The 576,716-nt window shown below is 33.4% G+C and overlaps 18 protein-coding genes and 1 non-coding gene across 25 annotated transcripts; 11 read left to right on the forward strand and 8 right to left on the reverse strand.

Annotated features, from left to right (window-relative positions):
* The first annotated feature begins 11,878 nt into the window (after window positions 1-11,878).
* LOC113520265 (PAS domain-containing protein cky-1) lies at window positions 11,879-190,520 on the forward strand. The gene is made up of 12 exons (XM_052898104.1): window positions 11,879-12,385; window positions 30,480-30,612; window positions 64,393-64,574; window positions 96,105-96,166; window positions 97,535-97,624; window positions 116,356-116,529; window positions 150,082-150,266; window positions 155,399-155,505; window positions 166,830-166,983; window positions 186,905-187,228; window positions 187,631-188,241; window positions 188,739-190,520. Exons 2-12 carry the CDS (start codon window positions 30,602-30,604, stop codon window positions 188,783-188,785), a joined length of 1,947 nt encoding a protein of 648 aa, XP_052754064.1. The 5' UTR covers window positions 11,879-12,385; window positions 30,480-30,601; the 3' UTR covers window positions 188,786-190,520.
* A 1,279-nt stretch (window positions 190,521-191,799) lies between these two features.
* LOC113520403 (mediator of RNA polymerase II transcription subunit 24) lies at window positions 191,800-195,404 on the reverse strand. The gene has a single exon (XM_026905729.3). It carries the CDS (start codon window positions 195,050-195,052, stop codon window positions 192,107-192,109), a length of 2,946 nt encoding a protein of 981 aa, XP_026761530.2. The 5' UTR covers window positions 195,053-195,404; the 3' UTR covers window positions 191,800-192,106.
* Window positions 195,405-195,730: 326 nt separating this feature from the next.
* On the forward strand, window positions 195,731-287,683 carry LOC113520385 (tRNA (adenine(58)-N(1))-methyltransferase catalytic subunit TRMT61A). Its single transcript, XM_026905712.3, has 7 exons — window positions 195,731-195,991; window positions 196,344-196,500; window positions 196,887-197,029; window positions 198,128-198,257; window positions 244,898-245,067; window positions 286,957-287,086; window positions 287,559-287,683. Exons 1-7 carry the CDS (start codon window positions 195,797-195,799, stop codon window positions 287,648-287,650), a joined length of 1,017 nt encoding a protein of 338 aa, XP_026761513.2. The 5' UTR covers window positions 195,731-195,796; the 3' UTR covers window positions 287,651-287,683.
* On the forward strand, window positions 269,821-269,959 carry LOC113520447 (U4 spliceosomal RNA). Its single transcript, XR_003402351.2, has one exon. It is a non-coding gene; the product is annotated as a U4 spliceosomal RNA (small nuclear RNA).
* A 139-nt stretch (window positions 287,684-287,822) lies between the features above and the next one.
* Window positions 287,823-326,952, reverse strand: LOC113520267 (HEAT repeat-containing protein 5B). Of its 2 annotated transcripts, XM_052898199.1 has the most exons (40): window positions 326,706-326,952; window positions 325,215-325,343; window positions 324,298-324,509; window positions 323,061-323,208; window positions 320,396-320,613; window positions 318,922-319,019; window positions 318,660-318,823; window positions 318,341-318,474; window positions 317,562-317,712; window positions 317,035-317,166; window positions 316,448-316,598; window positions 315,551-315,739; window positions 315,254-315,372; window positions 315,026-315,162; window positions 314,070-314,254; window positions 313,143-313,237; window positions 312,467-312,633; window positions 311,425-311,599; window positions 310,263-310,529; window positions 309,678-309,867; window positions 309,095-309,258; window positions 308,180-308,318; window positions 307,437-307,655; window positions 306,417-306,535; window positions 306,120-306,231; window positions 305,177-305,358; window positions 304,211-304,335; window positions 303,710-303,830; window positions 301,628-301,916; window positions 301,118-301,315; window positions 300,551-300,649; window positions 300,307-300,430; window positions 299,809-299,960; window positions 299,328-299,440; window positions 298,405-298,585; window positions 297,809-298,018; window positions 296,445-296,584; window positions 295,201-295,441; window positions 293,384-293,529; window positions 287,823-292,221 (listed from the first exon to the last, which is right to left on the reverse strand). In XM_052898199.1, the coding sequence occupies exons 2-40, from the start codon at window positions 325,338-325,340 to the stop codon at window positions 292,042-292,044; spliced, it is 6,312 nt and encodes a 2,103-aa protein (XP_052754159.1). In that variant the 5' UTR covers window positions 325,341-325,343; window positions 326,706-326,952; the 3' UTR covers window positions 287,823-292,041. The 2 variants fall into 2 exon arrangements, with proteins under 2 accessions (XP_052754159.1, XP_052754160.1); XM_052898200.1 differs by lacking the exons at window positions 287,823-292,221; window positions 293,384-293,529; window positions 295,201-295,441; ... (1 more) ...; window positions 297,809-298,018; window positions 298,405-298,585 and adding an exon at window positions 298,673-298,831 and having other exon boundaries at window positions 326,706-326,951.
* Window positions 326,953-328,853: 1,901 nt separating this feature from the next.
* LOC113520392 (CCR4-NOT transcription complex subunit 9) lies at window positions 328,854-332,146 on the forward strand. Its single transcript, XM_026905717.3, has 2 exons — window positions 328,854-330,056; window positions 331,927-332,146. The coding sequence occupies exons 1-2, from the start codon at window positions 329,167-329,169 to the stop codon at window positions 331,940-331,942; spliced, it is 906 nt and encodes a 301-aa protein (XP_026761518.1). The 5' UTR covers window positions 328,854-329,166; the 3' UTR covers window positions 331,943-332,146.
* A 2,097-nt stretch (window positions 332,147-334,243) lies between these two features.
* Window positions 334,244-335,779, reverse strand: LOC113520268 (uncharacterized). The gene is made up of 2 exons (XM_026905542.3): window positions 335,753-335,779; window positions 334,244-334,930 (listed from the first exon to the last, which is right to left on the reverse strand). The coding sequence occupies exons 1-2, from the start codon at window positions 335,777-335,779 to the stop codon at window positions 334,244-334,246; spliced, it is 714 nt and encodes a 237-aa protein (XP_026761343.1).
* Window positions 335,780-338,133: 2,354 nt separating this feature from the next.
* On the forward strand, window positions 338,134-341,708 carry LOC113520410 (putative glutathione-specific gamma-glutamylcyclotransferase 2). The gene is made up of 3 exons (XM_026905737.3): window positions 338,134-338,400; window positions 338,986-339,214; window positions 340,177-341,708. The coding sequence occupies exons 1-3, from the start codon at window positions 338,266-338,268 to the stop codon at window positions 340,350-340,352; spliced, it is 540 nt and encodes a 179-aa protein (XP_026761538.1). The 5' UTR covers window positions 338,134-338,265; the 3' UTR covers window positions 340,353-341,708.
* A 6,052-nt stretch (window positions 341,709-347,760) lies between these two features.
* On the reverse strand, window positions 347,761-349,982 carry LOC113520328 (uncharacterized). The gene has a single exon (XM_026905634.3). It carries the CDS (start codon window positions 349,640-349,642, stop codon window positions 348,410-348,412), a length of 1,233 nt encoding a protein of 410 aa, XP_026761435.1. The 5' UTR covers window positions 349,643-349,982; the 3' UTR covers window positions 347,761-348,409.
* Window positions 349,983-369,173: 19,191 nt separating this feature from the next.
* LOC113520312 (ralA-binding protein 1) lies at window positions 369,174-387,174 on the reverse strand. The gene is made up of 10 exons (XM_026905614.3): window positions 386,915-387,174; window positions 386,199-386,337; window positions 384,958-385,192; window positions 379,168-379,384; window positions 375,068-375,177; window positions 374,392-374,543; window positions 373,635-373,815; window positions 371,822-371,946; window positions 370,551-370,734; window positions 369,174-369,923 (listed from the first exon to the last, which is right to left on the reverse strand). Exons 1-10 carry the CDS (start codon window positions 386,997-386,999, stop codon window positions 369,267-369,269), a joined length of 2,085 nt encoding a protein of 694 aa, XP_026761415.1. The 5' UTR covers window positions 387,000-387,174; the 3' UTR covers window positions 369,174-369,266.
* Window positions 387,175-388,009: 835 nt separating this feature from the next.
* Window positions 388,010-400,995, forward strand: LOC113520326 (golgin subfamily A member 5-like). Its single transcript, XM_026905630.3, has 9 exons — window positions 388,010-388,177; window positions 388,318-388,753; window positions 390,530-390,715; window positions 392,465-392,678; window positions 393,316-393,591; window positions 394,890-395,082; window positions 395,851-396,132; window positions 397,122-397,310; window positions 398,433-400,995. Exons 2-9 carry the CDS (start codon window positions 388,333-388,335, stop codon window positions 398,514-398,516), a joined length of 1,845 nt encoding a protein of 614 aa, XP_026761431.2. The 5' UTR covers window positions 388,010-388,177; window positions 388,318-388,332; the 3' UTR covers window positions 398,517-400,995.
* A 7,727-nt stretch (window positions 400,996-408,722) lies between these two features.
* LOC113520269 (uncharacterized) lies at window positions 408,723-430,128 on the forward strand. The gene is made up of 15 exons (XM_052898180.1): window positions 408,723-409,036; window positions 412,629-412,852; window positions 414,261-414,443; window positions 415,730-415,943; window positions 417,642-417,853; window positions 418,252-418,431; window positions 418,759-418,909; window positions 419,280-419,433; window positions 419,746-419,846; window positions 423,970-424,244; window positions 425,314-425,527; window positions 426,059-426,270; window positions 427,946-428,131; window positions 428,994-429,288; window positions 429,877-430,128. Exons 1-15 carry the CDS (start codon window positions 409,003-409,005, stop codon window positions 429,945-429,947), a joined length of 2,706 nt encoding a protein of 901 aa, XP_052754140.1. The 5' UTR covers window positions 408,723-409,002; the 3' UTR covers window positions 429,948-430,128.
* Window positions 430,129-436,929: 6,801 nt separating this feature from the next.
* On the forward strand, window positions 436,930-458,945 carry LOC113520444 (serpin B10). The gene is made up of 8 exons (XM_026905778.2): window positions 436,930-437,089; window positions 437,645-437,692; window positions 452,298-452,419; window positions 453,106-453,784; window positions 454,386-454,594; window positions 455,565-455,750; window positions 456,501-456,642; window positions 458,152-458,945. Exons 2-8 carry the CDS (start codon window positions 437,674-437,676, stop codon window positions 458,325-458,327), a joined length of 1,533 nt encoding a protein of 510 aa, XP_026761579.2. The 5' UTR covers window positions 436,930-437,089; window positions 437,645-437,673; the 3' UTR covers window positions 458,328-458,945.
* Window positions 458,946-460,206: 1,261 nt separating this feature from the next.
* On the forward strand, window positions 460,207-472,427 carry LOC113520270 (uncharacterized). Its single transcript, XM_026905544.3, has 5 exons — window positions 460,207-461,112; window positions 462,367-462,512; window positions 464,025-464,258; window positions 466,093-466,331; window positions 470,744-472,427. Exons 1-5 carry the CDS (start codon window positions 460,503-460,505, stop codon window positions 470,943-470,945), a joined length of 1,431 nt encoding a protein of 476 aa, XP_026761345.1. The 5' UTR covers window positions 460,207-460,502; the 3' UTR covers window positions 470,946-472,427.
* Window positions 472,428-473,211: 784 nt separating this feature from the next.
* LOC113520443 (leukocyte elastase inhibitor-like) lies at window positions 473,212-482,045 on the forward strand. The gene is made up of 7 exons (XM_026905776.3): window positions 473,212-473,395; window positions 476,136-476,614; window positions 477,452-477,625; window positions 478,426-478,639; window positions 479,260-479,474; window positions 480,904-481,086; window positions 481,625-482,045. Exons 1-7 carry the CDS (start codon window positions 473,383-473,385, stop codon window positions 481,904-481,906), a joined length of 1,560 nt encoding a protein of 519 aa, XP_026761577.1. The 5' UTR covers window positions 473,212-473,382; the 3' UTR covers window positions 481,907-482,045.
* Window positions 482,046-483,053: 1,008 nt separating this feature from the next.
* Window positions 483,054-494,228, reverse strand: LOC113520387 (facilitated trehalose transporter Tret1-like). Its single transcript, XM_026905714.2, has 8 exons — window positions 493,897-494,228; window positions 489,645-489,780; window positions 487,931-488,159; window positions 486,604-486,760; window positions 485,953-486,170; window positions 485,374-485,545; window positions 484,167-484,453; window positions 483,054-483,475 (listed from the first exon to the last, which is right to left on the reverse strand). The coding sequence occupies exons 1-8, from the start codon at window positions 493,966-493,968 to the stop codon at window positions 483,199-483,201; spliced, it is 1,548 nt and encodes a 515-aa protein (XP_026761515.1). The 5' UTR covers window positions 493,969-494,228; the 3' UTR covers window positions 483,054-483,198.
* Window positions 494,229-494,313: 85 nt separating this feature from the next.
* LOC113520271 (uncharacterized) lies at window positions 494,314-504,002 on the forward strand. 5 transcript variants are annotated; one of them, XM_031914670.2, is made up of 4 exons: window positions 494,314-494,398; window positions 498,065-498,139; window positions 499,367-499,505; window positions 503,767-504,002. In XM_031914670.2, the coding sequence occupies exons 3-4, from the start codon at window positions 499,385-499,387 to the stop codon at window positions 503,985-503,987; spliced, it is 342 nt and encodes a 113-aa protein (XP_031770530.1). In that variant the 5' UTR covers window positions 494,314-494,398; window positions 498,065-498,139; window positions 499,367-499,384; the 3' UTR covers window positions 503,988-504,002. The 5 variants fall into 5 exon arrangements, with proteins under 5 accessions (XP_031770530.1, XP_031770531.1, XP_031770529.1 ...); XM_031914669.2 differs by lacking the exon at window positions 498,065-498,139 and adding an exon at window positions 497,991-498,031 and having other exon boundaries at window positions 494,335-494,398; XM_031914668.2 differs by lacking the exons at window positions 494,314-494,398; window positions 498,065-498,139 and adding exons at window positions 495,191-495,365; window positions 497,991-498,031.
* A 3,650-nt stretch (window positions 504,003-507,652) lies between these two features.
* On the reverse strand, window positions 507,653-522,829 carry LOC113520409 (facilitated trehalose transporter Tret1-like). 2 transcript variants are annotated; one of them, XM_052898137.1, is made up of 8 exons: window positions 522,724-522,829; window positions 519,833-520,023; window positions 518,914-519,049; window positions 513,807-514,017; window positions 511,843-511,999; window positions 510,933-511,325; window positions 509,739-510,025; window positions 507,653-508,664 (listed from the first exon to the last, which is right to left on the reverse strand). In XM_052898137.1, the coding sequence occupies exons 2-8, from the start codon at window positions 519,896-519,898 to the stop codon at window positions 508,352-508,354; spliced, it is 1,563 nt and encodes a 520-aa protein (XP_052754097.1). In that variant the 5' UTR covers window positions 519,899-520,023; window positions 522,724-522,829; the 3' UTR covers window positions 507,653-508,351. The 2 variants fall into 2 exon arrangements, with proteins under 2 accessions (XP_052754097.1, XP_052754096.1); XM_052898136.1 differs by having other exon boundaries at window positions 507,657-508,664; window positions 513,789-514,017.
* A 15,158-nt stretch (window positions 522,830-537,987) lies between these two features.
* LOC113520406 (uncharacterized) lies at window positions 537,988-560,171 on the reverse strand. Its single transcript, XM_026905733.3, has 3 exons — window positions 560,008-560,171; window positions 539,141-539,242; window positions 537,988-539,069 (listed from the first exon to the last, which is right to left on the reverse strand). Exons 1-3 carry the CDS (start codon window positions 560,137-560,139, stop codon window positions 538,701-538,703), a joined length of 603 nt encoding a protein of 200 aa, XP_026761534.1. The 5' UTR covers window positions 560,140-560,171; the 3' UTR covers window positions 537,988-538,700.
* Window positions 560,172-576,716: the final 16,545 nt, after the last annotated feature.

The raw sequence follows: 576,716 nt of genomic DNA on the forward strand, positions 1-576,716 counted from the left end.
GTCCCACGATTTCAAATTCACTCGTACAAGCAAAGTATACATTTTAAAAATATATAGTCTCCGATATAAGAGAACATGAAAGGTGTTGCTTGCAACTAAATTTCAATAGGTACAGCTTAGTTCCCCTTAATATGATGCTTGCACTGTATTGTAAACATACAGACTCAAATTCTTGCGAACTTTAGAGCTTATTTTTAATGTACTTTTAATAGGAGGAGGTATTGAACCCGCATTATATAGATATAGAGTAATTATAGTTTAATATGTAGTTTATTTATTGATATATATACGTATATATGGTCACGTGATATATATGGTCACGTGTACATATATGTCAAATTCCACGATCTGTTAAGCTGTTAAGGCGATAAGAGGTAAATCATAAACTTACTAACAGATTTTTTAAATTAGTATAGTTTTAAATAATATTTTATTTACTTAATTTGATTTGAATAACATTGTTATTTAAAAATATTAATACTAATATCAGGTTTTGCCTATAGTCAAATGACTATAGGTCAAGTAATCTATTATTGTAGTTCGGTTAATATCGAACACCGGTAAGTATAGGTAATTGCATATCTGTAAATTGTTATTATTCTCGCTTCTTCCACATTCATAAAACATTTTGTCTTCGAGAAATTGTTATTATTTCGGTAAAACATTTTGAAGAAATGGAATTGTTAGGACAAATAAAAAAAATCGGTGTTAAGAATTTAGAGGTAATTATTATTATTAGTAGTATTTAAGAGAATTCTGGCATAAAATCGTCAATAGAATATAGCGTTGGAGGTAGTAAGAAATTTTCCTTTGCTTACAATAATGGTCACTTGATAAAACGGCGAAAGTTTTTGTAATTCGAAAAAAGAGTTTCAATTTAGAGAAAAAAAAATTGTAATCTGGAGAGAAATAAAAAAAAAGCATCTGTCAACGCTTATCTAAATGCTCGGCAATTTATACATCAGTATATTTCAATACGGCCAACTTCACTCGTCGTAGGTGGTTCTTACGTTCAATAATATCTGTAATTTCATCTTATCAACTTGTTACGGCCGAGAAAATGGGGGTGGATAGGTGTTCGCGATAAATTAAATTACAATGCACAAGATAGCGTCTTGTTTAAGCACATGGCTTTAAAATTAATTTAGCTGTTTAGATATTACTCGACAACCATTATTGTGCAGTGGCGTGCTGCATTTTGGGTACTTGGTTCGTTTTTGATCAGCTGAATTTAGAAAATTTACTTTTCTGCATTGTCAGATTTCATTTTCTGTATTGATTTGGTTTTGGATTATTTTATATTTATTTATAAATGAATATAATATTTATGAACCGATATCACGACCTTTAAGAAAAGATCATATTCCTTTTTAAAAGAACTGCAACATACCTGTAATGACTCTAGTGTAGAGTGATCATGGCTGGCGACTGTCACTTATCATCAGGTGAGCCAAATTCCCGTTTGCTCCCTGTGTTATAAAAAATCTTTAAAAATATATGCACGTATGTCTAATGCATCAATTAATAATGCTGTATTGTTATTCATAAAGACGTCAAATCTCTCATAAACCTATTTTAGCTATTGAACTGTTTGTTTGGTTAAATTTCCAACTTGAAATAATGTGACAAAACAGTATAATAGATAAAATACTGTTTTGTCACATTATCGTACAACAACATACAACGATAGTCACTCTGTATTCATGACTAAATTAAAGTGTTGACATACCTCCCCATTACATTATATTTATTTATATTTTATAATGACTTGAATATAATTTCCATTATTTATATTATATTATTATTCATATTGTTAATATCTTTACTCATTTAATAATTTAATTATATTTTAATGTTTTCAAACACAAATTTGAAATAATGTAAGAACAAAACAGTGTATTGTATAATAGAGCTGTAATAATAATAATAAATAAATAAATGGATTTGTAGAAGGTTTTATTTTTTATGAACAAGGGGGATAGAAGTTTAAACTATATAATTAGTAAAAAATGTATAAAAATAAATTTTTTACAATTAAAATTTATTGAAAGTAAAGGAAATTTGTAAAGATAAAAACAAATTATAAATATAAATTAACTTTAAAAAAGGTTTAAAACTAAACTAAAACTAACTTTAATAAATAAATAAATAGGATAAGCTGGACAGAAAAAGTAATGAACGAGGAAGTCTTGAAAAGGGTAAATGAGAAACGAACATTAATAAAAACAATAGAGAATGGAAGAGTCAAAATGCTGGGCCACATTATACAACATGACGATTTTTAAAGAGGATAGTAGAAGGAAAAATATGTAAAAAGAGGAAGGAGAAGACTGAGAAATAACTACATGGGTCAGATAAAGGAAACACTAGATGTCATGTCGTATAGAGAGGTCAAGATATGGCCTGGTATGGAGGTGGCTGGAAGAAGATGCATGAATTAGTTACCAACAAGAGGAAACTCTGAAATGATAAGTAGAAAGAAAATAAACTTGATATTATTGGTCTTTTATGATCCCACTATCCAGTTCGGAAAGTAGTTTCAGTTAAAAAGAATGTTGAAAAAACTATATCTGATTACGTCTATTAGTTATCAAATTATTAGTTTTAAGAATAGATGACGTTATTTTGTATATTCATTGGTATTTTATTTTTATTTTTGAAATATAAATCAGAAAAGCATTTTAGCGAAATGTATTCTTATATTAATGTACACGAATCCGAATAAATTTCCATTGGAATCTCTCAGAAAATAACTATTTTGAATTCCTCAATGCTTATTCCATAACAATTTAATATATAAAATGATAAAATTCTTGAGCGTATAAAAAGATACATTGTTTTATCGATATATTGTAGTGTAGTGTTGAAATTGAAAGTGGGATAGTGTGCGTAACGCGAGATTCCTGCATATGCGTCGCTATGCGATGCGATTCTCTGTACTAGGGATGTGACAACGAATATGTCGATTTTTATATTCAATTGTACCGTTAATAAACTTCTCTGCTTACTCCATGGTTGATTTGTAGAGAATGAATACATATTATATCCACCATATGTACTTTTTTATGAAAGTTAATAAAATAAGATTTTTGAGAATAAGAGGATTGTTTACAATCCTTAATTTTCTGACTACTAACCTAACTTCAGAAAAGGAGAAGGTTCATGATTCAATTGTATTTTTGTTTGTTTGTTACAGTTGTTTTGAATGGGTGATAATGGAATGGAAACCCCACCTGCGCTAACGGTATACACCGGCGGGGCACCAGTGAAGGATGATAGGTGAGGATGAAGCAGGTCAGTTAGCCCATCGTGACGAATTCAATAAGAATTGTTCACGATGGTTTCCAGGGGAAACCACGTGGAGGTTAACCTAATAGGGCAAATTGCTAACAATGGGGCTGTCAAACTCCATTGTAAACAATCCCTTTCCCCCTTGTTGGTTACAGTTATAAACCAATTTGGAAAATTCATTTTTTTACTGAAAGTATATATTTTCAGATAGGTCCTGTATGAAATTTTATCAAAATAGTTAAGATGTAAAACTCATTGTCATATTTATAATAATAATAAAAAAAGCGAATCAATAATCAAATGTGGCAAAACAAAAAAAAAATCTAAAGAATCAATTTGAAAGTATATCCTTTTAGATAAAGAAAGAATTTTCCAAATAGGTTTATAAGTTATCACATAACTCCATCAGTTACGAGGTGACAAATATAAAATAGAAATACAAACGTATTGAGAGCCTTCTCCTTTTTTAAAGTTGGTTGAAAAATACTGAAACTGAACTAAAAATATCGATACTGTTATAGAAATATCGTCGTCACGTCACTTTAACTTCCATATGTTTTATTTGACTGTGATGCGTGCAATGTGCGTCGAATTCTTTTGTGAGAGATAAAACGATTCAGTGTGCACGTGCCTTTACATGGAGGAATGATACATTAATTTTTGTAAAGGCTGTTCCTAGTTGGCACAATTTACCTATTATTTTATATATTTTATTTATATTAAACTTAATTTCTATGCAAGTATAACAAAAAATATATGTAATAACTAAAAATATAAGTATTAAATCCTTAATCTAATTTTTGTATTAATATTTTCAATGTTTTAATAATTAGAGTTGTATAAATAATTAAAGTGAAATTCAATATATGGACAATTTAAAAAAATATTGTTTATGGATTATTCATTTAAGGAAAACCCCATTAATTAATTAGTTGCCAAACAAGCATAAGACCCACCTGATGGTAAACGGTTACCGTAGCCTATGAACGTCTGCAATGCTAGGGGTGTTAAGCGCGCTGCCGACCCTAAAGAAACCTCTCTACTCCCCTTTTGAAGAGCCCCATGTTGTAGTCTCTTGGGAAAACCACAGCAGGGAGCTCATTCCATACATATAATTAAACATCATTTTGTAAATTTTTTATTGTCTATTGTTCTACTATTATACTCTTATTTATTACGAGAACTTATTTTATTCTTGGAGATCTTCCTATTTTTTACAGACCTATCTACTCTTATAAAACAAAATTTTAAATCATTGTTATAGTTAACACTAATTTGAACAAATTTTTACTATCTATATATATATATATATATATATATATATATATATATATATATATATATATATATATATATATATATATATATATATATATATATATATATATTTACGGCATATCCCTAATGAAATTAGCAGAAAGAAACCGTTGTACTATTTTAATATATAAGTAAGACATTTATGGAATACCTTTTAGATACCATTAAATCATTATCAGTGTGACGAGCTATTTCAAAAATGTTCTTTTTATATCCCTTTTTTATTCTAAAGGTTTGATTAAGCATTTTACGGTACTACAATTGAGACTCCTTTTCGTCGACCATTTTGTGTTGAACTACAAAGATTTTTAAATTAACTTTATTTGAAAATGTATTCTATTTAAAATGAGGGGACAAAGAGATCAAGTTACGTTGGTTTTATATAAACACGGATTGGACGTATCGCATCGATTAGTAAAGCAATGCATCGCTATGTATGGAATTTCGGAAGTGAGTCTTTTTATTGAAGCAATAGTTTTGTTGGTCGACGAACCTATTCTGAAGACGGGATGATTTTATGGTGAATTCGTTTCGCCCTAATTCGTTCGAAGATCCCACAGTACATTCAAATTGTGGAGGGAATGTCCTGGGGTGAGTCATCCACTCTCGAATTGTTCGAATATTTTAAACGATTCCGAAATATTATTAACCTAAATCTTATAACTAAACTTACTTACAAATTTTGAAATATTGAAGTAGTTAACCAAATAATATTTTTTTTTAATTTATTTAAAAAATATTTAATTTTTATATTATTATTGTTATATCAGCTGTTAACTATACACTGTTGAACCATCTTCTGTTAGACCTTCCCCATAAGGGGAGTATTATTAGTATTTGCCATGTTTGGCAGGTAGGTTGGCAACCGCAGTTAGACTTTGATGATGTTTTAAGCGGAACGCTGCTGCCCATTCCTCGACTATTAAATTCCCTTATTCGCTTCTTATGACACTCACGGAAAAGAGAGGGGTGGCTCATTCTATATAAAGATCATATAAGTCAAGACATGGACAGCAGCGTCCTTCTTAAAATACCACCCAAAACTAACTGCGACTGCCAACCTCCTTACTAAGTGTGTTAAATACTGTTAAAACTCCTCTTATGGGGAAGGCCTATGTTGAGCAATGATCACGGCTGATATGATGATAATGATGCTATTAATATATCTCCTTCATGTTGGCATTACAATGGAAGGTTTTAAGGTACTTACATCCATCAATTTCTTGCAGTTTTGTAAGTCAACATGTCACCTTATATAAGATTATCTCGTGAACACTCAGGCTTTGGAATGAGCTTCCTGCTGAGATTTTCCCTGAAAAAAGAGTGTATTAAGATTTCTTCAGGGTCAGCAATTCGCATGTGACACCTCTGGTGTTGCAGAAAGGAATTGTTTTATAAAGATAGGCATTGTTATTAATGTGATCTAATAAACGCATTTTTAATGACCACCATAATTGCTCCTATAGAAACATTTAATAAATTCGTATTTTTGATGGATCAACTGACTTGCTTCATCCTCATCTATCATCCCTTACTGATGCTCCGCCAGCATATAGTGATAGCGCAGGCGCAATAGCGGATTATCATTCCATTTTTATCCATTAAGAAGGAAGTGTTGTGTTGTAGGTGTGTTGTCCATAAGCGACTGTGATTGTTAACCATCAGACAGGCTGCATGCTTGTTTGCCATATTCGTGGAAAAAATGTATGCTACTAAATTTGATTCTAACATGTTCGGCGAAATATAGCATGTCGAGATTGTGTTAAGGTCACCATAACAGCAACAATCGATAGATGCCTTTGACTACCCCATTGGGGATTGTAATTATAACCACATTTTTTTATTTAGAATGACAAAGACGTTAATAGCCCACACGATAAAAAGTGGCCCAAAATGGTAGAGCATTCTAATTATTTTAATATGTTTTTTATAATTAAAAAAAACATTCTCAGCTCTAAAATCTATTTTAGTATGATAAAAATCTGTGGAACTATCAAAGTACAAGTGTGTTCTAAGTTATAAAGATCTTAGGGAATCTTAAAAAAAAAGCTAATGCGCTGACCAAGACGCGGGTCGTACTGCACTGACCCGTGATTCTCACGGCGCGTTGCCATGGCAACGCTCTTGTATCACCGATATTGGCGTAATTTGTAGCCTCGTGGCTCGCAGCGATTTACTGCGCGTCTGATACGAACCGCGAAACTGGAACTATTGTTTAGAGCGATTCCATAAGATTACCCCCTTTGTATAGTGATGGGTAACGAACCTTTACAAAATTCTGACCTTGGTGTTATTTCCTTTTAATAGTTCTGTATTCAATTATGGCACTAACACACGAAGAGACACTTATAATTAAATATTTATTTATTTATTTTTAAATAAGAACTAATATCTAAAAAATTTCGTAATAAAAAAACGACAGTAAAGACAAAAAGCTAATTACAGGTTTCTTAAATAAAAACAAGATTTAACTAACTGCACATGACATCGCTAATACTTCAATTAAATTTAGAGTAACAACATTATAGTAGTACAAACCACTTTCTACCATCGTACGGCTCGCCATCGACAGAGAGTTCATCCTCATGTCCTACAGCCTCAATGGTCGTGTACTGCGCGGTTTCAGAGATGTTTCCTCCTACGAACACTCAGGTTGTGGAATAAGCTCCCTACCGAGGTTTTCCCAAGAGACTACAGCATGGGGTTCTTCAAAAGGGGGGTAAAGAGGTTTCTTCAGGGTCGGCAACGCACGCGTAATACCTCTGGTATTGCAGGTGTTCATAGGCTACGGTAACCACTTACCATCAGGTGAGCCGTATGCTTGTTTGCCACCTCAGTGGTATAAAAAAAAAGCAAACATTATCAGTAGGCAGTTATACAAAATAAAAAGTTTAACTATCAAAGAAAAAGTCAGTAGGACTTAGCACACGTCTTGCGGATTCTATCTTAAAATTATGAATACGCATGTCGTGGCGGCCTTTAATTGAGGTAGCATTTTACGAGGTTTGTCCGGAAAGTACGTATAAAAGTTTTTTAAAAATTTTATTTTACAATTATTATCGTATAATGTAACGATATTATCATGTATTTTAAGTAGATATAAATGTATGCTTTGTTGGTTGTCCTAAATAAATAAATAAAATTAAATAAATCTAAATCGAGATCTTTAGATATTTTATTAAAATTATCGCTTGAACATCAGAGATGAATTTTTCAATAGTTAATGGAAACATTATAAATTAGTTGTGCTCTGTGACACCATTTTAGTATTTTACTTACATGGTATTTTTTCTATAAGTATCACATGTTAAATGCGGCAAAAACAGAATTTTACCTAATCGGGTACCTACTAATCTATTATGAATTTTATTAAAATTTATTTTATTATTTTACAATGTTATTGAAGTGTTGGGGGGAATCGGATTGTTAGTAATGGAGACTAAGAATCCCATTGCTAGCAATATACCCAACCAGGTCGACCTCCTCGCGGTTCCTGGAAACTACCATGGTTAATTCCTGATAAATTCATCATTATGGGCTAACTGGCCTATTTTCATTCTCATCTATCACCCTTGACTGATGCTCCGCCAGCCAAGATTTTAAATAGATAAATTTTAAATTTAGATTTTTTGACGTTATTAATTCACATGTATTTGACAAAAAAAAACTACATATATATAAATAAAAAAATCCTATGATTAACATGGTAATTAAAAGATTATATTCTTCTCTTATGGGGAGAGGTAACATACCACAGCTATAATACCTAGCTATGGTATGTTAATGGATTATTGTAATGTAATTGGGAAAATAGAAAATATTTGCCAGAGGGAGACTTTGTACAAAAGTCGATTGCTTGGGTATCTCTGTCCCATTCGTGTTTCAACCGTCAAGCAGTTGTGTTTGCATGGCTGTGTTTCGGCTTGAAGGGTGGGATATGGCGTGAATTTACTGGGTACAGAGGAATAACACCTGAGTCCTCAGGAATGGCAACGCATGGGGAATATCATGGGCGAAGCTGTATACTCTGTTATGTCCATGGTACTGCTCATGTCTATAAGCGACGGTTACCACTTTCCATCAGGTGGGCCGTTAGCTTGTTTGCCATTCTAAGTTGTATAAAAAAAATATTATATTTATATATATAACGATTATAATAACTATTTTTTCTTTAACAATTATTAATTATTATTGATTAACAATCTTTGTCAATTCATATTTCAACAATAATTTTATTGTGTCACTATTAAAAAGTACGGTATGGTGCAGGGCTACTAGAAGGGCAGACCCTAAATAAACTGGGGCAACAGCCAAGAGAAACAAGAAAAACAGTCATAAAAGGTATTAAATATTTAAAGAAAAAATATGAAGAATAAAGCCTTTCAATTTTGAATTTCTGCAATTGCCGTGCCATTTACCGGAACCCCGGGTCAATGACATATTATTTTAAAGTTGATCTATATTTCACAAAAAACTAAACAATCCGTCCAAAAAACGCGTGGTCCTCTATCTCCGTCGGTTTATTCACACTACGCAAAATGCGTGGGGGAGAAAAGGATAGATATAGTTTATCACTGCGGCTCGATTGTGGGGCGGCGTTTGCACTGATCTGTGACGGCCGTTCCATTTGAAGAGGCAATGACAACACGACCTCAGTGAGCAATGTATCGTCGTCTCGCTTGCACATTATTTTTTTCACCGGTCGAATGTTGACAGGCGGCGATGCAACGCGTGTAAAATTATCAAGGCTATGATTATTACAATGTAATTTTCAAATAGGCGCGACTTTTATTTTTTGTTTGTTTACTTTTTCATTGTCTCTTTTTATTTCTTTCTTTTTTTTATACTTTTTTTTTAAATTTTTTTTATTAAATTCTTGTCTATAAAATCTGTCTAGGTTATATTTTAAGTGAACAAAAACCGTAATTTTCGTACGTTTTTATTGTGCGTCGATTTTTATGCGAGACAGTTTTCAAATATTTGACGAAAGTCTGTTATATTGAGCGTTGATGTCTTTTATACTGTCGTAGTTGCCGGCCGGTTTCTTGTTGAGTTTTCAGTTTATTTTGTAATAAATACTGTTACGTATATTATGCAATTGTTTGATAAAGAGATAGTTAAGGAAAAACGTTATTAAATCAAATTATTCTCTAATATAATTAATATTTTTAGTTTGAGACTAATTAACTAACATAAACTAAATAATTCTAAATTTAATGATACATGCAAAAAAAATACAATATTATTCACTTTAATCTTAATATTTTACACTAGCAAATTTATATTTAAGAGTTCAGATTTTTTTTTAAATCTTTTCTAGACCTAAATTGCATTTTATCTACTAGGTATATTTTATAAAATTTTGTTATTCGTATGACTTTATTATCATTAAACCAAACTATTAATGCCCCTCTGCTTGACATAGATAGAGATCTAAGATAGATATTTTATAAATTTAATACTGATGAGAGTACTGTAGAAAAGTCATCAGTCATGGTTACCTCTGTCCCATTTGTGTTTTTGTCGTAAAGCAGCTATATTTGAAGAATAGCGAATATAGATTAAATAACAACTTAGTCTGGGATGAAGAATTGTTAGTAATGGGAATCTAACGGCGTTACTGATAGCAATATCAGATCGATTTCTACGCGGTTCCCCCTGGGAACCTTCTTGTTTAATTTTCGTGGAATACGTCATGATGGGCCAACTGACCTGCTTTCATTCTCACCTATTATCCCTCACTGGTGCCCCGCTAGTGTATATCGATAGTACAAGCGGGGCTACCATTCCATTATCACACATTAATAAACATCTTAGTTATAAGCATCACAGTATATTCTGTGATACCCGTAGTGCTGTTCATGTCTATGAGATACAGTTACTAGTTTCCATCAGGTGGGCCGTCAGCTTGTTTACCATTCTAAGTATCACAATAAAAACAACTTTTTATCAGTTCTTACGATACCCTGGAGATGAAAAGAAGCAGTGACATGTCGTATTCTTGCTCTCAACTCAGACAATACCTAGTGAAGTGGTCACGTATTGAGGTGGACGTGAGTTCGAGTCTGGAACAAAATATACTTTAAGTTTTAAATATACAAGTAGATACAGCAAAGAGGTTTTCAATTCGACTATAGGTACTTATTTTTTTATATCTCATGAAATTTGTTCACCATTATGATACTTTTTTTTTAATTGCGTATTGGTCCTATAGTATTTTATTTTATTAATAAAGCCTTTTATTTATTTCCATATTCCTAATATATTTACAATATTGTTAGTATCTAATCTATTTATAATTTTTCTTAATAACTAATTGTTAGTGTAATTTTTTCTTTGATTCTTGGATATGGACCCCTCTTTGGGTGAAGACCTCCTCCATTTTTTCCACAACTCTCTGTTTCTGCCTATCATAAACCAGTATTTTACTGTATATTCTGTTATATCATCAGTCCACCGTTTTATTGGTCTACCAACGTTCCTCTTACCTCGTGGTCCTGTCCATTTCGTACTTTGATACGTCCATCTATTATCAGTAGATCGTGAGATGTGACCAGCCCATTGCCATTTTATACGTAGAGCATGTGTGGCTGCATCTGTTAATTATCAAAATTGGAATAGATTTTTGTTAAATATTTTTTTATATTATAAATATTAGATTGATGGTAAACACCATTAATAAATCTATCTGTTGTGAAAAAAATATATGTGGATTTGTAGATAATAAATATATAATTACTTGGTTCATAAGTTTATTCTGCAAATGTTTAGAAACATTTCAATTATGTTTTTAGCTTTTATTTGTTTACTGCTGAATGTAAGTCGCCTCCCCTTTCCCCCATAGGTTGCTATAAGTGAAGGTCCTGAGTATTGCAAGCAGATTAAAGTTTACTTTTAAAATTTCAACATGTGAAATCTATGGTAAAGACTGCACTAAGAACTGAATTCTATCTACAAACAAACCAACAGATATCTCAAGACTTAATTTTTTCATTGACAGAACTACTTATCAACAAAAAAGCGATTCACCACGCTCCATAAAGCGGAGCATTCATAACTCGATAGAATAATCCCGTTTGAAAAAAGACCCCGTCAAAATGAAAACAAAACAGAAAAACATAATCATCAGATGGGTACACCGTTAGGCCATCGACACATCTATATATCGGCTTAGTCCTTTCCGTGAGAAAATCTTTTCGTATCGACACTTCTAACGTATGTAGCGAAGGTTCTACGGGTTGAAAAGCGCGCGAACGCAGTACGGCGCCGAGACTCGCGCGCGGAGCACGCTCATACGATATCTGCGCGCGCAGCTGTCAAACTCGAAGTGACAGATCGGGACCGCGTGTGGCTGGAATGCGTTCGAATTTTTGAAAATGGAACGTCACGCGACTCATAAATTTGTCGTGGACCTCACTTAACTTTTTTTTTTCATAAGATTTTCTTTCTCTTTTAAAGGGGATTAGGCAAAGCTATAATTTTATAAAATTCAAATATGTAGGGTTTTAAGGATGATACGACATTGATTCACTTTATTGTACTAGTGATTGTGTCGGAGTGTTCTGAATTCAGTGCTAACTGTTCTCTAGGTCTACATAATTTTGTTTAGTTACAAGGTTACAAGGGCGTGAATTTTTGACTTGTTTATTACAAGTGTGAACTGAAAAAGTGTGAACTGTTGATTTGTCTAAGAAGTAGTGCCGGCTGTATTTATCCTTATAATTTTTACCTAAACAATATTCAGCAATTGAAAGGAATTGTTTACATAGTATTATTGGTAAGACTATTTATAATTTTAACACTTTAAAATATAAGGCCCGGTTCTTGTATATCCTATATTCTTTTATGTCGTATGCATTAGATATCTCATGCATTATATTCTAGTATTGAATATCACTGTATTGCAAGTGACAACCTTAAGCAGTATTTTTAACTCATATACCTAAAATTTATGTATAAAATAAGCATAAGAATATTTTTTTTTGTTTTGGGTATATGTAAAAATTTTGAGTATACTAGAATTATTTTAAGTCACTTCAATCATAAATGACTTTAACAGAAAAAAATCAATGTATTGTTCATGTAATATAAAAATTTACATGTAAGGTTTGTACCTCGCTATATTTTTTTTGTACTACTTGGAGTACAAGTACAATAATTTGTACGAAAGAATTTTATTTAAAGCCAGCCTTTGTGCTGTGAATAGTCGATTTTTGTGATGAGGCATAACAATGGCAGGTGTTAAGTATAGGATACCGCGTGATGCCATGTAACATTAGATTTACTTTTGATGTATTCAAATTAGAATCGAACCGGAATTATCTATAATACTATTATAAGGAGAGGAATGGGCAACACCGTTGTTCTTAAAACATTATCAAGCCCAACTGTGGTAGCCAATCCGCCTGCCGAGCATGGCAACTACTGGCAAAGCCTCCCTTATGGGGGAGGCTTATGTTTAACAGTAGAAATCAATAGTAGGTAAAGCAATAACAAAAGTAATAGCATAACCACTTATAAAATTGATAATATAAGTGGCTATGCTATTATTTATAAATTTTCAACCGAATTTAAACAAGGAGGAGCTTCTCAAGTCGATTGTATTTTGTTTATGATTGATCGTCAAAACTTTATAATTAATAAACTGATTAGGAAAAAATTTCTTTAACTTAAAGGATATAAGACTTTATCAAGATTTATCAAGGTCCATAGAAATTTTATTAATATTATAAAATCTACTTGTGATTGATAATTAATTTTAATACTTTTTATTTTTACATAAGAGATGTAGATTATAACAGTGAATGAATGGGAATAAAGGCTCATGATGTATTTCGCATGATACAAAATATTGTATTTCATATTGAATAAATAAATATATATATACATTAGTAAAAATAACATCCACTTTTTTTTTTATACAACTTAGAATAGCAAACAAGCTGACGGCCCACCTGATGTAAAGTGGTAACCTTCGCCTATAGACATGAGCAGTACCACGGACATAACAGAGTATACTGTTTCGCCCACGATACCCCCCATGCGTTGCCATTCCTGAGGACTCAGGTGTTATTCCTCTGTACCCAGTAAATTCACGCCATATCCCACCCTTAAAACCGAAAACAGCCATGCAAACACAACTGCTTCACGGTTGAAACACGAATGGGACAGAAGTACCCAAGCAATCGACTTTTGTACAAAGTCTCCCTCTGATGTATATTCGATGTAAATGTGTATAAATTTCAATCATGTTACGTCAATTGGCAGCCTTCTGTTGTATTCTTCAAATTTGTAGACAGTGGTTATCGTTTTTCAAATTCAATCATTACTACATACCATAATATCTCATTAATGCCTCCTTTTGTACATGAAATTCTCTCCATCCGAACGCAATGTTGGCCATTAACATACAATGTTCAGGCTTTTTTTATATTGTCATATTTTAAATTTTCCATTTAAAAAAACGTATTGTGCTTTGTTCCCTTGTTCTTCCTGGGGTTGAAAAAGGGATGAATAAGCGTTATATAGTATATTGTACCATATTATCTCTTTCAGTACCTATTTTTTACATATTACATACATATTTTACAGGGGAAAATTAGTAATAGAGATATAATATGGGTAATATGGGAATATATAATTATAAATACTGATGGAGTCCTACCAGTTAAAATGTCATGGTGACATTATGACTATGAATAATATACCATGACTCGAGTACTAATAAAATCATAATCATGTATTTCATGCAGAATTGATAGTATTTATTTACGTAGAATAAAAATTCGATTTAATTAATAGTTTTATTGTTGTAATCCCAAACACACAGAAATACCCTTGGCCTGTCGATTTAATTGCGAGAGTAATTGAACAAACCATAACTAAAGTTTTAATAGAGTTTAGTTACTCACTTGCCACCATGACTTTTAAATGTTGTTTCCATAGACAATTTCTGTGATTATAATGGCGTTGCTAATTTACATTTATAAATATTCAATGATATTTAAGATTTTGCTATAAACAAAGACTTTAATGATAACAAAATGTAGGCTTAGTATGAAAATTAAACCCAAAAATTAAAATTGCAAAAGAGTACAAAATTAATATTATACTTAGTTTATAATATTATGTACACTTTTAACTATTGTTATAATAAAACAATGTTTAACTAAAACTAAATGGTAAAATATAGGTACTCTAGGTTACGTCCGAACTCTAGGTACGAGTACTATACTAAAATTTATTCGATAAATCAAATTATGACAATAGACGAAAAGTCTATTTTAATAAAAAAAAGTATCTTAATAATATATATATATATATATATATATATATATATATATATATATATATATATATATATATATATATATATATATATTTTAACATGTGCATTATCTATTGACAATGTTGTTGTAGTTTCTAACAGTATTGCTTAATTTGTTTAATTTAGTATTGTTTAATTTTGTGTTTCCCTTACTTGTATTATATTTCTGCAAACTTTAGTGGCTGTCAAATTACTATTTAAGTGTATAATTATGTATTATTTTAATTGCCTTAAATAAATAAATAAATAATAACTTTATTAAGCATGCTAGACAGCGCCCTCTAGTTTTAAACTAATTACTACTGTTACTTGTAATATTACACAACTGATAGAAATACTTAGATACCTTTTAACTGCTAAATACATACATCATCATATCAGCCGTTAACTGTTCACCGTTGAACATAAACATCCCCCATAAGGGAGAAGGCAGTAGTGCTATGCTTGGCAGGTGAGTTAGCAATCGTAGTTAGGTTTTGGTGGTGTTTTAAGCGGGACGCTGCTGCCCAAATCTCGATTATTAAGTTTCTTTATTCGTCTCCTACGACGCCTACGGGAAAGGAAGGGGAACTATATACGTATAAATTGAAAATATCCAAACCAATACAAGCTGAAATACTCATGATTATAAATGTATGTTTTGTAATGGAATTGGGACGATATAGTATAAGACACACACAGAAAATGCGAAAAATAATGTCGAATGCAAACCCTCTTACCTTTCGGAGTCGGTTGAAAATGTTACATAAGACGGATTAGAAAAACGACAAGTACGTTCTTAATTGTGGTAAAAAATAAAATCACTGTAGGTATTCAGAATGGTACAATGGAGTACCTACACGATGCCATACTTTTTTGTTGCCATCTTATTTAATAGGTCAAACAAATGACGCATCTAAATGTTCTGCTATTTTTTGTGGCGTATGTCTTATGTAGGTAAGACTACAGTAAATAAATATTATTATTATTATTATTATTTTATTTATTCTTTATTGCACAATAAAATTTTGTACAAATGGCGAGCTTAATGCCATATGGCATTCTCTACTAGCTAAATATTATATATATAAATATTCACTACTTTAACTTATTGTATAACAAACTATGATGATGACGTTGATAACATACTTAGTTTCATCACCATCATCATATCAGCCATTAACTGTTCACTGCTCAATACAATCATTCCCCTATGTCAATAGTTAGATTTGGAGTCTTGGTAAGTGGATTGGCAACCGTATTTAAGCTTTGGTGATATTTTTAAAGGGACGCTGTTGCCAAACCCTCGACTATTAAGTTCCTTTAGTCATCTTTTACGATACCCACGTGACAGAAAGAGATGGCTTATTCAGTGCCGGGACATTACGACAATACTTAGATTACTACATAATATTAAGTAAGAATTTCAGAAATTGGTCTATAAAAATTATAGTAACTTCAATAGAGGTAAAATTAATATGAAACCAATGTGCGAGCCAACTTTATCAATTGCGAGATGAATTATAAATATGTCTAGAATTGGTTAAGATATCAGAAATAAAAGTATACACATAACAAATACAGTAGAATCGGGAAGCTGCACTATTTTTAAGTCACTTAAAAAAATAAACACAATCACTACACAAGGTGTAGGTATCTTTGATTTTGTCTGTTTTTTTTTATTGAATTTCTTATTAAGTTTTCCATTTTTTAAAACATTAAAAAGTTTTTTTTTATTAAAATCTTTATTTTTTATTTACGTATTATCAAGAAAATTGTTTTACTATGTACACGATAATCGACACATTTATCTCTGTACCCTTAAATAAACTGCATTGTTTTCTTGATCCTTCTAATGCAAGCGCTTGTTTTGTGCAAAAAAGATCACACTATAGTTTTTTGTTTAAGCTAATTTGATCAACAAACAATTGCAGATTATGAAACGTCTTGTCTCTTATCTTATTGAATAGCTTAGGTTTTTTTATACTACTAAGGTAGTAAACAAACATACGGCTTAGCTAATGGTGAGCGGTTACCATAGACTATGAACGCCTGTGATACCAGGGACATTTCGCGCGCGTTGCCAACCATATAACTAAGGTCTTGATTTTATGGTTTATTACTTTTACATTATGTTTTCGTTGTTAAACTTTTATAATATGTATAACTTTTTTAAAAATGTTGTCTTTTCCTTTTATACTTTTTTGAACTGGGTGAAGAGAAATCATGAATTAGTTGCCCCAATAAGAGGTATCATATAATAATAAAAAAAAACTTTTTTTTATAGTACTTGGCGTAGCATGAAAGCTGATAGAATGTAGTAAACGTTGGTAATAGATACAAACAAAACAATATTATAGGATACACTATGTCACTTATATTACTCTTCATGTACCGATATTTTTGAAGTTATTTATTTATATACATTTTTATACATACACTGAGCCTGAAGGTTGATAATAATGATTATATCTAATGATAGACTTTGAGACATAGATAAACAAAAAAAACATTAAGCCTATTAACTAAATAATTCTCCTATCAATTAAACCTATTTGGGTTATTGTATCAGTCATTAATTGTTCTCTGCTAAATATAGCCTCTCCCATAATTGGGGTTTTGTCAGTAGTTGCCATGCTTGGCAGACGGGTTGACAACCGCAGTTAAGCTTCGGCGATGTTTTAAAAGAGACGCCGCTTCGCCCATTCTTAGACCATTAGGTTCTATTATATAGCCGTGTCTATGTACAACATACGAATATAAAAGTGCTGAACTGCATTTTCGAAACAGTAATGTATGCGTAATGCCATCCATTTCCAGCGATTTTTCGATATATTTTAATTCAGACCGGATTTGAACCTTAGGCGAACAAGACGCTTTACTAATTTTTATATTAAAGACTCGTGTTAAATAAAATAATTTTCTTTTTAAAAATCTCATCTGACCCACTAACAGTTCCTTTAGTCTTCTGTTACGGCACCCAAATGGGAAAGAAAAGGGTGATCTATTCTATACCGGGACCACACGATAATTAATGATTATAATTGATAATAATGATTATGAGTCCTCAGGAATGGCAACATATGAAATATATCATAGGATAAACAGTATACTCTGTTATGTCCATGGTACTGCTTATGTCTATAGGCGACGGTTACCACTTTCCATCAGGTGGGCCGTCAGCTTGATTTGCCATTCTAAGTTGTATATAAAAAAAAAAACTATTAATTGTTCACTGCTAAACATTGGCTTACCCCATAAAATGGGTTTTGCCAGTAGTTAGTTTGGCAGGCGGGTTGGCAACCGCAAAAAGGGGGGTAAAGAGGTTTCTTCAGGGTCGGCAACGCACGCGTAATACCTCTGTAAGTGTTAGTATTGCAAGTGTTCATAGGCTACGGTAACCACTTACCATTAGGTGGGCCGTATGCTTGTTTGCCACCTCAGTGGTATAAAAAAAATACTTACGGGAAAGGAAGGGGTAGACTATTCTATGCCGGGACCACATGGCAAAAATATATGAATGTAATGAAGAAAATACTACTTAATTAAACATTTTTTATAGTCATAATCTATTTGATGATTTATTTTTCTGATTAGTTGTACTTGTATTTCAAATCATCACATTATCATTCAATTGGCTATCTATAATTTATTTTCTTGCACAATATATATATTTTTTTTCATATGTAATAATTTTCAACGATTTTCGCTTCTAAGTCATTACTATAAATTGAATCTGTTAAATGCAGCTTTTACGACTATAAAATTATAGTGATTTTGTAAGCGCGTGATAAAATTACGATGGCAATAAAGGTCGCAAGGCATACAAATGAAAATAGTTATTAAAATAATGAATATTGCTAAAACGCAGTCTGTAATATATAGGTATGTATATGTATGTGATAGGTTGATGACAATGTGCCGACTTAATACTTTATTCGGGATTGCAGTTCTATCTTACTATTTTATTTATTTATTTACTTTTTATTTCACCTATTAATTACACTTATGAAAACAAAAGGCAGTTCTATCGTTAAAGAAATCTCTTCCAGACCTACTAATTTTATTATAAAAAAAAAAGTCTCATGTTTGTTACTCATTCACGAAAAAACTACTGAACGGATTTTAAAGAAATTTGGTACACAAATAGATTATATTCTAACTTAATATGTAAGATAATTTATATACTGATTCACGCGGGTGGAGCCGTATGATACAGCTAGTCTAAAATGAATTTTGCATGTAAACGGGTAACAACGCAAAGATTTTAAAATTATAATATTTTTAAAATTAAAGTGGCAACACACACACACACATACACACACGCACACGCACACACACACACACACACTCGCACACGCACACACACACACACACACACACACACACACACACACTGATGACACGATATAAGAAGATAGTCGAACCAGTGACATATTGATAAAGTACCTTATAAAATAACATATACTTACGAGCACATAAACGCCTGTCACTTAACACTGGCCAAAAGTATCCATCAGCTGACAATTGCAAATAATGCGTTCCACATTCGAATATATACATAATTACTATATACCACTTATATATGTAATAGTGCTGCAAAAACTAGTAGGTATAGTAAACCGGCTTAAACCGGTTGCTAACCGGATGCGAATCCGTTGTTTGGTATTTAATGTATCTATCTATCTTTTAAAACTTAATGCAATTACAGCTTATGACGGATTGAGTTTCAGAGCATTTTTATTATAATATTAACATATTCATATTCAATGTTTCAGTCACTAATTGTACACTGTTGGACACAGGACTCCACTATAGACAGTCATAAGGAAAATCATGAGTCACTTGCATCCACTGAAATACCTATGAGGTCGTCCCATTGTCTTACGGTTGTTTTAAATTGCGTTTTTTTTATGCAACTTTGAATGGCAAACAAGCTGACGGTCCACTTGATGGTAAGTGGTAATCGTCGCCTATAGACATGAACAGCACCGTGGCCATAACAGAGTATACGGTGTCGCCCATGATACTTCCCGTGCGTTGCCTTTCCTAAGAGCAAAGGTGTTATATACCTCTGATGATGATGACCCTGTAAATTCACTGCCATATCCCACCTATCAAACAGAAAAACAGCCATGCTATACGTTTGTCTGTTATTTGAAAATAATATTACATACTAACTTTTACAAGCAACTTCGTTCATGTTAAAAGTCATTATATAATCCGTAATATGTAGAGTGATCGGGAGAAATAGCCTATGTATACATCTCCGTTTCAAATAATAACAGTATATCAAATTTCATAACAATTGGTTAAATGAATGAATGAGTGTACTTTATTCGCATATACATTATGGGGAATAAATAAGACAATTAATAAATGTAACGATACAGTTGGATAAGTACAGTAAGGCAGTATTATTGCTGAAACCAATAGAGGTAGACTTTATACAAAAGTCGATTGCTTGGGTACCTCTGTCCCATTCGTGTTTCAACCGTGAAACAGTTGTGTTTGCATGGCTGTGTTTCGGTTTGAAGGGTGGGATATGGCGTGAATTTAATGGGTACAGAGGAATAACCGCAGAGTCCTCAGGAATGGCAATGCATGTGGGGTACCATGGGCGAAACAGTTTACTCTGTTATGTCCATGGTACTGCTCATGTCTATAGGCGACGGTTATGACTTTTCATCAGGTGGGCCGTCAGCTTGTTTGCCATTTTAAGTTGTATAAAAAAAAACTTTTCAATATTTTGAAATAGCCATTACAATGACAGGAGGTTACAAAAAACTTACTTTTTTATTTATAATAATACCTAGTAAGGATTATGTTTAGAATATAAAAGTCAAGTAACATAAGCTCCCTGTAATAATAATATAAGCCTTATGTGCAAACTAAAATACCATAAATCTTTTATGGCTTTATAAATCGCCAGCGGCGAGACCTTTTTGTTATATCTGACCGCAACTATACATAGAGTCCTAAAATAATTGATTGTTCTGAAATGATCTATTTATACGATAACAATTGAGTCAATTAATATCTATTCATTTATCATAAATATTATATTCAACGGCGATGTGTTGATTTTACTAGGATCATTATATTTGTGTTTATGGATATATATTATCTATGAATTTTTGGTACCATTCCGTCTTAGTTCAATTAAAAAACCAGTCATAGCCACTCATCGGAACGGTTACAAATAAATATTCGATGTTGCCCTCTGACCCGCGTTCCGTGAAACGCAATTAAATTTCTTTGGACTAAATACTCGCGCTCACTTTTTTTTGGAAATAACAGGTTCCGTTTCAAATTTATCAAGCTTCATTTATGCTATTTAGGTGAGTATAATGTTACAACTTATTTTCAAACTAAGTATTAGTGGCAGAGTCAACGTTCTTTACGAATTCCATATTCCAATTTTTTTGAATAACAATAAATATTAAGATGGCAACACAGAGAATTAAAAAAAAATAACAATTCGGTCCGTCGAGAATCCGCGGGCAAATATTTAAATTTCAATTCGAACGTCGCATATCAATGGGGAGCCATAAGCCACCGGGGTTTTCTTTTTTTTAAACTCCGGCCGCACTGAGACAATAAAGAAAAAAGCCATAGGAGGAAAAAAGAAAAAGAACAATAAGAAAACAGCATCTAGATTCGAAACACTGGCTGATTCGAGTTTGGAAACAAAAGGAGTGGGCTCCCGCCTGGCTTGACCGAGATCTTGGCGTACGCGGGCGCATCTCGTTTGGTTTTGTACAATCTTTTTTTTTCTTTCTACCCATGTGATTTCTTTTCTCTGATGCATCACAATGAGACATTTTATCGGATGTCAATAGCTATTTTGGAAATAATTACGATGTTATACGTTGATAAGTGAAGGAATAGAGAAAATTGTATAAAATTTATATTACAAATTAAGTAGGTACATTATAAGTGTGTGCAGGAGTTCTCCATTGTATGTGTTATAAATTTACAAGTCAATATGGATAAGTCTGTAACTGTTTATCTACAACATTTTTTTTTATTTTTCACCGCATAATTACATTTCTGTTTAGCCAAAGGTTGACTGGGAGAGAATGCTACATAGTATTAAGTATGCCTTTTGTACTAGACATTTTTTGTAATGTAGTGAATAAAGAATAAATAAATAAATAAGTGTGGTAAATAACATACTGTTAACATGTTATTCAGACTGAGAGAGCTAAATGATCTGTGTTCGTAACATATAGACAATTTATCAGGCACAATAGTGATTAATGAATTATAAATTAATATTGCTTGAATACGGAACAAGAACGGGCAAAACATTGAAATAATTTAGGTATATAATAATATGCTGTATGACCTTTCTTTTTTATATTAAACTAGCTTTACCTTTGACTTTGTACGTGTGTTTATTGACTGTCGTTATATTATTCTTGTATTATGCAGGTGTTTTTTTAATGGGTGATAATGGAATGGTAACCCCACTCGTGCTATCGGTATACACCGGCGGGGCACCAGTGAAGGATGATAAGTGAGGATGAAGCAGGTCAGTTAGCCCATCGTGACGAATTCAACAAGAATTGTTCACGATGGTTTCCAGGGGGAACCACGTGGAGGTCGACCTAATAGAGAATATTGCTGGCAATAGGGCTGTCAAACTCTATTGCCAACAATCCCTTTCCCCCCTTTATGCAGATGTTAGGTGTCTATCACCTGCATAAAGTTAAGGTACTTCTAAAGATGCAGTGTCTTTAGATGCGTCTTGATGCTAAAAACTCTATATAAAAATAGATAGATAGATACCTTTTATCGTTTCCTCCAAAAGATTACAATAGTAAACTTATTATAGATAAAAATAAAATACCTACTTCTAATATGGTAAAATTTCGTTATAATAATAATTTCGTTCGGTAAAATAACGTTCGATTCCTGCACAGAGCACATTTGTATATTATGTTTGTTTGTAATGTTCTGGATATTTTTTTATGCATGTATGTATAGTTTATATATTTCTATCAGTTGTCTATATACAATGCTTATTCTACTGATTTCTTCACATGGAGATCATGCCTCAATATAAGTTTACTTAATTTGCAACAATATTTGATATTTATTTATACTCGTAACTACACTTTTTTTTTCTTAGTATTATCCTTACTGAGATAAGAGGTAAGATGGTGAAGGATATAGGCTACATCTTATGTCAGTCAGTATACGAGTACATATGCTATTAACGAAGTCGCGAGTAAAAGCTAGTTATTATAAATTTTTAATAATATATTAATGAACAATATATATATATATATATATATATATATATATATAACGATTACATCATCATACTTATAATGATTCGTCAAAGGAATAGGTTTCGATTCCGGCTGGGACCGCGAGCTTACTCATAACATAGTAGTGACTAAGAAACATGTTCAAAAAATAAATAAAAAGCGTTACAAAAGTACTGGATTGTTATTTTTTATCATCGGTTTGTAGTAAAATTATAGTTATGCATTTTATTGGAAATAGGTGAAATAACAGTGTAATTCTTAATATTTTTTTTTATACAACTTAGAATGGCAAACAAGCTGACGGCCCACCTGATGGAAAGTGGTAACGTCGCCTATAGACATGTGGGCTCAGGTGTTATTTCTCTATAGCCTGTAAACTCACGCCATATCCCACCCTTCAAACCGAAACACAGCCATACAAATACAACTGCTTCACGGTTGAAACACGAATGGGACAGAGGTGCCCAAGCAAACGACTTTTGTACAGCCTCCCTCTGGAAATGAGCCTCTAAATTACTGTTTTATATGATTCTTAATATTCCTCTTTATATATTACTTACAATAGCAAACAAGATGATGTCTGATGGTGTCCACGTGATTGTAAGTCGATTAGGAACATGAATAGCACCATAAACATCACAGATTTCACATCACTCATGGTGAGGTTCATGGGAAAAAAACATACGAATTTGGAAATTTCCTCTAATAGAATTACCCTAAAGCATACGTGCCTTTTCTAACAAATTTGCCTTCAAGAGGAGTGTTCGATCTCATCTATTGAATTCTCTGAATCAAAATAAGTAATGGAATAGGCAGCAGTTCATTATATGTATATATATGTACATGTATATATGTATATTTTGGTATTAATATATGTATACTAATATATACGTTTATTTTATGAACGCTTGTATGTTTGAAATTACCATCTTGTACTAAAATATAAATAAATTTAATTTTCTAGATCGCCATCTAGTATCTGTACACATCTGAAAGGTTGACTGGTACAGAATGTCTATAGCATTAAGTCCGCCTTTTGTACCACTTATTTATTAGTCAACAAAGATTAAATAAATATATTATCAAAAATGAAAAATGAAAATATTACCAAAGACAAAGGGAGACATTTAATTTTTTCCTGTTCACTATTATTTCAAGAGTTCATTTCCGCTTCAAACAACTTCACCTTAACACACATGAAACCCGAAAATGCTAACGGTGCAACACAAATATTAGCCTATTCCTTATTTTTAACACACACATTAGCATGTAGTGCGAAGGACTCGGGGTGTAAGTAGCGGTCAAATTAACACCGCCACTTAGCAGTTACTTGAAGGGATGCAGGTGGTCTTTGTTTATACGTTTCTTTTCGGTTCTTGTTGACTTTTTTTAATGTCTTAAAAGGCTGCTGTTATGGGGTTATTATTGCGGTAGCTTAAAAGTTTCGGCGATTATTACGCACTCAGTGTTTCGCATTAGAGATTTTGTTATCATTTAATTCTCGTATAATGACCGCGACATGTTTGGAATACCTATTTTTTAAATATGGACCAATAAAAATTTGTTAATTTTAATCGGTGTTGAACAAAAAATAATGCATTTTATAAAACGAATATCAATTATTCCTTTTTTAAAATTTGATTACGAATAATTAGCTTTTAAATAAAGAATAAGAAGAAAACACAAAGGAAAATAATGTATGAAGTAGAGTACTTCTACCTATCTATTTATATATAAAATTTAATCGCAAATACAAATATAAAAATATACTTAAAAACTACTAGCATTTTACTTTTAATTATTTTTAATATAATAATAAATCAAACGATTGAACTTAGTACCTCAAGGTTTCGAATTAATAATCTATTTAAGTAATCATCGTTAATTGAATATAATATTGTGAAATAAATAATAATAATTACAAATATTTATAAAAGAAATTATAATTATAATTTCAATAGCAGGCATACTAGCAACGCCATTGCTCGTAACCGCGACATTAAATTAAACATTTCGTAAGGCTTGTCAAGAATGGCTTAGTTTGTGCCTCTCGACTAAAGCTCAGAGCATCATTCATCCCACTACTATAGACATAAATCGGAGTTCCGAAGACATTAAAGAGAGGATATGGCATTTTCCGCTATACAAAGATTTATAATCTTTATATTTTATTGTTTACTTTTTATTGCACAATTTAAAAAATAATTAATAAAATGTATTATACTTATAAAGACTATGTGACAGATGATATGGTTAGAAAAGGAATGAATGCAGAAATAATTGTGAATAGAGAAGAATGGAACAGAAAAACATATTATGGCGACCCCAAATAAATAATTGAGATGAGAGTAGGAATTATGAAGATTATGATTTATGAAGTACATTAAGTGGTCTTAGCGCTAAAGCAATCTATTCTTGACAAACTTTGGATGGAGGAGAAGACACAAAAACGCTATATATATATATACATATATATATATATATATATATATATATATATATATATATATATATATATATATATATATATATATATATATATATATATATATATATATATATATATATATATATATATATATATATATATATATATATATATATATATATATATATATATATATATATATATATATATATTGATCAGATCGAATCAGAATATTGCTGTTTTCTATGCCGACTGCCAGTTGACTATGTTCTAATTATGATTAATGTATCACTTACTGGACGTTTAAGTTTTTTTATAAGGTTCAAACCAGGTTATATTAGAAATCCTAGTAGAGATGTTACGTGTATCAAAGATCCCATATCATATTATTAAGTATTATTTTGTAAATTTACATGGATTGTAAGATATTATTTTATTCCATGAATAAATAATTTGAAAATAGCATACATATACCTAAAGCAATCATATATTATTTTCAATTCCTTATCATTGTCAATATCCAGCGTAATAATAATAATAATCTAATATAAATCAACTTTGTTCACAAATACCACATCCACAACTAAACACGTTATTCGTTCCGTGTAACCCACATAACCTAATCGTTAGCCATTATGTCCTACCAGAACTAATTCTATGGCTTATCATAATTTCAATCGGCATTCTGGATGACTTTTGTATGACAAACCTCTGTTTTCTTATACGCTTATTAATTTCGAGCTAGTAACAGTACTGCTATGAATTTCTGTGATCATTAAACGGTCATGTTATATGAGACAGTTCACTCAACTTTGTAAATTATACATGAACTAGCCATGTGCACGAGAGCATGCATCATCAGCAGCTTCTGTACAAGAAACTTCTTAATTAACATATTAGAGAAATTCTTTCTTTTAGGGGATAAACTTGTAGTTTTTTTTTTAATAATGCATAATATATTAATAAAGTCTTGACTAACTGATTGGTTTGCTTCAAATTCGGTATATATGTATGTTGCAGTCAAAACACTTAACCAGTCAAAAGTCCTTTTGACCGTATTTTCTCTTTTCGTCTTTTGAAGCATACGGTCAATAACACTTTTGACTAAAATAACAGTTAAAAGTATCTAACTTAATCGCAAATTTGCAATAAAAAGCATTAATAACCAATAATTTTCATTCAAAACCACTTTTGATCAACTTGTTGAGTCAAAAGTACCTTTGACTGGCTAAAAAATTTGACTGCAATATATACACAATTACACATAGATACATTATATTCTGGGTTATCATAATATATCATGTATGTCAAAGGAATAATTTAACAAAAAACATTTGCATGGGTACTTCTGTTCTACTCGTGTTTCTGTCACTAAATAGCTGTGCTTGCACGATAATGTTACAATTTGAGGGGTGGGTTATTGAATGAAACGTGGAGAGGTCTCTGTAATCGCACTCATACTTGAATTAACTGCATCCTCCAATATGTCTTATACCTGTCGTAACGACATATAGCCATAGTAGGAATCCATTCAGAACCTCAACATTTACCGTCGACTCGCCATTTCCTGAAATTAAACAATTAGTTTCTCAATATTCCACTATCAAAGTCATCTAGGAGCACACGGCACAGGTCGCCTACGCATACAGCTTAAATCTTTATGCCCAATAACCTATTGTTCGGTACAACAACAGCCTTTAAAGCAGTCACGGCTGCTACCATATTGGCGTATTGAAACCTTACATGGTACGAACCTAATGACCTATGACATTTCAACCAGTTCCCGCTCCCTTTCTGGCTTATCACGCGGGATAGAGACAACCAATCCCATAACAGAATATCAGTTTATTTGTTTTCTTCGATTTGTAAGTGGCTACGATTCAGTCGAGTACTAATGCTTTGTATACGCGATTCTTTTTATGGGGTTTCCCATAGGATGAAATATAACCATGTTCTGAAAAATATATTTTGAAAAAGTTGGTGTAAATCTTAAAGCTTAGGTAGAGTCATTAGTATTTTAATTTCTTATTAATAATATCCAGCCTATATTCGATAAAGTAGCTTTCTATAGGTAAAACACCATTAACGATTTAAGTAGATTTGATGTAAATCCATTACGTGTGATTGTACTATTGTGACATGGAGACCCTTAGTACAGTATTACATTAAAAGATCTCGGATCACAATGTTATTAAATTCGTTTTAATATTAAGAAAATGTATAATTTTACATTCAAATACATACACCTAATGTTAACAGAAATAAAAAAGGGAATGACGATTTAAAACTGCTAGTTGACAAATCTATTTTTTATACAACTTAGAACGACAAATAAGCTGACGGCCCACCTAATGGAAAGTGATAACCGTCGCCTATAGACATGAGCAGTACCATGGACATAACAGAGTATACTGTTACGCCCTTGATACCCCCCATGCGTTGTTATTCCTGAGGACTCAGATGTTATTCCTCTGTACCCTATAAATTCACTCCATATTTGATAAAAGATAATTTAAATTTGAAAAAAATGTAACTACACACAAATATACGAAAATTCAATTCCTTTTCCTGTTTATAAAATTAGTTTAGATAATAAAACAAACTTTTATGTTTATTGGATTATTTGTTTTCTCACAATTTGGAGAAAGAAACAATACCCAGTATCTGCCAAAGGAGCATTTAATGACCGTCTTTATTTAAGAAGGACTTGCCTGGCGCCTGTCCTTTTAACGCTACTTCAAACGTACTCAACTTTGTCTCATCATTCGAATGGTAATTACTTTATGTCTAAATTCCAGCTTAATGAACTATTAATATGTTATAATGCAAAAAACTAATATTAAATAAACAGAGGATTCATTTATCAAAACAGACAATTAAATAAACCTAACAAAGTATTAATTTTCACCGATTACATTGCTCTTACCAATAATGGCATACAAAATTATACACTAAAATGTGTCCAATCATTGGCCGAAAGTGGACTTAAGTACTTTAATAAACGTACTAAGTACACTTTGGACCAAAATTATTGGGCAGTTGAATATAGTGATTTGTTTGCTCTCTAAACGGTATCATGTGAATAATATAGAAGAAAGCCAGTACGTATACTAGTTAATATCCAAATATTGATGATTATAAATATAATTTATCATATGAACGATAACTAAGTGTATTATATGGTACTTTTTATGCAGTGTAGTGTGTGTAGAGATATATCACATTTTATACAACTTGGAAAGACGACGTTGAATGTAAAAGGGAAGTCCTAATAGTACCTTAGTGATAAGTTTTCAATGCTTGTTTCTGTGCTAATAGAAATCGGGCTATATTTTTACTAATTATTCTCAAAATAAATAAGAAAAAGGTAATATAAAAAAATATAGAATATTTTTCAATCGAGTAAACTTGATTTTAAGCATTTTTGAACTTTTATATATATATATATATATATATATGACCCTTGCATATTATACCAATATGAGTACAAAGCGTCATTATATGAATAATACGTAATATGCGTACAAAAGTCGATTGCTTGGGTACCTCTGTCCCATTTGTGTTTCAACCGTGAAACATTTGTGTTTGCATGGCTGTGTTTCGGTTTGAAGGGTGGGATATGGCGTGAATGTACAGGGTACAGAGGAATAACACCTGAGTCCTCAGGAATGCCAACGCATGGGGGTATCATATCAGTATACTCTGTTATGTCCATGGTACTGCTCATGTCTATAGGCGACTGTTACCACTGTCCATCAAGTGGGCCGTCAGCTTGTTTGCCATTCTAAGTTGTATAAAAGAATATATTTTTTATTAAAGTTTGATTAGAAATTTTTCAACTTGATTCAAACCGAATTATATGTTTTAACTATAGCAATTAAAAGTGTATGAATTACTAATTCAATTTAATAACAACAATATATACTTAAATAATTCAAATCAAAGTCAGTATCACTTGACCGTTACAGGCAAGTACCTACTCGAATCTGATTAGTTAGAACAAAAAAGGAAACTAATTATCACATATGACGAGAAGTGTATAAGGTATATATATTAGAGTCCAAAACTGTATATGGATATCAGTATACATATATACAGTGTATATAGTGCTCCTCCCACAGCCTTGTATAGTGATTTCAAACTTTTAAGTGTGGCTATTGGCGTGTGTATTTGGTAATAGTGTTTAGCATACCATTTTTGTTGTAAGTTACACTCGGACCTTTTTTGGAAAACCAATGAGTGGTGAGTGTATATACATTCAGGATCTCTTTGCAATATGAGACGTGCATATTGGTTTGTACGTGGTTACAAGATATATTTTACTGTATATACATACGTATATTCGAGATAAATACCTACTACTATATTTTTGCAAGATAAGCAACATATTTATTATAATATAATACGAGTGATACCTTGAAGCTATCGATAGACATGTTTTTGCTACTGAATATACGATATATATTTTTTTTCATATGTACAGATATTTATTGATAGAGTCTGGTATTGTGGGCTATTTGTGTTGCTGGCCGCTTGTTGCATAAAAAATGCGAATTTCCTAATGACAATAGTAAACTATAATGCAATGTAGTGTAAGTCTTCATTTAATAGTATGTCTAATTGCCAAGCGTGGCAACAATTGGCACAACCCTCCAAGTGGGAGGTTTATGTTCAGCAGTGAACAGTTAAAGACCGATATGATGATGATGACAGCATCATGAAAACACAGCTACTGCACGACAGAAACAGGGATAGGGGTACCCATACCATCGGAATTTTGTAAAGAATCTGGCTCTGATAACATCAAGGAACATAGGCAATAGTTTAAAATGTGATATATGTATATAATTTGTGACAGGTGAGAGGCTGGTGAAGCTGGAGTGGAGGACAGGGTCGCGCTAATGATGCGAAGGGCGCGGGCGCGGGGGGACGCCAGCCAGAGCGTGCCACTACCACATCTACCGCCGCCATCCAGCCATCATGTTCACCAGGTGAGTACACTCAGGGTTTTAATATGACCTTAGCCCATTGATACCCAAGAAATCCTAAATGTAAAAAGCAGCATCGAAAATAGAGCGCATTCAACTAAATTATGCATTCATTATCTATTCAGTTGATTATGTTACTTTTAAAAATCTATTAAAATATGGTGTCTATTTAGACATAGATGTAGTTTTATATTATATATAAAAATCTCGTGTCACGGTGTTAGTGATCGAACTCCTTCGAAACGGCTCCATCGAATATAATGAAATTTTTTACGTATAAAAAAGTTAAGTATGAGAATAGGTCGTAGAGTATAATTACGTAAAATTTATACGGCTAGGTGATTAGGGTATTCCTATCCAGAAAAAAAAATGTGGCAGAACAACGTTTGCTGGATTAGTTAGTATACAATAAATTTTTGAATGCTCTCATTCCTAATTCTGTTATAACTATTTTTTTTTTTGGGTGATGCATTTCAGTGTGTATTAAATAAGTAATGAATACATCAAACCGACAAAAATATCACAATAATATATATTTATTTTTTAAATTTGTCTGTCTATATATTTATTCCGGTTTCCACAGTTGTGTTCCTGAAGGTCGATCTTAAAATCTGCTGTGTGCATATTTTCTCTTGATACATTACCTAGTAGCGGTCTATTTGATTACTTTTTCCACTTCCAAAATCTACGCATACACAGTTACGCACAAAAGTTAGATTACTTTATAGAAAAATTATATTTATGATGCACGATTCGTAGATAGGAAAAGAGCGTACAACACAACAGATTTGTTTTTGTGACGGGTGAAATTGGAATGGTAACCCCGCCTGCGCTAACGGGATACACTGGCGGAGCATCAGTGAAGGGTGATAGATGACAATGAAAACAGGCCAGTTATCCCATCATGGTGAATTCATCAGGAATTAACCATGATAGTTTCCAGTGGGAACCGCGAGGAGGTCGACCTGGTTGGTTATATTGCTAGTAATGGGATTCTCAGTCTCCATTACTAACAATCCCTTTACCTGATTTATCTGATGCTGTAAAATAGAAAGTCGCATACATATTTTTTTCCACTAAATATTATTTACCAGAGGAAGATTTTGTACAAAAATATGGGTACCTCTGTCCTACTCCTAAAAGCGGTAGCCAATACGCCTGCCAAGCGTGGTAACTAATGCTAAAACCCGTAAGAGGAAGGCTTATTTTCAGTAGTAGACAGTTAAAAGCTGATTCTTTTTTTTATGTAACTTATAATGGCAAACAAGCTGACTGCTCAACTGATGGAAAGTGGTAACCGTCGTCTATAGACATGAGCAGTACCATGAACATAACAGAGTATACTGTTTCGCCCATGATACCTCCATATGCGTTGCCATTCCTGAGGACTCAGGTGTTATTCCTTTGTTCAATGTAAATTCACTGCCATATCCCACCCTTCAACTAAAACACACCCATGGAAATACAACAGCTTCACAGTAGAAACACGAATAGGACAGAGGTGACCAAGTAAACAACTTTTGTACAAAGTTTCCCTCTCGTGTTTTGCCATGAAGTATAATATAGATATACAGATCAATACAACAACAATTTAATTTTTTTTTTCACCGCATAATTGCACTAATGCTATATAGCACTAAGTCCGCCTTTTATACCAAAGATTTTTTTGTAATGTAGTCAATAAAGAATAAATAGATTAAAATTTAGGAGAAAACCTGGCATTCTCTTTTTAAAACTAATAATGTACCGTTGCTATAGCAATCGGTTTGATTCTTGAAATCAAATTATCATAATGACGTAGCTCCGTCACAATGACGTTTTAAGTGTTAACTTTATCACTATGTACCGAAAGCTATGTACCTACTAAGTTTTCGTTATTACACAAATTAGAACATGTCTACGCGATATTTCATCACATATTGATACAAACAATAATAACATTTCGCAACAGATCGATTGTACGCCGATTTATATTTCATTATCACAATTCTCAATTTGGCGCCATTTTTTGTGACGTTTCTCCATGATGTCTAGATGGCGTCTGGTTCGCTTTTCTTACTGTAATTGCAACCTATATCGTCTATTGAGTCGAATATAAATCAGATAAATATCTAGATATAGCCAAAAATGTTAGCTTTTTTGTCTTGTGCGAGTAAATTAAAGCTATTGTAAATCATATATACATAGATTAATAGGCAATGGAGTCGATTCTGAGGTGGCACTTTTCTAAACTTATCACTTAACCTAATATTTTTATTTGATAATTTTGCGAAACCACTGTTTTATGGACGATCATAAATTAAAATTGTAATAATTTTTACTTTATTACAAAATTAGGTCCTTAAAATAAAGATTTCTCAGTGATATCAAACTGAAACATTAACTTTAGAGATATGGAAATGGCACTTCAGAATCGACCGCATTGTCAATATGTGCGTGAATAGAAAAATCCAAATTATTACAGCGATTGTGTACTTGTTATAACAAAGTATGGTGTACTTTGTTTTAATAGTTGATATAAAAAAATCCTATATCTATTTATTTGTATAAGAATTTATATGAACTAAAATTAAATGTTACACAGGTTGTAGTTATAGCCATTTTTTCTAATTTGACAAAAGTAAGTATTTAGATACCTAACTATCATACCGTTTATTCTTAATTGAAATAAGTAATTGACGCTATTTCTTTTTTACATATTTTGGGATTTGTATTAAATAATATTATTTATGAAAACATATGTATGGAGACTATAGCATGAGGTCCTCCAAAAAGGGCGTATTAAGGTTATTTTAAGGCTCGGTAACGCGCTCATGATGACATTCCTGATGTTACATGTGTCCATAGGCTACGGTAACTCCATTTACCATCAGACGGTCCGTATGTTTCTTTGCCACCGTAGTAGTATAAAAAAAACGTTTTCATATACAAAGCATTTTTTTTTTCCAAAATTTGATTTTAAATCAAACATCTTTATTAATAAAATCATAATTATTATTTGACAATAGAGTTTATAGTTCTGATCTATATGGCTGACCATAAACTGTGGTCTCTATGAACACAGCGATTAGATGAACTAATTCCGGGAAGACTCACTAATATATAACATGTATACTTATTTATTTCATTTATTTATGCTTTATAGACCACATTAAAAAAAAATGTCTGGTACAAAAGGCGGACTTAATACTATATAGCATTCTCTCCCAGTATACTTGGGTATACATTATCTTATTCTATATGTATCTAATACAGACGACGTAGCGGGACCCCAATTGTCTCAAATAAGATGCCATATCATTATTATATTCAAGCAGAGCGAACTTTGGGGCAACGATTCGAGCATACCTCAAATTGTCTACAGTTTTTTTTTTTTTTTTTTGTATTCGCTTCAAACCACTCAAAATAACGTAATGCGCGTAAGACCATTACAGAATTAAAGGTATGCGTACACTGCGACCCTAACATTTGTTACGTCTCTTACCATAAAGTGTATAATATATTATATGTACTATGTAAATAAATGATAATAATTATAAAGCACGTAAAACTAGGTATACCTATATATTGTGTCCTCATTTATTCAATATGTATATATTATATATTTAATATATATTGATTTATGTAGATTTATATATGTATTAGTATAGTATATTACATCACTACATAGTATAAAACAAAGTCGCTGTCGCTGTCTGTCCGTTCCTATGTATGCTTAAATCTTTAAAACTACGCATTAGATTTTGAAGCGATTTTTTTAATAGATAAAGTGATTCAAGAGGAAGATTTATATGTATAATACATGCATAATATTGTAGAGAAACACTGATAAATTTAGAGGTTTCTAATGTGACGTGATGTAATATGTACCCGTGCGAAACCGGGGCGGGTCGCTAGTATATAGATAAAATGATATGATAAATTTTGTAGTTACATACTTATTGTTGTTTAGATTTCTCTTTTACATTATTGCTTTCCACTCACTATTTCCTATACCACTATTTTTTTTAATGGGTGAGATTGAAATGGTAAAATTTTTCACGATTAAAGTAACTGATTTAAAAATACGAGCCGCGATAGCACCACTGTACGTTGATCATTCGCTCTCGTTTAATGTTGGCTATTTATATTAGGTCGGAAGATGACTTGCTCTTATTGCGCCGCTAAAGCGGCCATTTTTACCGAACCGTCTCGAGATTACTGGACGACATCCATTACGGGAGTCTAGGAGAATTGATGGCGTTTCAACTATTCAAGTGATTTGTGTAGGTATTATGAGTACTTGTTTGTACTTTACGAGTTTACTTGTTTGTTACTCTATCTAAGTGAATTCTCAGTATTAAGAGGCAGAAAGGCAAGAAGTCCTATATCGTAATAGTTTAAGATCCCGCGACTGTTTTCTGCACGTGACAAGTTTTTTAATAAAACTTTCGTTTAAATGAAAGATGAATAATGTAGTCAAGTTACCTACCGACATGACTTAAAGGAAAAATGCTATACTTAATGGTATAGCATAATTTTCGAATGGCAGACATAAAATTTAATGGTTTCTAAAAACCTTGTTAATTGGCTCTCAATTCGATTGTATTTTTCTTAGGCTAAATGCCTCATAACTATATCAATTACAAACCGGTTTAAAAAAATCCATTTTATTTAAAAGAATATACTTACAGATAATTCCCACAGAAATTTTATCAAAATTGATTCAGTAATTTTAAATCAAAATAACTGATTTTGCCACTACTGAAGTGGTTATTTTTGTGGAACACAATCTTTATTATTGATTTTTTTCATACAACTTAGAATAGCAAACAAGCTGATGGCCCACCTGATGGATAGTGGTAACCGTCGCCTATAGACATGAGCAGTACCATGGACATAACAGAGTATACTGTTTCGCCCATACCCCCCATGCGTTGCCATTTCTGAGGACTCAGATGTTATTCCTCTGTACCCAGTAAATTCACGCCATATACCACCCTTCAAACCGAAACACAGCTATGCAAACACAACTGCTTAATTTTTGAATCACGAATGAGACAGAGGTACCCAAGCAATCGACTTTTGTACAAAGTCTCCCTTACAGCAATATTACCAAATGTTTGTTCAAACATTCGTTCAACGTGACCCAAATCTCTTGACGCCCGTTCAGAGCCCGAGACCGTTGTATCACTAGCCCATTAATCATACACCTAGTGGTACAAATAAGTATACAATCAGATGTCGCATGGTACGTTTAATCCGGGCACGTGGACAGACGTCGATGAGCTGATAGCATTCGTAAGCGGATCAGTGGGCGCAGGTTTGTTTGCTCTACAGTGTACGGGTACGGACAAATGTTATAATTTGTATCTATTTTATATCTTTAGTATTAAATTATTATTATAAAATTAAGTTAATAAATTAAGAGATTTAACAGTGAATTTATATCGGATCATGAATGGGACTGATCATTAAATTTTATTTTTTTTGTGATACTGTGAATGTATTAGTTTTATTAAATTTATATCTTTAGTTCGCCGTGTTTTTTTTTTTTATTAAATGAAATGGAATGATAAGCCTGCCCGCGCTATCAGTATACACCGACGAGACACCAGTGATAGATGATAGGTGAGAATAAATGCAGATCAGTTGGCCCACCATGATGAATTTAACAAGAATTAATCATGATGGTTTCCAGGGGCAACCACGTGGAGGTCGATCTGAGAGGGTATATTGCTAGCAATGGGGCTATTAGACATCATTACTAACAATTCCTTTCCCTCCTGTTCGCCGTGTGGACCCCGGCATAGAATAGGCCACCCCTTCCTTTCCTGTAGGTGTCGTAAGAAGCGACTAAAGGAGAGCGAGAGATGGGCAGTAGCGTCCCTATTAAAATATCTCTGAAATTTAAAATGATTATTTAAATTTGTATGCTTTGGTACCTCTGTACTAATCGTGTTTCTGCCGTAAAGCAGTTGTGTTTGCATGGCTGTATTTCTATCTAAAGGCATTGAAATACCCACCCTATGCAGACGTAACTTAGTTCTGAGGAATGGCAACGCAGGAAGAATACTACTATAACTGGATTATATTGTAACAGATTCTTAGACTATTTCTAAAGTGAAAAAATGTGTTGTCCTCCTGTCTCCTACTTGCTGTGCCCAACAGGGTCCATAATTGGAGTCGAAATGTTATCTACTAATTAAATTATGGAATGCAATAAGAAATAAATAAATAAATAAAAGTATCATGAGCGACACAATGTACTCTGTTATGCCCACGGTCCATATTTATAGCCATCAGTTACCACTTTCCATCAAGTAGGCCGTCAGCTTGTTTGCTATTGTAAGTTGCAAAAAAAACTTGTCTATGCGAATGTTGGTATAATATGACTTTATGCATTGACTTCCATAAGTGAAGTTAAATATATATATATATAAAAAAATATATAAAAAGCACCTCTGTCTACGTCTGTACATTACACATACATTGTGTACTGACACACAGCGAGACATCCAAGACATCTTTGACATTTAGTTGACAGACGGATATAACGCGATGGGATGTTTTGACACAATCGTATGTTAATGAACCGTCTCACTCTAATTAAAGTATTGTGTACAGCTAAACTCATTAGATCGTATAATGGAAAGGCGCGTTGACTTTAATTAGAGGCTACATATGTAATAATCTATTAATTTACACTTGAATTATGAAATCTAGATCTCTTTTGGTAAACATATTACCAATAAAAAATGTTTTTAATGGATGATAATGGAATGGTAACCCCGCCTGCGCTGTTGGTATATACAGGCAAGGTAGTTGTAAGGGATGATAAGTGAAGATGAAGCAGGTCAGTTAGCCCATCATTACAGATTCACCAATGCCAATGGTTTCCAGAGGGAAATGCGAGGAAGTCGACCTGATAGGGCGTATTGCTAGTAATAGGGTTGGTAATCCCCATTACTAACAAATCCTTTTCCTCTCCATAAAAAAATATTATTATTAGTTATTAAAAAAATAACTACGTACTAAAGGCTTACCCGTCGTTGATTATTTTTGTTGCTAGCAAATTGCCTAGTTAGTCTTTTTATATACATACTAGCTTTAACTTGTGACCACGTCCTGTAATTGTTTATATTTATAATAAGTTTACTATTATAATCTTTTGGAGGAAACAATAAAGAGTATCTATCTATCTACGTCCGCGTAACCAGGATATATTTATTAATTGGGATAAAAAATACTTTACAATTATAGCTAAACTAAAAAATAATAAAGTCTATAGGATTATATATATATATATATATATATATATATATATACAGGTAATTTATTCTTATACCTAGTTAAATTCGATTATTGCAGCTATAAATTAAGTAGATATCAGTTCACTTTAGATACAGTCGCAATACTACCATGTACTACTGAACATTAGTAAAAACAATTTAACTAATTACAAATTAAACCTAAATATTATATTATTAGGTAGATGTTTAAAAGTTCCTTCTAATGAGAATTATAAAGATAAATTCTTAAATTTTCAAAACCATACAGCGGTATCTCATATATAATTATCAATTTCAATCGCAATTTCATCTGAAAAGTGCACATTGATAGAGTGAGATAAAAAACTATACTTTTAATTTTTTCCATCACAAACAGTACGAGTATGCTAAATTTCATGACAATTAGTTCAGCCGTTTAATCTCCAAATGTCAATAAACAAACTGATTTTAAGGACTTATAAACATTTGCAACATTAAAATGTAACTTCACTGACTCACTCGCTTACTATAACTATTATACCATTACTGGTAATTAACAAAAGGATTATCCAGTATTCAAATGAGATACATTACGAAAGAGGCAACGGACAGCCGTAGAAAATACACAATTAACAGCGTATAACCTTAATGGATTTATGTACTTATTGATGCATCAATCAAAAGTCCAAATGTGATCGCAACTTAATTGATAGATCCGTTTCCAGTGCGCGCACGCAGAAAGCTTCTGATCAGTATTTTTTTGGCGGCCATTGTTTTTCTGATTCCCTCATTGTATTAATGAGTGATTATTGAGCGGTATCCGCTTTATGTTATGCGCTTGAGAAATACATTTAATGATTTCGTAGTACAATATTATTTAATACATTTATTTATATGATCATCACTTCTATTGTTCACCGATGAACATAGGTTTCTACTACACATTGTTACAAACTACGGTCCAGAGCCACGTTCATTCATTGGCTCTATATAACAAATATGAGGTCATTGCTTGATTGAAACAGTATTGAATTGAGTTTTTTGAAACAAAAATGAGGCCCTATTATATAATGAATATTACTACAATGATTTAAGATTGTATTTCACGAAAACAAAACAACTTTAGTTGAGATAAAATCAATAATTTAGATTTCAAAACTAAACTATAGAAGCGACTTTGATAAATTTCTAAGGGATCAATCTGTAATTATTTCCTTTTAAGTAAAAGAAGAATTTTCCAAATCGGTTTATAACTGACGAAGTTATTAGATAATAAATATTAAAAAAAAATACAATCGAATTAAGAACTTCCTGTTTTTTAAAGTCAGTTGATCAGTTTTAATATAAAAGTAACGTATTTATTCTTAATAAATAGGTATGTATTTATTTTATAAACTAAAACCATAATGGTTTCAGTTTGATGGGAATGAAGTTACAGGATACGGAGGTATAACATCATCATCACCATACGAGCTGTTAACTGTCCATTGTTGAAAATTTATCTCTCTCATATAGGGCGTTTTCAGTATTTGTCACGCTTTGCGGGCGGATTGGCAACCGCAGTTAGGCTTTTAGTGATGTTTCAAGAGGGGCATTGTTGCCCATCCCTCCAACCAAAGCTACCTTAACCGCCTCTTACGACACCCACGGGAAAGGAAGGGGTGATTCATTCTATGCTGGGACTTGCACAGCTACATCTTAGTAGTTTAGTCATAATTTAAAATGGTAATTTGTTAAGTTGTTCACAATTCAACACATAACTAGACATTTTTTCATATCCCACTCCACACAAAGCCTTTGTAATCGCACTCTTTGAATCATCTTGACCTTGGGCCATAATATAACTGACTCTATCACTAATAACCTAATGACGTTTCAAATGGCGTTAGGTAGTTACGACGACTCGTTGTTACACCGTTGTGGAATACTAGATTTTGCTCGCTTCAACTTTCATAAACAAATATTTGTTTCCGCCAACAAAGAACAAAGTACAATCTAAGATACGTATATACATAAATAAATTATTATTATTGTATTGTACTATTGGTACTATGCAGATACGTCATATAAAAAGATAAAATTGTTATTTATTTGTCTATTATATGCTCGTCTATAAGGTTCACTTATCACATTTTTAATTACTTAATTTTCACACAAAATATACTGAATAGATTATAAATTGCTATAAATATAGTTGATATTTAATAAGTAAGTGTTGAATCATCTATATATATTTACTAAATAAAAAAACCTAACACCACTAAAAAATAATTTTGGATGATTTTCAGTAGTTTATGGCTGCTCGCTGGCTTATTTATCGTCATTATATATATATATATATATATATATATATATATATATATATATGTATGATTATCCCATCCTTGACATGTCTGTGATCGAATAGCGAAAACGTTACACAACGGTGTAACTGCCGTCCACAGGTACATTCGTTCCCACGAGTACAGATAGCAATAAATTATCGGAATCCAATAACGTTGACTGTATTAAATCAAGTTCCGGTAACTCGGAACTGAATCGAGTTTAATATTGTGGGCCTATTGCTCAGGCGTTAGCTTCTTGGTTAGACGGATTAAATGTGCAATAGGTAAGGACATACTTTTACCTATAATTATACCAAGAATCTAATAAAACTCCGTAACTGTAATCGATTTAGTTCCACTATAGTAAATACTATTGAATGTCAAAATAATTATATTTCATTAAATTCCTTGTTTTTCGTATGTAATTGATCAAAATATCGCATAATACTCATAAAGTATATTATATATAATAAGTCTAATGAAACTATTTCAGTATATTGAATAATTTAGAAAAATTGTATTGATGGAATTGATCGTTAAATATCAAAATATAGTATAATTTTAAACATACCTAGGTATTTTACATATTAATAAAACACCATTTTTTTTTTAATATGTTCACTTACCTATATCCGTCTGATATGCAACTCTAATTTGTATGAAAGTTAAGGTTAACTTCAATCAACCATAAAAAAAAACGAACAATTCATACGGATATATATTTCGTGCCGGTCCGCTTTGAAACGTAGTTAAGTGTTTTTACTATATCGTTATCTCTCATTTATATAATTGATAAAATAACGAATAAGTAAAAAAACCTTTACGATAGATGTGCAGCAGCATCCCTCATAAAACATCACCAAAAGCCTAACTGAGATTGGGTTGGCAATCTCAGCCCGCCAAGCATGACAACTACCTGCAATACCCCTCTTATGTTACAGAGGAGGAGCTTTATGTCCAGCAATCAGTCAAAAGCTGATATGAATGAATGAAAATAACCTTTAATGTTCTCGAGTTAATAAGCTTATGTTCTTACTATCAGTCAGTTATGCATATTAATAACATCTATGTAGCTGTCTATTAAGTTGAAGATTACATGCTAATGAAACAATATATTATATATAACATTGTTAATCTGTATTTATATAAATAAATTATACTTAATGTAAAGGGCTGCTTATATCGAGAATAGAAATAAAATGTAAAAAAATAAAAAAAATATGTAGGCAATAAGAACAGTGACGTTTTTATATAACCATAAAAAAGGACGCCTACTCTCGGACAGAATTAAAGAAAATGAACTTTATAATCTTATACATATTACTATATAAATATTATATTACTACATATTTAGCAATTAATAAAGATAAATAGGATGAAAAGATGATAAAATATGTAATGAGGAAGCGACAAGATGCAGGGATAATTAGCTAACTAACCTATATAGGGATGGATAAATAATCTCCGGAGTCGATTTGTATGCATAAATCGAGTCATAAAAGTGGATGATACGAAATACTCGTATGTATGTAAAGATATGCCTATGGCACTCAGGTGTCTCTACCTATTCCATAATAAACCATGTTCATGTATTAATAAAGAGAAATAGGTAATATATAATATATTTATTTTTCCCCTAAAACATAGCGTTTACTGACGTAAAATTAACCCGTGTGTACATGTTTTTAAAGAAATAACATTCGTCTTAATGCATTGTCAGTCATCTTGATAGGTATGTATGAGTAGTTTACAACTTTTACATTACGCGTTTATTTGCGAAACACACCTTTTAGTTTAGTAATTAAAGTGTCTAATCTTAATGAGAAAATGTTATATTCGTTATATAATATAATTAAGTAAATATTACCTACATGAAGAATTTCTTTCAAATGTTAGTAGTATTTTTGTATATCACTGAGGTGACAAGCATACGACCTACTTAATGGTAAGTGGTTATCGTAACCTATGAAAGCCTGCAGTATCAGAGGCACTACACGCGCGTTGCCAACCCTAAAGAAACTTCTTTACCTCCCCTTTTTAAAGAACCCCATGCTAGTCTAGTCTCTTGGTAAAACTTCGACAGGAAGCTCATTCCATAACCTAAGTGTTCATGGGAGAAAACATCTCTGAAACCGCGTTGTACGCGAACTTTTAGGCTGTAGGGTATAAGGGTGAACTTCCTGTCGATGGCGATCCATACGATGGTAGATAGTGACTGTGGGTATGCATCATATTGAATAAAATAAATTCCTGGTGAATTCATCACAATGGACTAAATGATCAATCAGACTTCATCTTTACCTTATCTCTCAATGGTATCTCATAAACATATACTAATAGTGCAACCAGAGTTCTCTTTTCAACGCATAAAAAAGCGTAACAATATTAAAAAGCGATCTTTTTGTCTTACGGACCATATCGCGGGTTTAGTCAGTACATGTAAAAAATTTTTAACCTTGAAGACTGTTAGAAATCTTTTACCAAAATAATATTTTATATTAAGTTGCTTATATTTAATACAATGTCAGTAGCAGTGGTCATGTCAAGGCATATTTGTTTTGTTTGTTATGTTATTAAAAATTCGACTCGTTCGATCCAAGGATGCAATCGATCTTAGGTCAAAAGTCGAGGTTTTTAAAAATTAGTCATAACTTTTCAATAATCAAACATTGAATATTTATTTTATAATGTTTGTTATGAAAATGTTTCATGTAAACTTTTTTAAACCGACTTTTTTTTTATACGACTTAGAATGGCAAACATGCTGATGGCCCACCTGATGGAAAGTGGTAACCGTCGCCTATAGACATGAGCAGTACCATGGACATAACAGAGTATACTGTTGCGCCCATGATACCCCTATGCGTTGCCATTCCTGAGGACTCAGGTGTTATTCCTCTGTACCCTGTAAATTCACGCCATATCCCACCCTTCAAACCGAAACACAGCCATGCAAACACAACTGCTTCACGGTTGAAACACGAATGGGACAGAGGTACCCAAGCAATCGACTTTAAACTGTATTACATTAAATATCTGCGACAGCGCCATCTAGTTTGAAACTAAGCAGAGCTTATACTATGGGCAACTAGACAAATAATAGAAATACCTTTTTTTTTAATTTCTGAAAGGAATTTAATGAAATGATTAACATGGTAAAGGTTACCTAATACTTTAATAGTGATTCAAGTAATATGACACAACTATATTCGTTTTTTTGCAGAGAATATTTGTTCAGTTTTCACATAAAAATTAAGATAAGCAAGAGATAACATTGAAGTAGATCTGAATAATAAGTTTTCATTAAGCTTTAAAGTTATAGAAAATCTAAAGTCATTTTTTAATACTTTGAAATATAACTTAACTTTGGTTTCTTTATATAAACAAAAAAAAAATATGCTCAACACTATAAACCTTTTGTTGACTGTTGTTATTGTTGTGTGTATGTATGTCGGTCTGTTAATATTATTGATCAACTAAAATATTGGCCATCAATTCTAATACAATTAATAAAAACAATTAAACAATATTATTTATATATAAAGAACATTCCTTTTTAAAATCACATGAAGAATTGATTTGTTATGTGGTTCACATGCGTGATGCTATATACTTCTATAACATACACAACTAGCAATTCACCCCGGCTTCGCACAAGTAGTTAAAAAGATGTAAGTACTACTATTTTTTATGCTATTTTATTTTCTGCTTTAATAGGCAAATTTTTGATACTTCGAAATACATTATTGTAATTTTCGTAAGGGCTTTCTCTCTTCTCTCTCTCTCTCTCTCTCTCTCTCTCTATATATATATATATATATATATATATATATATATATATATATATATATATATATATATATATATATATATATAATCTATATTACTCTTACTCTAGCTATCTTTTTGTTACTCGTTGATAATGTTGTTTTTTATAGTTGAAAGTATTCTTAAAATCGGTTGAGTAATTTTTGTTTTAGTCTGCCCTGTTGTTTTAATGTGTGCAAAAGTATAAATAAATAATCGAAAACAAAAAAATATTTCCTCTCTATGAAATTAGTATACATTTTTAAAAACCAAATAACATACAAACACCCTTCAAGATTGTCCTTATAGGTGTAAATATGAATTCACTTCTTAATGCTAAGAAAAGGCATGACAAATGCGAAACCGCTGTCTAACCACATAATAAAAACCACTGTCTAAATAATTAATGTATTTATATAATGAAAGATTAAAAATAAAAATTTCTAAGAATTACCAAAAAATTACCGCAGACTGACAGCTTTACTAGTTGTTGTGTATATATTTTAAATATATCCTTAGTTACTATTGGATACGGATTCAATATCTGTATCGTTCTTCTACGTCCCTTAGAAGGTAACACACAAACAAACTCACTTTCACATTTATGATATTAGTAAAAAATATACATTTTCAGTTCTTATAATGTAATTTATATTTATAAAGTCGTTTGTCCTGACTGACTAACAACGCACAGCCTACTTAATCCAGAAAGCTGAAATTTTGAATATAGGTTTATTTTGTAACATAACAGTTAAGAAAGAATTTTTGATTTCAACTTAAAAGGGGAAACGCATGCATGCAAAGTCACGAGCTAGTAAGTTTATATTATTATTTCCAATATATACACTTTGTAGTCCTATTTATTTAACATATATTGTATAACTTTTTTATTACAGTTTCTCAAATTTCGTGCAACAAATTGTGCATCGTATAAAGTCCTGTATTAAAAACAGACCGTGCATCCAACACCGATTTCAATGAAGCACAAAATAAATATTAAACAAAAGATTTATTTCAATTACTACAAATGAGCGTGAAAAACAATTATAATGCAATTGGCAGATAAACGAAGGCTGTAAATAAGGGCTCGCTCAGACTAGAGCTTTACATCGCACATATATTGGCAGTGTTAAGCTTCAGTTGCACTAACGCAGGATTAAATATTCCCGTGCAAAATCGGGATCCTCCACCTCAGATGTTATTTAATAAGAATAAAAGGCGAAGTATAAATTAAAAGAATAAGAAAATTATTGACAATGCCGATGATATTTTAATAAAATCTAAAAACGATAAAAAATCTTATAATAATTCTACGATATATTTGCTTCTAAAATTTAGATCGTTTCAAGTCAAAATACAATGATATAATTTTTGCAAAATGTCTAAAACTAGGAAGTTTATCTGATATAGAGTTATATCATATATCATATATATAAACTTTATATGTGTATATAGAGTTTGATATTTATATTTAAAATCAATAATTAAGATCAATTCTTTAACATTCTCAAAGGTCTTGTAAGTTTACTAACCCTGGAAAGAGCTCTTTCAAAAATCTATTATATTAATGTATTTATTTGTAACATTACAGCAAAGTTGTTTTGAAAAAGTTTAAGTACAGGGTATTTTTATATTTTTAGATACTAATTATGATTTAAAATTTACTTTTTATATTATATTTACATATATATTTACCCATTATGTAGGAGATATAATTACTTCACATATTTACACATACTTCAAATTATACACTTATTGATATCAAACCTTTTTCAATTATCAAAAGTAAGTAACAATGTCTAAAACGAAGCACTCGCTTTGTTATGACAACGCCCTAACATCAGAGGCGCCCAGACGTTCATTACTGACAGCTAATTTTAATCTTCGATTAAACATAGATCCTGTCAGTGTTAACTGAGAATAATGAGCCGGGATATTTTATCTGTTAAGACCTTAATAGTGACTCATTGAACACCTAAGTTTTTTTAACCGATTTCAAATGCTCTTTAAAACTAAGTTACGTTTTTGTTGTTCGTTTTTTTTTTTTTGTAACTTTTTAGTAATTTTAATTATAATGTTGATGCATTTATTTAAATGATTGTAATCACTATATTCATATATTCTTATAAAACATATGTAAATAGTAAATGTAAGAGTTTGATTGTTATCTATTTGTAATTTTTTTTTGTATTATTTGAAATGACAAACAAGCTGACAGCCACCTGACGGAAAGTGGTAACCATCCTCTATAGATAAGAACAGTGTCATAAACACGACAGAGTATACAGTGCCACCCATGATACCCCTCATGCTTTGCCATTCCTGAGGAATAAGATATTATAAATCTGTACGTATAAACGCTGGTGAAACAGAATACAGAATACAAATTATTAAAAATATAGCCAAGGAAAAGCATTTAAAGGCTTACTAGTATAAGGAGAGACAGACGTGGCAATTGTATATTTGTATGTGCATAGATTTTTCCTTTTCTGACCCATAATGACGTGAGTGAGTGAGGTACAACTAAGAGAACTAAATGGTAATGAGATAGTCAGCAGTGTCCCTCTTAAAACATCTCCAAAACCTAACAGCGGTAGCCAAATCGCCTGCCAGGCGTGGTAACTATTGGCAATTTATGAGAGAATCTCATGTCCAGCAGTGGACAGTTAACGGCTAATATAATGTACTTATGTGCCCACCTATGTACACACCTATTATGACATAATAGAATTGAAGAAATTTATAGCACATAACTATATGCTATAAATTCCTTCAATGCTGCACAATGTAGGGGAGTACTACTTGTCCATTAAAACAAAAGCTTCAATAATGAACAACGCAATTGACAGTGAGAACTTAAAGTGCTCTTAGGCGTCTCATTAGAATCCATTGTTAGAAATACCACATATTGTAATAGTTACTGGAGTGAATAGTTACTCACTTTTAATCTGCCTAGTGAGATATCTCATTAAAAACTTTAATATGAACTATATCTTTCATATTCAGTTTTAGGAATTCTAAATAATAGGCTGAATTACTTTCCGATGACTTAATTCGATGGGAATCGAACCCATATCTCTCAGCTATACGGGCCGAATATATTTTTTTGGTGGGTGAAAATGAAGGTTCTGGCCCGGGCCAGCGCTGTCGGTAAACATTAGCGGTGTAACAATAAGGGATGATATTGTGTCATGGTACCTGAGGTACAGAGGAATAACACCTGATTCCTCAGAAATGGCAACGCATGAGGGTATCGTGGGCGGAACAGTACACTGTTATGTCCATGGTACTACTCATGTCTATAGGCGACGGTTACCACTTTCCATCAGGTGGGCCGTCAGCTTGTTTGCCATTCTAAGTTGTATATATATATATATAAAAAAGTGTGTACGAATATAAACCCATACGACACCACACTTTATCAAAGATGAATTGAACAGCAAAAGTGCCTTCAAACCACAGAATGAAAGAGACAGTACACCGTGTGAAGAATTAAATGGTCATGAGTCATTTGAAAGACTAATGATCGCATTTGACAATGCCTGAGAACCGAATATAATGGTTTATGTTATTATCAGTCAATTAACCTTCATCTGTCTTTGCCTGACATGTTGTTTTGATCTAGAGGCATTAAGTACACTACTTTTAAATTTAATTGTGATGATGCAAATTATTGGGATGGGTTTGATGTTAAAATAGTAGGTATTAAGTGGATTAAGTCTAATCTAAATCTTTTAACGGATGAAGGTCAAATCGTATTATACTTATTTTTAAAACTTATGCTGATGTTTTACGTCAAACAATGAAGTTATAAATAATTAATTCCTTTATTCAAAACTAAAACCTACTACAAATCTGTTCTATTACACTGTTTGTCATTTTCTTTCAAATTGGGAATTTAACTCAAAGAGATATATCGGCCGGTGAGACGACTAAGGGAATTTAATGATATTTGGGTAGGCAGCAGTATCCCTTATAAAACCTCTCTAAAAGCCTAACTGTGGTTGCCAATCCGCCTTCCAAACGTGGCAACTACTGGCACAATTCTCTTATAGGAAAGGCTTATATTCAGCAGTGGACAGTTAATGGCTCAAATGATAATAATGAAAGAGACAAAACAGTTTAATAGCTAAAATAGGCTTATAAGGAGTTTTACGTTTTTATAAATAAGGATAGACCATATATTATTTAAAAAAAATAGAGATCCTTATAAAAAGTACAATAATGTAATTTTAAGTACCAAAAATATGCCTATTATATGTAGTTAATTCATACTAATTTAACTATCTATCTACCCGTGCGATGCCGGGGCGGATCGTAAGCGTATTCTAAAGAGACACGACAGTGGAGTCGTGTCTCCAGTACCCGAGTTTACCTGAACGAGTGAGAAAAGGATCAAGCGGGGTCGACGTACCGCGCCCAACACAATAGCATACTAATTAGTGGAACATTTGCATGCACTAATTATTGCGGCACGAACATACTCGGTTCGCAACACCCTGTATCTTATGTCCTGTGTTGACTTTTCGCTTCAGGTTTCATTTATTTTTTTATTTAAGGAAAATCAACAGTTAGAAATATTTATAATAAAAAAAAAAAAAAAACATTAAAATGCAAACTGAAAATCAGCGCTGAACGCACATTAGTCCAGCAAAAGCTGAGTTTGTACCTGTTGCTATGCATTCAGATACTGTACAGTGTATTTATTTATTTATTAATATATGTACATTATAATTTCTGCACCATATTTATAAAGAATGGCAATAAATTTATTAATATTATTAAAATCAAAAAGCCAATTACAGGTTTTTATAAATAAAAACAAGATTTAACTAATGCACATGACATCGTTAATGCTTACAATCAACTAAATTAAACTTACAAGCACCAACATTATAGTAGTACACACGACACAGGTTGGCAGTTATGCAAAATAAAAAGTTGAAATAACACGCTCGAAGATGAATTATCAAAGAATCACTGACATAGCACACGTCTTGCGGATTCTATCTTAGAATTAAATAAATCTAAATCGAGATCTCTAGATATTTTATTAAAATTATCGCTTGCACGCCATAGATATGTTTTTTTTTCTATAGTTAGTGGAAACAAATTATGGCATTTAATCTTAAGGGTTTGGTTGGGACACCTAGAGAGAGTTGATACAGCAGATCAGGACAATCGATAGAATCATTGCCAATTTTCATCAAGAATAACAAATGTGAAATTTCACGACGGTATTTAGGAGGAAGTAAATAATTTATGTTTTATGATTTATGTTCAGACTTTAAGTTTTTATTTATATTTCATAACTGGACAGATATTGAGGTCGATTCTGAAGCATCATTTCTCTCATCTCTTAATATAATATTTTAATTTGTGAATTTAGCGAAATTACTGTTTTATAGGCCATCGTAAACTAAATTTATAATAACTTTAACTTAAATCTATAAAAAGTTTGTTCTTATAATAAATATTTCACTGTTAGTAAATTGAAAATGTAATTTTATATTAGTATAGTTCGTAAAGCACTTTAGAATCGTTCCCATTGTTCTTTCCAAGTTATATTCTATTCTTAAAAGTCTTAGTTTTCTTAAATTAAATAGACAAATTAGCCAGAAATTTATTTAATTTTATCTTCTCTCCCCACAAACATCTTAGTGTATGAGGAAAAAAATATACCTAATAATTTAATTGATATTTCAACAATTAAATAACAAGCATGATAACATAGAGCTGCTGCTATAATTTATAATTATAAAATATACGGTTCATAAAATATTATAAATTTAATCCTCAAAGACTAAATAAGTATTAAAAGATATTCTATGTTTATTCTAAGTTAAGGAACAATATATACTTTGTTGTAATGTAGAGTGTCAGATTTTAAGTTACAGTCGAAATGATTCGAGTGGTTGAGCTATAATGTTCACTTATTGGGTCTTAGGATTGAAACTCCAGTAAACTTTTAGTATACATTCTAAACCTTGTTGCGTTCTGATAAAGGATATCATATGTATTTGAATAATATTCTTAAACTGTACTTTTAATGTAGTTACATAAAAGATTCTGTTGAAATAAATAGAGATTATAGAATAAAACCGCACTATGGATTTATCGTATTTTACAACTAACTTTAAAAGAACTTATGAAACATTAACTGTATTTTTTTATTTGAAATATGTGATTTTCACCCATTTTGAGCTGATTTTAATTCTATTTTTTATCGTTATTTTTGAAGTATTTTTTACCTCCGTTATTTTTCTTAAATATTATCTCTTGTCTCAAGTCACCTCTATCAGATAACATATCGTCTATTTAATAGTATATATATATATATATATATATATATATATATATATATATATATATATATATATATATATATATATATATATATATATATATATATATATATATATATATATATATATATATTTTAAGAAAAGAAAAAGAATATAACTTGGAAAGAACAATGGGAACGGGATGGGAATATATATATATATATATATATATATATATATATATATATGTATCCTACGTTCTTCTTCATCTCAAATAATACAATATACCATATTTCAGGACGAATGGTTGAACTGTTAAGACGCAAAGAAGTTAAAAACAAACTCACTTTTAAATTTATGTAATTAAGTATTAATTTTGTTTGTGTACATATAATATTATTAATCCTTATAATCTGTATCACTCTTTAAAGGGAACAATATTAGTAAGAATAATAAGAAGGCTAACTGTAATTAGGTTTTGTAAATATAAAAATTATCCGTTAAAGTTTACAATGATAGTTTATATTTATATTGTAAATATTATAAGTATGCTACTTCTATATGCCAGACATTCGAATCCGTTCAGTCGTTCAAGTAATATACCACTAAACACCTTCATAAACTTTCACATAATAATATTTCAAAATGTACACAGCCATTCAACGACATACATGTTCATAATCGAGATAGTCCAAGCCAGACAAATCGATAGTCGTATAAGCAAATCCGCGATGTTAATAAATAAATCTATGAAAATCAAGCAAAGATACCAGGATAGCATAAACATGCAGTAGTAATAAAGCTTTCGGTGGGGTAACATGGTATTAGAATTTATAGATCGCGGTAGGAAAGATAGAGGAATGCCCCATAGGTAGTAATGCGCTGTCCGTGTACTGCACACAACCGATACGCTGTTGCGGTTTCTATACACTACCGTGGGCGTATGGCCCGTTTCATAGGCGTAAAGTGTATACTTTTATATGCTCCACAAAAAAGTAATATATTTCAATAGTGATAAAAAAAAATTATTTGATTTCAAAACTGAAATATTGAATCTATTTTGATAACATTTCTATGGAATTATAGGAAACAACTTGCATTTAAATAAAAAAAAGAATTTTGCTCAATCGGTTGTAAATAGCGGAATTATGAAGTGACAAACATAAAAATTTAACTTTCTCCTTTTTTTAAGTAAGTTAATTAGGAAAATATAGAAAAAAATATTAAACAAACTATTTATATATATGGACTAATCATTCAGAAAATTATTATTTTATTAATCTTAATCTGAGTAGTAACCTAATGAGAAAATGTAAACATGAACATTTCAGTAGAAACCTGATAAATAATTATTGATTTTGTATTATTATTATTAGTTGTAGTGACGACCTCAAATGCATTTGCAGTCTATGGGGGAGCCCTATGTCCAGCAGTGGACGGATAATGGCTGAAATGATGATGATGATGAAACTTTCACATATATATACTTAATTGATTTAGAAATTTTTATTGGTACTATGAAAACAGAAAAACTTAAACATCACTTTTTGTGATTAATGTTTCTTTTTATTTAAATAACAATACATAATTAAACTTACAATTACATAGTATGAATTTATCAACAAAATACTTAACGCTTCCTCTTGTGTTTTAAAACATACAAGACCTGATATTGGAAAATTGTCTAAATTATCAGTTGCCTTTGTAACGGCTTCCATCGTGGGAAAATAGAAGGATTTTCTTTGCAATATACCTACAGACAGTAATAAATAATGTCCAATCAACTGACATAAAGTGGATACTTATTCAGCCAGCTAACACTCGTCTAAAATAGCAGGTATTACATACATAGTATCCTAGTATACTTAAAAGGACCAGTTCTTACTTTCTTGCTAATATTAAATAGAAAAGTGAATCTGTTTGTTTTTCTGTCATCTCTTGGCATTATTATTGACTTAACCAGTCATGATAAAATTTGATACATATGCACATATTATTTGCGCTGCCAGATGGCCAGTGAATATATCTCGCTCACATGGACGAAGCTGCAGTTAAAAGCTAGAGAAATATAAATAATATATAAGATTATTTTGGATATTTTAAATTTAAAGTTTTTCCCTGCACAAAAAGTAACATTAACACGGAACTAAACTCTATTGATATAGAATAATCATATAGATAATAGAAAAGGATATGTATGTGAATGTAATATTTCGGGAATCGGTTCTGTAAAATATAATCGTAAATTATGCACTATAAATAATGTAGTATTTCTTTATGTATTCATACAAATATTATTCATAATAATATAGGCAAGAAAGATTCTTCAGTGGCGACCCCGTAGGGACAAACGCAGTGCAGGACGACCCTCCCACTAATTGGAGTGACGACCTCAAATGCATTTACAGTCTATGGGGGAGCCTTATGTCCAGCAGTGGACGAATAATGGCTGAAATGATGATGATGATGAAACTTTTACTTATATATACTATTAGCTTTTAGTCTGTCTACCTTTTGTTTATTCATGCCTAAATCACTGAACCAAATCTGAAGAATTTTGGTATAGAGATAGATTAAACTATAGAGAAGGATATAGATAGACTACTTTTTATTTCACCCAATGAACATGTTCTTGTCACGTGGACGATGTCGCTGGTAAAAGCTAGTTATTTCTAAAGTTTTTCTAAAGTAAGGAAGTTTTAATCCACTAATGCGAAAATGCCCTTATACAAAATGGGCTAGGTGTTAGGTCTTCCTCGGTTAAGGCAATAATGCATTTCGTTCCCACGATACACATGAGCTCCAGTTGGGTTCCACTTGTGTCTAAACCAGATTACGTTTGTTTCAACCCTTAATTTTTTTTATTTCAGTATACTTTTATTCTAAATTCATTCTATTCTATATCTAATATCTAATTATATCAGTTTTTTTTTTTCATTATTTAAAATCAAATTTACAGTTCCATTCCATTTTTAAACTACTCAATTGGACGAGTAAGGGAAGTTGGAGATTGAGGGGTTGATCCAGTCATTGATATAAATATTTTTATATGTTATCATGTAATAGCTCTCATCTAATTACAGAATAAATGTATTCATTTTTTTTATTAACGGTTGCTGCTATTAATTTATAAAAGTGCATAAAGTGTGATGTAATTTAAGATTGTATAGGAAAATTCTTTTTTATCATATTTTCCTTTGGTCCATAAAATTTAAATAAATAAATAAAACTGTAAAAGTAAGAACTGTAAAATAATCAATTTATGTTAAATTAACACCAAAAATTGTTTTTAATAAATATATAATAGAATAAAATATAGTAATGCTAATATAATATGCAGTTGTTTTATTTTAATTTGGTAGCAACATGCAAAACGTTGTAGATTTAAGACGCGAGTCATTAATTTTGTCTATGATTTATCGTACATTATATATGTATGTATTCTGTATTTTTTGTATTACTAATAATATTGTATAATATTATGTCTGATATAATTATGTGCAAATTTTATCTGCAATTAATGAATACAAAAAATGCCATATCACGCAATTGAACTCTCATCTTATCCATACGAGTATTTTTAAAATTTAAAATTATTATTTTATATTTTACTTTAATATAGGTTTTATTTATTTATTTATTTTTTTAAATATTTTTTTTGTACTACTTAGAATGACAAACAAGCTAACGGTCCACCTGATGGAAAGTGGTAAGTAACCGTCGCCTATAGACATGAACAGTACCATGGACATAACAGAGTATACTGTTTCGCCCATAATACTCCCCATGCGTTGCCATTCCTGAGGACTTAGGTGTTATTTCTCTGTATCCTGTAAATTTACGCCATATCCCACCCTTCAAACCAAAACACAGCCATGCAAACACAACTGCTTTACGGTTGAAACACGAATGGGACAGAGGTACCCAAGCAAACGACTTTTGTACAAAGTCTCCCTCTGGTGACTTTGTACAAATGTCGTTTAAGTTAAGAGATTTATTTACATCTGCAGTCTCAAAACGGTAAATTTATTTGTGTCGAAAATCTCTCTAAAATTGGGTTAAAAGTGGAAGAAACCACATATGCAAGAATCGAACGGAGAGCTTCGCGTGCACTATATTAGCTAATAAGAGGCCTGTGAATAAACGCGTTCATTGATTTTCGCTTCTTTGTGGTATACTGAATTATTGAGTGAACAATGGCAACATTGTAAGCTTTGTGCAAACTTTGTGCAAACAAAGCTTTAAAATTTATAATAAATTACTTTAATTTACTTGAATTTAAGTTTTTGCAGTTGTAGCCTACAGGTACAATTGCCACTTTTAAAAATTTTTTTCGTAATCATATACAAGTACATTGTAGACTACACTGGAATGCTCATGGCAACTCTCATATTTCTAGACACTGACCTTTTATTAGAGATTAAACAAGCATGCTTGATTGATGCATAGTTAGTTTTTTTAGTCAAAAAGTAACCATGCCCAAATGATTTAATATATAAAATTCTCGTGTCGCGACGTTTGTTACCAAACTCCTCCAAAACGGCTTTACCGATTTTTATGAATTTGTGTGCATATTGGATAGGTCTGAGAATCGGCCAACATCTATTATTCATACCCTTCAATGAATCATCCCTAATTTATATTATGATTTAGCATTGAAAAATACATATAACTTCAAATTTTCACCCTTTTATGATCAACCCCTATTTTTTAATCGTGATTTTTATATGCCGTGGTTGTAAGATGGCAATCGAATATAATAATTGTAGTACGATAATTTTTCATGTATAGTTAGTGCGTTTTTCAGGCTTTCTTCCACGCACAACCATTCTTTGGAATCAACTTCCAGCAGCAGTATTTTTTTAACCTTCAAGAAAATAGTATATTTTTAAAAGGCCGGCAGCACACCTGCAATGCCGCTGGTGTTTGTAATCATGGCAATCGAATATAATAATTGCCCCCTGTGTTGTAAAATCAAAAATAGTTCTAGAAATGATGTATATGGTAAAACAACGTTTGCCGAGTCAGCTAGTAATTTTATAATTATGAATGTTTATTTACTCATATATACACTATGTTCTATTTGATGGTATTTTCAACTGACATGAAAAAGTACGTTCTTAAGTCGATCGTATTTGTTTTTTTATGTTTGTTGTTACCTCATAACTCTGTCAGTTGTAAACCATTTTGTTTTTTTTTTTTATCTAAAAAGATGCGCTTGTAGATTGGTCCTATAGATGTTTTTTTTTTTCAAAATAAGTTTAATTGATAGATAGTCTTTATTGTTTTCTTTAATGTAATTTAAATAACTTTATTAATCAGAAGAAAATATGGTAGAAAAGGCGGACTCAATGCTAGTAGTATATAAATCCTTCTCTATTCCGTATCACTATGTAATATATACATACTAAATTACATAGTGATTGGTTAAGACATCAAGGTAACTAATAAGGCAATAAACAAATAAAATCTCTCAATTTTTAACTACAAAGCTAATAAAATTTTAAATAGACCTTAATTCACTTTAATATAATATAAAATAAAATTCATTAATATAATATAAAAAATAAATTGAATGCAAACTTTAGTGCATTTTTATAGCGATTGATTGATGTAATTTATTCAATCAGTTCTGTGTTAATTGATTTTTATTACTGCAATTTGTCAAACAAAAATGTTCCACATTGATTAACGACATTAACAACTCTATATTGCTAAATGAAAATTAGAATAAAATCATTAAATATTATATTAATGGATTATTAAATATTCACACTTAACTGTCTAGTGATAAAGTCCATATTGTGTTCACTTTGTTTTTATATTTTAATATGAATTATATTATTTTTTGTGTATAATTTTTCTTTTGACATGGACAATACTATAAATATCACAAAATTCATTACGCCACCTTTGATAATTCTTCTTTTATGGTTAAATTACGTAATATATTTAAATTATAATGATTGGTTCTTATAATATTTATTTTACTAAGATATCGAATGGAAATATAAATCGATTCTGATTAATTTACAAGTTAGCTGACTTTATAAACAATGACTTTTTTGATTCGACTTTTTTTTATAGGAAACCGATTACGATAATTCATTTAACATTGTAATAGATACATTTTTGTTGTTCTCATAAGTGTCTACTAATTGAGTGACTTTTAACAAAAAAGAAGTTCCTCTCATTTTCGTGTAAAATACAATAATTATTCTGTTATTAGTTATTTATTTTTTTATATGTAAATTTTAGTATGTATGTATATCCATTATTATTAGTACCGCATTTGAGTATTCAGACAATTCCTTGAGGTTGACTGGGAGAGAATGCTTTTAGCATTAAATCGGCCATGTAAACATATATTAATGAATAAACAAATAGATAAAGAATAATGATTTTGGGCTTGATTTTGGGTTAAACGATGCACGTGAAGGCGGCCTATAAACATTTGACATTAAAGGGCGCTATCGTCACACGAGTAGTAAGAGAATATAAATCTTACCAATAAAGCTTTATTATAAGTTAAATATAACTAATGATTATCCTATTTTTTCTACTCCACTGTGTGAAATTCGACTGGCGTACATCGATCTTCGATGCGAATATTATACATCAACTATTACCATTACCTAAATAATTTATGATTGACGTTGGTAATAACAAATATTTAATTTAAAATTAACATACATATGAAACAGATGCGCGGTCAGAGCGAGACACAGTTATTAATAACGTTAATATAACTATTCGTCAAGTGCCACGAGCGGTGTGCGCCCGCGCTCCAACTACGTGTATAATGTCCGTTACTAGAATTGGTCAGTTTATTTTTTTACAACACAGAGGGCAAATGGGTATGCGGCTCACCTGATGGTAAGTGACTACCGCCGCCCATGATCACCCACAACACCAAAGGCATTGTAGGTGCGCTGACGGCCTTTTAAAAATGAATATGCTCTTTTCTTGAAGGTTATGATGTCGTACCGGTTTGTTTGTTGTTCTAGCATTTCTCATGGCGTAACTCATGAGATACCATTATTTTCAATCCCCCATGGAAATTTTTAGGTTTTTATTTATTTAATTATGAAGTATACAGTCATAATTATGAAAACAGTAGGATCGTCCAATAAGATATCCAGTCAGAGAAGGCTAAAATAATTAATAAATTATTATTAATTAAAATTATAAAAAAAAATACTAACTGCAAGTACAATATTGTGATATATGTATAATATTAATTTTAAATGTTCATAATTAATATAACTGATTACTATTATGATTATTATATAGTAGTTATTTTATACCATTACATCAAATCCTAATATTACACAGAATCTGTTAGAATGATACTTTTTTATTGTAATATTCGAATATAATTTAAAATCAAATATTTTTTTTTAAATATTATATTTAATACATTGTAACTTTAAATTTACATGTTTTCTTTTTCACAAATCACTTATTTCCAAAAATGATATTTTTTTTATAATCATGCTTCTATTATATTCTAAGACGCCAATGAAAACAAACCCATTCAGGTTTAAAATCACCAATCTCATATCGCTTAGTGCAAAACGTAGCATTTGAACTTACGACCTTTTAACCATAAGCTGTCCATCTGAATCTTGCATCCTTGTTATTTTAGCTGATGGGGTAATAGTTGGAACATTATACCGCCCTTTGACCTTGATGGCTGGTGGTAGTTGCATTTAGTTCCATCAACGCATACAAGGTGTCACTTACTTAGTTGAAAGTCCAGTTTCATATGAAACAAGATCTCACGTATATGCAGTATGGTACTCTTTTTTATTATTTTATCTTGCACTTTTAACCGACTTTAAATGAAAGGTATTTCTGATCTAAATTCGGTTGTATTTTTTATTCAACTTCTTTGAAATTGATTTTTAAACAAAATCGTTTGAAATGAATTGGAACTGACAATTACAGGGAGGAAAGGGATTGTTAGTAATAGAGACTGAGAATCCAATTGCTAGCAATATACCCAACCAGGTCGACCTCCACGCGGTTCTCCCTGGAAACTATCATGGTTAATTCTTGATGAATTCATCATGATAGGCTAACTGGCCTGTTTTCATTCTCATCTATCACTCTTCACTGGTGCTCCGCCAGCGTATCCCGTTAGCGCAGGCGGGGTTACCATCCCATTTTCACCCATCAAAAAAAAGTTCACAATTACAAACAAACTCGTACTGTTTGAGAGTTTAGTTACCAAACACTTGTAACACATACTGTGTCATCACAAAAAATATTTAAAACACTTTTTACCTAAATACTGTTTAACAACGATCTTTTTTAGTGATTAAATATTGTTTAATCATGTCAAACAATCATGTGCCAAAATATATAAATAATAAATAATATTTTTTTAAGATTCCCTTTACTTTTATAATAATCTTTTGTTTAAACATAAACAGATAATAAACATGGACACGCTTTTGTAGGTAGAGACCTAAATATGTGGTGGTAAACAAGCATACGGCCCACCTGATGGTAAGTGGTTACCGTAGCCTATAAACACCTGCAATACCAGAAGTATTACGCGTGCGTTGCCAACCCTGAAGAAACCTCTTTAAACACCAGTTTATCGCAAGTTTATCTTTCTTGTAATCCGAGTATTGTCGATGACAATAAATTTTGAAAATGATAAATTCTGTAGTCTACTTAATTTATTTTCCCATTTCTGAAAACCTCGCGTACGAATTAGCGGTTAAAAATTTTGTCACAAATTAAAAACTAATTACAAAATGTCCAAAATTACAAAATTATACTTGAAATCACACACACAAAGGCTAAATTGTATAAAAAAACACAAAGGCATATGTGCTATAGGTACATTACTTATTTACTTAGAAAGAATTTTCGTATATTCCCACGGGACCAATAGAAAGTGGACACCGCGTGACCTGAGGCGCAATGTTACCTTCCGCTGGTGAGAGGTAAAATTTGTTTGTTTGTTTGTACTGTGTGATCTTTGGAACTAATGAAGCGTTTCTAAAAATTCTTGCATTAGTCGACTGGTACATTATCTAAGAGTAATTATAAGCCATATTTTATTTTGATTTTCGAGCTAGTAAAACAGTGGAGCATGTCTAGTAATATACGAAATAACAGTAACTTAAATAGTGTAAAAGTTAAATGAAGGACTAAATCGAAAGTATACCCTAGTAATTGCAAAAAGAATTATTAAAGCTCCAATTGTTGCTATGGCAATAAGCTGGTCACATAGTTCGAAGAATTATTTTTATTAAGAATTATTATGACGATTGAAAAGGAAGAAAGATTTCTGAGTGGCGATCCCATATAGGCAAATGTAGTATAGGCCCCTCCCACTAGATGGAGTGATGATCTCAAATGCATAGCAGGGAGTCAGTGTATGCAGGTGTTTCGGAACCCTCCTTTATGACAGTCTATGGAGGAGGTCTATTTTCAATAGGAAATAGTTAATATGTGATATGATGATGATGATGAAATAATTGCTACTCTTAATCACAATAATTATTTACCTGATACTTAAGTTAGAAAACAAGCATGTTTTTAACATGAGAAACAAAAAAACCTTCAATATAACCATAAAACCTAGACTTGTAAGAGTGGGTAATATAGAGCAATATGTATATTATGTAGTTTTTTTTGTTTTGATGGGTGAAAATGATATGGTAACCCCGCCTGCGCTAACGGGATACGCTGGCGGAGCACCAGTGAAGGGTGATAGATGAGAATGAAAACAGGCCAGTTAGCCCATCATGATGAATTCATCAGGAATTAACCATGATAGTTTCCAAGGGGAACCGCGAGGAGGTCGACCTGGTTGGGTATATTGCTAGCAATGGGATTCTCAGTCTTCATTACTAACAATCCTTTTCCCCCTGTATTATGTAGTTACAATATCTATACATATAATAAAACTATAATTACCAAAAGGAGACTGTACAAAAGTCGTTTGCTTGGGTACCTCTGTCCCATTCGTGTTTCAACCGTAAAGCAGTTGTATTTGCATGGCTGTGTTTCGGTTTGAATGGTGGGATATGGTGTGAAACCAGATACAGAGGAATAACACCTGAGTCCTCAGGAATGGCAACACGGGAGGTATCATGGGCGAAACAGTATACTCTTAGTTATGTCCATGGTACTGTTCATTGTCTATAGGTCACGGTTACCACTTTCATTCAGGTGGGCCGTCAGCTTGTTTGCCATTCTAAGTTGTATAAAAAAAACTACGGTCGTGATGAAGATAGATAGAAGATATCCAACTGATATGGATAATATCGCCATCAATTACTAGATGAACTCAATATATAGATATTGGATATTGATAGACTATAGACTTGAGCTAATTATAAAAAAAAAGAACAAGAAATAACCTCATACAAAGTTATTTCAAAGTAACACTGCTTCCTAAATTATCGAATCTGTAATTACACTAATCGAATTTACAGCTGCGACCTTTAATACAATTACCTCGCTCAAGGTTAATTCCCGACTTTTGTGTATAATTCGCATTTATTTCTAATTCTATAATTCAATAAAAATTTTATTGATCGATTTCGAATGGCCTTAATGATCGGTGCTAAGGAAACGAATGTGGAACTAATTTTATACGAACATAATCGAATTTGTAATTTACTTATTTGATTATTTTTATCTTATTTTTGTACCTATATGTTTGAATGTATTGTGAGCTCCCGGTATAGAAAAGACCACCCCTTCCTGTCTCGTAGGTGTCGTAATAGGCGATTAAGGGAACTTACAGTCGAGGGATAGGCAACAGTGTCACTTTTAAGGCATCTCCAAGGCTTATCTGCGGTTGCTAACCCGCTTGCCAAATATGGCAACTACTGACAAAACTCTCCAAAAAGAGTGAAGCCAATGTTTAAAAGTGGATAATTAACAGCTGATATCATATGGTATGTGTTTATAAAATGTGCTGGTTCTTGTTGTATATAGGTATTATTTATTATTTATATTAATTGAAAGTAAGAATGCCGTCTGTTGACTTGATGTATTGTATGTATTTTGTTCTTTTTCAATTGTTTACCAATTTTCTCTTTTATAAAAAACTATAATATATATAAAAAGGTTAATTTTGAATAGTATGTCTGAATGAGCTCAAATCTAGATACGTTTTAATTAACACTTATGTCAAATTTATATTAATTATTAAAATACCACGTAATATTTACACGAAAAAAAAAAAATAAACGAACTGGGAACTTTTCTGAAGTCACTAAAAAAAGTGAAGTCTGATAATATAACTTACGATTTGATGATATAATTGACTAAAATAACTAGTTAATATGTTATAAAATAGTGAAAAAAAAAAATAGTAAAATACATACGGTTTAAAATGTCAAACGGTGATTGAACATCTCATGCTATTGTGTAACTCATCTGTCATTACGCATAATCGTGATAACATGGAATTGGTAATAAAACAAAAAATAAAAACTGGCCAAGGACGTGACGGACATGCGTCAGCAGGGTTCTGTAGATATTAAAATGTTTCAACTTCACTATTCAAAAGTTATAAAAACTTTCGAGTTAAGGCCGAAAGAGAATAATTTGTAACTGGAAATAACAGTCTCATTACTAAAAAGTTAGTTTACTTGTAGTTTTTTTTTATATGGGTGATAATGGAATGGTAACCCCACCCGCGATATCGGTATACACCGGCGGAGCACCAGTGAAGGATGATAGGCGAGGATGAAGCAGGTCAGTAAGCCCATTGTGACGAATTCAATAAGAATTGTTCACGATGGTTTCCAGGGGGAACCACGTGGAGGTCGTCCTAATAGGGCATATTGCTAACAATGAGGCTGTCAAACTCCATTGCTAACAATCCCTTTCCCCCCAGTTTAATTGTAGTTGTCGCTGTTAACAGCATATAAAATATTACTAATTAATTTATACTGGTAAATGTATCACGATGAGCCACATCGTTTGATTTGCCTATATCGTTATATATCGTCAGTTACCTACTAGTTCGTTAGTGTAAACCAATTGACAGTAGTGAAGTTTTCATTTTTTTTTATCTATTAAAACGCAGGTTTACAACTGAAAATTACCTTTGCAACGCTTTATAGGATAGGATAAAAACCGAATAAGTTTAGTATTACCTCTATTCGGTGCGCTCAAACTCTTACTAGCTTCAACACCTCTGTTAAATCCTACTACCTCTCACTTTAGTACTATTATATTTTCCTGTGTTCTCTATTCGTTTTCCTTCGTATTTTTTTTTCTGTTGTATGTAGCACACATACAACAGAAAAAAAAATACGAAGGAAAACGAATAGAGAGTTAAGTTAAGTATATGTATGTTATGTATATATTTAATTGTGTATATATAATATATGTATATGTATGTATGTATATATGTTTGTATATGATAATATTTATATAACAGTGCACCACCTACCCTTTGTCTTTTTCTCAATGTCCTCTACCCAAAGGTTGTCTGAAAGAGATTGCTTAGCGATAAGGCCGCCTTTTGTATCACTTCTCATTAATATTTACTGTATTTGTTATTTCTCTTTTTACTTGGTGCAATAAAGTGTAAAATGAATAAAATAAATAAATATTTTGTATGAATAATGTCAAATATCATCATCCTATCAGCCATCTACTGTCCACTGCTAAACAAAGCCTCCCCCTAAAGCAGGGGCAGTAGTTTCCAGTAGTTGCCACACTTGGCAGGCGGATTGGCAACCCCAGTTAGGCTTAATAGGTTCTAAGAGGTATGCTGCCATCCATCCCTCGACTGTTATCTTAGTCGTCTCTTACGATACCCATGGGAGCGGATGGGGTGGCCCATTCTATGCCGGAACAACACGACAAATAATAACCAACGTTAATGCTGTAACTACATATGTTTGTATGTCGTACAGGCTAAACATGTCGAACGATATTATATTGTCAACATCTGCATGTATTTATACGCATGTTTTATAAATAAATAAATCTTGAAATCTTGAAAATCTTGAAATCCTTATTTAATGAATACTTTAAATTTGCATTGTAATTTAATTATATTGTTTAATTAAAAATTCAAAGCAATTAAAAAAACGCCAAAAGCGTTATCTATTTAAAGAAAATAAATAAAAAAATAATAAATAATTGAAATTAATAATTTCAATTTAAAATATATCTTGTGTTTTTTTTTTAATTCTAAGTTTTTGTTTTAGTAGTAACTAAACAATATTTTATAATGTTTTATAAAGTTATGTAAGTATCTAGAAGTACGATTAGACAGATAGATATGATGAATTAAAAATACTTACGATTTCACTATGTGTTTGAGGATGTCTAAAAACTCATTAATTAAATAAAATGATTATTCTGATTACTATTGAATTATATATATTCAAATGTCCATAAATGATTAATTATACCATATATTATAATATAAAAAACAATATTTTTTATAATTATTATTGATTAGTTTGAAAACGTAATTAATGATGAAGCGATTTAAATTTGTTAAAAAAGTATATTTTACATAAATATTATACATTTTCTATGAATCTGTTTGATTTATGTAAATTTTTGTTGCTTGATATCAAGATATTACATATTATTAATAAAGGAATATTTTTTTTAAATATAAAAATGTATAAACTTAGTATCTTAATATTGGCAGTATTTATAGGTACTTAGAGAAAGACATAATTTTATTATGCCTTTGTTACATCAATTTAGAAAGGAACTAAATTAAGTGATCAATATTTATAATAATAAGGACTATATTTATTTATTCATATGTTTTAATAAAGTAACTGGGTATGAAGTTTTATACAGAATTTCCTTGCATAACGTAGGTAGGTTCAGAATAATTCAGAAATAATTTTCCGGAATTCCCGAAATTTCTTCTAATTTCCATATCGGAAATGAATACGAACTGGAAAATAGCTATCATTAAAAAAAATATGTATTTTGACGACATAGTATTTACGCTAATTCTTCAAAACGCCGTGTTACGGCGTTTTAAAGAATTAATGTGCACATGGTCATAGCAATAAATATTACAATCATTACTTGCAATTGCAACATTATTACAGAATAAAAATCTAAATTTATTAAATATTTGCTTTGTTTCTTTAGATTCGACCAGGGCAAATCAACGAAAGGCGCAAGCAAACTACGGCGGGATCTCATCAATGCAGAAATAGCGAATCTTCGAGATCTCCTGCCCCTGCCGCCGTCCACCAGACAGAGACTGTCCCAACTCCAACTGATGGCTCTTGTCTGTGTGTACGTCAGGAAATCCAACTACTTTCAACAAGGTCAGTGCAGAATTAATAAATAAATATGTCTATGGAACAAATCTTATTATACACTAAACGATCATTAGAATGACAAATATGCATGGTGTTAGTTGATCATACATGGGCTTTAATGATCATGTAATTTTAGACATAGTACATTTAATAAATATACATAATGTAAACAGAGATTTAAAAGAATAACTGTTGAGTTTCTTGCTTGGGCTCTTCTTAACAGATAACAACTTTCCGAACACTACATTCATATAAAAATGACGATTTAAAAGTTCTTGTAAACAAGTTTATTTGAATAAAGATGTTTTAAATTTGCATTTGAATAAATTATTTTTCTACTAATTTTGTAATGTAAAAATGTGAGGTGTCGTTTCCATTATGCCCTTAATATTTGACCCACAGTCCCATTAACCTCACTCGAAATAATATAGATATATATATATAATTTATTTGCTTTACTTACAGCACACAAATAACAACAGTCATAGATGTAGTTCTAATACACAATAAAGAGATAAAAGAATACATATACCAATAAAAATAAAATAGATAAAAGAAGTAACAACTTTTTCGTACTCGTAACACAAAATGGTCACGACTCAGTTTATTATATTGCCCTCAAAAAAGCAAAACACTAATATTCTGTTGTGGTCAAAAGCAATATCATCATTAGTATCATCATTATCATCATATCAATCAAATATTTGACTCTATTGATTTATTTCGGGGACCAGTGAGACGATTAGACATTAAGAGGCAATGTTTATTTAAAATGTAACATTTAAAGGTTAGTAGCGGAGTTATGGGTTTATTTTGGATGCCATACATAATAGTTAAACTGTTTCAGTCAAATTCGAGTTGCGTTTATTAAAAAAACTAGTTACATAAATCTACCCATTAATTTATTAAAATACATAATTCATAAAATTGTTAGATTGTGTACTTTATTAAATTGTGCTCCGTAGAAAAAGTGACACATATCAATTTTTCTATACAGAAATAATGTAAAGAATTATTAAAACGGTACTAGTGTACGCCCTAAAAAATAATACTGGCCGCAACGCGAGCGAAGCAGCCATTTAATAGTATTACATGTTACCAAAAATAATAATTAACCTCGCACTTTATGACCAATGAAAATTGTGATAGTCGATATAATAAAAAAACTTACTAAAACCTCACATATTCTGTTACATCATTCATTTTTATGATAGGCCTTCGTTATCTACCGTTCAGTAGGATTCTCCTTCAAGCATCATTTAGCGAATTACCACAAGGTCGTATCATATATAAATATCGTTTTAAACACACCAAACTCGAAATTCAGCCTTGATAATAAAACGGCAAAAATCAATAATTACGTAAGAAGCGATTTTCTCACGAACAACAGTTAGTTTGTTAAAAAAAATGGCTACGTTTCGGTTTTGATAGGAAAATTAGAGAAAATTAGCGGGCCAGGACTGGCTACCGACTGATGGTTATTGGTCCTAATGGTGCCTTCAGGGTCGGAATCCTGGTCGAGTAATGTCACGCCCGGATCTCACGCTACCGGCGCTCATGACGTCTGCATCGACCGCGGACCCACAATTATTTTATACTGAAATTATACGTATTTTCAGTGCGTATCGTTGGAAATAATGTAATAAATAAATACCGATATTAAAAATATTGTTATTAAATTATATTTTAATTATATAAAATTATATTTAAAATTAGGATTAAAAATAAAATTTATATTATTATTATTATCTATGGAATAAATAGACGATGAAAAATTCATGGATGGTTATATATTTAGTTTAATTATATATTATATATATATATATATATATATATATATATATATATATATATATATATATATATATATATATATATATATATATATATATATATATATATATATATATATATATATATGTACAAATATTTAAATAAAGTTTCAAATTTTTTTAAAAGAAAATTCTATCATATTTTGTATTTTTACGCGATATCTTCGACAAGTATGAATAAATTTTATACACATACCATAATTCTTTTTTAATTGATAATATTTGTTTCTGTACTCTTCGGATACTAATTTTATCACTATTTCCTTACACCACCACTACATATCAAAATCTACCTATTTTTTATAACAATAGATAAAAATCTTTGATTGTTTCTAATATTATTTTTCTATTATATTCAGTTTTAAAAAAACTATTGTTACATATAGATAAAAACCTTTTTAAATAAGAGTATTTAAGTGCAGGGAATGGAGGTAAGAGATAAAGAGAGAGACATTTTAAAAATCTAATCATAACAACTAGCTTTCAGCAGGCACATTTCACAGTCGTTCCCAAGGGACTACCGTCGTATTTTGTATGATACTCGCCACTGGCGTACTTATTCTGCTTTCTTCTTTTATCGTCCCCCTTTCCATATGTAGTGAAACGATAATGAGTTGTTGGGAGAATGATAAATATACTGGTTATATCCGGCGGCTTTGCCTGCGTAAATTAGATATATTATTTCGAATACATTCTCTAATCTCACATTTTATCTAAATCTATACAGTCGTTTAATCGTAATTAATCATTAATAAATTAATGATACAAACGTCGAAACATCCGCACAAACTTTTATGTTTATAATATTAGTAGTTTATATAAAAGATTATATAAATTATATAAGTATAAAAAATCCTTCTAAGAAGAAGGATTTTTTATACTTTTTGTAATCTCATTATATTATTTATCGAATTATCTGATAGTGCTTATCAGATAGATTAGATATACATATTAAACCTAATATTGCTTGTGTTTTTAGTGTTGTTTTTTTAATTTTTAATTCGCAAAAAAAAAACATAATTTCAAGACAATTTAATAACTGTAAGTAAAATAAATAATAAAACAATTTGTCGCTTATTGAATACGTATCGTTCTGAACGTTGCAGAATAAGGATGCGCGGACTCGATAAACGTTCAATAGTAGAAGGATCGTGGGAAACGCAGTTTGCATATGATTTCGCTGGCAACGTTCGCCCGGAATGACGGCTCTTTGAGTTTCCAATGGTTGTTGGCCATTATTGTCTTATTTTGATACTAGTGGATAACCTCTGGCATCTTGCTACCGAAGTGGCTATTGTTTCTATTAATATTTATTACTAAATTACAATTTCAAATAATTGATTTACTTATCTTTGTGTACAAGAGAAAAAACTTTTTAATTATATTTAAATTCTAACTACTGAATATGGTATTTCAAATTTTTAACTGTTAACTTTTTAGGTGACAAGTCTTTTTTAATTTTTTTTAAGTAATAACTAAACTAATAAAAAAAATTTAGATTAGATGCAATCTATTACTACATATATGTAAAACATAACATTTGATTGACTTCATATTTTCAATACAATATAGCAAGACGCAAGTGCGTTTTCTGTATAGATTTTATTTTGTATAGCTATTATTTGTATGCACATAAGAAAAAATAGTATTTCTATTAATTGTCTAGTGTTCATAGATTTCAAACTCTGATTAGTTTAGGATTATAGCCTGTAGCGTGTCAAGGACAATTTTATTTCCTTTCTATACACATATGTAGACGGACTGACTGATATATTATCGCTGAGTCGAAATTATCAAAGCAATGATGAGTGAATTTGTTTATATAAATAAATAAAATATATATATAAGATACGAGCAAAAATATTTTAGAAATTTACCCCCTAATGGGGCGAAAAAGAAGTGCGCTAACATTGCACTAATATTTTATGTTTGTTATACCTATATGCAATATGCTGTTGGTGTTCCTTAAATAAATAACAAAATTTGTTTATTTCAACTTAACAAAATATAAACATCAATCGAATAATTACATAGTAATTACGAACGAGTTCCCGAGGGTTCCCAGTCATATAGGTCTAAATATGAAATTACGGGCATACCAACGGAATTGTCGGGCACGCACACCGCACCGCACCGCACCCGTTCCATGGATAATTTTTGCATACCACCATGAGAACTATCGATGTAAGGAACGCTTTCTTAAGTCTAATTACGTATATGATTGGTAATTTTGTATTGTACCGAACCGGTTTTCGGATTGACTATATGAGAAGTTGCCAGGGATCGAAATGTGTGGTATGTTAAATGCGTTTGTCTTTTTAGCCGATTGTCGATGGAAAGATGTTAATATGTTTAGTATGTATTTTTTGTATAACATAGGGGCAAACGAGCATGCGTCTCACCTAATGGTAAGTGGTCGAGGGTAAAGGAATTGTTAGTAATGGGGTGTAACTACCCCATAACTAGCAATACCTCCAAGTCGAACTCCACGCAGTCTCCCTTGGAAACGATCATGGTTAATTCTAATGGAATTCATCATGATAGTCTAATTGATCTGCTTTAATCCTCATCTATCATCTCTCACTGGTGGCATGCCAGAGTATATTGATCTCGCAGGCGGGGTTACCATTTCATTATCACCTATTAAAACCTGGGCAACAGAGGAATTTCGGGTGTTTTGCCAGCATTTCAAAATATCTTTTCTTGGAGGTTTCAAAGTTGTATTTATTTATTCTGAAATATTACTGCTGAGAGTTGATGCCACAGTATGTGTGTAGCATACCTAAATATGTGTATCTTCCATTCTTTGGCAAAACGTTTAGTGATGTAATGAATCGGCCTTTTTGGTATACGAGTATTTTAATACGCGATATAAAGAGAATCAAATCCTGACTTGAGTCCGAAAACTCAGACAAGTACTCCAATATTTACATGGGTTCTCGAATACTTCATCAAACTTGTGTATTTTTAAACTTATTTTTGTAATTTACTCTTAATGATAATAATAAATGTTCAGTTATTTAAAATTTTTGTCATTAGTAATTGAGAAAAAAATTACGATCATCACGCAAATAATATTCGAGTGTCGAAAGTGCTCGAATCTTGTATTCAAGTATCGTGTATCTAAGTGTATTCCAGAGGAGGCCGAGTGGTTGGTGCCCATCCCAGGTTGCAAGCTTCGCAAAGACATGTCTGAGACTACATATGTATGTGCCTTTTTTGTCAAGTCCCTTAAAAATAATCTTAAATACACATACCTGTGTACTAATAGATATTCGAGTCAATACTCGAATCAACCCGACTCGGTACATCACTAGTTAAAAATCAATGCCGACAGATAGTGCATCTCCACTATTCCACATCAAACGAACCACTGATTGCGATACCTCGATAATAGCCGCTAAGTGTTGGCATTCGCCGCACCCTGCCGCACCGGCGTAATGATACGTTGATGCGCGCTCGCTAAATCACTATTACCTTACCGTCTGTATTTCTAGGTTATATGTAAACGGTGTTTATGAATATGACTAGTTTTTTTTTGTTGCGGTTGCCAACAAAATATAATTATTTGATAGCTTATCGTCATCTCAACGTTAACCGTCCACTGCCTTCCTTATAAGGGGACTTTTGCCAGTAGTTGCCACGCTTGGCAGGCAGGTTGGTAACCGTAATTTCAGAGAAATCATTAAGTTCTCTTATTCGCCTCTTATGACACCGACAGGAAAGAAAGGGATGGACTATTCTGTGCCGGGACCACACGGCCCATTGTTATTTTTATACCTTGTTTTCTGTTATTAAGAATTTTTGTGTGTACGTATTGTTAACTTATGTAATCTGTACCATTGTTTAAAGAGAATACTAAAAAGTTTTTCATTCTTTTGTTTCATAATCATCATATCAGCTGTTAATTGTGCACTGCTGAACATAGGACTCCCCCATAAGAGGGTTTTGCCAGTAATTGCCACGCTTGGCAGACGGGTTCGCAACTGCTGTTAGACCTTTGGACCGTTGTGGATTGGCAACCGCCGTTAGGCTTTTAATGATGTATTAAGAGAGACGCTGCTGTCCATTTCTCAACCATAAAGTTCCCTTAGTCGTCAGCCACTGGAAAGGAAGGGGTGGCCCATTCTATGCTGGAAACACATGGTATTTCAATTACTTAATAACTTGCAAATATACCTATTTAGCAAGGCATGGGATGGGCAACAGCATCCCTTCTAAAATGTCTTCAAAGCTTGTCGATTCGCCTGCCAAGCGTGGCAACAACTACCAAATTTCCCCAAGAGGGAGGTTTATATTAAGACGGTAAAAGCTGATATGATGATGTTGATAGCTATTTAGTGGTAGAAATGCGTAAGATTTTTTATTTATTTCAAGTAAACAGTTACATAGACAATACATATTCTTAGTGCCACGAAACTGCATTGCAGTTTGTCTGCAGCTCTGCGCTCTTGTACATACAGTTTTTTAAACAATTATAAATTTATATCCTAATTCTATATACTAAACTTGTATCTTTATATATACATATACACAGATATGCATATATACAGACACACATGCATATACTAAGTGGATGTTACTGGCATGAGTATACACTCATACCAGACCAAGGTTTCCTTACAGATAAATTTCATACAATCTTTATTTGGTAATGAGGAGATTCTTCTGATTATCATTATAAAGTGATAATTAATGATAACACTATAATATTATACTAAGTCATCTAAGGTTACCAATCAAACGACCTGTTAACAAATTTAATATTCAAAATGCATCCATAATATTCGTGATTGTATACGTCGTAGAGCCGTCCACTATTTCTCTGTCAAACATCTGAATCGATCGTATATTTGCCTCCACACCCTCACGTTCTGACGCATTATAGCACAATAAATAGTCGATAAATCTATCGGTTTAACTCGTCTGCTCTAGATTCAGTATTGAATTGATAGAAAATGTCTAAAATCAATCTCGGAACTGAAGCACTAGCTGTTTTATATAGCGCTTTAGAGTAGTGTCGTTGAATTCTGTGCGATTATGAATAATTGTACTCATTAATTCAATGTTTTGTTTTTATGTACTTAGTCAACCTAAACTCTATACAGTTTAGGAAGAAATTCCAATGTATTTTTTATTTATTGACAAAATAGTTCTTCTTTAGTCAATTATTTTAAAATAGTGTTTTCATTATATATGTATAGGAAAAAATCGCTTATATCATGCGTACATTTTTAAACGATTTTTAAAAGTAGGAGACTGTATTTGTCTGCTTCTTTTTTCTTTTTAGGCATATTACGTAATAACATTACTAATTTTGTGATTATTAATTAACCCTTATTAATTTTGTGATAATTAATTTATTGCGGAACAAAAACAAACATATTACAGAGCAAAATTCATTTAAATATATAAATATTTAATTTTAAATTAAAAAAAAAATTTGAAACTAATGCCACACTAATTCATAATTTTAAAATTTCGCGTTGTACACATATTATAAATACACAATCGATTATGTATTTAAAAGAAACTAATTCATTTATTTACAGAACAATAAATATTTAGATTATTTTAATTTTTCTACGAATGTTTACGCATTACGTCACTCACATTAACCAGTACATCTTTACACGATAAATAAAAAATATAAAATCAAACGTAATAAAAACATAAATTTATCTAATATTCTATTAGTATTAGGTAATTAAAGATTATAAACGTATTTACAGATGAATCTAATAAATTTAACCGGTAATCAACAAGTCGTTATCAGTGCCCTAACACTTTATAAATAAACTATAAATAATGTATGTATGTATGTTAATCCAATTAGCAGCAAAGTTACACTGTCACATTAACATTAATTTGAATTTTAAAATAGATAGAATATCACTTAACTTAGTAACTGGTTAAAGAGAATCGGTGACAGGCGTAGACGGTTTCAAGTAATAAGTAAATAAAATATGCTTTCGACTATAATCCCAGATGGGATAGACAGTGGTGTTTTCATTGTAACTGTATTACTGAGTATACATGAATATAGAAAACAGTGTTTTTATTGTAATACGATTCTTACAACGAATCTTAGGAGTCACTAAAAATAATAACTATTAACTATAATCATGTAATATATTATAATTAATTAATTATTATAAATAAATAAATAATAATTTTAAGCTACGGTAACCGCTTACCATCAGGTGGGCCGTATGCTTGTTTGTCACCTCAGTGGTATAAAAAAAATTAACAAATTATTATAGTGATCATGGTTCACTTGACTAAACTGACACGTGTTACTTCGTATCAATTCATTGCCATCCTAATTCCGCTCTTTAAAACACAGCGATCCAAGATTTTTTTATGCAGCTTAGAATGCAAACAATCTAATTTTGTTCGAGCATAATCAATTTGCCTTGTGGTCCCTTCACAAAACAGGTCATTCTTTCCTTTCCTGTGGGTGTCATAAGAGGCAACTAAGAGAACATAATGGTCAAGGGATAGGCAGCAGCATCCCTCTTAGAGAATGATTAAAGCTTAACCGCGGTTGCCCATCCGGCTGCTAAGCGTGGCTACGACTGGGAGAACATTCTATTTGGGGGAAACCTATATTAGGCAGTGGATAGTAGACGGCTAATATGACAATAGTGGTGATAATTAAAATTGAAATAATTTGAAATTTGTGATTCTATTAGTTCAAATTATGAATTTATTAATAAAAATATTGATACTTTTTATAGGATTAATTTAAAGAATGTTTACAACAATAAGGCAACCCTATTAAATTTTGTTTAAATTTATGTTATTCACTGTTTTGTGTAATACTATGCCAATTAAATATCTCTATAATCATAATATTCGTTATTTTCATTTTTCCAAAATAAATCCATTCTTGTACCATAATAATAAATATTTTTTATATCTATGCTTGTACCATACACTGCTCGAAACATAAAAAACCTTCTCCTCGAGAAAAATACCCGTAAATTAATTACCAATTTTAAAATTAGATATGTTATTACCAAATTAATATTTCAAGTAAAGCCTCATTGCATCGGACCCGATGATTAATTTAGAAACACAAGAAATATTACGCCAAACTCGTAAACTTTCACTAAAAACGTAATTATTACTTATAGAACTGGTAATAAAAAGCCGTTAACTTGAGTTATCATATGATCCGCTAACATATGCTCCTACATAGACATAGATGGGAATAGACGACGCAAGTGTTTTAAATTTGACAAGTACTTTTTCAACCAAGCAAATAGCAACTTGAATAGTGATAAAATTAATTAAGTTTCTAGTAATCCCACTATGCTTATTATTAAAATAATCACACTGACGAATGTCGGGATGTTTCATAGACACATATCCTTTTAACAAACATTTAAATTATTTTGATGTAAAATTCGGAATTGTGGAAACTGTTTTAGTCTGTATAAAAATAAATAGCATTAATTACAACAAATAAACATGAGTCCAATACAGGAGCAAATTTCATTGATTACAAAAATAGTTATTAAAATTGGTTCAAAAGCGGCGAAGATATTGTGTAACATACATATTTGTGTGTTTAATTCATTAATAAACACACATATCTACGTTTTTACTTACTTCAAACCCAAAAATACTATTTGCAATTTTAGTTTATTTTTTACGTAAATCACATGTAAGATTCAAATTAAAATTTAACTAAAGTATTAATTGGGTTCTTAATCAAAAACTTAGCAAGTAAATGTTATATGGAATTGCGATATCTATTTAAGTCAAAGTCTATGGTTCTTACCTTACTTACCATAAGTGCGTCGGAATACACTTGTATGTCAAGGCCTCACTTGTCTAGTAAGCCCCTTATTTATACGCCCATAGAGATTTATTGCAATGTTTGCTATTTATTACTACAATTGAATATTATTCAATATATATAAATATACCGTGATGGAAACCTTGGATTGGCGATTCTTAGAAATAAAGGGCATTTAAATAATTAACAACATATCATCTAATGTATTTAATAAATCGTAATTAACACCTAATTAAAATATAAGACAATTATTACTGTATTGAAATAAGATAAGTATAGTATAGTTAATACCTTTTTTTTTTTAATTAAATTGATACCATCGACAAGGAAGTAATTTTTTTAACTTTATTATTGATGAAAAAACTAACTTCAATAAATCATACACAATTGGCGACAATAACATGTAACATACATTATACAGTCTATATATCTAAGCCATTTCTTTTATAAATAACAAAAAAAATCTTTTTAACAAATGTAAATATTACATCTTACATAAACTATTTTAAATATAAAGAGAGCTTAAGAATCGGGTCATATCATCACATTAGCCTTTAACTATTCACTGCTGATCATAAGCCCCCCCCCCTTGGGGAGTTTTACCAGTAGGTATAACCCTTACAATTTAAATAAAAAAAAATCCTCCCTCATATCTCTTATCAGTGTTAACTTTATTGGGTGATCTCTACAAGCCACTATTGTACCCACAAACAATTTTACAATACTACTAATTAAATTAATTGCCAGTATGATTTTAACAATTAAACCATCAAGTAAGGTCGAAAATAATTAATATTTTTTTTTTCTAATCAATTGAAACAATCGATTACAACACGCGATTACGTATCGATATAATAAGTGATTCGAATCTATAAACGACGTCGAATGTTGGATTTAAAGCTTTATTATGTTTTATTATTGTTTTAATTTTAACTAGTCATCGCCTGCATATAGTATTAAACCTTTTTTTTTTTTTTTAATTAACGATTATATTATTTTGAATATTTCTTAATAATGTCTAATATATGTATACCGTATTTTAAAAGAGTAATGAATATGACATACTTATAGTACATAGTTTCCTTTTAAACTTCGTTCAGTCTTTAGTGATCGAAACGTATTAAAAAAAAAACACATAGTTAAGTGCATCTTCTTTTAGCAAACGTTTTTGTTTTTTAACAATTTCGATTAAAAAAGATTAAATTATCAATTCCCCTCTATTATTTTGTGTGTATGATGATATCAGATATCTTCATTAATTTTGAGCCGATTTTTATTTTAACTTTTTTATACCACTAAGGTTGCAAACAAGCGTACTGTCCACCTGATGATAAACGCCTGCAATACCAGTGGTATTACGCGCGCGTTGCCTACCTTGAAGTAACCTCTTTCCTTTTTTAAAGAACCCATGCTGAAGCCTCTTGGAAAAACCTCGACAGCTAGCTCATTCCATAACCTGAGCATTCGACTGAGGAAATACCTCTGAAACTGCGCTGTACGTTACCATTGAGCCGATAATAAAACAGTCTGCTGAAGTCCAATAGTAAATACAAACAAAAAAAAAAACATTAAATGAATGTTTTCATTCATTTCTAATTTGATTTGGTGGAATAGTTCCAACAATATTTGGTTATATTTTCATTAAGTTCTTTTTTTATACAACTTAGAATGGCAAACAAGCTAACGTGGGCCGTTACCTGATGGAAAGTGGCAACCGTCGCCTATAGACATGAGCAGTACCATGGACATAATAGAGTATACCTACTGTTTCGCCCATGATACCCCCCATGCGTTGCCATTCCTGAGGATTCAGGTTTTATTCCTCCGTACCCAGTAAATTCACGCCATATCCCACCCTTCAAACCGAAATACAGCCACGCAAATACAACTACTTTACGGTTGAAACACGAATGGAACAGAGGTGCCCAAGCAATCGACTTTTGTACAATCTCCCTCTGGTATCTATTGAAATAGGCTTGCAAAGATGAATATAATCACGGTAAGAAAAATATAGCTATCTCATCTAAGCTAAAATAAACGGATTTCAGAGTGGCTTGCGCTTTAATGACGTGTCTAGATAGAAAAAAAAAACTTAAACAGTCATATTTGAGAACAGTTTTCCTTATTACACATCATCACTTTCAATTGTTTAAATTATAAAAAAAAATCGTAAACAACATATTGCGAAACGAAAGGTCAAGACAGCCGGTAGTGGCGATGATTTCATCTGCCCATTATAATAAGCCACTGATCTATGATCATCGTACTGATAAAATGTTTAATTATACACCTATTTTACTTGTTTAATAATCAGTCATGGCGATTATTATATTAATAATAATCATAAATATTAAGTAATATCATTAATTATTTCTTAAATCCTTTTTTTTTATTTAAGTAAATACCAGTGCCGAAATAAGGGCCGGGGAGGGGGCATTTGGATATAAGTTAGTTTGTGTTTAGGTAAGCATATTTATTATTTTTTAGTAGATATAGCCATTTTGTTTTCGCTTCTTACTGTACGCACACTGCTCGCTGGTAATTAATGCTCCTTTCCGCTCAGGGTTTGCTGGAAGAGAACTCTTACAGAGTTAAGCTTGCTTGTTGTACGTCTTTATTTAAAATAAATTATAAAAATATAATTTTTGTGTACAATAAAGTATAAATAAAATAAATTATTTTAAATGATTCTATGGTGAAATGCAACATGTTTTCTTAGACAGTAGAGTTCGGATTAATAAAATAAGTCTGCTATCAGAAGAATTGCAACGTACAAGGAGTACATTAGACAAAACTCTGTATTTTGTGAAGTTCATCATCATGAACCATATGCACCATACAGCATCCTGTATGGTTCATATTTATTGGCAACTGTAACCTCTTTTAATAAGCCGAGATTTTTTCAAGGTTGGGAACGTGCACGGACAACCTTAGTGTTGCAGGCGTCTAGAGTCTACAGTAACCGTTTACTATGAGACGGGTTATATGGCTGTTTGCCACCTTCGTGGTATAAAAAAAAGTATTAAAAATATACTTACAAACCTATTTATCATTATTTCAATATAGTTACATTGTTCTATTGCAAAAAAAATCTCATCTTATTACCTCAGTACCTAGCCAAACACATCCGTGATTGACCATAAGATAGATTGCTCGTATAGCATTGTACTGGCATTATTGTGTATGCATAATTAATTAAAATGTATTACTCAATCGTAGTTAAATAGGCTTTTAATTATTCGTATAAGTAGGTACATAATAATTATTGAAACGGAAAGTTATATCATCTATTTTGAAAATGACAGAGCGTAAACTTTTTTTTCGTATAAATCATAGTGTAGATACATACCTATGGAAATAAAAACTAATTTCAAAGAAAGAGCAATATGTAGTTAGTGGGGGAAAGGGATTGTTAGTAATGGAGACTGAGAATCCCATTGCTAGCAATATACCCAACCAGGTCGAACTCCTCGCGGTTCTCCCTGGAAATTATCATGGTTAATTCCTAATGAATTCATCATGATGGGCTAACTAGCCTGTTTTCATTCTCATCTATCACCCTTCACTGGTGCTCCGCCAGCGTATCCTGTTAGCGCAGGCGGGGTTACCATACCATTTTCACTCTTCAAAAAAAAAAGTACTTAGTTTATAACACGATAGATGGCGCTAGCATCGGGCTTAGAAAATGTTACATAAATATTTTTTATCAAATACTGCATGCAACTATAATTATCTAGACCATGTACATCTTTGATATTGCAAGCAAATATCTATTGCAAATAACAGAATACAATTAAAAGTTTTGCTATGTAAGCAAATAAAGAAACTTAATAAAAAAATAAAAGGCGGGAAAACATTCATTACCGTCGTCCATGTTAACTACCTTTTTAATATCTATGCTATCATTTTTATATTTGAAACTGGAATACACAGTCGTTTGCGAGAAAAAAAAAATTCACACCAGCCAGTGTTTTTAAAAATGAATATACACGTAATATGGTAGATGTGTAGATATAATAAAAAAATTCAATAGTTATTATTGTTAATTTACCTTTGATAAGTAAATTTACCTAAACTTACGTAATCTGTACTTTTATATTAATAATTATTTTTTTCCTGTTTATATTTTTTGTTAAATATTTATTAGGTATACCATATAGCATTAAATATTACAATGTCAAAAATAAAAAGATAAAGACATTATTTTTTTCGTATTCAAGTAAATTGAATCATTATGACTAATACAATAAATCATTCTCAAAATAGATACTTACATATGTACAATATGATTTATTTGAACCAAACACACGTTCGGATAAAAATAACAGTATCATAGGTATATTTTTTGTAGTTGACAATACAATAGTAACCCCGCCTGCGTTATTAGTATACGCTGGCCGGGCACTAGTGAAAGACCTTAGATAAAAATGAAAGTAGTTCAGTTAGGCCATCGTGGTGAATTCAACAAGATTTAATCACAATGGTTTCTAGGAGGAACAGCGTAGAAGTTTTTTTTTGTATCACAAAGGTAGCCAACAAGCATACAGCCCGTCTGATGGTAAACGATCAACAATAAACGAGGTGGACCTGATAGGGCATATTGCTAGGAATGGAGCAGTTAGTTTCCATTACTAACAAGCATTTCGCTCCAACCTTTACATTTACCAACGTTACATTAATGTAGACAACATTATTTTTATTCTTGTTTTTACCAGAGACTTCATCACCAAAACTTAAAACATCACCAAAGGTCTAACAGCGAAAGCCAACTCATCTGCTAAGCGTTGCAACTATTGACATACAACATAATGCATGACAGATATCATAGGTATCAGAATATTTTATGATTTCCATGATGCATGTACTTAGAGATGACGATTCACTGTCCATCAAGCTGTTAAATGAAATCATCAGCAAATAATTTATATACATGCACGAGGAACTGGATTTAATTGAATGCAACAAACATTGTATGAATTTAATTGTCTAACTAGAAAAAATATTTTTCATATTGTAAGATAGGTAATGAATTAAACATAATATTTTTTTTATACAACTTAGAATAGCAAACAAGCTGACGGCCCACCTGATGGAAAGTGGTAACCGTCGCCTATAGACATGAGCAGTTCCATGGATATAACAGAGTGTACTGTTTCGCCTATGATACCTCCTATGCGTTGCCATTCCTGAGGACTCAGGTGGTATTCCTCCGTACCCAGTAAATTCACGCCATATCCCACCCTTCAAACCGAAACACAGCCATGCAAACACAACTGCTTTACGGTTGAAACACGAATGGGACAGAGGTACCCAAGCAATCGACTTTTGTACAAAGTTTCCCTCTGGTAAATAATAAAATTAGGGCTGGCCAGCGCTCTACATAGTATTAGGCTATCTTCTTTCGGGTGATATTAGCACAAGTGAAATGTATTCCTAATTTTAGTTTCGGTTATTCAGAGACGTTGATATCTCTAAAAAGTATTTTTAAAAAATCTACTTCAATTGTGGCAAAATGAGTTATTTTAATTTAATGAAATTAATCGATTTTGATAAAATTCCTATTGGACCAATATGGAAATATATCCTTTCGGATAAAAAAGGAATTTTCCAAATCAGTTTATAACTGACGAGGTTATGGAGTAACATAAAAACTACAACCGAATTGAGAATCGTCTTCTTTTTGGAGTCGGTTGAAAAGGTATCTTATATATTTTAGGGACAAAGGCTTCCCTGAGGACTTGAAGTTGAAAGCACAGTTTAAAGACTCAACGAAATTGGACAGAAGTCACAATTGCTATCAATGACCACTTTATGGAGAAATCTCGAGTCCAATGAGATCTTTTACGTTTTTTTATGGTGAAAATAGAATGGCAACCCCGCCTGCGCTGACGAAATACGCTGGCGGGGTATCAATGAGGGTCGATAAATGAGAATGAAAACAGATCAGTTATTCTATCATGACGAATTTATCAGTAATTATCCACGATAATTTTCGGGTCCACACCCCGTGGAAGTTGACCTGGTTGGGTATATAATCTCCCCCCCCCCCTCCTATTTAAAAGGTTATCCTAGTTATAGTTGTGTGTTTATCAGTATTACATGCAACGTTATCTATAAACAATATATGGATATGAACACATGGTGAGAACATTGTGAAGCAGCGCCGCCCAGCCAGTTATTCTATCTAATTCCCAATCTAACTACAACTTAATTAATAGCCACTTGTTGAAATCGATTTCAAACAAGATTTATAAATCGAATGACCTGTATTTACGCGGCCTATCGAATCGAATATATTATATCGATTAAAAATAACACGTTCCAAACGTTTCCGCTTTGAGCTTCTATTAAATGATTTGTTGTGACGTTTGCACTCATCTATGTTTCTTTTTTTTTTTGTTTTTTAAACGTACAAGAAAGTAACAGTTGTTCAGATGTGTTTTTGATTTCACAATCCTTACCAATATTATTAATGTGAAAGTGAGTTTGTTTGTTACCTTACAGCACCTGATGGCTTAACCAATCACTGTTAAATTTAGTATACATGTACTATATGGAATTAAAGGACTTAGGCTACTTTTTATCTTAGTCAGTAAACATACCCTGGTTATGTGGACTAAAAGCTAAAAGTATAATTAAAAGTTTCATCATCTCAGCCATTATCTTTCCACTGCTGAACATAGGCCTACCCTAAAGACTTCCATTAGGAACGGTCCTAAGCCGTGTGAATAAAATTTAATTACAAAATAGAAAGATATACAGAATAGTATAAGATATATAAAAATAAAGCAATTGGAAACGCATTCATAAAAGCTAAGCTAAGTATTGATTGATTAACTTTGATTTCGCTTAATGATTCATGTCAGTGATGACAAAATTAATACAGACATTAAACCTTATTGCAAAATTATCAAAATCGTTTTAGAACTAAAGAAGATGTAACGTATAAAAAAAGCATGCGAATTTTACCTCCTTTTTTAAGTAACTTAAAAAAGTTAAAACCGTAAAAACCGAGCGGTCACTTGATCGATTAAGTACGGCATTAAGTGGAAGTTTAAAATGCGTTCAAAATAAGAATTGGAAGGTCAATGACATCGACCTGTTATAATTTTATTATGTCGCTTAAAAATAGGTACCTACGTATTATATTAGTTTTCGAAAAAAGAAAAAAATATTTTACATTTACAACTATGTTTTGTTTCTTCGTAATCAAATTAAGAATTCCAAATTTAAATTAACCAATACTTTAAAATTATTATTTTGATAGCTAAAATGTCACAATATAGCGAAAAATTTATTCTTATTTTAATCGTAATTTACTGTACCGTACTTAAATACTCGTCATCGGTCCCATCACTCATGTCACCTATCAATTCATTGGCCACCACTAACATAATGGTCTCCCCACACTAACGCGCCGTGACAAGCTAATTTCGTTGACGTGTGTGAAAACTTAATTGCAGTTAACACGCTGTGAAGGCAGCCTTATGTAAATAGACCCGGTATGATGTAAGGTGATGGTCAGTCGGTTTCACTTTGTATTCCGAGGGCTGATTGGGCTTTAGTAATTAGATATTACTTAAATATCGATACTATCTATAAACATAATCGATATGAAATCGCTTTAAATACTTTCTCATGATTAATAATGAAATTCTTATGTCCGTGACTACTCACTATATTATTATGGTAACAGCAAACAGTAAAGTTTGTTTAAAGTAATAAATAATATAGTGAGTAATATTATTACAGTGTAAAAGAATTCTTTAGACTGCAGTATTATTATAAAAGTTGGTACATCTAAATTTATTTTATGACCAAATCAATATTGATAATAATTTAATATTAAATGTTAAACAATACTTTTTTTTTATTTAAAATATACATACATTTTAAACTACATGATATTTCGTATAAATATTAAATTGATACTAATTAAATAGCTCATTTTTAAACTCGCTAAAAATACTAAAATTCAGTAACGGATAACAGTGTTGTAAATAACTAGTTATCGCCTCGTGAATAGCTTTAACTCAGAAATAACGCAACGTTATGTGATAAATATAAGTGATATTAAAAAGTGGCAATGTGACAGCACTACGGGCCAGTCTCGAGGCAGGTGGTTAGCTAAATTGAGATGTTCGTTAACTCCTAATGGTATGTATCTCGTCAATCTCACAGCCAGTTATTTCTGCCGCCCGCGTAACTATTCATGTGCGATCCGGGCGCATTGCGCCTTTATAAATGCCATTTTCACTGCTTTGTTTGCTTTTAATGTTTTTTTTTCTTCAATCCAGTACTGGTATTTTTCCTGATTCTGATTTCGAATTTTATATATATATTTTTTTATTTAAGACATAAATTGTTTGAAAATCATATTTGGAACACAATTTAATTTACAAATTCAATCAAGTTACCTATATTGATATTGACAGGCTCAATATTTTTTAACGAATTTGTACTAATTATTATAAAAAAAGTATATTTTGTTTGTAGTTAAGATTAATAAATAGATGCAATGTTATGTGGTGATGATATTAATTATAAATATGATATATTAATTTATTATACAAAAAAGTGAGGCATTACCATGATTTTCTCCGTATGCGTATATTAAATTATAGTATAAATAATATATTCTCTATTTTTATTAACCGACTTTAAAAAAAGTAAGTTCTCAATTCCGTTATTTATTTTATGAATGAATGAATGAGTATACTTTATTTGCATTATACAATATAGAAAATAAGCAAGGCAATTTACAAACACAACGATACAATTGTATAAGTACAGTAAGGCGGTCTTATTGCTGAAAGCAATCTTTTCAAGACAACATTTATGTTTGGTATCTCTATCTTCATCACTTGTAAATTGATTTATAAAAATCTTTTTTTATGTGAAAGGATTACATATAGATTGGTTCCATAGAAATTTTATAAAAACCGGTTCAGTAGTTAAATTTTTGAATCGAAATAATTTTTTGCTACAATTGAATTCGGTTTTTTATGGAACACAATTTAAATTATTAGACTTAAAACCACTTGTTTACAAACTTAAAAAAATAAAAGGTAAATCTAAAATTATAGAATATGCAATCTTAACACCTGAATCCTTTGGAATATTGACACATGAGGAGTAACCATAAGCATTGTCATGTATTCCAGGAAATCCATAATGTTGCTCATCTCTATAGGCAACGGTAACCATGAGACACGCCGTCATATGCTTAGCATTTCAAAATATATAGAAAAAATCTCATAGTTTTTAAGTCCCACGCAAACAAAAGTAACTGTGCATCGAATTGCCGATTGCAATGCGTTCACATATGCTTCCTTCTTGCACAATTACAGACCGACGGACTGACAATAGTCTTATTTAAGTACCCGAAAAGGCATCGCACGACTACGCTAGCGGTTTAAAGCTCGGATTCGTGAGGGAGCTAGAACAATTTCTTTTATAGTAATTGCCCCTAGGATTAGCATAAGTAGGAGCTTCAGGCTCATTTCATGGGATTTATAATTGAACAGTCGAGTTTTGTAACATAGTTCGAGGAAAGAAAAGATTTCGAATAGGTTGGAGTGAGTTGTTGAGTTTAATTTAATTGAAATTGTAATCCTTATTAATAATAAAAAATGTGATAGTAAATTTGTTTGTTATATTTTTGATGCTTTAATGACTTAATCAATTAATACAAAATTTGGTATGCTCGTACTATTCAAAACGGTAACCAAAGGGAGACTTTGTACAAAAGTAATTTGCTTGGGTGCTTCTGTTCCATTCGTGTTTCGACCGTAAAGCAGTTGTGTTTGTATAGCTGTGTTTCGGTTTGAAGGGTGAGATATGGCGTGAATTTATAGGGTACAGAGGAACACCTGAGTCCTCAGGAATGACAACGCATCGGGGGTATCATGGGTAAAACAGTATACTTTGTTATGTTTATGGTACTGCTCATGTTTATAGGCGACGGTTACTACTTTCCATCAGATGAGCAGTCAGCTTGTCTGCCGTTCTAAGTTGTATAAAAAAAACGGGGAAGGATACAGGCTTGGATTGTATAGAAATAATGTCTCCATACAAATGCTTTACCAGCACCAAGTCAATATTTTAATCCATGTATGAGTGAAAAGGGTTACCATGACGTACAATTATTACTCAATGTATAAGAGAAATAATTTAAGTTTAAATTCAAAAATAAAAACAATACAAGATTATATGAAAGAAAAAGATAAACAGTGCTCAATGATTCGAAATGATGATTATCTTTATTGATGAGTTTGATTTATGCCTGAATATAAACTTGTCCTCCTATTCATAAAAACTAAAACCTACAAATCTACTTTAACTATTACATTGTTTTGTAACTTTCTTTCAAATTGAGAACTTAGTGTAAAAGAAAGAGACAAAATAGTTTCTTAACGATAATAAGCTTATGAGAGGTATGACATTTTTATGTACTTATAAGGAGATTAAAATATGTTTTCGTTTATAAATAATTGAAAATGACTGCATTTTAATTAATGTATCAAAATTAATTTGAAAGCGAATAGTACATATTATATTTATATCAATAATAAAATGGTGATCATGGGTGGCGGTAGTTACCATCAGGTGAGCCGCATGCTCGTTTGCTCCCTGTGTTGTAAACAAAATAACTCCCAATTCAAAATTTAAAAAAATTACCTAGCCTGGGAATTTTTAAGGACAATTTCGGGCAACACTGAAGAAATGGCGCGTTGTTTTAATAAAAAAAAAACATTGAGCTAGCTAAATATTGGCACGATTTTAACATTTGTTGCTCCATCTATATAATTTAAGGATAGAGACTACTTTTTGCCATGGTTGATTTATATATCTCGGTTACGCAAACGAAGTCGCAGGTAAAGCAGTTTGTCTTTATATTATTATAGTTTAATGAATTTTTGTCTATTTAATTTTTAATAAATTATATAAAGAAGATGATATTTGCTAACAATACTAAATAATAAGAAAAACAGATCATACATTAAAATCTTAAGTGTAGATAACAAATTATGTGCCTACAACATTAAGTATTTTCGCAATAATTGCCTTGGATGCTAAAAATAGAACTAAATCACCGTTAGAATTGATGTCTCCCTATCTGTTTATAAAAACACATTAATAGGAACTCATTAATATGAATATATACATTAATTAAGTATACGGAAACATCTATAAAGTACCCAAGTATTAAATATTTTATAGATGGGTAATAAATAAATAACAAATATAAGAAATTTACTTTTTTTAGATTTTTAAACAAATTATTCACTATGTTATTTAAATGTTGGTACTATTCTTTTTATTGACGGTACTAGAAAAGTAGTCTATGCAATTATCTATCAACATAATAAAAATTTTAAGGCTATGTAACTTTTTATAATAAATCTCTTGACATGTTTTCATAAAAGTCTACTATAATAAAAGACTAATATAATATCTATAAACTCAAAGAACTAGTTGCATAGATTTCATACAAAAAGAGACGTGGGCCTGGATTCGTGATTAACTCTTTTTTTTTTTTTTAAATAAGGAGACCGACGGACTATTTTACATGATAGAAAGTGATTACCGTCACCCATGAACTATTGCATTATAAGAAAATTTACGAGTACACTGCCTGCTTTTTAAAGATATGTGGAAAGATTTTCTTTATTCAAAATCCTATATTGGAACTCACAGCAAAAGCCTCAGAGTTCCGTAGATAGATTTAATTATTAAAATTGAGCAAAGAGTTTAAGTGCCTAGAACTGACGTGAAAGCATGTACGAGAGGAGTTATAAAAGTAAATAAAGCAAGGTATATAAAAACAGCTATGGACACAGTATCCGCCTATCCCTAAAAGAACTTGGCATGAAGACAGATGCAAAACTAAACTAGTCGTTAATTTTGAAACTCAACATTGCTAGATAAATGCGCGGCACATTAGAATTGATTAACTGGTGCGCTGCGCGCGCATTTCAAACCGATCGCCGGCCGCTAATTAATAAGTTAAATGAGTTTGGATGCGCGTGCGCACGTCTCCGTTATTTATGCCAGTGAACTGTCAAATTGTGTGGATTTTCATTATTGAGCTCTTTATATTCGATATATTGAATTCTTATTGGTGTTATTTTAATTTAATTGCCTGTTTTCATTTTATTTAATAAATTATGGACAAGTTAATAATAGAAACAAATATATCAGATGAATAATCAAATCAAATAGACTCAAATGCTTTCAAGTATGAAAAACAATGCAATAATTTTAAAATTTACATAGTATAAAAGAGCAGTTTTGTTTGTAGCAATATTTATATGGTGATTATTTTTTAATTCAAAAGTTTCCTTTTATCGGAGCAAATAATTCGAGCATTCTTTTCCAACCTGTTCTATCTTAGGCCATATTTTTGACCTCTCTGTACGACATGATGTCTATACATAAACAAAGAAAGAATGCAGAAATGAAAACATTTCGATTAAAAAAACAATTAATTCATAATTGGCAAATATATTTTGACACATATTTTTTAAGTTGATTGTTTAAAATGTATTGTGATTCAAAATTTGAAACTGGTGATATTGAAATTTTTAAAGACTACCACAATCACGCTTATATGCTTAATTATCACGAGTACTAGCTATTAAATAGCTTCATGGTATGCGACTCTAGATAGCTTTAAGTTCTTTAGACCCGTACTATTAGTTTTTTGTTGTTAACTGTTAAAATTCTTACTCAAAATTGTTTATACTATAAGTATATTAATTTAATGTTAAGTATGTATTTGTACCAAATTTTATTCAAAAGTGTTTAGCCGTTTATATGATTAGTAGGTAGTAGAATAAAATCGCTACACAGGTACAGTCAGACACAGAAGTAACTAAATGATAAATACATTTTGTTACTTCTATGTCTGACTGTACTTATGTAGCGTACTTAATTACCCGTACCGCTGGTTTCCATGTTAACATTAAATTTAATGTAACAAAATCATTTTACTGGCGAGAAGGCGTCGAGACAAATCGTCGCGGCATTAGAATCAGTTAGCCCCTCGCGTGGTGCTATTTATTTCGACTGGGAGTAATGCCTGGGGCGAGACGGCTATTATATTTGTATTAAGTACGAAAACAAAGTGAGATCTCCGAGTAAGGGTCACGGAATACTTTAGACGACAGATTTTAAAACCAATTAAACCATTTTTATTGGTTTTATAAAAGCAATAATTATGAATCTGATAAGTAATAAGATGTAAGCCTAAAACGCGAAATTTCTACTTCTTTGTGTTTAAATTATGAGAGAAGCAAGTTTTCAATACAATTGAAAAATTTTTAAAGTTTCGATTTGATTATTCTAATACACTCCTCGCAAAAATTAAGGGAACATAAAAATTATTGAAATTTTTGGGTGATTTTCAACAGGCTGTATTTCAGTGAAAAATAATCGTACAGAAAATTTAAAAAAAGGGTTTTGAAGCTTGAAAACTCTAGTTTTCAGATTTTTTGGTGAAAAAATTTTTTGAGCTCCGGTTTCCATGCAATTCTTAAACAAAGCTGAAAATAATTTTTTTCTAAATTTTCTGGGTTTTGTTTTTCACTCTATGGGCATGGAAAAATTTTTTCGAGCTACTCCATTGTATAGGTCTCTTAGCGTGTTTATTCAGCTTCAAAAATCGCTTTGGATGGCTCAATTACGACCATTTGTCTCCGAGATATCGAACTTTGAATGCAAAAGCATCCTTTTCCATTCAACTGCTAATATCTCTGGAACTACTGGTCGCACAGCAAGCGGGCGCCGAGTTTCTTTATCTGCATAAAATTTTCTTGATTTTTTTCGATTTTTTTTTTGATAATGAATATTTAAAAAACAAAAAATTGAGTAAAAAGTGAAAAACAAATGAAATTATTGATTTTTGAATGGATTAGGGTGAGTTTAAGGGACAAAAACCTTGTTCCCTTATTTTTTCCAAAATTTCAATCAATTGGTCCGGGAAAAACCGTTGAACCGATCGCTCCAGGGATTTGGGGGTTCTTTAAGGAACAATAGACTGTAAAATTTTCCTCAAACCTTAGCTTTCCCGCCCATATTAGCGAAGATACAGCCAAGTAACCAAAAAAGGAGAAAAAGTCACTTTTTTCCACTTTTTTCAATTCAATGTTAGAGGTAGAAAAAAATTTTTTTTTCACTAACTCTTGACTGTGCTTAATTGAAAATTTTATGCAGATAAAGAAACTCGGCGCCCGCTTGCTGTGCGACCAGTAGTTCCAGAGATATTAGCAGTTGAATGGAAAAGGATGCTTTTGCATTCAAAGTTCGATATCTCGGAGACAAATGGTCGTAATTGAGCCATCCAAAGCGATTTTTGAAGCTGAATAAACACACTAAGAGACCTATACAATGGAGTAGCTCGAAAAAATTTTTCCATGCCCATAGAGTGAAAAACAAAACCTAGAAAATTTAGAAAAAATTTATTTTCAGCTTTGTTTAAGAATTGCATGGAAATCGGAGCTCAAAAAATTTTTTCACCAAAAAATCTGAAAACTAGAGTTTTCAAGCTTCAAAACCCTTTTTTTAAATTTCCTGTACGATTATTTTTCACTGAAATACAGCCTGTTGAAAATCACCCAAAAATTTCAAAAAATTTTATGTTCCCTTAATTTTTGCGAGGAGTGTAGTAAATTAAAATATTGATTTTAGAATAAGTTAGACATAAATAAAAGTAAGTCCATGGTAATGCTCATGTCTATAGGCGACGGTTACCACTTTCATAGATATCTTCCTTAGGCTCTTTGCCAGTAGTTGCCACGCTTAGCAGGCCGATCGGCAACCCCAATTAGAGATTTGGTGATGTTTAGAAAGGGATGCTGCTGCCTATCACTCGACCATCGTCGGAACAGGAAGGGAAGAGTTTTAATAGATAATAATGAAATAATAATATGGATAACAATGGCATCTCCACCTTTAGTTCGGTATATACTAACGGAGCACCAGTGGGGGATGTTAAGTGAGAATGAAAGTTCAGATCAGTTAGATTATCGTAACAAAATCCACTAGATTTAACCACGATGGTTTCCAAGAGAATCCGCGTGGAGGTCGACCTGATTATTGCTAACAACGAGACCGTTAGAACCCATTACTAACTACCCCCTTTCCCCCTACCACGTGGAGTCGATGTGATAAGGTATATTGCTAACAACTGGACTAATAATTCTATATTCTCGTATTACTAACAATCCCTTACCTGCAGAAAGGATGGATTGGCCCATTCTATGCTGAGACCACACGGCAAAAATATGCAATCTATGTCAATTAATCAAAATTGCAACGCAATGATATGGATGTTGCATTGGCGATTCAGCGAGCACTTATCGGCGTATCGCTTTCATTAGTAAGACCGATTTACTGCCATCAATCTACCGCCTGCTAGATAAATAGTAATGTATACATACATTATTTACACATCGCTTACTGGCAAATAGGTGAAATTATTTATCCTGCTTAAGTTAAAAGATGTGGGCGCAGTGAAGTAATGAGGAGACACCATCCCAGTACAATGTGTGGTTTGGAAGGCACAGTGTTTTTTTATGGGTGAAAATGGTATGGTAACCCTGCCTGCGCTAATAGGATACGCTAGCGGGGCACCAGTGAAGGGTGATCGATGAGGATGAAAACTGGCCAGTTAGCCCATCATGATGAATTCATCAGGAATTAATCATGATAGTTTCCAGGGGGAACCGCGAGGAGGTCGACCTGGTTGGGTATATTGCTAGCAATAGGAGTCTCAGTCTCCATTACTAACAATCCCTTTTCTCCCCGCGAGGCACAGTGTTAGCATATCATAGATACTTCATACAAAACAGCATGACTAATGGCTGTTATCATACTAAAATTGTAAATGAAAAAGTTTTTAAAGATATTTGCATGTTGAATAGGTTGAAATGAAGTTTGGTGTCATCATATCAGCCGTTAACTCAACATAGGCCTCCCCCATAAAGAGGGTTTCATCAGTAGTTGCCACGCTTGGCAAGCGGGTTGACAACCACAGTTAGTTTTGATAATGTTTTAAGGGATCCTGCTACTTATCCTTTCGACTTTTAATTTCTGTTAGTCTTACAACACTCGTGGGAAAGGAAGGTGTAGCCCATTTTATGCCTGAATCACACAACAATTTTGGTATACAGATATATTATATCCTAACATAAAACGTATGATACTTTTATATACGCAATTCACGGCGCGGATTGTTATTGCATAAAATACGTTTTTACTTAAATGTGCTCGTAAGTACTGAGCACACGATGCATTCCTTTTCGGTCACATTAGAGACAAAAACAATTTATTATATATATATATATATATATATATATATATATATATATATATATATATAATTTATTTGCATTACTTCACTCTTTTCATTTAAGAGTTTCCTCTTGTCTGTGCAACTAATTCATGCATCTTCTTCCAGCTAGCTCTATCCCAGGCCATATCCTTAATCTCCCTATACGACATGACACCTAGTGTTTCTTTTATCTGTCCCATGTAGTTATTCCTCGGTCTTCCTCTTCCTCTTTTGCCCTCTATTTTTCCTTCTATTATGACAATATTTACTCTAGTGTTAATACCATACTGTTATTTCTCGAATGATTAATGTTAAACAAACTCTTAAATGTTAACAATACTCTTAACTTGATAATTACATCTAATATTTTAGAACTGATAACGTTGTTGTCCCTAAAAACATCTTATAGACACCAAAGATTGTGTTCGAGTCTGTTTGACATTACATTATAATGACTATATTTTTTAAAAATTATGATCTAGTCTTTTGTGAGTCCCATACTAATTTGTTCCTATTAATGAATGTGGAACAAACTGTTCAATTATTGCTATTTAATATTAACAGCAGTTTAATAGGTACATGATATATACAAACTAAATATGAAGCAATATAACACATAACCGTACGCTGCGCAGTCTAACGATACTTATCAGCTACTAGGAATTTTGCTAGATATCCCAAGTATCCAATACTAATGTGGGTAGCACACGAGCTGCTTTGGTAGTGATTTTATTTTCATGTGTTTATTTTGATTCGATTTATTTTCTGTACTGTAGTGGTATTTTTATGTTACAGAGTTTTTAGCAAATTCTTATTTTTTTTAATAAGAATGCTTTTTTGGTTATTTTTTTTTATTCACGTTTGTCAACGATGTCTTCACGAAACTGCAATTTTAATGTCTTAAAAAAAATCTTATTGGTTGTTTTTGTCTCTTTTTCATTAAATTTGAAGTGATTTTGTTAATTATTTTTGCAGGCCTCAATTCCATAGCTATATTTAGGAAGAAAGGGAGGCCGGTGGGTCGTGTCCACGCCTGAATTGTTTGATACCCACCCCAGTATGTGTGGACCTCTCAGCTATGCACAAAAAGCATGTTTAAGAGTACTAATGAGGCTTTTTTAAGAGACCAGCCCTCCCTCCCTCCTTGATATTTATCTAAAATACGCCAATAATTTACACTATATAAATTTTGTTACGACCGAAGGCGAAGCCGATGGCTATTAAATTACGTTTATATATATTGTCGTGTTCCCTTCCTTCCCTTCCAGAGTTCTTATTAGACCACCACCAGAAGGCAACCTGTGGTTGCAGCCACCTGCTAAGTGTGATAACTACTGGCAAAATCTCCCCAATGGTAGTCTGCCATTAGAAACGGCCCCGTTTCTTATAGAGAAGGCCTATGTTCAGCAATGGACAGATAACGGCTGATATGATAATGATGACAATGTATACTTGATCGTATCATACTTATCACCACCAATGTCCTTTCCCTATAAGTTACTTACATGCACTACAGCGCACTTCACTATTATTACTCGGTACGTCTGAGTCGACTTACTGTTATAACTTATCAATATTCTAATCCATCCTCCAGCAAACCCCTTTTGAGATAGTTTAGAAAGTGTAAATCCCCTTATATATAGTGGCGAGCCATTAGAGACGAGAACTGTTCAACAGATAACATATCGATATTATCGGGTGGTCCCCGGTTATTGTTTATCGTTTCCTAGGCCGCCGGTCGAGAAAGTATCGATAGATGGAATAGATTAATTACGACCATGTTTATCCCATAAGTGCATGCGATGACATAGATATTTTCAATGTAATCGGAATTTTTGCCCGTGGGCGTTGTGTTTTGTTTAATAAGTGTAGTTGTCTTAATCTTTTAAATTAGATAATTAGGTACATTCAATAACTAGATGCGTCCTGCGGACTAGCTTATGAAAATTAAAATATCCCATGTATTAATCTAGATTATGGTACAATTGGGAAAGATTTAGGATAAAGCTAATAGTTTCCTCTACCTCATCTGTACCATATTACAAGAAGTTGTTAATGACAAAGTTTTTAATAAGTATTCTAGATTGTAAAACATATAATTATACTGGAATTAAGTTGAATCTGAATATTTTCAAAAAGAAGGAAGTTCTTAATTCGGATTTTTTATGTTTGTTACCTCACAACGTCATCAATTGTAAACCAATTTGTTTATGGAACACAATTGAATAATTATATTGTGGCTTGTTTTTGCTTTTGAATTGATACGAATATATTTTTGTGATTTTTAAGGAGTATGACCAAGATAAAGTTTAAAAGGAATATAAAATGGTTTTAATATTATTTGTAATGTTTAGTAATAATATTAAATATTGCGAATTGTAAGTTTATTTACCATTATATATTGTTAATACTCTTAGTATTTTAGTTTTTGAACGTTTGATTCATTATATCCACTAAAAGTAATACTATGTTAAAATTTTTCTAAGTGTAAATAAAAAAAAATTGTAGTTAACGGGACAGTCACGGATGTATCCAAGTTATTTTGTATAGAAAAAAATGTTTATAACAGTTCATATTTGAGGTAAATATCGTCTAATGTTTTATGTTAGGCACAGACAATATAATACTATAGTTAGGCGATTTTACCAGAGGGAAACTTTGTACAAAAGTCGATTGCTTGGGCACCTCTGTCCCATTCGTGTTTCTACCGTGAAGGAGTTGTGTTTGCATGGCTGTGTTTCGGTTTGAAAGGTGGGATATGGCGTGAATTTACTGGGTACAGAGGAATAACATCTGAGTTCTCAGGAATGGCAATGCATGGGGGGTATCATGGGCGAAACAGTATACTCTGTTATGTCCATGGTACTGCTCATGTCTATAGGCGACGGTTACCATTTTCCATCAGGTGGGCCGTCAGCTTGTTTGCCATTCTAAGTTGTATAAAAAAAATGTTTACGAAAGAATATTTCAGAAAAAAATATAGCTGAAATAGCGATCTTTTAAATTTAAAATATATTTCTATAGTAATAGGTATAAAATTTAAATACCTAAACAGATATTATTAAAGATTAAGTAACATAATTTACGAATCATATTCTCCAATGACAAAGCGGCTGTCTTTCACAATTTGGTTAAGAATGATACTCGGCTGTCGAACGTTGAGCAATACAATACTCCACATAAACTCAATAAAGAGATGTGTATCAAACGTTGGAGTAGGCCGGCCCAAATTATCGATTGTTCGTGTTTTACCGCACTATCGACCTTAAGGAGCGTGTAGACTTAACAAAATTGCGCTGCGTTTTTGTAAAACTTATTTATCAATATAACAGTAATAATAGCAGGTAAATAATTTTTGATTACCAGAAAAGCACAATACGAATAATTTTATCTTTGATCAAATAATTATATGTATTTTTAAAACTACACATAAAATATTATTTATACGTAGTACAGTTCAAGTATTGGTAAAGTGAAATTTGTTTACTATAAGAATACTGTATTGAGTGATAACTGATATTTCACACAGTAAAATGTTTTGAGAATACTTAAATAATTACTACTACAGTTTTTTTTTATACTTTTTTTGTAGTTTTAGTAATTTAGAGAATGCTACTAAAAAATTCAAGTTTCATAAAAAAATGAGTTCTCTATAGAAGACTTTTTCACTTTTTACATTTTTCTTTAACAATGAAGTAAAGGAGAACTAATCAATTAAGTAAAAAAAAAATAGGTGAAGAAAAACCTATATAACAAGAAACTTAGTTTTAATCATAAAAAAAATATCAGATTGCGTATACAAATTATAAAATCCAGACCAGCGATCCCACGGTTGATGTACTAATCCCTCTAGACCTGACATTTCACATCGTATAATAACGTTATGATTTCTTGTCATCAAACTCTGAGCCCGGGGCACATTACATTCGTATTAACTGTTTTATGGACATAACGTCGTGTAGGTGTGTAATCTCTATAAATGACAACACACAGCTTAGTCTAATGCCCAACGATATAACGATTTATCGATTTGATGAGATATCGGCAGAAAATTATGTAGATCATTTTAACGATTTTGTATTGTAAAGTTATATACGATTTTATTCTTTAGATCAACAACATTTAAATAAAGTATCTTTCTATAAATGTTTTGTCAAAAGCAGCCTATTTTCAACCAATGACCGAAAAAGGAGGAGGTTTTCAATTCAAATTTTTTATTACTTTTGTTACTTCCGTTTTTTAATTTCGTCTGTTCTAAGCCGTTTTGAAATGCTCCTTTTTGTCTGAAAGGATATACTTTCAGTATAGTCCCCTAAAAATTTAATCATAGTCAACCGATTATGCTTAGCTTTAAAATCAAATTAACTTTTTTTTTACCAAATTAACTTTTTTATTTAAAACAAATTAACTAATTTTGTCACGATTCAAATCGACTTTTTTGTGTAATAGAATCTTAAATTATATTTTTTTTGTTTGTTTGTTAACTCTTAACTCCATCGTTTATAGCGCGATTTGAAAAATATTTTTTTTTTATCTGAATGATAATCTAAATAACTGGTTTAGTCACAATTGAATCCGATATATTTTTTTGTGGAACAAAATCTTAAATTATATTAAAGTAGCATGGTTTTGCAATTGTACTTTATTTTAGAATTGGTGACTTTCAACGCAAAAACCGTTATTTTATTTATTTATATTAACTATTTTATTGTTATTATACTTTCGAAAATTTATACAGCCTGATAAAAGATTGATATTTAGTTATTATATAAGTATATGAACATTCAATTTTAAAAGCCAACTAATGGACTGCTTTTTAAAACTTTTTTTTATATTAGATGCTCTATCTAGATGTATATGATCTAGAATATTATAATATTGAGAAAAAGTTCAATGCGAACTGTATATTTGAAATGATTGTTGACAGGTCGAGGTCTTTAGATGACAGTGAGATTAAAATAAAAATACAAACGTCTTCTTATACATTATTATTTAAACCGCACTGATATTTATAGACTACTAGCTGTTTCCCCCGGCCTTGCTCGCGTGCTTCAGTATATAAATTAACTTATATTTTAATGTAAAAATATAACCTAGTTGTATGCCAAATTACATTCAAATCTTTTCATTGGTTTTTGTCTGAAAGAATAATAAATATATCTACGCGTCATCATAAACTTAGTAAGATTAATCCAATAATTTTTACGAACTAAGTTTTTTTTTTTATATACAACTTAGAATGGCAAACAAGCTGACGGCCCACCTGATGGAAAGTGGTAACCGTCGCCTGTAGACATGAGCTGTACCATGGACATAACAAAGTATACTGTTTCGCCCATGATACCCCCCATGCGTTGCCATTCCTGAGTACTCAGGTGTTATTCCTCTGTACCCAGTAAATTCACGCCATATCCCACCCTTCGAACCGAAACACAGCCATGCAAACACAACTGCCTCACGGTTGAAACACGAATGGGACAGAGGTACCCAAGCAATCGAATTTTGTACAAAGTCTCCCTCTGGTAAGTTATTTGTTTTAAACAAATCTTTTCTTTTTGCAGTATTCAAACGCTTTGACATCAATCAACAGTCATCATCGGCGCCTAATTTTGGATTTTCCAAGGTCAGTAACTTACGTATAATTAACTTACACACCAAAATTTCAATTTTATTAACATTTCTGTTTAAGACTTTTATGATTCCCACGCCGTAATTCCAGTTTTACAAATTCTCATTTCTTATGTATCTTTCATCTCTTTTACGCTAAAAGGTTTATTGTATTTTGGAAAGGGACACAAATACATTGTTCCTAATCAGTGGTTGGGTAAGGTTATATTAAAGGGGTGTGGTGTGTGGTAACCTCTTATTAACTCTAATTCGGGGGGTTTTAATCATAAGTTGGAAGCGATTTTTTATATAAATCTCTACATTATTCATTGTGCTATTTTTCTATTTGTACATTTTATGTCTACAGCATACCATTACAATTAACGGCCCACATTCCCATTAAAGAAGGATATGAAACCACTATTGTTGACCATACGGCCTTGTAAAGGTTTTGTTTTGTATTTTCCTTATCTTGGACTTGTATTATGATACTTTGTTCCCTTATAAGCCTTTTACAATATCCTGGAAATGAAAAGTAGTATTTGCATTATTACTCTATTACACAAATGTAATACAACTTCATTTTTCTGCTCGTATTTTAATTATTTGAGTTCGACTTAATATGATTTTATTTATATTATATAAGGTCACCTGCCTGACATACTTTTCTTTGGGTATCATAAAGAAGAAAAGTTTCGCCTTAAACTTAAGACTTAAAAGATACCGCCTGTAAGCTTGGGATTGTCAACAAATTTCGTAGCCCGTCTTGGAACACGGAAGGCTTGGCCATGCTCTGGCCCACATGAAATATTTTGTCGCTTTACAGCACTCTAATCTTTACACATATCACTACAGAAAAACAATCATGACTGATAGTTAATACTCATAGACAAATGTGGTTTTTTTACAATACTAAGACAAAAGACACAAGGTCATTCGAGTCTTTCTTCCCAGTGTCCTAAGTTACATATACCTAGATGTGGTTAAATTTTTTAAAGTTTGATAAATAAGAGATCATCTGTAATACTAAAAACCCTAAAATGAACGAGATGAAAAATATCGGTATAAATAATAATTATTATATGAGTATTAATACATAGAAGAACCGACAACCGATGGGGAAGAAAAGTTTTTGAGTGGCGACCGCGTACGGACAAACGCAGTATAGGACGACCCCCCCCCCCCCCCCACTAGATGATAAACCTAAAATGCACTGCAGGGAGTCAGTGGATGCAGGTGGCTCAGGACCGTTCTTTATGGCGGTCTATGGGGGAGGCTTATGTCCAGCAGTGGACGAATAGTGACTGAAATGACGATGATGATGAATATTAACAAAATAGAATCGTTGTAGTACAGCCAATGATAAAACTCGTATTGTTCGCAGGCCCTGAACGGCTTCCTGATGATGATGACGCAGAATGGCAAACTCCTCTACATTTCCGACAACGCGGCCGAATATCTCGGACACTCGATGGTGAGTACTTAAACTTTTTATAAGACTTTTATCTACTCGCAGAAACTATATGTTTCGGACATGATAGGAGTCCGTTTTCATGAACGCGGGTCACGGCTGTATCGAGTTATTATTTAACAGTTTCTCTTTGATAAATAATAATAATAAACACACTTAGTGAACTAACATAGTGCGACCAATTGTTAAAAGTAAGATTTTATTTTCGGCTAATCGCATTTATGAACCATATTTGGTTTCGTATTATCCCTGTGTTCTCACAGCATGGTGTGGTCATCTGTCATGCTATTATCATCATCATCGTCATATCAGCTTTTAACTGTCCACTGCTGAATATAAACCTCACCCTAAGAAGGGTTTTGCCAGTAGTTGCCACACTTGGCAAGCGGATTGGCAACCGCAGTTAGGCTTTGGAGATGTTTTAAGACGGACGCTGCTGGCCATCCCTCACCCTCCCTTAGTCGTCTCTTACGATATCCACAGGAAAGGAAGGGGTGGTCTATTCTATACCGGGACCACACAAGATATAAAAATATGCTGTTATAAAAAAATGCAACTTTCAAATTTTCTAATCCTAATAAACGGATCTAGAAAGATCCTATATTTTTATAGTGATCTATATAGATCACATCTCAACACGCTGGTGGGTCTAAGAGCGAAACGCACCGTATCTGACCCCAAATAGTTCCTCGTTAGCGTGCGCCCGCGCCGGTAAATTAATCACTATGTTTTATTGTTCGCTGCGCCCGCGCCGGCCGCCGCCGCCGTCGCCGCGCCTTTTGTAAACCACGCCACACTACAGGATGTTTGTCTCTTTTGTACTAAATCGCTAATTATTTTGATAGCTTTTAAAAAGAAATAATTACATTCGAAATATTGTTAAAAAATATGACATCATATTCTATATAATTATTGTGTGTCTAAGTCAACAATATCTAAACGGGCGGTATTTGAACTCGAATTTAATTTGATATGGTTATCTCGAACATATTATTTTAATAAATGTATTCGCATTTTTTATTGTCGATATAAATTGTATACAAAAAAAAAATATCATTAAATTTATATAATAATTATTCAAATAGCTAATTAAGTAACACAATTTCTTTAATATAAGACAATATTTTATATTAGAACAGGAAACAATTCACTTACGAATATTGTTTCGAATGTTTTATAGTCCATTGGGCATGATGGTTAAACTAAAGAAACGGTTAATCAATAATAAACACGAAAGCAAACACTATTAATCACTAAAATAATCGACCTAAAGATATTACTTAAAAATAGTATAAAATTATAATACTTCCTTTTTGAAGTCGGTTTAAATAAAAATAAAAAATGTACACAACCTGTACACATATGTTTTTGGCGTTGTCGGTCCGTGTGAAACGAAGCTACCACCAATGTACACCTAATGATAGCCAGTCAATATATTCAAATTGTGATTAATAACAGCGGGGCAGTGTTGGCACAATACTCCATCAGAATTGGACTAGCTTAAGGTGATGTATCAACTCAAATTATCATTCGATATTTAGATATCATTTAGATCTTTTACTATTATATAATTATTAAATGTTTTGTAAGGTTTAGTATAGTAAAATCAATTAAAATAAAGCGTTGACTATATCCTAACAATTTTAATAAATAAGATTGTGTTCTATCTACTGTAATTGTGGCAAAAATAAATGTATTTTGATGTAAAAACAAATAAATAAAATAACTATAATAATAAAATAAATATAATAACTCTGTTATGTCCATGATACTGCTCATGTCTATAGGCGACGGTTACCAATTTCCATCAGATGGGCCGTCAGCTTGTTTGCCATTCTAAGTTGTATAAATATATTCCTATGGGACCAAGCTCTAAGTATATACTTTCAGATAAAAAATAAATTTTCTAAATCAGTTCGCAACTGATGGAGAAATGAGGTAACAAACATAAAAAAATACAGTCGAATTAAGGACCTTCTTGTTTTTGAAGTCGATTGAAAATATTTAAATTGTTTCATCACATACAGGCCCGTTCATACATTGACTTCGTGTTTAGTTTTCAAGTCATAAATTACTATAAATCCAACAACATTGATCAGATATAACATCTTATAACTAGGTATATTAATATGCTAAATGCGTCCAATAATAAAAATCTGTAATAATTAATCAATACATATATACATAACAATCTTGTAATTAAATTAAGATTTGGTTTACATTATAAAGTATGTGAAATCTAGTCAAACGTCTTGGAAATCGTTTTCAATAATGAAATGTCAACGATAGCTGTTAGTGTCGACAAGTCGTTATAATAGACATCACATTTAAAAAAAGTCATCGCTTTTGTCGCAAGTGGGTATAACAAAAAAAACTGTTGCATAAACAGAATAATTCATCTTCAAATTATACAACAATCTGAACATTTTATCATAATTAGATAAAATAAAATAAATCATTGCACATGCAAAATAACTTATCTTCAAGTTGTACCGAAATCCATTCATTTTATCACAATTCCACATCAAAGAGCCCCGCTATTACTCTAATATTTATCCCCGAGATATATCTGCCATAATTAAGAATAAATGAGAAGCGTTATCATCGATCTGCCTCTTAATCTTATCTCAAGTACTTTGTTTTACTTAGTTTCCACTCAATCGCACTGCTGATTCTGTTTTGATTGGCCGCCCGCAAGCGTTGTCAGATGTCAATAGATAGGCCAGTCACTAACGAACCAAATGTCATGGTATCTGTGTACGGATTAGAAAAAAAAACAAACGTAGACGTCAATCAAAAATGTAGTTTGAGATCGATTGATTTAATTCGTTTACTAATCGATATTTGGAAATGTCTCTTTTTTGTAAAAGATTTATATTTAATTTATGATAGACTCATCTCAAATATATAAAAATAGAAAAGTTAATGAAAGAGTATGATATTGCATTGTACATTGCATTGATTAGTTTTGCGAATACTTAGTAGTTGTATAAATACACAAGATCAAAAGTTACTTATAAAAATTAATATTTTTGCATTTTTAAGTAATTTAAAATAACAAATAAGCAGACGGACTACATGGTGGAAAATGATAACCGTCACTTGTAAACTTGAAGAGCGCCATGAGCATCACAGAATGTACTGCGACCTCATCATTGCCTTTAAGCGTTACTATTCCTAAAGTCTGGTGTTCTGCCTTCGTACCCTGTAACTTCACTGCCATATCTCACCTTTAAAATTGAAAAGCCATGATAGAGTCTGCTGAATGACAGAAACACGAGTGGGACAGACAGTTGGGTATAAAGAAAACTACTTTAAAAAAAAACCCTTCATTGGATATTGCAAATTAAAACAGAATAGCCAAACTATCATCACAGGGTAAGAGTAGACTTTGTATAAAAGACGTCTATTTGGATATTTCTGTCCCATTCTTGTTTCTGCCGTGAAGCAGGTGTGTTTGCATGGCTGTGTTTTGGTTTGAAGTATGACATATGGCTGTCGTCATAGGTCATGAAGACATAACACCATAGTCCTCAGAAGTGGCAATGCATGAAGGGTATCGTGGACGATCCAATCTACTTGGTGATGTCGTAGTGCTTTTCGTGTTTATAGTTGACGGTTTCTACTTTCCATCAAGTGGGCCATCAGCCTCTTTGCCATTCTAAGTTGCATAAAAAAAATATAGTTAGTAGATTCCCACGATGTTGCCACCCTCTATTGCTAGTAATAAATAACTAATTATATCGTAAATTATGCAACACTGATTTAATAAATCATTGGCATTTAGTATTAATTAATCCAATAGAGGCACATGGGTACTTAACAATAAGGTTGTGGCCATAAACATCGAGTCGCAGTTGGTCTCAGTGCTTGCAATATTTATGTGTGCAACACTGTTGCAGGCCAGTGTATAAATTGTATACTGACCCCTTGATTACTCAGATCACTGTATAATCATCAGGCCTACAGTGTCTACGTAGACTGATTTGCTGATTATAGTGTCTTAGTACATTACATGGGTAAGGGATTGTTACGAATAGAGACACTATTACCCTTTACTGTTAGGTCGACGTCCATGAGTGAATTAATTCGCAAGTATCGTCTCTTCAATATTGTTATATGTTTTTAAACAATAGTGCCATATCATACCATACCGCCGTGTCGGTCCCGGCATAGAATGGGCCACCCATTCCTTTCCCGTGGGTATCGACTAAGTGAACTTATGGTCGAGGGATGGGCATCAGCGTCCCTCTTAAAACATCTCTAAAGCCTAACTGCGGTTGCCAATTCGCCTGCTAAGCTTGGCAACTACTAGCAAACATCCCTTTTGGGGAAGGCTTATGTACAGTGGACAGTTAACGGCTGAAATGATGATATAAAAAGTATAACTCATACGTAATATTTTTTTACAATTTACAAAGATCAAACTACCAAAGTGGTAATTTTTTCATGCACATATAATCAATAAATTATGACCACAAAAATACTGTTACATCTAATAAGACACACCCACGCACCAATTTGATCTTATAAACAGCATATTAACGATACAGCATTGTTTTTAACTAGGTATTTGAATTAAGTACTTATTGCCTTATCATTAATCTTAATTGTCGAATAACAATAAAATATTGCTGGGAGGTTCGGGTCATCTTGTTGGATGTTCGACTTTATCAACATGTAATTAAGGTTTAATACGTTTTTTATAGTAATAATGGCCGGTATAGATCATTACATTACGGCTTATAAGAACCGTATCGTGGGAAAGGAGAGATGGATGAATTATGAGCAGAGATGGCAATACTTGCTTATTGTTAAAGATTACATATTTTTATAATGACATCCAATGATCCTTATTAATATTATAAATAGGAAAGTAAGCTTGTTTGTTACATCTTAACGCCTTAACGGCGTTTGATGGCACTCTTATGGCGATCTTAATAATTCTTATTTTTTCAGTCACTCCATTTCTTTTAATTTTGACAATGTTAAGAAATGCTTTGTGTATCATAGCTATACTAGCTTTTACTCGCGACTACATCTGCGTGATGAAGATGTGTTTACTAAGATAAAAATTTACCTGTATCCTTCTCTATTTTATATAATACGTATATTTTAAATTTCACAGTAAGTAATCAGTTAAGGCAGTACAAGGTAATAATTAAACAAACTCACTTACACATTTAAAATATTAGTAAGGATTCCGAACATTTTTTCAATTGTCTTCTGAGAGCGCGAAGTATTTTCATTAAAAAAAATGTAAGCAATATTAAATAGAAGAAGGTTCACAATTAACCGATATTTTTTTATATAAATCAATTTTAATATTATTTTTACCATGGATTAAACATTACTTCCTTATTACGTAATTTGATGCGACTGAAGTTAGCTAATTATAGAGCTAAATTTTATATTATTTTCTACGAGAAACGGAACGTCTCACCTAACATTTATTTCTTTAGTACGTATGTTCTCTAAATTATTTATGTATCAAAATGGATTGACGTTGAAATGGAACGCATGCATCGCAGTACACAATGTAGTGAAGTACATGCTTAGAGTGATGGATACTATGACAGTTTATTTTGTGGAAACGGAGAGAGTTATTGAATATAATTTGTCTGAATGCACTTTGTTGTAAGCACGCTAAATGCATAAAACATAGACAAAGTAAAACAACGTTTGCATGAATTTATGAAAATTGTATGAGATTTCAAAAACAGGCAAAATATCAAACTGTATTTTGTGAGTATATGTGTACTATGGACTATATCATTGTTAAGTTTTTGTTTATTACACACAGGCTACGGATACTCATTCATTCTCTTTTACAAAGTCTTCCTCTGGTAGTATTTGAGTATATTTTAAGAAAAAAAATGTCAAACCAATTGAGTAAAGAATGCTGTTAAAGAATATTTTCCTTACTAATATCGTAAAGGTGAAAGTGAATTTATTTGTTACCTCTCCTATTCTTAACGTTTTAATGGCTTGATCAATTACTATAAAATTTGGTGTACATGTACTATATGGGATTGAAAAGAACATAGACAACACATACACACACATATGTGAGTAAACAGATCCCTATCATATGCATGAAGTTGCGAGTAAAAACTAGTATTTAATAAAATAAAAAAAAAATAATAGAACGAATACGGAACACCCCAAACTAATCGAAATCTATTAAATTAACTCGCCACCCGCCCAACGAACCAAAGCCACACACGTAGTGCATTGCGCGAACAATGCAACGCACAATTCAATATGCAAACCGAACAATAATACCAGACAATACTCTTTCGTCGCCCTAACCACTGTGTCGATTTATTGATGTTCACTATTAAATACCTTTGTAATAAAACCAACCAGTTTATATTGACCCTTTAAATTACAAACCGAAATCCGTACAACACCTGTTCATGTACAAATATCTCGAGGCGGGGGAGGTTTAATTAAAATGGTCGGCTTACGCATCGTAAGGTCCCAGCCTTAGGCGTAGTAGTTTAGCATTGCCATTGTATTCACTTTGTTGTGCTGAAGGAACTTTGAAGTGACTTTTCACGGATATTTCGATGTTCTTAATGTCAATTGGGCTTTCGAAATCTTTATCTTGGACTATAAATTATTAATATACAGTAATTTTTATGACCTGTCCAGTTAACACAACATGAGCAATATTGAACGTTGTTTCTATTAAAAGTTTTACAGTAGGATTATATCAATATATTTTACTATCATAATTTAAATATATTTAATCTATACATTGTGATATCGCATAATTGACTTACTCATCATCGTCATCATCATTTTAGCTGTTAACTGTCCACTGCTGAACATAAGCTTGAAAAGAAAATGAAATAAAAGTAAAACAACCATAAGTAAACATAATTTATTAAGCCATAAATGACACACTGCTGGGCATAAACTTGGGTATTATATAGTTATATTATTTAACGACAATTTAAGTTATCGGGTAGTTATAAAATAAGATCATTTTCCTATCAACTAGAGTTTTGGACGTTCGAAGTAGCAGGCATAAAATCAAAACAATTCATTTGAATAATCAAAGTTATTGCGTAAAACGAAATAAATTACAAATAATAATTCATAAAAACACTTGAAGACGTTAAAAATTACGACAATATAAATCAAATATGAGTAAGACTTATATTAATATGTAACACAATTAGAAGCAGTGTGCTGGTTGTCATTAATCTACATATACAGCTTGTTTGTTTGTTTGTCCAACATTTGTTACACTCCGGCGTTGACTCGTAACTTGGAACGTAATTGACGTTGATCTTAATATGTTAATACGTATGCAAGCGTGAAACGGAATGTGATGATTTATTATCTGTAGCAAGTGAATGTTTGAAACTGGTTGAAATGTGTTTAGTTTTTATCGAGATATGATTAACAAATAATATTTTATCTTAGAATTAAGCTCTACGTAACTTGTCCGTCTCTATTATATGTTTAATTAAAAGTGGAAGCTGGAATATGTGATTGACGTATGAATACAGTGTTGTAATTAAAAGTTTGAAAAACTGAGTTACGCCGTATTCGTCCTGTGACATTAACGATTTAATATAATACAATATGCTTTATCTGTGTACCTTAATTTAATTTCATTCAGCCGGTTCAAAGTAAAATAAGTAAGATATATGAAAATACTTTTAAACATCAAAACATGTTCATCATATTTACATCTACAATACCATACCATACTATATCAGCCGTTGTCCACTGCTGGACATACGCCTGCTGAATAAAGGGGATTTTGTTGGTAGTTACCACGTTTGACAGACAAGTTGGCAATGGCAGTTAGGCCTTGGTGATGTTTAAAGAAGGACACTGCCGCCTATCCCTCCACCATAAGCACACTTAGTTGCATCTTACGACACGGAAAAGGAAGGGATTGCATATTCTTAACTGGGATTCTAGGCCAACACAGTTCAAAGGCTCAAATGATACTGGACCAACCATCTGGACGAGTAGCGGACCTCCACCGTGCGTTTTTCAAGGCACTTTCTTCCATGCACAACCACTCTTTGGAATAAACTTCCAGCAGCAGTATTTTTTCGAACCGATACGACAACATAGCCTTCAAGAAAAGAGCATATTCCTTTTTAAAAGGCCGGCAGCACACCTGCAATGCCTTGTGTTGTGGGTGATCATGGGCGGCGGTAGTCACTTACCATCAGGTGAGCCGCATGCTCGTTTGCCCCGTGTTGTAAAAAAAAATACAACGTTCGTTGATTAAAATAAATCAACAAACAGAATATATTATATTCATTGGTAAATGGCTACATTTACCAATGAATATAACTTTTAACTATATTTTCAACCGACTTCAAATTGTAGAAGATTCTCAATTAGGTTGTATTTTGTTTTATGTTTGTTACCTCACAACTGCGTCAGTTCCGAACTGATTTGGAAAATTCTTTTTTTTTTTCTCAGAGGATATACTTACAGATAAGTCTCATAAAAACTTTTTCTAAATCTATTTGGTAGTTTAGTTTTTAAATTAAAGTAACTAGTTATGTCACAATTGAATTCGGTTTTTTTTTGGGCACACTCTTTAATTATTTTCGTAATGGAGCTATTAAAAAAAAAAAAACAATATTTTTATAGGACAACGTCTGTAGGTTGAGAGTGGCTGGTCCAAATTGGCTATTATTATTAAATCGTCACAGACCAATTAAAGTTTTTAAGCAAAAAATTCTTTTTTATACAACTTAAAATGGCAAACAAGCTGACGGCCCACCTGATGGAAAGTGGTAACTGTCGCCTATAGACATGAACAGTACTATAGACATAACAGAGTATACTGTTTCGCCCATGATACCCCCATGTGTTGCCATTCCTGAGAACTCGGGTGTTATTCCTCTGTACCCAGTAAATTCACGCCATATCCCACCCTTCAAACCGAAACACAGCCATGCAAACACAACTACTTCACGGTTGAAACACGAATGGGACAGAGGTACCCAAGCAATCGATTTTTGTACAAAGTCTCCCTCTGTTAATTAATTTGAACAGGACAACGTATGTCAGGTTAGTCAATTTTTAATGTTAATGGGATTTGTTATTCTACCTTTGATCTTGTTAATACCGTAAAAAGTAAGCAAAATTATGTAAGCAGGTTACATTTACACACAGTCGTGTTTTAGCATAAAGAAACTGTCGCATCTCTATAGTGTCCGTATTCTATAGTGTTTGTATAGCAATACCATTGTTTCCTTGTTAAAAGTGACACGAAACCGTTGTTTATCTTGTATTTATACTCTATTTAGACTAATGGTAATACTACACTAACCATAGTATAGCATATACTATGTTATTTTGTAAAAGTGAAAAGCTTACAAGATTACCAGAGGCAGACTTTGTACAAAAGTCGTTTGCTTGAGTACCTTTGTCCCATTCGTGTTTCAACTGTGAAGTAGTTGTGTTTGCATGGCGGTTTGAAGGGTGATATATGACGTGAATTTACTGGCTACAGAGGAATAACACTGAGTCTTCAAGAATGGCAACGCATGGGGGGTATCATAGACAAAATATTATACTCTGTTATGTCCATGGTATTGCTCATGTCTATAGGCGACGATTATCACTTTCCATCAGATGGGCCGTCAGCTTGTTTGCCATTTTATGTTGTATAAAAAATAAAAGATTTCGCCCGAAAATTGTCGATTTTAAAGGAATGTTTTTTAAGCATCCATCGTGATTAATTTGTGGTGAATTCCACACGATACACCTAACTGGACTATATCCACATCTATTATCATTATTATTATTCCAATTTCATCCCACGGAAAAAGTGCTTTAATAGTCAATCTTCTTTGGAGTTTACTTATGTATGTGATGTAGATTTATTTTCTCGTCCACGGCCAAAATATTAAGAATCAATTTTTAATCTTAATGATACCGACCTCATTGCAAAACAATCTCCAGTCAATATTCGTATTCATACTAATGCAATAAATTAGTATCGACCCAAAACTCGATATAATTCGAAACTCTAAATAAGCAATAAGACAAATGTATAAGAAAATCAATATCGAATATCTAAAACGTAACTGGACCGGTCATTTGGAGTATCGAACAATCGAACGCTGGTTAACGGTTATTGATACTCCACAATACTCCGGTTTCCGGTATGGAATCAATCGAAAAATAATCGAAATCATCGAAATATCGAATAGGTAAGTTTGCTTTGTAACAACGGTAACTGTAACGCACGGTAGTGACCTACGCCAAGTCTACGTATATTTATTTTTTATTTTAATGTTTATGAAACAGTACTAAATCAGATGATTCTTGTATTGTATCAGCCAGTAATTGTTCACTTCTGAACATAGCCTCCCCCATAAGGTTGAGGGGGGAGAGTTTTGCCAGCAGTTACCACGCTTGGCAGGCGGGTTGTCAACTGTAATTTGGCTTTTGGTGATGTTTTATGAGAGACATTGCTACCCATCCCTTCACCATAAGCTTCTTTAGTTGCCTCTTACGACACCCACGAGAAAGGAAGGGATGGCCTTTTCTATGCCGGTACCACACGGCATATTATATTACTTTATATGATATAGATTTTTGTAAACGTTTGTATAATAATTGATTAGTGTTAATTTGATAAAAATTAAGTAATTTAATGAAATTATGAGAAAACCGATAAATTAGTCTTAATAGAACTTAATATTATTAAACTAAATACTTTTTCATTATACATTTTTAAAGTAATTGTTAAAATGCAATATATTTTCTAGTTTCATTAAATTACCTTAGCCCATAGGAAAGACATCATACGACGTATATCCTATGGATGTCATAATGTATTTTATGAAATTCATATTTATGACGATTACTGGTTGCTACATCCCATCAGGTAACGCGTCAGCTTATTTGCCATCTCCAGTTACATAAAAAAAATATATAGAACTTTGCTTTTTTTTACAAAAAAACGTTCTATAGGGACATAATTCAATGTATACAAAGATAAATTCAATGGGCCCACCGCAGTTCTAATGCAGTAAAATAAACATTTTCAGAACGTAATGAACGCTCTCGGCTACTTATTGTGTTTGTTGAAAGGGAAAATGAATTTGTAATATAAAATAACTTTATTACACTTGCGTTCGATGTAAATGTAAATGATAATTTTATTGAGATTTGCCTCGGTGTTTCAATATTTAAATAACAATATAATGTTAAGTGAAGTAAAAATGCAAGTAAGATTTTTTTTTATACCACTGAGGTGGCAAACAAGCATACGGCCCACCTGATGATAAACGGTTACCGTAACCTATGAAGCCTGCAATACCAGAGGTATTACACATGCGTTGCCGACCCTGAAGAAACCTCTTTACCCCCCTTTTGAAGAACCCCATGCTGTAGTCTCTTGGGAAAACCTCGTATTAAGTAGGTGAATATATACATATATGTAGATTTATAATTTATTTGCATTACTTACACAATAAAAAGAGATAAAAGAGATATATATATATATATATATATATATATATATATATATATATATATATATATATATATATATATATATAAATACAAAGCAAAATACATAAAAGAAACAACAATTTTTCCGTTCATGCATTTCCTTTCCTTTCAAGTAATATATATTTACTATAAATTCATCATCATATCAGCCCTTAACCATCCACTGCTGAACATAAGCCTCCCCCTTAGGCGGTTTGCCAATAGTTGTCACGCTTGGTCGGCGGATTGGCAACCACAGTCAGACTTTAGAGATGTTTTAAGAAGGACGCTGCTGCTCTTCCCTCGCCGTCCCTCCGCCGTGAAAAGGAAGAGATGGTCCATTCAATGCTGGGATCACATGGCAAGTAATATTAGTAGATTTATAAATATATGTACATCTAATCCTTTTCTATATATGGTAAACAATTTTACTGAAACAGTTATTTTACTATATACGTTAAATTTATTTTATTTAAACAAAAAAATCCATTCAACTTTTGCAAACTAGCCAATAATCTGCATTCAGCTGCATCTGCAGTCGTCGATAGAAAATCTCGACGACTGCAGATATGAGTAATGACATTATAGAATATAGATACTATACTATATATATATCAGGGGTGGCCGACTTGACTAGACCCAAGATCTACTGTTCACTGACAAAACCCTGTGCGATCTATCAATTATATACTCCTTGAAATCTCAAACGAAACAACATAGTTCAGTACACAATTATGTAGTATTTTTTTTATTTTATTAAGAGGGAAAACATATAATTGGAAATTATTCTTAGTAACTACTTGTTTATATTAGTGTGAACATTGCGTATGAACATCTTTTTTTTTATACCACTGAGGTGGCAAACAAGCATACGGACCACCTGATCTTCCGCTAGATTAGCAAAATATTATATTTTTTAGCTTGCCACGATCGATTTTTTTTTTTATACCACTAAGGTGGTAAACAAGCATACGATCCACCTAATGGTAAGCGGTTACCGTAGTCTATGAACGCCTGCAGTACCAGAGGTATTACGCGCGTGTTGCCGACCCTGAAGAAACCTCTTTACCTCATTTTGAAGAACTTCATGCTGTAGCCTTTTGGGAAAACCTTGGCAGGGAGCTCATTAGACTGGACTGGACTAATAGTCGCGATCGACCGGTTGGCCACCCCTGCAATATATACTAGATATCATAAATCGTCCACGATTTGACAAGTCCCTGATTTATAAGGTGCAAATCTTCAACACACGATTTCACAGTTAACTGTTAACTCTAATATAAATTTAACGGATAAATGAGTTATTAATGAACGCAATACTCGTAATATAATTGTTCCTTTGACAAATACATATGTAGTTGTTACGGTAAAAGTAATTTAAAATATCATAATATATCTACTATTAATATTATTTTTAAAACTTATGTTCATTTTTTTAATACGATGTCTACATATGTACATATGTAATGGGAAATAAATAAACTCACCATGTTTGCCGTTTCCGACAATTGTTTCAACTTCATCCGGAAGTCTGCTTCAGGGGGCTTACGCGCAATTTGCATCCCAGTGTCTCGCCTCCCAAAATGGCAAACATATTATAGGAAACCCAACAACATAGCTCATTACATTGTCGATCCATTATTATTCTTCAATTTATTCAATAATATATTATTATATTATTATTATATATATATTATTCTTATTCAATAAGGTATCCGCAAATTTTTCAAAAATTATGTAAAAATAACGTAAAAAATTGAAAATATATATATATAACTATAAAAAAAAAATTATCTTGAATACCTCACGAAATGGATAACACTAAGTTGGCGTTTCTTTTCACAATAGTATTAATAATGAGATTTTTGTGGTAATACAATTAATTCCACATATCCGTATTAGGTCAGAAAATGTGGAAAGGCATAATATTCAATCGACTTCGGAAAGAAAGAGATTCTGACTTCGATTGTATTTTGTTTTATTATGTTTGTCGTCTCATTATTCCATCAGTCAGTGAATAGATTTGGAATATTCTTTTTTATCTGAAAGAATTTACTTATAGATTGTTTCCATGAAAATTTTATCAAAAACCTTTCAGTAGTTTAGTTTTTAAATAATAATAACTTGTTGCACTACAATTGAAGTCAGTTTTTTTTTTTTATGGGACACAGTCTTGATTATTATAAAAAAGGAATATTGTAAAATTCTACAACCTTCAAGATTAAATACTATGACGACAAAATATACTTGTATCTCTTACTTCATTTACTTTTATAATTACATGTATATGTAAATAGCTAGCCTGCATATAATTTTATGACGGACTAAAATGTACATCGAGGATTACCCTTTGTCTGCAGAGGCCTTAGTATATAAACCACCGATCTTTATGAATTACCTGGAAACTTAAACTAAATTCCCATGTCATAATATACTTATAAACTACAATTAACAGACTTTAACTGACGTATGCTCATAAATTAGGTATATTTACTCAAATAGAATTATAATTACCTGTTATAAGGAAAATAAACTTTATAACCGCGAAATAAAGTGCATTATAAATTGTTTGTAATTATTAACAATTGCTAGGTAGTAGGCGTGTCTGCCCAGAGCAATTAGCTTGTGTGTATATCATTAAATTAATTTCACTTCAGTGAATTTCTAGAAGGTTAGATTTCTGAACAATGTTGGTGGTCTATTCTTGTTTTCTTGTGTTTATTTCTAACAAAATAATGAACGCGTTTCTTATAATTAATATTTATTAAAACGTTAGAGAGCTAATAACATCTAGATAGAGAATATTCTGAAAAAAACGCGTCACCGAAAATAGATCAACTTTTGTATATATTATTTTAGGTTAAATGCCTCACTCTCACCTAATAATAGTCGCGGGATCGTTTTAAGTAAATAAATATTTGTATTCATGAGAGTGTGTATTGATCTAGGTGTTCTCTATATGACAATGGAATGATAACCCCGCCTGCGCTATTGGTATACACGGGCAGGACATCAACAAGGGATGATAGTTGGCGATGAATTAGGTCAGTTAGCCCATCGTGACGAATTCAACGAGAATTGTTCACGATGGTTTCCAGGGGGAACCACGTGGAGGTTGACCTGATAGGGCATATTGCTAGCAATGGGGCTATCAAACTCCATTGCTAACAATCCCTTCCCCCCACCCTCCTCTATATGTATTTACAAAAAAGTATATAAGTTTGTATATGAATTATATAATAATCAACATACAAGCTCTATTTAATATAGGATTAGATGATAGTATGTATGTAATATATCCAGTAGTATTTACCTATTTACTTGTATGAGTAAATTCAGTAGCGTACGTGATATTGAAGTGTGTGATAGACTATTACGATTAGTCAATGTGTACTCAGTTAGTGTATTATTACACACAACTCAACATTACGTCGAAGTCGATCGTGTATAACAAAAGCGGTTCAGAAACTCTTGACACTTGAGGGCGATACCTACAGTTATTTTTATAATTAAATAAAAAAATATTTGCATTCTTGGCAGATACTTCGTCTGAGTAGATTTCACAGATAAGAAAACTAAGAAATAAATGACTTCTAGAAGGCGTATCAAAAAGAACATACACCAGATTTTAAGTTAGACCTTCAGAAAGACAATTGTAAAAACAGAATCCAATTTGATGCAGTAGTTTTTCTCTAATGCCAGAATAAACATACCGACAGACAAACACGACTGTCTCTTCGTAAAAAAATTTCTTAAATATCTTCCATGTACAGACATCGTCAATTAAAATTTTATTATATAAATACTCGTAGTAAGATACTGTCAATGAATATTAATAGTTGACTGACAGTTTTAGAGCGTTTTTTAACACCCCTCGCTCCATCTAAGTGAGAATCAAGTTCATAACATATATATATATTACTTAAATGTACTTATATATTTATTTCCAAATTAAGTATACGAGTCTGAACAATAAATCTAACTTAGCCGACAGATGTTGTAGGTACTTTGCCAGTAAATGTTAAGAGGTCGTACCTGTACAATGGTGTGCGATTTCTCGCTACGATTGGGTGTCTAGGTACTGCAGTGAGGCCAGAATTCAACCATTTAATTATTTTTAAACTAAATCTAAAAAGAGGAGTTTTTAATTCGACTGTTTTGTTAATTTAGTATATATATGTTTTAAGTAGAATCGCGTATGTTAATCGATTCTAGTGAACCATTTTAAGAGATTTAAAAAGGTAAAAAGTTTATCTATTTTTGTTTGGTTTTATTTTAATTATATGGATATTTTTTTTACCACTAAGATGGCTATTATCTTAATGGATATTATATCAATGGATAAATGTTTACTCTAGTAAGGTAAGGTAAACCTTATATTTATTTTTTGATTTTTTTAATTTGACGTTAGTCTTTATGGAAGTACAATCTTAATTATATTATAATGTATTATTTATTTTGCGCTATTCATATCCATCGTTCCAAATTTAACGTTATTAAAAATCCAATTTATAATCTATCATAATGAGCAATACAAATCACTATTTAAACAAACTGATTCTTCTTAATTATAAAAAAAAATTGAAATTAATATACTATATGTAATCATTAGAGTTAATTAAAGTTTAATAAAGTAAATAATTCATTAGTTTCTTTTTACACGCTCTGCTCTCGATTGTTGTAGATACATAAAGTATAGTGTACACTAGATGTAACCTAATGAGTAGCCGCAACATACACATGACCCACATTTCAAAAACCTGTCTATTCGTCTGTGGTATCATAGCTTCTAAATGTCAGGAATGAATTCTATTTTTTTTTTATTTATATATAAATGATTCTAATATAGTAAAGGTTAGATGAAAAAATGAAATATTTATTTCTACAATATCTACTTGTGATGTATGATTAAACGTGCCGCGTGGCATCCAATACACTCATATCTCATCATCATTTCAGCCATTATTTATCCACTGCTGAAAATAGGCCTTCCCCACAGACTGCCATAAGGAACGAACCAGAGTCACTTGTATCCACTGACTCACCGCAACTCATATCACGCTCCTACAAATATCTGATCATAAATTATACTATATTTGCTGTTGAAATTATTTCTTGGTACTTTATTAATGTTAGTTTCTTCTACAATTTAATACTCGTTGCCCCCCACAAGTGACTTGCGTGGGCGGTGGATCGGCGCGCGCGCACAATTATGTTTTAACGCGGGCATACGACAGGTGGGTGGGGCGGCGTGACGACACGTGACGTCTACGTCAGGTCGACAGGGCTGTGACGTCAGAAATGACGATTAAACATTATGGAATATGATTAGATAAGGAGCTAATTATTTTAATCACAAAACTAAACTAATGAACCGATTTTGATAATTTTTTTATTGAAATTTCTGTAAATATAATATATCCTTTTGGATAACAAAAAAATTTCCAAATTGGTTCAGAACTGACGTAGTTATGAGGTAACAAACATAAAAAATATACAATCGAATTGAGAACATCCTTATTTTTGAAGTCGATTGAAAAATAGAGTTGTTTTTGATGACGCATTTCTAGAGATATTCCATCTAGATATAGAACAAATCTAAGGACGTATCTAACGTTCCTCCGTAGATTATGCTGTGTATAGTAAATAATATGATTAAAAAATATTCCTAAATGCTTTGTAGCAATTAATATTCATTCTTAATTAATAACAGCTATAGTTCATTTTCATGCCTCGACATTTTGACGTTATCCAATAGCCCTATACAAGTAGAAGCCTAGCAATAAATAGGGAAATACCTCTCCGAAGAAAATGATATAAATTAAAATTATTATAGCAAGCTTGAGTTAATTGTTTACCTTAATAGAAAGCTTCGCAGTACACTTTTGTTGACCCGTAATCGGGGTCGAATGGGCACTGAGCAATAGAATGTAAGTAAACTGTAATTATCTTCAAAATGTCTGCTTAGTTTTATATCAACTAGATAGTTATTAAATATGAATGCAATTTATGGCAAAGTTAGTTAGAGGTATAGAACAATTTGCATCACCAATTATTTATATATGGTCGACTTTTACGGATAATTTTATGTTTCAGATAAGTTAATTATTTCTATTTTTAGCTAATACAAAATCGTTATGATTTTTGTACATCTACTTATATATATATGTAAGTTATATCGTATTTTATACCCTATATGGAATTTCTGTTCTCGCTTGTTTTTTGTTATCAGTAAAAAAAATATTAAAAAAATAATTTAAAAGGATATGTTTTAATGTTATTGAATATATATATATATATATATATATATATATATATATCGAAAAAATTAATGTCATTTTATTAAATATAATTTACAATTAGACTATATTGTTGTGATAGTAACATATAATACAAAAATACAAATTAAGTCTAGTTTTTTTTTTTTTTTTTATTAAATTTTACTCAACGGAAAACACTACAATAGTTGGTAACATTTAGAGCTAGGAAACTGTATACACAAGAGGTGCCGCGTCCGCGATTAAAATAATGCCTTGCGGTTACCGTACTGATGAAAATGTCGAAGTAATCTACGTTAAGTATACGCCTGTTTAAAAATAAACGCGTTTGCTTTACTCTGCGGCGACGGATTTGATACTGCGGGACCGCAATTAGCATTCCGTGTGCGCACAGCCTTTCTTTTGTTTCATTTCACTAAACTGACAGTTAAATTTTTGTATTTTTGGAGTGAATAATATTAGTAGTAAGTAATATATATATATAAGAATATTTATATATTTTAATTACAATATCTATATATTGGCCCAATAACGAATATGTTAATTCTCTATGCTATACTCGAACAAACACACAGATAGACAATTCTATCATGATCCCGCCCCCCCCCCCCATATTAATTTTTTTTTATACAACTTAGAATGGCAAACAAGCTGACGGCCCACATGATGGAAAGTGGTAACCGTCGCCTATAGACATGAGCAGTACCATGGTCATAACAGAGTATACTGTTTCGCCCATGATACCCCCCATGCGTTGCCATTCCTGAGGACTCATGTGTTATTCCTGTTAATTCACCCTATACCCTGTAAATTCACGCCTTTTTCTTCAATATCTCCCATGTATAGACATCGTCCAGTTACAAATTTATTTCATTAGTAACATATAAATTTAGAAATATATAACCTTCTTTCTTCATTACACAGATGAAGTAATAGTGTAACCATTATCATCATTGTCAACAGGAGGATCTTCTAATCCACGGTGATAGCGTCTACGACGTGATAGACAAACAAGACCAGCAAGCGGTGAGGACGGAACTGTCCCGAACACCGACTGATGGCGAGGACAGGGTGTTCCTATGTCGGATGAATGTCGCCAGAAATGCTAGGAGGCAGATGCGGTTCGGAGATCAAAAAGTAAGCGTAACTATTATTATTTATGTAATTGAATTTTTAAAAAGTATTTATATCCAAATTAGTCTCATTATCATCATTTTTCTACCCTTATCCTAGTTTTTATTTGGGGTCGGCGTAATATGTATTTCCTCTACCACTCTTTTATTACAAAAAGATTTGGCTTATAATTTTACGACCGGCCGCCTAAGTCTACAGATCTGCATACTGATGATGATGATGATGATGATATGACTGATGAAAATAATCAGAATTGAGGTTAAAATAAATTTATAATAAATTATAATACACAAATATCTTTTGATACGAAATCTTCGTCTGTCGAATGCAGCCGGAAATGCTGGGAGGCAGATGTGGTTTGGAGATCAAAAACAAAATATGGTGATAATTAATGTTACAATTTCTGAACATGTGTATTTTTTTCAACGCACTCTTGATTAATCTATTGGTCTACATGTTGACAACTAAATTGTACAGTAGTTATAAATTATAATCTATTATATATAAATAAAACCCTATTCCTCTTTAAACCTAATCAAGGCCTCACTGCAATTAACAACTCGCTTGTCAAGTGTGGCAACTATTGTATAACTATTATTATAACTATGTAATAAGGGGAGACCTATATTTAGCAATGCACAGTTAACGGCTGATATAATGAGGATATAAATAAGAGATCAATTGCCAAAAGCATATAAATACATCGCTGCAAAACACCTACACCTGTTGTTGTATCTGTAGCCGTACTGACTAGGTTTTTTCTACTACTTCTACTACTATTAATACTCTTATAATTCTTGATATTAATTTTTTTAAACTTAAATTTCGAATATCATTTTAAACATCGAACGTATTTTTACATGCGTTGTATGTAGGAGTGCGGTTATTGTACTGATCGATATCGACATCGATTCGTCATCCGAAAACTGTTTGTCGATTGCATTTATATATTGACCTCCGGTCATGGAATTAAAATTATGTAGATTAACAAAGTAGGCGAGTCACGTCACGCTTTTGGTGGTTTTTATCGTTTATTAACTAGATGTGTTAACGGCTCTATAAAATTAATATATTAACAATTTCACACCAATACAAAGTGTAATATTATTCAGTCTAATTGTATATTCGTTAAGCGATGTTATTATAGATTAAACGTGGTTAATATACTGTTTATCATCTTTAAATTTAAAATTTACACACAATATGCACACACACTCTTATGCTTCTCGCATATTTGCGAATTTGAACCGATGTTTTTCATAATAACTCGATATGTAGCGATTATGTAACATAAATTGTAGAAGAAGCAAGATTTGGTATACAATCCATGAGCAAGATCAACCGACAATGTAGACCTAATTCACCGATTGGCCCTGCTATTTCAGTTAATTAGCTGCTTTTTCACGCGTCTTTACAATCGAAGGATTTACATTAAAAATGGAAGAGAATACATATGTAGGAAGGAAGGTCGTTTCACATTTTAATAGTGCGATATTAAAGTAAGTTTCATAAAAAATACTTTAGTCGTACGTCGATGTATCTATAGTAGATATTAATTTATCTACATGATACTATTAAGCTGCAAACATATTATAAAACAGCATGCTTAAACGATTAGGCGTTATGTTCTAAAAAAAGAAATGTTTTTATTCTAAGATGTAAAACCTGCCGATTTTTAGTTATATCACTATTTTTTTTTATACAACTTAGAATGGCAAACAAGCTGACTGCCCACCTGATGGAAAGTGGTAACCGTCGCCTATAGACATGAGCAGTACCATAGACATAACAGAGTACACTGTTACGCCCATGATACCCCCCATAAGTTGCCATTCCTGAGGACTCAGGTGTTATTCCTCTGTTCCCAGTAAATTCACGCCATATCCCACCCTTCAAACTGAAACACAGCCATACAATCACAACTGCTTCACGGTTGAAACACGAATGGGACAGAGGTACCCAAGCAATCGACTTTTGTACAAAGTCTCCCTCTGGTAAATATTATTAATATGTTTTTGCCAATTTTGAATTACTTCGACATTTATTCAAAAGTTTAATACAATCAAGAAAATCCCGCTCAAATGTCAAGACAATGTTGATCAAGAAAATCAGGCCGCGTGAGTTTTTGATGGAACACCCCCTATTAAATTATATGTATTACGAAAAATTAATAAGGTAAAATCTAACAATATATTTACAAAATTTAATTAAAAGCAGTTGAGCTGTTTCCGAGTTAATGTGAATGAATGTCGTGATACGAAATTTATACATATAAAAATTTTAATTTATCTAGTTATCTTAATTTATCTAATTTATTTTATCCTTTTAATTTAACTAGTTCAGATAATCATTAGTCGTTCATCAATCTAAGGGTTTCGCATGAAATTAATCTACCCAAACAACAGCCACGAAACTGTATTGTAATTTGACATGTTCTCACTAAATGGCCGTTATGAAAATAATTAGGTGTTGCAATTACTTTGAAAGTTAATTAATGGCATTGGAAGCGTCAGTGTTGCCATGAATTGCCAATGAACTATTGATCTTTGCTCCTCAATCTATCGTATTAAAATTGTAACGTCACTCAAGACTACGCAACCCATCTCGGTTATCACAAACGAAATTGATGAGAACATAATTAACAGGTTTACTTTCAAAACTTAAGTGAATTTAAAAGGTGCTTAAGGTGCGGTTCCGATTTTGAACATACGTATACGAATTTTCAATTTGCTGTTACGAATACAATAAAACAGAACTTATGTTTATTCAAATAGACTTATTTACAAGTTTTATTAAACCATCCCTTATTATGATGCCGCTGGTGTGTTCGGAATGTAAATAACTGTAAAAAAAAAATACACTTACAAATTTATAAAAAGAACTCAGCAGTTACTTTTTTAAAATTGTAAGTAAATTTAAAATGTGTGCAAGATAGTTTTATACTTCACTTACCATCAGATGAGCCGCATGCCCGTTTGCCCCCTGTGTTGTAAAAAAAATTTTATTTATCGGTAATTTTATTTTGTATAAATAACAATCATGGTTAAATATGAACAGATAGACAACAAAATGTTTTCTTTTTATCAACCGATTTCAAAAGAAGGAAGTTCTCAGTTCATCTGTATTTTTCAACTCTTCATGCCTCATAATACCGTCAATTTTAAATCGATTTGGAAAACTCTTTTATTATCTTTTTATACTTACAAATTGGTTTTATAGGAAATCTTATAGAAAATCAGCTTAATTATTTAAATTTTAAATCAAAACATAGCCATAGTTTAAATCTGCTTCTTTGTGGAACTTAATTTTAAGTTATTAGCTTGTTATCCTTACTTTTTAAAACGGCTTCCATTATAAACAGGTTAACAGGATTCGTCTGATTTTTTTATATGACTGCGTTAAGAAATTAAGTCGCCTCAATTAATTTTCATTATTATTTTTACAATCCATAGACTTGAACTTCTGTGTCTATTCAATATCAGTTTTGTGATAATAAAAACAAATGAAAAATTGTAATACCTAATGGGATAGTTAGAGCCATTTGTCGACTGTTGTCATTATGGTAAACATAACACTCGATATGCTTACATTTCGCACAGCATATTTAGAGAAGCGAGCTTGCGTTTATTTGGATTGTTTTTTTATTACCTGACATATAGCGAAAAATTTTAAAAAGGATTTTTTTTTTAATTATAAATACCAGCCCTCCCTTGTCAAAACATTGAACTGAAAAGTTTATTCTTTATTGAACTCAAAAAGGTATTATATCAGAATAATAATTAAACAAAATAGTGTACAATAGCGAGCTTATCTGTAAAAGAGATTTCTTCCAATACACTCAATATGAGATAAACTCACAATTTATTATTAATTACAGGTATATATGTGTTAAAAATTAGTTTATTTCTTCGTCTCGCATAAAATAGCCATAGCCATTTATAAGTTGCGCTTACCTGATGGACAAATTAATGGACTTCGACATACTAAAATTAAACGTAATTGAATACACCCGCCCAAGTATATTAACACATACTCGTTTCCTTCTAATTATTTCCTTGTGGTTAATAAAATCTTTGATCAGCACAATCAGGCTTATCTTGATGATATAAAACGGGTTAAGTGTTTATTAAGTGTTATGTTCACACCCGATATGAAGAAATGATTCGTGAGAAAAACTGTAAACTGATATTTTTTGGAGATTAATAATATCTTAATGTGTGAATAGATGATTCTCTAGTTAAGATATGTAAGTACAGGTAGTATAATTGATTGTGTCAATGTAATAAAATTAAATGATAATGTTTTATAAATATAAGATAAAAATCAAATGTTATGCCACTTCTTTAAAAATAGTTTTTTTTTTTCCTGTCTGACTGAATGACTCAGTTACTGATCTTAGAAATTTGATATATTAAATGTAAGTTCTTTATTTATGTAAGTGGGTATGGGTATCTTGTTTTCTCACTGTGATTATTTCTTGTAATTATTTATATTTATAATAAGTTTACTATTGTAATCTTTTGGAGGAAACAATAAAGAGTATCTATCTACAAAAAAAGATTTTCCTAAAATTCCATATTTATATAACTTTTTACTTTCATAGTGTTTTCTTTCATATTTGTATCATATTAGTTCAAAGATTACATAATCGTAATTATAATTTACACACACAATTTTTTTTACCATGTAATTTCGCTGCTATCTTTTCGCCTCAACAGAAAATCAACATTTTGTTCTCTTGAGGGTAAAGCTATAAATTGATTTATGACCATTTTATATTAGTCAATACTATGCACATACACGAAAAAATTTAAGTTATTTGTAATATATTTAATTTTTTTTGTATTTTCTTTTTTTTTTCTCTTTTCTTTTGTATGTCTATCTGTATTTGTTGTCTTTTTTTTTTAAACAAAATGTAAAAATTATAGCGTGTTATTCATCAACTAATATAAATGGTTATACTAGTAAGATTATTCTAAACACCCACACTAAGTGTGAGAGATGGAGGATAAAGTGGCTTAAAACATGGTAAAATAATAAATGCGGCAAATCCAAACGTTTATTATACACCATTAATATTGGGAGCGCACGTGCGTTTAGTAAAATATAGCGTGCACGCGATTTCGTTATACAGTATAAGATAGAGCTAGGATGTTGAAAAATATACCAAAATATGCGGAATTAATTCAGCTATAAATTTAGTTCTTAATATTTTTAAATTAGTCACAGTTTTAATTAAAACCTGTCATTAACTATTTTTTTAAATTTCGAATCATCTTTATCTAGTTTTTTGACTCGTCATTCGAAGGTGAACTTTTTTTTACTTAAAGTTATTTTAAATATAAAATAACTATGATAAGTTTAAATATATTAATATATACAGCAGTGGACAGTTAACAGTTGATATAATGATGCCAAGTTTGCATCCGGCAGCAAATTTTTTTCATATTTGCCCTATATTGCAGGAAGTTTTATTAAGGTAGTAGTACATTTTAAATTATAAGTATAGTCTTGACTGTAAATCTCTTAAAAACATCTGTAAAAATCTTAATAGGGTAATCAGGGATATTTAGATAACGTAACACTCGACATGTTCACATTTCACCAAGCATACTACAATTCAACTTGACAAGGAGAGAGCCTTCGCCATGTGGTCCTGACATACAATGGACCATCCATTCCTTTCCGATGGGTGTCGTAACAGGAGACTAATAGACTTTAATGGCAGAGGGAAGGACAGCAGCGTCCCTCTTAAAACATCACCAATGCCTGTGTTTGCCAACCTGCCTGTCAAGAGTTACAACTACTAGCAAAATTCCTCAAGGGGGATGATGTTCAACAGTGGACATTTATATCCTTTTCTATCTCTGTCTGCAAAATTACGTGACTATTGAGTGAGTTGTTAAAACGCCAAGAGGAACAAACAAAGAGACTCTCTTTTACATTTTTAATATTTGTTGCTAGCAACTGGGCCAGCTTTTTTATATATATATATATATATATATATATATATATATATATATATATATATATATATATATATATATATATATAATATTTATCCAAATTACAAAAATATTTGGCTTAGTTTTACGACTGGCCGCCTGCGTGACTTCAACCCTTTTTGAAATTCGTATAATACTTACTATTAAACAAATTTGAACTAATGAAGGGATATCATAAATCTCACTAACCAACAGTTAACATAGTATAGTTAAATACTAAACGATACATAGAATTAACAGCGGTATCGCATGATGAAGTTAAGAAGGGCTGCCACTAATGAGTAGTATTGCCAAATATAAGTGATAAAAATTCAGGATTAATAGTAGAAACAAAGAGTATGCAACAAATACTGGCATTTGTACTTTTTGTGCAGTAAATAGATGTAACGTTTTGAAGGTAACATAGGATTTGTTTATCTGCCTATGACATATTTTTGTTCTACCAAAAATGCCTAATAAATTGATGGCCGAAATGTTTTTTTTTAATGAGTGATAATGGAATGGTGATCTCGCCTGCGCTATATAGTTCTACGCTAGCGGGGCACTGGTGAAAAATGAGAGTGATGAGTATTATCTATATAATGTAATGCAATAATTAACATTCTCTGTGGCATAAACAATTAATGTGTTGGCAGGACTCTTTATTAATGTTGTCTATACCGTTCCTTCCTTCCTCTGCCTTTTATTTATGAATAGTATACGAGTGTGTAACGTTGTTCTCTTATTAAAATACATTTTGTTTTTTATTATTAAAAAAATCTGCATATTTCAATTGCATCTTCATTATTATTTTGATGAAACAGGTCAGTTGGCCCATAATGACAAATTTATAAAGAATTAATTATTATGGTTTCCAGGGGGAACCGCATGGAAGTCGACCTAATAGGATATACTACTAGCAATGGGGCTTTTAGATCCCTATTACTAACAATTCCCTTCCCTCCTCATCGAATTGCATAAATGAAATGCATAAAGCGAAATGTGATTCGGTCACTATCTAAATTCTCGGTCTTTGTGGATGAAAATTTAAAATATTGTACAATAGTATATTTTGTAATAAATTTACTAGCACTTATATAAATTTACATCATCATCATGCCAACCGCTAAGTGTAACCACCCAAGGAGTCCTTGGGTGGTTTTGCCAGTAGTTGCCACGCTTGACAGGCGGGTTGATAACCGCAGTTAGGCTTTGGTAATGTTTTAAGAGGAACATTGCTGCCCATCTTTCGACCATTAAGTTCTCTTAGTCACTCCTTACGACATGTCCACGATAAATCAAGGTGTAAACAGATATTATATTATCGTAAACACTTCGTTTAAGTTATCGGCTCATTTCTATGATCGGCATAAGAGAAGGGATGTCACTTGTATCTAAACATATGCGACTGCCCTTCTCCATTCCAATTAAAACTTGAGACATCCATCGAAATACGAATAATGTGGCAATACTACTAATGGAGCTTATCGTCCCGCGCGCGCGCAGATGACACGTCTGATCACTCTGTCTGCGGTGTGCCTACATTCGCCTTGTTAGTGGACCGGGCTGATCTTAGATGTACGGTTAATACTGGGCAATGTATATACGATTATAAATATCTATAAAGAAATATATACTCACGACAAATCATTAATAGGGTAGACTGTGGCATCTATCGACTTTTGGTGTTAGGTATAGTGAATGTAATTCTACCTGTTCGCAAATAATTAAACTAGATTGTTTGTTTTTATACTTTTAAATTAACTGATAAGTCTCCCATAATTATCAAAGGTCTAAATAAAATTAATTATGTTTGATATTTCTTTATTTATTAAGATGATGGTATTAGCTCTTACTTTGAGATTAAGATGTATTCTTAATACGTTAATGACAATTTAAACTATACTTGCTTTTTTTTGTAACACTTGATACTTTTTGACAAAATAATGCACATCTACAAAAGTATGGATATCCCGCGCTCCATCCAGAGTTTGTTACAAAATAAAGAAACATAAATTTATATATGTATATGTAATTTTTCTTTTATACAACTTAGAATGGCAACAAGTTGCACGGTCCATCTGATGGAAAGTGGTATTTTTTTTTATACAACTTAGAATGGCAAACAAGCTGACGGCCCACCTGATGTAAAGTGGTAACGGTCGCCTATAGACATGAGCAGTACCATGGATATAACAGAGTATACTGTTTCGCCCATGATACCCCCCATTCGTTACCATTCCTGAGGACTCAGGTGTTTTTCCTCTGTACCCTGTAAATTCACTGCCATATCCATGTAATTTCAATATTTAAAGAAATTTAATATACCAAAACAAAAAAAGGAAACATTAAAACCAATAATTAACCGAAGACAACGGCTATATAGGCCCCTTTGCCTTTCCTATTGATGGGGAAAACAAAGCCAAAAAAAAAAGGAGGACATGACAATTGATTTTAATAAGTGTATTATTAAAATAAATTTTCTTGACGTTTTGTAATTGTGTGTATTGTATATAAAAATTAATTTAATTTTTATATGTTATCTCTTATCTATATGTATATATATTATTTTTATAGTTATCATTTCTGAGCATTTTTTTTAGTTGTAGGTATAATTTTAAACTTTATATGCTAATAAAATTACTATGTTTTACGCAAACATTGGTTATTACGCATATATTGTTTTGTACTTACTAAAACAATCATACTAAATATGTTCTTATTTTGTCGTAACTAAATACGATTCTATTTCGCAATCATTATTATTATCTGAATATTCCACGTCTTCATTGCTTAACAAATCTCTCATTTCTTCGTAATCATTATCATTTGTGTTTTCACTTCTAAAACTCAATAAGACAATCCGACCGCAAGTAACCACTGTAGCACCGACTAGTAAAATGAATACAACCCACAAAATAGAGTCAAATGTAGTCCACACTTCTTGATCTATTACTTTTTTATCCACATACAATGGTAGTTTATTTGTAGTCTTATTTCTTTTCATCACAATTAGTAGACTGTCATTAACTTCTTTTGCTAAATTATGAAAAACATCCTGCCCTAACCATTCTGCTAGATCGTTCCTTCCAATCTGACGAAGTCTATGTAAAATCACTTCATGGGTCTTCCCATAACCTTCACAAGGGTTTCGCCCACTGTTCCATATAAGTAACAGTTTGAAGCAATCGAAATTCTCTGGTAACGCATTGATTGCAGAATTCAAAGCTGCTGGAAGTTCATAAGATTTGAAATGTATTGAAGCAACTAGTTTCCTGCACTCTTGTCGATTCAACGAGATAGCAATATGCTGGAACTGCGATATATTTATATCAATCGTACATGCAATCAATTGGATTTTCAATAACATAAAAATAAGGATGTTTGTAACTCTTATTAGTCTTAAATTCACCATTTTCAACTTAACAAATTAATAATTATAATGAAAGTAATTTTTATGTTATTATGATTACAATGACATACATCATAGATTAGAAAATGTGAATTCATTTGACAGTTATTTTTTAAGAAACAAAAGATTATAAAATAATTGTCAATTTGTTGTACATATTATATGTATTCGCCAAGCGCTTTAGTTATTATTCGTGCCCATTTATATATAAAAAACTTAATAATCTCTGCAAACTGGATGGTCTTAAAAATGCGGAAGTTAAACATAGGATACAAGGATATTTACAAAATCTTGATTACGATGCCACAGAATTGATATTATATACCATTTATTGATATTCGTATATAGTAGTGTATGTCTTTTGTATATTCAATCCAATTGCGTCCAATGTACTCGTTTTACGTATTAAATTTTTTGTATTTAATAAATAAATAAATAAAAATATATGTACATTTCTCAGACTATTTAGAAGAAAAATTATTAATCATGATGATGATGACGATGAAAGGATTATTAAATAATTACGAATTTATTGCCCAATATTTTTTCCACATCTTTCTTCTAAATAATCTGAGAAATGAACAGATATGCATATAATATGTATATACAATCCAAAGATCCACCTTAATCTTCAGAAATGGCAATCCATAAGAAATAGCATGAGCCTCGCAATGTAATCTATGATATTCATAGTAGTATTCATGGAGAGCTATATTCATAGGCTACGGTTACCACTTTCCATCACATTACCATTAGCTTATTTGCTTTCATGTTTCATTAATAACAAAATGTAAAAATATAAGCATAGTAAAACCCAGAAAGGATCCTGGCTAGTCCATAAGAGACCCTGCTATGAAAATAAACAAAATTATATTTCATTCCAACCTACCGTAATTACACTAGTATGTTTAAAATCGCTTCCCGGTACTTGAGGTCATACAAATTAGCTAGAAACAAAGGCCGCAATACAGCAATGCAATTAATCAAGTACTAAAACTTTCCCCTCATCAATTACTGACCGAAATCCTCGCATTACGTCGTTGTACCGTCACCAAAACCATCGATCACATGATCAAGAGGAAAACAAATATATTTTCTGTTATCGAACAAGAAATTTAATCAAATTTCAACCTTGTCACCAATACACACGTAGTCTATTTATTTGTATGAATGAAGAACAAAGTTGAATTCTAACCACAACAAGAGCATAATCCATTTCTGTATGGCACATAAGTCTAATCGCACCACATTCCATAGCACAAAACATCACAAACATTGAACATCATTATACAATGACAAAAGAAACTTGTGCAACTGCTTAAAATGTATGCTTTTGATGGTACGGTTTGAAGAAAGGTACACTGGTATTTATTGAGTTATAAGTTACTTTATATTTATTACAATTATTATTTTGGAATATAATATATATTAAAATCATAGCAGAGATAAATAATGTTTAATAATAAAAGACTAGTAAATAAATGAGATTTGTCGTATAATGACCTGTATATTGGCCTCCGAAATAATAGACACGTTGCTTAATCGTTTGGATAATTTAGGAAACAAACTTTTCTGAATTGGCTCACGTCTAGGTGTCGTGTCTCGGTCAGTGGATACAGGTGACACGGGACTGTTCCTTGTGGCAATCTACGGGAGAGGTCTTTTTTCAGCAATGATGATGATAATTAAAAATATTGTTTTCAGATAATTCATTACTTAACATTTTTTTTTATTGATTATTTGATTAGAATAATTTTGTTTAATTCCTACTAAAAGGGTATAAATACGGCAATACTACCGAAAATTAGTCATTTGCAGTTTGGGTACCCAAAGGTTTATTTTAAGCTCCGAACAGCGATCTAATAATTTGCTTGAAGATGTCTCGCTTAGAGGTGAAACACGTGTCGCAAAATGTGCGTTGATGAAATGGCAGCCGAAAATTGATGGCTAATAGGGAAGTTTGTGAAAACTCTGACAATCTTTAAGTGTTGATATTCGCATATATATTAATAGTAGCAGAATTAAACAATATTCTAATTAAATATCCAGGGATATAGAATGTCGCAAAATAACATCTAATTCAGTCGTTTTTTTATTATTTAATCTGTTAAGTAATAATATCAAAATGCAAGGTGATAAGTTATTATAACTTGGTATGTATATACAGATATTTTATAGTAAAATGTTTACATTGACATTTCTGTTATAGATCAGAAATTTGTAATTAATTTTTAAAAATGTTTGAAGCAAATACTTATCCAGTATACTTAAAACTTTTTTGCAACCACACAATAAGTAATAGAATTAATTTTAATTATATAAATCATTGCAGGGAGTTCTGAGAGGCTTCCTTTTTATGGTAGTCTATGGGGGAGACTTATGTCTTGCAGTGGACGAATCATGGCTGAAATGATGATGATGATGAAATAAAATGAACAAAATGAAATATGACCATTAAAATAATTTGGTCATTGTAATTAATAATTGTCAGAAATTGCGCCCTAGATATTTTTGCCAACCGTACCGATCAGTCTGAACGTACTAACCTTATCCACGTCGCAAATGACTCAGATTGCTTCTAAGCAAAATATTACCAACGTTAAACTAGATATTTATAATGACTATGATATAAATGTAACAGTTTATTTCAATGTAGGTTATTTTATTGTGAACAATAGATAGTTGGCCTATGTAAAAAGTTCAATGCAAATCCTTACTAATATTACAAATGTAAAAATGTATTTATTTATTTGTTACCTCTTAGCGCCTTAACAGATCAACCAATCATCATGAAATATATAGGTTATTTTTCAAACCGACTTTAAAAAAGAAGGAGGATCGAAATTCGGTTGTATTGTTTTTTACGTTTCTTACCTCATAACTGTCAGTTGTAAACCTTTTTTTTTCAAAGGACAATTTTTTGCGGAACACTATCTTAATTATCTCAGTCAATCAATTTATTAAAAAAAATTATTCATTTGTTCCTGAGGAATGACAATAAATAGGAACTATAACTCCGCTACATGAAACCTAATATTCAAAAATTATAAATATAACCTGTATTGGAATATCGACCGTAAAATAACTAGTGTTAAGGAAACTATTAACAACGCATTCTTGAATTCGTCAACGACCTTTCTATATTAAATGACAGCTTCATTTAATATCATGTCGTTCCCAAGTACAATACCGTCGAAGGCTCAGATATCAGTATCGAAAAAGATGAATTAACGTATTTTAAGGTGCTGACCTTTTCCTGACATTTTTAATGACAAACAAGATGGTCCACGTTATGGAAACTGGTCACCATTGTGTACAGTAATTAGTAGAATTTAGTAGATCATAAGTTTCAGACTACTCGTACTTTATGGTGACCATAGCGCATGCCATGTCTAAGAACTGGGTAATATGCCAACGCATCTAATAAACTCAATGGCATATCCCACTCTTTTTATAAAAAAACATATTTTATTTCACATCTATGTTTTTTCTTTTCTATTTCTGGTATTTAAGAAACAAATGCGGCTTTTATATAAAAGTGTATAAACTTATTTCATATCTGAAAATACTATCATTTTATTGTTATTTTTATTGTTTGTTGCTATTTATTTATAATTAAATATACATTTGCTAACAAAAAACTTTTAAGAAATGCCAGAAAACTAATAAAAACTTAATTATCGTAACCTTTAGCACATATTTTATAGAGTAGTAAAGAAAATTATAAAATTCAAAGAATTCCATATTCAAATTGTAACAAGTCAAAGCTATTAACATAAAATCGTTGTTCGACGTTATCGAAATTCTATCAAATAAACTTTTAGAAACTGTATTAATTATAAAATTTAATGTGATATCAATAAAAACTAAATTTAAATACTAAATTACCAATTTATTGGAAGGGCATCATAATAATAACACTATAGTTTTATTGTAAAATCGGTTATTACTAGTAAACTCGGTTCTATTATTGCAAAAATCTGACCTCCACACTCAAATTCATCCACTCGTGACTGTGTTGTCAGAAGTATCAGCTAATACAGACTTTGCCTTGACATATGTGACACCAAGTGCTGCCCTTGTACTACAGTATCTCAAAAGATATTGTACACTCAAAATTTATTATATTCATATTCGGCAAATTCAAATATTTATGCATTATTTACTAACTTTTAATGTTTGTAAAAAGGGAGAAAAGGGATTGTTAGTAATGGAGACTGAGAATCCTATTGCTAGCAATATACCCAACCAGGTCGACCTCCTCGCGGTTCCCCCTGGAAACTATCATGGTTAATTCCTGATGAATTCATCATGATTCTGTTTTCATTCTCATCTATCACCCTTCACTGGTGCCTCGCCAGCGTATCCCGTTAGCGTAGGCGGGGTTGACATACCATTTTCACCCAACAAAAAAAAAAAATTGTATAAAAGAAAAGTCTATAGTAACAATAACTTCATAATATATAATAATTAATTATCATCAAGTGCTTCTATTTTTTCAGCCGACTTCAACAAAGGAGGTGGTTCTTAATTAGTTTTTTTTTTCTTGTTACCTCATAACCGCGTCATAACTAAACCGATTTACAAAATTCTTTAGTCAGATAGATTCCACAAAAATTTTAATAAAACCGCTTTTTAAATCGAAATAGCTAGTTGTTAAAGACGTTGTTTTTTTTTTTTGAAGAACTAAATTTGATATCAGAATATTTACTGTAACAAATTGTTTTTTTCGAATTTAATATCAACAGTTAATCTCATTATTCTTATTTTAAAACAAATGACGTTATGGTTTATCAATATGTTAGGTTAAAATATTTAAATTAAAAACAATGCATAAACTTTTTGCTCTACAAAAAAAAAAGAGGAACGGATTCGTTGAAAAAATATAGAACCCATAGATATATACATATATACTCATATATACATGAGAAATAACAATAACTAATTACAAAGTATTATTAAGTATTATCAAAAATAGTTCAGAATTGTTGAAGTAAACGCATACCATAAATATACAACTGAAATATATATACATAAATTGAAACTGGTTTTAGAAGTTGTTTAAAAAGACAATTAAAAAAATATAGATCTTAAGTTTTGTATGACTCATATACTAATATTCACTTAATACCAGAATCATCTTTTGTATTACAACTTATAGGTACTTTCAACCAATGACTAGTGCAAAAAAAAAAATTATAACAAATGTGTACTTGATTGATCACATGAACGTCGAACAAAATAAATGTTGGTGTTACACAAGGCACAATTCTCGGCAACCTTCGCTATCGGCCTTCGTAATTAAAGAAGACGATTCACAATTACCGGAGTTTATAGATGCCTCTAATTATATGTATTTGATGTTTTCTATACGTTCTGTGACGAAAGAAGCCTCATTCGGATGGTCATTATTGGAATTAATATACCTACGTGTCAGTTCGAGAGGTTCCATCTAATGATTGGTACTCGATTTTTATAGTGTCCGTGAGAACACCGAATGATATGTCTTTCCGTGTAACTTTTTGCTCAATACGTTAATTCGTTTTATGACCATTAAATACGAATTTCCCTTCGTAATTGTGTTAGCGATATTAGATAATGCGTATGGGATATTAGCGTGTATTACGTTCAAACAATGGGTGAAATGTTTCTGAAACTGTAATCATATTTTGGAGTTGATAAGTACTATAATCGCCTAACAGTTATTCTGAATTTGCAATATTAATATTGTTCACAATTGTCTTTATTAAATAGTTAAGTTTGGTATATGAAATTATACTTAAATACTAACTGTTAGAGTACAGTTTTGTCTTACGTTTTTTCATTTTAATATAAAAATAATAGATACTTATTAAAAACGGCGCTGGTAGGAGAGGAGGGCAGCGACAATAATAAAATAATATTAAGAGAGGCTTACCAGTATAATTTCTTAAGACGTACACACTTCATACAATATAGCAACAACAATATGTCAATAAAATAGAAAAACAAAATAAGTATCAAAAGGACATATTCATCTTATAAAAATATAAATCTAAAAAAGGTAAACTTGTATGAAAGGAGGTCTGTCGCCAACACTTATATTACTATAAAATCTTACTATGCGAATTAAGAATACAATGTATTTATCTTCAAGATAGCTGACTTTATGAACAAAATATAATACTTACATATAAGCATTGAAATCTCGAAAATTGATAAAAACCAATCGTTTTTACTTAACAATACCTTACTAAAATGGCAGTGTTTTTTTTTTATTGGATGATAATAGAATGATAAGCCCGTCTGCACTATCGATATATACTTGTAAGGCACCAGTGAAAAATTATAGGTGCAGATGAAAACAGGGGGTATACCGTAAAATAAAATTCTGAATTTTCGGACTCAATTTCGTATTTTCGTTTATACCGAAATCGGTCCTTCTGGAATCAATCCATCAATTTTTAAACGATATGTATTAAGTAATTTTAACATCAAGCTTGTGTTTCGTTCGATCCCAAAATTTTGAAAAACTTTTCATTAGTAAGCTCACTGGTTAGTTAGCCCACCGTAAGCAATTTCGCAAGATTATGTACATTGGTAGTAATGAGGCTAAATAAGTTGATTCCCCATTACTAACAATTCTATTCCTGCACGTGCTGGTAGTAATTATAAGGAGTAGTGCCCAATGGAAAGTGGTTACCGTCGTCTATAGAGAAGAATATCACTATTACAGAATACGCTGAGATGCCTATGCTGGGGGCCTACCATGAAATGAAATTCCGAAATTTCGGACTCAATTTCGTGTTTTCGTTCATGCCTAAATCGAGCCAGTAAATGGAGCTTAACATTTCGTTCGTCATAAATCCTGCCATAAAAGTCCAAAGGAATAATATTTTCATATTTTAAATGTTTTTAAACGGTGAGTATTATGTAATTTTAACAAGAAATTTGTGTTTCGTTCTGCATCGAAATTTCGGAAAACATTTCCTGCTTCTCATGCGTTTCCATTCTTGACGACTAAAGTATTATGCTTCTATACCCTATAATTTCAACTTTCTAATAATATTTTCTTAATAACGCAATTATTTAAGAACTAAATTGTTATTTGTTATTGTTTTTTATTAATTCTAAATATTATAAATCTTTAATATATACATCTTTAATTAAATAGGTGCTTATCCAACACGGATATAATGTGTACAACTATAATTTTTCTTTATTCAATACTTCTGACGTCATCAATTCTCTATGAGATCAGAAAAACTGAATCACCTCAACAATAACATAGAAATCCCAACAAAACCCCACCATTAACGCCAAACGTGCTGGTTTATTTAAATTAGCATACTCATACTTACGTAGAGGAACACTGAGCGTACGTCGTTAAGTCACTGGAGATGCATTTATTTATGAAAATGTAAATTCATCTGATTGTAATAACAAAACTGCAAGCCACTATTCTCTATATTAAGATGTTATATTTGCATACTGTATAGTCGCACATGTGACCATGGAGGATAGAACAGGTTTGTTTTCCTTTAAATATACGAGTACTTACAGTATGTAATTTATTTATTGTGAAGCATTTGATTTCAACATAATAAAATTAATATCCTTACTAATATTATAAATGTAAAAGTGAGTTTTTTTTTTTTTTTGTTTGTTACCTCTTAGCTACTTTTTTTTTATACAACCTAGAATGCCAAACAAGCTGACGGCCCACCTGATGGAAAGTGGTAACCGTTGCCTATAGACATGAGCAGTACCAGTACCACGATTTAAACTGTTACTGTAAAGTTTAGTATATTATATATTATACAAATAGCTTAAAAATAGGTTATTTGATTTGATGTTTCAACGTTTATTTTGTTTTCCATTATTTAATAGATGTCATCATATCGACTCTTAACTGTCCACTGCTGAACATAAGCCTTCCCCATAAGAGGAGTTTTGCCAATAGTTGTCACAAATTTTATATAATTTGTTTAAATTATAATTATACATGTACTGTTGGTGTGTTTTAATAAATAAATGAATTAACGTATAAAGGAATCAATAAATAAACAACATATAAAAAATATCGCTGCATATTGTATTGGTTGATTCTGGTATATTTATATCTTTGGATAATATTAATATTTCAAGAGTTCGTTACTACTGAATATAATTTGTAATACCAAGTTCGACAAATAAACAGTTTGTTGCATTATTTATTTGTATGTAGATACGTATATAATATATATAATAAAAAATTTATGTGCTTTTTAATATTATTTGGTGATTACTTGTAATAAATATTTATGTATCAAAACGTAGAAATAAATGCAATTATTTGACATATTTTAAATAATATCTGATATGATCATGAATAATATGATCTATAACTGACACTGTTATTTTTTATCATGAGTCTAATTTCAAAATTTTGTTATCTGTTGAGAAGAATTTACATTAATCTTTTTAATGCTCCCTACATATTATGTACATTGACTTTCTGTATTATGTCTAACGTAGTTTTGAATATTTCAAATACGGTACATAATCAACTAACACCAAGCACATTTTTCTTTTAAGTGATCGCTGAGTGTAATAAGTTTTGCTCAGTACCTAAGTATTTCTTAATAAAACTTGGACATTTTAATAAGACTTGAGATATTGGGTATTTTACGACTTGATCGTAATCTGATGAAAGGAAATTTACATAATTACTTAATTAATTTAATATTTACTGAGCTAAGGCCACCGTCATTGCTCAGTTAGTAATCTATAAGCACTGATGTTGTTTCTCTCAGTAATGACCATTGACCTGATATTAATGAAAATTAAATTAAAATATAAACAAATGAATGTGAAATTGCTAGATTCGGAGACATAACTAACAGAATCATCATTACAACCGTTACCCAGTACTGGACATCTATCTTTCTCATTCACATTACGCCACAAAACACGCTACGAATACCTGTAACACTCTTGAGATTGTCATTCCATCTAGCAAATATATTGCCCCCCACTGCGCTTGCCTGCACGGGGTCGGCACTCGAAAACCCTTCTTCCCCATCGGTTATCAGTTGCTCGAGCTGTATTTCCACCTCAATGCCATATCGGTAACTTCAGTTCTTCTGCGGATTTTCACGTTTCGTATTCTATTACACAGTAAAATTCTGAGTATAGTCCTCTCCACAGCGTATGGAGCGACTTGAAGCATCCTCACACAACTCGAATTCAAACTAGAATTTACATTAGTAATGTATTAATACTAATATTTACAAATTCACCGTGTGGTCTCAGCATAGCAGCTACCCTTGAGTGTCGTAAGAGGTGACTAAGGAAGGGCGAGGGATGAGTAGCAGCGTCTTTCTTAAAACATCTTCAAAGCCTAGCTGCGGTTGCCAATTCGCCTGTCAAGCGTGGCATCTACTGGCAAAACCACCCAAGGAGGAAGCTTATGTTCAGAAGTGGACAGTCAAAGGAAGATATGATGATGATGATGTGTTATAAATTCTAACACTAATGCAATAGTCCTTAATATTGACTTTGCTAATGGGATACCACTAACATCTCAGCATGGTTTGTGTTCATATCTACAAGCGATGGTCTTTCGTTGGTTGTGGACATTCCAACAGGTGGACTGTCGATCTCTTTCTTTACTATAAACGGAAAAAAAAGACAATAAAAAGTTGTGAAATCAAATTAATTCATTGACAGAATACTAAGGTTTGTCGTACTTCTATAATGAAAATAATTGATTTCGTGATGCGTATAATAACGGTGATGTCCATGGTACTATTCTTGTCTATTGCCAATGGTTACCATTTTCCATCAGGTGGACCATCAGCTTGTTTCTTACACTAAGTTGACAAAAATAGAATTATAAAAATAGAAAAAGATAAAATAATCAAATTAATTTATTGCCTGAATATTAAGCTTCATCGTACTTTTATAGTGCGAATAATTGAATTCGTGACGTGTACAGTGACGTGTTCTTCGTGACTTGTGCGCGTGCGCACAGTGACCAATTTCACACCAACCGCACGACCGCACCCGAGGGGCTTAAGCCAAATTTACATGGTCGTTTACCTGTGGCCTATTCGAAACTAAATTAAGTCGAAACGTAAACATGGTATTATTTTTAGCTAGCTATAACACGCGGGTTTACGCGTGATTTAGGATAAAAAATATCCAATAAGGTAGTCTGCGATAAGGGACGTTTGCGTATCACATTTCTTTTTGCAATCCATTAAGTTTGTTCTCGTATTAGTTGTCTGTTAGTTTTCTTGCAATTAAAATAGGCAATGTTCTTTTTCTAAATAGATTATGCTTCAAAACAAGCAAAGTTTTGGAGCAAAATACTGCTTTATACTAAGGGTAAGTAATATCTAGCAATATCTATATATTGCACTTACAATATCTATACATATATTAGTCCAATAACAGATATATTAGATATCGGTTATCCAATATATAATATCGAAGAGATATAATACCGCTTGTATTGAATATAGATATCCGATTGGTGTGGGCGATATTGTAATGGGTGATCATCAATGTTCAGAAGAACTCAATATATAGATATCGGATTTTACCCATCTCTACTGATACGGAACAAAATCTGCTTATATCAAATGAGATTATTAGAGTATGGTATAAAGGGTGGACTTAATGCTAATAGATTTCTCTACCAGTCACCTACATCTATTTGTCTATACTTATAAAATAATTTTTCCAGGCTGACTTGCAACGCATAACTAAAACTATATAAGTCTAGAATGTTGATATTTGGAACGTATGTTTGTTTTTAAATGTAAACATTAGCTAAGAAAGGATTTTTAAAAATTTCAATCTAAATGGAAAATACGACATCACGCGTACAAAGCCGGAGGCAATAGCTAATCTATAGTCACTCAACGTATATATACATATATATATATATATATATATATATATATATATATATATATATATATATATATATATATATATATATGTGTGTATGTAATGTCACATTTGTAATATTTGCTGTTTTTACAAAACAAAATGTATTTATTATGCATTTATAAAAGAATTGTTTTTGCATGTATAGATCTATGTATTTATATTGTTAGCATCATCATCGTCATTATCATATCAGCCAAAAACTGTCCACTGCTTGACATAGGTCTAACCATCATAGATTGCAACTATTGGTAAAACTCCTCAATAGGGGGTGATTGGGGAGTTTTGCCAATAATTGTCACGCTTAGCGGGCGGGTTGATAACCGAAGTTATGCTTTAATGTTGTATTATGAAGGAAACTGCTGCCATCCCTCGACTATAAAATTCCCTTAGTCACCTTTTACTACACTCACGAGAAAGGAAGGGGTGTACCATTCTATACTGGGACCACTGTGATTAATATTATATTCTTGGGGGGAAAGGGATTATTAGCAATGGAGTTTGTCAGCCCCATTGCTAGCAATATGCCTTATTAGGTCGACCTCCATGTGGTTCCCCCTGGAAACCATCGTGAACAATTCTTGATGAATTAATTCGTCACGATGGGCTAACTGACCTACTTCATCCTCACCTATCTTCCTTCACTGGTGCCCCGCCGGTGTATACCGATAACGTGGGTACTACCATTCCATTATCATCTATTAAAAATAAAATATATTCTCTTTATCTTTTTAAATCACCTAAGTAGTTGGATTTTATTGCAATAAATAGTATTAAATATACTTGACTATTTTACGATTTTATTATCTGTACTGAATATTAAATATTAATGGATTTTCTAGGTATAGAATATTACTAATACACTTTATTGATAAAATGTTGCATTTGTTATGATAGGTACCTAACAACTAAATAGAACGACCGTACTAAATTGATAACGTATTGACAACTCTTGTAGGATATAATGCTAATGAAATGCTTAAGTGCTTTATAAATTCTTAAATTTACTTCCTTATCCTTAACAATATTGTGAATGCGAAAGTCAATCTGTTATGTTTCCACGCCTATATTTTGGATGACAGTTAACGTGACAAAATAAAATAAACCCCATTATTGGGAAGTAGGAAACTTACCTAAAAAGCAACAATTATATTTCTTTTTATACAACTTAGAATGGTAAACAAGCTGACGGTCCACCTGATGGAAAGTGCTAATCGTCGCCTATACCATAGCTATGAGCAGTACCATGGATATAACAGAATATACTGTTTCGCTCATGATACCCCCATGCGTTGCCATTCCTGAGGACTCAGGTGTGAAATTTTCATACATATGTTATCTGTAAGTAAGGTAGGTGCACATACTTTGTTTTTTTAAAGATCAGTGTTTAAATCAGTAATAACATAAGGATTTCTAAATTTATTTGTATATTAGATAATCCTTAAAAATAATAAAATGGATGAGCCCAACTAATATAATCTTGGTATACACCAAGTGATTTACGGTATAGACGTGTGAGAATCAATATAGCGAGCACGAGAGTCGTGATTGAGTTCGGCGCGTGCGCAACGGCCACCAGACCCGTTCGTTACAGAGAGATGTATAGAAAAAAAACACTGGCAAGTGTACATTGTTTTTCTAACATGGGTTCCGGCAACACGCAGTAATAAACATTTCGTAATTCAAATTTGAAATAATGTTCTTATTATAAAATGAAAAAATATATTGATGAATGCGATTTGAGTTTAGAACGCAGTATTGTGTGCCTAAAGTACATTTTCCATTGTAGTAATTAAAATTTTGTTATTATAGGAGCTAAAAGAAAAACAATTGAAACCTTCAGTCATGATAAACTTAATGAGACCAAAATGGAATCAAATCCTTAGAATGGAGAGGTATAATTTAAATTTATTCCTCTCCATCCTAAGGTTGCCTAGAAGACATCGCTATTTAGCAATAAGGCCGCTCATTGTTGCCTCTTTATCTTGTTTAATCAAATTAAGTATTCATTTTGTTTGTGAAGATTGTTAATTTTTATAATCTATATCATTCTTTAAAGGGAACTAAAAAAAGAGTTTTCATTCATTCATTCAAATCCAATCAAGTGCAAAATAAATTGTGAAAATCGGTTCAAAAGTAGTGAAGTAATTGCATAACATATATGCTTTCAAAAGCATATACGATATTCAAATATCGTTTAAGTATAAGTTTACGGAACCCCAAAATATTTGAAATACGGTTACAAAGCTGGGAGGTGTGTTCTCTACGTAACATATCGTGACTTAACACTAGAGAGCGTGACTTTACTGACCAGACGTAAGGTTTACATTTCAATTGTATTTTTTTTTTTTTATCAAGAAGCTATATTTATATAATATCTATCAAAAACCAGCCTCAGATTAATTCGAAAAATCTAATTGCACAGTTCTACACTACACCTAAAGGGTATCATGGGTGACACAGTATACTCTGTCTGTTGACGACGGTTACCACTTTCCATCAGGTGAGCAGTCAGTATGTTTGCCATTCTAAATTATTGTTGTTTACTGCTGTTGCATTATAAAGTGTAAAGAACACTCGTATAGATTTTTTTGGTCATTTTACACTAGTCTGGAGATTAGGCTTTGAGCAAAAAAGTTTTTTTTAGTAAACCAATTTTGATAAAATTAATATAAAATCAATATATGAGTTTATTTATACTCATATTTTATACATCCTTCTAGATAAAAAAATAAATTTCCAAATCGGTCTACAACTGACGGAGTTATTAGGTAACAAACACAAAAAAAACCGAATTAAAAACCTCCTCCTTTTTGCAGTTGGTTGAAAACAAATACATAAAGACAGAAACAGGATGGTTTTCGTACAGATTACAGTATCCGCGGCATCTCTTTTAAATCTGTCTGTGATCTGAATTCTAAAATGAATTCGCATGGGAAAAAGTTCGTACACTTTATTGGAGTATATATTTAGAATAACAAAAATATAATATTTTTAAATGAATTTATTAAAAAGTATATAACTATATAATTAATTAAATATGAGTTAAAAAACACAAGTATAATTAGACTAGTAATTCTAATAACGATTTGTTTTTATTTAATACTAACTTTTTGCCCGCTATTTCATAAGATTGACAGAAATAAAAAACTAATAAAATAGGATATCAAGATCCACCACCACTTCTTAATGGGATATCAAGATGAGACATACGCCAGATTTAAGGTTAGACCTCTGAGAACACAACAAAGAAAACCGCATCCAATGTGGTGCAGTAATTTTTGCATGAAATTACTACACTTCTTACCAGAAGGAGACTGTACAAAAGTTTATTGCTTGGGTACCTCTGTTCCATTTGTGTTCCTACCATGAAGCAGTTTTCATCTATTGAAAAAAAAAAAATCTAATTTCTACTTACAATACCTGTCTAAAGTATTTAAAACGTTATAGCAATCTTGAATTGATAATAACAAATGTTATTTCTCATAGACAAGTTAACAATAAACCTTTTTACGTATGCATTTTAATCAAACCATTACCTGGAACGTATAAATTTGATATTTCAAACGACATCCCCGGAGAGCTTATAATAATGGTAAAACATTGCACAGTTATCAGTACATTTTAACTTCAATATTCTATTTAAAATTATATGACAACATAGAGAACGCATTTTGTAGATATAATAAATAAATATATAAGTAAGTGTATTAGTTTATGAATGTTTTTAAAATATATTTTTCTACCAGTATTGGATAATATTTTTATGTATTTTTATTTATATCTATAAAGACACTTGTGTAACGCACACTAGTATAGTATTATATTATGCAAGCTGACCTGACGCTGAAGCTCACCTGATTGAAAGTGGTAACCGTCGCCTATAGACACGAGCAGTACCATGGACATAACAGAGTATACTGTTTCGCCCATGATACCCCCCATGCGTTGCCATTCCTGAGGACTCAGGTGTTATTCCTCTGTACCCTGTAAATTCACGCCATATCCCACCCTTCAAACCGAAACACAGCCATGCAAACACAACTGCTTCACGGTAGAAACACGAATGGGACAGAGGTACCCAAGCAATCGACTTTTGTACGAAGTCTCCCTCTGGAAATGGAACTAGTTGTCTGTACTAATTTATACTAATATTATAAAGAGGACAGGTTTGACTGTTTGTTTATTTGTAATGAATAAACTTTTAAACAACTCAACCGATTTTAAAAATTCTTTCTCTTGCAAAAAGCTCCGTTATCAGCAAATAACATAGACTGTTTTTTTTAATTTATATTATTAGATTTTTATAAAAATTATAAAAATGTGACCCAAAGTCTCAAAAATTAGCCTATTAAGCTAATTTATTAGTGAAATAAAATAAAAAATTAGTCTATACCTTTCTCCATTCCAAATAGTATGTATATGCCAAATTTCGTTATGATTATTTGAACTAATAAAACGCTAAGAAATAACAAACAAACAAACTCACTTTCACATTTATATTATTAAAGGTATACCTACACTAAAGCTTTATCAACATGTCTGGGTAACTCATTCATTACTATCGCAATAGTTGACAATTTGACATCTCACTTTGCGTTATCTCGCCGCCTTATAAGAGAGACCACGGCGAAAATCGGAACTAATCAATTTGCATACAAATACCGAGTAATTAGTATGACAGCTAGCGCCACTGCCGTAGAATTATTGGTCAACCCACACGAGACGTGTCACGAATGGTCCACCAGACTTAGAAAGTGGTTTATTGTTCACCTCATATGTCGGGTTCGTACAGCTGATGGATTTGGGTACGAATGTACGTAATAGATAGTAATAAGTCACGATCGACCGCCCCGTACTGTCATATGATGCTTAAAGTCTGATTAGTACTGTGGCGTAAATTAGAAACGCTAGCGGTTCATTTTATAATAATGTACGTCTCCATAAAATTAGGACAGATTTTGTTATTGGCCGAAAATCCCGCCGCTGACTTTTGTAAAAGAAGCCTGATATCAACGTTGAGATCGTGGAATATAATAATAATAATATTCTTTATTATCAGGTACTTAATCCATAGAGGTACAATTGTATTACAACGTGCTCGGATTACATATAAAAACATAACAATCAAAACATACAAAAAAAAACATAAAAATTAAAATATGTAGAAAATTTATTAATATAATGTGTTGAAATATAAATTTATTAATTATAGTTATATTAAAGTTAATTAATTTGACCTTTGGATTATATTTGATTTATTAGACTTACACGTTTTCCCTCCAAGGTGCATAAAAACAAGAAATGTTACTTAAAATAATCACTAACTATAAATTACATTGATTCTATAAATGGAATAATACGCGGTATTCAATCTATGCTTCTCTGTTAAAGGGTGTAATTAATGTTTTCTAAAGTGATTTTTTAATATCTTATTTAATAAATAAAATATCACTATTCAAGTCATTACGTTTTATTCATATTAATTGGTTATTTTTTTAAAGTACCTAAACCAATACTGTTATTATCAAATAACTATACTTTTACTGAAAGTAAACCTTACATCTTTACTAATATTATAAACTAATACTATAATTGTGACAGTAAGTTTGTTTGTTCGTCACCTTATAGCGCCTTAATGGCTTAATCAATTACTCAAAACTTGGTGTATATTGGATGATAGAAAAGGAGATAAACTATTTTATATTGTTTCATTTCGTACAGGTAATAAAAGAATACAAAAATTATTTTATATACCGATTTGTAACAATAATGTATCGTATCACAATCCAATTATCCGCATGTGCAGAAAATATAACAATGTATGCAAGGACCTTGATATCTTCCAACAATCCTTGCAATGTTACATTAAGGCTGCCAATTTGTTACTTTAAATTTATAGCCGTCATTCTTTTAATGTATATAGTATCGAATGTTATGCAGAGCAGTTATTGGAGTGCAAATTTAATGTCGTTTCATGTAATATTTATTTTATAAATGTATTAATTTGTAATCTGTTGCCTTGCTATAAATAAATAAATAAATAAATAAATATCCTGTTCAGCGAACATACTCGTATACTGATGGCGCAAACGAAAATTTAGTAAATAAGTAATAATTATTTTACTAAACTAGGTGTTTTCTTTTTCAGAAGTTCACATCATTGGTTATTTGATTAGAATTATTTTGTTTAACTCCACTACCATTAGTATTTGTGTGACTGCCACCACTCGAAGATTGACTACCACTATTACTACCAGAAATTCCACAACCTTCAATATTAACCAATCTCCGACTGCCATTTTATTCACACACTTTTTGTAGAACGTATTTCACATTTAAAGGAGGCATATTCAGGCAAATTATTATTAACAGAGGGAGACTTTGTACAAAAATCAATTGCTTGGGTACCTCTGTCCCATTCGTGTTTCTACCGTGAAGCAGTTGTGTTTGCATGGCTGTGTTTCGGTTTGAAGAGTGGGATATAGCGTGAATTTACAGGGTACAGAGGAATAACACCTGAGTCCTCAGGAATGGCAATGCATGGGGAGTATCATAGGCGAAACAGTATACTCTGTTTTGTCCATGGTACTGCTCGTGTGTATAGGCGACGGTTACCACTTTCCATCAGGTGGGCCGTCAGCTTGTTTGCCATTCTAAATTGTATAAAAAAAAAAATCTCTGCCTGGAGTCTGCAAAATAGGAATTACCAAATTAATATTATTTATACCTTTCAGTGCTGACCCTTGTCGCTTGACCCACAGCCCAATCAGTGCCTTATGTTTGGGCGTATCACCTATTCGGCCGATATGATAATCTACGTTTCGTATCCGGTTGATCTATCGTCATTACGCTTGTTTTGTGGGCGGCACTGGATAGTTCCCATTTCTATTTTTAATCTCCGCGAGAATGATTATAACTATACTCGTATGTACAGATTAAGTATAAAAACATTCTAACAAGTTATTAACTTGTTATTTAGAAAAAAAAATGTTGTCGACAACTGAATTATGAGAAACGGATTCCCATAATAGAGTGGTCGAGAATGTTTTCTCTTTAACAAGTGTTTACTTAATTAAAGTTAACGCGATATGTTTGTTTAAATTAAATTATTTTTTTAAATGAAAATTGACACAAACCTTTTTTTTTGTAAATAAATCATCATCAGCTATTATATGTCCACTGTTGCACATAGACCTCCCCCATAGACTGTTCCTCATGACAGTTTACCATTGGAAAGTATTTTGCCGGTAGTTAGTACGCTCGGCAGGTAGGTTGGCAACCGATTTTTGGCTTTTAGTGATGTTTCGTTTTAGTGATGAAAACGGACACTGATGATCAACCCTCGACCATTAGGGAGAAATAGATTGTTAGTAATGGAGATTAAAAATTCCATTACTATCAATATACCCAACTAGGTCGACCTCCTCGTGGTTCCTCCTGGAAACTATCATGGTTAATTCCTGATAATTTCATCATGATGGGCTAACTGGCCTGTTTTCATTCTCATCTATCACCCTTTACTGGCCAGCCACCGCCAGCGTATCCCGTTAGCGCAGGCGGGGTTACCATATCATTTTCACCCATAAAAAAAACCCTCGACCATTAAGTTAGTCGTCACTTACGAAAACCAGATTAACTAAGTGTATGTTTGTCAAGGAGAAAGTCACTAACAATGACTTAACCACAATGGTTCGCTGAGAGGGACCGCGTGAAGGTCGACCTAACAGACAAACCAGTTCTCATTACTTACCATCACTGTGTACACGTGAGACGAGTTATAAAAGTGGATTAAGCAAGAGATGTAAAGATAGAAGCCTATAGCACTCGGCCCTCCCGATACCTCGAATGAGAAAGGAATTGCTAGTAATGAATTATTGGCGGGCTGTCAGATCGACCACTACGTGGTCCTTCTGAAAACTATCGTAATTAATTCTTGTTAAATTCATTACGATGAACCAACTAAAGTTTTTTTTAACCTTACCTATCATTCAACATTGGCGCCAAATCCGCATACAGCGTTTGTGTAAGCCCCTACTTATACCATAGGTACTATGCTATTTTTATTAAAAAAAAAAGAGAAAAAACTCACAAGAAATTTGGCATAAATAAGAATAATATATTGAAATACTAAATGTGTCCTGAACTAAGATCACCAGCTACCACAGACAAACGATAATGTTGTCATACAACGTTCTATTTATAATCTGTGATACCATCAAGCGCATTCTGCGTCTCACTGCGTACACATCATTTAAATGTAGGTACATTGTTAAGTAGATTAAACTTTTTACGCAAGCATATTGTGTTACTCTGCGCAACTCATTGTTTGTTCGTATTCATAGACAATTTCTAAGGTATCTATTTTTTTTTTATGGATGAAAAGGTAATCGTAACTTCGCCTGTGCTATTGTTTTTTTTTTATGGATGATAATGGAATGGCCATCCCGCCCGCGCTGACGGTATACACTGAAGGAATACCAGAGATAAATGACAGGTGAGAATGAAAAGGCAGGTCAATTAGCCCATCGTAATGAATACAACTGGGATTCAGCACGGTGGTTTCCAGGGGTGGCCACGTGGAGGTAGATCTGACAGGGTGTGTTGCTAGCAATGAGACTGATAATCCGTCTTATTAACAATTCCTAACCCCCTCCTGTGCTATTTGTTTTCTCTGTGCACCAGTGAGAAGGTGAGACTGAAGTCAGGGCGGTTAGCCCATCGAAACTAATTAAGCTAAACTATTAATAGGCTTATAGGTAACAAACAAACAAACACATTTCACATTTTTAACAATACTTACTAGCTTTTACCCGTAATTTTGTCCGCGTGACTAAAATATATTCATTGACTAGATAGAAAGTAACCTATATCCTTCTCCATCCCAGTTTGTAGCTGTATATCAAATTTCATAGTAATTGCTTAAGCAGTTAAGCCACCAAAAGGTAACAAACAAACGCACTTACACATTTATAAAATTAGTGAGAAGGTAAGGAAAGTAAGGATATATTAACTAAGTAAGCACTCATATTAAAGATTTGATTATTTATTTGTAATGGACAAACATAAAAACAACTTTACTATTTTTTAAAATTCTACTACTTCTTTCACCTACAGAAAACTAAATTGTCGCAAATAACAAAGCCTATATTTTGTTTTTGAAAGCTCTATCTACCCGTGCAAAATCAGACCGGATGTACTAGTCTTGTAATAAAATTTGGTTAACTCCCAATGAAAAGAGTTGATAATGAATGAAAAGAACTAATATAAAGAATGATAGATTAGACTACACGTGTATCACAGGACTAGAATCTGAAGCATGAAATTTGCTCAGTTTCTTATGTAACGTAAATAATCATAAAGGAGGGTGTTAAGAAAGTAGCTGATTTAAATAGTAACTTGTTAGCACACGTGGAAGCGAAAGTAATAATATAAGACCAAGGCTGGGTCCGGGTTCTAGGTCCCATAAAAGAAGTTCGTATGTCAAAATAGTACAGACTCACCTTGACTGCAGATTTAGCGTAAGTGGTACACGCTTAGGAGCCACCAGGTTTTAGGAAGCCATGCCACGTGATTGTCTCAATGGCGCGGTTCTCTTTTGGTCTATTCGTAAAAACTACACTATATACATATATCAGGTAAATAATTAACAATAAACAATAAGTCAGGTGAATCGGTAGAATATTACGCGATTGGGGGGTATTACGATATTTACATGAATGTGACTTTCTTAAACAAAGGGATTTCTCGAAATTCCCACGGGAATTGGAGATAAAACATTAGCGCGGTCAAATTTTAATATCCAACAACAAAATAATTTCAACTGTAGAAGCTCAACAATGGTTTTACTCTACAGTGAATTGTGCTTAAAGTAATCGTTACAATTTTACGCAATCATTTGAATAATTTAAATTGATATCGAATATAACTGGAACGTGACAGAAGGGGTTCGTTATAGTCAAGTATGAAGCCATAACATAAATATCACCAACTCACATCTTAAATCTACCATTCACTGTAAACGCTTTACAATATTTCACTATGTAGGTATTATGTTAATAATCCTACTATAGTACGTTCAGTGTTAATCTACTAAATGATTATAGATGAGAATGATCTAAACTGCTAAGAGTTATTTTGAGTGACTAAAAATAATGTAGCTGTATTTTTTAAATAAGGCGATTCTCGAAGTATCATCATAGGGTGAATTTTTTAATCAATATTTTCGTTAATTCTAAACCGAATTTGATTCTTATTTTAGAAAGAAACCGACTCCTTAGTTGTCTGGTAGCTATACAGGATACGAGCACAGCTTCAGCTATACGTAGATATGTCATATGCTTAACCAAACTTTGGAACCAACACCCAACAGCAGTGCTTCCGAACAAATACGACATTGAAATCTTCAAGAAAAGATCATATTCCTTCTTAAAAAGCCGAAAACATGCCTGCAATTTCCCTAATGTTGCAGATGAGTTGTGGCTTGATATAGCCATGTGCGTATAGGCGGTGATAGTCATTAACTATCAGGTGAGCCTGATGCTCGGCAAACAAACATGCGACTTACCTGATGGTAACCCTATTTTATGAAGAAAATATCTGAGAATATATAGAGGGGATTTGCCAGTAGTTGTTACGCTTGGGAATAGGGTTGGAAACCACAATTAGGTTTTGGTGATGATTTAAAAGTGACGCTGCTACCTGTCCCTCGACAATTAAGTTCCCTTATTCGCCCCTTACAACACCCATTGGAAAAGAAGTGGTATTCCCTTCTATGCCGGGACCACACACCAAAAACTTACAAATTGCAAATCTAGCTGCTGGAATCTGCGATCACAATTGCAAACCCACGTCCTCACTATGAATACGTTCAATACAATAAAATAATATCGACCAAGGCCATATGTACCCGGATCGAAGATTTCTCGGTGAGTGGTTTGAACTGTGAACTATTGTGTCGAACTTATCTGCCATTGTTGTTAAAACTTTAAAGAATGTCAAAGCGACACACCCGCTCCCTCTTTGAAGTGAATACAGCGTGTCAGAGTTGAGTGATGTCAATAGAAATGGACAAGCGTGTGTTGGATATGCGTTAAATTTGTTTCTGATTTGTTGACACCATCCTAATCGGATGGAAAAATACACTCACGGCTATAATTCCTAATAGGATAGAGAGCATTTCTTGGCTACTACATTTTACTACATTTTGTCTAATTAGTCAGGAATAGTTTTGCAAAATAATATGCATTAACAGTGTTTTCCATCACCCAAAACTTGGTCAGAAATTCGATATTTATACAAACTTTATTCATTGTTATTAGTCAGACTAGACCTACATTGGTCTTAGAACCTTAGGGATTTAAAACTAGCGATAGAACATACCTAAATACAATTTCACAGTGAAAATGTTAGGAGAAGAAACCATTATAAGTTATTTTATACCAAAACAATATATTTTTTTTTTTTATAAAACTTAGAATGGCAAACAAGCTGACGGCCCACCTGATGGAAAGTGGTAACCGTCGCCTATAGACATGAGCAGTACCATGGACATAACAGAGTATACTGTTTCGCCCATGATACCCCCCATGCGTTGCCATTCCTGAGGACTCAGGTGTTATTCCTCTGTACCCAGTAAATTCACGCCATATCCCACCCTTCAAACCGAAACACAGCCATGCAAACACAACTGCTTCACGGTTGAAATACGAATGGGACAGAGGTACCCAAGCAATCGACTTTTGTACAAAGTCTCCCTCTGGTAAATAACTGTGCCTTTCTTTATCTCAAATAGTGTTATGCCAAATTTCGTAACCATTGGTTGAGGAGTTAAAGCGAAGAAGTAATAAACTCACTTTCATATTTAGAATATAAGTAAGAATAACATAGTAAGGCTTTTTAATTACCACGTAATTTTAGACATAGTTTACGAGTGCGCATATGTGCGCGCGTGTGTGTGTGTGTGTGCATGTACGTGTGTGTGTGTGTGTGTGCATGTACGTGTGTGTGTGTGTGTGCATGTACGTGTGCGTGTGTGTATGTGTGCGTACGTGTGCGTGTGCATGTGCGTGTGCGTGTGAGTGTGTGTTAACATAAATTCAAAAGAGTAAAGTGTTGAGTTTCTTGCAAGTTCTTCTCCACAAAATACCTTCCAACCCCTGATGATTTAAAAGTGCTTGTAAAGAATTCTATTTAATAAAGATAATTTGAATTTGATAATAAATAAAAAATATTTTCACACAAGTAAGTAGGAGAAGTTCAATCTTCATTTTCTATTTTAAACATACTTCTTTCTCTTTTCCGTACACACGTGTAGTCCATACAACTGATAACATATAAACTTAATGTGTACAGAATTGTCAAAAGGAAACTTTCATTTCGTTTCGTCAAATCAACAAAGGATCACTAAAAGCTCTTTAGTTACTCGAGAGAGACGCTACGACCTTGAGTTGTCATTCGCTGTTTCACTTTTATTGTAACCGCAACACGGTACCTATGTTATGTACATACTAGTTAAGATTTATGCTCCGCCAATAAAAGTCACGGAGCGCATGTCAAAATAATGAAAGTTAATTCAAACAAACTGTTTTATGAGTTTATTGATATGATTGTCGATAATTAAGTCATTCATTGATATACAACAACTATAGATGTAGTAAACGTAGTAGATATTTGTTATATAAGAAAAAAATATATGAAGTTTTAGAAATATTTCAATACAATATTTTTAACTCTAACTTTCTACTCAATTTTGATACGTAAGTATGTATCAAAATTATTAAAATATTAATTTGACTGTAATAAAATGTTGCACAAATTTTATATTACTAGACCCATCAGTATCAGCCATATCTTTCATCCCAACTATCACGTAGGTGTATGCAAACTTTTAAAATGATTGTTTGATCACTTTATGTATCAAGAGATAATAAAAATAAGACCATTTTCACATTTATAACATTGTCAAACAATCAATTAAATAATTTACTTTGCAAAAACACAAGTTATATAAATTATGTAGCTGTTCATTTGCATACATTTTTTAGAGCATAATAAATAAGTAAAAATGAAAACAATACATGCTGCTTTTGTCTATTCTCTGATCACTGTATCTCTTGAGACACCTTCAAGCGAGAAAATTGTACTAATGTAATCTCATGGAACTGTCTTTAATAAGCTGTAAACGACCAGTTAGTATCTATGAGCTCTAGCAATATTTTAATTCGAAATATTTAATTACAGGTGGTGCTAGTCCGTGGCCATTACGTGTCGTACCTGCCGCTGTGCAGCCGTAACGAGCCAGTGTTCCTGGCGGTGTGCACGCCGCTCGCGATGCCCGAGACGCGCGAGTGCGTCGTACACGGCGCCACCAACGTGTTCACCACCGTGCACGCGATGGACATGAAGATACTACACATCGACGCCAAGTAAGTTACCCGCGCTGCGTGTTGCATCCACCGATACCTGCCTCGCCTGCCGCTGTGCAGCCGCAACGAATCAGTGTTTCCCATCCTCCTACAGGATATACATCGTTGCCCTAAAAAAATAACGTTCCATTGGGTACATTTTGCACATCAATGCAAAATCTTGATTAAAGAACTTCTCGTGATAAATAGATTAAAAATATCTACACACAATCGCAACTCGCTCTCGTATTGCAGGCTTTAACTTCACATATAAAAGAATATACAAAATGCAAAGATGTAAGGGTAATTTTTAAGCACATTATTCTACTATCAAAATTAAATATTTATTATTATTATATCAGTCATTAACTATCCACTGCTAAACATAGGCCTTCCCCATAACAGGAGTTTTGTCAATAATTGCTACGCTTGGCAGGCAGGTTTCCAATCGCAGTAAGGCTTTGAAGAAGCTTTCAAGAGGAATGAGTGAAAAAATATATTGATTTTGCCAAAATAAAGTTTCTGTCACTAAGCTATTGCGCTTGTATGATTTCCAATTTGAAAGATACAATATAGCAAAGAAATTAAAGAGTTACGGTGTTCATAAGGTCTTAGTCATCAGGAAGATTAATATATTAGAGATACCATGGGCGACACATTGTATTCTATAGTCTTCATGATGTATTTTATAATGATTTTTGTATCATATCAGCCATTAATTGCCCACTGCTGAACATAAGTCTTTCACATAAGGAGAATTTTACCAGTAGCTGCCACTCTTAGCAAGCGAGTTGACAACCGCAATTAGATTTTAGTGATATTTTAAGAGGGACGATGCTGCACTATAAGATTCTTTAGTCACCTCTTACGACACCCATGGGACAACACGAGGTGGGCCATTCTATGCCGGAACCACATGGCGTTTACACCATGTTCATATTTATAGGCGACAGTTACCATTTTCCATCAAGTGAACCGCCAGCTTGTTTACCGTACTATGTAAAACAAAATTTTTTCACAATATAACTGTCTACTATACTAGATAAATACAACATTAAATTATGATACACTATGTAAACTTCCTACTGCATAATACATATAGTTCAAGGCGGTAAACAATGAACAATGGTTGTTGATGTTAGCTGTCGAGCTACCGTATGTCAAAGCGAGATGTATGACATCTATATTGAGTGCTTCTTATTCATGAATCGCAGCACCGCATCAAAGGCCTTAAATAATAAAACGAGTTGGAAACATATGCAATTGTAAACAGTGCCTCAATGGGGGAGATGACTCCGGTGCCTTCCACAATGTAAGGCAGTAGAGAGGAAAATTAAATAAATATCACTTTACGGTTATAACAATTGTTTAGTCTGCAAATTAGGATATTTTATGCTAGAAATCACTACTTATGTACGTATATGTAAGTATAGTGAATGATATATTGAAAAAGTCAATTAAAAAACTTTGAAGAGAATATAAAAAGAGATTTATAAATTCAAAGTTGTCTTAAGAAGTGGTTGCCCCATAAAGAGGATTGGTTTTAATTTGGCAATATTGTAAATTTATTTCTAACTTAGAACAAATTTTTTTTTAATTTTATATCAATATTATTACAATGAAAAAACTTGTGTTCTTTTACAATTTGTTGCAATAAATACTTGACCGGTTTCGTGTTTCAAGGCATTTTCAAATTCATTTAGTTAACGATTAAAATATATAAATAGTCTGTTTACGGTATGCCTGTACTTAATATATTCTATAGACCTGTTTATTTTATGTCGACTTTTGTTGCCTGAAATATAGATATTAATATTAAAATTTGCCATTCATAAATAGCTTATTACCATGAAACAAATGATATAATGCCAGTAAACATAATATATAAGGCAAGTGGCATTGTTTGAGCGTATCACTGTACAAACAACGAAAGATTGTCACCTGCCCGGGACGCAACTTTGCATACAATGATAGTTAGTACAAGCTCCCTCAGAAGTTAATGTTTATACCCACACACAATCTTACATGTTTAATTCAGACAGTAGCGGATTGATGTAAGAAATATGATTTGTAAAAAATAGGTAGTGTTTTGTTTTACGTTTATTATAATTTAATTATCTCTTCGAAATGTATCTTTATTTGCTTGTTTAATATTTTAAATTGCAATCTCACAGATTCCTTGGTAATAGAATCTTATGTTTGGTTCTTTGTTTAGTATAGGTGATTTTATATTTATTTCTTTTTCTGAATTGAATCCAGATATTGAATTACTTGAGTTGTTAACAACATCTACTTACCAGAGAGTTTTCTTATCTTATTTCTGTATATGCGGTTTGATTATTTGCATGTTGTACTTTGCCTTATGCAATCTTTTCCTAAATCCTCCGTCTTTTTTATCGTCTTGTAGATTTTCTTTATTATTAATGAATCTAGTAATTCGACATACGAAGTAGTACTAAATCTCAATATATTTTTCTTTTATTATACAAAATATTGTAATAATATCATTACGTTTTGTTTTTATTGTACTTACTGTAAGTAAGACATGATTACATAAGGTTTACTTTAAGTGTATTTTAATTTAACAAATAAAAGCTCTATTACGCCGTTTAAAATGTCATCCCATACTCATAAAAGCATTAATCTTCTAACAAACCTGTATCAATATAACTTATTACTGGAATCACCATTATACAATTATATGAGTGTAAACTCATATAAAATAACAATTTAGCAACTGAGACTTGCTTATTTCAATTTAATTTCATGAGTCATTTTTACGTAACTGCATTTTTATTAACCTTCCTCAAAGTTCACCTTATAAAATCACGGATCTGATCTCCAATATTATATTTCCTGTTGTGTTTTCGCAAAGATCTTGCACAGTTGACCGATAACCAATTGTAACAAAGGTCAGCTGTCCTCGTAATGCGACTTTAAAAATATTTAATCTTGAATTAGTAGATTTTTTAAATGTATCATAAAAGACTCATTACAGATTAATATTCGAGATAAATTTAATCATACAAGCACAAAAAGTTTAAGACCGTATAATGAGGTACTTTGACAAATGGCCTATCAAGTTGAACGCAACGACAGTTCTTATTGCACAGGTTCAGGACTTAAATCTAAATAAATAGACGCGGTAATCCCAAATGCAGTAACAGGGGTTATCTATAACACTATGGAATCAATGCTCAGTAGAAGTATTTTTAAATATAAGCGACTTTGAAGCGTCGACATACAACAATGTTATGGGTACTCATGGACAGCGGTATTCACTGTCAGATGAACCGCATGCTCATTTGTCCTCTGTGTTTGTTTGTAGAAACCGGATAGTTTCTAAATTTAATTACAAAAAAATTTATAAAGATTACAGTCTAGTTTTACAGTTCGGCTTTATTTCGATCAACATTTTGACAAAGATTTCCAAACAATAAAGTAATGTATAATTCTCAAAACCATTGTTGATAAGTCTTTGCCATTTTTTTACTTTATTATAGTTGCAACAATCACAAAATTTCAAATAATACCTAACAGTGCTAATGTTATTAGCTTTTTTAATAAATTTTGTACACAACCTCTCTATTTATTTATGAACTCTATTTATAAGTATGCTTGTTGCTTCCTGTATGGTATAAAAAAAATTAAATCGAATGAGTATTAATATCTAATAAAAAAAAGAAAACAAAAACCCGACCTCGACCGATTTTTCAATAATGATTTAGTGGATTATTTTCTTGACTACCATCTTCATATTGTGAAATATCTTCATTTCATTACGTCCAGACAAACTTAATATGAACTTTACGTCTTTGTAATAAGTAACATTAAACAAAGAATGTTATTTAATAAAGCGAATAATATTTGCGTTTGTTTTATCGACAGTACTTCAATTTGGAGAGTTTTCTTAGTAACATGTTGGTCAGGGACTTGAAGCTTTGTTATGTTAGATTATTGAATTTACTGTTTATTTTACATTTGGAGAGTACCTGTGTCTATTTGGATTAGGATAGGCAATCAATGAGCATCCATCATGGTTGGGAAAGGATTCTGATGTTCGTTATTTAAATTCTTGGAAAACCGTTATAATTTGAAAGACAATATTGGCATGTTATTCGAATTTTAAATTAAAGTATTACGATTTTATTGGATTAATTAAATTTTTAAATCAAGAACATAATTAAAAAGAAATGCCTTTATTATATCTATGGCATCAATAAAATTAATGATTTTTCCTATACACTATGCGTTAACACATCACTAACTTTAAACTGTAGAATAAGTATTATGAAATAAAAACTGTACCAACGCACCCAAACGGAATTGAATCTGTGTACCTATTGTGACTGCAAGGTCTCTACCATGATTGATTGCTAAGATGACCCTATCAGATATTTGTTTTGTTCATGTCAAGATCACTTTAATTACATTTATCATTATTTTAATTGACTGTCTTGCTTTAACTTGTAAACTAAATAGGTTAATTTAAAGCTTTCTTGTCTCTGGTCCAAACTTTTGTTCAATAATTAATGAGGTTGTGTTTGTTGTTGCAATTCAGTGGCAGTTGTAGTAATAATTAATTGAAAACACAAGGAGTTCTTGATTAAAATTAGTACACGGTTTTAAAATTGATCTTGTATGTATGCATTCATCCATCAATCATAGATCATACACTGAAATGACAACTATAACCCAACTTCAAGTTACTTATCTATGGCAAGAATAATTCAAACTATTCTTAGTCTATAGCCAAAATAATTCAACCTAAAAAACTAACCAACCATAGACGAGTATAAAGTAATACAAATAAAAATAATTTATTTTTTTTAATGTAATGATTTGTTACTAATGATCATTGGCATATTTAAGTTTATTTTCCAGGATAAGCTTGGTCCTTAATAAAGATACATATGTGTTTCTGACATGTTTTTGCGACCACCGCTGCCCTCAAATGCTATTTTTACCTAACGGTTAGCTGGTAAAGAATGCCATACGATGTTAAACTCGCCGTTTGTACAAATTTTATTATGCAATAAAGAATAAATAAATAATTACAAATTCATTAATCGTTTGTAATCGTGATTTGCGTCATCTGTGGTTTAAGCTCATATAATAAAAGTAAATGACCTAATATATTTGTTTCTGTCCAGTAGTGAGTGGCACCTTGGCTGGGAGCGCAGTTCGCTGCATGGAGTCAGCTGGTACCATCTCCTGCACCCTGACTGCTGTAAAGAAGCCCAGAGTAAACATCGATTAAGTAAGTGTCTCTTTCTTTATTATAATAGCTGTAATTGTCAGCACTTGATGAAACTTTGTATACATATTGATATTATTAAAAAACAATTATATTTTTCTACAAAAAAAGGTTTTATAATAAATGCCAGACCGGCTTCGCTGTATTTTCTAGAGCATTTTGAAAGGATAATTTTTATAGTAAATTTTTTCCCGTGCAGTCAAATGAAGAATCAAAGTCAAGCTCATGACTAAGGGTTCCGTATGAGCACAGAACTTGTTGGATTTCTCGACACATAAGATAATGCGATCACTATTGCATTAAAACAGAAATGAAGAATAGCTGTAGAATTAGTCTGTTAGAATATATAATTCCACTTGTTCTGTAATAAATTTTAAATATAACATATATTTTATGACTATCTATGCATGCATTATATGAAATCTAATTGCTGCATTAAAATTTAAAAGGACTTAAGTGAAACTATTAGGATCCTGAAGTCGTTTTGAGCACCTTTGCCCCATTCATATTTCTGGCATCAAGCAGCAATGTTTGCATTGCCACAGATAATATAATACTATGTACCGATTTTAAGGGTAGTATATGATATTAAAATCGCAGAGTACGGAAGCTTAATTCTAGAAAATGGTAAAGCAAGAAGAATACCATATTGTATTCTGAAGTGTCTTCAGTACTTTTAGTCACGATAGGTGCCATTTTTTATCACGTGAGCCATCTGATTTACCATTTTAAGTTGAATGTAAAAATAAAAATCAAATATTTTAAATAAAAATTATTTTCCCAAGCCTATAAAAATTCACAAAAAAAGTTTGTATCATAGTTTGTGGTAGTCATAAAGATTCATAACTAGAAACGCCCGCATATATTTAATACGAGCATTGAACGCTACAGACGTGTGAAAATGACATGCCTCAATGTTCCGCATTCAAAATCTCTTCAATCTAATTTAACGTTACAAAACATAGTACGATCTCGCGATTGTACTCGATAACCTGTGACAATATGAGTGCGTTTAACTCGATTTATCCAGGGAAAGTTGCATGTCGGCGGCGTGACGTTCGTGTGTGAACTACGGAATACGTGAGCGATTAAATCCGAATCGAGAACTCGAGTACTATAGGGTTTGCCACTTGTGAAACACAGTATGCAATTAATGTTTGTAAAATAATATTCTTATTATATATATTTTTAATTCGTGCTGAGAAGAGCATGTAAAGCTGTTGACGAAGGTGGCGTGGAAACTTGACAGCAGAATTTGACGCTCACGTACACTATTTTGTATAAAATTACTAATAGTAGCATTATAAAAATGTAGAGAGTCATAGGCTTGTTGAACATTGCATTCATCACAATGATAACAATAAATAAATGCCTCTGTCTGCCCTATCAGGTATTGTAGTTGTGAGTATACAATATATAGAGATGAAATTTGCCTACAACACAGTAATTACTACATATATAGGTGCTCATATATTAATATATAATATGAATCATTAACTGCTTATATAAAAGATATAGAGTAATAAAAATAAATATCAAATCGAACTAACTGCATAAATCTAAAAATATTACTGACATACCAATTGTAAAGAAAATATTATTTATTGAATTAGTGTCAACCCTAGAGCGAACTCTGCCAAACTATTAAAGCATAGACAAACAACTTTATGTTGTATGCATTTGTGGCGTGAAATTCTAAATTTGAAATCCTATAGCGGTACTCGTGACTGTGGCTGACAGAAATTAAGTAGCTTAGCTAAATTCAAAATTGGAACACTCGCTAAGCCAAAGCGTAAAGATGTGCTTCCCAGGTCGAGTGACAGGTGACAAGAAGGTTGCATGCGTTGCACCGTACTGCAAGATTTATGGCGCCAAATCTGTTGTACTGTTTTATCAACGTATATATTTAAGCTTAAATTATAAATAATCTATAGAACAATTATGAAAATTACTGAAAAGAAAAGCAAGATGTTAAACTACCTTACACAATATGACAAATTTATAAAGAACACTTTGTAAAGAACCATAAAAGAAGAAGGAGGAGAAGAATAAAAAATAACTACGTTGGCCAGATAAAGAAAGCTAATACAATAGTAACAGCTATAATAGCCTCAGATTGTAGAATTCTAAATTACATGCAATTATCTGGATATCATTAGCAAATAAAATAATACTTACAGTTTACCAATACATTATATGTATTTTAAATTCCTCAACAAACTTAAGTCTCTATGAATATCAATACGTTACTCGGCTATGAAACATCCACAATACAATTCAGTGGTTTCATTATATTACCTGCCAACTTTTGAAATATCAAAACACTTGTTAATTAATTTATGAAACTAAACTTAACAACGTGAACAACAACTAGGTAAAGTATACTATTAAATGTACAATAATATAGAAATTATTAATAACGTTGATGAGAGTTGTGGGCGACAAAGGAAACCAGGAATAGAAATTGGAAATATATGTATAATGTTCAAAGTAACTTAGAAGACTAGGGCCGAGAAGGCAAGCCAAAAGGAAACAATAGATATGCGTGTCAATTTCGAATTTGGTAAATAATAATATATAGCTATAAATAATATATGTGGCCTGTATTCCACAAGAGTAGTATAGGGAAATCTATAATATGGTCTAAGATATAGACAATTGGAGAAGATACATGATTTATGTTGATAAATGAAGATGTATGAAGATAAATGTCCTGATAAGAGAAAACTATAATATTACAAAATACGAGTATAAGAAAGTTCCTGTATGTACCATAGTACATACAGATAGTTATGATATGTTACATGTATATGATAAATAAGAAGTATATATTAAAATATTATATGCTTCTTGTGTCATGCATGCATTTTATAGAAAAAATGCACTATTTCAATACATATACAAAATTGTATTATTATATTCCACGGCAGCTGACATTATTTTCATCTCATTGAAAACAAATTCCATTGAACGCCAAATTACATATCCTAGCCATATCATTTCCAAAGGTCATACAGTCATACTGATTATCAAATCATTCGAATGATTTGTTTACGCGGTGCGCCTCGATCCATACAATCTTAGTTTCGATATAACAAATCGATTGTCATCGAAATATGAATCATATTTCAAAGCTTCAAGTGTAGAGGCTGACATTTGAGGAATGCGCATGAGCTTGTAAGAATAATGGGGGTTAACAAGATGCGATTATTTCTGCAATTTTGTTCCCGTCTATTGGTTTTAAGTCACACAAGATCGACGGCACAGTGTTTATGGTTATTTACTATGGATCTGGTAACTAGCATGGGTTTATCTGAAAGTAGTCATTTTAAACATGCACGCGAAGTGGGTTTGATTTGTGAACGCACTCGCTACATCTACCTACGCTCTCTTTACGAATGATATGAGTGTAAATAGGAGTAATTAATTTTATTTGACTTGTTGGTACAAATCACGTGAAATGGTGTATGTAAATGCGTTAACTTAGTGGGTATCTGTTTACATTACAGAGCTACGTACAAATTACTAGTACTTCACTGTAACTATGTATTTAGTTTATATGTGAACACTTAAAGAATTTATACATTTATTTTGTTAACACAAATAAAAACAAGATGCACTACTAATAATTAATTTAATAGTTAAGTTATTGTGTTTCCCAAAAAAACCGACTTCAGTTATGACTAAACCCGTTGTTTTGAACTAAAAACTAAAGTATTGAACCGATTTTGATAAAACTTCTATGAAACCAATCTATAAGTATATCCTTTCAGAGAAGTATTTACCAAATCGGTTTATAACTGAGGGAGTTATGAGGTAACAAACGTAAAAAAATACTACCGAATTCTCAATTCGATAGTATTTTTATTATTCTTTTTTTTTTTTAACTATTAATAAAGTTATTTATATATTCGGTTTACCCAATGGTTGACTGGTAGAGAACACTGTCTGGTGTTAAGTCCGCCAAATGTACATAGAATTTTATTATGCATTAAAGTAGAAATAAATACACGCGTAATACTTACACCGATACCGGTGAGCAATGAAAAGTGAGAATGAAATTAGATTGGCCGGTTGTGACGAATTCACCAGGAATTAACTACGATGGTTTCCAGAGCAGACCTTGTGGAGGCCGACCTGATAGGGTATATTGCAATCAGATTATTATCCCCCATTACTAATAAACTCTTAGCTGTATAGGTTCCGGCATAGTATAGCCCACCCCTTTCTTCCCCGTGGGTATCGTAAGAGGCAACTAAGGGAGCTTATGACAGAGGGATGAACAGCATCGTCCGGTTTAAAACATCAGCAAACGCCAAACAATGATTGCAAATCCGCCTGTTAAGCGTGGCAACTACTGACAATTCCCCCCCTTATGGGGGAGGATACAGTAGTGGATACAATACATACAATAACAATACAGAAACTAATAAACTTTCCCTCCTTTTATGTAAGTTAATTCCTCGTTTCTGATTCATACAGTTTTCTAAGCTGAGTATCAACTGTTCATTCTGCCTGCTATATATAATTTAATGGCATATTTAAGATCATTATCTCACTATTTACATTTAATACAATTATTAACTAATGCCCCCGTAATCTAGTCTGCGTGGGACATATTTTACTCCATTATCTGATATTATTAGATAATTTCAACAATTATAAAGTTTACCTATAAATTTTCTGTTTTATTACAATTTATAACTTAAAGAAGCAATTAATTCAAAGTTTGATTAATTTATAGTAGATTGGTATTTAGTATTATGTGGGATATAATGAAAAGACAATCCAAATTCTGTTTTAACATGTTCTAATACAATTAGTCCATTCTAAAACTAATTTATACTAATATTATAATAAAATTTTGATTTTTTTATATTTATTTATTTACACTTTATTGCATACAAAGATTACATTAATATAAATTATTTTGATCATGTACAAAATGCGAGTATAGCTCTATAATTTTTTTTTAATGCGTGGTAATGGAATGGTAACCCCGTCTGCGCTAACAGTATACGCGAGGCACCAGTGAGGGATGATAAGTGAGAATAAAGGGGCAGACCAGTTAGCCCATCATGATGAATACACCTGGAATTCAGCACGTGGGTTTCCAGGGGGGCATGGTATATTGATATAGCATGGTATGAATATGGTATATTGTTAGCAATGGGACTGGTATCCCGCATTACTAAGAATCCCTTCCCCCACTCTATAACAATTAAACCCTGAGTGAGAAGACGGATAGTTATCAGCGGATAATGAGCGTGCAATAAAAATAAGAAACAGTTTGATGGTGGTCTTTCATTAATCAATAAAAAACTATGCTTACCTATATGTAAACTAATCTTTAATATTCAAATATACTTACATTTAATTTTATTGTAGTATGTTTGTTCATAATGGATAAACTACAAAAACTATTTAACCGATTTTAATAATTCTTTCACCTATAGTAAGTTACATAATATTATTAATCTGTGTGGTCCCAGCATAGAATAGGTCACCCCTTCCTTTTCCGTGGGTGTCGTAAGAGACGACTAAAGGAACTTAATGGCAGAGAGATGGACAGAAGCGTCCCTCTTAAAACATCTCTAAAAGCCCAACTGCGGTTACCAACCCGCCTGCCAAGTGGGGCAACTATTGACAAAACTCCCTTTATGGGGAAGGCTGATATTCAACAATTGACAACGGCTCAAATGAAATGAAGTTACATTATCAATTAATAAAATAGGCTGTTTTGTTTCTTATCTAGCTGCATGAAGCCTAGAGAGTCGCTAGTAAAAATAGATTATATATATATATATATATATATATATATATATATATATATATATATATATATATATATATATATATATATATATATGATATTTTGTTTCTATATATCACCTTATAGCGCCATAACGGCTTGATCTAGTGATATTATAAATCTGAAAATGAATTTGTTTGTTTCTTTATCACCTTTTGGTGCCATAATGGCTTGATCAATCACTATAAAATTTATGACTCGAACACGCTCTACATGGGATGGAATAGGATATAGGCTACTTTGTACCTCGCTCAGTAAACATATCCCGGTTATGCGGACGAAGTCGCGGTTAAAAGCCAACACACAATAAATATGACCCTATTATTCAATCCTGTTGACATCTAAAGACCTCGTCTATGCGTACTTATTTACTGAGTATTTACTATAAATATTTACCGTCGCTGTTAAGAATTTATTAGTGGAACTAAACCAATATCACATTTTATGGATACGAATAAATTTACTAATACAAACATGAGGATTGCGTGTTTAAGATCAGTCCGCGTGGTTCTTGTTAAATATCTATATATACAAAACTGCCTTTTTCTAGCCGATTTTTAAATATAGGCGTATGATGTTTGTCATGAAAATTTCATTTCATGACAAAAAATTTCATGACAAAAATCATTAAAATACAAAATTAATATATTTGTACATATTTCTTAAGCACTAGATAGGCATTATAGACATATTTCTAGAGGCAAAGGTTTAATAGACAGTCCATCTAGATTTTATGTACTTTATTTAACCATACTAAAATGCATTATCCAAGTGTAACATTAGGATCTAACCACTCCAACACTTAAAGATACAATAAACAAACACAATTTTCAGTTCACTCTTGACCATGACCGTAAAAATATTAATAGACTTAAACCCTATTACAAACGTACAGCCTGTATAGCATTCCTATAGGTATCTTATACACGGATGTCCGACAATTAGAATGCGTATTTAATTATAAACCATAGAATTAATGCATGTATAGAACAGTCACAAGACCTTCGCTCTCATTAAACGGAGCTCGCTTGAGTGCCGCCATTTGCTTTTCTAATTTATGTTTGGTGGTATTAAATAAAGTTTATTATGCGAACTGTGTACAATTTATAGATAAAATCGAACGTAACTTTGTGTCTTTTTTGTTTATTTATTTATTTCATCGACTGAGTGAGCTTTACAGTTTCCCAATATGCTCACTCAGGAAAGCATCAATACAGTAATATATACGTATAATTAAATGTATTAATATTAATTACATTTAAATTACATAACAATAATAATATCTATATCTTAAATCTTAAAACACAAACACTTTATGGTCATCCGACGAAACTCCAGCAAGTTGGAGGCAAACACGTCCAATTGTGGACACCGGCTCGGCTTTAACATAAAATTCATAGTACTATTAATCCTTACTAATATTATAAATGTGAATGTGAGTTTGTTTGTGTGTTATCTTTATAGCATCTTGACGGCTTAATCAGTTACTCTAATAATAATAATCTTTATTATAACAGACTATAAGGGCCCAATTTGTTAGTAACATAATCTTAGCCTAATGTTAGTACATCTTACAATAAAATAAATAAAAGAAAAAGAAATAACAAACAAATTTGGTCACCGCTGAAGCATCCCATTTTTTAATGAATAATAATGAAATTGTAAACCTGCTTGCGCTAACGATATACCCTGACAGGGCACCAGTGAAAGATAAAAGTGTGCCAGTTAAATGAAAAGGCAAATCAGTTTTTTTTTTAATGAGTGATAATGGTATGGTAACCCCGTCTGCGCTATCAGTATATACTGGCGGGGCACCAGTGATAGATGACTGATGAGGATGAAAGCAGGTCAGTTCGCCCATCCTGACGAATTCAATTAGAATTAGCTACGATGGTTTCCAGGGGGAACCACGTGGAGGTCGACCTGACAGGGTATATTGCTAGTAATGGGGCTATTTGGCCCCATTACTAACAATCCTTTTCCCCCAGGCAGATCAGTTAGCCCATCGTGATGAATACACCAGGAATACAGCACGATAGTTTCCTGGAGGGACCACGTTGAGGTCGACCCAATAGGGTACCTATATTACTAGCAATGGAACTGGTAGTCTGCATTAACACTAATAAACCCTCCTCCCTTGAAACATCCTATTTATGATACCACAATAGTGGTCCTTGGCAAGTGGCAGTTCATCCTGCAATTAAATTTGGTATACACGTAATATATAGTCAGGCGAAGGATATAGGCTACTGTTTATCCTGGTTATTAACATATCCCGGTCTCGCGGAGGACCAGTTAATATTTTTTAAGATCTCCCTATTATCTTCATTCTCACTCACTCACTTTTTATATGGAGATTTCTAAACCCAAATTATTGATATTTCAAACATTTTCTTTCATACAAATTTCATTATGATAATTACAAATACAACAAAAAATTAATCAATCAAATAAGTTCAGTGACATACATTGGAAAATAATTTTTATTTATACAGATATATACATAAAATATTCTACTATAGGTATCCGTGAAAAGCGGAGATGACTTGCTAGTTAATCAATAAATTAAAAAATCCATTGATTCGACTCGTCACCATACCTCGTAGATACAATTTATTACTCGTGCAAGTTACTGAAACCTTTATCAAGCATAAAGATCTTAGACTATCCATCACACAAATTGATATCAATGTTACAATGTAATAAACTAACATAAATCAATTAGAATCGATTCATTCGATTATCTCTGCTAATCGACAAGCAACTAGCCATTTATGACAATCGATGAACGCGGGAAGGTACTCCTTATATGGGCATACGTACGCTTCAATCGTACCATCGTCTGACCATACGCATCTCATGTATTTAAAGCTATCACTGTGTACAAATATGAATTATCGATTTAGGTGGCTACTTAGTCGATAACCTCACTATACTAGGCCGTGACCCTCACCTCTAAAAGCTGGTTATGAGAACCTTCTGGCCTTAGTAAGACAGTATGTCGTTGATAGTTTGTAACATATATGACGACTGATATATGTATATGTACGTACATGAACAGTAGGTAACCTTTATCGCTGTTACCAGCGATTGATAAATCTACACAAAACTTTACTGTTCTGTGTAGATTTATCGATACCAATAGTCGATTCAACCAGAATTACAAATTTCGAATAATAACAAAAATAACAAATCAATTATGTTTTAATTATGTTTAAGCATATACATGTCTTGCTAAAGTCATAGCATGCAAATTTAATTATTTTCATAGTTGCCATATAACAAAAATTTTGTTTTGTTTTATATACTATATTGATAAAACTTTCATATTATTTTTATGTTGTATTAAAATCGTTGTGTATTATTTAAAAACTGATCCTTTACATTCTTTTAACGTAAATAATCAGATTTTGGTGGTTTTTTGCGTATTTTTTGATGACTTTTGATGATGTTTTAAAAGGGACGCTGCTGCCAATCCCTCGACCACTAAGTTCCTTTAGTCCCGTCTTACGATACCCACAGGAAAAAATGGTGGCCCATTTTATGCCTGGACTACACGGCAGTAAATTATATGTATCTATATCTACTTAAAACAAATATTCAACAAAACTTAAGTATTTAATTATATGAGTTACTTTGTATATATGTCAACATATTTATTATTTTTTAATAGAAACATCTATAATGTTTCCTTCTATTATTGTACGCATACTGCCCGCTGGTAATTGCTCCTTTCCACTCAGGGTTTGCTGGAAGAGAACTCTTACAGAGTTAAGCTCGCCTGTTGTACATCCTTATTTTATATTATATTATATATTTGTAATTTTTCGTGTACAATAAAGAATAAATAAATGATAGTTTATTCAGCAAACATTGTTACACTTACAAAAAAGGTTCATAAAAGAACATGTATTGGAAGTGAAGGTATTACGCAATGTTTACCGAAATGGTCCTCGCTCAGCGTTGTACTGCATTATTAATTACTAAATTAATTTGTCTTAACCTTTATACTAATTAAGTAAAACGTTAATTATTAGAATATTAAAGTTAAGTGCGCCCTTTTGGTGTCTTTACTGCTAACTAGCTAGTTAATTTAAAGATGAAGATTGAATTAGATAATCTTCCAGCGAAGCCACAATCGTATACCCATTCAATTATAACAATTCACACTCGATCCGGATTGGATTTGTAATAGCTTGTTTGTTATAACAATGAGCTTTTTGTTCGTCTGTTTGACGTATCAACAACATTACAACACAAAAACAAATCGAATGAAAAAAAATTATGAATCAATGCAAAGACGAATGAATGCAAAAACTTATTGGTGTTGTAATATGAGTATAGTAAACAATGTGAAAAATTAGAAGGTCAGTTCTGATTATATGAGATTTTTATAAAAGAAAGATATATATATATATATATATATATATATATATATATATATATATATATATATATATATATATATATATATATATATATATATATATATATATATATATATATAGTAAATTTTAGTCTGCAAATAAACAACAACATCAGTCAGTGACAGTTAATACGTATCTATACTAATATTATAAAGAGAAGAGATTAGATTTTTTGTTATTATTATTATTTTTTATATAATGTGCAATCTCAAAAACAACCAATTTTAAAAATTCTTTTACCTATAGTAAAGTATGTTATTATTATTATAGTTTTGTGGTCTTAGCATAGAATAGGCCACCTCTTTCCGTGGGTTTCATAAGAGATGACTAAGAGAACTTACTGATCGAGGGATGGGCAGCAGCGTTCCACTTAAAACATCACTAAAGCCAAACTGCGATTGCCAACCTACTTGCTAAGCGTGGCAACTACTGGTATAATCCCCTTTATGGGGAAGGCCTATGTTCAGCATTTGACAGTTAACAGCTAATATCACGATGAATCGCATTATGACTTTGAAGATGAGCGAGTACACAAACAAGTAAGGAAGAAATGTATTCATTATTGGTTTTGGTTTAAAAAGAAATATACTATTATTGCCTATCTAAACATTCTTCTTCTTCAACAACTTCTTTTGCCTTCTCTATAATTATAATTCATAAATCTCGTTTTTAATCAATTTGTCTTTATATATTTTTGACAGAGGGAGACTTTGTACAAAAGTCGTTTGCTTGGATACCTCTATCCCATTCGTGTTACAACCGTGAAGCAGCTGTGTTTGCATGGCTGTGTTTCAGTTTGAAGGGTGGGATATGGCGTGAATTAACTGGGTATGGAGGAATAACACCTGAGTCCTCAGGAATGGCAACGCATGGGGTATCATACTCTGTTATGTCCATGGTACCGCTCATGTCTATAGGCGACGGTTACCACTTTCCATCAGGTGGGCCATCAGCTTGTTTGCCATTCTAAGTTGTATAAAAAAAAAACTTGTTTTGTTATCATCATCATCATTTCAGTGATTATCTGTCCACCGCTGAACTTAGACCTTTCCCAGAGACTGCCACTTAATATTTTTTTTTCTTTACAGTTACCCAATCGGAACAGGAGCGCTCATGTATCGCCCTACTTCGGCTACAACGGCGTTCAGGACAGTTCCTCTGGGTTCACGCTGTTCTCCAGCTCAAGGACAATCTGGAGAACTCACAGCGGCCTGTTATTGTTTGCACCAACCAGGTGTTGAGGTAAGAACAACACACAGGTTTTTCTTCCAAACTTCGACTATAATAATGGTATCATAGAACATTAAATTTAAAATATAAGAATTTAATATACGGGAACATATGCCTTTAAAAAGATTTTTTTCACTATAAGCAAAACTTTAGACTGCCATGCCGTCATAGAATAGGACACTCCTTCCTTTCCCGTGTGTCGTAAGAGACGACTAAAGACGGCGAAGCATGTGCAGCAAGCTCCCTCTTAAAACGTCTCCAAAACCTAAGTGCAGTTGCCAAGCATGGCAATTACTGGCAAACCCCCCTAATGGGGGAGGATTATATTCAGCAGTCAACAGTTAAAGACTGATATGATGGTGTAGCCTTTGAACGTCTGCAATACCAGAGGTATTACGCGCGCGTTGGCGACCCTGAAGAAACCTCTTTACCCCCCTTTTGAAAGACCCCATGCTGTAGTCTCTTGGGAATACCTCGGCAGGGAGCTCATTCCATAACCTGAGTGTTCGTGGGAGAAAACATCTCTGAAACCGCGTTGTACGCGACCATATAGGCTGTAGGGTATGAGGGTGAAATCCCTGTCAATGGCGAGCCGTACGATGGTAGAAAGTGGCTGTAGGCATCATAATGAATAATTCCACTGAGCACAATCCGTTGTACAAGCGGTATAATACGCAGAGTGAGGCAAAATCTCTCCTAAGACTTAAGAGTTCGATACCGCTTGCAAGCCTGGGATCATCGACAATTCTCATAGCTCGTCGTTGCGCTGAGTCGAAGGGTTCAATTTAATTAATTTCATTATCACAAAATGAATAAGGTATCAATCAATACGGGGTGGCACATAAAAATATTGTATTTGGAACAATTATATTTGATCTACTTTTTACAATTACAATTATACTTATAAAAAAAAAACTCTAAGATGATTCTGTAGTCAAACAGTTCTTATGAAGTTCTCACGATTAATGGAATTTGTAACATTTATATTGCATATAATTTGAGCCAAAATGCAAATTCATAGGCCCAATTGACATCTGAAGTTATTGAACACACAATCATTTTTAAATCTTATTATTACATCTATAAGGTTTATAATTATTTGGTAACATATACCTAATCATACCGTACTATACTCATTACGATTCACCAAACAACCAATTTTGAAGCCGGTCACTGATTGGAACATTTGTTCTATCAGCCATAAATCAATCAAAATTTTAAATACTCCTACAAATTACTAGTCCAATGCTAATATTGTTAATTTACGATTCGAGTCGTGTATTCGCCCACTAGAGAACCTATAGGACTAAATGTTAAATCCATAAAACAAAATTAATTTACGAGCATATCATAAGACAATAGCTTCTGGCTACCCTCTGGAGAATGAAGTGAAGGTCGTAAGAATATTTATCTAATACATTTAACAATAATAATATTTACATAAAACTTTCACCATTTTAAAATCGGAAAAGTATAATACACGATTACCTAACGAAAAAGGGAAGAGGCTTATTAATATTAGGATCTAGGCCCTTGAATCTTGACAGAGCATATTGCTAGCAATAGGGTGGCTATACTTTCTAGCATATTCTTTCTGTCGGTCTTTTGAACCTCTTCGCAATTCTCCCTAGAAACCATCTTTTTATTGATTCCTAGTGAATTCGTTACAATGGACCAATTGATCTTATTTCATTCTGACCTATCAGTTCTCTGATACTATGCTAATGCCTAAGGCTAGTGCATATCGATAGCGCAAACGGAATAACTATTCCATTTTTATCTTAAAAAAAACAACCAAAAGATCTCGTAAAATATATACAGTATTTAGTATTTTAATGTAATAACTACCAGATTAACTTAGATGTAATTTAGTTAAAAATAAGCTTCACTAGTTTCGGGACCATTCCAAACCTTTAATCTTGAGTGGCTGTGACGCGAGCGCGATATTATTATATACTATTATACTATATGTAATTATTACATTAAAGTGTAATGTATACTTACGAAAGTTTCAACAAAAAGATAGAGCTTAGTGATTATGGCTCGAAGATTAGGCGCCTACCTTTTTATCAACGTCTGGATACATCGAAGAGAATTTTAAGTATCCAACTAAATGTTATTAAAGTATCAACATGAGAAAGTAAATCCGATTAATATCAATAATTTACTCCATTATTTATGTAGTAATAACAGTTTACATACACGCAAGCGAAATCTCAATCGTTCAGGCAAACGAGCGCTAAATCGCTGGACCACTCGCAAACCCAGCTTAATCGTTGTGGGTACCTCAGAAACCTATTACCACACAGTTGATATAATAGAGCAGTTATGTGATTGTTTATGCCACGGACGTAGTTTATACTAGAAGTGTCATTACTATCATGTGCTTTCCATTTATTTTAATTTTACAAAATCTATTAATTTAAATATTGAAAACAGACGTCCGACGATACTATTAAATTCTATAATCTTTTCGAAAATACTGTGTTGTTTTTTTTTATCTCTAAATGTTTTTTAAAATTTTATGTAGGAATACCGAACTCTTTTGAACGTATTTAGAGTATAAAATTGCATGTAAAATTTGGTAATTTGTGTATATGTATGAATAGTAGTGTCTATATAAAAACTGTTGCAATGTAAACATTACGATATCTGTTTCAATTCATATTATGACTGTGGTTTGGTCTGAGCGGGCACTTAAATGAGCTCTGTATTTTACAACCTAATGTAACTCAAACACTTCAGAATACGTTAAATTCTGGTCGAAACTAAGACTTTGTGTTGTTTGAATGATAATTAAGTAGATTCTTATTCTAGAATATCGATTCACAATTGATGAAGTTAACAAACATAATAAATACAGTATAAGTAATTATTATAATTCTATTAATATTATATAATAATACTATAAATGAGAAAATTTGCAAGGATAAAGGGATGAATCAATGTTTGTTACTCTTTCAAGCAAAAACTTCTTAATTTTTCTTCCTTTTTGGATTTGAATGAAATTTAGTACACTGGTAGATTTTTTTAATGGATGATAATGGAATAGTAACCAGTTTGTGCTAACGGTATACGCGGGCGGGGCACCAGTGAGGGATGATAGGTGAGAATGAAAAGACAAGTCAATTAACCCCGTCGTGCGGTATACCACACCTAAAATTTACCACGATGATTTCCAGGGGGGGGGGGGGGCATCCATTGCGTCCCCCCCCCTTGGACCCTGTCAACCTGACCTGTTAGCAATGGGACTAGTAGTCCAAATTACTAACAAACCCTTCCCTACACTGATAGGTTATATCCTAACTTAACTTTATGTACCGATGTACACGAATAAAGCCACGATAAATAGCTAGTAAAAAATAGTGCAATCAAAAGGAAAACCTTCTCCAATCATATGAAAAAACTGTGCATGTACATTATGTACATACATAGACATAGTTCAATAACGTTAACCAAATAAATCTCCAGTTACGTAAACATTGTCAATAAACATAATTAATATGAGCTATGATGTCGAATTTCCAACGAATTGATTGTGAGACGTAACACATCTAATTGGGGGGAAAGGGATTGTTAGTAATGGAGACAGAGAATCCCATTGCTAGCAATATACCTAACCAGGTCGACCTCCTCGCGGTTCTCTCTGAAAACTATCATGGTTAATTTCTGATGAATTCATCATGATGGGCTTACTGGTCTCTTTTCATTCTCATCTATCACCCTTCACTGGTGCTCCGCCAGCGTATCCCGATAGCGCAGGCGGGGTTACTATACCATTTTCACCCATCAAAAAAAAAAAGAAACATCATAAATTTCTATTATTGGTCTAATCATAGACAAAAAAAATATTAATTGAAAAAGAGCATATAAAAAAAATATACACTAAATGTGTTTATTTATTTATAAGGTGGTGGTTTAACATACGTTTTAATAATAGCTGTAAACCTACTCTATTCTTTCTATCTCCTTATTTATTACTAATATATCGAAATAACCTACTATCTGCCGTAATCGAGAGTGGAATCACTTCATCATGGTATGATAGCTGCCCTCGCAATTATTGCGTGAACTAACGTAAAATGGGAACCTACGACATGTAAGATAAAACCTTCGTAGACTTCCATAGTCTTAAACTGATACATTCATTTCCAATTTTATTAAAGATAACAATGCAAGGCTAAATTAAAATTATTTATATCATTTTTAAGAGAATTTTCTGAATGAAAAAATGCTTTGATTATATAAATAGAGGTCAACTTTTCCATACAAATTTTGCATGACAATTTTTTTTCTGAGGTGGCAAACAATTGATTAAGCGCGTAAATAGTTATAAGTAATTCCTTTATAACGTCTATATTTATTATGTTTTATAAAATGCACCTTTTTAATGCTCAAAAACGCATTTTATTTATTAAATAATGAAATATAAATACGGCAAGATACATTGTGTGCGTAAATATATAGAACATTAATAAAAAAACAAGTCGGCTAATATGACAATTAACTGACAAAAAGTTGACCCGTTTTTAAGACTCGATACTCTATCTATATAATCTAATCTATGGTTTGTAATAAGTTTGTCAACTCATACGTGAACCGTACCGTAACAGTGTGGAATAGCCTTTCCCGTGACATATTTCCTTCATCCTATAACCTGGGATTAAATATCCTTCAAACGTAAGATGAAAAAACACTTAGTGAGCCGGCATAATGCGGCTAACCGTTGAGAGTTTTTTTTTTTTTTTTATACAACTTAAAATGGCAAACAAACGGACAGCCCACCTGATGGAAAGTAGTAACCGTCGTCTAAGGACATGAGCAGTACCATGGACATAACAGAGTATACTGTATGATACCCCCCATGCATTACCATTCCTGAGGACTCAGGTGTTATTCCTCTGTACCTAGTAAATTCACGCCATATCCCACCCTTCAAACGGAAACACAGCCATGCAAACACAACTGCTTCACGGTTGAAACGAGTAGAACGTTCTCTTTTCGGTTGACAGTATTCGCTCAAGATGGGGTGATCACATGTAGTGTTAATAAAAAATTATCCCCCACTATAGGTACTACAAAATGTGTCCAGCAATTAGCAAGTTAGCAATAATGAAAGGCTCACATTGTTTTTTTATAAAATATAGTTCTTTGGAAAAAGAGAGATGACAATACCAGTCCCATTGGCATTTTTAATGATAATAATAACCATTCTAAGTTGTATAAAAAAATCAAAATGTTCAATACAATACACATACAATTACAATTAACAAATACATCTAACAAGAATAATTATAAAATAGCCATCTTGTCACCCACATCAAATAGCGAGAATGTGATACCCCTATATAAATATGCGCTTTAACCTAAAAAAAAAATCCAAAAACAAAAAAAAAAAATTAATGCCAACTGACTATAACTCGCTAAAATAATTATCAATAACGGTCCCAGAGAAGAGCCGTGTCCGATCCAATAATCACTTTTAATATAAATCAATAATCTATTCGCACAATCGATACAAATAACTCGATATAACGTTCTGGAATCGTTTCTATCGAATAATATTGCCGTTTGTATCATTCCAAATGTGATAAACTGGTAAACATTAATATTTATTGTGAGATAGTTACGTGTTTTAATATTTTGATTAACGACCATGCCAATTAAAATATTTGTACTAAAGTTATAAAGAATGTAATTTGTACATGTATAAAATAAATGATGATATAATTTTCGTTTGCACGTGTGGTGTAGATTTCTGTATTAGAGAATGAATTAATGAAAAAATCAATCATGTTCGATGATTCTCAAGGTTGTAATGGATGATAGATGTAAATAATTATTTATGTAATGTTTGACAGAGTAACGTCAAATTTGTTTTAAGCTATCATAATATGTCGTGGTATAAACATCGAAGCCAATGGTAGGTAGCTTGGCAATAAATTCGCGTTATTAATATACTTCGTAATATCCACTGTGCCCGACGTTATTGGCTTGTTACTTGTAATGTAATAATCTTGAGTACAACTAAATTAGTTTGTAAAAATCTCTTATTACTCATGTCGACTGACATTGATTGCACGGGTTACAATGAAATTCATTATACACATAAGATTTTTAATGCCTTAATCCAGCGTAACCGGTCAAGTCATAAAATATTAAAATATAAATATAATTGTAGTACGTGTTTTCTTGCTTATAAAAATATAAGTGCCACACAATTACACAAATCGTCAGGCTAAATTAAGATACCCTGAGTTAAAAAAAAGGCCATGAACATCTGGAGAATAAATTCCAAATTCCAACAAGTGCCTACAACATTCAACATCCACAGAAAAGCATTTTAAATCATAAATAAATATATTGTGTACTTTGTGTTGAATATATATTGGCCGTGTAGTCGTTGCATAGAATGGACCACCCATTCCTTTCCCGTGGGTGTTGTAAGAGCTGACTAAAGGAGGGTAAGGGATTAGCAACAGTATCCCTCTTAAAACATCTCTAAAGCCCTAACTGAGGTTGCCAATCCGCCTGCCAAGCGTGGCAACTACTGGCAAAACTCCCCAAGGAGGAGGCTTATATTCAGCAGTGGGCATTTAAAGGCTAATATGAAGATGATGAAATAAAAAAGAGAACACTACAACTCTCCCTTACAAGAATGCTAATGATTTCGATTTGACTCCATTTTACCTATCATGATTCAAACTGGAACAAAGTTTTATATACATGTAACCTATTTAGCGGCATTGAAACTGGAACAAAGCATCATCATCAATAGAATACGGGACAAAGCATACAAAGTAAGCTATTTTTTTTTTGATGGGTGAAAATGGTATGGTAGCCCCGCCTGCGCTAACGGTAAACGCTGGCGGAGCACCAGTGAAGGGTGATTGATGAGAATGAAAACAGGCCAGTTAGCCTATCATGATGAATTCATCAGGAATTAACCATGATAGTTTCCAGGGGGAACCGCAAGGAGGTCGACCTGGTTGAGTATATTGCTAGCAATAGGATTCTCAGTCTCCATTACTAACAATCCCTTTCCCCCCCCCCCCCCAAGTAAACTATTTGGCGACACTAAACTGGAACAAAACATACAAGCAAGCAACAAAGCATATAATCAATCTATTTAGTGGCAACTAGATAAGAGTAACATACTCGTACGCATATGACTTTATACAAAATCTCTCTTTAGTAACCTATCACATTATACATACCGGTCAGAGCACTGATTCAGCTGGTAACCTATGTTTACTACGACTTGATTATGTCTGTTTTTTTTTTTCATTATTTATATGAAACATACGTAGAGCACAAAATTTATCGTCAACTATGCTGGTTTCCAGTAAGAGGCAATTATGATCACGGCTCTAATAATACTTGTATGGTACGGCGAGCGGTAATTATGAATTAGCCTGTAATTGGAGATAATTTTGAATGGAATTCTGTACGTACTGAGATGCCAGCATTTTTAGAATACTGCACCGTTCTTACCATTGTGCTAGCTGTTAAGAATTTTTAATACTAGTTGGTAAACATAATTTTAAAGGTCATAAAATACTATGGACATTCTAGACTAGTCAACCTCTAGGGAATATCTATGAATAACACCCTTTGTAAGGAAGTTTACAAATATTGGATAATAATTTGTTATACAAATAGACATATAAATTTATTTTATTTTAAAGAGATTCTATAATGTTTGTTTAGTCAAACTGTTGTTGACAAGTCGAGTTATACTCGTATCTCGACTTGTCCCTTCCTGATTCCATTGTAAATGAACAATGCCTTAGTTAATGTATACAAATACATATCAAACAAAAAATTCTTAGATCTTAGATACCAGAGAGAGACTTTGTACAAAAGTCGATTGCTTGGGTACCTCTATCCCATTCGTGTTATTACCGTGAACCAGTTGTGTTTGCATGGCTGTGTTTCGGTTTGAAGGGCGATATAGCGTGAATTTACAGGGTACAGAGGAATAACACCTGAGTCCTCAGGAATAGCAACGCATGGGGGGTATCATGGGCAAAACAGTATGTGTGTGTACTGTTACCATATATCCATGGTACTGCTCATGTCTATAAGCGACGGTTACCACTTTCCATCAGGTGGGCCGTCAGCTTGTTTGCTATTCTAAGTCGTATAAAAAAAAAAGATTAGTTCTCATGAAAATTTGTATATTATTAATTTATATTCCGGGACAATATTTAAGACAAGTATCTGCTTTATTTTGGGAAATTAATAAATATTACTTCATAAGAACTCTAAACTCACTGGTTGATATAACTAAAATGAGTATAATAGTTAGATATTCTATCGAATATACCTAACTAATCAATAGTCAAACACATCATGAAGTCAGCCAAATAAATTATTGGTTTTGACCCTTGCTGACATTGAAACAAATCTTGTATTTGATTTTTTATATTCATGGTAGGTAATATGAGATAAAATCAGTTATAATCATTATTTAGTTGAATAGGATGCGGTTCTTATTGTGATTGAAAAAAAAAAGTACTTAGGTATCATATAATTAGGTACACAAATTTATCATCTACTGAATATATTTTTGTTCGGGAAAACCAATAATGTGATTGAAAATGTTAAAGTGCATTTATTATTATTGAAAGATACGCTTTTTCAGAACAACCTGTAATACTGCGACCTTTCCATGATCTTTTGTGCTCCCCTTAAAGTGCATACTGACGACACTATATGGGATTCGATTAGTTATTATTAGTTATTAGATATCAGATATTAAAGACATTTTGCGATGCTTTTCAAAGTCACTGGAATAAATAGAGGACCTGACAAAAATAAATAATGAATAAGAAATACCAAAAATATAAATACACTACATAATATAGCTAGTTTCTTAGCAAATACTATGACTTTCCATCAAGTTACATGGTGTTTTTAAAGTCGTCGAAGACATGAATAAATGAAGGAGTCTCAGGAGACAATCATCTGCATAAGATCACAACTCTCAGTATTAAGAATATTAACGCACGGAAATGTTTTAAGAAAAGATATCTACTATTATCGTTGAAAAAATTACATTAATCAAATCTCCAATAATTCAATCAGACGGTACTTCTAAACAAATTTTTGTTTGCCTATTATGTCATCATGTCTATAAAACTATATTCCACTCACAGGAATTGTCATTCCCGAGAATAAATGTTATTTTTCTTGTATCACAAATTGATTGAAAAAGATGACGATTTAAAATTTTATTCAGAAATTCTTAATATCAATGTATTTTCTGAATGTATGAAAAGCAGCATTTCGGCATTACGTATGCGGCGGTACTCACTTACCATCAGGTGAACCACATGCTCTTTTGCTCCCTGTGTTATAAAAAAAGAGTTTCAAGAAAATCATTCTTATAACAATGAGTTACATTCGAATACACTGCGGCACACCGACGTTGCTACATTTTCATGTTTAACAAACCTAACAGCTCCAAATATCTTCACAAAAATTACCAACAAACAACATCTATCAAATCTTTCATGCGATACAATGCTTGCAACGCGACTTAAGTGGCAACACAGATAACTAATTGGCTTCAAAGCTGCGCTATTAAACGGCCGATAATGCGGCGGGCCCACGTTGCGCCGTGGACTTTGAAAAATGACCGCCATAACTTTACTCGGTCACTTACAGACTTCCCTATTGAGATATCAATAGTAGATGACGCGGTACGACGTACGCCCGCTCGCGTAAACATATCCACTACCATTTGCTAGCAATAACTCGTAATTATCTCGAATCGATGGAAAATTGCCAGAATAAGTGCTTATTGTTGACTCTTTGTTGAATATGATTGAGTCTAGTTTTACAGGCGTCCATAGATTGTTTACCATCAGACAGGTTATATGCTTGTTTGCCACCTTTGTGGTATAAAAAAAAAACTAAAGAAAAAAAAATAACCATCTACTTATAGACCATCTACTTACTCTTCATAGCGTTTAAATCAACCGTCTGATGACATGATTATTACTATTATTATGTATATATATATTTTTATTTATCAATATGATTATCAAATTTTTGTTAAATTGGTGAAAACACAAATTCTAGATTTCAGAATACCATAACGTAGGTAAAACAATTCTTTCTTTACAATATTTTTTTTATTATATATATTTATTTTATTTACAATGTATTTTAATAACAAAATAACCTTACGACCATAATTCTTCTTAACTTCTAACACAAAATAATCATTAATATTCGAATCTCACGCGACTACAATTTCACTATTCTTAAACAATAAGGAACAATAGCAAAATATCAACTATCAATTTATATTCATTCCCATAGAGTAAAAGGTATGGATCAATAGATCGAACACGATACTCGTTCGATTCGCGCCATCTATAACTTGGACATCGCGAACCAATAGTGATGGTTCCCGACGAATAAATATTGTAAGGGGTGATTTATTGGGTAAGAGCGCGGCTTGCAAACCGATCGCGCGGCCGATGTTAGTATCGGAATGCCTTGAAATATGCCTTCGTAGGGCTATTGTTGTGATGTGAGAAACGGTGTTTAACAAGCACCAAGCTTGATCGATGGCGCCGGCGGTTACTCCCAACAATATTTTATAGCTTGAAAATACACGAAAATGCGCTAATTTCATAGAATCCACGCGATATGTATCTCTGCGCAGCTTTCAATTTCAAAGAGTTGCACGTAATTTATTAGCTTCTATCGGTTTTAATGTAAGTAAAATATTTTGATAGAAAAATAATATTCCATTCGACCATGTTCGTTCAAGAATAATGTCGGGATACGTTTTAAGCTATAATTGGTTGTTTTTTTTTAAATATAAAAGACTGCTTTACAATTTTTATCGTTTGCACATGAATGCAATAATAATTTGCATTCAACTTATTTTATATAAAGTAATTTTATTTAAATAAATATGTTTGTTTTGCGTTATCTTCGCAAATTTCAAACCGATTTAATCATTCTTTTTGTAAGTTTATTCCCACGTGCCACACGTTTATTTTGATATGATTAATGTCGCTTACTCATATTAAAGTATGCAATTCTATAAAAAATTAAAAACTAAAAGATATAACACAAGATAAAAGCTGTGAATCTACAGACTTAGCTGAATTTTTAAAATAAATTACTTTGTACGTAACAAACTACATATTGATTAGTTATATATAATTATTCGATGTCTACTTTTAAGTATATTACGAGTATTAAAAATAATAATATATTTCAAGTAGGCGTGGATAATATAAGTACTACTTCAATATGTATATATTGAACTCCCAGAGGAGTATGTGAGTGTATTAATTGTAGAAACAATGTCATCGCGCATTTCGTTATCGTCCACACCGGTCGGACATCTATATTAATTTTGATTTGCTATTATATTTCAATATTATATATTTGATAACAGACATTTTATATATTCGTTGTTGAACCAATATATAGATATTATATATTACTAACCCCTAGTTTCAAGTCCAAGCAAATTTAAATAAATAATAAAAATGATTTAAAGTTAAAACTTCAACAGTATAAGAAGAAATATCATTGTCATTTTATACAGTCATAACAATAAATCATAACAACAACTAAATTAAAATTATAGTATAGGCTATACGTTTACCGTGTATAGGTATACATTAATTAAATACGAACTTAAACTATTTATACTTATTATTATGCTAAATATAATAGGCGAGTGGATAGCAAATCTAAATTAATTTAAATGCGCGTGTGGGTGACAGTCCGGTTGACCTAACAATCGGAGATACAAAGGGCAGTGTAGGCCTTTGGGCGCTAAGTTTTGTAAGACCAGTGGTGCAAGTCAGTAGATAAATACTGTTAACAAATAATCTTCGACTAATACAACAAATATAATATGAATTAAATTTGTTTTAAAGTTAAATATCTTCATAAAAAGTCGTTACAATTCAGGTACAATTAAATATTAAAAAGATATAGGATATAGGTTCTGTAAACTTTTTATAAAAACCTAAGTAAGTAGATACAATTTTTAAATACATCTTATAAATTAATATTATATATTGGTATTAAGTTAGCTTGTACGTTGTTTAGAGATCAGATTTTTAACAGAATAAATATTTAATTATTAGATATTATTACAAATAAATTTAAGCAGAAAAATGCAAAGCTGAAATCATAAAACGTTTATAAATCTTATGAAAAATAAACTAAAGTTTTGTAATAAATTACATGTTATCATAAACGTTGATAAGGAACACCAGTAACAAACTTATTAAACGCACGAAGTGACTCAGTTGCTTTACAATTAACTTTATAAGGAAGGTAGTTCTTAATTTGATTGTACAATATTTTTTTTTTATGTTAAGCGATTTATTTTCCAATTCTGAACCAATTTTAATAATTCTCATTGCAATTAATAGGGTTTACTTTCGTTAATTCCATTGTCATTATTATTCGTTTGATTGGGTACCTCTGTCCGATTCGTGTTTCAACCGTAAAGCAGTTGTGTTTGCATGGCTGTTTCGGTTTGAAGGGCGTGAATTTACAGGGTACAGAGGAATACCACCTGAGTCCTCAGGAATGGCAACGCATGGGGGGTATTCTGGGCGAAACAATATACTCCGTTATGTCCATGGTACTGCTTATGTCTATAGGCGACGGTTTGCCATTCCAAGTTGAATAAAAAAAATCATTGTTTTTTATTTAATCTTTAATTATTATGAATATCTGTATATCATTTACCATATTATACTAAAATGTAAACAATTTTATTTTTTAAACCGCCATCGAGTGTCTGTGCACATTTTAAAAGTTGACTGGTAGAGAATGCCTATAGCATTAAGTCCGCCTTTTGTACAACATTTTATTGGTCAATAAAGTTTAAATAAGCAAATATATTATCTCATATATGTAACACACTTTGTAATTAAACTCTAAATTATTTGCATTGTATATTTAACACGCTTCGTTCTCGTCTTTCGTGCAGTTTTACACGGCACCCGCTATAAATCCGCTCTGCTCACAAGCTCAGTTGCATTGTGCGCAAGATTGCATCATTTGTCACTCCATAGCACCGAACTGTTGCACAACCTACTCATGTTACTCCTTACTTTCCACTGATAAACTGTTCTTATTAATAACTAGCGACATGCCCCGGCTTTGCACGTTTTTTTTTTTAACAAAATATAGCCCATGTTACTCGCTAATAATGAAGCTTAGATTTCTTTAAATGAAATTGAATAAATTCTATAGATGAAAGAATCTTAAAAATAGATCAAGAATTTTTGAGTTTATCTAGCTTTTTTCTGCAATTTCCTATATGGGTATTAGTAATATAGATAATAAATATCACTGGACTAATTACACAGCGCCATCTAGCCTTATACTAAGCAGAACTTGTACTACTGATACTTGACAAATGATATACATAGAGGGGAGAAGGGACTGTTAGTAATGGGGATTAGTAGTCCCATTGCCAACAATAAACCCTATCAAATCGACCTCCCCGCGGTTACCTCTGGAAACCATCGAGCTTGATTTATTCTTGAATTTGTCACGAAGAGCTAACTGACCTGCTTCATTCTCACCAATCACTCTCACTGATGCCCCGCTAGAGTATACTGTTAGCGCAGGCGGGGTTACCACTCCATTATCATACATTAAAAAAAAGATATACATACTTTTTTAAATACATATTAATTACATGTATAATATGTATATATTTATCTTAGAGGTAGTATCATAGAAAACGCACAACCTAACTGATACAAATATAGTTACAAATACAAATATTTTTTTATACTACTATGGTGGCAAACAAGCATACGGCCCGTCTGATGCTAAACGGGGTTACCGTAGTCTATGGACGCCTGTAAGACCTGTAATGTCATGCGCACATTTCCGACCCTTAAAAAACCTTAAAACGTCCTTTTTGAATTATGTTATGCTACAATTGAACTTTCATTGAAACGAGCATTGCGTTCACCAGAAGGTGATGTATTAAACTTCTACAACACCAAATAATGAAGCTAGCACCCGTGACGTATTATAGATTTAGTACCTAGTGTCGTAGAGTTTACATTCTAATTTTATCGCCTGCGTAAATACTTTATAGAGCACAATATAAGAGAACGTAAAAACGAGCCCAGTCAAGCCCACGGAGGCTAAACTTATTTGAATGGTCACTCGATACTAAGTAAAATAAGACATAAATCTCTTATTTTAATCGAGCTATCTTACATTATAGGTCGTCGACGCTCGTAAGTCTGGACTAACTTATGTATCTTTTGAGGGTATTTTATAGTAATAATAATAGTTTATTTACATAAACATAGTTGAAATAGATCCTAATTAGTGTTACAGAATCACATATTTATCCACAGTGTTTTAATAGTGTGCAAACTGTAATGTCTTATTTAAGTGGATACATTTTATATAATTCCAGACCTCACAGTAACAATATATATTCTAATTAGGTGCAATAAAAAAAATAAGTAACAAATAGCATGTAAAATTTTTAAAACGTCATATGAGTAAAATTTATTTGAAAAATTAAAATATCAAAAATCTTGGTGTTAAGTAATGGTAATGCTATGGTAACTCCGTTTACCATCAGTACTATAAAACAATCTTTTTGATACAGATTTTCTTAACGAATTAAAACATTAATTTTTTTCTATAGCCAATGTTTTAAATTGACTTTAAAATTATTTAGTGGAAACTCCTGTATATATTGTAACCAAAAATTGTAGCTGCCCCTATGTTTGTGTTTTAACTGCACGTCATCAAGTTGCATAATAAATATTGTGTTCCACAAAAAAAAAACAACTTCAATTGTGGCAAAACCAGTTAATTGAAATACTAAATTACCCATTTTGATAAAATTTCCATGGAATCAATCTGCAAGTATATCCTTTCAGATAAAAAAAATGTTCCAAATCGGTATATAAATGACAGAGTTATGAGGTAACAAATACTAGAAAATACAACCGAATTGATACAACCTCCAACTTTTTGATCGTCAATTGAAAATTCTTCCAAAGTGGCCTAATTAGATAAATGGATGTTTACTTACCAATAGGCGACCATGAAATCAAGTTTTTATATAATTTGTTAACTTGTTACTTGGAATAACAATAATTTACTTATTACTATTAATACTTATTATTAACAAATTTTTAAATTTTCTTTGTCTCCGCTAAATCACACATTCAAAGCTTGACTCGAAAGAAATCTCTTATATATGACAAATTAACCATTGTGCTTACTTTTTATTAAGATTTTTTATTATCATTTAAGATTTTACTGTACAATAAATTAATGCAAACATAGTGCTTTATTATCAAACATAACGTTCTATAGGTTAGTTTGTTTGCATTTTAAAATAGCAATAAAAAAGTGAATCTTTGTCTTTTTAAAATCGAGTAGCCTGATTCATCGTTATGTTATGATACGACTAACAAGTATACAGTGTAAACAACAATATGTTCGCATAATGGTATAGTCGGTACAGCGAACGACAGCAAATTGTCAACGTGTCCGCCGCCTACGTTATGTCGTCGAGATTTATGCGTTCGGTGCGCGGACGCACAAATTGGCGGACACAGACGGATATGTTTTCCACATTTCATTTACTTGCTTATGCATAACGAGCCCCATTTTATATACATAATTTTTTCAGCAAAAACTAACCTCGCCGCATAACTTTTTTCTTTGCGCACAGGACAGTAGCGAAGCGAGTATCGCATAGTATTGATATAAGCATTTATCAAAATTTGAAGTCTTTATCAGTGTCTCAATTTTATTAAAAAAAAACTATTACTTTTAAGTAACCTCAAAAAAGAGAAAGTATTAAATTTGCCTGTAGCTTTTTGACTACATCGTGATAATTAATCAAAATTAAAATTGAGTTTGATCTTTATATTTCTTTTTATAATCTATTCTTTTTGTAATTTTTACTCTCGTGACTGGCCGCCATTCTTACTATCTTCGAAATATAAACAATTCAATTTACAGAACGATATTTATCATGTATTTGGAACATCTACATCTCTGAATCTACTACATTACGCCAAAAAACAATCGCTGATCCCTAATCGAGTTAGTCGATGATACAATCATTCTTACCTTATGCATGTTCTTACCTTATACATCTTTATACAATAATACAGATTCACAATTAAATAAATTATATTAATAAATAAATACTATTGAACATTACATAGCATTCTAGTCCCAAACTAAGATCTTATGTCGGATAAAATACTTAAAAAAAAGACATACATATCATTATACATAGAAAACACCCAGAGCAATACAAATACTGCTCATGTCTATAGGCGACGGTTACCACTTTCCATTAGGTGGGCCGTCAGATTGTTTGCCATTCTAAGTTGCATAAAAAAATAGACAGAGGGTAGAATTACCAGTAATAAAGAGATTGGCCTAAATTGATAGTAATATACCGCATCAGATCAACCCTCACGCGGTCCCCTCAGGAAACTATCGCAGTTCACCTCTAATGAATTCGCCACGATTGGCTAACTAACCTGACTTTATCCTCAGCGTTTCATTCTTCACCGTTACAATAGAAGGGTGCATAATTCCATCGTCATCCTTTAAAAAAAATATAAACAGACATACACTTGAATACAAATCTTTATATTGTACGAGGATCAAACCTGCACCCATCGGATGATAAGGCAATTTAACCGCTCCACCACCAAGGTCTTTATTAGTGACATAATGGTTATCAAATAAGCTTTTAACTTGCAACTAAGACCTATAAATCACAGTCCGAGGTCTAGTTCATTAATGCAGAACGTGTAAACATCAAGATTTTATCCGTTCGCCCTTTGATCCGGGCTTCGCAGGTATCTACTCTTTCCATAATGCGAATGTTAAAAGCGATTTGTCGCCGTCCAACACATATCTAAACTTTGATGTACTATCGCCGTTAAAAGTGCTTTGTAGGCACATATGTGATTTTTCTCCTATTATAATTAACTAGTTTTAAAATGTCTGTTAAGTTTAGTGCTAATTCCCTGTGTTCTCTCTTCTTTTTCCTCCGTCACTTTCTCCTGTTGTATGTGTGGTAGATATGTTTGTATATATTAATATCTACACTAATATCTATTACTATGTAGCATTATTAGTGCGCCACCTACCCTTTGTCTTTTTCTCAATGTCCTCTACCCAAAAATTGTCTAGAAAGAGATTATTTAGTGATAAGGTCACTTTTTGTATCACTTCTTAATAATATTTACTGTATTTATTTTTACTTGGTGCAATAAAGTGTAAAGTTACGTGCACATTCCTAATCCTTAAGAAGCCTTATTACGTCATTTTTGAAGAACCCCGTACTGTAGTTTGTAGAGAAACCTCGGCAAGGACATTACTCTTGTTTGCGGCGTGAATCTCCTTAGTTATCATACTGTGCGTGATCATTTATTCACATATTATAAAGATACTTAATATCAGTGATATTAATAAAGATATATATTTATCTATTGTCTGAGTCTAACATAAATATAAAAAATAAATGCGCACGTGTTTACGTTCGTGCAAGCTCGAAATCGCTTAATCTATATTTTGATTGCATTTAGACTATGATAATAGTTTAGAATGGCCTTTGACCCATCACATGTTTTTTGGTTTTATTACACACGTTTATTGACACGATGCTAAACATTAAAAAGAATGACTTTTACGCATGCAAAGAGAATATTAAAATAAAACTATAGAAACACAGCCTTTGTAAGTGTTAAAAAAAATTGAGACTAAATTAATTTTGCCTTGCGTGTATCTCAAGAGATATCTAGAGAAAATTATTTATGTAATGAAATATAATATCGTATTATTTTTCCTTGATAAACCTAGCCTGCTGTAGGGAATTATAAAGAAAAATATAAGAGATCCTGCTTTTGCACTATGATATTTATGTGTAACTTAATACAATGTAGGTATATAAGTAATAGTGTACTATATAAGTAGACACTTAAAAGTGTAAGTTTTTAAATATCTACTTATATTACTTACGTTTTTGAAAACTTACACACTTTAATACGTAGAGTCCAAAATATGTCATATTTAAAAAATTAACAATATTCAATATATTTGATTGACTCCATAAAATACTCCTGCAGCAAACTAAAGATAAATCCTACAATTATATTCCTATAAACATTCAAAATTTTGGATTTCGATGGTAAATAAAGTTGAAAATTTTAAAAGCAAAATTTGAAGTACTTATTAATTTAATGCCAGATTTATGTACTTTATAATTAAAAATTTTGTTCGCTAACAGCGCATGCTTTAAATAATTATTCGAAAATATTGAAATTGCTTTATTATTAAAAAAATTAACAGATAATGCCAACGTACACACTTGTACATAAGTAGGTAGGTACTACCTACTTTTTTAAAACTTTCTCTAGATCTATTATGGATCAAAATCTTACAGATAAACAGTGCAAAGGTCTTAGCACTTTTCCCGCCGTCTGTACGTTCAAAGTCTAAGAATAAGTCCAACTATGTGACATTTCCCCGCATTCACTATCTAAAGGTTGCTGCAAACCCCAGCTTCGCGCGAAAGGTTACACAGAGTACAAATTTAATACAACCCACCTACTTAGGTTACTTACATACTGTTGATAATCTTACTTAAATGCAACTTTGTCTATCCGCTTGAACTATTCATGAGTTTCGTGGAAACTTAGATGTATGTGTATTATGTTAGCCCGTACCATAGATAAAAAAAGTTTATAGACAAAATAATAATGAAATGTTAGTAGAATTTGCATCTAATGGATTCTATATGATCGTAAATTTAAAATAATATATCAAATACACCTTTTTTGAATTCTATGAATAAACTACGATCAGTTGTCAGATAGATAGCTATATAAGTAATTATATAAAGTTGCATAAAAAAATCTTTTTTAAAAGATAGCTTCCCGTAATAAACCGCCTTATTGTGTTTATACAAGTATATATACGAATATATATACAATATACATACAAGTATATTGTATGTGTATTTATATTCTTTATGTAGTAATGCAAATGCAGTTCATTCATCCATTTCAACATATGAACCGTAAATTTGTTTGCTATTTTAAGTTGTATAATTGTTTTTAATTATCTCCTTTAATTTGAATTCTCAAGAAATCCAATAGGCTTTAATAAACGATCACAAAATTAAAAAAAAAAACCTAATGTATTAAAGTTTAACGTAAGAATGAATTTCATAGTGAGAATGTGTAATTACTATTAAGCGTAACAATAAAATACAATTTACATAAACATTAAACTTTAGTAGAGTGTCCATTCTATTAATGGGCAAAGCATGTAACAATCGTATCGGATGATGGCAATCTGGAATTCTTCTCTGTACCAAATACTCCAATAATATTTATTTTAATTAATACTAGCTATGTCCATGACTTCGTCTGTGTAGTAGTCTTAATAAAAAAAATATGACAACTATCGAATAATAAAAAAGTATGTATATGTTGATCCATTATTTTTACTGATGAAGGGTCCCGCGATTGAACACGTTCTCACCTATTGGAAAGGGATGTGGTCTAAGATGGAGCTCGCGGCCACATGAATAGGTTATTCACATTTGCCTTAAATCGATCTAGATTGTATGTGACTAAAAAAGTACAATATAAGTAGGAAAAGAGTTTTTTTTTTTTTGTGTACTAAATTTTATTTAAATCTATTTAGCCGTTTAAGCATGTTCGAGTTACAAATATCTATATTTTTACGTTTATAAATACTACTAGTGACTGCAACATATTAGTTGAAGTTTGATGTATATATAGTATTTGGGATAGAAGGCATAGGCTCCTTTTTATCCTGTTTAATCATATGCCCTGGACATAGCTAATCTGTTATAAAATGCTAAAAAGATCCATTTTGTTAACAGTGAACAAGAAGCAACCGTTATGAAAGCCAACCCTTGGCTCTACCACTACTACGCCGTGCAGTCCAAACTGCATTATGGTTTGGCCTATGAAGCTGCTACAAGAATGTATGGCCCTCCACCCCCTGACATCCAGGTCTACCCTCCGACCATGCAATATACTCCAACACCTCCCGTCTGCATCAACGGAAACCAGCCCGTCATGATGCCCAATCCTGGACTCCAGCCGCATATACCCCACGTTCCACATTTGACACCTATGCACTACGCATATGAAAGGCCGGAAAATGGACCTGTGGATTACTCTGTGTCGCTACAGGATAATAGGTAAGATGTTTGGTAAAATAATTAACTCTATAATTATACAAATAAATATTTTCTTTTTTATACCACTGAGATGGCAAACAAGCATACGGCATATATATTAAATGCTATTCATTGGCAAGTGCATAATTTAAGAACGTCGGCACTGATTTCGATATTTTATTGTTTAAGATTTTTAGAGAAAAAGGACAAATTCGAATTTTATGAGGAAACTATTTGTTGGGTCACAATGAGGAATGATAGATAGGGATGTAGGCAGGTCAATTGGATGACCAAGTCCTAACAGGCTAGCAATGGATATCATAGTTCACGTTACAAACAAGGATTATCATCTTACATTTTCCTCCATTTACAAAATTTGCATACAAGAAACGCCACATGTTTAACATTAGATTTTATTTCCAGGTACCACACTATTCGAATAGAAGATACGAGGATCCAGCCTAATGCGAAACGGAAAGCAAAAAGTCCTGACGATAAACCAGACACACCCATATCCAATATGTCTCCTCGATGCACCCCCTCCACGGTAACATCTGGAGACACGTTAGTTGCAGTATCAACAGGATCCATAGCGAGTAGAAGACCTGGCTCCAAAAATTTTAATATAACAGAACCAGAAATGGTCGATCAGTGGAATCCTAGTCCAACGTGGTCAGAATCTGCTCTGCAGAAAGTACCAGATGTGTGTCACCAAGACCTAAGTCCATATGTAACAACCACGCCCCCTACGCCGTCTGGTACTCCTACAGCGTACGCTCATAACTATAGTCATACTTTTGTGTTCGACTGGTCACCTGAGCAATATGTTCCTCATACTAACAATAGATGTAACACTGTAACGACAGAAAGTTCCTATCAGCAATGGAATAGAAGTCAAAGAACATTCGCGAACGCCGAGAGCTCAATAGATGAGAATTGCAATCCTAATAGAATAAGCTTACCACTGAGGGCCAGTAATCCACCGCCAGCGTATAACGCAAACCGGGAGGGGGATATTCTTAGAAGGCAAATTGGTAAGTTCACAAAACACTCGTAATAATTAGATATTTATCCTTTTTGTATTAAGTATCTAAAATTCATTCAACTTTCGCATACAGAGTCAGGCACATAGACTAGATAGAGACTGGAATGATCAATCGTTTTTAGTACGTAGATGTCTACTCGTATTGTATACCTGTAGTATAGTGATTATATCAACAGAACTATAGCCTAACTATAACCTGTATTTGTCAAAAGCTTTGAATTCTTCTACAACAATAATTGTAGGTATGGATGTCCTTAATTAATTTTATTATTGATAAACTTATTAAAATATTAATCCATATGCAACCGATTTTTACTCGTATCAAGAAAAGGATCATAAGATTTGGTCCTTCGACCCGGATATTTTACATCAAAAGATACACACGACAAAAATTGTTGTGATTAAAAAGTCGACATTTGTTTATTATTAATTAAAAAATAAATTTAAGTATTGTTATCTAATAACATTTTTCTTTGTTCTATCTAGATCGTCCACATCCAGATTCACCGGACGCGAAAAAGCCCGCATTATAACTATAACATAATTATCTATAATTTCATTTTAAATAGTTGAATATAATAATTTGTTACCCTACTTTAATAAATTTTATGTAAGTACTTAATGTAGAAAAAGCTCTGGAACTCTCCTGTGATCTTCGTGTCTATAAGTTTTTGTAAAATAGGTAGGTAGATTGTATATTTTTACTTTTTATAAACGATGTAATATGTACAAATTGTTTGCGTTTAGTTTACTTATCTAGTTATTTGTCACATGCAATGTGATTTATGTATACGAAAATAAAAGAATAATGTAAATAAAGTTGAAAATTTACAGCCAGATAATTTTATTTTCACACAATTTTATTATCTTAATTGACCTTCGTGCACCGTAATATTTTCTAAAAAGCCATTTAAAAACCGGCCTATTTCAAACCCTTATTAGCGGATAGAAGGTTCTGTAAATAAATAGATTTTTATTTAAATAGTTGAACCAAAACTTTTTGTGAACACAAACATCATCTAGTGAAAGAAATATAGTCATTCAGTTAATTACTTCATTTGATTAACTTTCCTGGTTAAAATGTGCATATGTGGTATCAGTTTCAATTCTTTCAGATTTATTGGCTCACAAACTCAAAAATTTTTTGCTAATACGATACGGAACCTTAAAATCTCGTATACTAAGTGCAATATTAGGTATTTTGAAAAATCACTTTTTCAACTATATTTCATTATACATATACTATAATGTACAATACTTTGTGTTCCTGTTCTGTAATTTAATGGTAAACTATTTTGAACATTCCTAGATACACGTGTATATGCCTAATTTACTTGATATTTTGTTATATGTAAGAGTTAATTGATACCCGAACGAAAAGTTTCCTTTCAAGATATACCTGGTATATCTGTCTAAGCTAACTAAATCATTCTAAGTATGCGAGGTAGGTAGGAAACTGATAAACCAGTATAAAGTTCTGAGTGATTAGTGCGTTGAAAAAAGAATTATATTGCGATTGCATTCACCTTTACTTCGACCAATTTGAATGGAAATTTTAGTATACCAAACCATCAGTTACAAGTGCTGCTTAATATTTAATATTAATAATTTATCGACGCAAACATACACTAGCCACTCAGAATGATAGAGCAGAGAAGAATAGAACATTTAATATTAGATAATTAAAAATCGTAAATCAAGAAATAAATACTCTTTTTTCTATGTCTACAGTAGTCACATCATGAGCTCCTAAATATTTTTGTTAACTAATTAACATTTTCGTTTTATTATTCTCTTTGTATATCCCTCAGATCTTACCTCTTACGATGTGTAGTTCTTAGTCATGTATTCTTGTCCTGTAGATATTTGCCTCTGCTTTGCTCTACTGCGTGGAATCATTAAGGTATTCGTCCACTATTTTACAAACAAAAAAAAAACAAGATATAGAATCAGACATTAAGGACAACACTAAAAATATTTGCACTGGTCTATCAACGACTACCTTAGCGTACCTTTGATAATAATACCTACTCATACATAATACATAATGATATGAATTATCATCTCTGTCTACCTTGCGGTTGTTATAACAAGTATTATTAGCTAAGAACTCGTATTCCGTCCATTGTTAGATATATTTTTTATAATTACAAAATATCTGCTTCAGTAGAAACTAGATTGGATTTATTTTTGTACAAAATAATGTATTATAAAAAGCAGGTTTTCATAAATAATTTATGTTCGATTATTTGTTGATTGAATTAAAAAATAAAGCTATTATGATGACGTTTATTTTTCATTTACTTACCTATCTATTATCTATAAGAACTCTTTTACTTAGACACTACTTACTCCGCTTGTTCTTTGTGAACAGGGCGGAATCATTGTTGCCTTTTAAAATGAACTTTACAAGTTCAACAATAACAGTCGAAAAACACTACAAATGTCGTTATCGAAACTTATGCATGAGTTCAATTCTTCCTCGGATATAAAAAATACTTATTATGCAGTTTAGATGGCAAACAAGCTGACGATCTACTTGTTAGAAAGTACGAACCGTCGGTGTTATGCATCTGTACCCAGTAATTTCATTGCTCTTCAAAACGAAACACAGCCATGCAAGCACCACTGCTTCACAAAAGGAATACGAATGGGGGCCAGTAATATACTATAAACAACATACTATTCTGTAATGCTATAGTGCAATTCATGTCTGTAGAAGACAGGTAGACCATCCGTAATTTGGAGCATTGGTGCGGAGTGACAAGTTATGAAATCCCTTTTACATAGTACGTTATACTAAGCCTATGTGAAATCCATAGAAAAAAAAAAACTTAAACGTAACTAATTACTACGAAATCAAATTATTTAATCCTGAAAAAATATTATTTCAAAATCTCATTCAGTATATTTAAATTGAAAACACTGTCATCCACACTATGGCACAACGCGCAGAATAATTATTTCAAAAAAGACGTTTAATCCTTCTTTGCATAATGGTGGAAATTTCCATCATAACATTGAATGCCCAAAAATTATATAAAAGATCAATTTCACTTTAATTTGATCGTGTCTGGATACTTTTTTAATGTCCATTGCAGAAAAAAACAGCTGTAAATTTTTTTTTTTAACAATTTTTCTTTTTATCTTGAACATGAATTATATCACCTTGATTTATTTCACCAATAACATTTTTTTTTTTATTATACAACTTAGAATGGCAAACAAGCTGACGGCCCACCTGATGGAAAGTGGTATCCGTCGCCTATAGACATGAGCAATACCATAGACATAACAGAGTATACTGTTTCGCCCACGATACACCCTATGCGTTGCCATTCTTGAGGACTCAGGTATTATTCCTCTGTACCCAGTAAATGCATGCAAAGAAGGGTTAAGGAATATATGTTCAGACATCCAACGATTTCTTCGATAATTTCTGGGTTAATTTTTATATACTATATACAACATTGATAATGAATATTAATAACAATAATTTTCAAAAAGATAAACATAAATACTAAGGCATAAATGAAACTAGTATGTTATTTAATATAAATATATAATTAATCTTAATGACAATTATTATCAATTTATTTTCTACTCATGGGTATACATTTAAACTCTTAGACATCAATTATAATTTCATTTATTATAACAAAAAATAAAAGGTAAAAATTTATTGAAACAGATTTAGATAGCAAATCTGAAAGAATTGAGTTAAAATAATGACAGTCTAAGGAGCTTGCATAGTAAACAAATTATTATACTTATAATTTATTAATAACTACTAAAATGGACAATAATTTGTCACGATTTTCTGTAAAAGCAATTAACAACCCATTCCATATATTTTAATCAGGTCTCAAACGCATATTTCTCAAAAGACAGAGATCTCTTGCGGTATCTTTTCTTCCATAAGGGGTCGACAAATCATACAATCTCAAAATCAAGCTTATATTAAAACTATCGGGAAGAGCTTTTATTAATGTAGGAACTAGTTCACTGGGCATTTTCTGCAAAACCAAATGGGCTCTTTCATGTCCACATTGGACAACATACGACATAAATTGGAGTATAAAGTGAGTCTGTGGTGATACATCTCCATTCTTCCCGGCCAATTGGGAGAATGACATATACAGTGTCTCTAGAGCTGACTGTAGAGGTTCTTTTAAAGTTATTCCAGACATAGATTGCCCCTGTGAATAGAACCCGCCACTACTATCTGATGTATTGTCATTCATTCTTCTTACTTTATTTGTTGAACTCATCTGATCCATATCCTCAGATTCGTCATGACGGCGTTTCCTAGAACTTTGACTTTTATTTGAGTTGCTATATTCTAGAGCAGCATAAACACAATATACTGATAACTTGGCCAATACAGCAGACTGTGGTTCAACTAACTCCTCAGATAATTTGGCATTGTACAAATACTGAGGTAGCACATGCAACAACAAAGCTTCAGTACATTTTTCTATATCTAAATGTAAAATAGCAAACACAATGTCTACAGACCTGTCAAGGTCATCTTGATATCTATATTTAAGAGTTTCTTTCACTAAATGTGTTACAAACCATATTGGTCCAGTGGTATTTAGAAGACTCTCAGCAATGTGTGTTGCATTAATATGGAGATATCCTCTAGATTTAATATCCTCCCAAACAGTTTGTAACTGCTCCAAGATTGGTTGTCTTGTTATAATATTATGTGAAAGAGATATACTTTTAGGTTTTGAAATTGAAGAAGGGTGGATGTCATATTGCATTCTTCTAATAATCTGAGACATCAAAACCGATCTTTCTTTGAAATTATCAATCTGTGCTAACTCCATCTCAGTAGGAGGTGTTAGAAATTGTTGTACCATATTAATTGGTTTTAAGAAAGCATCCTGATGTACTACATTAATATAAGAGCATAACCATGCAGAGGCACACACAGCTAATGATGCCATTTTTTGCCTCAATGAATCTAGCATTCTCTTCACATCTGCAGCAGAAAGTGAACCTTGTTCCCATGCAAATAAAACTTCTTTAACAACACCACTTACATTTTCACAGAGATCATGGGGTTTCATATTTGTGTTTTTAAAATCAAACTCAGTAGCACTGAGATGATGAATAAAAATGTCTACAAGTTGAATATCACATCTTTGTAGTATCTGATCTGGTGATTTATGAACTCCTTTATATACCATGCAATCTCTTACCCATTGCTCAAAAAATGAATCTCCATTTTCTTCAAGAACTGTCTCGGCACCATACTCTTGTACAATAGAGCAAAGAATCAAAAATGATATGTCAAAAATGTATACTTTTGACTGGGACGCCCCTTTTTCACTAGCGGCATGCAATGCAAATTCATTTAACTTTATAAGTCTTGAAGCAATTAACTTTAATTTTCCTTCTAAAGTGGCGACAGCTAAAATTTTTTCTAGTGTACCTCCACCCACAATTTGGCATAACAAAGCATACAGTGACTCATGTATTTTATGGAAATCTCCACCTAAAGTTTTCAAAATTCCAGCTAAAGTTGGTTCTGCTTTAGTAATAAATGATGGTACTGATCCCTGAAGACCTGTGGGCTCCAATTTTTGCAATTTTACATCCTTATTTTCTCGTTTTTTACTGAAATATTGCAAATGACTCTCTGTCATGACATTTGCTTTTACTAGTGGTTCCACAAGGGATACTATGCTATTACAAGAATTTTTTGTATCAACAATATCCAACAAAGGATTAGACTGTAACAGATTTTCAAAAGCTTCCACAAGTTCCACAGAATATTCCCCTTCTTTACTGGTTGTTCCACACAAATTGTGTATATAATGCATAACTTGAGGTATTTTAAGAAAAGTGAAAGCTGCCCAAAATGCTTGCTTAGAAGCATCTTTGCTAGAGTCATTGAGTGAAATAAAACAAGCTCTAATCAACTCACAATATAATCTAGAAAGACTATAACCCTTTATTCTCTTTACCATCAATAACTGACTTGAAATTTGATGCAAGTCAGCACTTGGATTAGATAATATATCAATTGCTATCAAAGCTTGTAAACAATGAGTAACTGATTCAGTTTTATTATTCAGTGGTGCTATTTTGTCAATATCCATATTACAAATTTTCTGTAGGGTTTCATGTATAGTCACTGGAGCTTTAAACTGGGTATTCATCATGATAAAAGTAGTAATTTCTTGACATTTTTTAGTTACCTTATTGTATTCTTCAGGATCATTCTGTTTCGCAAGATAAAACATTGCCACTAAAAAATCTGTATTGACAATGGAATTTAAGACTGATGTTGATTTTTCAAGTAATTCTTGACTTTGTACCGAGTTTGACGATGGATACTTGCTCAAAGAATAATGGTATACTTGTAAAAGCCATAATATTATTGAAGATACAGCATATGCAAGTACTTCTTCTTCCATTTTAGCTCTACATGTTATGCTATCAAGGAAACCTTCTAAAAATTCGAGTAGGCTTATAATGCAGTGAGGTTTGTGAAAAGCATCAAACTTTGATATTCTTTGTAATACAGCAGCATAAGATACAAGATGTGATGCCAGCGAGTGTTTTAGGTATGATATTACTAATTGATTGGCACCACATCCCACCATAGCTTGTTGAAGTATACAATCTGCTAGGTTATACAGATCACCACTAACTCCTCTTGGCAGAATTGTCTTGATATTGATACCCCATTGGATATCAGTCCATCGTTCACGCCAAGCTCTAAGGATGAGCGCCTTGAGAGAACTGGTTTTACTTGTATTCTTCGATGGATCCATGTTCACCATCTTTGATATTTCTACAACTTTTATTCAATACATTTTTTAGAAATTGTAAAAAGTATTGAACCACTTACGTTCTTAGAACATCAAAGATTGAATATCTATATTTCTCGATGTAATAACAAATACATTTCGACGAAATATATTTTCTCTTTGCTGAGAATACATTAAAAACAAGTTCAAAGATTATACAAAATTTTCATAAGCACAAATCACAAAAACCATAACACGAATTAATAAACTGACATGGCACAATTGTTTTCGTTTACAGAACTACGCGTAATTTTTAGTACAAGTAATTTCTTAAAGTAGCTGTATTTATTATAATTATATATTTTTATGTAATGTATAACCATATTTGCATTATATATATTTAGATGACATCGTTAGCTGACTTGTGTTTCATTGGATATATTTATTAAAACTTGAAATCCATTACGTATATATATTTGAAATAGAAAACATAATAGAAATATGAAAGATTCGTTTCATTATCCGTAAATGTTTCTATGGTTCAAATAAAAAAATATTTTTAATTTGTATTTTTACAAAAAAATATACTCTATTTAATTACAAAATTGTACTTTATTATTTATTTTTACTGAATATAAAAGTTTTGTTTTTATAACACCTACAAAATAACTATCAAGAGACTAAACTAAACGAAGTTAAATGTCACTAATGTCAAACGACGCATGGTTTGTTTTGTTTACAAACTATTTTTAAAAGTGTTTTACTCAGAAAATCAAAATGAGTTTTAGAAATTATAAAGATAAAATTGACGAAGGTGATACAGTAATCTTGTATCTTAGCAATAATTTATACGCTATTGATGTACGACCTGAAATCAAGAGTAAAAAAGGTGATTTGGTGGAAAATGTATTTCAAACACCTTTTGGTGCATTGAAGGTTAGAAATCTAATTGGAACAGAGTACGGGAGTAAAGTAAGTATATTTTTGAAATTCTGACATAATTATATTAATTTCATGTTTTGATACAAAAAAATCTGAAATCTAATAATACCATTTAGTAAGGATATAAGGTCCCTGACTCTTGTTTCTTCTGGACCTTGTTAACCGTATTTTTCATCCATATTCACTAAGGCAAAATGTAGCTATTAAATTAATAGAAAAACTGCATTGGGTTGGCTGGAAGAGATCTCTATTGGAGATAAGTCCACCCTTGTTGACAAGTTGTTAAACTAATCACTAGATCTTTTATTCAAGTGCAATAAAGAATGTATATATGAACACAACTATAGTAAATAAAAAAAATAAGTATAATATTTTTATACAGGTGGAACTATCGAAAGGATGGGGGCATGTACTGCAACCTACGCCTGAACTCTGGTCATTGACTCTGCCACATAGAACACAAATTATCTACACACCAGACATCAGTATGATACTACTGCAGTTAGATTTAGTGCCCGGATCTGTTGTTATTGAAGCTGGTATGCTACACTTAACTTTTTTTAAATACACTTTTATCTATATTATTTTATTATATTTACTTTATAGCACCAATATGTAGTGGATTGATAAGTTTAATATACATATAATGAATTACAATACAATAATATACAATATGAATTAGCTATGTACTATATGCCTTAAAGCAATCTTATTACTAAGTAGCCTCTACTTTGTCCTTTTTGTCTTTTCTCTGTATGGTAATGAAGTAAGAATACCATGTGTCAATACTCCTTTACCTCTACTGGATATCATAAGATGTGTTATCATTTAAACTTTCTTGTTATGTGTTTTATGGTTTATAAGAGAGAGGAATTAAAATCTGAGTAATAAATACTGTTTTATAAATAGGATTTTTTTTTAACAGGAACTGGTAGTGGTTCTTTGACACATGCTCTCATACGCAGAGTTAGACCACATGGTCATGTCTTCACATTTGACTTCCATGAGCACAGAGCAAATGTAGCGAGGAAAGAATTTGAGGAGCATGGCCTCTCCGATTTTGTGACTGTGAGTAATACAACACATTATTATAATATTTTTATTAAATGCTAGAGTATTTAGGCCTTAACCTATAACTCATATTTAAGTGAAAAAATTAATCTATTTTTTTTATACAACTAGTGTGGCAAACAATTATACAGCCTGTGTGATGGTAAACAGGGTTACTATAGTCAATGGATGCCTGTAACACCAAGGATGTCATGTGCGTAATTCCATCCTTTTAAAAACCTTAATATGCCCTTTTTGAAGAACCTCATGCTGCAGTCTTTAGGGAAAGCCTAATGTGTATGTAGTAGTCTTGCATGCAAATTTAAATTGTTGCTAGTTAACATGTTTAAGTACACTCTGGTGGATCACATCACTTGAGACCTGAAAACATAGTTGCTTTATAATTACCAAAACTTTAATATTAAGATCACACTTAAGTAACAAATTGAATTAGGATACATCCTAAGTGTGATAAGTTTTTTATTTAAGATCACATTATGATATAATGTTATATAAAAGACCGAGAAATTTAGACTTTTAGGTTTCTTCAGGGTCGGTAACGCGCGCATAATACCCCTGGTATTGCAGGTGAACATAGGCTACAGTAACCACTTAACAGGTGGGCCGTTTGCTTGTTTGCCACATCAGTGGTATAAAAAAATTAAATTTTTATTATATATGAGAAACCTTTCATTGCTGATTACAAAAATAAAGAAAGTAGTTCTCCACTTAAATGCCGTTATAAAAAAAAAATTTAACCAGTTTGCTCTTATAGTACAACTTGCCTATTACACACAGATACAGCGGGTCTACCATGAAATGAAATTCCGAAATTTCGGACTCTATTTCGTGTTTTTGTTTATACCAAAATCAAACCAATAAATGGAGACTAACATTTCGTTCGTCATACATCCAATCATAAAAGTGCAAAGGAACAATATTTTAACATTTTTAATATTTCCAAACGGCATGTATTATGTAATTTTAACATCAAATTTCTGTTTCGTTTTCGTTTGAAACATTTCATGGTAGGCCCGTTGAACACAGGTTGATTTTAAAAGCGATTCAAAAATGCAATGCTGAAACAATTAAATAAATTTATCATTATCACCGTAGGCGCAACACAGAGATGTACTTGAAGAAGGATTTGGAGAAAATCTTAAAGGAAAAGCTGATGCGGTATTTCTTGACCTGCCTAGCCCTTGGATTGGCGTCCCTCACGTGCTCGATGCTCTGAAAGCTAAAGGTAAATTGCCATTGCTTTTTCATTTTTTTATTTATAATATATTATTATAGGGGGAAAAGGGATTGTTAGTAATGGAGACTAAAACTCCCGTTGGTAGCAATATACCTACCTAACCAGGTCAACCTCCACGCGGTTCCCCCCGGAAACTATAGTAGTTAATTCCTGATGAATTCATCATGATGGGCTAACTGGCCTGTTTTCATTCTCATCGATCACCCTTCACTGGTGGTCCGCCAGCGTATCCCGTTAGCGTAGGCGGAGTTACCTATCCATTTTCATCCAACAAAAAAAAAATATAGGTATCTAAATACACATTTGGAGGGAATTGCTAGTGGTCCCATTGCTAGCATTGTATTCTTTCAGGTCGACCTCCACGCGGTTTCCCTTGATAACAGTCACGATTCGCTAACAGTCTTGACTTCAACCACAGTTACCTCGACAAAGTATCTATACCGATAGCGCGGGTGGAGTTACTATTTTATTTTCATTCCAAAATAATAAATATATACCCTGTATTATCATTGTTGACTATTAGTCCCACCGCTTGGCAAAGAATCACACTTTTTGTTTCGCTTATTTCTGTTTTGTCGATGTTTTGAGTTATTTATCGACTGTATATATTGTAACGTCATAGTTTCGTTTTCCATTAGCTAGGTGGATCCGATTATGTAGTTATTGCAAATTGCCAACGCTATATAAAAGAATATTATAATTAATTATAATAAAAAATAATAAACTTTACTAGCACAATTTATAAGCGGCAGCGGATTATTAATGAGTATTGGTATAGTATAGCGTATCACGAGACAAGTCGCTACACTTCTCCTCTCCGAGCTCGTAACTAAAGTAATAGCTTAGTTTATAGTTTACAAACAAACATACGCTAGACACTAAACACTGCAACTAATTCCCTACGTCACACGCTTGTTCTACAAGAAACATGCCATTTATAAATGCTCACTAGCGTTAGATAAGCGATCGTTGGTCTACAAAGCAGGAAACACAGCAGATCGTTATAAATCGAGAAAACCGATTGCGATCTAGGTGTCGATTATTCAGATCCCCTTGTAAGTTATACGATTCTATTCATTAATCTACAATCGTACTACATAACGAACTCAAAATCGATTCATCGATTCATTTGGAAAGTGGTTGAACTTCACTATTCTGCTCATGGTTGTCAAAATGTTCTTTGCATATTAAAAGTATATTTTAAAAAATATTGTTAAAACAAAATTTGTTAATAGTACCTAATTTAATATGTTCAGTCTTAAAACTTTATCATACAACTTAAAACTATATTGTTTTTATAACGATTGAAAATTACAATTAATTAATTTTGATTATTACCGTTGGATTGTCTTGTGAAAAACCCTGATCATTACTCTTATTTGTACATATATACATACATATATATCTGTCATGCCTGTTTCCAATTGGGCAAATAGCCAGAAACAATGGAACGCAAACCAAATGCTTCGATTCAAACAGACTTCTTTTATATATTAATAATTTTGTATTTTAATAATCTACTACTAGCATCAGTTAAATAATCTGTTATAATTATTATTATTTTAAACTTTAATAAAATTGTCTGTAGGCGACGATTATCACTTTACGTAAAATTCATTACAAAATACAATCGAATCTAATTGAGAGTTCTTTTTAAAAACTATTAAAAAAGTACATTTCAATTTTAATCTTTATAGACATAGGAAATAAGTACATCCTTCGGAAATAAATACTCAACTAAACTTACATGTTGGCAACCCTAGATTGATTTGCCTAATTGGTGTCCGCTCGTTATAACTAAGTGGCAGATACACATCTCATGTAATCGTGCCTGTTACTGCGACAATCACAACTGTTTGTTATCCTTGACGCCACTTAGTTGCCCTATTGTTGTCTACACGGCGTTCGGAATAAAAAATCGATTACGGGTAAATTTGGGGCAACATCACTAGTACCGAATGTAGATCACAATATGTAATTATGGATTTCGTAATTATTGCGTGAAGATTTTGTGGACGGAGAGTTGTCATCACAACGTTGCAGTTTTCGCTATACCGTCAACTGGTTTGGTATCGCTTGATTGCTCTTTGACGATCCTAAAATCGAAACCTAGCCTAAAATTTTGAATCCTAAAATCACTCGTTTGAAGAATTTTACATTTCGTGCTTCGATGGATACGTAAAGTATACAACCGGTAGAACGTAAAAACGTCTTCGTATATAACAATTTAGATTGAAAATATTGAATTCTGAACGCGGGACCCCATCCCTCAACCCTTAAGTTCCCTTAATCCCTCTTACATCACCCATGGGAAAGGAAGAGGTGGCCCATTCTATGCCGGGACCATATGGCGAAAATTTGGTATACACGTAATAATGGGATGAAAACGAACATAGCCTTTCTTGTTATCCCTGTAACTAAACATATGGTAATAAGCTGGTCACATAGCTCGAAGAACCGACAACCGATGAGGAAGAAAAATTCTTGAGTTTCGACCTCGTACGGGCAAACGCACTGTAGGGCGACCCCCACTTAATGGAATGACGACCTCAGTTGCATTGCAGGAAGTCAGTGAACTCAGCAGTTGGCTCAGGAGCTCCTTATGGCGGTCTATGTGGGAGGCTTATATCCAGCAGTGGACAGATAATGGCTGAAATAATGATGATGATGAACTAAACACATCCTGGTCACGCAGACGAAGTCACGGGTAAAAGCTTTTTCCAACATAAATATGAACCAGGCACGTTGATGGTGATTAAACTACAAGTAACTATTAAACAAATTAGGTTCCGTTTCAAATGACCGAGGACGCTTATTCATTCAATATACAAACTACGTGATAATCCAAAATGCCACAACATTTAAAGGTAGACGGCTCCTTCCATTGAATTGTCAAATACATTATTATGTCCCAAGAACCGTACTTGAGAGCTAGTTAGTTCTTAATGATTGACATTAGTGATAAATTTATCGTGAAAAACAATCACTTTTGAAAATATTTATTTAATGCCAACCCTGCATTACAGAATTAAAATATGCTAAGTCGATTTTAATAACATCTTTATAAATTTTTACATTTATTTATTATATTTAGTAGTAGGATTATAACTACATTAGTATTTATTACATATTAGCATTTTTCTAGTATTGATAGATAGATATAACTAACTTTTGCCCGCAACTTCTTAGGCGTAAGTAACAAAATGAAACATATACAAAATTTTAAGTTATACATTCAGGAACACAATTGTGAACAAATTTTTAATATAGTAGAACTTCGATTATCGGAATAAAAAAAAATTGCTATTCCGTATAACCGAAAATCCGGATAATCGATTTCAAAGTCAAATCGAATAATAGTTACATTTTAATATTTATTTATTACATTTTGTTTTTATATTTTGGGCTTTACATTTGTATTTAGATAATATGATATAAAAAAAAAATTACGAGCTATAAAGATAATAGATATATATTACATAATGCCTATGTTATTTAAAATTTTGGTTGGATATAAATAGTTTTTAATCTTTGACGTAATGAATCGCATTTTTTCATTGCGGCCAAGCTCCTGTTATGCTTCAATTCTAACAACTGTATGTAATTGTAACAACTGATAATCGAATATTCGGATAATCGACATTCTACTGCTGTAGTTTTTGTACCATTCCGGAACAAACTACAGAGACTGACAAAAGTTTAAACAATAATAATTTTACTTCTATAGTTTATATAGGACCACACATATATAATTATTTCTTAAATATCTTCTATGTACAGACATGATCTAGCTGCAATTTTATTATATTAGTAATACAGCTTTATTGAAACAATTTGTTTTATATGATGTCTATAATGATAGCTTTACATTGCGCATTTAAATATATGCAGGCAAATAATCGTATCATGCGGTTGCCTCAATCTCTTGCGTAAAGTATTATAATATATTATGTATTATGAAGACCTAATAATATTACATGGTTAGTGTTGCAATTGCAGAGTGTAATAATTGTATACTGTGCCAATATACTAAGCAAATATATAAAAGATGATATCGAATCTTTAGTATCTTTTTAAGGAAGTGTTCTATCAATGAATCCAAACATTGTGTTTAATTCCCATAAAACAGTATGTACCGTTTTTTTTTTCCAACATTGTTATTTCAGAAATAAATTTTATTTTTCTAATTATGCTTATTAAACATATAATCGTAATACTAACTTCTAGTCTATTGATTATTTTGTTTTATTCTACTTAAAATAAATTAGAATGATTTTGTTTAATTCCGCTTAAATTAAATCAAAATTACCTTCTTTAATTTAAGCGGAATTAAACAAAATAATTGTTCCACAAAAAAACCGACTTAAATTGTAGCAAAACCGGTTATTTTAAGGGTCAAATCTTAAAGTATATTTTTTTCAGGTAAAAAAAAATCCAAATCGGTTTACAACTATCGGAGTTGTGAGATAATAAACTTAAAAAAAATACAATCAAATTGAGAACCTCCTTCTTTTTTAAGAGGGTTCAAGTCTCCGCTTTGTATATATTTTCTTCTCTTGCGGTATCATGACAATAATAATGGTCATGCGATATAGAACCATAATATGACAAGTTATAAAATACACAATTTATTTTTAAATTTAAACAAGTATTTCATTAATCGCATCCCTCGAACCTCGATGCACTGTTAAAAAAATTAAAAATGGAATACTCTACTTAATTTTTTTTTATAACGTATGACTGAACACATTCTTAACTGCCAGTGTTGCTGTCAGATTTTTTCAATCTATATTAATACGATAGAGATGTATAGATAAGAAAAACCTGTTTGATATTAAACGAGGCTTTTTTTTTCTTTTTCTCAACTACATATAGGCGTAACTAACGTCCACTATGGATTCGAATCCTGCTTCTATGCCTTTATTTATTACATGTCGGCCGTTGTCCAAATATGTCTTTAATAAATGGTCACCGCCTCTATGATGGGCCGACAACAATAGATGTAACAAATGTATGAGAAATGCATGGCCATTCTCTTTGTACTGCACTAATGTTGGAACATTTTGTACCTATATAGTTGTGCTGCATATGGAAAGCTTATGGGGATAATTGAGTATTAATAATATTGTTTTGTTGCTTTGTTTATATATTTTTAAGCTGGTTTATGCTGGTGCCTTTGTCCATGTGATTGGGATGTATCGATTAACCGAGGGAAAAAATACTCATATCCTTTATCCTAAATACTATCTCTCTTATTCATGAAAACTAAAACGTACGCGAAACCTATTTTAACTATAACAGTGTTTTGGCACTTTATTCAAATTGATAATTTAATACAAAAGAGAGAAACAATTCAATAGCTAAAATAGATTTATGAGAATTTTTATGTTTTTATAAATAAGGGGATATGAGTGCCATATTTCAAATTTCAAGACGTTATTCATTATCTTTTTACGTTTTTGTAGTTAGAACATAATTTGATTAAATAACAAAGTGATATTAAATATTTAATTATGATTAGACGCTTGACTATTTCTTATTGCGTTTTGCATCTTTCTTCATCACGCGTACGCCAAAGAGTAGAACTCCCTTCCTGCTTATGTAACCATCTAAATATAATCTGCACCAATTAAAGGCAATGTGATAATCACGGGACTCTTTCAATAGTAAAAAAGAAATTACAACTTGCACTCAGTAATTATTGAGTTTTGTATAAAATTATCATAGTTATAAAATAAAATTTCTAAACACATTCATATTTCTAATATTGGCAAGTACATGCTAGACATTCCTTGACGTTAGGTCCGACTGTGACGATCTTTGGTGTACACATTATTTGTATTGTACAAGTACGCGGCTCACACAAAGAAAATTTAGTACTAAATGCTCATCGTCTGCGCAGGCCATTATAAAACAACTTCGTATTCCGTCCGTATTATTGTAATCACAGCACTTAGAAAAGTAACAAATGTCCAACAGCGAGACGTGACATATCACGGTCTAAGTTGACTTTACTCTCCCATGGTGGTCCACATAGCAAAACGGCCCGGCTCTAATAGGACACCTCTTTACTCCTTGTGTCTCAGTTGCCACGTTATCTTCGCGTGAAAAATTGCACCCTTTGTCCTCAGAGCATGGCTTCTAACATAGAAAGTTATTATCCAAAATTAAATAGTAATAAACTCTTTGAAGCAAGTTCTCTATGTTTTTAAGCGGCTGAATTATTTATCTGTACCTCGTCATTATATACTGTGCGAATTAATATTAAAGTATTGTAGGTATATTTTTTAATAAATGATAACGCTGGCAGAGCACCAGTGCCACCAGAGCGACGATGGATGAGTTCACGAGAACAGTTGGCCCATGACGAATACTTAACAATAATTATAGACGATGGTTTCCAAAGGGAACCGCGTGAAATTCAACATGACAGGAGATATTGCTAACGATATTTGCAAAAAATATGCGGATTATCGTCCCCATTACTAATAACCCCCCCCCCCCTACCCACCTATATGTTAACCGAGAATGTCGTCCATCTGCGTACCAAATTACAAAAATGTGATTGAAATAGCACAGGCGAGGTTAACAAATCATTGAAAAATCTTTACCAACTTTTACATTTATAATATTAATTCAACTTTTAATCATACTGTATTGTAGTGTCAAACAAATGAAGATAATGTCCTTTTGAAAGAAGCACATTTCACTCGACCAATTGAACAATATATTCTTGTATAAAGAATTCGAAGCATCGCTCCTGCTATCTCTCGCGGGCGATCGACACCAACATTCCTTCGACAGCTGACAATATTATCGAGTGCGCGCGTGTCACCACTCAAAACATAGTCCCCGTTGGCGCACGCGCACCCGTAGTTGCCAGATTGGCTATTTTTCCCCAATCTTTAGTAAAAAGAAGTTTTTTTTTTCGCCTTACATTGCGATTATTTAGTAAAATTTAAGAAATTTACGATTGGATATAGTTAAGGCATTTGTATCAATTTGAAGAGAAATATTCGAAATTAGCTTTTTCCCGCGACTTCGTTCTCGTGATCAGGATATGTTGATTAACCAGAATAATTATAGTAGTAAGTAGCCTATACATATATACCAAATTACATGATTATTGTTTAAGTCGTTATTAAAAAAAAAAAGCAAACTAACTTTCACTTTTTATAAAAAGTAAATAAGTACTAATATTAGTAAAAATTTAGTGAGAAATCAAAAGTCGCACCTGGCAACTCTGTGCTCAGCGTACACTCGATTAGTCTCTATCTTGCATCTTAACGAAGCATTTAATTTGATTAGAGTTAGCACTGCCCACTGCTTGATTAATGGCCACTTGGAGCGTGTTGTTAAAGGTTTAGGTTGAACCGTGACCTCATTAAAGGCATTCATTATTATTTGACAATTAGTTACAAGTTTATGTTGTTTACGTCAGCGGAATATATTTACAAAAGGCTTACTTATTTGTAACTAAATATTTTCCAAAGATTTACTTCCATGTTTCAAAATAAATGTATCAATATTGTTGTATCTTTGTACTAAAGTTATAAAGTACCGTTTAAATAACATACATGTACACAAACTTATAAATTTATTCTCTATAGAAATTATATTATTATTGGAGCTGTTAACTATCTACTACTGAACTGAGACGTCCCCCATAAGAAGGGTTCTGCTAGTAGTTACCAAGCTTGGCAGACACATTGGCAACCGCAGTTAGGCTTTGGTGAAGTTTTAAAAGGAATACTGCTGCCCATTTCTCGACTATTAAAATCCTTTAATTGCCTTTTACGACACCTACGGGAAAGGAAGAGGTAGCCCATTCTATGCCAGGACCACACGGCAAAGAGAAATTATATAATTGTAAAAATAAAATTTATGTATCGTATATCCCTTCTACGATAACTCTTATGTAAGTCAAATATCTACCTACGCTTATTACATAAGCGTAGGTAGATATTTGGTATTAGAACAATTAGATATCTAGTACCATACAGTGGGTGGAGAAGGGATTGTTAGTAATAGAGACTAGACCCAATGCTTGCAATAAACTCTATTAGGTTGACCTCTACATAGTTCTCCCTGGAAACCATCGTAATTAATTTGTCATAGTCGTAGAATATTGACGGATCTGACAAATATTACATATATATATAATAGATCCGTCAGTATTCTACGACTATGACGGATTTATTGTTGAATTTGTCATGATAGACTAACTGGCCTGCTTCATTCTTACCTATCATGACTCACTGGTGCCCCGCCAGTGTTTACCGATAACTCAGGTGGTGTTACTATTCTATTATCATCCATTAAAAAAAAAATACATGTGGTGGCTCTGCTTAGTTTAGGACTAGATGATACTAAATAATACTGTTAGTGATATTTATTGATTTATAATTAAAAGCTCGCCGTATAACACTGTTAACAGTCTAATGGCGCTTTCCAAGGTTACAAATATATGCAGACTACTTTCATATTCTGACAAGATCAATACGCTAAATATAGTGTAGATAAGGATCAAGGAACGTATCAGTTTCTTCTATCTATCCCTTTCCATCTTGACACGTAAACATCGAACATTTTTGTTTTAAGCAACTTTGAAAGGCAAACAAACTGACAGCCCACCCGATGGAAAGTAGTAACCTTCGCCTATAGACATAAACAGTATCATGGACATAACAGAGTGTACTGTATCGCCCTTCATGCGTTATGCCTCTGTACTGTGTATTCCGTTGCCATAACCCACCTTTTAAACCGAAACACAGACATGCAAACATAACTGCTTTGGCAGAAACACGAATGGGACAAAAATACTCAAGCAGACAACTTTTGTAGAGTCTCCTTCTAGTAAATATCTTTAACTTAAATTATAAGTACATTTAACGATAAAAATATTTGGTCACAGCTTTAATATCTAATAAAATAATATATAGTTAGAAGCATTTATCGTCTGGTGTTGTTGTGGTGAACGTAACACGGGGGAAAGGGATCGTTAGTAAAGGGGTCTAACATTTCCCCTACATTTCGTTTCCATTGCTAGCAATATACCCTATCAGGTCACCCTCCTTTCGGTTATCCCTAGATTTGGTTAATTTTGGTGGAATTCGTCACGATTGGCGAACTGACCTGCTTTTATCGCCATTCATCATCTCTGGTACCGCGCCAGCGTAGTTGAGAATACTATAAAAAAAATAACACACGGATAAATGTGGGCATATCACCTTTAGCCGAACATTTTAAAGTCCAATATGGCATAGGGCGAGCCTACCGCCGTCGTTCGGATTAATTATCGATTACAATCTCATATCCTTGTTACATTTCTACTTGACATGTATATGAAATTATTATGTGACATAACATGTCCCCTTAGGCATTTTTAGTGCTACAATTTAGTGCTACAAATATAATCTTTATTCTTTCTGTAATAAGTCTTAAAATAATTAACAAGAAATGTAGTTTAATTTGTCGCTGGCAAAGTTTTATTTCAATACAATACTAGGTTTTATTTATAAGTCATATGAATTCCAATGAGAGACACTCAACTGCAAAATTATATTTGCAAAAAGCAATACTGAATCAAATCGTAGTCAATTAAGATAAAGCTCGCATAACGACAGCTACAGACAATAGTATGGCTAATACAACGTTTTGTTTGCTTAACTAAATTACAAAGGCCGGTTTCGTATAGAATTCCTATTAATCTTATTAATACAATAAAATTGTAACTAGGTGATGTCTCTACATAAGAGAGAGGTTTCAGTAGGAACAATAGAAACTAAAATAATAATTTTAGATTTTTTGTCTTTCTGTCATCTATTTATATATTTGTTTCGACAGCACACAAAAAAGACTGCACCAATTTGAAAGCGTTTTTCGCAATCGTGTTCTTGAAATTCTAACTTTTAAACTGATTTATTTATACTTTATTGTACAAAAAAAATACAACAAGAGAAAGCAAATGTACGTTTTGTCTTGGTACGCCATCTAGAAGTGGTGCATTTTATTGATTTTCTTGCTTCTTAAATCGTCGCGAAACATTATTATTGGAAACCGAGCATAAAAAACCAAAACCAGGTATTAAATCTATTCATACTTTTTTTTTATACAACTTAGAATGGCGAACAAGCTGACGGCCTACCTGATGGAAAGTGGTAACCGTCGCCTATAGACATGAGCAGTACCATGGACATAACAGAGTATACTGTTTCGCCCATGATACCCCCCATGCGTTGCCATTCCTGAGGACTCAGGTGTTATTCCTCTGTACCCTGTAAATTCACGCCATATCCCACCCTACAAACCGAAACACAGCCGTGCAAATACAACTGCTTCACGGTAGAAACACGAATGGGAAAGTTCGCGTTTGGAATATCTTTACAAACTTATAACTTTACGTATGATTTAAATTAACATTTTAGTATCCCTATTGAGACTCCTATACTAACACTAAAATGGTGTTTTTTTTTTTTTTGTCATAATTTTACAATGATAAACATAATGAAATGCAAAAAGAAATTAACAATACTAGATTAAGGTATAGTATACATTTTATCCCAATTAACCCAAATAGTCGCGTTAAATCGCCAGTTACAACTAATTATATCTATTTATTAGTCAACGCAAAATTCACAAAATTAATTGAGCGAAATCACGCCTCAGCGATAAACTTATTAACACTGTGAGAAATAATATACCTTTATCTAATTTGTACACTTAACGGATAGCATAGATTAATGCAACACGCCTGTGAATAATTGTTGATTTGGCTTCGTAGTGTTGAGTCACAGATTCCTAATGTAGACAGACGGACTGACTGATCTATCAATACAGCTGTGATTAAAAACAAGAAAATTTATAGAAATATTAGTAAAGATACCCCGAAATTGTCACGCGTAAGGAAGGTAACAGATAACGTCGCGGTAAACAACTAGTTTCTTAAAAATTATTTATAGTATTAGCCGTAAACTGTCCACTGCTGAACAAAGCCTCCCACCATAAGGGAAGTTTTCCCAGAATTTGACACGCTTGGCAGGCGGGTTGGCAACCGCAGTTCGACTTTTGGTGATTTTTTCAGAGGGACGCTTCTGCCCATCCCTCCACCATAACCTACCTTAGTAACCTCTTACGACATCCACAAGAAAGGCAGAGGTGGCCTTTTTTATGCCGGGATTACACGGATAATAAATAATTTAGTAGGCTATATCTAAATAAGTATTTCAATATTCCAAGTTTAACATAAGATAAAGTACCTAATAATATGTATTTTATTTAAAAGTTAAACACAGATTTAACGTAATTTATTTTTTAATTATTTTTATTATCATTTACCTACATGTAAATGAATTTGATTACACTTTAAACAATACAATAATATTCAACGTGTATAGAAACTTTAGTATGTTATTTATATATTAAAAACACTTATTATTGTTTTTTTTTTTTCAATAAGAATTTATTACTTTAACGTTTACACTATTATAAGTATTAAAGCTTTTTTTGTCTCTACTTTTGGCAAATTGTGAGCCAGGTATTCAGCGATAAATAAGTAACAGCTGAAATGACTATGAGCTTAATAAATTATTAAAATAAATGAAAAAAAAACTTGAATAGAAAAGCATAATAACTATAATATAGATATATTCTTTGGATGATTACGTAATGACTATAAAGTGTAAAGGTCATTGCATATTTACGACACATTAATAAATTTACTGAAACGGTACATTTATTATTGTATAGTATATTACCGACATAGGCTTGTAATTGGGGCAAATTCTTATGTTAATCTTGAACATAAAATATTTTGTATCTAAATATAGAATAACGTTAAAGCCTGTACAATTGGAATCATCTTTAGGTACTTATAATGACGAATCCTTGCTAATATTATAAAGGTGAAAGTGTTTATTTGTTTCTTACTTCTTATCGACTTAACCAATCGCTATGAAATTTGATATACACATACTATATGGGATTAAGAAGGACATAGGCTTTCTATCTGAAATCATGAAGCTCACACGCGGACGAAATTCCGGATAAAAATTATTATTTTATATGTGTATGAACACCACGTTATTGATTAGAATTCGGATTTCGTTCCAAAATAATAAAACTATAAAATAAATTTTCTTTTCTTAATGCTGCGACTCTTAGACTCAACACAACAACAACAAAACAAAAGGAAAAAGACAATAATTTCTTTTTTTATATTTAATTTTAATTTAAAGAAATAATTTTCTTAAGTAATTGTATTGTAATTATAAGTAATTATACAAACACGGAATTTTACACATAGAACAATAGTCCCTTCATCATATCAGCTGTTAACTGTCCATAATTGAAAAAAAGCTTTTCCCAAAAGGGGAGTTTTGCCAGTAGTTGGCACGCTTAGCAGACGGGTTAGCAACGGCTCTCAACTCTGCTGTCCATCTCTCTACTATTAAGTTCCCTTAGTCGCCTCTTACGACACCCATAAGAAAGGAAGGGGTGGCACATTCTATGCTGGGATCTACACGGCTGGTCCCATAACATTGATTAAACTTAAAATACTAAGAATAGGCTCGCAAAATTTTACCTATTTAAATGGTTCTAATTTTAAATAATACACTTTTATTACTCTTTAATACTATTTTTATTAATAACTAATTTCCGGTTCTATTTGAAAAATGAATTATCTAAAATGTAGTTACATTACATTTTTCGCATCTACATCCGGCAAGTGATATGGTCAATAAATTATCTTGCCCTAATTACGTGCCATGTGATACGTGGCCGACTTGAACACTAGTTCGAGCTATTGAATGGAGATCAAAGGACAATGTCAACGGCGTAACATAGACACGAACCAGCCAAACGGTATTGAACGAAATTCCTTGTACATTACGCATTAAAAGCTTATAAGTATTTATAAGGTATAAGCTAAACCCGGCAGATGTTATAATACTTACCTATTATATTGATACTATCTATGATAGAGAATGCGCTGTGGTTCCGGCTTAGAATGACCCACTCTTTCCGTTCCCGTGAGTGTTCTAAGAGGTGACTAAGAGAACTTAATAGTCAAGGAATAGGTAGCAGCATCCCTCTTGACACATGAGCTGCCTGCGAGGGCTGCCGTTGCCAACTAGGCTGCGAAGCCTGGCAACTACTGGCAAAATCCCCATTATGGGGAAGACCTATGTTCAGCAGTGGACAGATAAAGGCGGATAGAATAATAATAAAAATGAAAGAAGTTTAATAATAATAAATGGTAAAACAATAATCATTGCGCTTAAATTTTTAGAAATGTATTCTATTCGTACAAATAACATAATTTATAAAAAAATCTAGCACGTTTTTTATCAAAATAACAGTGCGTAAGATAAATACGTAAATTATATCTTTCTTTTTATTAATTGTTTTTTATACATGTAATAATTTTTTGTCTGTTCTATTTTTAAATTACCCACTCGCTGCGGCTTCGCAATTTTTTTTTTTTTATAAAATACACACATATTACTCGCTGTTAATGCAGGAAAGGATTCTTCCAATCGGCTGCTTTTTCGTGATAGTCTATTACACTTAAAAAATTAAATACTTCGTTTTTATTAATATTAGTTTTAATGACGAAAATCGTCAAAGACATCTTATGATTATTTACTAAGTGTGTCAAGTTAGCACTGAAAAGTAGAGTATTATAACTGCCAATTTTTGACACCGATTACTAAATCAGATAAAGCACTCATTCAAAATATATGTACTGCAACGCTCTCTAGCGTCGAATTATATCAAAACAAATACTTTCTGTGCTCGAATGTCACAGACATAATTATTTGGTGACTGAGAAAAAACGCCACAATATCGTGCATTTAGCTAGCTATCGTAATAATCTTACTCATACGGGGAGAGACGCAAATCCATCAGTGGATACTTTGATAACAGCAATCTATAACGATGATGATGATCATCATCATACAATAACGTTTATTTTTATCAATAAACATACAAATATATGTCTACGTTGTACACTGGCATATACGTTACTAAAACATCATGAATATCGAACCAGGAACTAGCGAATATTTAGTTAATAAGTTAATAACAAAATTGATACAGACATTAGGCCTCCCTTTCTCTCTATGACCCCTTACCTTGACTCGCCGCGCCCTGCGGCTTGCATACCGCGCACACGTCACTTCTACGTCTTAGTACCTCCGCATACATTACGATTTTATAGTAACTTGTAATCGCTATCCAGTAATCTTAGAAACATTTTTTTCTCCATGACTTACCCCACCCTGCGGCTCACATGCCGTACTCACGTCACTTTTAGATCTTAACACCTCTTTGTTATACTCGTGATTTCAAGTGATATAATACTGTACTCATTACATAGTTTTATAGCTCGTCTATTTATAAGTAACACTGTTACGTAAGTTTTTATTTCGTGTTTGGTTAAAATATAAATCACATATTAAGGTATGAAGACTACTTCATAAGTTAATGGATGTAATCTATAGTTTAGTATTTTAGATTTAGGTAAACAACACACCCACATTCTGGATAAACAAACTATCTAATTGTCAGTTTTGCCTTTCCATCAAGATAATTATTATTATCCATTTACAAAAAAAAAACTTTTTAGTACCTCCATTAGAAGTGCGATACGAATCAGACAAAACTTTAACCAAATAGACTATAAAATAATAATAGACTATAAAGTCGGCTATAATGAAACTAAATTTGATATTTAGTAGTTTCTTAATGTGTGAACAACCTTACATACTTCCAACTAGCTACTTACAATTATATTTATAATAATAGATGTTATAAGTAGCTTAACCCATATACGTCAATTAAACAAAGGCCAATCATATTTGGTTTCGTAGTAGCCATTCATCTATGTATTGTTTAAATTAACCTCTAGTGAGGTTTGATTAAGGATCGAAACTAAATCATTGTTTATCTAAGTATGTAAAAAGAAAAACAAAATAAGGCATGGGACTTATTGCAAAGTGGCTGGAATGATAAAAAAAAACAAACCTAGCTTTATTAACAAGAACATGCTGATTAACGTATTTAGGAATCTATTTCCATGGTATAATATTTACAGGGTAAATATATAAAATATAAATAAATATATAAAGCTACTAACGAGTAGGGATAACCCTATTCACTATGACCCTTTTGATATTTTATACCCCAAATAGAATTGTAGTTGTATTAACACTAAAATGGAAAATAAAATCTAAAAGATGATATAATTTAATAAAAGACATTCGACTTCCAAATCAAAATGGGGAACAACTGTTTAGATACAAAAAATAGGATTCTATTCAGAAAAGGTAAGAATATTATGTAACACAAAAAAAAATTTTAATAGAACTTCCTTATTTTGGAGTATTTATGCGGAAAATAGCTATGGGCACTATAACAAATACTTGGTTTAGATAAAATATTAGAACCTACTATTAAGGAAATACTATTATTGGAACCGCTGCAATTAATTAATAATATTTAGTTATCTACGAACAAACCAAATCACTTTCGAATAATTATTACATTACAACCGTTTTATTAATTGTTAAACTCGATTAGTAAGTCTCGCATACTAATTGAAATATTTATGACAACACTGAGACAGTTACAGATATAATTGATTTCTATAACTAAAATTTAATTATTTAACGACTTATAGATAATAATGTCAACTGTGTAATGATTCTAATCGACTTATCTGATACTCATTTCCCTATAACATAAAACTGATATCTACCCAGTCTAAGTAAGTACACAGGCATATATTTTTCGACTAAAAACATTTTTTTTTTCTTAAAGTTTTTTAACGGCTCTGGATACTAATCCTAACTAGTAAAACTATTTTTTTTATACAACTTAGAATGGCAAACAGGCTGACGGCCCACCAATGGTAAACAGTACCATGGACATAACAGAGTATACTGTTTCGCCCATAATACCCCCCATGCGTTGCCATTCCTGAGGACTCGGGTGTTATTCCTTTGTACCCTGTAAATGCACGTCATATCCCAGCCTTTAAACTGAAACACAGCCATGCAGACACAACTGATTCACGGTAGAAACACGAAAGGGATAGAGGTAACCAAGCAATCTACTTTTGTACAAAGTCTCCCTCTGGTAAATTATTATTATAATTATTTTTGGTATAAAAATATAATTACGTGTGTGATACAATTACGATTGTATATATAAACAAGAATGAAGATGACTTTGTTTCCAAGCCAGTAAAAACGGAAGAAAAAAGTACTGTACATACTCTTGTACATATGATTTTAAGTGAGGATTCCATATTGAAAATTCGCGCCAAAATAAATAAATACTTTTTTTTAAACGCGAATTTTAATTATGAAATTAAAATAAAAATATTATAAATATAATAAATCAGTTTTTAATCAAACTTCATTAGTGTTGTTATTATTTTGTATTGTGGCCAGCGGTTACGTTGAAATGATTTAGTTTCAATATTCGCGTACGTCGCATAGTAAACGGGCTGTCCAGTGGCCATTATTTATACCTATTGGCCCTAGTTTATTATCCCAGCTTATGTAATAAACTCGATTTCGCATGGAAATTTATTTTACGGTTGGGTCATATGTAAATATTGATATATTGGCGTAAAGGGCTGGCGATACTGAGTGAATCGGCTAATTAAATTGAAGCTTTAATTCCAGTACATATGGTGGTAATTGCAAAAAAAATATCTAGTTTAGTATACATTCAGTCGAAAATTGCAAAATGACATTAATTAATTAATGAATATAAATAATACAGATCTAAACTTGTGTGGTGATTCTACAACTTGGTTATTACTTATTTCAATTAGAAGGCTTTACTCTCTTTGTAGACATTGGTCGCACAACACTATGACGATGGAAGTCGACTTTTCACCGAATGCAATCTAAATTGTTTATGATACTAAATTATTAATATGAAAAATACAGTGACAAATAACACAGCGTTTATTATTCTTAGAAATTAATGTTTCGCATTAAAACCATTTATATAAGCAATTAATAGTGGGTTGGATGTTTTTAGAACAATTGAGAGCTTTGCTCGGGGCGGTCGGCGCGGCGCTGCGCTAGCGAAATAGGCTATGGCACGCTTTAGCACCGATATATTGCATTTAATGTAGTGAGATTTGTATGGGAACTTGCGTAATATTAATTAAAATAAACAAAGGTGACAAAGGTCACTGAAACGTGTATGTAAAAAAAAATGTTAGGCATAAGACTATAAAGAAGCCGGCAACACACATGTAATTGCTCCGCTGTTGCTGGTACTCATGGGCGGTGGTAACTACTTTGGGTTGTGTATCACCGTCATATTTATTTTACAATATTGTCAAATAGCCTATAATAGTCGTGTGAAGTATATTTAAAAAGGAAAACTTCTTTAATTGGTCTAAAATTAATATGGACTAGTATAATCATTGGCGTATTTAACATTTTTTCTTCGAAGCTTCTTTTGAATCCTGGGGTGGGCACTTCGAAATACATCATACCGTTTAGTGCACGACCAAAAATGGAAAAACATTGCTTCTTATTTTCTTTGGATAGGTATTAAGTGAAAATAACAATATGCGTTTTACTACTCAGCAATAAAGTTTATAAAAGATTAGCGCTGCTTACCAAATTAATAATGTAATCACTTTAAAACAAACAGTAGGTACAGAGCAGCAACATTTCAGATGCACCGCGTAAATTATAGTGCAGTACGTGTCACGTACTTGGTTGAACTTTGTAACCCTAGTATTCCTGCTACGGTAGTAAGTAAGTGCTAATTACTAAATAATGTATTACATCCTCTCGAAGGCTAAAGTAGCATTCGTAAACTGTATCGTAATTTAAGTTTCAATGTGTAATATATTAAATTCATTCTCACATGCGCACGTTTGTGAAACACACACACCTACATGCCTAATCAAAAGAGAGTCACATCCTGAACATTATTATTATTATTCTGAATATTAATCTCCCATTAGCGGACACTTGTACTCACTATACTTACAAAGAGAAAATATTACATAAGAAGAGGAAATAGTGTCCATTTTCATTCAACTTTAGCCACCTACATAGGGGAAATACGGACAAAATGACATGTATGGACAAAATGACATAGACACCTTATATAAAAATTGGCGGGTTTTAGTAACGTCTCCACGACTGTATCACGTGACGGCAGCCATATTCACAAACCTGTCAGATGTTAAGCGCCATTGTCACAGTCGCGTCGCAGTAATCAGTTCAAACGTGTTTCGCGCTTTCAAAAGTTTATTTTTTAGATGGTTTTCTTCTGTTTTCTGGTGAGTTATTTGTTGTTATTTGTAATTATTTCTATTAAAATCAATGAACTTATGCCAGTACCCAGTGATTTTGATTAATTTTATTGCAATTATCAGCTGTTTGATGGAATTTTGATTTTTTATTCATTTTTGTTCATATTTGGACAAAATGAAATACATATACAATGGACAAAACGACATGGTATGTCATTTTGTCCGTAGACATCATGTTAATTAACATTTATTATTTTGTTTAGGTAATATGCCACGAAAATACGAAAGAAAAACTAATCGGCAGTCTTGGAGCCAAGAATCCATGAATAAGGCTATTGAAGCATGGAAGCAAAAAAAAATGGGATGGGAATTGGCCGCAAAAACATTCGGTGTTCCTCAGGCGACTCTTAGAAGACATGCACTCAATATGAATAAAACTTTGAATTCTAGCTCTAAAGGATTAGGAAGATTCAAGAAAACATTTTCAACTGAAATTGAACAGGAGTTAGTAGAACACATAAAGTTTTTAGAAACACGACTTTTTGGTTTCACGCGTACATCACTACAAGAGCTTGCCTTTGAACTAGCCGAAAAAAATGGTATCGATCACCCTTTCAACAAGGACAAGAAACGTGCTGGACAAGAATGGCTTGACGGTTTCCTAAGAAGAAATAAGGACATTTCTCTGCGCACCCCAGAACCAACTTCTGCTGCAAGAGCGCAAGCGTTTAATAAACCACAGGTAGCTAAATTTTTTCGTATTTATGAAGAATTTTTAAAGACTCACAACTTGGGACCTCACCGAATATTCAATATGGATGAAACCGGGCTCACTACAGTCCAGAGACCACAAAAAATTCTGGCCACCAAAGGCAGAAAACAAGTCGGCTGTCTCACCAGTGCTGAGAGAGGTTCGAATGTGACAGTAGTGTGTTGTACGAATGCCATCGGTTCATTTATTCCGCCATGTATGATATTTCCTAGAAAGAACATGAAAAACGAACTAGTTGATGAGGCTCCCACCGGTACTCTTGGACTAGCACAAGAATCAGGATGGATGAACAAAGAGGTGTTTGTAAAATGGTTAAAACATTTTCAGGCACATACGAAATCTAGCAAAGACGATCCGGTTCTACTTATTTGTGATGGTCACTCAAGTCATAAAAGCATTGAATGTTTGAGTTATGCCAAAGAAAATGGTATTCATATGTTGTGTTTACCGCCACATTGTACCCATAGAATGCAGCCCTTGGATGTTTGTATCTACGGACCATTAAAAACTTATTTCAATCAAGAAATTTCTAAGTGGCTAAAAACTCATCCAGGGCGTGTTATTACCCATTTACAAATCGGGTATTTGTTTAATGAAGCGTATGGAAAAGCCGCAACTGTTCAGAATGCAAGTAATGGCTTTAAAAAGACAGGCATCTGGCCTGTTAATCCTGATATTTTTCCAGACTACATGTTTGAACCGGCAGAGACCACAAATATTACGTTGAATCGGGATGATATTGCAGACAGTACACCTAAACTTCCCAGCTCACATTTACCATCAACTAAATGTATCAACACCTCTTCAATCCAAGAAGATCCGAGTAACGATGTTGCGTCTATTTTAAATTCATCAGCTACAAATGACGATGAAGTAGATTCTTCACAAAACACAACGAAAGCCACCACCAATGCTGATATTGGACTTGTTGTTTCCGATGTGATGAATCTGAGTTTAGGAACATGTGAAGAGGAGTCTAATACAGTTGAGGTAGCTGGAGCAGCGTACGATGACGGTGCGAGAGCTGGTCCATCAAAGCAATTACTGACATATCCAATTGCTTCTATTTCGCCAGCACTACAGGGGCAGTTCATTCGAGGCCAAGGAAAAAGAAAATTGAAACCTGTCAAAGGTAATTGGCTTTTAACTTCTACTCAAAATATGCAAGAAATGATTGCTAAAAACAGACCAAAGGATCCACAGGTAAAAAAGAAGAGACAGGTTAAAAGAAAATTTTTGGATAAGGATGAAATAAATATTCCTGCTTCCAAAAACGCTCAGCCATCAGAGAAGAGATTAAGACCATCGAGGCAGCGTAGAACTGCTCTGATATATGATAGCTCAGGAAGCGAAGATATCTTATGTGAGACAGAAGACGACGATAGTGACTGCGCTTGCATTTATTGTAATGATCTCTTTTCCCGGTCTAAGCCCGGCGAAGGTTGGTTACGATGTATGACTTGTTCCCTTTGGGCTCATGTGTCATGTGCTGATGTCCCAAAAAGGACCAAACGATTTATTTGTGAAGTGTGTTCTTAAAAATTAGTATGTCATTATGTCCTTACCTTATATGTCATTTTGTCCGTACTATATGGACAAAATGGTTTTTGTGATTAGTTACATTTTTTCTTAATATATATTTTATTATAGTTCCTACTTAATTAAAAGACTGTATTACTGATAGTCAATAAACCTAAGATGAGTAAAAACGATTGAGACTGATTATAATATTATTAAATAAATAAATTTTATTCAAAAACAAAACACCCTGTCATTTTGTCCGTACTTCCCCTATGTTTAATTATGAAAACTATAGAAAAAAGAAATAAATACCTTTATTCCCTTTATCAACTCTTTTAACGTTCTGAAGAATAAAATAACATACTTAAACATTATCTTCTTCGAAATCTTTCAATGTTTCAACTTATTTCATACACAGAATTTTGGCTTGAAATCATTCTGATTTGACCACCTTTGTATCTATCAAAATATCGTGGTACTTTGTCCACCAGGTCAAATGTTCCATTACAACTAATGCAAGGTATGTTATATTTATAAATCAAGTAGTTTTTACCCGCGACTTCGATCGCGTGATTGGAATATATTCATTAATCAGGATAAAAAGTAGATAGATACTCTTTATTGTTTCCTCTAAAAGATTACAATAGTAAACTTATTATAAATATAAACAATTACAAGAAATAATCACAATGAGAAAACAATGGGCGACCTTATCGCTAAAAGCGATCTCTTCTAGGCAACCTTTGGATGGTGAGGAGTAATTATAAACAGTTTGATCGGAGGCACAATGAAATACAATTATTTCTTAATATAGAGATGTGATACATGTAAGAATGGAAAATATATATCCCTACTCATGTATGTCCTCTTCCATCCCGTATAGTACATGGATACCAAATTTGATAGTGATTATTTACGCCGTTGAGGCACTAAGAGGTAACAAATAAACTCAGTGTCACATTTATAATATTATAAGGATACAGATAAGAGATACAGATAAAGCAACAAACCCACGTTTAGTCCAATAAGTTTAATTAAATTCCATTTAAATCTAACTTAGTCCATTACAATCGTTGATTTCTCATTGAACTCCGAGTTAAGTCAAGTTCAAACATCCAGTTTAAACATAACGACAGATATAAACCTATTTAACTGAGCGAGGCAGTTCAATAGAAAATTATAGTTGGAATTGCGTTCTAATCGACGGTCGCACGCATTTGGAACGATAGGAACCGAGCTGGTAGATTGCAGCGGGATTTCTTATAAAACTCCAATTATAAATGTTTACATTAAGAAAAATATATGTTGATATCAATGGGTATATGGAATTAAACAAGAATTTAAAAGAAACAATTGTAAAAAGCAGGGCAAAGGAATTAAAGTGGAATTTTTCCAGATTGTAAAATAAACCCAATAAAATTATAGTAAATGCCTAATGACTCTTTTGATATTATATATATATATATATATATATATATATATATATATATATATATATATATATATATATATATATATATATTAGAGAGTAGGTGCAGTATATCTACATCTTTCACAAATCCTTGTCAACTGTCATTTCTGGGCTCACTTCTTTTTTTATGCATACCATCTTTCACACAGTCCATCTATCTTTTATTTAGTCATCTCCTTTCTTTACAACCAACCACTTTCCTATTTTCACTTTTTTCAATACATGAATTTCATTTTTGCACATGATACGACCATACCATGACATTCTATTCGCAACTTTTTGCTATTGGTGCAGTATTAAAATTGTCAAAAGAAAATTGAATACAGAATAATAATATACTTCACGAATTAAAATGTTGACCATCGTATTGTTTGAGAGCTGATCTGACCACAAAACAACAATTATATCAATCAATCAGTCGTCATATATCTACCAGAAACTAGTAGTTATCTTAAAATAAATTTCACGAGTTTGTCTTTTACTGAATAGATTAAAAAAATATTTCCAACAATTGTAAATGGTGGTTTTCGGTTAGCATTACACTATAGTAAATGACATGTAAAGTTTGTGATCTCGCAAATTTTGAAAGGCAGATTTCTCGTCATGTTCAAAGCGCCATGTTTTGCATTGTACCTTTTCTAGATGCTTTCACTTTTATGGTGAAATATGCAGCAAGCAGATATGATCTGACCCACATTTAACACCTGTAAAGGTTTTAAGGTTTGAAACGGAAGATCTTTATTTCTTCAAAAGAATGAATAGGTTTGGTTTTGGTTTACTAGTTATTTTCCTGTGTATAATCGTCTTGGGTGATATCAAAACAAGTATTAATGATATTAATGATACCTTACTTGTACTGAATTTGATTAACTTAGACATCGATGGATTCACTTATAACTATGATCATTAGCTATAGTTTATCTTACCTATATGCGTTATATCTATAAATAACATGAAATTTATATACAATACACACATTAAGTATGGATATTTCACTATAACACCCTTGGAACACTAAGACTAGACAGTTTAGATCAGAAATATAAAAATCGATTTTGCATTATGTTGCATTGCTTGTGCAAGATGATACGATAAACTACAGTACTTTGGATAGAACACGCATTATATCTCGTTGATTCACTAACCATATAATAATACTTCGTAAAACGTATTGTGACATAACTGTACCGCATACATAGTCTAATTCTTGTAAATATACATATGTGTAAAGTTATAACTATTTAATACCTATTTATGAATCTATGAATTAAAGTTTAATCAGTTTAAAAACTAAAATAAAGAACATGATAAAACCTTTTTAATTCTGAAAAATTCTATGTTGATGTTTGAATATTTGAATGTTACTCAATCACACCTAAACTGCTGAACGGATTTGAATGATATTAAAACTACTTGACCTCGGCAAGAAGATTAAGTCAAGGTAAAAATTTTGATGACATATCGGTTGACATTATTTACTCGTATTATACAGCCTACAAGATTAGACATATTTATTATATATTATACTCTCACTCTACATAATGTGTATGTATTGGTATCATTAAATTCACCTATTTCTTCCTGCGAATTTACAGTGGATTTCATTTGTTACAACTTTGGTTGTAGCGACCATTTGCCTATAGCGACGCTAAATCAAAGTCCCTTGAATTTAAAGCATACTTTAATACAAAATTCATATGGCTGTAGCGACTTTGCATGTACCGCCGAGTTCGGGTGTATCGACTGTTTTTAATGAATAATTTCTAACAAATTCCTAGAAATCCCATGCAGATATTGCGACCGAAGTTGGCCGCTAAAGAGACACCAAGATTTCTTTCTTTCACAAACATTTCTAACCTTTTGTTTACATCCACACAGACGGTCAACAATTATGGAGACCTTTACCTATTGTTTATAGATATCAGCTAAGTAGGTAGGAAAGCGTGTACGCTTCGGAGTTGAATTTATGGTTCAGTTACAAAGTGATATTCTGAGTAGCAACTGAGTTCAGTAAACTTTTGGATATGTATGACTGCCTCGACGCACATTCACTGTTAAAGAAAAAGCGGAAATTATTTCAAAATTGAAAACGGTGAAAACAATGCTGATTTGTACGAAGAAAAAACTATACATGTGTACGTGTCTGTATCTCTTTACTTTTGCCTGTAACGACTTCCGGATACAACGACGAAAATAGAGTGGTCCCTTCACCTTCGTTATATCCGAAATCCACTGTATACCTTTTATTGTTTAATATAAAGGTTTTATGTATTACCATGTTTGCAAATTAACATTAGATATATTCTTCTACAATATCTGCAAGCGGGACGCGTGTCTAACGTCGCATAATAACACGTCTACGCTCTTAGACCGCCGTCCCGCGACTAATCAATTGGCGCGCAACGTGATGTCTTCATCAGCGGCCCGGGGGCGTAACGCCCTGCGCTTGCGCACCCAACATCCCGAGCTTTTGGGTTTTCCGCGCCTGCACATTCATCTATTAAGACATGTATGGAAGTTGTGGATAACATTTACTAAAATATTCACTATTAAAATGCCAATCCTAATTATAGTTCTGAAATGCAAAGATTACGATTTTACCTATTGAATTATCTGTAGCTAAATATCATTTATAGTTGAATACAAATATCAATTTGTTTAATACACGTGATAAATCTTAACAACAAAGATCCTTAGCCTGCGAGTACCTTCATCTGAGACGATACTGTATGTGGTAAGTGTTATTTAACATTCCGTTATCTTAGCCTTCTTCGCCATGGAGCTGATTTAATAATAGATAGATAAATCTTTACAATAATTTAAGATAACACCATATTTAAGACAAAGTTCATAAACAACTAATTAAGACATCATTACGCACAACATACAACACTGTATTTTCTCGGAACGCAACGCCAAGACCGAGGCATGCGATTTATTTAGCAATTGAAAGTGGCCACTTAAAGGAATCGCAGTGCGGGAACGCAACAAATCCAACAAATTGAACAGGATCAGGCAATTACTGAAGACAATGCGTGCGTGAGAGCTGGGCGCCGGCGCACACAGCACTCGTACGAATTAGACTGTTTATCTGCGGGGTAATTAGGGAACCGTTCCCACGAAACGGCCTCTGAGTCTGGGCAGGTGCTTAGACGGATTTTTGCAGGGTGAAAGGCGTTAATTTATGCAAATACAACATTCGTAGTTTATAAAATGGTCGTTTTTCTACGTATTGTGACAGAGTTATAATACAAAACATCATTACTCCTTTTAATCTCTAGGAAGACATAGTAACACCAGTGGGCAGTCGATCAAAGTATAAGACACGAACTTATTAAGCTGTGTGACCAGCAAAGTAGCAGTACATCAATGTCATCCTTTTATGTGAAGAAACCAAAGTCCAGTAGTGGAATGTAAATAATAAATAAATAAGTATTCACTATTTAGAAAGATAAAGAAGCTGATGGCTTGCCTAATGCAAACTGGAAGCAGCAACCTGTACATATGAAAAAAACCATGGACATAAAAAATATAAAACTTTCTGTGATTTCTATGACCTTTTATATATTGTAGTTCTAGAAGAGTATGGTGTTATCTCTTATCATCGTTATCATCATATCAGCCGTTTACTGTCCACTGCTGAACATAGGTACCCCCTTGGAGGGTTTTGCCAATAGTTGCCACTCTCGACTCGACCATTAAGTTCCCTTAGTCACCTTACATCCATGAGAAAAGAAGGAATTGCCAATTCTATGCTGGGACCATACAACTCCTCATACTATTTAGTAGAGAACTATGAAAATTCAATATACCATGGTGATTGGCATAAAAAATTGTAGATTTGTCAAATATTATCTAAAATATAATTCAATTTTTTTTTTATACATCTTAGAATGACAAACAAGCTGACGGCCCACCTGATGGACTCAGGTGTTATTTCTCTGTACCCAGTAAATTCACGCCATATCCCACCCTTCAAACCGAAACACAGCCATGCAAACACAACTGCTTCACGGTTGAAACACGAATAGGTCAGAGGTACCCAAGCAATCGACTTTTGTCAACGACAAAGTCTCCCTCTGGTAATTGCTATTCTATTAGGAGAACCGAATTTCCAAAATAAGAATTGTTAATTCGCTACTATAATACGCAAATATAATTAATAGACACCAGTTATTACCTAACCCACACTTGAATGTATTAATTTCGATTAAAATTCATCGGAATGAGCAGGAATGCTGTGTGAAGTAAATTATTAGCATAATTAATTAATTAAACTGGATCTTATTCCAATAAAATTGAATCGAATATTTCAAGAATCTTAAGACATTAAAAATTCTTGATTCTAAATAAAGAAACGTTACAAATAATGTTAGCATAAATTTAGATTTTTATATTGTACTATAAATATTATTGAAGCTGAGGATGACTCGTGACGGAAGGCATTGGGGAAGGCCTATGACTAACAGAGAATAGATACAGACTGTAATGATAATGATGATGAAATTACCTGCGTACCTAATCAATATATATAAATATATATGCCTATAGATAAAATCCGGAAAAAAAATATGGGATATCATTTACGTCACAGTACATCACACATTGTTTACCACGATAATGTAATCATATCTATAGATGACGGTTACCACTTTCCACCATGTGAACCATCAAACTGTTTGCCATTCTAAATTGCGTAAAAAGTCGCAAACCGTGGTGCCATAAATGTCTATATGGCACCTAATTTAGTTCAACACCACAGCCGTATTTAAGGCAGAGTAGGTTGGGCCGTGCCCACCCTAGAATTGTCTGGTGCCCAGACTCCTGAATTAGGAGCGGAGTTTACAGCTATAAGTGGAGAGGGCCCCGTGAATATAAAATATATTTTAATACGCCAGTGTTCAACGCAGGACATCTACACATTTACTCGTATTTATGTTCAATGCTATATCATTTAACGAGCTGGTACTGATGATGATTAGGGTCGACGAGGTTATACTCCCAACTTAAAGCTTCACCCATCATAATACGTTACTTGTGAAATATGCACTATGTTTCATAAATTATGAACAACAATTGTTTCGGGAATGAAAACAATTGAATTTAATACACACCATTTGTTTTGTGATTACAGTTATTTTCTCATTACATTCGCTTATGTAATATTGTGTGGAGCGTGTGTGATGTTTACTGAGAAAGTGCAGTTGCAATTTGCTGAATTGTTTGTATAGATAATAGATAGAGGAAAATATTTCCGCTTCCTCGTACTTTTAGGTACTAATGTAATTAAAGATTGTGTCCAACAAAAAAGAACCGACTTCAAATGTGACATAACCAGTTATTTTGGTCTAAGTACTGATCTGATTTTGATAAAATTTGTATAAGGCCAATTTATAAGTATATATTTCAGATAAAAAAAGAAAAACAATTTTCCAAATAGATTTAGAACTGACGAAGGTCGGTGAACATAAAAAGAAAATACGACCGAATTAAGAAACTTTAAGAAGAATTAAGAAACGAAAACAAAGAAAAAATATTTTTATCCCTGATCTGTCCAAATGATCTGATTATATTAATTTATCATGATAAAGACTATGTTCTTCTGCGTTCGAAGTATTATGTATACACTAAATTTAAAGGCAATCGGTTGAACCGCTAAAGCGAAGCGCAATGAGGTATCTAACTAACTTTTTTATTATATCATATTAGAATGAAAATTTTCTTTATACAAAAAAGGTTGCGATGACGATCGAGCATCTGATCCGCCTAAAATCCCATGCACCGACATTTCCACAAACATAATTTCTCTTTGTATAAGCCGGATCCTTATATAACACGTCTGCAATGTGGCATCCAATTTCAAGGTTTTTGTTATGTTCGGGCTAGGTTAAGCTGAGGTTTGTCCTTTGTTGGATTTAAATCCGGGAATTTATATCCGTGGCCTAAATATCACTCATCTTACCAAACCATTGTGATAAGTAGTTCTTGGACTCGATATTGAGTATTGCTTTTTGCATAACTTTTCAAACTAAATATAGCTATACAAGCAAATTTCTTGACAACAGAAATAAGAACGGCAAATTTATCCCTTTGATATAGATAGATAAATTCCTTTAAATGGATATTATAGCTAAAATATTGAGCTAACATTAAATTCTTCAAGTATTTGTATTAACAAAATAATATTATATCTCCCTCAATCGATTGAGTCTATTAATAATCGATTATGTGTCAACACATAGAAATAAATCAGAAGACACTGAAGTCTTACAAGTTACAAATACATTCACAAAATGGAACACGAATAAATTTGAATATACGAGTATAACCGTTCTTATATCAACAGCGCGGCGCGTAAACGCAACTGCCAGTGTTAATTCCTATTCGAATCATCGGGATATAAATCGAGTGGCGAATCGAGATGCGAATCGATTCATCGGTTCAAGTTGCACGTTTTTAATAAGGCATCTATTAAGTTGACAAACGTGTGAATGAGTTTTATTACCTTATGCGTTTGGTGGGTATAGCAACAGGCATTGGCATGTCCTTAATGATTTACTGAAAGCGTATGCATTTAACGGAGCATTTGCGAAGTGTACACTTGTAAACTACCTGTTGCTGACAACAACCTTCCACCACAGGTATCTACGAGAATAGTTATTTTGAACATAATATGAATAAATGAAAACTCTTAACTGTTCACAGAATGATACAGATAATAAAGATTAGCAATATGCACGCAAACAAAATTAATAATTACTTAAAATTACATAAAAGCAAAATAAAAAGGCCACAATGGGCGACGTTATCACTAAATAGCGATCTCTTCCAAATAAACTTTTTGATGTTCAACTGTTTCACTAATGCCTATTATAAATGTCAAAATTTGTAAAGATTAAGATTTTTGTTATTCAATGCTACTTCTAATTTGAGTGACGGTAGCGCTCTTTGGCTTCAACAGCTGAAAAGATTTAAATAAACGAAATTCAGTATAGATGAATCATTAACATATTATAAGACGCCCTATGGCATAATTCATGTGGATAGTTACAATTAGTATGAGAGTGCAATGAATATTTTGTCATTTTAATTTTAAATAAGAATTTCGGTTAATTTGTATTTTTATAGCTATGATAAGCGTTATATTTGTTAACAAATATCAACCGATTTTGTTCTTTTTAAAATAAAAAGGATTTATTTTCGTATTGATTGTGTTGTCTTTACTTATATTTATAAATTTATGTTCAATTTATGACGAAAAAACAGTGCTATTAAGTACTACAAATAACAAATAGCTGTTTCTGTCTATTCCTAAAGAGGTATCTAAATTTCTTACTAATAAGAATAAAACAAATTTCTTTATTTCCCCATCTAAAAACATGTTCGTAGAAAAGTTTAGAATCCAATTTACTATATAAATTAAAGCGAAACTCACTAATTACTGAGGTTTATTCCGTTTAAGCGCACGACACGCACATTTGTTGCGTATAAGGCGTACTCGCATGTCGCGTGGACGCGCGACATCGCTGTCGCCTCGCTACTGCCCACGCCTTGATATATGTATAGACAGTATATATAAGCCTTGAATAGATGAGACACTAGCAATTTCTTACGCATTGATCTATAAAAACAGTGCGAGTTTTTCCATGCTTATTTTTCCGGTACATGTATGAAGCTTGCAAAGTTTACTCCCGTATTGTTCGCGTATTTTTTTTTGATACTTAAAGAGCAAACAAACAAAACCATCAAATGAAAAGTGATAACCGTTGCCTATAAACATGAATATCACCGTCATCATATCTGCCGTTAGCTGTCCACTGCTGAACATAGGCCCCCCCGTAATGGAGGGCTTTGCCAATACTTGGCATACTTGGCAAGCGGATTGACAACCGCAATTAGGCTTTGGTGATGTTTAAAGACTCCTATGATATGTAATTTTAATATTCTAATAAACTTGTTTACAAGCTCTTTTAAATAGTCATCTTTTAGGATTTTACTATTGAGTTCGGAGTATAATTCTGTTGAGCAAAATCCACAAGACACTAAATATTTTATATATGTACAAGATTATTTTAGATTTAAATGGATACTGTGTGTGTGTGTGTTCTATTTATATATATTATTAGCTATATTCCGCGGCTTCACTCGCGTGAATCAGTATATGAAATACCCTAAGTTAGGATTTTTTTATGCAACTTAGAATGGCAAACAAGCTGACGGCCCGCCTGATTGATGGAAAGTGATAACCAGTTGCCTATAGACATGAACAGTACCATGAACATAATAGAGTATACTATTTCGCCCATGATACCCATGCGTTGCCATTCTTGAGGACTCGGGTGTTATTCCTCTGTATCCTGTCAATTCACTGCCGTACCCCACCCTTCAAATCGAAACATAGTCATGCAAACAACTGCTTCACGGTAGAAACACGAATGGGACAGAAGTGCCCAATTTCTTTAAAATCCGTGCAGTAGTTTTTGCGTGAAAGAGTATCAAACATCCATCCATCCATCGTTACAACTTTCGCATTCATGATTTTGATAGGATTCAACGACGTACCATTGCAGGAGGTCGTACGAGTGTTGTTGTTGATGCACATTTTGCAAATACACCTACAAATGAAACAGGACCATGAACTTAATTGCAGTCACTTATTCATTTCCACAAACTAGAAATAGACGTGCTCTTGAGAAATCGGACAAGTCACAATCGAAACCGCGGCAAATAACCGAACCAATATTGATGATGTTGAACCGATTTCCAGAAATAAATAGCGCAGTATTTATAATGTTAAAGCAACCAGAGATCCGGCAGAGCGATTACTGTACATTCTTGTATCACTTGTAAAATACTTTATTGCCCTATAGTAGTGTTGTTGGCGACTGACTACTCAGAGGTCAAAAATTATTTTTCTTATTTACTATATGATCAATTTATTAGATTTAATATTAATGTATGATTTAGACCAATAATACAGGCACTGTGGCTATAGTATGACCGATGGATAACAATATAACAATTTTTTGCAGTGTCTTTAATTATAGACAATTTATGACCGCAGAAGCTTTAAACCATATGTTAATTAGTTCGTCTATCGAGATTCTGATTAAAAAGAAATATTTCTTAGTTTATTTATGATATATTCTTACTTTTCCTGAGATTTCTATGGGCTTCAACATTCGTAAATTCAGTGTAGTTATGTTACAAATGCGGATATCAACTTTACCTATAGGATTCACAATAGTAAAAATTATAGCGGATTGTCTCTGTTACTTTATTGATTTTGAAAATATTTGTGTATCTGTTCAAATTATTTTCACATGTTAGATTATTTTAAATACAAACTTGTATAGGTAATCTTAAAGGTCAATTTGTTCTTAATATATTTTTCTGATGCGATCCATTTGTTCCAAGTCATTTCCGCCGATACCAATTCACATCACGATGACTACATAAAATGAGACAGTCGCCATCGAAGGGGTTAGTTTTTCTCTTGCGCGAGTGGGACAGAATTATGTGTTTCGTTCGTTTTTTGGATTTATAGCAGCGCCTCCCCGTTAGCTTTATCTATATCGGTACGGTGCGCTATGGGGCTATCGCGCGCGCGCACCAACATCTGCTCGCTGGTACACAGTCGGTGCACACGAGGTACTTCGCTCACTGTTTAAGGTAGTATTACTGTTACTACGACTTCAGCTTGTATATCCTAAATATCATAAGATTGAATTAAAATATTAGTTTAGGAAAGTGTTCACCACAGAAACTGGCTAGTTTCACAAAGTAACATAGGTCGAAAAACACACTGTGTACTAATTTTTTTTTCTTATTTTCGTCCCAATTTCACCCATATATTAGGTCAGGTTAACTTTGTAAATACATAAACATCCAAAGACAACAGTTAAAAAAAATTACGTCATAAATTATATAATTCATAACGCACTCCGTGTGCACCGTCCCAGAGTTCGAGAGCTAATGATACACTGATTAACAATATTCGGGGTAGATAGCAGTGAGTTACTCGCGGGGGGCGGGGCGCCGCGATGTTAGATTGCGCCTGCGCCGATTTATGCCAACCTCTCCGTATTAACTGATATCGCCCACTAAATATGCCATTATTATATGCGAAACAAATACTCTCTCACAAGCTTATGGCTCATAAGTTTGGTTCTGCGGCTCTATATCGCTCTTATTTATTACTAACAATGAGAATGGAATGTTCGATCTGTATGTGCGTCCTTACTTTAACATAGTGTGTGTGCCATCGTAAAGGAATTAAAGTAACATACGAATAATGTTTTCGCAATTTTAATCCCAGATTTGGTAGTCAAAGGATTTTTGTAGATAGTCGATTGAAACAGTAACTGTCGCATATAGACTTGATGTTAACGTAGTTCTTATATTCGTTTTTGTAAGTAAGATTTCTTCAAATATATTACATCTATAGTATGGAGGTAACGCGCCTAATTCTCAAGTCTGAGAATCTAGAAAACTATTAGAAATTTTAGCAAAAGTTTTTATTGTTCACTAGATGCTAATTCAGGGCTACTAAGATTTTGCACATCAATGTAGTTAACTACTACACCACAGTACCTCCGTTCTCAGTAAATGCCTTTTGATTGAAACATAAAAATAAATTGAAAACGAGCCTTTGAGATGATCAAATTATTGAAATAATTAAGAATCCCGAATTCGCAACAGACACGCACATAATTACGAGAATAATTACGTCGCGTCCGTAGATCCTCTATCTATGGTATCACGCGTGTCCTTTAAAAAAGAAATGAAGCCAATTTATAAATTCGTCTGCGACACGAGCATCATTAATTATGTTGCTGGCTGGGTGGCTGAGAAAAACTTTACTCCACTCATTTTGGTATCATTACAATCGCAAGCTGTCCCATTTTCTCCCCGGACAATGTTGCACTGTGAACTCTAAACTATAGGGTATAACAGCCAGTCAAGTTTCATTGAAATTTGAATTCTATTTTCTAAGTTGTAAAGTTATATTTACTATATAAAAATTCAATTCGTAATGTCTTCTGAATTAGATCTATCATAGTGTTGTCCCGTTCCATTGTTTTGCCTGGCAGCCTCACCGGCGTTAATGGTGTTATCTTTACCCTGAACGCAGCACCTCTCTGTATATCCCTTTATCTTGTCCACTCTGTTGGCGGTTTCCAACAGTTTGTTTTTTATTCATTTGCTAATTTCGAAAATGAGAAGGCGCTGCGATCACATCTACTGTGATCGTAGATTTAGGCTCGGCTGCATTAATAAAATTAACGAATGCTTTTTAAATTAATTGACTCCTCTTACTGGGAACTTTGTTATCCAGTACCTATCAGTTACTTTCCAGGTAGCAATACACTTTGCATTTTTGCACAGAGCTTTTATAGAACTTGTTGTCCTTAGTCTAAGATTACAAAAGCGTTCACTTGCGTATTTTTATACTTTTTTTTTTATTTTACTAGCTGTGCTCGCGATTTCGTTCGTCTGTCTGAAGCATGTAGATTGGCCAGGCCTTTGACCTTCTCCATTCCGAATACTACATATTTATTAAATCTATTGATTACTTGAATGGTTAATGCTTCAAGTGGTAATAAACTTTCCACATTTATAATATTAAATTCAATTCATCATCCAAAGACAATATCAATAATTGTAATTCATAGATTAATATTGCAGTAAAATTAATAGATAAATATATATATAAGTAAATCAAGAAATTCATGTCTTGAGCCTTCTGTTTAGCGTTCATAAACTACGATTGCTTATCATTAAACGCACAGTATACTTGATTGTCTGCTTCAACGTAATGTATTCAGATCGACTTTTTGGACATCCTCAAAATAAAGAGTGATGATACATGGTATTACTCCGTTATCACGGAGAAAAGGTTTATATGGTCTATCAAATCGATCATGGTCCCTCTGGAAACTATCAAATTGACTTGCCCTAATGGGCCAATTAGCCTAACTTCATTCTCAATTCCCCATCGTATTGTCTTCCGCTGCTGCTTTTCTGCCATTGTATTGCCATAATTGCGGGTAAACTATTCCATCTATCTATATCCATTAAAAAAATCTGCCAACAGACGGATTTTTTTTATGTACAGTGACCAAAATTTGCCAGTATAAAGAATAAATCGCAATATAGCCTTTTCAATCTGTTTCAATGTAACTCAATAAAATTCATCCAATGAGTTTAATAAATGTCATTCAACAAATTTTAATATAAGCAAATTTAGATTATTATTCTTATGGGACATCAGCAATCAAAGCTTTTACCAGAGGGAGACTTTGTACAAAAGTCGATTGCTTGGGTACCTCTGTCCCATTCGTGTTTCAACCGTGAAGCAATTGTGTTTGCATGGCTGTGTTTCGGCTTGAAGGATGGGATATGGCGTGAATTTACTAAATACGGAAGAATAACACCTGAGTCCTCAGGAATGGCAACGCATGGGGGTATCATGGACGAAACAGTATACTCTGTTATGTCCATGGTACTGCTCATGTCTATAGGCGACGGTTGCCACTTTCCATCAGGTGGGCCGACAGCTTGTTTGCCATTCTAAGTTGTATAAAAAAAATCAGCAATCTTATGATCGGGTTAATTATTTGTTTGTTTAAATTTTCATTAAGGTCTATTGAAACATACTATGCAAACTTTGACAGGACAATCCACATTTCCTAGTACTGTTTACATAAAATTACCACATTTGTGTATAGGTGGTGCTGGTATTTGATAATAGTCGCAGTAAGAGTCTCTCGCGCTTGCCCGCGGCGGGGGCGGGGCCGACGCATGCGCGGGCCACCCCGACGACGACGCCCCACGCCAGACGCGGATTTGCACTTCATATTACCTACGGACGGCTTTATTGTCTGAAGAAAATACAATAATAATATTAAGTACAGTTCATTTGACTGATTTAGTAATATTAATTCACCAAACTCTATGGCGATTTATCTAAATGTCGTTCTTATTCTTTCTTTATGGATAGTGGTTATATCGGTGATTTGCCAATGTTAAGGTACGTACAGTGGTATATTATAATCAATATAACTCTCTTAAATATAGCCAACAAAACAGCATTGTAATTGGATTTATTTGGAAAGTCCGTCCCAGCGATTGGGGATAACTTATGTCAACACAAATTTTATATTGGTACCCAATGATATTTAAGTATAACGTATAATTATTTTTTTTCCTTTATATCGAATGCTAAGTTGGCCAACGTTATCCCGCGAAAGTGCAGACGGTCTACTGTACAAAATAACTAGTGTGTGATATTCTAGTTCCTTATAACATAAAATACTATTAAATTTTTTAGTCTAAGGAAAAAGGCAAATATATAATATAATCTAACAATATATATACACTCGTATGTATGGATTATTATGAAAATTAATGAAGCGAGAGACGGTAACGGTATAACGGTAGAGGCCTTTGAGGCTCTGTTCTTTCATCTCCCGTAAAATAACGGGAATATAGAATGGATTTTTTTTTTCTTTTTATCTTATTAATTAATAAAATCAGTAATTAACTGATTAAAAACATCAATCACACTTTCCATTTCAAAGGTTACGACAAAATTGTAACAGTTAAGAACCAGTTTAAACGTTGATGTTATTTAATTTCGAATCACTGAAACAATACTGAGCACGAGTATGCCGACCTCATTAGCTGCGCCCGCGCAGGGCACACATGTGATTTCACTGCGCTATCACGCTAATACATCAATGGCTTGTCCAGTATTGTTAGTGACGCGTCTCAAAACTATTGTGATATGTTGCGTTGCCTCAACAACATTGGCCATAGTGGTGTTCTATATCGATAAATTATTTTTTCGAAAATTCAAAACTGATATAAAAATCATGTTTCCTAACTACTTTACATATAAATAAATGTATGTATATTAAGTTAAAATATTATAAATTCTCTATAATAAAGAACGATTATACAAGTAAATAAGTGGACGTGGAATACCGTCAATTGCATCAACAATTGAAAGCATTCCGCGTCATTGAGAGTATGCATTGCAATGCTCAGGCTGCGGAATGAGCTCCCTGCCAAGGTTTTCCCTAGAGACTACAATATGGGGTTCTTCAAAAAGAAGGTTTCTTCAGGGTCAGCAACGTGTACGTGATACCCCCAGTGTTGCAAGCGTCCGTAGGCTACATTTTTATAGGAAGTCGTCTCTTGATACAGTTCATGAACACAAGTTTAAAATAATGAAGACATAACAATATTAAGATATAAAATATAAAAAATTGCGATGTTTAAAAATATATTATGTCACTGTTAAAGAATAAATGTTACAAATTTGAAGTTTCTACTTCTGGATTTATATCCGCAAACCTGACAAAAACAGTAACTTTGCGTTTTCTTTTATCGATAATTTTAGATCATCTCAGTGCCCATCTCTACTTATTGTTACTGAATGAGGTACTTATTGTACAAAGCCCTTGTTACGTAACGTTTCTTTAAATAGTTACAAAATCCATCGACAACGTTTAGATCGATATGGATAGCCTCTTCAAACTCTAAACGGGTACTTACGCTGTCCAATGTTGTTCTACATGCTAACACAATATTTATACAGTCAATAACACCTACAGAATTCACTTTAATCCTCCACAGCACTACGCAATCATTTTAAATGAGGGTAATAAAATGTGTTTACATGTTGGATGATCAAATGATCAACATCACTATTTATTAACTTCATTTATGAAAAAGTATTCGCTAAATTACCTTTTAGATTAGAGATAATGCTGAATTAATTAGCTACATGTTTAGCTCATTTAAAATTCAGTAACCTTTTCGTATCTGTCTGTTATTCTGCAATATGTTTTTTTTTTACAATATTGTCACAATTTTGTCTATGATATACATAGTGCTGCCCATCTAGAGGTCATGATAGTGTCTATCGATAATTGTCACCTCCCATAGAGTAGGCTGTCAGTTTATTTGTAATTCCAATGAATCTTATCCCATATGGTATAATCAGAAGCATTTTTCTCGTACATGGGACGCAATAATTAGCATACTACTTCGCACAAGACAATTCTATAAGATGGAAATAATTTTTTTTGTTTTTATTTTCTAGTCTATGTACTCGTATTCCCATAATACAAAATATGTTACTTTAAATCCATCATTTTTGCAAGTTTGTATAGTTGTTATTTTATGTACATTTTATGAAGTATTATTCTCTTTGTTTATTGAGTTATCATTTTCTTTAGGTTTTACGTATCGCCATAGATTTATTTATTTGTTAATAGGTATAATAAGGAGTGTGAAAAAAATATTATCTTGATTACCTAGCAACTAGTGTAATTTTACATGTCACTTATCATTATTGTAATAAAAAATGTTATATGCCTTCCCCTTGAAATTACGTAGATAAAGTCACCTAAAGTTGCCAAATCGTTTGCGAATATATCTCGATTACAGTGCGTGTCAACAAAACCGTGCAACAATTAATTAATGGCTCGCCAAGCTCACACCGTCGACTCGTATAATTCAACCCCGTCGTCACTAATCTGTCAATTAGCCGGCATTCCTGTCCCCTGACCCGCTTGGTGTTGCAACCGAACCGAGGATGACTAACGCCATTGTTCTACGCCAGCACAATACATTAACTTGACACAACTTACTAAATAGAACAGCTGTTAACACTTCAATTCGTTATAAAATAAATAACAGCAATGTTGGGGTCAGTAGGTCACGTTATAAGGTCTACTGACGTAAACCACCCCCACTCAGTAGTAGTAAACCTAAATAAACCAATGAATATTTGTACTTGACACAAATAAAAAATAAATTTTAAGTGTCTTAGTACTGGAATGACCTCCCACCTCCTATACAAACTTTAAAAACTATTTACATTTGGTTTGTTGGAAGAAATCTCTTATTAGAGATAAGCTCGTCTTTGTACATATGTTTAAAATAAATTGTGATTAACATTATATAATATTTTATGTACAATAAAGAATACATTTTAAAAAATATGCTAAAAATTATTATTTAAATTTACAAAAAAAAAAGCATATAATTTCTTGTAATTGTATGACATTGCTGCTTCATTATATAAATAATATAGAGATTCTTAATACTATATTATTTATTTATTTATTTATTCTTTATTGCACAATAAAACTATACAATTGGCGAGCTTAATGCCATATGGCATTCTCTACCAGCTAACCATTGGGTAAAAACAGAAAGCGTATGAAGGGCAGATGTGGTGAAAAATATTGTTGTATATGTTTATATGAATATGTTTTGTGTGCTATATATATATATATACATATAAGTATGTAGTATGTATGCTTGTATATATTATATCCTATTATATTTTTATTTCTTTTTTTTTTTCTTACTGTCGTCGTTCGTGATGTCATGCATGGTCACCACAGAATATCAGCGCTGTTGCAATTAATTTGTTGCAGCACATGCTGAGTGGTAGCCACGTTGGCAATAACAATTATGAAGTTTGTTTTCTATTGTTAATGAATGTAACTCTTTTTTTTTTATTCGAATTAATGTTTCTTTTTCTTTATTTGTCTTTCTTTCAATATTCATCATCTGTCTAATAGTTATTAATATTTTTGCAAATATAATTCGACAAATGACTTTTAACAATATTTGTAGTACTGATACCCAAAGAAGGCTCCACCTAGCTCTTGGTTTTTCTTATTTTTATGTATGTAAAAGGGCATTAAACAAGCATGCATGCCCATGAACACTAACGACAACAGGGACCAATAATTTGCCTACCTTTTACAAAAGTATAAAATTCTTTTCTTAAAAGTCCCCATGTCGTATTTATTAGAAAATGGCGCTGCTGGTAATTTGATCCAAATTTATGCAGTACGTGGCAGTACGTAGCAGTAACTAACGCGTGAAACGTACAGTAGTGAACTACCATTCACCTACTTGATGTTGGTGGAAATTTCTATTTTTATTTTTTCGTTAACTCTGTACCTTATGTAATCTTTATGATTATTTATAAATATATATAAATAATCATTAAGATACTAGTAGAATATTACTACTGGTATGTTAAATAATTTTGTTACACAAAAACGTGATCTACAACTAGCAACTAAACCAATTATATAATGCAAACTACAAATAATTAACATCATTTCAGTGCCTATAGTAATGTCATAAGTTCAACTATTTAAATAATCTAAATTAATATTAGGAGTGGAAAATTGCAATATTCCAACACCTGGGAGCAAGTAAATCAATAGTTACAGTGGACATTTAAATTATACAAGAGTTATTGGGCGTTGAATAATAAGATCTTATTAATGTAAATAGTTTCAGTGATTTGAAATTGGATTAGAAATATCATAATTTACTATTAGGGTTACCAGTACAAAATCAAACATCAAATAAAGTAAATATAACAATGTGAGAATATATTTAATATTTATTAAAATAAGGTTCTTCGTGTTAATGTGTAATAGTTATATTATTATTTTTAAATTTTACCAAAATTCTCATCTCCCCTCTTAAGGAGAGGAGATGGCAACTAACCCCCGGCAGAAGCACAGTCGGCCGGGGTTCAGGGCCCCAGGGAGAGAAACCGGCGTACAATGCGGGCAGAATCTAAGAGCACCGCTTTCTGCAAGCCGCCCGGAATCCCAACCGTCTGAGATGTTGTTCCAGACTGGTTGGGATAAGACCGTTCACCGACATAACGATTGGGATGATTTCGGTAGATGTCACCCCCCACATTTCGGTCACCTCGTGAGCCAGGTCGAGATATTTTCTCTTCTTCTCGGTTTCGGCTTTCACGAGGTTCTCGTCATGCGGTATGGTGACATCCACCAAAAACACCCTCGAAAGTGCCCGGTCCATCACCACGATATCAGGTTTGTTCGCAAGAACAGTCCTGTCCGTGATGATGGATCGGTCCCAGTAGAGCCTGACGCTGTCGCTTTCGAGGACCGGCTGTGGCTCGTACTTATAGTACGGCAACCTCTCATTCGCGAGGCCGTACTTCAGAGCTAGCTCTTGATGGAGTATTTTGGCTACCTGGTTGTGCCTGTGCAAGTACTCTGTGTTGGCAAGAGCTGAACAACCCGAAAGCACATGTCTGAGTGACTCTCCAGGATGGCGACATGCTCGACAGATGTCCTCAGTGCCATCCTTCAGAATGTGCTTTCGGTAATTGTTCGTCTTAACCACCTGATCCTGTATTGCACAGACAAAACCCTCGGTCTCTCCGAAGAGATCACCGAACTGTAGCCAGTGCACGGAGGTCTTCGTGTTTACGTACGGCCCGTGAAGGGCTTTGAAGAACCTTCCGTGCAACTCCTTCTCTTTCCATACGGCCTCCCGCTGAGAGGTACTCAAAACTTCGGGTTTTCGCCAGTCCTCTTTAGCCAGAGAAAGAGGGGTGAATCCTTTGTCACATTCTATGACCTCTCTATGCAAACCCTCGTCTCTTTTCTCCAGAAAATATGTCCTGAGGCTGTCAATCTCGCGGTTGTGCATGGTCTTAACGCTTAACAAGCTTTCCGCGGGATATACAGCCTCATGACTGACGATTTCGGGTGATGCATTCTATGGAGGGTCATAGTTGTGCGGACTTTCCGATCCAGGGCTTCGAGTTTTTGAGACCATCTGAGCACGCCAAAAGTGTAAAGGAGTACGGGATGACCCACGTTATAAGCTCGGATTTTATTGGCGCCCGACAAAGAACTTTTCAGTACTCTTGTAAGGCGCGCAAAAAATTCCTCGCGGACTGACTGTTTCATATCCGTCTCCTTCACACCGATGTTTTGTGACATGCCCAGATACCGGTATGTTTCAGCCTCGGAGAGGGTTTTAATATTAGAGGGATCTGTGGCGATCCCTTCAGTTTGAGTGACCAGTCCCCTCTGCACATGGAGGACCGCGCACTTGTCTATTCCGAGCGCCATCCTAATAGAGCTGCTATAATCGTTTACGATATTTAGCAGCTCCGTCAGGCGTTCGACGCTCGGAGCTAGCAGTTTCAAGTCATCCATGTACAGAAGGTGAGACACTCGTGTACCTCCTCTCCGATACTGAAATCCAGTCCCCGAATTCTCCAGTAAAGTCCTGAGTGGATTCAGGGACAGGCAAAACCAAAGTGGTCTCATACAATCGCCCTGGAATATTCCCTTCTTTATCTCTATCCGGTCAGCGGTATCCGTCAATCGCTCGCCCTGGATAGTCAGGATCGTCGTCCACTGCCTCATGCATGCCTCCAAGAACATCGAACTGTACCGTCGATCTTGTACAGCTCGAGTATCCTCCGGAGCCATGAATGGGGCACGGAATCGAACGCCTTTTTATAATCTATCCAGGCGGCGGAGAAATTCCGACGGTTCCGCTTGACCACGTGGCCAGCGACAGCATCAATGAGCAGCAGCTCCTTCGATTTATCCGTTCTGAGCGCTAGATAGGATCTTATTCTCGTACACATGACGAGAGATCTTAGCGCTCAGAACGGATGTTAACGTCTTATATATTGTCGTAAGACAAGTGATGGGGCGATATTTAGATGGATCCGCGGTATCGTCCGTCTTAGGAGCTAAATGAGTGATTTGTAAGGAAGTTCGAGAGCGCCCTGTTTTCGAGGGCACTCTGGAATTGCACGGCTAAGGTCGCATGGCTGGCCGAGAACGCCTTTAACCAGTAGTGCTGCAATCCGTCGATCCCCGGACTTTTCCAGTTCGGAGCCCGACGGATCGCGGCAACCACGTCTTCCTCCGTAATGGCAATGGCGTTCATCGGCGTTATTCGAGCACATGCTTCCTCAACATCGTGCATCCATGCGCCCTCCTCATGTTCCACAGGTTCAGACCAAAGCTGTCTCCAGAAGGCGACGAAATTGGCTGTTTCGGGTCTTTGTCCTGTGGGCTGTAGTTTTGGGCGCTCCAAGTTCCTATAAAACTTCCGTTGATCACTCATAAAGAGGCGATTCTGTTGATATCTCTCAACCCTCTCAGAGTACCGTCGGAGTCGCTTCCCCCATGCAGCGATCTTCTGCTTCAGTTCATCTATGCGCTCCGTAAGTTTGTGCCCGAAGTCCGGCTGGAACAGACGTACACCTGTCCCAGCAAAGGCCTCTTTTACGGAGCGCATAATTCTCGGGCGTGTGTTGCCCTCCCTGAAGCAGAGCAGTCTACCAATGAGGACTCTAATGGGCGATCCGTCGTTCAATCCTTCTTTTCCAGGCTGGTTTCATATTATCCCTTTGGATATTACGTCCAGCCCGGGGCATTTTTGCGCCGGTATATCGGCATACTGCCAACGCAGCGCCAAACAGGATTGAACTCGTCTCTCCCAGGTCACCGCTGCCCTCAAGGTACTGAGGCAGCAGTCCCTTTGTGGCCTCAATGGCATCCCGCGTCGCCACATTTGGATATATAAAGCTTCGGTCTCTCTTAGGGGAGTTCTTCGGATCTCTAGAATCGCCTCCTCTAGTATGCTCCTCATATGCTCTATATCCTGGGAAGTTGTTCCGTCCGCATCCGCTTCTGAAAGCGTTTCGGCAACCACCTCTACGCTAGGTAGCACGTCTGAGATGGGTTGCTCTACGGTCGCGGAATTTGCTTCTGGAACAACTTCACTTCGCAATCGTTCGAGTTCGGTCGCGCTAAACATACCAGAGCGCTGTATGTACCGAACTCTGTCGGCTAGGTTCTGTTCCGAGACGATATTATTATTATTATTATAGATACTTTATGCTACTGACATTTGATAATTACAATTCACTAATGAAAAAATCCAGTCAAGTGTGAGTCGGACTCGCGCAATTACGAATTTATGGTTTTCAGATTATTTCCTTTACTTGTGCTACATGACATTGCTTCTTGCCAAATTTCATGATTCTAGATCAACGGGATTGCCAAATTCCATGATTCTTGGCCCTCTTCCTTTTTTCGGTTTTGATTCCCCTTTTCAAAATATGCGATATAAATGGAACATAAACGGTCGTATCTTTTGATTACGCCGATTTAGAAGCTTGATTTTTTCATTGCTTTAAGAGATTGCACATCTGAGTATATGATATTAATTTCAACTTGATACCTCTACGCGTTTCTAAGAAAAAGAGTCTTGACAGGCGCACGGACGGACAATGAATTGATTCCATGTTCCGTTTTTTTTTTCCTTTGGAGGTATGAAAACACTAAAAATAAAAAACTCGAGGAAAAAATTGTGTGGATATTTTCCCATACCACGAGAGCTGGTTACTAATAGTAGCTAGCCCTTATATTATGGGAAAAACCTATACTCAGCAATAAAATATTAATAGATTATGATGAAATACCCTCAAATTATTAATTAAAAAACATTTTAATAGATTAACTTGTTTATTTACTACGCATTATAAACTTATGATTTCACACGCTAATTATGAAGCCTATGACTAATTATGCCACATATTTATTTTAATGTATTCAATAATTCGGCACGCAAGTGTAAATTAGACAAATAATGATCGATGACTTTTATGTTTTTATAGCTGAGCAGATAAAACGAACCAGCCATATAAATTAAAATGAAACATTTTGTTATTTAATTATAGTCTACCGGAAAATTTATTGGGAGGTGTGTATGATAGAGTCTGTTATTCACAAATGTCTAAATATTATTTAACTTGCTTGAAATATATAACCTTAAGATCGGCTCTTTAGTATGTAATCAAATCGTCACTTGTGATTAATTAACTTTAATTAAATATTTGAAACGAAGCATCTATATGAGTTGCATATTTTACCCAAGTTGGAAAAATTTTAAAATGTAAAAGGTTATAAATATATAAATATCCTAGCCTCTTATTTTACCCCATAGGCCTCCTCCAAAGCGTTTCCTCTGACTGATACTGTATATGTATTATATATAGGTACTGCTATACCATAAAAACATTTAGACCTATAAGTACCATAAAAACTTAAAATAACGAAAGGGTTAAATTTGTATCATTACTGTAGACTATGAATGAAAGATGCCCATTTGTATTGTGCAATATATTTTTATTAAAAAATAAATTATATCAAAAAGTTTACAAAGAAACAATAACAAATTAAAATAAGTGCACTGTTCATACAAACCTATTAATATTAATAATATTGTTCCATAGCTTAAATTAATCTGTTTTCTTCAAAGATATTTCATTGGGTTATTTATATGAGGTTTTCTTTTTTCTCTATGTTCACACACACGTATATGTGTCTCTCTACACGTGTTTAAGAGTGTTGATAATATATATATCCCACAGTATATCCGAACATATATATATATATATATACGGTGATCGATATATATATATATATATATATATATATATATATATATTCTGCCATACATAGTCTGCATAGATTGGGGATATATTTCCTGTCGACAAAATTTCCCTTTATATATATATATATATATACATATGTATATATATTTTATGCAACTTAGAATGGCAAACAAGCTGACGGCCCACCTGATAGAAAGATAGTTGTCGTCTGTTATGTCCATGGTTTCGCTCATGTGAGCAGTACCATGGACATAACAGAGTATACTGACTGTTTCACCCATGAAACCCCCCACGCATTACCATTCCTGAGGACTCAGGTGTTATTCCTCTGTACACTGTAAATTCACTGTCAAATCCCACTTTTCAAACCGAAACACAGCCATGCAAACACAACTGCTTCACGGTAGAAACACGAATGGGACAGAGGTACCCATGCCAACGACTGTTGTACAAAGTCTCCTTCAATTTACTAGCTAAGGAAGCTTGACAGTTTTCCAATTCACTCAATTAGGAATTATAATATATAAAACATAATAATACTGCACTCTTTCTGAATAATTTACTGCCATTCTGCGAGACTCGACAAGTTCACGAGTTAATATATCCAAGTCCGGATACAGATTTATGACACCGTCGAGCGGAGTCAATGATAGTATAAGAAAAGTCAAAACTATTCTTCTCAACGGAAAATTGATAAAGCCCCTTCCACGTGCTCAAGCATAATTAGAAGCCGCTTGAATCAACATCGATGCCAGAATACTCTGATTATATTTATACCTTTTAAACTTTTTTTTTCTAAGGGTTTTTTCCTAATTGTATACGCCGATTCCGTTATTACCAATACGTCTATTTTTTTAATTTGGTAATTAGAATGAAGTTATCATGCTTGCGCTATCGATTAACTCTGGTGGGGTATCAATGAAGCATAATAGCTGAGTATGAAGGCGGATAAATTTTATTTGCCAGTCGTAACGAATTTATCAAAAAATAACCACGATGGTTTCTTGGAGTACCACGTGAACATTTTGGAATTATAAGTAACAAAATACATGTATTATTGTTTATAAGAAGAGGGCAGATATCCGTTACATTAGCCCTTTTTTTTTCAAACTACGCTTGATTACAATAATTCACCAGTGGATTTGACCATACCAATCGACTTGAAACATCTCCATTCATTATGATATCCATATAATTGATACACTTTACCCGTCAATTAAGCAAATCAACGTGTCATTTACATTGCTGCGTAGATGAGGCGTGAATGATAAGCGATTCGCTCGCCTATGCTGCATTGGTTCATATTCACCATTAACGGCCTCGTATGCCGAGTAGTGTAATAGCTTCATTACTTCAACCCGACCACTATTATGCTAATACTCCGCTACACGCTTTACATCATCTAGACATGCGATACATTTAAAAATGGAACAATTTCAAATTCGCCCCCCGCGGAGATGCGCGAGCGCATCCGACTAGACAGCTCGAGTGAGCGACGGCCGCCGTCCTTATTGGTCGATAAGATTTGACGGATAAGAGCAACGCGGGCCACATAAAAGACTATGTGTCGTTCCCGTGGCGTTTTGGACTTGTAAAAATTTCAAAACGGTATCGCGGTAACAAAAAGGAAACGTATCTAAAAGGCCGGCCATCTCGTATCTATCACATGGGAATGAAAACATCTGTCGACATTTTGTTATGTCTGGATCATGTTTTTGTGGTGCGCGCGCGCATTATGAAGTGGTGTGCGGACGTTTTGTTTGATTATGTGACTGAGGTCGATCGCCCCGGGTGCTCTCAGACTCTCGGACGTGGTAGGGTGGTGTCCGGTTCCGACGGGAACTTGAGACGGACTCAAGAATAAAATAGTAAGCATATAATAACATTATTAACTCTACAAAAATTGAATGAATGAAATGAAAAATAAATTAAGACCTGAGATATTATCTTAAAATAGCTTAAAAAATATATTTTTTTCTTAATTATGTATATAAACCAGTCAATTACGATAAATTTCCGATATTAATTATAATATGTTTTGTTCGAATACTTTCACAATCTCCCATATTTGCAAAATTAGTACAATATTATTACAATAGATAAAAATATTATTTATGTACTGAACCTCATTATTGCAATAGCAAAAAATCAGAATAAAAAATTATGCTTAAGTAGTTCTTATTACATTCAAGACGAGCAACTATTAATCTTTTGCTGGTCATTTTTTAAACTCCTTAAAAATTAATCATTTTCGCTCGTATCGTAGGTGGTCGATTCTGCTCGTTCTCGCCGTGCATAGAGCAAGTGCAGAGGACGTGTCTAGCTCTAGAGCGGCAGGGCTTCCAAGAGTTGACGACCATGGAAGTGCTGCAGAGTGAACTCAAGGTCACCAGGAGAACAGTACCAGTTAGGGACCTATCGTTTCTGAAACACAAGGTAAGAGTTATTAATAATACCTTCCTAAAACTCAATGGTATTCGCATCCAAATTTCTCTGGTATCCGGACTAGACTAATAATAACAACTAGGTTAAGTTTTGTCACAATTGAAATTGGTTTTGCTTTTTGTAAGACACAATATTTAATTATCCGCTTACTCTTCCTAAACCATGCAACATACCTCAGTAAGAGTTACATTGTTATTTAAAATATTCATTTACGAAAAATTTTGTATGTATAATTTGCGCTCACACAAAGCCCAAGGGTAACTAGAAAGATATTAATTATCTTATATCATATACAAAAGAGGTTTTCATCGAACAATCGGATAATAAAAGGTTTATAATAAGGTAATGTTACAATGATGCTTTCGCCTGCGACGTCTATTGACGTAAAGCTACTGCATGTAGGTAATTAGATATAATGGTAACAAGAATTGAAAATTGAATACAATAATGCCAATTATATTTCGTAACCAGCGTCCAGTTACCTGATACAAGAAAAATAATATTGATTTTGAACCTATCAAAAAAAAACAAGATTAGTCAACCCTATAGGCACACATTCACATTAAATAAATCCCTTTATCTCTTGCCTGCAAATTTGTAGCACTTTTGCAAAGCACTTACCTAGTACCAAAGCTTAATAGTTTAATATATCAGCGGCGTAATCCGTTGACCCCACACATTACTTAACCGAGTTACGGCACTCTCAGATCTATCAGGCTAACGAGTCGATAATTGACAGAATAAGTTAGAACAAACGTATGCACAGTTATTTAAAATCTATTGCCAACTGTGCCCCATTCAATGGTGTTCGGGATACAAATTGCTATTGTTTAGATCTTTAGAAGGTTCGAGAAAACTCGGCGACTCTCACGGCCAAGTGAAATTGGCTATAGTTCAGATTCAATTTCTTTATTTGATACATTCATTTCTGAATGTCTCACCAAAATACTGGTATGCAATATACCTTGTTTATTAATTCTCCTTTACTAATATTATAAATATAAAAATGAGTTTGTTTGTTACCTCCTATCGCCTTAACGGCTTAACCGATCACTATGAAATTTGGTATACCCGTACTATATGGAATAGGGAACGAAGCTACTTTTTATCCCGGTCAGTGAACATGTCCCGATCATGCGGACGAAGTCGCGGATAAAAGCTAGCACATAATATATGGCTTGCCATGTTGTCCCAGCATAGAAAGAACCACCCCTTCATTCCCGTGGGCATCGTAAAAAGCGACTAAAGAAATTTAATAGTTGAGGGATGGACAGCAGCGTCCTTCTTCTAACATCACCAACTCTACTGCTAAGCGTGGCAACTACTGGAAAAATCTTCCTTATGGAGGAGGCCTATGTCCAGCAGTGGACAATTATCGGCTGATATTATAAAAAATATAGGGCTATATCTGTTTAGATTTCGTGTTTGGTATTTTTTTTTATATCTTAATTATCCTTTAAAGTCCCACTGCTGGACATAAGTCTTTCTTTTAAAGAAGAGGCTATATTCTACTATTAGCAAACAGTTTCTTGTTTTCTTTCTCTTGCGTTAATATATTGTGCTTGGTTCTGTTAATCAACTTTTACAGACAGCATATAGACAAAAAAGTTTGATGTATTTTTATTCCATCACTATAGGAACGTTGTCTATTTAAGATTTCATTAATTTTGATATACTGACAAACAAAATTAAAAACCCTCTTAGAAATGTTTCTTCTTCATTCCAGCGAAAAATCGTTTTTATTTTACAGCTTCATAAGTTATTTAATAGCTGCAAATCCTATCAAAATGTAAATTATTATTAACATATGAGATTACAAACGTTTAAAATTATAATGACAAAAGGACTCGACATTTCGGAATGTCTCATCGATTGAAGTTACTCGTATTGCTACATTAATATTGCATTTTATAACTCGGTACACTCCTATTCTATTGATGGAATAACTATGACCATATTTAGTACTAACTATAAATGAAACTAAAAGAAGTTACGACCAGTTGTGCCACATAAAATCAGGAATTATTGAAATCGAGTAAATCACCGTCAGCTCAGTGTGACTTGTGGTCTTAATTACGCCATTGAAAATATAATGAAATGAAGCGACTGTCACTTCGTTCTGTTATACTACTAGTACAGTATTAGAATAAGTACTAGTAGTTTTTTTTTTGATAGGTGAAAATGGTATGGTAACCCCGTCTGCGCTAACGGGATACGCTGGCGGAGCACCAGTGAAGGGTGATAGGTGAGAAAGAAAACAGGTCAGTTAGCCCATCATGATGAATTCATCAGGAATTAACCATGATAGTTTCCAAAGACAACCGCGAGGAGATCGACCTGGTTGGGTATATTGCTAGCAATGGGATTCCCAGTATCCATTACTAACAATCCCTTTCCTCCTTATTAGTCTAGTAGTTTGCCGAGTGGTGCCGGCACAGAATGTCTCCTATTCAGATGACTTTTACAAAGTTTCTATTTGAAGTCTGTAATTTTTTTGATGTTTCATCATTTTATCATATTAGTTGTTATCAGTCCACTGCTGAGCACAGGCCTTTTCTTTCCAAGTAGCTGCCATGCTTAGCAGGCGGGTTGCCAACTGCAGTTAGACTTTGTTGATATTTTAAGTGGGACGCTGCTGCCCATCCCTACACCATTAAGTTCCCTTAATCGCCTTTTACGACACCCACGGGAAAAGGAGGCGTAGCCCATAAATAATACAATACATTTTTAAATGGTCATTTGATTAATATTATTTACATTTTCTACTAAAGGTATGTATAAAACTACCAAGTTATGCCGAAAACTAACCACCGCTCCGTATGCATTCCGCCTAATTTACGATACCAAAATATACCTTCAGATTGTGCAATACACACTCCATAGCAGTGTTATTTATCTACATAATTATTGTTTATTAAATTCATTTATCATCACAACAAAGATGATGAAATTATTGTTTATGAATGTATAAGTTGATATGTTTATTTCCTTTTCCACAAGAGTAAAAGGCCCCACGTGTTTCTAAACATTTATAAATTAGAAACTGACAATGTTGGCGAGTTACGGACTGCTTAATAAATACCTATTCATAAATTTTAATAAATCTTACCCGCTACTATTTCCATTACACATTGATTTCTGAACGCATAATTCATTTAAATTCTACTGCAAACAACGCTTTGGATTTGTTCCGTAATGCTCGTGTTCTGTCTGGAACTTTAGACATCGTTGAATATATTGTTAATTTTATTATAAATCACCATAAAACAGTAATTATATATCTATATATATATATATATTTATCATTGTAATAAGAAAATCGTATATAAAAATAATCAATATATAACAGAAAAATTTCGAAATAGTTGAAATGTATTCTTTCAACAAACTTCAAAAAAAGGATTTTTTCAATGCGGTTGTATTTTTTTTTACATTTGTTACCTCATAACTCCGTCAGTTCTAGACCGATTCGGGAAACTCTTTTTATATCTGAAATGATATACTAAATGTATGTATTTTTTTTTTAATCTAGATGTTTTTAGATGTGCTACCAAATGGTTATTGACTGATTCCTCATATTACAGGTGTCACAGTTTAAGGACATATTATAATAAAAAAAAAGTAGAATGTAATAAAAAAAAAGTAGAAAAAATTGTAAAAGGCAAAACCATCGCTGCATATAGATTTTTTTAATAGATGTTAATTACATGGCCACTCGTCTGCCCTATCGGTATACGTTGGCAGGCATCAGTGACTGATCACAGATGAGAATGAAAGAAAGTTTGTTGGCCTATCGAGAGAAATTCATCGAGAATCAATCACCATAGTTTTCAGGGGTGACCGCATGGAGGTTGACTAAACAGGGTAGGTTGCTAGCAATGAGACCGCTTGTCCCCCTTACTAAAAATCTCACCACACCCATGTACGCTCCACACATATGTAGTTAGAGGGCGCTCTACTGTTTGCCTAGGCAGGAAATATAATTTAAAATAAATTAATGGCAGTGGTATTATAATGTAGCGTGGGTTTAATTTAAAATATTTTGTACAGTTGGTTAGATTTCTAGTGGCAATAAACATTTTAATTAATGCCACGTCTCTTACTGTTTGACAGCTTGGACTAGTTTAAATAGTATGTATGAAATTAATAATCTTACGTCTGTATTATAAGAAAATCCCAGGAAATCGAATTCACCAAATTTGTCTCAGCCACATTATATCAAAATTTACTCGTGCTTAGTGACTGATAAAATATATACGGTATGTTAATTAATGTAACACATTTCTTAAAATACATACATACATACATACATGTCACGCTTGTCTCCCATTAGGATAGGCAGAAACAATGGAACGCCAAATGCTTCGGTTCAAACCTCTTTCGCTTCTTCAACATTCATCAATCTCGTATCGAGCAAAAATGAATGGAGATGTCGGTAGGATTTCTTAAGACTAGTGTTAATATCCATTAACAGGGTCTCCAAAAAAACTTCTTTTTTCTCCTAAAAAAATGTTATATTACCAAAAAAGAAAATTAAATTCTCATAAAGAAAATCTGTATCTGCATCAGCAGCAATACTTAGAGTATTCATACTTTTAATTTAAATAAAATTTCCATGGGACTAATCTGAATGTATGTACTTTCAGATAAAAAAAGAATTTTACAAATCGATTCACAACTGAATACGTGTACGTGTATACTACAAGCAGATAAAGTTTCCTTAACAACAAGCAATATTTTGCGTCACAAAGAAAAACTGCAGCTTCAATGAAATAAAATAAATAAATAAATAATCACTACAAAATTAATATGGAATCAACTAGGAAAATAACACTAACGATTAAAAAAAATTGCATAATCGATTCAAAATTGACAGTTTAATTGCGTGACAAAACCACATAAAAATCAATTTGAAAATTTCCTTTAGAAAGTTGTTTTAAAAGATAATAAACTTCACTTTAAGATTATAATAGTATTATCACTAATCCATAAGTACGCTATAACTTACCTAATCTGATCCAGGCGCCCTGATCCCATTAAATACTTGCCATAACTAAACGATACGTTCCTAAAACTGCTATCGAACTTTGACCTCCCTGCAGTGCGACCGAATAAGGTCTCCCATAGTTCCAACCAAGTGGTTTGTATGGTAGTAACAAGTCATAACTATCAGCTAATAGCCCTTGTCTAGGTAAGGGACAACCGACAACTGTAGTCTAAGGGTAGATATAAACTGTATATTTATTTTTATCTTAAATGCTTTCATAACTTAAGTGTGGCAACGTCGCAACTAGCTGTCAATTTTTAATGATAATTTTAAATTTTCCTGACTGTTTATTTAAAATGTTTTTTTACTAACTAAAATGCAGGTGGCTCATGACCGTTCCTTATAGCAATCTAAGGGGGAGGCATATATTCAGCAGTGGATAGATGACATATATTCAGCAGTCCTAATATTTTTATAATGCTGTCACTGAAAATTTGGATTTTATTAGCAAAAATGTATTTGAAAAATTCCGAAAAACAATATTGCGTAGGTGCAAAATTTTTATTGATAGTATAAATATGCAACGTATTTTATGATTAAGGTTTTAGTTCGCTAGTAGAGCATAGAAAGGGCCACCTTTTTCTTACCCATCGGTGTCGTAAGAGGCGATTAAGAGAACTTAATGGTCGAAAGATGGGCAGCAGTGTCCCTCTTAAAATATCACCAAAGTCTAACTGCATTTACCAATCCGCCTGCCAAACGTGGCAGCAGCAACTACAGGCAAAACCCCTAATAAGGAGAGTCTTATGTTCAAAAGTAGTCAGTTACCGGGTGATATGATATGATGATGAATGCAGCCGTGATTTCATTATAATAGGATACTTTATATACTAAATCACGCCGGTGAAATCGCGGGATACAACTAGTTTTATAATATTTCGTGATTGATGATTTATGCAACTAAAACATACTAAATACAGAAATTCCAATTCAAGTGATGTTGAGTCAACCATATAGCTCGATGAACCAACAATCGCTAAGGTAGAAAGGTTCTTGAATAGCGATCCGGTTCAGCCAAGCACAGTGTAAGACAGACACTACCTCTCTTAACGAAAATATATTACGGTAACCATACCTGCGCTATCCTAATGCCCCATACCGCAAACCCGTTAACCACTAACCAGACGTTCATCTTAATTACTAGATATCTAAACAAGCGCCTCACCATATTTAGATCATGCGCAGTTATGAAAATGATTTATCCGTGCGCCGGCGCAGCTGTGCCCAAACAAAGCCCTTCGCTCACCTTCCCACATTACTTACCGCGGTGACTGATCGACGTGTATTGTGCATAGCTCATAAATATATTGTCGTAAAATAGTGTACAACACGGCTAAAACAATACTTATGGATGAACTATATTTTTTAGTTATAAAAATCATTCTTAAAACTTTGTAATTGGTTAACGAGTATAAATGTTATATTAAAGTCCGTGACACAACTTCACTGTTTTGAAAAAAAATTTATGACTTTCAAAAACAGAAAGTTTTCCATTAGGCTGTTAATTAGTAATTTTTTCTACGGTTGTCTTCAGTACTATATCGATTATAATGACTGTTTTGAAATCATTATATCAATTGTTAAATACGAGATATATTAAAATATATATCAAAGTCGTCCCGTTTGAAATCGGTATATCTTAGAATTTTTTTTTTAATTTGTCAATTTTCTAAATATTACTACTTTTAAAAAAGTACTCAATTCGACCGTGATTTTTATTTTGTATTAATATTATGGAATATCTTCGTCAATTGTGCGCCTATTTTGTTTATTCTTTTGCAATCATATTATTCCTATTAAATGGAATATGTTCCGATTAAAGTTAATTATTTCATGCAACATTATCCCAATGAGGGTTGACGTCAGGCAGATGGCCGGTCGTAAAACTAAAAAACCAAGTCTTTTTGTAATATGGACAAAATCATATTACGCCGACCCCAAATTATTGGGATAAGGGTAAGAAGATGATGATTATCAATCCACAGTTCTGTCTTTATTGATAGTACAAATTCGAAAGTTTGTAAGGATGGAGGGATGTTTGTTACTCTTTCACGCAAAAACTACTGAACGAATTTGGATGAATTTTGGTACACGGATAGGTTACTTTCTAACTATTACCTTCACGCATAGGATACTTAATTTACTGAATTACGCGGACGACAGCACAGCTCGATTTTTTTAATTATATATGGCATGTCATCATTTTCAAAATATCTTTAAATGCTTTCTATATGAAAAACAAACATAAAGCAACACCTAATCTATATATAAAAGCACATTGACCGCTAACTGTTAGAAACATTAAAATCAATAGAGTTCAAGATTGGTTACTTGATAAACATAGAACTGACTCTATCGTACCAACTGTCAAGTAACAGCGGTAAAATGGGCCGTCATGTTGTCATCCTGCGATAAAAAGGTATGCTTGGAGGAGTAGGAGGAGGGAAGGTTGTCATAAATCGAATTTCTTTTGAGGCCGATTGAATTTGATAATAACATCAGTCAATTTAAGGCGAAAAAGTGTTTTTCTACTTCAATTATTTTTTTTACTCTGCATAGGTATATAACCTTTTTTTTCTAGACTTTACACTAATGATACGCGTCTTAATAAGCATCGAGACTATAGCCAATTATCTTTTTTTTCAACTTGAAGAAAATCACGATTTGATGTGTGTTTGTTTTTAATTTATGCACAAAAATGTTTTCCTCGTTTTCCTTTTTGTTCTACATATTTATATCCAATTCAACAAAGCTGTGTCATCTACTTCGTCTTGAAGATACGAATAGCGTTTAACAACAAAAGTTTCAACAAATCAACATTAAACACCATTACAACACAATTAATGAACACCCATTAACCATAGACGAATCGTTTTAATTTCACGGTCCGGAATAAACCGGACGGCGCGTGCGCACCGAGATACTATAGAGATACGATCTAATCGTGCGATCGCGACGCAACCAGTTGTCGCTGTCGCGGACGCTGGTCACGTGTCCAAACATTGGGGCTATCTCTAAAATTCATTAATACTGAAATCGAAGGAATAAATTAATGTCTATAATAAAAAAGCTTTTTTAGGGTTATATTAAATACTAACATATTATTTGGAGAACGCATTACAAATACGTGAAGATAGCGTAAAAAATTAATCAGAAAAGACAATTAGAAACTAATAATAAAAAAATGTAGCAAAGAATTCGGTACAAGTATACTAATGTAATCACGGCATAGAATAGGCCGTGGGTGTCGTAAGAGGTTACTAAGGAAATTTAATAGTCGATGGAACATCACCAAAAGCCAAAATGCAATTGCCAACCCTCTTGTCAAGTGTGACAGTTACGTGTAAGTCCCCCCCCCCCCCCCCATCCTTTATGGGGAAGGCTATGTTCAGCAGTGGACAGTTAACAGCTGACACAACAACTAATATAACAATGGGGTCAATTCTGAGGCACCATATCTCAAAACCTATCACTAAAAATTAAATAAATAAATAAAATAAAAATTACAGTTTATTATCAAGCGAAATCTTTATTTTAAAGAATAAACTTATGAACTAAATTTCTAATAGATTTAAGTCAATAATATTTTAAATTTAGTTTATGATGGCCCACGTACACGTAACATTAAAATGGCAAAATTAACAAATTAAAGTATTAAATTAAGAAATAAGATTAAGTATGCTCCATCTGTAACATAAGAAAGCAAGTATGATCCATCTGTAAAGCAAATTTCATTCAAATTCGTTAAGCCGTTTAAGAATGCGAATAGCAATCATTAAAATATTATTAAAATATCAATTAATAATAAATATAAGTAGGATGTTATTATTCAATGGAAATCATTATTTTTTTAAATAAACTTATTTGAAAAAGTTTGAATTATCATTTTAATAATTCTAACATGAGATAGATCTAAGATATAATAGACAACCCTGTAGTAGGGTATATAGTCATATGCACTATGATTATTTGCCGAAGGTCTCACAAGATATTCAATAATACCTAATCTCTTTTTAAATAATTTGCAAACTTATTTATCAACTTTATCAGAATGTAGATAGAGATACAATTAAGTTACAAGAAAATATTTCATACTACATAATCTCTTAAAAACTTTTTATTTAAATTTAAAAACCTTATTATCTTGATAATTTTGAAAGTGTTGTTTAAAAGTTTTTTTCTAATTCAATCTTAAGTATAATATTATTATGATCTATTGTAAAAGGCTCGTCATTTAATTAATAATAATATTTATTTGTTAAGTGTAATTAAATATTTTATTTATAAAGACTACTTGCAATAAGTAACATCAAGCTCGTGGTTTGTATCTAATCGAACTTCCTATAATATGACTACAAATTTCCAAGTTCCAAACTGCTTGAAGTATGTAAATACAGTGTAGATTTAGAGATATGATATTATCTACAAAGTATTGTTATTTGTAAGATATTATTTATTCTACAAAAATGAATCGTAGTAATGAATAGCCAAGCTCAATCTTACTGATCTATTGTCCTGTCATTCACCAAAGATGTGTTTTTTTTTTTTAATTTTTTTTATTTTTATTTTGATCTTATTGATTTGTATATGAGATTACACTAATTTCTGTAGATCCCTACTTAAAAAAAGGTATTATTTCCCTACTTAAAAAAAAGGTTCTTGTTTCTTCTCTGTTATTTTTGTGTAAGAGAACGCACACGTGTTATGTATATGTGCGTGTGCGTGTGTCCGTGCGTACGTGCTTGCGTGCGTGTATGCGTGCGCGCGTGCTTGCACGCATTCGTACATGCATGTGTGTATATGTGCGTTACGCAATGTTTATGATTATTTTTCAATGACAAAGATTTTTTCCGTGTTGGTTCGAGCCTTTGCCTATTATTTTTCTCTAGAAAGATCTTCCATCATTCATATTATAACACCACATCCAAGAAGCGGACTAATTCACTTTCGCGTTTATATAATTAAGCAGACATGCCATAACACAATGACTTAGATTACGTTGGTCACTGCATTGCAAATAGATCATAAATTTAATCTATCCATTATAACAATACAATACGAATTTAGCATTAACTTCGCACTGTATCCAATATTTACCAACACTATTCACCGTATTCGAATCAAAGAACAAAGAAATCCAGGGCAGTGTAACACGATCCACAATATTGTAGCGCGTGTGACGCAACAAATCTGTCGCATGCGCAGACAAGATGGCGGCGTGATCGAACGCCGACAGCCGTGGCGAAAGGATGCGCCCGCGCCGTGAAATCGCTCGTTACAGTACATAGAAGAAACAACTAAACAGGCCTTTATATTTTATTCTTAAAAGTTACGTAAACACATAATTTAATTATAAACTTAATTAGATTGTCTTATGTTTACTTTTCTTGCCTTAATTCTACATAACTTTAAAAACAATGTACAAACCAAATGAAAGACAGAAAATCCATTCAAATATTTGTATACAAAGATAAATATATTTATTATCATTATATTATAATTTATTACCATATAAGTTTAAAACAATTTTATTTAATTAAATAAATAATATTTAATTTGAGATTAATTTTTATTATGTATTTCAACCTTAAGATTTCGTCAATTTTTTGTTTCTCTAGAACACTCCTTTAAAAATTGTTAATAATTTTAATTTAATTTTTTTTACTTTATTAATAGTACATACTAATCATACATAAAAATATAACAAAAATAAACAAATGTACAAAAGCGAGCTTAACTCTGTAAGAGTTCTCGTCCAGTAAACCCAAAGTGGTAAGGAACGTCAATATTCTTGAACATGTATTAATTATTCACTACCCAAAAAAAATATCCTAGTCATCTAAATATCTAACTTGCAATCCCTTCCATGCATTTTTCTTCTATTTTAATGCAATTGAAATTAACACAATGTTAATTCGATCTATGTCACTTAAAATTCCATACCAATGTGTCAAATAGTTTAGCCTTGAAAATATAACTAATAACTGAATACACATTGGGGAAAGGAATTGTTAGCAATGGAGTTTAACAGCCCCATTGCTAGCAAAATGCCTTATTAGGTTGACCTCCACGTGGTTCCCCCTGGAAACCATCGTGAACAATTCTTGTTGAATTCGTCACAATGGGCTAACTGACCTACTTCATCCTATATCATCCTTCACTGGTGCCCCGCCGGTGTATACCGATAACGCGGGTGAGGTTACCATTCCATTATCATTCATTAAAAAAAAAACTTAATACACACATGTAGGTATAATATTATTATCTATAAAGTTGACCTTACTGTTAATTTGTCTCATCTGTTTTCTAATCTATGATAGCAACTTACAACTTACTGCTCTCGATTCGATGTGTAGAAAACTTATAGCCAACAGTTGTCACGAGGTTTGCTCATACAAGTAAAATCGATTTGAAACCATGGGAAATAAAATACGGGGGAGAAAACATGGGAAAATTGTTGCCACGGAAATTTACGGTGCTTTTATATTTGGCAAGATTCGAAGGTGGATTGAACATTTGAAATTTCAGAGGAGATTAGATTACACTTTTTTTTTCTTTTTTTTTTTAAGATACAGATTTAAATGTTTAATCAATAATGTATTTATATACGCAAAGTGCAAAGATATCAGATATATGTATACCAGAGGGAGACTTTGTACAAAAGTCGTCTGCTTGATTACATCTGTCCCATTTGTGTTTCTGCCGTATAGCAGTTATGTTTGCATGGCTGTGTTTCGGTTTGAAGGGTGGGTTATAGCAATAAAATTATACCATATACAGAAGCAAATACACTAGTCCTTAGAAATAAAAACGCATAAAGGATGTTGTAGGCAACACAGTATACTTTATTATGTCCATTGTACTGTTCATGTCTGTAGACGACAGTTACCACTATCCATTATATGGGCCGTCAGCTTGTTTGTTAATCTAAGTTGCATAAAGGAAAAGGAATAGCATCGTATAAGGGAATATCCTGACAGTAGGTAAATTTAAATATTTTTCTAAATAATCTACGCAAGCCTTTTATTTGTTACTTAACATGACAAATAAACTGAGAGCCCACCTAATGGACAATAGAAACCTTCGCCTATAGACACAACGACCCCATGAACATCACAAAACTCTGTGATTCTTTTGGTACCCCCTATGTACTACCATTCTTGAGGACTATGATGTTACGCCTTTATACCCTGTAAATTCACAGTCATACCTGTCGCTTTTCAAGTTTACATTAAATGCAATAATTCAAAATAATAAAATTTATTAAATTTGTCTTTCAAAAAGTTCATAATAATTGAAATTATTTTTGTATCAAAGAAACATAAAATAAAAGCTATTCCGATTTCTATTTCCCATAATATCCGATACCCGACCCATTCATTAAATAACAGGGCGTATATTTCTCACAATACTCTTATTTTATTAACACCTAAATAACCTTTAGTTTAACACTATCCAGCACGATAATATCTTCACTCGGCCTATATACCTCGGGACTACAAAGGTGTACCGTTAGTACTGCCATCTATAAATCGGCACTTGACAAAATAATAGGCAAGTCGGAGCTATTAACGCCCAAGAAGATATACTGCAACTACCCTCAATCAGATACTGTTAATATAGCCAGTTGTTTTGTTGCTCTCGAAGATATTGTACTTGATTAAATTAAATTATTTATAAATATACATATAAATACTCTATATGGCATTATATTCTCTTTATCTTCAAAGTAAAGAGAATAGAATGCCAAAAGCCTTAGGCCTTTTCTACAGAAAAACTTTGTAGAAATTTTATATCTTTATCCTACTCGTGTTTCTACCGTGAAGCTGCTGTCGTATAAACGTTAATTAAAAACGTTAATTAAACGTTGTATTATACCTATTCTAAAATGTGAAAATCCATTTTTTATGTCTGTTAGAATAGTGATGCCCTAAGGTAGTTTCATTAAAATTAATAACGAAATAACACTCGGTTTTTCTAGTATCCGATTTTATTCATTCCATCTCTTAACGTTACTTATTCTTCTAGTTTTCCACGCAGTCCTCATTCCCTTACATAATATATCCAATATCCACACCAATAATTCTGCAAGTGATCATTATTTGTAAAATATGATGTGCATTATAAACGTTCGAGCCACGCGATCGCGTTTATCGAATCAAAACCAATAGTAATATATCGTATTGATTAAAGGTGTTACGAATAAATTATAGGTGTTATCTTTAACATAAAATATAACGCTTTGCATGTGGTTGCACCATCGCGAGTGATTGCATTAATCTATTGGTAAAGTATACTAGCGCAAAACACTCGCTTTACTCGTATTGACACCTTTTTTTTAATGCGATAAAAATGAAATAGAATCTTACCTAGGTATTCGGCATATGCTGGTGGAGTATCAGTGATTAATAATAGGTGAGAATGAAACCAATTTACCACGAGTAATGACGTCAGATTCCAGTGAAGATCATTATGTCATTAGACTGTTAACCCTATTACTAAAATTCCTTTTTTGACCCTCTCATTGACATCTCCTAATTATAGTTTTTGTCATTAATAACAAACTGTCTCCATATTGAAATTATATGCAGAAGAACTAAAGTTATCGTTATATCCTGGGGATAAGGTATATTTTAGCCGTTCATACAAACTTAATCTAAAATGAATAAATCATCATCTGAAAAAAAAAACTGAAATGGCAATGAACCGGCCATACATCTTCAAGAATAACGCACAATAATACCTTATATGGACAAACATCGTGTAGAAAGGGAGGGAAGATTTGTCATAACCCTGGAAATTTTTATCACTTAAAATTTTCGAATTTAATACTTAGTGAAATTAATTAATGGACTTCATACTCGCCTATCACCATTCATCCCCCACTAACGTATAGCGATAGTATAGACGGAGTGACTAATCAATTTTAATTAAAAAAAAAACTAGTGTGTGCGTGCGTGCATGCGTGCGTGCGTGCGTGCGTGCGTGCGTGCGTGCGTGCGTGTTACACACTGAACACAATTTAAATTGCTGCTTTTATTTGCGGAATTAAAATTTCAAATATAGTCAACTCTGTGTAAATATCTCAAACAAATAAATATTATATCAATAAAAATAATAGTCAAGCCTGTTGTCTATTTTTAATATATGATGATCATTTATGGTCTAAGAGTGCTAAAACGATATCTTTAAAGACAATAACATGAATCTTGTTGACACTCCATTAAAAACGTAGACAAATAAATTTATAGAATTGTATATTTTATATTATATGTAGACATTATATTGTTCATATATTATGCTTCATGTATTTGTTAATTCTGAACTCTTATTGATAAATCTGTCAGGTCGATAGTCGAGTTAGTCGCAAATTATTATTATTATTGTCGTTATTAAGTCGTTATTTTTGTGAAACAAAATCCTGCTTGTCGCATCCTACTTTCTACTAATTATATGTTAACATGTTTTTTTTTATAACGTAAAAGGCATACGTACACGCGGCTCACCTGAAGGTAAGTAATTATCGTTGGTCATAAGCATATCATTACATATCATCATTACATTATGTATCATCTTATGTTTTAAATTATGATATGACCTACCTTTTTACAAAATTTCATTCAAATCCGTTCAGTAGTTTTTGCATGAAAAAGTAACAAACATATACAATCTATACAAATCTGTACAAATTTTCTCACTTTACTCATTTATAATATTAGTAGGATCCCAAATTCTATTTCATACCATAATAGTTTCAATTACCAAATACATCCAAACACGTCACTATTGTGTAAATGAAGCGTTGTACAGGTCGTGCATCATTCAGCACGCCCGGATTTATTTACACCGCTAAGTATTCGTACGTTACCGAGCTCTTTGGCTCACTTCACAAATCTGATTTAGAGGTATGCCATCTAAATGAGTTATGTCTGATGCGCTGCTGCTACAGTTGAGAAACACTGTATATTGCATGTTGCAATGAATGGCGGTACCATTTTGATCTAAGAAACTACTTTAAGAGGACCTAATTTATTATACTCAGATGATAGTACCTATATAAGGGCCCATACCATATATTAGGGTCAATTCTGGAATGCCATTTGTGTAATCCTATTTCTAAAATTAAAAATTCAATCTGTTATCACAGAAATTTTTTTATTGTAAGGTCATCTATACATATAATAAAATCATAACTGGTCACTGTCTGTACATGGAAGATATATAAGAAAAACTATTATAGGGAGGCTTTATGAACGCAATAGAACCCAAAACAATGATTTTTAGAATTTTTGTCTGTTTGTACGTTTGTCTGCACGCTAACCTCAAAGACGGCTTAACCGATTTGAATACGGTGTTCACTAATGTGTTGTGGTTTGCTCCTCTTAACATTTAGTGTTTATTTTATTTCAATCGGTTCATAAATAAAAAAAATATATCAATCTAAAGATTCACATATAAAATGCTATACTCGTATAATACCCGATCAGAAGAATTGGTTGAAACTTTATGAAGGTGTTAGGTACGTAGTTATCATTTAAGTATATATTACAATATAAGACCGGATGCATGGAGCCATCTCCTTCCAATGGAAATGATATATGAGAACTACATAGTTAGAAACGGGCAACGTCGCGGGAAACGACTAGTATATAATATTAATCTGTAGTCGTACTATCCTAGATGTATGTCTCTAGTATTATACGTCATGATCTATCAATAGATCCAATAAGTATGTGTATGGAAAAATAGAAACGTGATATATACCGGGTCGAGTTTTTTTTTTTATGAAACCAATAATGTCAAACAAGCTGACGGCCCACCTGATGGAACGATAATGAAACGATGAATTAGTTAAACAGTGAAGAAGATATAACAAATATGAAGTACTTTTCTAATAAATTTAATTCGAAATTTAAACCAAAAATTATAATAATTTTAGTTTATGTTGGTCCATAAAACAGTTATTTCATAAAATTATTAAATTAAAATATTAGGTTAAGAGACAAATTTAATGAAATGCCATCTCAAAATCGGCTTCAATGCATTATCTATCAAATTTCAAAGGAATTTAAACAATTTTTATGATTATTTTATGTATCAATGTTTATACAGATTTTATTATTAAAATGGTATATAAAAATACACCTTAATGTTAATTTAATCATGGAACCAAAAATATATTTATTTTTTTTACTTTTTCATTATTAATTTTTTTTTTCTATAAAATATTTCGATTATCATTACATCATACAAGTAGTTTATTCATTTGATAATAAAAATATTAAAAAAACTTTTTTAAAGTCGGTTAAAAGAACATTGGGAAGTAAAAAATCTATTAAATAATATCTATCTATCTATTAGATTTTCTAATTTCCAAAATTACGTAACGTTCCGTTAGCACATAGTGCCATATGCCATGGATCTTTTAAATTTGGTAGATGTGGTATCTCTACTATCTCAATCAACTTACTTACTTAATGTACTTTATTAAAACGTTCAACCTTATTTCTCTGCGCTTCAATTTTATATTCAAACGAAATCTAACCCCGCGAATACAACATTGTAAGTGACAACGCGGGTACACTATTTCGGGGCCATTCGCTATTTGAATTTACGAGTGGACGTCACCGCGCGCCGGATTAAGACGTCAGCCGCATGTAGTTCAGCGCTAGGCAATAAATTACCCTGGCAGAGGAGCGTTTCCCACGAAACCATATCAAGATTGGGGCGCGCTCGGCTCGAGGCCGCTCGAAACGGGGACACGGCGAAATGCTTTATTTTCCCGCTCGATATATTTCGCGTGACATTGTGTTTGCGTTTTGTTAGCTGTCACTCGGCCGCACTTGTGCGTGTGCCAGGGGATTTATGCTCGTGTAGGAATCAACTTGCACTAGGAATGCAGTTGTTAGGAATATATTATGGACGTCTAACTTTATTAAAATAGACAAATATATTTTACACTGCTAAAAACAGCGACTTCTTTCGTGATAAACATACCCATAAACCAATATATATACGACTAATGGAAGGCGAGAGATGGACAACAGCATCCCTCTTAAATTATCTCCAAAGCCTAACTGCGATTGCCAATCCGCCTGCCAAGCGTGGTAACTACTGGCACCCCCGCCCAAAGGGGAGGCTTATTACCAATGGATAATTAAAGGGTGACATGATGATAATGATAATATATATATATTATAGGACTCCATGTAACCGCACTATTCTGAACCAACACAGAGACGATATGGTTCACGAATGCGATTAACAGAAAAAAGAATGCTCCAGTCTCAAGAGTTGGCCGTACTATGCCAGCTCACTAAGTGCTTTTTCACTCTACGTTTTATGAGCTTTCTTTACTTTTCTGTATCTTTGTACATCCTGTATTTCACTACCATATCCCATCTGTCAAACCAAAACAGCTATACCAGCATAGCTGCTTGGTGACAGGAACACAAGTAGGACAGAAATACATATACACATTTGCACATTTAAGATTATTTTCCATTCTAACCTAAAACCCTTGACCTCAAGGGCGTATATTTAATTTGAGATAAGTCTTTGTTATGTTATGTTACTTTGCGAAGCTTCAGTCGAATCTTAAGATGGATACCAGATAAATTTGGAGTGAGCGCAGTCCACCTGCCCTCTCGCTAAGTGCACCTATGCAGACGACTTTTGTTTCTCCCTCTGGTAAAATTATTTTATATATTTATTGACCAAAAGAAAATAAGGTACAGAACGCGAACTTAATGCTAGTAGGATTCTCTACCAGTCAACCTTTGGAATGAACAGTGAATTATCAGTAAAGATATTGTAATCCTGTTAATATTATATATGTGAAAGTTTATAAAGATTTTGTTACTCAATTACACTTAGACGACTAAATGGATTTGAATGAAATTTGGTGCTTTGTTAGGTTATGTCCCAATTTAACAGGTGTTAAATTACTTTGTATGTTCATTTACGCGGGAAACAACTAGTTTACAATGTACCAATTAGTGCATACCGCATAGGGCTACCTTGAGGGCGACGCAATTAATTATACAAACACAATCCGATCACATCCGTAATTATGATTGATCGAGCCAGCGGCCGAACAATAGCGTGTCAGAAATGTAGAAATTATCGATTGATATCCTTGGGTCACGATATGAAAGTGGACAGTTGACGAATGACTGACTGACTCACTGGTTAAATATGCAACGATTAAAAATCCAGTCGGCTACATAATTTCACCTACTAATCTTACCGCGATGTCGAAAAATTAAGAATCGTGAGTTTACGTGTTTTACAACGTATTACTGTAGAAGATAGGGGAAGGAAACTAAGCGCAAGGCCTTGCCTAAATTTATAGCAGGGAACGAGATGGGATTGTTAGTAATGCGGACTACTAGTCCCATTGCTACCAATATGCCCTGTCAGGTAGACCTTCACGTGGTCCCCATTGGAAACAATCATGCCGAATTCCACGTGTATTCATCACGATGAGCTAATTGACCTGCCATTTCATTCGTACCTGTCATCCCTCACTGGTGCCCCATCAGTGTATACCGATAGCGCAGGCGGGGTTACCATCCCATTATCATTTATTAAAAAATATTGTTTAGGCTTCGTCAAATTACATTCCTGTTGTTCAGTTATTATGTATAAAAATAGTAAAAATAATAAAAATTAAAGGGTAAAATTTGGGATTTAGATTAATTATAGAATATAAATTTCACATATCTTTGCCAGTTCTTCGCTATTTTTAATTCTACTTTTTTTAACGGAATTTGCATCCGTAGCCGCAATTTTAAATTTTGTCAATTTCTGAAATTTTGTCAATATTATAATCAAATATTTTTTTAACGAAACCTTGAAAATTTCTGTCAACACCTAAACTAACTAAATAACTTTACGTATTTACACTGAACTATACGTTAAATAACTCTCAGATAAATTGCTTCACATTCAATATCTTCGCGTCAGCTCGTCGGTGGTTAATTTTACTGTCACTCATTCCAAATATAGTTAAAACCTAAATTTAGTACAAATATCAGCTAATGAAATTTATGACTTAAATTATTCGACTCAAGTCTCGATAAAGTAAACTGAATTACGATCTTATAACGCTTAGTAATTTAGCGGATTCAATGTGACCACGGCTGGTTTGACCTAGTCTCAACGCCGAGATTAGGTAACACTAAATATTAGGATCAAAGAGAAGATTTAGAGGAAAGGAATAATAGGGAGTTAAGTCCCCACTCCTAGGGATATATTCCATCATCTACCTCCATGTGGTACCCTCTAGAAACCATCGAAGTTCATTTTTGATGGAGTTCTCACGATCTTTTCATCCTCACCTGTCATTCCTATTTGGTGTCTCGCCAACGTATACTGATAGCGCAGGCAAGGTTGCCATTCCTCAACATTCATTAAAAAAATGGTCCAACTCACATAAAAAATCAAATTCATACATTTATTTGCTTCTACTCTGACTGTCCACCTTGTACGGATGAAGGTAAGATAAAAGTGATAAAAGTAATGAAGTCTACGTGTACACAGACAAATTATATAAGCCGCACACACATACATACTGTCAAAAAGACACAATTCAATTACAGATAGCCGCTTTTATCCGAATGATAACCCTATCGGTGAAAATTGTGGTACAAGGTAGAAGTTCCAGCGATTTCAAAAAGTTGTCTTGATTTTTTTGGACACGTATACATTTATCGTATTAATTCCATAATGTAACGATTTTGACGATCAATATACACCTATATTATATTTGAGAGATTACTTAATATAATTGATAATTTTTGTCAACTACTGCAGATAGACAGTCGTGTCGTTGGAAGAATGAGTGTGATCTGAAAACTAGCAATGTGGTATCATCAAATTAGTTTTTAAAATAATCTTTCAAAATTATTAACATCAGCATAAAATTATTTTTCTTTCAAACAATACCTGTCTCATTTTACTTTCGCATTGTATGACTTTTCCGTCAACTTTTCTTTCGTTCCCTATGACGTACTAAATAACATGCAGGATATAAACTTGACGCCGTCACACATAACATGGGCCACCTCTAAATCCACGAGACAATGGGTACCAGACGGTTACTAGATCGGGGTCAGAGCGGGTCACGAGTTGACGTACCCGCATGTTTTGGGGTCATAAGCTACCTACAAGCTTTCTCAACTCCATGGAAATATTACTAGAGTTCGGATATTATCCTGACTTTATGTTGACAAAAATCAAGAAATGATTGATTGTTTTACTTGAGTTTACAATTGTATTTATAAACTCGACTAAAAAAACTTTCTGATTTCAAGAAATGTCATCTATAACTACATATCTTAGTACATGTAGTACATACAAAACGTATACGCTAGCGGTGTACCAGTGAGGGATGATCGGTGAGAATGAAAAGACAGGCCAGTTTTTTTTTTTTTAATGGGTGATAATGAAATGCTATCCCCGCCTGCGCTATCGGTATACACTGACAGGGTACCAGTGAGAGTTGATAGGTGAGGATGAAGCTGGTCAGTTAGGCCATCATGACGAATTCAACACGAATTATTCAAAATAGCTTTCAGGGGGAACCACGTGAAGATCGACTTGATAGGGGTATATTGCTAGCAATGGGGCTGTTAAACTCTAGACAGGCCAGTTACGCCATCGTGGAATTCAGCAGGATAGCTGTCAGGGTATATTGCTAGCAATGGGCGGTACCATTACTAACAATCTCTTCCCCCCCCCCCCCCCCTTCCAAGTTTTGTTACCCCAAAATTTTGGTCGGTCTATAAAATTTCTATTTTTTAATTTTCCAATCAGAACTCCTATCCAATCACCAATCAAAATTTGCTAGATCAACTTTAATAACAGCAGATAATAATGATATATATCTGGATAACTTCTATACCCGTTATTGAAAATCAGAATATTGCATCACCATCTATTTCATACATCATAAACAATTCAAATAACGGGAACTGGTTTAAATAATAGTAAGATTTTATCAAACAACTAACGAGTTAAATTAATAGCTTGTAAAAATAACTATTATTACTGCAAAGCCAGTTAACTTCAATACCCAATATAATATGATAGGAATAATATGTAAAAAATTAACAATTAAAAATTTATTTCCTGACTGGCAACATTTGAATAGCGTCGAATAGTCAAGGCAGCAGACACTTATTGTACAATGTAAGAACCATTCAACACCCATAAGGCAAAGGTTATATTGCGCAACCGATAATGAGTTCAGTTTGATGGCATTGTCTCTGTGTGCCAGATTAATTGTGGCTCGATCCCAGAGATTGCTCTCAAGGAAGATTTCTATCTAATGAATGTAGACCACTTAATGTTCAATGAGCTGTTTGAAAGGCACGTGTTGCTGCCAATAGAAATAGAAATCGAATTTAAAGAGTTTGAGTTTTTCAGTTGTAATTAAGAAGCCGACGTCCGTTGATACTTTCAATTGTATTTGAATAATGAAACTGCCGATTCCTTTGCATGGTCTTAGATTTAAATAAAAAGTAATAACTGTGGATTTTTCGCAACTTGTGGATTAACTTCAAACTAATTTTCTATCTCAGTCTAATAATAATAGTTAATGGCTTGATGTTACTACTGAAGCACAGAGATCACTTTGAATTCATGATTGTAATAAATTGTAATATATGTTTTTTTCCATTCATTTCTCATTACATTTATCTCAATATTCATTCCCTTTCCGACCATATCATCTATTCCTTTTAATTTAATATTTGAATGGAAGAATTACATTACAATATAAAATTAGATATAACTGTTTATAAAGGAGCAAAATTTTTTTTTTTTATATTATCGATTGTGCCAAACTAACTGACGATCCATTTTATTGAAAATATTAATTGATGCCCACAAGTATGAACATCACCAACCTTATAAATTATTTTTTTATAGTATTCAAAACTAATTTGCTCCCAAAGTACTACAATATAGTTAAAAATAAATAATAAGGAGAAACAAAAATATACCTAAGACCGACTTTAAGGATTTTCTTTTCCTAAAATTGTATCACCAATGTCTTATTGCTATTCACTTTAAACCCTGGTACTCAAAATTACAGTAACTGTTTTTATTAGGTGAGATGCATTTTTGCCACTGTCGTAAAAGAAAAATTATTCTCACTACAACTTATTATGTCTTATTACTTGTATATTGTAGATCACGAAACTTATTGTCACATTTTTCATAATGGCAACAAAAGAAATCAATAAAATAGTTCAAACAATGGAATTTCCTGGTTTTAAAATGACCGAGCAACATTGAATAGTTCGTGATTGCACGGTTAAAATGCAACGAAACAATATACAATCAAACTTTTCACGGTATAGTTGGAAGGGTTGACTTTTTCAAATTTTTTTTTTGAGGTTAACTGTCGTTTCATTGAAGGTGTTCAGATGAAAAAGAAGATCTAACATCGTGAGCGATGGACCATATCGGGTCACGACATCGCTCCCGACCGACGACCCGTCGGTTTTCCACTGTTATCGACACTGAAACTTGCGAGATATTTAAGAAAAATATGCAGACTTTTAATTAGAGCAATAAAATCAGACAATATTTTTTAGAAATTTTATCTGTTTGCCTGTATATTTACTCCAACATCACCCTAAAACTACTACACCAAATTTAAAGTATTTTTCATAGTTGTATTTCTGAAGATTTAATTGAAAATTTGATGTATGTTTTACTTTGATATGCCATCTAGAATTGTATTAGTTTTCTTACTTATGAAATTTACGCATCTTCGTATGCGTAAATTTCATAAGTAAGACCAAAAAACTAGTGGTAAATGTAAAGACACATTTTAACTTTTGAAATCATAATACCCATTAACGATACGTATACATGAATAATTGAAACTGCATTATGTTTTTTGTTTTAAAAAAAAGTTTAATTGTATTATTCAGCAATAAAAATCACATCAATAAACACAAATACACAATCAAAACTAATTATCAAACATCATGTCTATGGGGACATGGCCAACTACTTTGCCGGTGATAGTCTAATATTTGTTTTGATAGATCTTGTCGCTATGGACATGGCAGGAGTTACAAGATGGCTAATATTTAAACTTGTTTATTTTCACATACAACAGACTAAAGATATATTTGTAATCTTGATTTTCAACTCCACTAAATAAAACTCGTTTGCCGTGTGGTCCCGGCATAGAATTAGCCACCCCTTACTTTCTCGTGAGTGTCGTAAGAGACGACTTAGGGAGGGCGAGGGACGGGCAGCAGCGTCCCTCTTAAAACATCTAATGCCTAACTGCGGTTACCAATCTGCCTAACAAGCGTGGCAACTGCTGGCAAAACCGCCTAAGGGGGAGGCTTATGTTCAGCAGTGAACAGTTAAAGGCTGATATGATGATGATGATGAAATAAAATATGCTTACAAAACAAAATACACGAGATTATTTACAAAAAAAATTATATATTGCTCCAACCTCTATGATTTCAACCTTCCGACAGATAAAAATATAATTTACGTAAAAAGATGCCTTATGCATTACGCAACCGCAAACTTGCAAACAACTTAATTCGCCCATAACAAGTTTGCTAGCAACATATTAAAGCAGATGTAAGTTGTTCAATCGATACAATGGAGATGCGCGCGGTGAGCCGACCTCCGACACGGAAGTCGAGCGTCACAAACATACAAAAAACCGCCACAATACCGGATCGTGACTGGACACCGGGCCGGACCGTCCCATTCAGTGGATCCCTTTGAGAAAACTTTACGTGCAAGTATTTTCGCGGCGCACAATTCGATCCGCTCAAGTTTTGTTTGTGTCATCCTCCCACACAATGATTAAAAATAGAAATTGTAATTTGCTTCTGAGAGTTCATTGTTGTTTTTCAAACGGTTTTGATAAAAACAAATACTGAAATGATATTTCTAAAATTCAATAAAAAGGAATAGTTCTAATATCAAATAGTGGATAGACTTGGAGCGCTAGAATTCCTTCACCGTGAAACTAATTCTCGGGGCGAGAAGAGATTGTTAGTGCTGGGCTTATTAACTCCATTGCTAGCAATATACGTTATTAGATCGAACTCCACGCGGTTCCCCCTCAAAACTAATAATTAAATAATTGATTTATTGTAGAATTGGTCACGATGGGCTAACTGGCCTACCTTTTTATTCTCACCTGTCATCCCTCAATAGTTGGCACATGCAGTTTGACCATTTTATTATCATCCAATAAAAAAATAACCTAATTCTTGAATATGTGATGGAGAACCTCGGATCCTTTGAACGTGCCAAGGAAAATATTTTAATTTCTAATAACATTTATCCATCACATATTCTTTCGCCATTATTTGTGGTTGATGAAGAAATGCTTTATTCTTATTAATTTATAATAATAAATAATGATCACCCACAACCGAGTCAGTTTAAAAAAGTTTATTTCCTAAATTGACCCGATTGACAAAAATAAACTTAATGCTAATGACCTAATATAATATAATTTTATACCGTACCGTACCGTATTATTATACAATACAGAAATATAACCCAAGCATGTGTTAATGAGCAGTCTAAAAATAGGTTCTGTATCATATCACTAGATGGCGCTACTGTCATTTTAGACCGCACTTTCATTTCATATTTTATACACAATACATCCTTTCAGCTACCATTATACATTTAGCTTTGCGCAGTGGCAATATCATAATCAATGAGGTTAATCCGAGATGTGATTATTGCTAGTTGAAAACTTTAACCAATACCCCGCCACGTGGAGTGAAATACCGTCCGCTATGGCAATTTTTGAACGGCCGTAATGGCCTAATAAATAATAAATCCAATTTTTATAAATGTGCCTTGTATGTGAACAAACATCATTAATTTCTTTCTGCTCACCTATCTGTGATAAATAAATAAAACAAAGTAACAGTGTTATATCCAGACCCAAAACAATTTAAAAAAATCATTCCTGACAAGAATCGAACCCGGGACTTCATTGACTCATACTAACATGCCTACCAACGAGTCGCGAACACTATTAAAAATAAAGATATTTAAAAGAAAATTAATAATATAATTATTAAATACTATCTTTTAACCGCGACTTCGTCCGCGTAAACAAGCTAATGGCCCACCTGATGGAAAGTGGTAACCGTCGCCTAAAGACATGAGCAGTACCATGAACATAACAGAGTATATTGTTTCGAATTTCGAATACAGTATCATAGTAATCGGTTAAGCCATTAAGGCACTATGTGGTAACAAACAAACTCACTTTCACAATTTATAGTATTAGTGAGGATTTTATGTATGAGTATAAATATATTTTAGGTATCAATAAATAAACTGCAAGGCACCTACCGCATCTCAAATTTAAAACGTGGTCCTGAGTGCATTAAAAAGTAAGTATATCATAAAGATTATGCAAGTCATGTTTATAATCTGTAATCGAAGTCGGTTATAAATTATAATGACCGTAACAAAAAGGATTTCGACCCGAGACAAATGCATCGTCAGATTACATTTCGATCTATATTTAATAACGGCTGAGATTTGACATTCACACCCAGTGAAAGTGCGGGCTTATTATGAGTCGATTCGATTGATAATCGATCGATTGCGCTGTATAATCGCATTATCGAATCACGGGGGGCCCATTCGTCCACACGTGCCGTTTCAATGGCGGCTCGTTTAGTGTTAATATTAAAAATAGCATAGAGTAAGAAATAAACAGTAGGTTCAAAAGTCTAAGACACTATATAAACTATCCGTCCGCTTTTCTTTTCAGTTATTTGCATTTTCAATTGCATATAGCTTACGGCCTACCTGATGGAAAATACTAACCAAGTAGTATTTAAACTGTCAAAAAATCAAACCCGAAAATGAAAGACTGAAGTCTTTTGTACTGCTTTATCGAAATATGAAAAATTTGGAGCCTCCCATACTTAACTGCAAGATAAATAACTGAAAGATAAGCAAGCTGAAATGACAATGGGTTGATCACATAATTCGAAAGACTGATAACTGCTGGGGAAGAAAGGTTCTTGAATGGCTACCCTGTACGAGCAAACACAGTGTAGCATGACCCTTCACTAGATTGAGTGCCCATTGCCCATCTCAAATTCATTGCCGGGTGCCAGAGGATGCAGTTGGATCAGGACCATTCCTTATGACAGTCTTTGTAGGAGGCCTATGTTTAGCAGTGGACAGATAATGGCTGATATGATGATGATGATGATGATACTTGACTGCAACTGGAAAGCTGATCGCCTCGTAGTTTTTTAAAACAAAGTACTTTGTGGCGAAATCTGATGAAATTAATGAATATGCCTTCAAGATGCGTGTTCAATCTCACCTGTTGAGTCTTCTAAATCAAAACAAGTATTCGAATAGGCAGTAATTCATCATAAATATATGTATATATATATATATATATATATATATATATATATATATATATATATATATATATATATATATATATATATATATATATATATATATATATAGAGAGAGAGAGAGAGAGAGAGAGAGAGAGAGAGAGAGAGAATGTATTTTGCAAGAACATTAAATCCGCTTTTTGTATCACATTTTATGGTCATAATTTCAATAAATAAATAAAAAAACCTGCGTTCTTTTAGAGAAAAATGTCCAGTCTAGCAGAACACTAAAAGCATGCTAAAGATTTCACTTTATCTGTATAAATAAAATATATTTTCTGCACTATACAAAGATTACTTAATCTTTGGTTTAAACGAACGTAATCTATAGCTTTGTTTGTATAATAGATTGCTTATCTGTCAGTAGCGTTGATCAAGGCAAAAGGCATTTGATTGCAATCAAAACTAATTACAATAATTAATTTTAATCCCTTCACTACGAAAATAAAACGTAACGGTGTGAAAATGACAGGCCATTTGTTAAAATTTGAATCTTCGGTAAGGTGACCATGTGACCGGTTTGTAATTTATCACTCTTGTTTTTCAACGCTCAATGCCCTTTATTTCAATTTCTGATAATAAATAAATAAAATATATTTATGATCGTAATACTCAATGCGATAGTGAGAGACTGTGTTTCAGTTTGAAGGGTGGGATATGACAATGAAATTACAGGGTGCACAGGCATAACACCTTAGTCCTCAGAAATGACAACGCATGAAGGGTATCACGGGTGACACAGTATACTCTGTTATGTCCATAATACTGTTCATGTCTATAGGCGATGGTTACTACTTTGTATCAGGTGGGCCGTCAGTGTGTTTCCCATTCTAAGGTGAAAAAAAACTATACCGTTTTATACACTAAAATAACACACGTAGATATTAAAATCATTATTAGAAAAAACAGTGTTTCCAATGCTGACAACATTGCAGTAAAAAACTCTTTCGATATTTAAAAATAGGGAAATATAAACATAATCATGTCCGATAACGTTTAAAAATTTACAATTTAATTTTAAGTGGACATATTTAAATGGAGTTGCGAAACTCGAATCAATCAAAACATTTCGTACTTAACCTTATATATACATCGTTAATGAAGCATGAGGACAAGATATCCACGCATGTAACGCGAGAAGAGGTCTTAAATGTTTAAAAACATGTCATGTTTTTCAATATCTTAACGCGGAATGTATATGAATGTAATAATGTAAACTACATTAAAATGATTTTGTGTTATTGTGTGCACACTCACGAAATAAAAATTTATGCCACTTTTTTTTATATATTTTCCTTTTTTTTTATATGTAGTCTTTTATTTTTTTTGTTTTTGCATATGTATATATATCTGTTATTATTTGTGTCCTGTCAGTAATACAAATAAATTATATATCATTCTATAATATTAAAATATTTGATTTTGTGGTCCTCACTAAATATTTATTTAGTTTTTTTTATTTTTTTATTTCTATAACTTACAAGTAAGAATATAGAAGTTACATTTTATTAATATATCTATTATTTTAAAACGTTTCAATATCTGTATGTTTACAAACGTTAATAATTTGTTCTTTGAATTTTAAATAATTTACTTAATAATTAAGAAGTCTGATCACTTTACAATTTTTTTTTATTGACCCTTCTCGCACCATCCATATCTATATACATATATAAAAATGTTGTGTCACGATGTTTGGTGGTCGCAATCCTCCGAAACAGCTCAACCAATTTTTATGAAGTTTTTATATGTATTTGATATGAGAATAGATCGTAAAGTATATTTCATACCGCTAGGTGATTAGAGTGTCCCTATCCATAAAAAATAATTTATATGGCAGAAGAACACTTTGCAGAGTCAGCTGGTATACTTATATAAGTGGATGTGGATTGACTGACTAACTTATATCGACGTACAACCAAAACCCACTGAATCAAGAATCTTGAAATTTTGCAGATAGGTTGTTTATATAGTGTAGCTGAAAAATCAGAAAGAAATTTGAAAATTTAACCCCTAATTGTGTAAAACTGTATGGAATTTCGTCAGTTTAAAAGTTAGACATGTGAACATTTAAATTTAGGCACTTAGTTGAAATAAAAATTAATAAGTTTTAAATTTAGTCTTTTGCTAAGAAATAGTGTGTTATATCGTTTTCGAAAACCGAATACCACACACGAGCAAAGCCACGAGCAATTGCTAGTTCTTAGTAAAATCCATTTAATAATTTGTTCCATAAATCTATAAAAAAAAAGCTAGCAGAACTACATCTATTAAAGAAACTCACTAGATGGCGCTGTCCTAATACGTTCCATAAAAACAAGATCTCCGAACATCATCAGTATTCATGTAATAACATGCGGTCAACCAACCGATTTATCAGCCGATGAAAGATAAAGTGAGTGTCACAGTAGCCGCTTGGGGTCGGGCGACACGCGCGGAATGTCACATCGGAAGCGCGTGCGCACGTGAACCGATGGCATCTGATTGAATGGAATTTCGTCCAACGAAAAGTTAATCTGCTTTCAGAGAATTTCAATATAATATATGCATAGATATTTTAAACCGACACCCAAAAGGAGGGGTTCAATTCAAAAATATTTTTGTGTGCATGTAACGCGATATCTTCGACAATTAGATATAACTCTATCATCTATCTATTATCATAAGTCTTTTTGTAATCGAGGTTTCTCCTGCATTAGTCCTAAGGTAATTTAAGTAAGTTTTAAGTTTAGGTTTTTTTATGAATTTTTTTTTATATTACGATTTATTTTTATTTTTATAATTTAAGTCATATTGATATCCATGGAAAAAAAAACAACTCTATATAAAACTTTTCACTAAACCGTTGACCAAATAATATTATATACCACTGTTATAGGAGGAGACACTTATTTATTTATATCTACTCTTTTTGCGCCATTTAAAAAATAATAAATAGTGAATTTTAGTGATAAATGATACAAAAGACGTCTATCGCTACGCAATCTCTTCCAGACAACATTTAAATAGAGGACATTAAGAAAAAAGATTTACCCAGTATGCTATTCTTAAGGTGAAATTATAAATTTACTTTCAAATTTAAAGTAAAATCAATAAAGTCTAGATAAATATTGAAATAAAAATGTATTCCCACAAAAATATTAAAACGCATAAAGAATTAGAGGCAAACAATTTATATTTGGATTTGCATAAGGATTATTCATGTACACTATAAATAATCCACTATAAATAATATAAAAACAACTTAAAAATGTAAATGTATGTAATATAAAAGCAAAAATATAAATGTGTTTTATCTTAAATGCATTCACCTCTTCTTTACAAATTTGTTATCACTCTACCACCAAACCAATAATCATCAACGCGTACCCTAATGAGAAACAATAAGTATAAAAAATGCAAATTATAAATGCAAAAACATCGCAGGAGTCAACATATCAACGTAAACCGCAACACTTAGAAGCACAGATATAATTACATGGAACGGACATCTTAAAAATCATTGTATTTATTTACCTGTAACTTCAATAGGGTTGAATTTCTGAATTCAGCTGTGTAATAGCTAGTGTGACTGATTCTAAACTGATTTTGGTAATGAATTAATAATAATTATTATCTTTCTTTGACGTGTGGTCCCGGCATAGAATAGGCCATCCCTTCCTACCTGTGGCTGTCGTAAGAGGAACCTAATAGAGAGCGAGGGATGTGCAACAGTATTCATCTTAACACATCTCTACAGCCTAACTGCGTTAGGCATTCTGCCTGCCAAGTGTGGCAAATATTAGTAAAACCCCCCTAGGGGGAGGCTTATGTTCAGCAGTGGACAGTTAAAGGCTAATATGATCTTTAAGTAAAAATTAAGAATTTTCATTCATTCATTCGTAATTAATTCGACAAGATGTCAATAACTTAGGCACTGCGCACACTTAACTAAATGAGCTCTAAAAATCGAACTGTTTACATGTTCTCCGAACGAATATACAATGACAAACACTATTAGAGATAAATTTGAAAAAAATATTTAATTAAAAGTTATCAGTTAGGTACACTACTTAATTTATACCTTTAAAAATAGTTATAAGAGTGCAAATAAATTCTTTTCACAATAATTTGGGTCTACTCCCATACGTATTTTGTCATGAAATCCAACGCGAAATCGCTGAATACGAATTTAGCTAAATAAGAACCTTGTCTTACCATTATATATATATATATATATATATATATATATATATATATATATATATATATATATATATATATATATATATATATATGGTATATATATATATACTGAAAAAATCCTAGTTCCCAAAATACAATTAATACAAATTTGAAAGACAGGAGCCAGTTTAATTAACTGGTTACATAAAATATCCCAAACCAGAACCTTCTTTTAGAAATCGATTTACAATTAATGTCTCATATAAGATAGCATTTCCAGATTATTTTATATTTGAGTGACGCAGGAGATACAGCTCGTGATTCATGCGCTCCCATTATTGACAGATGGCGTCGTAATGGCTCGATTGATTTACGATACTCGAGTTAATCGTTGTGTAATCGAGTATATCCTGCCGTGGACTCGATACTCCCTCCCGGTACTTCTTCGACGAGGTGCGTCTTTATCGAAGTAGGCGCTTATTGTGGACATTTTTCAATTTCTTTATAATAGTATATTATTTTATATTTCTTTATAATAATATTAAACTATTATTTTCAAAATATTAGTTTTAGAAATAAGTTTAAAAAATGGTGCCTCAAAATTAACCCTATTGTCTCTCATCATTATCTTAGCTATTATCCATCCATTACTGGACATAGGCCGCCCCCATAGGTCATCGGAGAGTTTTGCCAATAGTTGCCATGCTCCGCAGACGAGTTGGTAACCGCAGTCAGGCCTTTGATAATCTAATAAGAAGGACGCTGTCGCCCTTCCCTTGACCATAAGTTCCCTTAGTGGTAACGCATTTTATTCCGGGACCTATGCAGTCGTTGTCTCTAATTATAATTATGACTGTATTTTTGAGTACAATAAAGAGATTGTTATTCCAAAGACAAAATTCCAATAAGTGGTCAATAACATTGTTACAAATTTATGCAAGTAACTTTGTGTCATAAACGATTTTTTTTTATACAACTTAGAATGGCAAACAAGCTGACTGCTCACCTGATGGAAAGTGGTAACCGTCGCCTATAGACATGAGCAGTACCATGGACATAACAGAGTATACTGTTTCGCCCATGATACCCCCCATCCGTTGCCATTTCTGAGGACTCAGGTGTTATTCCTCTGTACCCAGTAAATTCACGCCATATACCGAAACACAGCCATGCAAACAACTGCTTCACGGTTGAAACACGAATGGGACAGAGGTACCCAAGCAATCGACTTTTGTACAAAGTCTCCCTCTGGTATAAATAATTGCCGATAATTTGCCGATTCATCAATACTTAAAAAGGAATACCAATTTATTATAATTATTGCTTGTTATAATAAATATTACGTTTTAGCTATTAATTGGCTAACCGTTTTTGGGACATTTTTTACACTAAATATTCCATCTAAAATTATATGATTTATAATCGTAGATATAATTTTCTGGTACCAATTTATGTGTATTATGTTATAAATTACTTTTTGCTAGCTTTATGCCTACTACTTCGTACGCGTGGATTTCAAAAGTAGGAAAACCATTGACATGTATCACTGCTAGATGGCGTATCAAGATGAAATATACACCAGTTTTTAAATTGTAAAATTAAATTAGTAAGTTAGAACTTCATGAAAACAACAGTGAAAAGCGCATCTAATTTCATGGAGTAGTATAAAATAAGGTAATGCTGGAATAAACACAGACCGACAGACATAATTTCTAAAATTGTATAAGAATTTATGAGACAAAAAAATATAGAAGTTATAAAGCAATCACACATAACTATCACGTAAAATTGTATAAAAATATGTACCCGTTTTTTTCGAAGCGTTTCTATGAAGACTATCTATATAATCTAAGGTACAGACATCTTCTAGTTAGGATTTTATTCTAACATATTAATAACATTTAAGAGACCCTAAGACAAATAAGTTTTTACAACGCCTCCTCAATACCACCTGCCACCATCGATGCGGTATCAGTAACACAGGTATTGACCGCTACCGACACTTTTCAACGTATCTTAAAAGCGGCTTTATTTATTTCTTATTTATATCCCGTCTCGTACGCACTCTTACGTCTAAATCCAACGGGTGGCGTTTATCACACATTGACAGTAACGGCGACAGAATACATGCACCGGTGATAAACGTTTTTTATTGTATCACTTTTGGCAGTGTATGTATTTATTTTATTTATTTATGAACCAATACTTACAATATATAAATACATAAAGAGGAAATGTACAAGCATTTTTTTTTATAATGGATGATAATGGAACATTGCTGCTCTAATAGTGTACGCTAACGGGATACCAGTGAGGGATGATAGGTTAGATCAAAAAGGCAGATCAGTTAGCCTATCGTGACAAATTCAACGATAAATTAATCACGATGGTTTCCAGAAGGAACAGCGTGCAGATCGACCTGTTAGGGTATATTGCTAGTAATGGGATTGCTAATCTCCGTTAGTTACTTTGTACAAAAGTCGATTGCTTGGGTACCTCTGTCCCATTCGTGTTTCAACCGTGAAGCAGTTGTGTTTGCATGGCTGTGTTTCGGTTTGAAGGGTGGGATATGGCGTGAATTTACTGGGTACAGAGGAATAACACCTGAGTCCTCAGGAATGGCAACGCATGGGGGTATCATAAGCGAAACAGTATACTCTGTTATGTCCATGGTACTGCTCATGTCTATAGGCGACGGTTACCACTTTCCATCAGGTGGGCCGTCAGCTTGTTTGCCATTCTAAGTTTTATAAAAAAAAAAAAAAAAAGTAAAAATCCCTTCTCCCCCCCCCAGGAACAAGCAGTTGGAAATGGTGGTTTCATCACTAATGCTTTAGGGGAAAGGGTTGTTAGTAATGGAATCTAATAGCACCAGTGCTAGCAATATACCCTGGCAGGTCTACCTGCAGGCGGTTACCCCTGGAAACCATCGTAATTAATTCTTGAATTCGTCACGATGGACTAACTGATCTGCTTTCATCCTCAACTATAACCATTCACTGGTGTCCCGCCAGCTTATACCGTTAGCGCAGGAGGGACTTCCATTCCATTGTCATCGATCAAAAAGAAACCTTTTTGAAGAGAGAATAGTCAAAAATAATGTAGATGTAAAGTACTAATATTGGTTGTATTTTATTTTATTTTAAAATACACAAGAAATTGCGAGATTTCAGAATTATGATTAACACTTAAATATATAAATACATCATAATCTTCCTACCCTTATCCCAATTATATAAATTTTGAGATCGACGTAAATATATAAATAATAATATAAAATCGTATAGTCGTGTATAATTCTACTTTTGGTTAAAAATAACGGCAGTCGAGTTATCCATTGTTCTTAGCTGAAACTGCTTTCCGAATTGAGCGGTAATATCAATATATTGTTATTACTATTATTAGATTATTTATAATATTTTTAAATACTATTAAAAAATGCTTACAATTAAACTTACTTTAAAATAATTTATATGCATTCTATTCTTAATATATATTCTACTTATTAGAATGTGGTACTAATAGATGGTTATTCTATGATTTTTATTTTATTCATCACACTTACAAAGATATATAGAGACAAGCAAATAGCATTTTTAAATGCTATAATAAATCAAATGTAACACTAATCAAACTGCTCTATTTTGCTGGTCCGAGTGTTATCTAGATTTTTTTTGTCCACAAACGCAAGGTCTACGACACCATCGCACCGACATTCGGCGCGGCATGGCATGGCATGCGGCACGAGCCGTCCTATAATTATTTTAAGTGTCAATAAATAATAAAGTTTGCCGCGCGCGCCGCTGAGTGCTCCCCCGTCTCTGTTATCTCCATTCTTAATGCGTCTCTCTGCTGGCCACCATGTTTTTTTATTTTTTATTTCCTTTTTTTATTATATGTCAACCGAAGAGGCTAAATTCTGTGTTGACAGCATGAAGGTTTTATGTTTTAATCGCGGCTTTATGCCCGTTTAATCGACATTAGAGTCTCGTTTATATTTTGGTGTTATAAAAAAACTTATCTATTTTATGTCCTCCCGCGTAGGTAAAGTTAATCTACGTGAACGTCTTTAATTTATTCAATCTTAAATGTTTTAAGTGTAAACGTTAGTCAGGGTTGCCAAATGCGAATTAAGATTTTTAGCCAAACGTGAAATATTTTTTGTCCAAATCGATACGATTTCCAAGACTTTTACCCTTTCTTAAAGATAGTTTTTCACTACGTTTACCCATGTGCAAAATTAACGACAAAAAAAAACGATCGTACCTTTCATTACTACTTTTCTTAATTCATAAATTTTACTTTAGCTTAATTCATAAATTTTGCTCACTTCTATAAACTTTACAACTATTAAAATTATTACCCAAAATAAAAAAATGACCCAAATTTCTTCAAGCCCATTTCACTATTCTCAAAAAATTCTCCAACATAAAATTTTTACCCCAAATTATTAAAAAAATATCCCATCTGGCAACGCTGGTATTGGTATAATGGCTGTGTGTCGCCGACCTGTTTACTGTTGTATGTAGCACATTTTAAGGCAAATTTATCCGCAGATTCGCGATGCTTGAATTTTATTGAGAGTATCAGATTAGTTTGTGGGAGGCATTCTACCACTGAACACCTGACATTTAGGGTCATTACACTAGGATATTCTATATAGATACCGCTTTATACTTTAACTACTAAGTGTAATGTAATATTTTAAATTGACAATACAAGTAAGTTAGTGTTGGAAACGGCAGCCTGTATACACGGTCTTTGTTATCAGATAATATATCAGTCGATGTGACTGTTTATTCTTAAATAATTGGTTTTTAACTAAAGTGCCCTGTCATCTGTCCATCGAAGCTAGCTCTCAAATTATGTAGAGTGAATTTGAAATCAGTCCAAGAGAGGACTTTGTACAAAAATCTGTATGGAAGCCCATGCACGCGCAGATAGTGCTGGTGATAAAAAAAATTAGTCCATTTTTCATAATCAGCACCGAGGCGCCTGCACTTGCGTGGCTATATTTTAACTTATAGCGTGGGATATGGCACTGTATTGAATTAACAATTGAAAAAATGAAATTACAGTGTACGGAATCATAACACTATAGTCCTAAGAAATGAAATATTTTTTGTAATTTATCAGTGCATTTTATTGTTTTTAAAAATAAAAATTCTTATTATAGTAATCAAATACTAATTTTGCGACGAATAAATTAGCTTTTTGTGAAGCAAAATATACTAGTTACGAATCGACTTCTTTTTTTAAATACATATCTAATTTGTGACTAAGTTTTTCTGTGACGATGCCAAGGTCAGATGGTGAAGTTCAAGCTGCGGTTAGTAGACACCATCGCTGGGACTAAATTAGTGTAATCTTCGCCACAACTCTGTCAAGGTTGAAATATGTACATCTAATATTTGTGCCCATTTGCACTGATCACACAGTGAGCAGTTAAATTGCGCAGGAGTGATGTTCACGGCCCATTTTATTGCTTAAAATAAATAACTTGCGATCTTTACTACTTCACCGCCAATTTATATGCCAATTATTGTACACGTGGTTAATATGAGTTGTAAACTTCCGATTCTAAGATGATGTTTATCAAAAAATACACTCAATTTGCTAATCATCAATTATAGTATACATTACATATATGTATTTATCTACAACTAATAACTTTACAACTACTTTCATATTTTGCTATTAAATGTTTCAAATACTCTTTTGCCGTCAAAATCAAAATTTTCTGTGACAACTCAATAAATATATTATTAAGTACATAATTAACATTTTAACTTCTAGGCAGAGCACTCTTTAATTACTCAGTTGGAAATATTGAATTTACTTCAATTTTTTTTGATAAATGCGACGTTGCAACACTTCGTCAAGCTAAAAAATCTCACTTTTTAACTTTTGAATTAAAATAGGAGATAAAAAAATGTGAAATTCCCTGTTCTTTGTCTGTACCATTTATTTGTAATATTAGTAAGGATAAATATAAAGTAGAATAGTAAAGTGTAAAGCCAACTCGCTCTCTATATCTGGAACATTTGCCGAAGAAAGTCCATTTCTGCATTCTTTCCCAAGTACACATCAACAGGTGCAAATCACCATTCTATCAAGTCGGCAATCTCGCCAAATGAGAGGAGACATCTGTGAACGCCACTCTGTCATTACTAGAGGCGCCACGCCGACAGCGACACCTGTGGATAAACACTAATTGTCTATTATTATGCAGATGGCTTCCTATTGCAAGACTGTTCCCGAAGCGCCGTCGAATTGCATCAACTTATTATTACTACATCAACATTTGTGCCAATTCCTCTTTATATCTTATATAAAAATCTCGTGTTTCAGTGTCTGTTCTCGTGAATATCTGTGTCAACCGATATTTTCTAAAATTTGGAAAATGTGTATTAATAATTGGTCCCATAGAATATTTATCAAATTCGGTTCAGTCGATTGATCTTTAGATCAAAGTAACAGACTAAGAATCCCATTGCTAGCAATATACCTAACCAGGTCGACCTCCTCGCAGTACCCCCTGGAAACTATCATGGTTAATTCCTGATGAATTCATCATGATGGGCTAACTGGCCTGTTTTCATTCTTATCAATCACCCTTCACTGGTGCTCCGCCAGCGTATCCCGTTAGCGCAGGCGGGGTTACCATACCATTTTCACCCATAAAAAAAAGACATATTAACCGCCATGCGTCCACCGCCAAATATAGGCCTTGATAGACTGTCTCAAGGAACTGGGCCATTCCTTATGATAGTTTACGAGTGAAGGGTTTTTGCCAGTAGTTGTCATGCTTGGCAGGCAGTTTGGCAAGTTTGGTTTGAAATTTGATTACGCTTTAAGACGGACGCTGCTGCCCTTCCCTCGACCATTATGCGCCTCGTATGACACCCACGGGAATGGAAGGGGTGATTTATTCTATTACAGGGCCACGTGACAATAGGTATTTAATTTGATACATTTAATGCTACGATTGGTACATATTAATTTGTTGAACATCATTGACCAAAAGGGAAAGGATCCTATTTTCGTAATTCATAATCTCAAAGGCACGCACACTAAAGGTTTCGTTTATGCACTAATAAATAATGCACTTATTGGCTACCGAGCGCAACGCACTTATTTCTTTTAATGACATGGCCCTTTATCACTGACATGAAAGGATAATAATCCTTTAAATGTAACATGCACTCCCAAATTGACGTGAGTCATCTTGCGGCAACATTCGGCATTACGAGTATATGGCTATATAATAATGTGTGCCTTATGAGGAAGCCAGAAGTTTTTTTTTATTTAACTTAGAATGGCAAACATGCTGACGATCCATCTCATGGAAAGTGGTAACCGTCGCCTATAGACATGAGCAGTACTATGAACATAACAGAGTATAATGTTTCGCCCATGATACCCCCCATGCGTTGCCATTCCTGTGGACTCAGATGTTATTCCTCTGTACCCAGTAAATTCACGCCATATCCCACCCTTCAAACCGAAACACAGCCATGCAAACACAGTTGCTTCACGGTTGAAACACGAATGGGACAGAGGTACCCAAGCAATCGACTTTTGTACAAAGTCTCCCTCTGGTAAAGGATCTGGAAAGGCCCGAAGTAATTCAGCGAACTACAAAAAACTATAGTTGGAGGTATGACAATACTAGTTGTTACCAGCGGCGTTGCCCGGGTGCATCAGTATATAAAATAATATTCATATAAATACCAATATCTTGCAATAATCATGTATTTTCAGTTTCATATCATCATTATTAGATCAGCCTTTAACTATCCACTGCTGAACATAAGCCTCCCCCTAAGGGGGTTTTATGAATAGTTGGCACGCGTGGCAGGCGGATTGACATCCGCAGTTAGGTGTTAGAGATGTTTTAAAAGGGACGCTGCTGTCCATCCCTCGCTCTCCCTTAGTCGCCTCTTAAGACACCCACGTAAAGGAAGAGGGTGGCCTGTCCTATGCTCGGACCACGCGGGAATAAAAACATAGCCTTATATAATGTTTAAAACAAACCATGTGCGCAGGCAACAAATTATTTACTTGGCATATCAACTGTTCTCTCTACTATCAAGTGCTGTCAGTAGTGAAGGTTTCTTGTCAAACCCCTAATATAATAATATATAAAATATCCTGTGTTACATGAGTTACGATATAACCTACCCGTGTACCAAATTTCACTCAAATATGTTCAGTTATTTAAGCAACAAACATCTTTATAATCTTTTACACATAATAGCAGTAAGTTCTATAGAAGAACGAAACTGACAGTTACACTCCGAAATATTAGCAACTTAGAAGTGACAATGGGTCGGATGGACTTCATATAATGTGCTGTTACGCCGATATTCATTGCCATTCCTGAGGACTAAAATATTATTCCCTCCTTATTGTAATATGACTATATTTTGAAAGGAGGAAAAATATGAATTAGGATATACTATGCCTATGCAATTTCCAGTCGCGCTTAGCCACTTCTTAGTTACCAGTTACACGTTTGTAAGCAATTATCATATTTAATCGCCTCAATACAATAATTGTTTAATAGAGAAGCTCATGGCGTTCCCATAGATAAAACCAAGTAGATAGGTATCGAGTATTTGAGATGGGTTCATCTGAAGGACGCGACGTCTCAAACCCGAGCCGTGACATCGATAATTGCGCTCCGCGCCCTGACCCCCTTGAAGTACAGTCACAAACGTTCGCATTGAAAACTTATTAAATCTATTTAAACCATCAGGGGAAGGTATTCGTTAGTAAAAAGGACGTTAATACTATTGCTAGCAGCTTTTTAGGTCGATCTTTACTTCTTTCCCTTGTAAAAACGATCGTGATTATTACCATCAGCTGAAACGAATGTTTCATTTTCATCTAGTAAAACAATCAAAACATGTCGACGTAACAAAGTCACAAAGTCTTTTTTTAACAGTTCGTGACTGCCATTTTTTTTGTTTTTTGCTGCCGTCAGTTAATATGAATCCAATGATAGCTGACACCCTATTTATAAAAATACATTTAGACAAATACATTGCGTAATACATACAGCTGAAGAACATAACACACCTTTCTTCAGCACTCAAACAAACATTGCAATCGATACTGTAATTATAGACAGACCTGCTGACGTGAAAATAGATTAAATGCCATTGACATTTATTTCTTATTACTTACAGTAATAACCGTCTCCTATAGATACAAACAGTTTGTACAAAGTCTCCCTCTGGTACCCAAACATAGAGAAGCTAATGTCTTAACGCCTGTAGAGCTAAATAGTGCAAAAACTAAAACGGCAAAACGTTTTTGTTCGCGACTGTCCCGTACCATCAAGCACGTATTTTGTCTGCAGGTGCCTAATGGTACATCTCATAATTCTCGTCTGTTGATATTGCGTGTGCGCAAGTGATGAGGTGACGTCACCCATTTAACGTCTAATGAGGACCACTTAATAATAAGACAATTTTCGACCTTGCGGTTTACTAAACTGACAAACGAACACACTGACAGATGATTAGTCTTCATGTTTGTTATTAAAAAGGAACCTTACTTATCTCATGAATACTTAATGCGAATTCCATTAAACTTACTAATAAATAAAGTTTTTTTTTATACCTACGTCTTGAAATGGCAAACAAGCTGACGGCCGACCTGATTCTAAGCAGTATTCATCATCTAATGACATAAATAGCACCATGAACCTCACCGATTAAGATTTAGAAAGTAACTAAGAACCCGAGAATTACGATATTACGCTTACAAATCTTTACCAGAGGGAGACTTTGTACAAAAGTCGATTGCTTGGGTATCTCTGTCCCATTCGTGTTTCAACCGTGAAGCAGTTGTGTTTGCATGGCTGTGTTTCAATTTGAAGGGTGGGACATGGCGTGAATTTACTGGGTACAGAGGAATAACACCTGAATCCTCAGGAATGGCACCGCATGGGGGGCATCATGGGCGAAACAGTATACTCTGTTATGTCCATGGTACTGCTCATCTCTATAGGCGACGGTTACCACTTTCCATCAGGTGGGCCGTCAGCTTGTTTGCCATTCTAAGTTGTTTAAAAAAAATCTTGTCATTTCATTATCATATAGAGCTAAACTATCCAAAAATGATTCATGTGGTATAGACATCTAAGTAATATGGACATTTTCTGCATCACTATCTCCATATCGTTTTATTTGAGCCCGATTGAATATCTTTCATACCTGGGGGTATTGTAAGGGGCGAACTAAGGGTACTTTATGGTCGAGGGATAGGCAGCAGCGTCCCTCTTAAAACATCGAAAAAGCCTAACTGCAGTTGCCAAACCACCTCTCAATTGTGGCAACTACTCGCAAAATGCCCCTTATGGAGGAGGCCTATGTTCAGCACTGGATAGTTAACGGCTGATATAACGATGACGATGTAATTGAATAAATAAATATTATTTGAAGTTCAAGCATCCAAACATCCTTACAAACTATTACATATATATATAAGCATGTTTATAATTGCACTCGAAAAAAAAGATATAGCGATTAGTTTGGTACTAGTAGCAAGGATGGTTTATCTCTAAAAAAAGATCTCTTCCAGCCAACCCAATGTAATGAGAGTGAATATGATTATATTATATAAATATGCTCACCTTTATATAGTACGTTTACCAGAGGAAGACCTTGTACAAAAGTCGTTTGCTTGGGCACCTCTGTCCCATTCGTGTTTCTACCGTGAAGCAGTTGCGTTTGCATGGCTGTGTTTCGGTGTGAATGGTGGGATATGGCGTGAATTTACTGGGTACAGAGGAATAACACCTGAGTCCTCAGGATTGGCAACACATGGGGAGTATCATGGGCAAAACAGTATACTCTGTTATCTCCATGGTACTGCTCATGTCTATAGGCGACGGTTACCACTTTCCATCAGGTGGGCCGTCAGCTTATTTGCCATTCAAGTTGCATAAAAAAATACGTAGCACGTTATACGAAGTCTGCTCACAGCTGTTTGTAAACTGTTGGCGTTATGATAAATGTAGTCACTCTCAACGTCTATTTATTTCTCCTTTTCTTTCTCTAAACTACACGACTGATTGTAATACAAGTTTCACTGCCATTTCCATAATTTATTTAGAAAATTTCTATGTCCAATCGCAACCATGCGAAGCTGGGGCGGATTGCTAGTGTATAAATATATAAGACGTTTCTATTTTTTTTACAGAGCTCCGAAAGTCCCGTGGAGGAGAAGCCAAGCAGCGAGACTAGTTATGTGGTGGGCGCGTGGCCGACCAGCACCCCAGGGCACACCGGCTACCTTACCGTCGCCACATTACCCCCCGTGTTCGCCAGAAGTAAGCTTGGATCCATTTGGAATCTTCGTTACACGTATTTGTTTATTACAACTTTTGAGAAGTTTCTTTATCTCATTTTATAACCGATTTTAAAAAAGAGGTTATCAATTCGAATGTAGATATGGTTTTATGTAAGCGATATCGTTACCAATTCTAAACAGTCCCTTGCTGAACATAGGTTTCCCCCTAGGGAGTGCTGCCGGTAGCTTTTTAATAATATCGTTTATTCCCGTACCCAAATGAGTAAAACATGCTTTTCTCAATTGATTTTGTTTTTTTTTTAAACAAAACATGATAATTCGGGCAAACCGTGATACCTCATGGAATGTCCAGGTCGGGATTTCCTTGACAAAAAACTCATCTATATTAAACGCCCAGATTACATTACCAAATTATCATGTCCTTTAGTAGTTTGAATGATTTTTATTGCCTATTATTAATATAGTATTATTGATTGACTTTTATTTTTCAGAAAAAACACAAGAAACAGAACAAAATAATCAATGTGCAGATATCGATCCGTCTGGAAACGGAAGCGCAATGGCTGTTGAAGAAACTGGATAATAATTTATTATCTAATAAAAAAATTATAAAATTTTACTGTGTTTTTATATTTCCTTCTATGTCCCTAGCGGTACACCTGATATAAATTGTTAACCACTACATATAAAGACTGTAAAATACATGCCATTCTTAAAGACCGTTCAGGGATTTAGAGAATAATAAAACAAAAATATTAATTAGTTCTTTTAAATTTATTAATAATCAAATACAAGATTGTGTTACAACTTATATAATAAAAATAAACACTAAAATAAAATAAGGTCGACATAAGTATTTTTAATCCTAAAGCAAATTCATTTCTTATTTTCATTGTTTAACGTAATATCATAAAACTGAAGTTAATATTAATAAAAGATACTTTCATTATTCAGTCAGATAAATACTTCTTTTTATATCTATACACAACAACAACTACTTCATCACGTAATTTTTTATATACTAGTCGTATCATTATGTCTTATAAAAGAATTGAGTCGATCATTTAGATAAAATATGATAATTTATTTGAATTCTGTCGACATTTCTACCAATTAGTCTACTCTCGAATCCAACATCGATATCAATCCAATGTATTGCCAATGACAATTTTATACTACACTCATTAGAGACTGCAAAATGTCTCAATTTCAATACTGATAAATCAGTATTGAAATTGAGACATTTTGGAACTTATTTGAAGAGTAACTCTACTGATGACACCGACTGTAATCTGGAATAGACTAGACATAGTAAAGGTGGTCGAAACATCGAGATAATACAAGTAAATTGTCATAGTCTACCTAAATAATAGCCTTAATTCCGGTTTCTTATGAAACATGCAGCGAGAAAGTCTAATAGTTAATATAAGTAGTATTCCTCGCTTTTATTTGAAATAGTTAATTGACAACGGAAAACAGTAAAAAATAACTTATTATGTATCAGTAATAAAAAAAATGTTAAGGAATAATTGTTAAGGCCCACGCAAACAGACGCCATAGGAATCCATAAACGTGCTGAACTAGTACATGGGGGCTCCCGTAAAAGGCCATGCGGCTCGGTATAGTCTTGTTTCAAGTTTTCCTTGCCTTGCAATGATGTATTATTTTTTTAATGGAATGATAACTCCGCCTGCGCTATCAATATACACTGGCAGGACACCATTGAAAGACATAAGGATGAAAACAAGTTAGTTAGCCCATCGTGATAAATTCAATAAAAATTAACCACAACGGTAAATATTATATATAAAATGAGTCGTGCTGCTGAATCTGCCTGTGGATATGGTGGCTTTAGTTGTTAAGCATTTAATAATAGTTGTAAGCTATATACATATATTTCTCCGTACTTATTGTTATACATGTATCAATATATGCTGTGTTTGCCTATAAAAAATTGTTACACTTAGTTCTGAGCTCCATAATTGTATATATATTTACATTTTTTTTTGTGGAAACAATTGTTGGTGAACCTAAATAAATAAATAAAATATCCATATCGCCATATCGCCACATTTAAAACCAAAAACACTGCCATGAAAGTACAGCTACATTACGCCAGAAACACGAGAAGACTTACAGTCTCCCTCTAGAGAGTCCAAGTCTTTTACGTAGGCCTTAACGTTATGAAAGTATATAAAGATGCACATAAATTATATACGAAATAATAACATTACACATATTACGAAACCAAGAATTATTTTTAAATTGCTAAATTAATTCAAAATGCATGAGATTTCAGAATGTTTTGGAAGTACAAGGCAGTATAGTAATAATTTATTTATTAATTATAACTGTATAAAATTTGGCTAACTGATTTAATACCACATATCTATGCGCTTTCCCTATCACAGTATGTAATGTATACTTTTATATATTTATTAATACGTATATTATTAGATATATTCTAGTCAAACTATAAAAATATAAACAGTATAGATATTTCGATAGTCACAATTTCTTTTCTAGTACACCGATTAAAACACGTAGGTACATATCGACGGTTAACCACCAATATCTCCTAACATCTATAAAATAGCAGCTTTTACCCGTGACTTCATCCGAGTAATCGAAATATGTTTACTGACTGAGTTAAAAAAGTAAGTAGCCTCCATGGCATATAATAAGTGTATATCAAATTTCACAGTGATTAGTTAAGCTGTTAGAGTGGTGTAAGGTAACAAACAAACAAAGTCATTTTAACATTTTTTTTTATACAACTTAGAATGGCAAACAAGCTGACGGCCCACCTGATGGAAAGTGATAACCGTCGCCTATTGACATGAGCAGTACCATGGAAACAACAGAGTATACTGCCTCGCTCATGATACCCCCCATGCGTTGCCATTCCTGAGGACTCAGGTGTTATTCCTCTGTACCCAGTAAATTCACGCCATATCCCACCCTTCAAACCGAAACACAGCCATGCAAACACAACTGCTTCACGGCTGAAACACGAATGGGACAGAGGTACCCAAGCAATCGACTTTTGTACAAAGTCTCCCAATCGAATGTGATTGGGAGACTTTGTACAAATTAATAATATTAGTAAGAATTTGCATGTAGACATATTTTCTAATTTAATTATTTATTCTTCATTGCACTACTTGAAGAATAATACAAAACAGTATACATATTTACGCGGTCTTATCGCTTAAGCAATCTCTTCCAGACAACCTTTAATTTACCTATCTCCTTTTCTATGTTACATAGAGAAATTATTTTCATAACAAAGTATTCAGAATTTATATAAAAACCATTTAATTGACTATACATTTTATTGGTATTTTGTATAAAATCAGAATTAGTATTTTATCTGTGACACTTGAAGAATTCTGTCCATGTTTGTTAGCAGTTATTGGCATTAACCGTCAATATTGTTTACAAACTACATTATCTTAAAAGGAACGTGTTCATTGTTAATAGCTTACCTTCTAATTCAGAAATTCAATATAGCCAAAGTAAAGTTGCAATGTATCTAAAAGTTTTAGTATTGTTAACGTTTAGTCGCTTTGAACATATTATTTTGACTAGTAATACATGATTGCAACAAGCTATCAATCGATATCGATAAATTTGAGTACAATTTCATATCTATGGTACAGATTCAATTTCTGGGTGAAAACCGGATTAATTGAATAATCGATTATTAGACAACACTAATGCGTACATGAATATACAGAAATACTAAATATTTAAGATCCTTTGAAGGGTATTCTACCCTAGAAACTAGAGAAGCTGAACACTGTCACCAAGAAACATAAGCAAAAAAAAATACGAAAAAATATGAACCTCTCATACCTACAAACTTTGCGTGATTGAATCCGAAATGAGGGTATCCACAAAAAACTAGTGACCGATATACGCCGAAAGATAAGTAAGCAATAGACTGATCACATAACTCGAAGAACCGATAACTGATGAGGAAGAAAGGTTCTTGAATGGAGACCCCATACAGGCAAACAGTGTATAACTACTCTCCGTTAGATGGAGTGACGATATCAAAAATTTGGCAAAGAGTCAATGGATGCAGGTGGCTTAGAGCCATTCTTTATGGCAGTCTATGGGGGAGGTGTATGTTTAATAATAGATAAAAAAAACAGCTGATATGATGATACCTACTAACTTGGCCCACTCAGCTGTTGAGTTAGTATGGTAGACACACACTTTTTTGTCGATTTTAAACTTTTGATTCACAAAATGTCCAAATATATTCCATAACATGTGATCTACCCATATCTTCTTATCTTACGCTCTTGTACATAAAAACGTCAAATGTATTAGACGTTCTCTCTTTCTTTTATGCTACATTCCCAATTAGAAGGAAAGTGACAAAACAGTTCAATAGTTAAAATAGGTTTGTAGTGGTTTTGAGTATTTATGAATAAGGGTTAATTTTTCGTGTCGCTAATGATTACAATTTTACCCTGTATATTCATGTACGTCATTTGTTATACTCGTACTACAAATTGCGCTTACTTTAAAATATAGATGGCGCTGCATGATATGTCCATTTTTATTTTAAAAAGCTCTGGTGGAATTCATCTTTATAGATCAGAATCCTTGTACTACTTCCACAGGTTAATTACTAAATAAATAATTTAAATGACTCGTACATTACCTGACAATTTTCTCCGTATCAAGGCATTATAAACTCTTGGAAGATCAATGACCGTAGTACAAGGGTTATTTATTGAAATGAATTCCAAATTCTACCAAATGTCAACAACCTCCAACATCAAGTCTTGGCAGTTTACTTATCGGCGTATTTAAGATTACTTTCCAGAGAGGGGAAGGAAGGTCAGGCCCTAAAAACCGCTATGTACTTGAGACATGTCTTTGCGCATAACTGAATGTTCCGTTCATACCCTGGCGTGGACACAACCCTCCCTGGCCCCTTTAAATACGCCTATGAGTTTACCTAAAGTCACTGAAGTCCGTCTTGAGTTGTATGGTGGGTTTAGCGGGCTTGGCGTCGAACAGCGGCCGCTGTTGCTGCGGCTGGCGCGCGGCGCGGCTGCTCGCTTGGTTCGCTTTCACCGCGCTCTCCAGTTTTGTGCGTAAATCCGACGACTGTTGCATCATGTCTTTGAACTCCTGCAATTTAATTTTTTTGGCATAAGAACATGATATATTTTTAATGGATGATAATGAAAAGGAAACCCTGTCTACGTTATCGGTATATACTGGCGGAACACCATTGAGAGACGGTTGGTGATGATAAAGCAGGTCAGTTAGCATATAGTGACAAATTCAATAAAAAAAAAATCAATCACGATGGTTTTCAGGGAGAACCGCGAGGAGGTCGACCTGATGGGGTATAATGGTAGCAATGGGTATAAAAACAGCGTCTAATCCCTATTACTAGCAATCCTTTTCCCCTAGAACGTGATATTAGAGCCAGAACGGAATGAAATTTAATATAGATAGACTTTTTTAAAATTATAAGATTGCTTTCTGTCAAAATTTATTATGTTACACTCTTCCTATCGTTGTCATGTTTTCCATGTAAAAACAATGTTTTTTTTTTTTTAGTTATACAAGCAACTAAATAATGCGCTTAGCTTGTTTACACTAGACTAAAATTTAAAGAATGACGGAAAATGAAAAGCAAAGATGAAATTTTTCACATTTAATTTTCTCTTTCTCTCTTTTTAAAAAAATATTTCCCGTTTCACAATACATTTGTATTTATTTCTAGATGTTAAATTTTCTAAATTACTACTAGAATATTTTGATACTAATTCAAGTATTATATATCACACGATCTATTTGTATGCTATATTTCATTCAAATTTATTCAACCATTTAAGCAAAGAAACATCCAAACGTTTTTACGTATTGTCACATAATGTTAACAGGATAAGTACTGTTTTTATCGCTAGATGGTGACATTGAAAAATAAGTTTTTATTGAAATTAGAATTTATTTCTAAGTCGGTGTAAACATTTTTTTAAAGACAATTCAACTAAAAATTTATTGAAGTAAACTTAATTATAAGCAATTCTGAGTAGTTAATTGTAAACTTTTGCGTTGTTTACACATATTTTAAATATTAACAATAATAAAATAAATACATATTATATATTTATGATATTTCAAATATTTTAAATTATTAATAATTATTACATATTTAAAATTTTTAGTACTATTTTTATTTAGTGAACTAAGTAGTATATAATTAATTGGAAGTCGAAGAGAGTGATTGGATGCACGTGCGACATGCACATGCGACAAACAGAATGAATGTAACAGCGACCTGCGGGTAGTGCGGCGCGCGGCGAGCGAGCCACTGCAGCGCGAAGTCGTGCAGCGCGCGGTGGTGCGGCGGCGCGGCCGCCAGCCGCCCGGGCGGCCGCAGGCTCGCGACCACCACCGGCGCCACCACGCGCACCAGCGCCGCGCCTGCGCACCACACCGCCGCCACGCGCACCTCTCTAGTCTCACTCAATACCACTTACAAAAACTTAACTCTGGAAACAACTTCCAGCACCAATATTACCGAACCGATACGACAACATAACCTTCAAGAAAGGAGCATATTCCTTTTTAAAAGGCCCGCAGCACACCTGCAATACCGTTGGTCTTGTGGGTGATCATGGGTGGCGGTAGTCACTTGCAATCAGGGAGACTTTGTACAAAAGTCGATTGCTTGGGTACCTCTGTCCCATTCGTGTTTCAACCGTGAAGCAGTTGTGTTTACATGGCTGTGTTTCGGTTTGAAGGGTATGGCGTGAATTTAATGAGTACGGAGGAATAACACCTGAGTCCTCAGAAATGGCAATGCAGGGGGGGTATCATAGGCGAAACAGTATACTCTGTTATCTCCATGGTACTGCTCATGTCTATAGGCGACGGTACCACTTTCCATCAGGTGGGCCGTCAGCTTGTTTGCCATTCTAAGTTGTATAAAAAAAAAGCCGCATACTCGTTTGCCCCCTATGTTATAAAACAAAAATCTAAGTTTTGGAAATTATCACAGAAATACTATCAGAAACAAAATTAGTAAGCAATTGAAACATTTAAACAATTGCTAAATTGTTTATTTATACTATTAGCAGTCACCGTGTAATACCGGCTTAGAATAAGCCACCCTTTCCTTTCCCATGGGTGCCATAAGAGTAACGGAAATTAATAGTCGAGAGATAACCAGCAGTGTCCCTCTTAGAACTTAACTAAAGCCCGACTGCAGTTGTCAATCCGCCTGCCAAACGCGGCAACTGCTGTCAAAACCTCCTTATGGGAGAGACCTATGTTCAGAATTTCAGGACATCAGCAGAGTGTCTTTTGATCGATTATTTGTTATACAAACTGTAAAAATTTTATTGTGTATTGCATTTAATACTGAGCAGTACTATTAAAATATGTTTGTTTTTGTCATACATCCTAATCAACTCTAAGATATGACTTTATTAGATTTTTATGGTGGCTGTAAATTGAAGATCACTGTAAAGCCTTTTTGAACAAACGCGGACAATAATATCTTAATTAATTTTAGGTGTCTTTCAAAGTTAAAATAATAGAGCAATTCTGAAGTACAGAGACAAATATTGCTCTTTCTAAAATTTTTTATTACATATAACAATATCCGTACCTTTATAATTCTCCTCTGCAAAAGTAGCGGTATGACAAACAATGATATGCAGAATATTATTTAAATTAAAAAAAAAATCATTCAAGAGTCAATGCTTACTTACGAACTTCAAGCGTATTAAAAATTTAAGTGGTTTACAGTACAGTACAAGTGAACGATACAATGGATAAGCCTTAATGATACAATGTATGTAAAGATTTCTCTGAAAGAACGATTACAGGCACAACCTACTAGAAATTGACATGGAATTATACCAAAGGACATGTTCCCGAGTTAAACAAGTATCGGCTCTAGTTACAAAATAATTACATTTGAATAGAGTTAGAAAAGTTATAATAGTTAGACGGATTCAGTTCAGGTGACTTTTAATAGAGTAGGCTCCAGTTTCCTAGAATCCTGCAAGCGTCACTAAGTACCATAGCAGGGTAAGCAATGTAGCACGTAGTGGGAGGAGAGTGTAAAGGAGCAGGCAGGGCACGTACTGGCATCGCGTGGCGCGGAGTCGAGCAGGTGGTCGAGCGCGGCGAGGGCGGCTAGGGCGGCGCGCGCGGGCGCGGGCTGCGGGCCGGGCGGCGCGCTGCCGGCCGCGGCCGCCGCGCGCGCCACCAGCCGCGCCGCCAGCGCACGCGCCCACGCCGCGCCCGCCCCGCCCGCCCCGCCACCACCGCCGGCCGCGCCGCGCCCCCACACGCGCCGCAGCGCGCCGCAGCACGCCGCGAACGCCTGCGCACGCGCACCCACCCGCTTAGTACCTAACATCTCATACTACACACATACATACATATATGTCACGCCTGTCTCCCATTAGGGTAGGCACAAACAATGCAACGACAAATGATTCGATTCAAACAGACCTCTTTCGCTTCTTCCACATTCATCAATCTTGTCATACACGCTCGCCGGTTACGGCTACTTTTAATTTGGCCCCTCTTCAGCACGTCGCCTATTTGGTCGACATACGTCCGTCTAGGACGGCCCCTACCGACATCTCCATTCATTCTTGCTCGGTAAATCTCTTTCGTAATTCTTCTTTCATCCATCCTCTCCAAATGACCAAACCATACTAATATAATAAAATTGTCACTACACGATGTCTGTACTTAAAAATATTTAAACAAATATAATATAATTATTTTCAATAGGACAAATAGACACAAACAATATTTTTTATTTATTTCGATTTCAAGCAAAAACTACTGCATAAAGTTATCCACAGTTATATTTTTAAATGTCTAAATTATAAATATTATATCTCGATACGTCATATAGTAGTTTCTTTTATTACATTTCCCACTTTTGAAATTCACACGTATAAAGTAGCAGATAAAAAAGTAATAAGTAATTCTAATAAAGATGTTACTTTATGTTTTTTGCTCGTCTGAAAGCTCAATATTAAAAGTCTGAAGAGTGAAATTAAATTAAACATTTGATGTGAAATTAGTTTTAAGTTTTAATTATTATCTATGCTACATTTGTCATCCCTGTATAATATGTCAAAATAATAAATACCTATCTAACTTATTGGCAATAATTTTAAGTTTGGGCAGTAATACACAGAAAATACGTATATAAAAGAATAAAAAAAAAATAAGCATACGCTGCTAAAAGAGATAGCTATATAAGAATATGTTAAATAGTCCCATTGTTGCCTGTGTACACTGTTTCTTGCAATATAAACAAACAATAAATGTGGACTGATTCGACAAGTTGCAGGGTGCGGCGGTACCTCGTGGTCGTCGGTGTCGAGGCACTGGCGGAAGTGGTTGAGGCAGGGGTAGTGCAGCGGCGGCGCGGGCGGCGCGCGGCTGACCAGCGCCGCCATGGCGCGTGCACCCGCCACCGCCGAGATGCGCTGATCTGGCTCCTCTGCACGCCGCCACATACACACATACACATACATACATTAACAACAGATCACAACGAAACGCCGGCCGAGTGTCGTAAAAAGCAATTAAGAAATCTTAATGGTCGAGGCGAGAGATGGCCAGTAGTGTCCTTCTTAAAACGTCACCAAAGCTTAATTATAGTTGGTTGGCAACTAATTACGAAGGCCGAAGCGCCCTGTCAAGCGAGAAGGGCGAGGTGTACTGAAAAACTTCCGAAGATAGAAAATTATTTTTTTATGCTACTTAGAATAGTAAACAAACTGATCACCAGTTTATTTGCCAATCTAACCCCCCTGATGGAAAGTGGTGACCGTCGCTTATAGACATAACAGTGCCATGGAGTATACTGTGTCGCCCATGGAGATCCCATACGTTGCCATTTCTGAGAACTAAAGTGTTATGCCTTTGTATCCTATAAATTCACTGCCATATCCCACCCTTCAAATCGAAACACAGCCATGCAAACACAACTGCTTCACGGTAAAAGCACAAATGGAACAGTGTTATCCAAGCAAATGACTTTTGTAGAAAGTCTCCCTCTGGTAAGCCTGTGTTCAGCAGTGGACAATGATGATGAAAACTGATATGATGATGATGAATTCTCAGTAATAGTTCAATATATTGATGTTCAAGATAAATAGTGCAATAGATATCTAGATAGAAAAAAAAACTTAAAATAATGATAGGGACAATAACAGGCCATTGCCCATTAAACAAACATTTATAAATAATAGGAGTCACAGACAGCTCTCTATGTCGAGGCTATTTTGACACCGAAGAAACGGCTGTTCACGTAATCCTGGAATGTGAAGCTGTGGCCCCTCAACATTTAGAAATCCTCGGAACGATGAGGTCGCTCGGTGAGGCCTGTGAAGATCTCAGAAAGCTTCTACGCAGAAGCTTAGCTCCGCCCAGAAGGGCGGAGCTAAGCTGGCTGTACTAGCTACGACTCATACGCACAATGGCCCAAATGAGAGACTAAGCGCGGAAAAGAGAGTCCAATTTACAGTATATTACAAATAATGCAATAAAGTCTAAATTAATCATCATTTTCCTACCCTTATCCCAATTTATTTTTTATTTATATTACAAAAAGATTTGGTTTATAGTTTTACGACCAGCCGCCTGCCTGATATCAACCCTCTTTGAGAATAAAAAATATAAATTAATAAATAAAAAAAATAATATGTTGTAAAGTGCTGACCGCTCTTGACCCTGTCGATGAGCTTGGCGAGCGTGGCGTTGAGCAGGTGCGCGTGCTGCTGGCGCGTGTGGTCGGACAGGCGCGCCACGCGGCAGTCGGCGGCGGCCTGCAGCAGCAGCAGCGCCGCCTCCTCCACCACGGCCGAGCCCGCGCCCTCGCGCAGCATCTCCGTCGCCAGGTACAGCAGGCTCGGCAGCAGCGACAGCGCGCCTGCCATATTCATTACACGTCGTTAAGTGTGAAGTGGAATTGAAGAAAATTGAAAATTGAAAACAGGTACATTATTTAGATTTATTTATAAATTCACAAATAAAGATTTTTAGATTATTTAATATGTATATAATTTTTTATAAAAAAATTAATAGCTATTTTAGAAAACTTGAATTTTGAGAATCTAAATTTATCTGGAACCTATAAATTTTCAAAATTTACCACTAAAAAATTTATATGCAACGAATTTTACGATTAACATTTTTAATTCATTAGTGGAGCATCGTTTTTGAAAGCTGACAGATAATTGCGACGTTGTCATACTTTGTAATAAACTTTTTTAATTAAAAAAAAAAAAAACAGAGTTTAGAAATACTTGTACGTACCGTGCGGGCTGGTGAGCGCGGGCAGGTCGGCGAGCGCCCGCAGCGTCCGCGCCAGCAGCGCATCAGCGCGCGGACCCAGCGGCCGCGCCGCCGGCGCCGCCGCCGCGCCTGCCGCGCCAGCACGCAGCGCCGGCAGCCGCCGCGCCGCCACGCACACGCCCAGCTCCAGGCACGAGAACACCTACGCACGCCCACCACTCGTCACACACTACCACTAGAGCCCACCGTCCGGCACACACGCCCACCTCCAGGCACGAGAACACCTGCGCACGCCCACCACTCGTCACACACTACCACTAGAGCCCACCGTCCGGCACACACGCCCACCTCCAGGCACGAGAACACCTGCGCACGCCCACCACTCGTCACACACTACCACTAGAGCCCACCGTCCGGCACACACGCCCACCTCCAGGCACGAGAACACCTGCGCACGCCCACCACTCCTCGCACATTACCACTACAAGCCACTGCGGGCTCGCCGTCCAGCACACACGCCCACCTCCAGATACCTAAGCTCACGTGTATTACACGCATAGAAGCATTTCAAGGGGGGCCGAATGCGCCATGCTCAACTTACTTCTGATGCCCGGCCAGGGTACGAACAGAACTTTCAACTACACCCATACATATCCGAGAGAACACATGTATGTGCTTTTTTTTAAGAATCCTCACCCTTCTGGAAAATAGTCTTAAATACACAACTGCATATCATTACACCTCACTACTACTACTACAACACGCGTATGAGGCGCATGGCACGAGACGCTGCAAATCCCTTTGGCAATAGACTAAAGTAACATACAAATTATATTATGCTTTATTTCGCTTATATGAGAGTTGCTTTTCAAATGCTTTGAATAGTGAACCTACAAACAGGTTCTATTATATTCAGTATTACTCTCTGAATGAATGTTACTCACAACAGACTTGCCGGGCACGAGGTCACCAGTAGGCCCGCCCTCGCCCAGTGTATGTACCGCCTCCAGCACCGACTGCGGGATGCTGCCCGCTGCCGACTCTTGCGGAGCCAACTCTGTTACCAAAATGTGTAAGTAATACATTTATGTGTAAGTTTATCACATTTTGATCTGTTATAAAACACCAAGTAATTTTGATTTCTTAATAAAAAAAATAATTTATTGATATCAATTTGAGTAAGATTTATTTGAATTTTATCATTTGAATATAATATCTAATTGCTTCGGCGATTCGCGTCTCACTGACAGCCGTGTCAGACATGTGAATCGTTTAACATGTCCATTACATTTTAACTACAATTAATAATGTATCATTAAACATTATAATTAACATTAATTCATTTTCCTTTAAATAACTAATCAAAAACTATATAAATCTCGATCCTTCAAGCCGGATCGAAGCAGAAAAATAAATTTGACTTACCTTTAATTTTAGCCTGCATATTTGCATGTAGCTGCTCCTTAGCGCCCTCTATAATCAGCTTGAGGACATCAGCGCAAAGAAACAGCGCCTCGATACTCTCTTCAGTTAAGCCGGTGCGATGGATAATTTGGCACAACTCTATAGCTAGTGCTCTGCAAAAATAAATTTATATTTCTATTAATAGAAAAAGAATATAAATTATTTGCCTATTTATAGAAAAAAATATATATATAAAATATTAATAGAATTGATTTTAAAGTTGTATTTGTAAATTATGTGTAAATATTTTTAAAGTGATGTATGATTGAATAAATTTGGATAAAATTCAGTAGAAAGATATACAATACCTACCTGTCTAGTTTAACAGGATATTATCCCTTTTATTGCTAAATCTATCTAGGTCTACTTGCCAATAATTCAGCTTTCAATGCAAACTTATCTAGTATCAATTATATCATTTATGTATACAGATATATTATTTTTACTAAATAGGCATACCTGTCTTTCAATAATCTAGCTCTATTTTCAGGCGCATCTAATAATGTAACAAGAGACAATAAGACTTGTATCGTGTTTTCCACGCTCATATCTCTTTGAGCACACAGCGCTTCCATGCATATGCCTGTAACAGTTAATATCTTAAATTATGACCAATTGACTAAAAATTAAACACTGTGAATGTCGTAAAATCGTTAATTAGGATTATAATGATTATTGTGCAGAGCTATAAAAAAATACACACCAAATAATAAATGGAATCTTTCATCAAGTGGTTCATAGAATTCAAAATTCCCATTTTCGTTCTTTGCTGCTCGATTGTCCAATGTATCTTCCGTTGTCTCTGTAAATGTATATAAATTAGCAATGAAGTAATGAAGATAAAATATGTTTTTGTATTTTATTTACTAAAGCAAATTTGTTAGTAGTGGAACTCCACTACCAACAAATTTGCTAAATAAACTTTCCTAAACATAAAAATTGTAAAAAAAATTTGCTAAATATAAAAATTGTACATTGATAAACTTATCAAAGTACATGTTTATATAAACCTTGTTATAATTTATAAGAATTATTTATATCAGAACATTATACAGAACACAGAACAGTTCTGGCACACTCTATACATTGATCCTTCTAGCCGGATTATTCCTTCTCCCGTACTAACCTGACAACTGGACACACAGTGTGTATCCGGCTCTACAACACTTAATCCTTCAATACGGCAAACCAATTCCGCAAAATCACTAACTATAATTCCACTAATTTTAGCAGATTCTTTAATTAATTATAGACGAGAATGTGTACTAACCGGTGGCGGGAGGGGCCGCAGTATCGGTAGCGGTGGCAGTGGTGGCAGCGGGAACGGGTGCAGCAGCAGGCGAACCATAACGCAGTGCGGCAGCATACAGCAGCGCGGGCCAAGCGCGAGCATAGTGTGGTCGAGCTGCATCTGCTGTTGCTGCGCAGTAGAACGCTCCACCGCCGTGGGGTAGTTGCGACGCGAACTCTGCCACACACGACCACAATATAAATTCATATATAATACTAAATTCCATTAAGTAATCCACAACTGAAAATCACGTTATCCTTCAATGCGACAAAGCTAATTCTCTCGCAAGCTCTTTCACCGAGGTTCCAACAATTTCGGCAGACTTTCATCTTTTAAATTTTACTCTCCATACTCTACAATATTATTGTCACTAATGTTATTGATCCTGGTACATCGAATGTACATTATATCGTCACTCTTAAATTATTTCTAATATTAAATATCTTCTGAAAATTGAGAAGAGAATACCACATATTAAAACATACTAACCTGGAGGTAAACTTAACAACGCATGATCCTTCAACGCCGCAAGCCAATTCTCCCCTAAACTTTCCAACTCAGGTTCGACTAGCTTCAGCAGGCTTTCTCCTTTCGACTCAAACTCTCCGTACTCGTCATCGTCGTCACTTTGGCTGGCATTGTCAATCTCATTGCTATTCTGAAGCAGCTGATTGCGCCATTTTGCTAACTCAGCCTTGGTATTAAACGGCTTTGTATCAAGTTGCTTAACGTAGCTACCTGGAGCACTTCCATTGCTAACCATTGCTACTATGTAAACCTGATGAACAAGAAATTCTTAGTAACTATATCAGTGAAACATACCTTAAATATAACTATAACTAAAACCGAAATTTACCTCTTAATTAAATTTAAAAATGGAACATTATGCAAAGCTAACAATAAGTAGTGCAATTATATTATACGAGGTTTGTCCGGAAAGTACGTATAAAAGTTTTTTAAAAATTTTATTTTACAATTATTCAGGTAAATCAATTTTATCCCCTTCAAAGTACTCCCACTGTGACATAATGCACTTGTGCCAACGCCGTTTCCACTGTGAGAAGGCTCCTTGAAAGTCCTCTGGTTGTAGGTTTCTCAGCTGCCCCGTCGTAGCTTTTTTTTTATCTCATTTATGTCCCCTAAATGCCGCCCCCGAAGTACCAATTTGGTTTTTGGGAACAAGAAGAAGTCACACGGGGCCAAATCCGGCGAATAGGGGGGGTGTTCGGTCACCGTAATGGAATTTTTACTCAAAAACTCACGGACAACAAGAGAGGTGTGGGCAGGGGCATTGTCGTGGTGAAGAATCCAACGCCCCTCTCGCGCCAATTCTGGACGAACTCGTGCCACACGAGCTTTGAGGCGTCTGAGCACATCGACGTAGAATTTTCCATCAACTGTCTGGCCTGGAGGGACGAATTCTTGATGGACAATATGTCGAACATCGAAAAAAACAATCAACATTGTCTCGGCCCTCTCTGAATCTTTTTAGCCACTTGTGGACGGTTGGTTCCTTCACAGCATCATCCCCATAAACTGTTCTGAGATAACGGCCATTCTTGCCGAGTTTCGAGAGAAACTTGATTACGACGCGCGGCTCTTCAACGGAAGCGGGCTCCATGCCGACGGGGTTTCGTTAAGAGGTAACTTCACAGATGGCGTGACAAGCCAGTTCGCACCGCACGGCGGTCAGACCAGAACTGAAGCATTGTTAGGGACATAAGGAAGGGGTCCTGCGCTTACCTGGCCTCCCCACTCCTCTTTCTCGCATTCCAGAACACTTTTATACGAACTTTCCGGACAGACCTCGTAATGCAAAAAAAAACAACCCTGCAAATACAAATGTTGTAATCTAGTCAGAAGTTATTCAGCCGGAAAGGTTTAAAAAAAGCTGGATGGGTACACTCAGTTGTGTTGATAAAACTCGAATTTTACAAAAGTATTATTCATTTATAAGAGAGACTAATAATTAAAATTAATGATAGAATGCTTGCATAATACATTTGCTTATGGATTATGGATTAAAGTCTATATTTATGTGATAGACAAAATGCGCACGTAACGCCAAATTGCTAATTATCGAAATGCAAAGTGTATTATAATTAAATGTGCTGCACAGTACAAACAAAAATTTCTAATATGTCAGATTTTTTTTTGCACAACTTAGAATGGCAAACAAGCTGACGCCTCATCTGATGGACAGTGGTAACCGTCGCCTATAGACATGAACAGTACCATGGATATAACAGAGTAGACTGTTTCGCCCATGATACCCCCCATGCAATGCCATTCCTGAGGACTCAGGTGTTATTTCTCTGTACCCTGTAAATTCACGCCATATCCCACCCTTCAAACAAGCTGATGCCCCACCTGATGGACAGTGGTAACCGTCGCCTATAGACATGAACAGTACCATGGATATAACAGAGTAGACTGTTTCGCCCATGATACCCCCCATGTGTTGCCGTTCCTGAGGACTCATATGTTATTCCTCTGTACCTGTAAAAAATATGTCAATATTTTCCATTTTATTTAAAATATACTGTAAATAATATTAGTTTGTACACTTACTTCAGCCCATGCCTTTAGGATTGACAACTTTTCTAATGTTGCCATACTTTCATTGTATATGAGCGTCGTATTGCCTTTAGTATTTAATTTGTCTAAACTAGACACAAGTAACTGATGAACTCTGAAAATAATGAAACAAAATTCTTAAAAATTGAATGGGATAGATAAGTTTGAGTTTATATGCGTTTTGCTTACGATATTATTTAAAACACAAAGAGAATTACATAAAAAAAAAATTACTCGCAAAATAAACTCCGACATATTTTTTATTTAGAATAGAATAATTTATTAATAGCATAATTATTATTTTATAGTCGCATATAAGCTTTAACGATCCATTTACAGCAGTAAAATTTCTACATTAATTAAATATATATAGTATGAGAATCTGTCGCATGTGCATGCTATCACGTGCGATGTCGTGTCGTGACATGACCGTCAGCAAACGTGTACGTATAGATGTGCATGTACGTGTGCGTGTGCGTGTACGTGCCGCGGTACCTGCGCAGGTCGTTGATGTCCCTGGCGACGCCGCAGCCAATCCAGGCGGAGCAAACGTCGCAAGCGGCCGCTGTCACGTGCGACGCCGTATCGCCTGCAAACGCTGGCCGCACCGCCGCACCCACCTGCATAACGATCGAGTGTCAATGCAAGCTACATGTTATGTCTCAGCTTGATAAAAACCACACTGGGTAACTCTCAATGTAATTCATCAATATCGCCCAGAATTTTGCACAATAGATTTTAGAAAAGCGATAAACGAATTCATGTATTTAAACTTTAATGAAACTATGTGGAACTATGTACATATGGCGCACTTAATAGCGGAAGGTGTTCTTTACCAGTCAATCGAACGCGAAAATTGAGCAAACCGAGAAATAAATAGGCGGTGCATTATCGAATTGAGGAAATAAAAACTAATACTTAATATAATATAAATATATAATTAGACTAATATAAATATACACATAATAATTAATTTGTAGATTATACTAGCATTTGTAGTAAGCCCCCCACCCCCAAATGCCCATTTGGGGAGGAGGCAGGTAGGCCGTCTTAATGAGCTTGTCATAAGGATATTAGATCCATGTGAATATAAGTTAATTTTTTTTTTATTTTTTTTTATACAGCTTAGAATGGTAAACAAGCTGATGGCCTACCTGATGGAAAGTTGTAATCGTCGCCTATAGACATGAGCAATACCATGGACATAACAGAGTATACTGTTTCGCCGTTGATACTCCCCATGCGTTGCCATTCCTGAGAACACAGGTATTATTCCTCTGTACACAGTAAATTCACGCTATATCCCACCCTTCAAACCGAAGCACAGCCATGCAAACGCAACTGCTTCACGGTCGAAACACGAATGGAAAATAGAAGCAATATTATAATAGCTTGTAGTTGGCAAGCTCATTTTAGGCCTTGTGTATATGTACAAGTAGCGAGGCCAGACCGAGCACAGACCTGCGCCTGGTACTGCTCGAGCAGCAGGTGGCCGGGGAAGTCGGGCTCGGGCGCGCGCGCGAACAGCTGCACGAGCAGCTGCAGCGTGCGCAGCCCGCACAGCCGCAGCGCGTCCGCCTCGCCCGTCGCGCCCACGAACGCCATGCGCACCAGGTCCGACAGGTGCAGCGACAGGTAGTCCGCTGGTGGACAATGCTCTTCGTTATTTTACTGGGAAACTAGCTTTAACCCGCAACGTCGTACGCGTGGCATTTGACAGTAGGAGAACTATTGAAATATACCACTTCTAGATAGCGTATTAAGATAAAACACGAGTACATTTGAAATTCGAACTTTAGGAATACAACTGTAAAATGCATTCAATTTGATACAATTGAATTCAATCAATAAAATCTGAATTCAATTTCTTAACTTTTTTTTTTATATTGACATTACAAATAATTTAATTAATATATAAGATATAAACATATTGTAATTGTGACCATCTGTGACTTATTATTGTTGTATGTAGTATTTTATTCTATTCTGAACTTTAATAATGACTTCATTGTATAACTATAAAATCATTAATGTTATGTTATTGTGAATGTATGCTCGATGTATAGGTAGGCTGTGTAAATTTTAAAATAGTTGTCTTTAATTTTTCATTTTGTCCCTTACCAACACCTACCAGATTCATTTTTCTTGTCGTGATAAAAATTATTATTATCTTTGAATGTATAACTTCAACTTTTTATTTCCCACAACTGCCTACCTATAATTTTTGTACCTATTATTTTAATTTAGTTGATTGTACGTATTAACAATATCATATACATTTAGTTAAATCTTGTTTTTATTTGGGAATACCTGTAATTGTTTTTTTTTTCTCGTTACTATTATTTTTATAATATAATATTTAACTGTTGATTTTTCTTTAAGAAAACAAATAAATAAAACATACCATTTGGATCAGTTTGTAATTTCTCCTTAGCTTTGACGAGATCGAAGTGTGCGCTGTCACCAGTCGCTTCGCAAGCGCTCAGTATTTTCTGTATACACTCCATTGCAAATACCTGTGAAATATTTGAAAATATTTCAAAATGAAGTAACCCTGCATAATAGTATTACTTGCGTAGTGAAATTAGAAACAGTGCCAATAGCAGATAGCAGTCCTAAGATAACAAAATTAAAGAAAAATACAACCAAACTAAGGACCTCTTTTTGAAGTTGGTTGAAAAATATAATGATAATGTCTCACCCTCGTGGGCCACCTAGATTGCACTGCGGGGTGCGTGGACTGCTCCGACTCCGCATGGAATTCCGCCTGGTCATCATCGCCCTCGCCGTCCAAGTCCGTCTCAGGGTTATTACTATCCTCTGGGAGATGCAAATATTTATTTAATTTATTTATTTATTCATATAATTATAGCATTAAGATAGTAAAAACCAAATCAATGTTATAACCCTAGTATACTTACATATAAAATTATAATAAAGGTATTTAATAGATCATAACAAATTATAATTCATCTACCGCGAGCCTCTAAAGGCATGATTTCGAGAAATAAAAGAACAACATTTTTTTTATCGTACATAGTCTAAAAGATCTCTTTGAGGTCAATGACAATACTATTTTCTTAATAGGTGAAATTGGAATCACGACCCCGCCTGCGTTATTGGTATACGCTGGCGGGGCACCAATGAGATCTGACTTGCTTTCAGGTTAGTAGGTACCCATCATAGCAAATTCGACAAGAATTAACAACGATGGTTTCTAAATGGAACCACGTGAATGTCGACCTTGGAAGATGCATTGCAATTATAAATAGAGCTGTTAAGACTCTTTAAGATTACTAGCAATCCCTTTCCTCCAATGACAGCGTGATAAGTTTGTGGGATAATTAAATATGACCTTTATCATCATAGACATAAGTATACAATATCAGGACAATCTCCACAGAGTCTCCCTACGTTGTTATATACAGTCTAGTAATACCATAAATGAGTGTTATGGCCCAAATGAGAGGCTTAGTGCGAAAATAGGAGTCCAATTTACATTTTTACCATTAATGAGAAAATTTGCAATGATATTTGAATGTTTGTTAATCAAACAACAAAATATTTTTAACATATGATTTAAATTAAATTTGATACATGAGATGGTTACATCCTAACTTAATTACATATTGGATAATTAATATAGTAATTCCACGGGTGAAACCACAGAAAAGGGGTAACAAGAAATAAACAAATGCCTACACGATGAATCCTAACATACCAAGTCGCACAGTGAGCACACGCTTGAGAAGCGCCAGCCAGTCGCGAAGACGTGTTGGGGCGGGCGCGGGAGCGGTAGCGGTAGTAGAAGTGGGAGCGGCAGCGGCGAGCACGCAGCAAGTGAGCGTGTCGCGTGCATACCGCAGGATTGTATCGTCGCGTTCGGCGTCCAGTAGTGCGAACAATGCGCCCGGCAGGCCCGTCTCTGTTATCACCACACCTGTGGATAGAAGTAGAACTCATCAGTTACTTCACTCAAACTTAAAAAAATATTTTAAAAACAAATTATTTAAATACATAATTAACCAACACAAACAATTATAATTTCTACCATTTGATCCCGCCATAGAATAGGCCACGCCTTCCTACGCCTTGAGTATCGTAAGAGCCGACTAAGGGAGAGCGAGGGATGAGCACCAGTGTTCCTCTTAAAACATCTCTAAAGCCTGACTGCGGTTACCAAACCGCCTACCAAGCGCGGCAACTACTAGCAACCCCCCACCCCCACCCCAAGGGGGAGGCTTATGTTCAGCAGTGGGCAGTTAAAGGCTGATATGAAACGTCAACTTCACATTCAGAAATATCACGTGCACACATTTAAATTGAACACCCACATTAGTGTAATAGTTTTTTTTTATCTCATTGTATTTCCAGTATACATATTTGCCATACGTATGTTACCACCCAGACAGCAGCACACAGGCCATACATACTCATGCGTCCTCATACAAGATAAGGCGGTACCTATGTAGGGCCGCGCGGGCAGGTGGTCGCGCGCCAGCAGCGCGTGGCGGCACACGTCGCCGGCCTCCTTCTGCGACAGCTGCCGCAAGCAGCACAGCGCCGCGCGACGAACTGCTAATTCGGGACTCGATAGCTCGCGCTACCACAACACACCACACATACATACACATAAGTATCCAGCGAGGGAGAGGAATCGTTGAACACATATATCGTTGAATAACAATCCCTAGACATATGTATGTATGTATTTTATATGTATTAGTTTATCCATATATATTAAAAGTAATGTTTATGTATTATATGTGCATTTCTTATGTGTATATTACATTTATATTGTGTGTTGCCTTACTGTGTTACTATAATTGTCACATATTTTTCACCACATCTGCCCTTCATACGCTTTCTGTTTTTACCTAATGGTTAGCTAGTAGAGAATGCCATATGGCATTAAGCTCGCCATTTGTACAAAATTTTATTGTGCAATAAAGAATAAATAAATAAAGAATAAATAAATAAAGAATAAGTCAATCTATAATAAATTGTAATATCCTGTTAGATTGACCTCCTTGTGGGTACTTGTGGATATCGCATCTCTTTCTTGGTTTTATCACGATGAGCCAAACAAAAGTAGTCTGTATGGATAACTCAATTAAACTCGAAATTCTGTTGTTAAGCTTCATTAAATTCAGTTTAAAGGGTGAGCAGTATAGCAATGAAATTACAGGGTACAGAGGCTTCACAACTTAGTCCTAGCAATTAATGGCAACTTTTGGTTATTACAGAGTATCCTGTAACTTATCATTTGTTAGATTTACTTTTTGATTTTCAAAATTGGAACAGGCAGTTGGAAAGAGAGCATTTGAAATTGGAACTGTGTAAAAATAATATATATATAGCCAAGAGCGTGGTACTAACGCAGAGCTGCGGCACGAGCGTGTGCAGGTTGATGTGGCGCGGCGCGAACATCTGCAGCTGCTGCAGGCAGCCGATGGCCTCGGCGCGCGCGCCGCCGCCGCCGCCGCCCGCGCCGCTCTCCAGCAGCGCCGCGCTCGCGCACACGAACCGGCTCACCGCGCACACTGCCACACACACGCACACACACGCACTCGTATACAATCCTACTACGACCATATACACAGCGCTATCTAGTGTCGATACTAGTACATCTACCATTCTACAGTGTAACTTATAAATGTTGATGGTTGCAAAAAATCTTGATATTTAATATTAATCGTAAATTGTTGAACATATTTGAATGAAATTTAACAATCAATTATTCATAGAAACTAAAACCTCCTACAGACCTATTTTAGCTATTACATTTTTGTATTTTTTTTTTTTCAAATTGAAACTTTTACCGCGAAAAGAACAGAACAAATTAGGTTAATGAGAGGTTTGACATTTTTATGAATAAGAGGAATAATTTTACATTGATAATAAGTACTTTTTTAAACAAAAGCCTCAATTTTCTTAAATATAATACAAAAACTAACATTACCTTGCAATTCTGGGCCGACAACTGTAATCAACGCGGACAGAAGTCGTCCGATGCTCCTATGCAAGTCCTCCTGGTAGGGTGGAGCGCTGAACAATAACTTCAAAGCCAAATTAAGCGTGGACTCTACGTGGCCGCGGAACATTGGCCCTGACGCGTCCGCTAGCACTGACAACGCGTGGATAGACCACACCTGGTGATAATATTTGTAAAGAAAATTATTAAAATTAGATTTTATTAAATAAAATATAAAAAAAAATGATTCCACCATATTGCGGTGACCGCCATATTGAATGGTAAACTCTACGCAATTTTTTTCACTGTAAACTAAATTTATTTTAATTTAAATATATTCTTTATTATTTATATGGTGCATATTTTTTAAAAATAAACATATTATTAAAATAAAAAATGTCTATCTTTTCTAAAAGACATTTTTTTCAGATTTAACAAACTGACAATATAAATTAACTACAATAATAATTATTTATGAGTATTTCAAGCATATAACAACTTATCTTAAATTACATGTTTATTTAAAACAAGAGAATATTATTAAAATGCACTAAAATCAGCAATTTAATTAACCTGCAGTTCTACAGAGGTAGTATCCTGCGCAAGCGCTCGCAACACAGGCAGCGCTGCAGCGCTCGACGCCGCACCCCGCGCCCGCTGTACAGCACCCACAGCGGCTGCAGCAGCCGCGCGGGTTGGCCGACTCGCGGACGACCGGGCTAAAGCAATCACGCGATCGCTCAGTGCTTGATTCTCTGCTTCGGTGATACAACCGCAAAGTCTGCCCGCGCAAGAAGCAGCTGCAGCGCGGACCGTGTTGCTGTTCGCTGATAGACCACTCTGTAACAAGTATAGACAGATTCATGTCTTCTTTTTTACGTACCATTACATTTGTTGACCGACTTCTAAAAGAAGGAAGTTTTTTTTTTTTTACTTTTGCGTTGTTAACACATATTTTAAATACACTATCGGGACAAAGTGAGTGCGGTGTATAGAATGGATCTAGACAATAATAGTGATAATATGAGAGTACGTAAAGACCGGAGTGGGCTACCAGAAGATGCCGTTCACTTTAGTCCTGCCGTGACCACGACGTGGCGCAATCCACATTGAACCGTCGGCAATAAATATATATAGATAGGTACTATTTACTTGTATTCGCGTCGCATTAAGTCTCGATAGTGTATTTAAAATAACATTACATTTGCCTGTCATTCTACACAGTGAACCTTTAATGTATCTCCTATTAAACAAATACTGTATAATACAGAATAAGCAGAGTAATTAAATGACAATAAATAAACTTAAATAATAAGCTTAACATACCTATTATATTGTAACATAACTTTTTTTTTATTCTGTATACAGGTGTGAGGAATCACACATTTATAACCTGTATACACTACTAGTTTCCAGTAGGACATTGACATTAAATAAAACACATTCAAGTGTCTTTGTTAAATTAAACAGGTTAAGTCTATGTTTTGTTAAAAACCGTACCAGATGTGACTTCTAAGCGTACATTGTCCAAACATGTAAATCATGTCATGAAGATGAAGTCACAGCATCTAGATTTGTCCTAGTGATCATCGATTTAATATTCTATGTTATCTTATACTCCATCTGAGTGCCACAATAAGAGGGAAACACGCACAGGGAATGAAGGAATGAGAGAGAGAAAAAAGAAAGAAAGAGAGAGAGAGAATGAGAATTTTATATTGCATAATATACTAACGATAATAAGTTCTGTAGCAATATTCTTGACCGCGTCCTGCCCGAGGGAGCTCTTCATCTCGGCGAGGGTCCGCAGCGCGAGCAGCAGTGCAGTGTATACGTTTATCTGTATCGCCTCCTGCCGCGGACCTTTCGACATCTTGATGCACTCCACAAAGTGCTCCAGCATTTGTTGTCTGTAGAAATTATTTTAATCTATATTTTCTCTCGGTAGTTAACAACACTTCGAAACCAGTGACAGAATAAAAGAATCGATGTAAGAAGTAAAAGGTAAAAAAGACTTAACTAATAACATTATTTGGAGAATAAATTAAGAGTAAAAGAAGAGAGAAATAAGTAAACAGTTACTCTTGTTATGACTCTGTATAGTATATTTAATTTAATCCTACTAATATTATAAATGAGAAAGTTTCTAAAGAAATTTGAAAGCTTGTCATTCAATCTCGTATACATGGCTGATTTTTTTATATGAAAGGGAGACAAACGACTATGCGAGTCACTAGATAGCAAGTGATCAACGCAGACTATGGATACTAACGATACCAGAGAAGTTGCTAATGAGTTGCCAATCTGTGTTGAAGGGATTTAAATGAAATTTGATACTTGGCTAGGATATATCTTAACTTAGCATATAAGAAACTTTATATACCGAAACATGCGGGCGAAGTCGCGGAACCATCAATTAGTTGTATCAACATTTAATAACATCAACAAGTTAATAACGAGAAGACAAAATATGATTTACACTTCATATTTTTCTATCAAGTTCAATTAATTTCGAAACTTATTTCTGGTAACACTTCCTTTATTTTTTTTAATGAGACAAGCGATGAAAATTTTTAGTACAAATACATATTTGTGTCACTAGTATCGACCTCAACGGTCAATAACAACAAGATGATCATCTCTCGCCCGCGGGATGATGTGTGGGTGTACCCCACTACCCCGATTTCTACTCCGGAGGCGGCGACTGGCGGCATACAGTGACGGTGTGTGTCTGTGTATGCCGGCTGGTGAACAACAGCGAGCATAGAGCGCGCGACCTGTGCTTGTTGGCGGCGCGCGAGAAGATGAGCGGGAAGAGCGCGACGGAGGCGTCGATGACGGCGACGCCGAGCGGCTGCGCGGCCGCCGCCGCCGCCGCGCGGAACACGAAGCACGGGTCGTGTTCCAGCGCGCCCGACCCGCTGGCGCTCAGCGGCGACACCAGCTGCCGACAACCAACGGCTTACCGGGGGCCGCGACACACGGGCTCGGCCGAGCTCATCACTCTACCTCATCCGTAATCTGTCGGGACCTCTTTTTAGACTCGTACAAATACAAGGTGAATATTAAATGTTTTAATACATTTTTCTTTTTTTTATTATAAGAAACGCCTTTAAAAACAGTTGTCAAATAAGTAATATGTTTCTTTATCTTAGTTACCGCAGAACTACTACATTTGTAAATTTATTTGAAAGATTCTTTTTTTTATTTGAAAAATATGTTAAATTTCAGATAGGTCCTGTAGAAATTTCATCAAAATCAATTCAATAGTTTGATGTATAATTCAAAATAACCGGTTTTTTTACAATTGCTTTTTTTTGTGAGACAAAATGTATTGCTTTATCCCCAATGAAGTTACAGAGGGTTCAAAACAGCCGTAAATCTTCGAGAAAAGGATGGCTGTGCCCAAATTGGCGAGGCATTATTATGCCGCCTAAAATCGTTATAATTTACCTGTTCTTCAATATCAGCTTGATCTGTATCGTAAATCCAACCTTCTTCACCCAGCAGTATAGTATCACGTGGATGCATGGCACTTCTGAGCATTCCTGTAATGATTTATACAGTACTTTATTCAAATATTTCGACAAAGAAATACAATGAAAAGCAGAGAACTTATTATACACTTATGAAACTTACACAGTTCTAATTTTAAATGTCCTCTTTCCAAATGCCTGTTCTAATTTCGAAAATCAAAAAACTAAATCTGACAAATGATAATATTAAGCCCTGTTAAACGACTTGCAATTTTTCCTTTTTTTTTCATAGATAGTTATATTATAAATTAACAAGACAAATCACCCAAGCCGTAATCAAAATACTGCGTAAATGGAAATGTTAGGAACTCAAATATGCCATTGCCTCTTGACGTTATTATAACATAATTAACCAAATACAACATTATAATAATATAAAACATAGTACCTATCATGTAAACCAAGATAGTAAACAGTGTAATAACAACTGTATAAATACATCAAACACAGAATGCTGTAATCAAAGTGTGACTACGCACTACATCTCGTACAGCGCGGTATAGGGAGGGAGGGAGACTTTGTACAAAAGTCGATTGCTTGGGTACCTCTGTCCCATTCGTGTTTCAACCGTGAAGCAGTTGTGTTTGCATGACTGTGTTTCGGTTTGAAGGGTGGGATATGGCGTGAATTTACTGGGTACAGAGGAATAACACCTGAGTCCTTAGGAATGGCAACGCATGGGGGGTATCATGGGTGAAACAGTATAGTTCTAAGTTGCATAAAAAAAAAAATATGCCTGGTACAACGCGCTGCACGCCTGTTACAACCCACCAGACGTCTGTTACAAACCGCCAGGCATCTGATACAACCCGACGCATGCTCGCTACAAGCATAGTGCACGTACCAGTGGCCACAGTGGCGCCGTTGGGGTCTGCAGAGCCGGCCAGCTCGGCGGCCAGCAGGCGAAGTAACGGCGCGGGCGCAGCGCACGCCTGGTACAGTGCCCCACAAGCCTGGTACAGTCGCAGCCGCAGCAGCGCGGATGGTGCTTTCAGTGCGCCGCCGTAATTGCGGACTACTGAGCCCAAGCTGGTATATACACAGGTTTTATATGTTAGTATAGTTTTATTAGTTTTTTTTTTTTTTTTTGTTTTGTTTTTATAGTTTTATATTTTTAACACTACAGTAACAGTAACATTTAGTATTATATATGTGTGTATTAACAAGGGCCCTCACTGAACACTGCAAACTAAACAAGCAAATGGCCCAACTAAGTGTTTGAAGATTTCGTCACAATGAGGACGAAACATCGCGGCACTTAATATGTGGCTGTAACCCACTCATACATAAACGATATTTCCTCCTATAGAAAAAACACTTTATATCCTGAGGATATAAAAAGCATCAAAAATCTTAATATCCCTATCATTGATAGTAATTAGCAGTGAACTTTAAAAAATGGCGAGCACAAAAGATCATGGAAAGGTCACAGGTTTTTCTGCTTAAAAAACCTGTCTTTCAACAATAATAATAACAGTAACATTTATTAATAGCAATGTATTACGGGTTTCAACTGAATATGTAGATTATGCGGTATCTATTTTTAAAGAAACACTAATACGTACGTTTGTTTACAAAATAAAATGAAGTTATATAATGTAAATATAAGTAATTTAAATTATTGGAAATCATTCACATTAAGGAATGCCATAAATATGGCAGTATATTGTACGATATTCAAGGCGAGAATTATGACTTGAAAGCCGTAAACTTAAAAGAAAATTAAGTCCATCTCTCCCTGTTATAATCATCGATAATTTATTCTCTTAATTATATTAAAATAATTTTATAAATACTCACTTGGTGAGCACAGCAATAGCTCCATCGATGGGTTGTGTAAGCCGTTTAGCAGTATCATCATTGTTAACAAGCGATGGACAATGTATTAACAAACTATGCAACGCTGACAAAGCACCGGCACGTCCTTCTAACGTCACCTGTTAAGAAATGAATAAAAATTATTGAAAAAAAAGCACTTACATTTTTTTTGTTAAATGCAATTAAAGTTGATATTAACAAAATAATCACCTGCCAAGTGAACGCGTCTCCCCTAGCTTTTTCCGATTCCAATTCCTTGGCCGATCTTGGGAAACTATTTCTCCAGAGTAATAACATTCGCGGCAATAAACCTCGAACTACCGGAACACCTGAAATTTATGATTCACAATGTAAATTGGTCCTTCGAGCCAGATATTTATCTGGATTTTAGGTATTTTTTCTTTGTCTAGTATAACATTTAACATTTTATAACATTTTCATAGGTTTACAGTAACAATAATAATAACTAAAGATGTAACTTTTTTGTTTAAACATAGAAATGTGTACCAAGCGTGCAGATAGCACCGACGAGCAACCAGCCAGCGTTAGTGCGCGCGGCGGTCAGTCGACTGCTCTGGCCAGCGGAGCGTAGCAGCTGCTCGGCCGCGTTGAACACCACCTTGCCGCGGCCGTGCGGCACGCCGAGCGGAGACTGCCGCACCGCACCCAAGATGCCAGCCAGCGCAGCCGAATATCCTGTCAATATATAAATCAAATAGTCGGTATATGAAAAACTATGAAGAATCATAAGTAAAGAGATAGTTGACTTTTGTTTTTTCTATCTAACACACAATAATATGACTAGAGAGACTTTGTGCAAAAGTCATTTGCTTGTGTACCTCTGTCCCATTCGTGTTTGTACCGTGAAGCAGTTGTGTTTTCATGGCTGTGTTTCGGTTTGAAGGGTGGGATATGGCAGTGAATTTACAAAGTACAAAGGAATAACACCCGAGTCCTCAGGAATGATAACGCATGGCGTATCGTGGGCGAAACAGTATACTCTGTTACGTCCATGGTACTGCTTATGTCTATAGGCTACGGTTACCACTTTCCATCAAGTGGATCGGTAGCTTGTTTGCCATTCTAAGTGTATAAAAAAATTGTTAAGAGGACATTGATGGGTGCAGTGTGGCGTATAGTGTGTGGTGTGTGCATGTGGCGTGTGCGTGCGTGTGCGTGTGTGCGTGTGTGCATGTGGCGTGTGCGTTTGTGCATGTGGTATGTGGTATGTGGCGTGTGGCGTGTGCCGTGTGGCGTGTGGCGTGTGCCGTGTGCCGTGTGGTGTGTACCGTGTGGCGTGTGTGCGTGCGTGTGGTGCGCGCGTGTGTTGCGTGCGTGTAGTGGGTGTGGCGCGTGTGGCGCGTGGCGCGTGTGGCGCGTGCGGCGCGTGCGGCGCGTGCGTACCCGCGACGCGGTGCGGCGAGGCGCGCGGCGCGTCGAGCGCGTCGAGGCAGGAGTCGAGCAGCGGCGCGGCGCGCGCGGGCAGCGCCTCGCACACGCAGCGCACGCAGCGCGCCGCCGCCAGCCGCGCCGCCGCGCACGGGTGCTCCAGCACCTGCGCGCACACCGACACACGGACACATCCCGCGTTACTACTACAATCACTACGTGACGCACCTGCCTCACACTTGTTCTACCACCAAGCAGCTATTCATGTATGATTGTATTTCGGTTTGAAAGATCGCAAATAAAATCGCAGTAAAATTACATTGAATAATAACAACGCGTGAGCGATACATCTAGCGATCCACAGTGTCGTTCATGTCTACAGACGACTACAGTTTGTCTATATTCCAAGTTGTAAACAGAGCAATGTGATCTGTGGCTTCCTTTTTCATGGTTGTATGTTGTACTCGTCTATAAAATCTAAGATGTAGGTCATACTGTACGCAGTATGATCTACAGTGTAGCGTACGTAGCAATATTTTTGACCAAAATAAAAATAGCGAACTAAAATATGCATTTAATTAATAATAAAAAATCATACTGACAGCACATATGGCTTGCAGCATATTGAGTGAAGTGTCTGCTACGAGGTGGTGCAGCGCAGTGCCCAGCTGCAGCGCCAGCTCGCCCGCCTCCGTCAACGCACACACCAGCAGGTGCTGGCTAAATAACGTCTCCTGCAAATGTACAATGCTACAGTATACATCAACATGATGCTGAAAAAGCTATGTAAATGACGTCTAAAATTGATACTCAAGCATGACAATTTTATTAGCCAAAGTTATTGGATCTTCGGGGTCCAAGGGGATTTTTATTTATGGTGCAATAAAGAGTTAAATAAATAAATAACACGGGCAATGACGTCAGAAATGACTTCCCCCTTGGGGGTATAATTATCCGCTTTTATAATAAGCGGATTCGGGTGGAACTCAACAGCAGCGAAGTAACATCGAAATGCTTCTTTCGTGAACTGCTTGATCAAGGGATTGTTGAGATCGCGATGAAGATCCTGTGAAAATTTTGTTAGTCATTCAACAAAATAAACTTTACTTAACCTATATAATACGCTCACCTGATTACAATCTTTGGCATTCTCTGGATTGAAGTCTATACTGTTCATTTGCTTGATAACAATCTGTATGATCTCACGGCAGGCGGACGCTTGCGCTTTCTCGCCCAGCATCTTGCCCAGTGTATTGCGTAGTATGTAGTTTATGCATTTTCTAGGTTAGAATTAAAGGTTTCGAATTATTTCGATTTTAAAATGTACATACACGAATTCTCCTACTCTATATGTTTATTATCTTATAGGAGAGTAAAGTTAATTCAAAATATAGTATTAAAATTTAAGTCGTCACTGACGAGCACTGTGGCACAATCATGAGCATTAATTACTTTGCACAAATGGGGTCCCAGGGTTCGATTCCCGTTCGAACGAATTCAGGAAACGAACTTGAATTAGCTTGGGTCTGGGTAATTCTCCCGAAACATCTAGTATGTGATTCCCGGATGTTATTTCCCTTATTTCTCATAACACTTGAATATTGTAATTTAAGTATCAGGCAATTGTATGAGACTTGTAAAAGCATAGAATGAGCCAACTCTTCCTTTCCCATGTGAATCGTAAGAGACGACTAAGGGAACTTAATGGTCGAGAGATGGGCAGCAGCATAGCTCTTTAAACATCACCGAAACCTAACGGCAGTTACCAATCCGCTTGCCAAGCACGGCAACTACTAGTAAAACTTCCTAATAGGGGTAGGCACATGTTTAGCAGTGGACAATTAGCTGGTGATATGATTACGATATGATACAAAAGTATTAAATGTTATTAAAAAATTTTATTATTACCTGGAGTACACAGCGTCGACGTGCGAACTGGCCGCCTTCGGGTTGGCCACTAGGTCCAGCACGTGTGTCAGGAACGTGGTCATATTACGCTCTAACCATACACCGCCCATGTTTTGCACGAACACTACATAAGCCTGAAACAATAATACGTACCTGTGATTACATTTCCAATGCCTAGGATTAACACCAATTCGCCATGTGATCCCAATATTTGCAAAAACATAGCATACATATAGAAAGGAATTGAAAGTTGACATTTTTTTTCTAAAATCAATTGAAAAGTAAAATAAAGGAATAGGAAAAATAAAGTAAAACTTACTTGCGTGACACAAACACGGACTTCCCTATTGACTCCAGAGCCGGATTTTATTATTTCTCCCTTTAGGAAAGATGTGCCACCTCTCAGAAATGCACCCATTAGCAAGTTCAAAGCTTCGTCCAAAGATACAATGTTTTTTGGCGGATCTTTCTTATTTTGTTGTACTAAAAGAAAAAATTTAAAAAAAAGAATGTGAAAATTATAGCTTGTCTAAAAATTCTATTTATGAATTTCTTAAAATTTTATTATATTTTTAAATTACCTGATTGGATGCCAACTTTTAATTTAGGATTAAGATTTGTCATTTCACCAGCCTGAGTAGTCGCTATTAGAGCTCCAAGAAGTTCAGCTATGGCACAACTGTAAATAATGAACATTCGATCAATATACCAGAGGGAGACTTTGTACAACAGTCGTTTGCTTGGGTACCTTTGTTCCATTCGTATTTCTACTGTGAAGCAGTTGTGTTTCCATGGTTGTTTCGGTTTCAAGGATGGGATATGGCAGTAAATTTACAGGGTACAGAGAAATAATCAGGTTATGGAATGAGATTCTTGCCAAGGTTTTCCTAAGAGACTACAGCATGGGCATTCTTCAAAAGGGGGATAAAGAGATTTCTTCAGGGTCAGCAACGCGTGCGTAATACTCCTGGTATTGAAAGTATTTATAGGCTATGATAACCACTTATCATCAGGTGGGCTGTGTGCTCGATTGTCACCTTTGGTATAAAAAAAAATAACACCTGAGTCCTCAAAAATGGTAATGCATGGGAGGTATTATGGATGAAACAGTATACTCTATTATATCCATAATATTGCTCATGTTTATAGGTGACGGTTACCATTACCCATCAGGTGGGCTTAACAGCCCACACAAGCTAACGCTTGCATGCCATTTTTTTAAGTTGCATAAAAAAAATATACTAGATATGGATTACTAATTTGAAATTAACTTTTTCCAAGTAAAATGAGTCGTCGTTTAAAACTTTAAAGTTTTCAGAGGAATGGTGTGAGCAATAGTATGTAGTATATATAGTAAGTACTTTATATTCATCTCAATTTTATGTATAATAAAGTACATTACTGCAGCGGCCAGCAACTGAGGCATTGATGGACGAACGTACAAATGTGGGCCGAGGTGTAGCCGAGGCACACATACGTGAGTCCATCAATGCCTAGTTGTGGCCAAGGCTTGTATAGTACTTTTCTCAAACAATGCGCAAAAATCAAAAACACAATTTTACTTTTTAAATTCATGTTCAATTTAAAAAGTAAAATTGTGTAAAATAAATTTTTAATTACAGGACAGATATGAGTTTACATAGTAATTTATCTGGCCGCAAAACACGACAGATATGGATTTTCATACAACTTTTTCGGCCGCTGCCCGTATGTATCTTAGCCAGTACGGCAATTTTGATTTATCTCGAAGAAGATTGTCAAAATAATGCTCACATTTCCAAGCATGTTTGAGAAATATATATTACTCCCTTCCTTCGATAGTGGTTTAAGAAGGTTGTTAGAGTAATTTCATATTATTTCATACATATTTACCAACCACCGTCGCGGGTGACTTCAACCATATATATAGGATATACAATAGCATCGATTCTCATTTTGCAATCGCTCATAACACGTGCTCGATAGAAATGGCCACAATTACAATATTGATTGTTGATTGATTTCCAAGCATGTTTTGTCGCACTAGTTTGTGTGTGAGGTGGTATGTTCACGTACCGCAGCGTGTAGTGGCTGGGGTGCGCGGCGCGCAGGCAGGCGGCGGCGAGCGCGTCCACGTCGGCGGTCTGCAGGCGCAGCAGCGGCAGCAGGCGGCGCAGCGCGCGCGCCGCCGCCGCCCGCGCGCCGCCCGCGCGCTCCGCCGCCAGCGCGCCGCGCGCCGCGCGCCACACCTCGCGCAGCGCGCCGCCCGCCGCCGACCCCATGCCCACGCAGATCTGCGCGTCACACGCATCACACGCGTCACACGCATCACACGCATCACACACCACTCACCATTCACTCTAAACTCTTTACCAGTCAAAACCACTTTTGAATGAACAGGTTGGTAAAGCGGTTTTGACTGGAAATTATTGGTTAAAAATACCTTTGACAGACTAAGAAATGATAGTAGTTTTAACTTTTTTTTTTATACAATTTAGTAATGGCAAACAAGCAGACGGTCCATTTGATGGAAAGTGGAAACCGTCGCCTATAGACATGAGCAGTACCATGGACGTAACAGAGTATACTGTTTCGCCCATGATACCCCCCATGCGTTGCCATTCCTGAAGACTCAGGTGTTATTCCTTTGTACCCAGTAAATTCACGCCATATCCCACCCTTCAAACCGAAACACAGCCATGCAAACACAACTGCTTTACGGTTGAAACAAGAATATGACAGAGGTACCCAAGCAATCGACTTTTGTACAAAGTCTCCCTCTGGTAAAACTGTAGTAAAGCATCAGTCAAAAGTATTATTAACTCGAAAAAGATAATTATTAAATGTGAAATCGTTTATTACGAACATTTTAGCATTATAATCAATACAAAGACAACATACGAACATAGAACTTTTTAAGAATTTTGACTGATACAACCAGTCGAAACTACTTTTGACGGAATCACTTAGACAAAAGTATTTTTAACCAGCTCCATTGGGCAAAAGTTGTTTTAACTGTTATCTTAATCAAAAATATTGACTAAAGCATACGGTCAATAGTACTTTTGACTGATTTTGCTAGTTAATAGTAATTTTGACTGATTAAGAAATTTGACTGCAACATATATTCTTTATTGCACTTGTTAATTACATTGTTAATGCATTCATAAATATTGTGAGCAAGGGTAGACTTCTCTCTGACAGAGATCTCTTCCAGTCAACCCAATACTTACAAGTGCTACATTATATTACTATACATGGCTAATATTGCTACCAGTCCCATTGCTAGCAATATATCCTGTCAGGTCAACCTCTACACGGCCCCCCCTGAAAACTATCGTACTGAATTCCAGGTGTATTCATCACGATGAGCTAACTAACCTGCCTTTTCATTCTCACCTATCATCCCTCACTGGTACCTCGCCAGCGTATACCCAATTACCCATTCCATTGCACCTACTGGTTGGATATCTATATTAATTTTTATATTGGATTCTTCATTTCAACATTAAATATTTGATAACAGACATTTAAGATATTCGCTGTTGGACCAGTATATATAGATATCGTAACTGAAATATATAGATATTGCTGTACATTAACCATCCCTGAATATTACACTTTTGCAGTATTGCGAGCAAACGATACATACGTCACTTTGTACAAAAGTCGATTGTTTGGGTACCTGTCCTATTCGTGTTTCTACCGTGAAGCAATGGTGTTTGCATGGCTGTGTTTCAGTTTGAAGGGTAGGATATAGCGTGAATTTACAGGGTACAGAGGAATAACACCTGAATCCTCAGGAATGGCAACGCATGGGGGGTATCATGGGCGAAACAGTATACTCTGTTATGTCCATGGTACTGCTCATGTCTATAAGCGACGGTTACCACTTTCCATCAGGTGGGCCGTCAGCTTGTTTGCCATTCTATATCGTATAAAAAAAAAAACTCAATACGATACAGATATTACACAGATTTACGGCACACAAAAAAATAATTTAGTTTAGTTCCTAGTAAAATACATCCTTAAAAGAATGCCAGTAATTTCACTTTTGCCACATATAAATACATACATACTCGTACAGTTTTATAATTCTCAGTCAAACAAGTTGGCAAAGTAAATTAACACCAATGTAATATATGCTCACCGAAGCATGTTACACGAGTCATAATGAATTCAGCACGTAACTAGAAGGTCAAGTTATTAAAAAGATCCTAGAAATTAGTACACAACCTCACAATCTAGAATGATATAAAAATAAATTTCCCATATTATTGCTTAACTCGAAATTAAAAAAAAAAAGAACCTATTTTCACACTTATCATTATATATATTATAATCCACATACCATTTTAATTTTTTTTTTTATTTATTTCAGCTCTACACTGCTGGACTAAAACCTTCCCCATAAGAGGAGTTTTGCCAGTAGTTGCCACGCTTGGCAGGCGGATTGGCAACCGCAGTTAGGCTTTTAGAGATATTTTAAGAGAGACACTGCTGCTCGTCCGTTACCATCCCTTAGTCTTACGACATCCACGGGAAAGGAAGGGGTGGCCTATTCTATGCGTATTATATAAATTTCTACGGCATAAAATTTTTTTAATATTTTTTTAAAAAGTGTCTATATGGTACACTTATAAAAAAAATTCTAATGACAAATCAATTATTACATATATATAAAAAAAAAACTATTTACAACTTCGTTTTTTCTGACATAAAGAACAACAAACTGTCATACCTTTTCAAGCGTGTTCATGATCTCCAATCTAGTTTGTGACTCGGCACTCTTTAGAGATCTAACCAGCGTGGTCACTGTCTCCTCATACGATCTACCCATCATTCTACCGAGTTTCTCGTACATACTACCGAGACAACAAATCGCAGCTCTGAAAACATATATATTGGCTCTATTACTATACTACTACTCATAAACAATTAAATAGAATAAAAATTAGTACAAAAAGCATGTCTTTCTTTATTTATTTGGCTTAAATGAGGATTCCCTCACCAGAGGGAGACTTTGTACAAAAGTCGATTGCTTGGGTACCTCTGTCCCATTCGTGTTTCAACCGTGATGCAGTTGTGTTTGCATGGCTGTGTTTCGGTTTGAAGGGTAGGATATAGCGTGAATTTACAGGGTACAGAGGAATAACACCTGAGTCCTCAGGAATGGCAACGCATGGGGGGTATCATGGGCGAAACAGTATACTCTGTTATGTCCATGGAACTGCTCATGTCTATAGGCGACGGTTACCACTTTCCATCAGGTGGACCGTCAGCTTGTTTGCCATTCTTAGTATAAAAAAAAATCCCAGTTTGTCTCTATTTTCAACTGACTTTAAAAAGAGATTCTTAATTAAGCTGCATTTTTTTATATTTGTTACCTCATAACTCAGTTGTAAATCAATTTGGATATATATTTTTTTTTATTTGAAAGGATATTTACAGATTACTAGATACTTACAGATGTTTACAGATTACTCCCATAAATATTTTATCTAAATTAACTTCAGTAGTTTAGTTCTTAAAACAAATAAAAAAAAAACAAGGTTAATTGTAGCAAAACCTACAATTAAAGTTGTTAAAACTTGTCAATGAATAATGTATATGGAACATCTCATCATTCATTGTGTTTTTTTTTTATACAACTTAGAATGGCAAACAAGCTGACGGCCCACCTGATGGAAAGTGGTAACCGTCGCCTATAAACATGAGCAGTACCATGGACATAACATGTTTTGTCATGATTGAATTAATGTTATGCAGAACAAAATGCATTATATAGAAATATTCACATTAAAGAAATAATAGTTAAAAGAGTAATAACAATAAAAGACTGTAATCCCTAATGGGGTAGCCAGAGGCATAGAAATAATTCATTCTTGCTACAAAACAAGTCATCAAGTTATTGGTTCACTTATAAAATTAATTTATTTTCGTGTAATATTCTAAGAACAACAATATAAACCACTCACAGTCGCGTTGGTAGGTAAGATGGTGAATCATCCTTAACTTTGATGATGTCATTACACTTGTTGACAGTGTCAAACAAGAGGAAAGTATCGCCGACTGAGAATAGTGTTGCTAGACATCGTGCCAGCAGCCGCCGAGCGGGTGCACCCAGAGACTCTCGAAGAAGATTCACCAGTTGAGCCACCAACTTCTGTTGGCAGCTCTTTATGTCCGACTGTGTAACATTTCATAATAATCTTAATACTATTTTATATACATTTTATATCCAGTAATGATATTGTATTAAAACAATATCATTTATCATACCAGCCTTTAAATGTCCACTGCTATAAATAAGCCTCCCCCTTAGGGGATTTTGCAAGTAATTGTCATGTTTGGCAGGCGGATTGGCAACTGCAGTTGGAGGATATGGTGAAATTTTAAGAAGGACACTGCTGCCCATCTCTCTATCATTAAATTCCTTTAATCACCTCTTATGACACTCATAAAAAAAGAAGGGGGAGCCTATTCTATGCTAAGAACATAGGCATATACAATACAATATCATTATTGAATATAAGATGTATTTATATTATTACAATATTTTAGTTTTTTTTTTTTTTCTTATTGTTAGGGCAGAAAAAGAGCAAACAATTCACATAATGGGAACATCTACAATCATCTATACAATATGACAGAAGTTGCCAGTCATTTCAATATTTATGAGCTCATTTTTGTAGTGCAAGAGGAAGTCTTTAGAGGGAAGCCCATTCCACACACCTAATGGATCATGTTGCCATAATCACCTCTTAGGACATCTTCAGGATAAAAATGAATGACAACATATTTTTACACCAAACAGATGCAGTAAACAGTCTTTTTTTTTATAGTAATTGTTTTCCTATATCATTTTTAATTCATTCAATTAAATATAATTTACCTTATGTGCAGCAACCAGGACCTTGTCAAGAAATCTAAGCCATTCAAATATGAAATGTGGCTTCTTGTCATCAGGCAGCTGCTGAAGAGCAGCCTCATTGAGGGTCAGTGAATGTGACACCTCCATTATCTAAAAAATATAAAATTTACATTCATATTGTGGACATCAAATTAAAATAATCTTTATTTAAATAGATTTGTTTACAGGTATTTTTAAATCTTCATTCTTCTATTACTAGGTTCGGAATGTTATCTGCTGAGAAGAATCAGCAATAAACTCTAAAACTACAGACCATATGGTCATACTAGCAAAAATTATTGTGAACATAAATAAGCAATTTCTATTATATTTAGCTTGAAATTATATAATCTTAATTTTATTTAAAAATTAAAATTACTGAACCGATTTTGATAAAATTTCTATGGGACCAATACATACAGTAAGTATATCATTTTAGATAAAAAAAAAATCAAAATTGGTTTATAATTGACTCAGAATCAGGTAACAAACAACTAAGGCACATCACAACAATTAAACCATAGACTATGGTGATATGGTATGGAGATAATGAACCTTATAAGGAAACTTGTAAGTTACACCAAAATCAAGATAATTTAGGAAATAACTAATAATCTCAATATGGTTGTATCTCAAAAGTACTGAATACTGTATGCATTCAAGCACAACAGAAATTATGATTTCACTGTGTGCTTTGTGTTACAGACTGTTTTGGACAGTTCAAACAACAGCAGCATCAAAGACAAGGGTCCTTCACAATTGACTATAACTACACTGGATACAGCTACTAATCTTTGCCAGGACCATTGTCTCTTATCACCGCTATCTTCACCTCCGCACCCACAATAACACAAAAATTTTTGCAGATTCTGCAAGTTACAGCCCACAATGTGAGGCAAGATGCTGTGATGCAAAGCAGTAAATGTCTCCCCCCCCCCCCCCAAGTAGACTTCTGGATAAAGTCAAAACAATTGTTAGAAACAATAAACAAAGTAAGTTTATAAAACTTATGCTGTCATATATTATATGTAAACATTAAAATAATATATGTTTTAAAAAGAGTATTGAATATCAATGTGAATTATTGGAATAGATGAGATGTGTGTAAAAAATTTATAAAAAAGGGTGCAGTTATTATTGCTGATGCTGAAAGGTAACCATTTGGATGCCAGATCATATACAGGACCTACCCCATAGTATACCTAAATGCAAAAAAATATTAACGTAGATATACGTATGTTATAGGTGTAATATAGGTCACTAAATATATATACAAGTTGTAAATAGCTAGATCATACCAATTTAACTACTCCCGACCCGGTTGTTTACTTAATTGATCGTGGCGTAAATGAAGGATGAATCATTTTTAAAATTAACTTTTAAAATATAAGCATTATTATTTAATGCATATATTACAAAACTAACATAACTGTATAAGAGTAATAACTACATTTCCAACTATAATCAACTCACCACAGTATGGTCTCAAATATTTTCTATTAAAAACCGTAAAACCAACAAAGTCTGCACATAATTATTACAATGGGTCACAATAAAAGCTGAAAGCGTATCAATTACTTATTTTGGAAGGAAAAATGGAAAACAATGAAAATTTTCTAAACTATTAGTAATTCAGAAGTATAAATCATAAGTAGGTAGGTAACTATACCTATATGTCATACTAACACAAGTACACTTGGGAACACACTAACACAACCAAAGACACCACAGAACAAACGATAAACTACTCCGTGACAGAGTTTCGATCATCGAGACCGTAAAACCGGAAGAATAGGAACAATTTGTGACTCTTTCCATTTTTTTCTTATTAATCTATCTACACATCTACATTTGATAGTTTGGTATATAGTCTGGGATCATAATGATCGAAGTTTGATTTATTATTAATTAAATTGCCTGATTTTCTTCTAAAAATTCTTTTTATGTGGACCCAAAGATTGGAGTAACTAGGACGTGTGAAAGAGTAGGTACTTTTACTCAAAAATTTCATAATCTTATCAGTCTTTAACTATCTACTACTGAACATAGGCCTCTCCCCTGGAGGATTTTACCATTAGTTTTTTCACAAAGTTTTACATGGTACCGACTATATATTTAGAAAAAAATAAAGAAAAATACTTATTTGCGTATACTAATAACAGTCATAGCAAAAACATAAACAATAATACCCAAATAAAAAAGAAATGTGCCGTGTGTACCCCAGCATAAAACGAGCTTTCTCTTCCTTTCCTGTGGGCGTCGTAAGAAGAGACTAAGAGAGGGCGAGAGATGAACAGTAGCTTCCCTCTTAAAATATCTATAACTGCGGTTGCCAACCCGCCTGCCAATCGTGGCAACCACTGTCAAAATTTCCCTTAAGAGGAAGGCTTATGTCTAGCAATGGACAGTTAACGCCTGAAATAATAATGTTTTAAAGAAAGAAATGCAGAAATACATTTATAATGGAATATATAGAACTAAATATTTTAGTATTAACCTAAGTGTTTAGTTATGCATTTACACCATAGACTTAGTATAACATTCTACGTACTAACATCCTAGTAATGTAATAACAAAAACGAGACGAAAATGTGATTACTCTTCTGTGAATGAAATGTAACTGCGGGCACTAAAAAGATTTCGGATAGAACCCTAAGGCTTAAGAGATAGATTTCCGATCGATGAGCAGTTCGGCTTTAGATCCAGGCACTCAGCTGTTCAACGAGTGCACCGTATAGTAGAGCACGTCCTCAAAGGCTGGCACTACAAGCCCCGCGGGGCCACAGGTGCCCTATTCTTCGACGTGGTGAAGGCTTTGGACAAAGTCTGGCATAGCGGTTCGATATACAAGCTACACAAGATGGAAGTGCCAGATAGGCTTGTGCACATCATACGGGCCTTCTTATCGAATAGGACCTATCGCTATCGCGTCAACGGCGTGCGCTCCAGCACGCACCCGATCAGAGCCGGCGTCTCCCAGGGTGCCGTTCTCTCGCCCATAATGTGACACGATACTCCCGAGTGCAATTAGCATTATTTGCTGATGATACAGCCCTCTATGTGGACTGCTGGTCGGCCAATGACTTAGTGACGTAGACTGCAGGTGGCGGCAGACCAGCTGGGCCACTAGTTTAGGAAGTGTCGCATCGAGGTAAACCCCAATAAGAGCGTTGCGATATTCTTCACGACCAATCCCAACAAGACTCCTACTTTTGAGATAACTTGCCATCAGTTGCTATTTTTGTCATTTCCTAGTAGGCTAGTGTAAAGAAAATGTTATATGGCCGTATAACCCTACTAAATTCAGATACAACCTGTTTGCATATTTTCTATATAAACCGTATCCAATATATAATCTAGTAATATAGAATTTGTTATTGACAAATAATTGACATGTCAAATAATTGCCTGTCACTGATGGTGTATTTTTCGTCCTCTTTGTATTAATTATATTCGCATAAAAAGAAAGTAGGCAACCATATGATTTACAGTTTTTATTTTATCATTCCTTCTATGTAATTTCTTGTTCTTAGACTTAGAATTAGCCAAAGATTTTAGTGTTCCTAGGATTCTATTCTGTTGTCTTGTTGTCAACGTCAAATGTCAATTTGTTATGAAAAATGATTACCTATTCTACTGTCAGTGAAGAAAGCAACGTTAATATTGTACTGTAGGCGTTATCTTTTCTATTTCAATTTACTTTCCATCAAAATACTTTTGTCAATCCATGCTTTATAAATTTTATTTTAATTATAAATTACTACCATAATAACGATCAATTTATCATAAAAAGTTGTACATTTCATTTCTTTGTGCTGTAATTAAAATGAATTGTGATAATCTGACATACTATATTTATGACCTCTCGCGTAATCTACGTGTTTATTAACAAAAGCCAACTGCCGATTTATATTTTGATAATAAAATAGATTCGATGAATACTATGAGTGCGCAACAGAGCCCGGCGAACATGCAAGCCGTCGTGGACAGAGAAAAGATTTATACATGGATCTTAGAGCTATGCAATCCAGAAACAAGGGAAAACGCTCTACTCGAACTGAGCAAGAAGCGTGAGGTTGTGCCGGATTTAGCGCCTATGTTATGGCACAGTTTCGGTACGATTGCCGCCTTACTACAGGAGATTACTAATATTTACGTGGCTATGATACCTCCGACGTTGACAGCCCATCAAAGCAATCGTGTTTGCAATGCTTTAGCATTAATGCAATGCGTTGCTTCTCATCCTGAGACGAGATCTGCATTTCTTCAAGCACATGTTCCTTTGTTTTTATATCCTTTTCTTCATACTGTATCTAAAACTCGTCCATTTGAATATTTACGACTAACCAGTTTAGGTGTAATTGGAGCTTTAGTAAAAACAGATGAGCAAGAAGTAATAACGTTTTTACTGACAACTGAAATCATACCACTGTGCCTGCGCATTATGGAGAATGGTTCCGAATTATCCAAGACTGTTGCCACATTCATACTGCAGAAGATTCTATTAGATGACAGTGGGTTGTGTTACATCTGTCAAACCTACGATAGATTCTCGCATGTGGCTATGATATTGGGAAAAATGGTGTTGTCTCTAGCGAAGGATCCATCAGCTCGTCTCCTTAAACATGTTGTTCGTTGTTACCTTCGCTTGTCAGATAATCCCAGAGCTCGTGAGGCACTCAGACAATGTCTTCCAGACCAGCTACGAGATGCAACATTTACAGCATGCCTCCAAGAGGACAATTCAACAAAGCACTGGTTGGCACAACTGATAAAGAATTTAGAAGCTCAGCCACCTCCTGCTAGTCCCGCTCAACCAAACATGTGAGATTCAACTTTATGGAGGCCCACTGCAGACAATGTCCAAGTAGTAGTGCAAAGGGGTCTATCCTGTTTCACACCAGACTTTTAACCTTTTACTTATAAGCATTATTTTTTAATATTGATATAATTTTCTTTATTATTCTAACATACTAGTATAAGTAGTTAAAGATACTGACTAAATTTCATTTGAACATGTTCACAACTTCATATAACATATTTTACAACTTTTTCAAATTTTTTACTATGTAAAAAAAATATCAATACCAAATTTATGGATGTTGGTAAAATGTGTAGTTATTAGAGTTAGTGAACATGTATTGAAATATATTCTTCTATGTTTATAAGTAAAATGGTTGTTAAAACTTGAGGAACAAATCTATGGAGTAAACAATAATCCTTTAAATAATTCTTTTGCTTTTTAGTGAAAAGTTAGTACCATATTAATATGGTAGGTTAAATATTCTGTGTTGTAAAATTTTATTGTACAAAATATTTCAAATTACATCTCATTTTATGTATAAACAGCAATTTTTCACTAGTACATAGTAGGTCAAGACTGATTGAATTTTTCAAATTTTGTGGGTATGCATTGACTCTATTATAATAAACACCATAACACTATTTAATAAAAACTTAGATAAATATTAGCTATTAAAATATAACTTTTTTGTAATATATAAATAAATAGGTTATAAAATGAGGCTTTTTAAAGGTCATATTATGCAACATTTGCAAGTGATTATAAATGAAATAAATATTGAAAAATTCAATTCTCATATTTATAAGCAATCTAACTGTAGAGATAGAAAACATTAACAATTTTAATTCAAATAGATTTGTTATAGTAAAATAGATAAGTATTGGTGAAGCTTGAATTTTATATCAAGGAAGAAGGCTTTTTTTAAGTGACTTCGCAAAGGAGGATATTCTCAATTCTTTTATATATTTTTGTCATAAAAATGCTGGTAATTGAATATTTGAAGGTTTTTTCTCAGTTCCTTTTGCAACCAGGATATATGCATGCAGGATATATTAGGTTTTATATTATTATTATTAATCTTGAAATTGTTTTTTATTAAATGGACTTAATTTTTTTTTATTAATCTTAATTTAAAGTGGTATTCCACAAAAAAAAAAAAAAACTGACTATTTGTGGCTAAACCAGTTACTTCGATTTCATAAATGAATTGACTTTGATAAAATTTTTATCCATCAATTCATGGATTTTTCAAATTGGTTTATAAATGACATAATTATGAGTTTGTTACAAACACAAATAAACAAATAAAAAAGTACAACAAAATTGAAAACCTCTTTCTTTTTGAAGTTTGTTAAAAATAGTATTTAATCTTGTTTTTAAAATACAGTAGATATTAAAGCATGGTGGAAATAAATTTTTTAAATCGAACAAATAAAGAAACACTTATGTTGTATATAACATAAGAGTAAATATTATACTCAACTATGAATTATCGACATTCAAATCCTTACAAGCATGGATTATTGGTTTGCTCTAATTGTGCATTATCTAGGTATTAGATGATATATGAATTATAGTATTTATATAGTCAAACCTACTACTTGTAATTGTATTATGGTGGGCCTTAATTTTTGGGTAAGGGAATGTGCAGACGAGGGAAGTTTTTTCATGGATGACAAAATTCCCCATTGTATTAGTTGGTGAGATTTCAGTAACTTGTTTACATTAAACAACTCTCTATATAATATTGTAACGAACAAAAAAGTATGCTAAGAATTGTCTCTCATCTGCACAAATCCATAGTGTTGGGCTGTTTGTGTTGTCATATACTATTCAATTATTGTCATATTTTTCTTTGGTCTCACTACATACATTGTATTATTTTTTTAGGTACAAATCAAGATGAAAACCGCTAATTTTATATGCAGGTTTAGTGAGCTGGATTAGAAATAAATTTTTTAACAATTTGGATCTTATATTTTTTATTCTATATGTATTGTAACAAAAAGGCTATAGCAAGCAGACATTCAGGGACTGTATTCATTTATAAAACTTAAATTTATCGCAATGAAACATGACTCAAAATATGATAATAATTTTAAATTTTTCATTGTTTTTTTCTTTCCTCCCATTATATTTTAATACTTGCTGTTTCAGCTAAGTTTTAAGGAGGTAGTTGCACACATTGAAGTAAGTTTTTATACAACTTGCACTGATTAACAAAATTAACGACTCACTAATAAGAGTATTAATAATATCACGACCTATTTATTTCGTTATTATCACCGTCATCTATAGACTCCAATAGCCTTACAGTACACTCTTTGTGACTACATGCTGCAGTGGAATAATAAAGTTGTTTGATATAGAATTATAATATTAAGAAAGTGTCATGCTTCTATGGACTGTACCAACCGAATCAGCAGTACTGATTATCGTTATATTTAGTCGTGCAGTTTTTACGTTATTTTCTGTAAGCACTTTGGTCTGGACAATTTTAATCAGCGAAGTTAAAAAAGAAGCCAGTATTTTCAGGTTTTTGTTATGATGTTACGCTGTTTATATAAGCTTATCTATGTAATCGTGCTACAACACTCACTGATGTACATATGCCCACATTTTGACGCTCTTATTTATCTAATGCTTATCTACTTGTAATGTATGATATGGCATGTTCCATGAACATGTCAAAATGTTTAGAATGAAAAATACCTTTCTAATATTAACACAACAGTTAATATAAAAGGTTATTGAAATTAGTAAATATCTTATCGCTATCTGTTTTCACCAGTAAGGGCTGATAGGTGAGGATGAAACAGGTCAGTTGGCCTATCATGACGAATTCAACAATTATTACCCACAATAGATTCCAGAGAAAACCGCGAAGAGGTTGACTTGATAGGGTATTTTGCTAGCAATGTGGCACTTAAACATCATTACTAACAATACAATCCTTCCCACCCCCCCTCCCCACCTAGCCCACCTTCAAACCTGAACATTAATGTAAGCACACCTGCTACTTGACATCGAAAATATAGGCGTATTTAGAGAGGAGCGCGTGGGTCGTGCTTCACAATGACATCTCTGAAAGTACATGTGTGCCTTTTTTAAAAAGCCAGGCCCCTTTTTGAGAATATTAAATATTACGCAAATTCCATGTGGTTCCTGCATAGATTCCTTTCCTATGGGTGTCGTAGAAGTCGACTAAGAGAGGATGAGGGATTGGCAGCAGCAACTCTTAACTGACTGACTGCGGTTGCCTATCCGCTTGCCAAGCGTGGTAACTACTGGTAAAACTCTTTAAGGGAAGACTCATGTGTAGCAGTGGACAGTTAAAGGCTGATATAATGATGATGATTACGCCAATGAGCAGATACTTTATACGGATAGAGAGATAACTATCCAAACATACTAAAAAAAAATGTATAATTGTTTAAATTATTATGAAACTATTTTTATACACATTGCTCATGGACTCTTTCCTAATCCTCCGCCTCCTATGTAGAGCGGTACACATACCCTCATAGGTATGTACCCTCGGGCATGTGGCAATGGAACAGATTCTTAGTAACTAACGGTGACTAACTGTCCTACCTTTCAGGTCAACTTCTACGCGGTTTCCCAAGATACCATCGTGATTTATAATTGTTGAATTCGTCATACCATCATGACGAATTCGACAATTATAAACTATGCCATCTGACCTGCATTCACCCTTATCTATCACCCCTCACAAAAACTTTGCTATATGAAGAAATTCGAAATAAGAATGTAATATACAGAAGAACCAGTTATCAATATAACTTGAGTAATCGGCAATTTATAAAATAACGGATCTAAGAATTGATAGCAAAGAATTCTCGAGTACCGATCGTGACTATATAAACTCTTTGGAATCAACATCCAGCAACAGTAATTCCGAACGGCTACGACATCATAACCTTTAAGAAAAGAGTATATTTCTTTTATAAAAGGCCGGCAACACACCTGCAATGATTTTGGTGTTGTGGGTGATCATGGGCGGTGGTAGACACTTGCTATCAGGTGAGCCGCATGCTCTTTTGCCCCGTGTTGTAAAAAAAAAACATATAGGCAGTACTATTTTTTATATTGTGGTACAGGTAAATACTGTGTTAGGCGACCCCTAAAATAACTGACGACTATAAATAAAAATGTGATATAGTACTTAAATCGTTAACGGTTATATTTAAAAATCAGGACCGCGAACTGGGTATCGTGATATGGCCCAACGTTTAGCAATTTTACGACATATGTTTGAGCCCCTGTTTATATTGATATAGAGATTTGGTCCATTCTCTGTAGGTTCTTTTACGGAATGTTGATCGGCTTTTGTTTTACTTCCGAAGCGTGATCTGTTTTCAGTTAACTTTTCTAAAAATTGTGTACCACAACTTAGGGTTTCAACATACTGTGTACATGCTTTATCGGTAAATCCGTAGTTTCTTATATCGTAAGTCTGTACTTGTTTTACGCTCGCTTTAGAATTAACACGTTTATGTGCACATTTGCAAGTGCAGTGATTATCTCGTTTTCGAACCATCGTTACACAGTCTATATCACATCGCAGAGGCCCTGTAACTAATGTATTGCATGCAATATCAACAAAGTTCTTTTTTAAAATGGTCTCCTTGGATTTGAATTTATTACCTACAATTGCACTTGTGTTATTTCGTGGTATAAGTTTATTGATTTCTTTCTTTTTCTCAATGACAATAGATCTTGTTGACCTTCCGTCCTGCCTATTGCTTGTGGTCTGTTGTGTTATATGCCTTGATTTTTCTGCAGGCGTTTTTGATGATGATTTCAAGGCTGGGTCAACTATTTCTTTACAAAGTTTTTCAGCTATTGTAGATATTTGAAACGACCAGGATAACTATTTGTGATCGTTAAATTCATTAGATAATAATTTTGTCATATTTACTAATTACTTAATATGTGTAACATGATTATTGTACAATATAGGAATTGGCAAAATTCTGTAAACGTCGCTAATGTTGCAGAACTATATTTTTTTTATGTTATATCCTCCATAAATATTAAATTGTACGTTTCTTTGAAAGTAAATAATGAAATTATCAAATGACAATAAAATGACGGCATGAAATGAAAACTACTATTCTGTCATTATTATATCCCAGTAAGTTCCATATCACTACGTGAGTACGTAAGTATATCTATAATATTATAGGCACCATAAATGTGAGCATATTAAAGTAAGTAGTACCTAATTGGTAGATGTAACATTTTTATTTAGGTAGATACCTAATACTCTTACTATATACATGGTAAATCCCTTAAGACAGAGAAGACATTTGTTCTTACATGGTTCTAGTAGCTCTTGACTTCTCATAGGTGACCGTATCCACTCGATGCTAATCGCCTCCGGTACTCGTACCCTTCCTTTTTAATTATATCTTATAAGTTATAATTTTTTGATAATTTCTTTAGCCGACATTTTAATCCTTATGCCCAAATCATCTTAGTTTACCTTTTTATCAAATTTTCATTAACAAGCCTTTTTTTGTGTGGTTAATTCTAACACCTAAATGGATGATTCGGCGTAGGGGGGGGGGGGGAGGGGGAGGTGAAATATTGTTAGTAATAGGGAAAATTATTTTTCAATATATCCTGTCAGGTCGATCTTCCCACTGTTCTCCTTAGAAATAATCGTTTTTAATGTTACGGGCTAACTGACTTGCCTTTCACCCTCATAATCCCTCATTGGTACTCCGCCAGTGTAAACCGTCCACGTAGTCGAGGTTTCCATTCCATTATCACACATTAAAAAAAGTTGTGGGTTGATTTCAAAGCGTCAAACAAAAAAATTTAAAGTGTATTATAACCCAGGCGCCTCGCCAAAAATAACTCTATGGCTGTACAGGGCTGTAATCAGGCCAATGTTGGTCTATGGTGCACTGGTTTGGTGGCCGAGGACAAAACTATCGACCACTGCCGCCAAACTAAAAAGCTTTCAGAGACTGGTTTGCTCCTCTGTCAGCGGCTGCATGAAAACAGCTCCTACAACAGCAATAGAGTTGGCCCTCAACATAACACCCCTAGACCTGCACATACAGCAGGAAGCGGCCTTAGCCGCTATCCGACTAATGCATCTGGATCTATGGGGTAAAAATCACTACAGTCCCCACACTGCTATTCTGAACCAGGCAATCGAATATCAACCTTTGATTGCGGCTCCGTGTGACAGGACTCATAATCATTATATATTTAACAAAAAATACCAAGTACAAATAAAAGAAGAGGAAAAGGACCAATCCGGTGTACATGAATTACGCATATATACCGATGGCTCCAAAACTGAGAACGGTTCAGGAGCTGGAGTCTTTTCCTTAGACCTTAATATAAACATGCACATACCGCTTGGCGACCACAGCTCAATTTTCCAATGCGAATGTGTTGCAATAACCGAGGCTGCTGCAGTTGTACATAAGCTAGGAATAAATGGTTATAGCATTAGATTCTTATCCGACAGCGCAGCAGTACTAAAAACATTAAGAAACAACAAGACAAACAACAAACTAATAATTGAATGCCACCATTCACTGGATAAGATATCTTCCAATAACCGTATTATCCTCCAATGGATAAGAGGGCACAGTGGATCTTATGGTAACGATGCCGCAGACGAACTAGCTAGGAAAGACTCAGGAACGAGGGTGGTAGGCCCGTATCCACTCCTTCCTCTTCCATTCTCACAATTTCGAATGTGGATTCGTCAAAGATCCTCTGACATACAAAACCAAAGATGGATACAGGCTACTGATTGCAGACAATCAAAATTGGCCGTACCTATGTTGAATCAACGACTATCAAAACGTTTATTACATCTAGACAGAAAAAACCTCAAAACAATGATAGGGACAATAACGGGTCATTGTCCATTAAACAAACATCTATACACAATAGGAGCCACAGACAGCCCTCTATGTCGAGGCTGTTTCAACGCCGAAGAAACGGCAGCTCACGTAATCCTGGAATGTGAGGCTGTGGCCCATCAACGTTTAGAAATCCTCGGAACGGTGAGGTCGCTCCGTGAGGCCTGTGAAGAACCCAGGAAGCTTCTGCGCTTCTGGACGGAGCTAGGTTGGCTGCACTAGCCACGACTCATACGCACAATGGCCCAAATGAGAGGCTAAGTGCGGAAAATGGAGTCCCTTTCACATTCACATTCACAACCCAGGCGCCTCCATTCTTTTCCGTGGGTGTCGTAAGAGAAGCTAAAGGGGATTTAAAGGTCGGGGGATGCGCAACTGCATCACTCTTAAAACATCACCAAAACCTAACTGTGGTTGCTAACGCACCTGCGAAGCGTAGTATCTGCTGGTAAAATCTTTCAATGGGAAGGCCTATGCTCAGTAGTAGACAGTAAACGATTAATTTTTTTTTCTTCTTTTGGCTTCGACTTTTTAAGGTAACCATTAGTCATTTTTAAATTTGATTCAAAAGCAGGGAAATCAATGCAGAACACAACAGGAATATAAAGGTAAAAAATTTTGGGATAGAATTACAAGATCAGGAGAGTTGAAAGAAAAAAAGGTAAGATATTAATCGTAGAATAATAAATTAAAGTAAATAAATATAAATTTATATATAAAGTTTAATGCAAACAGAATAGATGTAGGTATAAATATATACAGTTTTATATCTTTTTATCGTTACTTAATATAAAATCAGAAAGGATTCTGTAAACTGGTAAGTTGTAATAGTTTAATAATAGATTAATATTAGTGGGGAGGGGAACTTTTAGGGATATTAAGGAATTATACAATTGCGAATGATTGTAGATAGAACAGGATAGAAAAATATGATTTAAAATTCCAATTTCCATTTCACACAGACATATGACACTATCTATAATATTAAATCGAGCAAGGATTGCTGGAGAACAGGTATGATCTATTCTCACCCTAATTAATATACTAGTTGACCTCATGCACAAATTAATAAAAAAAAACGTTGATTTGATAATGATAATGAATAAATATGTGATAAAATGAGACAAATATATGGCAGCACTGCCAAAGTTGTCAATGTAACATGTTAACGTCATTTATGACAGTCAATGTCATTATCATATGATTAAGCTTTTGTATTGAGATTTTTTAGTTTGAGATTACAAAACATTACAAAAATTGTACCAACAATATTTTTTCAAATAAGTTTAAAAGTTTCCACTATACTTTTAGAAAAATGTGGGTATTTGGTTACGGATCTCTAATATGGAAGGTGGATTTTGCATATGAATTAAAAGTTGTAGGTTATATTGAAGGTTATTCTAGGAGATTTTATCAACACAGTATAGACCATAGAGGTGTTCCTGATCAAGTAAGTAATATTTGGATTTTGATAGACAATCTTGGTGATGTAGCGGTTAAATACTCACCTATTGGTTACAGTTTTGATCCTCGCATAGTATTCATAAATATATCTGTTTGTATTTATTTGTCTATTTTCTGTATATAATTTTTTTTTAATAGATATAAGAAAACTAATGACTGTCTATGCTATTGGTTTACACTGGTGGAGTACAGGTGAAGGATGATAGGTGAGGACCATGTCAGGTTAGTATTTTTATGGATGGTAATAGAATGGTAACCTCGCCTGCACTAATGATATACATTGGCATAGCGCCAGTGAGGACTGATAGGTGAGAATGAAAAGGCAGGCCAATTAGCCCATTCTAATGAATACACCTTGAATTTAGCACAATGGTTTTCTGGGAGGACCACAGGGAGGTCGACTCTATTCCCACCCGATGTCAAATTGGTTAGCCTATAATGATCAATACACCAGGAAAGATTACATCTTAATTTAGAATATTGCCTATGCATATGATAATGATAACATATCTATCAATAAATCTTTTTAGACATATGTCTGAGTTTAATTGCATTCATTAATTCATTTCAGCCAGGTCGTGTAGTAACACTAATACCAAGTGAAGATACCAATAGTAAAGTTTGGGGGATAGCATACAAAATTAGAACTAAAGACATAGAGGAAGTGACAAAACATTTAGACTTTAGAGAGAAGAATGGTTATTCTAAAAAAATGGTTATGTTCCATCCTGCAGACAAGAATCTTGAACCATTTGAGTTAACATTGTATGTTGCTACAGAGGAAAATGAGTCTTATGCTGGTGAGATATTTTTTATATACAGGGTGTAAGAGACAGGTTGGCAAAAACTAAAAAATGGTGAATTTAGACCATTATTCTGAACTAAAAACCAGTGAAAATTCTTTCTGGATTTTTTTTTCTGTTTTTTTTCATTTAAAATCATGTAATCTATGATATCATGACATAATATTGTATAGTGAAATACCATGAAATAAAAAAATCCTACTGCAACATTTTGAAGCAGCTGTGTAAGGGCAATGCCACAAACACATGAAAACTACCTACAAAGAAGCATCATTGACAATGCTATATCACACATCATGTTTATTGTATAATAAAATTTCAAATACATTGCGTAGCATCAATATAAGAATCCTTAATTATATGCTTGCATTATTATTTACTACTGGAAATGCATCAGCTTTTCCAGTAGTAAAATAATCTGCCATTTGATTTAGACCATTCATCTGAATCAGCTGTTTTCCTTTTGGCCAACTAGTCTCTGCCATCTTGTATTTTGTATGTAGTTTGGATAAACAAGTGACAGTCCACTTGATGAAGACAGGTAACTGTCAAATATAGAAATGAACAGTACCATGGATATCACAGTGAATAATAGTAGTAGTATTTGTTAATTGTCATTTTTGTGGATTATGGCGTTATATACCCTGTAATTTCACTAGTATACCTTCCTATCAAAACAGAGATACTTAATCAATCAATCAATCACATGAAACATAATATTTGGTATTATGTGGTGTAAAAATAAGCACTTTAAATAATTAAATAAATAAATACTTTAGTTAAGACACTATTGATACCGCTGTAAATTAATAAAGTTGTTTAATCTAAAAAACTTTTAATATTTATATAATTATATTTAATATTTACATCTCTTATTGATATCAAATATATATTGTAACATTAATGTAGATCCTATTGTTTTGAATTTAAGTATAATTTAATTAAAAATTATATTACAGGGCCAGCATCAATAGAAGATATAGCAAGACAAGTGATCAAGTGTAAAGGTCCCAGTGGTACCAACAAGGAATATTTATATAATTTAGCTGATGCTATGCGCCAATTAGTACCTGATGTTAAAGATGATCATCTGTTTGCTTTAGAAGCAGCTGTAAGAAATCTAGACTCAGATTAAAAAGAAAAATAGATAAAGAAATATAGACAATTTTTATACTTAGATAGGTAGAAATTTTTTTATACTCAAACATTAGCGAAATATTGTAAATTTTTTGTAATTTATCACATGGGTAGAAATTTTTTATACTCAAACATTAATTGAAATGGATGTAGTAAATTTTTTTGTAATTTATATAAGTATATATTTATTGAATTATAAATATAATTTATATTCAATAAAAATCATGTTAATGAAAATTATATTTGCATAGATATGATTCTTTGTAAAGAATAAATTTATTAATTTAATTTGAGGATGTAAAACTTTCAATAAATTAAAAAAAAATCTTAATGTAGCTTAGCTACAAGTTTGCTCATGGAATATGTACTTGTATGTATTACTCATGGAATAATACATATGGGTATGTATTGTTTTTCACTTGCCATATTTAGTACACAATAATATTTATAACAAACATGCATTCATCTATTGGTGAATAGGGTTACCGTAGCCTATGGATGCCTATAAATAGGGATGTCATGCGCACGTTGCCGACCTTTAAGAAAATTTAATATCTTATTGAAGAACTCGATGCTATAGTCCCTAGGGAAAGCCTCGACAAGAAGATTATTCCACAATCTGAGTATTTACAGGAGGAAGCTCCTCTAAAACCTTACTGTGTGACCCTTCTGGTTTTATGATGTGAGGACACATTCCCTGCTGATAGCGAGTGATGTGATAGTGAAATATATGATAGTGGTATGTTCTTTTTATCAAAAGAACAATTTATTAAAAAAAATAGGATAAAAAAAAGTTAATTATAAAAGTAAGTACTATGGCTTAATATAATTTTTTGATGTCTTAGTTTTGAAAGAACAGATTTGAAAACTCATTCTAAGATTAGAAAAAAAAATTAAATATGGAAATGAATAATTAATAAATTGTTAGTTGTTTAAATATAAAATTATTTTTTTATATTAAAATTGTTTACTAAATATGCCATGTATTATAAATATATTATATATACATTTTCTATTTACCTACTTATGCAGATATTAACTGTATTATACATATGTATGCACTTAATAACTATATAATATTAGCAAAAAATTGTTATATATCCAAGTAGTAATCATTACAACTATAGGTAATAAAATTCATAGCAAAACAAGGGCTACTAATGCACAGAATTATACTTTAATAGGCAATTTTTATTAACGGAAATAAAAAAGAACTCACATTATGTGAATCATAATATAATTCAATAAGTGTTTTTCAACTCAGATTTTTATTACAAATAATACTCCATAGTAATGATATATAAATAAATATGAAAAACAAATGTTCTCCAAGTCATTCCTATAGAATTTATTACTTTAAATTAATTCAGTACCAAATAAATTTGAGATTAAATTCATATCTGTTTATATTAGAAAATTTGTCTCATTTGCTAAAACCGTTCTGGCTCGTTTCAGAGATTAAAAAAATCTCTGAAACGAGCCAGATATTGGTTTGAATACATATATCGTTTAACGGGGGGACTAGGAGGGGATTGCTAGTATGAATGAATGAATAAATGAGTATACTTTATTTGCATTATACAATATAGGAAATAAGCAAGGCAATTTACAAACACAACGATACAATTGTATAAGTACAGTAAGGCGGTCTTATTGCTAAGAGCAATCTTTTCAAGACAACCTAGTAATGGCGTTTAGGGGCCTATTGACCCTTGGGTCGAACTCTACGCGGTCCCCTCTCGTTAATTCCTAGTGAATGCGTCACTGTGGGTCAATTGATTTAACTTCATAGTCGCGTAACACTTCACTAGTACTTCGCCAGCGAATGCCAATAGTGTAAGCGGGATTGATATTTCATAAGTATTTAAAAGTCCACAGGAATCCTATTTGTATTCATTCATTCACCTGAATATATAGTTAAATATGTTTTTAATTCAAAGCGTAGTACTAAAATTTTTCAATGTATTTGAAACACGTTTCGTCATCATTAGTAGATGGCGCTAGTATAGAATTACAAGTCGTGTATGAAAAACAAACAAATACGTCTAAATTGCAATTAATCTATCCTAAAAATACACAAACATAATTGATTTGATCTTATTTAGTTATTTAATATTCATAAAATTGAATGAATTATGTAAATTTTACTTATTTAACGTAAAAAATACGGCATACACCAATAAATACGAAATAAAAGAATATTATAATAAAAATAGCGGGACGATGCATTAAACTAGTACGTTCAGTATAAAATTAGCAATTAACATATATCTTATTTGACAAATTATTTTGTTACTTCTCAGGCTCTCTAGACAAGTGACAAGCGAATTTGTTGATGGAATCGACATCGCTAGTGAGTCCGTAAGTTGGAATGAGTCATCCGGCGTTGCTATCTCATTCTATCTCACGGACTCGCTAGCGATGTTGATTCCATCGACGAATTCGTTTGCCATTTGGTTTATAGAAAAAATATCACCTACTACAAAGCAAAAGGACGTTTATTATTAATAAAAATAAAAAAAAAAAAAATCAGAGGTAGACCACAGACATTACTTTTATTTCTATTATGAAATACGAGTAAAAACATATCCTACGACTACTGCAGGCAAAGTTACAGGTTTCATCTAGTTTTTAAATATAATATTAGACAGAAAAAATGTTGATTACATATAAATAAACTTAGATATTTAATTAATAGCATTTACCTACCATTGTTAAATCTTTTCCTGCTAAAACAAGTAAACAGGTAAATATGTAAAATATTATTTATAATCAGGTTTTCCTGAAGGAATTGTTATTATACGGGAACAGAATTGTAACACTACAGTATATTTACTGTATAATATTCAGGGAGGTGTTTGTTAGTAACCGAGACTAGCGATACAATTGTTAGCAATATAGGTATCCTGTCAGATTGATCCCCACGTGGCCCCCCCCCCCCCCCCTTGTGGTTCTGGGAGAATTCGCATAGCGAATAGCGGTAGCGAGGTTACCGATACCAGACGGGGTTATCATTCCATTATCACTAAAAAATTAAAAAAAGAACTTTCATTAAATAAAGTATTAATTTAAAATTAAAGTATTTTAGGGAATTACACTTCACAATCGACCCCATTATCTTCTATCTCTTTCTACCGTCTCGTTAAAGTAGGTATTTAAATAATGACCTAAGTTGAATACTACAAATATAGAATACAATAGCCAAGGACGATATCAAGACTTATTGTTCTAGACGCTGTGTCGTCACTTACGACACCCACGGTCGCCTCGATGACGCTCTGAAGAATTAAGAATTAATGAAAGCTAAACACAATTTTTTTTTCACAAACATCAATGTACTATTTTTTATGCAGCTTCGAATAGTAAACAAGCTATAGCGTATTTGAAAGTGCCTCGATCACAGGTGAATATGAAAAGCTAATCATCATAAACATAACAGCTGTTAACTGTCCACTGCTGAACATAGCCCTCTCCTTTACAGGGGGATTTTGCCAGTACTTGCTACGCTTCATGCGGGTTGGCAATCGCTGGCTCTAATGATATTTTAAGTGAGTCGCTGCTACTTATGCCTTGACCATTAAATTCCTTTAGTCGCTTTTTACACATCCTCCCACGGGAAAGGAAGGAGTGGCTTATTCTATATATGCTGGGACTATACCGGGCTCGTGGGGGAAAGGGATTGTTTGTAATGGAGACTGAGAATATTATTGCTAGCAATATACCCAATCAGGTCGACCTCCTCGCGGTTCCTTCTGGAAACTATCATGGTTAATTCCTGATGAATTCATCATGATGGGCTAACTGGCCTGTTTTCATTCTCATCTGTCACCTTTTACTGGTGCTCCGCCAGCGTATCCCGTTAGCGCAGGCGGGGTTACCATTCTATTTTCACCCATAACAAAAAGACCGGGCTCATAGGTTTTAAAATAATACAATTTGGCTATTATGTATTGAATTTTTGTGGACTAAGGTGCTATACTTTATACACTATAATTTGCTGTATCTCATTCGTTAGACTGAAACATAGTCATGATAGGATCATTGACGTATTTTCTAGACTGGGCCTAGCCCCTGAAGACATATAATAAGAACGCATATGCCAGATATGTCTGTGAAGCTTTGCATCCATCTTGGAGTGGGCTTCAGATGATTTTGAGGTGCGCACAGCCCACTCAGTCTATTCACCTAAATACGTTTATGAATTTATTTTTATTAACATTTTTTATTTTTATGGACAGCCTTACCGTAGGCATAAAAATGTTATCAAGTAACTGTCTACTTGACGACAGGAACGCGAGCACAACAGAGGTGTCCGTGCTGATGACTTGACGTGATGTGACGTGATGACTTTTGTATAAAGCTTTTCTTTGGTATATTTGGGGGAAGGGATTGCTAATAATGGGGACCTATTTTTTTTCAATGGTTGATAATGAAATGGTAACCCCGCCTGCGCTAATACTAGCGGGGGGGGGGATTGTTAGTAATGGGGATTAGTAGCCTCATTGCTAGCAATATACTGTCAGGTCGACCTCCTCGTAGTTCCCTCTGGAAACAATCGTGATTGATTTATTGTTAGATTCGTCACGATGGGCTAACTGACCTGCTTCATCCTCACCTATTATCTCTCACTGGTGCCCCGCCAGTGTATACCGATAGCACAGGCGGGGTTACCATTCCATTATTATCCATTAAAACCAGTGAGGGGTGATAGGTGAGAATAAAAAGGCAGATCAATTAGCCCATCGTAATGAATACATCTGGAATTCAGCACGATGGTTTCCATAGGTGAATTACCATTCCATTATTGGCCCACAAAAATTTCCGGTATACTATCTGTATCCTACGTCTAATTGTTCATGGAGCGGTACAAGGAAAACGTTCTCGGGGTAGATTACCAATGCGATGGACTGACCTCATCAAAACGGCCACACAGCAGTCTATTGTGGAATGTTCTCGCTCGGCTGTGAACAGAAGTAAATGGAGATATATTACGAGGACCTCAATCGCGAAGGAGAGCCTCATCGACGATCCACTGTTAATGTAAAAACCACCACCGCTCTGTCAAGAGTGTACGACTGAAGAGAGAGAGAGATAGATTTGTATCCTTCGTCTTTGTACACTTGAAGTAGAATAAAAGAATTCTATGTATGTATGTATGCATACGGTAAATCTATCTACTAAATGTAATTAAAATTCGATGAACCGTGAATATCGTATTGAGTGATCTTCTATTACCTGCCTTATAGGTCACTTTGGTTCTTTTTCAAACACATTTTTCAAAAACTTATCCTCAATTTAGAATACCAATGCAGATATAAAACAGTTTTATAAACAAATTATTAATAAGCGGATGTAGGTAAATACAATTATATAGGGGGGGGGGATTGTTAGTAATGAGGAGGGTTTGTCCCCATTGCTAATATAGCGCAGGTTCATCCATTATCATCCATTCCATTATCATCCATTAAAAAAAAGTACAATTGTGTTTCTTCGTATGTCTATTTTGCACGTACATATTGTATCCCTCCGCTTTCGGCAAAATAAAAAAGCCTAAGTTATTTGTTGATAAATGTAGCTTTCTATAGGTAAAAGGATTTTTTAAATCGGTTAAGAGGATTTTGTGTTTATCCATTACAGACAAACATACAAAAAATCAAATCTTTTCTTTATAATATTAGTGTAGATATATTAGTGTATTCTGACTTAGAGTAAAAAAAAGAGTGGGAGATGTGTTTTAATCGAAACATTCCTTTCATAATATTTCTACTCATAACTATGATACATCTGGCGGATTAGAACTCATTATCACCATCTGAAGGCATACAATTATCACCGTACTAATTATAAACTATCTATAAATGGCAGCTTTGTTCACGTGAATCAGATATATCCATGTTGTAAGAAATATGTCTGAATGTATTTTACGTTAGAATATGAGCTATCAATGTAATTGTGTTGTATAATAAATTTTATTCAAATCCATTTATCCATTTAAACGTAATTATGTAACAAACATTAAAATATCTTCACAAACTTTTACGTTTTATCAGTCACATTAGATATCAAAATTATTATTTACTCGTATGTACAACTGCGAGGCCGCCTAGAAACTCTTGACAATAGAGGCCGCCAGATTAGCAATAGTACGTAAAAATATGCAATAATTTTTCTTGTACTTGTTAAAACGGCTTATAGTATTTATTGAAATTTGATACATAGACGAAGTATGTTCGTAATGAATAAACTCAAAAACTACATTGCCGATTTCAAAAATTCTTTCACCATTAGAAAGATACATTCACCTTGAGTAACATAGGCTATATTTATTACTAGAAAAGATTAAGGATCCCCACTAAAACTTTAATAACGTAACTCAAGGTGTAAAAAAATGCTATAAAATATCTTTCGGCGCTTGCGCTGTGGAAACTATTGGTGATAGAACAAAAGTATGTTCTACAAAATTGAAGAAAATATCAATAACTACAAAAAAATTCGCGATACTATATGTCCAACTATTATCGTTATATCACAATAACCACTTTTTAAAATGTTGTAAAAATGTCCACCCGTGCGTGGTCGGGACAGGCCGTTAGTGTAATATATAACGAAGGCCGCCTAGGAACACTTGCTATCAGGGGGCGTTACTCGTACACCAGTAATAATAGTATTTTAAGTGAAATGTTATGCATTCAACATATTTATCAAATAACTTTGACGTCGTGTACCATATTGAATTTATAATGATGTCCTTGGTCCACCTATTTTTAACCAAATTGGTTCGGCATTTAGCCGTGAAATCGTTAATTTTACAAAAATGGATATACTGAATAGCTTAAGATTATTATACCGAAGTTTTTAAAAACTAGTTAAACATTTTTCAGTAATTTGATTTAATTATTAATTATAACAATTAACTTATAAATCCATTAGTGAATATTTGCCATTTAATTACATATTTTGCTATTAGTTTTAAAAATATTATGATATTGAGTAATAATTGAAATTATATTTTTTTTTTATTTAAAAGTCATATTTTCACTATGTTTCAAATTTAGCAATAAATTTATTTATTTAGTTAGTGTCTTATCGTAGTAATTAATATACTTTTATTGAAATATTGTTTAAAATTCTAACATAACTTAGAATATAGACCATTAAACGCGGTATTGAATACTCAATTACTTACTGACTTTAAAATGGTTCAAATTCCACTGATTACATTATTTGTAACTGATATTTTCGCTAATTATGAACCGTTTGTGATGATCCTTTTATAAATACTCTTTTGTAGGCCTCTATCTATCTACTAGTTTTAGATATTTAAAATCAATCGCGTGCTCTATTAATTGATTAATTAACAAGATTATTTCATATTTATTTGCTAAGGATGATTACAATTAAAAACATTGTTTACAAAGAACGAGCTTTATTATGAAATAAAATATTCAGAAAGACATTTCTTAATGAAGGCTTTTAATTATTCGTCAATGTCTCATTTAAATTATATTTTATAAAAAAATAAGAATACTATTTTTATTAAAGAAAAACGTTTCGTAACTTATTCTAGCCATAATTTAAATAATATTTTTTTTATTATCAATGTCAGTTTTTACCACAATTATAGTTAAGAAAATAAGTCTATTTACATTTGATATCGGGTCGTTAAGATTATACTAAATTATTTTGTCGTGAAAATTAAATGAAATTTCAAACAAACATAATATTTTAAATAGGAATACAAAAATATTTTACTCCAAGTCATAACTTTATCATACTCAGAATTTGGCAGATAGTGTCACATGGCACTTACATTTATCAGCTTCGTTGATAACCCAACCAAACCCAATTGCATTAAGATAAAAAACAGAGGAAGTCTGGCCTTAATTATTTTTATACAAATAAAATTTACTTATCATCCATAAAGTTCGTTATTTATGCATAATCTATATTTCCGTCTTTTTCTATTGATTTTATATCGACTGTGGCGTCATGTGCCTACGTAACCTTGATATAATCTTTGGCAGGTGCGTGTAATAAATTAATACATAGTTATTCTCACTTCACTGTATTTTTCTTGCGCCCCAACAGCTTGTCTAGAAAACTTCGCTTCCTTTTTACTTTTTTTGTATTTTTTCTATTGTTTTCCAAGTTATCGCCTTCTGTTGATATTTTTTCTATCAACGCTGGAATGGTTAAATCGTTCTCAATATGCAACTTCTTCTGGGATTCTCTACTTAATTGTCTTTGCACTGTTGATAATTCTGAGAGGCGATCATTCTTTTCTGCTAACTCCGTCAAGGATAGTTTTAAATCCGTTTCGTTTTTACCATTCTCTTTATTTATTCCATCTATAATTATTTCAGGACCATTTTGGAGTAGTTTCTCCTCGAAACCACCGTTCGCTTTACCAGAATCGTTACAGTCTTCTTTCTTTTTAAATACATCGTCGTCTTTGTCATAATTTTCAGTACATTTAAATTTTCCAACATTATCGACAATATCAGACGCGCTAGAATTCGATTTTGGAACGGAGGAAACAACTCTAGGTCTTGTTGGAGGCAAAGTCCAGTCAATTGGTTTACGTTGTGGTGAATATCTTTTTATTAAATCTTCAAAGAATTTTTGACGTTCAATCTTAGTTGGCGAATCATTATTCGTCAAACTCTCATGTTTAGTTTTCACAGCAGGATCCTGATTTTCCTTGCCGTCCGGATTATCGTTCGATCCTAAATCTACGAAAACTTTACGAGGCGGTGTCGGTGTTGAGAATGGTTCGGCGAAAGGAAATTTGTAAAGATTAGGAGTCTCAATTTTATACGTTAGTGGGCTTGTAGAATTAACAGGCAAAGAAGCTCGCGTGCCGGTTCGCACGAATGAATTGTCACTAGGGTCATGTAAATTTGAAGCCAGAAAATCTCTTCTGAGTTTAGAAAGTCGACGGGTCCTCTCTGACTGACTATGCCTGTAGTCTACGTCGTCACTCTGGTTCAGTTCTGATGTAAAGTTATCCGAGTATTTACGCGGTCGAAAATCGTAGTTTCGTTCGTCTGTCTTCGACTCTCGCATGCTGGAATACCGGGGAGTGTTCCGTTTGAAGTTGGAAGTCGTTATCCCGTGGTTGGAGGTGATGATCTGTTCCACTTCCCCGTGGACGGGCGTCAAGGTGGTAGGCGACGGTAGCGGCATGAACACAGTGTCGTGTTTGTCGAACACTTCCCGCCTCTGACTGAACTGATCCACGCCGATCATTTCCCGCGAGCTCACACTCATAGGCGATTTCGTGGCCATTTCCGTTCGATAACAAACCGCAACACTTTTGTTATTGATACTATTTTCCTGTAAACTCTGTATTTCTATTTTTGTACGACACACATTATGACTTCACCGGTAACATCGCGAGTATAAAAGAGTACACGTCTGCAAGTTAAATTGGACAATAAAGGTGGTCGAGCCGTCCGTATAAGGCGGACCTTCAGCGATATATGGCGAGTGATCAATAGAGTGGATACGATAAGATACGAACGTCGTGTAACTCGCTACTTTTGGCCGATTCCTTTATCTTTTTAGTGACGAACAGTTGAATAAATAGAGACGACTGAATACAGCAGTCTGTGGGTAATATCGCGGACTGAGTGAAAGCGCGGCGCGGCGTGCGATCGACGCCGACTCATTATATAATGAATATTAAAACAAACGTCCCAAATAAGTTAGACTGACTTAGCGCCTCGTCACTAATCGACTGTTATTTTTCTGTTATGTTTCTTATTTTTCACGAGTTTTGTTTGTTTATTTTATGGCACCTCATTGTCCGTTATTTTCAAATTAATTTAAAAATTAATAGGTATCTAATATATAGCTTTATGGTTTTACGGAATAATTTATAAATGTTATGTTTATTAGTATATTAAATTGCCTTAATTTTAGTTAATGATCGTTCAGCAAATACAATGGTGTAAACAAACCATAATTCATTTAAGCGTGAACAAAACTAAGTTGTGTACACGCTTTCGCTTGTTAATAAAGTTACGTAAGGTCATGTCTAGAACTCTAGAATGAGGTTATATATCATGTATAATTTTGTATTTTAAGTTTAGTATTTTTATTCTATTTCTACTAATATTATAAATGTGAAAGTTGTATAGAGATTTGTATTTTTGGATGTTTATTACTTAAAACGGTTAAACGAATTTGAATGGGGGGAGGGGAGAAGGGATTGTATGTAATAGGGTCTAACTGCCCCCTTCTAGCAATGTACCTTATCAGGTCGACCTCCACGCGGTTCCCCTTAGAAACTATAATGCCTATTGCTGGATTCGTTACAATAGCCTAACTGACTTACTTCGTCCTCAATTATTATTCCTCACTGGTGGGGCACCAGTGAGGTTTGCAGGCAGGATCATTACTTCTTTTTCACTAATTAAAAAAATAATTGAAGAATTTGGGAATTATTCTGATTAGACCTGAGTGTGAAAAAACCAAGTCGTTTAGGCCCATTGCTTTATGTACACAAGATCCCGGATTCGATTCTCAATTGAATTAATTCAGGAAACAAAAAAAAAATACATATTATTAGGATCTGAATGTTCAGGGTAATGAATGTTCTCAGATGTAAAATTTGTGTTAACATACGTAAATAGGCATTAACATGTGTCCAGCTGTAAAGAGGCTTAATTTTTTTTTAATAATTTTTGATGGCCCATGGTAGTTTGGGAAGATTTTAGTTAGACTGCTAAGAACACTTTTATATAAGAGGTTGCTAAGAATTTCGATTTGTCAAAAACTAACCGTCTTATTCATAAAAACGTAAAACCTCTTAAAAACCTCATTTAGATATTGAAGTGGTTTGTCCTTTTCTTTTGTGCTAATTTCTCAATTTGACAGACAAAGACAAAACATTCCAACAGATTTTAACTGTTTGAGTGTTTTGTTGTGTAGTACGTTTTAGTTCTTACGAATAAGGGGGTTAAATAGATACATTAAAATTTTAAGTGCCCTATAAGTAGCAAATGGTGCGTAAAATTCACAATTGCACGAGATTGTATAATAGATCCTAGTATGACTATTGCAGCATAAGAGTACGTATACCTTTGTATTATACGGATACTAACATTAATCTAGTATCTCTTATACGTATATGAATAAAGATCAATATTGCTTGTAATTGTAAATGCCGGAATTAGTACAATTTGGTATAATGAAATACGAATTGTCCAAGCGGAACTTTGTTGAGCTAACACATAACTGCCTATCTGAATCATGGAAGATATACATAATCTAGACTAGCTACATCACAATTAGCCTTGTTGGGTAGAATAGATTGTTAGTAATGGGGTTATAATAGCCCCATTGCTAAAAATATACCCTATCAGGTCGACCAACACGCGGTTTCCCCCTGGAAACTATTTTAGTTAATTTTTATGGCATTTGCCACGATAGGCTAGCTGGCGTGCTTTCATCCTCACCCATCATCTTTTTAGTTATCTTATAGCGCCTCAACGGGTTAACTAAAAACTATGAAATTTGGTATACACATACTATACGACCTGCAGAAGGTTATAGGCTACCTTTTAACCCGGTTACGCAGATGATATTGCGGGTAAAAGTGTCATCCATAAAAAAATTGCCTCGTTTATGATACGAGTGTTAATGTCCTAATTATAAAGTTTAAAATTATACATCGAATAAGTATAATATAAACTAAGTACACATAAAAGTACCTGTACGATTACAAGAAAACGTACCTCACCTACCTATTTAGTAAATTGTCGGCTTTATCAGTATACAAACAATATTAACAAACCTTGTAAATATTATATATAAAGGAAATACCTAAATTGTGTTGTTTTTAATTGTAAAAGCTGTTTAATTAAGTATATATATATATATATATATATATATATATATATATATATATATATATATATATATATATATATATATATATATATATATATATATATATATATATATTATATATAAATTAAATGCACTAAAAATTTTATGCAGTCGATTTAAATTAATGCCTTCAAGTATACCACAAGACATTTCGGTCATGAGTATTATTTTTATACTGTTCATTGATAAGACTATCACTTGAGAATGGGAAGACAGATTTGGAATCGTCAACGTCAATAATCTATGTTTTAGCTATTTTCAACCGACTTCAACAAATAAATTCTAAATTCGATTGTGTTTTTTTTTTATGTTTGTTACCTCATAACTCCGTTAGTCGTATACCGATTTGTAAAACTCTTTTTTTTATTTAAAAGGATTACTTGCAGATTGGTCCCATACTAATTTTATCAAAATCGGTTCACAAAAACACAATAACTCGATAATTTGGAACTCGCATATTCTGATAGGTATTAAAAATAGCGGAGGCGTAACATTCACAAAAATGATCTCACTCAATTTGCATTCATATTTGGAGTTTGGCCATGGATCACTGTTTCTTTATTACCTATACTCTAAAAGTGGTGTCAGAATTCGACATTGAACTTGTGGTATTACCACGATAATAGGTTGTTTAAACACAGGCACAGCCTATGCATATTTCTTAATCGTCAGAAATGGCGACGCATGAGGGTTATCATAGCCAACACAGTACACTCTGTTATGTACCTACATGGCATTATATACTATAGGCGACGGTTACCACTTTCCATCAGGTGGGCCGTCAGCTTGTTTGCCATTCTAAGTTGCATAAAACTGTTTTTGATATAAATTTTGTCGAAAAACATTTATTTTTCATTATATTCTATAATAATATTACATTTATAATTCTATAAGAATTTAATGAAAAAAAAAATTGGATGCAATGCCGAGACACCAGTAGAGAGATGAAAAAACGAGGATGAAGTTAGATCAGTTGTCAGTTGGTCCGTCGATACGAATTTATCACGAATTAATATTTTCGTATATTTCTGTGGTATCATCCCGGTATAGAATAGGCCACCCCTTTCATTCCCGTGAGTATCGTAAGAGGCGATCAAAGGAACTTAAAGGTCGAAGAATAATTAAAACGAAAATAACACCAGGCTCTGGTTTTTGGTTGCCAACCCGTCTGCCAAGGGTGCAACTCCTGCCAAAACCCCCCAATAGAGGGTGGCCTAGCAGTGGATAATTAACAACTTATATGGTAATATTTCGAAACGGTCTAGCTACAGCAAAATTGGAAGATGATATGTTATTAAGATGATTGGTCCCTAAACAAAAATATACAGATAATTTTAGTTTAGTATTTACAATGTCCTTAATTTAGTACTAAAATGATTAGTTCTATTCAAATTTGATGTAGTCACTTCATTCTATCACTATATATAGTCTATTAAACGAAGACACCCATTGAAAATTTGATTACAGGTGCAACAGTACAAATAGATATGTAATCTTGTTTGATCACGTATTATTCTGTGCACGGAATGCATATCAAAATGTCAATAGCAAAGTGCGAGTTCTTGTGATAAGAAAACCGCATTTTTATATCTGATTTATCAAAGGAAATATTGCATAGTATTTTTTTTTTGATGGGTGTAAATGGTATGGTAACCCCGCCTGCGCTAACGGGATACGCTGGCGGAGCACCAGTGAAGGGTGATAGGTGAGAATGAAAACAGGTCAGTTAGCCCATTATGACGAATTCATCAGGAATTAACCACGATAGTTTCCAGGGAGAACCGTGAGGAGGTCGACCTGATTGGGTATATTGCTAGCAATGGGATTCTCAGTCTACATTACTAACAATTCCTTTCCCTCCTATTGCATACTATTGCACTAGTATAGTATTATATTATCTGTGATATTGCTGTTCGAAATTCAATAAATATTTAACTTTTTACCAATTTTAAAAAGTTAAGAAGTTCTCAGTTTTATTGTATTTTCTTTCTGTATATGTTATACCGTACATGATATTTCAAATATAAATCATTACAGTACCCATATAAGTGTAAAATTATTTTATATATAAATAAATTAAAAAGAGTAGCTGTTAAGTTTTTGCGGGTTTTTCGCAGCAGATAACAATATTTCGAATCCAGCAGTAAGATAATAAAAATAACGATTATATCTTAATAAAGATTTTATCTATTTTACACTTTATTGTATCAATGTTACAGGACTTGTTGATAATTTTCAATAAGCATAATGTAGTACAAAAGGTGGTTTTATTGTTATGCAACCTCTTCCAGAGAATCTGTCGTATTTTAATTAGTTCTAAATTTAATAAAAACTAGATGTTTTTACCATCTAAATTACTTTACCAACTCACCTTTTTAATTTTAATTTTTTTTAAAATAAAGTCAAAATAATAACGAACCCTTTCCTGCATCTTTTTCATTAAAAATATAATTAAATGTACCTAGTGTCTTACTTGATTGAATGCACTTGTGTTTTATCAAAAAATGTCGCGTAACACCAATGACCTCTCATCGGTCATTGACACTTGTTTACAATGATACATTTTGTTTTGTTTATTTATTTATACCTTATGAACTAGTACGCGTGTTTAATAGTATTCTATATCAGTCAAACTTGGAGGAACTCCTTTTTAGGAAAACGGAAGTAGCACATAAAATTTAAGTTACCGAATGGCTATAAATCAGTATAAATAAAAATAAATTATGTGAATGTATAATTATTTATATAAAATAGATATAAATACCTAGCCATTTATTGTTTGACCATAAAAATCGTAACGTAATCTGCTAAATTTAATGATCATATTTTTTATGGAGAATGCTTCCACGCTGGAACCGAATCTGTCTTCAAAACAAACATAAGAAAAAACAATCGAATTGTCGATTCGAATTGTCCAATTTTATTGGTAGAGTCCTCCCTTTAAAGAATGCTATCAATTTAAATTTAATTTTATAAACCTATACTAATGATTTCTTTTTTAGTACTAAATACGTATCTATTTTTTTTGATGGGTGAAAATGGTATAGTAACCCCGCCTGCGCTAACGGGATACGCTGGTGGAGCACCAGTGAAGGGTGATAGATGAGAATGAAAACAGGCCAGTTAGCCCATCATGATGAATTCATCAGGAATTAACCATGATAGTTTCCAGGGAGAAGAAGAAATACTAACAATCCCTTTCCCTCAATACGTATCTATTTGTAATATATATATATCTATATAGTCTATCATTATATCAACCGTTAACTGTCCACTGCTGAACATAAGCCTTCCCCAGAAAGGGAGTTTTGCCAGTAGTTGCCACTCTTGACGGGTTGGCAACCGCAGTTAGACTTTTAGTGATGTTTTAAGAGGGACGCTGCTGCTCTCACCTTGACTATTAACTTGCCTTAGTCGCCTAATACGACATCCACGGATAAGGAAGGGTGGCCCATTCTATGCCGGGGCTTACACGGTGAGTCTATATATATAAATATAATTTATATATAAGGCCAGACTCTTATACAAAAAAGACGGAAACTGAGTAGGTACTTACGTGATGTTTTCCATAACAAACATTTTCCTTGAAATTAGTAAAGGTTTATGATAAAGTTTAATTTACTATCTGCACTGTTCGCCTTTATTAGGTATAGTATTGATAATAAAAGATATGTTTTACAATCATTATGGTACGGATAAGGTAGTATCTACTTAGCTATTTTACAGAAGTACTGTTTACTAGTAATTTTTAACTTAATAAAAAAGGCAAATTTCGTTTTATTACCCTATGTTTTAATACTTATTTTCTTTTAATGGTTGATAATGGGATGGCACTCCTCTTGCGTTAATAATATACACTGATGGCGTACCAGTGAGGAATGATTGGTGAGGATGAAAAGGTCAGTTTAGTTAATAGTGACAAATTAACTTGGAATTAAATATGACGATTTCCAGGGGAACCGCGAGGACCTGACAGCAATGGGACTGCTAGTCCCCATTACTGGTTCTATCGACTCCATCAACTGCTTAACCTGTAAACCGTAAAATTCACAATGATAACTCACCGCCCATCAATCCGCATCAGAAAGGTCATCTTAAAAGTCACGCTCTCAGTACCCACTCAGGGGGAAAGGGATTGTTAGTAATGGAGTCTGACTCATTGCCAGCAATACACCCTATCAGGTCGACATCCATGTGGTTCGCCCTGGTAACCATCGTGAATAATTCTTGTTGAATTCGTCACGATGGGCTAACTGACCTGCTTTCATCGTCATCTGTCATCCCTCATTGGTGCCCCGCCAGCGTATACCGATAACGCAGGCGGGGTTACCATTCCATTATCACCCATTAAAAAAAAAGTACCCACTCAATGATGAAGCCCAAACCCATTATCTATATGATAAGTCAATCAACTGCAAACCTTGGCATGCGCGAGCGTACAACAAAAGCGCAAACGCAACTGCTTGGGAATTCAAACCCAATACATAGAAAAAAAAAGTCCTCATTACTGGGAGTGGGGAGAAGGGATTATTAGTAATGCGAACTACCAACTGCATTGTGAGCAATACATCCTGTTAGGTCGCTCTTCACATGATCCCTCCTGGAAACCATCGTGCTGAATTCCAGGGGTATTCATGACGTAGGGCTAACTGACCTGCCTTTTCATTCTCACCTATCACCCCTCAGCGGTGCTCCTTAAGTGTATACCATTAGGCAAGGTTACCATTCCATTATCATCTATTAAAAAATAATACCCATTACTGTTAATCCGTTTCCCCCTTTAATTCCTATTAATGCCCTATGGATCGCTCAAATCTTTTCTTGTAAAATAAAGATACGTACTAGTTTAATCATTAGCGTATTTCCAGAGGGGCCTGGCCTCTCGATAAGGGGCATGTGTACTCTTAGATATATCTTTGCAAACAGCTTGTAAACAAGTGTATTTGAATAAAGATTATGTAAATTTAAATATAAAAGTTTCGCTTGCATTCAGTAGAGACCCCCTTCTATACCCAAGGGTATAAGGGTTTCTTACTATTTTGAGGTGGGCACGATTTTGATCGTGCCTATGTTTAGAAAATGTTTAGGTTATGTGATTCTCTCGCTAAGCCAAAATTATAACTCAATTTTTTAGCTCCCTTTATGGTCTCTAACAAGGTTCTCTTACTTTACTACAAAGTAGTAAATAAGTTTGATAACAAATTGTTACCGTAGTCTATGGACGCTAAATTAAATAGTCAAGTATTTTTATCGTCAAGTGTGCGCTAAATAAAACTGAATAAAACTTACCCTATCCTGTAGTCGCTAGAGAAAACGTTGGCAGGGAACTGAAAGTCCAGAAAGTGAGTGTTCGCGGTATATATTAATTACTTAACATTTAAGTAATCATAATGACAACAAATTTCATTTGTATTAATCAGTTCATATTATTTTTTAAGTAATTTCACATTATAAGTTGACTATGTATACTTATTATATTGTTATTTGTTACACATATATTTAAAAATAAAAAAGACATTGTAAGATATTTCAATTCTTCATACATAAATATCATATTATTCGCTCAAAGAAACCGCGATAAATATAGAATGCAAATAATGCAATTAACTTCACATTGTTTTCTGCACTTTAGATATCTGTGTCGTGTGAATATTTGTATGGAAAAAGAAATGAAAAACTTCATTCAATGGATTACATTTATTAAATTTCTCACACCCATAGCAATTTGAGAAAGATCAGATTTAAATGTCTTTTTTTAACGTTTTCGTACCTATATATTTGTATAGAGATTAGTTATTGTATGCTTATTTTTATGACAATTGAAAAAGTATTAATATTACACTGTATGATATCAAAATAATAATTGTTATTTTTTTTTTAAAGGAGGGTCCTGCCAGGGTAACGTACCTGAAATGTTTTTTTAAAATGTGAATACGAGTATTTTTCGGCCAGTGGTAAAACAACAAACTTGTGAGCGTCGCGTGTGAGAAGCAAAATTTTTTTTGTATTTGAGTCATATTTTTAAGAAAGGTGTTCAGTTTTGTTTGTAAGCGAAAGTTCATGTCTATAAGTAACGGTTATCAGTTTGCATCAGGCGAACTGTCAGCCTTTTTGCCATACTAAATTGCAGAAAAAAAGAAAGTTTGTGCAAAATAAATATTATTATTATTAGTGTTTTTTATTAAGACTAATTTGAAAATTTAAATTGACACACAATTTTTATAGTGAAATTATCTTCTTCTTTTTTTCTTTAATGACAATCAGTATTTTTACGACTATTTCTGCCAGCGTTAAATATTTTAATTTTAGTTTAATTCTTCAGAATATCGCCGAGTTTAACGTTTCCCGCCTTTTTCAATCACCACGTTATACATTCAACGATTACTATGTTAAATGAACGAAAATCTATTAAATCGATGTCAATTACATTAACGGTAGTAGAAGTATTATATTACCAGAGGGAAACTTTGTACAAAAGTCGTTTGCTTGGGCACCTCTTCCCTTTCGTGTTTCTACCGTGAAGTAGTTGTGTTTGCATGGCTGTGTTTCGGTTTGAAGGGCGGGATATGGCGGTGAAATTACAGGGTACAGAGGCACACAAGAGTCCTCAGGAATGGCAACGTATGGGGGGTATCATGGGCGAAACAGTATACTCCGTTATGTCTATGGAACTGCTCATGTCTATAAGCGACGGTTACCGCTTTCCATCAGGTTGGCCGTCAGCTTGTTTGCCATTCTAAGTTGTATAAAAAAATGTATTATACATAAAAGTATGTTATTGATTTTTATGTGATGTTAACTAGTATAACATTACAAAATTTAATAACCCATGAAATGTGGTTACCAAATTAGAGAGCATTATTATTGTCCATAAGCATATTTATTCCTAGTGAAATTATCATTTTACGCAAAGATGACACGAGTATAAATACACTAAGTTGAACGGTGTGGACTGCCGTACGGTGAGCGTGGACTGTAGGGGCGTTGGTTCAGGCTGGAGTGAAACACAGGGATTACTATTCTGAAGCCTCCGGTACCGTCTGAAGAGAGTATTTTTTCTTCTTGTCCTATTTCTTCTCGAGTGTAGTGCGCCGCTGCCCGGAAGCGAATGCCGCTCGACGGGAGGCGGCCTATCTTTATACCCGCCCGCTCGCACGATAATGTTTCCAACTCGCGATAGCGATCTGTGCGAGCGGGACGGGGCGAAAATGAACGAGACGCGTGTCTCTTCAGATCGGTACTCTATAGCGTCTATTTATTTATTTTATTTCAATTTACAATTTCTTAATTCTATTTATTGTTACAATTTCTATTCGTAGGTAATAACGACAACACGCAAAGGAATACTTTATTTAACTTACACTATCTTAAATCTATGTAAATCTATATAAAATAACAGAATACAGAAACGATTAACTAGGGACTTAACAACTATAAATTACGATATATACAAATAATGTCGCGAACATAATCTCCCGCCGCAGCTCTCGTAGCTGGAGTTAACTCGTGTTCGCGTCGCTCGATGTCGATGTGGGCAGTATGATCAGCTTCTTAGTGGGTCGCCGTAGGATGCCCTTGTTCGTCCGCACGTCGACCGCTCGAACCTCGCCGTCTGGTCCAGGGTAGGTCGCCACCACCACGCCTCGCGGCCACGTGTTGCGAGGCAAGGTCCCATCAGCTATTAGGACCAGATCGTCCATTTTGATGGCTCCGTGTGTAGCTCGGGGCTCCCGCCGGTGTTGCAACTCGGGTAGGTACGCCTTCACCCACCGGTTCCAGAAGCAGTCAGCTAGCCTCTGGCTGGCACGCCACTCCTTGTGTCCCGCCGCGTCGCTCTCTGTGAAGCTGCCTGGCAGTGGGACGCGCGATGGACCGCCCAATATGAAGTGATTGGGGGTTAGGGCGCTGTCGTCGTCTGCCGATGTTGACACGTGGGTTAGCGGTCGACTATTGAGGGTGTGCTCGACCTCGACCAGCAGAGTGTGGAGGACCTCTTCCTTGGGGGCCCGCTCGTTCAACGTAGCGGCTAGTGCGGTCTTTACACTACGCACCAGCCGTTCCCACGCACCTCCCATGAAGGGTGCGCTCGGGGGAATGTAGCGCCACCGGATGAAATGAACTGATGACTCTTCTTGGATGGCTTCCTCGGCTGCTTTCTTCAGTTCGACGTCAGCACCTTTGAGGTTGGTGCCTTGGTCGGACCATAGCTCAGTGGGACACCCTCTGCGGCTTATGAAGCGCCGCAGGGCCATTATGGCGGAGTCCGTGCTGAGGCTGCCGGCGATTTCTAGGTGGACTGCGCGCGTCGTTAGGCAGGTGAAGAGCACTCCGTATCGCTTCTGGTGAGTGCGGCCCACTGTCACGGTCATAGGCCCGAAGTAGTCTAGGCCGGTGAACGTGAACGGTCGTTGATGATGCGCCAGCCTGCTATGTGGATGGTTGCCCGTTGATGGCTGCGCCGGTCTTGCTCTTCGTAGGCGGCACAGCTGACACCTCTTCAGTTCACTGCGGACGGCGTGTCGTAGGCGCAACACCCACAAGTGTTGTCGCACCTCGTTCGTGGTGATCTCGAAGCCGCCGTGGTGAAGTTTCCGATGCACCCATGCGATGTATAGGCGCACCCAGGCGTGGTTTCCGTCGACGATGGGGGCTCTCGTTGCTCGGCTGACAAATCGGCGGCGGCCGCTATTCTCGATCGAAGTCGCAGAATGTCGTCGTTGTCTATGACGACCGACAGCTGTATGAGTCGACTGGATGACGGCAGCTGTTTCCCATGTTTCAATGCTGCGATTTCGTCGCCGAACGCCTCTTGTTGTATCGCGCGAATCCATAGCCGTCGCGCGCGATCGAGGTAGTGTGTGTCTATGGGGATGAAACACACAGATGGACTATTGCTGTTCTTGATTTTCATCTTCGTCTTCTCTCTATCGACTTTCTTCGTGCGGGTCCAAGTGGGGTCGGCGCTCTCTTTCTTCTTGTTTCTTTTTCGGATGGCGGTACAGCGTTGACTGGTCGGTCGCAGGAGGTCGATGAACTGCAACACTCGTGCTGAACTGCGAACAAGTTTCAACCAATTAGAAAAATGTGACGGATCGGGTAATGCTATAGACAACTGCGTCGCGTTCTGTAGCTTGTGTACGCGTTCTTCTCCCGTTTCCGCTTGACTATCGTCGCTCGTACTATCTTCACGCGGCCACTGTTCTTTATTTTTGTCGAAATTCCTTTCGACCGGTTGGAGACGTTGCATTGCCGATTCGTAGTTGTCCGGCGGCACAGGGTCGTCCTTCTTCCATAATAACCCCGTCTCGTATCCTCCCGCCGGTAACGGACGAGTTTTCTCCTCTAAAATGCGTAGGGCGCGACGTTCCTCTTCATTGTAAGACCTCTTCGGTGCGATTCCCAGCGATTCGAGCGCGAAATGTTGCTTCATCATTTCTTCCATCGATTGTTCCTCTTCATGTGTCGTCACTATGTGGCTGATTCTGTGCACCTGCTGTCTTGTCCTGCCGCGACTCGTACCGTGCAGTACCCATCCCAGGTCGGTGAGTGATGCGACCGGCTGCGTGTCGGATCCTCTTCTGACTTCGTGGGCCAGCAGTAGGTGCCAGTTGTCTTGCCCCAGCAGTACCGTCGGTTTGCCCTCTTCGTAGACCAATTCCCTCTCTATGTCCCGCAGATGTGGACAGCCCTTGATGACGCTGCGTGGTACCGACTGCGGTGATAACTGCAGTCTGTCCATCGTCCGTGCCCCCACTGTGTATTCTTGTGAATTCCGCCCGCGGATCTTGAAGTGAACACGCGTCGATTGAGCTGCGTTGATCCGCGCCCCGGCCACACCTTCCATGTAGAATGGTGCGGGGGGACCCGTAGCACCGATTCGCTCCGCCACCGTCGTCTCGATGATGGTGCAAGTCGACCCGTCGTCCAGTAGCGCGTAGGTGTCGCACGTTCCCGTGGGACCGGTGACTCGTATCGGCAGGATCTTCAGGAACGCGATCTTGTCGTTTTCCCTTGCCGATGCGGTGACTGCGGCGGACTTATCCTCGACGACGTGTGTTGTTACTTCATTCTCCGGCTGTTGTCGCGTGGTGTGCAGCAGAGGGTGATGAGTCTGCGTGCACTCATCTACTCCACATCTCTTGCTCTTGCAGGCGTGGCGAAATCTTCTTACTTTGAGGCAACGGAAACACAGCCTATGAGTCTTCGCTAACTCCCATCTCGCCGATGTGTCTGCTTCCTTCATCGTCTTGCAGTCCGATGGAGCGTGTCCCTCTCGTCGACACATCGGGCACGGTGGTGTAGCGGGTTTCTCCTGCGTCGTGTATGTCTTCGCCGTCTTCCTAGGAGCGGACTCCCGCCGGTCTTCGGACGGTATCTCCTCGGCGGGGGCGAAGTTTCCACATCGTGCGGCGGTCCTTTGCAGGAACTGAGAGAGTGTTATGAGGTCCGGTTGTCCCTCCGGTTGGTCGTTGGCGAAATCGTAGTACTTGAAGCGTAGTACCGACGGCATCTTCTCTGTGACGTTTCTCACTATTTCTTCGTTGTATAGGTAGTGACTCTTGTTCAGCGCTCGTATCGTGGCGACGACGTTCTGCACCTTGCTTGCGAAGAGGCAGACGTCTCTTGCGTTGTCCGAGAGTCGTGGTAGCGCGCGGAGTTTGTTCAGTTCGGCTGTGACGAGTGCTCCAGGGCGGCCGAACCTCGCGGCTAACATCTTCATCACTTCTTCTGCGGTCGTAGACCCGACGAATAGGGAGCGTGCCGCGTCCTTTGCGGCCCCCTTCAAGCTTCTGCGCAGTCTTGCTAGGTTCTCTTGTTCTGTGAGTTGACTTGCGCTCTCTTCATAGGCCATCTTCCATGGTAACCAATCGCTCGACGATCCATTGAAGACTGGCAACTCGGTGACTCTTGACGCTGTGGAGGGCAGTATGTTGCGAGCGGCCATCTGCATGGCGATCGCAAACTCATTACAATCGATGCCCACCTTCAGCACCGGTTCTTCTTTCTTCATCGACTGCATCGCTGCTGCTATCGTAGGAATGGCGGCATGTGGGTCAACGTGGCGTGCGTGGTCCCGGTGAAGTGCGTCGCTGCTCGGCTGTGGCGGCGGCGCTCTCGAATCCTCTTCAACGGGTCTCGATGGGACGAACCCCTGACGCTTGCCGGTGACTTCTTCTATCTCTGGTACATGCGGCTCCATCGTGAGTGCTAGCGTGCTTCGATGAACCCAATCCGACGTTCGTTCTCTTCTGACGGTAGCGTCGTCGTCTTCTACTTCCTCGTCGTCCTCTGATTCGGCTTCCAGGGCGGCGACACGTGCGGCGGCCAATTCCACCTCCTTTCGAAGTAGCTCCTCCCGTGCCTTGGCCAGAGCCTTCTTCTTCTGCGAGGCCGTGGTGCGAACCGTGCGTGCCGTGCCGTGCTTCGGTTCCTTCTTCCTTGCTGTCTCCTCTGTCGTTCCTGTGGCTTCGGTAGTCTCCGTGGCTCCTGTGGTCGTCGTATCGCCGGACGTGTTCGTAGTCGATGTGGTGGCGGCGGTAGACGACGTGGCAGCGACAGAAGGCATTCTGACAGCCGCAGACGACGTGGTGGCAGCAACGGACGGCGTGGCAGCGACGGACAGCGTTCCGGCGGCCGTAGTCGACGTGGTGGCGGCGGACGTTGTGGCTTCGGTGACGGCGATTTTTTGTTGCGACGACTTCATGTTTCTCGTAGTCGGCATTTCAGCGATCCGGCTTCAGAATGGTCTTCCTCCAGCGATCCGGCTTCTCGATGTACCAACGGTGTTCCTCCAGCAATCCGGCTTCTCGAAGGACCACGATGAACGGTGTGGACTGCCGTACGGTGAGCGTGGACTGTAGGGGCGTTGGTTCAGGCTGGAGTGAAACACAGGGATTACTATTCTGAAGCCTCCGGTACCGTCTGAAGAGAGTATTTTTTCTTCTTGTCCTATTTCTTCTCGAGTGTAGTGCGCCGCTGCCCGGAAGCGAATGCCGCTCGACTTTTTTTTTTTTTTTTTTTTTTTTTTTTCTGAATGTGTTTGCTGTTGGCCGTGTGTGGCCTTTACAGCTTCACCGGACGCGAATGCAGGGGCGAGTGCTGATGGCACTCCAAGCCCGCGAGAGGGGAGCGACAGAGGTGTCGACTCTTTCTTATGGACTGCGGTGTGTGTGTGCGCCTAAGGGCGCCAGAGTGGCTCGGCCTCGGCTTAGGCCACCGCACTTCGACCCCCGTCGAGGGACGGCGAAGGGTCGGTACGTCTGGGTGGGTGAGATTGCGACGCGGTTGTTATGCGCTCGGGCGCAAACCTGATCGCGCGCGGACCGTGTGTCGCGAGGGTTCTTCGCCCCCGCCGGCGGGGGCGGTGTGTGCGATGTGTGGGTGTGTTTGTAGGGGCTCTTGTCGAGGGTTCCGCGGTAGGTAGGGAGGGAGACGCGTTTGCCGTCGTAGTTGGATCATCGGGGTCCAAGAGTGCGTGCCTCGGGCGACGACGTTTTGGAGCGACGTTCTCTATGGGGGGTTTGTATTTGACCGCTCTTACTATGAGCGGATTTGAATGGGACTCGGCTGAGGCAAAGTAGCGTCGAGACGCTTGCTTCATAAATTGCCTTATAGTGGGTATTTTGAGGTCGCGGTGTAGATCCACGTTGCGCACGTACCACGGGGCGCCCGTGGCCCGTCGCAGAAATTTATTTTGCACCACCTGACGGGGGTGAAGTAATGAAGGAAGGGCGTGGGCGAAGACGACACTAGCGTACGTCATCACCGGTCTTATACATGCTTTATAGAGCGTCAGCTTTGCGTTAAGCGACAATTGGCTGCGCTTGTTAATAAAGGGATGGAGGCGTCCCAGTATAAAATTGGCCAGGCCTCGGACGCGCTTAAGATGAGATGCGAAACTCAACTTGGAATCTAGTGTCACGCCTAGGTATTTGGCTTCGTTCGTCCAGGGGACGGGCGTGCCAAACAGCTGAATAGAGGCGGGAAGGGATGGTTTTCTTTTGGCCGTGAAAAGCACGGCGGCGCTTTTATCTGGGTTGACTTCGATGCGCCATTTTCTGAACCAGTAGGCCAGCTCGTCCACCGCCCGTTGAAGCCTGTTGGCTGCACAGGCGGCCGACGTGCTGTCCACATATAGGGCTGTATCATCAGCAAAGAGGGCGATTTGCACTCGGGGCTGACGCGGGATGTCGTTGGTGTACAACGAGAAGAGGGTGGGGAGAGGACAGCGCCTTGAGGGACGCCGGCTCTAATCGGTCGTGCGCTGGAACGCACTCCATTGACGCGATAGCGATATGACCTATTGGACAAGAAGGCTCGTATGATGTGCACGAGCCTGTCTGGCACTCCCATCTTGTGCAGTTTGAAAATCAAGCCGCTGTGCCAGACTTTGTCAAAGGCCTTCGCTACGTCGAGAAACAGGGATGCCGCTCGACGGGAGGCGGCCTATCTTTATACCCGCCCGCTCGCACGATAATGTTTCCAACTCGCGATAGCGATCTGTGCGAGCGGGACGGGGCGAAAATGAACGAGACGCGTGTCTCTTCAGATCGGTACTCTATAGCGTCTATTTATTTATTTTATTTCAATTTACAATTTCTTAATTCTATTTATTGTTACAATTTCTATTCGTAGGTAATAACGACAACACGCAAAGGAATACTTTATTTAACTTACACTATCTTAAATCTATGTAAATCTATATAAAATAACAGAATACAGAAACGATTAACTAGGGACTTAACAACTATAAATTACGATATATACAAATAATGTCGCGAACAAAGTATAATAGCTGAAGTGAAGAATATCATATAATATCATAACTAATTTATATCAATGATTATGCAGTCTATTCTGAGTGTTCTGATAAGTATTGTACTAGGTGAATTTTCCAGAATAATACACATGTGGAAAGGTGACTCAGATATTTGCGGGTCAATGCTAGTTCAATTGCGCGTTTATTGTTATTCTCACGTTGCTAAGAATAATAGGTATCTACAGGCTGCGTTAGTGATAAATAATTTAGTAGAACACATTACGTTAGTTTGTACTTTTTTTTTCTAAAATTGGTTGTTTTTTCTCCCGCGAAGGATCAGGCTGTGGAATGAGCTCCCTGTTGAGGTTTTCCTTAGAGACTACAGTATGGGTTTTTTTAAAAAGGGTATATTATGACACCTCTAGTGTTGCAAGGATTCATAGGTTACAATAACCGTTTACCATTAGACGGGCTCTATGCTTGTTTGCCACCTTTGTGGTATAAAAAAATGCAATGATATAAAATAAGAAGGAGCAATATCAGATGCGGATTTCAATGTTGTGTTCCTGAAGGTATAACTTAAAAAATTATGTATGTTTTATTTTGATACGTTATTTAGAAGTTGTCTAAATAATTGTTTTTTATACTTCTACAATTCATGCGTATAAAATTAAGGACAAAAAGCTAATCTACATCATTATTATATCACCCATTAACTGTACACTTTTGAAGACCTCTCCTTTAGGGTTTTTTTTTCAGTAGTTGCCACGCTTGGTAGGCTGTTGGCAACCCCAGTTAGGTTTTGGTGATGTTTTAAGAAGGACGCTGCTGCTTCTTCCTCGACCGTTAAATTTTCTTAGTCGCCTCTTGGGACACCCATGAGATAGGAAGTGGTGGCGCTTTCTGTGACGAGACCACACGGCTGTTATGTTTTATACAATTACGTATAATAATGCTTTATATTTCTAAGAGCAAAATGGTGTCAAGATCAAGCAAATCAATCACGAGTCACGATATAATTATATAATCATTATAATATTCCGAATGATGTTTTGTGTTTATCTTTGCCCTTGCGTTTTACCGGGTGGATTTACAATCTAATCTATATATGTGTACATTATCAATGTTTGATAACCGAATAGTTGTTATAGAAAAACAAGTTTTTACTTAGACATTTACACTAATAATTGCATTTTTTTATATTTGTATTAGCCGTTTTTATATTTTTAATTTTAAATAGGGTAAGCAAGCTGAAGTGGCAATGGGCTGGTCACATAGCTCGAAGAATCGACAACCGATGGGGAAGAAAGGTTCTTGAGTGGCGACCACGTACGTACGTACCTTACGTTCCCTCTGGAGGTCCTAATGAGAGTGTTTGTTAGATCATATTGCTAGCAGTATACTGTCAGGTGGACCTCCACGCGTTTCCCCCTGGAAATCAGGGCAAAGTGAACAGATTTTCTGCCATGCCATTCTAGTATCGAATAGAACATTTTCAAAGATTTAGATTTCCTTCTGCATTTACTTAATCATCGATTAAATGCTAATTGCCTTGGAGGGTCGCCATTAACAATTAAATTGATAAGCGGATGAAGTTATTATCAGCCATAATGGATAATTATTATTATTGAAATGTTAGTGACGGTTTACTTATTTACATAAAATTCTATAGCAATTAGTGTTAATAATATATTATATATAGTATTAATTATTCATTCCTACTAATGTATGAATGAATGAATTTATCTATAATCTATGAACAAAGCACAACAATGCTGTATGATAATATTTAAAATACGAAAGTCTGTAAGATATTAGGATGTTTGTTACTTAATTTCGTCGTCATTGGAGTGTTTAATACACAAGATGTGCAGATATTTACGCTATTAGTGTGTTCTTGTTCATATCGATGAATTTGTATAGAAATCTGAGTTTCTGAAATAATCCGCTAGAGGCGCAGTTGAAGAAGTGAACAGTAATGCAGTCGTAACCTAAGAACGAGGACTAGTGGTAACTAAAATTTTTGTACAACTCAAATTAGGCACTCATAATGAATTTAAATAAAAGATAAGAATCTTAATACACTTGGATGGGAGACGGGAAGAATATACCCTGTCAGGTAGACCTCAACATGGTCCCCCCTCGAAATCGTGCCAAATCCCAGGTGTATTCATCACTAATTGACCTGCATTTTCATCCTCATCTACCATCTCTCGCTGGTGCCCCGCTAACATATACCGTTAGTGCAGGCGGGGTTACCATGTTCATTATTATTAAAAAAAAAAACACCCGGACGAAGCGAAAAACGGGAGAATATTAGTAATAGGAATTAACTGCTTTATTACTAAGCCACAGATAATATAATCCTATACTAAATAATGTACTTTGTCAAGTTAATCTCCACACGGTCCCTTAAAGTTCATTCTCACCTTTGTCTTTCGCTGGAACTTTGTCAGCGTAAACTAACAGCCCAGTGACAGCAACCAATGCTGCTGTATGTGACGAATATAATATATCTGTAGGTACTTACGATATGACTTTATTTCATATGAAGATAGTCAAGGTGATTATTATAACTTAATATTTTTCTATGCAACTTAAAATGGCAAACAAGCTAACGATGGAAATAACCTTGGTCTATAGACTATAACATGCCTATATATTATTAGTTTGTTAATTGTGCATACTTTATTTGTTACAATGTTTTTACAAATATTTTCTTACGAAATAAGTAGTGCAACAATCTGCTGTCTATTCACATACTAGATGGCGTTGATGGTAAATGGTATTTTTCTACATTTAGTTTTTCTACAGAAATATTTACACATTATTTCATGATAGGTTTTATCTGCAATACGTTTTCCGGGTGTTGCCGTGTGGTCCCGCAATAGAATGGGCCATCCCTTCCTTTCCTGTGGGTGTGTTAAGAGGAGTTTAAGGGAACTTAATAGTCGAGGGATGGGTAGCAGCGTCCTTCCTAAAGTATCACCAAAGTTTAATTATGATTGCCAGTCCATCTAACAGGTGTGGCAAATCTATGTTCAGCAGTGGGCTAACTGCACAGCTAACATGATGCTGTTCTCCATACACCTTGCTGATATTATTCGGAAATCACACACTCACCACTTTTCTAACATATAAATGTATTAAGCATTAAAATTTAAGAATGTTTCAGACTTCTTTAATCATCTTAAAGCTAAAATACAGATCACAATAATATATTAGTTGTGTCAACAAAAATAAATACTATATTTATAATTAAGACTTCGACAATACTTCTTTCATGGCTAATTCTATTTTCAATTGCACACACGCCACCCTCTCTTGGAATATTTGATTGATTAAGCTCAGTCTTTTCTGCTCCAACATGGCATTCTCCTTTATCAGTCTTTGCTTCAATTCCTGATCTTCTGGTGTGTGATTCTCTTTATTTTCCTTACAGACTCCTTCCTGCTTCTTTAAAGCGACTTTCTCTTGACTCCTAAGCTTCACTATTTCGAACTGCTCAGAGTTTATTTTCGCTTGCAACAGTGATTTTAGCTGCAAATACTCAGCATTCTCCAATTGAAGTCTGAGAAGTTTTACCTCTTTCTCTGTAAGTTTTGGCTTTTCGATGACAGGTTCTGATGGAGGCGGGTCTTCTGCGAGGGTTTCCTTCTCTTTTTCCATTTTGAAATCGAAATTATCTTCGAATTCCGCTTCGAACTTCGGATCCGGTAGTTGTGGTGATTCTTTTATATCTTGGAATGCGTCGGTAGATGGGGTTTTCACTGAATGAGTTTTAATTTCTTCAAGGTGTGCGTCGTTTGGTTGTGAATTTCGTCTTACAATATCTTCTTCTGTTTTGTCATCGACTGACGGTTGCGGCGGCAGAGAGTTCGGTTCCACAGATTTCTGGACTGTCCTCAGTTTCCTCTGTAAATTGATACGGGTTGTTAAAGTAATATCTTCGTGACTAAACTTAAAAAAAGTCGTAAACGCTGCCAGAAGTAACTCAAAACATGCATGGCAAAAGTTTTTGCTCAAGTATGTTTTGGATCTAAATGGAGTTTTTGTTTTACCATATTATTTTTGCGACCGATAAGGTTTACTGATGACCGATTGGAGTTGCAGTTTTTGTTTGAGACACAAAAACTATTTATTACTAAGCAAAATAAAAATTGCTAATGTGACATTTAAAATTTAGCTTTTCACCAGTCTCTCTCTCTCTCTGTGTTCACAATAGAAGTTGTTTTTTCTAGAATAAAGTGTACTGTGTGTAGGATTTAATGAAAAAATAAACAAATGAATAATTGACCCTATCCTGTTGACAGTCTGTTGATATTAGGAGTGGGTAATATGTAGCAAAATCTATATTTTTTATTTAAAATATTTATATTTTATTTATTGCAATTTCTAGCTGATATCCAATAGTAGTACAATTAAAAAAAAAAAAGATTAATTGATTGAAAATAACTTCCAATAACTTTCGAGTATATTTGCAATAACTACAACAAAATTTGATTTAATAAATACTAGGTTTCTAAGAGGTATTTGTTTCACCTTGAGCTGTGTGACTATTCGCTGCGCCTCCCACAGTTGCTGGTCGCGAGCCTGCGTGATGAAGCCGGCGTGCATCTCTGCGTGGATCTGACTCAGTAGCGACTCCTGCTTGCGGAGTTCCGCGCTCATCTCGGCGGCGGACTGCGGGAAGTCCGCCGGCAGGGCTTGCAGTGGCGGAACATATCTGGAACGATGCAATGAGATCTCGATGTAGATTATATATAGATAGATACTCTTTATTGTTACCTCCAAAAGATTACAATAGTAAACTTATTATAAACATAAATTTTTATTATTACAAATATTCTATTATGGATGAAAATTGAATGGTAACCCTATGTATGTTATTTTTTTTTATTAGATAACGGAATAGTAACCCCACTCGTGCTATCGGATACTTTTTTTTTTTCAACTAAAAAAAAGGCAAACAGCAACGTCAACGGTCCACTTGACTCTAAGCTACTTCTCTTTACTATCCCCCTCCCTCTCACTGTTTATACTATTAGTATATGGAATACCGGTGAAGAATAATAGGTGAAGATAAAAAAGTCAGTTAACTAGTTAGTCTGTACTTCGTTGTAGTCCAGTAAAATAGTGAAAAGATTGCTCTCAGCAATAAGACCGCTTTACTGTACTTATACAATTGTATCGTTGTGTTTGTAAATTGCCTTGCTTATTTCCTATATTGCATAATGCAAATAAAGTATACTCATTCATAGTAGCTCACCTGGACATAAACATAGAGCTGTGGCCTCAGCATGGCGGAAAAGGGCATGGGTTCAATTTTTGTAATTTTTTTTATACAACTTAGAATGGCAAACAAGCTGACGGCCCACCTGATGGAAAGTGGAAACCGTCACCTATAGACATGAGCAGTACCACGGACATAACAGTGTATACTATTTCGCCCATGATACCCCCCATGCGTTGCCATTCCTGAGGACTCAGGTGTTATTCCTCTGTACCCAGTAAATTCACGCCATACACCGAAACACAGCTGCTTCACGGTTGAAACACGAATGGGACAGAGGTACCCAAGCAATCGACTTTTGTACAAAATCTCCCTCTGGCATATATTAATTATGTTATTCTATATAGGTATATATTATTACCTGTTATTATCTTTATCTATCCCAATAACGAAGTATCGCGTCCGTGATTTAATGTTTATCCCATAAGTTGACTGGTAGAGAGTGTTACTAGTATTAAGTGCGCCTTTTGTACTATACTTTCTTTTAGTCAATAAAGTTATTTAAATTAAATCTACATACTTGGTGAGCTGTACATCTGGGAACAGTTTTTCAGCTTTGGTGATGAAGTATGTGAGCAGGTTCAACGACATGTTCAGAGCCGGACCCATCACACTCGATATGGTTTGTATATTCACATGGTTCACCTAAAATTTTATCATAAAACTTTTATTTTAATTTTTAAGGGCTTTTACCTTCATCAGGTACATCAGCGCTATCATAGCCTGAATGGATTTCTCGGATAACATTTTAGCTACTTTGCCTGTTCATAGAAAGAGAGGAATTAATGGCCATCAATAATTTACAGAAATGTTAAAAAAAAATCTGATTTGGATTCAGCTAATTGACTAACTTGACTAACTTGAGATTGAATAAGACCAATATATAATTTATTTAGGTGAAAATGGCGTATGATTATTTTTCTTTCCATCGAGTTTATACGACATTTGAACAGTATATTACCATCACCATTAGCTGTTAACTGTCCACTGGTGAACATACGCTTCCTCTACAAGGCCGGTTTTGCTAGTAGTTGCCACGCTTGGCAGGCGGGTTGGCAACCGCAGTTAGGTATTGGTGGTTTTTAAAGAAGGATCGTGTTGTCCATTTTTCGATTATTAATTTTCCTTTGTCGTCTTTTAGGACGCCCACGGGAAAAAAGCGGTAGCCCATTTTAAGCCAGGATCACTCGGCGACTAACAGTATATGTTGAACATCATTATGGTATTTAGAATCGGTTTAGCAGTTACAGAGGGCACCACCTATAAACAGCGGGTCTACCATGAAATGAAATTCCGAAATTTCGGACTCAATTTCGTGATTTTGTTTATACCAAAATCGGACCAATAAATGGAGTTTAACATTTCGTTCGTCATATAAATCGTTCGTCATATAAAAGTCAAAAGGAACAATATTTTAACATTTTTGATATTTTCAAACGGCATGTATTATGTAATTTTAACATCAAATTTCTGTTTCGTTTGGCTTCGAAATTTCGAAAAACATTTCATGGTAGACCCGCTGATGTTACTTTAACGCATATATTAGGTATCTGTGACATAAAACTGCGTAATACTAGTATAACCGGTCCGATAGTTCACCTTGGACATTATTGTTGTGTTAGAAGTAATAATTTATTATATACGACCCAGACATTAATCGCTAGGTAATAAAAATAACAATATTTTGTTAATACCATAAAAGGATTGAAGTCTTTTTTTTTATACAACTTAGAATGGTATACAAGCTGACGGCCCACCTGATGGAAAGTGGAAACCGTGGCCTATAGACATGAGCAGTACCATGGACATAACAGAGTATACTGTTTCGCCCATGATACCCCCCATGCCTTGTCATTCCTGAGGACTCAGGTGGTATTCCTCTGTATTGATGATGACATGATTTGACAGTGACATTTCTTTCTTTTTTATTGTTGACAAGTGTCTGACGTTTTTCATGTATGTTTTTTTTTATATAACATTTCGAATTTTAATAACTTATTTAACATTTATTCTTTTTAAGTTTTAATATTTGCATGCCTAATTATGGCGAAATATGAGGACTTATACTTATTGTAACATCTATACACTTACCATGTTTCTTGTAAATAAATAAATAAATAAAATCTTTATTTGCTTAAACACGGTAAAGTCAAAGATAACAAGGCAAGATAGCATGCAAAAATTCATTTAAGATTAACAATTAACATTTTTTTTTATTTAAGATGTCTTTTACATCATAAAAACTATTTATATACATTTTCTTTTTACATAAATTCACATTTAACAATTTTAATTCATTATTATATTATTAGTTATAATTAAACAGAACATACCTGTTCATTAGTCACTACACTCTCGAAGTGCCTCATCAGCCACCCGACTAGGTTATGGTTGCAGGCAGGCAGTTTCCCTAACAGAGATATGATGGTGGCTTCGCGTTGTGGCTCGGCCATTGCGGTCGCTTGCTCAAACTGTCCGTGTAGCTCTTGTGTTAATATCGATTCTGGTAGTTCACTGTAAATATACATTTACTTCCTTATTCATCATCACCATCATCGTCATAATATCAGCTGTTAACTGCCCGTTGCTAAACATAAACCTTCTTCATAAGGGGAGTTTTACCAGTAGTTGCTACGCTCGGCAGGCAGGTTGGCGACCACAGTTAGGCTTTTAGAGATGCGTTACATTGAAACAGTATACTCTGTTATGTCCATGGTACTGCTTATGTCTATAGGCGACGGTTACCACTTTCCATCAGGTGGGCCGTCAGCTTGTTTGCCATTCTAAGTTGTATAAAAAAAAAAACTTATTACTATGAAATTTTGTATACATATACTATAGAGCATGGAGAAGGACATAGGCTACTTTTTATTCCGTTCAGTAAACATATCCTGGCCAAACGGACCAAGGCACGGGTAAAAGTTGGTATTCTATCTGTTCTCCTTTAACCAAAAGAGATGTATATTTCAATCTGTATTTATGTTACTGTATTTCACTAGAATTGTTTAATTGTCATTGTATATTTTTGATTATGGTGCAATAAAGAGTTAAATAAATAAAAGCTGGTATTAAGATATAAAATAGATTTACCTAATGAATGCCTTGAGCATAGCACAAGCGACGGGCACGTCCCAGTGGTACGGGAACGTCGGCCCGCGGTCCGTGAACAGTTTGCGCAGTTGCTGCAGCTTTATCTTGTCGGGCTCCGCTCGGTAAATCTGGTTCGACTTGATACCATGCGCCTGTGGGAAAGGGGACTGTTAGTAATGGGGACTAGGGAAACCAATTGACCTAACAGTTTATATTGCTAACGCAATATAAACTGTTAGGTCGACCTAAACTCCTCTTCCTTGAAAACCATTGTAGCAAATTTCTAGTGAAATCGTTACAATGGGCCATCTCTTTTCGACCTCGTCGCCTGCACAAAGTCAAGGTGAAATATTTAGCGTCCCATAAAATTAAAAATCTACTCATCCTATAAAACATCATATCAACCGGTAACTGGCCACTGCTGAACATAGGCCTCATCCTATTGGGTTTTGCCGATAGATGCCACGTTTGGCAAGTGGGTTGGCAACTGCAGTTAGGCTTTGGTGATGTTTTAAGAGGGACGCTGTTGCCCATCTGTCGACCGTCAAACTCCCTTAGTTGCCTTTAACGACACCCATGGGACAGGAAAGGGTGGCCTATTCTATGTAGGACTATATGGTAGAAGAAATATAGTATTTATTAAATAAATAATAAAAATAAATACAAATAAAATTACCTGCAGGAAATCGATACTGTCACGTACAATAAGCGGCAGGCCGGTATCGTCGTGACATCTCGACCGCTCCACCGACTGGTGCAGGGGAACGCCGAAGATCGGGAGCGCCACTGTAATATGATATTATTAACTGAGCCGGCAAACGTTATTGGGAACCTAATGGGGGGAAGGGTTTGTTAGTAATTCGGACTGCCAGTCCCATTGCTAACAATATACCCTGTCAGGTCGACCTCCACGTGGTTCCCCATGGAAACCATCGCGCTGAATTCCAGGTGTATTCATTATAATGGGCTTAATTGACCTGCCTTTTTATTTTCACCTATCCTTTCCCTGATGATGAAAATAGAATTTTTCATATTATAATATTATTAATATTTAAAATAACTATATAATATTATTATAGTTAATTTTAAATTTTTGCGTTTTTTTATATTATATTCAGAATATTTACAAATTATTGTCAAAATAATGTATGTATATAGTATGTAGTATGTAGAAAAAATATCTAAGGAACAACCAAGTTTATACTATAAACATTGCTACGGAACTCAATTGGCGCGTGTCCGACACACTATTAGCTAGCTTCTGGATTTACGATCAAGAACTTGAAGTTACAACTATTGGTTATTCGATGCAACGGATACGTTAAGTTGGCACTATTCCGTCCACGGGCTGACCTCAGTTGACCTCGCTGAACGTAGCTTGACCTCGTTGATCGACACTCGACTAATAAGAGCAACAGAAAATTCGTTTTGTTTTATATTTCGACTAGCTGCGCCCGCGACTTCGTTCGCGTGGCGACGATGAAAAGTAGACCATGTCCTTCGATACGCCAAGTAGTAAATGTGTGTACATTCTTCGTCACTATCAATTAAGTTGTCTTTTTTTAATGGGTGATAACGGAATGGTACCCCGCCTGTGTTATCGGTATACGCTGGCGAGGGTCTAGTGATAGATGATAGATGACAATGAAAACTGGTCAATTAGCGCATAGTGACGAATTCCACTACGATTAATCACGATGGTTTCTAGAAGGAACCGCGTGGAGGTCGGGTGTATTGCTAGCAATGGGTCAATTAGACCCCATTACTAACAATCCCAAAACAGGGTACTCTTAGGCATGTCTTTGCGTACAGCTCTTGGGGTGGGCACGGCCCATCCGGCATCACCTTCAAATATGCCTATTGTTAGTTCTTAAAATTTTTGTAATTCTATTTATGTCGGATTTATATATTTTTTAAGGTAACGGACACTTCGCTTTCTGCAGCCGCTTCTATCTATGGTTCATAGGCTGCGGTCTACATAGCCTATTGGTAAATCCAAAACGGAGCGTGTCTAATATTCGATATACTGTTACTAGGTGTGGAAAAAATATTAGAGCTAATAACGACAAAGTTCAGGAAGTACCGTGGGCAACACAATGACGTCCATGACGTACGGATAGTTAAAAGTTGCTGCTAAATAAATTAAAGAACATTGTGGAGTAAATAATTATTATTATAATTGAGAGAAAGCAAACACAGTTATAGATAAGGTTGTAGGTTGAGTTTTTAATGTTACCATATACAAATAAAAATGTTAATTATTAAGTTTCTAATTGCCAATTTCGAAATTAATGAGCTGTTTATGTTTACAAGCGATAATTATCACTTCTCTTCAGAAAGTTGGTCAGTTTGTTTAATCATCTTAAGATGCATAAAACATTTAAAATAAAAAAGTATTGTTTCATAAAAAAGTGACTTCATTCGTGAACGCGCACACCTAGATAAACGTCGAGATGTTGCGTAAATACCTATATTGTAAATATTTGAATTTAGAACGCGAAATTTAGAATCTGGTGTTTACATTTTGTCTCGTACCGCGCCTTTTTTGTTCCGCAAAATAAAATAGTAGCTTCAATTGACACAATATTAATAAAAGGTCATAATAGCAATCAAACCTACTCATTACAAAAAGAATAGTGAAAATCGGTTCAATCAAAATCAGGCGACATAAACGCGTAATATAATCTCAACAAAAAACAGAATTTTAAATTTAGAACGCTCTTTCTTTGGAAGTAGCTTCAAAATAAAAAAATAAATAAACTCACCGTCTATAGTGTAATTGTCTAAAAACGGATTCATGTTGTACGATTGAGAGATGAAGCGAAAAAGATCTAATTGTTTGTGGTTTGATGCTATCTAAATGTAGCCTTGAAACTGTTTGTTTAGTCATTTTCATAGATAGCACACCTGATATGTGCGTGATTTGGTTTTATCTACAGACACTAATATTGAAATGTTTGTACGTATGGAGGTTGTTTTGGCTTCTGGTCCCAGTATAGAATGGGTCACCCCTTCCTTTCCCGTGGGTGTCGCAAGTGGCGATTAAGGCAACTTAATGGTCGAGGATTGGACGGCAGCGTCCTTCTTAAAACATCACCAAAGCCTAACTGCAATTGCCAAACGTGGCAACTACTGGCAAACCCTACTTATGGGGGAAGCCTATGCTCAGCAGCGGGCAGTCAACAGTTGATATTTGTAGGCTATCAACCTCATAACATCATATTTCACTTAAAATAAATACTAAAAGAAACAGAAAAGGATCTAATATTAAACAAAAGGGACAGAACATAAAACAAAGGCATTGTTTGCGTTAAATTGTCTGTGAACTTAGTCGTGTAGGTAAAGATGCTTTGGGACGTTTACACCATATAATATACTAATGCCACCCCATTGTTATGCGACATTTCGCAGTTTTTATGATATTTAGTAATATTTGGTACAAGTATTACATATATTGGTATCTATCTATCTATCCTATTTAAGAGCTGCGCTCTTGTCGGTGGCGCTCTGGTATAAATAGAGAGATTGACTCTAATATATATAGATAGATAGATAGATAGATACTCTTTATTGTTTCCTCCAAAAGATTACAATAGGTAACTTATTATAAATATAAATAATTACAAGAAATAATCAAAATGAGAAAACAATGGGCGACCTTATCGTTAAAAGTTAACCTTTAGATGGAGAGGATATATTGGTATAAACGCTCTAAATGACTATATATGTACATATTTTTAATATTAGTTTTGTGTTGCGACTTTTTTCTAATAATAATGGAATGGTAACTACGCTTGCGCTAACGGTATACGCTGGCGGGGCACCAGTGAGGGATGATAGGCGAGAATGAAAAGGCAGGTCAGTTAGCCCATCGTGATGAACACACCGTGATGGAATTCAGCACGATGGTTTTCAGAGGGGACCACGTGGAGGTCGACCTGACAGGGTATATTGTTAGCAATGGGACTGGTAGTTTGCATTACTAACAATCCCTTTCTTCCACGTGTGCTGCGACTTTGCCCGTGTGAGTTTAAGTAAATACCTAAAGTATTCAATGTGCTAACTTGCTAAGTTGGGATATAACCTACCCATGTGGGATTGTAGCAATGGGGTCAAATAGTCCCATTACTAGCAATATACCCTGTCGGGTCGACCTCTATGTGGTTCCCTCTGGAAACCATCGTGGCTAATTCTAGTTGAATTCGTCAGAATGGGCAAACTGACCTGCTTTCATTCTCATCAGTCATCTATCACTGGTGCCCCGCCAGTGTATACTGATAGCGCAGACGGGGTTACCACACTTATCACCCATTAAAAAAAAACCTACCCGTGTGGGGGAAAATAGATTGTTAGTAATGAGATATAACAGTCTCATTACTAGCAATATACTCTATCAGGTCGACATCCACGCGGTTCCCCCTGGAAACCATCATGATTAATTTTTTTAGATATCCTGACCTGTTTTGATCTTCACCTGACATTTCTGACTGGTGCCCCACTACCCCCCAAAAGTATCCCAATAGCACAGACGGGGCTACTGTTCCATTTTCACCTATTAAAAAATACTGGATTCAAATCAGTTACCCCGTTTCTGAGATTAACGTGCACAAACGTACAGACAAAAATTCTAAATATCATTGTTTTGGGTTAAAATAGTTTGTCTATAATTGTTTTTTTTTTTATTATATGAAATTGATTTTAAACATAGTGTGAAACAACAATTTTGTAAAACTTTTTGAAAATAAATACATTAAATATAAATCTACTATCACTCACCGCCCAAAGTAAATATTTCCTCAAATGGAACACCAGAGGTCACTGTGGATGGCACTTTAGTCAATTTCTTATCCTTCTTATCCTTGTCCTTCTCCTTCACCTTCTCCTTTTCCTTCTCTTTTACTTTTTCCTTTTCTTTGTCTTTTGTTTTCTCTTTCTTCTCATCCTTCAGTTTCTCCTTTGATTCCAATTTGAATTTAGCTTTTTCTTCTTTTTCCTATTTAAAATATAGAAAAATACTTTTCACATATGTTCATTTTAAAATCGCAGGAAAGCAATTAAGTAGACAGATAATAGTTGAAGTAATTTTACACGCGCATAGATAAAGTAACCGTTTATAATATAATTATCTTTTACTATACCGTTGCATAACAAAAACAACACAACAAAAGACTATTTATTCATAAGAAAAATAACAAAAGAAAATAATTGGAGCTATTGTTGTATGTCGAGTCAGATTTATTTATTTATACTATATTGTACAGACTGACAGTACATAAAAATACGACAGAGGTAAGTAAATGTACAAAGACGAGCTTAACTCTAAAATAATTCTCTTACAGCAATCCCAAAGTGGGGAGGAGCATCGATGTCAACGGGTAGAGCGGTGTACAATAATGTGACAAATATTTTTAATATTATTTAGTTATTATTCTCTATTTTAACAGGAACTCCTTTTTAGAGGTAGGGAATGAAAATGCAACGGTCTAAGAGGCTTCAGGTACCATTAGCCGTGTGACTGTTTACCATCTTACTATCACCCTTGTCAGGGTGTCGCCCCTGGAATCAAGAGCTCCAAAGCCGCTTTAATTATATACCAGGCCTTTGATGCAGCTTACTGAACGACGGGTTTACTTGCTATTACAAGCACCAAGCAAGTGATAACCAATTTTAAATTATTCTTAATATGAATTTAAAAACTTGAGAGGTTAAGTTCGGGATTCGTTCTAGAGATCGTTGGACTGCAATAATGTAATTTAAGTGGTATAAAAATTATCATAAATTCGGCAAAACGAAAAACAATTTCGAACATGATAAAATTGTAAATAGACCATGCTGACTGACTTGAGATGACGACGAAAAAAAAATTAAAGAATGGTCTTAATAAGAGCAATAGATTGTTTCTATTATATATATATACAACGATTTTTTAGGGATTTTTTCTATCTTTGTTCTGATATCACGCAAAATCTACTGCACAAAATTGGATGCGATTCCCACAGTTGTACTCCTGAAAATCTAACTTATAAAAACTAGTTTATATTGTATATTCATATGCTATCTGGAAGTGCTTTATTTCATTGATTTTTCTATTTTTGAAATCCACGTATACGAAGTAGCGAGTAAAAAGCTAATAGATATACTATAATATATATAGTTACTAAAATACTAAAACTAAAATAGCCAAATACCTAACTCACGTCAATATCATAAACAAAAACGTTATTGGCATTTGTAAGTACTATGAAGTATAATAGTTTCACTCTTAATTACACAGTTGACCTCAATTAAGACCTTATGTTAAATTAGGACTACTCCATCAGCACTATTCATTTATAATAAACTGTTGTTAAAGGAAAATGAGACGTAACATTATGCAATGAAAGTATAAAATATATAAGCACCTTTGTGAACACACAACGTAGGTGATGCATGTTGTGATTTCAAAACAGTACTGAATAAAACATTAGGTGTACTGTGCGTATGTTTACACATCAAGGCTGTTCTATTCACTAAACAGTGAAATTATTATGCAAAATAACCTTCACGCAGCGATTTTGTATTATGTTATGTTCACTATAAATATTCATAGGAGACAGTATTATTTATGTTAATTTACGTTTTGCTTAAATTTAACAATTGTATATGGTAAACACATTTATGGGATATATTTACTTGATTTTTATTACCACCACATTACGAAATATGTTTGTAATAATTATTACTAATAATAATTATCTTTCAATCAACTTTATAATATAATATTTGTGACTAGCTGTTTCCTCCGGCTTTGCCCGCGTAAATCAGTATATAACGTATCTTATGTGTTATTATATAACCTGCCCATGTATCAAGCTCTATTTAAATCCGTTAAGCCGCCTAAGGTAGAGATAGGTAATATCCGATAATATATATATATATATATATATTCTAGATATTGGTGACCACCCATTGCCATGAAATGTTTTCCGAAATTTCGGAGCCGAACGAAACACGAATTTGATGTTAAAATTACATAATGCTTACCACTTATAAACATTAAAAAAAAAAAAATTATTTCTTTCGACTTTTATGGTAGGATTTATGACAAACGAAATGTTGAGCTCCATTTACTGGGCCGATTTAGATATGAACACGAAATTGAGTCCGAAACTTCGGAATTTTATTTCATGGTAGGCCCCCAGATATCTATATTCATTACAAGCGGGTTCTTCTTTTCGATATTATATATTGGTTAACCGATAGTTGATATACGTGTTATCGGACCAATATATGTATAGATATTGTAACTACAACATACCAGAGGGAGACTGTACAAAAGTTGATTGCTTGGTTACCTCTGTTCCATTCGCGTTTCAACCGTGAAGCAGTTGTGTTTGCATGGCTGTGTTTCAGTTTGAAGGGTGGGATATGGCGTGAATTTACTGGGTACAGAGGAATAACACCTGAGTCCTCAGGAATGGCAACGCATGGGGGGTATCATGGGCGAAACAGTATACTCTGTTATGTCCATGGTACTGCTCATGTCTATAGGCGACGGTAACCACTTTCCATCAGGTGGGCCGTCAGCTTGTTTGCCATTCTAAGTTGTATAAAACAAAAATAAAAAAAAATATATAGATATTGCTAAACCATAGTTACCCTAAATACACAAACATCTTTACGAACTTTCACATTTGTAATATGAAAAGTACGATTGCACAAATAGCAACACTGTATAAATAATAAAAAAAAAACTACATATTTTAAATATGCATAAGATTGTGTTTGGACAGTGACGGAAAAACCCCAAACAGGTCTTTTGCTTTGTTGTTTATATTTGTAATTTATGTTTATATTTAATTAATTTATTTTCCGTTTATTATTGCTCTGCTGTTTGTAATTTATGTTTATATTTGTCTTTAATTATTTAAATAAATGGGGGAAAAATGCTTATTACACGTTTACATCAAGTTAAACTGTGTCGAAAATGTGTTATATATTAAAAAATAATATCTGGAAAATGTTAGAAGTTGCCTACATGGACTTTCGTTGACTAAATGGGGGGCCTTTATAATTTACCATAGGATTGCACTATATACATATATGTAATTGCTGACAGTTAGTATAGTTTTAAAACTGTCAATATGTTGTAAAACAGTACAATATTTAATAAAGTAAATCTTTTTAATTTATCTAATGTAAATAATGATTTATGTAAATAATAACATGTATAATGGATCACACAGTCATACTAATTGTCTAGTTATTAAATTTCCCCGTAATGTTATGAGAATCGACACAATGTTTTTACGGGATGTAATATGGCACAATGCACCTCCAGACCTACTTCCCTAAATTGGCACAACGGAGAATCGATTCCGCGACCTCTTACGTCTATCACTACGTCACAGAGCTCAGGTTGAGAAAAAAAAAAAACTGTATTCAAAATATTTAATCTTAAGCATTTTTAAACGAATCAAAGGAATTTAACACAAACAAATGAATGTAAACTGAAACTATGCATAAAAATATTATAACATATACACGATACCATGTTTAATCAAGTTACAGTATACTGCAGTATCTCTATTCATTATTAAAGCATATTGCATACGGATTGCTGAATGCGCGTGGCCGGATATGCACTTGCGTGGTAAAAAACATAATGTCGATTCCTATCTAAACACGTTTGAGTCGACAGGTGGGAAATTCAATTAAAATATTAGCTTAGATTCTTAACTATATAGATTAAAATGTACGTAGATTAGATTTACATCTATATGAAAATAGCTACGTGAAGGTACACATGATTTTTAATTCACTTCACTTAAACGTCACTCGACACTGGAAATTTATAAAGAATTGAAATTTTCACGAAAATCAACACAACAAGTTGACAGAGTGACCGCTATTCGGCGGGTTTGCGTTGACAATGAATGGATCGACAGCGACTTTAGCTGCTTGAGTCATGGCCTTTTGTAATTTAAGCAGAATCGCCGTGCGCTATTGCGTCGCAATAGCGTTCACTTTCTATGGCGTATGTGATATGATTAAAACTAGTGTTCCATCATTATTTCGTATGTTGTTCGTGTTAATAATAAATCTTATAGCATACCTATACCATACTATTATTAGGCACGATACTGTAGGCTGAGTAGGCTATTAACCTAGGTATTTTTTTTATTAAAGTCAATGTTTACTGTCGTTATTTCTTATACGACGCCCTTTTTGCTATTCTTGTATTGTTTGTTTTTATACTGAGTATTTTTGTATTTTTTTTTCTTGTTTATTAAAATAGCCCTAGGTTTTTTTTTAATGGATAATAATTAAATGGCAACCTTGCCCGCGCTATCGGTGTACACTGGCAGGGCACTAGTGAGGAACGATTGGTGAAGATAAAAAGGCAGGTCAGTTCGATCAGCATGACGAATTTAACGATAAATTATTTACGATAGTTTCCAGAGGAAAACGCGTGGAGGTCGACCTGATTATATTGATAGCAATAAGGACTAATCTCCGCATTATTAAAAATCCCTTCTCTCAATAGCCCTAGGTTATTACCTAGTTAATTTTTTTTTTATACAACTTAGAATGGCAATCAAGTTGACGACCCACCTGATGGAAAGTGGTAACCGTCGCCTAGACATGAGCAGTACCATGGACATAACAGAGTATACCGTTTCGCCTTTAATTACCCCCCATTCGTTGCCATTCCTGAGGACTCAGGTGTTATTCCTCTGTACCCAGTAAATTCACGCCATATCCCACCCTTCAAACCGAAACACAGCCATGCAAACACAACTGCTTCACGGTTGAAACACCAATGGGACAGAGGTACCCAAGCAATCTACTTTTGTACAAAGTCTCCATCTGGTCAGCTGATTTAAAATGGAATGATGATTAATTAATGAATGGCTGATGTAAAAAAGGTCATCACCAATTTCAATATTGTCCATAACGGATATTTAATATATTTTTTTTGACCCAATATATGGATATTATAACTATATTATTATATAGTTATTGCTGTAATATGTATTACCTACCCCTAGTTACTAGTCAATGATGATAGGTGAAAATGAAATCAGGTTTTTTTTAAAGGATAAAAATGGAATAGTCATCTCACTTGCGCTATCGGAATACGCTGGCGCGGCACCAGTGAGTGACGATAGATGAGAATGAAGGTCAGTTGGCCCATCATGATGAATTCATCAAAAATGGTTTTCAGGGGGAACCGCGTGGAGTTCGACCTATTAGGGTATATTGCTAGTAATGGGTCCATTGGATTTCACTACTAATAATCCTTGTCCCCCCCAAAGAATTTAGGTTAATTTGCCCATCATGATGAACTTATTAGGAATTAACCATGATGGCTTTTGAGGGGACTGCATGCATCAACTCGATGAGGTATAGTGCTAGCAATGGAGGCGTCAGTCCCCAACACTTGAAGAGAAACGATACTAAATATTATAGATGACTTCTTCCGGTACAAAACAGTAGCATTTTAACTGTAGAAACATGAGTAGGTACATATGAAGATTTTATACAAAATATCTTTTTGAAAAATATACAACATAAATAATTTACCTTATCTTTCTCCTTCATCTTCTCACGTTTTTCCTTTTCTTTCCTCTCCTTTTCCTTCTTTTCTCTTTCTTTTTCCTTCTCCTTTTCTTTTTCTTTTTTCCTTTCCTTTTCATTTTGTTCTTTTTGTTTTGCCGCATCTTCTAGCACTTTCTCCTTATCACGCGATTTTTCGCGTTTTTCTTTACTTTTAGTTGGGAACTTGAAAGATTTTGTCTTTTTCGATTTAGAAGGACTTCTGTCAAAAGGTTTCGTGAGTTCATTCATTAATATAAAAATACTTAACAACACAGCTACTTCAATATTTTTTAAATTCTACTTGTCGTGGGTTAAAAAAAATGTTTAAATTTTACTTCTGTGTTAAATCAGTTTTTCATAATTGAATATTTTTTTTGTGGAACAAAATATTACATTATTTATTAACTTATGTTCAGCAGTGAATAGTTAAAGGCTGATATGATGATGAATTAATATATCATTTACTTGTTTATTTAAAAAAAAAAATAATAAAAAAGTTTAAAAAAATTATGAGTTTATCTTAAATTTTTAGAAAAAAAAAAGACTAAAGCTAAGCAAAACCAAAAAATGTTCCTCCTTTTTTTACTACTCAACAAACAGAACACTAAAAAAATGTAGTAGTAAAACAATTATTTATTATTTTTCAATCTGTCCTTACATGATGCCCTCTAATTTTATCCGAGCCTTCTACTGTCTACCTGTAAGCTTCAATAGAAATAAGGGGGTGTTTGTTAGCTTATAATACTTCACTGTACAGTAAAATATTATATGATTGGAAACAGATAAAAGTGATATATTTTTTTTATGCAACATAGAATGGCAAACAAACTGACGGCCCATCTGATGGAAAGTGGTAACCGTCTTCCAAAATATTATATCTTCCAAATAATCTTATTACTCACTTTGAGAAATTATTCTCAAATTCTAAGCATATAACAATTCAATATTCATTAGAAAGACATATTTCAAGCGTTTTTTTATGGAACTAGGACCTGCTGTTGGAAAGCTAAAATGTGGTAATGTTCTCCTAAATATATGATTTTAACTACATATTCCATCATAGATTTTGTTGTACTAGTTGAATTAAATTTCGAAGTTATTTTGTCACAATGATGAGATTGTGAGTGAAATAGTACTCCTTGTCTATAAAAACTAATATAGGTCTCATTTTTATGTAAAAATTAAATAAATAATAAGCAAATTTAAAGTGTAAATAAGATACAAACTTAGTATCGGTATCCTCTTCTGGTGAGCTTTCTCCTTCTAGTGCAGCATAACCTCTATCCTTTTTAGATTCTTTTTTGTCCTTACGGCGTCCCAATAAATCCTTTTTGCTTGGCTTCTCATGATCACCTCCATCACTGACTGATAAATATTTTTATTATTAGTATGTTAAATAAACTGCCAGTCCACTTGATGGGAAGTGACTACCATCACTCATAAAAACTAGCAATACAATGTTCTTAGACTTTAAAAAGCTGTAGGTGCGTTTTTTGTAAAGCTCTTATATGCCCTCATTTCATAAAAACTAAACATAAACAAAAAGCAAACACATAATGTTATATTCTATTAGCTCTCAACTTTTGTAGTGGATTTGTTAAATGTGGAAATAAAGGCTATAAAACTGTCAGACCCTATGTTCTATTAAAATACCTATTACAGTTACTAGAACAATAGTATATATTTTTCATAGTATCTAATGGCCACAATATGATATATAGATTACCATAGAACACTAATACATAGAATATCACCAAGTAATATCATTATTGAAGGTGGGAGATAGTGTACATTATTTATGAGATTATATGAATGAGTACTTAAACAACTTATGAACTCTTTAATTTAAACCGATTTATGTGGTAAGAAATTTTTCAAAGAGTATTTCTGTGGTGAAATTTTCACGGATTACGATATGTTTAATAAAATTTTTAGTACTTACAGTCACTTTCATTGCTTTTACGTCCTGCTTCCGAGGCATATAATCCAGGAAAATCTTTTTCAACGTCTGGACTTTCGAAATCCATTATGGTGTTTGATAATGATAAAATTAACCACAATTATGTGTTAAATGCCAAATAATAAATAGTTTCTACAATTTTTAATGCAAACTGAACTGATAAATATTAAATATTTATTTATAAAAAACAAAAGTTGATTTTTTATATTGATTGACTTCACTCATTTCTTATTGTTTTTTTTTTTTTTTAGTACGTTTGTTCCGTTTGGAACAGGCTAAGGTCGGAGACCATGCTGCCTAGTCTTCAAAAAGATAATTTGTCTGGAATTCATTTCTGTTCCGAGACGAAATTAACCACAATTATGTGTTAAATGCCAAATAATAAATAGTTTCTACAATTTTTAATGCAAACTGAACTGATAAATATTAAATATTTATTTATAAAAAACAAAAGTTGATTTTTTATATTGATTGACTTCACTCATTTCATATTCTTTTTTTTTTTTTTTTTTTAGTACGTTTGTTCCGTTTGGAACAGGCTAAGGTCGGAGACCATGCTGCCTAGTCTTCAAAAAGATAATTTGTCTGGAATTCATTTCATATTCTTATCAGTGTCAGTTAACAAGCTTGACATTTCTCGTTAGTGTAGCCAACTCAAATTCTAGTTTTCACACTGAAAGTAATTAAAAAGTCAGAATAATAATAATTGTACGCCGGTTTCTCACACTAGGGCCCTGAACCCCGGCCGACTGTGCTTCTGCCGGGGGTTATTTTGCCATCTTCTCTCATTAAGAGGGGAGATGTGAATTTGTATAAAATTTTGAAATAATAATAAACATTTTATCGTGTTTAAGGATCTTTTATTAATAAGTGGACAGACTACTAACCTTAGTAACCTACTAATGAATTACATTAGAACAAAAAAGTTTAATGTTCTATGCTGAATAAAATTTAACAATCATTTTATGATATTAGTAATATATTAATAAAATTTTAAACCATTTCCTAATTACTTAATACTTTTAGTTACTTGGTAATATTGGACCAATTGATTTCAACGTGTGAGAGCGAACGGCAATGTAACGTCAACATGTGTCAATATGTCAAGTTTATTCTCTCTTTCACTCAAATAACTTTCTTTCATTCTGTTTGTTTGTCACTTTATAATATGGAAATGAAAATTTACTAAAAACAAACAAAACAAATTATATTTTAGTTTCGGTCCGTTTTAAGTACTCATGCTTGGTAATTATCGTTTTTTTTTCACTTTCTATTCTCTCCATGACATAAAAAAGGCATGAGCTAATTTTACAATACTTAGGATATAGATAGGTCCATAATAATTGAATTTGTATTATTTTTCTAGTACTATTTTCATTTTTCAGGTCTAAAATAAACAAATGGCATGGTTTGCGGAGCTCGCTGGCAAGGCAGAAAGCCTGCTAAACAATCTAGATGAGCAAACCGGCGCGGCTTTACGAAACCATAATAGTGTATTGAAAAAAAAACACGATATACACCCTGAGCATGCTTGGGGACAAAAGAACAGGCCAGTACCACGAAATTTGAAGAAAACCTCTGGTACTGACACACTGGATACATATGTTTCGAAAGATGGAAGGAAACTATCTCCTCCAGCACATCATCAGTCCCATTCACCTGTAAAAGACAGTAAGGTTGTGGCGAGAGAACGGTCCCCAAGGACTCGACACCTGTCAGTGAAGAAACCTACACAATTCACTCTAAACCACTGTCCGAAGATTTTAGTCGGTGATTTTAAAGATGATATACATGATGATCAATTTGGATTGAAACGGAGAAGTAAGTTATCAGTTTATATATTAACAAATTGTATTTGTAACATAGTAGGATTATTATGATATGGAAAAAATTATAAAAATTATTCTAAGTCCCAATTCCTTTGTAAAAAAAAATATGTATTTTTTAGGCTTCTCAATAGTAAAAACACCAACAACTGCCCTTAAAGTGTACTCTTTGACTGCCATGGTTAAAAATTAGACTATATCTTTCTCGTTTTCAATGAAATACTATGTGCTTGTATTTATCAGTAATAACCAAACATGAAGTGAAGCATATTTTTTTGAAAAATGGTGCTGTACTGTTCATGTCATCAATCATTACAACTTCCCATCTGGTATATCTAATTTTCCATTGCATGTATATAAAAATAGAAATTTGCCATTGATAACAATTAATTTTTAAAAATTATATCTTTAGGTATACCTGCCCTATTGTATCTTGAATTGATTAGAACTATATATTAGAACTGAGAGATGGGGATTAATAGACATCAATAATTTAGAGAGATGTTCAAGATTTTTCTGATTTATTTATTTAATATAGATTGAATAACTCTATTGTAATGTTTAAAAATTATTTCTTGATGATTTATAAATCACTATTATGTGCTTTACTTTTTTTTTCTTATCATTTCATGAGATTATGTTATCTAATCAGAGATTACCAAAGTACGCAATTCTAATTAAGAATATTTTCAAATCTATTACAGAAATTATATTTAAATAATATAATTATGAATTATGAGATGTGGATACATCCACATCTCATGTATAAAAAAATTTATATTTTTTTTAATGGGTGAAAATGGAATGGTAACTCTGCTTCTGCTGTCGGGATATGCTGGCACGACATCAGAAAAAGATGATGGGTGAAAATGAAAATAGAATTAAACTAAGAATTAACCATGATGGCTTCCAAGGGAATTCATGTGGAGGTCGACTTGACAGCATGTATTACTAGTAATAAAATTTTTACAATTATTAGTAACAGGGGGGATGGGATTGTTAGTAATGGGGAGGTTAGTCCCCGTTGCTATCAATGTACCCTATCAGGTCGACCTCCATGCGGTCTCTCTGGAAACTATTGTGACTATTTATCCTTGAATTCGTCATGATAGGCTAACTGACCTCCTCCTTTTTATCCTCACCTATTATTTCTCACTGGTACTCCGCCAATGTATAGCGTTAACGCAGGCTGGGTTACCAGGCCATTTTCACCCATAAAGAAACCCCATTGGTAACAACCCTTTTCTACCGGGATTGATATTAATTAATTTGTTCATTCATTTGTTGTTTTATTTTTCATTATAATGCTCAAGTCTTCTATTATTAATATCTGCTATAATAGCCATAAACTATTAAGGTGCTATAAGGTAACAAACAAACATTTTTTTATTTATAATATTAGTAATGATTGGCCTAGTAACTTGGTATAAAGTAAAACCTTCATGTTTTTGCAGTAGTTTGTAAATCGGGGGATAGGTGTATTAGTAATTATTGGCCTAGTAACTTGGTATAAAGTAAAACCTTCATGTTTTTGCAGTAGTTTGTAGCTTTGTGACTCTCCCTTCCAACTTCTATTACAAAACTAATATGTAAAGTGACAGGTAACTTTCCATTAAGCTGGCTGTCAGCTTGTTTGCCATTTGAAACTGCAAGAAAAACAAATGTATATTTGTTGTCTATATACATAATTCACAGGAAATGAATGAACTCACATCGAATAATTTAAAAATTAACATAGATTTAAAAAATATATGTTTATTTTTTGTCACAGGGTATAGCTTGCCAACAGACTTTGAATTGATAAGCAACGAGAATTTAACATACAAAATGCAAAATTTAGAAGTTGAGAACGCAGTGCTGAAAAATGAACTGAACATAATGAACAGAGAAGTCTCAGAATTGCTCAATAGGTTACGAAAAACTGAGGATGGTAATATATTAATAAATGGTTTTCAAGGTAAAAAGATCTGTATAATATTTACATGTGTCTATTGCATGGCATGGGGATAAACAGTAAGCTAATTTGTGTGATAATTGTAATTTGTAGCAGTTTCTACTTAACATACTAACTTAACTAATATTTTTTACTAATCTAATTAAGTATTGAATATACTATACTATATATGAGGGGAAAGGGATTGTTAGTAATGGAGACTGAGAATCCCATTGCTAGCAATATACCCAACCAGGTCGACCTCCTCGCGGTTCTCCCTGGAAACTATCATGGTTAATTCCTAATTAATTCATCATGATGGGCTAACTGGCTTGTTTTCATTCTCATATATCACCCTTCACTGGTGCTCCGCCAGCATATACCGTTAGCGCAGGCGGGGCTACCATACCATTTTCACCCATCAAAAAAAAAAAACTATACTATATACTTAGATTATATAGATAGTTTCCATAGAAATACTTCTAGAAAAACGGGTCAACTTTTTCATACAATTTAGCGTGAACCACATGTTATGAGTGATTCCTTTATAACTTCTATATTTATTTTGTCTTATAATTATTTATTAAATAATACATCAAGATACATTTTATGCGTAAGTATATAGAATACTGATAAAAAAACGACTCGGCTTTTTTGACAATTAGCTGACAAAAACTTGACCCGTTTTTGAGTTTCCACGCTCTATCTACATATATAATCTAAGACTAAACACAAACATATACCATTTTAAAAAATAATTAAAAGAATAAATCATAACTTCTTTTTCCTTTTATTTACTTTTTTTAATATTTTTCACCTGATTATATACATATGGCAAGATGTCTATGTCTACCTTATAATAAGTATAAAATTTACTTTAAACAAATTAATAAATTTTTATAAATAATGTATCATCACATACACTTTTTTAGATAAACTATTTCCATTTCATAGTTAGTAAGATTATACCGATGCTTAATTTATTGTTGGTTATGGTTGGTTCGTCTAGTGAAAGTAATGCAAAGTAAAGACAATACACTTTCTTGGTGCATCTTCTTAAACAGTTTTTTCTTTATATGCCATTAAGAAATATTTATCTTCTGCATTAAATAGTTCTGTTTGCTATGTTTTATTTTTATGGATGATAATGCAATGGTAACTCCGTCCGCGCTATCGTTATACACTGGCGGGGCACCAGTGAGGGAGGATAGGTGAGGATCAAGTCAGGTTCCTTGGCCCATCGCGACTAATTTGACAATAATTAATCACGATAGTTTCCAAGGGGAACCGCGTGGAGGTCGACCTGACAAGGTATATTGCTAGCAATAGAGATTAAAGCCCCCATTACTAACAATCCTTCTCCCCCCTGTTTGCTATGGTAGGTGAGTTATGATAAAAATACATTTATTTAATAAAACTATTGAAGTTATATATTTTTTAATGATTATTCATAGATTTATATAATTTTTATAGAAGTACCATAGAAAAAGTAATCAGTGTTTTCAGATTATTTTTAATAGCAGATTAAAGAGAAGAAATATTTCTGTATTTATATATGAATCTGAAGGAAAATAAACTTAAAAAAATATTTTTACCTATTTACTGTTATTTTTTTTTATACTGGCTATACATAGAAATATACGTATATATACGTATACATATATATACGGCATCTTTATCATTCTTCAGATCTATTCTTATTATTTGGGTTTGCTGGAGTATGTTTTTGCCTCCCATGATATATGTATGTATATAATATTTTATTTCTTTTAGAGTTAAGCAAAACACATATTAAATTAGAGAGTTCGGAAATTTTAAATCAGAGGTCTGCACTAGATAAAGAGACAACTAACACCCAGTTAGAGCAGCTGAAACAAAAAATTAATGAATTGACAAGTGTAGAGATAGAGAAATACAAGGGGCAGATACAGAACAAGGAGACGGAACTGTCAGTGTTGAGGGATAGAAATAAGGAGTTGGAAGATCAGTATGTACTAATATTTTTTTATTACCAACGTTATAATTAAGATATGGGCGATCTACCAGAGGGAGACTTTGTACAAAAGTCGATTGCTTGGGTACCTCTGTCCCATTCGTGTTTCTACCGTGAAGCAGTTGTGTTTGCATGGCTGTGTTTCGGTTTGAAGGGTGGGATATGGCGTGAATTTACAGGGTACAGAGGAATAACACCTGAGTCCTCAGGAATTGCAACGCATGGGGGCATCATGGGCGAAACAGTATGTGTGTGTACTGTTATGTCCATGGTACTGCTCATGTCTATAGGCGAAGGTTACCACTTTCCATCAGGTGGGTCGTCAGCTTGTTTACCATTCTAAGTTGTATAAAAAAAAAGATCTGGTATTTTTTTATATAATAGGTAATTGGCAAAATCCTTCCCATGGTAAATTGGTATATGAAATGGTCCCGTTCTTATGTTAGTCTATAGGGGAGGCCTATGTTCAACAGTGGACAGATTACAGCTGATATGATGATGATGATGATGATGATAATGATATTTTTATTATTATGAAGAATTTAATTATTTTAATTTTGCAACAATATTTAATACAATGTATTTTTATTGTGAATGAATGAATTATAAAGTTGTGTTCAACAAATTTTAGGGTACAAGAACTAACCGAGAAATTTAACGGAAATCAGTCATCTCATATTAAATTGGAGAACGAATTGCGACACGCACAGTCGACAATCGGTGAATTACAAAACGACCTAGTGAGGTCAACAGCAGAGTGTCAAAGGCTCGAGAAGGATTGGGAGACGTATAAGTTGAGAGTCAAAAGTATGCTGTATGCTAAAGACAGTGAGATTAAGACGTTGCAACAGGGTGCAAATGTTGCGGAGAATACTAGAACGTTGATTGAACAGCTGGAGAGTTTACAGTAAGTTGTCATAATGTTAGTTATGCACCAGTTATGAAGAAGATCAATATGAATTCTTACGCTCTGGGGTTTTTCTGCAGATGTGGTAGTTTAGTTTCCTTGTATGTATGTTGGGTTGTGTTTTTACATGTATGTGTCATACGTATATATATTTATAGTGTTTATCAGCATTCTTAAATTTGTAATGTTTAAGTATGAGATTTATGTACTTGATTGTTTAGAATATTAGAAGTGTTATGCATAGAGATATAATCCTTTTAGATGTATTTTTTTTTCAATGGGTGAAAATGGTTTATGGTAACCCCACCCCGCCTACGCTAACGGGATACGCTGGCGGAGCACCAGTGAAGGATGATAGATGAGAATGAAAACAGGCCAGTTAGCCCATCATGATGAATTCATCAGGAATTAACCATGATAGTATCCAGGGAGAACCGCGAGGCGGTCGACCTGGTTGGGTATATTGCTAGCAATGGGATTCTCAGTCTCTATTACTAACAATCCCTTTCCCCCCTTTTAGATGTATTAGGTATCATTTAAATGTGTTATGTTGTACAGTATTAATGCAGTGCTAGTGTTGTAACTGTAACACCTGTTATTTTTTATTTTTTTTAATTAGTTGCTCTTTTTTTTTTTTGTTTCCACCAATTCGCAATTTTTATCAGACATTCAAAGGCTGCTGTGTGTGTCCCTGGTATGCCGTGTGGTCCCGGCATAGAATAGGCCACCTCTTCCTTTCCGTGGGTGTCGTAAGAGGTGACTAAAGGAAGGCGAGGGATGGGCAGCAGCGTCTCTCTTAAAACATCATCAAAAGCCTAACTGCGGTTGCTAACCCGCCTGCCAAGCATGGCAACTATTGGCAAAACCCCCCAAGGAGAGGATTATACAAAATGAATGAATGAATGAGTATTTTTTTATACAACTTAGAATGGCAAACAAGCTGACGGCCTACCTGATGGAAAGTGGTAACTGTCGCCTATAGACATGAGCAATACCATGGACATAACAGAGTGTACTGTTTCACCCATGATACCTCCCATGCGTTGCCATTCCTGAGGATTCAGGTGTTATTCCTCTGTACCCTGTAATACTATATTTGCATTATACAATATAGGAAATAAGCAAGACAATTAATAAATGCAACTGTACAGCTGTATAAGTGTAGTAAGGCGGTCTTATTACTGAAAGCAATCTTTTCAAGACAACCTTAGGGTAACGGACTAATTGTAGAAATAGGTATGATAATATTATATTATTAAGCAAGTTTGGAATAACAGCGTAAAACATTAATATTGTAGAAAAGAACGAGATGAGCTGTCGGAATCGGTCGTACGCATCCGCGTCGAGAGCGGCGAGATGCAGCAGCAAGTTGAACAGCTGGAGGGGCAGTTGAGTGCGTCCGGCCGCGCGGTGGCAGCACTGCGCGAAGCACTGCGGGACGAGCGGGCCGCGCGCAACCGCGCCGACACCCAGGCGCGAGCACTCGCTAAGGTGAGTTTTTTTTATACAACTTAGAATGGCAAACAAACTGACGGCCCACCTGATGGAAAGTGGTGACCGTCGCCTATAGACATGAGCAGTATCAAGGACATAACAAAGTATATTGTTTCGCCCATGCGTTGCCATTCTTGAGGATTCAGGTGTTATTCTTCTGTACCCTGTAAATTCACGCCATATCCCACCCTTTTTCCTTCTGAAATTAACCATGATAGTTTCCAGGGAGAACCGCGAGGAGGTCGACCTGGTTGGGTATATTTCTAGCAATGGGATTCTCAGTCTCCATTACTAACAATCCCTTTCCCCCCGTCGATCTGATATTAAAAACATTTTTAGCTTTTGCCTTGTATGCCTCGCCGTGGTATGGTAGGCGGATGAATTTGTTTCCCTTCATCATCATTTCGGCCGTTAATAGTAGCTTAACATAGATTGATAGAAAATTTACGGCGAAATCTCCTCATTATAGAGTGCCACAAGGGCTGACTGACTGATAACACAGTAAAGTCGTGGCTCTGTCTAGTGAAAAAGTTAATCTGTCGGATTCGCGTCGATATTGATATTAAAAAACTCAAACAGGGCTCAAAACCCATAACGTTTTTAAATTTATTTTATCCTACACACTGTTTATTTAACTTTATTGATCAAATAAAAATGTTGTACAAAAGGTCGAGTTAAAGCTAGTAACATTTATTACCAGTCAACCTACAATACTTATACGCGTTCATGCTATCTATAACAATTTGAATTTTTTATATTTCACAGGAGTTAAAATCCATGGAAATCGAAACGGGCCAAACTATAGCTGATCTACGCACAGCTCTCCGTGATAAAGAGAATGAACTGAATCACCTCCGTGATACGACCTCGTCAATTCGAACCACAGACACCAGTGCCCTAAATGTTGCCGACTATGACGTCATGCAGAACAGCATAGACAATGATAAAATTCATTATTTAACGGAGACTTTAGTTCAGAAACAAGGGAAGATCGATTCTTTGTTGGCAGATAACAATATGTTAAAAATACAGCTCGATAAATTACAGGTATAATTAAATTATTTTCAAAAGTAATACTTTTTAATATATATTAATATACGATAATATAATATACTAGCTGACCCCGTAAACGTTGTTTTACCACTTATTGCGAAATATAAAAATCGCTATTAAAAAACAGGGGCTGATCGTAAAAGGGTAAAAATTTTAAGCTGTATGTATTTTTCAATGCTTAGTTATAATATTTTTTTTTTTTTTTTTTTTTTTTATGCAACTTAGAATGACAAACAAGCTGACGGCCCACCTGATGGAAAGTGGTAACCGTCGCCTATTTTCTATACTGTTTCACCCATGATACCCCCCATGCGTTGCCATGAGGACTCAGGTGTTATTCCTCTGTACCCTGTAAATTCAATATCCCACCCTTCAAACCGAAACACAGTCATGCAAACACAACTGCTTCACGGTTGAAACACGAATGGGTACGAATAAAATAAAAGTAGAAAATTTTTTCAAAAAAATAAAAAAAAAAATAAAAATAAAAAATAGATGTTGGCCGATTCTCAGACCTACCCAATATGCACACAAAATTTCATAAAAATCGGTAAAGTAGTTTCGGAGGAGTTTGGTAACAAACACCGTGACACGAGAATTTTATATATAAGATAATAATAATAGAAATACAAGAGATTTATCGTACAAGAATGAGTGGAGATGACGGTAGGGATTGCATTAGAAGGACATATGTCGCCCAAACAGCCGTGCCGAAGAAGGGCTAAATTAAAGTAGCCGTAATCGGTGAGCGTGTATGAAAAAGATTGAGAAATGTGGAAGAAGCGAAAGAGGTCTGTTTGAATCGAAGCATTTGGCGTTCCATTGTTTCTGCCTACCCCGATAGGTGACAGGCGTGATAGATATGTATGTATATATCTAATTTATATTAAAAAGTATTATTAGTTATTAAGTAATTTCTAGCTATAGCTGATTTTTGTTGATTTAACTGGTAACTCAAATTTTAATTAATATACATCTTACAGTCTAAATATAAGTGTGAGATATCAAACCTGAGGGCTTCTAACGCACACAGCGTGGTAAATCTGCACGAGGAAGGTCGACCTCGTGCCCGCCATGACACCACCGTCTCCGGTATGGGGAAATTCTCATTAAGAATAGGGCAAGTTTTGAGAAGGAATCCATTGTTCAGGGTGTTCATTATTATTTATATGGTGAGTCAATTATAATTTTAATTGATTAATTGTAGAGATGAAACGGATATCCGGTAAGTATCCGGTATCCGGTCTATCCGGCGGCCTTAATATTATCCGGCCTAATACCGGATAACTACTATTCGGCCGGATAGGTATCCCGCCGAATATTTATATAATAAGTAAGAATGTTTGTAACGATGAATGGATGAAAGGATGTGTTGAATACATAAATAGTTTAAAACATGAAGTAAGTAACAAATGATTTATGGATTCAACATAATGGTGCTTGTAATATAATTGGTCGACTACAGTTGGTAAGAAATTTGCTGATTAAAATAAGGTACCTATTATATTGACGATATTTAAATAAAATGTGCCATATTTTTAGTGTTGTAATTAAATAAAAAAAACTTTTAGATTTTTCTAATTTTTCTATTTTGATGCATAACATATGTATTAATTAAAATGGCATCAAATTTAAATTATTGTAATAACGAAAACATATTTTAAGTCTATTCTTAGATATTAACCAAAACTCCTGTGAAATAGCATTGTACGTGACCAATTACAAAAGGTTTAATGTATTTTTTTTTTTTATTTTTAAAGCTTAATATTTTAATCAATATAACTGATTACCATATTGAAGTCGGTGTTTTTTTGTAGAACAAAATCTAAAATTTTGACTAACTATTGTATTTGTATGGGGACAGTCGATCTATATAGTCTAAGCTTCGTTCTAAGTTGTTGTTATCTATCAGTACAATCGAAATAAAAAAAAAATACTAAAATATTTTTGAGTGCTCTAAATGATTTTCCCAAACATAAGTCGATTAACGACAGAAAAATAATTTACGCGTTATCAAACAAGTCTATTTTAAGACCACAGATGATCCATGGTTTAGTAATAAATTTCGTGCTGTAACAAGGATTGCTTTTATCTATGGTTTATTCATGGTATAAAGTCTGTTATTATCTTCAGTATGAATGAATATTTATTTGCAAGAAATATGGTAAATATACAGATAGATAAAATAATACTAAGTCCACATATTTCGCCACAATTATAACGTAATCTTTTGTAATGAGATAGTTAATAGTTTATGTTGTAAATTTTTTTATTAATTCGTTATTTTTTTACAGATCGGTCTTCATTTTTGGGTGCTCACGGTCTTGTTGACAAGTACACCGGAGAGCTATCTAACTAGACCAAGCAAGATGAAATAAAATCAGCTTTAATTCCAATAGTCATAGATTGTAAAAGAAATCTTGCGTTTTTATAATTTATCGTAGCACTATATCGTACGATTTTACCGTTGCGATAACAGAATAGTAAAACATGCAATTGTATATATGCTTTTTAATCCAAGTCCTTTATATCGTCGACGAAAATTAAAGGCGTCATATAAAATCGTAAGATATCCTGCCGTGCATAAATTATAAAATAGTCATTGATTTGGGAATCATTGATGTAAAATAACCCAAGATTCACATTCCCATACAAAAGATAGTCTCAAAAATATTCCGAATTAATATTAGTTGTCTTAAGGCAAGGTGTGAATGGTAAAATTGTATTTTATGTTATGTACCATATGGCCAAAAGTCAGTCAAATAGTAATCTTTGAGTTCATCAAAATAGTAGTTTTGTTTATTATCAATGGTTACTAATCACATTTTAGTAATGAATATAAAGAGATTTTTTATAAAATTAAATAAAAAAATTTACTTTGAAAATATAATAATAATACCGACTGTGCTTCTGCCGGGGGTTAGTTTGCCATCTCCTCTCCTTAAGAGGGGAGATGTAAATTTTCTAAAAATTAAAAAAAAACTAATAATAATACTATTATTATAAATATTAATGATGTTCACATTTGTATGGGTGTATGGTAGTACTTTTGTATGAAATGATCCTTTGATGACATTGAAATTATGAAATAATTTCAATAAACAGTTACATAATAATGCAATATGTCCTTTGTTTACCTCTTAATCTATAATTTATGGTTTTTAAAATAAAATTTAAGAACTTTAAATAATTCTAATCAAGAATCAGACGAAGAAACGCAATAAATTATATCGAAAAGGCATTGACTTCGTTTTCTTGCAGTCTTTTCGTTTATTGGTGCTAGTAACAATATTTGTAAATAAAATTAAGTGTAAAAAAAAACATGTAAAATTATAAAATGTATATATATATACGAATCTCGTCTACCGACTGACTTTAGACGCAATAGAATTGGGATCACATTGAAATCACGTTAAATCGACGTCAAATTGTAAATGGTACTGTCCCTTCGAAAATGTGACGTATATTTGACGTGATTAGATCCTAATTTAGTTGCGTCAAAAGTCTGCCTGCTGTTTGATGAATGCTGAGGTTTAATTTCATAATTAATTAAATAATAATTAATAGTGTAGTATTCCAAATAAATTCGAATTATTAAACACCAAAATTAATTGCCTTTTTACACAACTGAATCTTAAGATTTTGTTGTAGATAGAACAGATATTGCTAGCAATAGGGCCTCACTAGTATCTATTAATAAAAATTCCTGACTTCAGTTTGTTGTGTACTGTACAATACTGCTTTTCATACTAGTTGGGTGGACATTTTTACATTTTAAAAACTGGCCATTAAGGCTGCACACGCGACGGAAGCTTAAAAATGGAGTAACTTCTCCCGTTTTCCAAACATTTCCCTTCACTGCTCTGCTCCTATTGATCGTAGCGTGATGAAAAGTATACTATAACCTGCCCAGGAGTATGAAGAATAATTGTACTGAGTTTCGTTAAAATCTGTCGAGTAGTTTATGTTTCTATAACGAACATACAGACAGACAGACAAAAATTTTACTGATTGCATTTTTGGCATCAGTATCGATCATTAATCACCCCCTGATAGTTATTTTAGAAATATATTTCATGTACAGAATTGACATCTTTACAGATTTATTATAAGTATAAATAGATATATATATAATATTATATGTAATGAAATTAAACCTTAGTATTTAAATTGTTATATTAAAATCGTCATACTTCGATCATCAATACTTGTAGATGTCCAGTCAATGTGTTTAAAAATGCTTGTGCGAATATATGTATTCTCACTTGCTGTCAGAATTCTGAATTATTTTGCGTTATTTCGTTACAGACAAAACTATACCTTATTATATTAGTCATTAAAGTTTAAGTAAAATCGAAATAAAGTTTTAGATAATTTTTCTTTTCAATAATATCAATAGTGCATTCTTAATAAAATATCGACATAATTTCAAGTTTTTGTGAACAGCCCGCTTAAAGAAATGCAGATTGCACTCAAGTTAAAAAAGTACATCCTTTTTATATGTTATTCAAAGGGAAAAGAGGGATTTTTATGGGTTCAGTTCTTTTTATGGAGTTTGCTAGAACTTGCCAATTTGAAGTTAGGAGGATATTTCATTAAGAGTGCGATAGTTAAATGATGGCCATGTCTTCAAGTCCATTTTATTTCCGCTTTTATGTGACGTTGTCTAGCTGTTATTAATGATCGAAGCTGCCATAATAAGTACCTTCTGACTCATGTTGTTATTACTTTCGTATAACGGAATAATATTTACGCAATATTCCAGTGATTAAGGATATTTTGAATGTTTTGTTAATATTTTTGGTTTTTGTAAAATATGACATTTAATTATAATTTCAAATAAAATTATATTTGTTATTAGTACTTTTATTATCCTTAATGGTAAATGCTTTGTAAATCAATCTAATTATCTATCTAATATTTAATTTTGTTGAGAGATATACGTGTATGCTATGCACACGTATATCATACTTTGAATTCATGCAGACAAGGTAAAAAAACTTGACGCTTCACATGTAATAGAAAACTGAATCTATTTTTAGGATTTCGTACCAAAAGGTACAAAGGAATCCTTATGGTACTTATGCAACTACTAATTTTGTCGATTTGAAATTGGAATAGTTCTACACACAGATGTAGTAACGTACTACGTTACGTACGTACGTATATAATCTAAGATTTTACATTGGCCCAACCATATTACAATAGAAATATTTATTTTTTTATTTATTTATGCTTTACTGACTACATTACAAAAAAAAAAATGTCTGGTACAAAAGGCGGACTTAATACTATACAGCATTCTCTCCCAGTCAATAAATATTTTTATTTTCTTTGCTAAACGGTCTGAAAACGGGTACTCAAAATTCTTAAATTCGACCTACAAGTGACGTTTACTGGTAGTCCGCATTTTTAACAATCTTTTCACCCATTTTCTTTAGATAAGTATGATGGTAAGTGATCGTCATGATGATGAACACTAGCAACATCTAGAATGGTTGATAAGTTGAGCCTTGTAAGGGCGCCGAATAAATTACATATAATATGAAATCAATATAATAATCATCAATATAAAAATATTAATATTTCGCACATAAACTGATGATGTTAGAAAGTGGTTACCATTGCATATACAATGACAACAAAGGAATATACTGGGTACAGAGGAATAACACCTGAGTCCTCAGGAATGGCAACGCATGGGGGGTATCATGGGCGAAACAGTATACTCTGTTATGTCCATGGTACTTCTCATGTCTATAGGCGACGGTTACCACTTTCCATCAGGTGGACCGTCAGTTTGTTTGCTATTCTAAGTTGTATAAAAAAAAAACCATGCCACATTGTCACACATTAAGTTATATTTTGTTGTCTTTTATAGTGTTTCGTAGCATTCCAATACAAAGAATTTGTATTATTCATATATCCAGTGTTATTCAATGATGTTAGTTTTATTTCGGAATTTACATAAGTAATAACATATACGAAGAAATTATCGGAATCCCCTTTAAATAAAATTTGCGGAACATTATGCTACAATTTGTTAATATTAATAAATACAATTTCCCGTCGTGACGTACTTTGTATTATACAAATGAGGTAAATCACCTAAACCTGTTTTAAGAAGACGATTCTTTCGTCACGCATTCTAATGTAGACAATGATTGTTGTAGCCGAAGTAACTAACTGAAGTATAGGTATTCTCTATGCATCTATATTTTGTCGCTTATAAAGTGGCTGTGTTTGTACCTGCTGTGTTGTTGGTATAGGTTGGCGGAGTACCAGTGAATAAAATAAAAGATTTTTCTTTATACCACAAAGGTAGCAAACAAGCATACAGCCTGTTGGATGTGGTGTATGGATGCCTGCAACATTAGGTGTGTCACGTGCAACGTGCACGACCCTGAAGGAACTTTAATATACACTTTTTGAAGAACGCGATACTGTAGTCTCTAGGGAAAAACTCGGTAGGGAGCTCATTCCACAGTCTAAGCCTTCGCAGGAGAAAATTTCTTTTTAAACCGCATTGTACGTGACCATTTAGGTTCAAATGTGTAAGGATGAATGAAAGGCGAGGATGTAAGCGACCTGCCTTAATCCCTATCTTTATTTATTTATTTATTTTTCTATATTGGCCCATAGTAACGAATCTAACAAGAATTAATTAACCGTTACAATTTTCAAGAGGATCACGCAGAGATCGAAAAATAGGTTATATTGACTTCATTACTAACAATACCTTACGTGAGAAAAGTGACTGCGTTAATTAGGTACATCTTGATTTTAATAATATTTTTCGCAAAAAAGTATGTTTATTCCTGATTCACAATTACAGATTATGTATTAATATGCTGTGACACACATCTATTGAATTCTTCTACCGAAAAAATTTATATTCAGAACAGATGTTTTTCTTGGACCTACGAGTGTTGATACTTAATTTACTAAAAAATAATGGAAGATACAAAGTCAAACAACTAGGTATTGACTGACCATGGCTTAGTTTGTCTTTCTTCGAAATGTGTTCGTGGCATATTTTTTCTATAGTAATATTTGTGACACGATTTTCCTGTACTTGTAACCTTTTTGGAAGCAGTGGTACAATCAATAGTTTTTAATATGTTACTAGTCACGATTGTCTGCATTTAATGGAACTTTGTATAGATAGACAGATAGATACTCTTTATTGTTTCCTCCAAAAGATTACAATAGTAAACTTATTATAAATATAAATAATTACAAGAAATAATCACAATGAGAAAACAATGGGCGACCTTATCGCTAAGAGCGATCTTTTCCAGGCAACCTTTGTATATATATTGATATTATTTGAAAACACGACTGCATGGGAAAAAAACTAGTTTAACTATTGATCTTTAAAAATGCCCTAAACATTGAAACCGGTCAGGTATTTATTATAACAATTTTTCAATCGACTTAAAAAGAAGAACATTCTCAATTTAGTTATATTTTTTTTTATGTTTGTAATCACATAACTCCGTCAGTTCTAAATTGATTTGGGAAATGCTTTTTGTATCTGAAAGGGTATACTTACAGTTTGCTCTCGATGAAATATTATCAAAATCTGTTCAGTAGATTTAAAATTAAAACCCACTGTTGAAGTCGATTTTTTGTGGGATACAATCTTTTATTTATGAAAGAGATTATTTGTGAAAGAGGCTAATTTTTTTTATACAATTTAGAATGGCAAAACAAGCTGACGGCCCACCTGATGGAAAGAGATAATCGTCCCCTATAGACATGAGCAGTACCATGGACAAAACAGAGTATACTGTTTTGCCCATGATACCCCTCATGCGTTGCACATTCCGGAGCACTCAGATGTTATTCCTATGTACCCTGTAAATTCACGCCATATCTCACCCTTCAAACCGAAACACAGCCATGCAAACACAGCTGCTTTACGGTTGAAACACGAATGGGACAGAGGTACCCAAGCAAACGACTTTTGTACAAAGTTTCCCTCTGGTAAACTCGTATTACTTAATTGATAGAATAAAAATAAATAAGTAATAAATCGGTCCTGCCCAAGTTTTATGACTATAGACTAGTTTAATGGAATTATAATATCTTAATGACTAATAGTTCCTAGAATTACTGTTTTATCTATGGTTTCTTAAGAGCAGTGACCGCTCAGTTGGATAACACTGACTGGGTTCAGAAAATTATAAGAGCGAATAGAATAGAAATATTTTTGATTTAAATAGACTTATTTACAAACGCTTTTAAAACCTCATTTCCATCAGGGTACAGAGGAATAACACCTGAGTCCTCAGGAATGGTAACGCATGGGGGGTATCGTGGGCGAAATAGTATAGTCTGTTACGTTCATGGTATTGCTCATGTCTATAGGCAACGGTTACCACTTTCCATCAGGTGGGCCGTCAGCTTGTTTGTCATTCTAAGTTGCATAAGAAAAGTAAAAAAACTGTAAAAGTTGTATGTGAATCTAAATATATAAATACAATGTAGTACTGTTCTGTAGCTTTTAAGTACATTATGCACGCTTGAAGCTAGGCATATGACTTTATATAGAACGAAATTACTCTATTATTACTATTGGAATTTCCTCACATTTTCCCGGTCGTGACGTCAACCTGTTATCAAACCCGTATCTTAGATGGTGAAACTTATTTATTTTCCCTATAAAATACGTGAGTGAATATTTATTTGTATGAATAACAGATAAGAATTGGAAGTCAGTATGTAATATTTGCATTGAAAAATCAAGTAAGATTTTTTATTAAAATAAAAATTTTAAAGGGTTTTCACAATCTTTTATTTTACTTGTTTTGTTTTTTATGTTTGAAGCATGGACGAAATTAATTACAGACGTACTTTTTCGCCCATGGCCTAAAGTCATTGCAATCTACTTTTTATAAACTTGCTGACGTCTGATTGAGTTAAAATTGGTTATTATTATTATATCAGCCGTTAACTGTCCACTCTTGAACATAAGTCTTCCCCATTTTAATGGATGAAATTGGAATAGTTACCCCATCTGCGCTATCGGGATACGCTGGCGGGACATCAGTGAGGGATGATAGGTGAAGATGAAGCAGGTCAATTGACCCATCGTGTAGAATTCATCAAAAATTAATCATGATGGTTTCTAGGGGGAATCGCGTGGAGGTCGACCTGTTATTGCTAGTAATAGGTTTGTTGGATTTCATTACTAACAATCCCTGTGTCCCCCAGGGAGGGGGCGGGTTGCCAGTAGTTGTCACGCTTAGCAGGAGGGTTGGCGCTGCTGCCTATCCCTCGATCGTTCCCTCAGTCGTCTCTTACGATACCCACGGGAAAAAGGAGTGGCTCATTCTATGCCAGGACCACACGGTATACGGCTAAAATTTACTTATGTAAATTTTGTGACAATATAATATTAGTTCTATCAAGTCGGTTTGGTATTGAAGATTCTATTATTATTGTATGGTGGCAGTGGCCATACGATCGATGTGTGCTTTAGCAAATAGATAGATAGATAGATAATTTATTTACATTACTTACAGCACATAAATTTCAATAAAAAACATACACATAATACACAGTAAAAGAGATAAAAGAATGAAGATAAAAAAGCACAAAACAAAAAAAAACAAAATATATAAACTAACAATTTCCTTTCTTTCCTTTCCTTCATGCGTATGCCATAGTAACACAAAATGGTCACAACTCAGTTTATTGCTTTGCCCTTAAAAGAGCAAAACACTGATATAATAAGGATAAAGTCAAATTAGTTGGAAAATAATCACCGCTAGACCGCAACTTGATGGGTAAATTGTTAACAATCAGACTGCTGGTCTTCGTTAGCACCAATTTCCTCTTATATAAAATATTATCATGGTATTATTATTATGGTGTGGAGGCATAGAACCTCAATTTGGGAGGAAAGGGATTGTTAGTAATGGAGACTGAGAATCCCATTGCTAGCAATATACCCAACCAGGTCGACCTCCTCGCGGTTCCCCCTGGAAACTATCATGGTTAATTCCTAACGAATTCATCATGATGGGCTAACTGGCCTGTTTTCATTCTCATTTATCATCCTTCACTGGTGCTTTGCCAGCGTATTCCGTTAGCGCAGGCGGGCATACCGTTTTCACTCATCAAAAAAATGCACCTCAATTTTCAGGAGAGCATGTCATAGTGCATTCTGTATTGTCTATGATGTTATTAACTTGTTTGTCTTTCCATACTGTAAAAAAAAAAGAAAAAAATGTTGGAAAACAAACTTCTTAATACTAAGATTAGTGTCTAAAATCTTAATAATGGATTAAAGTTACAATGACAGCAATTGTTCACTTTTAAACTATTGCATTAAATAAAATGTACGTGGGAAAAACGTATGCACGATCAATAGACGTGCGTTGCGGATATTGCGGTTACTTCAACACGAATCATTCTTAGAAGCTAACACGTCTTTATAATTAAATTCCCTATGCGTGATTGAGTAATAGACATTAACTTTTTGTTTCTTTTTATAGTAATTATAATCGTGACAAGCATACAGCCTATTTGGTAGTAATTGTCATAGATTAGTGATAGTAAACAGAACGAGTGAGAAGTAAACAGATACATAAGCGATATTTATTTTTACTCCTTTATTCAGAAAAACGTCTGACCTCTCATAAAATTATTTTAGCTATTAAACCGCTTTGTCTTTTTCTCTTGAGTTAAATTTCTAAATTGAAAGATAGTGACAAAACTATGTAATAGTTAAAAGAGATTTGTAGAAGGTTTTAGTTTTTATGAATAAGGGAGTTAGTGTCTCCAAACTGCTTCTCTGTGAAAGTACCAGGGACGTCACGTGCGCTTTGGTCATTTTAAAAATGTTATTTTGACCTTTTAAAAGAATCTTAAGTTGTAATCTAAATAATAATAAGTTTTTTTTTATAGAAATAATATTTGTTTATTTACCTTAACATTCTATTATTACCACAGATAATACTAATATTATCACTTAAATGTGAAGTTACTAATAATGTTGAGTTGCCGAAATTGTTTTTTTAAGTATTAAAAATGAAGGAAGTAGGTATAAAAAGTAAAGGCCAAAAGTATGAGTTGTGCATTGGGACATATCCATTATGTTAAAATTTTGTGCTCGTGAGTTAGTTTGTCTGTTACTTCTAATCGTCCGAATCAATCGTCATGAAAATTGATATACACGTACTATATGGGCGGAGACGTACATAGATAGATAGATAGTCTTGTTTTCTTTTTTTTTATGGATGAAAATGGTATGGTAACCCCTCCTGCGCTAACGGGATACGCTGGCGGAGCACCAGTGAAGGGTGATAGATGAGAATGAAAACAGGTCAGTTAGCCCATCATGAATTCATCAGGAATTAACCATGATAGTTTCCAGGGGGAACTGCGAGAAGGTCGACCTGATTGGGTATATTGCTAGCAATGGGATTCTCAGTCTCCATTACTAACAATCCCTTTCTCCCCAGATAGTCTTGTTTCCTTTAAAAGATTATAATAGTAAGCTACAATAGATACAAACAAATGTAAGAAATGATCACAGCGAGAAAACAATGGGCAGCCTTATAGCTAAAAGCGATCTCTTTTAGGCAACTTTTGGATAGATAGGAGTAATTATAAACAGTTTGATCGGAGGCACGAACAAATTCATACATACAAACATAGGCTACTTTTTTTCTTGACCAGTGAATATATAGTGGATACAGTCGCGTGTAAAAGCTATGTTCTCTATAATCGCGAAAGGGTGAAAAACCCACCTTAACGAAATGGTGAAAGTTTGTGAAAGTCTCAGCCTTTATTGTAGGCACAAATGTAATACCTAACATAAAGTACGCGCGACTCGATTATCGAGTATTGGAAATACCCAACAAAACATTGTAGTATATTCATAAGCCATTAGTTTTTATGTTCCAGTATTTTTAGTGCCTTAAATTTTTTTGAACCTGACTCCTATAGGCTATTAGCTAATTGTAGGAGGAGGCTTTTCATTTATTTACATAAGTTTATTGATCAAAAGAAAATATGGTACAAAAGGTGGGCTTAAAACTGGTAGCATTTTTTACCACAAAATTTTGGGATGAACAGTAAATTACGAATACGGTATTTTTATGTGTTTATTTTAAAATTCCGGCCTTTTAAATCGATGTAGATTTATTATGAAAACGTATATATATATACTACAAAAATAATAATTTTTGTAGTATCTACTTAATTTCCCTCCAAAAATGACATAATATTTTTTAGTTTCATTAGTAAGACACTTAAATTGTTAGTAATGGGGTCTTCATTACTAACAATCTCTTACCCTCCGCTCAAAATTTTTTCCCTTTCTTAATCAATATTACTTTAGGGGAAATGTAGAATTTGATTATCTCTGTATGAGGGGAGACATTAGTAGATTAACTTTGTGTTCATGTAAACAGATGGTTACGACTTTCCACTGGGATCAGCCGTCACCTAATGAATTCTAATATAAATTATATTAGCTACGGAACCCATTCCTTTGGTGAACTTTTTGCCGTCTTCATTTCGTACAATACAAAATACCCATATGCGTTTGACCGTTTGTTTGTATTAAAACCTTGCGGTCGCCGCTTGTTGATAAACCAGTAACATTATGACCGCCACGAGACGTGGTCGATTTGTTTGATACGTGTTCAGGGAAAACGTTCATGTTTATTTTATTACAACTATGTTAAGGATCAATACGACTTAGTGACTTTTGTGTTATAGAAAATAAGCTGGTTTGTGGTTAATAATTGCATGAAATAAGAGACGAGACGGATCTTCTTTCACCTTGAACCCAAGTTTTTATTATCAAGTGGTTTTCCTCGTAGGTACCTATTATAAGTGTTCGACATGATTTCAAGAATTTATTTTATACTTTTTGTTGGTAAGTATTTGCTAAACCTTCTACTTATATGTGTAAATAATGCTCTGTTTGACAGATTATACAATTTAAATGCATAATTCTCTAAATTAGACGGTTTATAAACAAATAAAAGTATTTTTTTTCCACTCACCATTAGGTATATTTTATATAAGAATATTTTCATTAGCAATATCTAAGTATTATATACATTGAATACATCATCGATTGTAAATGCTATTCGATAAACTAATCGATTAATTAAATACCTATTACGATTGGTCTAGGTACCTATTTGATATCTACTGGTCTATTATATATATGTACAAGTATATATCTGTCTTGTATCTATTTGAGTTAACAGGAATATAATTTGTTTTACTATTTGTTTATTTAGACAAGTTTAAAATTTGACAAGAATGCAAATGAAGACAATGTTGGTTTCCATATTAGATTTAGGTATTAAGATAGAAGTTGCTATATTTTTAACCGACTTCCAAAATAAAGAGGTTCTCAATTCGTTTGTATTGTTTTTTGTTTGTTCATAACTCCTGTCGTTCCTCATAACTCTGCCAATTGTAAATCGATTCGGCAAATTTTTTTTTATATGAAAATATATACTTACAGATTGGTCCCATAGAATTTTTATCATAATCGGTTCAGTCGTTTAGTTTTAAATAAAAAAAAAAAACCGGTTTTGCCACAATTGAAGTCATTTTTATGTGGAGCACAATCTCATTTAAAAAGCAAAATGTGTTTTGATATTTTTTTTATTTCTCTAAAATCAGTCAAATTAATAAACTTTATTAGCACTATTATAATTTGTAATAAAATCATTTTAATTTTTAATAAATTATAGTTTATAAACCAAAAATCTACAAGAAAACGGTTAAATACATCTAAATGTCTAATATTTGTTTACATTAGCTGAAATATATGATTATGTAGGTATATATAATATGTTTGGACAAGTCTATCGAAAGGTCAAACAAAAGGTTAACGTGCCTGCACAATTATGTGATGATAACAAAACGTTTTATTTTCTCACCAGTGAGTGAAATCGGGACACATTTTTGTTGGGGTTCCTATTTTATATGTATAATAATTAATTATAGTTGTAATAATTATAGTTGTCTTAACTATAGTTGCCATTCGTGTTTCAACCGTGAAGCAGATGTATTTACATGGCTGTGTTTCGGTTTGAAGGGTGGAATATGACGTGAAATTACTGGGTACAGAGGAATAACATATCTCATTAATTCTACTAATATTATAAATGTGAAAGTTTATAAATATGTTTGTACAATTTATTCCTTTATTCCATCTTCCTCTTTTTGATACTGCATCACGAGAATGGGGCGGCGACTGCATTCATACACGGTAAACCATCTGCACTCGTGTACAAATAAGTTTACCAACTATTACGTGAACCGTACCGTAACGATGTGGAATGGCCTTTCCCGTGACGTAATTCATTCATCTTATAACCTTGGATCCTTCAAACATACGTATCTTATCAGAGGGAGACTTTGTACAAAAGTCGATTGCTTGGGTACCTCTGTCCCATTCGTGTTTCAACTGTGAAGCAGTTGTGTTTGCATGGCTGTGTTTCGGTTTGAAGGGTGGGATATGGCGTGAATTTACAGGGTACAGAGGAATAACACCTGAGTCCTCAGGAATGGCGACGCGTGGGGGGTATCATGGGCGAAACAGTATACTCTGTTATGTCCATGGTACTGCTCATGTCTAAAGGCGACGGATACCACTTTCCATCAGGTGGGCCGTCAGATTGTTTGCCATTCTAAGTTGTATAAAAAAAAACGTAGCGTGAAAAAGCATTTAGCGAGCTGGCATAGTGCGGTCAACCGTAGGGAGTAAATATTTTTTATCTTTTCTTTTCAGTAGATACCGGTACTTTCGGTCGTACCCTTGGACCATATAATTTCTGTGTTCGCTCAGAAAGGTGTGGTCACATATCATGCTGCAATAGAAAACAAAAAAGTTAACAGCTGATATGATGATTATGATGATATATAATTGAATTGTGTTTCATAAATAAAAAAAAAACAGTCTTTAATTGTGTCAAAACTAGTTATTTTATTTTGAAACTAAACTACTGAACCGATTTTGATAAAATTTCAATAAGATTAACTTGCAAATATATTATTTCATATAAAAAAAATAAATATCTTAATTAGTTTACAATTAACGGAAAGATTACAAACATAAAAAAAAATGAAATTGAGAAATCTTTTTATTTTAAATTAGTTAATCAAAGAAAATATTCATATTTATAATTAGTAAAGATGGATTCTCATAACATCATGTACAATAATTCATCTAAAGTTAGAATTTAAATTAGACATTAATGACATTATAGTTGGTGTAGGATGAAAAGTGAGTACGCAGGAGTATGTTTTTATTTTATACTCGCTATTTCTCGCGGATTTTTCCGCTTGAATCCCTCATCTATCTCTTGGTACCAAATTTTTTTAATGAATGAAAATAAAATGGTAACCCCGCCTGTGCTAATGGTATACGCTGGCGGGACAACAGTGAGGGATGATAGGCAAGAATGAATATGCAATGTCAGTTAGCCCATCGTGATATATATATATATATATATATATATATATATATATATATATATATATATATATATATATATATAAACGTGGAATTTAGCACGATAGTTTCTAGGGGAGACTACGTGGAGGTCGACCTGAGTAAACTGCTAGCAAATTACTAACAATCCCCCCATGTTCTTGGTACTTACATAGGGTATACCAATAGCTCAGGCGGGATTATCATTCTATTTTTCATGCCAATATGTGTTGATCAGTACAGTTAGCAAATTAAGTACTAAATACGTGACTATGAATAGATTATTTCTAATCATAAAATAGTATCTATCAATTTAACAGCAAAGCACATTATTTGCAAATAGTAATATTACAGCCTTACACTGTGGTAATATTTTGCGAGATCACGTTTCAAAGTAAGCCAAGCTATCTACGCATGTACACACCTATAGGTAGAAATGTTTTTTTTTTAATGGATGATAATGGAATGGTAACTCCGCCTGCGCTATCGGTATACACCGGCGGGGCACCAGTGAGGAATGATAGGTGAGGATGAAGCAGGTCAGTTAGCCCACCGTGACGAATCTAACATAAATCAGTCATGATGGTTTCCAGGGGAAACTAGAGGAGGTCGACCTGACAAGGTATATTGCTAGCAATGGAGCTACTAATCCTCATTACTAACAATCCCTTCTCCTTTCAAAGGTAGAAATATATTAGTCAAGTAGATTAAAATCATTATTCTCATATTAGCCGTGAACTGTCCACTGCTGAATATAGGCCTCTCTCATAAAGGGGTTTGCCAATAGTTGCTACACTTGACAAGCGAGTTGGCAACCGCAGTTAGACTTTGGTAATGTTTGAAGAGAAACACTGCACACCTATCTCTCCACCGTTAAACTCAATTAGTTACCTCTTACGACAGCTACGGGAATGGAAGGAGTCCCATTCTATCCTGGGACCACATGACAATATTTGATATGTTTACTGGTACTTACTTATTGTTCACGTATAAATTTTCTTCGTTATTACAGCTCCCATCGTGTACACCACATCATCAAGTTCTGTTCCGCCTATAGACCAACATGTTCTCGAAGATATCTTCGGACCGTTGTCATATCTCGCCTCTGCATCTTCCCTCTCCCAGGCCGTAGCAGTCAGACCTTTAAATGATACTGAGCCGCAGTACTTCGACGACCGTGATTACTATTCCCCACCTGCTGTAGATTACGATAAATTTGATTGGGGACTCACAAAGGTATTTTTATAATGATTTTATTTATTTTTTTATTAAACTTTAATACACCTGGATAGTGTAAATGGCGGACTTAACACCATTATGGCGTTATCTACCAGTCGATTATAGAAAATAATAACAGAAAATATAATTGACGGTGTAATGTGATGAGCAAATAAATAGAAAAATCAATATATTGAATTTTGAAATTTTATATATCTTTTTATGCAATATAAAATGGTAGACAAGCTGACGGTCCACCTGAAGGAAAGTGGTAACTGTCGCCTACAAACATGAACAGTAACGTGGACTTCAGGAAAATTTAATGATAATAAACTCATGCGATCAATAGAGATGTATTACAAGGAGTATTTATACAGAATGTGCATATAAAAAAGGGGGCCTTATTTCTAAAAGCAAACTTTTTCAGACAACCTGGAATAAATAGTAGATAAGTACAGAGAGAAAGGTAGATGGCGTATGTCCGACACAGTGAATACAAAAAAGTAACCAAACAAAATGCATAATATTCTAAATATCTATGTAATTTTTGGGATAATGTTGTTAATTTAATTTTTAAATATTGATCTTGCATTTTTAGAGCTTGTGTTAATGTTTAATGGTATTCAAAAGAAGTTGTGGAATTTGTCTCTTCACAATAACGTCTAATTACTAAGGTGTGAGGGTCCGATTTTTGTTATGATCAAACTGTTAAGACATCAACTTTTTTTTTATACAACTTAGAATGGCAAACAAGCAGAGGGCCCACCTGATGGAAAGTGGTAACCGTCGCCTATAGACATGAGCAGTACCATGGACATAACAGAGTATACTGTTTCGCCCATGATACCTCCCATGCGATGCCATTCTTGAGGACTCAGGTGTTATTCCTCTGTACCCAGTAAATTCACGCCATATCCCACCCTTCAAACCGAAACACAGCCATGCAAACACAACTGCTACACGAATGGGACAGAGGTACCCAAGCAATCGACTTTTGTAAAAAGTTTCCCTATGGTGAACAAAGTATGAACTGCTAATACTTTTTATAAATATGATAGATTGTGGCGAGTGTATGTATATTCCAATAGCTGAATTGATTAGAATGAAATGTTTTTTTTTAATTCATACATATACGGGTATATATACGTACTTTTATTAAAGCATATTTATCATTATCATCATGAACATATCAGCTGTCATCTGCCAACTGCTGAACTTAGGTCTCCCTCATAGATTGCCATAAAGAATGGTCCTAAGCCACATAGTATTCACTGCTTTTCTGCAACGTATTTGAGGTCGTCACAACCTGCCTATGCCCGTATTAAACCATATTTTACAAGTAATATTACCAGAAAGCTTCATTAATTCATGTTTTTTGTTAATGTAGTACTATTTTACTATTATAATATTTATATTAATTCTCCAGCGTGTGGCGTCGGCTTCTAGCAAGAATTTCCTGCTCTCTCCATTGGGGTTGAAGCTGGCACTGGCTATACTCACAGAAGCGGCGACCGGTCCTACACGCGCCGAAATGGCTGCAGTACTAGGTTTTGAATTGGATAAGAACGTTACCAGACAAAGATATACATCTATAATCGAGTCTTTAAAGGTAAATGTTTGAAACTAAAAGAGATACATGGTGTGCGTGAAAGACTAAACATATGATCATATAGGGAGTGATTACTTCTCAAAGAGAGTTGACGTCAGGCAGGTGGCCGGTCGTAAAACTAAAAACCAAATCTTTTTGTAATATGGATAAAACCATATTACGCAGACCCCAAATGATTGGGATAAGGGTAGGAAGATGATAGGGAGTGATTACTGGAATGATTACAAATAAACATAAATGGAGGAATTCAATTTTTTTTTAATGGGGCTGAATAGTAACTCCGCTTGCGCAATCGGTATACGCCGGCGGGTTTCCAATGAAAGATGATAAATGAAGGTGACGAATTTTACAATAATTCACTACGATGGTTTCCAGGGGAAACCGTGTGGATGTCGACCAGATAGAGTATATTGCTAGCAATGGGGCTGTTAGACCTCATAATTAACAATCCCTTACGATGATTTCAAATGATATGGGATATCAACAGGCAAATTAATGAGACTTGTCCATAAAAATATAATATAGCGAAATATTTTTTGTTAAGATTACATATTACCTTTTATTAAAAGTTTAACATATAGTTTTTGTTATTGTAGTACAAATTTTTAATCATAATAGGTTGTGATTTTTTTTTTATAAATGATAATGGAATGTTAACCCTGCCTGCGCTATCGGTATACACTGGCGGGGCACCAGTGAGAGATGATAGGTGAGAATGAAAAAGCAGGTCAATTAGCCCATCGTGATGAATTCACTTGAAATTCAGCACGATGGTTTCCAGGGGGACCACGTGGAGGTTGACCTTTTTGGGCATATTGCTAACAATGAGACTGGTAGTGCGCATTATTAACAACCCCCCCCCCCCCATTCGATTGTGATTTATAACTATGAGTATGTTGAGTAATATTGTTCATGTTTAAAGACAGATTGTTTGGAATTATAAGTTACATAAATAAGAATATTGGCATTGCATAAATGTACTTACTTTTCGCAAATCAATCGTTGTAAAGTATATACTAGTATCGCAGCTAGTTAGAGAATGAAACTCCTATCGAATTAAACTACTTATCGAATTTGAATCTTGTTCATAGGGCCTCCTTAGGCTTGGATTAAATAAAGTTATCAAAATTAAATCTTCATATTTTTTTTCCTAAAATTCCTAAAATGCTATCCTAATCTTTTATATTTTCATCATTAAGTTCACAAGTTTTTTGTTTATCTAAATTGTCTTTCTGTCCATAATTGATTACTGGAATGTAAGGAAATATGTTTCTTTTCTTTCACAGGTCTCGTCACCTGATTACATTCTCAATTTAGGCAGTCGAATCTACTTAGAACATAGTATAGTACCAAAACAGCGATTTGCAGCTATTGCCGAACAGTTTTACGATACACAGTTAAGAAGGATCAACTTCAGCGAGCCGCTGATAGCATCCAAGGAGATAAACGAATGGGTCACTAATGTTACACACGGCAGGATTACTAATTTAGTAGATCATGGTAAGTTCAAAATTACGACGACAAGAAACTTTTGAAATTGGAAGACGATATCTTTACATGAGTAGCAATAATAATAGTAACAAATAGAAGATTTATTATAAATCAGTTTTTACACGCAACTATGTCCAAATGGCCGGTATAAATAGAAGCATATGTTCTACTCCATCCCTTATACTACACGTACATATACTAAATATCATAGTTTTTGGTTAAGTCGTTAAACTGTTAAGAAGTAACAACCAATTTAACTCATTTTTAGATTTATAATATTTCTAAGAATTTTGAGCCTTTTCTTTATTTAGGCATATCTTTTCAATTTTATCAATTGTATCTCAACTTATTTAATGTGCAAATAAAGCGAAAATTGGTCATTTAGATGCATATTTAGCAATGTATGATGAAAATGGAAAATAACTATCTGTTGACAATTAAGACACAGTGATGAAGAGTCAGTATTTTTAATCAATTCTCAATAAAGACTTTGATTAAGTTGTTGATTTCTCATATCATATCAGCCTCTGCAGCTATCCACTGCTTACTTAAGGTTCCATCCAGTTTTGCCAATAGTTGCCACGCTGCGCTGGGCAGGCGGATTGGCAAGCGCAGTGAGGCTTTGATCATGTTTTAAGAAAGTCGCTTCTTACGACCCCCACAGGAAAGGAGTGGGAGACCTATTCTATGCCGGGATTACATGGCAAATGTTATTGATTACCATATAATTAATATTTTATTTTTAATGTAATTTATTTTAGTAATATGGTAAATATTTAAAGCTATACATTCAAACAAGTGGTTTTTAAAGTAGGATATCTCGAGTTACGAGGTAAAAGACATTAAACACCCAGACACCCATAGCAGAGTCAATTTAGAAAAAATTGTTTCCTAAATTGTCCCAACTGAGAATTGTATCCGGAACCTCATTTGCATAAGGCACGTGCCCGCCACTACGTAACCCGTCAGTATTATGAAAAAAAAACACTAAAATGTTTTGCTATATACACAGCTGATTATATGTCTAACACACCCGCACAGACATACACATACATAAATACATATATATGAAAGAGTCTATTTTACCACATACACGATGGCTTTTTCATCCAACGCAAAATAATCGCGGTACTGTCACTGTTAAATGAGAAATAGGTTTTTATTGTACAATAAAACGTGTGTTAACTTTACAAGCCGGATGATACATCCGCTATTTGCCTGCAAACACATTAGGGTATTCAAATTTACACAGTGTGAATCGTGTGAAAGAGCGTGCTTCATTGTTCCGAGAAATACAGTTTTGGATTACTCAGTCTAGATCAAATAGATCTGGAGTCATTAATGATGACAATTTATTTAGAAGCTATTTATATACATATGTGCTATAATTTAATGACTTTTTTATAGTCTAGTCTCTGATGCTAGCAATTTACACTGTAAAGTCGAACTCTATCCTGGAAACCTTCGTGATTATTATTATATCAACCGTTAACTATCTACTGCTAAATATCCTTTCCCATAAGGATCCCCCTTTACCAGTAATTGCCACGTTTGGTAGGCAGGTTGGCAACCGCAGTTAGGCTTTAGTGATGTTTCAAAAGGGATCGCTGCTATTCATCCCTCGATCATTAAGTTCCCTTAGTCGCCTCTTACGACATCCAATAGCAAGGAGGGGTTGGTCTATTCAATGCTTTTTTTTTGTTGCAGACGACCTCGAGAACGCCGTAATTCTTATTCTAAACACACTATTCTTCAAAGGAAGCTGGAGGTATCAGTTCTCACCAAATGCGACCAAACCTGGAACCTTTTACGTGTCTCCCAATGAACCCAAACAAGTGCCAATGATGAGCATCAAAGAAAAGTTCTATTATGTAGAAACGACGAAGTATGATGCCAAAATATTGAGGATGCCTTATTTGGTATGTAAAGTTTGAGGCTGGACATTAAATCAAAAAGTTAATATTAAATTGAAAATTTTTAATAATTGAGATAGTTGTTAAAAATTTTATGATTAAGTTTAGCTAATATATATAAGACTGGACGATTAAAAGTGACTTCTAATTATGTTTAAATTAGGTGTATAAGATTTTCTTATGTTACGTTTCTCGCGTAAATTTACTTTAATGTACATTGTATTTCGTAATTCACAGTTCATTATAAAGGTCGAAAAAGGTAGAGAATGCTACTAGCATTAAGTCCGCATTTTGTGCCATATTTTTCTTTGGTCAATAAAGTTATTTAAAAAAATTAATAAATTTTCCTACGCAAAGTTTTTTCTATTTCTTGTGTTTTCACTAACTATTGTTTTTGTTTTCAGGGTAAAAAATTTGCAATGTATATAGTAGTTCCAAATTCTCTGACGGGGTTAGCAAATGTGTTGAACGGGCTAAGTGAGTTACAAACCGAGATGAACTATTTGAAGGAGCGGATGGTTAATGTCATTCTGCCTAAATTCAATTTTGATTACACCGCCATTTTAGATGAAGTCTTGAAAGAGGTAATTTGAACATAATCGTAATAACAAAAATGGTTCAAACTAATTGAATTGTTTAATGTTAACATAGTACACTATCATTTCATCATATCAGCCATTATCTGATCACTCCCGAATAAAGGCATCCCCCATAGACTGCCATAAGGAACAGTCCTGAGCCACTTGCATCTACATCCTTCAATGTATTTGATGTTGTTGTTCCGTGACGGGTCAACCTATACTGTGTTTGCTTGTATGGGGTTGTCACTCGTTTCATCCCTATCGGTGGTAGGTGTGTAGGACATCTTGCATTTATTACTTACTATTATAATATTAACGTTTTTATTCTAGATGGGAATAAGGCTATTGTTCGAGGATACTGCTAACCTCCCTGGCATTTCACGGGGACAAGGCCTGCAGCAGCGACTGAAGGTGTCCAGGGTACTCCAACGGTCTGGTATTGAAGTGAATGAACTTGGCAGCGTCGCTTATTCCGCAACCGGTAGGATGTTTTACTATTTTGTGTATATACAAATTCATGATTGTTTAATATATAATTTAAGATTTTGTTCAAAAAGAAAAAGAGCTATTTCAATTATGACAAATTAGTATAAAATTAATACAATAACCTTTTAGATTGCAAAAAGAATAATTAAAATAGGTTCAGAATTGACAATAATGTTAAGTATGCAAAAAATACGAGTTGAGAATCTCTTCCTTTTTAAGAGAATTGACTCAGTGTGACTTAAAATTTTATAGCACCTTGCGGCGTGGTAGTTAATCTTGTACTAACTGGATTTAATACATATTAACTAGAATAAATCGATATTAATTTAATTCAAAAGATGTTAACTAAAAAAATATGATTTCAGAAATATCATTGGTGAATAAATTCGGTGAAGACGATGATGTCAGTGAAGAAGTGTTAGCGAACAAGCCGTTCTTGTTCTTTATACAGGACGAGGTAACGAGGCAACTGCTGTTCACAGGCAGGGTTACCGATCCCTTAATCCTTGATGGTGCATTTCATTAACCATGATCTGTTAGTTTCTGAATGTAAATGACCTTTATGATTAAGAGAAATGTCACGTCTTTGCAAAAAGCATTATATAATATCACATCGCAAAACATTATAATTTATTTATAATAAAAAACGTTAAAAATATTATTTAGGGCAAAGTGTTTGTTAAGTTTTAATATTTTCAAAAAATTTAATAGTCTCATAATGAGATAGATTTTGAATATTAAAAATTTTATCTAGATAACCATGATTAAGCAAAAAACTTGTCCAGTAAATATTTTTATTAACTGACATTTGACTTATATCTTTACCCCCAGCGAAGATACCGGAGGTTTAAAAGTATGGTGGGTAGTTTTGAAAAGAAAGAGGTTGTGTTATTTACTTGACTTGGCTGAGACAATGTCGACTCCCAGATTTCGTGCGTCTTTTAAATACTTTTCTAAATACACGTACATTTTTAGTTTTTGATTACTTCGGTTAATGACTTCCATGATTTTAATTAATTATGTTTTGAGTTACCACAGCCTAGGGTAATGACTGTGGTAAAATAATTTTCCTAAGTTGCCACAATTCGAGTAAATAATGTCATGCACTATTCGTGTGTACATGTCACAATGTTAATTTTTTTTTATAGAATATAAAAAATATTTAAAAATAACATTTTATAAAAAAAGATAGAGTAATTCTTTTTTGGAATCTGCTAATAATAAGAAGCTATATATTACTTGACATCAAACAAAAAGTAGCATCTGTACTATTATGCTTATTTTTCGGTTTGCAATATTAAAATATTTATTTCCCATGACTACAGAGTAAAAAGTATAATAAGAGATATGATTTATTTTTGCAAGAATATATAGCAAAAGTAATAAGATCTTACCGAGTTGTGGTAACTTAATTACCACTAATGGTAATTACCACTACTTGTTGATAGAAGTCGAGTACTAATGTGAAATTATTAGCTGAAAATGTGAGATAGTATTCTTAGAAATTTAGATAAGTTTTAGGTTATAAGTTTTTTACAATACACTAAAGACTCGAAACTACAAATATCTACTTTAATGTGTGACAATAATAAATGACAATACTAAAATGTCACTTGACTATATTTGCGGTTTTTTTTTATTTATATATTATTAGTTTATGTTTTGTAACTTACATTACATTTGTTTTATATTTCAAGTAAGAATGTGTTACCTTATAATTTTTTTTTTATTTAATTCGATATGCCATTTTATTTTCATTTGTCATGTTTAAGCACAATACAGTAGGAATCTAATATCTAATCTGTTTATGTACGTATATAGAGAGTGCCATTTTCTTTTTATAAAAACGGCATTTATTTCAATTATCTTCGAAATAAACACATGATTCTGACACTTTTATGGCTTTTATTTATCCGTGGTTGATTTTTTAAAGTGTGGTGATTTTTATGTGATTACTAAAAGAAAGACGATAAAAATTCATTTGTATTGTTTGGAACTTACTTGGCACTGCGAGTTGGTTTATTGCATTAGGTTTGGTAGGTTACGATAGTAAAATTACAGCATACGGACGCATAATATCACAGTGCGTCTGTGATATGAATGATATGTAAACTGTGATATGATTGCATTGGCGCGAGTAACACCATTGGTATCACAAAGTATATTGTGAAAAGAATACCAGCTGAGTTTCTTGTTAGTTTTTCTTCTCTCGAAATCATTCCGAGCTGATGGTAGATTTGACTTATCATAAGAGTCTGTAACATGAATAAAGATATTTTGAATTCGAATTTGTAATGTCCATGGCGCTATATGTCGTCAATTTTTTGGGTCAATAGTTGCCCCTATGATAGGGGTAACTAATTTTCACCCGTTAAAATAACTACTGTTTTTTTAATGGGTAAAAAATGGAATGGTAGCCACAGTAGTGGATAAGTGAGGATGAAGGCAGGTCAGTTGGCCCATCGTATAGAATTCAACAAGAATTAACCATGATGGTTTCCAGGAGGAATCGCGTGGAGGTCGACCTGATAGGGTATTTTGCTATATATATATATATATATATATATATATATATATATATATATATATATATATATATATATATATATATATATATATATATATATATATAACGATGGGGATGTTAGAACCTATTACTAACAGTCCCTTTCCCCTCTCTATTGATCAGGTGCGAGTAGATCGTAAGACTAGTTAATTTTAAACTTTCGCGTTGTTTACACATATTTTAAATAAAACATCGGCAATATAGAAGCAGGTATGTAGGTACTATTTACCTGCAAAAATGTTTTATCGCGTTAACTCCCGATAGGGTATTTAATAGATCGTTAGATTGTTTGCCATTTGAGTCAAAAAGTCCATTCGTCAAAAAATTTTATTTCTTAGAAGCAGAAATCAACATCTAAAGTACAAGCAGCGTCTATAAGTAATATTTATAATTAAGAGATAAAGAGGTCATTTTTTTACCATCTTAATAATAACTTTAGATTTACTTAAATAACAATTAGTTATTAGGTTTGACCGCAAATGATCGCGTAGTTATCCAATTACGCTCAAGGTCTAAATGACTATTCCAGTTACTGTTTGTCTCTGTCATATCGCGTTCATTGAAATAAGACAGAAAATGTTGTATTCGAGATTCATTCAATTATTCCAAATATCGTTACTCTTATTATGAACGTTAAAATGTATCATTCATTCAATTCTTCTTGGATTTTCCTGTTCCATTAAATAGTAGGTAATTAAGAATTTATTGTGGTGAGACGTGTGTGTCATTTGTCGTTGTAAGACATTTAAAAAAAGAACAACGTTGAAAAATATAATATTGCTGTGTTGGTAAATTATTGATTTATAAAATATGTTTTTTAAAATAAGAACAGGATTAGTTATTGGTAAGTTTTGTACATTTGAATTTTTGAATCGATTATAAATTAGATGGGTATGTTAGATATACATAACTTTGTTAATTAGAAAAAAATATTTCGAGAAATTTTAAGCTATGTAGTTTTATACAGTATTTTTATAGAATGTTAAGATATATAGATACAATCTTCAAATATTTAAATCTATTAAGTATAAAACAATTTTCATTTTACATGCATCATTTCCAAATACCCTCAAAATACACAAAAAAAAACTACTTTATCTACCTGGATATTTGTTTTACACTTTAAATAGTGTTTTTAGTGCCTTAGCTTAACAATATATGAAATGTCAAATTAAATTTCTAACTGACTCTTAGGTGATGGTAAAGACCTGTAACAAACCAAATTAATGTGAATGACGTCGGTAGGCACGAGCCATGTCATGTCTTATTCTAATACGCTCTACGAAGTGTGTATTTTTTTTATTGGCGAGAATGGAATGATAACCCATGAATAAAGGTAGGTCAGTTGGTGCATTGTAAGAAATTCAACAACAATTAACCACAATGGTATTTAATGGGAACCGCGCAGAGGTCGACTTAATAGGGTATATTGCTAGCAATGGATCTGTTAAATCTGTTCAAACCCATTACTGTTGGGGGGAAAGGGATTGTTAACAATGGAGTTTGACAGCCCAATTGCTAGCAATATGCCTTACTAGGTCGACCTCCACGTGGTTCCCCCTGGAAACCATCGTGAACAATTCTTGTTGAATTCGTCATGATGGGCTAACTGACCTACTTCATCCTCACCTATCATCCTTCACTGGTGCCCCGCCGGTGTATACCGATGGCGCGGATGGGGCTACTATTACATTATCATCCATTAAAAAAAACCCATTACTGTTAGTAATGGGTTTTGACATCTATATAATAATATAAGTATAACTTGTCGATATGTGGTTGTTACGTTTACCATAACGTTAATAGTTTACAAATTAAGAATAGTAGTTTATGGTTACCTGGTTGTATTTCGGTTTAAATAGATGGATATTTAAATACACTATTGGGACTTAGGCCTTAGAAAACTTTGCGTGGTGGACGTGGTGCAATCCACGTCGAAATGTTGGCAATAAAAAAAGCAGATGTGCAGATACTGTTTACCTGCAAAGACTTTTCGACGCGCTAAGTACCAATTGTGTATTTGTAAACATTTGACATTGAAATATAGGATTTGGCTGTGAAATTACAAGGTACAGAGGCATGACACCATTATATTTAAGAATGCCAACACATGATTGGTACTATGAGTATCATAGTGAATTTTGTGATATTTTTGATGCTGTACATGTTTATAGGCGACGGATACTGCTTTCCACTAGGAGCGCCTGTACGTAGTTGTGATATCACTGTATGGTCCCAGCATAGAATGGGCCACCCCTTTTTTTCCCGTGGGTGTCGTAAGAGGGGACTAAAGGAATCTAATAGTCGAGGGATGGGCAACAGCGTCTATCTTAAAACACCACCAAAGACTAACTTCGGTTGTCCATTTGCCTGTCAAGTGTGGCAACTATTGGTTAAATTCTCCTTATGGGGAATGCCTATGTTCAGCACTAGTCAGTTAATGGCTGATACAATAAAAAAATAGCTGTAAAGTTGCTGCTTTTTTTCAGTTTTTACCATCATACAATGTCTAAGCTGTCTCGCAAACAGCCAAAGCTCAGACTTCTCACGTCTGAATTTCTTCGACATAGACCTTCTTCGATACTCAGCTGAGGACAAAAAGGGTAATGTGATATTTTCCCCTGCCAGTATAAAGTCTACCTTAGGCATGATACTGGATGGTGCGAATGGTGTGACGGCGAATGAAATAAGAAATGCATTGAGATTGTCGCCCAATAAAGATGACTTTAGATACCAGTTCAATTTGTATTTGAAAGCATTACAGGTATGTTTCAAGAGCAATAAACCATGCCAAATAAATATCTTCGAAAATATTTACTCGATTTTAATAAAATTTTATAAATGTATATTTTTTTTTGATGGGTGAAAATGGTATGGTAACCCCGCCTGCGCTAACGGGATACGCTGGCGGAGCACCAGTGAAGGGTGATAGATGAGAATGAAAGCAGGCCAGTTAGCCCATCATGATAAACTCATCAGGAATTAACCATTATAGTTTCCAGGGAGAACCGCAAGGAGGTCGACCTGGTCGGGTATATTGCTAGCAATAGGATTCTTAGTCTTTATTACTAACAATCCCTTTCCCCCTGTAAATGTATATTGTTTGTTCTAATTTGAAATATAGTATAAGTTTTTTCCCGCTACGTTTAGGCTATGGAATGAGCTGCCTGCCGAGGTTTTTCCTAAAATTATCATAGGTCATAATGTAGACTACATTGTGGATTCTTCAAAAACGATGTATATTAGTGTTATTATATTATGTAGATTAGTTCAAGGTCGGCAACATGCACGAGATACCTCTAGTATTGAAGGTATCCATAGGCTCCAGTGACTGTTTATCATTAGATGGGCTGTATGTTTGTTTGTCATCTTTATGGTATAAAAAATATAGGGTATATTTAATATAGTTTAGTTTTTATTCTGCTAAAAAAAAATAAACTACTACATTACATTTGTAACTTTCTTCTTCTTTTTTTTTTTAAACAAGGGTGATCACAAAGTAAGCATATAGTCCGCTTAATAGTAATTGCTTTTTGTAACTCTATTACAGCAATAATTCGTGCGTTTTTTGTCTTTGCGATATTAAGATTTTTTCTTATTGTATTTATTTATTAATTTTACTGCTTTCACACTCTTGAAACCTTAACGAACATGTCACTCAATCGCAGTATTTTTTATATCCATGTAGACGACTTTGAAAACATGAAATACATTGAATACATTTTGTGAACTTAGATATCGCTCTATTCCTTTGACACGGTACATTTTCACTAGCACATTGTCTGCTTATTTAATAATATTTGTTATAAAAAAAAAATATTACCATTTTACAGTCCAATTCACCAGAAGTGACGTTGACGAATGCCAATTCAGTATTTGTATCGAATAAGTTGAATTTAAAAAAGGAATATGAGACTGCACTGAAACAGATATATTTTTCCGACGTACACAAAGTGAACTTTACGGATCCTATTTTAGCTTCAAAATACATTAATAATTGGGTGAAAAATAATACAAAAGGTCTGATATCGTCTATAGTGGATCCTGGTAAGTTAGTCATATATTAAACAGTACATTTCTTTATACAGTATATTTTTTTATTAGCTTTATAGCAAAAAGTGGAGGTAATGGAAGGTAGTTTTCAATTCTGTTTAAATTTTTTTTTCTATAGAAGACAATAGACTTATCTCCTGCCACGTTAGATGTTTGAATTCTAATATGCTCAGTAAAATATGGGTTTTTTGAATATTCACCACAATGACAACAGTCGACAAATGATAATTCCATTAGGGTTTACAATTATGAGCAATTAATTATTATATAAGGTAGAATGGTAAATAATGGGGAAGGCCTTTGCCTCTATTTGGATTTGCCTATAGGTTATGATTGATTGATTGAATGGCAAACAAGTTGATACCTCACCAGATGGGGTAACCGATGCCTATATATTGATGTGAAAAACTTTATGTATTATACAATAAAATACGATATTATGCCCATAGAAACGTTTAAGCGCTTCTATCCTTGAAAGCTTTTCAAACTAAATTACTGCCATTTATTAACAATATTAAATTTCAGTTAATCTCGAGCCATTGTCCCAAATATTGGTTACAAATGCACTTTACTTCAAAAGCACTTGGAAGCATGCTTTCGATGATAAGCTAACACGTGGCATGTGCTTCTACGACGGCGGCGTCTGTAAGACTGTGGCTATGATGGACTTACAGACAGAACTTAATTACGGGTACATAGATAATTTGCGAGCTCACGCTGTCGAGTTGCCTTATGCGGTAAGTAATATAGTGTACTTCTAATCCTTTATATTTTATGCCATTTTTTTTTATCTCGGCAGTATTATTTTGAGCCACTGAAGTTTATCAACGTTTTAGTCATTTGTCAATTTTTAATAATAATTGAACGATCCTATTAATATTATAAAAGTGAACAATTGTAACGGTGGATGGATGGATGATATATATATATATATATATATATATATATATATATATATATATATATATATATATATATATATATATATATATATATATATATATATATATATATATATATATATATATATATATAATTTAATAGAGATTATATTAGGCGTTATAAAGTTTTGTTACCTTAATGTCACATGTATAATATTGAATGAATAGCCATCCACTAATTCATCATCCAAATGTTTATTATTTTTTCACGTTAAAACTACTGAATGGATTTGAATGAAATTTGGGATACAGGTAGTTTATATCTTAACGTAGCACATAGGATACTTATTCATTATGTACTGATTCACGTGAGTGAAGCCACGGTATATAGCTGTTTTTAAATATTTCTGATTGGTTATTTTTAAAAAAAAACTATTCTGATAACGCAAAAAATATTAAGGGTTTGTAATAACGAAGCTAGAATAGCAAAGCTATTGTAATACATTAAGAATAGTACTTGAAATCTCAGTAATAAATAAATTATACACATATTTTTATTTTGCATCAAATAATGTACATGTAAAAAATACATATATCTAAGATAGATTCGATCAACCGATTTTTTACGATCCTTACTAGATAAAAAGTTTTTTTACAATTTTAGAAATAGCGATTTTATTTATTCAACATTATATCATTATTAGGTAATGCAAATTTAGGAGATTTTATTTTGTGGTCCTACTAGGCTTTACCCGTGATTTTGTTCGCGTGATCGGGATATGCTTACTGATCAGGATAAAAATTTGCTTATATCCTTTTCGGTCTCATATAGTACCTGTATACTAGAAATGATAAGGTTGTTATAAGGTAACAAACAAACACACATTCACATTTATAATATTAGTATGGATTCGAAGAATTACAAGATTAAGCTACAGAACACGACTTAGTTGATTTGGGGAGCCTTCACTAAGCCTGTTCAAGGTTTTCCTTATTTCTGTGAACCTATTAGTGATGCATATATTTACACAACTTTTGTTTTTTGCCGGCTACATATACGCTTTTTAAAAGATATCACTATTGCCCGTACTTTGTGCATTCATTATAAAAAAAAGAAACATGCTGTTTGTTTATCTAAATTGTTAAACAGGTTTTATAAATGAGGTAAGAAGCACGACTTTCTTATTTGTTTTATAACAAGTGGTAATTACTCCGATTGTAGATTGCAATGGTCGTGTGTTTGAATCTGGAAAAGACCAAAATATATTAAATTTCCGATTAAAAAGTCGACTATTTTCGATTTGAAGGGTGGGGTATGGTAATGAAATTACAGGGTGCGAAAGCATAATACTATGCTCTTCAGGGATGGTGATGCGTAAATATCACGGGCATCACAGTATGTAAGTATTCTGTGACGTCACATTTTGACTATCTGTCAGTAGGTACATAATATATTACGTATATACTTCATAGCAAGCGGTATTACCCTTTCATGAGTACTAATGGTACTCATAATATTTTTTTTTTCCAGGGAGAACGCTATTCTATGATACTGTTGGTACCGCGTGAACGTGACGGCGCAATACCACTCATAAGAGACCTCCCTTATATGAGTCTACCTGAAGTGTGCAAGCAAATGCTACCAACAGACGTTCAACTGTCTATGCCAAAGTTTACCATAGACTATAGTGAAGACATGACTGATGCGTTACGAGCTGTAAGTATTAGTATTCTAAAGAATTAATTAAATATTAACGTGATGATCTCAAATGTATAATAGTAGGGAGTCAGTGAATATAGATGGCTCGGGACTGTTCCTTGTGGCAGTCTATGGGGGAGGTCTATGTTTACCAGAGGGAGACGGTCTAACTGATGGGAAGTGGTTACCGTCGACTATATACATGGTACCACTAATGTTTTTGTATCAATCTTTGCCATTCCTGAGGACTAAGGTGTTATGCCTGCGTACTCTGTAATTTTACAGCCATATTTGTTTACCCTTCTAATCGAAACATAGCCATGTAAACATAGGCATTATAAACTTTTTCATTGCAGAATTATAAGTGGCATAGAGATGTCAGCCGTTAACTGTCTACTGCTGAACATAGGCCTCCCCCATAAGGAAGGTTTTGTTAGAAGTTGCCACGTTTGGCAAGTGGGTTGGTTACTGCAGTTTTTTTTGTTGGGTGAAAATGGTATGGTAACCCCGCTTGCGCTAACCGGATACGCTAGCGGAGCACCAGTGACGGGTGATAGATGAGAATGAAAACAGGCCAGTTAGCCCATCATGATGAATTCATCAGGAATTAACCATGATAGTTTCCAGAGAGAACCGCGAGGAGGTCGACCTGGTTGGGTATATTGCCAGCAATGGGATTTTCAGTTTCCATTACTAACAATCCCTTCCCCCCCTGGTTACAGCAGTTAGGCTTGTGATGTTTTAAGAGGGACGTCCATTCTTCGACCATTAGTACGAGTCTTAAGTCGCCACTTACGACATCCATGCGAAAGGAAGGGGTGGCCCATTCTATACCGGGACCGCCCGGGCTAATTTAATTTTTATTTTATTAATATTACAGATGCGAATCACCTCCATGTTTTCCTCCAAATCTAATCTAACAGGAATGTTCGTTGGAGATTCACCGCAAATAAATGCATTCTTCCATAAAGTGTTCATGAGTGTGGACGAAGTGGGCACTGTCGCTGCTGCAGCTTCGTCCGCTATGGTTGTGCCGTTAATAGCAAATGGAGTTGAGTTAAGGGTGGACAGGCCTTTTGTGTTCTTTATAAAGGACAATAATTTGGGCGTAGTACTCTTTGAAGGGAAGGTCGACGATCCGACGCCTTATGTCGCCTCTAACCTTGTGGTGAAAGGTAAGTTTAGAAAATTTATCCCCTATTACTTACCTTTATCTACTAAATTGTTTTGTTGGTTAACATGATCATCATTATTATCATGATATTAGCTAGTATCTGTCCACTACTGAACATAGCTTTAAAAAAATAAAAAAAAACCCTAGAGTAAAATACTAAATGCCGTGTGGTTCCAACATAGAATAGACCACCCCTTCCTTGTATCGTAAATAACGACTAAGGGAACTTATTGTTCGACGGATGGGCAGCAGCGTCTCTCCTAAAAATCATCAAAAGCCAATCTGCGGTTGCCAACCCGCCTGCGAAACGTGGCAACTACTGCCAAATTCTCGCAATGGTAAACTTTCATAAGGAACGGCTTAGTTTCTTATGACATGGGTGATGAGGGAGGCCTATGTACAGCAATGGACATATAACAGCTGATAACAGTTGATATGATTCTTTTTGTAACTAACATAATTAATGGATCTTAATTTATTTACTTTCTGATCATTGTATTTTTATATTACTTTTATTTATTATTTAATATCTTATTTTATATATAATATGTAATTTCTAATAAATATAATGTTAGTATTTTTTTTTCAGAACCTGTCAAGGACGTCAAATCAAATGCCACAAAAAATAATATAATCAATAAATTGGCAAAGTTGACGTGAGAATAATAGATATAAGTACAGTGGTCATACTGCTGTCATATTCTCGGTAGTCATATAAGTCAGTAATAATAGATCCATAAATTAAAAGTATGAGTATTTTTATAATATAACATTCAATGATGTGACTGTGATAAGTAATCACAGTTTGAAACGTCGTAATAAAATTAATCGATATATACAATTTGTATTTTATTTGTATAAAATCCTGTAAATTAAAGCAATTTAATTGTGTAACGTTTTGCGATGTATGTAAGTAGGAGATATTTAAGAAAAAATGCTATGAGGACATTTTTTTATTGGTGAAATTGGTATGGTAATCTTGCCTACGCTGTATACTGGCGGGGTACCATTGAGAGGTGATAGGGGAGGATGAAAAGGCAGGTCCGTTAGCACATCGTGACGAATTCAACACTAAATTAGTCACGATAGTTTCCAGGGGGTGAACCGCGTGGAGGCCACGTAGAGGTCGACCTGACAGGTCATATTTTTTTTGATGGGTGAAAATGGTATTGTAACCCCGCCTGCGCTAACAGGATACGCTGGCGGAGCACCAGTGAATGGTGATAGATGAGAATGAAAACCGGCCAGTCAGCCCATCATGATGAATTCATCAGGAATTAACCATGATAGTTTCCAGGGGGAACCGCGAGGAGGTCGACCTGGTTGGGTATATTGCTAGCAATGGGATTCTCAGTTTCCATTACTAACAATCCCTTTCCCCCCTGACAGGTCATATTGCTAGCAATAGGACTTCCCCCCAATTTGTTTGGAGTAGGTCTAATGTTAAAAGGCATTCCAGTGTTTAATAGTCTGACTGGCGAAAGAATAAAAGTGAGTCCAGTGGGCAAGAACATGGAGCAGGATATTTCTAGAAGATCGAAGGCTGAGGTTACTAACGTCATTTTTACTTTGTTTCTTATAGATTCTTTATGTTAGGTATGCACATAGGTATAACATTCGAAGTATTCGTGCATTTGTTGATTTTATAGTAATATATTCAGGTGTGTTTGTTTTTAATGTCATTAGTATATTGTTTGGTATTCACCCGGTTATGTCCATCTTATTATCCGGGTCACAGTTGTGTCAACATAAATAAGAATGTGTTATTTTGTATTTGTTTAAAGGTCGTCACACATGGCGAAGATAATAAATAAAAATCTCGTGTCACGAATTCACGGTGTTCATATCACGATAATTTTCGAATATGTTAAATCTATTTTAGTAAAATTATAATATATGTTTTTTTTTTATTGGATGAAGATGGAATGGTAACCCCGCCTGCGCTATTGGTATACGCTGGCGGAGTACCAGTGAAGGGTGACAGGTGAGGATGAAGGCAGGTTAGTTGGCCCATAGTGACTAATTGAACAAGAATTAACCACTATGGTTTCCAGGGAGAACCGCGTGGAGGTCGACCTGATAGAGTGTATTGCTAGCAATGGGACTATTATGTCTCATTACTAACAATGCCTTTTCCTCCTATAATATATGTATGTTGTTTACTTCAATTTGAGTAATAAAATAATTCCAATAAGTGAAAAAAAATAGACACAGTAGGTATAGGGTAATAAAGGACAAAAGAATGTTTGCAGAGTTTGCTATTATTTTGCTCTCTATTACGAATTAATAATTTTAGATTACATACGTCCAGACAATCTTACCTGTCTGTTTGTCCGACCGTCTGTTCATTTATTCCAGCATCAAACAAAAACTACTGCACCAAATTCGATGCGGTTTTTAGAGTTGTATTCATGAAGGTTTTACTTAAAATTTGCTATATGTTTAAACCACACATACGAAGTAGCGGGTAAAAAGCTAATTACATATTATAATTAAAATTAGCTTTCGATTAGAAAGGTTAATAAGCACTTTATGACAGATAAAATTTAATTGCTACGCCATAGATATAAATAAATCATAGATTCTCATTTCCATACAAAAGTACAATTATTAATGTCTCGAATATGAATTAAAAGAAATATATAGTTACTGTAGGAGGATTTTTTTTATTTATTGCAAATATGAAATTCAGAGTCTAAGCGTCAATTGAGTACAAACATAATTTTTTTATTTTATTTAAAAAAGAAATCGATAGCTTTCTTAGAAAATAAATTACATACTAAGCCTCTTAAAAATATAGCCAATAACGGATTTTAATTTAAATCAAATAAAGTAAGTAATAATGAGTATCCATGAAGTTGGTTATTTAATAAACAAATTCAATAAAACCTATGTTGTTGCAGTTTATTTATTAACGAAAGAATGAATGAATGAGTATACTTTATTTGCATTATACAATATAGGATATAAGCAAGGCAATTTACAAACACAACGATACAATTGTATAAGTACATTTTTTCTAAGAAAGTAACAATAATTTAATAATACAGTTGTACTGTAAATACTCGTAATTGTAAAGAACCGTGTGGTCCCAGCATAGAATAGGCCACACCTTTCTTTCACGTGGGTGTCGTAAGAGGCAAATAACGGTTGGCGAGGGATGGGCAGCGGCTGTCCCTTTTAAAGCATCTCCAAAACCTAACCGCCTGCCAAGCATGGTAACTACTCGCAAAACTCCCAAAGGTGGAGGCTTACCATATGTTCAGAAGTGGACAGTTAAAGGCTAATAGGGCGATGAAGAATTATAAAGAGATATAGATGTGTGGGTGGGTAGCACAGTGTAAATTATAAAGTGTAATAATAGTCATTGGATGATTGGAAATGAATGCATCACGTGCATTAGTACGTGACGAAATTCGTTAATATCGTTATATTTTAGTCCTAGTTTTGGGCTCCAATCGTATATCTGATTTTTTTATATATCCATGAGCTACGTGTAAATAGTGCAGTGAAAACAGGAAAGTTGCAATGCGTAGTCAGAGAGTCGATATTACAAACGTGTTCCTATGATAATACTAGACTTTTATAAGTTCTCACTTTTATATTACTTCCTATGTATGTAATAAAAAAAAAAACATTAAATTCAAAGAGAATTTTCAAATATATCCGACTTATTCCAGTTTTTGTGTTACTGGGGGACGATAAGTGTCATTTTCTAACTTTCTAATTATTATTATTATATTATGTATTAGTTAATATTAGTATGACGATCTTAGTACATATATATATATATATATATATATATATATATATATATATATATATATATATATATATATATATATATATATATATATATACTAATGGGATGTGCACTTTATTTTTAAATATTTAAATAACGATGCAGTTTATGTGAAAGTCACTTTCACAGTAAGTGTGTCATTGTTTTACAAATATAATTCGTAAAAAAATGTTACTTACCCATTTAAATCGAGAAAGCCAATATATTTTCAATCGACTTTAATAAGAAGGTGGTATTAAAGTCTAACTGCTGTCAGCGTATGTTATTAGTGGACAATTTGGATTAATGGACACTAACAACAATTTCTTTCAACTCTATTTTGATAAGGGCGACGGTTTTGTAACCCATAAAATTCTGCAGCTTTTTTTTTCATAAAAATAAAACAATTAAGCCTCAACTAAGGACATTGAGGACACGCGACTGGACGGACAGGTATTTGACAATATTGTTTATTTAATTTCTGCGAATGGTGAGCGTAAAAAAAGAATATTGGCCGCACGCGATTCCTACAGTTGGAATGTTTATGTCCCAGTTTTTAACTAACTTTTTTTTTTTTTTTTTTTTTTTTTTTTTTTTTTTTTTTTTTATACAACTTAAAATGGCAAACAAGCTGACGGCCCACCTGATGGAAAGTGGTAACCGTCGCCTATAGACATGAGCAGTACCATGGACATAACAGAGTATACTGTTTCGCCCATGATACCCCCCATGCGATGCCATTCCTGAGGACTCAGGTGTTATTCCTCTGTACCCAGTAAATTCACGCCATATCCCACCCTTCAAACCGAAACACAGCCATGCAAACACAACTGATTCACGGTTGAAATACGAATGGGACAGAGGTACCCACGCAATCGACTTTCGTACAAAGTCTCCCTCTGGTAACTTCAAAAAGAAGAAAGGAATTTATGAATTAAATTGTATCTTTACGTATGTGTTATAGTATATTCGATGAAATAAAAAAAAAGAAGTCACAACAAAGAAAGAAATAGAGAATATAGATTGAATTTTACGTATTATGATAAGGAAATGGTGTTTCATAAAAAAAAATCGACTTAAATATTGGCAAACTCAGTTATTTTGATAAAATTTTTATTGGACCATTCATCATTTCAGTAAAAAAAAAAAATAAGTTGATTTACAATTCACGGAGCTATGAGACAACAAACATAAAAGAAATATAAGCCAATTGAAAACCTTCTTCTTTTTCTCCCTCTTTTTGAAGTCGGTAAAAAAGTAACATAATTTAAAGTCAATGAATATGCTGTAAATAGGTAATTCTAATTGTAACTTTGGAGCTTAGCGTATTTAATTCAATGTATGAAAAAGAGTCCCTTTAAATTGTCACTCTTTTATTTTTTTACAGCAATTTGACAACGTGGACGTATACTGCTATAAACATTATGAGGTATAGTAACTATTGAATAACCTGCAAATAGAGCTAGTTTTGTTGACTAAACAAATAATTAAAAAGTCTTAAAAATATGCATGTTGGGTACTCTGCGTAGATCTACAGGGACTTTATTCCAGAGGCTGATAGCAGTGTCGGTAAAAAAAATTGGACATAAAACCGGAATGGTGTGATGGGATTATTAAATTACATCAAAAAGAAAAATCATCATAAAAATATATGTACATCATTATCCACCTCTATGATTGACTAACAAGTGATTAGCAATTGACAATATTAATAGAAAAAACTGATCGTATATACTAAACAATAGACAAAGGAAATTAAGATGGAAATAGTGGGGGTAACATTGACCCAGTACGTGCAATGCTAAATTGGTAATTATTAAATCTCCTAAACAAACTATTTCTTACTAAATAATACTAGAGGGAGACTTTGTACAAAAATCGTTTGCTTGGGTACCTCTATCCCGTTCGTGTTTCTACCGTGAAGCAGTTGTGTTTGCATGGCTGTGTTTCGGTTTGAAGGGTGGGATATGGCAGTGAATTTACAGGGTACAGAGGAATAACACCTTAGTCCTCGAGAATGGCAACGAATGAGTATCATGGGCGAAACAGTACACTCTGTTATGTTCATGGTACTGCTCATGTCTATAGGCGACGGATACCACTTTCCATCAGGTGGGCCGTCAGCTTGTTTGCCATTCTAAGTTGTATAAAAAAAAAAAGTATGAACATGACTCTATAGATATAATATCATGTGAATATTTCCAGTTACAGTGTAAATCCATAAAAGGAGTAAAGAAATTATCCAACTTGTTGACTAGATTAAAAGGAAATCTGTAAACGTTGTTTAGTTTGTGATTATTAATGAACTTTCTTCATAGTATTAGAAAAAAAGTGTACGCTGAATTAGTGTATATTGATTATATTATGTATTGTTATTTGGGTGATGAACGATTGAATTGTTACACTGTTAAAAGATATCAAATAAACAAACTCATTTTTACATTTACAATATTAGCAAGGATTTGAAAACTATTTTAATTGTTCAGTTGATTTGAATTATTGAATTCCGCTACTATTAGTATGCACGCGACTGCCAACATTTGAGGATTGATTGTTAATTAGTAGAAGTTCTACAACATTTCCTATTAGTCATCAAACTGAGCGCGGTATTAAACAAAATAATCCTAATCAACTAACCAGTGATATGGACTACTGTAAAAATAACATCTAATTCATTGAAACTATTTTAAAATGCATAATTTTATATAAAAATTTATTTTTTGACAGCTCAATCCAAGGGGATATGAATCCACATTTCTCTGTCGAGTCAAGCGTAATGTCGTTTCAAAAAGTAGTTCAGAAATTTGTCAATGGATAATATTTCTTCCGTAGTGTGACTAGGAATGCACTTTTATGTTTAATATCACAGCTCAGGCTGAGTACATCATTAAGAGACGATCGACCGTTAATCTAATTAAGTTTTAATGAAAAGGTTAATTAAAATATATTTTCCATTAAAAATTAGATTAATTAATATACATATTCACTTAAATTAAGTTTAATGTTGTCCTAAATGTCATTTCTACCATATACCTATGCAGTTTTCATCATAGTAAGCACATACTATGATTTCCCATGAAATATCGGAGCACGGCGATGAACTATGAATCAAATAGAACTGACAAATATAATAAAATTAGCTATACCCGCTTCGTTCGAGTGTTCGGGATGTATTCATTGACTGTGATAAGAGGAAGCCTATATCCTTACATTATATCCTTCTTTATTCCTTATAATATATATATATATATATATATATATATATATATATATATATCAAATTTCATGGTGAAACGTTAAGTTCTTAAGTCGCTAAGAGGTAATTAACAAATCTTAAAAAGATACAAACAAATACGAAGAAAAATTATAACAGAATGAAATGATAAGCTATAATAATGATACGTAGCGAATAATATTTCTGGAATATAAAGAATTTCTGAAAATAGTCCATGTGTCACTGACAATGTAGTTTTTTATAGATGAAAGAATTTTTAAACTCGAAATATTAGTATATAAGTATAGATTCAAAACTAATCTGTATGAGTTATTTATACTTTTTAATATTTTAAAATTTTAATTTAATTAAATTTTAAAATTTTATTTTAATTTTAATATTTTAAGTAGGTCAGTTGTTAGTAACTCGAAAATATTGCAAACAAATTAAGAAGATTAAATTTGATTGAAAAGCTTTATATTCAAGTATATTCGTTGATGTTTTAAAAAAATCTTTAAAAAATAAATTGAATCAGCTTTATTATTAGAGACTTCTAAATATTATATTGAATTCTCGTATGCTGGGACGACTCTATTCTTACTGTGGTTTCTTCAAATATAACTGTTAAATGTCTAGATATAAACGCAGTAAGCCGGCTTCCGCGAACGTCACTCTACTTGAGGACGGCGCATGCGCGGTCGTTTCCCGCGCTTTTTTGACGTTTCACGTTTTTAATAAAATCTACCGGCAGTGTTTATTTTTTTAATTAGTGTGCATCGGTGTTACAATCGGACAGTTTTATACCATGTAAGTTGGAATAGGTCATTGACTTTGTATTATTTAGGTCATGTTGGCATTGTTGTGGACAATTTAACGGGCCTTTATGGTTGGCATTTAAAAGTTGTTTACTATAGCAGTTTACGAGAGATTACGTCACCGAATGACAATTCCAAACATTCAAATACTTTGTCTTGAAAAAGATTAAAATATAGTTTACTTATTAATTAATTATTTAGGTAAAAAAGAAATAGGTACTTAATTTTTAGCAGTTTTTAACTTGCAATTGATAGATACCTAAGAGTTGTTTATATTTTCTAATATTATATGTTGTAAATAATAGCTAAGATTAAGTATATAAATAAATATTTGTTATTTATAACATTTTGAAGACAGTTACTATGATAGCCGGATAGCAATAAAATGATAAAAAAATATCCCACTAAATGTGTCCTTGTAGAACGGGTTTTAAAACAAACTTTCGATAGGTAATTATGCGTTAAGTTTTTGATAGTCTGCGCAGTTGTGTGTAATCCGAAACAAACATCAAATATTTGATTATAAAAATTTGTTTTTTTTTTGCAGTGAACAAAGGAAGAATCAAGTTGTGAGAAATGCGCCAGTACTTATGCGGTAAGTGAAGAAATAAGTATTCTATCTTAGGTCTATCTACTTAGTTACATTCTTGTTTATACTTTGAAAGATTTTAAGAACATCTTATTTTTTTGTGTAAAATATTATCTTCGCCAATTCTTAACTGATTTTAACAGTTCTTTTTATAATCGACAGGGTTTAATTCCGTATTGATCTCATATTATTTTCTGAGGAGTAATGCTTTCATTTTGTTTTTTGAAGCAAAATGTTATTGGTTGAAACTAAATGGTGACGCACTAGTGTCACAGTGTAATTTATAATATCCATGGTGGGATTTATATCCATAGATAATAGTTACCACTTTCACGGTTATCAAGTGAGCTAGTGTTGTTTACCATTCTATGTTGTATGAGTACATAAAAAAATAAAAATAATAACTTAAACAGAGTAGAATTGAACCTGTTAGCCGTACGTAAAATTAAAAATCAGCTAATATGCTGTTGTGGCGTCTGTACCTAATTAAATATTGTACATATTATTCTTATAGCCAATTGTAAACATCATTAGTCTCTTTTCCATCAAGTAGGCTAATTGCACATAAATATTTCACCTCTTTCTTTTTAACTGTCCGTGTAGATATGACAGCGACTTTTTTTTTCTTATATAGTGGCATTCACCCCGATATTAGGATATTTTGGCAAAAACAAAACAGAGAAATGATAGTAAAAATAAAAAATACCAATCTTAAATAAATTTGGAAAGGATAAGGATTAGGTCTAGGGTGTTTATAGGATATATAGGATAGAACATATACATATGAAAATATACTTATAGATATTTAAGAGAAGTAATTGATACAACTATAAATGTTTAATTTTAAACTTTCGCGTTGTTTAAATATATTTTAAATACACAAACGGGACTTAACGCGATGTAAAAACGTTACAGATGTTTAGAGACAAATTGTATCTACATACCTGCTTCTTTATAGCCTTTTTTTATTTTACCTGCAAAAGCTTTTACATCATGTTAAGTCCCGATTGTGTATTTAAAATAACTATAAATGTATTATCTTCTTACATACATTTTCGCTCTGTTCTTCTTTCTGTCTTGATCGCTCGCCTTGTACGCCTTTTTACTAAATTTATATTTTTCTATCTATTTACCTGTTTAATTGTAAATACCTTCTGAATATATTATGTGTAAATAAACAAAGCTAGTTGTTTTTGCTATCTATATAATCTAGAATACAAATACGACAAAATATTTTGTGCCTTCATTTGGACACGATGCCTTAGATTGGGATGCTCAAACTTATTGTTTTTTCGATCTATTTTTATGTTTTTTTTTTTTAGTGAAAAAGTTCAGATTCGTTAGTAGATCACTATATAAAAAGAATAATTACGATTTTATTTACCTGTATAAGTATATAAATTATAAAAAAAATTGTATTGTAGTAAAATTTCTATTAAAGAAATACTGCTATAAATAGATAGGTATTTGTGGAGTTCAGGGCCAACTTATACTAAACACTGGCTTTTACCATCACTTTTACGTCATAAGAGGAAGCTACTTCCTTGCATCCTAATTTAAAACAATCAGTAAACGCGAATTCAACTTGACTATAGGGTTCTATAGATGTTTATCTACTTTTTTATTATATTGTTTAATAAATGCTTTTATTTTTAAGAACCCTTAGTTCTTCATTATCACTACATAGTATAAAACAAAGTCGCTGTCGCTATCTGTCCGTCCCTATGTATGCTTAAATTTTGAAAACTACGTAACGGATTTTGAAGCGTTTTTTTTTAATAGATAAAGTGATTCAAGAGGAAGGTTTATATGTATAATACATACATAATATTGTAGAGAAACATTGACAAATTTAGAGGTTTCTAATGTGACGTGATATAATGTGTACCCGCGCGAAGCCGGGGCGGGTCGCTAGTAAAAATATAAAATGAATAACAATATTTTTATTTGCATAAAGTATTTGGCTTAATCAATTGCGGCAAGATTTTGAAAAATTGGTTCACAACAAAAATGGTTAAATATTGATTTTGTGTTTGTTTGTTTATTACAAAATGTCTTCGCCAATATTAAATAGATTTTTTTTAATTGGATGAAAATGGATTGATCATATTTGTGTTATTCATTTGCGCTGATGGGGTACCGGTGAGGGATGACAAGTGATGATGGAGTCAGGTCAACTGGTTTATTGTGTCTAATTTATTAGGAATTTACCACGATAATTTTTAGGGAACCGTGGTTAGCTGGAGGATTTTTGTAATGGATTCAGTAGTTCCCATTCCTAACTATCGCTCTCTTCTTCTTTTGGAACACTATTCGATATTACTAGTTGTATTTCGTGACTTTGCCATGAATTAGTTCATAAAGTATCCTATGTTTTAATGTATCAAATTTTATTCAATTTTGTTTTTACGTGAAAGAGTATGAAACATTCATCCATACACACTCATAGTTACTTTTATGTATTTTTTTGTGAATATATTCTTTAATCTCTTTTAATTGTGTATGTCTATCTATATCTGTTGTGACTTGTAGACTGTAAGTAATGAAAATTATCTATCTTGCTATCTAAATTTAGTACGATAAAAAGAATAGGCATTTATTACTTAAAAGTTGACAGGTAGAGGACGCCTATATAATTAAATTTGCCTTTTGTACTATACTTTATTGGTCAATAAAGTTTAAATAAATAAGTAAATAGGTAGATACTTATGTTGGACAAAAATTGTCATTCAATATACTTTTATATACAAATAGCGATGGCAATTTGTTTGTATATATTATGTTAGACGCCGTGAGCTCATCGCTAAGTCAAAGGTTCAAGTGACACCTAGTAGTTGTGTCACGGTTATGACACGCTTTAGAAACTCTTTAAGACACATTTAAATTTTACGAAAAACTAGCTTTTCCCGCGACTTCGTTTGTATGACGAAGTCAAATGCCAAATGATATGTATATACCAAACTTAATAGCGATTGATTGAGCGGTTCAGGTGTTAAGAAGTAATAAACGAACAAATTAATATTTCGCGTTAACGGGATATGATCGCTGACCGGGATAAAAAAATCTAGTCTATGGTATATTCTTCTTCATTCCATATAGTACACGCATATCAAATTTCATATTGATTAGTTAAGCCGTTAAGACGCTAAGAGGTAACAAACGACCAAACTTACTTACACATTTATAATAATTCCTACTAAGTATTAAAAAGGATTTAAAGTAATTTTTAATGTTATAAATACTAGCTATATGTAGCTTTTATAAAGTTTGATTTAATTTAATAAATAGATGCTTAATTTGAATCTTTTAAAGCGTTGTTTATACATATTTTAAATACACTATGAGAACTTTTTGTAGGTATCCGCTACATACCAGATAGATACAGCAGCTACTTATATGCCTGCTTCTTTATTGCCAACGTAATTGTAAACGTTGCGTTAAGTCCCGATAGTGTATTTAAAACAAATATATGCTTATGCTGCGCCTTCGTCTGAATTTCCGCTTGTTCATAAAATACTAGGTTTTATACGTGACTTACATAAATATGTGACCGGAATATATGGCTTGGCCGGAATTAAAAGTAGCCTAAGTAAAATACTACGTGTGTTTACACATAGTATTTTAAAATTTTAGACCGATTAGTTAGTTTGTTAAGAAGTCAAGATGTAACAAACAAATATACACAGTTATAGTCAATTCCTATTATTTTCCTATTAATTTTAGAAATGGTAAAGTTTGTAAAGGTGAATGAGTGGATATTTTACTAAACTAGGTGTTATTCTACAGAAGTCTATATTGCTTAGATAGCTTTTCGCTTATCGCTTTATTTGATTAGAATTATTTTGTTTAATTCCGCTACCATTTTTTTTTTGATGGGTGAAAATGGTATGGTAACCCCGCCTGCGCTAACGGGATACGCTGGCGGAGCACCAGTGAAGGGTGATAGATGAGAATGAAAACAGGCCAGTTAGCCCATCATGATGAATTCATCAGAAATTAACCATGATAGTTTCCAGGGAGAACCGCGAGGAAGTCGACCTGGTTGGGTATATTGCTAGCAATGGGATTCTCAGTCTCCATTACTAACAATCCCTTTCCCCGCATTCCGCTATCATTAGTATGCGGGCGAATAATCTATACTTATAATAAATCTGTAGAGAGCTCAATTCTGTACATGAAATATATTTCCAAAATAATTATCACGGGGTGATTAGTGATCGATACGGATGCCAAAAATGCAATCTATAAAATTTTTATCTGTCTGCCTGTCTGTCTGTCTGTATGTTCGTTATAGAAACAAAAACTAGTCGACGAATTTTAACGAAACTTGGTACAATTATTCTTCATACTCCTGGGCAGGTTATAGTATACTTTTCATCACGCTACGATTAATAGGACTAGAGCAGTGAAGGGAAATGTTGGGAAAACGGGAGAAGTTACTCCATTTTTAAGCTACCGTCGCGTGTGCAGCTTTAATGGCCACTTTTTAAAATATAAAAATGTCCACCCGTTCGACGCCGGGACGGGCCGCTAGTAATAAATAATATTAATAGTAGTAAATCTTCGAGTGTTGGCAGTCGCACACATACTAATGGTAGCGGAATTAAACAAATAACTAGTGGACGAAATAATGTTTGTTAATTTTTCACCATAAAACTACTGAATAAATTTGGTTATATCCTAACTTAGTACATAGGATACATTATGTACTAATGTACGTTGATGAAAGTTATAGAATGTTGATCTTCATCATCATATCAGCTTTTAACTGTCCACTGCTGAATATAAGCCTCAATCTAGGGGAGTTTTGCTAGTAGTTGCCACGTTTGGCAGACGGCTTGGTTGCCAAGCGATTAGGCGTTGGAGATGTTTTAAGACGGACGCTGCTGCTTATCCCTCGCCCTCCTTTAGTCGCCTCTTACGACACCCACGGGAAAGGAAGGGGTGGCCTATTCTATACCAGCACCACATGGGATAGAATGCAGAATATTAAGTATACTCGTATGTTTATAATATTAAGTACCAAAGGGAGACTTTGTACAAAAGTCGATTGCTTGGGTACCTCTGTCCCATTCGTGTTTCAACCGTGAAGCAGTTGTGTTTGCATGGCAGTGTTTCGGTTTGAAGGGTGGGATATGGCGTGAAGTCACTGGGTACAGAGGAATAACACCTGAGTCCTCAGGAATGGCAACGTATGGGGGTATCATGAGCGAAACAGTATACTCTGTTATGTCCATGGTACTGCTCATATCTATAGGCGACGGTTATCACTTTCCATCAGGTGGGCCGTCAGCTTGTTTGTCATTCTAAGTTGTATAAAGAAAAAATAAGAATTGGAAAGTATAATAAATGTAAAATGAAACTATTAGTTTCTTCTTAGAAATTATTTGCTTTGAAGTAGGATACTTTTAATCCAAGTTTATCAATATATCCCGGTCACGCATTCGAAGTTGTGCATAAAAAAACTAGTATTTTACAAATAAATCGCCATTAACTTCAGAATCACGTATATTATCTGCATTTGATTTAAATACAGAGTTATTTATCCACATCCGTTATTCTAAAGCTAGCAGTTTCAAATATGTGGTTTGAAATTGCGTGATAATAATAAAAACTACTTATTTATTTCAGCTTGTAACTTTATAGAGTTAAATGAAAAAAAAATAACAGAAAAAGTAAGGTACACTTATGACATACCTTACTTTGTTCTTTGTGTTTATTTAATTATGGCGGCTTTATTTTAAAAATTTAAAGAATTTTTAATAAATATTATAAATGTGAAAGAGAGCTTCTTTGTTATCTTTTAGTGCTTTAACGATTGAACTAATCACTGAAATTTGATAAACACGTAATATATAAAATGGAGAAGAACGTAGGTTAATTTTTCTCCCAGTCATGCGGACGAAGACGTGGGTAAAAGCTAATTTGGTTAAAAAAGACATGTCATATTAGAATTACAATATCATTTGAATATAGAACACGAAATCGTTTATCGTATCTAATCGTAGGTCATCTCAGAATTGTGTTTTTATTAAAAAAAAAAGAAATTGAGAAAATTTTTAATTAGTAGTTAATATTTTAATATCTAGAGTAAGTTACTAGTCTTGTCCGTGGTTACGCTCAGATTGAAACCACAGATAGAGTATTGATTGTGGAACATTAAGTACATTAATACTTTATCTATTGGTCCAAGTAAACGGTATTGTTCCACGAGTAAATCAAACGTAAGTTCACTGCAATGAGTTATTTGTTGTGCGAATGCACCAAGAATACTTTCCCAGGCGGTATGCGCTAGATTGCTTAGAGAGTACAACAGTAAGGTCAGTATAAAAATATAAATGTAGTTTTTTAAAGTCATGTTTAGAGATGCTCAAAAGAAGTTGAGAATTTTGTCACATAACAGTTTTTTCATGATGCACGAGTAATTGGGGATGCACTTGGTTCGAATAGTTAAGGGCGGGTTCGAATCCTATTGGATTAAGTTGCCGGAACGTTCAATTTCGCAACCTAATATATATATATATATATATATATATATATATATATATATATATATATATATATATATATATATATATATATATATATATATATATATATATATATATATATATATATATATATATATATATATATATATATATTTGTAAGAGTATAATAATATCATTAGTCATAGTATAATATGTTGTCACTTATTTTCATCGACGATGAATCGGGGTCGGTTCTGAGGCACCATTTCTCTAAAAATATTTTTCATCTTAATATTTTAATTTATTAGTTTCGTGAAATTACAGTTTAATGGACGATTATAAACTAAATTTATAATAATTTTCTTTGAAATATATTAGAAATTTAGTTTATTAGAATAAAAATTTCAGTATGACATAAAATTGAATATTTAACTTTAGAGATAAGTTTAATGAAATTGTGTCTCAGAATTGACCCCATTGTACTAGGAGAACAAAAATATAACACAGCAGTGCAAAATAAGAAAAAAAAAAAACAAATCAAGATTATCTAAATTGTCTGATTACCGCGGTAATAAAAGGTTAATGTACTCTACTATGATGACCAACAATAATTGAATCCTATTATTATTATAAATGAAAAATTTTCTGAGAATGTATGTATTGATTATTTCTTATTCGTTCACGAAATAAGTATTGAATGGATTTGAATAAAATTTGATATATGGATAGGTTATATATTAACTCGACATATAGGATACCTTATAATACTGATTCATGTGGGGAGAGACGCGAGATTTTTTTTTAATACAACTTAGAATGGCAAACAAGCTGACGGTCCACCTGATGGAAAGTGGTAACCGTCGCCTATAGACATGAGCAGTACCATGGACATAACAGAGTATACTGATTCGCCTATGATACCCCCCATGCGTTGCCATTCCTGTGGACTCAGGTGTTATTCCTCTGTACCCAGTAAATTCACGCTATGCAAACACAACTGCTTCACGGTTGAAACAGGAATGGGACAGAGGTACCCAAGTAATCGAATTTTGTACAGACTTTTTTTTACTTTTGACTTTTTAGTACTTTTGATTCAGTTACAATGATCCTTACTAATATTAACCACGTAAAAGTGCGTTTGTTTATTACCTCTTAGCGCTTTAATGGCTTAACCAATAATTATGAAATTTAGTATACACATACTATATGAGATGGAAAACGATATAGATTTTATCCCGACCATTAAACATATGGGTTAAGAAGATAAAGTCGCAAATAAAAAAAATTAGTAGATTATAATTTTTCTGCTGTCCGTACTTATCTCGGTACAATAGCATAGGGTCAGCTTAGTGCATTCACCGCCTTCGTGCGCAAACTCCGTGCTTTACTTATCCGGCACTGGAACAAGATAATGAATGCACTTCAGATATTCACTATAGCGATGATTGCATTGCCCGCAATTATTTTTTTTTATTGCCCGCTATCTCGTTTCTAGCACTGACTTTTATTATTTGCCTTGAACATTGTGTAATGTCCGATTCAAATTTAGAATTTTAATTCGATTTAATTTTATTTACAAAGAATAAAAATAATTAATAATGAAGTAAATTTTTGGACAGTCATTTATTTACGACCGGTGTTTTGCTCGCTACTTCGTACGCGTGGTTTCCAACAGACCAATTATAAATGGCATATTAGTATAAAATATACATCAGACTTTGAGTTAGACCTTCAAAAATACTACTATGAAAACCGCATTTGATTTAGTATAGTAGTTTTTGTGTGATCCCGAAATAACCAGGCAGGTTGACAAATTTTCTAAAAAATTTTGTTCTGGCCTCTATTACCTATAGTGGACAAAATGTATGTAATGTAAATAATAAAATAAATATAGAATGAGACAATGCCTGTCGTGCCCGTTAAAAGTTTATTATTCAAGTATAAATTAAATATATTACATATACAACACGCATTATAAAATTCTTAGTAGGAATCGCTTCAAAATGTTATTTCTCTTATTAACTACGTCGATTGAGGATAACATCATAATTAAGTATATTAGCAACCAGATGAGGTCACTAAGTTACTGTTGAGACAATGCTTGTAGTCATTAAATCAACATTCCAACCGGTGTGTTCATAGTGTATAAATACATAATATACAACATAATTTCAATGTTGGAAAATGCCAGATTTTTAATTTGTTATTTAAGAGCCGTATCGGCGATTTTGGGATTGGAATTCTTTTTATACAATTGAGGTGGCATACAAGCATACGGCCCACCTAATGGTAAGCGGTTACTGTAGCTTATGAATGCGTGCAATACCAGGGGTATTACGCGCACGTTTCCGACCCTAAAGAAACCTCTTTACCCCCTTTTTGAAGAACCCATGCTTTAGTCTCGTGGGAAAAATTTTGTATGGTCAGACTCAAATATGTATATCAATAGCAAGAAAAATATTAAAAATCGGTTTCAAATTAGCGAGGTACTACCGCGTAATTTTTAGACAAAAATTATAGACGACTTGAGAACGCTCTTATTAAAAAAAAAGAAGAAAAATAAAAAAGTAAAGATTTAAAAGAGCTCGTACATAGAAATAAAAATAGATTTACTATTTGATTAAAGATTATTTTTATTAAAAAAAAGATCTGAATGATAGCAGTGTAATCTTCCCGACAATTATAGGCCTTGTTTGCTAATAAAAAAACTAGTAAGCAATGCGTTTTTATAGCAGTATGTATGTAATTATGTACATGTAATTATAATATTAAATGATACCAACATTGTAGTTGGTAACGTGTTATGCATTCTATACAATTTGATATTACAAATAATAAATATTAAAACTCTATTGATATAAATGTATTTACTTGGTTGGTTATAAGGACTATTATACAGGTCAAATTTTGAATTACGAATGTTTCTACCTCGTATGACAAATATATTTAATTAATATTAAAAAAAAAAAGAAAAAAAAACGCTTTTTTTTTAATAAATAATTAACCATTATTGTTTTATAAAAAGAAACCTGTAGATGATTATGAATGAATGTAACCTCTTTAATGTTCCCTTCAAAGAATGATATAAAAGAATCTAATTATTTTTTTGGCTTAATTCATGGGGTACGAAAACGTATCTATTTACCATTTAATAAGTCGTTTACCAAAAATAGAACAAGACAGAAATTTTTAGGCATTAATGTTGTGTTCTTTGACGAGCGTTAATGAAAGCCTATCTACTGATTACGGGAGACTATCTGTGATTGTAAGATCTACTATTTAAATTTTATAGTTAGTAGTTAGCTAATATAGAGTTTGCCTATAGATCCAGCTGTTCTTGATAAGAGGCAAACGAATCTATCAATAGTGTTTGCCTGCGGTAAACATGGACTTTGGATGTAGCTAATAAAAAATACGCTTTTAGGAACACAGCGTGAAAATCGCATTCAATTTGATACAGTAGTTATTTCGTGAATCCGGCATAAAAATACAGAGAGACAGACGAAAGTTCTAAACATTATTGTTTTTGCCTTTATTACTCTAATATATTTCAAGACGTTACATATCAATATTTCTTAAATATTCCCTATATTTCCTTCATTTCCCGTAGGTGTCGTAAGACGTAACTAAGGGAACGTAACGGTCTAGGAGTGGACAGCAGTATCCCTCTTAAAACATTATCTCCAGGTTCTAATTGCAGTTGGCAACTCAGAGTATATTCCTTTTAAAAAGGCCGGCAGCATACCTGCAATGCCGCTGGTGTTGTGGCTGATCATAGGCGGCGGTAGTCACTTACCATCAGGTGAGCCGCATGCTCGTTTGCTCCTGTGTTGTAAAAAAAAAACTCACCTGCTAAGCTTTGCAACTGTTGGCAAAATTCCCCTTATGTGGGAGGCACTCACCAGTGGTCAGTTACCGCTTGATATGATGATGATATCACAAATATAGTTACAATTTTATCATATGTATTCACCAGAGGGAGACTTAGTTTACTAGTAAAGTAGTTTGCTTTGGGTACCTCTGTCCCATTCGTGTTTCAACCGTAAAGCAGTTGTGTTTGAATGGCTGTGTTTCGGTTTGAAGGGTGGGATATGGCGTGAATTTACAGGGTACAGAGGAATAACACCTGAGTTCTTAGGAATGGCAACGCATGGGGACGCGAAACATATATATATATATATATATATATATATATATATATATATATATACTTTGTTATGTCCATGATACCGCTAATGTCTATAGGCGACGGTTACCACTTTCCATCAGGTGAATTGTCAGCTTGATTTCCATTCTAAATTTTATAAAAAAAAATCATTATTCTAGACAAATTCTGAGAAAAATCATTATCCATCAGGTTGGCCGTCAGCTTATTTACTATTCTAAGTTGTATAAAAAAAATGTATATAGATGTTATCGTTGTAACCATAACGATAAGAAAAACCATAAATACGCTGTAAGCGTGCGGCTCTCAGACCGTGACTAGATCGGCCACGGATATCTGTAACAGCAACATAATTCAGATCATATCTTAAGACAATTATTTAGTTTGTAATGTACTAATAAAGGGTTTAGTATTATAATATACTTAACATTTACAATGTACTGTTGGACTCGTCACGATTTTTAATAATCAAAACCTTGTATTTATTACACGTAACTACCATTTTCGTAACTCACAAAGCTTGTTACGAAAATGAACTTTATAATTTAAAAATATCTATAATATGCGAAATATTATAGATATTTCTATATCATCATTATATCCGTCATTAATTGTCTACTGTAACAAAGAACATAGGTTTTCCTTTGCCACGTTTGATAGGCGGGTTGGCATTCGCAGTTTGGCTTCAATGATGTTTTAAGAGGGCCCTAGACCCTCGATTCCTCGTTAAGTTCCCTTAGTCATCTCTTACGACACCTATGGCAAAGGAAGGATTGGACCATTTTATGCTGGAACCACACGGCAATATATATATCTATACTAAGATATAAAGTTGAAGAGTTTGTTTGAAAGCGGTAATCTTTAGTGCTAGTAGTTGGGTTTGAAAAATACGCTGGCGGGGCCCCAGTGACATATGATAGGAGAAAAAGAAAAGGCGAATCAGTTAGCTTATCGTGATTAACACACTTGGAATTCTTTTTTTTTATACAACTTAGAATGTCAAACAAGCTAACGGCCCACCTGACGGAAAGTGGTAACCGTCGCCTATAGACATGAGCAGTACCATGGACATAACAGAGTATACTGTTTCGCCCATGATACCCCCCATGTGTTGCCATTCCTGAGGACTCAGGTGTTATTCCTGTGTACCCTGTAAATTCACGCCACATCCCACGCTTCAAACCAAAATACAGCCATGCAAACACAACTGCTTTACGGTTAAAACACGAATGGAACAGAGGTACCCAAGCAAACGACTTTTGTACAAAGTCTCCCTCTGATCAGCACGATGGTTTCCAGGGGGGGAGGGGGCTATGAGTAGGTCGATCTGACAGGGTATTTTGCGAGCAATGGGACTGGTAGTCCGCATTACTAACAATGCCTTTTCCTTCCCAGTTCCCATTGCAAGTCCCGTCAAGTCAACCTCCGCGTGATTGCCCTTGGTGGTTACATCGTGATTAATTCCTAATGAATTCGTCACGATGGGTAACTGACTTGTTTTCAGTATCATCACTTTATCCATTACTAGTACTCCACTTTTTTATTCAATCTTCACGTATAAAAATAGCTATTTGTATGTTTCCAGATATTCGTTGTCTGTTGTGGAAACAGCGTAAACTTGCTGGTTAATTGCTGTGATTTTATGAAAGAAAAATCTACTTTTTTGTATGCGAGTATTAAGCGTTCAACTCAAAAAGGGCATATTATAAAGTTTAAAAAGTTATATTGAGATAACGAGCAACTTTGTACGTTTATACGTAATAGGCGTTTTATATTACTATTTTAATTGGTGCTGAGTTATTATGACAGTCTATTGTTGTCGTGTTTTGCATCTTATTTGCTTATAAATTGGTGTTGTATGATGAGAAGTAGTAGTAGAGTACAACATATATATATATATATATATATATATATATATATATATATATATATATATATATATATATATATATATATATATATATATACCTGTATATTCCGTGTGATCCCAGCATAGAATGGGCTACCCCTTCTTCTCCCGTGGATGTCGTAAGAGGTGACTAAGAGAACTTAATGATCGAGGGATGGACAGTAGCGGCCCTCTTAAAACATCATCAAATCCTAATTGCGGTTGCCAACCCGACAGTCAAGTATGGCAACTGCTAATAAAACTCCCCTTACAGGGGAGACTTTTGTTCAACAGTGGTCAGTTAACGGGTGATATGATGTGAGGATGAAATTATGTCCACATTGCAGTTCATATTTATTGGCAACGGTTACCACTTTCTATCAAGTGGACCGTCAGCTCGTTTGCAATTCTGTGTTGCATATAAAAATACCTTGACCCAGAGATTAACGAATCTGTGTCGAGAGATATCCTGCACGTACAGTTACCCTATAAACATAACGATATCGCATCGATACCGCTACGCGCTAGCTGTACGACCCACATCAGTCGAGTCGAGACGACGGAGAACTAGTCTTGGATCGATACCGATGAACAGTTACATTGATATGAATCAATATCGATTTCTTTTAGTGTTCAATTAAATGTTTTTTTTAGGTTCTATTAATAATTATAAATGTTAATGTTATTCAATCGCGCTAAAACTGTTCATTGGATTTGAGTGAAATTTGGTACACAGATAGATCATGTACTTTTACATGATACTTTTATCTTAAATCATGCGGGGAAAGTCGTAGTATATAGCTCGTTAGTTTAGTTTGCTAGTAGGATTTGTTATTTTACTTAATCATGTTTAATTGACTGAACGGAATTCAATTAAATTCAGTACATAAATAGACAATATTTTTATTTAACACAAAAGGTACTTTAGCTATGTATTCGCGTGATTTTGGTATATCCATAGCTAGTATACATAGCTAGTATTTTTTTAATATTTTCTGTCTTTACTAGTTTTTAATATTTACCCAAAGAGGGTTGACGTCAGGCAGGCAGCCGGTCGTAAAACTAAAAGCCAAATCGTTTTGTAATATGGATAAAAACATATTATGCTGACCCCAAATAATAATTGGGATAAGGGTAGGAAGATGATGATGACTAGTTTATAATATGAGACTTGTTGCATTTGTTACTTCTTGGCATCTCAATGGCTTATCAAGTTTCCATGAAATTATACATATATCCTTATATTATCATTTGGGATGTCGAGGAACAGAAGCTACATTTTATTTTGATTACTCGGAATTTTAATCAACAATAAATCTTACTAATATATATTTTTTTATATGCAACTTAGAATGGCAAACAAGCTATAGACATCGCCTATAGACATGAGTAGTACCATGGACATAACACAATATACTGTTTTGCTCATGATACCCCCCATCCGTTACCGTAATATAATAAAATTTTAACTAGACGAGACATCGTTACCTCATACGTGGGGTATATTTAGGAATAATATTAGGGGTCTTAATAAGACAAAGAGTCTATACTTAGAAATTCTATTTGTCTATAGGTTTGTTTTGGTATTAATTTAAAATTATTGTACCAAATTTGATGCAGTTTTCAAAGTTGTATTCTTGAAAGTCTAATGTTAAATCGGATGTTTATATATCATTTAAAAATGATCTATTTTATTTATTTACTTGCTACTAGAATACACGCGTACGAATTAGCAGGTAAAAAGCTAGTATTTTTTTAAAGAAATAAGTAAATTTGGATTTTTATAATATCTAGACCGATCAAGTTAAAATTCTAAAAGATTTTTTTTAGTTCATTTATATGTCATTTATTTATTTATTAAATGAACCGGCAAACATTATATTACTCCCTACTTATGCTGTCATGTCCATTATTTAGATAAATACTATCCTATTTCCCAAGTTAGAATACACAGTCCATATTTACAAATACAAAAATACTTTCATTGTAGAAACTCTCAAGAATTAAGTTAGAATTAGAATTAGAAGCGTGGATTGTAATTTTATTTTATTATTTATTTGTTTAACATTTATTTTATTTCTATTTCAGTGCTGTTTTTGTGTGTGGGGTTTAGCAACGCCCGGTGGTTGCGCAGTTCAAGATCTGTTCAACCCAAAGAGTCCAGTTTCGTGGGGGAGGCCACCAATGAGTTGAGTACGGCGCTCTTCCAGGTAAATTATAATTTCTTACTTTTGATATTTCTCTACTAGCACGAGGATTCCCCCCATAGCAGGTGATTTGCGTAAGGTTTTATTTCGAGTAATATAAGGAAAAATATTTGTTTTAATATAAATATATTTTAGATGATACAAAAAGCGTGTGAAGCTGGAGTTGTTGTTATTGTTAAGCTGACTGACCCGACAAACGTTGTATTGCTTTCAACCGCTACCTACCGATTCTATTTTCTTAACGGAATTAAAATTTATTTACTTTACTTTACTGTACTTTTGTTTATTACTTTACTTGTAATGTAATAAACAAAAGTTCATTAAAACTGGTTGAGCGATTTGTGAGATCTGTGTGAATGGATATCGTGACAAGGGATTTTTATGTGTTAAGATTTGTAATAAAAGAATCCGTTAGTTCTTTTTATAATTTTTTTGCGGCACGATATGGCGTGATATTATCATCTGGAGCTATAATTATCAACCACAATGATTTGACGAGAAATTAAAAGTATTTTAACTTTAATGAATAATTTGAATAATGTTAGTGTAGGCTTAGGTACTTTTTTTTCGATACTATATATACTATACATAAAAACATAGAATACACAAATCTGATGTTTCATGAAAGCAATGCAAAAATGTACAACTCGTATGTTGAACAATAAACCAATATATTATTTTATTTTCAGAGCTACATTGATGACGATAAAGATATTGCCTTTTCACCGCTTGGTTATGCAGCTATTCTGGCTATTTTAGCAGAAGGTGCTAAAGGTGACACTAGACAACAGCTGGTCTCTGCGCTTCATCTTCCACAAGATGAGCAACTCACTCGAAAGGCCTTTTATTATATTATGAATAGACTGAAAAATACAAATGAATATAAATACAATAAGCCGGAATTGAAAAATTACTTTTACGTATTCAAGAATTACACAATAAATGAGGAGTATAAGAAAATATTAGAAGACTATTATTTAACAGAAGTTAGGTCTGTAGAGAGATATGGTGAAGCTGATCATTCTTGCAAAGATGAAAATTGTTTATCAGAAACGAAACCCAGTGAGAAAGAAGATAACTCAGAGTTGATGCCTAAAGAAACAGATGAGAAATTAATATCTTTTGCAATTGATGATAAACCAGAAAAAGTGGATGTTACTACTACTGAATATAAGCCTGCAAAAAATATTAAGGAGAAAATTAAACTGGTCAAGACTTATCCTAAAAAGCAGGATGCAGAAGATGATGAAGAAACTATGGTAGCTGTAGAAGCTAGAAATCATGCAAGAAGTATTCAAATATTGGATGACAAAATGGATATAACATCCAGCATGTCTGCTAATTATGTTGCAAAGAAAGTTAGCCCATGTAAGTATATTTTTTTTTATAATTTCTCTGTTTATTATAAAATTTATGCTTATAATAATAACAATTAACATTAATATTTTGTCTTAATTGACTACCAACCCAAAGCTAAAACTGTTAAGTTCAGGAAGCTGAAATTTGATATATAGTTTTATTTTGTAATATGGTAAGCAAATGTTAATAAAAGATTTTGAAAATTTTAACTTATACACGACACCACGCGTTCAAAGCCGCGAAACAGAATGCGAACAGTTAGTATTTCATAAAATTCGACAATGAAAAGCTAAAGATATAATCTAGAACTAAGTCAGTTTAAAAGAAATGAAAAATGGTTAAAGTTTGTGCAGTTATTATCAGTGATAAGAGCATTGATCCCAGTGTAGAAGTAGTAGTACTCAATTAGAGTAAAATGTTATATTCATAGTTCATCAAATGTCTTATAATAAATAAAGGATAATTAAACCATTTAGGTTTGATTTCTTAATTGGTTTTAACAAGTATTGAACCTTCTATTTTATTAATGCTATGTCTACTACTTCACTATGGTTATCTTTTAGGACTATAGTTGGAAATATTTAATTTAATTTAATAATTTTTGTTTTAGCATCATCTGAAACCAAATCTCTAATGTTAATTTTCAACGGCCTGTACTTCCGTGGTTCGTGGAAACAGCCGTTTGATGTCGTTGAACCGGGTGTCTTCTATAAATCCAATACTGAGAAGAAACAAGTCCCTATGATGAAAGGAAGAGGTGTCTATAGGACTGCATCACTGCCTGGACTTGACAGTGAAGCTATTCAACTACCATACGATGTGAGTACGATTTTAATTTTGAAAATTTCTTTAATTTAAATACACTGATTTAGATGATTAATTGCATATAATGTTGTGATAGAATTACGATATTCTTTATTATACACACAAAAGGTTATTGAAATGTAAAAACAAACATAATAGTGCACAAAGGCGAGCTTATTTCCAATAGAGATTTTTTCCAGCAAACCCAATATGAGAAAACTGACAATTTATTAGTAGTTACAGTCATACATTTATACCAATCGACTTAAATGTCCTAGTTAAAAATAAATAATTATACAATTTCAATAAGGAAGATCTTGATTGATAAAAGAGTATCATGTTTCTCTGCTCTAAATAGCTGTATTTCTCTCTTCTTTTTCACTACACATCTTTATAATTTTCAGTGAAATTTATTCATTTCATATTTTGTTCCCTTCCTGTTTGAAGTTTGTGCGCAGTTGATTCGTAAATATAGAAATTATGAATATGCTAATCTAGGAAGTTGTATGTGTACATTTTTTTTCATATGAGTTTAATTGATTGACTAACATACATTTAATTATCCTAATATCACAGTTATTGTATTAGGTAGTAGGTTTGAGAATGTTAATTGTATTATCAGTACATTTTTTTTATGAAGAATGGCAAATAAGCTGATGGCTCACCTGATGGAAAGTGGTAACCATCGCCTATAGACATACATACATATATTTATTCCTTGCATCGTTGATCATGTTATCCTGTATTATTTTATAGTAATTTTTTTATATCATAAAGGTGGTCATAAGCATATAGTCCGTCTGATGGTAAACGGTCATTGTAGCCTACGGACGTCAGCAGCATTAGCAATATCACACGTACGATCACGTACATGTTGCCGACATCGAAGAAACCTTAATACACTCTTTTTGAAGAGTCCTATACTGCAGTCTCTAGGGAAAACCTCCACTTGTCTTCTTATCAATCTCTATTTTCTATTTTTCAGGGTGGACGTTACGCATTGATGTTGGTGGTGCCACGGTCACGTGATGGTCTCACGCGTCTCATCGCAGACCTGCCGTCGAGCCCTATATCTGAGATCGAAGACAGTCTGCGCGAAGAAGAGCTGCAAGTCTCCTTGCCGACGTTCTTCGTGGAAACCACCACTAAGCCCATCGCTGCTTTGGCTAAGGTATTTGAAGACTTTTTAGAAACTGATTTAAAAATCTAAGAAATATCTAATGTATCTAATTTAGCTTTTCTAGTAACGATGGAAAAATATAAATTGAATTAAATTAAATACGGAATGAAATAAATATTGCAGTACTTGATAAAAGGGAAATAAATATCATTTGCAAATGAATAAGAGAGAGCGACAAACTCTAATCTTTAACATTATATTTTGTTATCCTCTTTTCCTTAATAATAATATTCTTCATTTACAAAAACATATTAGTTACAATTATTTTTTTTATTTTTTATTTTTAAGTACTGCTTTTGAATTAGAGAGTTTGTGTTTTGAGAAGTAGTTGAATACTGTTTAATTAACACTATATGTTTTTGTTTAAAATGTTTAAAATGAAAAAAAAAAGCATAATCTTATTGAGAAATTTTAAATATTCTTATGTGGTACTTATATACTGCTTATTAATCAAAATTGATAACTTTTATTAACCTACTCAAGAAAAACACTAATATTTTGTGCTAACAATGCTTTTTTTTTTATACAACTTAGAATGACAAATCCCATCCGATCCGAAAATCCCATCCGATGGAAAGTGGTAATGTCGCCTATAGACATAACCAGTACCATGGACATAACAGAGTATACTGTTTCGTCCATGATACCTCCCATGCGTTGTCATTCTTGGGACACAGGTGTTATTCCTCTGTAAATTCAATTATTCTTAAGTAATTTAACTAGAATTGTTTTAATTATCAGTTCGGCGTGAGCAGCATCTTCAGTCGTACTCACGCGGAGCTGACCGGCGTCTCCGAGATGGAGGGTCTGTTCGTACAGGAGCTGGTGCAGTATGTCGCCATCAGGGTTGAGAATAACGACGCATCGGTTTCTGAACTATCAGGTCAGTCAAATTTTTCTGTGATATTTGGAATAACAAACATGCTTTCCTCCTGATGGTAAGTGGTAACCGTTGCCCGTAAACCGAACAGTGTCACGAATATAGCATAATACACTGTGATATCGATGGGACCCCTCATGTGCTGCCATTCCTGAGGACTAAATTATTATATCACCGTATTTTGTAATTTCACTGCTATATTTTTTTTAATGGGTGAAAATGGAGTGGTTACCACGCCCACGCTATTGGTATACACCGACTAGGCACCAGTGGAAGATGATAGGTGAGAATAAATGCAGGTCAGTTGGCCCACCATGATGAATTCAACAAGAATTAAACATGATGGTTTCCAGGGGGAACCACGTGGAGGTCGACCTGATAGGGTATATTGCTAGCAATGGGGCTATTAGACATCATTACTAACAATCCATTTCCCCCCTTACTACCATATTGTACACACACTCTTCAAACCGAAACAATCATACATACTTAACGCTTCATGGCGAGAAGATGGGATTGCCAATAATGGGGACTATCGGCCCCATTGTTAACAATATAGTATATATTATCCGGTCAACCTGACTGCGGTTCTTATTAGAAACAATCGTGATGAATACACCTGATTATGATAATGGGTTACCTATTTTTGCTTTTTCATTCTTACCTATCATCACTCACTGGTACCACGCGAGCGTCTCGCAACGTAGGCGGAGTTACCGTAGCCGTTATTATCCATTAAAAAAAGAAAGCCATGTAAGAGCAGTTGCTTAATTGCAGAAACCCGTGTAGGACAGAGATATCCACGTAGATGATTTTTGTACAGTTTCCTTCATCTATATTATTCATTAACATTATCATCATCATATCAGCTTTTAACTGTCCACTGCTAATCACAGGCTTCCCTCCCTCCCTTGGGGGGCTTCGCTAGTAGTTGGTACGCTTGGCAGGCGGATTGACAACCGTAGTTAAGCTTTAAAGATGTTTTAAGAAGGACGCTGTTGCCCATCCCTCGCCCTCCCTAAGTCGCCTCTTACGACACCCACAAAGAAGGAGTGGCCTATTCTATGCTGGAATCACATGGCTATTATTATTATATTATCTATATTCATAAAAATAAAATTTTGTTATATATATATATAAATGAATTGCTGTTCGTTAGTGTCGCTAAAACTCGAGAACGGCTGGTCCGATTTGGCTGCCTCAATCGATAAATAAAAGTTTAGATCTTTTATTTATCGATTGAGGCAGTACGAAGTCTGCCGGGTCAGCTGGTAATAAATAAAATCTACAATATTTTAACTATTACACTATTTTGCCAATTTCTTTCAAATAAGGAATTTAGCACCAAAGACAGAGACAGTTCAACAGACAGAAGAGTTCAATAGCTAAAATGGATTTATGACAGATTTGTCGTTTTTATGAATAAAGGCGTTAGTTTAAACTTGCCCTAGCACTTGTACCTTTATAATTCACAAGGGCTGCTCGTATTATTAATCTATTATTTATTTACAGCTAGCAACCCCGTTGGAGAGTCGCTCAAGAATCTACCACTATCTCAGTTGAAGCCGGTCCGTCACTTCAACGTTGAACATCCATTCATATTCTTCATCATGGATTATTTGGACAACTTAATCGTAGCGAGCGGCAAGATCGTTGACCCCCAACAGCATAAACCAATAGAAATTTAATTAAAAAAAAAAAAAACTCTATAAATGAAACGATTTTTAAAACTTTGGATTCCAAGTTTAAAATAGTAGTCAGTCGTCATGTTCTTTTTTTGTAAACGGCTAGTTTATTTTACATTTTGTAATTCGTTTAGTTTCAAATGTTCTTTTTTTTAAGCATTTAACTATTAATTTATTTTCTATTTTCGTTAAATCGTATTCTGCTGTGAAATTAAATACTCTCTGTTTCAATGCAAATTAATGAATAGGTAACAATATTTTGTTGAAATTATCATAGAAACACTATCTAAATTAAATTAGAAACAAATCGAATCATTCATTCGATTAATCGATTTTTATATATGTATTACTGTTAGACATCAGCAAATAGTCTTATGGTTAGATTAGCTATACGTTTGTTTACATTTTCACTAAATTCTATTGAAATAGTCTATTATAATAATGAATATATAAACTGAGATTTCTACCCAAAAAAAAAAAAACCAGATGCATTTGATAACGAACAAGTACACAGCTTAGGTAAGTTAGTAGTCTAATTATTTAGTTAAGTAGATGTTATTTATTTTATTTAATAATATTATGGATGATGTGATTTTGTGATTAAATTATTTATTTATGTGGTGTTCGTGTTTTTATTTGGTTTTTGTAATTTAATCCAGCATACCAGTATTATTTCATGAAGTGGCGTTTGTTTGAGTCCTGCAAATTAAGCAAATGTATCGACATATATCTTAAGATGTTTTATCATATAACATAGACAAAAAAGAAGAGTATTGAAATGAAATAAAATGATATTTATTTTTAGTGAGTGTAGTACATAATGGGATGAAATTAATGATATAAAGTAGCTTTCACATTCAACTAGTTTGGCTGCATGCCAACATGTTTATACATAATTCATAGTAATGATGATAATTTATTTTTTCATTAATTTTATTAATAAAAAACAAATTAAAATTGAATGTTACCATTTAAATTAATTATATTTAATCAATGGAAGTTTATTAATTGTATTTTTTCAATGATTCCTTCATTATTCAATCTATCTATTATTTCGTATTTATCATTCATTTTATATTTAATTATTAATGGACTAAAACATTTATTATTTGGTCATTTGAATAATTTATTCTTAAATAATTTTTAACAGAGAACAGTAACTGTATTATAATTAGATTTGATTATAATTTTGTATGCAGTATGAATAACTGTTATTGTAGTACACGCGTGTTTTCATTTTTGATAATAAAATGTTCCTAGAATGTCTTACAGAAAACCTATAAAATTCGTCTTTTTTATAAATAGGTATGAATGCATTTTTACAAAGATGCATCACTTGAATATGTACATTGATGGGACTGTTAGTAGTTTAAGCTGTAGAAATAGTGGTGCATAGGATGTCATTGGCTTTTTATTATACGTGGTACAATTACACTCTATTTGAGATATAAATGTTTTTTTTTATACCACTTAGGTGGCAAACACGCATACGGCTCACCTGATGGTAAGCGATTACCGTAGTCTATGAACGCCTGCAATACCAGGGGCACTACGCTCGCGTTGCCAACCCTGAAGAAACCTTTTCTGAAGAACCCTATACTTTAGTCTCTTAAAAAAACCTCGACAGCAAACTCATTCTATAATTTGAGCATTCGTGGAAAGAAACATCTCTTAAACCGCGCTATAGGTTCTAAGGTATGGGGATGAACTCCCTGTCGATGGCAAGCTGTATAATTGTAGGTGATCGTGGACATCATATTAAACAATTTCTCTGTGTACATTCTATTACACAAGCGGTAGAACACGCAGAGTGAGGCAAAATTACATTAATTATATTATTATTAGAAATTGAGGGTAGTAATAATATTATAGATGATCGTAATGTTGCATCATTATTTAAAATTACATTGATATTGCATTAAAGCTTTTGATAATAATACAATTATAAATATTAATTGAATTAAAAAGAAAATATAATCTTTTAAAACGACGTGTTTATTTATTTTATTTAAAAAGTGTAATTACAAAAACGTACCGTCCAATGGCAACTTTTTTTACCATTCCATTAACGGTTTGTAATTCATATTTTGTAACAACAACGATCACGCTGGACGTGATCGCTGGTGGTGATTCTTTTTTTAAAAATTCAAATTATTTAAAAACTACAAAAGTGTTCTAATGGCAGTGAATAAAGAGAATAAATACGGAAATGAAAAAACTACAACTACAAGCAGAATACCATTACCAATACATCCTTTACCAGCTCTGCCGAAACATTTAATGGAAAACAAGATGCAACCGAAAAAGCTCATAATGAATGAAAGACATCCGTTAAAAACATTAAATAATCAATCTCTGTCTGTAGCAGGCCCAAGCAAATTGAGACAAACAAAGAAAACTGTGCTGAAGATCGACTCGAGACATGTAACATTGCGCCAAGGTAAAGAAGAATTGGATTGGGAATTCAAGGTATTTAAAGATGAATTACAAAATGACAGTGTCATAAGTGGAAGCGAAGATGAAAGTATTAATGATGAAGAATATAAGAAATTTGTGGGGACCCGACGGAAGAATTCACTTGGTGAACCTCGAACGGCGGTGACTCCTGCGCTGACATCTTTGGAGCCTAGTAAAGTGAGAAATATTAAAAGGAGTTTGAAGAGACCGCACAGTAGAGAACTCCAGGGTTTATCTCCGGCTAAGGGTCAGGAGAAAGGAGAAGACAAGTTTCGGCGTCAGTTAAGTTTCAATGAACCGTTAGAAGAGAGACTTTTATCACCAGATTTTTGTAAGTAAAATTGAAATAATAATAGTTTCTAATAGCAATTGTAATAAAATAAAACATACCTTCTTCGATTTTACGTTATATAGTATATATACCCGCATTTCTAAAAAAAAGGTAATTTATAATTATAAATAATTTTAATAGAATTTTATGGACATTAAAATTTATTATTATTATGGACATTTTATAAATATTAAAAATATTCTCTAAAAGAAAATGATTAATTATCTAATATTTATAATTAATTGATTTTTTTAATTGAACTGCTATTAAATATCAACATTCTGACTTATTTATATATTTATATGCTTTTGTAAATTCACTTATATTATAGATATTAGATTATGACAAAAATGTACATAGGTGGACTTATCCCTTAAAGAGATTTCATCCAGTCAACCTTGAGAACCCGAAAGGAGAAAGTGTTTATAGGGTTTGTATATAAAGCATAACATATATGGTGCAATAATGGGGGGAAAGGGATTGTTAGTAATGGAGACTGAGAATCCCATTGCTAGCAATATACCCAACCAGGTCGACCTCCTCGCGGTTCTCCCTGGAAACTATCATGGTTAATTCCTGACGAATTCATCATGATAGGCTAACTGGCCTGTTTTCATTCTCATCCATCATCCTTCACTGGTGCCCCGCCAGCGTATCCCGTTTTTATTCTGTTCCACTGAAATATATTTACAACATTTTTTTCCGCTTTCATAGTATATTCAATGTTAATTGACCTTAATTTAAGTAGTCTACTTAAATTAATTATTTACTATTAGTGATATATAAAAATGAATTGCAGGAAATCAGTGGATGCAGGTGGCTCAGGACCGTTCGTTATGGCAGTCTATGGGGGAGGCTTATGTCCAGCAGTGGACGGATAATGGCCGAAATGATGATGACGAGAATAATACATAAAAATATAATTATAGTAAAGAAAGAATTGGTCGTGTGGTCCCGACGTAGAATAGACCACTCCTTCTTTCCCGTGCGTGTCGTAAGAACGGACTAAGGGAGGGCGACGGATGGCCAGCAGCGTCCCTTTTAAAACATCTCTAAAGCTCGACTACTCTTGCCAATCCGCATGCCAAGCATGGCAACTACTGGAAAAACCCCCAAGAGGCAGACTTATTCAGCAGTGGACAGTTAAATGCTGATATGATGATGATGATGAAAGAAAAAATAATATAATTGTTTTCCAAAACAATAAATATATAAATTAAGTAACCTATTACTAATGTTAATATTCGTTTACAGTGAAACAGTCCTATACAAATAGCTTGAATCGTGACTACGCAACGGACATGTTCGTGTACTTGATCGAAGTGGAGGAGAGGTCTCCCCTGCCCAGGATATCGAGTGTCATGCGCGCATGCGTCGTAAACTGGTTAATGAAAGTTCATGTAAGTCTGTTGATGTATAACGTCCATTTTTTTGAATAACGGAATATTTATACTATATAATAGCAGTAGTTCTGTGGTTCTTGTACAGAATGGGCTACCTTTGGCTTTTCCGTGGGTATCATAAGATGTGATCCAGGGAATTAATGGTTAAGAGGTGGGTAGTAGTGTTCCTCTTTAAACGTCAACAAAGCCTAACTGCGGTTGACCACTCATTTGCCAAGAATGGCAACTACTGGCAAAATCCTCCAAGGAGCAGGCTTATGTTCAGCAGTGGACAGTTAACGGTTTATATGTTGATCATGATAGGTATGATTTATGTAGATTTCGGTGACAAATACATAGACACTTCACCTGATGAAAAGTATACACATTGTTTATAGACATAAATAACACTAATAAAGGAAACGAGGTTTTATAATCAAAATGTATTATTAAAAAGATTGATCAATATGAAGAACGCGAAAGAGATCTGTTTGAATTAAAGCATTGGCGTTCCGTTATTTCTGCCTAACCTTATCGCAAACAGGTGTGACAGATATGTATGTATAATTTTATTTTGCCCCTTTATACAATCACACATTCGTTTTCCGCATAATATATTTTTTTTGTTATAACAGAGTAATACGAACAGTTACATGTTTCTTTTTCGTCTTACTTTTATTTTTTTTTTCTTCAATTTTTTTAATGTAACATACATGTTGCCAATCTTGCGGTATACCATAACTATCATCGTATCAGGCATTTATGATGGTAATGATGGCGATTGTGCTTCAAAAGTAGTGTAAAAAGCACTTAGTGAGCTGGCATAGTGCGGTCAATCGTTGATAATAGAGCATTCTCTTTTTGATTTATCGTATTAATGGACCATGTTTGTCTTTGTATTAGTTCAAAAGGTCACATGTCGTGGTATAATGAGAACTTAGATTATATAGATAGAGTGTCTCCATACAAATGCTTCGAGAAAAGCGGGTCAACTTTTTCATACAATTTTACGTGATAAATAGTTATGAGTCATTCTTTTATGACTTCTATATTTATATTGTCTTATAATTTTAACATCTTTTTAATATGTAATAACTCATTTTATTTATTAAATATAATTAAATATATTCTAGATACGTTAAGATAAATTGTGTGTGAGTGTTTTTTTTTTATTCAACTTAGAATAGCAAACAAGCTGACGGCCCACACTGATGGAAAGTGGTAACTGTCGAATATAGAAAAAACCATGGACATAACAGAGTATACTGTTTCGCCCATGATATCATGCGTTGCCATTCCTAAGGACTCGGATTTATTCCTCTGTACCCAGAAAATTATATATCCCACCCTTCAAACCGAAACACAGCCATGCAAACACAACTGCTTCACGGTTGAAACACGAATGGGACAGATACCCAAACAATCGACTTTTGTACAAAGTCTCCCTCTGGTAAGTATATAGAACACTGATGCTCTATCTAAATAATCTAAGTAGAAAAACAATTATTTAATTATTTTTTAAACCCACAGGGTCCAGACGGCAATCCAACTACAATTCAATCGGCTTGTTGGTACCTGGACTCGGTGTTAAGCACGGGGCAGGTAGAGGTCCATAAATTGCAGTTACTAGCAGCCGCGTGCTACTGGATCGCGCAAAAACTGAACGGCCCCGTGCTGTCCGCTTCCAGACTGGTTAGATTTTCCAATAACGCGTTCTCCTCATATGATTTGATGATGGCCGAGAAACAAATTTTGGAGAGATTGGTGAGTATTTTTTTTAATGGATAACAATGGAATGGTTACGCCGCCTGCGCTAGCGGTATACGCTGACAGAGCACCAGTGAAGGATGATAGGTGAGGATGAAGCAGGTCAGTAAGCCCATCATTACGAATTCAATAAGAATTGTTCACGATGGTTTTCAGGAGGAAACACGTGGAGATCGACCTAATAGGACATATTGCTAGCAATGGGGCTGTCAAATTCCATTACTAACAATCCCTTTCCCCCCGATTGGTGAGTATTATACAATGTAATTTTACTTTGAAATAGCAATCCGATCAGATAGTAAATTACTAGCCTTCATCGGTGACTTCGTCGGCCTGACTAGATAAAAGTAGTCGTGTGTCCCTTTCCATTCTGATTAGCATGTGTCTACCAAATTTCAAGACAATAGAAGGAAAAGGAAAGCGTTGTTGATTGACTTGAAGTATTAGATCGACCTCCTCGCGGTTCTTCCTGGATATTATCGTGATTGATTCATTGTTGAATTAGTCATGATGGGACCTTACTGACCTGCTTTATCTTCATTTATCATCCATCCCTCACTGGTGCCTCGCTAGAGTATAACGAGAGCGCATACGGTATATCCGTAAAAAAAATTCAAGACGATTGTAAGGCGTGAAGAAGTAATTAATATTCACACTCATTTTCACATTTATAACATTGTACTAAGAATTATAATATTAAATAATAGCTATTTATACGAGCTTTACCCGCGATTTTGTCCACGTGAGTGGGATAAAAAGTAGCCTATATCCTTCTCCATCCAATAGGGTACGTGTATAACAAATTTTATAGCGATTGGTTAAGCCGTTAATGCGCTATGAAGTAACAAACAAACAAATCCACTTTCACATTTATAATATTAGTAAGGATTTTTAATTTATAAATAATATTAAACGTTATATTAAAAGCAATAATAAAGTAATTAATTATTTTAAAATATAAATGCCTGTAGTGTGTTGGAGTTTGATTATCTGTAAACTGCTGGTAACAATTAATAAATAAAATAAATAAATAAGTATTGAGTTCATGGAAATTTGGATCATGTATACATGAATTATAACTGAAAATGCCAAACCTGTTCTAGAGTGGGTAAATAACTATATAATGATAATAGTATTAAATATACAATTAATTAATAATTAAGCGATTGCTAATTGATGACATGACATAATTAGATTACCTATTTACCGGTACTAATTGTATTTAAAAAATATAAGAATTTATTGTTGAATTTTGAAGTATATGTAAAGATATTAAGAAAAATGGACTAGACAAAGTCGATCTTGGTAGTCAGCGGACTTGACACACTACTTCGCTTTTTGATGGTCGTAGGTTTAATACAGTACAAATTTTTATATTCATGTGTACGACTGTTTGTATTGGGTGTTTATATATTATGTACTAGCTATACCCCGTGGCTTTGCCCGCTTGAGTACTGACTCTTATATACTGATATAAATAATTCGTATATATATATATATATAAAATTTCAAGATACAATCTACTTATTACAGAGCGGTGGACAGTGATGACGTGATCAATGATTTTAGCAAAGAAAATGTATTGTACAGCGGCCAAGAAAGAAAGGCATTTGTCAAAAACATAAAATCGAAATTATAAATTAGAACATTCTAAAAATAAATCTGTATAAAAAAATATATAATACAATGTAAGGAGGTTTAGGAACATTACTCGCGGGACAAATTTCTTTCAAAATTCAGTAGTTTTTACATAAAAGAATAATAAACATCTATTCATCATGCATATATAACCTTCCTCTATCTATTTACTTGTATTTCTTGTACTTTGCAGAAGTTCCCTCGGCAACCAGTTGTAGCTCAAGAGTACATATCTTACTTATCCTGGTGGTGTGACAGCACTCATCCAGGGAAGATCGAAGTGGGTGCTACATTCCTATGCATGTGCGGACTCTTGGTGGATAAGAATTTGTGCAACGAATGCCCTTCAGTCGTCGGTGTAGCTGCTGTCAAGAACGCTCTGTACTTACTTAAGAAACCTGCATTGATTTTACGACTTAAAATGTGCCCTGTGTAAGTGGATTTTAATATTATTATTGACTAACAACTTAGCGGCTTAGGGACTTGGTTTTTTTTTAATATGGGTAGAATAGTACAACCGTAAATGATAGGGTACTATTGAGGATGAAACAATGAGGATAATTAGATCAACTGGCTTGACTCATCGTGAAGAATTCAAAAGAAATTAACGCCAATGGTTTTTAGGGAATCATGTGGAAGTATACCCGATAAATATTTTTTTTATTGTTATTACCAGTTTTATTGTTACCAGAGGGAGAATTTGTACAAAAGTCGATTGCTTGGGTACCTCTGTCCCATTCGCATTTCAACCGTGAAGCAGTTGTGTTTGCATGGCTGTGTTTCGGTTTGAAGGGTGGGGTATGGCGTGAATTTACTAGGTACAGAGGAATAACATCAGAGTCCTCAGGAATGACAACACATGGGGGGTATCATGGGCGAAATAGTATACTCTATTATGTCTATGGTACTGCTCATGTCTATAGACGACAAATAAAGAAAGACGAAAATATAGATTATTATTATATTTTTCATAAAATACCTATGTATCAGTGAATAGTACATGTTTAATAATAAATAATTTAAGCTATAATTCATCTATTAATCCGATGTAACAAATAACAACAACAACCGAATTATCTATACTCGAGAAGTTAACCTCGTACTTGACATAAAGTATGACTGATTTGTGTATATTGATATTTTATATTTATTTATATTATTATATAAATAAATATAAAATTTATAGCAAATTTATATTATCGACAATATTCAATAAATATTTTTTTCTTTATACAACAAAGATGGCAAACAAGCATACAGCCCGTCTGATGGTAAACAGTCACTGTAGCCTATGGACGCCTGCAACATAAACACGCAATTAATTTTTTTTTATAAAATTTAGAATAGCAAACAAGCTGACGGCCCACCTGATGGAAAGTGGTAACCGTCGCCTATAGACATGAGCAGTACCATGGACATAATAGAGTATACTGTTTCGCCCATTATATCCCCCCGCATGCATTGCCATTCCTGAGGACTCAGATGCTATTCCTCTGTACCCTGTAAATTCACGCTATATCCCACCCTTCAAATCGAAACACAGCCATGCAAACACTACTGCTTCACGGTTGAAACACGAATGGGACAGAGGTACCCAAGCAATCGACTTTTGTACAAAGTCTCCCTCTGGAGCATAACAAATTTATATTATTAATAATAATATAAATTTGTTATGCTGGTATGCAAATAAAAATACAATGATCTGGTTTTTATTACAGTAGGCACTGTGACGTCAAGGGAAAAACCATATAGATAATACCATTGCTTCTTACTAACTAACCCGTTTGCCATTATCCTGTCCAAATTCCAATCGTTTCCCACTCTCAAAAGTTAATCATTTTATCAGCCTTTAACTGTCCACTGTTGAACATCACATAATGTAAGTTTCCCCCCCCCCCCCCCCCCTACGATTTTGGGTAGGGGGGGAAGGGATTGTTAGTAATGGGGTCTAATAGCCCCATTGCTATATACCCTCTCAGGTCGACCTCCACACGGTTCCCCTTGGAAACCATCTCGATTAATTCTTTGTGAATTCGTTACTATGAACCAATTGATTTGTTTCATTCTCATCTATCATCTCTTACTAGTGCCACTTTCAGATAATCCATTTATGTCTATTTTGGTATCTGTTTATCTTTATAGCAAGGTTACCATTTCATTATTATCTATTTAAAAAAAAATCAACAGCATCAACAAAAAAATATCGATACCAAAAAAAGATGGTAAATTCTATAAAATTTTAAAAGGAATTATCAATATTCGTTTTGATTTGCGGGTATATCGCGTAACATATTTATATATAAAAAAATAAATACGGGCACTTTGTAGTTTGCATCAAACATTTTTGAAGTCAGTTTTATACTTCTGCGGATATCATCGTTTTTCAATAATATTGTAACCAATGTTTTTGTTCCAAATAAAGAATTATTATTATTATTTATGCAAACTTTATTACTCAGCTATAGCTGGTATATACGCTACTTTGCGTATACTGCACTTACGGGCCGAGACCAAATAAGTGCAGTGTGTGAGTTTTTGTGAGTGTGATTATTATTATTATTATTATTCCCAATTGAGGGCCTTTTGTACGGTCAATATCAAAATTTGATTTGATCATATAATTTAATATATGGGATAATTTAGAGGACCTTTGGGTCGGGTACGGATCATGAGTGGGACTGATTGTTGAATTTTTTTTGTGATACGGTGAAATGTAAAAAAAAAAATATTATATACTTTATACTCGTATGATACTAGAGAACTGCCACGTCATCGATGTTTTTTTTTTAAATAAAATATAGTTTGTTTTTTTTTAATGGGTGATAATGAAATGGTAACACCACCCGCGCTATTGGTATACACCGGCGGGGCACCAGTGAAGGATGATAGGTGAGGATGAAGCGAGTCAGTTAGCTCAACGTGACGAATTCAACAAGAATTGTTCACGATGGTTTCCAGGGGGAACCGCGTGGAGGTCGACCTAACAGGGCATATTGTCAGCAATGAGGCTATCTAACTCCATTACTAACAATCCCTTTCCCCCCTATAGCTTGTGTTGTTCGCTGATAACGCAGATTTGTATAGGTGAAAGAGTTTTTTAAATTGGTATTATTGAGTTTATTCATTATGAATAAAAAAACGAAATTTCTTCATTTTATTATATTGCTTTAGATTTATTTAATTGCGATGCCAACCATGCTAAACTATAAGTATACATATGTACGTAACGGTGTTCAAAGTGTTCATCGATTTTTGAGGTTAACTGTACCTACGCGGCTTTTAACAAATGTTGAACGTGCGTAGAAAACCGGTTTCACTCATTATCAAAAGGTTAAATGCAGATTATATCTGTGACGCACTTGCAATCCATTGCAATTGCAGCCTACCTGCGTCACGTGAGGATTATTGACACAGAATCCTTAGTTTTAAAGAAGTTTTTAAATGCCTTAAAAGAGAACGACATTTATAATTCCACTGCTTTTTGTATGCACTTGTATATTAATCGATATTTCTTTGATTCTATTCATATTTTGATGTTCCTTTTTATGCAGGAGGTTTATTTTATTACACAATAATTTTATCTAAGTTGGAATTGGTTTTAATAATTTTTTTTTATATAACTTAGAATGGCAAACAAGCTGACGGCCCACCTGATGGAAAGTGTAACCGTTGCCTATAGACATGAGCAGTACCATGGACATAACAGAGTATACTGTTTCGCCCATGATACCTCCCATGCGTTGCTATTCCTGAGGACTCAGGTGCTATTCCTCTGTACTCAGTAAATTCACGCCATATCCCACCCTTCAAACCGAAACACAGCCATGCAAACACAACTGCTTCACGGTTGAAACACGAATGGGACAGAGGTGCCCAAGCAATCTACTTTTATACAAAGTCTCCCTCTGGTAATTATTTAGCCTGTATTGATATCTTAACAATATATTATATTCACGTACTGGCCACTAATAAAATTATAAGTACCTACTGGCCGGTAACAATTTGTTCCATTTATTGTTTCGATGAATAAGTTAGTGTTCAACAAATTAGCTTGAGTTAGACAAAGGCGTTAGCTTACTACAGTATCTTTCTTGTTATAGCTACATATATATGCTATTGTAGCTATGTTATAATCATGATTGAGTTATAAACATCTAATAATATTTATAAATAAATTTACTACTTTTTCTGATAACATATTACTTAAGTTTTTGCGAGGAATGTTGATAATTATATATGTACGTACTGGTCTCAGCCTCCCCCAGTAGGTACTTGCACGTTTCCACTTTGCAATGTATGTTATATTTATTTCGTTAAACTTTCATTTTCCCGTTACAACGTTATCTCTAAAATTAAAATTTTGGTTTGATATTACAACAAAACTATTGTTGTAAGCACTAATGTCAACTATTTTGTATTAGAATTATGATACATAGATACGCTTTTACTGTCATTCATCATTTCAGCCCTTAACTGTCCATTGCTGAACATAAGTCTCCTCCATAAGGGGAGTTGCCAGTAGTTGCCACGCTTGGCAGACGAGTTGGCAACCTCAGTTAGACTTTTTAAGATGCTTTAAGAAGGACGTCGCTGCCCATTCCTCTATCAATAAGTTCGCTTATTCTCTTCTTATCCAGATCCACAGGAAAGTAAGGGTGGCCTATTCTATACCGGGACCACATGGCTTATTAAATAGAATCGCTTTACTTTCATACTATTTTGCTTAACTGTTAAATAAAAATTGTTATTTTTGAGAAATTTAATGAACGACACCTCAGAATTGATCCCAATATTAGTCAGCTGGTGTATACCAATAAATAAAATCTTTGACATGTTATTTGCAGGTACAAAGCAGCAGAGAAGAAAGCAACAAATTTATCATCAACGTGTTCAGTTCTACGGAGAGCAGCGCGCGCCCTGGCCTCGCCTATGAACGAGTACAAGGCACCTTTAGAACAATATGGCGTACCACCGCACTACATCGCGCAGAAAATTATTAAAGCGGCCAATGAACTGTGCGCGTCCACGGAAAAAGTTTATAAATAAAATGCAATAACATTTTAGGACTTTATGCTAATGTTTGTGACGGGGAGTAAATGGCTTCTAATTTAAACTCAAATCGAAGATACAACAATAATTTATTTTTAGTACTCTCAGTCCCGTTAGGCGAAGGATTCACGGAACAGAGGGCCTACCGTGAAATATTTTCCGAAAATTCGGGGACGAACGAAACAGAAATTTTTTAAAGACAAAAAATTATTAAAAATGTTAAAATATCGTCCCTTCGGACTTTTATGATAGGATGTATGACGAACGAAATGAACTCCATTTACTGGGTCGATTTCGGTACGAACAAAAACACGAAATTGAGCCCGAAAATTTGGAATTTCATTTCATGGTAGACCACCAGTTTTCAACAGCGCCCGTTGCATATGCGCTTCCATCACTCATTGAATAGCGTATACTGTGGGTACAAATATTGGTATTCAGGGAATATTATATCTTTGAAACTGAATATTATTATTATTATTTTCCATGAAAAAGGGGGGAGGGGAATTATAGCTATACTTATACTAATTTAATTATTAATTTGTCTGTTTGTGTTAGTCTGAATATTTAGAAACATTTTATCATATTTCGACTCGTATTTACTGGGGAAAATTCTAATTTTTAGTAGTAAAACACTTGATAAATGGGATGATATCGTCATAGTCGTAGAATACTGACGGATCTGACAAAGATTACATATAAAGATCCGTCAGTATTCTACGACTATGACGATATATGTGTACGAGTGTTCTGAACCTGTAATAACGACGAGTGCGATCGAAAAACACTTTGTGAGTTCGTTGCCTTATTTTTTATATATACACTGTTTGTTTTGTTTACGACATACTACTTTTTATAACCAGCACGATTATTTTCATAAATTTAACCTCAAAATATGTTTTTAAAAATATTGTGCGAGAAAAATTAACATAATAATTATAATGTTTGTTAATAAGAATTTTATGCAAGATAACTGATACAAATTTAACTAGTCAATTTAAATTTACACTTTAACTGTACTCATATTAAGAAATATTATTAAGTATTTATTAATTTATTGATATAATAGTGACATTTTTATAGGAATGGACATTTTATTATAATATATGAGAAAAATTATACAATTTATTAAGTTACCAATGATCATGTTTATAGGTCATTTTGGCAATTATTTCTTGAAAACTATGTACTATATATATTTCTAAAGAGTGTTATTATAATGAAGTTTTAATATAATAAGTTTTCAATATTTAGGTAAAATTAATTAACAATTAAATTATATTGTGAGTAGAAAAAAGAAAAAAAAAAAAAGAAATGACTAGAAATGTGGACTTTATTTGAAAATTGTCTTTGACTTTTTATTAAAATTTATTTTTTATTATTTAAAACTTACCTGATTAAATAACTGACAACAAATAAGCACTATGTAAAAACCTATTATAACTAGATCAATCTTAAATGTAAACATAACACCAATAAAATTTCCTTTTTAAATAATTTATTTTTAATTTATTTATCTAATACTTACCAGAGGGAGACTTTGTACAAAAGTCGATTGCTTGTGTACCTCTGTCCCATTCGTGTTTCAACAGTGAAGCAGTTGTGTTTGCATGGCTGTATTTCGGTTTGGAGGGTGGGATATGGCGTGAATTTACAGAGTACACTTGAGTCCTCAGAAATAGCAACGCATGGGGGGTATCATGGGTGAAACAGTATACTCTGTTATGTCCATGGTACTGCTCATGTCTATAGGCGACCGTTACCACTTTCCATCAGGTGGGCCGTCAGCTTGTTTGCCATTCTAAGTTGTATAAAAAAACTATATTTTTTAATAGATGATAGTGGAATGGTAACACATGCCTGCGCTATCGGTGTACACTAGTGGGGCACCAGTAGGTGGTGAAGATGAAAAGGTAGGTCAGTTAGCCCGTCGTGACGAATTCAACTATAAATTAGTGACGACGGTTTCCAGGGGGAACCGCGTGGAGATCGACCTGATAGGATGTATTGCTAGCAATGGGTCAGTTAGACCCCATTACTAACAATCCCTTCCCCCCTCATATAGATATTGACATGTATTATTATTTACACAAGTTATATTTAGCCACTTAGTGAGGATAAAAAAAAAAATAAACACAAGGAAACGAACCGGCTCAAATGGGAAAACCAAATTATAAAACCAGATTGTACATCGTACATTCCCGTGTTAATTGACATATCACTTTGTGCGTACGTGTCAGGGTTTAAAATAGAACGTGCGGTGTGCTAGAACAAGTTGCAGTATAAAATTATTGTGTGTTTACGGCCATTCGTGTGGAATAAGTCGCCGACGTTGTGTGCTTGTCGTTTCTTTAGTTTGTAATGAATTCTCTATGGTTAAGAGATTATTAATATATGTGATTTTGTGCTGGAATTGCTAGTGTTCTAAATAAGAATGTTCTCTAAATGTGAGTATAATGTGTAGGTACATTAATATTATTTATGTTTTTGACTGAGAGACATTTCGATGAACTATGATACTTATAGATAGTAACTAAATATCTATATCTATATATATATATATATATATATATATATATATATATATATATATATATATATATATATATATTTGTGTAGGTAGGTATATGTTGATAATTATAAATATAGTAAGATAATACTCACAGTACTTCCATACCTACATCTAATTAATTGTGGCTTCTTATACAGGAAACCAACAATTTTATCATTGTTATTAGTGATAATGACTATTTTAATTTTATGACAAAGAGAAGCGAATTGAATGATTGATCAAATTCAAAATTCAAAATTCAAAATTCAAAATTCAAAAATCATTTATTCATGTAGGACATTTTAGCCGCTTATGAACGTCAAATTTTTACATTATAATTTTATATTTACCCTACCGTCCAGTTCGGTATATAGATCCAATTGAGAAGAACTGGCAAGAAACTCAATTGAATTACTTTTTTTTTTAAAGCCAGTTTATTTACAATGTATATTTATATAGGTGTCTATGTCTAACATTAAATGAAAATTCAGTGCATGAACAACTATTGCCATGCACACTCGTCATTCAAGTAATCGTTTAGTGAGTAATAGGCTTTGCTCAGTAAATATGATTTAACAGATGTTTTGAATTTATTTAAGGGTAATTCCAACATATCCTTTGGTATCTTATTGTAAATTTTTATACCTATTCCCATAAAAGACCTATTAACTTTTTCTAAACGATACTTGGGGACAGCAAGTTTGTCTTTAAATCTAGTATTAATATTATGAATATTGCTGTTTTTTGGAAATAAGTCAAGATTTTTATGAACATATAGGATATTTGAATATATAAATTGAGAAGCAACGGTGAGAATATTTGCCTCTTTGAATTTCTCTCTTAATGAGTCACGACTCTTCATACAGTAGATCGCTCGAACGGCACGTTTTTGTAATATGAATATATTTTTAATATCTGCCGCTTTTCCCCATAGTAATATTCCATAAGAGAGTAAACTATGAAAATAACTAAAATAGACTAATCTAGCAGTATCAGTATCAGTGTACTGTCTAACTTTACGCACGGCAAAAGCTGCTGAACTTAGTTTCGCTGCAAGGCTTTGAATTTGTGCACCCCATTGTGTTTTATTATCTAGTGTGATTCCTAGAAAGACAGTAGATTCTATAAATTCGAGAGATTCGTCATTTAATTTAATATTGCAATTAGTATTAAAACTTTTAGACAGAGAGAAATTAACACATTTTGTTTTTTTAGCGTTTAACATAAGATTGTTAGTTGTAAACCAGTGCAGGAGACGCCGCAAAGCACTATTTACATCGTCATAATTATTAGTCATTCTATTAACTTTAAAAATTAATGAAGTATCGTCTGCAAACAATACTATGCCGCATCTATCCTGCATGGCATATGGGAGATCATTAATGTAAACTAGGAATAAAAATGGACCGAGAATAGATCCTTGAGGTACACCCATTTGCACAAGTGATCCGTCAGACGTAGCGTTGCTAATCTTCACTTTCTGTATTCTATCAGATAGATAAGATTTTATTAAATTTAAAGCATTGTCTTTGACGCCATAAAAAGCAAGTTTTTTTAGCAATGTATTATGATCAACGCAATCAAAAGCCTTAGAAAGGTCACAAAAAACACCTATCACATCCATTTTAGTTTCCCATGCAGCAAATACGTGTCTAAGCAACTCTTCAATCAACATTAGTTTCGTCATGTAATTTATTATTGAAACTATGCCTTCTCCATTGATACAAAACAGTTTAAACTATTTGCATTCAATAACTTCCTTTATATTATACAACTTAGAATGGCAAACAAGCTGACGGTCCACCTGATGGAAAGTGGTAACCGTCGCCTATAGACATGAGCAGTACCATGGACATAACAGAGTATACTGTTTCGCCCATGATACCCCCCATGCGTTGCCATTCCTGAGAACTCAGGTGTTATTCCTCTGTACCCTGTAAATTCACGCCATATCCCACCCTTCAAACCGAAACACAGCCATGCAAACACAGCTGCTTCACGGTTGAAACATGAATAGGACAGAGGTACCCAAGCAATCGACTTTTGTATAAAGTCTCCCTCTGGTCTCTCAGGTCTCTCCCAAGTCTCTCTTACGACATGTTTGAGTTCATTGCTCTATCTAGAAGTAATTCGCTCAATATGTTTGTCTGTACAAGATGATCATACAAAACAATATTAGGTAGTGCTAAATGGTTGAATAAAATTGTTGATTTCAATGCGTAATCGATATTGGCAGTTCAATTCCCGCGCAATACAAATTTGTATTCATGCATATGACTGTTTGCATCGGTCTGGGCATTCATATATTAATTCTATATCATTGATAAACGACACGTCTTTTTCGCAAGGCTTCTGAATATAAAATACAGTGCATCTCATTACTCACTGATTATGTAGCTTTCTATAGGTGAAATAATATTTAAAATCGTCTATTTTTTCTAACTATCTTCATGGGGGACGAACGTGACAAATATGTATGTATGTACAAACAAAAAATCAAAGTTTTCCTGTTTATTATTATAGATGAATTGTCTAGTACCTAGAATATAAGATCTGCTCAGGTTGAAACTAGATGACGTTATCAAGAATTCCTGGTGCTGTTTATGTACTAATTAAATATTAATATTATGTTTCAGTTATTCTTGCAGTATGTGGTCTAATGTTGACGGTGAAATCTCAGAACATATTATATACAACTCCACAAGAATATGGGAAAGTTCACTTAACAGACCAAGATAAAATATATTTCCTAGAAGATCCATTGAGTGTTCAACCTGCAGCGGATAATCGTAATGTTAATCAAGGAAACGGAGATAGTTATTACACAAATACTGGCTCAGTGCAGTCAGGGTTCGTTCAAAATGCGAATACTTCACCACTTCAAGAATACTCCCCAAATATAAACGGTGGACAAGCATTACCTATTTCGAATAGGGTTCCCGAAGAAGCAAATAGAGGACAACTTAATCAGAATACTTATTATCCCGGTGATAGAAATGGTGATGGTAATTTTGGAAATCAACATAACGTACCGTCATATGTCAATCTACCAAAACCGGTACTGCCTGGACCCATTTCACATTCAGTGACAAACTTTGGCTTGAATCTATTGAAGGTGATACATATTTTAATTTTACTATATAGGTACGCATATTTGGTACATATATATTTTTTTATTCATTTGTCAATTTCAAAAAACTTACTATCAACCCTAGTCTTAGAATTATATAGATTTTAGTCTTCTCAAACTGTTTGTTTAGCGTAGGAAGCTGACTAATACGGGAGTAAATCTTATTCATTGCAAACAAGAAAGATATTTCCATTAGAGCAGACAATATAAAAAGAATATATATACGCAAAATTTCAAATTAATTAAATTTACTGAGCATCAATACCGGAAAGGTAATTACCCAACCTTAAAATTGTACATAGATGTTCCTTATATGGTGTAGGCAATAAGTGAGTTGTTTGAGAATTCCTACATTAACAGAAATCAGTAAATTCGTCGCAGGGGAAGTCCGTTATTTTGTTCTAGTTCTGTGTATGTGAAATATACATAATTATAGTTTTATCTGTATTTGTTTACGGTTATTATAAATTTATTGATGTAAAATATATAATGATTTCGCTTGACCTTGCACTTGTGTGTCATATTTACTGTTATTTCTAGTATTAATTGTGTTTAATTGGCACACTTTGTTTAATAGGTAAATACCTCTTTTAATACTGTATACTATATGGTATTAAATAGAATTTCTAGATGTACAAGTAGGAGGCTGAACTTATAGATACAAATAATGTAATATTTGTTACTAATGAGTTCAAAGAACTTTATGCACAATAAAGAATAAAGAAAGAAAGAATAATATTAATATAAAATGTAAGATTTATAAAATAAATATAAAAAATAATAAAACAGTAGTCAATAAATGTTTCTATTTTATATTTTCAGAACATTCAACAAAATGGAAAAAACCTGGTAATGTCACCGTTTTCTATCACCACACTGCTGGCTCTGTTACAACAGGGGGCGACTGGGGTTACGGGAATACAGATCATGTCAGCATTACAGATGACGTCAGTCGCTTCTGCGGCTGCATACAAGAATATTACTGAAGATATACAGGTTTGTTGTGTTCATATATATATTTTTTCTTACAAAGTAATCTTTCTGTTATTTCGCTAACCATAAATCGGTTTATTTATTATATTTTTATATTATCTATACTATATGACTTTGCTTTACTATAAATATTGAAAATAAAGAATTTTGCATGAAAATAGACAAACAATTATTATAGGTACATAGTTAATTTCGAGTTCGCAAATTGTTGCATGAATTAGGTCAAATTATATCAAATTAATTTGGTCGTTTATAGAAATGACATTAATTTGTAGTTAGTAGGTACAAATGACTGTTGACTTTTATTCTTTATCTATTTATTTATAGTAACTAAGTAGGCCAGTTTATTTGCTATTCTTATTTCCATAAAAAATATGGTTTCAAAGGCGTGCTGAATTGATACTATGAATAAATAAATATTTTATTTATTCATTATTAACTATTACTGATCAGGATAAAAAAGTATATCTCCTTTTCTATCTCATACGGTATCTGTATACCAAATTTCATAATGACTGGTCTATTAAAACGTTACCAACTAAACAAACAAATAAATTGAGAAACGAAAAACAAACGCACTTTCATATTTATGACATTAGTAAGGTTTTTACTGATGAATTTAGTAATTTGCAAAAATATTACAAGGAATCCTCATACGTCATTTCTTCTGAGAATAAAAAATATTATGCTTTTATGTGTTTAAGATTGCATTGAGAATTTCAGATTTGGAACTCGTATTATTGTTTCACTGCTATAATAAAATACAAAAATATGTACATTGAAAATGTGTTGAAATTTTTCAGAAACGCAACTCGAATAATGTTCTCAACGTAGCAAACAATATATATGTAGCCGACGACTTCATTATCAATCCTGAATTCAAAAAGATGGCTGTTAAAAACTTCGCCAGTGAAGTCACGCCAATTAAGTTCAACAATCCTGGTAGAGCAGCGCAGATTATTAACAATTGGGTAGCGTCTAAAACACACAACAAGATCACAAATTTGGTTCCTCCTGGTAAGTAGAAATATTATAAATATTATACGAAAATATTAAATTAACTAACTCTTACGCTGAAATTCGTCTACGTTACCAGAATGTTCATTGATCGGGAACAAATGTAGCCTATGGTATGTCTATCTCATATAGTAAGTGAATACCATATAGTAAGTGAATTTTATGACGATTGTATAAGTCGGTCTTTTGATTGTTTATCAAAAAGTAACAAACAAATTCACTTTCACACCTATAATATTACTTTTTTTTTCTTTTTTTTTTTATATAACTTAGAATGGCAAACAAGCTGACGGCCCACCTGATGAAAATTTAGGATAAAATAAAATGGTGGTGATAAAATAAATGAGCTGGTGTCTGTAATAGGTTAAGACCTGTAGTACAGATCACCAGGCCCCCAACCGGTTTAAATAATAATTAAACAAAATGCATTCCACTGAAATTACACAATCCAAAAATAAAAATAAAAAACAATAATTAATAGTAGGAGATAAAAAAAGAACAATAAAGTTAATATTGGAAAAAAAAAGTGTTTGTGTGTGTGTGTTTGTGTGTATGTGAGCGCGCGTGTGTGTGCGTGTGCTTGTGCATGTGTGTGTATGTAATGTATTATTTATTTTCAGACGCTATAGATGAAAATGCTCAACTTATATTGGTGAATGCGGTGTATTTTAAGGGGGTATGGCAAATCAGATTCAACCCAGATTCCACGCATCAGAATGTCTTTAATCTCAGCAATGGTAGCAGCAAAACGACATCATTTATGCGCATGCGCCGATATTTTAGGAGCGGCATCGACAAAACCAATGATGCAATGGTACTCATACTGCCATTTGAGGTTAGTAACAAGAATTGCCGTGTGTACTCGGTGTAGAACAAATCATCTTTTAACTAAGAACTAAGAGAACTTAATGATCGAGGGATGAGCAGCAGGGATCGAGATTTTTCCAAGAGACTACAGTACGGGGTTCTTCAAAAAAGAACCCCGTGCTCTAAAAATCTAACTGCAGTTGCCAACCCGCCTGCCAAGCGTGGCAACTACTGGCAAAACTCCCCTTTTGTTCAGCAGTGGATAGTTAACGGCTGATATAATAAAAATCCCTTGGTATTGTAGGTGTTCATAGGCTACAGTGATCGCTTACCATCAGGTGGGGCGTATGTCACCTCAGTGGTATAAAAAAAATTCGTTTACTTTTTTTTAACAATCATATATTTGATATTGAAAAACTTAGGACTTATTATGGATAGTACATTGTCGTAGACCTCTCATATTAATGACATTAGTAGACGGATGTACTTTTCATATCACTCTCTCAAACGTCTCCAATACTTTCTCCCTTTCAATACCAAAATTATGCTTGCACAATCTATTCTTCTTCCCATTCTAGATTATGCTGATGTCTGTTTCTTAGATGTGACCGAGGAGCTGCTAAATAAGCTTGAGCGGTTGCAAAATTTAGCGATAAGGTTTATTTTCAGCTTACGAAAATATGATCATGTCTCGGAATACCGCACTCGTTTAAAGTGGCTCCCAATTAGACATCTGCATGAGACACATGTCCTAGCGGTCCTATATAATATCCTTAATGATCCCAATTCTCCTTCCTACCTTCGTTCCCGGTTCCAATTGTTACCTCCTCCTTCCAGACCTAGACGTCTTTGTCTGAACCAGTCCAGGGTACTGAAGCTTCCCAGCTGTAAAACCCATTTTATGGGTAACTCATTTGCTTATCGTGCTGTACAGCTGTGGAATAAACTTCCCGTGAATATTCAGAATAGCCCGTCTAGCAGTTCCTTCAAAAAAAGATTAAAACCATTCTATCTTTCCAACTTAATTTAAATATAAAAATGATTAGAAGACTGTCATCATTGTGTTCTCTTGTATCTGATATTTATATGTTGTATTTAACGTGTGTATGTATGTGTGTATATGAATGTGTGTATATATATATATATATATATATATATGTATGTATGTATGTATATATATGTATGTATGTGTGTATATATAATAATTATTTATAATTTATGTAATTAGTTATTTAAATTTCTGTCTTGCACTACTACTGCCCACTCACTACTTCCTATGCCACTGCGTTAGGTTGACTGGAAGAAATCTCTTTTAGAGATAAGTTCGCCTTTGCTAACATTGTTATTAACTTATTGTTGTTACTGTATGTTTTAGTGCAATAAAGAATATATATATATATATATTTTAATTTATTTAGGTTAACGTTAATGTAACATTATTGTATATTTTGTTTCAGCAAGAACAATACTCTTTGATGCTAATATTGCCATCGTTAAAATCAAATGTCCCTGAAGTGCTGGCCACATTGACTGACTCCAAGTTACTGGACTACCATCAATTTACGCACAAAGAAATAGAAGTTCAACTGCCCAAATTTACAATTAGGGCTGACACTGATCTAAATTTGGCATTGAGAAAGGTAAGCGATTAATGATTTGAGAAATTATTTTTCTTTTGAAAAGATATACTTTAAGATTAGTCTCTAGTAATATTATTAAAATAGATTCAATACTTTTGAAATCAAAAAAAATGTTTTTGCCGAGGTCGATGTGAACATTTTTTTTGTGTTTTTTTTTTTTTATACAACTTAGAATGGCAAACAAGCTGACGGTCCACCTGATGAAAAGTGATAACCGTCGCCTATAGACATGAGCAGTACCATGGACATAACAGAGTATACTGTTTCGCCCATGATACCGCCCATGCGTTGCCATTCCTGAGGACTCAGATGTTATTCCTCTGTACCCAGTAAATTCACGCCATATCCCAACCTTCAAACCGAAACACAGTCATGCAAACACAACTGCTTCACGGTTGAAACACGAATGGGACAGAGGTACCCAAGCAATCGACTTTTGTACAAAGTTTCCCTTTGGTAAACTTCTGTAACTTTTATAAGATGAATGTTTGAAAAATGCCTACATATGAATACTTAAACGCTATTACTTTATTTTCAGATGGGCGTAGTAGATGTGTTTGGAGCGCAGTCGGAGCTTTCTGGCTTGGGGAAGTATGGGACACAATCACCTCACATATCGTCTGCGATACATTCCGCCATGCTCTCTATAGATGAAAAGGGGGGTTCCGCGGCTGCTGCAACAGCGTTTGCTGTTGTCGCGTTATCTTATGATGATCCTTCATTAACCTTTGTATTCAATCGACCATTTTTAGCTGTACTGTGGGACAACAAAGCAGCTGTACCATTATTTATGGCGGATATCGAAAACCCAGTGTTATAGTTTAATTCTGCCATTTGTAATACACTGTACAATAAAGACTTATACTTTAATAATTTAACTCTAAGATGTGTATTTGAGTTGCTCAAATTCAATTAATTAATACAATATAATAAATATTTAATTTTTTTTGTTATTAAAATATTTTTTTATTTGTTCAATAATTTATAAAAAATTAATGATAGGCAATTAATAATGGAAATATGTATAAAATACTACATTAGATATTTAAATTGTATAAATGAATTTTGAAGCACCGAATACAAAGGGACTTTAAATCAAATATTTCTAAAAAAAAGATCATTTTAGATATCTATATTATACTAGCTGACCCCGTAAACGTTATTTTACCACTTATTGCGAAATATAAAAATCGCGATTAAAATACATGGGTTGATCGTAAAACGGTGAAAATTTAAGGTTGTATGTATTTTTCAATGCTAAATCATAATAAAATAAATTAAAAAAAATAATGTCAAAAAAATAAAAAAAAATATTTTGGGGTGGGTCACCCTTATCATTGACGGGTATGAAAAATAGATGTTGGCCGATTCTCAGACCTACCCAATATGCACACAAAATTTCATAAAAATCGGTAAAATAGTTTCGGAGGAGTTTGCTAACAAACACCGTGACACGAGAATTTTATATATAAGATATAAGATATAACTTAATTTCTATGACTGTATCAGTACACTACAATTCTAATATTATTATAAATTATACTGATAGTTATTAGAATAAGTACTTCTTACTTTTAGATTATATTATATAGGGCATTGAGTCTCAAAAACGTGTCAACTTTATATTAGCTAATTCTCAAATTACCTGACTCGTTTTTTTTTTTTATTAATGTTTTATATTATAAACTTACGCATACAATGTATGTTGACATATTATTTAATAAATAAAATGAGTATTTACGCATTAAAAAGATGCAGAATTTATATGACAATATAAATATAGAAGTTATAAAGGAATTACTCATAACTATTTATCACGCAAAATTGTATAAATACATGCTTCTCATGAAACATTTGTATGGAGACACTTTAACTATATGATCTAAGTTCTTATTATTATAAAATTTATAATTTAATATAAACAAAAGTTACATTGTCAGAGAAGTTGGTAGGTAAATAAGATCATATTTTGTACTATAAATATAATATTTAATGGATAAATACTTATCTCAATAGTAACATAGAAACAAATATTACTTAACTACTTAAGTCTTGTACGAATAAAATTAACTAATAAATAATACCGATTTATAAAACACAAATAAAACTGATCTATCTTTTTAACTTTTTAAAAATATTTATAAATGGATCGTCGGCGAAGATTCTCAATTTTCCGCTATAGTAAGATTCAATTTCTTGTAAACTTTTTCCTTCTGTTTCTGGTAGAAAGAAATATAAATATATGACTCCAAGGTAAGCTATACCGGCATATACTGCAAACGCTCCCCATAAGTGTACACTGGTCTCCAGATTAATGAAAGTCTTGGCTCCTATGAAGTTGATGATGTAATTCGCAGCAGCAGCTAAGCCTTGCGCAGACGCACGACTTCTGTTGATGACAATATTATGACGGTTATATTTAGAATGACTTTTAATTGCTATTTAATATTCATCATCATCATTATCATATTAGTTATTAATGATACATTGTTGAAAATAGACCTTCCCCTTGGGGAGCCAGTAGTTGCTGCGCTTGACAGACGGGTTGGCAAACGCAGTTAGGCTTTGATAATATATTAAGAAGGATGGGGCTGCCCGTTTGTTGACCTTATTTGCTTCTTACGATATCCACGGGAAAGGAAAGGGTCGAAGAGGCGAAGACGGCAAAGAAATTACAGGGTTTGGAGACATAACACCTTAGTTCTAGGGGGAGAGAATGAATTGTTAGTAATGGAGATTAGCAACCTCATTGCTAGCAAAATACTCTACCAGGTCGGCCCCATGCCATGAATTCGCTACAATAGATCAAATGACTTGCTTCACATCCTCACCTATCATCTATCACTGGTGCCCTGCCAGTGTATACCGATAGCGCAGTTGGGTTAATTATGCTATTCACGGTTACCGTTAATCATTAAGTGAGTGGTAAGCTCGTTAGCTTTTTTTTTTATACCACTGAGGTGGCAAACAAGCATACGGCCCACCTGATGGTAAGCGGTTACCGTAGCCTATGAACGCCTGCAATACCAGAGGTATTAGCTTTCGAATAGCTATTCGAAGTTTCAAAAAGAATTAATTACCTGAAGGGAAAGACTTCACCAAGCAACACCCACGGAATAGCAAATCCAGTAAACGTAGTTAATGAGTAAAATAACATCTGTGGTACATAATTCTTCTCTGTAGGAAATGTATTTGTGTCGTAAGAGAATACAGATTTATCCAGATTGTTCTTGGCATAGACACTGAGAGCTGTACTAGATATTGCAATACCCAGCATAGCCGTCACAGCGAGCTTGCGTTTCCCAAACATTTTGATAATGCCAATAACAAGAACGCCTGTGACGAATGTGATTATTCCAACCATTAACTGAAAATGAAGGATTTGTAAAAAAAAAATATAAAGATATTATTAAAAGATTTTTTTTATACCACTGAGGTGGCAAACAAGCATACGGCCCACCTGATAGTAAGTGGTTACCGTAGTCTATGAACGTCACGTGCGTTGCCGAACATGAAGTAACCTCTTTACCCCCCCCCCCCCCCCTTTTAAAGAACCCCATGCTGTAGTCTCTTGGGAAAACCTCGGCAGGGAGCTCATTCCACAACCTGAGTGGAACTACTAACATACTATATGAAGAATTAAATTGTACAACCGCATCTATATACATGATGTTGTTGATATCAGCCATTACTCTTTACTACCGAATATAGGCCTCTATTGGGAGGTTTTGCTAGTAGTTACCTGGCAGGCGGATTGGCAACTGCAGTTAGCTTTTGGTGATGTTTTAAGAGGGACGCCTCTTACGACTTCCAAGGAAAGGAAGGGGTGGTCCATTCTAAACGGGTCCACACAGTATCTAATATATCCACATACATATAATAGAATAACTAGACGATGTCTGCACGTAGGCGATATTTAAGGAAAAATTCATATGATCGGTCTTAGTAAGAACATTTTTAGTCAAAAGAATACATGTTTCAATTTTTGTTTGCCTTTGTCTGTATATTTGTACTGGCATCATAAAAAAAACTATTGCACCAAATTAGATGTAGTTTTCACAGTTGTCTTTCTGAAGCTAGAACTTGAAATCTGAATTTTAAGTGTAATCTATCTTGATACGCTATCCGGGAGTAATTTATTTCATTGCTTTTATTACCTCCAACCAAAATCCACATATGCGAAATTTCGGACTGTTATAGTATAATTCAATATGAACTACTAAATTTGAAACCTTTTGAAGACAATTGAAAATAAATAGTTGAAAGGAGAAGTTGAAATGAACTTACAGTTATGTCCTTTCCATCATCAGGCATACCGAAGGCTCCGCAAACATTTACCATGTTGGGTCGAATTGGGATGTACCCACTCATTATATGAAATGCGAAGTATAGTATGACAAGAGTCAATGGTCTAACAGTTTCCTTACTCATCATGACATATCTGAACCTGTCAATAGTCCTGAAAATAAGCAAATTCATATAAAAAATATCAATGTATACATATATATTAAAAGTAACGTTTACGTATTATACTATATGTATATTTCTTATGTGTTATATATATTTATTTCTGTATGTTACAATAATTATGTAACATATTTGGTTTGAAGGGTTAGGATATGGCAGTGAATGTATAGGGTACAGAGAAATACTACCCTGAGTTCTCAGAAATGGCAACGCATGGAGGGTATCATGGGCGAAACAATATACTCTGTTATGTCCATGGTATTGCTCATATCTATAGGCGACGGTCACCACTTTCCATTAGGTGGGCCGTCAGCTTGTTTGCCATTCTAAGTTGCATTACAAATCATCTATAAAATATATCTGACTCTATACGCGAAATGCGAAATAAAGATAAGGTACCTTCTGATCCAGTTCATCTTATGGTGATTACAGTTAACATTATTTGGGTCAACCTTGACGCATATAGCACATTTTTCTAATTCCTTTGTATAATCAACTAGTTTGTCAAATTCATCTCTCACATTCTCCGTTGTGGTCCACCCTCGTAGGTTGCACAAAGATTTGAGGGCTTGTTTCTGTCGCCCTCGGTACAGTAGCCAAGTTGGAGATTCTGGGACCTGTTAGGTAATATTTAGGAAGAATTAATACAGTTTTAACCGACTTCAAAAAAAAGGAAGTTCTCAATTCGGTTGTATTTTTTATGTTTATTACTTTATAACTTCGTTAGTTCTAAACTGATTTGGAAACTTGTTTTCTTTTTCATCTAAAAGGTCTTTTACTTACAGATTGGTCTCAAAATTTTTTGCAAAATCGGTATAATAGTTTAGTTTTTAGATCAAAATTACTGGTTTTGTCACAACTAAAGTCGGTTTTTTTGTGGCATATAATCTTTATATCGATTAGAACTCACGTAGTTATGAGGTAACAAACATAAAGGAAAAAAATTACAATCCAATAGAAATTTCTTTCTTTTTGAAAACGGTTGAAAAATAGGAAAGTGCAAAAAAATAACAAGACTAAACAAAAGGCATTTTATTATATGATACTTACTAGGAGTATAAGTAACATTGATGCTACGGGCGGAGCAATGGCAATGACAGCTGCTTGCCTCCATGTGACGACTTTACCCAAGAAATACATGCATAAAGTGCCCACCGACGTGAACATCTGAGTAAATGTGCACAGAGCGCCGCGAATTGAAGGCTCACTATAAATAAGTATGATATAAGAATTTAATGTGTCATTAATATATTTGAACTAGTATTTAAGGTTACTAATCACTAAATGTAATACTGTAAGATTATTTCTTGTCTAATTTTATTAAATGACCAACCACCTTAAATACAGGAAATACTAGATGGCGCTAGTATCGAGATTTGTGTTTGTTGTTTTTTTTTGTAATTAATAATAATTTGAAGTAAAATTTCTAAATTTGTGTGTGGTTTTTATTATTATGTATGAATGTAAAGTGTTAGATAAAACGCAATCTTATCCTGAATGAATTATAATCCACTCACAATAAAACTAGTATTTGCCATCTGTATATAAATATTAATATGTTTTAGTGATGCATGTAAATATTATTATATTTAAGTAGTGATAGTTAGGATTATTTCTAGATTTCATTTTCGGCACACTTTTATCTCTATATCTATATTTTTTCTCTTATTTACAATATAACTGTTTTGTAAAGTTTCAATCAATAAAAAGACGTTGCGTTGGATTACTAATTTAAGTATTATCTTTGTTATTGGAAGTAAGTTGTAATTTACTAGCTTTTATCCGCGATTTTGTCCCCGTGACTGAATAATCTTTGCCGACAGAGATAACAAGTAATCTAGGTCTTACTCTATCCCATATAGTACGTATATTATTAAATTTTATAATAATTCGTTAAGCCATTAACAAAGGTAACGCCATAAGGTAACAAATAAACGAGTAAAATCATTTTCATTGTTATAATATTAGAAAAGACAACTGGAGCTTAATTATACAAAGGGATTATATTCCATAGCTATTCAGTGTGGAAATGTAGCAAGTCTCCTAGGTACCCTACCAGCTGGCAGTGATCTTAAGGAAATTTTTTATCTTTAACTATTTAAATTTATTCCATTAGAAACATTTATCTCATATTAACTACTATATCTATAAGGGATTATTAAGAACAAATTGAAACAATATTTTGTAGTATTTTTTTGATTGTCTGCATTTTTATTAAAAACTACTACACCAAAATGAATAGGGTTTTCCTGAACATAAAATTTTATATCATGCATGTTTTGTCTTGAAACGTCATCTAGAAGTAGTCATATAGTCTTAAAATCATGTGCATGAAGTTGCCAGCAACAGTTGGTAAATAATATTAATGGCTACTTACGTCACTTCTCCCACATAAGAATTTATAGGCGCTTCCATAACTCCACTGCCGACTCCTAATAGTGCATTTGCTATGAATAACGAGGGTAAATTCCATGAGTAGTACATGAGAATCCAGGCAATCAAATGTGGGAAATTTGCTAGAAAGTTGGCTTTTTTCCTTCCAAAGTAATCGACTAGTGGACCTGATATTAGAGCTCCGAGCGGTTGTGTCAAATATGGTATACCACCTGTAAAAATATGGTATTAATTAGTATGGTACTATTTATAATATGTATACCTGATTGCCATGTGGTTCCGGCATAGAATAGGGTACCCTTTCCGTTGCCATGTGTGTCGTAAGAGGCAACTAAGAGAGGGTGAAGGATGGGCAGCTACGTTCCTTTTAAAACATCTCTAAAGTCTAACTGCGGTTTTTTTAATGGATGACCTTTCCATGGTAACCTCGCCTGCGTTAATGGTATAAGCTGACGGGCTACCAGTGAGGGATGACAGGTGAGATGAAAGGGCAGGTCAGTTAGTCCACCGTGATGAATACACCTGGAACTCAGCACGATGGTTGCCAGGGGAGACAACGTGGAGGTCGACCTGATAGGATATATTGCACGCAATTGGACTGGTAGTCCGCATTACTAATAATTCCTTTCTCACTGCTTAACTGCGGTTGCTAATCCGCCTGCCAGGCGTGGCAGCTACTAGCAAAACTCTCCAAGGGGCAGGCTTATGTTTAGCAGTGGACAGTTTATATATCAGCCGTTGATTGTCCTTTGCTGAACCAAGGTCTCTCCCACGGGGGAGTTTTGCTAGTAGTTGCCATGCTTAGCAGACGGGTTGGCAATCACAATTAGACTATGATAATGTTTTAAGAGGGACACTGCTGCCCGTTCATTGACCACTGAATTCCCTTATTCGCCTCTTACGTTACCCACGAGAAGGAAAAGGGTGTCTACACACGTTATAGAATATATTAATTTAATAATTTCATGAATAAGAAAATTTGAAAATAACAAAACAAAATGGAAGGTTAAAAATTTTCTGTCGTTTCTCCACCTAATAATTAAGTTTATTAAAAAAAAATTAAATATAAATAATTTCTTCAAATGTTATCATATTTGCGTCTAAATCGGATGCCTGTATCACATTTCAACTTTTTTATATCCTCATTACTTCACCTACGATGTGACAGACTTCATAACATAACTAACAAAACATTACCGCTGTTATAAAACCCTAAATAATATTTGAAAAAGACAAAGAGAAAGGGTATAAAGAAAATCCTTATGAAATAATCTATTTATCTTTATATCTTTTATAAATTTACCAAGTGTCAATTATCTCTAACATCAACAGCACAAGAAGAAAAATTAATGATAAAAAGATGAAAGAGATAGGGGAATATACCAGAGGGAGACTTTGTACAAAAGTCGAATGCTTGGGTACCTCTGTCTAATTCGTGTTTCTACCGCGAAGCAATTGTGTTTGTATGGCTGTGTTTCGGTTTAAATAGTGGGATATGGTGTGAATTTACAGGGTACAGAGGAATAACATCTAAGTCCTCAGGAATGGCATAGCATGGTGGGTATCATGGGAGAAACAGTATGCTCTGTTATGTCCATGGTACTGCTTATGTCTATAGGCGACGGTTACCACTTTCCATCAGGTGGGTCGTCAGCTTGTTTGCCATTCTAAATTGCATAAAAAAAATATTCACTCACCAAACCAGGATGCCTGCTCATCATTTAGTGATAGTCCATCTTTCGCGTTGAGCAAGTTGGGTAATGCTATCGTAGTGAAACTAATAGCCATACCCAAATCGAGTAGTAATAGGTTCGGTGACATACATGCTATCACCTGGAAAAATATAATATTCCTGAATATAATAGCTTGAATCATCATCATCATCTTCACTATATATTATCACGTTCACGAGACACGTTATATATTAGTTTTGATCCAGTATTCCCAGACAGTACACTACAATAAGGAGGTAAAAAATGTTTTTGATGAATTGAACGGATTTTGAAAAGTTTTTGTGGGATCATTTTGATAAAAAAGAATTTACTAAGTCGGTTTATAACTGACGGAGATGAAGGTAACAAACGTATAAAAAATACAACCGAATTAAGAGCCTCTTTCTTTTTGAAGTCGGTTGAAAATAACAATGCAATGTTGCAGTTGTCGAAATTCGCTGACTCTTGGTCTTCATGGGAATTATTCACGTGATGCTATTTCACGTGAATAGTTGTCACAAAGATCTGTCTATCTAGCACAAATATTTGCCTGTGCCACAAACTTGACCTACAGCAGCTGTGACGAGGTAAATCACAAGTATTGCGATTATTGTATAATACAGCCATTTTAATTTATCGTATTGTCAGATATATTAACCTAAGGTGTCGCCTTTAAATTTTGCTAGTATAAAATTTTTTAATTAAACTTTGTTTAAATGAAAGATATAATGCAATGCAGTTAACTAAGACAGATAACCTTACGTTGTCATACATAAAAAGAAACAAACTTCGTTTAATATAGGTAGAAAGAAATCAATTTCTTATAACTACATCACTATAATTTGAAACTAGATGTTGGCAACTTCTAGTTCTTCTTTGGGTTACTTGCAGCCATTTAACATAGACAAGCAATATATAAAAAAGAATAAACTTTCGTTTAGCGTCTTATACAAAAGCATAATGAGTTTACTACATGGCCGTAGCTAGGGAGGGAGGGGCATTGGAGGGCAATGCCCTACCTTAAAAAGCCTAAAGCCCTACCTTAAAATGAAAGGCCCCAGGAAAATTAAACAGATTCGCTTTGTCAAAGTCACTTAATTATGGTTTCTGCTCTAATTTAAACTTAGGTCTAGCTACGGCCTAGTCTATGTTAACCATAACTAGCAAAATTTTTACCTATTTTTACTCGACAATTCTCCGTTGCGGCTAACTGAAAGTAGGCAGAGGGAGACTTTGTACAAATGTCGATTGCTTGGGTACCTTTGTCCCATTCGTGTTTCAACCGTGAAGCAGTTGTGTTTGCATGGCTGTGTTTCGGTTTCAAGTGTGGGATATGGCGTGAATTTACTGGGTACAGAGGAATAACACCTGAGTTCTCAGGAATGGTAACGCATGGGGGGTATCATGGGCGAAACAGTATACTCTGTCTGTCCATGGTACTGCTCATGTCTATAGGCGACGGTCACCACTTTAAATCAGGTGGCCCGTTAGCTTGTTTGCCATTCTAAGTTGTATAAAAAAAAAGGCAACCAGGATGTGTTGTGTTATATTTTCGCTCATGTTTCATTTAAACCAAGTTTTATTAAACTGTTTTGTACATGTAGAATTTAGTGGTTAGGCTATATGATAATAATAATATCTTTATTACAGGCTATAACGGTCCAATTTGTTAGTAACATAATCTTAGCCTAATATTAGTACACCTTATAATAAAATAAATAAATAGAAAAACAATTTGACAAACTTGGTCACTGCTGAGGCATACCATTTGAGATTTCACAACAGTGACTTTATTACAGGCTATAACGGTCCAATTTGTTAGTAACATAATCTTAGCCTAATATTAGTACACCTTATAATAAAATAAATAAATAGAAAAACAATTTGACAAACTTGGTCACTGCTGAGGCATACCATTTGAGATTTCACAACAGTGACCAATATAAGGGTAATCCAACTTGCAAGCTGATGCAGACCATGTTCAGGATGCCGTTGGTGCATAATAAATACATCATTTGCCGACTGTGCATTTAATAATTATTCTGTAATTTGTCACTTTTATCTTCCAAATATGTACGAACAGCAACAATAGTTCTCGCCCTTTTGTCCGTATATTTAATATATTGCTAGCTTGGTGTCACCAAGTGTTTGTCTTATGCAAATTCATGAATATGTTCTGCGAATTATCCATGCTAATTCTTTTTCAAGGTTTAATACCAAAATAGTATAAAGAAACCCTTATTGTGCGTCTTTGTCCATCTGTCCGTCGGTCACAGTATTATATCTCAGGAACTATGTTATCGATTTTTAATTTGGTATAGTTTTTGATATCGTTGGCATTTCTTTATGAAAATAATTGTTTTAAATATATTCATATTCATATTTCTTTATTAACCAATGTAACAGTTTTCGTCACACAATGGCAAGTCAATATTTACATTATAATTTTGAAATTAATAAAATAAATAATAACAACAAGATTTACATTATAAAAAATAAAAAATAAAATTACAAATGAATTATAGTTAACATTATAAATTAGTTACTACATGTCAATATAATGGTAACTATATAACAATAATGATGATTTCAAGTTATAAAATTTTTATTGTCACACTTCTTACAGTTAAACCTAAATAAATAATAATGCTATAATTCAATATTGGCATTTAGGTATTCGGTCACGTTGTAAAAAGGATGTTCTTCAAAATATGTCTTTATTCTATTTCTAAATCCATTTCTCGGCAATTGCGTTGCTGTATTGGGTAATTTATTGTACATTTTTATTTTTAGATATATGCCTTGTTTCATAGTTTTTGTGAGTCGTGTTCTTGGCAATTCCAATTTGTCTTTGTTTCTCGTGGCGTAACTATGAATGGCTGAATTTTTACGAAGAGTGAGGTACTCTTTATCATATATTTCAAGTAAAGAATTATATATGAACAACGATGACACTGTCATTATACGTTGTTGGATAAAGTGAGGTCTAACTGAGGTGCGTTTATGAATTCCGCATAAAATCCTCATAGCTCGCTTTTGTTGCCTTAAAACTTTCAACACGAGAGCTGCATTGCCCCAAATTGTAATACCGTATGATAACAATGACTGAACATATGCAAAGTACACCATTTTCAGAGCTTTTTTGTTATTAGTTGCTTAAGTTTACTCAGGGCATAATTGGCGGAAGCTAGTTTACTACATAATTTTTCCATATGCAATTCATGACTAACTGTACTATCTATCGTATATCCTAAAAATATTGTACTCTGACTATAAGCATTGTTTGGAGGTGATTTTTTTTTCTTACGGGTACTGTAAGACATAAAAACATTTTTCGCTGCATTTAGTATAATGCCATTGGCTTGAAACCAAACATCTAATAAATTTATGATGTTATCCATCATTCTAAAAAAAAAATGTTAATCATATGGACAAAGTCACGGGTCAAAAACAAATAAATGATAAAAAACAATAAAGTATATAATAACAGTCAATAGTAACAAAAAAGTCTGAATTTTAATTGGAGTAAACATATGTATAAAATGACTAACTAATAGGGATTACTAATATCGATATCTACTGTTCCGATATCTGTAATTAGGTTCCTCTGGATATTGATTTATTTTTATGCAACTTAAAATGGCAAACAAGCTGACGGGCCACCTGCTGCAAAGTGGTAACCGTCACCTATTGACATGAGCAGTACCATGGACATAACAGAGTATACTATTTCGCCCATGATACCCCCCATGCGTTACCATTTCTGAGGACTCAGTTGTTATTCCTCTGTTCCTTATAGTACAGTACCCTATACGAGTAGACGGTCCACCTGATAAAAAGCGACTACCCTCGCCAATGGACATCTGCAACACGATAAAAGTTGTTGGTACCATGCCGACATACACACAACATTTGTGTATGTCGGCTTAAAACCCAGTGACCCGGAGGTTATAGCCTCCGGAAAAGATGCCGAGGTAATGGGGTTTGCCCCGATGCCCCTACCTCGCCCGCCCTTACCATCACGGCGCTGGTTTTAGAGACGACCTTACTGATGATGAGTTATTGATACATCGCGTTTAAAAGCATATGAATATTGTGAAAAAACAACATGGTTTCGATACGTATATTTGAAATTTTTTAACACACATTGAGTTTAACTATTTTTTTTATATTGTGTAATTAAATAGTTTTATAATTAGTTTTATTATATATTTATAATGACTGATAATGTACCCACCTGTGCCGCTGTTGATCTGAATCTGCTCACCGCAATAACCTTGGCTTCTTCTGTTTGTAACTTATGCACCATATTTAATTAAAACCTTTAAACTTTGTAAACAAAACTAACAGACACCCACAATAGTGTCTTATAATTCACGCATTTTCATATACTGATACTTATTTATTTGACAAAATTCACGCATAATTAATTATATTTTTTTAACGTAGTAATATCCATTTAAATCTAATAATTAAAGGTTATATTTCTACTTGTTTAATAATTCTTTTTTTTGCAATAAAATAGTTTAAAATTGGTAGTTGACTGTTCTGTCTTACTATATCTCGTTCAATGACTAAAACGACGCCCTTGAGCAAGTAGACCTGGCTATCGTGATATATTAACAATACTTGAGTTTTCACGGCTATTAAAGTGTTTTCGCTTATTATTATCAGTTCCGATGGCAGCGGAGGAGTGTCTGTTTATCTCCCATTTATTATCTACTCTCATAACTCAATAGGTAAATACTATTTGACGATTGTTTGTCGGTCAATTTTTTATATAGATTTTGTAATGTGGGAATTACCTACATAATATTGGTTATGTGATTTCTAAATATAAGTGGTTCAATTCGTATGTATTTTGTTGAGAATGTTGTGTTATGCGGACATTATTTCTCAACCGACTTCAAAAAAGGTGGTTCTTATTTCGTTTGTATTTTTTATGTTTGTTACCCCATAACTCCGTAAGTTCCAAACCAATTTGGAAAATTACTTTTATATCTAAAAGAGAATACTTACAGATCGGTCTCATAGAAGTTTTATTAAAATCGGTCTAGTAGTTTAATTTTTAGATCAATTCGTGACAAAAACATCAATTTGTGACAAAAACTTTTGTCACAAATTGATGTTTTTTTTTTATGGGAAAGAATAATTTTGAGGCTATAATATAGTCACCACACAGTCTGTCAAAGTTTACAGTTTAATATTTTTATACAATTTAGAATGATAAACAAACTGACAGCCAAACTGATGGAAAGCAGTAATCGCCCCCTATAGACATAAACATAACAGATTGTACTGTGTTATCCATGATACACTTCATGGGTTGGCATTCCTGAAGACTAAGGAATTATGCCTTTGTACCCTGCAATTTCATTGCTAGATCCCATTTTTCAAAATAAAATACAACCAAGCAAATACAATTGGTAGAACGGTTCCTCAAATGATCATCCATTCGGTCCAACAATTGTGGCAAGGCCAATGGTTTTGGTTTCTCTATATATTTCCGTTGGCAATAAAACAATACTAAAAGAACAATAAAACTAAATCGTTTTACACCAATAACCTTTTTTTATTGACGCTTGTAGTGTACGAAGTGTAAGCAGGTAGTTAGAGTTGCAAGTATCGAGAATGGTGATAGCGTGACATTCAAAGAAAATGTAAATAAGTGGAGGGCTTGAGAAATGCCAATGTTATTTATATTGAGTAAGAAAATATATCTTGAAATGATTTTTAATATTAGTGTAATTATCTGTTACTTATTTCTCGCTATGCCCAATGACTGGTAGAGAGACAGTTGACTGGTAGAGAACACCGTCCGGTGTTACATATAATTTTACAGTCTTTTTTTATACAACTTAGAATGGCAAACAAGCTGACGGCCCACCTGATGGAAAGTGGTAACCGTTGCCTATAGACATGAGCAGTACCATGGACATAACAGAGTATACTGTTTCGCCCATTATACCCCCCATGCGTTGCCATTCCTGAGGACTCAGGTGTTATTCTTCTGTACCCTGTAAATTCACGCCATATCCCATGCTTCAAACTGAAACACAGCCATGCAAATACAGCTGCTTTACGGTTGAAACACAAATGGAACAGAGGTACCCAAGCAAACGACTTTTGTACAAAGTCTTTCTCTAGTCTCCACAGTGCATTAAAACTTAAATAAATAAATAAAAGAAAAATAATGGGGCTAGACAGTGAAAGCGGGTATAAATGACTCATTACTGATAGTAAACTATGCCTCTTAAATGGAAACAGGGTATCATTAATAACGCAAGCAAGTGGTCTCTAGTCTATCAAACGGGGACTAAAAACCCCATTGCTAATACAAGTATACATCTAGGTCTAATTCCTCGTGGCATTTTATGGAAACCATTTTATTAAATTTGTCCCTATGAGCCATCATGTGTAACATTGCTATAAACTCTCCTAGTTTCATCTATCGTCCTTCACCGATATTCAGCATTGAGAAATCGCACTTTATCCATTAAAAATCGCTTTGGTTCGGGTTTAGATAATTAATGGCTGAAATGATACAGGTGAAATAATTTCCTAATAAGCTCGCCTTGCTATAATTCAAGGAGTACTGACACCAACACTCATGTATGGAAGCGAATCGTGGGTATGGCAGAAGAAGCATGAAAGTAAGATAAATGCTGTACAGATGAGAGCTTTGAGAAGTATGTGTGGTATTACTTTAAAATATAGAGTAAGAAACAGTGTAATTAGAGAGAAGTGTGGACTGAAAGTCGATGTAGTGACCAAAATCGAAAAAGGAATGTTGCGTTGGTTTGGTCATTTGGAGAGGATGGATGAAAGAAGAATTACGAAAGAGATTTATCGAGCAAGAATGAATGGAGATGTCGGTAGGGGCCGCCCTAGACGGACGTATGTCGACCAAATAGGCGACGTGCTGAAGAATGGCCAAATTAAAAGTACCCGTAACCGACGAGCGTGTATGACAAGATTGATGAATGTGGAAGAAGCGAAAGAGGTTTGTTTGAATCGAAGCATTTGGCGTTCCATTGTTTCTGCCTACCCTAATGGGAAACATGCGTGACAGATATGAAATATGATGAAATAATTTCCCTAATATTAAAAAAAAAATAAGAAGATCCTGCTTTGCATAATGGTGAAAGTTTCCATCATAACATTGAATGCCCAAAAATTATATAAAAGATTAATTATTATTAAGTTCACTTTAAGTTGATCGTTACTGGATACCTTTTTAATGTCTATTGCAGAAAAAAAAATATAGCTGTCAAATTTATTTTTTAACCATTCTTCCTTTAATTTTGAACATGTATTATATCGCCTTGATTTATTTCCCCAATAAAAAAAATCATGCAAATAAGGGTTAATCATTATTATCATATTAGCCATTGCTGAACACATGAGCCTCCCACTTGGGGGGTTTTGCCAGTAGTTGTCACGCTTGGCAGCCGGGTTGGCAACCGTAGTTAACCTTTGGTAATGTTTCAAGAGAGACGCTGCTATTCATCCCTCGATTACTAAGTTCTCTTAATCGCCTCTTACGACACCCCCGAGAAAGGAAGGTATGGCCCATTCTATGCGGGGACCACACAGCGGAAATATAAATTTATGTAACCTTGAGATTTCTTTTTATGCAACTTAAAAATGCAAACAAGCTGACGGTTTACTTAATGGAACGTGGTAACCCTCACCTATAGACACGAACAGTACCATTGACATAGCAGAGTACATTGTGTCACTCATGATATCCCACATGCATTGCCATTGCTGAAGATGAAGGTGTTTTTTTTTAATGGGTGATAATGGTTTGGTAACCCCGTCTGCGCTATTGTTATACACTGGCGGGCCACCAATGAGGGATGACAGATGAAGATGAAAGTAGGTCAGTTAGCCCATCCTGATGAATTAAACTAGAATTAGTCACGATGGTTTCCAGGGTGAACCACGTGGAGGTCGACCTGATAGGGTATATTGTTAGTAATAGGGCTATTTGACCCCATTACTAACAATCCCTTTCCCCCCAAAGATGAAGGTGTTATACCTGTGTACCATGTAATTTCCTGCCATATACCTTCAAACCGAAACACAGCCATGCAAATACCTGTATATATGTGCATATTTAAAAAAAATTGAATAAACATTAATCATCAACTATACATTCGTAATTGTTGACTAAATTAATAAGTATTTATGTCACTGACATTACTAAAGATAGTAATCATCAAGTCATCTCTTTCATAGTATTTACCATTGACTCAATTTAAACAAAGACTATTAATGATTAAGTATCTAATTAAAATACCTATGTGATTGTTAATTTTCTTACAGTAATATGCTGTATACCTATGATGCTGTCACATCTGACTTATGTATGTACTTATCTACTTACTTACATCTTTCAGATTATATCTCTTCAGGTAGAGATTTCAGATAGCTGAGTGGCTGGCTTATCGTGCTCAAAGATTAGACACGCAAATGTAGGTTCAAATATACTTAGATATTCTTTATCGTTTACAAATATGGTTATAAACATTTGCGTGTGCGTGTGCATGTGCGTGTGCGTGTGCGTGTGCGTGTGCGTGTGCGTGTGCGTGTGCGTGTGCGTGTGCGTGTGCGTGTATGATTGTAGTGGTGAGCGAAATTTTTCCTGTTACTAAGAGAATGAAAAATTATCTTCGCTCAACAATGACTAAATGACTAAGACAAAAATATAAATACAAACATTTCTATTTTAAATTTTTAAACAATTGCCATTTTATATGATTAGTATCAGTTTTTAAATAAATAATTTATAACTTCTCGCCGTGTATGTCCGAGCATAAAATAGGCCTTCTTTTCCCGTTGGTGTCGTAAGAGGCGACTAAGTGTGGGCGAAATATGGCCAGCAGCGTCCCTCTTAAAATATCTCCAAAAGCCTAACTGCGGTTCCAACGTGCCTGCCAAGCGTGACAATTACAGGCAAAACTCGTCCTTATGGGAAAGGCTTATGTTCAGCAGTGGACAGTTAACGGCTGAAATAATAATAAATAATAAAACAAATAAAAATGTTTATTTGGGATCCTTAGCTTAATTTACAGTTTTCTTTTTAGGGTCGATAATAACTGCATTAGTCATAAAGAGACTGTGTTGTAGCTATTAACGCCCGCTCCATAACATGGGGTACAAAATTTAAATAACAATAACTAAATATAAAATTACTAAAAACAAAACTAATCAAAGGATTTTGTGTGTTTGTGTGTGCGTGCTTGCGTGCGTGCTTGCGTGCGTTCGTTCGTGCGTGCGTGCGTGCGTGCGTGCGTTCGTGCGTGCGTGTTGCGTGTGTGTGTGTATGTGTTTGTATGTCTATGTGTGTGCGTGTGTGTGCGTGTGTATGCGGACTAATAATAATAATTTTACTATTAAAAAAAAATTCATAACTTTAGATATTAATGTTTACTACCACTAGTTAAAATTTATAATATAGATATATGCCTCGCTAGAGAGGTGCTTGCCTACAGCACTCTTAACATTTAATACACCTCTGTATTAACGATAATTAGTTCGTAATTAATTATTAGATAATTAGTTTTATATATATATATATATATATATATATATATATATATATATATATATATATATATATATATATATATATATATATATATATATATATATATATATATATATATATATATATATATATATTTATTATGAATCCACAGCCAATAAATTACTGCGACATGGCGAAAGTGTGCATCCACGACAGTCGGGAAGTCTGTGGGTCCGGTCCTGACGCTTGCAGCCTACGAAGGTTCAATGACCAGTGTGATATGTATGAGTACAACTGTGACTATGGGACCCGTAAGTAAGCACGAAATAGTAGAGTTTAAACAGAGTTAAAACAAATCGAATTAACAAGGTACATACGTCTCGGTCGGAGGGGTACGTTCTGCCAAAAGAATAAGATATACAAATGGTACTGATTCACTAATAATAATTACGTTGGCCCGCATCTTTTTAACCGATATTAAAAAAAGGAGGTTCTCAATTCGGTTGAATTTTGTTTTATGTTTGTTACTTCATAACACTGTTAGTTTTAAACCGACTTGGACTTGGTTATCATATATATATAAACAATGTCTTGAGTTATATTGAATGAATAGAAAAATATTCCTTGCGAACTGTAAGATGATGTTGGGTCCGGGTGGGTAATATATATTTCAGATCAACGTTCATAAAATTATAATCCGACTTCACTTAAGGTAAGTTCGTCCAATTGTTAGATTTGAAATCAACTATTTTCGTTAGAGTTCTGAATTTTAGACATATTTTCTTGGTAGGCAGGTGGATTGGATATAAATTAACTATTATTTATCTATTATTTACACGTAAGTTTGCTACATTTTTAGTTTTAATTCTCCTGTATTTATTGGTTTATCGTACTTTATTCCTTTAGCTGCCTCTCATGATGTAATTACCTTTATGTTATATTTTATTGTCAATTTTTAACTTGGAATAGCAAGTAAACTGATGGCTTGTAACGTTGAAAGTTTGTAACGACGGATGGACGTTTGTTACTCTTTAACAAAAAAACTACGGAATCGATTTGGACGAAATTTGGTATTCGAGTAGGTTCTATTCTTAGTTTTATGATATTGTTATCAGGATATACTATATTATTTATTGATTTACGTGGGCAGAGCCACGGAATACAACTATACAACTAATAATAGTATAAATATGTAATTGTTGTCTATAATTATAAACAATACTATTGATGTTAAAAATAGATTGTAACGCCTATAGAACTCGTGAAGCGTTGTCCTTCATAATAAGTGTTATGATTTAATACATACAATACATTTTATAAAGACTCATACAGGCAAAGCCATAGGGCACACCTAGTGAATAATATCATAATAGTGTAAGATTCTATTGTTACTTTTTTATCCTAATATGTACTTGCAGAATGATGATTAATTAAGATTATGAATATGTCTGAAGATAATGCATTTATTTGCGTATAGTTTAAAATACGTTATATTTTTTGTCTTTATACTTTTTACTACTACGTAATACTACGTAGGCGCTTGTAATACATGTACCAGGGATGCACTGGGGTGCACTTTGTCGTCTTTTAAGAAACTTTAATACGCCCTTTTTGAAGAACCCCATGATATAGTCTCTAGGAAAAGCTTCAATAGGAAGATCATTCCACAACCTGAATGTTCACGGCAAGAAGCTCCTCTGAAATTGTAGTGACTACGGTAGAAGATGCAAAGAAAAGCAGTCTCGTTTTAAATTAAGGGGTCCGCCTTGGATCGTCGACAATTCTTATAGCATGCCTCTCGGCCATTTAAAAGTGTCCAGGATCTCCCATCCACAAGTCAGAATAGTACTCTATATGGGGTTGGACTTATAATTTATATAATAGCAGTCTCTGTTTCGGGTTAAAGTACCGCTTCGCTTTATTTAACACTCCAAGTTTTTTGGATGTTAGCTTGGCCTTGTCTTCTACGAGTATGTCTAGACTGTAAGATATATAGATTGAAGTAAAACTAGAATTATCTGTATAGAACTTAAATTCATTATGAACAGTAATTTATATACTTCTTTCTATTATCTTTCAGAATATACCATCAAAATAACGGGTTCGTGCAAAAGGCGAGTAGATGCTATGTGTTGACAACAATTGTATTGTATTAAAGTACTTGTTTTACTCCAATCCTATAGTTTCTCTTCTTGCAATATAAAGTTTAAGTCGATACTAGTTGTAACTTATGGCTACGTCTTCGTAAATGAAATTAAAAAAAAAAGTTTTTAAATCAAACTTATACGATAATTTTAAATTAACATATTGTTTAAAAGAATTTTGACACCGAAAAATAAATATTATACCAAAATAGAAAAATGTATTGAATAATAAGTAGGTACATAATTTAAATAATACTTTTAAAAAATAAATACATTATGTTAAAAATATTGTTGCTTGGTAAGAGACTAAATGTTATTTAATTTCAGGTTATTTTGAAACGTACTTACTATTTTGTTCGGTTTTGAATTCGGTAAATCTAAGACCAAACACAAAGAGTAATAATAATTGTGATGTCAAGGTACAGTTATTATAAATCCTTAGTAATATTATATAAGTAAAAGTGTTTGCTTATTTGTTACCATTTGGCCTCTTATAACAGCTTAACCACTTATTATGAAAAATGGTATAAATGTACCATATGGGATGTAGAAGGACATAGGCAACTTTTTATTTTAATCCTTTAACATATCCCGGTTATGTGGACGAAGTTTTGGACAAAAACTTGTTATTAACGTAAAATTCAATCATACAAACAAGATGAATACTTTTATGTTAATTTTCAATTATGTTATAAAAAAATAAAATATAAATATGGCATATTCAATAGAAACAAGATCTTATAATTCCATTTAAACTACTACAATATCTACAGTTAATAATATAGTAGAAATATTAACACAAGAGACTATGGATTATGTGGAAACATCTACAATGAAACAGATAATGAAACAATTATAGATATTTATTTATACCACAATTACAGAGACTATTGAAAAAAAAACTACAAATAAAATAACTAATATAGACTTAAACATAAGAAATTCAAGTACATATTACCATATAAATTTTAGCTTTCCAAAGCCTGTGGAAGGGAGATTGGAAATGAATAAGAGAATTGTTTCAGATTTTGTTGCAAATCCTATTACAACGTCAGTTACAGCAGAAATTACTATAAATTCTCTTACTTCTCCGTATTATAGTGAAGAAGAGACTACACTTAGTATTGTAAGTACTTTTGATAAAGAATATAGTACTTTATCGTACACAACAGAAAATACTTTAACTATTAGTATTATTCCAGAAAGTACTTATCAAAAAAATCAGATAGTACAATGAGTACTAAAAAATCAAGAATGTACGTTGAGTTTACTCCAGAGTTAGTAGAAATGACAGCAGGTTTGACTGACAATTCTAAAATAGATCTACTTTCTTCTAGAGAAACAAGTGATAATTTTAAAAACAATAAATAAAGCAACTAAATGTCGTGACCGACTAAAAACATGAAAGACGACTTCCAAAAAAGAATTTCACGTAAATAAATTTCTGGAATTTGATGAAGATAATGATATAGATAAAAACGAACAGTACTAACTTTAGTCAGTAAAGATTTTAGGAAATCAAAAACAATTGAAACGACATTTGATAATTTCCCTTTAAAGCGAAGTAATAGTAAAAGAGTTGAAAATAAATTTAGTAAAGAAATTAGATCAACTAATGATGCAATAAGTAATAAAATTTGGTGGTATCCAACAACATGTATGACTAAAAATTGCTAAAAACTGGTATCATGGTTTATAACTCTATCGAAGAAAACGAAAATACATCACTGGTAATAAATTTGTTTGTATTAATTGATGAGAAAAAGAAATAAAGATACTTTAGTAAAACTATTACTTGTTTCATATCGAATAATAATAGTATCTATGACTTCTTGCCTTGTTCGAAATTATATTTCGTATTATTGTAATACAGCCGTGTGGTTCCGGCATAGAATAGGCCACCCTTACTTTCCCGTGGGTGTCGTAAGAGCCGACTAAGGGAGAGCGAGGGATGGATGACCGTGTCCATCTTAAAATATTCCTAAACGCAATCCGCCTGCTAAGCATGACAACTACTCGGAAAACCCTCCAAGGGGGAGGTTTAAGTTCAGCAGTTAAAAAATTATTGTAATATCATAGGCACAATAGGCAGAATTTTGTTTTGTAAAAAAATCTAGTTTAATACAATTTAATACGAAACCAACATTGCAATAAATCAAATATATTGCATACAATAAAAAAATAGAGAAGTCAGATAAGAGCTAATGATCTGGCAAATAATGAATTTAGAATAAACGAACGGATTTACAATAATTTTGGCCAATTTCCTTTATTTTTGCTTTGGAAATATAATATTAATATTTGTTTATACATTTCACAAGTTTCCGAGTACTAATACCATGGAAACTGCAAAATTGTGGAGAATTGGTGCCTGAACTGGGTATCCGAAGAATCCTTAGAAGTCACTATATGTTGTTTTACTTTACAGATTTCGAGCCGACACCGTGCGATGTTGTTACAGTAACCAGCAGAGATTCAGATACAGATTATCTTGAAAATGTATCAAATAAAAAATATTTAGTGAAGAATAAAAACTCTGTTGAGTACAAAAATGAATGTTGGCCACATTGTAATAGACCAAACTCTTGGATAACCACAGCTAAAGGAGAAAAGAGAGATTTCTTTAGAGTATTATTGAATAATAAATAAGATCTGAAATATTAACCTCTTCGTTTTAATACTTCAAATAAGACAATTTTAAATTTTGTTTCACAAAGAAATATCGATTTTAATAGTGGAACAACTAGATATTTTGATTTAAAAACTAAACTACTGATGGATTTTGTTAAAATGTCTAAAGGACCAATCTGAAAGTATATACTTGTTATTTGTCTTTTTATTTGAAAGGATATCATTTCACTTAAATATAATAATAATAATCTTTATTGTTTATAATTTAAATTGGACATATTAAAAGATTTAATATACAATGGTGGACTTATGCCATAAAGGGATCTCTTACAGTCAACCTTTGAGGAGCTGAAAGAAAACTATATACCGCATATAAATGGTCGTATATACTGGAAGACACCTAGATTACGCATACACCTAGGTTACATGTACGCTTGTCGGTAGAGTCGGAAGTCTCTGGAACAAGCGTACATACATGCAAAGGCGAATTATGGACAAGCATGAACTAAGAGATGTACATAGATAACTGCCTATGGCACTCGGTTTCCTCTACTTTTCTGGCAAGGGGCTTTGTTTTAAGATATTTAGATAATAAATAAATAATAACTTAGATCTATTTGCTAAGTTACACACTTTTGTAAGAGAAAAAAAAAACTAAGAATAGAGGATATATATATATATATATATATATATATATATATAGATATATATATATATATATATATATATATATATCAAGGACAATAAAAATTGCGCTGTTAAGCTTGTGCTATAAAGGTTTTATTTGCGAGTACTTACTTATGTTATAATACTTATAACTTTATTTTCTAATACTAATTATTATTATTAAATATTTGTTTTGTAGTAAGACCTTCTGTGACGCTGTTCAGATAACACTATTTTGTCTAACAGTGCTATATAAATAAACACATTTTACAAAACTGTGTCTTTGTGATTAAATAATAATGAGTCAGCATATTATTGTTGTCTAGCGATAATTTTGTATAGCTAGACAACTGTAATAAAATATATAATTTTAAATTTTATTTTTAATAATATACTTAGATTGTCTTTTTTTAGACATGACTAGATGGTAGACGAGATTTTGTAATAAATACCTTGAACAATAACACACATTCACACATTCACACTGTATAATCCAAGTTCAACTTTTAAATTAAGACGAATAATATTTGGCTGTCCGCTGTTTATTTATTTAATAAGGTACACCTACAACTTTATACATTTTACATTCTATGTAATCAACAAACACAAAAATAACTTTGCCTAATGTAAAAGTGTTAAAACAGGCGATTATCGCATGCACTTTCCTTAACAATGAGAAATAAACACTTTAAGAGTTTATGTCTAAAATTTTCCTTAATAAATTATATCTGTCGTTAGTGGGTCCGAAGTTGATGTCAATCAGATCGCTGTGGGCGTTTAGAATTCTACATAATGTGGGTACAAGCGAATTGGATCCTAACACGGTTTTGCTTAACGGAGGACATAAAGGTGTTATCTGTTTTCGAAGTGTTATAGAAAGAACACGAAAGTTTAATATTTATATAGCTTATATTAGAGCTGTATACTATATAATAGAGCCTCGATAATCCAAATACCCAAAATTTACATGTTATTCGGATCTACAGAGCGTATGGATTACAGTATGTAAGGTATGTTGAAAGGTGTTTTTTTTAATATATAATATGATATAAAGTACGCACAAGGGCCCAAATGAGAAGTTAAGTGCGGAAAAAAGATTCCAGTTTATAATTTTGCATGATATAATGATGGCTAAATTTGTAATTTATCCGCACTATTGTATTATAAAATAGCCAAATTATTAGCGGGAATATAAGGCAACATTAGAAAAAATGCAGCAACCTTATTACTTGGTGCCGTTATATATTATTGTAGGTTAAAATGATCTGGTAAAAAAGCCCACCTTGGTAAATGGATTCAAAAGAATATTTTTACGGAATTAAAAATAAAAAAAAAATAATATAAACACTCATTATTTTAATTTTTATATGCCTTATAAATTATTTGACATGGCAATTTACTAATTTACTAAGTCACATTGGTAAATCCTAAGATACTGGTAAAATCATGGTTGGGCTTTTACAGTAACATCTACACTTCATCAGAGAAAAACTGTACAAAAGTCGTTTGCTTGGCCACCTCTGTTCCATTCGTGTTTCTACCGTAAAGCAGTTGTTTGTATGACTGTGTTTCGGTTTAAAGGGTGGGATATAGCAGTGAACTTACAGGGTACAGTGGAATAATTCCTTAGTCCTCAGGAATGCCAACGCATGGGACGTATCATTGGCGAAACAGTATACTCTGTTATGTTCATGGTACTGCTCATGTCTATAGGCGACGGTTACCACTTTCCATCAGGTGGGCCGTCAGCTTGTTTGCTATTCTAAGTTGCATAAAAAATCCCTTAAACACCAGTCAACAAATATAAAAATGTTTAAAGAAAGTGTAGTTGAAGGTTTTTGTATTTTTTTCAATATTCTGGGTGAAAAGTTAAGCATTGTACAATAATTTTAAGGTGAACTATTTATATACCTTTTAAAGTACAGGCGAATTCCCTTTCTCCATATGTATACTAAGAAGGAGTATTAGTCTCTATGGCTTTAGTGTAATTGAATTTTTTGTTTAGTATTTTTCTTAATTTCATTTTATAAAATCAATACTTGGAATAACTTTGTTTCCTTGGTCTGCTAAGTGGTTTATAAATAAAAAAATAATAATTCGTTTTATAATAGTCGCTTTAGGTTCTGTTAATTAAAAAAATATTCCATTTTCGATCTATTTTTCCTGTACTAATATGCCTTTGGCTAATAAATTACCATTTTCTATTAGGTTGAATGTTAACAGTCTATATAACTTTAGATTAGAGTTATCATTATGGCCTAATATAAAGATTATTTGCAGATGATTTCATTGTGTTTTCTACAGTGATTAATCGCTCGTAGTATTAGTCGTAACTTACGTTTTTGTATCGTTTTTATTTCATGCTGCAATGTAAGTATTTGTAATACTTTATGACATTATGCTTAGATATTTTACTAAATAGTATATACAGAAAATTACAGGACATGGGCTTATAGTCCTGTAGAACGGCAATGCATGCATCTTAGTTTATTCTGAGATATCTATAGATATCTATATATAACCTAATCTCAATGGAAATGGGATCTTTAATTTAATATTCAATAGAATTTATTACAATCTAGTTCCACAAAAGAACCAAAGTGACCAGCATAGTCCAAAGGATACGCAAGTTGAAGTGGCAATGGGTAAAACGTCGGTTCCGCCGATAAGGAAGAAAGGTTCTTAAGTTGCGACTTTGTACTGTGCCAGTGGACACAGGTAGCTCAGGACCATTGCTTATGGCAGCCTATGGGACAGGCCTACGTTCAGCAGTGAATAGATTATTGTAATATGATAATGATGATGATTAGAATCTACTTCAGAAAAATACCATTCCCTTTAGAAATAATGAAATTTAATTAGAACGGTATTACGGTCTCGTATTGAAGATATTGTTTGAAATTGATGCACAAAATTTTAATGTAAACCAAATACCAAATCCAAACCTGAACTTGATATTCACTTTGATAGTTCATGTTTAAATTAAAAAGTTGATTACCTCGCCATTGTGTTTTATTTATTTATAATTTAATTTAAATTGAAATGATTTTATCATAAGTTCCATTATATGTGTATATAATTAATATTTTTATTTATTTGATAACTTTTAATAATTTAATTCAATTTTAATGTGTCTCGAACATAAAGCATGCCGTGGTTACCTTTACCTAAATGTAAGAACAGTTAGCCCTAATGTGGATTATATTGAAATGCTTCGCTGTATCTTATGTTGGTAATCCTATAAACAAATAAGGTTTTAACTTTAATACGTCTAGATATTGTAAAAGGCGAATCAGACATCATATAGTGCCATGTACGAGTTAAGAGGTTTTGGCTAAATTAAATCTACATATTTAGAGATTTCCATTTGTTTGTTTTAAAAGAGTAAAACTTTATATAAAACTATAATTCAAGCCTTAATACTGATTGTTTCTTTCTTTTTTTCTTTCTTATTTTTTTTATATATATTTTTATACCACAAAAGTGATAAACAAGCATACAGCCTGTCTGCTGGTAAACGATCACTGTAGCCTATGGACGCCTGCAAGACTAAAGATGCCACGTGCGCGTTGGCGACCTTCAAGAAATCTTTCTTCTTCTTAATTCAATTCTTAATTAATTTTTAATTCAATTTTTTCTTCTTAGCCTCCATTTACAATAATAATGTAATTAATTGATAAATAATGCAATATTTTTGTATTATAATATTTTATTTTTCAATTGACTAGCATTGGTTTATCTGCATCTTGATTGTCTTTTGGTTTCTTTCTAAATGAATTAATTAAACAATCGTCAGCATACACCCTTTTATTCCCTTTAAAGTATGCTTCTATTTCTGCCAAAGATTTACGCTCAGTCTCAGGTAAGAACAGGTATAAATATATAGTGCCGGCTATACCGAATGCTGCGTAGAAGGCAAATGTACCACTAAGGTGGAATAATGTCTCCAAGTTGTAATTGGTTTTCGTTGCAACAAAATATACAACATAGCTATAAGCAGCTGCAATACTGGTGGCGATACCGCGACTCCTGCAATAATATAATTTATGACTTTAAATAAAAAATAAAAAACTGAAGTAGATGTAATTAGCTTATTTTAGCAAGCACTACTACATTAATATTTTACAAAAGTAATATGTTAGAATTTATAAGTGCTGTGACATACATGGTTACTAATATCATAAATGTGAAAGTGAGTTTGTTTGTTTGTTATCTTATAGTTCCTTAACGGCTTGTACACGTACTGATGGAAAAGAATATAGGCTATTTTTTTATCCCGGTCAGTAAAAAATATATCCCGGCTACATGGACTTAGTTGAGGATAAAAGCAAGTAATTTATATCATAGATTAAGAGATACATAATAATATTTCAGTTTAAAAGTAAAAAAAAAACACTGTAAACATTGACACAAGAGGCATTATAAAATAAAACAAAAATCAATAAATAAATAATAAAAATTGAAAAAAAAACAAAAGAAAATATGGTTATTTGTATCTAAGAAGTACCAAGAACAAAACAATATCTTTCCTGATTATATTAATGTTAATATTTATAAACGATGGTCACTTTTAATCATTATATTACCCCAAAATATGTATATAATTATCGTAATAGCTGTTACCGTGGCTTTACCCATGTGAATCAATACATAAAGTACCCCATTTGTTAATTTAATATGTAACATGTTCGTGTACCAAAATTGTACCAAATTCAAATCCATTCAGCCGTTTAAGCTTGATTGAGTAACAAACATATAAACATCTTAACAAACTTTTATAAATATGTAATTATTAAAATTGTCCGACTTAATTAATAGTTAATTATGTTAATTGGAATAAATAAAAAAATTAAAATTGTGTAAAATGTAAAAATATTTGTTAAGTTTTATCATTGATATGCATGTATATTCTTAATTTTTTATGTATTTATTATTAGGTCTTTTATTGCAGCAGTTACAAAAGTTTCAAAAGGTAGTAAAACGCAAAATTTGACATTTGTTTGTAAGAGTCTGGTGCTCAGCTAGATTAAAACCTGTATAACAGGTCATCAGATCATAATTATGTGTTTCACAAGTAAATTATCTGATATTGGATTTGATTACCTGAAAGAGAAGACTTCAGATAACAGCACCCAGGGAATTCCCAAGCTGTTAAAAAAGACTAACAGTATAAGTAGCACGAGTGGTAAAATATCTTCATTTTTTGGAAACGTATTTAGCTCATATGAGCACACATCTGGTGCTAGACTCGTGGCAGCATAGATGCTAATGGCGAGACAGCAGAGGGCGTTGCAGAGAAGCGCGCTAAGAATCAATTTTCTCTTGCCAATATATTTGATTATAATAGCTGCCACGAAATTTATTGGTATTAATGCAGCTCCGACGAAAACCTGAAGTAAAAATGACAACTTATTGATATAATTATTGATTAATTTTTAAATTTATATAATTTGAATTTATGGTATAAAATAATATTGCGTGGTCCCGACATAGAATTAGCTACGCTTTTCTTTCCCATAGGTGGTGTGAGAGGCGACAAGGGAACTAAATGGTCAAGGGATGAGCAGTAGCGTTCCTCTTAAAACATCACCAAAGTCTATCTGCGGTTGTCAACTTGTCAAGCGTGGCAACTACTGGCAAACCCTTTCTTATGGGGGAGGCCTATGTTCATTAGATGAATATAATTTTTTTATTTTTTTTTTAATATATTCGAAGATATGGACGATATCGAAGTGAGTGATGACCTTTATTCTGTCATCAATGTCCAGAGAAACCCAATATATAGATATCAAATTGATATCATATTATCCATGCCTAGTAATCAGTCTTAAAACTTGGCGTGAATTTACTGGGTACAGAGGAATAACACCTGAGTCCTCAGGAATGGCAACGCATGGAGGGTATCATGGGCGAAACAGTATACTCTGTTATGTCCATGGTACTGCTCATGTCTATAGGCGACGGTTACCACTTTCCATCAGGTGGGCCGTCAGCTTGTTTGCCATTCTAAGTTGAATAAAAAAAAATCTTTCAACGACCTTTCCTATTTTACCTAAAATTATCACCTAAAACGTAGATCATTGTTTTTTTATTTATAAATTTTAACTGTCATTTTGTTAGTATGATAATTCTTACTTATACCATATCCATGGAGCGTTTTAAAATGTAGAAGTCACATTATATTTGGGCTAGAGACGTTGCATTGTATCTCGGTTTATCAACAGACCTCAATCGTAGACGAAACCGCGAGTAAAAACTAGTTTTTTTTTACATATTATTTAGAAATTGTATGCTTACCACAATGACTTTAGAGTCGTATTTCATGCCTAAAGCTTTACAAAAATTTACCATATTTGGTCTAATTGCCATAAATCCACTCATTGAATGAAATAAGAAATATGCCATCACTAGTAACAGTGGCTTTGTCGTTTCTTTGACTAGTAATATATATTTAACTTTATATTTAATCTTTTGGAAGATATTCATTCTGGAATGTTCGCAATTTGTTGTTTCACTTTTTTGTTCCTTGATACAAATCATACATTGTTGAATTTGATCACCATATTGAATTAATTTATCAAATTCTTCTTTGACATCTTCTGGCTTTACCCAACCTCTGAGTCGACAAAGCGATTGTAGTGCTTCCTTTTTACGACCTTTTGACAATAACCAAACGGGAGTTTCTGGTACCTAAAACGAATTACATTGAGTATATTTGTTAGGTAATAATTTCTAAAACTAATCACTAAAATTACGTATTGCAAAATCTTTTAATAAGGGACCGTTTACTTTATGTACATTTTCAACCAAATGTTTACAAGTATAATATATATAGTAATATAGCTAGGCATATCGGGGTTTAAAAAAACCGCACTGATAAAATATTTCATAGCTTATATTTTTTTTATGTGCGAGGGTTTATATTACCTATTTTATCATGGGAGAGGGAATTATTAACAATAAGGTTTAGTATCCCCATCGAATCTTATATAAACCAACGTGGTTACTTACTGATAAACTCATTACAACGTACTAACTGACTTAACTGCGTCCTCATCTATCATTCTTAATTGGCGCTTCGCCAGTGTATACCAGTAACGTTGGTGGGATTATTCTATTTCTAAAAAACACCTTTATCCTAATAATTAAGATAATAATTATATCTTGCCCTTTATACTTAATTTACATAAAAATATGAATAACATACAAGCAAGACTAGCAGCATGGTTAGTAAAGGAACTGTGAGAGCGACCAGCGCAGCTTGTCTCCAAGGTAACACAGTTCCTAGCAAGTAAGCGACGAAGATGCCTGCAGAGGTGAAACCATTTGTCAGAGTCGTGAGCAAGCCTCGGAGTGATGGGTCACTGAAAGGAATAACAGAAAAAAAATTAGGACTTCTAAACACCTTGATGATTTCTTTTTTTACTTCTCTTTTTATTTCTCCTCTCTAAATAATAATTGAGACTCTGTTTTACCACAAAATATTGATTTCAATCATGGTATAACCAGTTATTTTAATTTGAAATTAGACCATTGAATTAAATTTAATAAAATTTCTATCCTTTTAGAGAAAAAAATGGACTCGTAAAAAATACTTTCATCTAATGTATGACTATAGGAGTCGTGCAATAAATGATTTCAATTTGTATTTAAAATAAAAAAAAATCCAAATCGGTTTATAAATAACGGTGTATTAAAATAACAAACATAAAACATACAACCAAATTGAGTATATATATATAATATATATATATATATATAATGTATGTATAGAATATGAATCTCTTACTATTTAAAGTCGGTTGAAAAGAAAGTTGAAGAAAGAAGATCTAAATTCCAAACGTCATTAGTCACTAAGCAAAATTTTATATACATATACACAATAACTCTGAATCATACTGTTCAACAATTCGTCAACTTTACTTTGGACATTTTATTGCATAAAATATGAGATTATTATTGTTCCAACAATGAGTTTCCTTTAAATATGATCTAGGGAATTCCGTACAAATGTATAATGAGGAAATATATTATCAGATTTATTCTATCGTCCAGATAGTAACGGTGTGTTTAAAGGAAACGAAATAGTACGATCAGATTTCGAGAGGCGAAGTAAAGATAAGGTTGTTTATCATTGTTGTGTGATTTATAAATGATTATAATCTCTCAGAGATAGACTTTTGATTCATAAAAAAACTAAAACAGTATATAAGTATTACCGTGGTACTTACATACAAGCTGAAAAACCTAAGGAAACCGCAGTAGATATTTCCATTTTTTTTTTATAATATTTAAATAGATAGATACTCTTTATTGTTTCCTCCAAAAGCTTATAAAAGATAAGATAAGATATATTTATTTAACAAAGTATGTTTGTATTAGCACAGAATTTATCATTGCTTCCTACACTAGGCTGAGCCTGTCCTGTAGGAAGCAGTATTCGTGTTATCATATACATGCATATAGATATTAAACATAGGCTTTTTAGCAGTACTGACAATTGTGAAACTAATTTATATAATGCAATTCTTATGATTTTTGTTTTTTTTTTTAAGATCTTACCACCAATACACATGTATAAATAAGTATTATGAATGAGTGTGTGTGAATGCGTGTGTGTGTAGTTTATGTGGTGTGTGTATAATAATAGTAAACTTATTATAGATATAAACAATTACAAGAAATGATCACAGTGAGAAAACAATGAGCGTATTGCCAGATAAGCTGGCATAGTGCAGTCTACTCACAAAGTAGAAAAATCTCATTTCGGGTGATTGCATTCATAGATCAGAATGATCCCTGTGGTTTTTCAAAATGGTGTGGTCACATGAAAAATTTGAGGTTCACCAGATCGAAAGTTGTAACTGTTGCTTATAGACATGAACAGCATGGACATCACAATATGATGATGATGATGTCCATGGTAACGCTCATGTGTTGCCATTCTTGAGGACCATGGTCTTATGCTTCTGTACTTTCCTGCAGTACCCTGTAATTTCATTGTTATATCCTACCCTGTATTACGAAATATAGCATGCAAGTACTGCTGCTTTGCGGTTTGAAATACAGACAGAAAGGTATCTATGATCAGGTGTGTGTATACACTTCATCTGGTAGGCAGGTTGATAAGATCAAATTTAAACAAATGAATACCTTACTTCACCAACATACGTAATAGATGGTGCTTCCATAATACCGGTTCCAATGCCGAGAAGGGCATTTGCAATGAAGAGTGACGGCACATCCCATGCGTAGTGCATCAGTAGCCATGCAATAACGTGCGGTATGTTCACGAGGAATAGAGCTCGCTTTCGACCGAAGTAGTCCAGCAGTGGACCCGAAAATAGACTGCCGAAAGGTTGGCATAGAAAAGCCATGCTTCCTGTAAAATAGTAATGCACTGAATATAAATAAAGTTGCTCATTTTGCAGTATATTTCAGAATCTTTTATGACAAATCGTTTAGTGTGCAAACTGTTCGACTATGAAATAGTCTACCAACTTCTATACAAATTATACAGTACCTACCCAGTTTTAAATGAAAAACTAAGGACTTCTTTATGAGCAAGTTGTAATATTCGTAATTTGTGTCTGATTAGGATACTCAAACTCTTTTTAATTTTTATTTTTGTAATAACCAATGTATTTATGTATTTGTATATATATTGTTAAACTATTTATAATTACTCTTCTCCTTCTAAAAGTAAGGAAGAGATCGCTCTTAGCGATTAGGCCGCTTATTGTTTTCTTAGTGTAATATTTTCTTGTAATTGTTTATATTTATAATACATTTTCTATTGTAATCTTATGGAGGAAGCAATAAAGAGTATTTATTTATCTATCTGTTTAAAAAAACAACTTTGCTCATAACAAATTATATTATTCTTAGTATAGTTAGCAGAGAACGAGCTGACAGGATCTATTAGTTGTGGGATTACTAGTTTCCATTATAGATTTTTTTTTTATAGTACGACATGTAGTCACATTGCTGTATAGTCCTGGCAGAGAATGGGCCAACCCTTCCTGTCCCGAGGTGACTAAGGGAATTTAATGGTTGAATGATAGCCAGCAGTGGCCCTCTTAAAACATCACCAAAGCCTTTCCGTTCATAACGAATCTAAGTTTTATTTTACTATAGTGATTTTTTCACGAAAGAAACCGCAAAATGAAGTTAGTTATGGACTATTGATACATAATGATTGCGAAGCGCCTGTGTTAATTGTTAGAGAAACAAAGCGGATCTAAATAAGTCTACATCCACTGCATGAACGGGTGTTCTGTTTTATTTTTTAATGGGTGATAATGGAATGATTGCCCCGCTTGTGCTATCGATATACAATGACGGGGCACCAGTGACTGATAGGTGAGGATGAAACAGGTCAATTGACCCACAGTGACGAATTCATAACATTTTAATCAAGATGGTTTCCAGGGGAAAACCGGGTGAAGGTCGACCAGATAAAGTATATTGCTAGCAATGGGGCTGTTAGATTTCCACTACTAACTTTCCCCTAGGTGTCATGTTACTTCTATACTACACATCTTGCGGTTTCCATAGTATTTAACAAGCTTCTAATAACTGCTCTTGACAATAACTCTGTATAGGGGGGAAAGGGATTGTTAGTAATGGAGACTAAGAATACCATTGCTAGCTATATACCCAACCAGGTCGACCTCCTCGTGGTTCCCCCTGGAAACTATCATGGTTAATTTCTGATGAATTCATCATGATGGGCTAACTGGCCTGTTTTCATTCTCATCTATCACCCTTCACTGGTGCTCCGCCAGCGTATCCCGTTAGCGCGGGCGGGGTTGCCATTCCATTTTCACCTATCAAAAAAAACCCTGTATAAGTTAGAATTACTTGTAACTATAACTGTATACTTCGCGTGTTGTATTGTGATATGGGTAACAGTTCACATTCGTGCAGTATTTACTGTATTGCGTGATATTTCTGGAATTTAAATGTATGTTCCAATATTAATAACTAAAATCTTTACTAATATTATGAGAAATATTTATAATGAGAATATTATATTATATAATGAGAAAGTGAGTTTGTTTGTTTCTTACCACTTAACGCCTTAAAAGTTTAACTAATTCCAATTAAATTTAATATACAGGGATATGGGATGGAGTAAGATAGCGACGGTTACTACTTTCCATCAGGTGGACGGTCAGCTTGTTTGTCATTTTAAATTGCAGAAAAAAAAGATACAGGCTAATTTTTATTCCGGTCAAGTGGACGAAGTCGCGAGTAAACGCTAGTAAGTAATAATTACCTCTGGACATACTGCACAGCGCCATCTTGTTTCAAACTGAGTAGAGTTTTATTTTATTGCTTTAGATATTAGATAATAATTAAATGTTTTTCATGCATTAGGTATATTATTGGCTTTTACCCGCGACTTCGTCCGCGTGACCAGGATATGTTTACTGACCAGGATAAAAAAACTATATCTCCTTTTCCATCCCTTACATATATGCATCAAATTTCTTAGTGATTGGTTAAACCGTTATGCCCTTATAAGGTAACAAACACCACATTTATTATTACAATACTAGTAAGAATATATAGAAACTATCTAAACAAATAGTCATACTCATTAATATAAATGTTTTTATTGTACAAACAAACAGACAGACTGGATAAAAAGTCATAGATGCCTATGTAGGTAAAAAAAGAAAAAAAAAATTATTCAAGTAAAATTAGATTTAAGCACTATATAAATAATAAGTTTGTTTGAACACAAACTACTATAGTAGTATATATATTATACAACTTAGAATGGCAAACAAGCTAACGGCCCACCTGATGGAAAGTGGTAATCGTCGCCTATAGACATGAGCAGTAACATGGACATAAGAGAGTATACTATGCGTTTCCATTTCTGAGGACTCAGGTGTTATTCCACTGTACCTTATAAATTCACTGCTATATCCCACTCTTCAAACAGATACACAGCCACGCAAACAGAACTGCTACTCGGTAGAAACACGAATGGGACAGAGGTGCCCAAGCAAACGACTTTTGTACAAAGTCTCCCTCTAATAAAATTATATAATTAAAACAAATCAAATATAATTATAACGAATAAATCTGGTGTGTTTATCAGACTTTATATATATATATATATATATATATATATATATATATATATATTTATTTCTTTCCTCTGGAAACCATCTTGTTTAAAATATTATGAATTCGTCACTGTGGGTCAATTGACCTGTTTCATCCTCACCTGGGTAATCATTCCATTTTCTATAAAAAAAAAAACAGAAAAATTGTCACTACTATTGACGTTTATAACAAAACATTTGAACGTCTATCTAAGCCGTATCGTATAGTTTTTGTTACATCATACCTTATCATTAGATTATTCTATATTCACACATACCTACTTACCTATCTACTTCTTGTTTATGTAAAAGATTCAAACACAAAAATAAATATAATAAATATAGAGAGGCCACAGTCGTCCCGCGTTAAAATATATGAACCTAACACATTTCTCAGTCATTTAATAACTATTTATATATGTAATTGTAGAACGAGATTTTAATGAACTTCCTGGATCATACTATAAAAATAATTTAAAATACTGGTTAAATAAACTTCATTTGGAATTTTGTACACCAAAATCTATATGTTACCTTAATAAATTTTATTATTATTTTTATTTTTAATAGACAGATAATTTTTTGATTAGACATAAACAGGTGACAGACACGCTTTTGTAGTAAGACGTCTAAATATATTTATTGAATGTCTGCCTATATCGAGGTTAACTTTTTTTATTGGAAATTGTACTATGTTTGTCGTTTCCAACAATTGTTTTGATTCCAAAAGTCTTTTTCGGGGCGAGTATAATACTTACCTCATACCGGTGTTAGGTTAACGTTAATTAAATTCTCTAATTAATTATCTAGTTGTATATTTAATATAGGTTTAAAAATAATCATAAGTTTTAATTATTTTGAAACGTTTTGATGAATTAAAAAACAGATGTCGCTGTTATTTTGACGTTTTCAGTGTGTATATTACACAATATCTTATCAATTTATAATTTAATAATTTTATTATCTTATTTTTCATAGTTTTATTTCACGTATTTATATTCATTTACAGACATAATGTTACGTAAAATAATAAGTAAAATAACTGAGGGATTAACAGTTAATACATGTATGAGTGAACAATGTTCCAATTTTGTTATTCATACAACAAGAATCACTTTTCTTACTCAATTAGGTTATCTTCTAAGTTATCGCAAATTAATCTCAGGTAACCAGTCACTAAACTCTGAACAAATATTACGGTGGTATTAAATGTGTTTACCTTAATCATTTTATAGACTAGATCTTATAAAATTTCAAAACTGCTGTTATTGTGTATTAAATAATCGTTGATGCTATAGATTGCCTGTATTTGGTGGGATTTGGCACTTATTTTTACAAGGTAAACCACTTTTATAATATTGAAATGGTAATCCTAAGCTATCGGTATACGCTGGCGGAGCACTAGTGAGAGCTGATAAGTGAATATGAAGTCCATCGTGAGAAATACTCCAAGTAATTAACCGCGATGGCCGTGTGGCCCCGGCATAGACTAGGCCAACCATACCTTTCCCGTGGGTATCGTAAGAGCCGACTAAGGGAGGGCGAGGGATGGGTAGCAACGTCCCTTTTAAAGACTGATTGTGGTTGCCAATTCGCCTGCCAAGCGTGGAAACTACTGACAAAACACCCTAAGGGGGAGCCCTTAGTTATGTTATTATGTTCAGCAGTGGACAGTTAAAGGCTGATATGATAACCGCGATGGTTTCTAAAAAGGACAGTACATAAGCTAATATAATTTAATAGAGTATATTGCTAACAATGGGGTCCTTAGTCCTTCACATAACTCCCTTGTAGAAGTAATAGGAACAAGTTCCCACTCACAAAGTTAAATTCGAAATAAAATGGTAACAGGATTTTGTTAAAATTTCCATAGAAATACTCATTAAACATTCAATCAATATATATATGTATATATATGGTCGAATAAAATATTTAATTTACAATTTCAATTTTATTAAGTATAAAAACATCAATAATTAGTTGTATCGCTCACGTAAATCAGTACATAAAGTATCCTATATGCTACGTTAGGATATAACCTACTTGTGTACCAAATTTCATTTTAATGCATTTATCCATCATTTCAAACTTTGTCATTTATACGAGTAGTATAATATTATAACAAGAATGTAATATTTATAAAATACAGTACTGACCGAACCAGGAAGCCTGTTTTTTGGTAATGCTAACTCCTTCCTTGGCATCCAATACGTCAGGTAGCACCATTGTCACAAAGCTGATCGACATCCCCAGTCCAATCAGAAGGAAGTCCAGCGCGAGGCATGCCAACACCTGAAGTTAATTATTAAATTAGATATGTAGATAAATTATGTACCATTACAAGCACATAATTTTTGAACTTATAGTTAATGATAGAGTCCTAAAAAAACTAAACTACCCAACTAATTTGGATAAAAATTTTATAGGACCAATCTGTAAGTAATCTGTACATCCTTTCAAAAAAAAAAAAGATTTTTTAAATATGTTTAAAATTGATGGAGTTATATGGTAACAAAAGAAAAAAAAACATACGAGTGAATTGGTTGAAATTTGGTAAAAAAAAAGATGTTTCGAGAACTCTAATTTTTTCAAAGTTATTTTACAGTCGTCTAATTTTGTATACTTAATTTTTCTAATTAGTACTATTATTATTAGTACGATTGAAGTTGAAAGAAGTTACTTTACCAGAGGCAGTTTGTATAAAAGTCGACTGCTTGGGTACCAATGTTCCATTCGTGTTTCTGCCGTGAAGCAGTTGTGCTTGCATGGCTGTGTTTCGGTTTGAAGGATGGCATATCTATATGCCAATGAAATTACAAGGTACAGAGACATAACACCATAGTCCTCAGGAATGGTAATGCATGAAGGTTATCATAGACAGCACAAATACTCTATTATAGGGGGGGAGGGATTGTTAGTAATGGGGAGTTTAGTCCACATTGCTATCAATATACCCTATCAGGTCGATCTCCACGCAGTGTGGCAACTACTGGAAACCCCCTCCCCCACGGGGGAGACTTATGTTCAGCAGTAACCAGTAAAGAGCTGACGTGATGATGATGATGAAAGACATACCTGTGATAATATAACTCTGCTGCGACTCACAGGTTTGCGCTCTTGACCATTCTGATTATTAGTCATATTAAAAAGTTATAACAACTTTTTAAAATAAAATTTCACAGGCAAAAGTATGATAAGGTGAAGTACGATCACGATTCTCATATCATTTGCTACTCATTTTGTCCAAGAAACACGCACTGTTATTCCTGCAAAGTAATGAAGACATTTTATCTGTTATTGCTTTATACTTTGTATATTATAATAACTTATAAGAAATACTGATAACTTGAAATGGTATGCGAATAAATTATACCTTTACATATTCATTTATTTATAAAGCATAAGCTGTCTGAGATAGTAATGCATTGCACCTTGCATAAAAGAATATTGTGTTAAAAATGAAATAATTCTTACACCAATTTCAAATAAACATTGCGAGTTAAATACAGGTTCAAAATATAGGGAGCTATCTTTATATATATATATTATAGAATATTTATATTATAAACTAGTTTTTGTCTGCGGCTTTGTTTGTGTGGATTTTGCAAGTAGAAAACTACTTCTAGATGGGGCATGACGGCTGACGGCCTACCTGATGGAAAGTGGTAACCGTCGCCTATAGACAAAGTACCATGGACATAACAGAGTATACTGTTTCGTCCATGATACCCCCCATGCGTTGCCATTCCTGAGGACTCAGGTGTTATTCTTCTGTACCCAGTAAATTCACGCCATATCCCACCCTTCAAACCGAAACACAACCATGTAAACACAACTGCTTCACGGTTGAAACACGAATGGGACAGAGGTACCCAAGCAATTGACTTTTGTACAAAGTCTCCCTCTGGTAGTCTATCTACTACTTATATATATTTACATGCATATTATAAAAATGTAATTAATTTAATTTTTGTGCAAATATCTACATTTTCACTGTAGCTTTGCAATACATATACGCCAACATTATGTATATACGCAGAAATCTTCAACTGTATCTAAAACAAAGATCTTAATAATCTTAATACTAGATACAAATCCAAACTTGCTGTTTCGAAGTATCATTTAGAAAATGTTAATAGATATTTTATGGGAATGGACATAAAATGTTATAATAAGATACCGAAGAAAATTTTGGATCTATTTTTTTAATAAGTCTATTATGTATTTAATAAACACGTATTGAACAAAGCCTGTTACACACTAAACAATTATTTGAATGACAAATGTGCATGGTGTTAGTGGATCATGCACGGGCTTTTATCGACCATGTAATTTTACACATAGTATATTTTTCACACATAATATTAACAAAGATTTAAAAGAGTATCTGTTGAGTTTCTCGCGGGTTCTTCTCAACAGATAACAACTTTTCGAACCCTGCATTCATAAAAAAAATTACAAATTAAAAAAGTAAATAGGTCTGTTTAATTAAAGATTAGATAACCATAAATTTGAAAATATATTTGCACAAAAATTAAATCATATTTTAATTATTTTTAAATAAATAATTTATATTTCTATCTGTACTTTATGTTATAACTATTATAAGATAATTTATGATGGGATTTACAAAGAAATTAATAGAAATTGCTAATATGGATAAGATAATGAAAACTGAATGATAACTATACCTGTGTAAAGGAAACTAGTGTTGTAAACAATTGTGCACTGTTTAATTCCATTGTATATATAAGATATATTACTTAACTAGTAATTATGGCCAAAAATAGTCTAAAATCATGTGAACAATTATAAAGGGTTGAAATAAACCTTATCGTTATTAAATTATGGTTCAAATTTAGCGTATTTGATTAAATATATATTTCGTTTAATGAACTCCAAACAATATAGTAGCGAATTGAGAAGAAGGTAAAAAGGACATGTTATTTTTGAAGTTATTTTAATAAAGAAAATATTAGTGATATGACTACAAAGTCGAAAAATATAATATTGTTGAATATAGTAATAGTTTGTATTTATTCAGATAAGTAATGACGTTTCTTTCTTTATTTATTTATTTAAAGAAACACCAACAGCATATTGCATTATAACCTATATAACAAACATTAAATATAATACAATATTAATACACATGCCTATTTACAACAGGTATTCACAACATTTACTTTAACATAGTTATACAGTGCGAGAAAATGAAGTAACAATTATAATGAATTAAATAACACTAGACTACAAATATTTTAAAAGTTGTGTTGTTAGTTATAGAAATAAACATGTAACCTAAGTTGAGAGCAATATTAGAAAATACGATTATAAGTAAATTCAATTAAAAAATATTAATATGTAATGTATAATATAAAATGTATATATATATATATATATATATATATATATATATATATATATATATATATATAATGATATTTAGAGTTACTTTTTATTAGATTATTGTACAAAGTGTTGACATCATCAATTGATATTTAAAAACACTATGAATAACCTAGATTGTAAAATAAAAACCATTAATCTCTTTTTAATAATCGAACATTATTCATAAAGAAAAATAAGTAGAAAATTAATATTTAAGCATCTGACTTCAAAAAGAGGTAGGTTCTTAATTCGGTTGTATTTTTATGTTTGTTACCTCATAACTCCAGTTATAGGCCGATTTGGAAAATTCTTTTATTATTTGAAATGTACTTTTAGATTGATTTCATAGAAATTTTATCAAAGTCTGTTTAATAGTTTTGTTTTTAAATAAAAATAACTGTATTTGCCACAATTGAAGTCAGTTTTATTTTATTAAACGTAATCTTATTATTTTGAATCTGTAGTACTAACACGATGCGTTCTATTGTTAAGTTGCTAAAGTTAGCTTTCAATTTATTAAAAAATTCAATTAAAAAAAAACACTATATAATACGTATTATAAAGATCTAACTAACCATATCGTTGTTAATGTTCGGTGGAATTTGGAAATTATCTATAAAAAATTAGAACACTTGTATTCTTTATCACTCGTGTTATACAATTGCACAATAGTTTTATATGTTTATTGTCATTTATAGAGGCTATAGTACCTGCGTAGTATCTTAATTATAGTACGTATAGTAAACAATAGAATAAATTAAAATCCAATTAGTTCTAAATAGATACGTTTAATTAATTTCATATTAAAGAAATCGTTAAAAGTCATTGACTCTTAATGATATTAAAAAAAATCAAGTCGTAATTTTAATTTGAGGCTCTATTATAACTTGCTATATTTTTTTGTAGTTAAATATGATTGCTTCATTATTATTATTTAGTGATATTATTATTTTTATTATTTATTTATTTATATTATATCCCAAATAGAGTTGACGTCAGGCAGGCGACCGGTCGTAAAACTATAAGCCAAATCCTTTTGTAATATGGATAAAAACATATTACGCCGACCCCAAATAATAATTGGGATAAGGGTAGGAAGATGATGATTATTTTTATTCACTTTAATATCACCAGTGACAAATAACATAAAGTGATTTTTCTCTCACGATGACTTAATGTCGCCGTTGTTATTGTTTGCCATTAAAAGTGAAATATGATTTTATGATAAGAGCGTGCGATAAATTACTTTAAAGGAGTGTGATAAACTCTATTTTTACTCGCTCTGTCTGTCTCGTAGTAGTAGTGTGCTCTCGCTTAGTCGGCCGTCTATTGTGATTTCACTGCTAACCGAGCGCAGCCGATGTTTCACGAATAAATCCGAAAGCAGAGACTGCGATTTCACTTTAAAGTGATTTGTAGCACTCTTCGAATTGCGATATATCTAGTGTGAAGTGTGATTGTGGCGTAGCATATGAAATTTCACTTATGACATCTGAAATATTCCAAGCCTATTAATTAGAAACCAAGGTTATCATTTATTTATTTAGGCATATCAACAATACAAATACATACATTGACAACATACAAACTAAATCGCATCAGTTACAGACCTATAAAACATTGAAATAATACGTTGACACAAGTTTTATGCAAATATACGTATATATTTACCAGAGGGAGACTTTGTACAAAAGTCGTTTGCTTGGGTACCTCTGTCCCATTCGTGTTTCAACCGTAAAGCAGTTGTGTTTGCATGGCTGTGTTTCGGTTTGAAGGGTGGGATATGGCGTGAATTTACAGGGTACAGAGGAATAACACCTGAGTCCTCAGGAATGGCAACGCATGGGGGGTATCATGGGCGAATCAGTATACTCTGTTATGTGCATGGTACTGCTCATGTCTATAGGCGACGGTTACCACTCTCCATCAGGTGGGCCGTCAGCTTGTTTGCCAGTCTAAGTCGTATAAAAAAAAATATGACATAACAAAGTATGCTGTTTCGCTCATTATACTCCCTATGCGTTGCTATTCCTGAGAACTAAGTTGTTATTCCTCTGTACCCTGTAAATTCACAGTCTAGGATATGAGTGTGAATTTACAGGGTACAGTACCTTCAAACCGACACATAGCTATGCAAACACAACTGCTTCACGGTTGAAACACGAATGGGACAGAGGTAACCAAGCAAACAACTTTTGTACAAAATCTCCCTCTAGTAATATTTGTGAATTAAACAGAAAATATAAAAAGGGATTTAATAAAAAAAGTTAGGGCTGAATCGAGTCAATAATTACATTGAGACAATGTTTCAACCTTAAGTGATTATAGCTGATCATGAGGTGTAATTAGGTTCACTTTATGCGGACTATTATAAGTGATTATCAATCTAGTAATAGGCGCGTGTAACCTCAATTAGTTTCTGTAAAGAGGAACTCTGAAGAAATATTTATTAACCTTTTTCTTTTGGGATTGTCAGTAATGGAGACTGAGAATCCCATTGCTAACAATATACCCAACCAGGTCGATTTCCTCGCGGTTCTCCCTGGAAACTATCATGGTTAATTCCTGATGAATTCATCGTGGTGGGCTGACTAGCCTGTTTTCATTCTCATCTATCACTCTTCACTGGTGCTCCGTCAGCATATACCGTTAGCACAGGCGGGATTACCATTTTCACCCATAAAAAAAACCTTTTTCTTTTTGAAGTCGGCTTAAAATTAAATTCTCAATTCGGTTGTATTTTTTATGTTCATTATAACTCCGTCAGTTATAAATCTATTTGGAAGATTTTTTTTTATCTAAAAAGGTATATTTATATATTGGTCTCATAGAAATTTTATGTAAATCGATTCAATAGTTTACTTTTTAAATTAAAATTACTGTTTTCACAGAAATTGATATCGATTTTTTTCTATGGAACATAATCTTTATAACTCTTAAATATATATTTATCGATCATTTAGTTCAGGGACGCACAAAGGTTTTATTATGTCAAATAAATCATCATAAGTCTCATCCTAAATGATTTTTTGATGAAACTCGAGGTCATATGTTTCCTGTCTGCCAGGTTTTAAAAAAAAGATAGCTTCTTATCGTAAGAACATTAACGACTAACATTCTTACTATATATATATATATATATATATATATATATATATATATATATATATATATATATATATATATATATATATATATATATATATATATATATATATATATATAACAAACAATTAATTTATAAGTGATAAAATTCTACGCAAAACCAACAGGCTCACTAGTCTAGTCTAGTTTTATAGTGAAAGATCTTTTCCTGTAATTTGTTATAACCTTAGATATTAATTTTTCTCGAAAAGATTGCAACTAAGATACAAACCTTAACCTAGTTTAGAAGGTTTGCCTTGCAGTTAATATCACATGATATGTAATTACCAGAAATCAATATGTAAGACTGAGAAATATGTGTTTGTTTCTTGTTTCTGTAAATAATTATTAACGCCATTCCTTAAAACTAGTGTTATTTATTTAATAATTTTAAAGAGTAATTAAATAAATTGCACCACTTAAATATAATACAAAATAATATACATATATACGTATATATATATATATATATATATATATATATATATATATATATATATATATATATATATATATATATACGCAAACAACTTGTACGACTTGTACAGAAACACTTTTAAATCATCATTTTTTATGAATCTTCTGCAAAGGTCGGAATGTTATCTAGTGAGAAAAACCCACAGGAAACTCAACAATTACTCTTTTAAATCTATGTTAACATTATGTATATTTATTTAAATATACTACGTCTAAAATTACATGGTCGTTAACGAACCCGCGCATGATCGACTAATACAATGTTTACAATGCACCTTTGTCATTTAAGTAATCATTTAGTGTATAATAATAAGTGTTTCTTTAAATTTAATAAATGTGGTTCCAAAATATCGTGTTATAATATTCAATGCCCATACCCATAAAAGACCTATTAACTTGTTTAAATGATATTTCGGTTCAGCATATTTGTGTTTTTATCTAGCATTATTACAAATATGTATAAAAAAGCAAATATGTCTATCTATTCAGGTCATATATCTAATTGAAATATAAATATCATAAATTTGTTTTATAAATATTTATTTTTACCTTTACTAAGATTTAAAAAATTCGCCAATTTTATCAATAATCACAATAATATTATTTAATTTTGATTTTAGAATATATGTAGTACTTCACTAATAGAAAGGCATTATTTTATTTTATACTTTCGAGACGTTAAAACTAGTATTAAAAACTTTTAAAATTTATCGAGTACAAAACAAATTCTTATAAAGTCTGGCATATAATAAATAGATGAGAAATGTATTTTTTAAACTTCGTTTAAAAAAAGAACTGAAACGTCACGTTCTGTCACAATTAGCAAGAGTCGACCGAACCGAGCGATCGGCGGTCATCAGGCCGCGACACTGATTGACCGACATACCGATATGGTTTAATTAAGCAAAATTAATAAGCGGTAGCCATGAATAAAACATAGATATTATAATTTGTCTGTCTAAATACTAAACGACCATGTTGTTTTGTGAAAGTTAGAAAAAAATAGGAGGCGCACGCGCACGCTTGATTTAATAACCCTAACTTTTTGTTGATTTAATTTTCTAAAGGTAATAATTTTTTTTTATCAATTCTTTTCCTTTACATATACATTTAAATGGTTTTAGTTGTTTCCTTTTAAATAAAAATTATAGATTTTAGCATACCTTAGGGGGGTTATGGTAAAAAGGGATGCCTACTATGCGAATTGAATTATTTGTGTAACGTGGTTATTTACCATTTGTACCAGATATATTACTACCTTATAACGTGATCATTTAGTTTAATAATTTACCTAGACTATCACCTTATCATCATCATCATGCCATCATCATCCATGCCATAAGGAATAGTCCCGAATCAACTCCATCTACTGAAAACCTACAATTAATTTGAGGTCGTTGTTCTTTCTAGGGGAACACTCCCCTAGAAAGAACAACGACCTCAAACTGAGCTATTATACTTCAATATAAAAGTTAATTACTTACGATTATTTACAGTAAACAATTACAATCTCCACCAAATTAATATGATAATGAATGTTTTTTATGCAACTTAGAATGGCAAACAAGCTGACGGTCCACCTGATGGAAAGTGGTAACCGTCACTTATAGACATGAGCAGTACCATGGACATAACATAGTATACTGTTTTGTCCATGATACCACCCATGCGTTGCTATTTCTAAGGACTCAGTTATTCCTCTGTACCCTGTAAATTCACTGCCATATCCCACCCTCTAAACTGAAACACAGCCATGCAAACACAACTGCTTCACAGTAGCAACACACACTAATAATGAATGATTAAAATTGGTTTGTAATTAGTGAAAATAGTCATAAAAAAATATTGTCGACTTAAAGAACCTCTTTCGCTTTGAAATTGGATAAAAATAATAAAGGAAGTTTGACAATTTGCTAATATCGTTTTAAAAGGCGTCGCTTCTTATAGCCCACGAAAACTTATAAACAAATATGTAATAATATCTTCACTTGCTGCTAGTAAAAATTAGGCGCTAATTATTTATTTATTATAATCTCTATAATAAGATAAATAAATAAAAACAAGTAATAGATAGATAAAGTACAAGACTGGTTGTCTTTTATTTTTTAAATCATTTAATTTTTAACTACATTTCTAAAGAAAGAGGTTCTAAATTCAACTGATTTTTTTTTCAACCCGTCGTGTCGCTGTTATGTCGCCAACTCTGAATAGATTTTCATAATTATTTTTGAAATCGGTACAACTTGTTACCTTATTAGATACGTTATAATTTTATGATAATTGAAACTGCCATTTTACTTTTTCGGAGCAATAAAATTGCTGGTTGCGTAACGGAATATATACTACTATATGTTACCATTGATTAATTATAATTAAACATTATTAATTAAATAATTAATAAAGATAATTGATTGTATGGTTTCGGTAGTTAAAATAGATCACCCTTCCCTTTCCCGTGGGTGTCGTAAGAGGCGAATAAGGGAGGAGGTATGTGCAGCAGCGTCCCTCTTAAAACATCTTCAAAGCCTAACTGCGGTTGCCAATCCACCTGCTAAGTATGGCAACTACTGGCAAAACCCCCTAGGGGAGGTTTACGTTCAGCAGTGGACAGTTAAAATCTGATATAATGGTGATAATAACGTTTATTAATTAAATATTTCTTCGTTTATAAATTTATTCACTATAACTTTGCTATGGTTTGTTTTTTTTTTGTTTATAACACAAACGAGCATTCAGCTTATCTGAGGTAAGCTATTACCACCGCCCATGATCACTCACATCACCAGAGGCATTGCAGGTGTGCTTCCGGCCTTTTGAACAAGAATATTCTCTTTTCTTGAAGGTTATGATGTCGTATCTGTTCGGAAGTACTTCTGTAAAATTGGAAACTGAAGTAATTTTTTCAGTTGAATGATATAATATACTTGCAAATTTTTCTCATACGTACATATTTTATCTATATCTTTTTACTCATCATTTATTTGCAAATACTTTAAAAATGTGATTCTGTTATATGCGACTGATATCATAATTTCAAACTCTAGAGCGGTAGTCAAAAATTATAATTTACAATAACTTTTAGGTATCAGTCAGATTCGAACTTATAATTTGAGCTCTCAAAGTCGGGTAGCAGTCCGCTGTCAGAGAGTAGCAACTGCAACTATTTACCCACTTACGTTTACCAAATTTAATAAAAATATTCGATAGCTCATGTTATTTTTATACAATCACAAAGTACAAAGGCATAACACTTTAGGAATAGTAACCCATGAGAACTGCCTACTGACTGACACATTCATGTCTATTAGGACAGTTACCAGTTTACATTACGCAGACCGTCAGCTTGTTTGCCGTTTTATGTTGCATTGATGAAGTATTCACAGGTATCTTCATCATCATCATCATCATTTCAGCCATTACCTGCCTACTGCTGAACATAGGCTTCCCCTATATACTCCCATAAGGAACGGTCCCGAGCCACCTGCATCCATTGACTTCTTGCAATGCATTTGAGGTCGTCACTCTATCTAGTAGGGGGTCGTTCTACACTGCCTGTGCCTGTACGAGGTCGTCACTTCAGAACCTTTTATCAACAGGTACCTTAGATAAATGGAATTGTAAATAAAATATACTTTATATTATTATTTAAAAATTTATTGACAATAACACAAATTTAATCTAAGTATTGCTAAGTGTTAATATTAAAATTTATGTATTTGGTTAATACAGACACTAAATGTGATTATGTAACTTCTTATCATATTATTAAATAGAATAGAAATATTTTTTTTTTTAGACACAAATCAGATATTTACACAAATAAATGTGGTTTGGTGTCATTACAAAAAAACTCTCCATTTTAGGATCTTTTTTTTGTATCTATATTATGAGATAATAATAATATTTTCAGATCTAAGTATCAAAACTTAACAAAGCATGGAATCATAAAGGTGCTCGTACGTCGTATTCATTTGCTATTTTTTATGTAAAAATTGACGTTTTCGAATTGGACCTTAAAAGTTTTAATTTGTAAAATGAAACACTTTTAAAATATTTACAAATTTATAAGTTTTGTTCTAAATTCATCATGAAATAAATACAAGTGCCACAATTAATTTTTTTTTATTACATAGGGGGCAAACTAGTATGCGGCTCACCTGATGTTAAATTTGATAATTTGATATTTTAAATGATAATATCATTAGTTTTTTTTTGCTATTTACTGCTATACATATTAACTCTGAAATACAAAAAAGTGTCTAAAAATAGGAAACTAATAATTACAATAAATTATTTAATACAAAATAAAGTAACTAATTATTTTTTCCTTATATTTTTATGAGATATTCAATTCTAAACTATTTCTAAAATTAGTTAATCTCCAGATGAATCAGTATATCGTAAAATTCATATTAGAGTAATCTTTTAAATTCAATATTTTTTTATGATGTATTAAATATAAATTATTTAGAATTTTAATTACTAATTCTAATTCTGAAGACTAGTGTTTTCTTACGATTAGGTATGAGCAGGTTTAATTCACGACGTTTAACTCTCTAATATTGGAAATCAACTTTAAACAGTAATAATGTTTAATTTACACTAATAATATTATCAGATGTAGGATAAAAAAGCTGACATTATGTGACAATAGTATATTACATTAATTAAACGAGTAAAAAAAGAAAAAAACATACAAAAAAAAATATATTAATTAAAGGTACTAATAAAACTAAAATTTCTACATGGTCTTAAAGTGAAGTTGTGTAAATAAATTGACATTAGCTGTCAATAAAACATCATATTACTTAAGAATCAAACCCACAAACGAGAAAAAGAACAGTAAAAAATAATATATTTTTTAAACAGTAACTACATAAATGAAAATAAAAAAAAATGAAATGATTATTTTATATTTAAAGGACTATTATAAAAAATATTTATTTAATAGAAATGAATTATAATTATTTTCGATGGCCTGTAAAATAATTGTTTTTCTAAACTTTACAATTTACAATATTCATCGTAGAGCATCTTGTTGGCATTATTGCTAATAGATTTATCAGCGCCTACGTCTGACTTCATTGTCTGCTGATGGTGGCGCAACTGTTGTTGTTGTAGTAGTGGTGGTGGTGGTAGTGGTAGTGGTTGGTGGATCCAGGCCCTTAATCTCGAAAGGTCCTCGGAACAAAGGTCGGAACAGCCTCAAGAAACTTTGATAGCGTACTGCTGAATTCTGGAAACCAAAACCGACAAATAAAGAGCTGTCAATTAATAAAAAAAAAAAAAATACAATTCACCAGCAATCTCCCGATGACTTGCCTTCGTGACATAGAAAAAAAGTATCCTATATCTTAATTCAGGATATTATTAGGATATATTTATTCAAATCTGTTTAGCTATAAACATAATAGAGGAACAAACATCCAAATATTCATTGCATACTTCTGCATTAAAATTTAGTATAACAGTGTAAGCAGCCAAGTTTTTTAATCTGTGGTAGTTTAGTAGAATTTGGTTACACTTGTGGACCGAAATATTGTATTTATTCCTTAGGAATGAGATATTTTATCGCATAAAAAATATCCTATATATTGTTAAAAATAATAAAAGATAAATAAAAAAAAAAAAGAATTTATCAAAATTCATACAGTAGTTTTGCGTGATTCCTAAACAGACACGGTCTAATTACTGTTTTATTTTATGTATAGTTGCAGATATTGCTAAATATTATGCATTATGTAAAATATATTTAAAATTAATCGCTATTTACTTATCTATTGCATTTTTATATAATAATTATGAACTCACGGCTATTTTTTTATCTTAGTTTGTACCTAAGTAGAGTTTCTCCAGAAAAATAAATTATTACATATATTTATACAAAATAATTTTCTGATTAACAACACTTAGAATTTAGTTTATCTTTAAGAAAATAGTATATTTAGTTTATTTAAGTTCTATTAATGTTTAAAATACATTAAGTGGTAGCCTAATTATTTATGTTGTGATTGAGACCTCCAGTCTTTCCCAAGTTAAACAAACACCTGTAGCTACCTTTAGTTTTTGTATAATATCGTATAAAAGTAACATTGCATGAAAATTTTAAAAGGCGCTTATTGAAAAACGTTCTTAGATCAAAACCTTTTCTCCCTGTATCATAGGTAAGAACTTCCCAAAACTTTAACTAATATTATAAATTCAAAACTGAATTTTTTTTTTATTGTTACGTTTTCACATCTAAAACGCTGTATTAATTATAATAAATTTTGGTATAGAGATAGGTAGGACCCTGAAGACGATTATAGGCTGCTTTTCTACCGAACAGTGAACATTATGTGAATAGCAAACAAGCTGGCGGCCCACCTAATAGAAAGTGGTAACCGTTGCCTATAAACATGAGCAGTATCATGGACATAATAGAGTATACTCTTTCACCCATGATACCCTCCATGCGTTGCCATTCCTGAGGACTCAGGTGTTATCCCTCTATACCCTGTAAATTCACGCCATATCCCACCTTTTAAAGCGAAATACAGTTATGCAAACACAGCTATTTCACGGTTAAAACACGAATGGGACAGAGGTACTCAAGCAAACAACTTTTGTACAAAGTCTCCCTCTTATTGGTGGACCATCAACTTTTTTGCTATAAAAATTCGTCAGTATCAAGTCAACTGACCTGACTTTATCGTCATGAATCATCATTCACTGATACCTTAACACTGTATACTAATAGCACAGGCAGGGTTACCATTTCATTGTTTTTTTACAGATTTCATATAATTTGTATGAGGTTAAACAATCTCCTAGGTTACGATTCCTATTTCAATTCATTAAAAACAAAAACATCTAACTATTCAACAGTTTACCTGTATAACGTCGCCGATGATTTTAGTTGTACGGATCAGGAGTGACACGGACGGCCCAAACAAATTCCCCGGGAAGTCCAGGCTCACTTTGTTCCTGTCGAACACCGGAATGTCGTCCGCTTGCCGGGATTCCCGTGGGATTCCACTCGATGTCGCCGACGATGATTGGGGATTCGCTCGCGGACTCCGCGCCCGGCGGTGGGATGTAGTGCCACTCTAAAAGAGCGGAGAACTTGGCGATTGCACTACCATACCCGTCTCAGTCAGCCTCGTGTATACATGTGTGTATGTGTTATAATTTGTGTCTTAATTATCAGTGAGTTAAGTAGTGTAGTGGTTTGAGATACTAAGCCTCAATTTTTTATCATTGCGGGGTCGATCCCCGCACATACAGAAATACCGTTATCCTGAGATTGTTTTGAATTGATTTATATTATTTATAATGTATTATTATTAAAATGTATAAAACAAGAAATATTATATAAATATACTTATACAAGTGTACATATATTGTATTCGCTATGCTATGTAACGTAAATAAAATATAATAGGGTTGTACGGATCTATGTATTTTCTATATATTATTTTACGTATCTATTTATAATATATGCAGTGGTATTATTTTATTAATGTAATTTATGTTTTTTGTTCTTGTATATAATCTTTGGGATGTATAAAAATAACTCAATATACCTAATTACTAATAATTACATTATTGCACTTATAATAACGCCCCATTAAACTATGTAAAGGTTAATAAATACTTCATACACTTTTTATCTTAAATGCTTATTTTTATAATTTTATGTACCTATTTTAATCAATTAAATTCTTTGTATATAGTTCTGATACATAACTGAAATAATTGTGTACATATTGCTAAATATTTTTTTTATTAAAAAATTTACTCTGTCTTCACTGATAAAGTCTAATTTAGAAGCTAGCTCTAAAAATATTACATGAATTTCTGAATTTAACAATTTGCAAATTTAATAGGACATCAAAATTAAACAAAGAAATAATATTTATTTTTTATTTTCAAATTATGTCAGCATACATTGAATATTCAGTAACAATCAGTAGGTATAACATACTGGTCTACTGTGTATACGGCCTGGGTACTACGTGGTACTACCTGGGTATACTATTTAGTTGGATACTATCGGATATTGTGGGATTGGAGATTTTGAATAAGGCTTTTTTGCGGCACATAACTAAATACTAATGAGGTGAGTTCTAAAGTAGTGAATTACTTTTATTGTAAAGATAATGTATCTAAAAAGTGCATTAAAAAAAACAGTTAATGATCATTAATTTGTTAAGATCTGTGGTACTAAATTAACTAGCTAGTACACACGAGTGTTACCGGATAAGATAAAATTATGAATTATGACTAAGGCATTGTTTTAGCATACTACCAAATACGAATGGATGAGTTCCAAAATGGTGAGTTAAAGAATGTTTATCTAATAAGTGCACATTAAAAAGCAGTTAATGATCATTAATTTGTTAAGACCTGTGGTACTAAATTAACTAGCTAGTACTACTTCTGTATATTACCGGATAAGATAGAATTATGAATTATGACTAAGGCATTGTTTTAGCATACTACTAAATACGAATGGATGAGTTCCAAAATGGTGAGTTAAAGAATGTTTATCTAATAAGTGCACATTAAAAAGCAGTTAATGATCATTAATTTCTCAAGATCTGTGGTACTATATTAACTACTTAGTACTTTTACACATACGAGTATTATCGGATAAGATAGAATTGTGAATTATGACTAAGGCATTGTTTTAGCATACTACAAATACGAATGTATGAGTTCCAAAGTAGTGAGTTATTTTATTGTAAAGATAATGTATCTAAAAAGTGCATACTAAAAGCAGTTAATGATCATTAATTTATTAAGATCTGTGGTACTAAATTAACTACCTAGTACTACTTCTGTATATTACCGGATCAGATAGAATTATGAATTATGACTAAAGCATTGTTTTAGCATACTACTAAATACGAATGGATGAGGTTCAAAGTGGTGAATTACTTTTACTTTTAAGACAATGTAGTGATTAATCTAAAAAAGTGCACATAAAATAACAAAAAGCAACTAATGAACATTAATTTATTATGATGAGTGGTGCTAACTAAATTAACTACTTAGTACTACTGAGTATACAACCAGATACTGTGAGATTGGAGATTTTCAATGAGGTGTCGTTACAAAACCCGAAAGTGATGAGTTCTAAAGTACTACTCGTAAAGATAATCTGATGATATGTTTAAAAGTGCTTGTCAAATAACTAGAAAACAATTATTTATCATTAAGCAAAGCAGTCTTCTAAGTGAATGACTAAATATATACTGTTAACACCAGAATTTTATAAGAAAAAAAAATCAGCCCATTCTGATGTCAAATGTAACTGCACAATGATTTAATTATTTTTCAAATGTTTTATTCTTATTTATTATTATGTAAAGTGGAAACATTCGCTACTTACTTAACCGTTCTAGAATATTCGAGGACGATATTGTAATAAATTTAGCATAATGTTGATGAAATTTTTTTTTTATGTAGTTTGTGAAATAATATCATATTAATTATATTATTATATGTATATATATAAACGTAGTTTGTTGAATATAGTTTGATTATATAAAGGTTGCGATTTGATTTCTATTCATTGTTTCATTATATTTTAGTTAAAGTTCTAAATCGGTTATTTTGCTTGTTAGGCTATTGGATTCTTACCAAAATAAAAAAAGTTTTTACGTTTTATATTTTTAAAATTAATAGGTTCATATATAATATAATATGGCAAGATAATAAATAGCTAAAAACTTAATGATTATTGTTTAAACATTTGTGTGTAGGTATTTGATTCATTATGAATAAATGAGGCTAGTGTGAGGCGATAATATTAAAGTGTAACTAAATTCTAAATACCTAGATTCATATAAAAAATTCTAAAACATTTACTAACGATTCAAATATAGCTTTTTATATAAAGATGTATGTAAATGAATATATATCTCTATATGAAAAGCTATCTATCCACTTTTACGCAGTACTGATTATTAGTAATATAGAATATTTTTTTATAAACAAAAAAAATATATATATATACCTATAAAAATTCTATTTTACATACCTACATATATTACATCATCCTTTTTATCTGTAAAATTCTAACGAGAATGTACAGACAGATGGAAATATTTAAAAAAATATACTAATAAAATGAAAAAAACTCTATTATGCAGTGTCGACTAGAATATAGAGAAGAATATAAAAATGTATATTTAGAACTTTTACAATGTGAATTATTTACAAATGTACTCAATTAATAATGATATAAAATTCTCCTTTTTTGACTTTATCTGAGATCGTAATCGTCTGAATATATATAATTTTATAATAAGAGTTCTATGTATATAGAAAGCAAGACTAGAAAAAGACTAAGCAGTATGGCATATTATTATGTAAAGCTATAAAAATATTGTTGTAGTCTTATTTAATATTTTTAATTGTACTTGTAAAAGTCGAATGTGTAAAGAATAATATTAAATTAGGCAAAAATATTTACAACAGAGAGATTTATATAAGCATTGTATATTATCTTTCCGTGTGGTCCTGCCATAGAATAGGCCATCCCTTTCTTTCCCATGGATGTCGTAAGAGTCAGACTAAAGGAGGCCGAGGGATGGGCAGCCGCGTCTCTCTTAAAACATCTTCAAAGCCTAACTGCGGTTGCTAATCTGCCTGCCAAGCGTGGCAACTTCTGGCAAAACCTCCCAAGCGGGAGGCTATTGTTCAACTGGCTTTAAAAAAAAAAGTAATTCAATTGAGTTTCTTGCCAGTTCTTCTCAATTGGATCTATATACCGAACTGGACGGTAGGGAAAATATAAAATTATAATGTAAAAATTTGACGTTCATAAGCGGCTAAAATGTCCTACATGAATAAATGATTTTTGAATTTGAATTTGAATTTGAATTTGAATTTGAACAGTGGACAGTTAAAGGCTGATATGATGTTGATGATTATATATTATCTTCAGAATCAAGGATGCGACGTAATTATATCGATAGATATTATTTATACGCGGTTTTAGACAAAATTAAGTGGTTTGAAATTTAAAAAATTCCGGCTACAAAATAACAGTTATAATATATTAAAGTACCATGTTAGCGTGCCGTATAGTCCCGGAATAGATTGAGCCACTCCTTTCTTTCCCGTTGGTGTCGTAGGCGACTAAAGGAATTTAATGGTCGAGGGATGGGTAGCAGCGTCCCTCTTAAAACATCACTAAAGCTTAACTGTAGTTACTAACTCTTCTCCAAAGGGGAAGCCAACGTTTTGCAGTGGACAGATAAGGGCTGATATGATAATGATATCAATGGAGATCATAGAAGATCATCATATACACACATCATAAGACGATATCAGACAAGATATGTATTAGTATTTTCCAATAAATTATAAATTAGTAAATTTTTCGATATCTCAAGGTCATTCTTTTTGATAATCTATAAGGTAGGCCTATTATTAGAAGGATGTTTATTACATAAACAATAAAATAACTATTTTTAAGACTTTTTAACTGATAACTATCTGAAATTGCAAAAAACTATTAAAAAGTGCTTTTGTATAACATAAACAAAGTTTGTATTGATTTCTACAATTTGAAATCAAAATTTTAAACTCTTTTATGATATAGTTTTAGGTAAATTTTTGAGAGGAATTGCGTTGTTTTCCAGACCGTCAAGAGCAACTTAGCTCGTTTTCTCAATAACAGAAGGAAATAATTTTGAGTATAAATGCCAATTGATATCCCTGACATATTTCTATTTTATTTTTTGCAAACTATTTATTACCATACATGATTTTTAATTTTTCAAGTATTATGTACATACGTGCTTCCAAATAAAGCCGATTGGATAAATATACTTACCTTGAAGCTTTAATAATAATATGTTCATATTGTATTGCATATACTAAAAATACATGCATATATACAATAAGACAGTCGTTGTACAAATTTGTGTACAATATAAAATTGCAATATCTACAAATATTTTGGTGTATAATAAAACATAACAATTTAAAATAAGCAACTATTCAACAGCAGTCTAGTTATGAAAGGAGCAAAAATAAGTTATCGTGATTAGGTGAATTTTAATAAAAAAAAATCCAAAATTCTACCGATAATCTAATCGAATGTCAGTACATCCCTAATCACGACAATCAAGTTTCCTTTCACTACGAGTGTAAAATCTACTAGCATCGATAAAATCAGTGGGAGTGTGCCAAATAATAGGTGCAGTGCAAACAAACAACAATTTGAAGGAAACGTTTAATATCACCAGCGTTCACCTAAAACTATTTACAATATAAATACAAAAATGAGAGTGCAATTGGCCGCATGAACTGTACAGCGTAAGGAAATAACTAGGTTAGGAAAAGGAGTGTATGTATAAATATACTATTACACTCGATATCGATAAATTTTACGTCGAATTGTACACCCTTAATACGACGAAACAATCCTAATACAGACTTAAAGCGAGAATACACACGACACGATTTGATACTCGATTAGTCGGGCTGATTTGTCGAGTTGACTATTACTGGGCATGTACATTAATTAATCAGACGAGCCGACATTGCAAATTGCAGTCGAGACTCACTTCTGACCCTACATGTTGGCCTGGCCAATCGGGTGTTAAATCGTAGTGTGTATAGACAACTTTATAATATGACTAATACCACCTTACCGAAACGATGATTGCGAACCGAATATAGGCGAATCTTTTGAAAGATACTCAAAAAGGTTGCAATAAGGACTATAATTGTTTCGAAATATGTAATATGCAATTAAATACCAATACAGTATGGCAAGTAAACCTTTCGAAACAATGTTAGTCTCAGTTTGTAATTCGGTTACTCCTAGCACTCTCAAATTAAAACTTATTTTATACATAATTTATGTATAGTGAAGGGAAAAGGTTACATCGATATCGAGTGCTGTAGTGTAATTAAAGGATTTGAGTGATCACGAGCTATCCTCCTCTGAGGAGTCGACAGTTTCAACAGTTCCTCCAGCATTGGCCCCGCCTGATGAAGAACCTGACGACGAGCCTGCGAGAGACGTTAGAAGATTGACGAACGAGCCCACACCACCGCTGGCGCCCCCACCTTGTCCACTTGACGCTCCAGAAGCACCACCGAGCAGTGACGTCACAGTTTGGATCTTGGGTCCTATCAACTGTAGCTTAGGTTGGATAGCTTGTCCAATGGCACCAACGAGACCTCCAACTCCGTTTTGTGGCGTCTCAATGCCGTATTGCTTGTTTATTTCAATATTTTTCTTGTCCAAATTGTCCACCAGTCTTGTCTTCGCGTCGATCAGTGAGTTGATGCCCTACAAGACGAAGATGATTATTTGATACCAATAACATAGATATATAACCTGTTAATGTAAAAGTTACTCACTCCAAAAACAAGGCCCAGGATGGCGTTTTTGATGCCGAACTTAGACTGTGCCACCGCCTCGAACTTCCTTTTGTCTCTGGTCTGCTGCTCGCCTTCCGAGTCCTGCACACATATCCACATGTCACTACACTACACTACACACACCGACACCTCACCCACACCACTTCACTATCACTAAACTGCTCAATCACCAGGCACCAAGTTATTCAAGTTTGCAGAAGCAAAGACCAGTTTCCTCCACTATATTAGATCTGTGTTGAACGCTAGGAGATATATTTTGTCATAACATTATTATTTTCAGCCGTTAACTGTCCACTGCTGAACATAAACCTTCCCCATAAGGGGAATTTTGCCGGAAGTTGTCACGTGTGGCAGGCAGGTTGGCAACCGCAGTTAGGCAGACTTACCAGAGGGAGACTTTGTATAAAAGTCGATTGCTTGGGTACCTCTGTCCTATTCGTGTTTTAACCGTGAAGCAGTTGTATTTGCAGGGCTGTGTTTTGGTTTGAAGGGTGGGATATGGCGTGAATTTACTGGGTACAGAGGAATAACACCTGAGTCCTCAGGAATGGCAACGCATGAGGGGTATCATGGGCGAAACAGTATACTCTATTATGTCCATGGTACTGCTCATGTCTATAGGCGACGGTTACCATTTTTCATCAGGTGGGCTGTCAGCTTGTTTGCCATTCTAAGTTGTATAAAAAAAAAGCTTTTGGAGATGTTTTATGAGGGACGTTTCTGCTTATCCATCGCCATCCCTTAGTCGACTCTTACTATATCCACGGGAAAGGAATAGGTGGCCTATTCTATGCCGTGATCACACGGCGATGTCATAAAATATTAAATTCTAATGATATATAAGCTGTTTTCCACGATATCGCAATTGAGCACACGTATCTCTAATTGCTTTGGAAACAAAATGTTGTTTTACAATTATCTGTTTTAACTATGTTAATCAGTCATTGAGAATTTTGTATATAGATAGAAAATAACACTACAATATCCACCAATAATTAAAGGGTGATATTGCTTCTAAAATACAAGACTATGCAACAAAATATATAGATAGAGTAATGTAGAAACTAAAACCCAATATAGCAACAGTTCTGAGAGTAAATTTATGAAAGTAAATTGTATTTCTATTATAGGATTTATTTTTCATAATTACATGTAATGTTTAGAAATTAAAAAAAACTATATTTATCTATTATTATTCATAATAGGTTTTTTTTTACGAAATAGGCGAATAAAACTATGTGTCCATCCTAATGTTACAATACATAGTTATAAAATATTTTAAATTTTTCACGGTGGTTTTACGCTTAATATATATAATTAATATATAATATTAATTATTAATTTATTATTTTTGCTGCATTTCCACGCTATTCAGCGTGGAAATGCAGCAAGTATCCTAGGCACCCTACCAGCTGGCAGTGATCTCACAGAAATTTTTTATCTTTAAATAATTTTTAAAATTTTTAATTACTTTTTCTTGTTATTTGTAAATAAATATTTAGAATAATACTTCAACTAGTAATGTAAAATTAATTATAAATTTAACCAATTAGCAAATAAATAGGATTGTAATTTTTATTTTTAAATAGAAACATCTATAATGTTTCCTTCTTTTATTGTACGCATATTGCTCGCTAGTAATTAATGCTCCTTTCCACTCAGGGTTTGCTGAAAGAGAACCCTTACAGAGTTAAGCTCGCCTGTTGTACATCTTTATTTTATATATATTATATGTTGTAATTTTTTGTGTACAATAATGAATAAATAAATAAATATAATTGAATACGCTTAGTATATATTTGACGGGTTTTAACCACAACTATTTAGCACAGTATTAGGTTATTTTAAATGTAATATGAATTTGTACTCTTGACCATTAAATACATCAAGTTTTAGTGAAAAACCAGAAACTACTCAGCATTGACCTCGCTGCTTAATTGATTCAAGAAATTATTAAAAAAAAAAAACAGTAAATCTCGATCTTACTTTGCATATATTTGGTAAAAATTGAACCAGAATAAGTTCAACTAAGAAGGTTTAAAATAAGTAATTAGATATGAGTGACAGGTTATTCAACAATCTAAATTGTTTTTTGAAAATGGAATATCAATAATAATTATGATAAAAAAGAAATATATGTATGCTCACGATCGAACCCCTAATGGGGTAGTCCAACTTCTTTTACCAAAGACAATCCTTACAAATATTAAATACGCAGAGCATCAAAAGGTTATTTTTAAAAGTAATGTTTATGTATTATATGTGCATTTCTAATGTGTATATTATATTTATATTGTGTATTGGTTTAATGTGTTACTATAATTGTCACATATTTTTCACCACATCTGCCCTTCATACGCTTTCTGTTTTTACCCAATGGTTAGCTGGTAGAGAATGCCATATGGCATTAAGCTCGCCATTTGTACAAAATTTTATTGTACAATAAAGAATAAATAAAAATAATTTTCCAAATTCCGAAATTTTATAATGATTGATCTAATTTCATGTCTTATATCATCCCAAATGGTGCATGTGTACCAATACTATGATTATTAATTATGAAGTTTGATATAACCTTGTCACGCAGAGGAAATCACGGGTCAAAACTAATATTCACAATAAACATTTTAAGAAAACGAATAAAAGAGAAACATTATAGGTATTTAAAACTTTCAAGAAGTCACTTAAGATAGCGGTACAGTAATGGTAAGTGTATTTTGTGCGAATCATAACAACCGCATACTCTTTCCGGTTTGTGATGTAAGCTAAAATCTTGTGTGCTCCATTTAATGACTATTATCCAACAAGACTACACTAGTCCACATCGTAATAGCTTGCAGCGACGTCGGACATTAATTTATGGTTCATAGACGAAATTTATCTCGGTTTTCTCAGACTTTTAAATCAGACGCTGTATTTGATTCTATTAATTATTTTAATTCACTCAAACAAAGCCGCAGGCTAGCGTTAGTGTGAAATAATTATAATAAATAAAGTAACAAGAAGGTTTTTTCCACAAAAAAAAAAGATTTCAACCGTGGCAAAACAGTTATTTATTTATTACAGATTAAATTTCTGTTAAACCAATATGAAAGTATGTCCTTTCAGATCAAAAAAAAATTTTCAAATTAGTTGAGGTGATTTATCACCTATGTTTACATAAAAAATAATAATATATTGAACACCTTCTACTTTTTTGTAAATATACTTAAAAATGCCAATAGTAAAATCTCTGGCAGTGAATGAATGAATGAAACGAGACCACCAGTATTGATTACTGGTGACGAATAGAAGATAGAATGAGACGGCCATCAGGAGTGACCGCTCAATCGATTCGATTATTCTGCCCTACATACAACAATTTAAACTCTCAAAGCACCTGACTGGCATTTAAAGCATGTTTATTTTGGATTCCACGAACTTCTAGCTTCAATTAACAGTCTAGGCATTAAGCGTGTGATTAAGCGTGTTGCAATACCATTCAGTAGACTCGAGCAGTCGTTAAAATCCAAGTGAGTTCAACGATACAAGGTGAATGTTCATTAATTTTAGTGACAAGACCACCTTGATATGTAGATGATATATAGTGATAAAAGTGACAGAATAAATTTTCACAATTATGTACAGTATGTGTAAAAAAGTGATGATGGTGGAAGTGCTATAATGATATTATAGCACTACCATAATATGGTGTTGACAGGTGTTTGTGGAAAAAAAAGCATATTGTATTTACTTCAAATTAATAGGAAACAAAACAAGCAGTAATAATGATACTTTATTATAATTATTTATTGATCTAAATATTGATATTTATTTATTACATTTTCCTTATATAGGACACGCAACAGAGTTTCCAGCCAAGTTCAAAGAAAAAGGAACTAGCAATCTACATGAAATGATAATTCTTAAGAATATTAACATATTTTGTTTTAATTAAAATTATTATTTTGTATTTTTAGACACGCTTTTATTTTTAATATGTATATAAAAGTAATAAATTTTGTATTACAGATTCCGATTCTTTATTTACATTAAACATGGTTACATATTCGGTTTTTTTTATGCGACTTAGAATGTCAAACAAGCTGACGGGCTACCTGATGGAAAATGGTAACCGTCGCCTATAGACATGAGCAGTACCATAGACACAACAGTTATACTGTTGTGTCTATGGTACTGCTAGTATACTGTTTCGCCCATGATACCTCCCATGCGTTGCCATTCCTGAGGACTCAGGTGTTATTTGTTAGTTGTATATGCTTCAAACTACATGTTTTACAAAAAAACTAGTATGCTATATTTGCCTATTAGTTGCTATCTAAAGGTTATAATTTTTTTATTTTCATATACCTAAATTGTCATCAAGATACCAAACTACTGCATAGCTATAAATATGAATAACACCATTGTAATGTAAGGTTCAAATTAATCTATTTTAACACGCGTAACACAATAATATTTAATGTTAACCTTGACACAAACCAACGTCCATAATAATAAAACGCTATTATATAATTTTATATGTGTGCAGTTATAAAATAAATGGATATTATTCAAATTTTATTACAGCCAGTAGATAGTGCGGGTCGATAATCACTTTCACTGTAGTCTTTGACCTTAACGGCTTATAAACTGCATGTAGTACTGATGTACTGAGATGTGTATTAAACTATAGTAAAAACTCATCTATACGATAAATCACAAGCAGAAATAATATTTTGATACGCAAATACTAATAGCTTGGTTTCTGATACTAAAATTAGTAATATACTCTATGGAGCATATAAAATAGATAGATAGATAGATAATTTATTTGCATTACTTACAGCACACAAATTATAACAGATATAAAAAGCGAGACAAGAGAAATGTTTGAAAAAAAATACATAAAGCCAAGTACAATTTTTCTTTTTGTGCGTGTGTCATAACAATACAAAATGGCCACAACTCAATTTATTGCATCGCCCCCAAAATAGCAAAGCACTGATATTCTGTTGTGGCCAAAGAGAATAGGGTAATAAATGCATACGTTTTATGAATTTTTTCTACAATTAACCACTTTTGGACATCTCTTGACTTCCCAAAGGCTTGCTGGTAGAGAATACCATTAGCATTAAGTCCGCCTTTGGTTACTACGTTTTATTTATCAATAAAATTTATATTATAAACAAACGAACATTTACTGTTTACTTTTAAAATCTTAGATCTCAAATTATACACTATACATATTTGAGTAAATATTTTAGGTCTAAATACATTGTGCATATGGATAGAGGTAGAAAGTTTATCTACCCATCTTTTTTTAGTGAAAAAGTAAACTGAAAATTTAATTTATGTTAATAACTATTATGTTACATTAACCTTGAAACATTAACAAAACGTTCACCTTGGAAGAGTAAACCTTACTTAAAAAGCCTACATTTAAAACTTAGAAAGAAAACACGTGTGTATGGTCAATAAAGGAACGCGCTACGCATACTCAACACAGGATGTAGAGTATATATGGTATATACGTATTTAGGAAACACGTACGAAACAGCATCGGGTTTAAAATCTTGTTGCACATACTAACATTAAGTTAAGTCACGTACAAAAAAAGACTAGCATCATTTTCATCAGCGTCATCATAAAAGTATAACTTTAATATTTTTTTTTGTGTCAATTTAAGAAGTATAATTGCCTTGTGGTCTTGGCATAGAATGGGCCACCCCTCCCTTTCCCGTGGGTACCGTAAGAGGTGGCTAAGACGGTTGGGAAAGCGGAGAGCAGTGTTTTCTTTATGCAACTTAGAATGGCAAACAAGCTGACGGTTCACCTGATGGAAAGTGGCAACCGTCGCCTATACACATGAGCAGTACCATGGACATAACAGGGTATACTGTTTCGCCCATGATACCGCCCATGCGTTGCCATTCCTGAAGACTCAGGTGTTACTCCTCTGTACCCTATAAATTCACTGCCATATCCCACCCTTTAAATCGAAACACAGCCATACAAACATAACTGCTTCACAGTAGAAAAACGAATGGGACAGACGTACCTTTCCTCCATTCTTTCACCTATAGAACGCTACATTATCAGTGAGTAACACAGCCTATATATTATTTTCGAAATTTATATCTAACCATGCGAAGCCAGATCGGTTCGCTAGTCTATTGATAAAGTGTGAAAAAGGATGAAGAGAAAGTTTCAAATCGATTATATTTTTTGTTTTCATACATCTATACTTAAAATAAATCTGTAGAGAGCTTAATTATATACATGAAATATATTTCCAAAATAACTATCAGGGGGTGATTAGTGATCGATATTGATGCCAAAAATGCGATCTATAAAAATTTTATCTGTCTGTCTGTATGTTCGTTATAGAAACAAAAACTACTCGATAAATTTTAACGAAACTTGGTACAATTATTCTTCATACTCCTGGGCAGGTTATAGTATACTTTTCATCACGCTACGATCAATAGGAGCAGAGCAGTGAAGGGAAATGTTGGAAAATCGGCAGAAGTTACTCCATTTTTAAGCTTCCGTCGCGTATGCAGCCTTAATGGTCACTTTTTAAAATGTAAAAATGTCCACCCGTGTGAAATTTTTGTTAATTCAGAACCGATTTTAATAATATTTTTTATGGGTTCACTTCCGCTTTGTTCCCATGTTCTGTAGAAGGACTTTATAATTAAAAAACATAACGATTTGTGCATATTGGATCCCAACATATGGTTCTACAATCAAATTGGATTGGATGAATGACATAAAAATTACTAATTATTTATAATTGTTATTATATCGCCGTGTGGTCCGGCATAGAATAGGCCAACCCTTTCTTTCCCTTGGGTGTCATAAGAGTCAACTAAGGGAGAGCAAGGGATAGGCAGCACGTCTTAAAACATCTCCAAAAGCCTAACTGAGGTTGCCAACTTGCCTGCCAAGCGTGGTAACTACTGGCAGAACTCCTCTCATGGGGAAGGCTTATGTCCAGCAGTGGACAGTTATCGGCTGAAATAATAATGATAAATTGCATACATTCACCCCTAGAGCCGGCACTGGATCAAAGTAGTGATGTACGACGAATAACTTGTGCAAGTGAGGTTTAGGTGAGGTGTCGAAAGCGACCTCTGTATTTGCGCAACAAACAACACAGGCGAATGCTTATTATGGGTGAGTTTTAAACAACTCGTGTTATAAATTAATTTAAATAGAGGTTTTTTTCCATGGAAAACAATCAGTAGCTTTATCTGCATTGCATTTTAATAATGATATTAATAATCTTTATTATTATAGGCTACAATGGCCTAATTTGTTTGTAACATAATCTTAGCCTAATGTTCGTACATCTTACAATAAAATGTGTTTTCTCCCACGAACACTCAGGTTATGGAATAAGCTCCCTGCCAAGATTTTCCCAAGAGACTACAGCATGGGATTCTTGAAAAGGGGGTTAAAGAAGTTTCTTCAGGGTCGGCAACGCGCGCATTATACCGTTGGGTACCATCAGGTGGGCCGTATGCTTGTTTACCACCTCAGTGGTATAGAAAATTAAAAGAAAAAGAAATAATAAATATTTAAGTTTTCAATAACTTTAACTAATTTTGTAGACACGATAGATGGATTAACCTCCTCAATTTATAAAAAGTAAAGCCTCCTACAAAACTATTGAACCAAAGCAATTGAAGTAAGAATTTAGAAGTGAGAATTTAAATGAAGAATTTCGTAAAAAAGTCATAAATATAAGTCATCAATAGCTGAAACAGATGTATGAGATATTAGATATTTCTGTCAATAAGGGAACTCCCTTATTGACAGAAATATCTTATTTATTATAAAGTCTATAAAAAAAATCTTATTTATTATAAATTAACTAATTTAAAAAGCGTGATTGTGAATCAGGCAAGCAAAGTGGCGACACCAATGATCGCAAAAGTTATAAATATTAAATATTATGGAACCATTATGGGAGTAAACTATATTTTTATTATTCGATGAAAATGGAGTGGTAACCCCGCCTGCGCTAACGGGATACGCTGGCGGAGCACCAGTGAAGGGTGATAGATGAGAATGAAAACAGGCCAGTTAGCCCATCATGATGAATTCATCTGGAATTAACCATGATAGTTTCCAGGGGGAACCGCGAGGAGGTCGACCTGGTTGGGTATATTGCTAACAATGGGATTCTTAGTCTCCATTACTAACAATCCCTTTCCTCTCAGTAAACTATATTCATTGCAGTAAGATTTATCAAAATCGATTCAGCGTTAACTCTGTAGTGGTATAAGATATACACAAAAAGATACAGACGAGATTAAGATTTTGCAAATCATATAAAATGTAACTGGGCGTCTAAAATTTTTATTTTATTTATTTTTTATTGTACATTTGGACATATGATTTCACTACACTCTAGTCAGGATTAAGTAACTATTAAGTAATCTGTAATTTGGCGGTGTTTGCGGTCATTGACTTTCGATTCTTCACTTTATGAAAGGTTATACCTCTGTGCACAGCGATAACCATATTGATCCGCGTACTGAAGTCCCGGATTCGATTTTCGGGCAAGAAAAATTAGGAAACGTACTTTTCTGAATTTACTCGGGTCTGAATGTTCTGGGTTATGTCCACAGGAGTTTCTGTAGTTTGTAAATCCAAAAAAACTGGTTTTGCCAATATTGAAGTCGTTTTATTTTTGTTGACTGAGTTAACTGAGTATACTGTTTCGCCCATAATACCCCCCATGCGTTGCCATTCCTGAGGACTCAGGTGTTATTCCTCTGTACCCTGTAAATTCACGCCATATCCCACCCTTCAAACCGAAACATAGCCATACACAACTGCTTCACGGTTGAAACACGAATGGGACAGAGGTACCCAAGCAAACGACTTTTGCACAAAGTCTCCCTCTGGTAAATATAATGTATAACATATACTATATGAGATAGAGATGATTATTGACAACTTTTTAATTAGTAAACATATTCCTGTCACACGGGCTAAGTTGCAGGTAAACTAAACAATTAATAAGTATAGACGAAATATGAAACTCCTTTTGGAAATTGTTTAATAAATAGTCTAATTTACATGTTTATGCATATATAAATAAGTTAGTTAATAATATATTTAATAATAACGGAATGAAAGTATATAATAATTGTACATTATTACCTATTGCATATAGATACATGCAATACGTACCTAGATAAGATATAATGTAACTCATAACTGTAAATAAAATAGTGCTTTTAATATACATAAAATTTACATATAAATAAATAATATACTAAATGTGATGTGATGTAATTTACATACAAAAAGTTACCTTAAAATATAGTTTTTTTAGTATATTTAAACAACTTTAAAAAGAAAAAGGTAAGAACCTCTTTCTTTGTTGTATTTTTTTGTGTTTGTTACCTCATAACTTTATCGGTTATAAAACAATTTGGAAAATGCTTTTTTTTATATGAAAGGATATACTTACAGATTGGTCCGATAGATGTTTTATTAAAATCGATTCAGCAGTTTAAATATTAGAATAACTGGTTTAAATTTGAATTGAAGTCAGTTTATTTTGTGAAACACAATCAATCGTCATGAATTTTGGTATACACATATGGTGAAGGATATAGGATCTTTATTATTCTATTTTATATCCTTTTTGTCAATATATCTTGGTCAAACAAAGTCGCGGGTAAAGACTAGTTCTTTCTAATATTGTAATTGTAAAAATGTTTTTTGTTGTTTGTTTTTTATTTTTATTTTAAGAGCTTGGCTAACAGTTGATTGAGGGTAAAGGGATTATTAGTAATGCGGACTACCGGTCCCATAGCTAGCAATATATCCTGTCAGGTCGACCTCCACGTGATCCCCCCTGGAAACCATCTGAATTTCTGATCAGGAGGCCCATTACGATGGGCTAAGTGGCCTGCCTTTTCATCTCACGTATCATCTTTCACTGGTGCCCCGTAAGCGCAAACGGGGATTACCATTCCATTATCATTCATTAAAAAAAAAAAAACAATTAATTGATGTGCCAGTTGGTAACAAAGAGTCAATTGTCATAAAATTTGCTATACACGTACTATTTAGGACGAAGACTACTTCACACTTGCGCGCACGGCGTTTCGGATGAAAATTAGTAAATAAATAAATATACTGTGTCTCCGGGAGGGGGACGTGTGCATGCAGCTGTGCGCTGTGGTGGTGCGGCCGACGGACGGTCGCGGCACACGGCGCGCGGTAGGTCGAGGCCGCCCACCTCTCGCGAATCGTTAACGTAACCGCACGTGAAACTTAGTCCTATAATGTATTCAGAGAACCCACGACTCACACCGACGTGTTGGATGAACTGTCAATAATAGGAAGGGGGAGAAGGGAAGGAATTGTTAGTTATGGAGACTAAGGACCCTATTGCTAGCAATATACCTGACCAGGTCGACCTCCACGTGGTCCTTCCTAGAAACCATCGCGCTGAATTTATGCGACTCAGCACGATGAGCTAACTGACCTGCTTTCATCCTAGCTCTTCACTGATGCCCTACCGTCGTTTACCGGTAGCATAGGTGGGGTAACCATTCCATTATTGTCCATTAACAAAACTGTCAATAATAGGGGGAAAAGGGATTGATAGTAATGGAGTCAAATAGCCTCATTACTAACAATATACCCTGTCAGGTCGACCTCCACGCTGTTCCCCCTCCTCCTCATTAGTCATCTATCACTGGTGCCCCGCCATTGTATATCGATACCATACCATTATCACCCATTAAAAAAACTGTCAATAATGACTAGTAATAACACGTTGTTTTATAGGCGTAGATTTTAAAAGTAGGAAAATCAATACAAATGTACAACTTCTTAATAATATATCAAAATAAAACATATAACAGCGGGGTTCATCTTGTAATAAATTCTAATAGAGCAATATTGGAATTGAGACTTTTTTATGCAACTTAGAATGGCAAACAAGCTGACTGCCCACCTGATGCAATGTAGTAACTGTCGCCTATAGATATGAGCAGTACCATGGACATAACAGACTATACTGTATCGCCAATAATATCCCCTATATGTACCAATATATATAACATATCCCCTATATATAACAATACTCCCTACGCCCATGATATCCCCCATGCGTTGCCATTCCTGAGGATTCAGATGTTATTCCTCCATACCCTCTAAATTCATAATCATAGCCCACCCTTTCAACCGAAACATAGCCATGCAAACACAACTGCTTCACTGTAGAAACACGAATAATACAGAAGTGCCCAAGCAAACGACTTTTGTACAGTCTCCCTCTGGTTATGTTATATTCTCACTACTTCCTATGCCACAGTCTTCATTGGAAGTTCATACAAAGTCCATTTGAAGAAAGCTCTTTTAGAGGAAAATTTGCTTTTGTTCTACTTTATTCCTAGTTTGTTATTATTACTGTAAGTTTTAGTGCAATAAAGAATATATGTATATACATTCTTCGCTTACCAATTAGTAGGGTGTGGTCATTTTGACAAGCCACACTACTAATATAATACTATTAACCATTGGTTTCATTCTTTATCTCTGTCTATTAACCCCATTCATCAAAATATGTTAAGTTGTTTGTTCACTACGAGCGGTTAATGTAACATACATTCACCGTATTATCTTCAAAACAATAAACAACTTTAAAAAGGTATTTATCTTAATTGCACTATTTGTAATTACAGAAATGACGTCTAATATATACCTATTATTAACAGAATGTAAATAAATTTAAATCAGAGAGACAAGCTTTGATTTAGAAATATATTTATGTAAAAAATATTGTAAAGGATTTGTTTTTAAGATTAATTATGATAGGACTGCAATTATAAAAAATTACCAAAAGGAGATTTTATACAAAAATCGTTTGCACAGGTATCTGACAGATAGGATATTTGTTTCTGCAGTAAAGTTTTGCTTGCATGGCTGTGTTTGCAATTGAAGGGTGAGATATGACAGTGAAATTAAAGGTTAAGGAGGCTGCACACCATAGTCTTTAGGAATGACAATGCATTAGGAGTACTATAAGCATCACAATGTATTGTGTTCTATCCATGGTGCTATTTATGTCTATAAGAGATGGTAACTTACCATCAACAAGGTTGTCAATTTGTTAGTACTATAAAAAAGAGGCGACTAAGGGAACTTAATGGTAGAGCGATGGGCAACAGCATCCCTCTTAAAACATTACTAAAGCCTAACTATGGTTGCTAATCCATCTGTCAAGCGACTTCCAAAATCCAGGGATTTTAAGGGGGAGGCTTTATTCAGCAATGGACAGTTAACGGCTGATACAAATAAAAAAATGTCAAAATCTTGAATTACAGTATTCCTATGTAAACAGTTCCTTACAATATATTATGTAAATTTATTAAGGTTATGTTATAAGGGAACTGACATGTCCTTATATAAAAATTAACGGTAAAATAGAAAGTAAACGACATTCAATAAATAATATTAGACTAATCCTTGTGATTAGCGTTCAGTGTTTAGGTACGTTTATCTATATATGGTATATGAAATATTATTAAACCACAATGTAGGAGGCGAGAAGGCTAATTCTAAATTACAGTACATTGACATCAAGGCCGGTAGAATTTAGAGCACTAGAAAACCAGTTTGATCTGGTACTAATAAATTAAAACCCATTAAAATAAAACCTAATATGAATGGCATAATTACCATAATGCAACAGAATGACTCCGAAGGACAGCGCCTTACGTAAATACGTAGTACATAATCTGTATGTAATAATGTATTAGCTAATATTTATTTACAAAAACAAAGTGAGAAATAATCATCATTTTCACCTGATTTCAAAAAGAAGAAGGTTCTCAAATCAGTTGTATTTTATTTACTTTTTGTTTGCTACCTCATAACTCCGTCAGTTCTAAACCGATTTGGAAAATTATTTGAAAGGAGTAATCTCAGTTATTTGGATTCGGTATTCTATATTTACCTGTTCAATTATATTTACTCCCACTCTAGATTTATTATCTATTATACAGTTCGTCCATAATTTTTAGGCCTTCCTCTATCCTTGTAGTCATTCACATAATTAATACTTTTTTTTTTAATATTCTCTTCATCACATAATCTAAGTGAGAAATAAATTGAAAAAATTTAGTAATATGATTGAGAAATCTAAGTTGAAAGCGGATGTAATGAAAAAGAGAGCATCAAAGCTGAAAGATTAAAACAAACAGACACATCATAAGATTCTAGGAACTTGAATCGATCGAATGATTTACATAATCAATTCTAATAAATATTGGGGTCGTAAAAGACGACTAAGGAACGGCGAGTGATGGGCAGTAGCGTCCTTCTTAAAGCATGTCTAAAGCCTGACCGCGGTTGCTAACCCGCCTGCCAAGTGTAGAAACTATTGGCAAAACTCCCAAGGGGAAGGCTTATGCTCAGCAGTGGACAATTAAGGGCTCATATGATGATGATGGTGAAATATTGGGATGCGAGTAAACTGTGCTCAATGTAGAAACAATTTCTTTTGTTATTCAAATTATAAAAACCGGTTTGATTTGTCTCACGTTTCTTAATTCCCATACAGGAAATGCGATTATGCATATTTTTCTCACGAAATGTATTTAAAATTGATCTAGAAATTGTTCTCATAGGATAAAGGAAATGACTATGAAATCTATTCAATTAGTTTTTTCATTGGTGTTACAATTCCGCAATTAAAAACTATGCTCACATTAGCGGTGTTTAAATTCGCACGATTCTGACCTAATGTGTTAAATTCCAATGAGTTTTTTTTTTTGCTGTAAATTAAACTTACTCTAAATAAGTTAATGTTAAGTTTTTCCCGTTTTACAGCTAAATTCTTGAGCAAACTGTTGACTAAATTATTATGACGAAGTAGTTGTTAAAGAAATTATCAAAATTGATTTGTAATTCGTGAATATATCATACAATAATGTATTACATTAAAAAGAGACTATGGATGAAAAAAAGGCAAAATACAAAAGATGCCTTTTTTATGCAACTTTGAATAGTATACAAAGCAAACGGCTCACCTGATGGAAAGTGGAAACCGTCGCCTATAGACATGAACAGTCTTTAAAAAAACGTTTATGCTCAATTTTATACTTCATCTGTAATTGCCATCTTCGTGTATAATATATGTCACATATATGTAAGTATATTTGTTATTTATATATATTTATTTGTTTATATATGTGAATTTTAGTATGTATGTATATCAATTATTACTAGTACCGCGTTCGAGTATCCTGACACTTACCTATGGTTGACTGGGAGAGAATGCTTTTAGCATTAAGTTTGTCCTGTATGTTTAATTAAGAGAAGTTAATTAAGAGGAGTTAATTGACTTGCTTTCATTCATCATTTAGTTATCATTTACCAGCTCCTCACCACCATATTGCGATAGCACAGAGTGACTATTCCATTTTTATGCATTGAACCACTTTTTATCAAGCATACAGTCACTTTATTTGTCATTTTATATTGCATAAAAAAATCACGTTTTTCTATGTGTTAATTTCCTTCTCGATGCGGAAAAGAAGAACTACGAAGTCATAACACCAAAGGTCTCGGAGATTGCTACGGTAACCGCTTACCATCAGGTGGGCCGTATGCTTGTTTGTCACCTCAGTGGTATAAAAAAAATTGTAACGCATGAGGGGTACCATGAGCATCACAGTGTATTTTATGTTATGGGCAGTCTACTTTTTTGTTATTCTATATACCATAAAAAAGTAAAGAACTATGAAAATACATAGATACAATAGTGTAGATAGATGGAGTCTAGAATTTGCGTTTGTTCTACAAAAAGAGATTCTATTGCGATTGATCGCGAATATGTTGCACAATGAATTAGAAACGAGTGTACTGGGAACTCGGGCAAAAGGGTAGTTGTATAGCGCTGTCGTAACCAGTTACACAGTAATGCTTGTTATACTTAACCGACATCAAAAAAGGTGGTCCTTGATTCAATCAATTCTCATTATTAGAAGGAGACGATCCTCAATTCGAATAATTTTCTTGATATATGTGTTTAATGGTTCTTGTAACTAGTTTTTTTTAATTGTATTTAATTTTACGATGGTTCCTTAATTTTGTTGAAATTTAATTCGTATGTATATTGGGGGTCTCAATATATTGAGTTTGCATATGCGAAGGTGTTATTCTAAAAAATGTGTTTCTCAATTGTCGTTTTTTCCAGCTATTTGGTCGATTGACATTCAAACAAGTTTATTTTTTACATTGTAGATATTACATTAATACTCATATTTCATTTGATTCTCCAGCGTATATACTCATATACAAAGTATATACTTATATATTATTAATATTTCTGGGCGTTTATTCATATATTTTCATATACTGAAAGTCTTGTTAGATTCTCTTATTATTTCGAAAATAATATATAGCCCACTTTATTTACTGGTAATATAGCTTTCTGTAGGTGAAAGAATAATTAAAATCGGTTCAATAGTTTATGAGTTTATCCATTACAAACAAATAATGCGTACAAACACAAAGACACATAGCGAGAGATACACATGCACCTACAGACACATACACGCACACACACAAATGCATGCGCGCGCGCACGCACACACACCCACGCACGCACACAACTCCCAGATAAAATTAAAATTAATTATCTCTTCCTATAAATTATATTTATTACATTGAATTCACTTATTATATTACAAGTACTTAGTAAGTAATCCTGCGGAGTGAGGCCCTGGTGACCTGTAATACAGGTATTCTCATACCTATCTCAAGCACCAGTCTCTCACAATTATATTTATAATTTGATTACTTTAATATAAGCATGTCTCATTGTATTTCACAGTGATGAATTGTGTAGACAAAATAAGTAAATCTATTTATTATTATTATTATTATAATTAAATATTTCCACATTACAATATTAGTATGTAATTATCTGTGATGTACTCCTAGACTGACTAGTTTGTTCAATGTATTATTTTTTATTATGTAATGAATTTTGTCAGCCAGAAGAACTTGTACATTGCGACCTCTCTGATCTACAGTGTTTGCCGTTTTTATTAATCACCGATATACACTTGTTTAATGTAGCTTCAACTGCGTAATAGTAATAATCTATGGTATTATTTTACATAATACTGAAATAACTCATTAAAATACAAATTTGATACATATTAAGTAAATTAATACAATCTATTGTACAGTAGAAATTGATATATTCTCATCCTATTTATTAGAGTGCACAGACATATTTCTCACGTACAAGCCACGTTTATCGTCCATTCTAAATCATTATGTAATGACTGTAGTTACCCGCTGATACAGTTAAATCATTGCATTGTTGCAACCAACAATTTATCTATTTATCTAACGATATTCGTGTAAGATTACTTTTAAAGGGACAGAGAGAACTCTTGTAATTTTTTTTACATTCTGTTAATTAGTTTAAGGGTATATTACACAAATTAGAAAATACACTTGTATAAATATATGTTTTAATGAAAAATATAGGTATAAGAGTAGAAGAAGACCTAAAAAGATATCCATTCATGGATTATCGTCTTTGATTTTTTTTTTTTTTTTTTTTTTTTTTTTTTATACAACTTAGAATGGCAAACAAGCTGACGGCCCACCTGATGGAAAGTGGTAGCCGTCGCCTATAGACATGATATGGCCAGTGAGTGCGAAAATGGCTGGGGATCGAGAAGATATAGAGCATCAAAACATATTACAACGTATTACTTCCCTATGGTTGACTGGGAGAGAATGCTTTTAGCATTAAGTCCGCCATGTACACATATATGTACTAATGAATAAATAAATAAATATTACATCGACTATGATGACAAAAATTATTACACGAAAAATTTATTTTAATATTTTTGTATTATGGTACGTTATTACTGTTAATTAATTAATAATACTAGATGATTTAAATCAGCTGTTATATTTCTAAAAAGGAATAATGTTTTATATTTGCATTATAGATATGTTTATAAGTTAAATCATATTCCAAAATGAAATGTTGAATAAATTTAAATGTAGTATTAATATTTCATTTAATACCTAATTAAATGATGATGAAAAAGTAAAGACTTTTTAAGGGCTTAAATATGTTTGTTTTTTATAAAGAAGATTCTTATTCAATTTTGCATCCTAAAGTTATTAACATATGGTTCATTATACATAATGCATGTATATTTCAATAATATTTTTTATATAATCACTCACGTCAAGTAATACATGTAATATAAGTGTGTATGTATGTGTATGCATGAGGCGATAGCGGAAGGTAAGAGGCTCGATGCGAGGCCAACTGAGAAAGGCTGAAATATTACATATAACAAGGACTCAATGAACATTGATATAATTTGACAATTAATATTCAATCCTAAAGATATTGTGTTAAAGTCGATTTAACGGAATCACGAAATCGGCACCGAAATAACACGATTTGTTTTTTTAACGTCAATTATTACGCGCGTAACTTGTGCGTAAGTAGCGTTCTCGTGTATTTTTATCTTTTTTTACTTCATCTGACTGTGACGTGAGATTATGTCGCCAATTCTAAACTGTAGTTCAAAATTTCCTAAACAATCGATAGTTTACTTCGATTTTGTTTTCTTATTAATTCTGTGATGATGGAAGCTGTCATTTTTACACGAAGAACAAAAAACTGTTTGTTGCTAAACTAAAGAAATTCTATTTATCACCACACGATTCCGCATTCTAAATTCGAATATTTTTACATTCATATTACTAGAGAACATTTCGACGTTAATCAGTATATGTGTTTATAATTAAAATCGTTTTACGGGAGCAAAATATTGTTGTTATCAATTCAATTAACAGTAATCTTACATCATAGTGGATTATTTAAATGCTTAAAGAGGAAACTGTTCTTCTGACATTTAAATAAATATTGCGACTTGATGCACGGTGAACGACACTGTTAGTCGTTATGTAACAAAAATAAGACGTTTCTATGTCCATATAAAATATTATTTTTGTATGTCATTCGTAAGATGAAAAAGAGATAAAATCTAGAATACCTAATATAGTTTTATGTATATATTATGTATTTATTTCTTTTCCTGGTATGATTTTTTTGGACTAATTTTTTTTTATATTTATGTAATCTCGTTTTTTGTTTTCTAATATGATTTATTAAATATTATTAATCTATAAAGATAATTATAATATTATATCAATGTCCATCGTTTTATAACATAACAATAATCCTTGTTCGCATTAGTCAAATTTCACAATTCATTTTGTAAATATAAATCTATATATCAAATATAATAAACGGCAAACTTTTATAGAAATATTTTAAATATACCTAACAAGTTTTGACAATTCATACTTGCGATATAAATAGAAACAAATATCCAATTTTGAGATTTGACCAATGCGTAATGAACGCACAATGCTATTTAATATTTATCAATGAAGGATTCAATATATTATCATATTTATGGGATCATATATACAACTATGAGTTGTACGAAAAAAAACGATAAATTATCTCTCTAGGTTATTCCAAAACTATACTTTTGTATTTTTACCCAAGTAAGTCATTTATCATTTTAAACCTTAAGTTCGACAATGATCCGATAAAAATGATAATTATTAAACCTTATAATTAATAAATGTATATTATGAAAGAGATAGAGAGAGAGAGAGAGAGAGAGAGAGAGATATTTAGGCATTATATGCATCGTAGAAGATCATGTGTCTAGCGCATTCTAAAATCTTAGTATTTAATCAAATGTTTGTATAAGTAATATCCAGTTTTGAGTCGAGGTAACTATTTAGTTATATGCCTACTGCATAAAGTGTCAAATATCCAATAAATTACAAATTTCATCGATTAATTATGAAATTTTTTAATGATATTGGAACTTTTTATATTATTATAATTAGTAATTCCATAAGTATCATTATGAAATATTTAATGATAACAAATCGAACATACCATAATTGAAAGGCAGTTTTGTTAACAGCTATAAAATTTGTATTTAAAATTATATGAACAATAGGAATTAAAAATGATGTCATAAGAAAAGTTAATGGGATAATGATAGGAATAAGTACTAACATCATAAATGATCAAGGTAACGAGACTCTTTTGCAGTGTGGTCCCGGCATAGAACGCCATATCTCCCAATTTCGTGAGTATCGTAAAAGGACGACTAAGGGAACTTAGTGGTTGAAGGAGGGACATCAGCAATCCTGCTGAAATATCTCCAGTCTACTGCGGTTGTTAGCCTGTACACTAAGCGTGGAAATTACTAACAAAACTCCCTTATTGTGGAGGTCTATGTTGAGCAGTGGGCAGTTAATGGCTGATATGATGGGATTTTTTATCATATTTAGATAATACCAGTATTTTGGGGGGAAAGGGATTGTTAGTAATGGAGACTGAGAATCCCATTGCTAGCAATATACCCAACCAGGTCGACCTCCTCGCGGTTCTCCCTGGAAACTATCATGGTTAATTCCTGATGAATTCATCATGATGGGCTAACTGGCCTGTTTTCATTCTCATCTATCACCCTTCACTGGTACTCCGCCAGCGTATCCCGTTAGCGCAGGCCATTCCATTTTCACCCATATTTAAAAAAAAAATACCAATATTTTTTTACTGTTTTGATATGTTTAAATTTAAATTTACTATTTTCCCTTAACAAAATCAGTTATGTTCTTATTCTTTGTAACAATTATGGTTTAATTAATTTTATAATTATTTCATCTTACACAAGTTTTGTAAAGTTTTTATCATATATAAAAATCATTTATATAAAAAATTTATCAGTTAAAAAATTATTATAATCATTATAAAGTTCTCGTATCTAACTGTAAACGAGTCGATTCATGTATTTTAAGCACTAACATTCTATTTAAGCTGTAAAAACCTTGACTAAATTACTAAGTTAGTTTGAGCTAGACATAAGCTGCATTGAAAGTACCGTTAATAGAATTATATTATTACATAACACCGGCTTATCCGACTGCAAACTAAAACGAGTAATTGACGTTTTGCGAGCGCAGCGCGCGTTACGCAACATATTATTGAAGGAAAGTCGAATGAAGTTTGCGGACGGTTTGTAATAATTCTAATAATTCCATTTAAGGTAATGTAAATGTCATTGGTTAATGACGGATTAGTGACGTCATCATATAGTCAATAGTCATTAAGAGAGTTTACTACGAAGTGGAATGTTAACGCACAATGCAATTAACTTGACAAAAATTTACAATTCTTCATTAATGACGTAATTTTTAATATTTTTATAAGAGAACTGATAACTTTTCGTGTTATACTATTATAATGTCAAGGTCAAGTTCACATTGCATGACATCTAATTTATTTATTTTTTAACATCCAAAATTTCTTGTGACATTGACTACATGATAACATCCATGATAGTTGATTACAAAACCTGTGAAGGGCAAGCGATTCTTGCGTGTCCATTACACAATTACTTAATACATATTCATATACTTATATATTATTAATAATTAAACCTTAAGTACATCTTGATTGGAGTGAAATTAGATAGTCAATTGTTATGAATATTTTTATGTTACAAACATAACATCTGTGTCAATGTAATTACAATCAAGAAGTGTAGGGGCATATTTCACTATTAAATATATAGGATAATATTAATCTAGCAATTCATAAAGATATTGAAGCGCTTTAAACAATAAAAAGTTATAAAACAAGTAAAAAATCGCTGTTGTCTATGAAGTTAAAATTTAAACATAAAACCCCATACATTTAACAGTGTAATACTAAAACGAAGAACAAATAGAAGACTTACATCAATTGGCTGCAAGGAGTTATCATCCGCAAGTTGTCTGCGCACGCGCACATGGTTAGGCACCGCGCCGCTCACGAGCGAAACAGCGACCGAAGCGGCTAAAAGAAGCGAGAGCGTACGTGCTGCGACCATCGTGGCAAGAAGTGTACTGGAGGCATCGCACTGGCGCCTAGTGGAAGTGGATACAGGTGGGGACGTTGCACAAACTCTTACGCATGCGTGTACATGCCAATTTTTGAGTGATGAAATACGGAACCTTCGGGTCCTCGAAAATCTTCAGTGTCACTAACATAGGTTGACATATGTCAACCATATGTTCTTTTTTTCATTAGACACGTGACCTTCGTCGCAGTTTTGCCAAAAAATAAAATAAAAAATATAGTATTATATATTTTTAAAATTTCAACTACTTTGTATATTATTAAAATGGCAATTTGTTTGCTCAAATAATAAAATGTCTTGTCAGTTCTATTTGAAATTCATTCGCAAATAGATAATAAAAAAAAAGTACGTATCATAAATATTTGAACCTCCATTGTTATTAATTTTTATTTTGCTGCAGCAAATTTTTTCTATTGTAAATGGAATATTGAATTCGATTCTCGAATACTAATTAAAAAAATATTTCCATACATTATTAAAAAGATTTGATCATCTTAAAAGATATTATTTCAAACATATATGTTATATACTAACTATAACCTACGGTTTTGTTCACGCAAATTAAAATAGAATGGATCCTATATGTTAATATAATATACAATGCACTTTTATAATGACTTCCAATCAAATTCGTTCAGTTGTTTAAGCATAATTGTGTAACAAATATCTATACATTCTCAAATAGAATTTACTCGCTTGAATCATATTATGTTATGTTCTAATATAATATAATAGATTATTTATGTACATAAAAAATATTCAAGAAAAAATAATATTAGGAGTTTTAATAAGATCACTAAATACCAAAACAATATTTTTCAGAAATTCATACTGTCTGTCTGTCTGTATGTTTGTTCCGGTATCACGCAAAAACTTCTATATAAAATTAGATACGGTTTTCATAATTGTATTTCTAAGAGTCTAGCTTAAAATTTAGTATATGTTTTGTCTTAATACGCTATTTATGGTAGATTTCCTATTTCTAAAATCTACGAGTATGAAATAGCGGGTTAGAGCTAGTTTTATATATGAATTTAGGCTAGTGTCTATTTTTGTATAAAACTTCATTCGAATCAGTCCAGCCGTTGAAGTATGATTAAGTACCAAACATCTAAATACATCTACAAACTTTCACATCTAAGATGTGTCAATCAGATCTTTTAAAGATCCGTATAAATCTAGTGCAAAGTTTAAGATGTGCATTGACTTGTGGAGTGGAAAAATCCGATACACACTCGTATCTGTTTCAGTGAATGGCTCGCTTGTTTATTGGTGTTGCGTATGCGCAATGTTTACTCACATAATGCTGTAAAGATAACAGGAAATAAATTCAAAATATATTTAGTATATTCCATATTTATACACAGTGGAATTAAGTGATTTTTATCAAATAAAGATTTGTTATTTTAAACTGTAATCAATGATCTTTTCAGTATGATTTAAAATATGGTATGTTTCCCTCATAGAATTGGTCATCTCTTACTTTCACGTGGGTGTCATAAGAGGCGACTAAGCGAACTTAATGGTCGACAGATGGGCAGCAGCGTCCCTCTTAAAACATCACCAAAGCCTAACTGCGGTTGCCAACCCGCTTATCAAGCGTGGCAAATACTGGCAAACTTTCCCCAATAGTAAACTATGTTTTTGTTTCTTTTTTGTATCACTGAAGTAACAAACAACCATACGGCACACCTGATGATAAGCGGTTACCATAGACTATGAACGTCAACAATACCAAAAGCATTTCATAACTTCAGCGTTCGTTGGTTACCATTCTATTTCAGGAAATGAAATGAAATGAGATGAGTTGAGATGAAATGCGATGAATCGAGATGAAATGAAATGAAATTTATTGCGATGAATGTGGTAAGTTTAGGTAATAACTTACTGATAATGTAGCTATCTATGGAAGAATATTTTTTTAAAATCGGTTCAGCAATTTTTGAGTTTATCCATTACAAACAAACAATCGAATTTTTCTTCTTTATAATATTATCATATAGATGTAATATATCTCTACAAATTCCCTTCTTGCTGTCTGTACGCTTATATCTTTTAAACTATGCAACGGATTTTTATATGATTTTCATCAAAAGATAGAGTAATTCTAGAGGAAGATTCATATGTATAACTTAATATTGTGTTTTATCAATATATTAAAATATGACGATAATTGTTCAAGATACCGGAAGAAATTTAAACAGATTTTAATACAGTTTTCATTAATAAATAGAGCGACACTAAACGAAGGTTTATATATATATATAAATGTAATGTAATGTTGTTTTGTGTTAATTTGTTGAAATATGACGATAATGGTTAGATAGGACACCATAATAAATCAAGTCGACTGAGAAATTTCATCGAAAATGTTGTCTAATCCATTTAAAATATAACAAAACAATGTATGGGATAATTGTTTCTCTTTTACAGGTCTACAAAAAGTCTGCGTTGGCATATATCTATCTTTTAAGGATACCTTACTATATCTATCAAATTCATACTAGACGCAACAGTCTAATGTGAAAAAAGTAAGCATATATACTCTACTTCAAAAGCAGTGCAGGTCGCTAATATCCTATATACAATATTGCTATGCACAAGTTGTGGTCACCTTCCATGTGTTTCTTCTGAAAACTACTGTGGAATTTGTCATAATGTACCAAATGAACCTACTATCATATATATCTGTAAGCTATCTAGCTTATACGGGGTTACCATTCTATTTCAGGAAATGAAATGAAATGAGATGAGATGAACTGAGATGAAATGTGATGAATTGAGATGAAATGAAATTAAATTTATTGCGATGAATGTGGTAAGTTTAGGTAATATTATACATTTTGTATAACCTTAACATTCAGCCAGCTTGGCAACATTTTTATATGTATTATTAACAATCGACTATTAATTACAAGTTATATTATTAAAGCCACATTGAAATTCAAGTTATTATTGTAAATTTATACATGTATGTCATTATTTTTCATTCAGTTACATTAGTCATACATTTACAAATATGTGTTGCATTCAATATTCTATATTAATTTTTTTAACATTTCTAGGTTCAATTATATTTATGTCATCCATTTTACTTGAAAAATAATCTTTCAATGTATAGATACATTTTGTAATTAACTATATTTAAATAAATAATGATGTTTTTTCACAAAGAGCCAACACTCCAATATGTACATTGATGGAACAATATGTACATGGATGGAAGGAGGTAAGGATTATTAATAATGTGTATTACCAATCCTATTGCCAGCAATATACCTTGTCAGGTCGACCTCCACTTGGTTTTCTCTGGAAACCATCGTGCTAATTTCGAGGTGTAATCACCACGATGGACTAATTGACCTGCCTTTTGATTTCCACCTCTCATTCCTTACTGGTGCTTCGCCAGCATATGTCGATAGCACAGGTGGGGTTATCATTCCACTATCATCATTAAACATACCATTCCAATTCAGGGAGAAAAGGGATTGTTAGTAATGTGGCTAAGTAAATTCCATTACTAGCAATATACCATATCATATAGATACCATTGTGGTTAATTCTAGTTGTAATTCTAGACGGGCTAACTGGTCTGCTTTCATCCTCACCTCTCATCAATGACTGGTATCCGGCCAGGATATACCGAGAGCGCAAGTGGGGTCATCATTCCATTATCCCCCTTTAAAAATACCATTCCATTTTTTTTTTATAATAGAGACAACTGCTTATTATCTGCCGAACTAATCATACAAGTAAATCTCGTTGATGTCTTTTGTATGAAATTAAATTTTGTACCCAGATAGGAATGTTTACCAACTTTAAAAAAAGGAGAAAGTTCTCAATTCCGTTGTATAATTTATGTTTCTTACCTTTTACCTACGGACGCTGAGGTTATGGAATGAGCTCCCTGTCGAGGTTTTTTCAAGAGAGGTTCTTGAAAAGGGAGGTAAAGAGGTTTCTTCAGGGTTAGCAACGTGCGCGTAATGCCCCTGGTATTGCAAATGTTCATAGGCTACGGTAACTGCTTACCATCAGGTGGGCTGTATGCTTGTTTGCCACCTCAGTGGTAAAAAAAAATACTCCACCAGTTATAAACGAACTCGTTATCTTGTTATCTGAAAGAGTATATTTTTAAATTATTCCTATAGAAATTTTATCAAAATCGATTCAATGGTTTAGAAATAGGTTTTTTATGGAATGCAATCAATGAAATGAAATGAAATGAAATGAAATGAAATGAAATGAAATTTATTTGTTATAAAAGTAGTACATAATAGATGGTATGGTTATTTATGTTATATAGATCTCACTTTTAGTCTTTACAGACATGCAAATACATATTTGAATTAATCTATTATATTATTATTCTTTATATAATTCAATTAAAGTTACATATTATACATTTATTATTATTATAATGTTAATGTTTATTATAAAAATATAAATCTTATATATAGTCAGTTAATAATCTAGAATTTTTTACAAAATAATTTTTTTAATGTGTTTTTGTAAGTCACATAAGGAGTGAAAGGCTACAGAAGGATTAGTCAATAAGTTGAACTAGTCATAAACTAGACTATAAAAAAGAATAAACTAAAATATAGGAAGTGAATTATAACGTTATGCGTTTTACATTAATCTTAAAATATATATGCATATATGTATAATTAACTATATGCTAATATATATTATATATATATATCTTTATATATATATATATATATATATATATATATATATATATATATATATATATATATATATATATATAGGAAAGATTTTATTTTTTTGGTTTGTTTGTTTTTGGTAAACTCAAAAACTATTTAACCGATTTTAAAAATTCTTTCACCTATCGATGATTAATTTATTCTGTATTATTTACGAGAAAATACAAATCACTACGAGAATTCACCATCATTAACATCATATCAGCTTTTTACTGTCCACTGCAAAATAAGCCTCCCCCTTGGAAGGTTCTGCTAGTAGTTTTGGTAGTTGCCACGCCTGGCAGGTGGTTTGGCAATCGCAGTTAGATTTTTAGAGATGTTTTAAGACGTTGCTGCCCATCCTTCCCACTTAGTGACCTCTTACGACACCCACAGGAACAGAAGGTACACATCACATCAGGGTGACATATTCTAAGCTGGGACACACACGGTAATCCTATATAGTACATGTGTAATGTAAGCTGTTGGGGGGAGAAGGAATTGTTAGTAATTGAGGTTAGCAATCCCATAGCTAGCATTTTTTTAATGGGTGATAATAGAATGGTAACCTCACCCGTGCTATCGGTATACACCGGCGGGGCACCAGTAAAGGATGATAGGTGAGGATGAAGTAGGTCAGTTAGCCCAACGTGACGAATCAACAAGAATTGTTCACGATGGTTTCCAGGGGGAAGCACGTGGAGGTCGACCTAATAGGGCATATTGCTAGCAATGGGGCTATCAAACTCCATTGCTGACAATCCCTTTCCCCCCATAGTTAGCATTATACTCTATTAGGTCAACTTACACGCAGTTCCCTCTGGAAACTATCGTGATTGATTTATTGTCGAATTCGACACGATGGGCTAAACGATCTGCTACATCATCATCTATCATCCTTTACTGGTCAATTTACACTACATTGGCGGGGAACCAGGGTACAGCGTAGGCAGGTGCAGCGTAACCATTCCATTATCATATATTAAAAAAACTCTAAGCTATTACAACTGCAGAAAGTAAGAAATAAAGAAACTCATTTTTACATAATTTTATTTTACTAACTAGCTGTTATTTTGCAAAGTCCACATCACTGGTTATTTGATTATATTTATTTTGTTTAATTCCTGTACCATTAGTTTACCTACACCTATTAATACGCAATATTTAACAACAAGGCTTTTATTGTTTTTTGCAATCGAAATTCGCTGATTTTTATGATAATTGATTACCCTATTATGTATATTTATGCTCTTTTCATAACTAAAATATTACAAATTAACATATTAAAGAGTTAATGCGTTATTTTTTTAAAATAAAAACTATAATATAAAATAATGAATGTGTATACTTTACTTGTATTATAAAATATAGGGAATAGACAAGACAATTAATAAACGTAACAATACAGTTGTATAAGTACAGTAAGGCAGACTTATTGCTGAGAGCAATCTTTTCAAGACAACCTTAGGGTAACGGACTAATTGCAGAAGTAAACATAAAAATAATAAATAAATCACTAGGCATGATTTTATTAAAAAAAAAAAACGTTCAATTAAATAGAATATTAGAAATAGTAATAATAGTAAATAAATCACTGGGCATTATTTTACAAAAAAAAAAAAAAAAGTTAAATTAAATTGAATATTAGAAATAGTAGTAATAATAAATATTTTTTACAATTAACAATGTCAAGTGCACACATTACATTAGTCTTTAACTGTCCACTGCTGAACATAGGCCTCTTCTATAAGGGTATTTTGCCAGTAGTTGCCAAGCTTGGCAGATAGGTTGGCAACCGCAGTTAGGCTTTGGTGATGTTTTAAGAGGACGCTGCTGCCCATCCCTCGACTCTTAAGTTTTTCTTTTGTGCAACTTAGAATGGCAAACAAGCTGACGGCCCACCTGATGGAAAGTAATAACCGTCGCCTATAAACATGAGCAGTACATACAGCAGACATAACAGAATATACTGTTTCGCTAATAAGAGAATATACATGAAACTCCCCACCATGCGTTGCCATTCCTGAAGACTCAGGTGTTATTTTTCTGTACCCTGTAAATTCACTGCCAAATCTCACCCTTCATACCAAAAAACAGCCATGCAAACACAACTGTTTCACGGTAGACATACAAATGTGACAAAGGTACCCAAGCAAACGACTTTTGTATAAAGTTTCCCTCTGGTAAAACTGTTGCGTTCCCTTAATCGCCTCTTACGATACCCACGGGAAAGGAGGGGATGGCCTTTACTATACAGGGATTATATGGTAAATTTTCTGTCTATTATCACTAGATACTAATATAAAATACAAGTTTTACTTATGTTGGAACTAGATGGCGCTGTGTAATATATTCAGTTATACTCACTTGCTAGTTTTTACCCGCGAGTTCGCGCACATAGCCGGAATAAAAGCATGACCTTCTCCATCTCAAATCCTACTTCCTCACATTACTATAGCTAGAGAACCAAGCTATTACTGTTATACTGTGTTATTCATTATTATTATTAATTCCAAATTTCATAACAACTGGTCAAATAGTAAAGATGTCAAAAGGTAACAAAAAAATAAAAAAAAATCACTTTCAAATTAATTAATTTTAGTGAAGTTTATTGGTTTTACACTGCATTTGCTGCACCGGGTCGCCACTTGTGAGCATATATTTAACATTAGTTGTCCGTTGTCTGATCTATATGACACTATATCCCTATTACTACCTCTGCTTAGGTAGGTTTGATTAATTACAACATAATTCTTCTGAGAACATCCTAATTACTATACATTGGGGAAAAATGGGATGGTTAATAATGTTGATTAGTAATCCCCATTGCTAGCAATACACCCTGTCAGGTCGACTTTATCGCGGATTTCTTTGGAAACCAACGTGGTCTATTTCAAGTGAATTCATCAAAATAGGCTAACTGATCTGCCTAATCATTCTCACCTATCTTCCTTCACTGGTAGCTCGCCAGCGTATACCATTAGCGCAAGTGGGGTTACCATTCTATTATCACCCATTTAAAAAAAATACCATACATTAGCGACTCGCCCCGGATTTGCAGGAGTAGATAGGGACAATAATAAAATTAGTATTTTAAATTGGTACTTTACTTGAACCAATAGAATTTAGAAATTAACAACAAAATGTTACACTGTTCATTCACACCGCGGTATTTTTCTTACTGTTCACTTTTTTGCACCCATCGTAATTCTCAAACGAAAGATTCGATTCTTATAATTTAAATAAGAATAATAATAATTTAAATGTACATAATCAAACTTGATTATGAAACTATTTAGTTTAATGAAGATTAATATCATACTATGAATGGCATAATCTTTCTTATTCATTCGTATTTTGATTGACTAATTTGAACAAAAACAGTTATTGTGACGTAACTATGATAGTGGGATTTATTTATTTATTTATTATTACCAGAGAGAGACATTGTACAAAAGTCGTTTGCTTGAGCACCTCTGTTCCATTCGTGTTTCTACCGTGAAGCAGTTATGTCTATATTATTAAATAAGTTGTTGTTGTTGTTTTTATTCCATAAGTATTATTTTTTATTAAAAACATCAATTTCTTAGAGCAATTTTGTAAATAAACTTCTACTGCGGCTTTCGAAAATTGTAATCCTAGCATTTTATTCAAGAATTTATACTTTTTTTGCGCTTATTCGATTTATTAGCTTCTGGTATAGGGCGCTTCTTGTACATGGTTGTGTTTCGGTTTGAAGGGTGGGATATGGCAGTGTATTTACAGGGTACAGAGGAGTAACACCTGAGTCCTCAGGAGTGGCAATGCATAGGGAGTATCATGGGCGAAACAGTATAATCTGTTATGTCCATGGTACTGCTCATGTTTATAGGCGACTGTTACCACATTCCATCAGGTGGGCCGTCAGCTTGTTTACCATTCTAAGTTGCAAAAAAAATCGAACTTTCCGGATTTTTATGGGCAACGATAAAGTATTATAATGTTTACATTATGTATCGCAGCGCACGCCATGTTATGATTTTTATAGGCAAACTTTTGATACCTTTGGTTGAAACGTTTATAATAAACGTTCTAAAATCTAGATAAAAAAAAATTAAAACAATGATAGAAAACAATGACAATGATAGTAACGTATTTATACATAATAAGGGCCCGAATCTGCTTTTTACGTCGAGGCTTATTTTTTGATGGATGATAATGAAATTGTAACCCCGCTTGCGCTTATGGTATGTGCTGGCTGACTATAAATATTTACTATAAATCCTAAGGCAAAGAGTGGGAACGACACGTCATTTGTTAATTTTGGTCCAGTATTCCCAGACATAATAAATAGGTAATACATACACCGATATATACACGCGAACAAAGTTGTGGGCATCAGCTAGTTGTATATAAGTATGTAAGAAGGCATTTTAATGTATTGTTAGGGGAAAATTAAAAAAATATATTTCAACAAAACACCTGTTTGAAAGTTATAACGTTATTAAGGTCACCAAACCATACGTATTTTGTAATATCGCTAGTTCAAAAGTCAGGAATGTTTTTGTATTATTTTTAATGTATATAAATATGAAATTCAGTTTTCTATTTCATGCACGTTACCTAATTGTAAATGAAAATAAATGAGATATTTTTTGAAATCTCATGAACGTATGTAGTTTCAACCCAATAACATTACAAGTGTCAAGGGTCACTGTCAACTCGCGAGTTGACCTTATTTCCTCGAGAATCACGTTTTAAAAAGGTTAAAACACGTGGTGTTGAAACTTTTTAAAGGTTTTTAAAGAAAAACCTTCTGAATTTTAATTGTGATTTTCCTTCTTATTATTAATGGGTACAGATAGTCTACACTTGTAACATAAAGAGGAAAGATTTTATTTATTTGTATATTTGCTTATTTGTAATAAATAAACTCAAAAACTACTTATCCTCAGGAATAGCAATGCATGAGGGTATCATGGGCGAAACAGTTTACTCTGTTACGTCCATGGTACTCTCAAGCTATGAACAGTCCTGTGCCCTAACCACACCACAGTATGGAGGGAGACAATACTGGTGGTGTCCGAAATTGAAAAGACATCGTCGTAAGTTAAGGAAACTGTTTAACATAGCCATGAACAAACGGTCACAAGAAGACTGGAACAAATACACAACATCCAAAAAACAATATAAGAAACTCATACGCCGGAGAAAGCAAGAATGCTGGAGGCGTTTCTGTACAAACATAGAAAACAATAACCAGGCGATTAAAGTAAAATCATGTCTCTCTAATGAGAAAGATCATACAATAGGTTGCCTTAAGAAACCTGATAATAACTATACAAAGAACGACACAGAAACAACCGAATTGCTACTAACCACACATTTTCCAGGTTTCCAGACTACTGCTGAGTGGTCATGGGAACCATACAAGGAAAGGGAAACCAGCAGCTCGGACTGGGAAGTGGCAAACAGAGTTATAAATAAAGAAAAACTACTATGGGCAATCAGTACCTTTCTACCATTTAAAGCGGCAGGCCTGGATGGAATATTTCCAGCCTTTCTGAAATGCAAACATCATAGCTGACTATTTAGTGCTGTTCGAGCGTGTATAGCTCACCGCTACATACCTTTGAAATGGCGTGAGGTAAAAATTATATTTATTCCTAAACCAGGTAGAGGAGATTACACTGTGGCCAAATCCTTTCGACCGATCAGTCTCACCTCGTTCTTTTTTTTGGAGAGACTATGTGACAAAGAGATTAGATGCCAAGTCTCCTTGTGTAAACCTTTACCCTAACCAACATGCTTACAGTGAAGGCAAGTCAACAGAATCGGCACTTCATAACGTAGTATCTCGAATAGGCAACGCATTGCAATCGAAGCAGCCAACCTTAGGTGCATTTATAGACATTGAAGGGGCATTCGACAAGACAAACTTTGCCAGTATAAGTCGGGCACTAGCTACACATGGAGTAGAAATAACACTTAGAGAATGGATACATAACATGCTTAAATAAGGAGCTATACAATTTACTGTAAATACTACCACACGAGGAATCGTCGGTAGGGGCTGTCCACAATATATATATATATATATGTAAATGATCAACGATAGCCTCTACACGGTAGGTTATGCGGATGACATAGCTGTACTTTTAACAGGAAGCTTCGCTTACTCTGTGTGATCGCATGAGAGTAGCTTTTGACATAATTGAGAGATGGTGCGTACATCATGAACTCTCTGTTAATCCTACAAAAACAGAATTAATCATGTTCACAAATTTTTTTTACATGTTTACAGACTACCAAAACTCTTCAATACGGAACTGAAACTTAAGGAAGAAGTCAAGTATCTTGGCATAATACTAGACAGTAAATTGCTTTGGAATACATCTTGACTATAAACTTAACAAAAGCACAATTGCATTCTACCAGTGCAAAAAGATGCTAGGAAATAAATATTTATTTATTAAATAACTCTATGGCTGTAAGGGCTGTAATCAGGCCAATGTTGGTCTATGGTGCACTGGTTTGGTGGCCGAGGACAAAACTATCGACCACTGCCGCCGACTAAAAAGCTTTAGATGGTTTTCCTCTGTCAGCGGCTGCATGAAAACAGCTCCTACAACAGCAATAGAGTTGGCCCTCAACATAACACCCCTAGACCTGATTCTTTAGCGGCCTTAGCCGCTATCCGACTAATGCATCTGGATCTATGGGGTAAAAATCACTACAGTCCCCACACTGCTATTCTGAACCAGGCAATCGAATATCAACCTTTGATTGCGGCTATTTATATAATCATTATATATTTAACAAAAAATACCAAGTACAAATAAAAGAAGGAAAAGGACCAATCCGGTGTACATGAATTACGCATATACAAAATAAAACTGAGAACGGTTTATAATGGAGTCTGTTTTTAGAAATATAAACATGCACATACCGCTTGGCGACCACAGCTCAATTTTCCAATGCGAACAATAACCGAGGCTGCTGCAGTTGTACATAAGCTAGGAATAAATGGTTATAGCATTAGATTCTTATCCGACAGCGCAGCAGTACTAAAAACATTAAGAAACAACAAGACAAACAACAAACTAATAATTGAATGCCACCATTCACTGGATAAGATATCTTCCAATAACCGTATTATCCTCCAATGGATAAGAGGGCACAGTGGATCTTATGGTAACGAAGAGACGAACTAGCTAGGAAAGACTCAGGAACGATGGATGGTAGGCCCGTGTCTTCCTCTTCCATTCTCACAATTTCGAAACATTCGTCAAAGATCCTCTGACATACAAAACCAAAGATGGATACAGGCTACTGAATGCAGACAATCAAAATTGGCCGTACCTATGTTGAATCAACGACTATCAAAACGTTTATTACATCTAGACAGAAAAAACCTCAAAACAATGATAGGGACAATAACGGGTCATTGTCCATTAAACAAACATCTATACACAATAGGAGCCACAGACAGCCCTCTAAGTCGAGGCTGTTTCAACGCCGAAGAAACGGCAGCTCACGTAATCCTGGAATGTGAGGCTGTGGCCCATCAACGTTTAGAAATCCTCGGAACGGTGATTCGCTGTTAATGAAGAACCCAGGAAGCTTCTGCGCTTCTGGAAAATTGGCTGCACTAGCCACGACTCATACGCACAATGGCCCAAATGAATGTGCGGAAAATGGAGTCCCTTTCACATTCACATTCACATTCACGTCCATGGTACTTATGTGATAGGAGACGGTTAACTTTCCATCAGGTGTCAGCTTGTTTGCCATATAAATATATAAAAAAAAATACCCCTATTATCACAATCATATCAGCCTCCAACTGTCCACTGCTGAACATAAGCCTCCTCTTTGGGGGGTTTTGCCAGTAGTTGCCATGTTTGGTAAGTAGATTGGCAACCGCGGTTAGACTTTGGAATTTTTTTAAGAGGGACGCTGCTATCCATCCTTAGTCGCTTCTTACGACACCCACTGGAAAGTAAGGGGCGGCCTATTCTATGCCGGGACCACACGACCGTCATAGAAAGCTATATTATCAAGTAACATAGGCTAAAAACTATCTTCAAAAAAATTTATATTCCTATGAGAATTACAATAATACGACCAAAAGATAATATAATGTAATTTTTTTTATACAACTTAGAATGGCAAACAAGCTGACGGCCCACCTGATGGAAAGTGGTAACCATCGCCTATAGACATGAGCAGTACCATCGACATAACAGAGTATACTGTTTCACCCATGATACCCCCCATGCGTTGCCATTCCTGAGGACTCAGGTGTTATCCTCTGTACTCTGTAAATTCACGTCATGTCCCACCATTTAAACCGAAACACAGCCATGCAAACACAACTGCTTCACGGTAGAAACACGAAGGAGGCGGAGGTACCCAAGCAGTCGACTTTTGTACAGAGTCTCTCTCTGGATTTTTTTGGACTCCTTTTTCTGAAATAAGCCTCTCGTTTGGACTGTTGTACGTATGAGTCATGGCTAGTACAGCCAGTCAAGCTCCGCCCAGAATGTCGAAATGTTCAGTGGAATTTAATAAATGTAGATATCCGACCGGTATGGGCAACATGCAAATGGGTATAATCTATTTTTCGCCATCAATATATATATATATATATGAAAGATAATAACTTATAGAGAACCTTCCGCTTATCATTTAAATCCAACGCAACTACTTGCATCAGATTAAACATTCCACAACTTTTTTTATATGTTTGTTTCTAAATTTAACACTAACTTGAGACGCAATCAAATTACCTGTTGTAATTAATATATCGAGGTACAAAACTCGGTCATTCTAAGTGTACCTACGTATTTATTTATTATATAACTAACTGACCCAGCAATAGTTGTTTTGGCCGATTCGCCACTTACTGAGCTGATTTTAATTGTTCCTCACCAAAAAGGTACAAAGGAACGACTTTGATCATCAGGCTCAGATTCTTTATTTGCATTGAACATGCTTACATTAGATGTTCAGTTCTTAATACTTCGATCTATATGTTTCACCAAAATACTGGTATGCAAAATTTATTAAAATACTATATATAATCTAGTCATTTTGTACATAACACATACATATATGTATGTCTACAATAATTATCATCGGAGTAAATTAACTGTCTATTTATATAATATTATTATTTAGGGAGATAAGATAAGAATCCGTCGGTCAATTCGTTTTTTCAAAGGAATTCGTTTGTCAAAAATAAAACATAGTTTCTAATTAGGACTGTTTTTTAAAAATTATCAAACAACCTTTAATAAACTTAGTTGTGCGGTCCAGATTTTAACCACAGCTATGACACGAAATTGCCGTGTGGGATCGACATAGAATATATCACCCCTTCTTATTCCCGTGGGTGTCGCAAGAGACGACTAAGGGAGGGCGATGGATGGATAGCCATGTCCCTCTTAAAACATCTGTAATGCCTAACTGTGGTTGCCAATCCGCCTGCCAAACGTGGCAATTAGTGGCAAAACACTCCAAGGGAGAGACTTATGTTCAGCAGTGGACAATTCAAGGCTGATGTGATGATGATGAGTTAAAGTAAGAAATAACTTAGTTATTTCTAAGTGAGCGACGTGATGGTAAAAATTGACTATGGCCCATGGATAGAATGATTCCTATTAATACAATAAATCCCAAAATTTGTTTGCACGAATGGATGCACGAATGAATGTTTGTTACTCTTTCACATCAAAACTACTAAACGGATTAAAATGATAATAATTATAATGAAATTTGATATAAATATATATAAAAACCTAATATATACGGTACTTTATATATGAAATCACGCAAACAAATCCGCGAAATAATAGCTAGTGTCAAATAATTCCTCAAAACACGAATCATTATTTATCATTATATCCAAAATATCAAACAAAATGCTTTCAAAACCGCGCATCCTAATCACAAAGCACGCCAATCGTTGCTTAACCTCATTGATTGACACTACCCAGTAAGTACAAATGTACACATTTTACACGTGAAACATCGAATATTTCTACACAGTTCCTATTGTTTTGAAAATATACGAAAATGTGTTTAGGCAATATATTATTTACACACGTATACATGATGATATATCCTTAGTTAAAAGTATTAGGGTACTGTACATGAATAATTTTAACTTTTAACAGAAATATTGTTAAAATGTAAATCCAGTATTAATAGTTTATCAAAACGGCCACACTGCAGTCTATTGTGGAATGTTTTCGCTCAGCTGTGAGCAGAAGTAGATGGAGACGTTTTGCAAGGACCTCAATGGCGAAGGAGGACTTCATCGACGATCCACTATCATCACGAGAGAGAGAGCATTAAAATATATATATTGTGCACGACGCACCTTTTTAGTTTCTTTTTTAAATTTATTAAAAAGATGTTTTGTTTGTAATTTGAAGTGTGTGTCAGTTTCGGTTTTGTTTTTGCCTTCGCTTTTTTACTCCGTTGGTTTGATATGTATATTTTTTATATTATTATATTATCTTTCTAAAACACCGTGTTTCCATACCAGCATACAGTCCTTTCGCCCACATAAATATATATATATATATATATATATATATATATATAGATTTAATTAATAAATATATGCATCGGATATTTCTGACCCGTTCCCATTGTTTATATACTCAATATACGAACATATGTTTAGACAATGAATTATTTATATACGTTTATGGTTGATCATTTAATATATTAATATATTTTTAGTTAAAAGAAAAAAGGTATCGTACACGAATAATCTTCTTTTAACAAAAATATTGTTAAGAATCAATGTAACCGACATGACACAAAAGATAAGCAAGTTTAAGTGGCAATGAGCTGGTCACATAGCTCAAAGAACGGATAACTGATAAGGAAGAACGGATTTTTAGTAGCGACTCCCTAACGCAGTGTAGGACGACACCCCACTAGATGGAGTGACGACCTCAAGTGCATTACAGGAAGTTAGTACATACAGATGGCTCAGGACCGTTTCTTATGGGAGTCTATGGGGGATGCCTATGATCAGTATTGGACAGATAATGGCTGAGATGAATAAGTATAGTAATAGTAACAAATATACATATTTACATAACATAATCATACATAACATTAAATCACAACAAACCGTCACATTTCACAAGTTTTCAAGCAAATTCTAAAGAGTGGAAATTTTCAATTCGTTTGTATATTTTTATGATCGTTGCCTTATAACTCCGTCATTTATAAATTTATTTATCTGAAAGGTTATATATAAAATTAGGTCTTAATTATTAGTTTTAGGTCTTGTTTACCCTCATATAGTAGTTAATTTACCTCCGCAGGGGTAATTATCTTCAGGTTCAAGCACTAGTGTAATTATTTAATTTTTTTTTAAGAAAGAATAATTTAGGAATAGTGAAATTAGAACCGGCGTTAATAATAGAAGAAAAAAAATATAATACAGAACTCGCAACGAGCTAGTTAACTTTCAAACTTAATTTTTTTATCTAACATATTTCAATATATGTATTCCGGAAGTTGTGTTTAATATTGATTTTAATAACGCAACTGTTTATATGTTTGCCTTCATTAAATATTTAATATTAGCTACGCACGTGACTTTGTCTGCGTGACCGAAATACAAAAGTAGCCTATGTCAGCCTCTCTTAAGTCTACGCCAAATTTGGTGATAAGTGTGTAAGTCGTTAAGACGTCAAGTAGTAGTAAACTAACTTCACATTAAAAGGATGAATCTGAACCTATGTTCCACTGATGCCACTGTTTATAATTTAACCAAATACAATTATTCCCAAGATTTTTTTGTAAATAAATGAATGTATTAGAATCTAAAGG

The sequence above is a fragment of the Galleria mellonella genome, unplaced genomic scaffold, assembly GCF_026898425.1.
Source record: "Galleria mellonella isolate WM207_F2 unplaced genomic scaffold, CSIRO_AGI_GalMel_v1 utg40, whole genome shotgun sequence".
Classification (NCBI taxonomy): Eukaryota; Metazoa; Arthropoda; class Insecta; order Lepidoptera; family Pyralidae; genus Galleria; species Galleria mellonella.

Coding starts and splice junctions, on each gene's coding strand:
- LOC113520326 (XM_026905630.3), top strand. CDS start 388,333: ATGGCATGGTTTGCGGAGCTCGCTGGCAAGGCAGAAAGCCTGCTAAAC. Junction 392,679..393,315: donor AATAAGGAGTTGGAAGATCA/GTATGTACTAAT, acceptor AACAAATTTTAG/GGTACAAGAACTAACCGAGA. Junction 397,311..398,432: donor TGTTCATTATTATTTATATG/GTGAGTCAATTA, acceptor ATTTTTTTACAG/ATCGGTCTTCATTTTTGGGT.
- LOC113520268 (XM_026905542.3), bottom strand. CDS start 335,779: ATGAGGGATTATGAGGGTGAAAGGCAA. Junction 334,931..335,752: donor ATTATGAGGGTGAAAGGCAA/GTCAGTTAGCCC, acceptor GATCACAAATAG/TTATCCTGGTCGTTTCAAAT.
- LOC113520403 (XM_026905729.3), bottom strand. CDS start 195,052: ATGGTGAACATGGATCCATCGAAGAATACAAGTAAAACCAGTTCTCTC.
- LOC113520385 (XM_026905712.3), top strand. CDS start 195,797: ATGAGTTTTAGAAATTATAAAGATAAAATTGACGAAGGTGATACAGTA. Junction 196,501..196,886: donor ATCTGTTGTTATTGAAGCTG/GTATGCTACACT, acceptor TTTTTTTAACAG/GAACTGGTAGTGGTTCTTTG. Junction 287,087..287,558: donor ACCCCCCGTGTTCGCCAGAA/GTAAGCTTGGAT, acceptor TTTATTTTTCAG/AAAAAACACAAGAAACAGAA.
- LOC113520269 (XM_052898180.1), top strand. CDS start 409,003: ATGATTTCAAGAATTTATTTTATACTTTTTGTTG. Junction 409,037..412,628: donor TTATTTTATACTTTTTGTTG/GTAAGTATTTGC, acceptor TCGTTATTACAG/CTCCCATCGTGTACACCACA. Junction 419,847..423,969: donor AATGTCGACTCCCAGATTTC/GTGCGTCTTTTA, acceptor GCTTTTTTTCAG/TTTTTACCATCATACAATGT.
- LOC113520409 (XM_052898136.1), bottom strand. CDS start 519,898: ATGACTAATAATCAGAATGGTCAAGAGCGCAAACCTGTGAGTCGCAGC. Junction 514,018..518,913: donor AAAACAGGCTTCCTGGTTCG/GTCAGTACTGTA, acceptor ACTATTTTACAG/GAAGCATGGCTTTTCTATGC. Junction 508,665..509,738: donor TCTGAAGTCTTCTCTTTCAG/GTAATCAAATCC, acceptor ATATTATTGCAG/GAGTCGCGGTATCGCCACCA.
- LOC113520328 (XM_026905634.3), bottom strand. CDS start 349,642: ATGGCCACGAAATCGCCTATGAGTGTGAGCTCGCGGGAAATGATCGGC.
- LOC113520444 (XM_026905778.2), top strand. Junction 452,420..453,105: donor TGAGTACGGCGCTCTTCCAG/GTAAATTATAAT, acceptor TTTTATTTTCAG/AGCTACATTGATGACGATAA. Junction 455,751..456,500: donor CCATCGCTGCTTTGGCTAAG/GTATTTGAAGAC, acceptor TTTAATTATCAG/TTCGGCGTGAGCAGCATCTT.
- LOC113520312 (XM_026905614.3), bottom strand. CDS start 386,999: ATGGATTTCGAAAGTCCAGACGTTGAAAAAGATTTTCCTGGATTATAT. Junction 386,338..386,914: donor TAAAAGCAATGAAAGTGACT/GTAAGTACTAAA, acceptor AATATTTATCAG/TCAGTGATGGAGGTGATCAT. Junction 374,544..375,067: donor ACAGTATCGATTTCCTGCAG/GTAATTTTATTT, acceptor CCTTTCCCACAG/GCGCATGGTATCAAGTCGAA.
- LOC113520271 (XM_031914668.2), top strand. CDS start 495,344: ATGCCAATGTTATTTATATTGA. Junction 495,366..497,990: donor GCCAATGTTATTTATATTGA/GTAAGAAAATAT, acceptor ATTTTCTTACAG/TAATATGCTGTATACCTATG. Junction 499,506..503,766: donor CAACTGTGACTATGGGACCC/GTAAGTAAGCAC, acceptor TTTACTTTACAG/ATTTCGAGCCGACACCGTGC.
- LOC113520265 (XM_052898104.1), top strand. Junction 166,984..186,904: donor TGCACCAACCAGGTGTTGAG/GTAAGAACAACA, acceptor TTTTGTTAACAG/TGAACAAGAAGCAACCGTTA. Junction 187,229..187,630: donor GTGTCGCTACAGGATAATAG/GTAAGATGTTTG, acceptor TTTTATTTCCAG/GTACCACACTATTCGAATAG.
- LOC113520443 (XM_026905776.3), top strand. Junction 477,626..478,425: donor ATATTACTGAAGATATACAG/GTTTGTTGTGTT, acceptor GAAATTTTTCAG/AAACGCAACTCGAATAATGT. Junction 479,475..480,903: donor TACTCATACTGCCATTTGAG/GTTAGTAACAAG, acceptor ATTTTGTTTCAG/CAAGAACAATACTCTTTGAT.
- LOC113520387 (XM_026905714.2), bottom strand. CDS start 493,968: ATGGTGCATAAGTTACAAACAGAAGAAGCCAAGGTTATTGCGGTGAGC. Junction 489,781..493,896: donor TCAGATCAACAGCGGCACAG/GTGGGTACATTA, acceptor ATATTTTTCCAG/GTGATAGCATGTATGTCACC. Junction 488,160..489,644: donor TGAGCAGGCATCCTGGTTTG/GTGAGTGAATAT, acceptor ATATTTTTACAG/GTGGTATACCATATTTGACA.
- LOC113520406 (XM_026905733.3), bottom strand. CDS start 560,139: ATGGTCGCAGCACGTACGCTCTCGCTTCTTTTAGCCGCTTCGGTCGCT. Junction 539,243..560,007: donor ACTCCTTGCAGCCAATTGAT/GTAAGTCTTCTA, acceptor ATATGTGTGCAG/GACTCGGAAGGCGAGCAGCA. Junction 539,070..539,140: donor TCCTGGGCCTTGTTTTTGGA/GTGAGTAACTTT, acceptor TTCGTCTTGTAG/GGCATCAACTCACTGATCGA.
- LOC113520270 (XM_026905544.3), top strand. CDS start 460,503: ATGGCAGTGAATAAAGAGAATAAATACGGAAATGAAAAAACTACAACT. Junction 462,513..464,024: donor ACTGGTTAATGAAAGTTCAT/GTAAGTCTGTTG, acceptor TTAAACCCACAG/GGTCCAGACGGCAATCCAAC. Junction 466,332..470,743: donor CGACTTAAAATGTGCCCTGT/GTAAGTGGATTT, acceptor TGTTATTTGCAG/GTACAAAGCAGCAGAGAAGA.
- LOC113520410 (XM_026905737.3), top strand. CDS start 338,266: ATGTGGGTATTTGGTTACGGATCTCTAATATGGAAGGTGGATTTTGCA. Junction 338,401..338,985: donor ATAGAGGTGTTCCTGATCAA/GTAAGTAATATT, acceptor AATTCATTTCAG/CCAGGTCGTGTAGTAACACT. Junction 339,215..340,176: donor GGAAAATGAGTCTTATGCTG/GTGAGATATTTT, acceptor ATTATATTACAG/GGCCAGCATCAATAGAAGAT.
- LOC113520392 (XM_026905717.3), top strand. CDS start 329,167: ATGAATACTATGAGTGCGCAACAGAGCCCGGCGAACATGCAAGCCGTC.
- LOC113520267 (XM_052898199.1), bottom strand. CDS start 325,340: ATGGAGGTGTCACATTCACTGACCCTCAATGAGGCTGCTCTTCAGCAG. Junction 296,585..297,808: donor CATCGACAGGGTCAAGAGCG/GTCAGCACTTTA, acceptor GGCGGCGTGCAG/AGGAGCCAGATCAGCGCATC. Junction 295,442..296,444: donor TCGACACCGACGACCACGAG/GTACCGCCGCAC, acceptor GCGCGTGCGCAG/GCGTTCGCGGCGTGCTGCGG.